Source organism: Mustela putorius, unplaced genomic scaffold, assembly GCF_011764305.1.
Source record: "Mustela putorius furo isolate JIRA1106 unplaced genomic scaffold, ASM1176430v1.1 tig00000596_pilon_pilon_pilon, whole genome shotgun sequence".
In the NCBI taxonomy this organism is placed as follows: Eukaryota; Metazoa; Chordata; class Mammalia; order Carnivora; family Mustelidae; genus Mustela; species Mustela putorius.
Window position 1 is genome coordinate 3,891,938 of NW_025421428.1, and position 569,818 is coordinate 4,461,755.

Here is a 569,818-nt window from a genome sequence, read left to right on the forward strand (position 1 = left end):
ACTCCCTGTCTGCAGGGGAGAGAGACAAAGAGCAAACTGAATGACAATCCAGAGGGTAAAGTGCTGCCAACCGGGGAAACACAGGGGCCTCTGGTCACCCAGGCAAGGAGCCCAATCCACGACAAAGGAGATCAGAGGCTCCCTGGAGGAGGGGGCCCCGGTGCGCCGAAACCCAAGAGATGAGCACAGTTTGGCCAGGATATAAAGGGGATGTGTCCCCTCTGGTGGAAGGAACGGCAGATAAGAGGAGCCGATGGGTCAGAACATGTCTGACCCATTTGGGGAAGTTCATCGTCAAGCAGTTCAGTCCCTCTTGAGGGTCAGAAGTGAGATGAAGGGTAGCCAGAAATGAAGTTAGGTGTATGGAAAGGGTCCAGACGTGAAATATGGCATGGATGAGGACATACTCAACACACACACAGAGTCACTGTTTATCTGAAATTCAAATGAACTGGACATCTGTTGTTGTTTTTTTTTTTTTTTTTTTTTATTTATTTTTTTGCTAAATCTGGCCATTCCAGCCTTGGGACAATTTGGACTTAATTCCTAGGTAGTAGGGAGCCATCCAAGGCTTTTCAGGAGGGGAGGACATGATGGGATTTGCATTTTAACAGGAGGTGACCAGCGTGCAGCATGAAGAGGGCTGGACTAAGGCAGGGAAGCCAGCCAAGAGAGAAGCCGGCGGATGAAGAGGGAAGTAGGCAGGCAGGGGTCATCCCAGAGGTCAAGCCAGTGGGCCTCGGTGACTAACTGAGTGTGGAAATTGAGAAAATGGGGCCGTCAAGGTTGGCATCCACCTTTCAGGGCGACTAGAGCGATGGTGGTGACCTTTCCCGAGCGAGGAGCTAAGAAGCATGGGCAGGTTTGGGGAGAGCCAGAGGCCAAGTCCAGCGTTGGACGTGGGGAGCCCCAATGGAAATATAAGCTCCTCCTGGAATGCCCACCATGCCCTACCCCAAGCAAGAGGTTGCAAGAATTGTCTCTTAAGCGACTGTGTCCCAAAGGGTGTGCCTGCATTGATGACAGTGGCTGGAGGCCAAGATGCCAGGGGGAGAAGGCTGATGGGAGGTCCAGCCTGGACCCTGGGCAACTGTCAGGCAGGAGTGGGGGGGGGCAGGGGGCTCTGGAGATAATTTAGGAGGCAAACTTAGTGTGGGGGTGTGGTGGGGGGATGACTTCTAGAGACAGAGCCTTGTGAGGACTGACGGGCCATTTCCCAGCACAGAAAATGTCATCCCGGGCAGGATCCTCAGGGGACGGCCCAAGAAAGAATTCTTCAGTGACAAGGGGTTTGCTCCAAGTTTGGGGGCAGAGGTGAGAGCCGAGGGTGGAGCTAGGCTGCTGTGAGGAGCCCCAAGGAGAACTGAACTTGGTTGGGAAGCCCTACTCTGGGAGGCTGGCAGAGGAGGGTGTCTTTCATCTCGGGGAGCAGGGGGTCAAAGCCACGAGCTGTCAGGGAGGTAAGAGGTGGTGACGTGGCCTCAGAAACTGAGGATCATGATGTGCTACCAGGGTCAGCATGGAAGAGGGCAGGGCCTGAATCTGGCAGCCTCTTATGTTGTAAGTGACCCCAAACCCAGACTGGCTTACCCACAAAATGGTGCCCATCTTATACACATCTGGCCTCCACATAAGTAGATTCAGGACTCAAACAACATCGCCCGAGTTGGCTGACCCCAGCCTCCTTTATGAGGGTTGCTTCCGTTCTCTGGCTCTATCAGGTGACCCCCCCGGCAACTTCCATGACCTCAACACCAAGTCCGGGGGAAGGGACAGTGCTCTTCCTCCTTCTCTCAAACTAGAGTCCTGGGAAAGAGCCCTCTTGGTCCTGATTGGCCTGACCTAGGTCAAGGGCCCATCCCTGAACGGATCATCACGGCCAGAATCGTAGATAGCACTGACAGGTTTAGCCCAGATCATGTGTTCCACCCCCAGGACCGGAAACAGGAGTTGGTGACTATGAAACATGTTGGCTGGGGCCCGAAGTCCCCCAAAAGCAAATCAGGGAACTACTGTCCCAAGAAGAAAGAGGATCATAACTGATGTCTCTGTCACAGGGTCCTAATTCTGGGGAATCCCTGATTCTAGGCACTCAGTACATGTTTCTGTGATGAATGGATGGATGAATGGACAGACAGACAGATGGTCGGATGAAAGCATCTTTCCAGTCCCAGGGAGGATAAATTATTTCCCTCTGTAGCTCCCTCTTTACTTAGCCTTACACCAGCCAAGCATAAAATCACCTTTGTCCTGTGCTCTGCAGTACCCCTAGGACCCCACCCAGGGCCTGGCATAGAGTAAGGGCTCAGAGAACAATTGAACTAACAAATAAACTCATCTACAGACAGACCCTCCAGTTTGGCCACTTACCTCTGAGCCTCAGTTTTCCCATCTGCAGTGGGCGCTACCCTGGGCATCAGGCAGCCATGGCAATGTGTCCAATGGCTCCATGAACATGAACTCTGACTGTGGACATCCCTGGTCCTGGCAGAAGCAGCCTCCCCCATTGGTCACCAGCTCTGCAGGATGATCCCAGGCCTGGCATGGAATTGGTTAATTGTCCTCCTAAACCACAGGACAACTTCAGCTGTACCCCACCCCCTCTCTGGCTTTCCAGATCCAGAATCTAATTTTGCACTGGCTGGAGGACTAATCTATTTAGCAGAAGTCATGGGGGAAGGGAAGTGAGGGGTTAATGATGGCCCCCAGAGATCAAGGTTTGGAATACATTGAACTCCTGGGTGGAAAGCTGCTGGGAGATGAGTCCCAGCCCTACACAAAGAAGGGTGTGGTCAAGGCCAGAGCTTAACAGAAGAGGTAGAGCTTCCTCGAGGTGGTGAGCCTCCCATCACCAGAAGCATTCAAGCAGACACAGGGCACACACTTAGAGGGGACTAAGGACTAGAAAGAGGACTTCCTTCTATTCCTGGATTCTTAGGATTCCAATCCAGCCCATGGAGACAGGACATCTTCTGAGTGCTGACCACTGTCCAAGCGGCCGACACATGCTGACTCCCTTCATTCTCCCAACAACCCAGGGAGGGAGTTATCTGTAGCTCCCCCATTTAGCAAATAAGGAAATGGAGGCTCCCCAGGACCAAGGTCCTTGCCCAGGTTGCTCCTTGAAAGGTGGCCCCGGTGATATGCACGTTGACTGGGACAACTGGGAGCCCAGGTGCCAGGACCAGCATCCTACTAACATTAATTCATGAAATCAACACAATGGTTCTTCTCTCCATGTTCAAGATGAGGAAACTGAGGCTTGGGGAGAGTAAGTAATCGGCCCCAGGTCAGAAAGTGTGCAAGGCAGGAACATCTGGATGCCTGCTCCCGTCTGAGCTCTGACTGGCACTGCAGTCCAGGCTTTTCACCAGACCGACGGTTATAAACTCCAATTTTCGAGTTCTTTCTGTGATTCTTCCCCTGAGGCTCATTGCTGGGGACCCATGGGCTGCTGGCAAAGCGCCCCTCCCGCAGGCTTCCTCTTCTGGGAGAAGAACCCGAAGGACAAGGGGAAGTGGAACAAGCTGCCGCTGTTCTTACCATCTCTCTCTACCCCCTGAATTTCACCATGGAAATTCCCAGGAGAGAGGGGCTCCCAGCGCCAGTGGACGAACATCTGGCAGCAGTGTGGTCCTGGGTTAAGCCCCAGACACCAGTCCTATAAGGAGCAAAGCTACTCGTTCCTGCAGGACATCATGGACATTTCCTGAGCACCTCTCATTCACTCCTGACATTGACCTGGAATACTTAGCCTGGGAGGCCCGAAAATCAGCCCAGCCTGTGGGATGATGATTGCTGCTGCCATGTCTCAGCTCTCTTCTGGCCCAGCCTCTTCCCTCTGCAGTCCTCAGGGCCTCCACGGTCCACCCAATACCTGAGGTCCGTCCATGCAATACCTGAGGTCCCCTGGCCCTGACCCTGGTGGGAAATTTGGGGGCATCCTAGTGCCACCTTCTGGCTAGTGCCGGAAGGACAAGGAGCCTGGCCTAGGAGCCCAGCAGCCCCACAGCAACTAGGCCGAAGGTTGATTTGCTGCAGATAAGATCTTGGGCAACTTCCAAGGAGGCAACATGCACCCCCAGAGCGGGGAATAAGGGTGTGGGCAAAGGAGAAGGAAGCACAAGAATGGGAACACGGAGGAGGCGAGAAGGAAGTTAAAATACAGACTATAAGGATTGACTGTTTTGGAAATAAGACCACAGGCTCAGAAAATTGGAAATTGGCTTCTGCCATCTCCTAAAGGCATAGAGAAACGCAGGAAGCAATCAGCAGCCATGGCGAAGAGATAACTCATCTTTGTTCTTCTGCCCCATCAGTTCATAGGTTTCCTTTACCAGGGTACAGAGCTCGCGGGCGTCAACTCACACACACACACACAGAGCTCACCACATCCTCTTGTACAAGGGAGAGAGGCCCTTATAATGTACATTTGAAAAATGATACATTTTGTAAACAAGGAGTTATAGTAAACAAAAAAAAGCTATTCACATGAAAAAGATCTAGACATACATTTGAAAAGACAATATTCTTGAAAAAATAACAAAGGGAATATAGTTTTGAAGGATTAAGTGTTGAAGATATTTCTGTCAGGTGAATGCTTAGCTTTCGGGCTACATGGTGAGACATTCTCAAGCTACGAGGGGGCTAGATTCCGCCATCCCTGTATCTTGCTGTGGAGGGTCACGCCTTGGCTCTCAGCTTCTAGCAGGGGCACCAAAGGGGGTCCATCACAGCCGCTTACACAATCCCAAAGTCTTTGAACGCAGACAAACCCATGGCTCAGGAAAAGCATGACTTTGGGGCTAAATGGGAATGAGTTGCTCTGGGGCTGGGTGAGGGGTCCAAAAGAGAGAAGACAGAGTTAAGATGAGTGGCGTTCTCTGTGACAGCCTCCCCTTGAGTCACTTCACGGAGTGTTGTGCCCGATACCACCTGGGCTTTAGTCATGCCTCTGCACTTATTAGCTGAGGGACACAGGACCCTTTACTTTGTCCGTCTGGATCTCATGAGCAGGTCCAGCCTCCCAGGTGGTGCTTCCAGAACTTTCCCGAGATAAGGCATAAAGAACACTTAGCACAGCTGTTGTGGAAAGCACTCAGAACCACCATAGGACCCAGCAATTCCACTCACAGGGGTGCACCCCGAGGAATTCCCAGCAGGGACAGATACCTGTCCACCTGTGGTCATAGTGCCATTATTCACAATCTTCAGGAGGTGGAAATAACCCAAGCGTCCCCCAGCAGATGAACGCAGAGACAAAAGGTGGAGTGTCTATGCCATGGGATCTTATTCAGCCTTCGTTAAAATGGAATAAAATTTTGACCCATGACAACACGGACAAACCTTGGAACCACTGTGCTAAGTGAAATAAACCAGACACAGCAGGACAAATAGTGTATTTGTAATATAGTGTATTGTATATACATACAATATAGTGTATTGTAGTGTATGTTTCCACGTAGGTGAGGTCCCTAGAACAGGCAAGTTCATTGGCACAGAGAGAGAGCAGACGTTACAGGGCAGAGGACAGAGGGCAGAGAGCGACGGGGAGTTCCCACTGAAAGGGTACAGTTTCTGTTTGAGATGATGAGTTCTGGAGGTGGGTAGCGGTGATGGTTGTCCAACGCTGTGAATATACTTAATGCCCCTGAATGGTGCACTTACAAACAGCTGGTATGGTAAATTAAGAATAATTTTTAGATAATAAAGTATATGATCTTAAAAAAAAAAAAAAAGAGGAAGAAGACTGAGCACAGAGCTTGGCATCGGGCATGTGCCCTCCACCTCTGTCTCCATTCTTAATTGTTAGATGGGGAGTCGAGCCTCCCGGGCCACTGTGGCCGGCTTCCACTAGGGGGGGCACATGCTCCTTGCAAAGACCTCAGGAGGCGAAAAGGGAAGGGGCGGGACTCTGAGGTCTGCCCGCCAGGAAGGAGGTGTTGCAAGCTGAGTGGGCTGAAGTGGTGGAGGTGGAGGCAGGAGCCTGACACCTGGGACCAGGCCACCTGGCTGGAAGTCCCAGCGCAGCCACTGCCTTGCAAGGCACCCTCCCCTCTGCAAGCCTCAGTTTTCCTGTTATAACCTTCTGCTTTCCTGGTCCATAAAATGGGAATTGGGGGCCCCCAAAGCGCGCTTCTCAACTTTTAACGTGCCTTTGAATCACCTGCCTTTTAATAAAAGGCAGATTCTGAACCAGTGTGTCCGGGGTAGGGCCTGGGAAGCTGCATTTCTAACAAGCCTGAGGTGGGGGGAGTGCCCATACGGCTGACTCTCGGATTTATCTCTGGGAGACCTGAGATCATCACCTTTGATGACAGGTTTTGTTTGCTTGTTTTAATTCCAAGTAGGCTCCACATCCAACGTGGGGCACCAACTCGACCCCAAGGTCAAGTTGCATGCTCCACTGACTGAGCCAGCCAGGTGCCCTGACAGGGTTTGATTTCTTTCTTTCTTTCTTTCTTTCTTTTTAACAGATTTTAAAGATTTTGTTTATTTATTTGACACACAGAGAGAAATCACAAGCAGGCAGAGAGGCAGGCAGAGAGAGAGGGAGAAGCAGGCTCCCCAGAAAGTCCAGCCTCACATGCCCAGTGCTGGTAGGGGAAGGAAGCCCCGGAGGGGCCCCTGGCCAGACAGTGCAGGGATCAGTGAAGGCTTCCCAAAAGAGAAGATTCCTTCACCTACTCTAAAGGAGTGGGCAAGAGGGCACCAGACCAAGGTGAGGCTGGGGAAGGGAGAGCATGTTCCAAGCAGAGGAAATGCACGTGCAAAGGCCTGGAGAAGAGAGAACCGGGCTTCCCGAGGTAACATGTGCGGTGAGGGCGACACGCAGGTGTACAAAGCCAACACGCCAACATGCCGCTTGTGGGTTAAGAGGCAGTATCCTCAAAGAGATGATGATTCTCTTCTCTTCTTTTTTTTTTTTTTTTTTTTAAAGTAAGCTCTACACCCAACGTGGGGCTTGGGCCTACAACCCTGAGATCAAAAGAGTTATCTGCTCTAGTGTCTGAGCCAGCCAGGCGCCCTGAGATGACAGTTCTTATTCGGGGAACCTCCGTGAGCTCCAAGGAGTGGGTTGTTGTGGGATGGTTTCCATGGCAACTCTCTGCTTTCCTCCCCCAAAGACTCTGCAAGGATGCTTCCAAGGGCTCCTCTGACTCCGTGGCCCAGGCTCCCTCAGCTGGGGAGGGAGTCCACTCCCACGCCTGGCTCTGGGTCCCCAGGCCCCGGAGAACCTGCCCCCCTGTGAATGTGCTGTCACACCCAGGGCCCACACTGACCCCACCCTTTTCCTCTCCCGCCCTAGCCTTTGGGACACAGTTCTGGCTGCCCCCTTAGAAGGTGACTGAAGCTGAGAGGGAGGTGGACATTTCCTGAGGTTTGAATTCTTTCCACCTGGGGTGGGAATGTGGAGGGAGGTTGCAGGCTTCCAAAGGCCAAGGTCTCAGAGACCCCTTGCCTGACCCCCACCCCAAGGTCAGAGTACTTGGTCATCCATCCCATCCACTCATACCTACTGAGCATCTACTATGTGCCTGGCCCCTTCCCAGCAACCCCTGGACGCAGACCCAGGCCCAGGAGCTCCCAATCTAGTGGGAAGAATGACTTGGAACAAGTGATCATGGGCGTGGTGGGCTCTGCCCATTTTGGGCTCCACTGGGGGAAGACAGAGAAGGATGGGAATCCTGAGGGCTGGATCTGAGAACCCAGGCCCGGGAGGGACCTGAGACCCCACTGCTCTGAAATAAATTCTTGTGTCCCCTTTGCTCTCTCTTGGATCACTCATTCTGGGAAAGCCAGCTGCCACACTCATCGTCCCTAAGGAGAAGGTTACACGATCCTCAACTGAGTCCTCTTGCCAGTAGCCCGCACCAACTTGAAGTTTTTACTCACTTTTTATCTGCTTGCTCTATCGATTACTGAAAGAAGGATTGTGGAGCCATCTCAGAATCAAATTCTCCGGCGCCTCCCTACAGCCTGGATGATGATTGCAAACTCATGTACTCTTCCCAAATTCCGGACCCGCAGGAACAGTGGCATAAGTGGTTTTTGTTGTTTTAAGTCACAGAGTTTTGGGAGAGTTTGTTATGCAGCAACAGGTCGCTAATATCCCGGGATTGATCCGATATATAAAGAGAAGCAAAGATATTACCAACTAATGGAAGCCAGATTTCTCATCACTGGAGAAAGAAATGCAAATATGGAAAAGGAGAAAATTAGAAAGACCTTGTGGTGTCAGATAGAAATTCAAGCTCTTGGTTGTTCGTATCTGTACATAGAGGTTGAGTGGATATAGATGTGAGTGTGTGGGGTGGAGGGGATGTGTAGATACACGTGGATAAACACACACATACTCCCAGCTCTGTCCACTGAGAAAACAGCAGAACGGTAACATACCAGAGGTAGTGGGCACACATGGTGACATACCAGAGGTAGTGGGCACACATGGTGACATACCAGAGGTAGTGGGCACACATGGTGACATACCAGAGGTAGTGGGCACACTTAGTGGGTTTTTATTTTATTCTTATTTTCTTTCTTAGTGGGTTTTTTTAAAAAAGATTTTATTTATTTATTTGACAGTCAGAGATCACAAGTAGGCAGAGAGGCAGACAGAGAGGGGTAGGGAAGCAGGCTCCCTGCTGAGCTGAGAGCCCGATGCGGGGCTCAATCCCGGGACCCTGGGATCATGACCAAAGGCAGAGGCTTTAACCCACTGAGACATCCAGGTGCCCCTCTTAGTGGGTTTTGAAATACAATTTTCTATTAGGGGTACATGGGTGGTTTAGTCCTTTAAGCGGATGACTTGATTTTGGCTCAGATCATGATCTCTGGGTCCTGGGATCAAGCCCTGTGTTGGACTCTGCCCTCAGTGGGTTTGAGGATTCTCTCTCTCTCCCTCTGGCCTGGCCCATGCACTCTCTCTCAAATAAAACTTTAAATTAAAAGAAAAGATTTTATTTATTTATTTGAGAGAGAGAGAGAGCATACAAGAGCATGGGGGTGGGTAGAGGAAGGGCAGGCTCAGTTAGTTAAGCATCTGCTAGGCTCAGGTCATGATCCCAGGATCCTGGGATTGACCAGGGAGCCTGCTTCTCCCTCTACCTCTACCCCCTGCCTTTCTCTCTCTCCTCAAATAAATAAAATCTAGTAAATAAACCAATTAACTAAAAAAATAAATTTGAAAATTTCATTCTCCATTAAAAAGAATCAAGTCTCCTTAGGGAAATGACTGATTTCAGGGCAGGGAAAAAACCAAAATGAGCCTGAAATGTCAAATTGCAACCAAAAGTAAGCAAGTGTACAAAGAATAAGGCAAAAAATCTAAAGGAGTGCCCCCTGGCCATGTCTGAAAATATCTAAGTGTCAAAGTATCGACATTAATAAACCAGTATTGGTCATATTGATATAACCCATTGAATGACACAGGAATCCATGACTGTATATCAATAGCAATAAATAAATGAGTATGTTGAAAGCTTGATAAAGAGTTGGATATTTATATATTCAAAGTAACTTCCCCACAAAAATGCTCTTGAATTACAAATGGGAAAAGAGTAATTTTATAGTGGGGATGCCTAACAGACACCATCTTAAATCAAGCTATCAGAAATGACACAAGTGGGCGCCTGGGTGGCTCAGTGGGTTAAGCCGCTGCCTTCAGCTCAGGTCATGATCTCAGGGTCCTGGGATCGAGTCCCGCATCGGGCTCTCTGCTCAGCAGGAAGCCTGCTTCCCTCTCTCTCTCTCTGCCTGCCTGCCTCTCCATCTACTTGTGATTTCTCTCTGTCAAATAAATAAATAAAATCTTTAAAAAAAAAAAAAAAAAAAAAAAAAAAAAAAAAAAGAAATGACACAAGTGACAATCCAGAATCACCTGTTAAGATGCAATGGAAAAAATGCAGGATCCCCGTGATGTTCCTGTGGATGTAGGAAGGTTTCCCCAATTTTTTATCTGAGTGTGCTATCAATTACTGGAAGAAGGATTATGGGTTTATCTGTTTCTCCTTTTTGTTCTCTAAATTCTGCCTTCTAGATTTTGAAGCTACCTTATTAGTTGCATACAAGTTTGGAAGTATTGTATCTGCTCGATGAATTGAACATATTTTTCCCACTGTGAATAGCTCTCTTTATCTTTAGCATTACTTTTCTTTTCACTGTAAACTCTACTTTTGCTGACATTAATGTAACTACACCAGTTTACTTTGGGTTAGTATTTTATATATAATTTTTTCCATCTTTTTCCTCTTTTCATTTCTGTATCCTTATATTGGACATGTCTGCTTCATAAGCAGCATATGATTGGGTTCTATTCATTTTTTATCCAATGTCTCCATGCTTATCTTTCAACTGGAGTATTTAATCTGCTTACATTTAATATAATTGCTGACATATTTTGCTTTATGTCTCCCACTTTCCTGTTTGTTCTCTGTTTGTCCCACTTCTTCTCTGTTGCTTTTGTCTCCTTTCTTGCCCTCTCTTGCCAACCTGAAAGTACATACCCAGCAAAGCTACTCTTTTGAAAATGAAAATGAAGCAGAGGTATTCCAGGCAAATAAAAACCATAATAATTTGTCACCAGCTCACCCCCATCAAAGGAATTAGGAAAAGATGGTTTCCAGGCAGGAGAAAATGGATCCCAGACAGAAACTTGGAGATGCAGGAAGAAATGATGGCCAATAGAGAGAGAAAATATGTGGTTAATCTAAACTAATATTGTCTGTATAAAACAATAATAATATTCTCTTGTGGAATTTGAAATATATAAAGAATTAAAATACCAAATGGCACCAGATGACAATAGCATGTAAGTCAGGAGGGGGTAAATGGAATTTTAAGTGGCTTAAGGTTCCTGCATTTTCCTGCAAGTGGTAAGAGTACTAATTTATGCTAGACTTTAATAAGTCAAGGATGCATATTGTCATCTCTAGGGGAAGCACTGAAAGAATAGAAAACTGGCAAGCTAATAAAGAAATAACATGTAGTAATAAAAAATACCAAATCAATTCAGAGTTAAGTGAGAAAGGAGAGAAAATAAATGTATTTTTTTAACTGAAAAATAAAGTAACATAGAAGAAACTTCAGAGGTAATAAAAATTTTAAATTGGGTAGGGAGCATGTAGTGTTCAATTCAACCTGATTCACATCCTTTACATACATGAGGTAAGTATTGTTTTTTCTCTACTCTATAGTTAATAAAAATAAATTTATTTATTTTTAAAGATTTTATTTATTTGTTAAAGAGAGAGAGAGCACAAGCAGGGAGAGGCAGGCTCCCCGGGGATCGATCCCAGGACCCCTGGATCATGATCTGAGCTGAAGGCAGATGCTTAACCCACTGAGCCACCCAGGTGCCCCAAGTAAAAATAATTTAAAAAGCAAAGCAGGGGCACCTGGGTGGCTCAGTGGGTTAAAGCTTCTGCCTTTGGCTCAGGTCATGATCCCAGGGTCCTGGGATTGAGCCCGACATCAACATCGGGCTCTCTGCTCCGCAGGGAGCCTGCTTCCTCTCCCCTCTCTCTCTGCCTGCCTCTCTGCCTACTTGTGATTTCTCTCTGTCAAATAAATAAAATCTTAAAAAAAAAAAAAAAAGCAAAGCAATTGGCAGAAACTAGGCACATATAATAGGATCTCATTTGTTTATGTATACATAGAGGAAAAATAAGGAACAGGAAACAGAACACAGGTGGGACAAAGGGAAATGTATACAGGAATTTTTTCTGTAGAGGAAAATTTCGAAGCCTATTAGCCAGGATGCAATCCGCGGATGTCTGCGGGGGTGGACGGCCTGGATGCTGGGAGGAAACTCGATCGCAGCTTTGTATGGTCTATCGAGTTTGCCTATCTCTTTCAGTAAGCGTATACTCTTGAAATAATTTTAAACAGCCTGCAAATATACGTCCATTCTGGAAAACAAATTTTAAAAATCTAATGAGAAAAGGACCTGGTGTGCCTTGCAGCCTGGAAGGCCAGTGACCCATCCTGTTCCACCCATCCTGTTCCTTCCCTGGCCCAGCGCTTAGTACTTGGAGTTGAGCGACAGACTTTCCGCCGTGACCCGCCTCGCCCACACGGTGGCGCTGCGGGGCAGGCGCAGCAGCTCCCGGCCCGGGTGGGAGCGGGGGTGGGAGGGAGGGGGGGTGATGTCGCCGCGGGGAGGGGGCGGCGCATCTTCATGAACAGATTTATTTCTTCAGCATCCTGCCGACAGGCTTACCAGGTGGCATCCGGAGCGCTCGCACGCAACAAGTCAATCGCCCCCGTAGGTGGCGGCGCTGCATTCCAGCGCCAGCTGCCGGGCCATTTCCCACGCGGTGGTGCGGCCCAACCCACCTCGCGTGTTAACCGCGGTGCGTGTTAAAAGCCCCGGGGTATCCAGATGACAAGACTGGATTCTCGAAACGTGCCTGTGGGGTTCTGACAGGGCTTGTCACATCATCATTGGGGCCCGGCTCGAGAGGTAGTGAGGTCTAGATCCCTGGAGGTGTGCAAGCCCTACTGACCCACCTCACCTGTGAAGGGGCCTACACGAAGGTGGAGGGGATCTTGCCTTGGATGAGATGATCCTGGGTCTTCCTGGGCTAAGACTGGGTGTTTCCAATTTCTGTCTGTGAATTCTCCCACATGTAAATCTGAGCAGAGCACTGCCTGCTTAAGACATTCCATGGCTCCCCATCGCCCTCAAAGTCCAAACTCCCGAGCCTGACTCCTGAGTTTCTTTCCCATCACCACACCCCTGTCCAAACCACTGCCACCTGGAGGCAGCGTGCCCTGGTTCTAATACACTGACTGCTTCCATTCCATTCCACCTGGCACTCTCTCATCTCTGAGCCTTCAGCAGGCTGTTCCCATCCACTCAAATACTCCCCCGCCATTTTTTTCTTGTCTAACTCTGACTCGTCCTTCAGACCTATAGTTTCAATGTTGCCTCCTCCTAGAAGCCCCCCCCGGATCCCAGCTGCCCACCACCCCATCACCCCCCACCAAGCTTCTTTCTCCAAATACCACTCTGGACTTGATTTATACATTTACTGTTTGCCTCCCCTGGTGGCACCTTGACGGCAGAAGCCAGTCTGCATGGGTCTACCTAGCCTGCTCTCCCACGGCTAGGATGGCATCTACCAGGCGCTCTGTAAATCCGGTCCCTTGAATGTTCAAGAGCGCATATGAATGGCGGGGGCCCCTTCCTTCCACGGTGCCTGAGGGGTCTGACAAAGGCGCTCTGTGGGCTGTAGAGGGGGGGGGACATGGGAGGAACAGCCATAGTTACGACAGACAGCTCCTTCAGAGGAACCGCTGGGCTCCCCCTGGGCTCCTGCTGCCAGGCAAGAAAAACCACAACAGCTAGAAGCTGCTGGGCCCCTCCCCAGCACGCGGCGTGTGGCTGGACACAGGCGGGCCTCGAGCTGCAGCAAAGAAAGGGATGGGTGAGGGGCTCAGCTCCACCCAGCTCTGCCCAGCATCCTCCTGCACAGGGAGGTCCCTTCCAACCCCGACGCCCAGCCCACGTGCACACTGACATCGGACATCTCCCCTGGAACACCCTGCGCACCCTAAACTCATCGAATTAATCACCCGTCTCCAAATTGCTTCTCCTGCTGGCTCCTCACTCCCTACACTGCACCCCCACCACTCACCCAGCCCCAGAGCCTGGTCTCTAATCAAGGACCCCACCATCTGCTTTGCCATCTCTCCAGGGTCCTGTGAGGACAGCGCTCCCTCCGCGTCGGCCCCTCCCGCGCTCCACATTACAGCCAGACTTTCTTCCTTTCAGTTCCTCAAACAAGCTGACTGCTCTCTCCTCTTGACCTTGGGCTGACCCCTCAGCCTGGACACCCCCTTTCTACGTGGCAAACGTGTCTGTGTCCCTCTGGTTCCTGCATAGACGCTCTTCCTCCAGGAAGCCCCCCCAGGTCAGGTGCTCTACCTCAGGGGTCCCACGGTTACTTGGGCTTTCCCGTCTCTGCCCAGCTCGTGCTGTGTTGTCAAACCTGGTGGTCACTGTTGTGTCCCCAGCTCGCTGGGCTGCTCAGTACCACCTGACCCAGCTGGTCCTGTCCTCTTGCCCAAACCCCTTTTGCCCTGGTGGATGGACAGAGGGAGGGAGGGATGGGCGAGTAGGGGGACAGGTGGGGGGCTGGCTGAATATGGAGAGATGGAGGAAGGCGTTGACGCGCAGGTGTGCCTCTGGAACCCACAGTCCTCGAGGAGTGCTTGAGAGGCCGCGGTCCCAGATCCTGACTGGCCCCCGTAGGCCTCTCTAGGCCCCAGAGGATTTGCTCTGCTTGTTCCCAGTGGTGAGGAGAAAGTGCTCCAGAATGCCACACTGATCCGCATTTTAAGTTCTGGTGCCTTTTGACACAGCATTTCCGCTTCTGAGGATCTCTCCATCAGGACTGCCAGCACGGGGACACAGAAATAGGTACAGTGTCGAGAAGGTCGTGGCAGGGCTGCTTGTAATCCTGTGACACGGGGACCAGCTTGGCAGTCCGTCAGTGGGCCCCTGCTGGTGAGGTTTGCTCGGCGGCTGGTGCGAGGGTCCAGAGGACATATCCATGTGCCTAGGAGGGAAGATTCGGGGTTGAGTTGCTAAGTGACAAAAGCATAGTTATACAGGATGCGCTACGTGTGGTATGAATAAATACACTGTATGTGTGTGTGTGTGTGTGTGTGTGTGTGTGTCCTTGTGCACAGGAAAGAGGTTGGGCCCTCACACTCTCCCGCCTCCTAACCATGGTCACCCCGGGGTATACAGTGGGATCGGAAAGGCCATTTCTTTACTAGTCTCTCTACCGCACCAACTTTTCCTGTAACAAGAAGCCTGTATTCCTATGTCATTGGACATCACGTTTAAAGAGATCGTCTCACTGTACCTTTCAACACTTGACTTGATGGCAGTTGGGTTGGGTGGGAAGGTGGGTGGATGGGTGAGTGGCGAGTTCCCCCAGGGCGGTGGGTGTGGGATGTGTCACCAAGCGCTGACCCAGCCTCCCCTGGGCTTTCAAGGCTCACTTCTACCCAACAATCTCCCAGGATTCCCAAACACATAGAGGGGGGGGGGGGCAGGGGGGAGTTGGGGGAGCAGCAAACTGCGGCCTGCAGGCCAGATCCAGCCCAACAGCTGTTTCTGCATCGCCCCTGGGCTAAGGATACTTTTTACATTTGTAAATGGCCGGGAAGTAATCAAAAGGAGAATGCCATTTCATGACACAGGATAATTATGTGACCATCAAATTTCAGTGTCACCAAATAAAGTTTTGTTGGAACAGAGCCATGCCCGTTCATGTAGGCATCCTCTCCGGCCGCTTCCGAGCTCCAACGGTAGAGAAAATAGGACGGAGGCCGAACGGCCTGCAGAACCCGGGTGTTTACTGTCTGGCCCTTTGCAGACACAGCGTGCGGATCCCTGATAGCTTCTGTCCCAAGCAAATCAGTGGGCTAAGTGGACCCACGGCTTGGCCTTTGCTCTCGGGTCTGTGCCCTCTCCAGGCGCTCTCTCTCTGCCTCCTGCCTTTTTCTACCTGCTGGAAAAGTAGCCATCCTGAATTATCCTTGCAAACTCACCAGCAACCAGCGGGGAGAGCTCCCTCTGGTGGTCCCCACGTCTGGCCGATGCCCAGCTGCAGGTACACCCGCCTTTGCACCATCCCACCACCCCTGTCCCAGTGGGGATCCTCAGGGGCAGGGACTGATTCATTCCTGGGTCTCGGGCTCCAGTTGGCCAAGTGGCATGAATTGCCGTCATTGCTTTGTGGGCAAAGTGCTTCCAGGCTTCATGGTTTTTCCCCTGACTCACCACAAAACCTGAAAGCTAGCCAGGAAGCATGGGTGGGAGTGGGGGGTGAGGTTCAGGGGGAGTGCAGCGAGCTGAGCTCATGGGAGGCAGGAGGCGGGGGGTGTTCTGATGATCATAGGGGCTCTTTCCAGGGCAAAATCACGTGGTGCGACCATGGAGAGCAAAGCAGACCAGCGCAGAGCAGTAGCAGGAGGACATAACCTGACTCGAGTGGGGACCTGACTTTGGAGTCAGAGGGAATTGACCTCCTGACAGAGAGTGAGTTCCCCATCTCTGAAGGTAAGCAAGCAGAGTTCGGATCAAGAATGTTATAGAGGAGATTCCTGCCCTCTCAGGGGACTGCACTGGATAAGCCTCTAACCTAGGGCTCTTAGAAGCCTGGGGTCCTCTCAGGGCAAAGATCAGGCACTTTGGGGCCAGGCATAGGGCCGAGATCTGGGGGTTTGGGGAGAAGACGAAAAGGACTATCTTTGCCAGCTGCTGAAGATCCACCCCCCCTTCATGCCAGCCTGTGTCTCAACCCTGCTGCCCACATGTGGGGCCTACCCACATCAGCAGGACTTCTCAGATGGACCTCAAGGCAGGGCTCTGGGACCCGGCAGCTAGGATTTCTTGATGGAGACCATGGTTCATCACAAAATTGATGACTTCACAGAACCCTGGGGACCATGACCACTGTCCCCATCCTCTCAACCCTGGAAATCCCCGAACTCCTGGCACTGACCTAGAGCTCGCCTCCTTCCGGGAAAGATCTGAAGTTCCTTAATGAGAATCCAGCTTCACATTTGTAGGAGGAAGGAAGGAGGAAGCCTTCCTCCTTCCGCAGGAGGAAGCCACGGCACTCTGTGGTTCAGAGTCCAGGCCTTGGAGCCTGCTGCGGCCACCAGGGGCAAGTTACCAACCTTCCCAACAGGGCTGTGGACGACTTGAATTTCTCATCTGGCCCCAGATTTTTGGGACCTGCTTCGGCCATCTCTTTGCCATGTGAGGCCGATGAGCGTCTCTGGCCCCTGCTGTCCTGCTGTCCTCAGTGTTTAGGATTCTCGGAGAGCACATGGGAGCTCACGAGGGCTCCACAAGGGCCCCGTGCACACCCAGGGCTGCCGTCATTGGAAGGAGCCCAGCCCCTTCTTCCCCGGTGGAGGTGACGACAGGGCCAGCCCGGGACACGCCCTCATGCCCCGCTGGTTGCCTCACGCCTTGTCCAAAGTTGCCAACCCTCAGTTCTGAGGCCTTTCAGTGAGCCACAGAAACAGAGCCGCCCCTCTCCTTAAATATAGGAGATGATGAAGGACAGTTGTTTGGAGAAGAAGAGGGCGGCCGGGAGGGAAATCGAACCACCAAAGGCTGGCCTGTCCCATCTCTGAGCCTCCCTGCCCCCCGTACCCAGACACACCCCCAGGAAGCCCCACCGGGTGCTACTGTGGGGCCAGTGGGGACTTCCAGCTGGGCTGACACAGCCTCGAGCCCCAGCTTGGAGTAGCCTCTCAGTGTTCCCATCTATGAAATGGGACTCAGAAAACCTGCCATGGAGAGCCGATGAGTGACATGCAGAGAACACTCGATTCACAGTATCTGCGTGGCCGCCGAGGGGAGAACCTCTGGTCTCCCCGCTGGGGCCCAGCCTGTGATGAGAAGGGAAGGCCCGGTCCCACCAGATAGGCGTTAAGAGAACGGGAGACACATAGGAGTCCACACGTGAGGTGTCCTGGGGCTCAGCGGGAGCCCCCAGATTGTGTGCTTGTAGATCAGGGCCAGAGGCAGTAGGGGAAGGATGAGCATTACAGCGGACGCTTAGTTCCTCCACAGAGGTTTTGTCCCATGCATATTTATTGGGGGCCCAGGACGCTGGGCACAGTTCCAGGTGTTGGGGGTCCAGCATGGTGCTCGCATGGAAGCCAGGGCCAACAGACAGGACACAAATATATAAGACAATGTCACATGGGATGCTAAGTGTCAGGAAGAAAACCCAAAAGTTGGGGGGAGGGGCAGGGATGGCGAGAGAGTGATGAGAAGGGGGGGGGGGCATGATATCTCAGGGAAACCAAAGCTCTGAGAAGGGGAATCACTTGCCCAGGGTGGCCCAGCCGGTAAATGGGGAGCTGGGATTACCTGTCCTCAGCCCCGACACTCAGCCAGGAGGCTCCTGAGTGGGCTCTGGCCCACGCTGGCTTGTGTTCTGGAGAGGGGCTGTGCAGGGTCAGCTCAGGAACCCCGGAAGAGCCAGACACTGTGGGCTCCCCACGGGCTCCATTTGGGCTTGAGCAGCAGGATTTAGCTAGAAAACCAGCACTCAGGGGAGAGAAGGGCTAAAGCTCTCACGGCAAAGAATGGGGGCCGTTCCGTGTGGTAGGACAGTGTCGCCTGGCCTTACTCCTTGCATCTGCCTGGCGAACTCCTCTGCATCCCTCCCAGTCCCATTCAGCTGGACCCTCCTCTGCAAGGCTTTCCCGATTCTGCTGACCAGATGGCTCCCCGTACATACGCTCTTCTAGCCTTCACACCCTTGGGTTTCTGCTCTTCCCGTAGGTCTCTGGCTCCCCGGCTCAGTCCAGTCTCGGGTGTGGCAGGGGCAGAGAGAGCGAGTGGTGCCAAGAACGCATCGTCCCCAGCAGGGAAGGCAGTGGACTAGCTGACCACGGGGAGTCCGCGGCCAGGCACCCCTTCTCCCTGCTCCTTCCTGCTGGCTTCTCTCCAGGGACACACAGCTTGGGGCCAGCTGCCATCAGTGACTCCTAGTTCCCTGTCTTTACACAGAGTGACAAGTCCTGTCTGGAACCGGGGGATTCCTACCACCGCTGGAGCTGGGGCGTGCATCGGGCTGGCACGCTGGGCTACGTCCGGTGCTCTAGCGACCCCCTCTAGACTCATTGCCCCCCACCCCAACCCCACTCCACTCCAGCCTGTCGCCATGGCCTCCTGGATGTCTCCATGTGTCCGTGTGAATTTCCCGCAACACAGTTTCTGGGTCTCCCCCAGCTCCATACACCAATCTGCAAGCCTTGGCGTCTGCCTAGTCCTTTCTCATCCTTTTCTCCATGTCTGATTGGCCTGCAGCGCCTAGGGCCCTACTGGATCTTGAATGCATTTGCCTTTCTCTGTCCACTCTGGCCCTCTTGGGGTCACCTTGCCCACAGCAGCCTTTCAGGTCCCTTTCCTGCTTCAGCCTGCAGTAGCTCCCACCCCCCCACACCCCGCCACAAGCCCCTCCACGAAGCTGCCTCCGTGCCCTTTCTCTGCTCTGTGACTGTTCCCCTGACTGTCCACCCAGGCCCAGTCACACTGGTCATTGTCCTGTCCCTCCCGCTCACCAAGCTCACGCCCACCTCAAGGACTTTGCGGTCGCTTTGTCCAGTGCCGGTTGCTTTCCCTGCACATGGCAGCCAGGTCACGGCTCAGATGTCACGCTCTCGGAGATGTCTTCCCTGACCACCACCCAGCTGCAAAAAGGGCTCTGTCATGCTCTATCATGTGGCCCTGATGAGCACTCCTCTCTGTGTGACACTGCACCTGTGTCCCGCTGGCTAGGACGTCACTGCCGCAAGAGCAGGGATAAGGTTGTCCTACGCCCTAACAGAGCCATGCACAAAAGCAGTGCATGAGCAGGAGAAGGAGTCAAAGAACCAGATGGGGCTCGGATGCCCCTTGTTGCCACTCCAGGAATGTACACATGCTGGCAGTTTTGGACCCCGAGAATTCACATCTAGGTTTTTACCCTAGGGAGGTCAAGTGACGGATGCGCAGAGAATGTTCGCGATACCCATCCCAGTATTGGCTCTGGCGACAGTCTGGGTGTCCATCATTAGGGCACTGGCTCAAAGCAGGTACAGCCCAGCTCCCACAGAGCTGCCAAGAAGGAGGCCGATCTGTTTGGCATCACTGTGTCGTCAAGGGAAGGACCTGGAGACCCATGCTCCAGACGCATTTATTGCAAAGGAATCCCTGAGCTCCGAGGTCTGGTTGCACGGAAACAGAGCTAATTCATAAAAACAGAGAAATGAATTGGGAAGGTGTGGGAGCCGCCAGGTTCCTCCAGCTCTGACCTTGACCTGTGAGACAGCGCTGGCCTGGGAAGGAAGTACCTGGCTCTGGCTCACTCCGCTGCCTGGGGGCCCAGCCGGACCTGGAGCCCAGGCCCCCTTCCCACTGAGCCATGGCCTCGTGCTCTCAGTGGGCCCTGGAGCACAGCCCGGGGAGGAATGCATCCTGCCCCCCACCCAAGCCCCTCGAGGCAAGTCCCTTCTTTCAAAACCTCAGCTTCCTTGACTGTACAAGGGGCTCCTATTCTCCCCCACCTGCCTTCCCCACATTGAGGCTGTTAGGATGCCCAAAGAGGAGAATTACTCTTCACGGAGTACTTCACAGGTGCCCGGTCTGGTCCGGTCCTGCCGTAAGGCTCAGACCCCGCCATGAGGAAACACTACAGGAACAGCATTCTACCCGTGAGACTCCCAAGGAGGCTGGCTCGTGTCACCCAGTTAGTAAGTGGCAGAGTCGGGTTAGAAGCCTAGAGGGTCTAGAGGGTAATGCCCCTACTCTACCTAGAATGTGACCCCAAAGCCCCCAAAAGCTTCAGGGCCCCGGAGAGCTGACAGGAGAGCTGGACCTGAGCTCATTTGCTGACTGGTGGTCTCAGGGCCCACCCCTTCACGCCTAGATGCCTCCCCACAGGGCAGCCCGCCCCCCACGCCCGCCGAGAGGAGAGTCTGAGAGCTGGATGCCCGCAGTTGCCTGGGTAGGGCCTGGCCTCCCTGTAATTAAGGCAGCGGGAGGCTGGAAGCTGAGAGCTCTGGCAGCCGAGGTTGGAGTGGGGGTGAAGGGTGACCCCGAGGCTGGGCCGACCACGTCAGCACCCACTGGCTGCTCTGGGAGCAGCTGGGCCGCACAGGGTGGCTGGGAGGGGCCCAGACGGGTGTTTGCTTCGTGTCGTCCCCGGCCTGGGCCCTCCTGCCAGCCTCCCAGCTTGTCCCCCTGTCCCCCCAGCTCCCTTCTCTTGCTGTCCCCTCTGCCTGGGCACCAAAACCAGGGCATGTCTCCAAAAAGCTAGTCGCAAAGGTGTAGCTTGTAATGATCTCACAGTGCTGGGGGGCAGAAAGCTTTCTCCTGCTTTGTGTGTTTGTGTGTTTGTTTTATGTCGGAGATCTCTCTCTCCTGCTTTTAGTGCAGAGCGTTACAAAGCCTGGGAAGGGGCTGCTAGCAGGAATTCCCAGGCATTCCTTAGAAAGGAGGCCTCTAGAATGCCTTCTGAGGCTACCTGACACCAGCTCCAAGACTGTGGTTCCGGGTCCTCCCCACTCCAACCCCAACCAGCGCATCTCCGTGACCTTCTTCCAGGGTCTTGTCATTCCCACTGCAATGCCCCCTTCCATGCCTCTGCCTGTGCCAGTCCCTCTGCCTGGGATGCCCTTACCTTCCCCTGCTCAGCCCATGCAAATCCTGGTCTTCTCTTGCTCTCCAGTTCACATGCCTCCTCACCCAGGCAGCCTTCCCTGATTGGGCCAAAATGGTGCACTTCTCCCACAAGCCTATGGCGTTGGTCTGTATTCTGGGTTGAATGTAGATTGAATGAATTACTGCATCTCTGTCCTCCCCGCTGTCCCCCAGCACCAAGGCTGTCACTTCCCTGGGGCCCAGGCCTGCCCTTGAGGCCACCTGCCACCTTGGATGAGTCACTTCTGTCCAGGCTGCACTGTCCTCATCTGTAAAACAGGACAGCAGAGCTTCTATGAGGGACCACCGGGCAGTGCATGAGACCACGTGCCGTAAATGCTCAGAACGGCGGCCGGCCCCTGTGGCCGCTCCCTGAGTGATACCCAGCGTTCCAGCCACTCCCGTGGCTACAGGAGCCAGAGAGGCCTTTCGAAAGATGGCTTGGAATGCATCACTCTCACAGATCATCCTCGGGGTCTGGCCTGAGAACAGCCCCCTGAGGCCCTGCCTGGCTCTCGCCTGTTTCCCTCCCTGGTTCCATCTCCTGGCACCACCTCCTCGATCAGGCTCTGTTCCTACCACCTGGAACTTATCGGGGGGGGTGGGTTCTGAAGACCCCACATACGCTGTCCGCTCAAGGTTCTCAAGCAGGTCCCTCGTTTCGCCTGGCTCGCCTTTCCTCCTCGCTCCCTCCTTCACCCGACTCTTACTCAGCCTTAGGTGCCTGTTTCCAGGAAGCCTTCCCTGACCACCTCCCACAGCCAGGGGAGACATCCCGGCTCTGTTTCTGCAGCACTTCCCCCTCCCTCCCACCTGGCCTTGACCTGCTTACCTTCGGGCTCCACGAGGCCAGACACCGCCGCTGTGCCTTGCTCCTTGCTCGGCGCTGTTAAGCCAGCACCTGGCAGTGTCTGGCGTGGAGTAGATGCTCAGAAAAAAGTTAATGACTAACTGAATGGAGGGATGAGTCAGTTCTGCATCCCCCACACTGCAGGAAATGTCTGTGGAACAGATTTGAGTGGGAGGTTCCAGCAGGGCCTGGGAGAAGCCCCTGGGGTTTGGGCGCTGGGTGGCGAACAGAGCCAAGCCCCCCTCCCCAGCCCCTCCCACGGGTGGGTCAGCCGGGACCACCCCCCACAGACCCTGGGGGCCCCAGAGCCAGCTTCCAGATGCTAAGCCCCAGCTCAGCCTCACCTCTTAGCTTTTCCATCTGCACAGCCCCGGCCAGACCCCGCAGCCAGCGTCGCAGGCAGCCAGGCCAATCGTCCCGGCGTCTTCCTATTTTAGACATCTCGCTGCCTCGGTCCCTTCTAATGTTTCCAGCCCGGCTGCGGGGGGAGGAAAAAGAGGTTACTGCTACTTTAAATGTACTGTATGAAGGCGAGGGCTGGAGAAGGGCCTGCTTGCAGGAATACCCAGTCATCTAGTTGGAAAAGCCGCCAGATGGAATACAAAAGGAGAAACCCAGACGCTCATGGAGACAGCCTTGGTTCATAAATCAGGTGGGGCCAGGGGCTGGGGGCCCATTCGCCATGGAGCCCGATTCCCTCCTGGACCAAGACGACTCCTACGGTAAGAGGGCCCCGGCCCCTGCAAAGTGGCAGAGTTGAGGATTTGGCCGTGCTGCTCCGCTGCTCGGCAGACTTTTCTCTGCTTGCTGCAGGAATCCGAGTTGATGCGGGGAGGCCGGCAGGCGGCTGGGCACCGTCTGGTCCTGGGGCCTCTGGGTGGGCATGGGTGCTCCGGGGGAAAGGGCACAAGGCCGAAGCGTTCCCCCTGGGCAGAGCCGGGGGCAGCCCCTTGGACTCTGGACATGAGTAGGGTCAGGGGAGGGAGAGAGAGTTTGGGTTGCTTCTGTTTTGCTCTTGGCCAAGAAGGAAAGGAAGGAAGTTTGCAGCCCCCCTGCCTGTCTGCCTCGCTCGGGTCCCCAAGCCTGCCGGGTGCTGTGGGGAATTTAATGAGTGAGATCCTGCAGATAAATATAGATGGACCAGGCTTCAGGAACGCACCCTGTAATTAACGCCCGGCTGAAGGCACGCCCCACTTTGCAGGCCCCCGGGGGGCTACCACGGGGGCTGCTCCTGCTGCCCCTGCTGCAGCCTTTGGGGTGACTGGAAACCCCAGGGAAGATTGCCGGGGCACAGTTGCCAGGACAGAGCTCTTGCTGCGAGCCTGGGACAGGACTTGTTAGACTCGGAATGGCTCAGCCGGGGTTAGGTTCTGCAGGCTTGGAGCTCCAGAGACGCAGGGAAGAGGAACCCCTGCCCAGCCTGGCCAGGGAGATGCCCATCGGCTGGAATGCCAGGGCGCCCTGGCTGTCTCTGGGCAATGTGTGCCTGAAAAAAGCAGGAGGGCCAGGGTGCCTGAGGGGCCGAGGCAGGGTGGGGGGGACAGCAGATTTGGGGGTTCAGCAAGGAGAAGGCCCTGTTGGTCAAAAAGGGGGCGTTGAGAAGTGGCCTTACTCCAGCTCGGAGCTGCCTTTGGGGGCCCAGGTCCTTCTGGGACCACAGTTCCTGCGAAGAAAACAGGGTTCTCCCTCTGGACCCCTCTCCCACCCCAACCCCAGCCAGGCCTGGCCTCCATACAGACTCAAGGCCAAATTTCCTTCCTTCTGCAGGAGCTCAGCTCTTTCCAGGGAGAGGGGCCCTTTGCCATGTTCGGGGCTGTGATCCTCCAGGGAGATCTGGCAAGGCCCAACCATGGACCTGGCACTGCTGGGCAGTCAGGGGACTAGAGGATGTCTGCTGAGTGACCCCCCCCCCCGCCGCGTGCCCAGCTGTGTGCCACGGGCACGGGTACAGAAATGATGAGCTAGCTCAAGCTGCAGAAATAGTTTGTGCTTACTGAATGGAGGGAGGAAAGAGAGAAAGGGGAGGGGGGAGGAGGAAGGGGCAAAGAGAGGCCCCTGACCCGGAAGAACTCCCAGCCTCGAATGGGAGACAGACAGACAAATAAAATGAGTCTGGATTGAGTGATGAGTTCTCTGGGGAGTGGGGCACAGACAGTCTGAGATATGCTCCCGGAAAGTGCTCACCTGAAACTTGGTATAGCCTTGCCCGAATGCAACTCTATAGACGGCACAGACCCTTCGCTGGGGGACCAACCCATGGCCAAGTGAGGCTCTCTCACTTCTCCCAGGGCTTCGTCTCCCCACCTGGGACCCAGAGCCCCGAACTGCTGTTTCCTGGTTTTCGAGCAGCAGCCTCTGGGCAGGGCGAGGCTGGTACCCTGGAAATGGTGTGCACCCTAACTAAAGGGCCCCATGCATGGCGGGGGGCACCTTGTCTTTACCTGTTTTGGGAGACTGTTGCTGGTCTTCTGGAAGCTGGTCAGGTCGTAAGGTGCCTAGGAGCCATGAGGAAGAGGCAAAGGGACAGAGGGAGCCTTAGGAAGGAGTTAGGCAGGAACGGAGGGGAGCCCAGGCTCTTGCAAGTGATCTCGGGTCCAGCCGAGAGGGGTCTGGCTCCAGCATGCCTGGGAGGCCCAGAGCAGAAGGAGCCTCCTGGACCAGGCCAATGAAGGAAAACCATGGGCTCAGAGTCACTTCCTCTCTATGTAGCTAACTACTTTCAGGTCCTGTGTTAAGTTTTGGGGTTGGAAAGGCAAGTGAGACCTTATCTTTGCCTTCATGACATTTCTAGGTTAGGCTGGGAGAAAGGAGAGCACCCTGGTGGGGGAGATCAAGGCACTGTGGAACCCCTCACCCACATGTGGAGTCCAGGAAGGCTTCCTGGAGGAGATGACTCCTCCACTAAAGAAGTTGATGACTCTTTCCTTCATGAAACCCTTTCTTCACCTGGCTGCTGGGAGAGGTAACTCTCCTAATTTTCTCCCACCTATTTCTCAGTCTCTTCTTCTGGCTCTTTCTCTTGAATCCTTACTTTGTCTTGCTACCCACACAGTCCCTTGACCAAGATCTGCTGCTTCTGCCTCCCTGCATGATCTAACTCTTTCTCCTTCATGCACCCACTCCTTAGACTCTGGTCCTACTGATCTGAACTTGTTCACAATCATCAAAGTCGTTGTCATCCCAGGGCCTTTGCACATGCTGTCTGCTTTTCCGGGAACACTCTTCCTCTCACTCTTCAGTAAGCTAATTCCTCCTCCCCCTCTTATTCCCAAACTCAACTGAAAAGTCACTTCCTCAGAGAAGTCTTCCCTAGATCATGTTCCTGCGATCCATCTAATGAGATCTTACTCTTACTTTCTCTTTTCCTTGATATGGTCTGCTCCTATCTGTACAGGACGTTATTGTGTGTGCATGTGTGTGTGCTTGAACTTGACGTATCCCCAACTCTCTGAGCTCTCGGACGGCTGTTATCCCCTGAGCATAACTCTCTGCCTGGCCCAGAGTAAGCATCCAGCACACATGTCGAATGAGTGAGTGAACAAATTCTGTTGGCCCAGGCAAAGAGGTGAGGAAAGGCATTCCAGGCAGATAGAACAGCAGGTGCAAAGGCCAGAGAAACTTCTGAGGGTTCCCTGATACTTCCAAGGAGGGTGGTGCTTTGGGTCGGGGTTGACAAGCTGAGCTCCTTGGGGGACTCGGAAACTTCAGTGGGTACAGGGTTGGGAGAGGCACGGCTGGGAGTGGGGCTCTGGGCCCCCTTCCATGGCTCAGATCAAGCAAGACTCTCTCCTTCCATCTGGTGGAGAGCCTGAGCTTTGATTCCATCCACCTGGTGCTCCAGGAATGAAGGGATTTGGGCCACATCCCAGCCACTGGCGCAAATGCTCTGGAGGGCGGCGCCGTGTGGAAGGGGCCTCAGAAGACAGGACTGAGCAGTGCCCTATTAGATGGTCCTGAGGTGAGAGACCCTTGGAGCAAGGCCAGTGAGGGCTGAAGTGGCTGAGGGAGTGGCAAACACAGGAGCAGGGGTTTCTTTACACAACAGTCAGAAACAAGAAGGCAGGGAGCAGAAGCCCTTCATGGGCAGGCCTCGTGTGTAAATCGAGGCAAGGCTCAGACAAGATCTGGGCTGACCCCCTCTGACTGCCTGACAAGTCTGGCTCAGAGAAGCTCTTCCTTCCCTTCTTTCCAGTTGCGGAGGAAGAAAACAGGAGGACCCTGTTTTCTCACCCTGTAGAACATTCTCTGGTCGGGTTCTCACGCCGTCCTGCCACTCCTCCACTTGCCGACGTGGCCTCCCACCCCTGTCTGTGGCACCCCTTGGTGCTTCCCTGATGAGGGCATGTTTTGATCGCCTGGTCGCTAGTCAGACTCCCATTTAAGACCATAAGGTCCTTGAGGGCAGGGCTGTGCCTTGGTTGCTACTGCATTCGCTGTATGAATGAATGAATGAATGAATGAACAAGCGAATGAGTGAATGCCCCTGCTGGATCCCGCCCCGGACGTGCTCTGGGTCCTCAGGCATCATCCCCCACTCTGGGCATGATGTTCCCTTCATGGTCGTTTATACCCCACACCCCGGAATGATCTGGCTCTGACCATCTAAAATTCTAAATCCGACTCAGCACTTGGTGCCCTGTCCCCTCCCCGCGGCTCGAGCCTCATCCTGGCTCCCTTCGCCTTCGCGCGCCCTGGACCAGGTCCCTGCTCCTCGCTCAGCCTTGGTTTCTTTGTCTGACAAATGGGCAGACTTGGCAGGGCCCTGCCCGCCTCCCTGGCTGTCTTGGGGAGTGACAAGGTAAAATCTCATGAGACTGGACACCTGGGAAGGGGGGGGGGGGATCTGTGATTCCTGGAGGGAGTTGGGCTTGGACAGAGAGCCGGGATCAGTGCTCTGGAAGGGGCTGGTTGCTCGGAAATCCTGGGGGCAGAAGAGGCTTCAGTTTCTTCCTGGTGATAACCAGCGGGGACATCTGCCCCCGTTGAGGGGGTCCCAGTAGGCTGGCAGACGGAAGTGATTGCAGGTTCAACAACCAGGCCTATTTACTGAGGCCCTTTTCTGGGCTGAGGTTCCATGCAAGGTCCTTCATGGACTTTGTCTGCTCGAGTCCTCAACGCCATAGACCCGTTGTTGTTAGTTCCATTTTCCGGATGAGACAACTGAGGCTCTGGGAAGTTAAGTGATGGCCAAGGTCATACAAGGTGATTTGAACCCAGGTTGCTCCAGAGCTCAGGACAGAGCTGTATCATTGCCCCTCCGGGTGGCCCCTTCATGTCCCCCCAAAAAATCCTGCCTCCTGGGAGGGTTTGCTGGCACAGCTCTTGGGAGGAGCCCAATGCGGCAGCAGCCATAACCGAAGGCCATATGCACCCAGCTGGGAACAGCGAGCAGAAGCAGCTGTGATGGGACAGGGTCAGTCTAAAGAGAAGGTTATTTTGGGCTAGAAGCTGTCAGGGGTCTGATGTCACCACTCACCAGCCCTTCCCATGAGAGGAGGAACCGAAGATGTCAGAAGCAGGTTTGCCTCAGCTGGTAACAGATAGACAAAAACCGTAAAAGAACAGCTGTATGCCTGGTCATGCGCCTCCCTTTCATCATCTGGCTTCCCCTCGCCAGCACCCTGTGGGGTGGGGGTTAGCATTCTTGTGTTAGAGATGGGGAAACCAGCTCAGAGAGGCTGAGTGACCCACCCAGATCACACAGCTAGTGAGTGGCAAGGCTAAGAGTCATGTAGGTTTGTCCCACCCCAGAGCACATGCTCTAAACCCATGCCCACTAGGTCCTTCTCTAAGGCTGTGTCTATGCGGGTGGACTTCTCGGGAAGGGCGTTCAGTCCTGGCCTGCCTCTCAGGACAAGAGCCTGGGACCTCCTCTTGCTCTGCCACTTAGCTAACCCAACAGGTCTTGGGCAAGGACCTGGGTGGGCCCTCAGCGAGCTTTAGCTTCCCTGTCTGGGGAACTGGGTAGTGATGCCAGGCTGGCCCACTTGGGCTGGGGAAAGAATGCAAGACCCTGATTCCTTCCATCCTGCCCTGGGGCTCTGCCCTGGGCCTGCTGGCCACCGAAGGAACAGGAATAGCCACGCTCCTACCCGGGGCCCTTCCCCAGGTGGACGAGCGAGGCCAGTGAGGCAGAGTGGGGGCCCCATTAACTGAGCACCTAGTACATGCCAGCTCTGTGATGTGTTCCACACGGAGTCACCGGCTCCTGGCAGAGGAAGGAGCGACCTCACTGCGCACACGAGACAATCGAGGCTTAGAAGGGCCCACAGACACAGGCTCTAGTGGGGGCACTCAATTCAAGCGCAGGACTCCAAGACTCTTGTGCCTTTTTCCACATTCTAGGCTGTTCTCTGGGTACTCTGGCCCCCAATCCAAAGCCCTTCCCATGCCCAGGAAGGCCTCGGTCCCGCTGGCCAGCCATGCCTGGGCCTCTGACCCTCCCCCGTCGGGCAGGTGGACGGGGGTGGAGCCCCCGCCTTCTTGCCCCATTGCCTCATGGGAGTCTGGGGAGAGGCTAAATCAGGAAAAAATAGTCAATAAAGAAGAACAATGAGGATAGTCGGGAGGAGCTTAAATCATTTATGTGCCCAAGCCTCAGCAGCTGGCTGCACGAGAAGGCTCGGAAGTGGGGCCCAGGGAGGGGGACGCAGAGGGCAGCCCCGGGTCTGGAGCTGGGCCAGGCCGAGCCAGGAGAAAGCTCAGGAGAAAGGAGCTCCTGTCCCCCAGGGAGCAAGGCTCCTAGTGGGAGGAGGGAGGAGCTCCTATTGTTTAGAAAGCAAAGACATCCCCCCCCCCCACTCTCCACAGGCTTCTGGTGGGCTCCCTCTGGAGCTGCTGTTGGCAAACACGCCCAGGCCTCAGCTTCTGGCCTGGGCTACTTGGCTCTGCTCATCAGAGGGCTGGGGATACTAGTAGCCACCTCCCACGGCTCCCACTCTTGAGAGGACCACGCCAATAGATCATGCCTTCTTATGCCGTCCAATGGGCAGGTGGGGGCCCCCCCGAGGGAGGAGGAACCAGGAAACACTCAGGGTCCATCCTACCTCCTGTGGATCCTGAGATCTACCCTCGCTCCAGCTCCCAGCCCCCACCTCAGGCCAGGCCCCCCTTTGGACTCCTAGAGGGCTGCCTCACCCCATTCTGGGTCTCCCCATCTCAATCCATGCCCCAAACTCATCCTCGATGTGCAGCCGAGGGGACCACTCACCGGCATCTTAAAGTCCCACCCCACTCACTGCAGTCAGAAAAAGTGAAAAATCATTGACACAGCCTCCAGGCAGTCCACCACCTGACCCCAGGTTGGCGCCTCTGCCCTTGTCTCCCGCCACACCCCTTCTTTCTCCCCACCCCCATCTCCATGAATCAATCACTGCCTTGAATGCGCTGTCCTTCTCCTCCTCCCTCATCTTTGCTCTTGTGTGCCCCCTGCCTGGACCAGTCTTGTAATACAGCTCTCCCTACTACTTCTCCCCCAACCTGGCCACTCTTCCTGTCATCTCCTCCAGGAAGCCCTCCCTGACTACCTTACTGGGCTCAAAGGCACGCTGAGCTTCCTGCTGTCCTGTCACACACTGATGAGCACAGTCCATTTGCTTTCCTGCTTGTCTCTACCTCTGGGCTGTGAGCTGCTTCAGGAGCCAGACCGCAAACTTGGAGACTGAGACTCGGTGGGGTGGAAAAAGAGGTCAGGATGACTTTGCCTCTGGCCCGTGGCAGGAATGTTGGTGTCCACACCAGCGGGGGACGTGAGTGGAAGAGCAGCTTCTCAGTGGGAGTGATGTCCTGGGCTTACTGTGTCTGAAAGGCCTGCGGGACCTTCCGGGGGTTTTCCGTAGAAGGGTCTGTGATGGTCCTTCCAGATGTGACCTGGGGAGAGGCCCCAGCTCAGGGTAGAGGACAGGAGTGGCTGAGGTCTTCCCAGCTGTGTAAGTTCCACTCCCATTCCCAGGCTTTTGGAAACCTTACCCATCTGCCCAGCCAAAGTCTTGCCACCTCCTCCAGGAAGCCAGCCTTGATCAGCTTGGCTGAAGCTGTTTGGTTTTCTCCTTTACCATACCCTCTTGACCATTACCGCATCTAGTCCTAAGGCATCCCATGACGATGTGACGATGTGACGATGAGGTCACAACCCTCTGTCTCTCTTGTAGCCTCCACATTGTCCTGCACAGGGCCCCCCAACACAGAATAAAAGGCACGTGGCGCACCCTGTACAGAATTGCTTCCCAGCAGTCTCAGCCAGTGGAATTCTAGGGAAAAATGAAAGGAAGCCTAGAGAGGCTTTGGGTCAGATGGATACAGGCAAGCCGAGGGGGAGGTGGGAGGCAGGAGGGGTGGCTTTCTGTCCAATCCGGAAGCGTGTGCCGGGTGGCTAGATCCTCATAACCCCCGGCTCCGAGGCCCTGCAGCCAGTGACCTACATCCCGGTGTGCCTGTGTGTGCGCGGACACACACGCATGAAAGCACGTGGAGGGCGTAAGCACGTGTGAGCAGGACAGAATGCCTGCGAGGGGGCCTCTGTCCTGGCTGGCTGTGGGGGTCCCACATGTGTACCCCGAGCTCCCACCGACTCTGCACCAGAACGCGTGGGTCTGTGCTCCAAAAAAGCCAGCTCGAGGTTGCGCGGTTCCTGAAGTGGCAGCTGGGGTGTCTGTCCCCGAACCCCCACCCCTACTTCTGCCCTGGACTCTCTCTCCCTTGACCCAAATCTTAGACAAAGGGCCTCCCTTGCCGTAGCTAATGGTGGGGTGGAGGGCGGCCGCTAGGAGGAGCGGCAGTGGAGGGAGACAGCGCGCGGCTGTACCAGATGGTACCGGAGAGGTCGGGAGGGCAGGAGGTAGGTGGGCTCCCCAGCAGAAGCTGAAAGGGGGGGGGTTGTCTTGAGAGCCTGACTCAGGAGCCTTCTGGGGGCTGGCCCAGATCTGTCCCTGCTTTCTCTCCGGAACTGGGAGTGGGACTAGAAAGGGGAGGCCCGTCTTTGACCGAATGGCCATGCCAATTCCACGGCCCAGAAGCCAGGGAGCCCGGGAGGGTGTCTGCTAGGACAGCTTTTAGTCTTCCCTCTGGCCAGCTCTGTAGTGGGTGAGGAGGGGTCCCCACGCTCTCTCTCCTGGGGCTCTTCCCCCATCCTGGGCCTCTGATAGCTTGGAGGGGAGGGACAGGACCTCCTCAGTCTTCTCTCTCTCTCTCTTGCTGTATCTCTGTTGCGCTCTGTCTCTTGTGTCTGTCTCTCGATATGTCTCTTTCCATCTCTCTGTCTCTCTGCCTCCTTGTGATTCTAAGGGGCAACAACTGCTGAAGTTGGAGGGTCATGGAGCCTGGGAGCTCATGTTTTTGTTCTCTCTCTCTCTCTCTCTCTCTAGCTCTCACTGAAGTTGACGAACAATGTTATATTGATTTCAGGTGTATGACATAGTGACTCAACAATTACATACATTACAAAATGCTCACCATGAGAAGTGTACTTACCATCTGTCACCAAACAAAATAATCACAACATTCTTGACTGTATCTCCCACGCTATACTTTTCATCCCTGTGACTTATTTCTTGGATAACTGGAAGTTTGCACCTCTGGATGCTCTACACCTGTTTCGCCCACCCTCACCCCCCTCCAACTACCTGTTCATTCTCTGGGTTTATGAGTCTGTCTCTGTGCTGTCTCCCCAGAATTCCTAAGATGCCAAGCCACCCCTCTGCTCAACGCAATGCCCCGTCCCCTGAGCCAGCTCGGCTAAGTCGGGGTGGCCGCCCACCTGTGGGAGGTCACGGTCCCAGCAGGAGAAGCTGAGCCCAGGCAATGACTGGAGAGCTGAGAAGGGAGGCCAAAAAGACCAGGAGCCAAGAGGGTGGTCACTCTCGTGGCAGGGGGCGCTCAGCCGGGCCTGCTCAGCTTCCGGTTTCCACTGCTGTGGTCTCAGGCGTCTCCATTCCCCGAAGTCCTTGGAAGCCCAGTGCAAGCTCAGCTTCTAGGGGGAAGTAAGAGGGCAATTAATCCTTGTCCTCTCGGCCCCAAGAGTAGATGGCTGTCCAGCGCACCTTGACAGGATAGACCAGCCAGACAGGGAACAGGGACAGGGACAGGACACCGCACAGCTCATGGAACTCTTGCCGGAAAACCCATTTTGTAAAGGAGGAAACTGAGGTGCAGGCACGTTTGGTGATTAACTTCTGGTCCAACTACTGAGAAGTGGCAGAGTCAGGATTCGAACCCTGGCCCACCGGCTCCAAAGCCACATGGGTCCCACTGTGTGCCAACTCTGAGTGTCCCATGTGCCTAGCATCCCGGGAAGAGACAGGAGGGGCTGTGTCTGTGCTATGGGGGGGGGGGGCTGGGGTCTCCACTCACCTCACCCATCCATTATGTAGATGAGCCAGCTGAGACTCAGGAGGGCCAAAGCCGCAGGATCTGATCCAGACGGCTTCTGGAAGGGGCAGCTGGGGCGGGTGTGGGCAGCAGCGGAGAGCCCCCACGGGCAGAGGGGCTGGAGAGAACTGAGATTTAGGTAAGTGGAAGGCAGCAGGGAGGGAACCCCGACAGGGGCTGAGGTGGGAGTGAGTGTCTGGAGTGTCCCAGCCTGAAGCATGGCATGGGGGGTTTTAACCTCAGGTGGGGCCTCTGACCTTGGCACTGGTGCCTCTTGGGGCTGGAACACTGTCGAGTCGGCTGTCCTGGGCCCTGAAGGATGCCCAGTAGCATCCCAGGCCTCCCCCAACCAGTCGCCAGCAGCATACCTGCCCCTCACCCCAGGACAAGCTGTGACAACCAAGAATGTCTCCAGACATTGCAAACTGTTCCCTGGGGGATAGAATCCCTTCTGGTTAAGAATCAGTGCCCCAGAGTAAGCAGGAGCCCTGGAAGGGAGCCAGGGAGGGACAGGGTCCGAACTGCCACCGGCGATGGCCTGCACGCCTGCCCCGGGTCCCGGACCCTCAGTGCCCACTAGTTCAGCCTTATCCTGTGGCTGACCTGAGGCCAAGTGAGTGCGGATGCCAAGACAGGTGCCCAGCTGAGTGGTGGAACAATAGGGCTTGTGTTTGGAGAAGGAAACTCCTCCTCTCCCACCGCAACATGGGGAGTGGGGAGGCAGTGATCCAAGAGCCAAGAGGGGCTGCAAGGCTGGAGCAGGGGCTTGTCGGAGCCAAGAGTAGGATAGAAGGGACTAGAATGGGGCGGGGAAGCTAACTCCCTGCCTGGGCTCCTGTTCACAAACAGAAACCCTAAAACCAAAGCATCCCAGCCAACTGGGATGGAATTTCCAACTTTCTAACCCATCTTGACCCCATGGTCCTGGGGCTGAAGGGGTCAAGGGCTGCATTCCAGGCTGGGGGCCTGGCCAAGGTGGGGACTCCCTGCAGCCTGAAAGCCCTCTTCCCTCCTGTGCACATGCAGTGTCTCCGAGGGAAGCAGGGCTCCCTGGAGGGTGTTGAGGGCAGGTGGGAGCTGGAGGGAATGAGGGGGAGGAAAGCCCCATCGTCAGGGTCTACCCCTTCCCCAACCATGTATGCAGCCAGAGGATCTAAAATGTGCATCTGATCCCTCTTATGGCTCCGTAGACTGCTCGACCCTCAGGAACCAGCCCACCGCCCTTAGGACAGCCTTTCAAGGATGCTTTTCTCACTCCACCTGCCATTCCCCAACCCCCCCCCCACCGCCCCCCCCCAACCACCAAGTTCACACTTCAGCCATGTCGAGTGATAGCCAGCCTCCCCGGCCTCTCTTCTGAGCCTGGAACGCCCGCCTCCTCCCAATGCAATGTGCCTTACCTGGGCTAACTCCTACACATACGTTGGTGCCCAGGGGTAACCAAAGCCTTCAGGAGGCATTCCCAGGCACCATGAGTGTTGGGCCTGGTGATTGGGAGCACTGATTCCTCCAGAACACAGCTGTCCCTGAGCATTTTAGAAGGAAGGGAGGGGGGGGGTATTAAGAAAAAAAAAAAACAAATATGTTTTTAGAGAGGGGGCAAGACAGAAGAGAGGAAACAAATAGACATAGACAGCAGTGGGAGGGGAGTGACCTGTCTTCACGGCCACCGGGGAGTGTGCCTGGATGGGCTGGCCCCGCAGCCTGTGCAGAGAGGCACAACCGGGTCTTGCTGACATGCCACTCTTGGATTCGGCCCCTTGATGCCCCTAACAAGGCCGGACAGGTGTTCGGGGGGAGGGGCCCACCCTGCACGTCGTTGAGTATTGCCAGCACTCAGTGGAGCTCAGATTCCTTGGACCTACGTCCAGACCAGTGGTTTCCCAACCGTCGAAAGAGTCCTGGGGTCCCATGGAGATGCCAAAAGATTGCCAAGTAAGAGAGACTCCCCGCCTTTGCCCCAGCACAGCTCTGCCCAGAGCAGCTGGTTGTCATCTAAATATTGGCTTTGCCTGAAATTTTTCATTCGAAACGAAGGTTCTGTGGCTCCACCCGTTTATAAAGAACCCACCTCCTCAAAGAGACAGGAAGGCCCAGGCCCGGTGAGGAGCAGAGGGGCCGAGGCACGTCGACCTCCTGGCCCTTCCCGCGGGAGGGCTTGACCCTTGGCTGGAAGCCTGAATGTGAGCGAGTGATTGGAATCTGGAAGTAGGTTTTGTTTGGTGACAGTGAAGGACAGCAAAGGACACTTGGTTTCTGTGGTGGGGGTCGGGGTGGGAAAGAGGTACCGCTCCGGAGTGGAAAGGAAAGGGCAGAGCTGGGCGGTCGGTCCCTATGCTCACAGTTTAATCACGACTTAACTCCATTTCCTCACTTGACCTTGGCCAAATTAGCCCCTTTTGGAGACTCTGTGTCTTCCTCAATAAAATAGGACGACACTCCCATACCAGAGTTGTTGGGAGGGGTGCACGAGAACACAGAGGAGGGGCTCAACAATTCCTGGTGGGCTCAGGATTCTCCCTGGTCCATGAACTCGAGGGAGTTCACAGTCCAAGGTTCAAATCCCAGCTACGCCCCTTACTAAATGTGTGACTTGATGCAAGTTAACCTCTCTGCCTAGGCTTTCCCATCTGCAAAGTGGGGACCGTAGTCGCACCCACCGGCCTCACGGGAAGTAATGACTGTATAAGCACGAAGTACCCAGAACAGGGCTGCGTACGTTTGCTATCAATAGTTGTATTCAAGTAACAGCGGAGACCAGGTCTTGCAGAGGAGAGAGCCCAGAAACGGAGTCAAGGAATCAATGAGATAATGAATGAATACGAGAAAAGTCAGGGCCCCCTGCAAATGCCTCCCGGTCCTCAAGACACCATTAGTGGTGTCTTCCAGCTGCTGCTCTTGGCTACGACCTTGCCGCCACCCCGCTCCCTGTGGCTCAACCTCGCCCTGCATTTTTCTGCAAACCCGTAGAGGTAGGATTCCCATTCTGCCCCTAGATGACTTTGGGTGATAAAGAAGTAACTTCAGCCTCTTTGAATTGAATCTTCTCTCCAGAACGTGTAACAGACCTGGAAATTGGAATTGCCCTGGAGCTGATTATTCTGGGAGGGCACCTCCTGGCATTAAAACTAAATTAGATTAAGGTACCTCTGTTATTAGCAAAATAATTCCCGACGATTACAGAATGCGGCCATGAATCCTGATGGCAGGCGAACTTCAGGTGACTTACTTGAGACAAATAACGGTGCGGAAATCACAGGCTCATCTCATCGCTTCTCTGTAGTGTTGCAGTCAGGTAATTATGCTAATGGTTATAAGAAACCACCTTCTGTGGTCTGGGATTGGGAGGGCTTGAGGCAGAAATGTGTGGGGTGGAGATTACCTGCTTCGATCCAAAGTGGCCAGGCGCCATGTTTGGTGCTAAAACGGGCCATTTCTGGGGAGCTGGTTTGGTCCCTTGTCAACCAGGGGAGAAACCTGTTATGCGATTGGAATTGCAGGGGCTTCATTATTCATCTCTCTTCAGATCATCTTAATATAGGAAATTGAATTTGTCTAAGTTCCACTGTTGGGCATGGCAATTCCGAGAAGCAAATTAAGCTGTAAAAGCTCAGGACCTTTGCAGTTGGTTCTGTTCGGCTAATGTGTATCTGTGCCCACTGGGTGCCAGGCTATGATCTAGGCATGCCCAGGGAGAACATGCCAACATTTGAGAGTGTCTGGTGCTCTCAGCAGCCTGGCAGAGGTAGTATGGTCCCCAGTGCAGAGACAAGGAAACGAAGGTTCAGAAACATGAAGTGACTTGCCAAAGGTCCTTCTGCTACTGATCGGTGGACATGATTACTTCCATTCTCCCAGAGAAATCTGGGAGGCTTCCTGGAGGTGTGGACACGGGGAGGGCATAGTGGGGAGGCAGAGGATACAGTGTGGCAAACACTCAGAGGCAGGAGATTAAAGGGGGTTTTCAAAGGTGGGAGATGGGATGGCTGAGGGTCACACAGTAGAGGACCCCCAATGACAGCTGAGGGTTTGGATGATGGAGGGATACCACAGAATCCGTTCCGAGCATACCAAGCTGCAGTTTGGTGGGGCCTACTACTGGGCTGCTGGCAGGACCAGGATAAGAAGGTGAAATGGATAATTTTGGGGATAAGTATGTCCCAAATATTGCATAAGACAAACGTGTACTAAAAAATCATTCAGGGGCGCCTTGGTGGCTCATTGGGTTGGACCTCTGCCTTTGGCTCAGGTCGTGGTCTCGGGATCCTGGGATCGGGCTCCGCATCGGGCTCTCTGCTCAGCAGGGAACCTGCTTTGCCCTTTCTCTCTGCCTGACTCTGCCTGCTTGTGATCTCTCTCTCTATGTCAAGTGAGTGAATAAAATCTTAAAAAAAAAAAAAATTCATCAGTTATGTGAAATTGACATTTTATTGGGCATCCTGGCTGTCTTCTGGGTATCCTAGTCCAGCTGGGCTCCGGGCACAAGCTGTTTCCTCTGCCTTATGTGACTTTCCCTTATGGGCACACCTCCTGGCGAACTCCTATCCACCCTTTAAAGCCCTGTGCTCCTTACTATTCCTGTGGCAACATTTATCATGCACTCTGGTCATTAATTTCTTATGCAATTCTAATATCTATTCCTCCTTTGAGGAACCAACCTCACTTCCAGCAGCATAAGGAAAAAAAAAAGTTAAGGTCATGACTCGCTCCACTTCTGGACCCCATCCCTACCCCCAACTGCCTCCAATTTCTGTTTCTGTCTCCGGATGAGCCAGCCTCTCTGCGCCTCCTGAGAACCTGCCTGCTTCTGTGAGTAGCAGTCACCTCTCTCATTGGCTCTGGCAAAGTCACAGGGTCTCCTGGGTCCCTCCCACCGGTGGGATACTCAGCAAGTGCTTCCCTTTCTCCTTGTCGCAGGGTGGGTTTCCGGGGGAGCCGGCTCAGAGACTGTTCTGAGGCTGGTGGCACCTGGGGACAGAGGGGCCTGCAGCGAGGCGGGGCAGAAGGAAAGAGGAGCTGCCCTGCGTGGGGTCTAGGGAGGGCCTGGAGCAGGGCTGGCCCTCCAGAGTTGTCCTGGGTAGTGTCAAGGGGCTCAGCCCTCAGTTGATCCATCACAGGACGCAGGACACCCTAGGAAAGGAGTGTCACCTCGGGTCGCAGTGGTTTCCTTTGGCAGAGGCCGCCCCCAAAGGGAACTGAGAGCTGAGGGCCATTTTGTAACAACCTCCACATGCCTGGGGGAGTGAGTCCTGCATTCTGGAAGAGGGGGTCTGGGCGGCATGTCCCAGCATCTACCAGTCCCCCACCCCCAAAACATTCCAAGCTCCTGGGCACAGCATTCAGGCCCCTCCTGCCCCAGCCCCACCTCCTTTGCCTCCGACCTGTCTCGCAGCCGCTTGCTTGGAGTTCCCAGGGCGTGCTGGGGGGCTTCACCTTGCCCTTCTCTTAGCCTGGGCTCTTCCCTCTTTGTCTGGCTCGTGTCTCTCTCTGCTCTGTTAAGACACGCTCTGAGGTCTTAGAAGTCTCCTTAGAAGACTTTTCTGGAGCCACTACTGTGGTCCACCAGCCCAGCCCTCCTCCCGCACCCCACAGCCACCCACCCACCTCCGGCAGTCAGGAGCACTCTGGGAGCTCCTCACGTGCGGGTCCCAGGGTCCATGAGCAGCCTGGGCACTCCGGGAACTCTCGGACGGCAGAGAGGGTGTGCCAGAAACCACAGAGAGGGAACCATGGCTTCCAGGCCGACCACACCGGGCAGGGCTGTGCCCCTTGGAACAGTGCCGCCCTGGGAACCAGAGCCTTTCTCCCTTTCGGGGTCATCAACTTTCTTCCACGCACAGTGTCCCACTCCAGCTGCATTCTCTCGAGGTATCTAAATCTTCAAACACCCCAGAGCTGGAGTGAGGTTTGCACATTACCGCTGTAGCTCCCTGTGACCTCAGTGCCCCGCAGGCACACAGGAACGAGCTCCCTTTGGTGTCCTCCTCTCCTTCCATTCACAGCACCCCTGTCCCGAGTTCCTGGGGGTCTGGGGCTTCATCACACGATCCATGCTAAGGCAGACCTTAAGCTGGGCAGGATTCCCACCTCGCGTGGTCATTTGCATGGGACAAAGTGGCAGCAGTAGCCCACGTCCACATCACCGGGGTAATATGACGTCGTCCAGTGTGATCTGGATCAGAGGATCGGCTCATTAGTTCAGAAAATCTCATCTGAGCCCATGAAACACAGAGTGCTGTTCTTTTCCAAGGACCGTACTGCCCTGCCCACTTTGTGTATTTGTTTCTCCCACGGCATGTAACACTGGCCAGCTCATCTCCTAGGGTGTGGACCATAAGCAATTTGCCATCCTGTATGTCGCCTTGATGGAAGCCCCCGACAAGAGGACATATGTAGATTTTGCGTATATGCTGTAGACGATGTATTTGGTAGTCTCAGACGCGTCCCTGGGGAGGGTGCCGCAGGCTCTGTCGCCCCTGCAGATGGAAGCTGGCAAGGAAAAGACGGGTCCAGATTGAGATCCCTGGGCTATGTACGAGAACAGATTGGAGGGGACCAGAGTGGACGTGGAGAGACGGGGAGGAGGGCTGCGTTTCTGAAATGCTGTGCAGCCCCCACCCCAGGGTAGCGCAAAGGACCGGAGGAAAGAGGACCAGAGGCACTAACCTGGGGCACACTTCTGACCCTCCCACCTCCAGGGCGGACTCCCGGGTGCTTGCTTTTGTGCAAAGCCAGGGGACACTCCCTGGCATTTATTTCTAGCCTCCTTCTTCGGTGGTAGGCAGCCCAGTTGGGTCCCATTCACCTTCCCCCGCAAATATCTTCCTCTTGGCCAATAGTCACATAATTGCTACCTGTTCCCAAAAATGGGGTCATGCATTTTGCCTCTATTACCTCATTGACTCTTCATGAGAACCCCTTGCAGTCAGCCCTAGCCACCGTCCTGGCTGTGCAGACACAGAAACTAGGGCTCAGAGGGAGGTAGCAGCCTGCCGCTTCTCTTCCAGCGGACACGTGGCTCAACGGAGAGGGGATCCCAGGTCTCTCTGACCCCAAAGGTCACATTGTATCCTCAAAACACTCCATGAGGACCAGGCATTCCATCTGCAAAGTGGGATTGCTCTCCTTTTGAGAGTCTGACATGACCCTTTCTTGTCTGTGAGCATTTGGGTCGACTTGCCCCCTTTATTCATTCATCCAGCCGTCCTAGGCCAGGCCTTCTGTAGGTAGTCAGGCTGCAGAGATGGATCAGACAAGGTTGGTGACAGGGGGGAGCTCCCAGTCCGCTCAGGGAGGGCACAGAGCCATAACCAGGTGTCACAGGGTACAACGCGACAGACACGGACAGCGGGGTGGGTGGATACAGGGAGAGTCGTCTGCCTGGAGAGTGGAAGAGGACCTCACAGGGGTTCCCCACGGGCTGAAAGGCCAGTGCTGGATGGCAACAGAAGATAGGGCAGGACGGATGCTCTAGGAAACGTTAACAGTCTGTGCAAAGGCACGGAGGCAGGACAGAGGCTGGGGGGCTTGGGAGATCCTGTTGTATAGAGTGAGGCAGTCTCCCCTGACTGGGACTAGGGAACACAGGATCCCGGGGGAGTTCGAGGAACAGGCTGTACGTGTTCTCAAGTCTTACTGAGCATTTCGCCGTGAGTCAGACTTTGGTCTGATCACTTCACAGACACGATGGTCATATTATTGAAATGAAGAAACTGAAGTTCAGAGCACGACTGCATTTTATGGGGATTTTGTGTTTTATCCTCTCCTGCTTGTTCTGTATCTTTGAAAAAGGTTCTGAAGAGTAAAACAAACACCCCTGACCCAGGTCAAGAAATAAAACCTTACCAATATCAACAAAGCCCCGTCCCCCGACCCTTCAGGTCTCCCTCCCTGCCCCCCGCCAGGCAAACGCCTCACTACATGGTGTATTCATCATTCCTCTGAATTTCTTCAGACTGTTACCAAACATGTGCATTCCCAGCAATATGTGGTATCATTCTGTTTCGCATGTTTTAACAATCTCTAGGAATGCTGTCTTCCAACGCGGTCTTCTCCAACGTACTTCCCATCCCCCCCCCCATCAACTTATGATCCATAAGGAACCCCCACCGATGTTCACAGCTGTACAGAATTTCATGGATTGGTCCACCATTTCTTTGTGCCTTCTGCTGTTGGACATCAAGACTGCCTAAGATTCATTACGAGGGTAAACACTGTGGCTGTGAGCAAGTCCCAGGTTTATCCCAGAAGCCAAGTTCTCTGGGTCACTGGGGTATGTAATGCCATCTTCAACGTTTCTAGACACTGTCAGATTATTCCCCAGAATGGGGCACTCATTTCCCCCCCCCCCCCCCCCGGTGCATGAGAGATTTCCCTGTGCTCTATATCTTCACCCACATTCTGCCTTCCTGCCTCTTTGGTTTTGGCCAATCGCACAGGTGTGCAAGGGTACGTCTATGGGGTTTGACTTTGCATTTCCCGGATGAAGAGTGAGGCTGAATGTCTTTTCATATGTTTATTAGCCATTCATGGTTTCCCTTCCTCAAATTGCCTGTTCATACATTTTACTCCATTTTCTCTTGTTTCTTTTGAAAATTGATTTGTAGAAGATCTTTGTATGTTTTGGAGATTGTGTTTCAAATATCTTCTTTTGACAGACAGGAATTTTACACTTTTTTAAAAAAAAAAAGATTTTATTTATTTATTTGACAGAGAGAGAGAGATCACAAGTAAGCAGAGAGGCAGACAGAGCAGAGAGCCGGATGTGGGGCTCGATCCCAGGACCCTGAGACCATGACCTGAGCTGAAGGCAGAGGCTTAACCCACTGAGCCACTCAGGCGCCTTGAATTTTATACTTTTTAAATTTTTTTTAAAGATTTTATTTATTAATTTGACAGAGAGAAATCACAAGTAGACGGAGAGGCAGCCAGAGAGAGAGAGGGAAGCAGGCTCCCCGCTGTGCAGAGAGCCCGATGCGGGACTCGATCCCAGGACCCTGAGATCATGACCTGAGCCGAAGGCAGTGGCTTAGCCCATTGAGCCACCCAGGCGCCCCATTGAATTTTATACTTTTTTAAAAAAAAAAGATTTTATTTACTCATTTATTTGAGAGAGAGAGAGCACATGAGCTGGGGGAGGGTAGAAGGAGAAGAGGATCCCAAACAGACTCAGTGCTGAGTGGTGGAGCCCGTCATGGGCTTGATTGCAACACACAGAGATCACGATCTGAGCCAAAACCACGAATTGGAAACCCAACCAATTGAGACACCCAGGTGCCCTGAATTTTATCCTTCAATTAAGTGTATCAATCTTTTCCTTGATAGTTTGTTCTTTTGAGGTCTTTTTTTTTTTTAAGATTTTATTTATTTATTTGACAGAGAGAGAGAGTGAGCACAAGTAGGGAGAGCAGCAGGCAGAGGGAGAAGGAGAAGCAGATTCTGGGGAGCCTGTTGTCGGGGCTCGATCCCAGCACCCTGCAATCATGACCTGACCTGAAGACAGATGCTTAACGACTGAGCCACCCAAACGCCCCAGCTTTGGGGATCTTTAAAAAATCTTCCCCTATTACACAGGTTCTTTGTGTTTAAGTCTTTAATCCACCTGGAATTTTTTTTCTTAATGGAAGGTGTGAGGTAGGGATTTCGTATCTTTTTTCCACAATGTGGATATCCAGTTACTCTAAAAAACATCCTTTATAGAGAAGCCCACCCTTTCCCAGTGACGTGCAGCACCACTCTTGCCGCATACCAGGTTTCCATACATGTGTGAGTCTATTTTGGCAGCCCTTGTTCTGGTCCACCACCAGCCTCTTGGTCTCTCCCTGGGCTAGTACCACACAGTCTAGCTGTACCTTATCAGGGCTTAGCTAAGGCACACCTTCTCCCTTGAATTAGAAGAGCTAGTGGCTTTGTGAGAGCAGATCTCCATCTTCTTCCTCTTTGAATTTCTTCATTTCTTGTTCCTGGGGCATGCCCCTCAGGTTTTTGTTTTTGTTTTTGTTGTTGTTGTTGTTGTTTTACAAAGCCTTTCTCAGATGCTATCTCTGGGGCTTCTCAGACTCCTTTTATGCATAAAGGAAACAGGCAGAGAGGTGAGAAGACTTGCCAAGGTCATACAATCAGAAGGTGTTGGGTGAGGCTTTCTGTAGGATATCGAAGCCACCCCGTCCATCTATCCCATCTTGCCTAGGCTCTGAAGACCTCTACTTGACCCTCTGGCTAATCTGATACGGGATTTTCACTTTTCCTTCTTTCAGGAAAGTAGCTCCTGAGTCCCGGGAGTGTGCCAGATTCTGTCGGTGCTGGGGACCAGATCGCATTGCTGGGGGGCTCCTCCCAGTGCTGGACACCAGTAGGAAGGGTGGGCATTTTATGGGAAATCGGCAAAGTCTGCAGAAGGAAGGCAGGTGGAGTTTCCGATTCGATTTAAAGAGCCCCACGCTGGGCGTGCACTTGGGGCCCAGGACTGCCTTCAGAGAGGACGCCGGCTTCCCGGGGGAATTAGAGGCGTCCTCCCTCCCTCCCTCCCGCCTCGAGAGGCAGGAATGCGAAGGATCAGCTTTCAGCAGAGCTGCGGCTGCCTTTCCCGGGAGCTCCCGGTGCAGGCCCTTCCCGAGCGGCCGAATTAACTGGTTCTGTCTGTCCAACTGGGAGAACAGCTCCAGCTAAAAATAGCGCCCTGCCCTGCGCTGGTCGCCGGGAGCCGGGGCCCGCGACCGTGGGAGTCCGGGCCGCGACAGTCCAAGGAGCCCGGGGAGCCCCGGACGCCCCACCCCGGGCCTGGCCCCGTCCCAACCCCCGAGGCCGCGGCGGAGGCCGCAGGCACAGCGCTGTCCGCACAGGTGCCGCCGAGGGTGGAAGGCCGGCGGGCGAAGGAGCGGCCCCGGCCGTGCGGGATGGGAGCGGGCGGCGCGGCCTCCCGCGCGCTCGCCTGGGCCTCCCTGCCCCTGCTGGGGCCTCCGGCCGGCGCGCTCTGCGAGGACACGCTTTGCTGCCGAGGTAAGGCAGGGCGGGCTGCCGGCGTGCTCTCCCTCTTCCCGGCACTTGCCGGCGCCTCTTTCTCCTTCCCCCACCCCAGGTCCGCCGCGGGGGGCGAGCGAGGGAGAACCCAGGCGTCGGCGCCGGGCGCTGGAGGGGAGCCAGGCGCCCTCCGCAAACTCACCTTTAGTTTGAAAAAGTCGCCGTCTCGCCACCACGACCGAGAAGGTTTTGTCTCCTTTTGGCCTCTCAGTCTTCCTATCTGGAAAATGGAACAATAGAATCGCCAAGCTTTAATATGTGTTGTGACCCCAAGAGAAGTTGGGGGGCCCGCTGCAGCAGATCGCAAGCGCCCTGGCGAAGTTTGCCCGAATCCAGACAGGATTCCCGAGGGTTTATGTTGGTGGGAGGGCTGGAAGCGCCTTGCCTGTGACCTTCCCTCACCCTGCCATCCGCCCAGAGCTCTGCACCTAGCATCAGCCCGCGGCCCCGCCGTCGGAGCCCGAGGCAAGCTCTCTGCGAAGTTTACGGGGTCAGAGGACGCGCGAAAATCCTTGAGGGAGAAGAGGATGTGGAGTAGAAAAGGGGTGAACCAAGCAGAGTCGCAGTCCACTCCTCAAACCTGTACCCCTATGGTCCCCAGGCTAAAGCCAGGATTTTGTCTTTGACATCCTAGGGGTTGGGGAGCGAGCGCAGTCCGGGCGCACAGAGGGCCTCCGCACGCTGGAGGAGACAGCGGCGCGCTCGACCCGGCCGGGTCGGGGTTGGGGTTGGGGTGCCCAGCCTAGATACCGGGTCCAAGCGGGGAATGGGCGGACGGTGCCGAGAGCAGAGGGGATCGCCCTGTTCAGTCTGGCAGTGTGGCCGGGGCGAGGTGGTTTGTAGTGGGGTCGATTGGCCAAACAGGTGCGCCCCCGCCCCGCCCTCTCCCCGCCTCCGCTCGGTCCCGGCCGGGCGGGCGGAGCTGCGGGTGGCGGGGCCTGCGATTGGCGGGGCTGGGCCGGCCGGGTGGCCTGGGGGAGCCCTGCTGCCAGAGCACCGCGGCGCAGGCGGAGGCACGGAGCCCGCCGGAGTGCGCTCCTGCCCGGCCCCGCCGCCTGCTTGGCCCGCTCCGCCTGCCTGGCGCTACGGAAACTTTCCTGCGTCCCCGCGACTCCGCCACCTCGTGACCCCGGTCCGGCGTGCAGCTGGGGCTCCGGCGCTTTCGGGATGGCAGAGCACAGTGGCCCCGCCGGCGCATAGAGGTACGAGCTGGGGCCCCCGCGCCGGTAGACGGGGGTCCCCGGAGCTTGCAGGGGTCCCAGAGGCACTTGAGGTTCGAGAGGATCTGGGGGACCTAACGGGAGGTATGGGGGTATCAGACTGAGGAGTGGGCTGCGACTTTGCTTTTCTACCCTACAGTCCCCCTGTGCCGCCAAACGGCCTTTGCGAGGTGCGTTGACCCTTTAAACTTCCCAGGGCGCCCTGCCTAGATCATTGGATCCTTGGGGGGAGAACCGCGCGCTCTAACAGGGAAGGCTCCCCGCCCCCGTCAGGGGCCTGCAGCCCGCAGGGGTTAGGGCGGCGGTTTTCTCCAGCCTCCCCACCGCAGCGCTTCCAGTGGTCTCCCCAAACTTAAGACCCTCCTCAGCTCACCCTGGGGGCTGGTGGTTGAACAGCAACTCCTCCCATCCCAGAGCCAGTCACCCCGGGGCACCCAAGTTTGAGGTGTTGTTTTGTTCAACCAGTAGCCACTCCTCGGTGTTGAGGGGGCGGGGTCATTGAAGAGAGGTCTGTTTTTGGTTTTCTGGGCTGCCCTGACCGGTGAGCTAAACAGGTCCCTAGGAAGAGGGACCAAAGGAACTTAGGTTCCAGTTCCCAGCCTGGTGGAAACGATTGGGTTTTCTGGTTTCCAGATGCTCCATTCTTCTAGAGCTGTCTGGCTTGAGTCATATGGAAACTGATCGCCCCCCCCCTTCTGCTATTTAGGGGTGAAATTAATTTTGATTCGAATTTAATTTTAATTGAGGCTGGGTGAGTAGGTAGCTTGTCACCTACACGAATCATCGTCTTTAACATTATTTCTCCTCTGTCAAAACCAAACATCTTTTCTTGACCTAAGACTATGCAGCCAAGAGTTCAAACCAAATCAGGCACCAGCTCTGAGGCCCAGAGAACTTGGGTGTAAAACCCAGTCCTGCCACTCACTAGCTGTGTGTTCTTAGGGAGCTTACCTAACCTCTCTGAGCTCAAAGGTCTCACGCCAGGGGGAAGTAGTGAGAATTTTGAAAGAGAAGGCATGGAAAGCACGTGGCTCATAGGACAACAGCCTTGGGCTCCAGTCCATATCCCGGAGCTTGGGCCCTCTCGCAGCCTGAGCCACCCAGACCCCATTGTGCCTCAGTTTCCCCTCCACGCAAAAGTTGATATGAACCAGCCCCCTCTTAACCAGCTCTTCTGAGAGAAGTGCACAGATGCACATATCCTCTGAGGCATATGATTTCAGTATGTTTGCAGGCCTCGGTTTAAGACAGACCCATCCATATCCCTCCTTGCCAGGAACTACTCAGAAGGCTTTTGCCTTTCTATCTACCACTGGCCTCTCTCTATCCGTTTTGGATTTGTGGAGGTAAAGGTTGTAAAGGACAGGACAGTGCAAATGTCCAAATTAACCAGCATTATAGGGAGAGGGACTGACCTGTAGACCCTAACCCAAAGTCACCTTCAAGAGCACCAGGCCACCCCCTCCCTTCTTCCTTCCCTGATATGGCATCTCCTGGTGAACATCTCGGTGTCTTCTTAGCCGCCATCCTCTAGAGACAGCAGAGTAGGCAGCTGGTTTCATGATAGGCCAACTCTAGTCTGATAAATTCTTCCAGTTTGGAGCAGAGATCTGTGTCCCCATTACTTCTACCCACTGGTTCTGGTACAACCCTTTAGGTGTCTCTTCCTGGCTCAGCGTTGTCCTGCAGTCCCCTGGTGCCTGGTGCTCGGTTCCTTCCCTTAGGCATTTGATACACGGAACTGAGTTTGACCGTGATGGTGACACCGTTTTTTGAGTGTTTATGACATGCTAGGTCCCGTGCTGAGCGCTTTGCACATTATTTCCTTGCATCCTTAAGACAACACCTTGAAGCTGATTCTTTTCTTGCTCTCATTTTGGTTTAGAGAGGTCACGAAATTTGCCCCAAATCATACAACCCATAAGGAGCCAAGGTGCATCCCAAACCTGGCATCTGCCTTTGGAGCCTGCGCGCCTACTGGTCCTTGTTGTCCTGTGCTGGTCCGTGTCATGTGCGCCCACGAGTGTGTGCACGTGTGGGTGTTCCCCCGGCCTGTGGTGAGTGCAGATGGTGTTTCCTCACAACCACCTGGGGGCACCTGTTAAAATGCAGATTCCACATCTCCACTCCAGGGCTAGGCAGCTGCACTTCGAAAAATTCGCAGAGCCGTTCTCACACACTGCACAGTCTGGGAACCTGGCCTCTCAGGTGTGCTTCGGGAGAGACGTGGGATATGGGTCCCAAGTGATCTAAAGTCAAGCCTTGGCTCTACTCTCTTCAGCTGGTTAGTTTTCCTTTCTGGGGCTTTCTCCCGATTGTAAAACGGACAGGATGTTATGCCCACTGGTGGGGCGGTGGCTCTCTGGGTGGATGTCAGGCATTACGGGGAGGCCCTTGGAGGACTGAGGCCACTCCTGCCACAGGAAGAGGAGTGTGGCAGCAAGCCTGTGGCTCCCAGGCTCCTGCTCACCCCACCTCTCTCCCCTCAAGGCCTGTGACCTCTGCTTTGTAGAAGGATTAGTGCACCTTGGGTGAGAAACTTGTGCTCATGTTTCTTAGCTGGGGTGGAGAGGCGGGCAGGATCACACAACCCCCCCCCCCAAAAACACACACGTCCCCTTCATCCTCCATGGCCCCATGATGACCTCAGTCAGGAGGAGCTGGGGGACCGCTTGGAAAGGGGAGAGGGGTAGGTCTGCTAGGCGTTTATCTGGGTTGTAAATCCAGTCGCCATCCACCCCTTTCCCTGGAGGGCTGCTCTGCCAGCCGATGGGCAGTTCTGGGGAGATGTCTGACTTAGGGCTGGCTGGGCTGGGCTGGGCTGGCTTCCGGGAGGGGTGGAGGGTAAACCCGTAGTCTGCAGTGGTGTCCCAGTCCTGACTGCCTCGCTCGGCAGCACACAGGGCTCTCGTTCCACCTTGGTTCTGTTGGATCCTGCTGAGAGCTCGGACTTCCCGAGCACCCATTTTATGCCAAGAGTCGCTAGAGTCCAGGAAGCTGCAGTGATACATCCCAGACTCTGATGTCTGCATGCGTAAGGGAAGGTGATAAAGTCAGAACTCGAACCTAGGCCCCTTGACAATATCATAGGCCTTTTGTGTGCACTGTATCCGACATACCCTGGTTCTACCGCCCCACCTGGTCCTGGCTTCGGTGCAGAGCCCTCCTGGGGACTTGAAGATCTGTCTCCTGGCTGGGTCACCATTGGGCCGTGTGATCCTGGGCAGAGCTGGTCATCTCTTAAACTTTTAGTTTCCTTGTCTGTAAAGGTTGAGGCGAGGGGGTCTGGGGGATGGTCAGTGACATCGCTGAGATTCCTTCCCGTCTCGATACTCATGGGTGACTCTTTTCTTTTCAGCCTTTCTGGGGAGGGGGTTCCGTGACGGGCTGGGGGCAAGTGAGATGTTGGGTTGGGTTGGAGGGGTACACTGGCTTATTGTGAAACCAGTCAACGAGGCTCTGTGGGCTCATGTCCAGGGGGCTCAGGGAGCTGGGGGCGGGGGCACGGGCAGCAGGAGGGAGCCCCAGGTGTGGTCAGGGTGCTCACCTCGGGAATGAAACCGTAATCAGCACTCTGAGCATTGCAGGGGGGTGATGATGGCTGGGCCTGTGAGAGGGAGTCGAGCGGGAGCGTGGGGCCCCCTCAGCCCAGCAGAACCCCACCTCAGCCCCTCAGAGCCTTTGCTGAGAGGCCAGGTTGGTGTGGAGTGGTCTCTTGCCTCCCTCCCAAGCCACCACGTGTCTCTCCCCTGGGCATCCCCAGCATTCCTTGAGGCCAACCCCTCCCAGCTGGGGTCTGTGCCAGCCTGGCTAGAGGCTCACTCTGGGGCAGAGCGGCCGGCTCAGGGGATCCGGTTGCCTGTTCTCCACACCCGGGGGGAGCCCCCAGCAGCCTGGCTTCCTAAAGCGGGGTCTTGTTAACTCCCGCCTCCACCAGCCTCCTGCCCTCAGCTTCCCTGCATCCTGTTTCTTCCTCCCTCCCTGGGTTGGGGGGCTCCCTGTTACCCACCTGCAGGATCAAACCCACGTTCCGTGCCCGCTCCAACTCCTCTCCCTGCCTCTTCTGCCTCTGCTCTCCAGGCTGCCTGTCCCGGTCTCTGCCCGTGACTCCTGGATGTCCTTCTCTCACGGCCACTGCTTCACTGCACCAATTCTTCCTGCCCCTCTGGGTCTGGCCCAAATGTCACCTCCACTTGGTCTCATCACTCCACTAAGGGTGAGCCCTCGCGCTGTGCAGGCCTGGCGTGTAGCTCCTTCCAGTCGCCTTGCCTCATATCTAGTGGCCGGCTTGCCTGTCTTCCAGACGGGCTCTGAGCTTCTTAAGGGCAAGTCCCGGGCCTTACTTCTCGTCTCAGTGCCCACGGAGCGGGGTGGAGGCTGGCCAGGGCCTTCCCTGGTCTAGTAAAGGTTCATAAAGCCTTGTAGGGTTGGACTGACTTGTCATTGGACTTGGTTTTTCTGTTCCTGCCTCAGAGCATTTTTTGGGAACCCTTCTTCCCTGTGCAGACCGCCTGGGTCCTGTGTGTGCTCTGTGCTAGGCTGCCTGCAGGGGAGGAACGAACCCAGCGATGCCTTTGGTTTGCGGAAAGACTTCCCTGACTCCTTTGGACTGTTCTTGATCTGCTTTTTTAAAAAAAAAAAATCTATTCTGCTTTGTGGCATCAAAGACAGAGAAGCCCGGAGAAAGGTCTGAAAAGGGCACATCGCTTCCTGCCCGCCCTCCCCCTGCAACCCCGCCTGCAGGCTGAACTTCGGGTCTCAAATGAGCATTGCCAAGATTCTTTAGAATTCCCGAGGGAGTGTGTAAAATATTTACAGAGGGTCCGTGGGGTCGTTGGGATTGTGCTGGGGGCTCACAGATGTGGCCCCAGAGGCACTTAGGGGTCACGTGATTTTTCTAGGGTTGTACCGTTATTTGTGGTCAGAACCTTCAGGGAAACTGCCTGTCCCTGAGGTCAGCGAGGGTTGCTAGTGCCAAGAGAAGGCTGACCAGCTTGAAACCTCTCTATTTGGAATGAGGCTTTTTTTGTCTTTGAAACTCGTGTGTTGGGGTCCCTTTCTCTGCTGGTATCTGCTGAGAATGAACTTAGGCAGTGGCAGGTGGGTGAGGTGTGTCCAGGGAGAATGGGCAACGTCCTTATGAACTTGATCCATACCCACAGGCGGGCCAGGGACTGGGGAGGTGTTCTCTCTCCCTGAACTAGGAAGCTCCCGTCTCCTCGCAGGTCCCAGTGGCTGATTAAAGACCCATCTTGGAGTGAGGTCCGAGGGATGCCAGGGGTGCCCGGAGGAGGGGAGACGATCGAGGGAGATTGGTAATGGTCTGGTTTCCCGTTCCCATGCTGCTCCATGCTGTTCCTTTCTGGTCGGAGTCTGGCAGGGACTTTGAAGTCCTATGGCCTCCCACAGAGCCTTTGTTACTAAACATCCTACTCACGTCCACCTTACTGGTTTACCTGCCTCCAGCCCTGCCTCTGCCCTCAGACAGAGCATCCTAGCCCAGGAGCCCAAAATCCCAACGCTTCTGGGGGAGGCTCACTGGCCCCCGGCTCCTCAGAGGGCCAGGAGGGAGTGTGAGGGTACGAATGTATAATCCCCCCCCAGCATGGCTGGTGACCCCGTCTGGCTGTCACTGGCTGGAGGATCCGTGACAACCGAGTCCACCAGGAAACAGCTATTTGACAGGGGCAGCGGGGACCCAGCCAGACATCAGGGCAGCTGGCCCCATCTCTCTGAGCCCTTCCCGGCAGAGGTGAAGCCATCAGAGCTGGCGCTGCTTCCGGGAGGAGACAATTCCCAAAGGGCGCTGCCAGCCCCCCTGATAGGGATCTGAAGGCGTGTGAGGGATTTGTTTTTCGGCCAGGATGTGGGGAGTTAAAAATAGACATCCTAATCCCTTGGGTTCGGTGTCACACTTGAGGCTGTGCAGAGCCCTTTGGCTCCATGAGCTGGCCGGCGTGGCTCGCGGCTCTGGCTCGCGGCTCGGCAGCCCGTGATGCAGGCAGAGGTCGCGCCTCCCGCCTTGTCGCCTTGTCGGTGGGCATGTGGAGGCAGGCACCGCCACACTTCCTCGATTGAGCCTGTACCTGCGATCTGGTGGCTGAACCTCGGTCTGTTCCCTCTGTCTGCCTTCTTTATTCTCGCAAGGAGCCCAGTGAAAGTCCAGAAGTCAACAGATGACAAGAGGAAAGGGGGTCCCTCAAACCAACAGGCACAGATGATGAGGAGGATGATGATGGTTTAACTTAAATGCAATGAGTTAATATACGGTGTATTCTTAGTGTCAGGGGTAGAGTTTAGTGATTCATCAGTTGCCTATAACACCCAGGGTCATTACATCACATGCCCTCCTTAATGCCCGTCACCCGGGGACCCCAGTCCCTCCCCCGCCCGCCTCCCCTCCAACAGCCCTCAGTGTGTTCCTTAGAGTTAAGAGTCACTTCCGGTTTGTCCGGGGGCAGATTATTATTATATTTATTTATTTATTTGACAGAGAGAGATCACAAGCAGGCAGAGAGGCAGGCAGAGAGAGAGAAGGAAGCAGGCTCCCCGCTGAGCAGAGAGCCTGACACAGGGCTCGATCCCAGGACCCTGAGACCATGACCGGAGCCGAAGGCAGAGGCCTTAACCCACTGAGCCACCCAGGCGCCCCCAGGGGCAGATTATTAAGCGAAACAGCAAGGGCAGTGGGAAGCCGGAGGACAGATCAAGGCCCCAGGGTCAAAGGCTCCTGATGGGAATATAGAACAGGAGGGCAGCAATGCAGGGGTGGGTGGGGGCGGGGTAGGGATAGGGGTGAACAGGTCCCCTTGGGAGCCCAAACTGAACACCTCGAAGGCCATAATAAGGAGTGTGAACAGGACACTGTGGGCAAAGGGGAGGCTTAGAGGCTCCTAGCACACAGCAGCTACATGCTTCATCAACAGTGCCCGGCAGTGGCGGGCTCCCCTAGCTTGGCTGCAGGGGCATCTTCTGGCCTGTGGTAGAGCGGATTTCAGAGAAACTCCCAGAAGACACCCTGTCCGTCTCCACCTCTCCTGGACCCTGGCACCGTGGAAGAGGGGGGACCTCACTTCCTGCTGCCTCGGGGTTCTGGAGCAGCCAGCTCTGCTGCAGAGTCTGTATCTGGGTTTCTCGGCTTTTTCCTAGTTGTAATCTAGGTTCTCCTGATTGCCTGTCTATGCCATGGTGGGAGGAATTAAGTGAGAAGGAGGAGGCGTGGGCTGAAGTTCTGGGGGAAGGCTCTTTTCCTCTCCTGTCTGATTCCCTGGAATGCTTGATAGGCTGCTCTGATCTCTGGCACTGGGCTCCTTGTTCCTGACCAGCCTGCAGACCACCAGGACTGGTTGTCTCTTCTTCACCTCCTCCCAGCCCTCTGACCCCCCTACCCCGACCCCCTAATCCCGCCCAGCTTCTCCTGCAGCTTGCACCGTCCACTCCAACAACAGTGGCTTCTTTCATGCACTGTAGTGTCCACTTCCTCTAACCTGTATCTTTATTAGCTCTAAGCCAGGGGTCTCTGGTGGGCAGGAAGGTGGTGAAACCAGATCCAAGCTGGATGGACCATTGGAAACCTGTAATCCACCCATATTAGGGTTGGAAAGACAGAGGCCTGAGTTTGCTTATTAAAACTGTGTGAGAAGTTCATGGCAGATCTGTGACTCGAACCCAGATCTCCTGGCCCATTCTGGTCTTTGGCTGCAACACGGCCCTGCGTTTCAAAGCCACTTGGATTCTCAACCCCAAGAGCGGGGATTCCCAGCTCTGTGTGAATCCCAGTCTCACAGCCTTGGCTCCTCCTGGGGCTCAGAGCCAGCAGTGCCAAGCCCGCGGGTTCCCAGAGAGGGCTCTTGGCGTCGGTGTTGGCTTAGTCACAGGGATGAGGTCACTACTCACCTCTGCATGGAGAAGGGTGCCAAGGTTTGGGAACTTTCACTCTGAGCCACTTGTTGAGTGTGTGTGTGTGTGTGTGTGTGTGTGTGTGTGTGTGTGAAAAACAAACCTGTTGGTTGGGGCTTTGTACTTGGCCTGAGAATTGCAGATGTGGGGAGGCCACGGGGCCATGAGAGCTCCTGGGCTGGGCCCTCTCATATTCCTCAGTGGCTCAGTGTTGAGAAAGTTCTTGAACCAGGAGCCAGAACATGGTGTTAGTGTTTGCTTGCCTTACACTGACTCTGTGCAAGGTGCAGGACCTGTCTGGGCTGTAATAATGATTCCCAGCAGTCCACACTTACTGAGTACTACCCCAGGCCAGGCGCTGGGCTCAGGACCCAGGACTTTCCAATATTAGCACATCTGGTTCTCACGGTAGTCCCACGAGCTCCTGTCATCATTTCCGGTTTGCAGATGAGGATACTGAGGCCCAAAGAGAAGTGACTTGCTTAAGATCACCTAGCCAGAAAGGAGCAGAGCTAGAGTTTGAATGAAAGTTTTCACCACCCCACGGCCCGAAGTGTCCGGCACTGTGCTTCTCTGCCCTCCAGCTGCTGTGAAAGTATAAATATGAAGAAATTAGGTGTGATTAAGGTGATGAGGAGCAGAAAGGGGGTAAATGAGGAGTCTTTTTCTACTTGGACATCATCCCTCATGTTCCCCCTCTAACACTGGCCTTGAGCAGTCAGAGGGGAAACAGAGGAGAGCAGGTATGGCTGTATCCAGGGCCCACCAGGGAAGGGCACATTAGAAGCCATGCTCTCACAGACAGCCAGTCCTGGTCCCGTCTCTTTCTACCTCCTTTAGCTCTTGGCCTTTTCGATGTTGGTGTTAATTCCATTCCTCTCTGTCCCCAGAAGGTCCCTTGAAGGATGGGCAGTTGTTGGGGCCATTTCCCTTTGAGTGGAGTGACCAGTGAAGTGTTGATTCAGACCGGGGGGTCTGTGTTGGCTACTGAGTCCTGGGTTTGGAGTGGGAGGTGGAGGCAGAGCCAAGTAGCTTGTTCCCACCCCAGAAGGGCCTGGTCTTACAGAGAGGCCAAGGGTGGGGAGTGGTCTGGGACCCCTGAAACTGGAGTCCTGGCTGGCTCGCCTACCAGCTATGTGACTCCGACAAAGCTACCTCACGTCTCAGATCCTCAGTATTTTCATCTGTAAATTGGGCATAACAACAATACCTGCTCCTGAGGGTGTTGTTATGTTGAAATTAGGCATGGAGCTGAAATCCTGGTCAAGTGCTAGTGTTTCGTTAGGACTCACCACTATTTGCGCTGTGATCCTGAGGGCCTTCTCCGTCACACTGGTCTTGGGACACTCTGGCCTGTAACTTTCCAGAACTTACTGTCTCTGGTGAAGGCAGTTCTGGGTGTGGAGAAGTCTGAATGAAAGAGACTATATGAATTGCTTATTTATTTCTCTTGTAAAGATACACAGCGCCTCAAATTGCCCAAACAAAAAGGTTTTCGAATATGGGCTTTTAAGTGAGCCACAGTGATGAATAGAGACAGGGGATAATAGAGGAAAAGATTTCTTTAAGGCACTTGAAGTTTTATCTTTTGCACGGCGTTCACATTCCGCTAGAGCTTGTTTCTGCCGTTGAAACCACAGGGGCGCGTGTTTGTCGGAACAGACTTCCCTGGCCAAGGTGGAAGGGACTCGAACCAGCGTGAGGTTCTGCTTTTCCTTCCCTCTCGAGAGCCTCTGGGGTTCAGTCCTAGAAAGAAAGCGTGCCCAGTCTTTGGAGAGCCCACAGGCTCATGTGTCAGGGAGGGCGAGAAGTCAGGGAGGCTTCCTGGAGGAAGTGTCGCTGGAGGAGGCCCTAGGAGGGCAGCTGTCCAGGTTTCTGCAAACAGGATTGCAAAATCACTTCGCCCAAGCTTGACTGCTTCTCTGGGGCAGCCCAGCAGCCAGGTCAGCTGGGAGACCCGGAGCCAGGCCGTCTAGATGCTTTGGGAGGCGGGAGGTGCCCAAACCTGCCTCAGTTTCCCGATTTAGATTGGAACCATCCCTAGAGGCCCTTTATCGTAGGCATGCCTTTGGAGAGGGAGCAGAGCGCTCTGGCTGAAGAGGTGGGTTTGAAATCTGACCTGGGTTTGTCAGTTGCGCTGTGTGCTCTCCCTGCACCTCCGTCTCCTCCTCTGTCAAATGAGGATAATAGTGACACCTACGTCACTGAGTTGTTTTGGGGCATGAGTTAGGTAATGCATGTAAAGTGCTTATCAGAGAGCCGGCCCAGGGTAAGTGCCTATCATTATGACCTGCTGCCTGCCCACTGTTGTTTTTAGCTCGAGACACACCTCTCCCCACCTTCACCTCTCCCCTCCGCCAGGGTTCCTGTTGTTGACATCCTCCTCACCAACCAGTGCAGGGATTTCAAGTATTTATATCCTTGCTGGAATTTCTCTTTGCATTGTCTGGTTAATTACCTAATTGAATTAAGGCAAACAATTTCGCTTCCTTTCCCGCGCAAGGGCAGGAAGGGGCCTGGTGCCTTCTTTACTGTGATGGAGATGATTATCGAAATATTTGATGATGATGATACCTCCCTCCCTTGAGAGGTCTGCTTCCCACCACCCCCCCTCCCCAAGATAGCTCCGCAGGCCCCGTAAATCAAGTGGCAGCCACGTGTTTGGGAAACATAAATCTTGTTGAGGATGTCAATGGGCTCGGTCGCACGTTTCTGTCAGTGCCAAGCTGTGTTTTGGCACTTTCTTGTCTATTCCCAGAGGGATGGTTGGAAAGGCTCCCTTTAAATATTTAGAACTAATGACCTATGTGTATATTTGGGGAGCGTCAGCTGATGGAATATAAATCAGAAACCAAATCATAGGGACCAAAGCTTCCCACAGCAAGGAATGACTGACCCTTCTCCACACTTTGATGGTGTTGGTGGCACTGGGTTCAGCCCTGTCCCTTGCAGCTATGGGGTGGGGAAGCTCAGTGGTTAAGGTCATGAGTTCTCTGGTTGAGATGCTGGGGGCTTCAGATCCCTGCCCACCACTCAGTAGCTGCGTGAACTGGGATAGCCCCTTAACTTGTCCTTGGCTCTGAAGAGACAGATACCCTAGAAGCTGCTTCCTAGGGCTGTTGTCAGAATTGTACTTCGTGCTGTACTGCCCACAGTAGCCACTTGTGAGCAAGCCAGCATCAACTCAAGGACTTTCAAAATATCCTCACTCTGTTCCTTACCCCAAGACCCTCCCCACCCCACCTTTCTAGCCCTCCCTGCCCTCCAGGAAGCAGGTAAGGCAAACAGTTGGACCCAGCATGCCCAAGGCTCTCCCACACCTAGGGTTCTTGGTTGGGCAGTTTCTTCTGTGGGGGATGTCCCCTCCCTGTCTTTGCCCCTCTTTTCTCCTTTAGAATGTATCTCAAGCTCCATGCCCTCCATGAGTTTTTCTTACAGCTCCCTAATCAGTCCCCTTTAAATGCCTTACTACCGCCCCGTTATACCTTTTTTCTGTACCCACTGCTGGCCTTAGTGTGGTCTATGGAACAGCAGTCTGGGGAGACACGTAGTAGAAAAAGAGTTTTGAAAAAGGCTGCATACTGTAGGTGCATTCATACAGGACCAGTCCACATTAGCAATTATGAAGGCTCTGAGAAGATCTGCAGTGAAGGGACCAGTTGAGCTTTGTTTCCCCCTGGACTCCTAAGCCTCTAACCAGAGGACACTTTTCTTCTTGGAATACCTCTTCACGGGGCTTTGTGATATTCTTGGGGCTGTGATGTTGTAGACATCTGTATGAGAGTGTGGTGCTACTTCTGCATTTTACCATCAGGAAAACCAAGTAATGGGCCTCGGGAAAACCTGTGTGGCACACCTTCATCGCCTCCTGGATCAATGGGCGTCTGGGGCTGGGTGGCAAGGAGAAGCTGGTAGTGTCAGTCAAGGACCTGCTGTCAAAGAGCTTCTGTCCTTGTTGAGGGGATGAGCTGGGCACGTGGAGTAAGAGATTAACTGCCCAATCATGGATCGCTGTGCCTCTGTGTAACTGGAGCCCTGTCCCTGTCTGTGTCCCTGCTCAAGGAAGGACACAAGAGTCAAATGTCCTCTGAGAGCACAGCACTGTCTCTAGGGCCCAGGACCCTGGACCTCGCCTGCCCACCTCCCAGCCCCATCTCCGTGGATTTCCGAGACATTGTGGTTTGGTCCCGAGGGAGCCCAGCTAAGGAAGGGTAGGGAGGGCAGAAGCGAAGAGAATAGCTTTCTGTTTATCAGTGCACAATCTCCCCTTCCTTTCTGGGAGAAAAAATGCTCTCTTTTTGATTCCTCTTTTATTATCTGAAATTCTCTGGGGAGCAATTACCTGACGGTGGGAATTATCTGTGTCTTTATTCTAATGCCTGTCTGCCTGAGCTCCTTCTCGGAGTAATTGATTTGGGTAATTCCAAGCTGTTGAATGTGGTTCTAGGGGAGGCTGCTGAGGCAGAGGCAGGGGGATGCCCAAAAAGACATTTTCAGAGGTGGTCTTGTGGCCAGCGGCTCCTGGTGATGGTGATGGTAGAGGCGGGGCGGGGCCTGGAGACAGTGTATCTGGTGTCTCATACCTTTGAATTTGTCCCCTCTCGCACTGAAGACACGTGGGCTGCCCTTCTCCTCCTGAAGACGCGTGAGTTGCACGGGAGCCCACCTGACTGTGGAGCTGGGACAGGCTTATTGTAGGAAAATGAGGAGCAGAAAGGCAGGGGTCAGCTCTAATGGGTTTGGTCACTGCTCACCGCAGGCTGTTCAGTCCTGGGCATTGGCCCTGACCCGACCCTGACCCTGACCCTCACCCTCTGGCCTCCTGAAGGGTGAGGGAGAGCCTTTAGGGAGGGCAGCTGCTGTGAACTGGTCTGACCTTTCCCCTCCGGGCAGACAGAGGTGTTGGCTCTGGACCCTGCTTCCCCAGGGCGCCTCAGAAGCAGCAGGAAGGGAGGACCTTAGTGTGGGGAGCTCCAGTGAGACCGGGAGATTTATCTGCTCGGTGGATAGAAAGCAGTGCTGTCCCCCGACAAAGGCCTAGGGAAGACCGGATTTCCAGTGAGTGAGTGCTGGAAATCGGAAGAAAAGCTGGGACTAGAAGGTTCCTCGGGACCCTCTCCTCTGGGGCTTGTGTGGAGGAGGCAGCCCGGTGTAGGGGGTTTCAGGGGAGTCTCTCTCCTCCCGTGCCCCCCCCCACCCTTTCCCACCCTCACCCAAGAGAAAGGAACCTCCAGACCCAGAATCGGTCATCCTAACCTCCACCCTCCCCTGGGAGGCTCGGACATTGCAGCTCCCTTCCCTGGCCTGCAGCCTGCGTGTCACGGGGCATTTCCACCCCATTTTGCAGATGAGAAAATCAAGGCCCAGGGCGCGATCTGTCTGAGTCCCCACCGTGAGTTAATAGCAGGGCTGGGCCTCACAGTGTCCTCCTGGCTCCCAGTCTGGGACCTCTGTGGGCTGGGGTGGGGGTGGGAGGTGGTCAGCAGCCCAGTGGAGGAGGGGCGGGGGGTTTTCTGGTTCTATCGTGGTTCGTAGCTGTTGACACTGGGAAGGGTTACTTGAGTCTGTCCCACCGCCTGCTACACTGGGAAGTTCCTGAAGGGCAAGGACCCTTTGTTGTCTTGGGATCATGCCTCGGGGCTCCTTCAGGTGCAAGAAACAAAGCCCTCTCCCCCTCAAACTGGCCAAAGTTAGATGTATTTTGTGAGCTCATGTATATAAAGAATCCAGGAGGCCCAGGGAATCCTGACAAAATGAATTAGTTAGGTGTTGGCCTGTTTGCCGTCCCTAGTCTGGTCTGAATTTTGGTGTTACAGAAGGGCTTTCAAGGATTGAAAACAATTGGGTTGAACCTAAATGATTTTGAAAGACTCCTCCAAACTGTCAAAGGTCAAACACATGTGCTTAGAATAATGCCTACAACAGCCAAACTATGGAAAGAGCCCAGATGTCCATCAACAGATGAATGGATAAAGATGTGGTATATCTATACAATGGAATACTATACAGCCGTCAAAAACCGAAGTCTTGCCATTTGCAACGACGTGGATGAACTAGAGGGTATTACGCTGAGTGAAATAAGTCAGCCAGAGAAAGACAATTATCATATGATCTCCCTGATATGAGGAATTTGAGAGATAAGACAGAGGATCTTAGGGAGAGGGAAGGAAAAATAAAATGAAACCAGAGAGGGAGACAAACCATGAGAGACACTTAATCTCAGGAAATAAACTGAGGGTTGCTGGAGGAGAGAGGGGGTGGGTGGGAAGGGGTGGCTGGGGATGGACATGGGGGAGGGTATGGGCTCTGGTGAGTGCTGTGAATTGTGTAAGACTGATGATTCACAGACCTGTACCCCTGAAACAAATAATACATTATATGTTTATTAAAAAAACATACGTACTTAGAAGCTCTTTCTGGCCAGATATAATACTGTCCTATAGAACCGATGGGTAAATTATAAGGTGATGGGACATGATGAAGGAGTCATTGCCGAAGAGTGTGGCTTTTGGCTCCCTGAGGCTCCAGGGAGGACTTCTTGTCCCACTAGTGAGCTACAAAGCTCTTGCCTGGAGGGGCATGATTTTACTGAGCATCTGCCATGTCCCAGGCACTGTTTCAGTGCAGGCTGAGAACTGGTATGATTTCAGAAACTGCTATAAACCACCTCTGGTGCCTGAAATTCCACCATTAGTGATTTATTCCTTTGGGTTAAACATTGTACTTTTTAACTTAGGTGTTAGGTACTGAGGAGATAGTGACTGGGGACCTCATTCATCTCGAAGCCTCCCTTGGGTTACAAGTTATTATTTGGAAATGTGGAAATAAAGGAGTTCAACAGGGGACCGGGATACGACACAGGGTTGGGGGGTGGAAGTCAAGGTTTGCGCATGATACATCATTGTGACTACCCCACCCTGAGTGCTAAACTTAGCAGCAGTCAAAAATTTTAGTCATCAGATCACTTTTAGCGGTCATTGTTTTCCAACTTTGGATCCTAAAGGCAGAACAAGAACTAAAGGTCCTTCCCGGCTCTGGCTCCCTGCTGCCGTCTTCCGGATCCTTCCGCTCAGATGGGCGGCTCCTGCTCCAGCCGTCTGGGCCAGCTGCGGGAGGAAGCTGCTAGAGCCGCCCTCCCACCCTTTCCAGCTGGTCACCTTCTGGCCTCTAGGAACACCCCCCCACCCCCATGAAAATATCCCACAGCGACGGGTCAGCGAATACTGATCTCTCCCTATACCTCATTATAGCAGTTAAAAGGGTGTGTGGGTTCTGGAGTCCGGCTGGTTTCAGGATTAGGCTGGACCAGCTGGGGACTGAGCCACTCTTTGCTGACTTTCTCATCTTTAAAATGGGATAACTGGACTAGCTCCAAGGGGTTTGGGAGGTGTCAGGGAGGTAGATGCTGTGTGTCAAGCCCCAAGTTCAAGGCCTTGCATGTAAAAGGGACTCCGCATGTGGATCTTTGAGGATTATACTCTCTCGCTATTGCTCAGGGCTTTGGCCAGCCTTCCTGGGGTCAGTCCCGGGTGGCTGGAGACCCTTCCTCACCGGTGGCCCCCCTATCCCCCCTGGAGGTGCTCCTCTTTTCACCTGCTAAGCTCTCACCTGGAAACCCCCTTCCTCCCGGGGTGTCCATGACTCCTGAACCTGAGCCACTCCCATTCCCGATTGGAAATCTCTTCCCCTGATCCTCTTTCCTGAGTTCCAGATGGAGAAGTGATCATCACCAGATGCTCTAAAGTCACATCAACTGCCCAACAGGGAAGTCCTTTTCTTTCCGCGAAAACACCCTCCTCCGGTCCTCCCCACCCTCCCCCCTTCCCTGACATCCTCCTGTCTCAGGTGTGTTGCCCTGGCCAGCCCCGGGGCCAGAGAATCCCAGCCTGGCAGTTTCCCTCCCGTCCTTCCTTCCTGCTTTGTGCCAGACTAGCAGCTCCGCTTGGCACTGGCTCCTGTCTCTCTCCCAGCCCCACTGTCCCCTGGGGATAAGCAGGCTGCAGGCGCCTGTCACACGGCCTGCCTCCCCATCCCTGATCCCCCTCGACTCAGCTTCCAGGGGAGCTTTCTAAACCTTGGTCTGACCAGTCCCTCCTCGGCTCAGGGGCCTTCAGGGGCTCCGTATTGCAGGCCAGTCCCCTGCCTCCAACCAGAAGAGCATGGTGATTTGTGCTTTTTAACCCTTCCCTTGGCTCCTGGGGAATGTTCCTTTCAAAGAGTCTATAGCATGTATAGCTTGATTGATGGGGGCTCAGCCTGGAAATCTCTGGGGTCTACAATAGAAGGGTCTGGCCTGGCTAGGAGGACCACTTCTCTAGAGGCAATGAGTGACTATGAAAGTCAAGGACTTGAAGGGGGCCAGAATGGGGACCCCCAGTACCAGGCACAGATCTAGCTGCCCTTCCTGTGATTCCGGATCTAGAAGTTCACGTGGGTTTGTTGGATGCTGAGGGCCCAGGGACTGTGAGCCCTACCCCCTACTAGGGCGAGGGGCCTCTGCTTCCCCAGCTTCGGCCTGGGAGGGAATATTTCCCCTTCTCAGGGCCTTGGCTGCTGATGGATTGAGCAATGGTGTGGGTGAAAAAAACAGAGGTGAACAAAGTAATAATTAACAAATGTCAATTGTTAATAGCTTAAAAACACCACCAGCACTCCACCCCCACCCCCGGGGACGGGAAGCACACAGTCCCTTGGCCCCTTGGAAGGGACTGATTCACAGCCAGCCTGGGACAGTCCTGGCCGAGAGAGTGACAGGTACTGCGGGGTGTGTGGGGCAGGGGGCGGGGGTCAGTGCCGCTGGCACGGCTGCCGGGCTTTGACTTCCTTTGATTCCTGCGAGTTTTCTTGGGGTGAGGACAGGGTCTGCTGAGTTAAAGGGCAAGGTCAGAGGGATACTCGGGGAGCATATGAATCTGTCCATTGTGCAGGCTGGCTGGCTTCCCCAGATCCAGGCTGCTGGCCCCCCCAGATCCAGGCTGCTGGCCCGTCTCCTGCTTGACGGCAGGATGCTGCTAACTGGGCTCGGTCCTGCTTGTTGGTCTCCCTTCTGCTCTTTCCTCTGTAGCCAATGTGCGTGTGCTGTTTCAATTTCCCGGAGACGGGTTCGTGTTGCTCCCAATTCCCACAGCCCTTACAGCCGCGGCTGGCCCGGCCTTGGCCCCAAGGTCCTGCTGGGCCCGCCTGGCTCACAGTTTTATAGGTACATGTACGTGGTAGTGTGGTTATAGTTTCTTAATGCTTGTTTTCTGTGTCTTTCCAGTGGACTGAAAGGCCATGAGGGGCAGAGAAGCTCCCTGGCTGGCTTTTCACCGTTAGCCCCTGACACAGTTTCTGGTTCGTAGCAGAAACTCCATGAGCATTTTTCCGATGCGTGCGGGAGTGAGTACATGAAGGAGTCAGGAAAAGTCCAGCCTTTGGCTAGGGGGACCAACCGTCTCGGTTTGCTTAGGACTTGGGTAGGGGATGTTCCCAGGATCTGGGACTTTCTATTTTAAACCAGGACAGTTACAGGGAAACCAAGATGAGCTGACCACACCACCCCTGACCCCAGTGTCCATCCCTGGGGGACAGTTATTGTCTCATAATTCTCGAGGCTGAAAGCCCAAGATCATGATGTCGGCAAGGATGTTTCCAGCGAGGCCTCTCTCCTTACCTTGTGGATGGCCACCCTCTTGCGTCCTATTCACACGGCTGTCCTCTGGGGACATGGGACCCGGTGTCCTTGTTGTGTATCTAATTCCCTCTTATAACGACACCAGTCAGTTTAGATGAAGGCCCACCTAGTGGCTTTATTTTACCTAATCATCTCTTTAAAGCCCTTATTTCCAAATAGGGTTTCCTTCTGAGGTTCTAGGGATTGCAACGTTAACAAGTGAATTTTAAGGGAACCCATTTCAGCCCTAGGCCTGAGTGACACTGTCTTCCCCCCAAGGATGGCAGCTAAGGCAGTGATGGTGCCAAAGCAGTGGACCTTTCCCCTGGCAAGAGGTCTCCTCTTCTCGCGGGCTGGGAGGGGGAGGGTCCCCCAAAGTAGGTTTTAAGCTTTAAGGTTTTGAGTTTTCTTCACCTCCATCATGTTTAGCTCATTCATTTTTCTTCCGTCTTTGCATATTCCTTCAAGAGAGAAGCTAGTCTTCCGTTCTCTTACCTGCCCTGAGTTAAGCCTTGTTGGTTCTGTCTGGACTGCAGTTCCCAGCCTCTGGCCTCAAAGCTTGAAGTGTCTTGGGTTCGCTCCCGGTGCAACTAGCCCAGGGCTCACCTGTGCACCTCTGGCTTGGCTTCCCCTCACTTTTTGGCTTTGACGCAGCTCTTCTGGGCAGAGCCTCTGTGCCCCAGGCTGCCCGGAGCAGGAGCTGGTCTGTCTCCTGCTAGTCCCCAGACTTGGTCAGCGCTGGCACACTGGAAATCTCAAAGATTTGTGCGAAGGAGGCAGGAAGGGGTGCTGGCTGAAACAGCTGTAGTAGAACTGTCTATAACCAAATCCAGGCTGGACCACTGACTAGGTGTCTTGAACAAGTCAGGTCACTTCTCTGAGTCTCAATTTACTCATCTGTAAAATGGGGAGGTAATAATAATAATTACCTTCTGGGATTGTTGAGAAAGTGAAATGACAGGAACTTACTGGAAGCATTTAATGTGGCACCTGGTAGGTACTGAGTGCCTTGGGAGTGCTGATTTCTGTTATTTGAGGAATGTGGTGGTTTTGGAGAAGGGCATGCATCTGTGAAAGGCCTCCGGGGGCCACTCTGAGGCTTGTCATTCCCCATCTCATCAGGAGCGTGGTCAGAGGGCCAAAGGAGAGGGGGCTTTCGTGCTTTCGGGGAGGGTGTTTGAACCGTGAAGGTACAGGGACATCCTGGTCAGAGGAAAGGGCGTAAGCAGAGGTACGGGGCTGGGAACTCCATGGGGCTCCCTGGGCGTGAGCTTCACCCCCTTTCTTTCTGGATGATGTGAGAATAGGCTGGGACTTAGGACTCACCCGAGAGTGATGAAGGCACAGGGAGCCTCAGCCAGGAGGAGTGCAGGCGGTGGGGGGAAGTTCTGTGTGGTTTTCATTTCCAAGGGCTTTTACTCCGTTCTTCTTTCTTTTTTTAGACAGACGTTATTTCTGAGAGCCGTTTTAGGTTCACAGCAAAACTGAGTGGGATGAGCAGAGCTTTCCATAGACCCTCTGCTCCAGGCTACGCACAGCCTCCTCCGCCACCCACATCTGTCACATCCGTCCATACCAGGATCTGTGTTCTAATATATAAAATCGGTATACTCCAGGACTTAAAAAGAAAGTGGTACAGAAGGGTATAGAAAGAAGACTAAACCTCTCTCCTTTCTTGCCCCTGCCCCACTCAACACACACCACACACACACACACACACACACACACCACTCCCTAGAGTAACCACTGTTTATTTATTTATTTATTTATTTTTGAAGAATATGCAAGAACCTGTTTCCCTGCATGCTTCTGTGTCTGCCCTGGGGGGTTGCCCCATATCTCCTGTCTCCTCACATGGAGCGTACCGTGTTGGTACGCATGTCTCTGTCACACACTGCACAAGAGCCCCCCGGAATTCCCTGTTCAGAAGGGACCATAATTAATTCAGCCGGGTCCTCTGTGATGGACACGGATGCTGTTTACTGGTTTGTTTGTTTGTTTGTTTGTTTGTTTTTTCCTGCTGCAAACGGGTGTGTAAACATCCTTCTACATCTCTTCTTGCACACTTGTGAGAGTTTACCTGAGGGACAGGATTGCAGAAGGAGAATATATGAATTTAAAACAGACATTGTATGGATCTGGACTTTTGATCCACATGGCTGAGTTGCCCTCCACAAAGGGTGTGGCAGTGAAGGCTCCTGCCTACTGTGGGTGGACACTGGTTTGCTCATGATCTTTGGGGCGTCAAGAGCTGGGGTAGAGTTTAGGTGTGTTCTTTGGGGGCAGGACCTAGCTGGGAGCTGGGATGGGGGCCTTTGGAGTACCCTTTTCTCAGGCTTCTTCTATGCCCTCATCTACACAGATGTATACATAACACATCTATGATTCTGTTTAACAGTTTTTGTTTTGTTTTGTTTTGTTTTATCATTTATCATTTTGCAATTTGCTTCTTTTGTGAAGATATTTTCAGAAGGTTTTCCTGGTCAGGACATGGACCTCTGCCTCCCTGTTTCTGTCTGCTGCATGGAGCTATCCACAGGCTCTCAGGCTCAGGTGCCAGCGTCCTTCTGTCTGGGGTAAGCACGTTTGCTAGGAAAGTGCTTGTTGCCGGGAACGGCACTGCTGTTATTCCTGCCGCGAACTTGGAGCAGAAGTCATGGTTTTGCCTTGGCTTTGAAAATGGGTCTGAACCTTCCGTGGGCTCTTCGAGGGCAATGTGTGGGTCTAGTGCATCTGCTGACTGAGTTTCTCCAGCCCTGGGCTCTTCTCTGCTCTGAGTGGCTGCAAAGTTAACTCCTAGCCCTGTGGCCATCTTGGTTACCTCGTCTTGTGGACCCCCCTTCTGATGATGCCTGTGAACAGATCTGTTGCTGGTGGAAAGTTGGTATGAGCCATGGCTCATTCATTCTTCTACTGCATGATTTTCCTCATTTTTCCTCTTGGAAGAACCCCTGTGGGGTGTATGGTTCTGGCTGAGCATATGGTGGTAGAGGTGACGAAGAAAAAGACCCGCTAAGCCCCAGAGGCAGTGCTAGTGGTATCTCTGGCAGCTTCTGCTAAGCACTGGAAGACTTCTGACTCCACAGAGGGTGGGTGGTCAGGGAAGACTTCCTGGAGGAGGTGAGACTGGGACCACTTGGGTTTAGAGACAAGTCTCTGAGGAAGCCCCTGGGCAGGAATAGGAAAGGGAGGGGGGGCCTCAAAAACCTCTGTTAGAGAGATTCTCTGGCCACCTATGATTGCAGGGGGTACCGTGTGGGGGCTGAAAAGCTGCTAATAGGGAGATTTGGAACCAGACAGACTGGTCTCAAACCCTGGCTCTGTCAGTTTCCAGCTGTGCCTCCTTGGGCCAGTCACTTAACCTCTCTGAGCCTCACTTACTGTATCTATAAAATGGGATAATAACAGGTCTGACCTCTTGCCTGGACAGTTGTTGGCACAGCCTGCCCGAAGTAACTGGCGGGGTGGGGGGCTACCATGCAGGAGACTCAGTCTCCTAGGAGGGGGGTGATAGCTGGCTCTGGCAGTGGGGTCTGGGTGAGGCTAGAGACACTTCCCTAGTGGAGTCCATAGGACTCGCTGATGGACTTATGCTGGTGAAGGCAACAAAGGCGATAGGTTGATTCCCTTTCATTATCATGTCCCACCCCCAGCTGGGGAGCACTGTTTGGGGGCCCTGTCTGCAAAAAGCAATCCATTCACAGACAGTGGATAGGTCAGGGGTTTCTGGGGAGATGACCCAGGTAAAAAGGTAGCCCTGTGGGGTGGGAATCCTGAACGGGGAGAGCCCAGCCTGCCAGGGACAGAGGGTGGGAAGGGTTGACAGTCGGCCCCTGGGCTTGGCGCTACACTCAGAAAGTGTGGCCAAAGATGATTTCTGAGCAGCCTTTGGGCGCGTCCTCATGGCGCCCTTTCTTCCCCGGTAATTAATGTGCTTTTATCCTTTCTGAGAGGGTGGCGGTGGGTAGCAGGGTGGCTCGTCGGGCGCCGGGCAGACGTGAGCCCACTCCAGCCTTCCTCGGCAATTTATCACCTGTCAGCCCTGGTCTTTCAGGACATAAAACAAGCTTCCTGGGAGGCAGCCAGGGGCGTTGAGGCCCTGAGCGGGGCTGTCTGGGGCATCGCGGCTCCAAGGGGGCCTCTGTGAAGCCTATCTCACTAAAGGGCTTTGGGATATGCCCGAACAACAAGGCTGTGGGCATGGGCCCTGGTTCCTCCATGGTCACACCAACGCAGGTGGACGGATATGGGACTCTGAGCCGGTCAGCGATGAGCTGGGCAGCACACAGCCCAATGCTGGGCTCCAGGACAGAGCCTACTGTTTTCTCTTATACCCCCGCCTCCACCCCTCTAGGCCAGGGGTTCTCAACCAAGGACCCCAGGAGTCTCTGGGTGGAATCTCAGAATGTGGGCAGGAAAAAAAAAAAAAATCCCACCTTTATTTTCTCTGACCTCTGATGATGGTTACAAATTCTAATTCTTCCAATTGCAAATGTGGGTGATAAACCGCAATGGTATTAGCCCTTCAGTGATTTTGCAGGAATCATAGAAATCACAGATACTATCACATCATAGTATAGTTTTGTAGGGGTCTTGAAATAACATATTTGTTCATACTTCAAAGTAACAGTAGTTATTAGAACTAGATCTTATTACTTAAAGCATTAATAAAAAGCAGGTATGTTGTTATGCCTTTTTTATAATATTTTGATAGCTGTATTTCAGTGTAATTGGTTTCCTTTGTAATCCCTGGTATTTTATTTTATGCATCTAAAAACATTTTTCTGAGAAGGGACTCTTAGACCTTCTAGAGGCCACAGGGGTCCATGGCCCCCCAAAAGGTAAAGGACTCATGGACTGGGCACTCAGGCCACTTTTGCTTCTTCTCACTCACAAGGTCAAGGTGTCATGTTGTCAAGTTGACCACAACTGCACCGAACCAACCTAATCCTCATGCCCAGCTGCATGAAGGGATCAGAGGAAGGAGCTTCTAGAAGGAAGAGACCCTGCCCCCAGGAGCTCCTGGGCTTGTTGGGGGTTGCGGTGAGGGGAGAAAGACTCCCTCCAAGGAGGGAGCAGCCATTTCTACTGTAGGGTCCTGATCCTGAGACAGCTTCAGGCAGAAAGTGGCTTTAGATTGGGGGAAAGCACATCAGGCCAAGGGAGCAGTGTGAGCAAAGGCGTGGAGACAGGATGCCTGGGGCACAGGTGGGGAATGTGGAGCTGATAGTGGGAGGGCAAGCAGGGGGAGATGGGGAGGGGACCTTGCATTCTGCACTGTCAGCCCTGGGGACCATGGTGAGGGTTTCGGCAGCCGATCTGGGACAGTCCCTCTGGCTGCTGGGTGGAGGGAAGGCTGGAGAGGATGGGGATGGAGGCTGGGTGGCCATCAGGGGGACTGGTGGTCTTCCAGTAGATGCAGAGGTCTAACCTGAACCCAAACAGAGGGGCTTCAGGGCGGTAGGAGCCGGAGTTGTCCCAGTTGTGGAATTAGGTGGCATGGGAGGACCTTGGCACCTCGGACCCTGGAGGCTGACCGGCAGAATTTGAATCCTGATTCTGTCGGTTGTTGGCTGCTTGGCCGAGGTGTGTGGGTTACTCTCTCAAAGGCTCACTCCCTCCTCCGAGGCACGTGATGGTAACAGCACCCATTGGCAGGGTGGTGTGGGTGTGACAAGGGACAATGTGTTTAAAGCTTAGCACAGTGCCTGGCACAGAGTAAGTGGTGGACATGCTCTAGCCATGACAGGGTGTTTTTTGTTTTTTTTTTTTAATTTTATTTTTTTTAAAGATTTTATTTACTTATTTGTCAGAGAGAGAGAGAGAACACACAGGCAGGGGGAGCAGCAGAGAGAGGGAGAAGAAGGCTCCCTGCTGAGCAAGGAGCCTGATGTGGGGGACTGGATCCCAGGATCCTAGGATCATGACCTGAGCCGAAGGCAGATGCTTAGCTGACTGAGCCACCCAGGCACCCCACCAGAATGGTTTTTATCACTGGTGATAAAATAGATGGTTCTGGGGACCCATTGGACTCGAGGGCCTGCAGAGAGAAGAGAGGCCAGTCAGCGGTCTCAGATCGGCACTGAGGCCTGGACCTCCTTTGGAGCATTTGAGACCAGATCTGCTCCACATGGGCCCTGGGTGCTGCTGTCTTCCCCTTGTCCCAAGGGCTGGGCAGGGCAGCCTCCTCTCTAACCTCTCGGCAAGGCTTCCTCTGGCCCCTCAAGTGTAGCCCCCCAACCCTCCCCAGGAAGGGTCAAGCAAAAACTGTGTCTCTTTCCCTGTCTGGCTGGGTCTGACCCGGGTCTTCTCTCCAGGACTTCCCAGGGACAGGAGGTGTGGAGAATGAGACGGGTGCCCAGAGACATGAACTTAGGAGCTCTTTTTTGATTCTAAGTCCCTGAGCAGGAAGCATCTAGACCCGCATCCTGCATCTAGCATCCGGGAGCCCTCACAGGGGGGTGGGGATGAAGGCCAAGTGGGTAGGGGACCAGGACAGGGTCATCAAACATGCAGCTTCGCACACTCCCCCCGGACCCTCCCTGGGCATCCCCACATCCCACGTGGCTTCCCTGCCTCCCCAGGGCGAGGGGTTCCAGCGTTCACTTCCGTGAGTGATTGTGCTGCTCCGGGCAGTGGGAGCCCACTAATGCTGGAGGATAAATTTGCTGTGTTTTGTAGAGCATGCGGAAGCATATTTGGGGGGTTTAATCTTCTTAATAAATCGTTCTCAGATCGTACACTATTAAACCCCTGGAAAATTCATGAGCACGCTGGGAATAGAGACCTCATCGGGAAGGTTTGACATGAACAACACAATAAACGCAGCTTCTAAATTGGGTCAGGGAAGCCTCCAAGGCCTAGAGAGAGGACATTCCGGCTCACTTGGCCCTCCCCAGGCCTATAAATTAATCATGCACACAAAGAGGGCCTTGTCCTCTCTTGTCACGGCCAGGGGTGGCGTCTGTGCCCACTGACCCACCCCCACTCCCACCTCTGCTGCAAACAGAGCTCCCGGTGAGGCCTTTTAGCTTCTGTGCTTTGTTATTCCTGTGTCTCCAAAGCAAGGTGGGTGTACATTTCAGCAAGAGAGATGTAGGTTAGATAGGAGGAAGAACTTCCTGGCCAGCCATGGGGTGGTGTGAAATCCCGGAATGGGCTGCTCAGGGAACTCAAGGAGACTCTTTTCTTTAGAGCTTTTAAGACCTGGCAGGCCCTGTCTCCTGGTGGCACTCTGGGGCCACTTCCCTGTGATAGCAATGACCAGAACAGACATTGCCCCAGGGTCTGGTGTCAGGAGCCAGGTTAGAAAGTGCCTCTTTCTGGGCCATCTTGCTGCATTTATCACCTGGCTGGCCTAAGAGCCCCAGCTGATTAGACACGAGGCCAACATTCTCCAGACCCAAATCCTCACCATGGTCTTAACCACATGGCCTTTGGAAAAGGGAAGTCAAGTTAAGTCTCTCTGTGGTTCCTAGGCTGCTGTGAAACCTTAGTGGGTCCCCTCCCTTCTGTCATGTCCTCTGCCTGTTGGAGTCCTACTCAAAGTCCTGGCCCAGATGCCACCTCTTCTGTGAAGCCTTCCTTGATTTCCACCTGGCCCGCCAGTCAGAATCAGTTTCTGCCTTGCCTTCCTTATGCTTCCTCTGCCTTGGGCGCTTGTTGGTCGTTCCCTGGGGGAGTTCGTGTGTCCTACCAGACTGTTGGCTCCCTGAGAATAGGGACTGTGCCTGAGCGCCCTTGGGCTCAGACAGTGTCCCTCACAGGACCGTGCTGGTATTTGCATGGGTTTTCACATGCCAGCTCCTGGAAAGTGTCTGTTAAGCATCCCGTGTGGGGGTGAAATGGCCTGGCTTCCCAGTGCCAGCTGTGGGAATCCTGGGCTCTTGAACAGGGAGCAGAGGGAGACAGCAGGGCAGGCACAGGAGGGAGTCCTGGGCAGGCCGTGGCTGACCCTGTCTTCACTCGCTTGGTCCTGACATTTCACAAGTCTATTCGTTTTTCTCTGAGCCTGTTTAAAGCCCTCTGATTCTGCAGCCCTTCGGAGGGAAGCGAAATGGCCCTCAAGTGTACACAGGAGCAGCCACAGCCCCAGGCGTCCCCTGGCACGTGGAAACCAGCCCTGTCCTCGCACAAGCCTGGGCAGGTGCAGCCTCTGTGAGCTTTTGGAAGGGGTGACGTGTAGGTCTGAGGCAGGGCGGGCAGTGGGGGTGAAGTTCACTGTCAGCACCAGAGAAAGGAGGGAGGCCCTGGTTGGGGGAGGAAGAGCTTTTGCTCTGGGGAGAGCACATTTGGAAGGTGTTCCTAGGGAACCCGCCAGACCATTAGGGGAGGGGGTGGGTCCCGCTGGAGCAGGAGAAGGCAGCAGACAGCCCAGTGGGTGGGGGAGTCCTTTCTGGGGCTGCCTCTGCCTCTGGCCCCAGCCCTCAGCCCCCACAGGCTAGGAAGAAGCTGTCCCTCCACCTTGCCCCTACCCCAGGGCCTGGGCCTCTCCCTGCTGACTCAGGCCTCTGAGGTACCCTCGGTCCCCTCCGCCAACATCTGGCCCTGGCTGAGTGGGCGGGGCCCCACGTGTTTCAGGGGCTCTGTGTGTGTGTGTGTGTGTGTGTGTGTGTGTGAGGGAAGCTGGTGGCCCGTGACTTGGTGTGGAGTCAATGCCTCCGGAGGTCAGCAGGTGGAGAAAGAGAGCTGTGAGACCCGTGGGGTCAAGGAGGCCTTGGGGCTATTCACCGGATGGCACTAATTCAGCGCCTAAAAATAATCCCGGACTCCCCACAGCACTTCAGAATTTTCTAAGCTCTTTCAGACCTGCAAACTCATTTCAGTCTCCAACAGCCTGGGAGGAAGTGAGTGCCATTCTTATGTGACCACAGGGAAGATAGAGTTCTAGAACAAATTGATGGAGAGCCCGCAGCAGGCTGGCGGTGGAACGCGGGCTGGAGCCCGACTCTGTGGCCCCAGGTACCACGTGGCCTCCTGTGGCCCCGCTGGGACATGGAGTGAGGGGACATTGGCTCGGCTTGCAGGGCAGAAGGCTGCCTTCTGGGGAGGATGGTTAGATAGATGGTGGAGGACCAGATGTGGGTGTGTAGTGCGGAGTTCTGCAGGGGTGGGGACTTCCTGTGGGGCTACTTTGCAGCAAGGCCTTGGGAAAGGAAGGATTCCTACAAGCAGAGAGCGTGGGGAAAGGGGGGGTGGACGTGGTCCAAACCCAGGGCGCTGGTGGGTGAAGACAGACAGGGGCAAGCAGATTTGGGCCCAGCCAGCTTGCCAAGCCCAGACACCCCCCTCCCCCAGCCTGAGCCTCTCCTGCAGGGCCTGGCAGGCCCTGTAAGAAGGACAGTCACATCTGGAGATGCTTGCTGTGGAGGACCCTGTGGGCAGTCCCGGGTGCAGAGGTCTCTAGGGGGACACATCATGGCCGCACCATCCCCTGGCTGCATCCGGGAGGTCCACTCTCTGTCCCCATTCTCCCGGCCCGACCTCTTGCCCCAATCCACTTTTATTTGCCTGGTAGTATAAAGAAGAGAGAAACTTGCCTCTTCAGATGGTAAAGTGACTGAGGAGAGGAAGGCAGTCAGAGGGAGAGAGGTGGTTGCCACGGAAACTCTAAAGCAGAAGCAGAAACTTCCAGGAGCTGGACCGGGAAAGACAGCAGACTTAGTGGCCCCGAGGGCCATGGGCATCAGGGAGGGGGGTGGGGAGCAGGGCCAGGCCAGCCCGCCATGCCCTCTGCTCCACACCCTGCACTGCCCAGCCGGGATCTGTGCACGCGGGAGCACGGGGCTGCCTGGTCGCTCCCACGCCTTGGGATGAGGTGCCTGGGCCCAGAGGGAGGTAAGCAGCTTGTGATCCGAGGAGGAGCCTGGGTCTTCTGTCCAGATCCCGGCACGATTCCGAGGCAGCTGGCTGACTTAGCCCAGAGCTGCACCGAGGTTCCCTGCAGGTCTTTGCATGGTGTCTGCCTTCGCTGTTCCAACACGCCGGAATGACTCGGCCCCGCGCTGGACAGTTTACAAGGCAGCTTCCTGCATGTTGCCTCATGCAGGCCCCATGATCGTCCAGGGTAGGACAGTACTCTGTTCTCCAGGGTGGGGGAGATGAGATCCAGAGAGGGGAAGGGATTCGCCCCTGGTCACCTAGCTAGGCACTCCTGTGCGATTCCAACCCTAACCTTCTGAGCTCTCCCTGTATCCCTGACACTTTTTTTTTTTTTTTTTTTTTTGAGTGGGTAGCGCTGCCTTAAGCTGTGTGCTCCCTGTAGCTTCTAGACCTTTCTCATCCCTCACATTAGTAGTATTATCCTCTGGGATATTGTCATTCACTTCCTGTATAAACTTAGGAAAGTTGCTTCTCTCTGGGACTTGATTTCCCCACCTGTCAAATGGGCTTATAGTACCTTTGGCCTTTAAAGGTGGCTGGGCAAGCGCTTGGCACAATGCCTGGCACAGAGGCTACCCTTGGAAATCTCTGCTGGCTGCAGCGGAACCTGGCGAGTATCCAGTGGGGCAAGCAGGGCTGGCCTGTGATCTCCTGTATTTCAGAGAAGTTTCTTTAACTGCGAGACGGGTCTGATGAGTTCCTGCCTTCCTCGGGGAGGTAGAGCGGCAGATTAAGGTCCTGGCTGTGGAGTCTTTGGAAACCATGGAGGCTGGGTGGGAAAATCATAGAGTCTGCAGCCCAGCCTTCAAACCAGCCACCAGGGCCCCCATGGGTACCGGACAATGCAGCTTATGTTGTCTTTGCCAGGCACCCTGCTAGAGGGAGGGCAGGAGGGCGGGAGAGGAGCTGGGGACCAACCCGGTTAGTCCTGAGCGCGAGGCTCTACCTGCTGGAGGTTTGAGTCTGAAACAAGCTCTCGGAATCCCACGTGGCCTCGTGGGCCTGCCCCCAAATTGGAGCCAAGCCTTAGATTTTTCCGGGGGGAGGCCAGTGAGCCAAATGTGTTATGAACTGGCAGAAAGGCAGCGTGCTGTGTGTGAAAGATAATAGGGGAAATTCATCAGATTGGCTCTAAATCACAGAATGAAAGCACCAAAACCTGCGGGGAGGAAACCAAGTCCGGACCTATGACTTATTGGGGCGGGGCAGAGGGCATCTGGCCCCCTTGGGCTTCATGATGCTCAGAGGTTCTGAGGTCTGTGTGTGGTGCTTGCCGGCATTCTTGACCATGACCCCCTTCCCCTCTTGATTGGCAGCAGCCACGTGACGGCACCGGGGCCGGGCACTGGGTTTACAATGCGAGCTGGCGGGCACGACCCCGGCAGGCAGGACTGTATCCTTGGGGAGGGCAGCACGCCAGGAGAGGGAAATGTGAGATGAATCACCGAAACACAGATATCATTCATTGCACGATGCGGAGGGCTTCCTGGAGGAAAGGTGTGGGGCAGGGGGCCCTGGAGAAAATCGGGTGTGCAGGCCTTGGGGGGGAAGCAGTGGGGTCAGGGTGCCAGGAAGGTGGTTTCTACTGAAATGAAGAGGCAGTGGGAGTGGGGCCAGGTGACTCAGGAGGGCTGGGGTGGTGGAATGAATGGGCACGGGGATCCGCAGGTGAATGAGGTCTGGCGTGGCTGGGGCAGAGGGCTGCTTTGTGGAAAATCAGCTCGGGGAGGATTTGGGAGGGCGAGTCAGGGGTTGTGGTTGTTCCCAAAGCTAGAGATGGTGGTGACCTGGGTTTGAGTCCTGTTAGTGGAGAGAGCTGGACAGACTCGAGTTATTCTTTGGAGCTGGTGGTAGCCTGCTTCACAGAGAGGCTCCGGGACTCGGAAGCCTGCCCTGTGTCCTCCGGGTGGGAACAATGGGCACAAAGGCACAAGGAGAGAACTGGGGGCTGGAGGACTGGGGACCAGCGTGGCTGAGGAACGGGGAGGTGTAGGCGGTGGTGAGAGGTGAGGTCGGGGACTGGGGCAACACCCAGGGACCGCCCCCTGGGCTGGGAGTAGGAACCAAGGACCCCAGCTCATTGCCATAGCACACTTTTTTTTACAAAGAAAAGGACCCAAGGACAGGAAAGGGGAGATCTTTTGTGACACAAAGGGATCCTTTGTAGGAGCCAGGCTACGTGAGGTCAAGTCCTGGGTCTGCCACAGTCACCTTTTTGTCCTTGTATGACGGGAGAATAATACTGTCTACCTCTTAGGGGACTTATAAGGGCTCAATGACAATTCTGCCTGGCAGAGAGGAAGCTCTGTGTTGGGGTTAGTAAATGGGTCCTGTGTGACCTTGGGCAAGGTCCCCTCTCTGAGCCTTGGCCGGTCTCTGCAAACATGTCAGGTGAAAGCTCTCTCTCATCTCTGTGGTGCTGTTAAGTGTCAAGCTCCTGAGGGTGACCCAAGTGTGGCACCAAGCTGCCAGTGTCACCTCCGATGGGACCGTGTCCCTCCCAGTCCTGTAAAGGGACACTGGGTCTCCTGGAGCAGTAAGGGGATATTTGAATCAGCCCAGGACCTGGTACAGTCTCAGGGCATACAGACCAGGACAAAGAGGGCCACTCAGGGCTACCACTGACCTGAACTGACCTGCTTGGCCCCAGAATCTAGATTGTCTTTGGAGAGCTGGAGAGCGCAGTGGAAGCTGGGGGCTTCTCCAAGGGAGGAGGACTGTGGGCAAACTTTGTTGTTCTCCATTCGGAGCCTCAGTTTCCCCATCTGTACTGTAAGGCTTGGACTCCCTGCCTGGCTGCCACACGTGGAGTGCTGAGAAAGGGACAGGAGACTGGTGGCAGTTTGGAAAAGGGTTATGGCTCTGTTGGGGGCTGGAGTCCCAGAATCCATACAGAGCTGAGAGAGGGAGAGCAGAAGGTGGTGTGCGGCCAGGGTGAGCTCACTCCCGGCTGGTTAAGAATGCAGACTCCTGGGCTCTTCACAGCTGGCTAAACCAAAAGCTCCCCAGTGGGCCTGGGCATCTGCATTTTAACCTGCTCTCCACGGGACTGAAACACCTGAGAACTGAAGTTCCGAGCCATCCCCTTTGCTCCAGTGGGCATAGGGGCCCAGCGGGGTTGGGGGTGAGGGCCAGTCCACGTCACCCAGCAGACTGGAACCCTGTGCCATGCCAGCCTGGGGATCTCAAGGGACACAGCTCTCCCTGTGGTGGCACCGGCGCCGAGGACTTAGTCCTAGAGCTCTTCAGTCCAGCAGGGGGCAGCACCGTGGGCTTTTCCAGAGGGCCGGCAGGGCCTGGACAGAACCCACTGGGGCTGGGGGAGACCTGGGCCTCCATGGGAAGCTGGGTCTGTGTGTGCCTGGGAGCCTGCGCAAGGGGGCTGAGGGGAGAGAGGGACAACAGGAGGACGTAAGAAACACAAGGGCTGCGAAGGCAGGTCTAGAAAATTCTAAAGCCCTCTTGCAGCTTCCTGAGGCAGAGGCTACAGGGAAGAGGATAGGGGCTGTGGGTCAGACAGGCTACAGAGGGGCCCTTGTACCCCAGGGCACCTCCACACTGTCTCAGTCTGCCTCCTCCCAGCGTCCTCTGGTCTTCTGGGCTTTCTAATAAAGGTCAGCCAGATGTCAGCCCCCCCAACCTAGGGGAGCTAGGCATTTTAGCCAGGAGGCCTTTGGGGGTGGGGCTGAAGCTCCTATTGGCTCCTCCTCACTGTGCCTGGAAGAGCTTCCTCTGTTCCTGGGAACTGAGGGAGGACCCTGGGCAAGTCCCAAACCCTCTGAGCCCTGGGTCAAGGGTGGGCTGACCACTAGATCCCTGAAGGCCTTCTGCAATTCCTGCTTGTGGCAAGGCGCTGTCACTTGTAGATTTTCTGAGGAGGGGGCTGGCTGATGGGGTGGGGTGGGGAGAGTCATTTGGTAGTGAGCTTCCCATCATCAAATATGACAAATAGTTGTCATATTTGATGACGTGTCATGTCAAATCATCAGATACGACAAATTAGACGGGGTGAATTTTGCTTCCTTTTAGGCCTTTGCCTGTGGTCCGGGGCTATTCCCCTTTCACACACCATCTGTCTGTCGACGTTAACCATTAATCAGGAGGAGAGCCCCACCTGTGAGAGGGGCAAGTCCCTGCCAAGGGGACTGCTGATTTCCAGGATGACCCTGAACTTGTTTTCCTTGGCCCCAAACTTTTAGCTACTTCCTGTTTGAGCAGGCACAGAAATTCTAGGGCCCCAGCCCTTCCTCCTCCTCTTGGTGGAATTTCCAGACAAAATGCTGTTCCCAGGATGGGGGCAGGGCCGGCATTGTTCTTGCTCTCCAGAGCCGAGGGGTGACAGGTTACACAAGCCACACTTAATTTTCACCTACATGGTCCTGGGACACCAGCTTTGGGCTGGGTGGGATCCCCAGGGAAGGCCGGTGGTAAGTGTGAGAACCATGGTTCTGGCCCAGCCTACCCCTCCTCTAACACCTGCCATGGGTCCCACTTATGTTCTGGACTGGGCACGAAGCTCTGCATGTAAGTGCCCAAGGGAACCCGCAGGCCAAGCCCATTATACAGGAGGAGAAAAAGGGTCGGGGCTGCAGATGCATGGGGATTTGCTCAGAGGCACCAGGGGGAGCAAAGGCACGTACTCATCTGTCCCTTTCTTCTGTGCCAGCTCCAGGATTGTCCCGATCAGCTCCAGGCTGCTGCCTGAAAGTAAACTTTGCAGCCTGCTGTCTGCAAGTCCGTGGAGGGGAGCCAGGCCCAGAGAGGGGAAGTGACTTGCCCCTTGTCCCACAGCTGCCCTTCTTGAGAAAAGAATGGGGCCTTTGATCCCAGCTCCCTCTGTTCCCTTATTCACCAAGTGGTGACCGAGGGCTTGGGGGACATGGCTGTGACAGGACTGGCAAGGCCCCTTCCCTCATTACAGTTTAGGGGAAGACAATTAAAGAACAACCAAATACACAGATAAGATAGTTTTAGGAAGCAGGAAGTTGAAGAAAGTAAAACAGGCAATGGGCCAGTGTGTGGGGATTGGGGCAGAGGCACAGGTGGCCAGAGGGAAGGCCTCTGATGGTGTGAATTTGAGCTGAGGCTGACAGACAGGAAGGAGCTGGCCATCTGAAGGTCTGGGGTTTGTGGATGAGGAAGAAGAGCCCATGCAAAGGTCCTGAGGCGGGACTGTGTTTGGCATGCTCAGGGATCAGAAAGTCTACAACCATTTTAGCTAGTGGCTCCCCAAGAAAGCTGCTAGAAACCTGGAAGAATATGCATTCTTTGGCCCTCCGTACCAAAATTTGGATTCAGTGATGTTGGAGGGGTGCCCTAGAATCTGTTTCTGAATGTTTCAGTGTAGTTTGTGGGCACCTGCAGGCCCTGCCCTCCACCTGCAGGCCTGCCTTCTAAAGCCAGGCCATCCCTTATAGTTGCAGAGTGGGGATCAGAGAGGTCTATGACTTATCAAAGTCAGACAACCACATAGCTATAGAGCTAGGCCTAGAGCCTGATCCTCTGCCTCCCTGCTTAGGGTTCTTCATTTACCACTTCATTTCTCCCCTTATGGAGGGGCTGCTTAGGCCTCACTGCCACTTGGGTCTACACCCCATACAGCCTGCCCCTGAGACACCCCCTCATCCTCTGTTCCAGCCTCTCATTGCCCCCAGCATATGCCTTGCTAGTTTCTACCACAGGGCCTTTGCTCATGCTGTCTCCCCCTCCAAGAATATAGTCCTCTGCTCTCTACCTAGGCAGTCCCTACTCAGCCTTCTGGCTCAATGTCAGACTCTTCTTCTAGGACTTCTCCCTCCTCTGAAATCTTTAGTGCTAACTCCAGATCAGATGGGGTCAGCCACTTTTCCTGAATGCTGCTACCATCTCTCCTAGTCAGTCTTCCTGGGAGCCCACTCTGGGTTGGTAACTCTGCTGACAAGCTCTGGCTAACCTGCTCTTGAGGATCCCAGAGGAGTGAGAGAAGAAATAGCCCAGAGGAGCAGACGTTCATCAGTGGGATTTTGATTCCCTGTGTTATTTGACCTTCTACAACCTCACAAAGTGTAAGTATCATTAAACCCATTCTGTAGTTGAGGAACTGAAGGCACTAATCTGGGGTCACACAGCCAAGAAGGGCTGGTTCCTCACCCCAAATCCCACACTCTTGCAGCACCCCATTTAGATGGGAGCTTCCTCGGAGCTGGCTCCTGGGCCAGTTCATCTGTCCTCCGCAGTGGGATATGCAAGGATTGAGCAAGGCCCCTCCCGATGGGAGCCCAGGCCAGTGCCAGCCATGAAGTGGTTCACAGATGACCAGGCAGGCCTGCCTGGGAAGGGAGGGGGCTTTCTGACCTCACACTGGGACCATATGCCACCCCCTCTGGTCACCCAGTGGGTGTGGAGCTGTCTGGGCCCATCAACTGGAAGGGGAGGAAGAAGCTCCGAGACCTGGAGCCTCAGCCCCAGGCCTGGGCCCGGAGAAGGAGGGGCTGGGGGCCCACCTGGAGCTTGGCAGCATTTCTGGGTCAGGGCAGGGAGAGGAAGTACAGGGAGAGAGTTGCTTCAGGCCTGGCCATCTGGGTTGAAATGCTGGCTGCTAGGGTGGGGGTGAGGAAGGAGGGCTGGGGCTGGGGCCTGGAGAGTGGATCCCAGCCTCCCCCAGCCCTGGAATTGGAGCCCTGAGCTCTGGGGGCAGTTGGCCTGGAGCAGAAGCCCAGGGCTCCTCTGGGCGGAAACCAGCAGGCATTCTGGGGGTGGGGGGACAGCCCAAGGAGTAAGAGTGGAAAGGGGGAGTCTTGGCAGTTCTGTTTAAGTGCCAAGGTGGCCTTGCCCCATGTGTGACATTGGGCGCGTCACAACCTATCTCGGCCACCCTTTCCCATCTGCAGGGAGTGACTCTACCCCACCTTGACTGCTCTGTGCTGGGGGGTGAGGGGCAATCAGACCCCTATGTTTGGGGAGTTGATGCCAGATCTGGGCATGCCATGAATTAGGCAGCGTCCCCGGGGCAAGTGGTTGTTCCGTGAGGCCTCGGCTTTTCCGGCTCCATTACTCTGCTCTGCAGGTCCTTCTGACTCTGACATTCCAGGATTTTATGACAGGTTGTTGACATGTACAAAGGAACTACATCTTCTCTGGGCTTCTGGAGGGCAGGAAGGAACACATAGGTGCTGGATTGAGACTGGGGGAAATTTCTAGATCCTGATGGAATCCTATGGAGGTGGGCTGGGAGGAGATGGAGATGTCTCATCTCTATACCGCACGTGGGAATCTGAGACCAGAGATGTCAAGAGCCTTCCTTTAAGTCACACAGCACCCAAAGAAACACAGTGACCCTGGGGTGCCTGGGTGGCTCAGTGGGTTAAAGCCTCTGCCTTTGGCTCAGGTCATGATCCCAGGGTCCTGGGATCAAGCCCCGCATTGGTCTCTCTGCTCGGCGGGGAGCCTGCCTTCCTCTCTCTCTCTGCCTCCTTTTCTGCCTACTTGTGACCTCTGTCTGTCAAATAAATAAATAAAATCTTAAAAAAAACAACAACAAAGCAAAACACAGTGACCCGGACAACTGGCCTTCTGCTCCTGTTAGGGCCCTGTTGTCTCCCAAGGCTCACCCTCAGCCCAGCTTTGGGTGATTTCATTTAGAAGATACAGTCCCCAAGGGCTGTGTGTGTTCAAATATTCATACTTGACCAGGACCCCAGTTCCACCTATATTGAGAGGGGCAGAGTCCTTCAAGTCTGGGGCCGGCTTGGCATGGCCCTGATGGGGCCATTTTCTGGGAAGGATGTTAATAAATTTGCTGGTGGCTTTGGGGAGGAAGTCTGGGGGGAAGTGGAGGTGGTGGACAGCTGGCTGGGCCTGAGTGTGACCTCGCAGGGCCCGTTTGCACTTTCCACTGAGTGGGGAGAGTCCCCGCTCCCCCACATCCTCATGAAGGTCCTGCTCCTGGTTCAGCCTTGCTCCTGGACGCATACTAGACACTGCCGGCCAGACAGGCCACCTCTCCAGACCAAGGCCAATGACCCTGACCACCAGCGCCCCCCACGGCACCCCCATCCACACCCCTGCTCAGAGCTTCAGCCACTCATGGGTCGAGGCTGGCTCGGGAGGCGGATGTGTGCTGGGCTGCCCGGTTAGGGACTTCCCCTGGTGACTGCTGCCTACCCTCGTCCCGACAGGAAACCCGACAGGTCTGAGCCCTCCGACACCCATTGTGTGGGGCCTGGCGTGGGCTCCAATGTTTCCCCTGTCAAGACTCCTAACCCTCTTCACCTCCTCCTGTTCCTTGTCAAAGCTGGCTTCTATGGAATGTTCCAGACTGTTGCTCCTCCTCCTCTCTACATTAAAGTCCTGCTCAGCCTTAAGAGCTTGCCTGGGTTCAAATCTCGACTCCTGGTGCCAGCTGTGTAACATTAGAGAACTTCGCTCTCTGTGCCACCAACATTTTCTGTAAGATGAAGAAGGTAACCACTGGCCTCTTAAGCTTGTTGTGAGATTTAATGAGATCTTGTGTGTTGAATGTCCCCAGACAGGGTCTGGTGCACAGCAAATGCTGAATACAGCTTCTCAGTATTAGATCCAACTTCATCTTCAGACAGACCGCTCCAGGCCAAACTTCTAGCCCTGCTCCGTGGAAAGTCCTGGACTTCTGGGGTCCCCTCTGGGCGTGAACCCCCTCTTTTCCCCAGATGGAATCGAGCGTTAGGAGACCGGTTCTGGTTGCTCTTGTTTCCTCCTGCGCCAGATGGCCCCTCAATAAAGGCCAAGCCCTTCCACCTCGGGCTCCCCTCTGTCCTAACACTGCAGGAAGCAGTGTCCTTTATGGGCAATTGAAGGCTTTTCAGAGGTAATTCTGACAATACGCATTTTTGTTCCTCCCTCACTGACTTTTAAACCTAACACCCCAGTAGGATGGGAGACTGCACTGGGCTGGCCCCCTTGCTCTGCATCTGGTGCCTGAGGGACCCCCTGAGCGACCCCCACCACCCCTGGCCTGGGGTTTACCTGGATTTACAGCCCAGCTCTTAGGCCTCCCACTCCCTCTGCCCAGCAGGGTGTAATTCTTCTCGGGACACCCAGACAGGGATGGTTCTCTGCCCTGAGGCAGATTCTCTGGGTCCTTCTCTCCTTGATCTTCTTCCTTGTCCTCATTATACAACCCAACTGGTGGGATGGGGTGGGGGGGGGGAGGGTCTCTCTATGGGACTCAGACTGCTTTAATGAGATGATGTTTGAGCTGGGTCCTGAGGGGTAAGGACGAGTTCACCAGGTGCAGAAGGAAGATCCTCTGACCAACGGGGCCAAGGCAGGGTGGAAATGAGCAGGGAGACTTTGATAGATAAGGGGCTGGAGTGGGCAGGGGTGCAAGGGGAGGTGGCCAGTTTGTGACAAACCTGGGTCCTTTTCAGTACTCTGTGCATTCACTTTTGGAGGCTGTTGAGGGCAGGTGAAGGGGGTGAGGGGGATCAGATCTGATTTAGTTTCCCAGGCCTCATCTGGAAGCATGGGATCAGGTGTTTTGGGGGAACCCAGAAATATACGTGTTTAATGTACTGGGGTGATTTGGAGGCTCAGGGGTGTGGAGGCTGCAGTCTTGACCCTGACCCAAAGCAGTAGGCTGAGGAGGTGGGAGCTGGGCCTATCCAGGAGCCCCTCTGGGGTTCAAAGAGCAGTGGAGAACAGACCCCTGACAGGCTGCCAGCCCTGTGGGGCTCCAGCTCACAGACCAGCAGGGCCTGGGAAGCCCCTGTTGGCCGGGGCAATCACAGACGGCTTCCCCTTGGAGGGGGACTATTGCAGGAAATGGTGGTGGGGAGGGTGTTTTCAAATGCCCCTCTTCTCATCTAGGTGGCCTCCAGAAAGAGGACCGCTCCTGTTTACAGGGAGGAGGCCACAGGGGCAGTGAAAGGGGGTGGGTGGCTTGCTCCAAAGCGGGGATTGATTCCAGATGCTCTGCTGGGGTGTGCAGGGAGCAGCCTTTGTCTGCGGGCCTGCCGCCTTGGGGGGCCTGCGACAACAGGAGGGACAGGGAGCCCAGGCCCCCTGCCTCCTCTGTACCCCAGCTGGCTCCTACTCCAGACCCTCCAGAGGCCTGGGGAGGTGTTCAGCTGGGCCGGTGGGCAATGTCCGCCCCATCCCAAGGCCAGGAATGCGGAAGCTTCTTCCTCTTTAATAGCTGACCCTCCTCCTTGCACTAGGTAGATAGGCTGGGGGTCCACCGCTTCTCCTCGCAGGTGGGGAAACTGAGGCACAGAGAACTTGAGAGACTCAAGCATAAGCAGAGAGACTCTGCCAGGTCTTGGAGCCCAACTGTGTTTACTGGCGAGGCCCTGAACTCCTGGCTGCTCCCCCCCCCCCTTCCTCTACACACATACAAACGAAGTCTACTGGTTGGGGATGCCAGGCCAAGACCACTTGTCTTAGCCACTGACAGTCTTTTGGCAGGGAATGTCTCATCCCCTCAAGGGGAGGCCAGACTCTGGATGATCAGGGCATTCCTGCTTTGGGAAGGAAACTGGGCCTGATGAACTCCAGGCTCTTGTACAGGACCGATGCCCCGACCCTGAGCTGGACTTCTGGGAGGCTTCTACCCACCGAAACTGATGGGCCTGGCTGGAGAGGTCATTCTTTCCGGAAGTGCCAAAGGGGGGGTAGGTGACTGCAGGAGCCCCACCTGAGTGGGGAGATCAGGGGAAGGTGCCTACAGCTTTTCTCTGGGGCCTCTGCTCTGGCAAGGGAGGCTCCTGGGCAGCGTCTGCCATGGGGGAATGAGCTAGAGCAATGCTTAACTCAAAGGAGGTCAGTGGTGTCCTTGCAGGCACGGTGGCTTTCCATCTGCAGCAGGGACAGGCGGCCACTCCGGGCAGAGGGGCCAGCAGGGGGGTCTTTGGACAACCCAGATTGGGTTAATAGGAGCAGTACCCCTCCTGCCCCTCCCCCCTGGTCCTGGGAAGGCGCCTGGCTTCCAGCTGTGATCCAGACTCCTCCTGACCTGGGGGCCCTCCCCCCTGGGCTGAGGGAGCCAAGAAGGGGGGCTCTTTTTGTGAGGTGCAAAACCCGGCCTGGATTTCTGCCGAGATTGCCCCGCCCCCTCCAGGGCCACACCTTTCCAGCTGTTCTGGAGAACTTCCAGACTGTCTCCAGCGCCCACGGATGACCCTCCCTCAAGCACACCCCTAAGACTGTGTGTTGGGAGCCCCAGGCTAAGACCACTTGCCTCTACCGTTTTCTGTGTGACTGAGGCCAGTCAGTCCTCCCTGTCAGGGCCTCAGTTTCCCCTTCTATATTTGAGGGAATGAAGCTCAGGCAGGTGACTGCATAACTTAAAAGATAAATGCTGCTGCTGGGGCAAGTAGGAGGAGAGAGAGAGAGAGAGACCACGAAGGGCCAGGATGGTCAGGAAAGGCTATAGAATCTGGGCCTTAGAAGGATGGCCTTTGGCAGGGCAGCCCCTTCTGGAAGCAGCACAAAGAGGAGTGAGAAGGGGGGAACTAGTGTGTGAGGCTGGAGAATGGTTGGGGCCAGATGGTTGGAACCTTAAATACCAAGGAAGGTTGTTTGGACTTGGGGAGCCATGAAAAGTTCTTGAGCTGGGGAGTGACTTGGGGAAGTCTTTCAGCAGGAGGGCAGTAGAGGGAGTAGGCATCTCTCTCCTCCTGGGCCTCCCTTTTCCATCTCCCGGAGATTCTTCTGCAGGCTTGCCAGAGCTGCCCTGAACGCCCAGGGAGAGGAAGAGCCCATCGCGTCGGTGGTGGTGTATTTGGGGGGGGGGGGTCCAGATCGCCGGGGGCAAAATGTTCAGATTTGGCAAAACCTGCGAGATACACAGGTGTTCATTACCTCTCTCGCCTTTCTGTGCACTTGGAGATACACGCTGCATTTGTAATTACATACAAAGAATATGTGTATCCAACGGAGCAATTTTTAAAATGCAAAGAACCGGCAACTTTTCTGCGTGAAAGGGAAGTCTTTTCAAGCCGGTTAGAGGGCTAGGGCCTGGAGCTCGCCAGGCGGTGTGTTTGCGGCTCCAGACTCAGTTCAGAGAGCTTGGGGCAGAAAGGCGCCCTGTGGTGTCAGCCTCATTCGGGCCCCTAAAAAGGTGACCGGATTCGCAGCGCGGTGCCCGCCTGGCTGCCTGGCGTGCGCCCTGCCCGGTGCCCGCGATCGCGCGCACGCGGGTGTGCACCGTTTACACCCGCGGGCGGGCTGGAGCGCCTCGTGCGCCCTGAGGTCGGGCCACGGCTCTCGGGCTCGAGGGGTGCAGATGGTGACCTTCCTGGGGACCTGCCTGGGGTCCCGGGGCACTCCGGGCCGCCTCGCCCCTCCGACTCCAGGCCGGGATTTCTCCCGCACTGACTTTCCGGGCCGGTGCCAGCCCGGCCTCCCGGTCCCAGGCCCCCGCGGCGGGGCCGGCTGCTCTGGGAGGGCGGGGGCGGGAGGAGGAGTTTGAGCGACTTTGTGGGGCAGCCTTGGCCTCGGCGGCGCCCGCACCAGCGCGCGGGAGAAGACAGGGACGCCCGCCGGGCGCTCCGGAGCGGGTGATGGGGCCCGTGTGAGCGCGCCCAGGCCCAGCCCGGTGCCCGGCGGGCGGCAGCATGTCCGCGGGCGGCAGCGCCAGGAAGAGCACCGGGAGGCCCTCCTACTACTACCGGCTGCTGCGGCGGCCCCGGCTGCAGCGACAGAGGAGCCGCTCCCGCAGCCGGAGCCGGCCCACCAGGGGTAGGCGCCACCCCGACACCCGACCCCCGACCCCTGGGCTCCCCTTACCTCCACCTTGCCCTCTGATGCCGGGGAATGCTGAGGACCCTGGATCTTCCTTCAGTCTACTTAGCCGCCCCCCCAACCCCCGCAATCGCCCTTATCTGGCTGTCCCCTACTGGGTCTGCTTGATCCGCATCCCCCCAGCTTCTCCTTTCTCTGCCAGCGTCCTGGGGAATCCGAAGCTCTAGTCTCCCCTGGTACCTCCTCTGGTGCCTTGCGCAGGGAAAGGGGAGATTGCAGTTCGGGGTTCTCTTTATTCGTTACTCAGATGCCACTTCCTAGTCCCCCGTGCCTCAGTTTACTCCCCCCAGCCTGGCAATGAAGTCATCAGGAGTGGATTTGGCCTTTCCTCACTTTGCCTTCAGGGCCCTAGGCTCTCCGCACAGGGTGGGGGGGGGCATCTCAGCGCCCCCACACACCTTTCCCCAGGGACTTAACAGGCTTCCCCACCTCTTGGGTGGAGGGACAGGTGGCTGGACTTCAGAGGGTCCTTCCCAGGAGTCCTTGGCTCCAAAGCAGCCAGGGCTTTTAGATCTGCCTGGGACCCCTCCTGGTGGATGGGCCCACTGCCTTTGAAAAGTTTCTCTTTCAAGGCGGCAGGCAGGACAGGGAGGAGGCGAAAGGGAAGCAGCGTTTTCTTTTTTCCAGTAACAAGATCCTTGGTTGGAAGGGCATGTGATCCAGGAGGCTGGCTTTTGGGCCTGGTGGAAGCAGGGCCTTCCTTCCGAGGTTGGGTGGGATGGAGTTTAGGGAGGGGGCTCCTGGAGGAAGTAGGCCAGAAGGGGTCCTGGGGAGGCCAGGGTCCCCCTGTCAAGGGGCTCAGGACCGCTGAAGCACCAATGGGCAGTGGGTGAGAGGGAGGAGGGTGCTCAGTAGCGCCCAGCGGGACCTGGGCCTGGGTGGTTCGCTTTGGGAAACGGGAAGCCTGGTCCAGCGCTGAGCTTGATTGGGCTGCGGTATGAACAGATCCGTGCCTGGAACTGGTAGACCTGAGGTCAGATCCCCACCCTCCCAGGTGCCGGTTGTGTGGCTCAGGCCCTGTGGTGCTGCCTCTGGACCTCAGTTTTATCAGCTTGTGGGTAAATCAGGCAGTAGGCGTTCATCTGCTTCTCCTCAGAACAGGGAAGATTTTTTCCCACAGTCAGGGCTGAATAACAATGTACAAGGCTTCCTCAGGAAGTAGTGAGTTCCTGAAGTAGTGAGTTCCCCATGCGTGGATGGGTTCAAGCTGAGACTGGAAGTGTGCACAGGTGTGTGCTGTGAGTTCAGTGCTCAAGAGTCTCTCAAGGCCTGGGGTCCACCTCCCCTTGCCTTCCTTGAAGTGGCTCCTCCCCCCCCCCCCCAACCTCGTGCCCCATTCCAGGCTTAGCCTGAAAGACCAGAGATCTGGGTTTGAGCACAGAGACTTCGGGCAAGCCACTTGTCTTTTCTGAGCCTCAGTTTCTTGAGCTGTAAAGGGGGCTAGCAGGACTTGTAGGACTCAGTGAGGAAATGGGTTCCTGCTGGGAGAAATGGGAGTTGTACAAATGTCCACTAATGCTCAGGGCACCCTGATCGCTCCTGCCCTCCCCTCTCCTTGCAGATGCCCTGCATGACCTCCCCTGCACTTTGGTGCACTTCTGCTCCTGACTGCAGAGGCCCCGAGAGAAACGGAAGTCCCCTTCCTGCTCTGCCAACTGGGCAGGTGACAGTGTGTCCAGCGGTCACCTGAGCCCCAGCTTCCAGGCCCCGCCTAGGCAGGAGCCCTTGCTTTGTGTCCCAGTCTTGAAGGAGCTCAAAGCCTGCAGGGAGTGGGGAGGAGCCTGTCACTGTCCAGAAGTTAGATCTGGGAAAGTCACTTCACCAAGGAAGTGACTTTTGGACAGGGTGTCACCAGGTGGCTGTGATTTCCCTCAGCACAGGGAGTGGTTGAGTCAGATGTGTGTCCAGGCCCCAGCTCTGCACAAAACTGTCCTTTGGCCTAGTCTGGTAGACGGGTATAGTGACACGTGCGGTGACGGCAGGTTCTTTTAAGGATGAGAGCAAGTGCTCAGAAAGCTAGAAGCTTCTGTTGTCTGGCACTTGGGCCACAGTTGGGCTGAGCTATAGGTATTCTTACTCTGGGTGGAGGAATTGCCGGTGGAAAGACAGAAGGGAATTGTCTTGGACATTGTGGACAGAGTTCCTCCTGGGGTGGAGGAGGGGAAGGGTTTGGGAGGGGGGTAGTGGGGAGCAGTAGTTGGGGCTGGAGAAAGGGCCTTGAGTTTTGGGGAGTCGTGGCTGGGGATGAGAGCTGCCTGGCAGGGTGTATGGTGGAGGCTGGGGGCCTGTGGCACAGCTAGAGCAGCCATTGACCCCCCTCCCTGAAGCCCCAGATCCCGGCCTCTGCCCCCAGGGCCACCCTCCTTCCTGAGGCCAGTGCCCCGACGCAGGTGGCAACTCATGTTGGGGGAAGCCACGCTGTGGCCTTGGGCGGGTCCCTGCTGACCTCAGGCCGCACAGTGTTCCCATCTGTGTGGGGGCTTGGTCCCATAGTGCTGATGTCAGATCCTGGAAGAGGGGGTGATATCCAGCACCCCAGCCGCAACCACTCACAGCCCTTGCTCCATACCCATTCTGTCCTCTGCCACTTGTGAGGAAGGACAGTGACTGAGAACTCGGGATCGGGGGGGAGAGGGGTGTTTATTTAGAAACAGAAAAGTGCAGGGAAGAGGTGGCTGGAGGCAGGTTCGCAGCTGGCTGGGTCTTGAGGAGGATTGTGGCCAGGCTGCCACCTCTGAGGGAGCCCCCTGCCTGTTGCCCCCACTGCCCTGTGGAGTGGTGGTGGGGGGCGCTCTGTGGACTTGAGAGCAGGACTTGGTCCTTGCCTAGGGCTGCAAGTGACAGACAGTGTCCACAGTCCCATCGCCCCCAGCTTTGAGGAAAGTGGGGGCACTAAGCAGGGCTCTTCCTTCTCGGGCTCCCTATCTCCCCATCTGAGAAATAGGCAGAGTGAGATCTGCCATTGACAATCACCAGAAGCATGGTGGAGACAGTGACCTTTAGATGGCAAGGGTCCGCTGGCCATTTCACATTGGGTTTTGTGATCCTAAGTCTGCTTGAAGGCTAGATATGGCTTATAGATATGGGGGGGGGGCTGTCCCCAGTAGAATGTCACCAGCCAAGGTTCCTTTCCTCCTTCCCCCACACCAGCTCAAGAAAAGTTTTGTTTTTCTGACCTATCTGTCCCCCAAGGGCTGCTGGGGGGAAATGCAAGTTTTCCCCTTGTTCCAGATAAAGTCTGGCCCATTTACCCAACTAGCAGACATGTCTTGAGCACCTATTGTGTGCTGGGCTCCAGCCAGGGCCGTGGGGGCCCATGGGGATGAATGGTACGTGTTCCCAGCCCTCCCCAAGCCCTCAGATGGTTGAGGAAGCTGACTTGTTGAGGTTCAGTTGAGGCACAGAGCCCTTTTCAGGGTACTGAGTGGTAATTCTACTAGCTCAGCAATGAGCTGTTTGTGTGACTGGTTATATGACTCTAGGCACCTCCCAGGGCCTCAGTTTCCCCATCTGTCAAGCAGGGCTTATCATGCGCTGCTGCCTGACAGCTCAGGAGACCTGGAATGCCCATCCTCATACTCACTGGAGGCTCTGATTCTTTTCTTTCTGTTTGTACCCGAGTTTCTCCAGGGGCTAATCCTTACCCGCCTGCGCAACGCGGGGCCTTGGTGGATGTATTCTCCTGAGATGGCTGGTCCCTCCTCCACATCCATACATAGTCGCATTGCTTGGCCTGATATTTTGGTTGCTGTGTGATCCGTCTCCCCTCTCCCCAGGCTCCTTTCGTTTCAGGGTGTGCTGGAGTCTGTTTGAGAGTCCTCAGGAGGGGTTTCCCAGGAACACCCCAGCACACTTAGAGGAATGCAGGCAAGAGTGGTGGTGGTGCCCAGGAAGGCTGGGCCTGACCTCCTGAGGTGATGGTCCCCTCCGAGTGCTTAGAACATGGCAGCTGAGTGATTCAACCCCTGGGGTCCAGATGAGGAGACTGAGGCACAGAGGGACCTTCATAGAACTAGATGTGGAACTCGGGGCTGCTGGCCCCCTGGAGAATGTGATGTGATGTGGTTGGGGAGGGTGCTGGTTTGACACAGCTGCTTCCCAACTGGCATGATGGTTAGGGAAGAGCCTGTGTGCCCCATAGGGAAGGGCAAGGGCTGGGACCACTCCATACGGACCCTGATTTTACTGAGCCCTGCCGAGATGCCCTGTGGGCTGGCAAGACCCTGAGGATGGGGGCTGGTTGTGTCTTTTTGTCCCCTCACATCCTCATCTTCAAATGTACCCCCAAGGGCCCAAGGCCCAACTCTCTGTCCCCAACTTGGATGCAACCTCTGAAATCATACATTTATCTTTTCCTGCCTCATCTCTTCATTTGTCCCTGCTGAGACACAATCCTTCCTTCGGGGTTTAACCCCAGCTTCTGCAGGCTCTCCTCATCCTTACATACCCCAGGAGCTGGGAGACTCAGTTCTTCTCATGGCATGTAAGGAAGTTAAAATGGCTTTTGTTTGTTGAGTGCTTTCTCAGAGACCAGCAGTGAGCTTAATTTTGTATTTGCCTTATCTCATTTAATGCTCATAGCAACCTTGTGAGATGGATACTGGTGTTATCCTGATTTTAAGGAGGAGGAAGCTGAAGCCCAGAGAGTGGGAGCCATATCCAGCATCACACATCTCAGAAATGCTGGAGTCCAGTTCTGCAAGACCCTGGATCCTGAGCTGATAAATGCACCACCTCACTATTCTGTGGGCAGGCGAATCTTTCTGTGATCAGGCCTTGGCTTTGATAAGGCCTCCTCCTCCTATCTGATTTGCGCAGTCAACGACTCCATCAAGTGTTCTTGGCCATCATCTCTCCAAATCCTGGCCATAATTGGGAAAGAGTCAGGGAAATGATTCCGTTGGCATCTGTGGGAGGTCAGTCTTCTCGGCTGGCTTGTCTGCCTGCCTGAGACCACTCAGGTGACCCCTTAGGTCTGGTTTTACCCCCACCCCGCCCCTATATCCCATCATCATTTGCGTTCTGTCAACCATGTGCTTTCCCTGGGAAGGTCACAGTTCAAACAGCCTCAGCCCTTGTCTCTTCACCAAGTCTCTTTGTGCTAAGGGTTCAGTGTCCCCTGGAATGAGGTCCCTGAAGACAGGCAGAGAGCTTGAGGCCCACTCCCCAGGGCTATCTAGGTCCCTGAGGGAGGCCAGAAGGTCCCCATTAATCTGCCAGAATGTCAGCCTCTTAGCCTTTGTGTTCCTGGCTTGTCCTTATCACCTTCAATAAAAAGGAAGATAATGGCTGAATATGTGCCAAGGCTGGGGGCCAAGAGCTTGTCCTGATCATGTCATATCTTATTTTGACCCTTCCGCCCTCCTAAGGTAATAGGGTCCTCATTATCACTTTTCTTTGCCGGCTTGGGAAACCGAGCTTCATGGTGGTAAGTGTGAGGCAAGGTCTGAACTGAGGCCACTAGGCTCTAAAGCCCATTTCCACTTAGAACCAGGCCTGGGAGCCAAGTGGCTCCCTCTTTTCTGTGGTCAATGGGTGGAGGACACAGGAATGCCCTCCTGAGCTCAGTGGGTCAGGTCTACCACTCAGTCTCCGCCCCGCTGCCATCTGTGCTTACCAAAACCTGCTGGGATGGGGGAGTAGAGCCTGCTTTGCTCAGCACGGTGGACCTCCAGCACGGTGGACCTCCAGCTAACTCTTCCCCTTGACAGCTGGGGAAACTGAGACCCTCAGAGCCAAGGCCTCTTGCTCAAGGCAATGTAAAGAAATTGACGAGAGATCCAGGTCCGGAATTCTGACTCTTTCATTCTATTTCCACATTGGTTTTTTTTGTTGTGCAGGAAGGGAAACCGAGGCAGCTGGGCTCCTCCTTGGGTCTTTCTGGGGGAGAGAAGAGGGCGTGAGCTCTGGTGTCACCTGATGCCATCACACTCACATCCCATACGTGTTTTGCTTAGAAATGACCTGAAGCCTTTCGACTGTTTTTAAAAGAAAAGCCACGGCTGTGATACTTCCCCTGCACCTTCCTCTCCAGGCCACTCAGTTTAAATGTCAGGAAAGGGAGAGTATTTCCTGGTCAGGAACATTCGGAGCTTGCCGGGAGGTGAAGTTTTGTTTTGCATTGAGTGGGAACTTGGACAGTCAGTCCCCAGCCCCGACAGCACCCCAGCCCCCTAGCCCTTCCCCCCACTACCTCCCTCCACCCCCCCTGCAAGGCTGTGTTTGACAGTTGCTGGGAGGAGGGATTTGAGACTGAGCAGGGAGCTGCCTCACCGAGTGGCAGGGTGGTTATCGGGTAGAGGGGCTGGGTGGCTATTTTTAGCCATCCCGATCCAACAGAGGCATCGCAGCGTTTGTTCAATATTTAATTATCCATCCGAAATTGGCCCACGTGGCCTTGAGTTTGGAAGCGGCTCTCTGTGCTGTGATTTCCTCTGACTGCATAAATAAGGAAGCGAGGGGAATCTCAATCGCCCTCCAAATAATGATAATGAAAAAAAAAAAAAAAAATAGAATCCCCGGAGTCTCGGTACTCAGAAAAGACCGGCTCGGTTCCGCAGTCTAGACAGACCCACCTGTACGTTAGCAGGAAGGGCGGCCGAGGACTCCCATCACGCCCTTGGAAAGGCAGCCGTGCTTGGTCTGTGAATCCCAGACTCGGCAGCTGCCTGGGTTGTATTTGGGATGGGCTTTCCTCCCCGTTGCCGGGATCCTGTGTTGACTTTGACAGCTGCTGGGTGCCTGAGAGGTGGTTTGGGGATTTTGCTTTCAGAAGCCTTGTTAGCTTTTATTTCCCTCCTCTCTTCTCCCTGACAGACAGGAGAGCACTTTCGGGATCTGGGCCATGTTCTTTCTTTTTTCTTGGCCCTTAGAGGTGATGAGTTGACATGGCTATGAAATGAAAAAGGCAGAATGCACGGAGGATGGGGAGGAAAATGCGGGGCTGGGAGGCTCTGTGCCCTCCCCCTCAGCCCCTGGCGGATGCCGGCGCAGAGGGAAGAGGAAGGAGAGAGGCCAGAGGAGCTGGGCAGCCAGCGATGCGTGCTCCTTGCTGTCCCTCTTGGAGGGGGAGGTTTGTAGAGATTGGAGACCAGTAAATTGGTCAGAGAGAGTCTAAGGAAAAAATGGTTTCCCATCCATTTATACTTCTGTTCTGGAGACTGGGTTTGGCTTAGGAGTGTGGCCAGGGCAGGAGTCCTGACCGCAGCATAAATGCTGTGTGATCTCAGACAAGTGACTAAACGGCTCTGGGCTCAGAAGCACTTCCAGCAAATAGGTGTGTCGCAGCATAGAGTATTATTATAGGCCGGATGAATTGTCATTATCTGTTCATCCAAAGCCTGAGGGGTTAATTACACCTTTATTAAGGCTGATCTAGAAATAAAATGTGATGCCTTTGGGGATTGGAACCATCTAGATGGTTCCTTGGCATCCCTTCCCCCAGAGGCTGCTCCAAGTGTCACTTGTACTTGTTCAGAGCAGCAGAGCTTTAATGAGCCACCTACTGTTTGCACACCCTGTGCCAGGGGCTGCTGTGGAAGATAGAGCCAGTCTCTAACCTCAGGGAGCTGAGCCTGGAGGAAGGTCTCCTGGAATCAGGTTAGCAGATGACATGACTGGAAGGTTGGTCAGGGCCTTGAACGGTGAGCCAAGAGGTTGGCACCCACCCTAGCAAGCCACAGGGAATTGAAGGAAAGGTTTTAAAAATAAGGTAATTATGAAAATGACTTCCGGCCTGCCAGGGGCTCTGCTAAGTCCTTTCAGTGTACCCTTTTATTAAATCCCCATTCTCTCTGGTATCCTGCTCTGCTTCATTTTGCAGATGGGAAAACTGAGTCTGTGATGGGTTCAGTACCTGCTCAGCATGACCCAGCTGTGGAGGGGCAGAGATCAGGGTGTTTAACCCTCACGTTTCTTTCCAGAGCTGTGATTGGGAATATGCTTTTTAGCAGCCAGAAAGCTAGGTCGGTGTCGTACAGGGAGAGGGTCGGGGGAGAGTGGGTGTCCACGAACAGAGGTGACAGTGTTGGCTGGCCCGAAGGAGGAGGCCGTGGGTCTGAGCTGCGAGAGGGTGAGAAGGACCAGATCAGTTTGGGGGAGTGAGCCAGGAGGTTTCCCGAAGGACTCAGATGTGATGCAGGGTTCAGAGGCCCAGTAAGGAGGTCATTCGTGCTTCCTGGAGAATTCCGAGGGAGGCCAGTCGGTGTGGGGTCTAGGGAAGCAGAGGGCAGGTTGAGAGGAGCTGACAAGCTTGGGGGAGATTGTACAGGGAATGCCATTCCCATCTGAGGAGCAGTGCTGGACAGACTGTCCACATTTGTTCTCTGACCGACAGCAAAATAAGAAAAGTAAGGTCAGTGCACTGAGTCGCCCATGACGTCCATTTCGATGTAATCCACCTTCGTAACGTTTCTTTAGTCTGAGGTAGTGGTTTTTGGACTCCTCTGGGGATTAGAACATTCCTTTTATGAGATGCAAGGGGTGGTAATTGTTTTAACACTGTATTTGGCAAGACAGGAGGTCAGAGGTCCTAGTCACTGTGCCTGATTCCATATTATGCTACCGTGTTGTTTTTATGGATGAAAATTGAATGGGTTCCCGAAATTCCAAATTGATGGGAACCTGGCACTCAGGAGAGAGAGGTCCCGCAAGAAGGTGGTGGCATATGGCCTTTGGAAAGATCTAGGTGAGTGGGAGCCCTTGGAGTGGGTTGGGGAGCCAGCAGAGCAAGTAAGAAAATCACCTTTAATCTCAGCACCCAGTGATAAGCTCTGGGAGCATGTAGGGGTTACTTCCAGGTCTTTTATTGTTCTTGAATTTTTTTTTTCTGTTCTTGAATTTTTAAAAAAAAAATTCTAAAATGTTTAGAAGTATAGAAAGTGGGAAACAAAATCGCAGACTCCCAGGCACTCACTTCTCAGATGTCACAAATGGTAACATGATCGTATTTGCTTCTCTTTCCTTCTCTTCTCTCTCTCTCTCTCTCTCTCTCTCTCTCTCTTTTTCCCCTAGAAATAAAATGATTCAGGTACAGCAGGGGCCAGGAAAGTACAGGCCGCAGGCCAAACCCAGCCTGCCCCCTGTTTGTGTACAGTCTGGGCGCGAGGAAGAGCTTTTTTTCTGTGGTGGACACAGAAATCAAAAGAGGAGTGATGTTTTATAATGTGAACATTCTATGAAATTCACGTCTCTGTGTCCCTAAGTAAAGTTAACTGGAACACACAGCCATGCTTATTCATGTATACATTGTCTGTGGCCTTTTTCAGGCTCCTTTGAAAGAAGTTGAGTAGTCGAGAGAAGTCTTAAGTATTTGTTCACTGGCCCTTTTAGGGGAAAAGTTTGCTGAATGGCTAAAGGGACCTGTCCTGTCCCCAGGGAGAGCCGGCCTCCTGAAGGCTGAGTGTGTCCTGCCCACCTGTGCTTTTATGCTTTTCCTACATATGCACAGGCTTCAAAATGCATTGTTTCAGACAAGGGATGGATGTGGAGAAACTGCACATGTGCCTGCACTGTGGGACTGCCCCCCGCCCCCCAGCACTCCAGCAGCACAGTAAAAATGGCCGTCCTCTGTGGGCCTTGGGGTGGGCCCTGCCGCCACGGAGCAAAGGGCCGCAGGGGGAAATGCAGGAATAGAAACACCCAAGTTCCTAGAATCCTCAGAGAGCAAAGGAGCAAAGAGACTTGGGGACAAGAGGGGACTTCAGGCCAGTTCATGAGTCCTTGGAGTGAGCAAGAAATCCAGAGTTTGGGGCACCTGGGTGGCTCAGTGGGTTAAAGCCTCTGCCTTCGGCTCAGGTTATGATCCCAGGGTCCTGGGATCGAGCCCCACATTGGGCTCTCTGCTCGGCAGGGAGCCTGCTTCCTCCTCTCTGCCTGCCTCTCTGCCTACTTGTGATCTCTGTCAAATAAATAAATAAAAAATCTTAAAAAGAAAAAAAAAAAAGAAATCCAGAGTTTTCTGGAAGCCTGGGAATTCCCTGAAAGTGAGGTGTACGGGGTGAGGGATAGGAAGCGTAAATTATCAAGGCATTTGTGGAGGGGCTCGAGGAGCGGGGCCTCAAGAAGAGCCGGTGACAGTGTCTACAGATGCTGGCAGGTTTGTAGGACTTCCTTTGGATGGCTGCTGAGGCCAGCTGGGGGCCAGGGGACAGACCCCCCGCACTCTGCTTTCTGAGAGGCCCCTCCTGGGATCTAAGTGAGGGGAGCGCATGTCCTTGGCTCTTCCTTCCAGCTCGTGAGTGCCAGCAGCCTGACCCCTCCATGGCCCCTCTGGAGAGTGTCTGTGCCCCCCCCCCAAATGCTCTGGGTGGGTGGTGATGGGTGCCCTGGCGGTGCCCCTCTCCCAGCAGACCCACCCCCAGGAACAGTGGGTACCCTCCCCTGATTCTGAACCACGTCCTGAACTTAATGACCACTTGAACTCTGATCCCAATTCTATTTGACAGACAATGGGTTATCACAGTTCTAGGTCTCAGGACTCCCTCCCTTCCCCACACCCAGCATCATGGGAACAAAATGTGATACTAAGCGAGGCCTCCCTCATTTCTTTGTGCCTTGTTTCTGGGGCTGTGAGGGGACCTGGAAATGGAGAGAGAGGCCAAGGGCAGGGAGGAAACTCAGCTTCCTGGTTGGCTTGGACCCGTTGTCTTCTCCCTGCTCTGTGTGTGGAGGTTCCCACCGTGGGGCAACCCTTAGGTTCACAGATGACGGGGCCCGAATCCTGCCTTCTGCTTTCCTAGGCGTGTAGTCAGGGTTCTGAACCTGTTTCTTCCTGTTAGAATTGTTTCCTACTCTGGGAAACAGCCTTAGGATAAAAATACAGATATATGGCACGGTCACCATCCCCAGATCTGTTTCTCTACATTTCCTGATGGTCCATTTTTTTATTACATACAGATATCCAGTTCTAGTGCTATTTGTTAAAATAACTATCTTTTGCACCATCAATTTACTTTTGCACTTTTTTTCCCCCAAATCAATTGACCATCTATGTGGGGTACTGTTTCTGCATGCTCTTCTGTTCATTGATCTATGTTCTAATGCTAGTACTATGCTGTCTTGATTACTTTAGCTCTATTTCAAGACTATAAACTTTGCCTTGAAACCAGGTAATGTAAGTCTCCCAACCTGTTTCTTCCTACTCGAGATCGTCTGGTTCTTTGGTGTCTTTTGCCTAGCCACCTAAATTTAAAATGGAGCTTGTCATTGTCTTCAGAAAGCCTGCTAGGATTTTGTTTGGGATCACATTAAATTTGGAGTTGGGTTTGGGAGAAATCCATCTTAACAACACCGAGTCTTCCCAATCCTTGAACATGGTATATCTCTTCTTCATTTATTTAGATTTCTTTCTTTTCTTTTTTTTTTTTTTACAAAGTCTCTCAGTGACATATTTTTAGCTATTAGTCTTGTACCTCCTTTATTAAAAGTAGTTTTGATGCTCTTTGTTAATTACCATGCAGGGTGGGACTATTATTACCCTACTTGCAAGCTAAGAGCCTAGCCTGGTAGTTTCATGGGTGCCGGCAGAAGATAGGCGACCCCAGGGTAAGAGACAAAGGATTATACACACATGAAGCTCGAGCTTCATGTCTACATTGGTCCCCTTTCCCCTCAAGTTCCTAGGGTAGTCACAGATGGTCTGTTCTAGAACATAAAATGATCACTCCCTTGTGTTTCCAAATTACAGCTTCATGTCCCTGACAGGATCTGATATATAATCTAGGGGGTCAGCTGTTCTGTAGGCTAAAAATTACACAAAGAACTGGAATTCAGTTTGCTTTAGCATTCAACCGTTAAGTTAGAAGCTGGGAGATCATTTAGAATTTGAATTCCAAGTTGTCAAGTACCGAGAGGTAAAGGGAGTTTTCAAGTTATATGTAAAAATCAATAGATACACACTTAAAGCTTTATGCCCCTTTTAATTTGCTGAGGGAAAAAAAAATGAAGGCTGTTATGTCATATAGCCTGGTACTAATTTAATAATATGGTTCTTAAATATGTAGAACCTTAAATCCTGAGGTCAAATTTTGGGGAAAAAAGAAATAGCTTGTATTTTCTGAATGAAATAAAAAAATAGGATGAATCTAATAATACATCAGAATATTTAGGTTTGGATAATCACGGGTCTCTCTGAAGTGCTATCATTAGAACTTATATACCCTAGAGAAGTATGATTGATGTAAATAGTATCTGTACTGAGGATAAATACACAGAGTGCTGAGTACGAAAAGATGAAATGTTCTCCAGGCACAGATGTGAAAACATCTCTAAGTTATATTGCAAAATAACCAGCAAATGTATCCTATGCGCTTGTGGTTTTCAGGTCTGTGGCTATCACGTGTATCCTCTGATACCAGGTGCATTGTGGAGAGAGAAAGAGGCTTACGTTATACATGGTGATGAACACTGTCTTTCTAGAAGGAAGCTCGACTCCTTTTTTAAAGCAGTTGTAAGCGAGAGATGGGAGACCTTGCGCGTCCCCTGTCTGCATCGGCGGACGGTCGGACGGCGCTGTCCCTCTATCTTTACTTTAATGTAATTAGAGTCTGTTGTGCTTTTATCAGGGGCTGTATAGGTTTCCTGTTGCTACTGTAACAAATGACCATAAATTCGTTGTCTTAACACAACACAGATTTATTATTTTACAGTTCTGGAGGTCAAGAGTCTGAAACCTGTGTCCCTGGGCTAGAATCAAGGTGTCAGCAGGACACTATTCCTTGTGAAGGCTCCAGGGGAGGCTCAGTCTCCTGGACTTTCCTGGCTTCTAGAAGTCTTTGACCCATGGCCCCCGGCCCCCTTGCTCCCTTCACCACAGCACCAGCTCTGCCTTCTCCAACCCTCCTGTCTCCTTCTTGGGATAACGTTGGGTCCACGAGGTCATCCAATGTAAACTTCCCATCTCAGGGCTCTTGATTTCATCTTGTCTGCAAAGTCCCTTTCACCACACAGATGACCTCTTCAGAGGTTCAAGGGATTGAGACCTGGACTCTTTGGGGCCTATTATTCTGCCTACCGCCGGTGGGTAAGGCTCAGTCACTTCTAAGGAGCACCTGTCGCCCTTCTCCCAAAGACAGATGACCAAGAACTGAACTGGAAAAAGTACCCAGTGGGAGGCAGGAGACCTACCAACTTATCAGTGCAATATTTTGGCAAACTCACTCTTTATTTAGCTCACGGTTATGAGCAGATAATAAGAGTACGGATGTGCTTCATTAACACACACAAAGATAGACACAGAGCCATCATAGTTGGACTGCTGCGTCTGGAAAGTTCCAACAGTGTGAAGATTCCATGGCCCGTTGCCATGGTGATTTTACCTTTGGCTCATCCTGCTGTTTACCTGGCCACTCCCATGGTGGGGGTGGGCAGAGGGGATGGCGGGGACCAGTCTTTTGGCCCTCCAGGATGGGGGGCTACGTTCCCTCACCCACTGATTTGTTACTAGGTCCACTTTTTGAACTTTTCCTGATTCACTCTCTGTAGCCATCTGGTAATTTGGGCTGCCGTTTCTGATTTATTGGTTTCATTTTCTGACTTGTTTTTTTTTTTTTCCTCCTCCTCTCCTATGTGTTCAGGGGGCACAATTCATGCTGAATTCTCATACCACATATTTATATTGTAATTTTTCTGTTAGTTTTTGGTTGTCTCAATTATTCTTCATTCAGTAAACAGTGTGGTCATCTCTGTCCACCCCTAGCCCATCCCTTTCTTCAACGAGAACGTCTGATGATAAATGTTTCGAGAACTATTGATGATTTTTTTTCTATATGAGCTTGTGCACACACACACACACACACACACACACACACAGAAGGTAAAACAGTGTATCGGTTTAATCACATAGACAACAAATGTACTTCAGCCTAAGGCATCTAGGGTAAGCCTGTGTGGTGAGGGTTATATTTCTGGGCCTCTTACCTCTAGATTGCTAACTCCTCTATTAGGTAACATGGGATACCAATCCATTTCTGCAGTTAGTTTCTTGGGATGGAAAATCTCAATTATTTACACACAGGTATGATTCCATGTATTTCAAATAGGCTGTTTATTACTTTTCCATTTTGAAATCATCACGGATATATAAGCAGTTGCAAAAAGAGTACAGGGAGGTCTCCCTGCACCCTTCACCTGGTTCCCCTGATAGTTACGTCGCAATGTGACTATATTGTGGTACCCTCCAGCATCGATGCCTTCCAGCCATAAACCCACGGGGGAGCACGCCTCTAGTTAGACAGGGTGAATTTATTTTTTATTATGCCAGCGAGGGAGAACATACACCACCGGGAACCACAGGACATCTCAGTCTTTATGAATATGGTAGAAAAAAATACCTACTATAGGATTTGGGCTTTGATGGGGGTGCTTTGGGGGGAAGCCTAAGGAAGTGAGGTTCACTCTAGCTGGGCTGCTGTGAGAATGTGGGGCGATTTTATGATGAGGGATCTCCACACGTGTCTTTAGGGAGAGGAGGCAAGCACAAAGATAAAGCTGTCATTGTAGGGAAGCAGCAGATGTCATTTTAGCCACCTCAGGAGGGTGTTTGGTATTTTGTGGGAGGCACAGTGACTTGACTTTGGCCACTTGCTTAGGCAAAATTATGACGTGGCCTTGTTTTGTCTCACTTTAACCCGGTAAACTTGTCTGAGGCTCGTACCCTAGAAGATTTTGTATGTCTAAAAGGAGAATAACATGGCACGTCTATGAATGCAGGGTTGGATTCTGGGTGCCAGGGGCTGCTGTCATCCACTCTTTTCTCTCCTTTTCTGCAACCTGGTACCTGTGTATGTATGATTCCGTGCCTTTTTAAAAAAAAGATTATTTATATATTAGAGAGAGAGAGTGACAGCAAAAGAGGGAACACAAGCAGGAGGAGTGGGAGAGGGAGAAGCAGGCTTCCTGCTGAGCAGAGAGCCTGATATGGGGCTCCATCCCAGGACCCTAGGATCATGATTTGAGCTAAAGGCAGATGCTTAGTGACGGAGCCCATTCACGTAACCACCATCACCATCAAGACACAAGACCCTATCAATACCAAGAGCTCTCATGCTTCCCCTTTATAGGGGGCCCATCTGACATGCCCCACTCTCACCACCATCCCTAACCCCTGGCAAACGCTATTCTGTTTTCCATCTCTAGAACTTTGCCACTGTAAGAACGCCATATCAATGGAATCATACTCCATGTGGCCTTTTGCTACTTGCTCCCCCACCCCAACATAATGCCCTTGAGATCCACCCAAGCTGTGGAAATCAATCAATAGTGCATTCTTTTTTTTTTTTATTGTTGTGTAGCATTTCATGGTATATGTGTTTATTTCCTGTTGCTGCCACAACAAATGAAAATTTAGCAGCTTAGGTCTATCTGACTGGCTTAGTCAGAAGAGCATATGACTCTTCATCTCAAGGTCGTGGGTTCAAGCCCCACGTTGAGTGCAGAGCTTCCTTAAAAAGAAAAATAAATAAACTTAAAAAATATTGAACAGCCCATACAACACAGAGCTGCCATCGGACAGTTCTGTAGGTCAGAAGTTTTCCATGGGTCATGGGTCTTGCAGCACTAAAATTGAGATGTTAAAGGTTGAGTTCTTTTCGGAAGGCTCTAGGGAAAAATCCATTTCATTGGCTGAACTCTGTTCCCTGTGGTTGTAGAACGGAGGCTCCCTTTTCTTGCTGGCTGTTAGCGGAAGCATGTTCCCAGTTTCAAGATAGTAGTCACCCACATTTCTCCGTTTGCGATCTCTTCTTCAGTCGTTCCTTTCATGCTTAGAGTGTCTCCTGCCTCTTCCATTGTTGCGCCCTGCTGCTTCCTCTTCCTCATTTAAGACTATTTCCCCTGGATAATGCGGGATAAACACCCACTTCCTTACCCTTGATCATGTCTGCAGAGTCCCCATGTAAGGTAACATATCCACAGGCTCTGGGCATTAGGAAAAAGTGTGGACTTCTTTGGGGGGCTATTTTCCGCCTCATACACGGTGGATGGACCACAGTTTCACCGTTCACCTATTGAAGGACAATTTTGACTGTTTCTGGTTTTGGGCTATTATGCATGTTGTGAACATTGGCCCAAAAATGTGTAAAAGTGGATTATGCTCCATTTCCTTGGACGGCATCCTTTTTTTCACCCAATGCCATGTTTCTGGGTGTGCTTCATGTGGATCTTACAGAACCAGGTCCTTCGTAGTGTCACTGTGTGCCACGTGAACCAAACCCCCTTAATCATACCTTCTTCCTTGCTCTGTCGTATCCCACCAAATGACTGCCCTGGGGTGAGATCATCCATTCCCGTACTGGTGGACACTTAGATTGCTCCCAACATGTTGCTGCTACAAACAGTGTGGCAGGAGACATCTGGGGGCAGATCTCCTTGTGCGAGGATGAAGCAGTTCTAGATTGGACGTGGAGGAGGGTGTTCTGGTCCTAGAGCGTGTGCGTGTGTCAGTTTCCACTAGCTCTTGTCTAACTGTTCTTCAGACCCGTTCTACTCCACCAGCAGGGATGAAAGAGTGCCGTACACCCCTGTCAGCATTCGGGGTCACTGTTTTTTTTTTATTTTTGCGTGTCTGAATGGTGTGAAATGGTATCTGGTAGTTTTAATTTGCATTTTCCTGGTCACCGTTGAGGTCCAGCACACACATATCCCCCTGTCTCCTGTCTCCTTTTTGTGTACTCGTGCTGACTTCTTTTCTCCTGACACCAATATTAGAGGTTGCTGCCTCTCCCTGTTTTTAAGCATTAAGATCTGGGCAGTGCAACCCGACAACTGAAATTTGGTGTCTTGTCTGAAATTACAGGATGTTCCTCAGGCCTCCGTGTTTCCATGGGAACAAGTAACAGTCATCCTTCATGATTAGGTGGTATCCATGGCAACCAAGCCAGCAGCATTTGAATGAAACCGATTTTATTTTATTTATTTTTTGCAAACACATCAAGGTTAAAATGCATTTCTCTGGCTGTGGCTTCCAGGAATGGGAAGACAGCTTGGCTTTCCTGGTAAAATGGAGATTCTCTTGACCTCATGGTGGAAAGGGGGTTGAGGATCTGCTTGTCCTGTGGCCTGGTTTTGCAGGTTGGGAGCCCTGAAGTCATGTGGAGGTCACAGTGGGAGTCAGAGCTGAGGGAAGACTCCTGGACCAGTGCTCCAAGGTCTAGGGATGCCAGCTTCATGCTGCACAGGGTTAGGTCACTTACCCTGTCGGGGATTCTGTACCAGCTGTGTTGCTTAGACCTTTGGGGAGCACAGGACCTGAGCCTCCCAGTGTCTGCTTCCCCAGATTAAAAAGAAAGTCCACTAAATCAAAAGTCAGAGGCATCTATGTTTTTGTCAAGGGTCAGGCTCATTGTAGGCAGATTTAGGATGGGGGCAGACGGTCAACTTTCTATATTCTTTGCCAGTGTAAAATAAAGAGGGTTTGTTTTTTTGTCTTTGCTCTTGTTTTGGTGGCTGAGAATGGAGATCGTCACTGCTCTAACCTTCCCTGACTCATTGGATTGCTGATAAATCAGGAGCTCAGAGACGGAAAGGGGCCGGCCTGGAGTCACACAGCAAAGGCCAGGTTGAATCCTGTCTCCTAGTGACAGCCTTGCGCTCCTCCCCCTGCCCCTGGCTCCTGGCAATGTCAGCCTTCTGTGGGGTCTCAGTGTGGGTTTAGGGGGACAGTTTAAGGAGCTTCAACACGTACTCTTACTTCCTACCAGGAGGAACCTTAGAGGAAGTCATTTTTGCCCCTGCAAGCTCAGTCTCTCCATCTGGAAAATGGAACTGACCGTAGCTGTCCAAGCTGTTATGTGGGGACTATTTGAATGGGTCCAGAACTTGCCTTCTTAGTGGGGAGTGATATTGTCCAAAGTGGGGGAAAAAATTGGTTCTTTGAAGGGAGGGGGCAAAAAAGTTCTCACTCTTTTTCTGTACGAAGCCCAGTATACGTACGATACAGAAAGATAGCTACTGGATATTGTGGTGTTAAAGTTTTATGGGGGGGAACTAGGAAAAAAATGTCTTAAAAGACCCCCCCAGGAGAAATGGTCATGAAGAGAAGGTAGAGAGATGCTGGCTCCGAACTCAGTGGTCCACGAGGTTTTTAACTTGGGGTTTCGAGCCTGGGGCAGGCTCAGGAAAGCCATTAGGGGTGAGGGATCGAGAGAGAGCCCGGCTCGGGCTGGCCCAGACCCTGCCCCTGAGGACCGGGTGTACGACATGGCTGCTTTCCTGGCCTGACCTCCCCATCCTTCTACAAGCGGGGGCCGGGGCTTGGGCAGTTGGGATCCCGCCTGGAGCATCAGTCAGGGTCCAGCAAGAAGCAGATGGCACTTACGCTAGGATGACTGGAAGTGTGAACGGGAATGGGGCCTCACGGAGAAGAGTGCGGGACCCCAGAGCTCATGATAACTGGGGGTGATCTACTGAGGCTTAGGGAGGGGAGGCAAGCAAGAGCTCAGGAGACAGGCTCATCTTGATAGTAGCTGGGGCCATCAGTGGAGGGAGGCAGCCAGCCAGCCTGGGCCACTCTCCCTCCCCTGATCTCCCCGCCAGGGCCTTCCTCCCCCTGGCCTAACCCCATAGGAGTTGGGGGACCCAGAAGCTCGGTTGGTGGATCCCCTGGAGCAGAGGGCAGGGTGGAGAAAAGTGGAGAATGGAGCTGGGCCCAGTGGAAGCTACCTGGAAAGGTACAAAAGTCCCCTTCAGTGTCCTCTGGAGGGCTGGGAGGCTTGAGAGGTCAGGCAGAACTGGCCACTCTGCAGGAGGGAGAGCTGACTCCTGTCCTGTCCTGTCCTATCCTGCAGCCCTCGGCTGCATTTCTACCTTCTGACAGGGAGGGGGCATGGCCAAGTCTTCAGAAATGAAGTTTAAGGTTATTTTGGGAGTACCTGAGAGAGTCTTTGCTCTAGACCTATTGGATTAGGGGCTAACGGACAAGTTCCTTTCCTCTGCGCTCAGCTTTCTCATCTGTAAAATGGGTGGTTGGCTCAAGCAAGCCCTGAGAACCTCCTGGCCCGGGAGGTAAGAGGTGGTATTCTGTCCAGGTTGTCGGGGACATCACTCTCAGAAGGGAGGCAGCCTTTTGGGCTCCTTGGGCCCTACAGGGGACTCTGTGCATGTCTTGCTTGGAGCCACAACGGCCCATGTGCCCAGAAAGAGGCCATGGAGCTGTAACTGTGTGTGTGTGTGTGTGTGTGTGTGTGTGTGTGTGTGTTGGGAAGGGGGGGGGACGTTCCCGAGGGGCTTCTGGAGGCTGACCACAGTGCCTCACGTGTGGGTAGGACACAGCAGTTAAGGTGGACGTGCAGGTGCAGGCGATGGGGAAGGGGGAGGTGTTGTGGGGGGAGGTGAAGGTAGACTGGGGAGCACAGGAGATTTCCTAGGGAAACCTCCAGAAAGAGTGGGTGTCTCCTAGAGTGTGACTGGCTGGGACCGTGGAGGAGGGAGGAAGGTTCTCAGCAGGAAGCACCACGAGGGAGACACCGAGGCCCTCAGAGATTGTAGTCACTGGGCTGAGGAGGAACCGAGTAGAGGAAGCTTTCCTGGAGGAGGTGACTCCGGGCTGGCTGGTGCACATCTGGGCCTGGTATCGACCCTTGCCTTCGGTCTGCCTTAGGTCAGCAGTGCTCAGACCCATCTCTGTGGGTGGCCCACCTCCCCCAGGCCCAGGGTGGCATTGCCTGCTGGGCCATTGGCCAGGGCTTGGTACTGGCGCCCTTCCTTGGGGGGTGATGGGCTCTGGCCTTCCACATGTCTGAAGACCTCTGCCCATTCTGGCTGTAAGGAGGGAATGGACTGGAAGGTGTAGACGTTGTCCCCTGTGGTCCCCTTCTCCCTTCTGGGAAAGCCTGCTCCTCGCTGTCATCTGTCCTGGGTATGTGCACACGTCCACCTGTCCTCACGTGGACGTGTCCCTGGGGATGAGTCTGTGTGGGTACGTACACGCATTGTTGTGGACGTGCGCGTGTGTGGAGTGAGAGTGCACCCGATGGCGCCTGTGTGCGTGCAAACCAGGGAAATCTCTGCCCTGTCCTTATTCTTCCTTGCGAACCAAGAGACTTTCCCTGAGCACCCCCACGTGCCAGGCTCCACGCAGGGCACTGGGGACATGGAGGTGCAGGCCGATCGGGCATGGGTCTTAGGAGTCCCACGGTCAAGCAGAGGGGACACACACACACAGATACGCAGACGCATGCACTGGGTGCAAGATGAGAACATAGATTGGCTTGGCCTGGCTGTTGCTGTAGGACCCAGAAGGGGGCCCATGGTGAGGTGCACAAGGGTCTCCAAGGGTCTCCTCTGGGGCCTGCAGGATGGGATGAACTGGCGTCCTCTGTGGGGAGGAGCCCTGGGAAAGGGGCACCTGGAGCTGAGCCTGGTGAGCCTGGTGTGGGGAACAGCCAGCTGGGAAAGCGGATGCCTTGCACTGACCTGGGAAATTTTGAACACACATGCTCAGGTCATGGCCCTAAGTTTTAAATGAGCCATCACCATTTAAAAATCAGAATCTTTTATATTTAAAAAACCTCAGATTTCCAGCTTCTCTTGAATCATGGGAAGCTGTGGCTGCCCTGGGCCCCCTGTGGCTGCACTGAACAACCAGGAGGCTGCTACCCTTGATGCTGAAAACTCCAGCCCTGCACTGCCATCAAGTGTAAGACCTCTGGAAAAGAAGGTCCGAATTGGAAGCCAGAGATCACGGATTCTTGTGTTTGTAGGGACTGCTTGTATACCTCTAGTAACAGGCAGCTCCTTACGTCACAAGATATATGATTTGAAGTGCAGGTTTTAGACCTTTAAAAAAAAAATGGGGTAGGATGCCTGGGTGGTTCAGTTGGTTGGGCATCTGCCTTCAGCTTAGATCATGATCTCAGGGTCCTGGGATTGAGCCCCGCGTCTGGCTCTTTGCTCAGCGGGGAGTCTGCTTCTCCCTCTTTCTCTTCCTCTGTGCTCTCCCTTGCTCTCAAATAAATAAATAAAATCTTTAAAAAGAAAAATTGGGATACATATACATATTACATAAAAGTTGCCATCTTAATCATTTTAAGTGTACAATTTAATGGCATTAAGTATATTCAGGTGCTGTATATTACGTGCGGTGAGACCATCAGCACTGTCTGTTTCCCTCTCCTTCCCATCACTCCAAATAGAAACTCTTATCATTAAGCCGTACCCTCCACGCCGTACCCTCCGCGCTCAGTCTCCGGTCACCTCTAGTCTGCTTTCCATCTCTAGGAGTTTGCTTAAGAGGTGTTTTGTGTAAGTGGACTCCTACAATATTTGTGTCCGGCTTTTGTCACTCAGCTTATTATCAACGTTTGTCCATATTGCAGTGTGTATCAGAACTTTTGTTCCTTTTTATACGGGAACCACATTCCGTGGTACGGACCTCCCACACCCCATGCATCTGTTCACCTGTGGATGCGTGGTTGGCTTGCATCTGCCTTTGGCTGTTAGGAATAACACTGTTCTGCACATTTGCATACAAGTCTGCGTATGTGTCTGTGTCCCTGTTTTCAAGGCTTTGGGTATATATCCGGGAGCGGAATTCCTGGGTCATGCAGTCATTCTGTCTTTCACTTTCTGGGGGAGCCGCCAAACTACTTTCCACAGTGACTATACCATTTTATGGGGACCACTTGTCTGCTGCCCTGGCCAGGTTGGGGAATGACAGGAGGGCCTGACTGAGTGGCCTTGTATGTCCGTCCTCACCCCCTCTCTCCCTCTGTTGACAGAGTCGCCCCAGGAAAGGCCAGGCTCCCGGCGCAGTCTGCCTGGCAGCCTGTCAGAGAAGAGCCCCAGCATGGAGCCCTCGGCCGCTACGCCGTTCCGGGTCACGGTAACTATCTCTGCGTCACCACCGCCACCTGGCCTGGGGTGCTGCTCTGCGACCCCGCGGGCCCCCTTCCTGGAGTCTCACGGACCGGGAGAGCATCCAGCCTCCCTCGTTCTAGGTATCCGATCGCTCAGCTGCTCCCACTCTCGGTGGCTCAGCCTGTGGGTCACGTGGGGGTCCCATCCTGTGAGGGAGGGGGCAGACACAGAGGACAGACAGCCCTGCAGCCGTGGGGCCCGGAGCAAGCTGGCCGGGGGAGAGAGAGAGAGTCGTTCGAGGCCAGATAAACCCAGCATCCCCTGTGCATGTGCGCACCACACTTTCTCAACTCTTAGGACGGTTTTCATTTTTACATGGGAATATCTCTCTCATGTTACAGCTCGCTGTGTGTCACAATTTCATTGCTGTGTTTTTTTCTTTCTTGGAGAGACATAAAAGAATGCTGTATCTTAAAACTGATGATGTCTTGGAATTGACAAAACACAGCGTACATACTTCAGCTGTTGATTCTCATAGGCCCACGGCACACACCTTTTTCTTACAAACCTGAACAACTTTGCGGAGATAGAACGCGGTGACCCTTGATGCCTGACTCTCTGTGTCCTTGCCCAGCACTTATGGTTTCACATGCCTTTTCTTCCCCGTTCAGCATGTTACCATGTGCTTCTCAGTCCGGAGCTCCGTCAGCCCCTGGAGGAGGAGTAGAGTCAGGAGAGTAGAAGCCACCACGGCTTCTCTCCTGGGGGCTCATGGCCTGTAGCGGAGCTGGATGTTTGATCATGAGCTCATCCGTCCATTCATTCAGCAGTTTTGTGGCCTGCCAGCTATGTGCCAGACCCCTTTTTTAAGAATGATTTTATTTGTTTATTTATTTATTTGTCAGAGACAGAGAGAGAGAGCGCACAAGCAGGCAGAGAGGCAGGCAGAGGCAGAGAGAGAAGCAGGCTCCCCACCAAGCAAGGAGCCTGATGTGGGACTTGATCCCAGTGACCTGGGCTGAAGGCAGCAGCTTAAGCCACTGAGCCACCCAGGCATCCTGCTAGGCCCCATTCTTGGGAGTGGGGCGCAGTGGGAGGAGCTGGCCACAAGAGCACCAGGTAGACAAAGTTCCTGAACTTATTGGCTCACATTCTGATGTTCAGGTTATGTGCTGTGATTAAAAGCATGCTGCTGTGATAGAGGAAAACAGGAGGGCTTCCTGGAGGTGGTGTGATCGAGAGGTGGTATTTGTGCTGAGGCCCAGTGGATGAGGAGCCAGTCCTACAGGGAGCAGGAGGAAGAGGGTTTTGGGTGGAGGGAACAGAGAGGGCACAGGCCTGGCTATCACGGTGTGTGATATCAGGGTTCCAGGTGAGTTAAGAATGACTAGCTATTCCTGTGCATTGGGAAGGGTGTCCCCCAGAGGCTGACTTATTATTATTCTTTTTTAAGATTTTTTTATTTATTTATTTATTTATTTATTTAATTTATTTATTAGAGAGAGAGCATGAAGTGGGGAGGGTCAAAGGGAGAAGCAGGCTCTCTGATAAGCAGGGAGCCCAATGCGGCATTTGATCCCTAGACTCCAGGATTATTACTTGAGCTGAAGGCAGTCGCTTAACCAACTGAGCCACCCAGGCACCCCAGAGGCTGACTTTTGAGCTGCGACTTGAAGGGTCAGTGGAATCTGTATAGTCAGGGACAGTGAGAGAGGGAGTTCCAGGTAGGGGAACAGCAGTTGCAAAGGCACAGAGGCACACGAGAAATGGATGCGTTTGTGGACCGGCGAAATGTTTAGTGGGACTGGAGTTGAGGGGGTTAGAGGACAGGGTAGGGTGTGAAGCTGGGAAGCTGGGCGGAGTCTGGCTTAGGTGGAGCATCAAGTGCCAGGCTAAGGGATGCGTGTGTCCCCAGGGCAACTGATTGTCCCACCTGTCTGTGTGCCATAGAAATGCTTGCAAAATACGTTTTTAGGTCCCTTCAAGATCTCAGAGCAGGGGGCCCGGGGCAGAACCTGGATATCTGCATTTTCACAAGCATCCCCAGGTGGTGGTTGAGAACTTCAGGCTCTGAATCAACCTTGGGCCATAAGGAGGCAAGGGAAGCCCCGGCCGAGAGAGTGCGTTCAGGGTCCCTCCCCTGGGTGTGGCGAGGGGGGGCCCTGGGAGAGGGTCTCCAGCTGGCAGGGAGGGCCAGGACGCTGACACCTGGGTGACCTGGGTCAACCGCAGCTGAGGCCGAGTCCTGCCTTCCCCAGGCTCTTGGGGACTACAGCCACGGGGGCCGAGCCTTCAGGGGCCTGAGGGAACACTGACTAATAATAATGTGGCCACCTGCCCTGTGCTTCCGGTCTCACATTTGTGATCTCTTTCAATCCTCGAGACAGCCCTGAAGCTGACACTTTGATCACCCCATTTCATAGTCAAGAAAATTGAGGCTCAGGGAGGGGAAGTCACTCAGCCAAGCCCCAAATGCTAATAAATGGCCGAGCCAAGACTGGGACCCAGCCTGTCTGACGGCAGAGGGCGAGCGTGCTGTGAGGAGGAGAGCTGTTCCCCCCCCCCCCCCCCCCGCGCCCTCCCGGAGCCTCTCAGTGTGGCCTTTTTCCTGTGTCCCCTTGTTTGGCTGCTCCGATAGAGGCACCATCCCACCTTGATGTGGCTGTCGCTCGCAGGTCTTTAACTGTTGGGTAGCCTTGTCTTCCCTGCAGTGGCCTCTTCGCTCTGTGTCCTGGTGCGGAGCCCACACGTGGGCAGAGCCAGCCGCAGCCCTCTGAGCCCCCAGGCCCAGGAGTCATTGTCCGTCCTGCTCTGCTGGGTTCTGCAGGCCGGGAGACATGGTCCCTTGCCATCTTCCCCACTTCTCACAGCAGCCCCGAGGGGAGGGACCACGAGCAGCTCCATTGCACAGATGAGGGGACTGAGGTTGAGGGACATGAAGTCGTTTGCCTCTTGTCACACCGCTCGAGGGAAGGAGCCAGGCGTGGGTGCCAGTGCTGGTGGACGCTCGCGTGTTGTGTCCTTCTCTGTGCACTTTGGTCCTTTTCTGTGTGCGGCAGTTAAGGAAAGAGATGGGAGATTCTTTCCTTTTTTTTTTTTTTTTAAGGTTTATTTGTTTATTAGAGAGAGCATGCATGTGAGCAGTGGGGAGGGACAGAGGGAGAGGGAGACAGAGGGAGAGAGAATTTCAAGTAGACTCTGCGCTGAGAGCAGAGCCTGAAACGGGGCTCGATCCCACAACCCTGAGATCATGATCTGAGCCAAAATCAAGAGTCGGACGCTTAACTGACTGAGCCACCAGGCGCCGCAAGGGGTATGAGTTTCTATCCTGGGCTGGTGCTCACGGTTCGTTTCGGAGGTGTTGGTGAGCTCAGAGGTAGGGATCTGTGTTCGAATCCTGGCTCTTCTGTGACCTCGTCAGTCACTCAGCCTCTCTGAGCTTTGTGTCCTTATCAGTCAAGTGTGGAATGTCCACCCTTCCTTGGAGGACTGTGGTGGACCTTCGCGAGGCCTGGCGCCTACAGACCCAAGTCTGACCCACAGTAGACACTTAATACAAAAAATCCACCGCTGTCTTTGGAATTGTGTTTGCCTCTTTGGCTTTAGAACAGTACAGATCTAGGGAGAGTCAGGATGGAAAGTGGAGGACAGGGTGTTTGGGGGAGGGTGGGCAGTGTGCCTGGTTTGAGTGTTGGTGACGCTCTTGTACCCAGACTCTGTGAAGGGCCCAAAGTCCACCCTCTTCCCCTACCCTGGCTTACACTTTCTCATAGGCGCTCCGACAAGTCACATCTGACTGCTGCTCTGTGCAGCCCCCCGAGGGAACTCGGGGAACATGGTTTTGCCTGGGGGAGACAGGGCAGACTGCACAGGATATATTTGAATAACTGGTGTCTTCGCTGCCATCTGAAACCCGGATGACAGATGTCACCACCTCTTACAGAAGTGCCCCTTTGCAACCAGTAGTTTAATGAAGAAGCAACATGTTGTGTTGTATATCATCTTGACTTCCTCCATGAAGACTAGAGCCTGGGCGGGCCTGGGCTTGTGCAAGCTCGCTGTCCAGCTGGGAGTGGGCCACTAGGACCGCATGGAGCTGGGGGGCTCCTGTGTGCCCTGAGGGCTGTGGAGGACCCCGGATGAGGGCAGGATGGGAAAGGAAACTGGAAGTAGGTGACCAAATGGACGTCCTGCCCATCTTTGGCTGTCAGCTCTCGGGCTCCAAAGAGATGCTGAGGCCAAGATTCAAACCCAGATCTGTTTTCTCTGGACCAGTAGGGAATCCTGGAAAGGAGAGAGGGGCAGAGAGGGCAGGCAGGCAGCAAGCCCGGGGGGCCCCGTATCGGCACAGACTGTCAGGCAGAGTCCAGAGGCTCCGCATGGGCCCATCTCCCTTTCTGAAGCCCAGGCAGGCACCCTTAGCGTAGCGGTGTGCTGCCCCTGTCACCGGCCACCCCGTGTTGGGAAGTCATGGTTTGATTTGGGGGGAAAGCCGTGGTGACGGTTCCTGGTCTCTCCACAGGTCCCCTCAGCCCACCACCTTCCCCAGACCCAACTTCCCCTGGTGTAGGCTGGGTCCTTCCCCTCTCCCTCCTCCAACCCCACCCCCTCCCTTCGACCTTGAGGAGAGCTGGCAAGGCTGGGGTGTGGGAGGTGGCAGAGGCTCTGGGAAACTTGACAGCCAATTGATTCCTCCTCGGGAAGTTGAAAGTGGAGAATCGTGTTTGAAGGTTTAGCTGAAATTAGGTCTCAGGGCTATTTTTTGCAAGATGGAGAAGGAGACGTGTCAGGGAGGGGAAGGCCCAGGGGGTTGGCGGAAGCTGCAGATAAACTCCGTGCTGGGTTGATTGCAGTTGCTTCTAGAAGGGGGTCTTCATTCCCTTCAATCGTCCACTTCTACTGGATGCTCCTTCGTGTGCACCCTCGTGGGTCCTGGAGCTGTGATGGAGGTGTGGCTGGGGTGCTGTGGGCACCCAGAACCAGGGGCAGTCGCTGTTGGCTAGGAAGGGCAGGGAAGAATTCCTAGAGGCATCCTAGGGAGGCTCAGAGATGCTGAGCTTTGAGGGATGTGTAGGAGTTTGTCAGCAACAAAGGGAGAAGAGTGTATCCCAGCTGGGGGAGACAGAAGCCAATAGGAACAAGCCAATGGCCCCGGGGGATTAGAGTGTTGGGTAAGTTGGAGGCTTGAAGTGAGGAGGGAGGTGGCTGGGGAGGAAAGGGAGTGAGTGAAGGCTCTGAACTTTCCCTGCGGGACATAGGAGCCGCGGAGACTCTGGGTCAGAGTGGAGCCAGCGGATCTCTGGGGTGTCGACTTCAGGATTCCCCAGCCCCTCGCCCCCTTCCCACTCCTGTAGCTTCTCTGCACCTTCCCCACAGGTCAGCTGTCTTCCTGTCACACCCATGTAACAGGCACGTGGACAGAACCTTGAAGGCCTGGGAGGCACCCCTTCCACCCCACCCTTGAGGGCTGTTGGAAATGATCATGAAGCCTTCCTTGGACAGAGGAAGGACTGAAGCTCAGAGAGGGGAGGGTCCTTTCCCGAAGCCACACAGCATATCTGGGCCTGGAACTGAGCCCAGGTCTCGCCGTTCCCTCCATTTAGCGCTCTTTAGCGTTTAGCTTTGCTCTCTCCAGCCCTCTCTCCCCTGCAGTGGAGACCTTCTCCCTGCCTCCATCAGGTTTCCTGGGAGGAGAGGCTGAAGGGAAGGGGCGTCTGTGGCTCCTGCCCACGTACCAGCACACTGTCACCTCTGGGGCTGCCTCTCTGGGGCTGCAAGTGCCCCTTCTCTGCGAGGGCGACTCCAGGAGGCCTTGGGTGAGGAGTGGGCAGAAAAGCTGGTCAGGGTCACAGATCAGATGAGCTAACACTGTCATTGCACATGCTTCAAAACGAAGGCCCAGAGAGGGGAGGCTTGCCTGGAATGCCTGTCGGGGCTCACTCGCTCCTCCACTCCTGGCTGCCCTTGGCCCACATCAAACGTGCATTCACATGGGACACATCTATGTCTGTGGTCCCCCAGCCGGTGTGGGGAGGTCAGATGTGCAGCCGTGGTTGACTGTGATGGGACCGTGGCACTGGACCCGGATCAGGGTCCCACAGATGGGTGCCCCTGCCTCTCCTCACAATATCCTGCTCCATGGTGCCCTGTGAGCTGGTCTCCCAGCCCAGTGTCTGGCAAGTGTTTCCCAGATGAGAGGGTGATGGGGAGATCCTTCCTCTACCCCTGCCATTTTGTTATTAAACTGTTCTAATTGTTATTAAACTGTTCAGACGCAAAAGGAAAATTATTATCATTTTGGTCTCTGTCCACCATCCACAGGGAGAGACTCCTTACCTGCAGCGGGAATGTAGGAGCTGGGGACAGTGTCACAGACAACCCAGACACAAAGAGCTGGCCAGGGCAGCCGGGGTGGACCGAGATGCTCTTCAAGTCAGGGATGTCGGACTCGGGACTGTTTGGAACCTCCTGAACCTGAAATCAGGCCTGGAGCCTTGAGCGGGCTGTGATCTTTGGTAGGGCTTGGAGGCTGCTGGCCCCATTAATAATGGTATCATTGCCTGACTCTGAGTCTCTGTTTCCCCATCTGTAAATGGGCACAGGAGTCCCTTACTCACAGAGTGGCTGTGAGGGTCTGGTGCCTGGCAAAGGGGAGACATTCAGCCTCCCATTCTGTCCCCCATTCTGGTGGGTGGGGCTCATCCCGCCAGACCCCTTCCCCCAAATCCTCAGGTAGACAGACTCCCACCCCACCCATCATCTGCTGCCCCAGTGCGACATTGCTTTTGGCAGAGCCTCTAGAGCTCGGCCCAGGCACCAAGAGGTAGAGATGGGTAAAATGATACCTAAGGGGCCAGAGACCAAGATCCCAGGTCCTGAGTATGGATCCAGGGAGCCAGAGGTCTGTGTGCAGGGCCACCTCCCACCAGTTGGGGGCAGCAGAGGGCAATGAGTGGCCGCCTGGACAACCACGCCCAGAAGAGGGTTGGAAGTCCCAGGGGTTTGTGTGCCCCGCCCAGGGCTGCTGGGGCCCAGCTGAACTGAACTACTAGCCACAAAGCTCACCACTGGGTGGAAGGAAGAACTCAAATCAAGGAACACCTATGGACAGCTGGGCCTGGCGCTGGTGGCTGAGCTCACTGGACCGAGGTTGGCCGGAGAGCTGGGGTACCCAGGAAGAGGATCCTAATTAGGGCCATTGTAGCGGGTCAAGGCTTGGGGCAAATGCAGCCTTCCAGCAGGAGCAGAGGCGCAGGCTGAGGCAAGCCTTCCTGAGGACCCCTGTCTGCCAAGCCGGCCAGCAGACTCTCCATCGTGGCCATTCTTCCCCTTTTTGCAGTGTCCTGTTCCATTCTCGCCAGGACTTCGGAAGGGAGCAAGACTGGTCTTTTGGTAGAGGCGGGTGGTGGTCAGAGCCTGGGCTGAAAGTCGCACTGACGTGGGTTCGCATCCTAGCTCTGCCAGCCCCTGGCCATTTGGACAGTGATGAAGTCCTTGCAGAGCCTGGCCCACAGCACCAGCCCAGGCTCTGCCGACCATGCTGCTGTTCTCTCCATTTTATAGATGAGAACACTGAGGCTCAGAGAGGGAAGGTGCCTTGTCCCAGGTCACATAGCGAATTGGGGACAGTGCTGGCATTAGAACCTGGGGCTCTGCATCTCCCTGCCTCATCTGGTCTTGGCCCTGCTTCCAGCCAGCGTGGCCCCCAAGGGTCAAGAGGTGTCTGGCAGGGCCAACACTCCTGGCTTGGAACTGTCCCCTCCTCCCACCCCATCCTGTGGCCCCCACAGGCTCTCTTCTGGGTGGGGGGGGGGGAGCAGGAGACTGGCTATGGGGGGCAGGGCTGAGATGCCTTCACTTCCCCACCCCCTCATGGTATGAAAATGAAGCAGTTGCCTCCGTCACATCAAGTGGCATTTGGGTTGGATTATAGACATAATTATCTCTGAGTCTTTGGGTGGGAATTGTTTCCAAAGCCAGGAGGCCCTCTTTGGAGGTGGCAGCAATGACATCTGTTTCCGATACAAGGCCCCACACTGGGATGAGTTACTTATCCTGTGGAATTGCTTAAAGAATGCTTAAACCAAGCCATGATTGTTACTGCCCTGCTCTAGCATCTTAGAGGGTTTGGGGGGTGGGATCCGTCCCCTCCCCCCACCACTGGCACCCCCCAGTCCTGTCCCCGCCTCACAGCCTTTCTATAGGCTGGTCCTGTCCTCCTCATTTCCCTGCCTTGAGAGCTGCTTCCCCCTTCCACACTCCCCTCACTCCAGCAGGCATCCCCTCCCCTAGGCTTCAGAGCACAGACTGTGACTTAACCATCTACCAGACGGTGACTTTCTCAAGGGCAGCGACTGTTTCTGATTTATCTGAACCCTGGGCATTGAGACGGGGCCTCATTGGAGGTGGGCACCTGGATGGGCTTGTGCAGTGAAGGTGTGTGAGAGAGACAGAGGCAGAGAACGAATTTGGTGAGTGAGTGCAGGTTGGGGAAGGGGAGGGGAGTAGAGATCTTTTGGCTTCTGAGAGCCCCACTTGGTGTCTCTGGGGCCGAGTGACCACTCTTCTTGGGAGGAGAGGTCGGGACAAGTCACCCAGACCAGCACAGAGCCCTGGCAAGGACACTGGCCCTTGTTGTGAAATTGACCTTGACTCCGCCTCCTGGGTTCCCAGGATCCCTCAGGGGCAGGGCTCCCAGGTGAGGCAGGCCTACAGATGGTAAATCACCCAGGAGGAGAGAGAGCCTATAAAATCCTCTCCCAAAACGGTGCGTTTTGTATCCTGTAGTGAAAAGGGCTTTAAAAAGCATTGTTCACTCAGGTGGATTTACAGGCCTGTCACCCGCCTCTTGCCCTTCCCTGCCACTAACATTTACTTGTCCCTGGGGCTGGGGCACCCTGGGGTCCTGGTCCTCCTCGGTGGCTCTTGGCACAGGGAAAAACAGGATACCACCTCTTCCCTGCCTTGGGGGCTTAAGGGCTACTCCAGGCCAGCTGGAGGCTTGGGGGACGACCAGAGAGAGGATCCCACTTTCCAGAAGCTTCCTGTGGTCTGGCACAGAGCTGGAGTCTCCCCGCTCCCCCATTGACACCCTTCCTTCTTGAAAGCTGTGGTCTCCAGAAGATCCCTCCCATTTGTTGTCACCTGCAAAAGTGGGTCACCAGGGAGGGGAGAGATACCATACGCCCACCCTGGGAAGGATTTAGACCTCAGCTAGACCAATCCCCTCGTTGTACAGATGGGGAAAGCGAGTCACAGAGAGCCTCGGAGTGTGGTAATGGGATTATGGAAGAGCTTGGGCTCTAGCACAGACTGGATTGACTCCAACTCTGCCACTTCCTAGCTGTGTGACCCCGTGAAAGTTACTTGACCTCTCTGAGCCTCCTTTCTCTCATCGGCACGTCGGATTGTGAGAATTAATGAGGTAAATCCTGTAAATCTCTAATTCAGCGCCTGAAGCTTAGACAGGGCTGAATAAGTACATCTGGTTTACTCTTATTAGCATGTTGGAACATCCCTCATTATTATTAATAGCAGAGCTGGGTTTTGGACTCACATTTCTTGACCCTGAATGTGGTTTTCTTGCCACTCTGCCAGGCAGCCTCTGCCGAGAGTGTTCGCTCAAGCGGAGCGTACAGAGGACCTGGTGACTAAACACCGACGTCAGTGAGTCACCCAGGAAGACTGACTTAGTGCTGGGACCTCAGGCAGGGCCTGGAGGGAGGCAGAGGGAGAAAGTGGAGACCCTGCAGCAGGGGCGAGGCTCCCTGATGGAGTCAGCCTCGCTGCAGCCAGGCGGCCCTTGGTGCCGGACTCCCTACCCCGAGGTCAGAGCTGGCCAAGGGCTTAAAGAGCTGATGGAGTGTTTGTAGCCGTCCAGACCTCTGGAACAGGCTGATTATGCTAAGGCAAGTGTCGGCTAGCCGGAGGATTTATGGGGCAGTGAGTCACTCTCTGACTGCTCTGGGTTATCACGTCCTTTCCGGAGACCTCAGAAATGTGTGTCCGATTTCTGTTCACTGATGCCGCTCTGTCCTGGGGCACTGGCAGGTCCTGGGCCCTGGCACGAGTCAGGAGGGCCTCCCTTGTCTTCATTCCCCCCCACTACCTGCACATGCTCACCCTCTACCTGACTGGGTGTTCCCTTCCTCCTTCCTTGCAGAGTTCCTTAGGAGATGCCTGGACCTGGGTGTCCTCTGCACTGTGTGTGGGCGGGGGGAGGCAGGAGTTAGGCTCCATCTTATCAGCCTGGGCTCAAGTGGTGGTGTGTAACCGGAGGTCAGATGGACCTGTGATCCCTCCATCGGCCTTATAGCTTTCCTACCTCTGTGCCGTTGCCTGTGCTGTGCTTCTGTTTGGAATGTGACTTCCCTACTCCAGATAATCTCAGCAGGATCCCCCACTGCCTCACTTTCAGTGTTTCTATTAGGCTTTCAAAAGCTGCCTCCTCCAGAAAGCCCACCCGGATTGACCCTTAAAAGACTTCCCAGAGCATATTCTCACCTTTCTGCTTTCTCTTGCGTATCATAAATATTTGTTAATTAACTCAGGAAGTGTTTAGGAATACCTGCCAGATGTCCTGCACTGGGAACCCAGGCCCCCACGGCCCCCACAATCCCGTGAGGAAGGGAGGCGTGAAATAAACACCTGTATAAATACGACTGTGATAAGTCTGCAGAGTGACCTGGCCTAATCTGAGGGCATCTGGTAGGCTTCTGAGGAGAGACTGTGAGGAGAGACTGAGGGTGTGCAGGATCCCCTTGGCAAAGGGGGCCTCCATTCCAGGCAGTGGGAACAGCCTATGCCAATGCCTTGTGGCAGGAGGGACTGGTAATTCTGAAAGTCCCACTGAAGACACTGGGGTTGGAGCCCAGAGGATGAATCATGAGAGGCCGTAGGGGCCTTACCAAGGAGCTAGGCTTTTATCCCCAAGCCCTGGGAGCTGTGAAAAGGGGGTAGAGCTGGTCAGTGCAAGATCTGACCTGCTATTTCAAGAACCCCTCTGGATGCCCTTGGAGAATGGACAGGGAAAGGGAGGCAAGACTGGAGATAGCAAAGCTGCAAAGAGGCTCCTGGGAGTGTCTAGGAAGGGCCAGTGCCACCTCTCTAGCTGGACAATGGGATCCTTGTGGGCGGAAAGTCCCTTCCAGGACTCAGCACATGGGGAGGCCTGGGGAATACACCTTGAAGGAGACTTGACCAGCAGTCTTCCCCCATCAAAAGCGATTTGTGTTCCACAGTTTGCTTTGGTAAACTCCTGCCCTCTGTTTCCTTCTGGCTAAGGGCAGGGCTGTCCCCTGGTGATCAAAGTCCAAGCAATAAAAACCATGACAATGACCATGATGATGATAGTACCTAACATTTGCAAGTGCCGGGAAATGGGCTAAGTTCTTTACATGCATGATCTCATGGACTTGTTACAACAACCTTGAGGTGGCTACCGTTATCCTCATTCTACAGAAATTGAAACAGACTCAGATGGTTAGGTCACTGGCCTTGGGTCCATAGCCATTAAGCAGTGGAACCCTTTGCTACCAGGCCTCTTGGGGGAGGGTGGTGACAAGTATTTGCATTTTTTTTTTAAAGATTTTATTTATTTATTTGACAGACAGACAGAGATCACAAGTAGGCAGAGAGGCAGGCAGAGAGAGAGGATGAAGCAAGCTCCCTGCTGAGCAGAAAGCCTAATGCGGGGCCCGATCCCAGGACCCTGGGATCTCCTGGGATCATGACCTGAGCAGAAGGCAGAAGGCAGAGGCTTAAACCCACTGAGCCACCCAGGCGCCCCTGAGTATTTTTATCTTTATTTGCATGTTTCACGACTGTATGTGTGTATTTGTATGTGTGCTTGTCAATGTGTGTGTATCTGTGGGTGGCGGTGGTGAGGAGAGGTGTGTGTTTCTTCATGGGCACACCCCCCTTATGTGTCTTTGTATGCATGCATGCCCTTGAGTTCGTGTGCGTTTCTGACCGTGTGCAGTTCTCCATGTGTTTAAGTGTGGTTAACCGATGAGTGTTTAATGCAAGAGTGACCCTTATGTGCCAAGGTCTAGCCCCCTGCTGACTCTCATGGCTCATAAATTGGTTCTTTTTTGTGTGACCCAAGTAATCTGGCTGCCCTCACCGGGTAAGCTGGAGCGTGGAGGTCTTAGGTTCAAAGGAGCAGGCAGTGGCTATGTGTCATGTGAGCAGAGGGTAGCCTTCGAGTAGGAGGCTACCAGGAAGGCACTGACTTAATCCTGGCTTCGGGTGCCTCCCTTCTGTCCCTTGTCACCATGTCTGACCTTCCACCATTAGTGAGTCATTCCCTGCTGGGACCCTCTTGGAGGGATCCATACCTCCCAGAGAAGCCCGGCAGCCTGCTGAGGGCCGAGCTCCAGGAACAGGGAAGGAAGGAAGACAGGCAGGAGGAACTTTGCATCTGAAGGACTCGGGCAAAGCCAGAGAAGTTGCTGGTACTAGTAGTGCCTGGCCTGGGAGATCCCAGCTGTGGAAGGCAGCTGCTCTAGCTTCTGTTTTTTTATTTATTTATTTATTTATTTATTTATTTATTTATTTGAGAGGCAGCATGAACAGGGATGGGAGAGAGGGAGAACCAGGCTCCCCACCGAGCAGGGAGGGAGCCCGATGTGGGGCTCGATCCCAGGACCCCGGGATCACGACTTGAGCTGAAGGCACACACTTCACTGACCGAGCCACTCGGCACCCCACAGCTTCAGTTTTTTTTTTTTTTTAACTTACTTATTTATTTATCTTTTTAAAAAATATTTTATTTATTTACTTGACAGAGATCACAAGAAGGCAGAGAGGCAGGCAGAGAGAGAGACAGGCCGGAAGAGAGAGATGAGGAAGCAGGCTCCCTGCTGAGCAGAGAGTCCGATGTGGGGCTCGATCCCAGGACCCTGGGATCATGACTGAACCGAAGGGAGTGGCTTAACCCACTGAGCCACCCAGGCGCCCCGGCTTCAGTTTCTTAGACATCCTGGGTGTCTGTGCCCGAATGGAGCTTGGTGATCACCCAAGCCAACCCTTATGATACATAAGGGAAGACTGAGGCCTGGAGAGAGGAAATGTGGGGAGGCTGAGAGGTTCTTGAAGGCTGGGGTGCTGCAGAGAGCACTGGGTGGGGAGACAGGGCACCAAGGTTCTGCCGTGCTCTGCCACTGCTTTGCTCAGTGACTCTGGGCAAGTGCCCCCCCCTGCCCCCCCCCCCCCCCGCGCGCCTTGGGTGCCTTGTCGGTTGGCCTGGGGGCCAGATCTGTGCCCTGCAGCTCTCCCTGTGACTCTGGAAGCGGCACCTCTTCCTGGAGCCTGAGCCTGCCGAGGCATTGGGACGGCCTGCCCAGCCAGTGTCCCCGCCAGTCTCCTCTCCTGGGGTTGAGAGAGGTGGAACTCTCCAGATGAGGTCTTCCCCTCCCTTTCTTGTGCTTTGGGTGTGATTTTGGCATTCGTGCAAAGCTGCAGAAAGATCCTAAGAGACACACCTGTTAAAACAGCTTCCTTCCTTGAAGGCTGTTTGGGCACAGGCCTTAGAGACAGCTGCTGGGGAAGGAGCGGGGCCTGGGCCGAGGGAGAGCCCACCATTAGGAGCGAGGTCTCAGTGGGAGTCAAAGGCAGGCCAGGCCTACTTACTGGTCTGGGGGTTGGAAGGGGAGAGGGCGGTGAAGACAAGATGGCTGATGCAGCCCCAGATGGTGGAGTTGTGGGGAGGGACTCGCCCTTGACAGAGCACCCACTATGTGCCAGGCACAGGGCCTGGCGCTTCACACTCAGGTTCAAAAATGGCTCCAACACCAGCGGTGACATGCCACCTCTGGGTTGCCAAGTGGTGGTTCTGGAATGCAAACCCATGGTCTCCTCCATACTGCCTAGGTGACTCGTGCGTGAGGCATATGTGAGGCTGAGCCTGGGCAAGGCGTCCCCGCCCTGAGCAGCCAGGCCCTCCCCTGTGGTCAGGGAGAGAGGGCACTTCCCTTCTCTCCTCTGGTCTGGCCCGTGGTCCTGGGAGGTTGGGGCTGAGCTGTCAGTTCCCAGTCTGGCCTTCGGGGCCTGTATGCGGGCGCGTATGAGAGGGCCCCCTCCCTGCCCACCCCAGGGGCTAGAGTCCCCAGCTGGACCACCTAAGAGCTCTGTCACTTCCAGCAAGTGGCATCACTTCTCCGAGCCTCTGTTCCCCACCCGCAATCTGCAGCACACATCCTCTCTGCGTTCCCAATAACAGGCACAGGGCTCTTCTGGGCCTCCCTCCGAGGGCTTGGGAGGCGTCCGGTGGGTGCTCCGAGGCAGTGACCCAGCAGAGTAGGAGATCTACAACTTGGTCCTCTCTCTCCATCGGCCTCACTTGGAATTGACTGAAATGGGGGAATGAACAAATCCTGTGTCTAGAATTCTTTCAGGCTCTTGAGAAAGTTTCTCAGAACATCCCAAGGAAGGGGCGTGGTGAGCAAGGTTAGGGCTGGATGTCAGCATGGTGGCATAGTGACAGGAAATGGGTGGGGAAGCTGCTGAGAACTGGGGTCCTTCCCTCCAGGGGGCCCAGGGGACCCGTGGGATTGGCTGGAAAGGGCAGCTGGCCATCACAGAGAGGGGCAGAGGCTACACAGCCGTCCCCACCCAGTCTCGAGGGCAGCAGCCTCGGGCACAGGGGACCGTGGCCATGGGCTGGGTTCGTAGAGGCTGTACATCCCATCTGGCAGGTTCCGTACTCGCAGAGTGCGCTGGCGGCTCGCTGAGCTTTCAGTCCCTGCTCTGGTGAATGAAAGCTGAGGCCTCCCTCTGAGCAGCCCCAGCCGCCCCCAGCTCGCACACTTTGTACACTGGGAGTCTCTGTGAGGTTGCTGTAGAAAAAAGTGCTTGTTTAAAAGCGCTCAAAACTACCAAGCAGGATGACATTCCGTGGCTCCGGGATCATTTTGCAAGCGTGTCCATTCATCCACAGGCATGACACCAGCCTATCCCTGCTGCGAGACAGCCTTCAGGCCCCCGGGGGAGCCCAGACAGACTCCCACCCACGGTGGTCATGTGCCTTCTCAGGGCAAAAGTCGGTGTCTGTGCTTCCGCCAACAGCAGTAATGATAATAGTAAAACTGGCAATAATTGCATGTAGTGGCTGAATATTTACTATTTTACTGGCGATAGCTTGCCTTCCCACAACGCTATAAAGTAGGATCATCATGAGTGTGTTTTACAGAGAGGGACACTGAGGCAGGGAGTAGGCCGCTAGCTGAGAATGGGGAGTGGGGATGAGGGGGGCAGGCAAACCAGGGCTCAGAACTGGCTCCGTGGCAGTCCTAGAAAGTGGACCTCAAGAACCTTGTTTTTCTGAAAGAAGGGACACAGTTTGCTTACTCCCTCTCACTAAGGTTGACTTGGGTTTAGAATAAGATTTTCTGACTGGAAGATGCTTCTTGAATTTGGAGCTGCAGCTGCCTCCAGCAATCACATCCCTGGACCTGCCCATGAGGGTAAGGGAGAAAAAGCTCATCTCTCTTCATCCAAGGCCAGGGCTGGCTGAGAAGCCCAGGAAAGAGGTCAGTAAGCAAGCTGTGAGGCGGGGCAGAGTAGGGAGTCTGGGGTCTTTGATTAACCTTGCTGTGTGATTGTGGGAAAGTCCTTGCCCCTCTCTGGGTCTCATTCACCCTTTTATCCGGTCTTCTGGCTCTGAGTCCCCTTCCAGCTGTGGCTTTCTGGGATGATGAGCAATTGCTAAGCCCGCTATGTGCAGAGCGCTGAGTTGGGTCCTCTAGTGGAAACAAGGTCCTTCAGGGTGTGACGAAGGGTTAACAGGGACCTTCCCCATTCTCCTAAAGAATCATTCTCCCGGGGCACCTGGGTGGCTCAGTGGGTTAAAGCCTCTGCTTTCAGCTCAGGTCACGGTCCCAGGGTTCTGGGATCGAGCCCCGCATTGGGCTCTCTGCTCAGCAGGGGGCCTGCTTCCTCCTCTCTCTCTGCCTGCCTCTCTGCCTACTTGTGATCTGTCAAATAAATAAAATCTTTAAAAAAAAAAAAAAAAAAGAATCATTCTCCCAATGGGTAAGAGCCTCCTGTCCTCTTATTAATCTGCACACTGCTTCCTTATAGTTGGTTACTGTGTCTAGCACATAGGAGGCTCTGGATAAATGTGAATGAATGAGTTAATGAATGTTCCAGAGAGTCTGAGACCCCAAGGTCATGGTAGGTTTGGTGGGGGACAATAGTCTTCAGGGTGGAGGCAGCTTGTCAGAGGAGCCTTAAGTCTAGCCCTAGGGGGAGAGGTGGGGAAGAGGAAGTGACACTCATCCCACTCAACCTCCTAGAAGGAAGAAGGCTTTAAAAAAAAACACAAAAAACAAAAAAAACCCCTCAGAAATAGGATAACGCTGTCAATAGCTTCCTAATGACTACATAAATTGTGAAAAATGCCTCATGGTTCTTTGTACCACAAGAGTGTAAAAATTGTGAAATTTTTCTCGGTGTAGAAAATAAAAACCAAGACAAAGTACAAGCCCATTGGGGAACTTGCTTGACAACACCTGTGAGAGAAGAACCCCTCCAAGTTTGCCAGGTGCATCTCCCCTCCCCGCCGACCGGCATGAGGCCAAGGTTGGGGGCACCCAGAGCTTACACAGAAGTGCAGATTCCTGCCTTCATGCCGAGGCTCCCGGAGAGCCTACTGCTCCTGGGCCTGCCACCCTTTGTGGTCCCTCTCCATTGGGGTTTGCTCTCTGGAGGAGGGTCCCTCCTGTGGTCCCTGACACCTAAGAGATATTTGCTGAACTACAGCTGATTAGAGTAGCTTGGGTGACACCGAGCTGCCAAGTAGAGGCATTTAGACCCCACTGCCTGAGAAGGCCTGGATGAGGTGGTGATTGGTGGCAGCCCTGGAGGATGTGCGGAGTTCTGGTGGGTGCCACAGGGACAGGTCTCCTCTGGATGGGAGAGACCGAGGGAGAGGAAGAGTTAAGGGAAATCCTGAAGAGAATGGGTGGGGTGGGGGTGGGGGTGGGGGTGGGAGTCCTCTGGAAAAAACTCTGGCATTAGGCTAGCCTGGAAACGGTGTGTCCTTGGGCAAGTCATCTTACCTCTCTGCTGAGCAAAATTTCTTCATTTGCAGAAAGAAGTAATGGGTTTCTGTCATTTTCTGGTTTGTGTGGGGGACATGAGATGATGTGTCCAGCTAAGGGTTCACCTCATCATGACTAGGGTGCTGGGGTGCGGAGATGGACAGATCCCGCTTAGGGCTTGGCCTATAGCAAAGGTCTACCTCTGGATTATTGTATGACAGATGAAATGTGATCAGATCGCGTACTTGATTTCAGACTGAGTTCCTCTCCCCTTTGCTTCTGTCCTTATATCATCTGGAATTGAGGCTGGGGTGGGGGGTGAGACCCCAGAACTCCTTGCAATTCCTCCCCCAGGGAATTCTTGCCTTCCACGAGTTTTCCTCTTCCTCCAGCCTTCTGTAGTTGCGAGTCCTGGACATCCCAGGCTATGGCTCTGAGCCCCTAAATCTTCCCTCCCCTATAAAGGAAGCACTAGTCAACCTGCCTGCTGTCTCTTCCTTGTGTCTTCCATGGGACCAGGAGCTCCTGGGGTTTGTGGATGGGATTAAGCTCTGTTCTGTGAAGATGGACAGATGAAATGGCCTGCATGGGGGCCCTGCTGAGGTTTGCCGTACTCCTCCTAGGAACGGAACTTTACCCAGCATGGGTCATGAAGGGGACCCTGCAGCAGCCTGCCAAGCAAAGGCCCAGCCTTCTCTCAGAGGTGGCTGCAAATCTTGCAGCAGGCACTAGGCATACTCAGCAAACCCTTCAGCCTCTGCCCCTTGCCTGAGCTAGGTGCTAGGGACCCTGTCCCTGAGGTGGTTGCCCCCGCTGAAATACCAAGGTTCCAGGCAAGGGGCTTCTCCCTAAGGGTCGCCTACTGAAGGAATGGCACGCAGGCCCAGGGGGTCAGGTGGCCAGGGTACGTAACCAGGCGCTGGCCCCAGAGGACCCATCACACGCCTTCCCTCAGAGCCTTAGTTTTCCTCATCTGTAGGACCTCATGAGTGGAGGACGGCACAGTGTCAAGCCGGGACGGGGTGCAGGCTGTGGATTCCTGTGGGTGGGTGGCGGCGTGCCCTCGGCAAGGGAAGGGGTGAGGGGACCCGCCGCGGCCCCGGCGCGGGAGGGGGGAATCCCCGCCCCTTCGCAGCCCCGCCCCCTCGTCCCCAGCACACCGCCCCAACCAACCCCCGCGCTCGGGGGGCTCGGGCTGCCTCGGCCGCGGCCGGCGCGGCTCGACTCGCCGTCGCCATGGCAACAGCGGCTTAGGGGGCGGGGGCGACGTGGCGGGCTGGGCCGGGCGGCGGGCGGCGCGGGGTGGGCTGGGCCGCGCTGCGCGGGCCGGGCCGTCGGCGCTCGGTCGGCGGGCGGGCGGGCGGGCGGCGCGGGCCACGAGCAGCTGGGGCCGAGCCCGAGCCCGCGCCCGCCCTCGGCCGCGCGGCCGCCCGAGCCAGGGCGCGGGTCCCGCGCGGGTCCCGGGCCCGCCGCCGCCGCCGCGCTAACCCCGCCTCCCCTTCTCCCTCTTGTCGCCCCGCGCGCAGGGCTTCCTCAGCCGCCGCCTCAAGGGCTCCATCAAGCGCACCAAGAGCCAGCCCAAGCTGGACCGCAACCACAGCTTCCGCCACATCCTGCCGGGGTTCCGGAGCGCCGCCGCCGCCACCGCCGCCGCCGCCGCGGACAATGAGAGGTGAGCCCGCCGCCACCGGCGCCCGGCCCGGCCTCCGCGCGCCGCCGCCCCGGGATGCGCCCCGGAGGGCGCGGGGACAAAGCGAGAGCCGGGGCTGGGGCGCGCTGGAAGCGGGAGGACACCGCACGCCGCCCTCCGGCAACTTGTGGGGCCACCTCGGACGGGGGGCGGTGCACGGCGGGAGGACCTTTCTCTCTCCCCGCGGGGCGAGGAGGGGGTGCCCGCGGCCCGGGGCGAGGCCGGGCGGTAAGTGCCCTCGCCGAGAAGTCCTGCCTCGTCTCGCCGAGGTGGGCATTGTTTCCCGGGAGGTGCAGTGCCGGGAGCTGGGGACCGAAGTGGCGCCTCCACCCCCAGGACCCATCCCCCTGCCTCTGGAGCCCCCGGGTGTCCGATACAAAAGGCTTTTTCGGCTGGGTTTTGCTGAGACCCAGTGGTGAGGAAAAGGGTGAACATCTGGAGGGGAGGAGCAGGGGGCTGGGCCGCTTAGGGGGCACATCTGCTCTAAGTAGGGCGCGTGCTCCGCTGGGGGCTGGGGTGAGCAGAGGGGGCAGTGCTGGGGGCTTGGAGCTCAGGGGCAGTGCCTGAGGCTAGGGAAGAACGGCCTCATCCTCTCCCAGCCGGGGCAGCTGCTTCCCTCCCTCACCTCTCTACTCCCAGGGGTGTCTCCTGTTCCCTGTTTCCTTTAACTGGGCAAGCCAGGAGCAGGTGTGGAAATTCCAGGGGGAGGTGGCTTGTGGGGCAGAGGAGGAGAGGGAGGAGGTGGTTCAGCCTGCTCCCAGTCACCAGCAACAGAGCAGGCTTCAGCTCGCAAGGGCAAGCCATCCTGTCCGCGTGCGGGGGCACTGGGCGGATACAGTCTCTCCACCCGGGTCCCCCTCCTTGAGCCGTACCAGCCACGGCACCTTTCTGCTTGGGTACAGGCACTGTGATAGATTCCGGTGCCAGTTAGAACGTGTCCCTGCTCAGCTAGTGGAGGTGAAAGAGCAGGCAGGCACCAAGGAGCCTTTTCAGCATTCAGCCCCGACATCTCAGGCCCCTGGCATCTGCCTTCATAGGGCTGTGCCCCTGTGTATGATTGGCAAGTTGGCACTCCCTGTAGGGGAGGCACAGGTAGAATAAAAATGTCTCTCCTCCCCGTTGGTTCCAGCAGGCAGAGGAGTACAAGTTACAGCCCAACTCCTGCCCAAGGTTGAGTGGCTGTTTAACTGACCCCTAGCATCTTCCTGGAGAGTACCCCTCCCATCCCTGGGGAGAATTACTAGACCTTTAATTTCCATCAGCCCAGAGCTGCTCTCTCCATTGCATCCCCACCGCTGCCTGCAGCTGGTCTCCTGCCCCAGCCACCAAGCCCAGCCCGAGGCAGGACCCTCAGCCTTTCTCTGATGGCCGTGGTGCCCCAGGGGACCAGGCGTGCCCTGGCAGGAGCATGCAGCCAGGCCAGAGCTCCGCGCTGGGTGCAGCCACTGCGTCTTTGAAAATCTCGCTTCCCATCTTTGTTATTGTCTGGGCGGCAGGCCACCCGGTTTGCTGCTTTCCTCCCTCCGCCCGGCCCCTGCCTCCGGCTTTCTCCCCCAGGAACATGCCCTTCTCTGCGCTTTCCTTGGCGGGGGTCAGGACCCTCTGCACCCGCATGCGGGGGCTTGTGTACGTACCCCGTTTTGTGTGCATGTGTCGGTTGTCCGGGGAGCAGGAGAGACAGCAGGCGGTCCGGCCTCTGAGTGTGTCTGTCCTCCCGGGAGCAGACAGCACGCATGCCATGTTTACCTCCCTCCAGCGGGAAGCCTGCACCAAGAAGCCGGCAAGTGTTGGCTGGCAACCCGGGCTCCGGGCTGGAGGTCGGGGCATGGCCCAGATGACCTCTAACAGGGCCTGCCCAGCTTGGTCTCAGGTCAGGTCAGCCTTGCCACATGCCTGGGGGGTTCGGGGTGAGGGGTGGTGGGGGTTTGGGAGGGAAACTCTAAGCCTGTTTCTAGAAACGGTGCTAACAGTAGCTGTTGGAGCAGAATGTCACTGGCAGTGGTGTGGGATTGTCTTATTAATTTTCTATAAACAAAATCTGGCTCGGTGGCTTCTCTGGCACAGGAAGGGAGCCCGGATTTCTCACGGACAGGCAGAGAGACCGAGTTTGAAATCCCTGGACCCAGCCTTGGAGCTAAAATAGGCTTTGTCAGGAGACTGGGATCTCCTGCTTTACTGCTTTGCTTAGAAATAATGGCTTTCTCATCTGCGTTGGGGATGGATGGGCAGATATTTCTCTCGGGTAGATGCTTCTTTGGGGCAGTCCCTGGAGTCGTCCTGTGTGGAGTTGACTGAGTAAAACCAACTGGTGGAACCCCCCTCCCCAAACGCTCATGGTCAAACCTGGGTGAGTGGAGAGGAGCCTCCCTGAACTCAGATGTGCTGTGGTTGTGCTGTTGAAGGCTGGAAAGACAGAATGGGCTGCCTTTGGCTTGGCTTAGCAGTGAGGAAGGGTTTGGATCCTAGCTCCCTGGGACCCCCACCAGGCTGCAGGGTTTCTGGCCGGGGAGTGGGTGAGTGCAGCCTCAGTGAGGAGCTAGGCATTGGAAGGAGGGCGGGAGCTTCTAGGGTAGCAAGTGTGAGCCCTGGTCCCCATGGCTTCCTCCTGTCAGTGAAGAGTGTGGGGCTCTGGGGTGGCCAATTGGGTTCAGACTTTGGATAACGCTGTCTGTTTTAGAGCCGCTGAAGCGGCTTCATTGCATGCCGTCTGCTGTGCTCTGCAAACTGCTGTGTTGTGGAGGCTATTTTTTGTGCTGGAATTCTTTCATCTGGAGGCTACAAATCAGTTGGTTCTGTGCTGGGATCTTTTGGCTCCCTGGGAAAGGAGTCTGGCTGCTGAGTTCTGCTGGTTAAGGAAGAGGGCCTGTGTCTTGATTGTAAGGCCGGGGTCAGGCCAGCCAGGACTTGGGGGCACAGCTGGGTCCTGGGAGTCTTGAGGGCCACAGGACAGGCTTGAGCCTTTGTACTTATTCTCCTGAAATGGCTTAGGGGACGTTTCCAACTGGTCTGCAAAATCCCTGGCCCCCTTAGACACTCATTTCTTTGGACGTTTTGGAAGTAAGCACCAAGGACAGGTAATCATGTCTCCTGGATAAGGGAAATGAATGCTGCTCAGGGATTTTCCAGGTGAAAGGCGTGTTGGCAGAAGCATTTTTGTTTTGTAGGCTGGAAATGTTGCTGCTTCATTTACAAGCTGTCTTAATGTTGGTAAAAGCCATCTAGGATGTGGTGAATCTGTCTTCCCAGAAGATAATTTCCAAGTCACTCATTTATTAATGTTCCTGAGTAGCTAGGAGGGTCAGCTGGCAATATTACACTTCCTCGGTGCTACTGTTTCTGTGTGACTCTGCCCCCCCGCCATGGGTGCTGAGAGTATGCCCTCGCTGGCTCTCAACCCATCCCCCTACCCCTGTAGTTACTCTGAAGTGGCTGCACCCCCACTTCCCATTCTTCCCAGCTGGCCTGGTGCAGAGCTAATCCTGTAAACGTGGGCAAGCCAGGCGCAGGCATGCAGGGCTGCTGTGTGCGGAGTTAAGAGATTGATGACCCCTTCTCAGGAATATGTGTGTTGCCTGGAGTTCCCACACCTGAAAGTTACTAATGGTGGGATTCCAGGCAGAGTAAAGCTAGGGAGGGAGATACTTGGAAGTGGGGGTGGGGGCCTTCAGGAACCCTCAACTGGCCCAGAGTAGGCAGCAATCAGTTCAGTCCCTTTGGGTGAGGCTATCCCTGGGGAGGGGAGGGGAAGCTTAATGGGAAACGGAGAATGGAAGGTGGGATCCGTTTTCCTGCTCTAGTTGTTGACAGTAGGAGCAGGAGGAGCTGATCAGGGCCTGGCCTTTCTGGCCTCTCTCCCATAGACAGGGAGTGTCTGTCTGGTCCTCTACCTTCCCCTGGGTGACGTCGAGATGATTGTGCAATTTAGACAGTCTCTGGGAATAATGGGAAGTGTGTGATCTTTGGCTTCAGCCAGGCATTCTTTGGGCAAGTAGTGTAACCTTCCTGAGCCTCAGTTTGCACATCTGCGAAATGGGTCTCATGATGATAATATGATTGGAAACATTAATGTTAATATATTCGGCATGTGTTTAATAGAAAGTGCCCCATTTGGTGCTATTTCCTAAGCAACTAACACCAGGTCTTGCATATTTCTTAAATGTTTCTTAAATGTCATTAAATAAATAATAATATGTGAAAGAGGCTAGACTAGCATTTTCAGTAAGTGAGAGTTACCATCAGTGGGAAAAAGTCACTTCATTTTAGATAAGCCTCTGTTTTCTCATCTACAACGTAGATGCTGTGTCAGGCAATCATGCTGTGTTCTTCTGAGGTTCAAGAGAGAAACTGGATGTTGCTGTCTCTAGAAAGGTGAAAAGGGTTGTGCAGAAAATCATTATTACCTTGAATGTAAGAAATAGAATGATCCTCATTCCTGTCTCTACCGTAGGGGGTGGGGCTGACAAACTTCTCCTGGGTGTATTTCAAAAGTTCACTGTTCCAGGGATGCCTGGGTGGCTCAGTCGGTTAAACGTCTGCCTTTGGCTCGGGTCATGATGCCAGGGTCCTGGGATCGAGTCCTACATTGGACTCTTTGCTCAATGGGGAGCCTACTTCTCCCTTTGCCTCTGCCTCTCCACCTGCTTGTGGTCTCTTTCTCTCTCTCTGATAAGTAAATAAAATATAGGGAAAAAAGTCCATTGTTCCATTTATGTTACAGACCATACTTGTTTTTAATAATTTAAATGTTTAGGTTATATCCAGTGGTTTTTTTGTTTTCTAATTAAAAATGATGCTGGTATTCAAATATTTGAATATTTATCTTTGTTCACGGCTCTTTTTCCTCTGGGTCAGTTCTTAGAAATGGAATTACTAGGTCAAAGAATATAAACAGTTTCAGGTTTTTGATTTTAAAAATGCCCCCCACGAAAAACCTTGTAGTAATTTATATTCCCCAATGGTTTTTGAGAGTGCCCACCTGTTTCCTCACATCCTTAAAAACATTGGGTGTCATTAAAACGATCTTTGTCATTCAAATAGGCAGAAAAATGGCATTTCTTTGTTATTTGCATTTCATTGCTTGTTAGGGATTGAATATTATTTTCTGGAGTTTAATGGCCAGTAGTTGTTGTTGTTCTTTTGAGTCTTACCTAATCCTGTCTTTGCCTTCTGAACATTCTTAAACAAGCCCCTTGCAGCATTCTTAGTTGCCCTCTGTGGCCTCCCTCAGCTCTCAGAGGCCCCATGTAGGTGGATCTTTGTTAAATGGGCTCCTGCCTTCCAAGGGGTGTGGTAGGGAATTCATTAATGACCCTCAAGAAGGGCTCACCCAGCTCTCCTCTCCCTTCTCCCCTCCCCTCCCCTCCATAAGAGAATCAGGTTTAATTCTTAATCTGATAATTATCATAAGGAGGCCTGGCATTTACACAGCACTTTGCAAGGTCTTCTGCCCTGCAAGGCAGGTGGGCAATGAACGGGCTATTAGGCTGATGGAAACTGAGGCATGCAGTCAGAGGCATGGAGGTGGGACTATCACAGACGCTGGGCCTGGTGACCAGGTCCCAGCCCGTCTGCAACATTGTACTTGGAGCCTATGGGCACTTTTGGGGGGGCAGGGCTAACCAAGGCCACACACATAAGCACGTGATTCTGAGCCTCATCTCCGGAGAGGGAGGGGAAAGCCACAGAACATGACCTGGACGTAGGGAAGAACCAATTTATTTTTTGCTTTCTCATTTTTATCGCCCTCCTTTTAGATCAGTGGCTCCCTCGTGTATCTTCCAGAGATCGGAGCTGGGCATTATTTTTAGGAATGGTGGAAATTAGCTAGTGGGAATGTGATCAGCCCCAGGCTGGGGTTTCAAAGGCTGGAGAAGCCTTTTCTTTGCACAAGCTCGTAAGCATGTGTACATCTGTGCACGCATGTTTTTGTATGTCTTGCAAGTATGTACCTGCCTTCATGAAGGTGTGTGTGCGTTATATGTAAACGTCCTTGCACACGAGTGTGCGTTTGAAATGACTGATGACATGTAAAGTGTTTGGAACAGTGCCCGGTGCGTCATTCTGGGCTGGACCATATGAAGTGGCTGTTTTTGTAGGTCGCATACAGACATGGTTCAGTCTAGTAAGTGCTCACTGAGTGTTGACTGCTATCCTTATTGTCGTCTGTCTTCTTACGTGTACATGGCTACCACTGTGTGTGCGCGTTTGCATACACTGTGTGTAGAGTGTGTTCTGTGTTTGAGCTCTCACACTTGCACATCTGTGTGCGGTCTCAGTCTAGGTGTGTGCCCTTGAGGTGGCCAATTTTGTGAACAAACTGCCCGCCTGCTTGGGGAGAACCTCCGGGCTTGGCATATACCTGCTCGTCAGAACAGCTCCCACTTTTTAAATAAAAAAATTTTATTTATTTATTTGACAAAGAGAAACACAGCAAAAGAGGATGCATACGCAGGGGAGTGGGAGAGGGAGAAGCAAGATTCCTGCAGATCAGGGAGCCTTATGTGGGGGAGGGGAGCCTGATGCAGGGCTGGATCCTAGGACCTTGGGATCATGACCTGAGATGAAGGCAGACGCTTAACCGACTGAGCCACCCAGGTGCCTCCAGGCGCCACAGGACAGCTGTGTTCTTAATCCCCTGTGCCTTCAGGTGCTAGCAGAGCCCACGCCTGGGGTGCCAAGGGGCCTGTCATCTTTTCCACAAGTAACCTGCCTATTTCTAGGGCCCTATGTCTGAGGATATGCAAATTGACTCTTTAATGGAATTCCTTTGCAAAATATTACTTGAACCAGAAAGTTAATTACCAGGCTTTAATTAATGGCTATTTTAGAAGGCCACAGAAAAGAGCTGGAGATCATAGGGGGACCACAAAGGCAAGAAAGAAAACATTCAGTGCCCCTGGCTAGCTTGGCGACTCTGTCCCAGGTGGCAAGGCACACTTAGCTCTTTCCCTACCCTGACCTGCCAGCTCACCACTCTGTGGTGGTTGGCTGTGGGGGAGTGAAAGAGAGCCCCCTTGTATGAAGATACTCTGGTCTTCTGGCCATCAGTCTGTCCATCTATGAGGAATGGCCTGGGCCGCATTCCCAGCCTGGGGGTGGGGCGCGCGAGGAGCTGTGGATAGCTGTGGAGGCCCAACCCAAGCCCCAGCCCTCTGAAACCTCTCAGCAGCCAGGTAACATTGCAGCCAGGTAACATTGCCCGGACCTGAGCTGTGGGACGGACAGTCACTGGCTGCTCTGCTTGAAGAGTAACCCTTCTCTGCTTCTCCGGTGCCTTTGGGCTGCTTCCTGCAGTCCCCCGACCCCGACCCCTTCCAAGAGCCCGAGAGCCTGAGGCAGCTTCCCGCAGGGCCAAACCTCCACCAGGGGCCAGCTCCCTTCTCTGTGTGCTCCCCTCTGCTCTGTGAAGTCTCCTGTGATCCAGCCTGCTCATCTACCTCAAAGGACAGACCGAAAACTCAGGGGAGATTACTGTGATGGAAACCGTGTGGGAGTTTCCCCCTTCCAGCTGGCAGTGCCAGGAGGGGTGGCCTGTGTTACTGTCCGCTCATGAGATAGAGAGAATCTCTGTTCTTTGTGGGCATGTGTGGGCGGGAGTTTGTGGGAAGACACACAGTGTCTCGCACGTAGCACGGGACACAGCCTTGGCTGGCTGCCTGCCATGTCGTGTCTGTAGCTCACACCACGTGCCACACCTGGGCATGCACACAGAAGAGCCTTCCCTGGCATTTGGAAGGCAAACCTTGTGGAAGCCACTATTTGTGCGCCAGAGGTCCCCTCTGAGCCAGGTGGGTGGTGGGATGAGGGCCAGGAAGAGAGGGAGACAGGGTCCCCAGCCACAAGGTCCCTGGCAGTCTGCCTGGGAATACCTTGGGCATTCTTGGGGAAGGGTAGGAAGGAACCCCAAGGCTGGAGGTCAAGCCCAGTCCTGGGGGCATGCCAAGAATAGGTCTTCGCCTCCTATCTCCACTTGCACCCGCTCAGGAAGCCTGCATGCTGACTCCTGGGCTTGTCGCCTCCAAGACCTCAGCTGATGGTAGTGGCGTGGGGTGGACTGTTGGAAGCTCTGACAGAGCACTTTGTACCCTGCACGGAGTTGGTGCTCTGGGTTTGCCCAGTGAATAACTACATGAACTTCAGTCTTCTAAGCGGGGGTGGGGGGTGGGGGGGTAGGGAGATGGGGAGGGTAACCCCGGAGCCCTGCACCTTATAGGTTCTTGCAAAGGCAGCATGAGCAGGGCTTTGCCATCTCCAGCCTCCTTCTGCCTCTTGTAGCTTGACTGCCCCAAACCAGGCCAGAGTGGACAGAGGGCACCAATTGTGGGAACTTGGCTCCTAGGCCGGGCTCGACTGCTAACTCCACATGATCAGCCTCAGAAAAGCCACTGGACCTCTCAGTCTGTGCTCTGTCCCTCCAGTGAGGCTGGTGGGGCAGGAGTCGGTCCAGATAGAAGGGGCTTAACATTTCTCTGCATCAGATGCCCTTGTCACGATGCTTTCCCCACCTCCCTTTTCTGGTGGGCCGCCCTCCTGGGGTGAGCTGAAGAGCCTTTCTCTGGCCCCCTCTCCAAGCTGGACTTGGCCACCTCCCAGTTGACCGTGCCCCTGCCACCTGCCTGTTGGCCTGACCTCTCTCACACCCTCAGGGGCCTTGTTCGCAGGCCCGGCCTACTTGTAATAGAGCACACTGGGCAGATACAGATGCCACCCTGGCTGCACAGGCCCTAATTGGATGCGACATTGTCTTGGGGAGTTTTCATACCGAGGGCAGTGAATTAGTGCAGCGTCTCCCTGTGCCCACGGACTAAGGGGAAGTTAATTTCATGCCCTGTCTTTTTGACATTTGTAATCAAAGCTTTGTCTAGCAGCTGCGGACTGTTAGCACGTGAAGGATGTATGAGCCTCAATTATTGTTTCTGGCGAGGGAGGAGATTGATTAATAGATTGTTCACAGCCCCACCCCCTACTCCTTAGTCCCCTTCCTGTCTTCTTCCTCGTTTTCCAACTTCCCCACATTTCATCCGGAAACTGGGCCCCAGAACAGGCTCTGATTAAAGCCCCACTCGTGCCTGGGCCTGGCTCCAGAGCAAGACAGACCAGCCCACCCCAGGGAGGACCTGTGTGATGAAGAGGAATTGCCTGGGGCCCCTGATACAATGCATATTCTTGGGCCCTAGCCCAGCCCTTGCAGATTCTGGTGGAGTGATCACCTTTCACCCAGTTTGAGAAACACTGCCCAGAGTTTGTTTCTTTTGCAGGAGCGCAGGAATTGTGCCCCAGCGGTGTGCCAGCAACCTGCCTAGGCGCTGCCTGTGCTGTATCCTTATTGATTCCTCATAGTGAGAGGGTTTTTCATCTCCTATTTCTTAGATATAGAAACCGAAACTCCAAGAGTGGAGCATAGCTAGCCCAGAGTCACACATTGGGGGACCTCCTTGCCCGGCAATTCGTTCCCTGATTCATGCCTAGAATCCCCCCATTATCATGCCATGCCCCTTCTTTTTAAGCTTAATGATGTTTTTGGAATAAACCTTCTCCTCCTAGAGAAGTGCTGCAGCTCCCTCTTGTGCTTGTGCAGGGCTCCCGTCTGTAAAAAGCTCTTACACTGGTGTCCCTGCTCTCCCAGGGGCATGTCGCAGTTAGGCCACGTGTGTCTATGATCGGCATTGTAGGGGTGAAGCAAGTGAGGCTTGCACAGGTGGAGCTATAATGTGTCTTCTCACTCCAGGCCCAGTGCTCAGCCTCCCCATGCCACCAAGGCCCTTTTGTCTTGCCAGCTCTCCAGTTACAGGTGGGGAAACAGAGGTCCACAGAGGGGTAATCCCTACCAGGATCAAGCAGGTGGCAGTCATGTACTTGAAGCCCAAGTCCACCGAGTCAGAGCCCATAGAATAGGACAAGTCAGCATTTCAGGACCGGACCACGTACCTTTGGTCCCCACCTGAGAGTGGAGGTCTTTGAGTACAGCCTGGAGGGTCTCTGCTCAGGGATCCGTGGCTGTCTGTGCAGAGGCCAGGCCTGGTGGGGTGGGGTGGGCTGGGCTGCGCTCTTCACCCAGGAGGCAAGGCACCCACTGGAAGTTGTGGGAGAAGGATGAGGGGGCAGGGGGAGTCTGGGCCTGTGGGCCTGGAGCTGGAATCTGAACCCAGGACTGCCGTAAAGCTCCATGTTCTGGGTCACCAGTAGCTGAGGAGGTCAATAGTGTGTGTGCCGGAGGCAGTCACCCAGAGTCAGTTCAAGGCCCAGCCTACCTGCTGCTTCTCTCTGAGCCTCAGTTTCCCCATCTCAACAAAAAAGCTAATGTCCCACTTCTCAGGATTCTAGGATTCCTGGAAGGAAAGCAGCTAGTACAGGGTGGTGTGTCATCTTTCCCGGGCTTTGCTGTACCTCCTCAAGGTCCTGAGGCCCCTGGAAATGTCCCGGAGCGGAGCCATAGCAGCCAGGTGGACGGGCGCCTTCCATCTTTGCACCCTTCACGGCGAGCTTCTCTTGGTGCTGGGCTGCCTCAAGTGGCCATTCAGGAGGGGCCAGGCTTTTTGCCCGGGGCCTTTGCCTGCATTCTCTCATTCCAGCCTTCCAGCGCCCTGTGAGGAATAGGTGCTGTTACTATCCTCATCCGCGGAGAAGAAAATTGAGGCCCAGAGCGACTGAGCAGCTTGCCAGAGTCCGATGGCTCACAAGAGGCAGAACTGGGATTCCAACCCCGGCTATGGGGCTGTGTTATATGAAGTCCGCTGGCAGTCACTGTTCTGCGTGGTCTGTGTTCACACGCTCGTTCTACAGAAGGCATGCCCGGTCAATAATGGCATCAGTCAGCCGCCTGCCATTATGAAGCGTCTTGTCTCGTGCCAGGCATTGTGTGTCGCATAGGCGTCATCTCTAATCCTCTCGACTCCCCTGGTTTTATCCTCCGCCCATCTTCTGGGTGACGAAACTGGCCTCCGAGGGGTAAAATCACTTATCGGGGATTACCCTCCTGATGGATTTAGAATCTAGGTCTCCTTAGATTCAAAGTCCGGGCCCTCTCTAGTGCAACAGCTGACACGACGGGCACGTCCTAGGGTCACCTCGCTCACACCGGCCCGCGTGCTGCATGCTCTTGTCATCCCAGGTTTACAGCTGGGAAATAGCCATCGCACAGCTAGAACGGCAGAGCCGGGTTTGAACCCAAGTAGTCCGGCTCCCACGTTTATGCTCTTACCCGCTCGCTGCCCAGTATCGTCCTTCTCCCTGTTCTCCAGGTGAGGAAGCCCAGGCTCTGTCAGGAAATAGCTCCTTGCCCTGCATCAGACGGCATGTGCGCAGCAGAGGTGGGATTCGCTCCTAGATCTTTCTGGACTGGTTTACTTTCTTCCTGCTGAGACAACAGGAGAGCCGTCTGTGGGCGCTACTAGAGGCCGTTATGAGTGCTCGGGTCCTGAGGCCATTGTGGCGTGGAGGTGAGCCTTTCTCCTGGCCTCCTCTCCAGATTGTGAAGGCAGGGCCCACTCGGTGACTGTTCCTGGCATTTGTACTTAATCAGTGATTATACGCGTCTAGTTCCATGGGCCCCTCAGGGTTCTGGGCTCCCATATTTCTTTTTCTCTTGGCAGAGCTGATGAGCTGTGGCTGCATTTAGATCTATTGATTTGTAATGCTGGGTGAGATCGGGCAGGTGGAAGAGGTTATGCGCCAGCTAACTGGCCTTATGCAGCACCTCCCTTTCTTCCCAGGGTCAGCACACAGAGGTGAGTTTCCTCATTGCCCAGGTGGGCGAAGGGAAAGCAGAGTGGTGATGGCGGGCAGGGATTCCCCAGCCAGCCTTTGTTGTGGACCTCTGGGGAGATGGGGAAGCCTGGCACCCATGGGGCCGCTAATCACAGCTGGGACCGCACTCCTGACTGGTGAGGGCTGTGAGGCTGTTGCAGACCTGAGATGGTGCTCATCCCAGCTGCCTGAACCGGGAGGGTCCTGGAAGTTGGTGTGAGGCAGTGGCCGGACAGGGTCGGGTGTTCTGCCGGCGGCCCACGCAAGCTGCCGGAGGTGGTCTTGTCCCGTTGCCCTGGGATGTGAAGTCCACACTTCTGATGGCCAAACCCAGCCTTAGGGGTTTTCAGAGTCCAGGGCTGTTGGAGCTGGCAGGGGATTTAGTGAGCAATCTAGCCGGAGTTTCTCAAACTCAGTTCCTGAGGTTCCTAGAGGTAAGGCTAGGTGTTTTCCTCCACCGGGGTCCCAGGCATCCTCGCTCTTGAGGACTCATTGTTTGATCCAGAACATTGAGGGCGGCGGGAGAGGCCGTGAAGTAAAGAAACCAGTTTCATCTTGATTAATGCAGGGCTTCCTGTCCCCACACCCAACCCCGGGAGCATCCGTGGAGCAGCAGCCATTCGCCAAACATTCTTTAGTAAACACTAATTTGAGATGTTACCTCTCCTTAGAAGCATGCTTTTAAGAGGAATCTTTGGAAGTAGTCCATGCCTTTAGGACCTACAGGAGTAGCTTTGAATGATGGCCTTGCTAGCCCCGCAGGTGGTGTGGGGGTATGTTGGTTCGGAAAAAGGCATCCCCAGGTCTTCAGAATCATTCCCTGGAGCAGCTACCCGCTCTCCTATGTGGGCTGGGGCTGGTTCTGGTCTGAGTTTTCTGTGGGCCCAGCATGTGGGGGATTTATTTCCCCTTTTGCAGGCTGGATGGCTCCCTTCTTGTACCCAGCAGCTTGGGCTCTGGGCGTCCCCATCCCCCTCTGGACTCCTGCAGAAGGCAGCAGCCGGGCAGAGGCTACCCACTGATTTGCATAATTGCACCGTCCCCTGAATAATTAATAAAGCTCTGTCCTTGCTGGGAGCAAAGACTGCACCATTATGGATGGGTTTGCCATGGATGGGTTTGCCGGAGCTCTTCCAGGAGCCAGTTCCCGGACTCCTTGGCTTTTCCTGGCATGGAGTGCCCCCGGAGAGAGGAGAGGGCACTGGGTTATGTGTGTGCAGGGTGTGTGTGTGTGTGTTTCCGTGTCCATGTGATGCTGATAGCATCATAATGGGCGGGGCTGGTAATACATTTGCTCCTTTCTTCCAGGACCCACAAATGGGGTCTCGAACACACAAACAATTTGGGATTCTTTATTCTCCTGCTTTCTGTGGTCCTACAAATTAACTCTTCTTTGAAGTATGATAGACTCTTATAGAGACTTAGCTCCCTTTTCTGGTGGCCTGGAGGAACCCCTGTTGATGCAGAGGTAAGGGCAGTGGTGGTGAGTTTGCAGGCAGGAGCAGGGGACGAGGGGGCATTTCTGCTCGAGGCCTTTCTTCTTTTTCAGTACCTCCAAGTTTCTGGGTTTCTTGAGGTCAGGAGTGGCTTGAGAGTGCCTTGCATCTGAGGCTTCTAAGTCCCTTTCTTATGCTGTTTCATGGAAGAAGTGAATTTTCCCTCGGAGGTGTGGTCTTGCCCCCCTGTGGTGCTAGGAAGGGAGGTTGAGGGCTCGGTCTGCTTGTGCCTTGCTGACACCGGGGAAGATCCTATAGTCTCTCCAAGCCAGGGTTGTCCTTGAAAGGCCTTGGTCTCAGCCCTACCTCCTCTCATCATTGTCAGAAGAAGCTTCCGTAAGAGTGTTTCTCAAACTGGTTCCCACAGAGTACCACATTCTGTTAATGAGTGCTTGACTCATTAAGAGATAAGGGGATTCCATAGTGCCAGCAGTTCAGGGAAACAGCCAGTGAACCAAAGCAAGTAAGTTTCTTCAATGCTTGAGTCCTGGGAGCCTTGAATATGCTAATGTATGCATCTGGGTGTCCAAGAGGGTATATAGAATGCTCTCCCCCACACCCCCACACAGACTCTTCTGGGGCCTGCTTGCTCATCTCCAGGTGTGGGGAGGTGTCCATACCACTGCTGGGCAGTGTCAGCTCTTAGAAACCCTGTCCTCTGTTGAGCTGCCCTTGTCAGTGTGTGTGTGGCACTACATCATTACCATTTGGCCCTCATACTGGCTAAGGAGGTGGCAGGGATTATCCCATTTTACAGATTTTACAGATGAGGAAGCTGAGACTTGAGGGTAATTATCTCACCCCAGGGCATGTAGATGGGTGGTGGAGTTGGCATGTAAACCCATGTCTGCTAGCTGGACCTTCAGTTTTTTCTCCTTGGCCACAAAGAAACCATTTGTTCCTAAATGAAGGTCAGTATATTGGCTGGCATTGGTCCTTGGGCCACTGGGGACCTGTTCCTCCCATAGCCTCCATCCCAGCTTGGTTCCGAGTTTCCGGTAGTGGGAAGTAGGAGGTTCACCAAGACCCTGTTTAACAGTATCCCAGCTGCAGGGCCTGCGTTTGGAGCCACATGCAGAGATGGGCATAAAACTACTAGGTATCCCACTCATCAAGCCATTCCAGACTCTCTTTTTCCTTCGGCGCCCTCCTTTTATAGGTTGAGGACATTAGAAGTACCCCAGGAGCTAGGTAGCCACTTGTCTCAGGCTGGTGGTGGTGATCAGGGGGTGGTGGAGGCCAGGCAAATCCCCCTGCCTTTTCTTGTTCTAGGTGTTTCTGAGAGCTGCTGCCTGGGCCTGGTGGGTGGCCAGGGGCAGCCTGGGGTGAACTCGTTGGCAGCACCTAGGCTGAGAGGCTGCACTGAAGCTCAGGTGTGAATCCAGGACCTAGGCCACCTGTTTTATGTCTCAGGAGTCTCCTTGGGTCGCACGGTGAAAGGGACTGTATTGCCCCCAAGTGGCAAGGCCACCCTGTTTCCTTAGAGAGCAAGACACCACATGAGTACCCTGAAGAACTGAAGTTTGCTCTGCTGACCCACAGACCGAGGTGTGGACCTGGCTTCCTAACCTCCTGTGTGATCTGGGCCAAGTGCCCTAAGCTCTGAACCTAGATCTCCTCATCTTTAAAATGAATGTGATAACGGTGCCTGTCTTCCAGTGTTCTCAGATTATATGGGATCATCTTTTTCACATGACCATTTTACCCTCTCTCATATTTGCACTCGCTGTGCTTCTTCTTTTTTTTTTTTTTTTAAAGATTTATTTATTAGTATTTTGAGAGAGAGAGAGTGTGTGTGCGCCAGCATGGATGGGAGGAGGGGCAGAAGGAGGGGGTGAGAGAGAGAGAAAGCAGACTCCCTGCTGAGCGCAGAGCCTGATGCGGGGCTCCCACAACCTCCAGATCACAACCTGAGCCAAAATCAAGAGTCAGACGCTTAACTGACTGAGCCATGCAGGGGCCCCAGCACATGCCATGCTTTTGAGCTTCCGTGTGAAACCCCAGCGCCCTGCCAGCAGATGCGGCCTCACCTTCCCGGGGCCCACCACATCATGCAGCAGGAGACAGCCCAAGACAGGCAGGAAGAGATGTCTGTGTGGACATTTCTCCCACTTAGAAAATCAATATTCTGTGGTCTGCCTAATTGTTCTGTTGCTGCTAAATGAGTCATTATGGAGGGAGAATAGCAAATGCATTGTGAGATTAATGGGAGAAAATAGTTGGCAAATGACTTTGGTTTGCTTCCGAAACTCTGAGAAGGTGTTACTATGAAAAATCTGGAGAGCCATGTGAGGCTGAATCTCCGGAAGCAGCTGGTAGCATTGTGAGGCCGCAGAGGTAGTGGATGGTCCGAGATGGTCCTTTTAGGGCAGGGCTCTGATTTGAGTATCATAGGGGTTGGAATCAGGAGTTACTGGGGGATCAGATCTGGAGTCTGTGTTGGGACAGGGAGCTCTGATGGCCTGGCCCCAAGGCGAGGGGATACTCTTCAGTTACCCTACATTCTGGGCAGTGCTCCGGGGATGCGGTGGTAAGCACAGCTAGCCCCAGCCCCTCCCTGGGTGGAGGAGACAGACTGCAGTGAAACTCACCCACAGGTAAAGGTGCCTTGATGGTTGAGGCCTGTGTTCTGAGGGCCGGGAGAGGCAGGAGAGCCTAGAACTAGTGGGTCTGATTTGGCGGGGATGGTGGGAACAGCCTCTCCAAGGAAGGGAGGAGTGAGCTGAGCTCTTAGGGAAGAAGCTTCTGGGCAGAGGGAAGAACCCAGTGGTCCCGGAACAGGGAGCTAAAAGGGCTTGTGTGGCCTTAACCCTCACAGCAATCCTAAGAAGTGAATACTTCCTCAATTTGCAAGTGAGGAAACTAAGGCTGAAGATGCTTGAGACTTGCTGGAGATCGTGCAGCCTTCCCTGGCAGAGGCAGATTGGAGCCCAGGCCTCTGTGACTAATTGTGTGCCTGGCCTGAGAGATGCTCTAGGTGCCTTCTGCCCTCACAGGAGTCTCCACAGCCAGTGCCAGGCCCGCACTCCTGTAGGGCAGGGGGCCCAAGACTTTCCTGAGCTCCCAAGATTCCAGATTCTGGGGAGAGGGAGCCCCATTAGTCCCAAAGCCAGGCCTCTGCCTTTGGGGGGCTTTGCTTCCTCCTGGTGGCAACATGACTTGTGTAATTTTCTGTTGATCAAAATGCCAAGACAACTAATGACTCCTTTTTGAAAAAAGTTCTCTTAACACACTTCTCTCCCTGTGAAGTGGGTTGATTTATTCCCTGCCATTAATCCCTGCTGGCCTGTCTTTAGGTGGAGCCTATGAGCTTCCTGTAGCAGTGGGATGGAGGTGTGGTCCGTTCAAGGTGAACCTATGAACTCCCCATAGTTTTAGGAAGTAGCAGCTGCAAATGGGGAGTAATCAAGTATTCACTTTGAGTACTGGGATGGGGCCATCAGAGGTCATCTCACCTTTTCTTGGTCCCTGATGACAACAGAGCATCATGGTACCAAGGAGTGTGGTAAAAAGTTTCCAGAGCCTTACATGGGAGGGTCAGAGCCATAAGACTAGAGTTGGCCCCAGATTCTAAATTCTTTTTTTTTTTTTTTTTTAAAGATTTTATTTATTTATTTGACAGAGAGAAATCACAAGTAGATGGAGAGGCAGGCAGAGAGAGAGAGAGAGAGAGAGGGAAGCAGGCTCTCTGCTGAGCAGAGAGCCCGATGCGGGACTCGATCCCAGGACTCTGAGATCATGACCTGAGCCGAAGGCAGCGGCTTAACCCACTGAGCCACCCAGGCGCCCCTTTTTTTTTTTTAAGATTTTATTTATTTCAGATTCTAAATTCTTGATGAGCCCTGGTGTGATTCTGAGCCTCACTGAAGCTCTGAGATCCCTAGTTAGTAGCCGTGGATTCTTCCCTCTCTGGATTCTTCTCTCTTCCAGGCCTCTGAGGGCTGTCGGTGGTGGAGGTACCAGGTTATCAGGCTGCAGAGTGACCTTGGGGCTGCATGTACCACCGCCTGCTCCAGCTGAGGGAGCCAGGCCTTACTGCCCCAGGGGACACTAGCAGGACGAAGCACCATGAGGACCTGAGCCCCGAAGGAGACAGGAACTCAGCCTATGGTGCTTTGCTACTGCTATTGGCTGAAATCCCACTTTCAGCCCAAACTTAGATTGGATTGACTCCTCCCTACCCCTCTCCAAGTATAAACCACAGACCCCTGGCAGAGGCCGAGTGTTTATTTGGTCTGGTAGAAGAGCCCCAGCTGAGGGCCCTTTGTCCTGCTCAGATTCCACTTCCAAAAGAATTCTGCTGAGTTCTTCAGATAAAAAGCAGGGCATGTCTTGTGGGGTTTGGGACAGGTCTGTGGCTGGCCCTGAGGGTACAGAGGGGATCTAGTCCCACCCCAGCACCCCACTGTGCTGCCAGAGGGAGTTATCAGTGACCCCTCAGAGTTGGTGCCCTGAGGTCTGCCTTCTGTTCTTGTTCCTTCTTCTCAGGGAGCCAGTCCCTCTCTTAGAAAACCCAGCAAGCCAGACCTACTCATGGTGGTATTTTTGGGTCCCCACAACAGCCCTGACTCTGGGGACCCAAACTGGAGTCTTCTCCTAGTCAGTCTTTGTTCTCCTGTGGTGGCAGACTCAGGCTAACCTGAGCCCAGGCAGATGGGAAGCAGAAGTAGCCGGATCAAGCCTTGTCCCACACACTTTTTCTTCCACTTGGGCCATGGGTGGATTCCAGAGTCTTGCATCCCTCAAATTCTGCCCCCACTCAGGCACTCTCTTCTCCTGCTTGTTTTCATGGTGCTCTGTTGTTTGCAGGGAGACAGTGGACTGTCCCCTGTCCCGCCTGGGGAACCCAGGCAGCTGAGCAGCAAGCATGATGATTTGTCACCATCCATTTCTGACTGGTCATCCCTGCTTCTCTCTCTCCTAAGTCAAGGTGCCTGTGTAGCTGTCGTGGGATTCCTTCCATAAATGTCTGTGGCCTATAACCGTTAGTGGTGGTGGGACTCCATCTTGTTTGTGTCCAGCTACTACCAGGAAGAGTGTTTCAGGGCAGGCATGTTTCATAGAGCACCTGCCCTGTGCACGCACATTTTAGCAAACTCTCAGAAAGACAGCCACATGGCGTCCGGTAGGCCTGGCCACCCCCAGCTTTGCCCTTCTGCCCTGGAGAAGCACCTTGCACCAGAGTCACTCCCAGGTGATGCTGCAGGGTCCTCATGGCCCACTGCTTTCTCGTGCCGGCGCCATGGCAGGGACCTCCTTATCGGCTTGAGGCTGGGGTTCTCCGCTGAGTGGTGGGATTCAGGATCTAAAGAATTCTTGGACCCCAAGTGGCCATATGCGAAGGGTTGGCTTGCTAAGCTCACCTGATTTGGGGGGCAGGTATGAATAGGATGGCGATGCCCGATGCCCTTTTTTTGTCCAGTCACATTTGAAGCCACTCATAACACTACTGGAAACACATTTCTAAATGAGAGGAAACACGGCATCCTCTCTGGTTTCAGTTGTACAGAAAACTAGTTAACAGGCTTCCTGTGGCCACCCCTAGCACACTGGGGTCCTGATGAGGGATCTGCAAACCTGCCTTTGGGTGGATTCACTTAAGTTTCCCACATATATTTATCCCACTGTCAGCCATTTACCTTAATGTGTTTCAGTACAGACCACATTCTACTTCACAGTACGCTGGCATTCGTAATTGAACATCACCTTGCCCTTCCAGGCATGGTCACCCCTCCCTACCCGAGCTTTCTGGCTTCTGTGTCAGATCCTGCTGGATGGCAGCTCTCTACTGGCCCCAGAGGGAGGCAGGGGCAGGGGCGGGCACTGAAGTCAGGGTCCTGCTTTCCTTGCACTGGACCCCTCCCAGCTCCCCCTCCTCCCCTGCCTTTCCTGGTCCTGCCTCCACCCCGGTCCCGTGTGGGCCACCTGCTGCTGCCGGGCCAGGCCCTTGGAGGACTGGGGTGGAGTAGACCACCGCCAGTCATGCTGGGCATCCTACAAGATAAACTTGGGTTGTTGAAAATGCTGGCTTAGGTCCCTCAAGCCCCCAGCCGAGGTCCCTGTTTGGGTTGTGTTGTGACAAGAGACTTATTTCCACCATGTGATGTCTGCCCATTCTCTGTCTTGATGGCCTTTCATGCTGGTAGCCCCCATGCAGGGGTCCCCTGACATTTTGTGTTCTGGTTTCAGGAGGGCAGGCACTTAATGGGGAGCCCCCAGCTGGCCAAACTAGTGGGCTAGAAGAGCCCTTCGGGTTCTAAATCACTCTGCCTGCGAAGGCAGAATCTCTGGGCTGCCCTGGCAACAGCTCCGCGCCAGCCTGTCGCGTGGCCGCTGACAGCTCTGGCTGCTGAGTGGCTGCGCTCGCTCGCGGCCCCCCTGCTCCTCACACCCCTGCACTCATTAGCAGCCGCGTGTTCCTGCGTCCTCTAGGCTGATGGCGCAGGGCAGGTGCTGGGCTGGGGTCCTTGGACTCTCCCGAGCGTGGAGGGGGGGTTAGGGGGGGTGTCACCCTTGAGAGATTTCATCGGCAACAGTGACCTTGGTTGGGTGCCGCTCAATACCCGGCTGCCAGAAAACAAAGCCTGACTTCCAGGTCTTAACAAGTCTCTTGGGAGTCCCCAGACTGTCATCCTGCTGCACCCCCGCTCCCCTGAGGCTCTCTGCCCGGGTCATCCCTGTTTATTCATGGTACTCAGACAAATTCCCTCTGCAGGTGGATGCCTGGATTCAAATCTTAGCTCCCCTCTCGTCAACACTGACTTCAGGGAACTCGTCTCACTCTGTAAGATGGGGTTGCGGGTACTTCCTGTCTCCCAGGGAGGTCATGGGGAGTAAATGGGATCTGTGGCCCGGTGCTGGGGGGAGCACCTTGAGACCCACACAGCAACGCTGAGACGCCCGAGCTCTGCCAAGTGGCAGGTATCCCTGCTGTCTCGGGCCGCTCCCCTCTCTGGAGTGCCTCCTTCCCTGCCCCTGCTCTTCCTGCGTGGACACTGCCCATCTGTCTAGTCCTGGCTACTGCTGCTTGGAGCCCGCCCACGGCCCTTTGCTCCGGTCTCCGGCAGATTTCACTTTGCTCTGTGTTTCCCCACCTGCTTTCTGTGCTTTGTGATTATTGCGTCTGCTCTGCAGTTGGGGTCCTCTGAGGGTACTGGCTCGGGTCTCTTGAACTGTCCTTGTCCTGCCCTTCTCGGCAGAACAAGGTAGAGTCTAGCTCCTTCAGAGTCCCCCAGAACCTCCGGGTGAACTTGGAGGTCCTCCCCTCCCGCAGTGGAGCACGTGACCAAACTCATTCATAAGGCTCTAGAATGAGAAGTAGTCCAAGATTCTGTCACAGGTGGGAAGCCGAGGCCACGAGTGGGGCAGGAACATCTCCAGGCACACAGGAGCTGGAGGGCCTGCCGGTCAGTTGGGCCTTCCTGGGAGGCATTGGGGAGGACTTCACAGAAGTGACAGGAGCTGAGATTTGAGAGAGGAGCAGCCCATCAGAGGGACGGGGGAGAAGGGTGGTTAGGCAGAGGGACCCCGCGAGCAAATGCTCAGAGGTCAGAATCTTCCTGTCCTCTTGGGATGTGAGGCCACCGTGGGAGGTGAGAAAGGGCTTGGAGCTTAGGGAGTGGGAGGTGAGGAGGTGCGGGTGCAGAGAGGAGGTGAGCAGCCCCCCCCCCCCGCCCGTGTGTTGGATTGAGTTAGGGGAGGATGGGCATCCTTGCCCTGTGCCGGGGGCCTTTTCTCCTAGATGTTCACCGTGACCTGAGAGGTGGGGAAACCAGGTGCCCAGAGGTTTGGTGACTTGACCTGGGCTTCCTGGGCTAGTAAGAGGCACAGCCAGAGTGGGAACCTGAGCCTCTTGAGCCTCCAGGTTCTGCTGAGCACTGCCTGCTGAGGCTGGCGCTGTGCCTCCTCTCTAGGGCCGGGGCCCGAACTCTTATTTTAGCTGCTCCCCAGCCAGGTGTGGGAGCCATGAGGAGAGTGTACCTGAAAGGGGTGGCCCTGGTTCTGGGCCACAGAGATGCGGTGTCACTGAGTCGCCCAGCACATGTGTGCGGGTGCACAGGACACAGTGGGCACCTTCCAAGGATGAGGTCGCTGCTCAGTGGGCCTGGCTGCTCTTTCTTTGAGCTAGGCCTGTGGGAAATGAGACCAGTGCCAGGTGGCCTCTGGCTGGGCAGCCCCAACTCTGGCCTCTGCCGCCCTGCAGCCGAGAGGGCTCTTAGAATACCTGGCCCCTCACCCCTTCCTTGGGGAGCCCACGACCCCCCCTGTAGGTTTCACAACTATTCTGATCTTATTTCCTGGCAGTTCTCAGGGTATGACAGTTGTCTGTGGGCCTCACTGAGGGAGAGGCCTCCATTCTGGGCCTCTGGTACCTTGCCCGCAGCCCAGCCTATCACAGGGGCCTGATAAATGCTTGTACTGTGAATGATACATTGAGCACCTATTGCATGCCAGGAACTCCACCGGGCGCTGGGGTAATGGACTCCGGTGAGGCACTTTGTGACCCCCAGAGCTCATCTGGCTCCTTTTAGGTCAGTTGTCTTGGATCAGGTATTCATCTCTACATTTTCCAAATGAGGAAACCAAAGCACAGAGAAGAGGCAAGTAGCCTGGGGTCACATCGTGAGCCGGTGAGGGTCAGAGCCAGGCTGAGCCCATCCTCCAGTAGACGCCTACCCCCTGGGCTATGAGTGCATCTTGGGGGCTGTCAGCTGTTTCTCTGCCACCAGCTTCACTGAACTCTGGAACCGGGGACCAGAGGTGGTGCTCCTGGGCCAGCAGGGAAGCCGGGCCCACAGAGACTCTGGATCCCAGGAGCAGGGCCCCTGGGGGCACAGCCAGCACCTGACTCCTCCTCATTGCTCTGCCCGAGCAGGAGCAGGGGCCCCCTCTGCCACTGCTGAGGAACTGGCTGTCTGGGACAGTGACTGTGTTTGGGGTAAGTCAGAGGCGGGAGAACAAAGAGAACCCTTCCTGCCAATGTGACTCTGACCTTGGAAACCCAGAAAAAGGGAAGAGTTGGCTGCAGGCTTCAAAGGGGGGCAGGCCTCCTGCGGACGGACATTGAGGAAGCCTTGGCTTTGTCAGTTCTTGCTGCCGAATTTCTCCTTTTCAGGTTAACTGAAGTCCTGGGGATCAGTGTCTGTGGGCTGGCCTGGAATCCTGCCACTTCTCCGGAAGGCCGGGCCATGCCAGGATCACTGCTCTGCTTTGCCTGGGCTCTTAAGACACAACTTACAGACGTGGGACTCTGGACCCAGCTCCCAAGGCTTACCCCAGTGCCCCTTTGCATGTGTGCCTAGCTGTAGGAGGGGGGCCCCAGGGGTGCTTGGGATCTTGCAGGGAAGTGCATAGCGGTCAGGAGATCCTGGGCACAGTGAGGCATTGCATCTTTGCTCATTATTCCACAGACGATAGGCAAGTCCCTACTGTGTGCAAGGTGCGGACTCTGTCCCTGGAGAGATGCATGGTGGGACCTGCCCCTGTCTTGCCAGCTGTGAAAGGAGCCCCTGGCTGAGGCAGTCCACGGATGGGTGGGCACTATGTAACTTGGAGAGTGGGTGCCTGCTAAAGGGGAGGGGCCAGCCTCTATACTATGTCACTAGGTCTTTGGATGTATAAGAGAAGCCAGAAATCTAGAGCGTTTTGGGTGACATTTTAAAATTTCACATCTTTAAATGTTGGCAATTGATTCAAAACTTAAAAATGTCAAACGCTATGTGGGCTTAACAAAACATGAATGTTGACCAAATACAGCCCATACTCTTTAGTTTAGAGACCTCTATCTAAGTGTCGGATAGAACCCAGGTGGGCAGTCGGGGGAGTAGGCAAGGCCCTCTGGAGGAAGAGCCACATGGGCAGAGGTGTGGCTGGGCGAATCTGCACCCGTGTTTTCAGGACAGTCTGGGGACCCCAGCAGAGCGGCCTGGAGTGGCAGACTGGGTGGGGTGGCCTGCGGACTGTGGAAGCCGTGCTGCCTGGAGAGGGACCGGCGCTAGCTGGTGTGAAATGCTGCCCCAGCAGAGTGGAGAAGTGGCGACTGACCCCGGCTACCCTGAGCCAGCAACGGCTCTGCCCCGTCCCTCCAGCTGGGGCTTTCTGCCCATCCTCGGCACAGTCAAACGAGAATCTTTGGTCAGGGAAGTGGTATTTAAGAGAAGGCCCTGGGACACCCGGTATCTGGGTCCTTAGCTCTGGGGGGACTGTCCGTCCCTCGGGGTGTCCGAGTGTGTGGAGGACCCCTGCGCTTTGCATCTGCTCTCCTGCTGGCCCTGTAGCTCCTTCAGGCACGGGAAGTCCTAACCGCCCAGAAGGGGCTCACTTCTCCCCACCCCTGCAGGGGTCCTGCATTCTTCAAAGGGTTTGAACTGCTCTGGCCAGAGCCTGTCTGGTTGTCTTCCTGTTCAGGCCGGCAGGCATAACTTCCCTTTGTTTCACCACCCTGTCTGCCACGCCCTCCACAATCCATATTTTCGTTTCCTTCTAAGTGATCACCTGCTGCACGGGTCCTTCAGATTGTCCTGGCAATAGGTCTAGCAAACTGGCATTGAGCACCGGCTGTGTGCAGGACCTTGGGGAAGAGAAACGGAGGTGACTGAAGCCCAGGGACCTGATATGGCCAGGAACGGATCGGGTAGACAGACTCAACCCATGGACCATGGCGGAGTCAGCTCCAGGGTCTGGGTGAAGGGCAGCGAGGCAGCAAAGTGGGAAGGGGCAGTCAGGGAAGAGGCGAGGTGACTCTGTGATCCCCAGATGCCTGTGTCTGAGGCCAGGGACTCCTGGTGCTTTCCCAGCCTTGCCTCCTCCCACTCAATGCTCTGTCCTCAGCCTGTGGGGCGGCAGCAGCCGGCCTGAGTGAGGCGCAGGCAGAAGAAACAAAACAGAAGGAGGCTCCTGGCCTTCTGGGCAGAGCAGGTACCATTTGTTGCCAGATTCCTCGCTGGATACCCTCTCGATCACATCCTTCCCTTTACTTTAAGTCTTTTTAGTGTGAAGGTAATTAAAAGTACAAGCACAGAGTACCAAATTCCAGCCATACAGGGGAGTGTCAAGCAAAAAGTGACATTTTTCCTTCTACACCACTGTCACTATAGAGCCTCCCCACCCCACAAAAACCACGGCTGATTGTTGGCCGGGGCTTTTTCTGCAGACTTTTTGTGGCGCAAAAAAAAAAAAAAAAAAAAAAAACAGTGTCCGTGTCTATGTGCTGAAGACATGTCAGCTAGCATAATCCTTCCTCCTTGACCTGTAGGGAGGGGAGCAGGGGAAAGCTGGCTGTTCTGGCCCAGAATGAAGACTCCCCCACCCTCCACCCCTGTCCCTCACCTCGTTCAGCCCTCTAGCCACACAGCTCTGGGGGTGACGTGGCTCCCCAGGTGGGGCCGTGGTGTGGGCTCCAAACTCAGTCTTCTAGAGAGGGGAAGAGACAGGCTGCATGGCCATCATAGGGCTTCTTGTGCAGACAGGACTCCCCAGGGGACTGAGTCATTTCTGGTTTTGCCTACCTGTTCCTGGGGACGGGAACAGGAGTCAGCTGTGGTCCCTGTATGCCCTGGAGGTGCTCCTAGCCTCGGGTAGGAGAGATGTGTGCAGCCTTAGTGAGACCCTCTAGCTGGGGACTGTCACTTGGCCTCTCCCTCTGGGCCTAGGTCGGCCACCAGGCACAGACCCTGGAGCCTGGCCCTAAGGGACTATTTGGGGCTGGGGGCAGCTGAGCCCAGGGAGGACTGTTTGCCTGGGCTCAGGGAAGCTTCTTGGAGGCATTGTAATAACCTAGGATTCAAAAGGGAATTTCTCACTTCTGGTCCATCATCCGATGGGGCTCAAAGTACCTCCAGCTCAACAAGGGAGAAACTGGATAGAAAGGAACAGGAAAGATCTGTGAGGTGCAAATGCTGGTACTGTTATTTTGTGTGGGGTCCCCTGTTTCCTGCCCCCTGTGTGGATTGGGGGCCCTGTGTGGATTGAAGCTCAGAGCTGGTTGAGGACTGGGCCCTGGGTGGGGGAAGACGCGTCTGCTTAGGCTGGAGAGCCCTGTCTGGGCCAAGTGTTGGCCCTTGTCGCTGGGATATTGAACGGCACTGAGTACTTGGTCACCTGTTAAGATAGGGTACAGAGATCTGCCTGATGGCCTTTGGCTTTGGTGCCCGTTTCCGGGTGATGGGTGTATTTTATGGTGATGAGGACAGGGACAAGAAGAGTGAAGGAAGGCTTACTTTGTGCCAGGACCCTGCGGCCCACCCCTAGGCTGGTCTCCACCTCCAGCTTTGCTCCCCTTTAGTGCTCCCCCAACCCTGTGTGGCCCACCCCTTCCCACTGGACTCCAGGCTGCCTCCTGCCTGCCTTGTTGATTTTACTTTACTGACCCATCCCTACCCCTGCACCTCAAGTACCCTCGCTCACGGTCTCTGCCTCTGTTGTTCCCTTATCCTTGATCACTCTGCCCAGGTGTCTGTGACCTGCTCCCTCACTTCATCCAGCCATGCGTGAAGCAGCCTCCTCTCCCTCTAGCTGGACCCTACCCTGTGTTTCTTTCTTGCACTTGAGTTCATCTGAGATTATCACTGTGTACTTCTCCCACACTTCTGCCCCAGGGGAGCAGGTAGTGGCTGTCTTATTCCCTGATGTGTCTTCAGCCTCTAGAACAGGGCCTGCCCCAAGGTTGGTGAATGAACAAATCAATGGATTTCATTTACTCTTACCCCATGAGGTAGGCACATTGCTGTGCACTTTTACAGACGAGGAAGGTGAACTCAGGGGCTGAGTAGCTCATGGTCACATTTGTAACATGACAAAACTAAGATTTGATGAGCCAGATGTCTGTAGCCTAGAGTCTTGTCTTAGCCAGTAGAAGCTACCACCTCCCCGAATCTAGGCAGGCCTGCTCTCCAGGAGAGGATGAGAATGTGAGGGACTGAGAACTGTGGGTATTGTACCCTGAGAAGACCGGAGGGCGTGAGGAAAACTGGTGGGAGAAGGCCAGAGAGGGCCAGGGGGCAGGTCGGACACTTCACTGAGGCTCAGGGCAGAGAGTCTCTGCGACGTAGTCCCTGAAGAGAGCAGCCCCGGGGCACCACGGCTCCCAGAGGCCCCTTGTGCTGGCTGTAGTTCCTGGCACGATTTCTTTCCCAGAGGAGCTCAGGCCTGGCCCGGCTGCCCAGGGCAGAGAAACACATGGAGAGAGAGAGAGAGACTCCAGCCTTGCTGTTTGCGTTGTTGTCACGTCTTCTCAATCAGCCTATTTCTGGGAGCAATGACTTCATCTCCTGTGATTCTCAACACAACCATTGTCAGGCATCCATGGAAAGACTGGTCCTGGCACCGTCCATGTTCTCCTGATGAGCCAAGTTAGGAGAGCCAGTTGGCAGGCCCTAACCTGACCTGGGTCGGGGGCTCACGGTCAGGTCTGCCTCCAGGAGACTCCCCTTCCAGTGATCACCCTCAGATCTGGCCTCGTTGACCCTAGGGAGCCCGGTGCCCCAAATGCCAGCCAGCCAGCCGCACACGGCCTGTGTTGGGGGCCGGGGCAGTCACACCCAGCGTCCACCCTCAAGGGCTCCAAGGGCTCCTTGGAGTAGGCGGACCCTGCCTGCATTAGAGGGGCTGCGTGGGATAGGGAAGGGAGTGGGGACCCCACTTGGGCTTAGGGAACGCACCAAAGAGTTGTTTGGGCCACAGAGGAAAGGTGAAGGCTGGTGGACGATCTCCCTGTGGAGGGTACAGGAGGGGCTGGCCGATGGGCCTGGCATCCGGGTGTCGTGGGTCACCGTGGCAGCGTGTTGGGCTGGGCCGTGGCGGGGGATAGAGTGGAAGATGATGAGAAGGCAGGGTTTGGACTTGACCCCATAGCTGGCTGGATTTTCAGAGCGGATGGGGCCTGCTGAGGGCTGTGGTTTTAGAAGCAGCTCCCTGGCTGTGTGTGAGGGTGGGTGTGGGAGGCTGTCTTTGAGGAGGGGGTGGACACCGGCAGTGGCTCCCCTTCATCCTCCAGGGTAGGGGAGTCTCCTCCCCTGTCACTCCCCCACACTGCCTGCAACGCCAGTCTCCACCCCTGGACTGCTTGTGGGCTAGGAACCGGAGGTGGTGGGAAGTCCCAACTTTAGAGTGATCCCCCCCAAAAATCTTTCAGCTGGACTTCGTGCAGATCTGGAAGGCCCCAGAATCCCAGAAGGCACATCTTTAGCCCAGGTTTATTTACACGTTCTCCTGGAGGCAGGGGGAGGACTTGAAGGACACCAGGCAGGATGTGGTGCCAGAACACTCATGCCCCCACCAACTCCCCGTCTGGGGGTTCCCTGGGCCGCACCTCGGAGCAGAGCCAATAGTACAGGCCCCTGCTCAGGGTCAGACTGCCGGGCGTCCAGTCTCATCTGGCCCACTTCCCCACTCTGTGGCCTTGAGCAGGTTGCTTGCCCTGTCTGAGCTTCAGTGTCCGCTTCTGTTAATGGGGACAGTAATTGTACCTGCTTCCCAGGGTATTTCTGAGAAGAATTTGTTTTTAAAGTGGGGGGTAACTCTGCTGCTTAAGCGTCTGCCTTCGGTTCAGGTCATGATCTCAGGGTCATGGGGTCAAGCCCCATGGTGGGCTCCCTGCTCATTGGGGAGTCTGCTTCTCCCTCTGTCTGCCCCCACCCCTGCTTGTGCTCTCTCTCTCTCTCAAATAAAAAAATGAAATCTTAAAAAAATAAAAACAAAGGGGGAAGGGGCCTAGCAGAGCAACCACACATAGGAGAGGCCCAGTTTGCCTTAGCTGTAGCAGAGGGGCCATGGGGGTAGGGGCAAGGGGACGGGCAGTTATCTTCACCTTCCTTACCGAGGCTCCCTTAGGTTTCCCAGGGCCAGAAGTGGGGAGGGTGATGAGAGAGCCTGGCTGAAGGAGCAGTGAAGTCTGGGCCCTAGCTTCCTCCGCTGCTTACCTCAGGCAAGTCTCTCTTAGCCTCAATTTCTGGGACCAAGGAAGGAATAAGGAAAGGATTGATGGTGGTTGGAGCCAGCAGGGGGCAGGTGAGGGGCTGACATACCTGTTAAGACTTCTCTTCATTTCCCCATACTGAAAGTCATCTAACTCCCTGCCCCGAGCAGGCACCGGCAGGGAATGTTTTCAGACGGGCCTTTTCCAAGCTAAGGGTGGCCACGTTCTCCTGCTTCTGTGTTATTTTTCCCACAGAGGATGGTCTGCTGTCGCCCTTGTCCCTGAGCCACCACCCATCTTCCTTTGCTTGCCTTCACTGTTCCTGCTCTTCAGCATTGTCTTTTTTGGTAAGAAAAACTGTTTGGCAAACCAGAGAACATTTTCTGAGCATCTTTAGTCTGCTTAGGTCTATGTTGGGCCCAGGGGATACAGAGATGGTTAAGATACTGACCCAGGTATTAAGGGGAGGAAGATTGTTGAATTGTCTTGTGTTTAAACATCTGAATGCAAAAGCAGTAAGGCTGGGGCAAGAGGCCCTGGGCCCTAGGTTCTTCTGCTTTCTGCCTGTGGGACCCCTGGCGAATTACACGACCTCCCTGAGCCTCCGAATCTTCAGCTCAAAACCTAGGTCAGTCCCTGATGATCCCTCCCAGTTCAAAGGGTCTGGGATCAGTTTGGATTATTAACTTCACTCTGTCCTCTCCAGGTAGAAGGCTGGGCTAAGTGCACTTTAAGCACAAAGCTGGAAGAGCAGACTCGAGGCAGTGCACTGAACCAGGCAGTCAGTGCAGGCAGGCAGTGCACTGAACCACGGTGAAGCCAGCTCTGCAACATACTATTTATATGTCTTTGGACAAAATCCTTCCTTGAATTCCTTTGAGAATTTTTGGGGGGGCATGTGTAAATGAGTATTATGGTATGCCTGATACCAAGGGCCTGGCCCATAGGAACTCATTCATTAAAGCTGCTGAATACCTCCCCTCCTCAAATCAGGCACCTGCTCCACAGCAAGAACGCGCCCCTCCGACACCCTTCTCGGCCCCTAGTCCCAGCTCTGCATGTTCCATAGTGGGACTCTCCGGGGGAGGAGGCTGTGGAAGCATACTTCTCTCACCCTCCCCGCCCCCGCCCTACAGCAGAGGCCTACAGCTAACTGAGGAGACCTAGCATGGGGACCCACAAACGAATCGAGGGAGAGCCCCTCGGTGGGGTTCAAATGGTTTAAAACCTCCTTGATTTGAATATAATACTGGTTTCGAATTCTGTCTTGCTTTAAGAAGAACATGTTTGCTAATGAAATTAATAGTGTAAACAAGATTTGGGGAGGGCAGGCAGCCAGAAGAGAGGGGTTATTTAAACACACTTCAAAGAACACCCTTTTCCAGCATCTAAGCCACTCCATTTGCATACGTAATGATTGTGCTAATTATAGGTGGCCTCATCTGTTAACAACAAGTTTGCCTGGTTGTGCTACATTATTGTAATCACTCAGTCAAAATTTCTGGCATGCTTTTCACCAAAGATAACACTAGTAATAACTCCTATCATGTTTGATCCCTTGCTCTGTGCCAGGCTTCTTAGCGGCCATTTGACAATGATCTCATCTCTTCTTTGCAACAGCTTTGTGCCCCGCAGATTCCTACCCCCTGTGTACGGAGGGTGAGATTGACGTCCCGGGAGGTTAGGTAACGTCCCTGGGATCCCATCGCCGAGAGCTGGTAGCTGGGGACGTGGCCCAAGTTCTTTGCTAACTCATGTTCTTTCTACTCCGTGTGCGGCTCTGCCTCTCCAGGGAGACTGGGCACGTGTGCTCGCTTTTTCTGTCGAAGCTTTCCCTTTCTTGTTTGGTCCTCACAGAAACTCCCTTTTGGCTGCAGAGGAAACGGAGACCCTAACAAGGAATTGAGGGCAGTGCAGGAGGCGCGACTGGGTCCCCTCACTTCTCGGGTGACACCTGGCCCAGCTCACTCAACCACCTTCCCACAGCAGAGGGAGGGCCGCCCCTCCTTGTCCTTCCCTGGGGTCTTGAGTCCCAGCTTGAGAGGATGGTGTCTTGCCTCTCCCACTCAGCCAGTGCTGGGCTTGGCCTCACAGCCCAAGAAATTATAAGGCAATAAACAGGTGGGAAGACACCAAGTGCACCATAAATCGCTGTACATTTGTTGTCATTAAATCGGAGGTTGCACCCAGGTGGCTCGTGGCCACACGTCGGCCACAGACAGGTTTCCCTGGGTCTGAAAAGATACAGAGGTGTTTCTTGGTGTTTTTAAAAGAATCAGTTACCGGGGTGCCTGGGTGGCTCAGTGGGTTAAGTCGCTGCCTTCGGCTCAGGTCATGATCTCGGGGTCCTGGGATCGAGTCCCGCATCGGGCTCTCTGCTCAGCAGGGAGCCTGCTTCCCTCTCTCTCTCTCTCTCTCTGCCTGCCTCTCCATCTACTTGTGATCTCTCTCTGTCAAATGAATAAATAAAATTAAAAAAAAAAAAAAAAGAATCAGTTACCAACACTGAAACACCCATAAAACATTCACCTGCAAAATCAGGGTTTCTGGCTTTTCCGGAGCAGACAGATGTGGCAGCGTTGAGCCTGTATCCCTCTAGGGCAAAGAACTGGCCGCTACAGCTCATCCCATCTTTTTCTCCCTGGAAGGCCTTCAAGTTGGCATAGCCCAACTTAGCTCTTCCCAGCGGCCCTGTGTGTTGGGGGCAAGGGAGGGGAATAAGGTTCCCGTTCTGTAGACAAGGAGCTTGGGGCCCAACGGGACTGCTGGACCCTGCCACAAGCTGGTGTTGGGGAGGCTGGGACTTACACTTCATCCTCACTGGCCTCCAGATGTGTCTGAGCCCCACTGGCCACCCTGGAAAGAAAGAAACCTTTCACGGGCCTAATGACTCAAAACTAACCAACAGTGAGCCTGGGGAACTGTTCCTGTCTCCCCTTCTCCCTTTCCACCCTCCCGAGGCCGGAGGGGACATGGGAAACCTATTCATTTAAACTCAATTATTTTCTCGAAGACAGAACTGAACTGAATTGGGTCAGCGGCTATATTTGCTGTGCTCAGCTATTTCCCCTGTACCGCCAGCGCCCACCGGGCGTGTTGCTGGGCTCCGTGCTGCCGGGCTCACCAATTATAACTCCATATCAGTGGCCGTTCCTTAGCATGCTTGATTTGGGAACAGAGGAACACCCTGTGTTCCTTTACCGAGCAGGCCACAGGAGCAGGGTCTGGAGTGTGTGGTCACCACCTCCTGGACCCAGGCTGCAGGTTTGGCGCATTTCATGTCCAACCCCTGTCTGCAGTAGATGTGCTTCTGACAGTGGAGTTTTACAGACAGGGAACCTGAGGTCTGGAGAAATTGGGTGCTTGTTGGAGAGGTAGGCCTTGGAATCAGATACAACTGGGACCTGACTAGGTGTATGACTTGGAGCAGAGAGCTGACTGCTAGGCACTCCATCTCATCTGTAAATGAGGCATGAGTACTTGACATACCTCTGGGGGCCAGGCTGTTGTACTGGAAATGTGACGTGCTACGTGACGTGGACACTTAACCCACCCATCCACACTCATTCCTTTGCACTGTGTGCAAGGCACAGAGCATGGTAGGGGACTGAGATCTCAGAAGGCATACAGGCTGGGCTGCCCTCCTTTCTGTGAAACTGTTCCTGATTTCTCTGCAATCAACTGGAAATGTTTCTGCAGTCATTACATGTCATCTGTTGGGCCAGGCCCTGCAATGGGCCAGGCTCAGCCTCTCCTGGACCTGTGGCTAGGCATGCTTTTGTTTGGCAATGATGTCTGTATGTGTCCTACCCCCCCCCCCCCCCCCCCCCCCCCGCGCTGGACTGCCAGCTTCCTGAGGGCAGAGAGCACGTGTCTTGTTCACTTGCTTGAACGCTGATGTCATGCCCTTTCTAGCTGGGTGACCTTGGACTGTTGGGCCTATTTTCTCGTCTGTAAAATGAGACAGTAGTGTCTCCCTGTGACACCCAGAAAGAGGCTACTGGCAGCTTTGTGCATAGACACCTGCAAAAACTCTCGGGAGACATTTGGAAGAAGTGAGATCAGATGCTTCTGTTTCACCCTCTTGAAGCCCAGAACATCTAAGATTGGGGCTCTGGGGGATCCCGGGAAGGGCTGTGAGTGCCGTCTTGTTGCAGAGTTGCTTCCTTCCGTGGAGCAGTGTGGACGGGGTGTAGCCTGTGGGCCTCCCCTCATCCCCTCCGTCTTCTCTGCTCTGGGGGCTGGGTGTTGCCCAAGCTCGGGCTGCTCCAGCTGCTCCAGCTGCTCTGGTCTCAGAGAGCCATACCTCCCATTGTCCAGTGGTGGGGCTGCGATGAATTAGGACCTAGCCAGCTGCTGCTGACCTCCAGGAAGGCACCCAGGTCCCAGTGCCTGGCGTTGGGACTTTGTTTTGGCGGTGTTGAATCTGGAGGTAGAACAGGGTCCCCCAGTCCACTCCCATGATATTGTTGCTGGTCCCAGAGGCTTGGGGGTGGATAAGGGGACAGTTCAGGGAGGTTTGGATTCCTTGACCTTTTAGGGACTTGGTGAAATCGGAGGGCCTGTCTGTGAACTGGGGCATTGGGCCGGTGTAGACCTGTGGTGGCGATGGCTATGAGAGCAGGGCTCCACTCTTGTGGGGTGGGGACAGAACTTGGGGACTTGGCAGCAGGTGACCTAGTCAGACACAGAAGCTAGACCCTGGTAGAGCACAGTGAATGGAACTTGAGCCTTTGGGGGCAGGACTTAGGGATGGGGGGCCTGACCACCAGCCGACCCCAGCATACTGTCATAGGGCTCTAGCAGCCACAGGCTCGGAAACTGTAGCCATCCCTCCCTCCCCCTTCCCCTTGTAGCAGTCAGTCCCTGGAACACCACGCTGAGTGTTTGCCCAGCACTCGGCACTGTGACAACCAAGAAAGAAATGCTGACCAGGTCTTATTGCAAGTTCGAGAGTAAATTTACTATTTTTCTAAGGAGGCATCACGTGGGTGGGAATTTACCCACCCCCTATACATTCACAGCGTTTTGATGGAAACATTGCAATTTTTTGAGTGAACATGTGTCAGCATCACTGTGGGGGAAAAGGTTCCAGGATTCTCTGCCAGCTGAAGTCATTACCACAAGGCACTGGTTGGGGGCCTGGCAGATGGGGGTGATACAAACAGGCCAGTGGAGGGTGAGGAGGTGGCCAAGTGGGGAGCCTGGCTGGCCTGATGGGAGGTCGGAGGACCTTGGAGCCTGGCCGGGGTGAGGGGGGGCAGGTCTCTGAGCAGGTGGAGAGGAGGGAGGGAGTTGGGAGGTTGTGGGCTGACAGTGTACATTAACACCCTCCCCCCCCACACACACACATCACAAAACAAGGTGAGTAGGTAGCAAAGAGACAGGGACAAAGAACAGAGACTTTGGAATGGTGAACACTGGCAGCTTAGACCAGAAGGACAGGCTGGGGCCAGATTGTTGAGGGGCCTGGAATCCCAGCTGCCACCACTAACAAGCTGTGTGACCTTGGGCAGCTTTTCCAACATCTCTGTGCTTTAGCTTCATTGTAGTAAAATGTAGCAGTGGATGCCCACAGCTTATGACTCTCTTGAGGATTCATGGAAATAATGTATGTAGAATGCCTAACACTGGGCCTGGCACATAGCAGGTGCCAGGACACATTTGTTGTTTGTTGGTGATGATAAAACCACATAAGCATAGATGTGCGTACATAAATTAACAGCTGGAGTGCACTGAAACTGCTCTCTAGAGTTGGCCCTCAGTCTAATATGAAGTTTGATTCTCACCTTCAGCAAATACAGCAGTTGTCTCTTTAGAAGCTCTTGTCCATGAACAGCCGGTCCCTGGGGCTGACTCTCCTGTAAGGATCTGTCTCTGGTCCTGTGCCTACCTCCATCCTCTCGCTGAGACAGCTCTGGGCAGGTCAGAGAGGGCCTCCATCCTCTGCATAGCCTCTAGGAAGAAGAGATCCATGGCCACAAGATAGGTCCCCCTCCCAAGGGCTGTGCCTTGACAATGTTGGGGTTGGCTCTTGCACATCAAGAAATGGGAAGGTGCTTGAGGAAGGATGGTTCCAGAGTTCTCCAGAGAGCCTAGCCCAGTTGGCGAGACATCGTCAGATCTTAAAGATGATACCACATCTGGACTCTGAACTTTTGGTAGGAGAATGACCTACAGGGTGTTTGTGTTCATCACACATTTATTTGAATGCCAGGACTTGAAGAATGGAGATGAATAGATCCCAAGGAGGGCCTGACAGGGGGGTCAGCAGGATTCCCTGGGGGAGGGAGATGCTGCGTGAGGCAGGCCGGGAATTCAGGAAGAGGAAGGGGTGATTTCATACTTCCTGTGCCTGAGGACACTGGGAAAGCCTTCCCCCAGGTGGGGACAATTAAGCTGGGTCTGAAAATTTGAATGAGAATTAGGAGTAGGGGGAGGAGGGGTGAGCTCCGTGGGGAGCAAAGGTGTGGCCTGGAGGAAGGGCAGGGCAGGCCTGGGGCAGAGTGAAAAAGGAGAGCCTGTGGCTGGTTGCTCCTGTAAGGGTGAGGAGTGCCTGGGTGGGTGGGTGGGGCCTAGTGATCCAGGAGGCCTGGTTCTCCCAAGGTGCTGGAACCGGGCAGGAGTGACTGGATCTTGGCAGCCTCTGGAATTCCCCCAGCTATCTGTGGCCAAGTCACTGTGTGTTCTGTACTTTCACTTATTGTTCAAGTTGACTCTGAAAGGAGCTTACAGGAGGTTATGTAGCCCTCTGAGCTAAGGCTGGAAGGGTATGGAGGAGGGAGCTTATTCAAGGTCAAGCAGCTGGTGAGTGTGGGAGCCTGACTCGGGCTGTACATTTTCTGACCCCAAATACGGGCTTCTTTCATATTTTTATCTTATTTTTTTTAATTGAAGTACTGTTGGTGTACAATATTATATTAGCTTTAGGTGTACAACATGATGATTTGACAGTTACATACCTTAAGAAAAAACTTGTTTCTTTTTAGCTTTTGACCCCCTCCTGTGGTAGCTGTCATATTGAGAAACCCCTGTCATAGGGGCCTCTTTTGTAGAACAAAAGCTTAAAACTGAGAGGACCCACCCACCGGCAGGGTGGCTTCCTGCCTGGGGGTAATCTGGGAAGGCCTCCAGGAGAAAGAGGTTGTTAGAATTGGAGAGGGAGACTGAGAGGACCAGATGGGTAGTAGGTACAGATGGTTGTCTGGAGTGAGGCATATCTGCATTCCAGTGAAGCTAGGTCAACTTGTGCAAGTGACCAAGCTTCTCTGGACTTGGATTTTTCATCTGTAAAGGGGTCACAGTCTTGGCCTTGCCTGTTTGTTGCCACACTAAGCTCAAGTAGGAGGTCTTATAGGGCCTGCACCTAGTGGAGGTGCTTCGGAAATGTTCTCTGGCCCTCCTTCCTGTCGCCAGGGGCTTGCTTCTGCCCTAAGACCCCTCTCTCTCTCTGCTTATAGCCTCACTTCTCCCCTCTTCTGAAATTTCCCCTAGGACATTGGGATCTTGGGCTTGGAGCCCTCTGGGCTGTGGGTGTGGGCGGATGGAGATGTTGGGGGCTGCAGGCCTTCACCAGTGGTCAGGGTCACCATTGCCTAAATGGAGCTGAGCCCAAGTGAGGACACTGCAGGGGATGCAGTGAATTACAGACTTCCTAGTTTGGGGGTTGCTTTGGGGCCACAGTCAGACCTCTTCACCAGCCTTTCGTGCTCCAGCCAGAGTCCTGGCTGTCTGCACTCAGTAGGTGCTAGACAGTCTGGCACTTGATAGGAGCTCAGATGTTTGCCAAGGGACTGGAGCAGGCTGAAACCACCATGAGCTGAACTGGGACTTGTGATGTCTCTGGATATAGAAGCCAAGGAGGAGGCAGGACCCCCAGCAAGGGCTGTATACTCTCCCCACCCCCACTTCTCCATCCATATTTACATGGTGGAATTGAATGCGGTTATCTCATTTCTCATGTCTCAGAAAGCTGTGTGGCAGCCAAGCCAGTGGAGGCTTCTGGGTGCTGGGCCCCAGCTTGATTAACCCTCAGGGTGGTGACTGTAAGAGAAGGTGTTCCCTGTGGGTGACAGAGGCTCTCTATGTAGCTGGCTCAAGTGTAATGGAAAAGGGGTGACTCCAGGCCAAAATGTTGAGTTGATTGGGGGTGCCCTTCCCAGAGGGATTTGTGTTTCTGTGTGACCTGAAGATGAGTCTCTACGCCAGAGCGTGGGGTGGCACTTGGGCCTGTGTGTCAGACTGGGTCTGCCTGCCCCCATAGCCTTCCCAAACCTGGGCAGCTGACCTTGCTCACCCAAGCGCCTCCTCCGTCCTGGTAGTTAAACCTACTCCGGTCATCGTGGCCCCATCCACGATGTGGGTGTGTGGGTGCTTCCCTACAGGAGATGAACCGGGTGAGAGAGGGAACTTGAACTCAGGACTGCTGCGCAGGGGTCTGCGCCAGTGACTTGGGTAAGCAAAGCCCTGGCTTTGCCGGTAACTCCGCCTTCGTTCATACTTTAGAAATGTTTGAATGGAAGTGCGATGTGGCAGGGGAGTGGGGAAGCTCTGGGCTGCGGCTCCGAGCCGGGGAGCCCGGGTGTGGCCTCCGCGGCGGCGGATCTGGCGGGGGCGGCCGGGCGGAGGGCGCAGCGGCCGGGCGGGAACGGAAAGCAGTTTCAGCTGCGGACAGCTGGCCGCGCATACCGGCGCCGCCGCGGGGCCTGGGAAGGGCGGGGCGTGCGGCTCCCAGTGGGCGGGGCCGGCAGCTGGGGGCGGGGCAGGCAGCTTCCGGCCTCGGGGAATGGGGCGTGGAGCCGCCCGAAGGAATGCGCCGGGAGCCGCTGGCGTAGAGGCGCTTTGGCACGTCCCCCGAGTTACCCCGCTCAGCTTCCCGAGCTGTGACAGGTCTGTGATAGGTCTGTGACAGGCCAGCCAGAAAGTTACCGAAAGATATTCCTCAGCACATATGCCACTGCATGCTTTGCGCCAGACACTGGTCGGAGGTGTTCGGTCTTACCAGGGTGACCAGGTCCCTGTTCTTACAAACCTTTCCTACGGTGGGAGAGAGAACAAGATGATTTAAGATCAGGGCTACGAGGAAAGTGAAGCCGGGGTGTTAACTTGGGGGTTGGGGTGGAAGTTACACCTTTAGCTAGAGTGGCCAGGGACGGCCTCTCCCAGGACACTTGATATGAGACTTGATATGAGACGGGAATGAGGCGAAACCAGCCTTGCGTAGAGCCAGGGCCGCTCAGAGGGAATAGCAAGTGCAAAGGCCCAGAGGCGGGACTGGGGCAAGATATGACCTGGGGCGGAGTCAGCGCTTCATGGGAGGAGCCTGCAACGGACCTCTCTGGCCGAGGTTCCTCCAGCTTCCTGGACCCAGAGCTTGGCGCCAGGTCTGCACCCTGCCCCCGTGCTCTGGGAGGAAGACTTGCCTGTGGCTGGAAGCAATTGTTGGTTTTCAGGAGTCTTTCTAGACTTCTTGGATGTTGTGCCATGTGGTTACCTGTATGGAAGACTGTAATTTTCCACTTGTTCTCTGAAGGACCCGGAAATCTCTAGATGTTGTCACCGCTGTTTTTTTTTGTTTTTTTTTTTTTAAGTCATTTTTGAAATATTGGCTTGGAAGACCGATTCGGCATGTGCTTTGCAGGAAGGGGAGGCACGCCTGAACACACCTCTTAGATGCTGGCCCGACTGGAGAGGCCCCCTGATCTGGCTGGGAGAGGCACTTGGCTGCAGGCCATTCTCAGGAATGGGCCTCTGTGGCCTCGGACTCCTTGGTGACAACCTTGGCAAGATTCTGGGCCGGGCCAGAGCTCTGTGGAGACCCGGTCAACCTCGCAAACCAGATCGGGCTCCCAGGCGCCCAGTGCGCAGACGGGGGTCATTTGAAAGAACTGCGATTCCACTGCCAAGGTCTGTGGGGGGCTCCGTGGGAGGAAAGGGGCACAGGAAACTTACTCCCTGGTGGGTGGGCACAGATCTAGCTAGAAGGTGTGGGGCTATTTCTCCAAGGAGGCCCAGCCCTGGGACATACTCCTCACCAGGGTCCAGGGCCTCCTTGGTGTACTGAGGAGGTCTACAACAGCAACCCTTTCTTATCTCTGAATGGCCCACAGGCACTGAATGGGAGGCTTCCCCAAGGGCTTGGGAAGAGTGAAGGTGGGGCCGGGGTTGCTAGGCTGGCTTCTCTCCTGGGACTCAGGAGCTCTTCTGAGGGAGCATCAAGTCTGGGTGGCAGGGTGGAGAGAGGCCCAGGAGCACAGGACCAAGGAGGCCAAAGCAGGAAGACTCTGGGGTGCCTGGAAGGTAACCTAGGCCCAGGGACTGGCAGGGTTGCCGAGGTGTGGGCTGTGAGAAGGGGGCTTTGACCTCAAGCCGCCTGGTGAGGAGTGAGTGAGGGCCCCGGGCTGCTGTTCCCTTAGCCTGGGGCTCCCAGCAGGCCTCTTGGAGACAGATTTAATAATCCTAGCCTGTCTCTCTGGTGGTTAGTGTTGCAGGAGAGAAGCTTTACTCCTAAAACTTTTATTGATCAAGACGCTAATAAAAAGTAAAAGGTTTTTTGGAGCAAGGTGTTTTTTTTGTTGTTGTTTTTGGCTTTTGGGTTTTTTTTTTTTTTTTTTCCTTTTTTCCTACTGGAGCAAAGAACATCAGAGCCGTAAAACACAAATCTGTTTTCCTTCCTCTCCCTAGATTTAGGGCTGGGGGTGGGATTTGGCCTTGTTCAGATTTCCCCTCTTCGGGAAGTCTTGCCTGACTGCACTGGCCTTGTGGTCATTCCTCTGTTTTCCAGTAGTTCACCAGAGCTGCCTTTGCTCATCTGGTCTGTTCCCCAGAAGGGTCGAGGGTAGGGCTTACAGAAGCCTGAGACCCCGAGGCAGTGAAGGGCATCTCCCCTAGGAGATAGTGAAGGCTTGCTCTTGACTTCTCAGGCTTTTTTTCTTTTTTCTTTTTTTTTTTTTTTTAGATTTTATTTATTTATTTGACAGATCACAACTAGGCAGAGAGAGAGAGGAGGAAGCAGGCTCCATGCTGAGCAGAGAGCTCGATGTGGGGCTTGATCACAGGACCCTGAGATCATGACCTGAGCCGAAAGCAGAGGCTTAACCCACTGAGCCACCCAGGTGCCCCACTTCTCAGGCTTTTTGGGTTTGGTTCTTTTGCTGCCTTGTTCTTCATTTCATAAACACTTCCTGAGCTCCACCAGCCTGCTCTAGCCTCCCTTCGGACGCAGAAATAGAAGATGCGGCCATGGCCTTGCAGAGCTTGCCTTCTGTCAGGAGAGACAGATGCTCGTAAATAAGCGGGAAAGCAGAGTAATTCTGGATTGGGGAAAGTCGTCCTACTGAAATGTAAGTCAGGGATGTTTGTCTCCTCTGTTTGGCACCTTGTTTCCCAGTCCTAAAATAGTGCCTGGCCCGTAGTTTGCACTAAATAAATATTTGCTGGGTGAATGAGCCAAACTCTATGAAGAAAACAAGTGTCTCAGTGGGGAGTAATGGGGTGTGGCAGGACCTGTGATAGCTGTCCAGGGGCTCTCCATGGGGAACAACCGAGCTCCAGCTGCTGGCGATTCCCTGAGGCCTTGCCCTGGCGGAGGGGAAAGGAGAAGGCCCACCGAGGCGGCTGCGAGTACAAAGTCTCCAAGGCGGGAAAGCAGAAGCTGCGGGGGTGGGTGGGGGTTGGGTTTGGTGGATGAGGTCAGAGGGTAGGCACCTGCCTACTTCTTCCACCTGGGGAGGAGTGTGGATTTATTCAGAGTGCTGTAAGGTGTGTTGGAGGAGTTTCTCACCCCAGGCTTAAATAATCTGATTTACATTTCTATACTGTCCCTCTGGCTCCCTGGTAGGGCTGGGAGTGAGGCTGCAGGCTGGGGCACGCGAGGGAGCTGTTAGAGGGGTAGTAGGTTTTGCTGATGGATTGGATTCTGAAGGCTGGGGTGGGGTGGGGGGTGTCCGGGCTCCAGAGTCTTCACTTCGGACATTTCAGACTTGAGATTCCTTGAGGGATCCAAGAGAAGATGTCAGCCCAGCATGTCCTTTGTGAGTCGGGAGCTCAGAGGAGGGGAGGGCTAGGGATCGAACTCAGAGGGGCCTTGAGCACACTAGAGTTGATGAAAGCAAAGGAACAGATGAAACTCCCAAAGCAAGGTGTTCTACTGAAAGGGAGTGCCCCCAGGTTAGAGCCTGAGCAACTCCAGTCCCCCCCAATCCAGGGAAGGGGCCGAGGTAGCAGGAAAGGCGCTGGGAGAACCTTAGGTGTTGGTGGCAGGAGGGAGGAGGAACACCAGAGGGTCTGGTGGCCTGGGTTTCAGGGAGGGTGTGGGCTGTCTTCTGTCAGTAAAGAGGATAGAAACTGTTGGCCTTGGCCCCATGAAGGCCCTTGGGGACCATGAGAACCACTGGGGTCAGGATAGGTGAGTTGGATAGTAGAGTAGGAGGCAGTGGTGTCAGGGAAGGGCAGGAAGCACCAGCCAACCCGGGAAGCAGGGGAGGATGGGGTAAGGGCTCAGACCTTCCTCTCGCTTCTGGGTTTACCAGGTTTACCAGGGTCTTGCCCATTCCTCTCAACCCTGCACCGCATCCGAATCCTCTGAGCAGAATCCTTGGAGGCCGATGCAGAGGGCTGGAGGGGTGCCCCAACGTGCTCTTGAACCCCTGTCTGGGCTCCTCTCGCCCTTTCTCAGCAGAGCTCGCTCACCGCCCTGTTGGCTCACTTTTTCTGGTTCGTGGGACCTCCTGACCCCCGTTCTTCCCCATCTCCCTACTTCTCTCTCTCTGGGTCCAAGGCCCCCCTAGAGAAGAGCATGTGGAACTGGGTTTGCTTGGAGGGTCTTTCTTCTTTGTCAGAGCACGCTGGACTTCATCTACACTGGTAACTTTGCTCTGGAAAGCTCCTTTGTGTGCTGGGCATCCAGAGAAGTTTGAGGTCTTTTTCAGGGTATTTTGGTGGCCAGAACCTGGACCTCCCCCAAGGCGTGGCTGGCTGTGTGGGGAGTTCAGAATGTGTTTGGCTTGTGGGTGGACAGGGTAGGGTTGGGGACAACCTAAGTTCTAATGGTCCTCAGGTGGGGGTTCCCAGTAACTGTCGAATGAATGGCACTCGGATGTTTGCGTTTTGGGGCTCCCAGGTTGTTTGGTTAAATGCTTCCTCTGCTGGTTAACCAGTGTTTTCACATCTGTTATCTGCAGGGGGTGTTTCTTCATTTCATACCTGAAGAAACTGTGGCCCAGGAAAATGAAAGGTCTTGCCCAGAGGTCACAGTTGCTAGGTAACATCACCAGAATTGCACACCAAGCCTGCAGACCCCCCCATGAGGCTGCCCTTAGGGACCAGCCTTGGGGGTGTGGCGCGGATGGTGGGGTGCAGGGCGCACGGTCTCCTGCCCCTTCAGAGCAGTGGCCATTTGCTGTGCCGGGCTGTAGGGCATTCCTCCCGACCACCTGTTTCCTGTGGCAGTCCAGACCCTCCCTTCCCTGGCTCTAGGCTCCAGGAAGATAGGATGAGGCAGCCTTGAACTGGGTCAAGCCTTGGGGGGTCCCCAGCTTCTGGGAGGCTGTTTGTGTATGGCTTGTATGGCTGTTGCAGAAATCCCCTCAGGAAAGCAGGCTGAGCTGCACAGCATCCCGGGAGAGACACCCGAGCAGGACAGGGCCTGCCCCCTCACTGGGGACCGAGGAGACTCAGAGACAGGAGACTCAGAGACGGCAGGGGTGGGGCTGGGCTGCCCCTGGAGGGTTGGCTCTTGTGCTCCCTCCCCTTGGGCCGGGTGCCTCTGCACTCTTGCTTCCCTCCTCCCACCCAGCAGACCCCGGGTAGCCTGGGGCCAGTGCAGGACAGAGGCTGGCTCTTTCCAGGTTTCTAAGGATTTGGGCCATAGCCCTCTGCCTCTGCCCCGCCCCGCCCCACTGTCTCCATGGCTTTCTGGTCTGGATGTTTCTTGGGGAGGGCAGGCACCTGGGAAGAGCGACAGAGTAGTCTTGCCTGGTAGTCCCTGAAAGTTCCAGGTGGATCCCCCCTCTTTACAGGGGGCTTCTGAGGACCCGAGGAAGAAGTGACTTGTTCAGGGTCACTACCCAGTGAGCTGGTTTTCTACTTTGTCTCCCAGCATATCATGGGGACAACCTCTTGCAGCCTAGCTTATCTGGCTGCTCTTTGTAAAGTGCTCGCTCTGAGCTGGGCCTTGTTCTGTAACTTATCAGTTCCTCATAACCCCCCGTTGGGGGGTTAAGTACTTTTATTGCCCATTTTACAGAGAGGGGCTTGTCCTCGACCCCCTGGGTTACAAGTCACATGGCCCGCATTTGAACTCAAGTCTCTTCTTAACCAGCAGCCTACCCAGCTTCAAGCTTATGTGATCGCTGGGTTCTCTAGAATCAGAAACAAAAACAAAATGGTCAACCCTTGAAGGACCTGGCCCTCGCAGAGTTAGGCCCAAGGACACTGTCTGGCCTTGGCCGTTCTCATGGAGGATGGCCACACACCACTTGCAGCGTGCCCAGGCACTCCAGATGCCAGGAAACAGTCCACCTCTCTTGGAGTGTTTGTTAGACCAGGTACCAAGGCTTTAAGTCTCCTTTCCTCACCTCTGCCCACTCCTGTTCTAGCAGCTCGGCAGGACCTGCCTCCCCCTGGAGCCTCAGGGCCTCTGGAGAGCACTCAGCCCTGCAGCCCTGCCTCCTCCTTTCTCTTGGACAGTGGAAGGGCTTCGGCTGCTGAGCTTGGAAGGACGGCTCTCCTCACCTGTCCCTTCCTTTGGCCATACATCCTTTCCAGAAAGGGATGAGGGTCTGAGTGTCAAGCAGTCCTCCTGCAGGGCTGCAGACCTACTTCATCTCCCTCTACCTCCTCTTCTTTCCTTTTCCTGTATCTCACCCTTACCTAGCATCTATGCAGTTTCCTGCTGTGTTGTGTCCAGGCGTGATTCCCAGTGTTTTCATCTGTAAGGGGGAAACAATAGAAGAGACCCCACAGGGTTTTGAGGCCCAAACTGAAAGCCTAGTGGCTGGGCACCTGCAACAAGTGAGTCCCCATCTACCCTCCACATTCTCCCCGTGAAGGAAGGATGCTCGTGGGTGCGGAACAGGTCGGGCCTGCGGGTCAGGGTGGGGAAAGTGGGCCTCCAGAGGGGGCAGGTGGGAGCCAGAAGCCTGGTTTCCTTATCTGTGAGATGGGGTGTGAGGACACGTGCCTGTGGAGGGCTGTGAGCAGTGCCCGGCAGTGCTAGCCGTGCCGTGTCCGGCCCATACTGAGTGCCGAAGAGAGCTGTGCTTTCTGCTCTTCCTGCTTCAGAGGTAGCTGCGTTTGAGGGTGTGGGGCGCTCTTCGGGTGAAATTTGAATTTTTACTGTTGTGTATTTTGTCTAGATTTCCTGAGAAGGCTAAGCCCTCCATTCTGATCATGACTTTGGGGGAGTTCTTTTGGGTTTTGCCGTCTTGTCTCCTGCATTGAAAAAGGGATCTGTGCCTTTAAGGCGCCGGCAGCCCCGAGTGAGACACTGGCCCTTTAAAAGCACATTACGGAGAGTTGGAACTTAGCCTTTGTTTAACTAGCAGTGATTAGTCCCAGCGGACAGGGCTGGAGTGGTATGTCTAGGACCAGACCGGAGGGCTGCAGACTGGCTGGGCCCACTGGGGGACAGCAGGCTGAGGGGTGGCTGGCCTGGCCTCTCGCTTTCCCCCCGGCCTGGTGATCCTGGTGGCTTGGGGACCCTGGTGGCCGTGCTGAGGGATGGTAAGTGGCCTGATTGTTCTAATCTGCCTGAGCAGAGGCTGGAATGTGGGCTGCTGCCAGCCCCAGGGCCCCCGACCAGCCTCCTGGGCCCAGGGAGCCCCAGTGAAATAGGTGGCAGCCGGCTGGTAGGGAGGGGTTGTCACAGGTACTCAGTCTTGGGAGGGACTCCGGAGTGCTCCAGAGATGGTGTCTCTGCAGACATCTCCCGCCTGCCCAGAATGTGGAAACAGTTAGATTAGCCCCGCCAAAAAGAGAAAAACTGAGAAGTGTTGCTGCCGGTTTTAGTTTTTACAGCCAAGCCTTGATGGTCTACCCCTTTGAGAACCGGGAAAGGCTAGGAATGGCCGAAAAGTTTTCTGAGCTGGGGATCTTGGCCTTTGCTCTGGGTGGCCCAACCCTCGGCTGGACTGGGTGGGGCTGCGCTGGGGTTTGGGGGCCATGTCATCTCCACCCCAGCTCCCCGGCCCCCCAGCAGGGCTCTTTTATATTCCCCCTCCCTTCCTGGATCTGTTCCCTGATCCCTGGGCCTGTGGGCCTGGAGTGTGTTCTGCCTCCGCGTACACATCTGAAACCCTGTTAGGAGCCGGGTCCTAACTGTGATGTGGCAGCCTTTCCTGGGGAAGTACCTCTGTCTCCAGGGAAGGCAGGGATCCGGCTTGTTAGTGGAGGGCTTGTGAGAAATAAATGAGCCAGTGCTGTGGAGCGCCAAGCGCTGTGCCGGGCACGTTCCAGCCTTGGTCCCAGCCAGCCTCACTGCCATTTCCGGGGGGCTGGTGGTGGATCCGACACCTACTAGCAGGGTGTCCTTCTCACCATTTTCCAGACAGGGTCACATCAGAGGTGACAAAGGCAGAGCTCAGGGTACAGGTCTGGTGACCCAGAATTTCTGTAAGTTCTCTGAAAGCTGGTGCATGGGCTTACATGATTTCTGTAGTTTTGGTGAAAGCCTGAGGTTTTGACAAGCAGTGAAGACAGTTTGGAGCTGGAGCCCAAATGCTAGGCCTCCAACTCTGTCCCGTACCTGGGAATGGTGACCTTGGACAAGCTGCTGGACCCCTCCTCGCCTCCACGTCCCAGTGTCTGAGGGGTTGGGTGCATGGGTCAAACCCTGGAGGGGGTTCTTGGTTTTGCTGGGGCACATGTCATAGAGGTAGGGGGTCTTTGAGCCACGGTTCATGGATAAAGCAGACATAGCTGCTGGGTTGGGACCCATCTTGGATGCTATATTTGAAAGTATATGGCATTATTGGTTGGAATCCCATGGCCAGGTGGCGAATGACAGATTGGGCTACTTTATCCTAGAGGCAGCCCGTGTGGGGGGTTGTGGGGAGAGTTGGTGAGCTCTTGGAGTCTGCCATACTGTCTGGGCTTAGGAAGCCCCTTGAGGTCTCGAGCCTCTGTTTCCTTAACTGTAGTCAGGGGGCAGGGTTTTATGAGCATCAGAAGCCCACATTTAGTGGACCCATTACACTTCCCAGGTATGAGAGGTTACGGGTGAGGCAGGCACTGTAGAGCCACAGATGGCTGTGGCTTATGGTCACCAGGAGCAGGAGGAACTCCGCAGCTACACCCCACTTTCCTTTGACGTCTAGATTCCTGCCTTTGTTGGTGGCCTGGGAACCTGCGGCTCCCTGGCGGCCACCCTCTCCTGCTAGTTTGCTGCTGTTGAAAGACCACGCTGTCTCCTACTAGTTAGAGTCTGGGAAGCAGAGCTCTTGATGTCCCACTGAGACTCCCAGATACCAGGCTTAGGGACGACTAGGAAGCCCGGGTCCCAAGACCTCCAGGCTGTGTTGGCGTATTGGAGGCACCTGGTAGCTCTCTGCTGGGGTGCTGGGAATGGGGGAGGGTAGGAGGGCACCATTCCACCGGGAATGGGGGGCATAGTGAGGTTCATGAGCATGAGGAGCCTCGAGCAGGCTCTGGCAGGGGGAAAGGCAGCCCATTTGTCAGGTAAAGAGGCCGAGGTGCAGGAGAGGCCAACTCGAGAACTCTGCTCTCTTGGCCCAATGCCTGTTCCCATCTTTGACTCTTGTCTCCCTGAGACCACAAAGCTACTCTGTCCCAAATTGTGGCTGGAATTAAAAAGATAGCAGGGCTAGAGATGAGCACTGGGGCTGGAACCTAGGGTGTCTATGTTTGTTCCCAGATGTGTCTGTCCATCTCTCTTCCAATGGGGGCTTGAGGTGCCTACTTAAAATGACAGCACTCTCAATCTTGCTATTGGGGCTGGTATGTGGAATGGCCAAGGTTCTCTGGGCTCAGATGGCAGAGAGGCTCTTCAAGAGCCCCCATACAGGGAGGGCCGGGCGGGCCCTGCATGCTGGGCAGAGTGAGAGGCATCTTGGAAATAACTGTGTGCCCAGGGAGAAGCCAGGAACCTCCAGAGCAGTGCTGCTGGGTAGGGAAGGGGTAGAGTGTCCAGGCAAAGGCAGAACCAGGGCTGGTCATAGGGCTCACTGTGTGTCAGAGGTGGTGTCACCCCCATTTTACAGATGACGAACGGAGACATATGGAGTAATTAATGTGACCAAAGTCCCAGAGCTTTATTCTCATTTGTGTTTGTTTTTAAGGAAGGAGTCTTCTCCACATTGACCAGTCATCAGCCAGCACAGTGCCTGGAGCTGGGGCTGTGTTGACAAGGGGCTGGTCCTTGGTTGGGGCAGGAAGCTTGGTGACCAGGGATGGGGAAGACAGTCCACACATAGCTTTGTCACCCTAACGTGAACAGCCTGCACAGAACAGGAGGGGACATGCCATGACCCTTGGGTGTTAGGAGGGGAGAAGGTCCTGCCTCTGTCCCCATCCTCACATTTCTTGGAGGGGCAACCTGAACCTAGGAGGACTTCCCGGAGGTGAAGAGCTGGGAGGAATTAGATAAGCCAGAGGGAAAAGTGGCTTTCTTGGGGGACGGAAGTCCTTGGTTTTCAGTTCATTTGTTTTTTTATTTCATCATCTTTCACCCCACTTGGGTCATGAGTCCCCAGGGCCTGAGGCAGCTGTTGGCGGTATTTATGGTTGCTGCCCCGGGGGGGTGGTGGAGTTGCTGGGGAACCAGTCAGAAACCAGTCCCACACTCGGTGGTGTGATCCATGGGACCAAGGGGAAGGATGGGTGCGTTCATGTATGTGAGAAGGAGAGGGTACAGACAGCCTGCAGGGTGGGAGCAGCTCGGTGAGGGCCTTGAACCATTCTCGAGAGTTGTCCAAGTGGAGAAGGTGGGAAGGATGTCCGGCAGGGACCCAGCGTGTGTGCCGTGGGTTGTTGTGGGTCCTGGGAGACCTGTAGTGTCAGGGTTGCCGCACACGAGGCTGGGGGCAGTGCTCCTGGGGCTGGGAGTGGGGGGCTTAAGGTTTAGGGGCGTCACCCTCTTTAATCTTCCTGAGTGCCCTGGCCAGGCTCTTGGCTGTTTCTCCTGTGGAACAGCGAGGGGGCCGGAAAGCTGTCCCCACTCCGAAGCAGGAGGGGCACTCGGCCTTCAGCTCACTTTCGATTTGTCCAGATCTCATCCCATTCAATGAGTGTTCCTCAGATTCTCTTCTTTTAAAATTCAGGGCACTTCGCTGTTCTACTGAGGTTTATGAATGTTTAAAAACTGCTTTGCGGTCCCCAAAGTAATTTGACAAGTCTGACAGCTATTGATTAAAAACCTGAAATTATTCAGGCTGCAGGATGACTTGGGGGATTAGATGGAAAGTTTTTTGTTTCTTCTCACTCTGTGGGCCCCTTGCCCTCCCAGCCCCCGAAAAGACATAAGAGGTAGGAGGTAAATGTGTTCCCGAATGTTTTTTGAAAACTCCATTAGGCTGCGGAACGGCACTGGAGAGGGTGGGGATGGGGATCACCCCTCACGCCCCCGGTCTGGGCTCCAGCTCCGCGGCAGGCAGCAGTGAGGTGCCCTGGGAAGGCGCTGGAGGTGGTGGCAGCGGGGGGAAGCCATGTGCTCTTTCGTGTCTGGTCCCTTGCGCTCTTGGGCTGTGGACGTGGTGGGGCTTCTGTGGCGCCCTTGGAAGCGGCCCAGCGGGTGAGGTGCTGCACCCCAGAGAGAGGAGGGAGCTGGTTCAGGGCTGCTATGCAGCAAGTCCAGGGGTCCGAGGGATGGGGTGGGGGGTAGGGTTGTGCAGGACAGGAGCCCTCCTGGCCAGGTTTCTCATCTCCCTCTCTGTGAGAGCCTCCAGGCCTGGCCCAGTGTGAGCTGAGTACCAGCACTGGCCCCTTGAGCCCCTTTGGCTCTCAGCTCCCATTCTGCCCTGGGTGACCGGGCCGAGGCACTCCGTTCTCCCAGCCTGTTTCCTCTGCTGTCTTAAAGCTTCCTTCGTCACATCCTTCAGATGAACTGGGGTGTGTAGGGGGAAAGTTGCCCCATGAAGTAGGGCTCTGTGGACCTATTTGAGTTCACATTCCCCATTTCTGCTAGGGCGATGCTGCCTTTTGTGCGGGGCTGTTGGGAGAAGGCTGAGCTGTGATGTGTGCACCTTGATAGGCATCTCTGTCCCACAGTTGGGTGCACAGTAGGTACTTACTAAGTGGCTGTTAAGTCCAGGCAGCCACAGTGTTGATCATTAAATCAGCACCTATGGGGCACTTCCTAGGAGCCAGGCCTCGGGCTGCGCTATAGCCATAGCACACGATAAGCCATCCGGTCATCCTGTTGTTGTTGTAGTGGTGTAGACCTCCTTTGCTAGCTTGGCCCTGCGGCGTGGAAGGGAAGCACGGACTCCCAGGGGTCGGGTGAAGCCTGGAGACCAGCACTGCCCAGCCCAGGGCTCAGCATGTGGTAGAGATGGGGTCACACTGGTTCCAGTGACTGCTAGGGCCTGTCCCCTGGCCTTGGATGAGAGAACCCCAGGCTGAGAGGGACCATGCTTCCAGGCACTGTCATCCCAGGAAGACTTCCCAGGCAGGGCAGCCAGCCTCCTTGCCTTTTAAGGACAGACTCTGTCTCCCCTGGGCCCTGGGAGCCGCTAGGCAGCTGCATTCTTCTCCCCTCTCCTGGGACTGCAGCTGGGCCAGGAGTAAGCACTGGCCTTCTCAGCACCGGGTTCCCAGGCCAGCAGGGCAAGGCTGGGTGTGGGGAGAGATGGCTCTGCTGGGTGTTCTGGGTGGGGTGCTGCCCTGTTTGTGTCCTGCCGCTCGATTCCCAGGACGTTGGCGCCCACACCCCTACTGTGCTCCAGTTTTGGAGGGCAGAGTTTTCCAGCACAGCTGTCTGGACCGCCTGGCTGTGTCAGGCAGGAGTGAGTTTGGCCTGTTCTGACCTGACTCCGGAGTCCACAGGTGCCGCCAGCCCTCAGGCGGGCACCTCCTCCATGGAGACCAGCCTCGTCCAGGATTTCTACCCCTTCCAGGTCTGGCTGTGGTCATGGGCAGTGGCAGCAGACCACACAAGTATGAGTGGGAGCTTGACTCAGGGGATGCTGTGCTTGGGACTCATAAGCAGAGGGGCTAAAGTGGCCTCTCGAAGGGTCTACTGACCACCCGTTCCTTTCATTCAGGAAATTAAGGGCCTTTTTTTTTTGAGGTATCCCAGAGCATTTGGGTAGATGTAGTTTGTCCCCATTTTATAGATGGGGAAAATTGAGGCGTGGAGAAGGTGAAAAGACTAGAGTGGTCAGAGGAAAGGAACAGAAAATGGCCTGAGAAGTCCTTATCTCAGCACCCCAAATGTCAGGAGCATCACCCACCTTGGAAACAGCCTTCAGACAAGTCGGCAGGTCCTGTGTCGGCCTTGCTCGCAGCTGTACCCCTGCACTCACTGTGGTATCTGGCACTCACCTGCACATCTTACTTGATCCTTCTAACAGCCCTGTCGGGGAGGTAGGCCATTCTCCCTATTTATGGGTGCAGAAACTGAGGCCTGGAGAGTTGATGTGGTTGAGTGGTTTTTTAAGGAATGGAGACTAGCTTTGCCGCTGTGGCTGGGCACCTTTGACACTAGGCCCTCCTACCCTTCTCCCTGTTCCCAGCTGTGAGGGGGGAGGGCATGTGGGCTTTTGCTCCCGGGGCTTACTTACTCCACTGCCTGCCTACCTGCATGGCCTGTTACCCAGCCATCCTCCGGTAGGGCAGGCGTCCCCTCTGCCGCGTGCCTCAAGGGGCTACCAGCTCCTGCTTGCACAGTCCCACAGATAGGGTGCTCACTCCTTTAAAACCAAACCAGCCTGTGCCTGAGTAGTGACTGGCCTCTCCTGGTCCCAGGTCTGCCCTCTGGGGGCATGCAGGGCAGCTCCCTCTGCCCCTTTAAGACTTTGAAGGCAATTTTGAATCTCTCATTTTCCAGGCTGTACAACCTCTCAACTCACCCTGTCCGCTGGGAACATCCTCCCATGGCAGAAAGGGCTTCTTAATTCTTGCAAGTTTTGTTTTGGGGTCTCCTCCCTTCTTGAAATAATGGGGTATTTGCTAAACTTCTGTGTTAGTAACCTTTGAAGAAAAAAAAAGCTGGAGTTGAAAAACAGCTCGTGGGTTGGCTGGAAGGCTATCAGATAAGACTGTGGCCCTAGAGCTGGGACAATGTCCTCTTGTTCCTGCTCCCTGGCCCTCACAATGAGCTGCTGTTGGGGCTTGGCTGTATCTCCAGCGGTGGCTCCGCCCGTGCCCGTGCCCGTGCTGGGCCCACGTTTCCTGGGCAGGGGCTGTCCCACACTCACCAGCCCCCCTGGCTCTTGTCTCTGGACGTGGAATGAGTGGGTCATGGTGAGCAAGTCGGCTGGCCATGGCCCTCGGTGGCTCAGCTGCCTGTGGGGCGATGGAAGGTTGAAGGAGGCACGGATGGAGCTAGCCTTAGACTCTGCTGAGCGGGTTCAGATCTCACTTGGCTGCTCGCCACCCATGCGATCTCGGGTGAGTTACCCGGCCCTTCTGGGGTGCAGCACCTCAGCCCTGGTAGGTTGTCCCGAGGAGACAGGTGGGAGAGCCGTACGGGGTGTGGGTCTCAGCCGCATGGCCTGGGCGTGAGCTCTTATCTGCCCGGGGACACCAGGCGGCAGGCTGGTGGCAGCAGCATTTGGGCTGGGCTTCCACAGCTGAGGAAGAGAGAATTCGTTAGGCGGAGAGGTACAGGGAGAGGTGGTAGGGCGTCAGGAAATAGCATGGGCAGAGGGCCCCAAAGGGGGACGAGTTGGGAGGAGAGTCTGGGTCACTTGTCGGGGTGCGGTGTGAGGGGAGATAGAGAGGCGTCTCGGGGAGGGCCTCAGTGCCAGGTTGAAGCACAGTGACGTGCTTCTCTTCGGGATGTGAGGGGACGGCAGAGGGATGGGGGTCACGCCGCGTCGGGTGGAGGGGCCCATCTGGTAGGCTGGTGCTGCTGTGGTCAGATGGAGAAGGCTGGTGGGAGGCCCCCCCGCACTGCCCCCCAGGCCCTGGCCAAGACTGCTGGAGCGGAGGAGTCCAGAGCAGGTCTCCCTCCCCTGTGGCCCGTGGCACTCCCATCTGTGACGTGGGAACCGTGGTACCCTCCCCTTCCCAGGAAGTACGAGGATTCCATGCCATGGAGGTAAAGGCCTGAGCAGACGGCCTCAGCTTGGGGGGGAGGGGGACACGGGGCTTTTGGTCCTTGGGGTCTGATGAGGGTCTAGAGAATCCATTGTGTCTAGGACTCAGAGATGTCTCAGAGGGTGGGGCAGTGGGGGGTGTGTGGCCACGGAGGGTACGATGAGCCATCTGGCCTTGGGAGAGGTGGAGGGAGCTCCCCATAACTGGACAGTGCCAGAACAGGGGCATCTCTCAAATTCTGGGGGAGCCCTGGGGTGCTGCTCCTGGGACCTGACCTCGAGCAGACAACCACTGTGATCAACGCTTGGGTTGTCTTTGTCCCTTTTCCCAGTCACTGGGATTGAAGTAACCCAACCAGCTCAGGGAGGATTGCCCCCATCCCAGCTGAGCTCCTCCCCCTTCACAGAGCTTAGCTGACCTTGGCTGCTAGGATACTGTGGCTTTGGTCTGGGAACCTCAGGGGCCCTGAATCTGCTTTCTGAGACAGATCCAGCCCTACCCACCAGGAGCCCCCAGCCAGGCAGGAAGATGGTCTGTGACAGACCTTCCCAGCATAGCCTGCTGACTCTTAGGGGTTGGGGCCATTGCACGGTTGCTGTCTCCGGGGAGTCCGGGAAGGCTTCATGGAGGGTGTGCTGATGTTGAGGACGAGGGGACGACATATGCCTGGAGGCCTACCTTAGGGAGCTGTGAGTCCTGGGGAAGAGCAGCCCAGGGTGAGGGAGAGCAGGCAGAGGGACCCCAGCAAGCGGGGCTGGTACTGAGTTTCATGCATTCCTGGCCAGGAACCCCTCTTCTGCTCCAGGGCCTGAGAATCGCCTCTCTCTGACAGTCCTCTTTATAGCACTTCAGTGTCTGCTCCTTTCTGTTGGGTTTTGTTTGAAGCAAGGCCCTTCTTTTTCAGATAAGGAAGTGGCCCCCAGGGGGTTGAAGTATGGAGGGGACACCAGCCCCTGGGCCTGCCCTCTCGGAGCAGGCTTGTCTCTCCCTGGTGAAGTGGGGGTGAGCTCAGTATTTGCTTATGGCCATGTGAGGTTTCAGCAAAGGGATATATGTGACATTTCCTATGGGCACAGCCCTGAGTGCCAGCTCTGCTCTGGTGAGGAGGGCCAGGCACACGGAGCCCGCAGTCTGGACTGAGATCTGAGCCCAGTGAAGTCCCATGGCATCCCTGGCAGGGTTGTTGTGAGAATGAGCTCGGACCAGGGCTGCAGCAGTGTGAAGGCTTTTGCTCCCCTTAGTGTGGTGGCTCTGGTCTCCAGGGACCACAGGAGGTCATTGGGGTAAGCCATCATGGGACAAATCTGGGTGCTGGAGGGGGCCACACAGTGGGACTTTTGGATCACCTTCTTTCTTACGCTAGCCGTGGAGTGGCAGGGAGGGACCTGATGTGGGGTTAGGGGTCACAGAGACCTGTACACAATGGCATCAGGCTCCAGACCCCCGCACCACACAAGGCAGCCGTGGGCAGGACTCCCAGACCAACCAGGCCCCCATTGCAGCAGGGGCCTTGGGCAGATCAGGTCGCTGCTGCTCCCTGAGCCCCTTACCTTTCTGTAAAATGGGTAGATGAATGTTGCTGGTGAAAGGGATGTGGAAGTGAGCAGCTGGGTGTCCTGTGCCTGATGGAGGCGGGTGCTTCTGGGTGGAGAACCTCCCGGCAATGGAGTGGGAGCCAGGCAGTAGCTGGCAGCTGGTCTTAGGTCGGGAGACTGAGCCTCTTGCTGCCCGCTGGGAGCCTGGGCGGTCTGCGGTGGCCTCCACCCTTCTCCCTGCCTCATTGGGCTTTTTGGCCAGCTTATAGGTGAGCGAGACACCACCCTAAGATGCTGTTCCGAGGCAAAGGCAGGGCTAGGTGAAGGCCTACTTTGACTCATTGATGGCACGGACTGGTGTAGAGTATTAGGAGGTCCTGCAGGCCTGGGACAGGGCTGGCTTCCTGGACGAGGTGGTTCCTAAGCCATTTGGTGATACTTCTGGTTTCAGGAAGTGACCAAGTGACAATTTCCCCTTCCCAAGCCCTAGTCCTTTCATCAGCCACCACGAGGGACACATTCAGCCTCTGTCAGGACCTTTCACCCTGGCGGGGTCACAGCAGAAAAGCTCTCTCTGGGCCCCTTGTGCCCCTTTTCTCTCCCACCAGGAGCCTTTTGGGGAGGAGGGGAACAGGTGGACTCAGGCTGAGCGGGAAGGATGTGTCTGCCTGCGAATCAGGAGCCCCGGCCCGCTGGTCCTGTCCCTACCCAGTGGGGCAGTACTTCGAGCCTGGCCCTCTCCTGTGCAGAAACAGACTGGCACACCTTGGAGTAGCTACTGGCTGGCCCGGGTGTGGCCTCTGCTCCAGTCCCACAGCCTGGAGAAGCCCCCGGGAGGTTAGGAGGGTCACGGCTGCCCAGCTGCAGCCAGGATGCCCTAGCTGTGAGTTTGCCCACAGCCTCTCTTCAGCCAGGAGCCTTCCCAGGGAGGCCTGGGCCAGCTGGGGCGTGTTTATGGAGCAGAATGGTGAGGAAGGAAGAGGAGGGTTCTACAGCCATAGGTTCCAGGCCTGGCTGCTTTGAGGTCTGACCTGGACTGCGAGGCTCCTGGGCTATAAAACCAGAGCCCCCTAGCTTTCCCTGGGTAGGACCAGTCTGTTGAACCGTGACTCCCTTTGCACTTCCTAGGTCCATACTCTGCCCTCCCAGCATGCTTACCTGGCAGAGTTTCTAGGCTGAGTCAGAAAGCAGCCTGATCCTGGCCTGCCTGCTGGGTTTCCAGTCCCGGACAGCAAATGTAGGGGCGGTGAGTCCCAGCCCTTCCTGGGCGGGGTGACTTTTCCAGCCTCTGGGGCGGGGCTTCTCTTGCACTGAGCTGTGAAGCCTCATCATGGGAGGGAGGCCTGGAGTCTGCCCCATGTGGTGGACAGCCCGGGGTGGCCTATTGCAGCTGAGGGGACTACAAACCTACCCCCAGCCCAGGCCAGTGCTGTGATGGGGGCGGGGAATGGGCCACTGGAGCAGGACCTGGGGAACTGGTTAAGGTCAGGTGGTGTGGTGGGCCACTGTGCATGTTTGGGAAAGCCGCCTTCTGGGGACAGGGTGCCAGAGGAGCGGAGCCAGTGTAGCTGTGTATGCCACTGGCCTGGAGTCTCTCTAGGCTCTACGTGTGAGTTTGGGGGTTTGGCCTGGCTCTAACCTGACCTCAGCCTGCCCCACAGCTTCCCTCTGGTCTGCGCATTCCCCTCGAGCTCTCAGGAGTCCTGCGTGAACACATCTGTTCAGCTTGAGTGATCTGAGCCTTACCCTGTGCCATCCATGGTGGGGAGCAGTTGCAGGGAAGCTCACTGGGGCTCCCTAGGGCTGGGGTCCCACTTCTGGCTCTCACTCCCATGGAGAGCCTAGCACAGGACTCCATGTTAGAGAAGGCTGTTGCCATGGACATGAAGAGTCTAAAGGGTGGAGAGTGGCTTCTTGAAGCCCGTGAGGCCGCTGGGCAGGGCTTGTAGGCTTATCTCTGGATTCCTGAGCCCCCACATTATGGGCCTCTGTTCCCCCTTAACTCCAGTGGGCGTAGAGATAAGGGCTACAGCATTGTGACCTGTGGGAAGTGTCTGGTGCCCCTGCCAGATCTTCCTGCCTGAGGTGTGGTCTTTGCTGAGACAGGGAGAGAATGATAGCTTGGGCCTTGAGCCATCAGAGGCCAGGAGCTGAAAGGCAGAAGTTGTTGGGGGAAGGAAGTCTAGGTGGGCTAAGCCCAGGGTGGGTTCTGTGCCGGTTGCAGGGGTGTGGGCTATGGACAACAGTAGGAGCAAGGCCTGCCCAGCCTCCATGCTAGGAGTCCCAGCTGTGGGAAGGGGCTTTGGTGGGGCACTGCTCTGTGCCTTTGGCTCTGGAGGGATATTCACCTCTCTGAGGACTCTACCAAGCTCTGGTACACGTGCCATCTGGGGTACTTTCCATGTGATGTGCTGAGGAAACCGAGGCTCAGAGAGGGGAAGTGACTTCCTCAGGGCCACACAGCAAGTAAACAGTATGCACAGGTCTCTCAGAGCCCGTCCTGGTCTGGGCTCCATTTGGGCACCAGGTGGTCCACTACCTCTGCTCTTTGTGTCCACGTGGGGCCTACTGACCCTGACCTTGGACCCAAGCTCCAGGACATGGGCCCTGTCTGAGTGTCAGTATCCCAGGGACCGAGCAGAGACTTCTGCATCCTTCCCAGTTTGAGCCTCGCGTCCTTGTATGTCGCGGGGGGGGAGGCAGAAGTCCTGTTGCTCTCCTCCCTGAGCTGCTGCGCGGACTGCGATGCTCTGTGTGAAAGGGCTCTGTTGACAGTGACGTTCTGGACAAATGGCTGACTCCTTAGGTCTTGGAGGAAGACCAGGGCCAAGGAAAGGAGGTGGGGAAGATTGCCTGGGTGCTGTGGGTCTCCAAGGCCAGGACCCTGCCCCAGAGCCGGTGCTGATGTTCATCTCCTGTGTGGCGGCCTCATCCTCAGCCGTTTGCTCCCTGAGAGGCTGAGCCACTTCCCCAGAGTCCCCCAGTGGGGAAGAGGGCCTGGCGGGTCCCTGTAACTCCAGGACTGTAATGCCCCCTTCTTGGGAGGAGTGATTGACTCTAGCTGGGAGGTCTGGGCAGGCTTCCTGGAGAAAGGGGGAAGGGAGGGGCGTGGCAGGCTGGGCCTGACGCAAGAGCCTCCCCCACCCCCCCAGGTCCCATCTGATGCCCAGGCTGAAGGAGTCTCGCTCCCACGAGTCCCTGCTCAGCCCCAGCAACGCGGTGGAAGCGCTGGACCTCAGTATGGAGGAGGAGGTGGTCATCAAGCCGGTGCACAGCAGCATCCTGGGCCAGGACTACTGCTTCGAGGTGTGTCCCCCTGCATGGGTGGGGTGGGGCACGGGTGTCCTCTCCTGGTCAGGCCAGTTTGCATCCAGACACTCTCTGGATTGCTTTGGGGCAAGGCTGGAAGTCTGCTCATAGCTTTTGGCTCCTAAGAAACCAGATGGAGGTGGGAGACGGGGTGCTTGTTTCTGCTCCGTGGGCTCCTTGAAAATGGGTCAGCACTGTCCTCCATGTGCAGGGCACAAGGTCCCAGTGGGTGAGGGAGAGAAAGCCTGTATAGAATTGCTTAAGCCCCAGAGCCTGCTCACTTCTCAGAAACCCCTCAAACGCATTGTGGGGTAGGAGAGACCATTGCCTTTTGGGGCTTTGTCTCCCCTTGTGCATAATGAGAGCCAGAGCCTTTCTTCCTCTAGCTTTCTGTGACCCAAGGTTTGAGAGCAGAGAGTCAGCCACCCAACATATGCAGGGTGTGCAAGGCTGTGACCTGCCCAGTCCCTCACTGTAGATGGGGAAGCCAAGGCCCAGATTGATCAAGAAGATGTCAGCAGTCACAAGGCAGCCCGAGGCCAAGCCAGGACCAGGGTAGCTAATGTTGCAGGTGTTCCTGGGAGTTCCTAATAGCTTCTCCAATTATTCGTATTCTCTTCCCAACTCTGTTTCTGGGTGGCTTCCCACCCCTAACAATCTTGCATGATTAAGGGAGCTCTCTGATAGAGGAATGAGCCTGGTAATGAAAATCAGCTACTCAGGGACAACCTCCAAGCACTCCTGCCCTGGGGAAAGAATGGAGTGCGGCCTGGCACCTGCTGTATGCTCTGTGCTCACTGGGTGCCGTCTCGTGCTCCAGGCTCCTGGTCCATCGGGCTCTGATGTCTTTGCTTGGGATGCGCTGAAGATGATGCCTGTCCGCTTGTCCACAGCAGGGGTGCTGTTTTGTGCAGGCCCTTGAGTGGGCTGGATGAGGACTCTGCTTTCCCCCTGTAGAGCCCTTGGCCTGGTGCTGGGGACAGCAGGAACAGAGTAGGAGCTGCTTGGGTTAGGTCCCCTCATCTGGAGGAGACCGAAGGATGAGGAACACAGGGGAGGGGAAGGGTTTCAGACAGAAAGACCCCAGGGCCCAGCAGGCCTAGATAGTCCAATTCTTTTTTTTCTTTTTTTAAAGATTTTATTTATTTATTTGACAGAGAGATCACAAGTAGGCAGAGAGAGAAGGGGAATCAGGCTCCCCGCTGAGCAGAGAGCCCGATGCGGGGCTCAATCCCAGGACCCTGAGATCATGACCTGAGCTGAAGGCAGAGGCTTAAACCTCTGAGCCACCCAGGCACCCCTAGATTCTTATTTCTCCAGTGTGGCCCCCAAAATGCTAAGTTTCTGTGACCATCACTATGGTCACTGCCACTTGGGAAAAGAACTGTCAGAAGGTGTCAACTGAGGACTGAGGTGATCCTTTGTGCTTACTGGTGGTTGTGTCCTTGGTGCCTGTGGTTTTACCTGTAGAGGGAGGTTCTGGGTAAGCTTTGCCTTCTGACCTGGACAGAGGGCCCCTCACCTTCTCTCTCCTGCCACCTCTGGGAGAGAGGCTGGAGCCAGAAAGATGCTTTCCTGTGGACAAGGGTGCTGAGGCAAGGGTGGGAAGCTGGGGCCAGGCACCAACTGGTCCAGGCATGGGCTGTCCTGCTGTTGCTGACCTGCTCTGGGACCTTGGGTCTCAGCGAGTCACCTGCAAACGTGGTCTTTGTGAGCCTTGTTCTGCCTCCCCTCTGTGGCTGTGGCGCATACTCGGCGGCTGAAGTCCTCCAGGGTCCAGAGGTCTTCCGTCATACCAGCCTTGCTGTGCTCCCCTCCTGTGACACTATCCTGCCCGTCCCCCAGGTGACGACATCGTCGGGAAGCAAGTGCTTCTCCTGCCGATCGGCAGCCGAGCGGGATAAGTGGATGGAGAACCTCCGGCGAGCGGTACACCCCAACAAGGTAAGCCTAGACCCAGACCAGACACAGACTCTGGCAAGGGGGACGGAGTAGGGTTCTCGGGTGTAGGTCGCAATGGGGGGTGGAGGCGGCGCCCGAGTGGGCAGTGGTGTCGGCCCCCGAAGTAGGAGCTCCATTTGGCCAGGCTGACGCAGGCCAGAGAACGGAGATTGGGTGCTGGTGCCCTGCTGCCTGAATTCCCGTGTTCCCCCCCACCCTGCCCCCTAACCATGCATATGGCTGGTTCCATATGTGTCCAGTTCTGGCTTGGACGGCTGTTCCTTCAGAGGAGCACCTCTGGCCTAGGCTGGTGGGCCCCCAGCTCCTCCCGTCAGGTTCATGGATCTCCCTCCTGTAATTGGCCACTTCTGTGCCTGCCTCCATGGCCTGCCTGCAGGGCTTGGGCAGAGTCCTGGTCACCGTGACCTCACTAATAAAGAAGGGGACTTAGCAGCGGTCACCTCTAAGTGACTTTACAGACTGGCGAATGCAGAAGAGCTGGGAAATGGCACAGTTGTCTGCTGTGTGCCAGGCCTTGTGCTGCCCTCTTACTTGGTCTGTCACTCCATTTCGTTCCCATTTCACAGAAAAGAGACCCAAGGCTTAGGTTAAGTCACGGGCTTAAGGTCAGTGGGCCAGTGCAAGGCAGAGCAGAGACCCAGCCCCTTGTCCGCCAGACTCCAGAGCTGTCCCTGCCTCCTCCTGATCCCATATCGGGGCTGGGCCCCTCCCGGATCTGAGAGCTCTCTGCAGCCCCCACGGTGAGCGCAGCCCCCTTGTACGTGTGCAGGACAACAGCCGGCGTGTGGAGCACATCCTGAAGCTGTGGGTGATTGAGGCCAAGGACCTGCCGGCCAAGAAGAAGTACCTGTGCGAGTTGTGCCTGGACGACGTGCTCTACGCCCGCACCACGGGCAAGCTCAAGACCGACAATGTCTTCTGGGGGGAGCACTTTGAGTTCCACAACCTGCCACCCCTGCGCACTGTCACCGTCCACCTGTACCGGGAGACGGACAAGAAGAAGAAGAAGGAGCGCAACAGTTACCTGGGCCTGGTGAGCCTGCCGGCTGCCTCCGTGGCCGGGCGACAGTTTGTGGAGAAGTGGTACCCGGTGGTGACGCCCAACCCCAAGGGTGGCAAGGGCCCCGGGCCCATGATCCGCATCAAGGCGCGCTACCAGACCATCACCATCCTGCCCATGGAGATGTACAAGGAGTTTGCCGAGCACATCACCAACCACTACCTGGGGCTCTGTGCAGCCCTCGAGCCGATCCTCAGTGCCAAGACCAAGGAGGAGATGGCGTCGGCCCTGGTGCACATTCTGCAGAGTACGGGCAAGGTCAAGGTGCGTGTGTGGGCACAGGTGGGTCTTTGCACATTGTGCGGCCCACACGGAGGCCTGGTGGTGCGTACTAGGTTACCCACTGTCCCCTGTGTCCGAGTCACGGCGTTTAGCTCTCACAGAGGCACCCATCACAGCCAGGTGGGCCCCCTAAGCCCCAGAGTTGTGTCACAGAATGGGGGGCTTTGTGTCCCTCCTCCACGGTTGGAGGTGGTTGGTAACGCACACGTGGAGCTGAGGGATGGGACCGTGGCATAGAGTGAAGGAGCAGGTTTGAGGGGCCTCTCTGCAGCCCTCGAGGGCTGGCCTCTCCTTGACACACATCCAGTGAGGGAGCATTCAGGTGACATCCCCGACATGTGACGGCCTGTCCTAGCCCCCAGCCTCCCCCTCCCACGTAAGGCACACAGGCTCACAGCCAGGCTCACATACATGGTGCACACAGTGCCTGTGCTGTTCAGCAGTCAGCCCGCTATGGTGACAGCTGTTCCTGGCCCCACAGCCCACGGAACGGGGACTGTCCCAGAGCCATCCGGCAGGCCCTCCTGTAGGGTTGGAGGGTCCCACCTCTCTGCCTGCCCCCCGCTTTCATCTTCCAGGCTGCGCTCAGCCTGGTGCTGTACAGGTGCTTCCCTCGCACCTGACTCCGGAGACAAGTAGGCTCTTTCAGGAAGGCCCCCACTGCCCAGCTGCCCAGCACGGTGGAGCGTGGTTCTGTGGGCCTCAGAGGTGGACCCCCACCCCTCCACCCTGCCCCTTCCGTTGGTGGGGAGCTACCTGAAGGGGGTTCAGTGGAGAAGAACTGGACAGTGCAGAAGGCCGCGGGTGCTGGCCCATGTCATAGGAGAATAAAACACAAATGTCTTATCTATATTTATGAAGTAAAAAGAAGGAGCCAGGCCTTTGTGCTCTGGACATGGTTTGAGAGCCAAGTGGCATGTGATGGAGGTGAGGGACCGCCATGTGTCAAGGTCCTGAGCCCTCACAGTCTGGGGCAGAGGGGAGATGTGGGTTGGGGGCCCAGGCTCATAACTCCCATCAGGGCCCCTTATTCCCTTACCTGTTCCCAGAAGTCTTTAGCCCCCTTTGGGCCCTCTAGAGCCCCCCGCCTATTGGACTGGTGGCCCCCCTCAAGGAGAGGGACTTCCTCAGCATGGTCTCTGTGCGGGGAGGGAGTGCTGAGTTTCCTCCCCCCCCACCCTTTGGACCTGACTAGGCTGGACAAGCTCTGGTCAGTGTTAGTAGGCTGCTGGGAAACCGAATGAACTGAGGGATCCCCAGCCCCCAGAGAGGGAGTGAGCGAGGTCTCTTCTGCTGCTGTGTCTGTTCTTTCAAGACCCAACCGCAAGGGCTAGGCTGGCCTGGCAATCCGACTTCCTTCTGCGGTGACCTTTTTTTATAAGGCTTGTGATCCCCACCGTGGAGGGAGTTGGACGCCAGGCTCTAGCTGCCCTCAGTGGGCCTGGGGGATCATTAGGCAGAACGATGGAGAGTAACTTGAGCTGGGGTGATGTGCCTGTGAGCTTCTTCTCTCTGAACACTTGGGAACTAATGGGGCATTCTAGGGGAGAGGCAGAGTGTCTAGTAAGGGCCCTGCAATCCTGAGATAAAAGGTTGTGTGAGTGGGCACCTCAGCACCTTCCTGCCCTCTCCCCAGGGTCCGCCCTCCAGGGCCCTGACTTTGTAGATTTCCTGCCCTTGGACTCCAGGGTTTCTCCCTGCCATCCCTACTCCAGATCTGGCCCAGGTAGCTGTGTGTGAACTTGGACAGGTCACTTTACTATTCTGTGCCTCTTTCCCTTCATTGGGTTTTAGCTCTAAAGAGAGCTTCTCATCCCAGCCTGGGCCCCGCACCCACCCCAGGAGTTGAGGAAGACCTGTGACCGGGAGCCGGAGCCCAGTGGAGCTGCAAGGCCCCATGGCAGTACTTGCCTCTGCTTCTGTGTCCTCAGAGAAGGGGGCCCTACAGCTCATCCGTAGGGCAGGAAGGGGTCCTCGGGCTGTGTGATACCCAGAGAGGCATCAGCCACACCCCCTCCCGACTTTGGCCGGTAGGTCTCCTGCACCTAGAACTGATTTCTCTATTTCAGGGGCCACTTGTGATTTCAGAGGGCCCAAAGCAGTGCATATTAGTGTGAGGGATTTCCAGGGCACCAGAAACCCCGGCCCATGCTGGCTGCCTTGCCACCTCTGTCTCCCTCTGCTAGGTCTCTGATTCCCTCTCTTCCCCTCCCCCAGGTCCCAGGGTTGGCTGAGGGCTTGAGGAGGCAGGGGCTCCCAAGGGAGGCAGGCTCACCGTACTTCATCTTCAGAGTCAGGAGAGAGGGCATGGGCTCAGGCTCCTTCCAGGGTCTCCCTGTGACACTGTGTAGGGGACCCGTAGACTCCTCAGGTTCACAGCTGTCTTCCAGAAGCCTGGGACCCACAGCGGTGAGGGGCTGCCTCACCACTCAAGCCAAGGACTGTGTTCTCGCCATCTGAGCCATGGCCCACGGCCTTCCCGGGTGTCTGGACAGCTTCCCCACCGTGGGGCGGCACAGAACAAGTCTGTCTGGTGTGGGAGCCCCTGCCAGAGTCACGGGCAGGAGAATCGTGGCAGCTGTTTATACAGTGGAGGGGGGGTGGCCCATGTGTCCTCTTTAGCGCTATTGGCGACAGGAAGGGAGATCCGCTCTGGTCTCCTGGCCAGGCCTGGTCAGGGTTTGAGTCCAGCGGGGCTGACCATAGTGCAGTTGGCTCCCGGCTCCATGTGGCAGCTGGACCCACTCTCGCATCCCCACCTCCAGCTGTCTGCCCTCCGTGGGCTGCCCGTGCTCACCTGCCAGTGGTGGGCAGCCACTGCCCAGAGGTGGGCACCACCAGCGGACCAGCTGCAAGAAGTGGGTGCTTCTGGCTGGGGGGTGGGGCTGGGATCCTCGGGTCCTGCGGTCCGGGTTGCTCACATCTGCTCTTCTCACCTCCCTTCCCAGGACTTCCTGACCGACCTGATGATGTCAGAGGTGGACCGCTGCGGGGACAACGAACACCTCATCTTCCGGGAGAACACACTGGCCACTAAGGCCATCGAGGAGTACCTCAAGCTGGTGGGCCAGAAGTACCTGCAGGATGCGCTAGGTAGGGAGGGTGCAGGCTAGCCGCGGGTGGTGGGAGGCCCGCCCCCGCCAGTCCTTACGCCCTCTCGCTGCCTCCTGCCCCAGGTGAGTTCATCAAAGCGCTGTATGAGTCGGATGAGAACTGCGAAGTAGACCCGAGCAAGTGCTCGGCCGCCGACCTCCCTGAGCACCAGGGCAACCTCAAGATGTGCTGCGAGCTGGCCTTCTGCAAGATCATCAACTCCTACTGGTCAGTGCCGCCTGCGCCCCTGGCCCTGCTTGTGTCAGTGTGCCCGCAGGGTGCCGGGCAAGGCCCTCGGGCTCCATCCTCCATGACTCCTACACGATAGAGCGGAGGGTTGATGAGGTCACTGGTGGCCCAGCTGCAACCTCACGTAGCTCCCAAGTGGTGGCTCTGGGAGGGGACCTCCCTCCTGCCTGGCCCCCTGTCCTGGTCCTTGGTGGGCTCTCCGATGTAGAAGAGGGTCCCAGAATCTGTGCAGGACATGGGGTGGAGAATTGATGGGGCAGCACGTCACCAAGTCTCTTAGCGGGCCCCGTCCGTGGGCCGGCCACTGTCGCAGGTGTCGGAGCCTCAGCGTGGGGAGCGAGGTAGGCAAGGACCCGTCCAGGCACCCTCCAGGGTCAGGCAGATGGCTTCATGCGAGGCCTCTCCGCTGTCCACAGGGTTGCCACCACCACCTGTCCCCCGCGCCGTACCTCACTCCTTTCTTGGGCAGGGCCTCCCTCCCCCCCAGCCCCACCACCACACGCCACCTCCCTTCCTGTTTTAAGGCCTTATGCCTGCCTCCCCTCAGCAGCCCCCCTTCATGGTATCCAACGTGGTTGTCTCACCCCCTCTGAGCACTTCGGTCAGAGGGGGATTGTGCCTATGTCTGGATCTGTTTCCTGCATATACTTGGAACTCCCTGGGGGCAGCTGGATCTGCCAGCTCAGGGCTGGACCTAGGAGGGCCCAGGAATGGCTTGCTGCTCCTGAAAGACTAGCAGAGATAGGCCTGCTTGGTGAGTGAGAGCTGCGGGCAGGGAGCAGAGGGAACAGCCAGAGGCCGCAGAATGGATGTTCCCCTACTATGTCCTCTGCCCCTGGGCTGCACAGGGTACCCAACTAGGGTCAGCCTGGCCCCTTGGGCTGGGCCAGAAGTGATCCCGGGACCTGGCGGTGAGAGATAGCCCTGAACGCTTTGGGGTTCAGGGCTGTGCTTGGGCTGGGCTGGGCTGGGCTTTCACCCTCCAGCTCCCGTTCCCAGGGTAGACTGGGTGTGGGACAGAGGGAAACACCCGTGGACAATTTCCCATTTCCTCTTTGTGATATTTGTCAGGCGCCCAGAGGCACCCTTCTGTTCTGGACAGGCCTTCCACAGATGTCATTGCTCCACAGCTGCCTCCTGGCAGAAATGCCTGGTCTTGGTCAGGCATTTCGAGGGCCAGGACTCAGGATCCTTGGCCTGCTCCTGTCGCTGTCTCTCCGGCATGCTTTTGCGGGTTCAGCCTCATTCACTGTGGAAAGCCTGCTGGGCAGGTGCTGGGCTTATTGGGCAAAAGCCTTGTGAGTTGATTAAGGCTTCTTACGGCCTTGAGATGTTCGTGTGAACTTGGCAGGGCAGGCCCTATTCTCATTGTAAGAGTGAGGGAACTGAAGGTCAGGGAGGGCTGGGCACTTGCTCAGAGCACCCTGAGCTAGCGACAGAGCTAGAGATGGAGCCAGTGACAGAGCCAGAGATGGAGCCAGGTGTAGAGTCTGTGCAGTGCTGAGCCTGGTCCTTCCTGGGGTGGGAGGCGTCTCTTTTCTGGGTAAAGACTAGGGAAACCACTTCAGGATTGGCCAGTGAGTCCTGACTGTAGCAGGCTGTGGGTGCTCAGCAGAGAGAGCCCCCAGCTGGGTGCTAGGACCCCTGTCTACCCCCACTGGCCCCCCGTCGGTGGGTGGGGGTGCACTCCCTCCATTTGCCTTCCCGCCAAGAAAGGGGAAAGCTGTCTTGTCATCCTGTGATTAGGCTGTTCCCATCTTGATCATTCTGAGCTCGGCTGAAGCCGTCCAGTTCCTGCACGTGATTCAAGCAAAGGGAGTGAGTCTCAGCAGCCAGTGATGGCATCCAGGGAACAGCGGCCGGTCCCAGTTGTATTCTCCTCCCTGTGCCTCGTGCCTGGTGTTGGAGGCGGAGGGTGAAGCCCCTGGGCAGGCTAGCCACTGCCACTGGTTCTTGTTGGGACAGAGACCTGGCCTTTCTGTGCCCGTGCCCCTCCCTTCTCGGCCCCTTTGTGAAGAGCCCACCTCCCTGCCTGGAGCTCAACTATCCTGCTCCTTCCAGCAAGCCTTCCCTTGGCCCTCGCTGTGCCCTGCTCCCCTGTGCTGGCTAGCTCCCCCGCAGCCCACCTCCCCCGCTCTCAGGCCCAGACCTGGGTCCCTGCTGTGCACCCTCCTGCCCCGGCACCCTGCCCGATGACTGGCTCCCCGTCCTCTGTCCCCTCAGTGTCTTCCCACGGGAGCTGAAAGAGGTGTTTGCCTCGTGGCGGCAGGAGTGCAGCAGCCGCGGCCGGCCTGACATCAGCGAGCGGCTCATCAGTGCCTCCCTGTTCCTGCGCTTCCTCTGCCCCGCCATCATGTCGCCCTCGCTCTTCAACCTGCTGCAGGAGTACCCTGACGACCGCACCGCCCGCACCCTCACCCTCATCGCCAAGGTCACCCAGAACCTGGCCAACTTCGCCAAGTGAGTGCTGGGCGCCCCTCGGGACGGAGTCTGGGCGCCAGCTGGAGCACGGGGATGAGTTGGAGTTGGGCGGCGCACGGTCCCCATGTATGGCCCCGCCGTCCTCAGTTCTTCCCGACCCCGTTGTGCAAAACAAAATCTCCACCCCTCATCCTCCCCCTACAGAAAGTACATGGCATTTGGGTACGTTTCCTTCATTTTCAAAGGTGAGAAGAGGAGATATTTTTTCCTTCTGCTTTTTTGAATTAACATTTTATCATAAGGATTATCCCGTGTACTTAACATTCATAAGCCTCATTTTGCAATGAATGACTAATATGCCTTCCAGGGAGAATGGCCCATGTTTCCGTGACCCGCCTGGCATGGTTGGGCTCTCAGGTTGTTTCAGACTGTCCTTGTTTGATGCCGTGAAGGATGTCTTTGCTCAGAAAGCACTTCAGTGTTCTTAGCTGTCCCTTGGAGCCAGTGGGTGCAAACGGAAGGGCTCGTTTGCAGTGTGGATGGGGCCCTATGTAGGCATCTCTGTGTGGGGCTCTGAGTCACATCTGGCCTCAGCCTCCCAGACCCGTGCTTCCCCAGGGAGAAGGAATGTGGGAGAAGTAGCAGAGCAGTGAGAGAGACGCCCAGGCCTCTTGGGAGGGGCCTGGGCTGGGGTCCTGGGAGACGTGCCCCTGCCGTGTGTCAGGACGAAGCAAGCAGAGGCAGAGGTGTGGCAGGCCCCGGGAGGGTCATGTGCCGGCATCCCCGACTCGTCACGTGCCGGGCCAGGGGGAGTGGGAGGCGAGATGCGAGAGGTCACAGGGACTTGAGGTGCAGGTGGGGCAGGGAGAGCCCCTGGACAGCCTGAAGCAAGAGGGAGGTTGGCTGTCCTCCGTTTGGGGTCCTAAACCCGTCAGCCTGAACGTCAGGGGCACGTGGAGGGAGCACAGCAGGCAGCTGGGAGCCGGGGCCAAGAGAGTAGCGGAGGTTCCCGCCCACAAAAGAAACTGTGGCAGAAGTGTTGGGGGCAAGGGGTGGCGGTACAGGAGGCAGTGGCTGTGGGGTCTGGGGTTTCTGGAAGATAAAGTCAGCAGGTCTCACCGGTGAGGAAGCGAGAAGCCGGACACCACCAGACTTCTGGCTCAGCTATCTGGGGGATGGTGGTGTCCCCCCTGAGGATAGGCAGCTTGGTGGCAGGGCCTGGGTCTGGGGCAACAGAGCGGATGTCATTTGGCCAGGCCAGGGGCAGGGTAGGGGCGTGTGGATGTGCACGTCCAAAAGCTCAGCAGAGAGGCCTGCCAGACATGCACTGAAAGGCATCTAGACATCAAGCCTTTGGAACCTGGCGGAAAAGAAGGAGACTGACCGGCAGTGAATGGGGAGTGAGGGCCAGAGTGTTCCGTGTCCTGTGAGAAGAGGTCCCGAAAAGGGTCTCTGGGCTTAGCCAGGAACGAGGGGGCCCTGAATCAGAACAGATTGGCCGGCTAGGGGAGTGAGTGGCACGGAGGCCGCTGCAGCGGGCTCGGAGGGATGGGAGCGGAGGAGGCGGAGGGCCTCAGAAAAGGGAGGCTCCTGGGCGCGGCCCCCGAGCTCTTACCCTGCCTGCTTTCCGTCCAGGTTTGGCAGCAAGGAGGAGTACATGTCATTCATGAACCAGTTCCTGGAGCATGAGTGGACCAACATGCAGCGCTTCCTGTTGGAGATCTCCAACCCTGAGACCGTCTCCAACACGGCCGGCTTCGAGGGCTACATTGACCTGGGCCGGGAGCTCTCTAGTCTGCACTCGCTGCTCTGGGAGGCCGTCAGCCAGCTGGAGCAGGTGCCTGGCCCCATGGGGCTGCAGGGGGTCGGGCTGGGCCAGAGGATGCCGCAGCGCTGAAGGGTCCTCCTCCAGACTAATTCGGGGGGCAAAAGTGTTTGCCCACCCAGGTGCTGGAGCCGGAGGTGCCAGCCCAGGCCTTGTCAGCATGCGCTGGGGGGCTCTGGGCCCCATTTCCTGGGAGGGGCGTGTCCCATTCACTTGGCCAGCACATGCCACGGGAGCCCACTTTGTGCACCGGGGCTCTCGCTCTGCCTGGGCACACTCAGCAGTGAGTGGACGGTGTGCTCCCTGCCTGTGAGAAATGTGATCATCTTTTGCTGCTTCTCCAGAAATGTCCTTGCTTCAGGGTTTAAGGCCACTGACATGAAAAATGTAGACTGAAGATGCGGTACCTCCCCATGTCAGGCAGGAAGGCGAAGACCTTTCCAGAGTTGCCCTTGACCATCAGTTGAAAATCTTACTCCCCAGCCACCTCTAACCCTGCTGCAGCCACCTGGCAGGCACCTTCCGTGACCTGGGGTCCCCCCATTGGCCCCGCAGCCCCAGCCCACACAGTGGACAGGTTCCTGTCGGCAAGGGCCAGGCCTGCAGGATCCGCTTCCAGAATATCTTCTGCTTTCCGGGACCTCACGAGACCTGACTAAAGTAGTTACTGCCTAGACAGAGCTGGAAGGCCTCCCTGCTGCTATCACAGTTTCAGTCAGGGCCCTCTGGTGTGCGGCTCTCCAGATTCCTCTGCTCGTGGGTGAAGTACACACGCAGGCACAGAGTTCTTTTCCTCGTGTTTGTGGTCAAGCGGGAACTTTGGTGGGCCCACAGTATGCATTTCTATCTAACTGCTGAAAGTCCTGCCGCATCACCGCTGTGACCTGGTGGCCGCACACTGTCTGGAACAGGAGTACACAGGCCACCGCACTGTCGCTGGACTCTCGGGTTCATCCCAGCGCTCTGCTGCTGCACTCTTTCTGCTTCTGGGAGTCCACTGCCCTTTGGCTGCAAGAGGCACCAGAGGGGTCACTCCCTATCGGCCACTGCCTGCTGAGTTCCTGAGCCGGCCTCCGACCACTACATCCGCTCCAGCAGGTGGAAGCACGGACGGTGGCTGCTGCCGTCATGGCTGATGCCAGTGCAGCCAGGATTTGAAATTGAGCTGTCTGTTTCTCAAGTCTGTGCTGTGTTGACAACATGAGTTTCACACTTTCCTTCTGCACAAAGTCCTGGAAGCCAGTGCATAAGTAGAGGGCATCCCAGAAGCCTCTCAGAGAAGGAGCTGTCACTGTGGCAGATTCTGGGGTACCCCCTGGGCTCCCCTCTCTGGGGCACAGGGATAGGACAGCCCCGGGTTGAAGGCTTGGGCTGGGTCACCATTTTTCCCTTTGGGCTTTGCGCCCTCTCTCACTCCCAGAAATAACTGAGGCCTGGGAAAAATGTTCATGTGCAGATTCCTGGCCTTCCCAGCCGCTTCCCAGCCTGCTGGATCTGACAGGTGGGGGAGGGCAGGGCCTGCCTTTCCAAGGGGCTCCTCTGCAGCTGCAAAGCACTTGGCCTTCCCAAGTGGCCCCCACAGATCACACCTGCCTCTTACTGTGTGTTTGCAGAGCATCATATCCAAACTGGGGCCCCTGCCTCGAATCCTGAGGGATGTCCACACAGCACTGAGCACCCCGGGCAGTGGGCAACTCCCAGGGACCAACGACTTGGCCTCCACTCCTGGCTCTGGCAGTAGCAGCATCTCGGCTGGACTGCAGAAAATGGTGATAGAGAACGACCTCTCTGGGTAAGACCTGCTAGGCTTACCAGGTGTTGTGGGGTACGCATGAAGGCAAGGTGCGGCAGTCTGTAGCCCGTTGGGGAGGAGGACGTCTACACAAATGTTTATAAAATAAGCTAGATGAGACTTGAAATGTGTTACGCAGGCTGTAGTCAGTGAACCTCCATTGGGAAAAATCAGGGAAGGCTTCTTGGAGAAGGTGGTGCCATAGTTTGGGGCTCGTGAGATAAAGGAATATTTCCATTGGTGAAAAAGGCCTTCTACGTAGAGGAACTAACACAAAGACCTGGAGAAATACGCTCTGCTGAAGAACCATTTGGTCCCAAATACGTCTAGATTACCCAGTCGCGTGTTCAGAATACTCTGTTGGTATTTCCTGCGTCTGAATCAACCTCCAGAAGTAGCACTCAGGCATGTGCAGGGTGACTGACTGCAAGGCTCTGAGTCTGGGAGCTCCATAAACTAGGGGAGGTATCGGAGGTCCAGACCACAGTCTGAGCTTGCCCCAAAGGCACAGTGACCTGTAAATAAAGCAGTTGGTGGACAGGGAGGCAGAACGTTCTCGAATATTAATATCAAAATGAGGATGTTCCTTTGAAAGACTTGGGTTTATGGGGAACTATTTCTGCCTCACTCATGCCCTCCCCTGCAGCCATTTTGGGCCAACTCGTAAGGACAAGGCTGGACAGCAGAGCCGGGAGTCAGGTCCTGTCTTGAGGCGGTGGCAGACCTATAAGCAGGCAAGGGCACTGAGATCAGGAACCTCGGGGGTGTGGTGTGCAGGACTGGAGGCCGGGGAGGAGGCCAGCAGTGCAGAGGCCTGGACGCCACTTCCCAGCTCCCTGTGAGCCTTGGGCGTCCATTCATTCAAGCTGCTGAGCGAGACAAAGCAGTTTTGGTAGAGTTCAGTTCAGGCTGAGAGGGAGCCCGGCACCTCTCCATCCCAGGCTGGGCCAACTCCAGCCCCCCATAGTCGAGCCCCCGTCTGCTCAGAGCTCTCTTTACCCCACCCCTACAACCTCCTCTCCAAAGCCCACCTGACCTACCACATTGTGCTTTCTAAGGAGCCGGCTTCCGGGGAGGGGCCAGGGAGAGGCTGGGGCACTGGGGGGAGGGTACAGCCTGCCTCTGCAGGTGCAGACCTTCCCTGCCTGAGTCACACCTCCTCTGATTCCTTGTTTTTGCCAGGAACAGCAGCCCCCGCCTGCCAGTCAGACAAAGGTGGCAGCAGGAGGCTGGGCGGGGTAGGGGTGGGGGTGGGGGGGAAGGCTTCACTAGGTCCCCATTCTGGTTGTCAGTCTGGGGAGGAACAAGAGGGAAGAGGCTGCAGGAGCCTCTTTGAAGTCAGACCCTTGGATAGCAGAGAGCCACTGCATTGTGGGTTTGGGTTTAGCTAGGGGGAATTTTCTAGAACACTCCAGGCTGCGGCACCCAATGTCCCAAGGTGTAGCTGAACCAGGAACGGATGTGCCGGGCTGCCTGGCCTGGAACTAGCAGCGCCAGCCCCTAGAAGGGAGGTGCTGTGCAGGAGCGGCTGTCCTGGCCGCCCAGTCCCTGAGGTGGCCTCCACCAGGGGCTGCGGCCGGGGCTGTGGTTTGGTGCTGCAGCCAGGCCACTGGTTGCAAGACCAGCCCACTTCTGCAGCCTGTGCACCTCCTCTCCCCTGCCCTGCCTCCCCCTCCCCCTGCAGCCCCGGCTCGTGCTCAGGCTGCCAGGCCCCGGCAGGCTGGCGGGGTTCTTGGTTTGGAGCCGCCTTGGCCGCACTCAACAGCTCTTCTCTTCCCCCTTCTTTCCCTGTGTGTGCTTGTCTCCCTGCAGTCTCATAGATTTCACCCGGTTACCGTCTCCAACCCCCGAAAACAAGGACTTGTTTTTTGTCACAAGGTCCTCCGGGGTCCAGCCCTCACCTGCCCGCAGCTCGAGTTACTCGGAAGCCAACGAGCCTGATCTTCAGATGGCCAATGGTGGCAAGAGCCTGTCTATGGTGGACCTCCAAGATGCCCGCACGCTGGACGGGGAGGCGGGCTCCCCGGCGGGCCCCGACGCCCTCACCGCCGATGGGCAGGCGCCGGCATCACAGCTGGTGGCCGGGTGGCCGGCTCGGGCAGCCCCAGCGAGCCTGGCAGGGCTGGCCACGGTGCGGCGGGCAGGCCAGACGCCGACCACGCCGGGTACCTCCGAGGGCGCCCCAGGCCGGCCCCAGCTACTGGCGCCACTCTCCTTCCAGAACCCCGTGTACCAGATGGCGGCTGGCCTGCCGCTTTCGCCTCGTGGCCTGGGCGACTCGGGCTCCGAGGGCCACAGCTCCTTGAGCTCCCACAGCAACAGTGAGGAGTTGGCAGCTGCTGCCAAGCTGGGAAGTTTCAGCAGCGCCGCTGAGGACCTGGCACGGCGGCCCGGGGAGCTGGCGCGGCGGCAGATGTCACTGACTGAGAAGGGCGGGCAGCCCACGGTGCCGCGGCAGAACAGTGCCGGCCCCCAGCGGAGGATCGACCAGCCGCCGCCACCGCCCCCGCCGCCACCTCCCGCACCCCGCGGCCGGACGCCACCCACCCTGCTGAGCACCCTGCAGTACCCGCGGCCCTCGAGTGGAACCCTGGCGTCGGCCTCGCCTGATTGGGCTGGCCCCGGAGCCCGGCTTCGGCAGCCCTCATCCTCGTCCAAGGGTGACAGCCCGGAGCTCAAGCCTCGTGCAGTGCACAAGCAGGTCAGTGGTGCTGTCCAAGGGCAGGCTGTGCTCTCGGGCTGCCGGGCCGTCATACCCCACCCGTGTTGTGCTGCTCCTCCTGGTCATTTCACCTGTCCTCAGCTGCCATCCCATGCTGAGCAAGGCCACACGTGGCCCCATCCCACCAGCCTGCCACGCATACCACCTCTCCTCTCTCCCGAGGCCCACCGGTCCCTGCCGGAATCCTTGACCAGGAACAGTGTGGCCTTGGGGTCTCTCTGCCAGTTCTCCCAGGGGCAGCTGGGGTCAGGGAGAGAGGGGAGGGGTCCATCCATCTCCAGTTCCGGGCCCCACCCAGGTTAGGACCAGACCCCCAGCACCCCCACCTTTGTGCTCTGAGCTGGCCTCCAGGACTTTCGTGTCACCCTGGGGCCACACATAGTACGTGGGACAGATGTGCTCTGGGTTGAATGCCCGCCCACCCGCCGGGCCGAGCTCACTTGCTCTCACCTGGGTGGCAGAGAGGGGCACTCAGGCCACCTGGGCTCCTGACTCTGCCCAGGCTGCCATCAGGAGTGGGAATTCCTGAGTCGGGGACTGTATCAGTAACTGGCCGGTTGGAGGTCCCCTACCCTTGCAATGTCCCTGAGCCACTTGTCCCTGTGACTCACCTGGTGGCCCCCTCCCTGCCTCCCTCCAGACCCTCACAGCTGTGTTTCATTGTAGGGCCCTTCACCTGTGAGCCCCAATGCCCTGGACCGCACAGCCGCTTGGCTCTTGACCATGAACGCGCAGTTGTTAGAAGACGAGGGCCTGGGCCCAGACCCCCCCCACAGGGATAGGCTAAGGAGTAAGGAGGAGCTCAGCCAAGCAGAAAAGGTAAAGCCGGACCCTGGCATTTCGGGGTAGGGCGGGGCTGCCTGCCTATGGCCACTGGCAACGTTCTCTCCCCTCGAGCCCTGAATGAGAGGTACTGCTTGTTCCCTGCGTATGGCCAGTCCCCTCTCCACCCCTGGTCCTCCATACGGACATCAGCCGTGGACTCTGGAAAAAGAGCAGCAAGAGGAATTTTGCTTAGAGCTAAGAATTCCTGTACCAGCTGCACGTGAGGCTCGGCTGGAAATTGTACAGAATCCAGATTCTGGTTCCTAGTCCTCAGACCTCTGGGAACCCCTTCCCTGAGTGACCAGGCCACCGAGCTTCTGCGAGGCTGGGACTTGCGGGCTGGGAGTGCCAGAGAGGCACATGGAGACCGTCATAGGGAGTTTCGTGCATGAGGGGGCAGAGAGGTGTGGTTCCCCGAGACAGTGGGGAGGGCTGTCCCCAACCAGGCCCCCCACTCTGGGTTTGCACCTATCCAGAGCCTGGCTCTTGCCCAGTTCCTGTCTCCACCAGGACATGAGAGAGAAAGAGCCAGGTAAAGGGTCCAACTGCTACTGAGAGGTTTTCTTCCCGCTGGGGGGAAAACAGTTCTGAAATACCCAGACTCCACCCACCACACACATCTAGCAATTAGTGGGGCGGTGGGGGGGCTTCTGTCCTCCCAAATTCTGCCCGTTGTCATGGCAACTGCCGTGGTTCCACGGCTGGTTCTTGTGTCCTCCTGCGGGCCAGAGCCCAGAAGACGCAGGACCCAGCGCAGAGCCACCTCAGAATGGCAGCCACTTCTTCCACTCCCCTAGATGCCCTTGCCTCAGCCCTAGGAAAGCCTTTAGCAGCCTCTCAGGCGAGGGCACGGAGGTCAGGGGGGCAGCTCTCCCTCCCCCGGCCTAGGGTGACGTTCACGTCCATGCTGCATTCCGCCACCCTCCACCATCCCCTTAGTCCACTGCATCCACCTGCTTTCACCATAATTACGTGAAGGGGGCAGGGCGACACGGGGCTCGGTGCTCCAAGAGCCAGAGTTCGGTTGGGCAGCAAGTTGGGCCAGCCTTAGCCCTGACTCCCTTTGTGAGCCTGGGGCTGGGCTATTGCACCTCTCGGAGACCCAGAGTCCCGTTTGTGACTTGCACAGGTCAGGCTGCAGCTGGAGTGCCCTCTTTCCTTGCCGTTCCGTGGCTGAACGAGCTACTGCTTCTCTTATCCTCTCTGCTGCTAACCCCCACAGGCAGATCCGGGGGAGACCTTTTTCTCTCGAGCTTCCTGGAGACGTGGCACTGCCTCTGTCAGGAAGGATGCTCTCTATCCGGCTCTGGTGGCTGAGCAACACTTGGGACGGGCCGGGGTCATCTGTCCTGCAGCCAGGCTCTCCTGTGGGTCCAGCTTTGCTTCAGGAGCTTAGCTTGGGCTGGGGCTGGGCCTCTGACCAGCATCTGGACTTGCTGCCTTCCCAACTTTCGGGTGGTCCTTTGCCAAAGTCCTAGGCTTGCATTGCCTAGGACTCCAGGAGAGGCTCCCCCTGCCTCCCCAGTCCCATATTGTCGCAGCACCCTGGCCCCCAACCCCTTGGTGTCAACCCCACCTTACCTTTAGCCTCTCTGCCCCCTCACTTCCCCATGCCACTGCCCTTGCTTTATGGTCGAGTAGAGGCTGGGAGGCTAGGGTCTCACCCCACGGGTCAGTCCCCATGGGATTGGAGAACCTTCTGAGGCCTCGGTTCCCCCTCCTATGGAGTCCCTATCTCTCAGGGCACTGTCAGATCTCAATATATTCAAAAGTGTGTTTTAACATTTGTTTATTATTTTTAAAAAACTCAGTGCTCTAGTTCAATCCTTGCTTCTGAGATTTAGGTTTGAATCTTCATTCCCTCATAGCTGTAAGATCAGGCTGCAGGGGTGGGAGTTAGGAGGGGAGGAGCCCTGGGCGGGGACAGGCTTGGAGTCTCACCCTGGCCCTTCTGGCTGGGCCCCGAAGGCATCTCCTCACTGTGTCCAGTGGGCTGAGGTGGTGAAGACCGCTGGTACATCCCGAACTGGGCTCCCTCCCACCCTGCGCTCCTGCTCGGGCTCATGAGGCTATGCTCTCTGTCCTGGGTGCTGTGCCCGTGGCACGCTGCCCTCCTGGTAGGACCTGGCGGTGCTGCAGGACAAGCTGCGAATCTCTACCAAGAAGCTGGAAGAGTATGAGACCCTGTTCAAGTGCCAGGAGGAGACGACGCAGAAGCTGGTGCTAGAGTACCAGGCGCGGCTGGAGGAGGGTGAGGAGAGGCTCCGGCGGCAGCAGGAGGACAAGGACATCCAGATGAAGGGCATCATCAGCAGGTGAGGACAGCCTTCTCCTGCTCTGGGCCAGTTCTGGTCCCACTCCCCACCCCCACTCACACACACAGTGGGCAGACCTTTGCACCGCCCTCCTGAAGGGAGGAAGGGCTGATCAGCTGCACGGGGAGATGGGAGTGGAAGGAGGAGAGTGTCCCAGGGGACAGGGACAGTGTGGCACAGGCCTGGAGGTGGGAAGCAGCCTGGGGCGTGGGGAGCCCCGCCATCAGTGTGTACTGATGGTAGAATGCAGAGTTGGATCCAGCAGGAGGTCAGCCAAGGCCAGCTGACATGGCCTGTGACTCCTGGAAGGAGTCCTGTGCTCTTGGGGAGCACTGTCAGGGGAGGTGGGATTGGAGGTGCCAGGAAACACAGTGAGGACCCAACTCAGGGCAGGAAAAGTGGGGATAAGTCAGTTACATTCAGTGGGTGAAGGAGAAGGAGGCAGAATGACCCCAGATTTCTACCAAGAGCATCGGGGTGTCTCTCGGTGCCAGTTGCTGAGATTAGGGTCCTTGGGAGTTTAGGCATCCCAACCATGCCAGTTTGGGATCTATTGAGTTGGAAGGTGAGGGATCCAGCAAAGATCTCCGTTGGCTTCGATGCTGACTCTCATCTCTGTTGATGGCTTGGATATCACATGCTGTCTCTCTCTGCACCCATGGGTGGGGCGGGTACACCCTCGTTCGTGTCTGTAGGTGGGGAGTGCAGTGAAGGTGTAACATCCTGGCCGTCCCATGGTGTCCCAGTCGTGATGTTCACTTCTTCACGACAGTAATAGGTTGAGGAGGACACGCTGTGGGTTTTGCAGCTTGTTTGTTTGCATGATTCAAGTCTGTCATCTGGACAGGCTTTGCAGGCCTGCCAGAGCCAGGACGGTTCTCCCCCACCACCCCTCTTCATCCACTATAGTAACCCTTCCCAGGTGCTTCCTCTTTAGGCTGCCTGTTTCTCTGCTCCTAATTATTGTTTGCTTCGCTTACCTGTGGGTTTGTTCATTGTTAAATGGTTAGCATGAGCAGAGGGCCTATAACTGGGCTGGCTAGAAATCCACCGATCACTTGACAGCCAGCTCTGTTCTCAGCTCTCTTCATGTGTGTGGTTTCAAGAATGGAAATGCTTCTCAAACTAACCACCACCTCCTCATCCTTTCTCTTCTCTGAAGGCTGCGTGGTCTCTGAATTCAGTGGCTTGCTTAATACATTTATTTCTACTAACCCATCCCGCTGTTCTTCCTCCCTAATGGAAATGTTGCTTATCGATTTTGTTGGTAGCATGGTTTGAATTCTCCTATGTTATTACTAGTTTTTTGCCTACTTGTTAAGTGCTCATTGTTCTATTACTTACTGAGAAAAGAATATTGAAGGTTTTAATCGTAATTGTGGATTTGTGTATTTCTTTTTTCTTTCATTTTTGCTTCATGTACACTGAAACTCTGCATCCACATCTAGGATTGTTATGTGCTGGTGATGAACTGGCATCTTTATTGTTATAAAATCACCTTCTTTATCTCTCATAATACTTTGGAATCTACTTTGATGTTGATTTTAGATATACCAACTTTATTCTGATTAGTATTAGCCTTGGAACCAATCTGTGTCTTTCTATATAAATAAGTTTCTTTTGTAGACACCTTTTCAGTTTTTGCTTTTTGTCTAATCTGGCAGTTATTTTGCCTTTTAATTGGAGTGTTTAGACCATTTATATTTAATGTAATAATCAATATAATTGGGTTTAAATCTCTATCTTGCTACTGTTTTCTATTCCTACCATCTGTTCTGTTCCTTTTTTTCTGCATTCTTTTGGATTGAGCATTTTTATAATTGTATTTTATTTCTTACTGGCTTATTAGCTATATCTCTGTCACTTTAGGGCAAGAGTTGGTGACTTCCCATAAAGGGGCAGATAATAAATATTTTAGGCCTTGCAAGACCATATGGCCTCTGTAAGTGTTCAGCCACGCTATTTGAGCAGAACTGTGCGTGTGGTGTGGCTATTTACAAAAACAGGCAGTGGGCCCAGTTGGGCCCTGTCCGACTATAATAGTAGGGATTCTGTCATTACTTTTGTTCCTTTGTATTTAAACTGTCTTTATTCTCTGGCTTTTTTAAGATTTTTTTTTTTTATTGTTGATTGCTGATAATTTGATTATGATGATCCTTGGCATGGTTTTCTTCATGTTTCTTGGGTTTGAGCTCTTGAATCTGTAGGTATGCCATCCTTCCTCTAGGAATCCCATCCCGTATACATTAGGCTGCTTTATATTATCCCACATTACTCTGAAGCTCCAGTGTGTTCTTTTTAAACTTTTTTTAAAAGACTTTATATATTTATTTGACAAAGTGAGAGAGAGAGAGATCACATGTAGGCAGAGGTAGGCAGTGGGAGACCGGGAAGCAGGCTCCCCGCAGAGTGGAAAGCCTCATGCAGGGCTGGATACGGGACTGGATGCGGGGCTCTATCCCAGCACCCTGAGACCCTGACCTGAGCCAAAGGCAGAGATGTGACCCACTGAGCCACCCAGGTGCCCCCTTTTTATACTTTTTCCCCTCCATTGTATATCAGGAGATTTCTATCCCTGGGTCTGCAAGATTAATAATCATTTCTTCTTCAGTGTCTAATCTGTTATTAATCCTACCTAGTATTTTTTCATTTCATTTCAGATACTGTATTTTTCACTTTCAGACTTTCAGCTTGGTTTAAATTCTGTCCATTTCTCTTCTCATCATACTTAGGCTTTCCTCTGTATCTTCTCAAACACGTGGAATATATTTACAATGGCTGTTTCAATGTCTACTAATTCTGTCGTCTGTGACATTTCTGAGTCTGTTTTTATTAATTTTCTTCCTGGTTATTGATTCTATTTTTCTCTTTCTCTTACGCTTGGTGATTTCTGGTTGGATGCCAGACATTGTGACTTTTATGTAGGTGTGGGATATTTTGTGTTCTTTTAAATATTTCTGAGGCTTTGTTCTGGGACACAATGAGGTTATTTGGAATTAGTTTGATTCGTTGGAGGCTTACGTTTAAGCTTTGTTGGGGTGGGTCTGGACAGCCTCTAATTTAACCTAACCTGGCTCCACTTTCCTTCTGGGGAGTCTACTTTATGTCCCCGTGTTAGTATGTCTTTCTACTCTGCCAGGTAGGAGTGTGAGCTCTCCTTGGGGTTGTTTATTCTAATGTTCCCGTGGTTCCTGCCCCAGCCTGGCTGTGTTCTCACAGGCCTGCAGACCCATCCCCAGCTGAAGAATCAAGGGGAACTCTCAGGAGATACGTGGACTTTTCCCTGTGTCTTCTTCTTGGGCACTGCTTCCCTGGCTCTCCTCAGCTCCATGACATTACTTCCCTTTTGTTGGACCTGGACACTCCAGGCCGTGAGCGGGGCTCAGCTCACGCATTCCCTTTCCTTAGGACGCACTGCCTGTTGATCATAGCCGGGAAGCCTTTTTTTTTTTTTCCATATTTTCATTTGGATTTCTAGTTTCTTAGTATTATTGTTTGATGGCAGGAGGGTAAACCCAGTCCCTGTTTTCCCACCAGCTGGAAGCCCATGTCTCTCTCCCCTAGTGTAATTTCCCTTCGGATTGACGCCATTCGGTGCCCCTCTGCTCCCTGGTCTTCCCTCCCTACTTCCTACAGGATTTACTCAGTGTCTGATCTTACTGTGACAAGGAACCCCCCTTGGTGTGGCCCTTCACCCCTTCCTCCTGGTCAGTGCTCCCTGACTGCTAATCCTGTTGACTTCGCACAAGGCCCCATGGGTACTTGCCCTAGCACAGTTGACCTCCCCGTGCTCCTTCTGCATCAGGGGCTCCCCCGAGGGTTAGGTTACAGCTCTGCAGGCCTGGAGAAGTTGTGCAGGTAGCAATGGGCACGAAGCCCTTGGAGCAGGTGAGCTTGTCTGAAAAGAGCGTGGGGAACAAGAACAACGGGCACTGGGACTGACCCCGCAGGGCCCTGACATGCTGGGGGCAGGGGCAACAGGCATCGGCAGAGTAGTGGCCTGCCAGCTAGGAGGCAGACCCAGAGAGTGTGGAGTCCAGAAACTAATGCAAGAGAGTCAGAAGGTAGGTATGAGCCACTGTGATTGACAGGTGCACCACGAGGTGAGGCCAGGAGGGGTTTCAGGGAAGGAGCAGCTGGTGACAGACACACACGTGCCTTAGCTCTGGGCTTCTGCACACGGCATTCCTCCCATCTCCCCTACTCGTTACCGCACCTTCAGACCCTGTTGATACCCCACCCCACCCTCCAGGACAGTTACCTACTCCCTGTTCTCGTTCCCATGGCCTCCAGGCCTCCCGTGCGGGGCATGGCTGGTGTCTGCCTGTCTGTATCCCTGCCACCTTGTAACTTTTTGAGTGATGGAGATCTCTATTCATCTCACTATGTCGAGTGCCGCACCCGTCTTAGCGTAGTCTTGGTGAATGTGGGTGGGTGGAGAAAGCCCTAGAGCCCTGCAGAGTTTTAATCCTCCCCCTATGCCATAGATTGGATCTTCTGACACTACACCCCCTGCCTTGCTCTGGGGGGCGGTGAAGATCTAACCCCCTCCTCACCTACTGTGGCTCCTGGAAGAACATCCAGAAATGGGCACCTCCAAGGGCTTCTGGGGAATTTGGGAACAGAGTCTGGAGCAGGTTAAGTATAAGAAGGAACAGACCCATCTCTTGTCAGTGGTTGGAGGCCCGCTGAACGGGCTCTTCTAGTATGTGCCCTCTGTGCCCGTGTGATGGCTTCTTCCCACAAGCCCCCTCCCCCCACCCCACCTCCTTAGCTGCTCCCTTGAGTGCTAGCTGGACTGTCCTTCTGTCTGGTCACAGGCTGATGTCAGTGGAGGAGGAGCTGAAGAAGGACCATGCTGAGATGCAAGCAGCGGTAGACTCCAAACAGAAGATCATCGACGCCCAGGTGGGTTCTGGCCCTTTGGTCAGCCAGAGGTGTTGAAGGACCTGGGGGAAGGAGCGGGCTGATTTGGACATCTCCTCGCCCCCAGTCATACCCCCACTGTAAAAGCTGAGGAGGGACAGGAGGCCAGGCTCTCTGATCCGAGAAGTCCGGCTTCGGGGTCTCAGTGGATCACAAGCTCACTAGCACAGGCTCTGGAAAGGGTGGGGCACCTCCTGCCCTACTGGGGTGACTTGGCGGGTACTGACCCAAGAGTGGAAGCTTTCAGGAGGGGACTGGGGACGGCATGGAGTGACAGCAGGCTGGGCAGACAGAGCAGAGGGGCTCTAGTTCAGAACTGTGGCTTCCCGGGGGACTGAGAGAGCAGGCCCAGAAGACACTCTGGCCTCCGTTCGCCTTCCCTGCACTCCTCCCCCTCACTCACCCAGGAACAGGGCCAGGCCTTGCTCAGATTCTGAGCAGCACGGACCAGCCAGGAGCTGTGACCTCTGTGTCACTTACACGCATGTGAGCGAGGGCACAGACCTCGTACCCTTGTACCTGGTGGACAACACCACTGTGCCGCTCTGGGGAGAAGCAGTGATGTGAGAGACCCAGGAAGGCTGGCTTAAGGTCTCGGGCCACGGCACTGAGGCCGCCTGCTCCCCGGCCTCCTCCCCACACACCCACGGCCCCATGACCTCAGCCCCTTTCCCGCCCTTCACACGCCCTGGGCTCCCGGTCCTCCCCACCGTCAGCCCTGGGAAGACCCCTGTCCCAGCACAGCCCCCTGCGGCCCCAACTGATGCCCTCTTTGCCCCCAGGAGAAGCGCATCGCCTCGCTGGACGCCGCCAACGCCCGCCTCATGAGCGCCCTGACGCAGCTGAAAGAGAGGTACAGCATGCAAGCCCGTAACGGCGTCTCCCCCACCAACCCCACCAAATTGCAGATTACCGAGAACGGCGAGTTCCGAAACAGCAGCCACTGTTAACCTGCCCGAGGAGGGAGGACTGTGGTGGCGCAGGGCAGACCTCAGCCCGGGGAGCCCCAGCGCGGGGGCGGGAGGCCCAGGCTCCCCCCCCTTTCCCTCCACCTGCGGTCCAGGAGGTGCCACGGAGGGAGCCTCGACAGACTGACGCGGCGCGGGCCTGCTCCCCTCTCTTCTGGCCCGAGAAGCGAGTTCGGTGCAGGCCAAGGAGACTGCACGCTGTTGAGGGGATGGCCTGGTGGGAGCAGGGGCCTGCCAAAATATGTCTCTGTTGGTTATTGAATTTGGTGTGTGTCACCTTTCTTTCTTGACCTGGCCAAGTGCATGTAGCCCCTACACCCTCCCTCGGGAGGGAGCAGTGCAGAGGGGAGCATCGCAGAGGTGGAGGACTGAAGAGGCGGGGGCCCCCGGCCCCGGCCCCTGCCCCGGGGGACTTGCCCATTGCTTCCTGGTCGCTTCCCCGGGCTGCCGGGCCAGTTGGCAGGCAGGGAGAGGGTGGGAGGGATGGAGCCATCAGAGTTCCTGTCCCCACAGGGCTCCGCCCTCAGCACCTGCCCCTGCATGCAGTCCTTCCGGGGACCCTTCCTGGCTGTGAGGAACCGAGGACTTCCCATGTACCTGTCCCCAGACTCCCTAAATCGCCCCCCCGCCATTCATGTTGCCAAATAGACACAGTGAGGATCCTGGCTTGCTCTTCTGGGCCCTCATCTCTGTGGAGAGGATCCAGAGCCTCCCTCACTTGCCCCCCTGGGCCCAGGTTGACCCTCCGGGCCTCCCCAAAGCCAAAGATCTGGGCGGAGCCGGCCCAGATGGCCCTGTGCCTGGTACCCGCCCTCCTCCCGGGGCTGGCGCGCCAGGACGTGGTGGCCGCGCGGGGAGTGGCCAGCTGGTGCTCACCCCAAAAGAAAGGCCGACCTTCCCTGATGGATGGTGGAAAGAAAGTCTGATGCCAGCAGGCCCTGAGAAGGTGGATAACTGTGATTTTTTTTCCTTTCACAGTATGCATTAGAAACAAAAGCCCGCTTGCTCGCTTGCTGGAACACAGGGGCCTTTTAAATTGAGCGTGCGCACTGCATGGGAAATAGCAGCCCTGGAGGATGTTAGCCTTGCTCCCTCTCCAAGACAGCAGCGGCCTGCACCAGGCCCCGTGTGTGCGGCTGGCTCCCTCCTCACCCTTCCCGGGCCCCCAGCCGAGGACCCAGGCGCTGCAGACAGGACAGGGGCACGGCTGGGGCTGGCTTTCCCCAGCTCTAGGCTGTTCTGTGGCTTCTCAGCCCTCCCTGCTCCCCCCTCTTGCGGGACATGGGTGGGCAGGGGCTTGGGTCTCTCGGTCCCTCCTGTCCCTGCCCCCAGCCCTGGGTAAACTCGGGCCAGAGCTGGTTGTTTGCCCAGCCGCAGGGCCGCGGAGCCAACCCCTCCGCCTCAACCTCGGGAAGCCGGGGAGACCCTCGGAAAGAGCCTGAGCCCTTCCCGGCCCTGGGACTGGAGGCCTGCCGCTGCCAGGGGCCGAGGTCCCCGCAGAGCCCGCCGGGTCGGGGAGTGCGGGAAGGGTGGCCCAGATCGTGCAGCACCCCGTCCTGGCCCGTGTCCCTGGAGGGGCCTCTCAGATGCAGCCTGCAGTTCGGTGTGGCCAGAGATCGGCCGGTGAGGAGAGGGCAGGCCCCCCAAGGGTCACAGACCTCAGGAAGGAAGGCCGTGGGGGCTCTGGCGCTGCCCCCACTCTTGCCCACACAGGCAGGGCCCAGCCCCAGTGACGTCCTCTGGTTCGGTCTCCTCCCCTCTTCCCCCCACCCCTCTCCCACCAATGCCTCGATGCCTCGTAGAGCAACCTCGGACTGAGCGCCTCTTAGCAATACGGGGGAGGTTCCCGGGACCCCGGGTGGAGGAGGCCAGCGCGGGTCTGGTGCTGGCGGCCCTTGGCGTGGGTTGTGAGCTCTCAGGCCGAGAGCCTTATTTACTTAGTGCAAAAACTGTAAAAGTGTACAGACTCTTCACAGATTTTTATCTGAATTGCAAGTCTGACAATTTTTGTAAATGTTCTTGGTGTTCGACTGTAATGTAACTATTTCACCTAATGGTTGTACATAGTCTTTAGTCCTGGTGCTGCCGAGGGCTGCCCGGGACCGCTGCTCTCCGATGGTGTGTATTTTATTTTTTAATCTAGAGAACAGTATTGGGCAGGAAGAAGAGGTTTGGGATCGGGTGTTGGGGTTTCCCTACCCGCAGCATGCACTTGCTGGCTTCGCAGCGTGCGGTCTGGATGGGTTGCTGGGGACATGCACCCTGACGGGACCAGCAAAGTGGCTTCTGTCCCAGCCACGCAGAACCCTTGTCCCAGGGTTGGGCCGGTTTGTCTGAGGGCCAGAGAGAAGGGGAGGGAGGGAAGGCAGGCCCTGCTCTGGTAAGGTAAGGCCCCAGGCCCAGTGGGGCCCCAGGCCCAGAGTCTGCCAGAGACAGCTAGCACTCCTCCCCTGCCAACACAGAGAGGCCTGACTTTTTTGCTTAACTCTTACGTTTAGGGTGAAGGAAACTGCCAAACTTCCTATAAGTGAAGACTTTTTTCCCGACTGCCCAGAAAGGGGGGTGGGGAACCAAGACCAGAGCTCCACCCCCCCTCCCCCCAGAGCATCTGCCCCGGGGTACGCCTCTCTCCCTGCCCCCCGCCCATCCGCGGAAGGCAGGCTGTCCAGGGAAACAGACCCTCTTTTCTATACCTTTGGCCCCAAAGCCACCCCCAGCCCCACACCACCTCCTTGTTCCCCCTTTTGTAAGTATGTGAAAAAGAAAAAAATGCAAACGTCGGAGTCTTGGCTGGAGGTCCTCCTTCCGGCTGTGACTTTTAACCATGTAATAATGTACAGAGAAAGTTGTTGGTGTTCTACAACTGTGTGGCTGTGCAATTTCTGTACATTTGCAATTAGAAATATTAAAGATTTATTTAGCTATTTTAAGCCTGACTCCCCTCCCTTCAGCTGTGTCTCAGGAGATTTTCCAGGGGTGACTCTTGAGTTGCGGGCTTTACCGAGGGGCGGCAGCGCGGGGTTCACCCTGGCAGTAGTCGTGGACGGGGAGACTCCCAGAGCACGGGGAGCGCGCGCTTACCGAGTGAACGCCACCTCCAGCAGGTGGGGTCTCTCCGCTTAGGGAGCGGACTGGTGCCATCTGCAGGGCCCTTCCTGCCCCAAGAAGCTCCAAAGAGAGTTCTTTGCTGGTCCCACGGGGACGGCATGGCTCCTGCACATCCTGTGGCAGACACCATCTCCTGCCTCGCTCGGATGCTTTCTCCAGGGGAGGGGCAGGAGTTTGGTCTGTGTCACCAGCAGGTCAAGGCTAAGCGGCTAAACCAAGCTTCCAGTGGCTGGAAGGCCGAAACGCATGTGGCTCTCAATGAGCCGGACCCGTTTGCAAGGCCCCACCCAGGGTCTCTGAAACCAAGCAGCCCCCAGACCCCTTCGGCTGCACCCATGCAGGTGGAGGGGGGGCATTGCAGCCAGGGGCTGACTCAGCAGGAGCCAGGCCCTGCCCAGTAACCCCAAGGGGTCAGTGCCGTCCTGTTCACACCTGGCTGAGAGGGGGCATGGCCAGGCCTCAGTCCATCCCCTCGGAAGGGGGGCCAGATACAACAGGGGGCAGGGATGTGTCTCATCAGATCCCCAATGGAGACTTCCCGTCTGTCACCTGCACAGGTGTCTGGCTCCTGCCAGGGACTTGGACCCCGGCTGTCCAGCATTCCCAGAGAGAAACCCCAGGGCCTGTGCTTGTCTTTGAAAACAGTGGGAGGCCTGGTTTGAGAACAGCGTGGCACAGTGTAGCAGAACCCCATGTCACTGCCCACCTATACCAGCCCGCCCGTGTTCCTCTCGGCCGTGGGTGCCTCTAAACCCAGGGGCTTCGTGTGGGGGAGGGGCTGCCTCCCACCTCCCAGACGTCTGCTGCTCCTGGCTTGGCCCCTGCCCCACACCACTGCGTGCCTGCCCAGCACCCCTCAGACTCTGCCCCTCCACCATGCCTCCGGCCATCAGCCTAGGTCTCCACAGCCCTCTGGTCTCCTGTGAAGACCCCTCCCCATTGTCTACATTAGTACCCCGGCCTTAGACCCCCTTCCCTCCCAGGTGTCTTTGCTGTGTCTTTGCTGCCTTCGCCACCCAGCTTAGCCCCTGCGGTCTCTTCTCCCGGGCCCCCTTTCTGGCAATCTCCTTTGATCACGTCAGCCCTGAGTCTACCCATGACCTATGCTCTCTGGGTGGCTGAGCACAGCAGACGAAAACCACCCCAGTTCGCACCAAGCCCCTGTGGGTTCCTGTGTCCCTCCCCTCTTTTCCTATCTCCCAGCCAGACGCCCTGCCTGCTCAGAGGGCCATCCTGCCCACAGGGTGAAGGCTCCATCGCTGACCCTCTGACCCTTCCCGGGCTCAGCCTCCCTCCCAGCCCTCACTGCCTGCAGCCACAAGGAAGGAGGAGACCCTCTTCCTGAGGCAGCCCCTGGCCAGGGCCCTACCCTCCACCGCCTGCATCGCTCCTAAAACCAGACCCACTGCTCTTTCCCACGGCACCAGAAGTGCTCACCTGCTCCAGGCTGGCTTTTCTTCCCAACCCCCTTCAGCCAACCTTTAAGGTGTGCTGCCCCGGGGACCCTGTCTCCACCTTGTCACCTCTGCTCCTCCCCCTGCCCATTTCCACCGGGCTTCACCTCCCACAACCTCTACCGGCTCCTTGCCAAACCCCTGGGCCCCCTTAGAGCCTCCATCCCGCTGTCCTTGGTCCTCAAGATCAAGGACCGCCATTCCTCCGCTGGGCAGGACCACGTAAACACCACAGGATGCAAGAAGTATCCGCAAAGGAGATAAATCATGTTGACAAAGGGCGTCTCTTAACTAACGTCCGGAAGCCATGAACCTCTATGTGTGCAATAAGTAGCATCAAACAGAAAGCAAAAACTGGAAATGCAAAGGAAAAAAAATCAACAGAAACACAATTACCTTCGAGACTAACACACCACTGCTATTGGTTTATTACAGATGAAGAAGACAATAAGAACCCCGAGGCTTTTAATAATTCATAACGTTTAATAAGCAGGGATACCTTATTCTTGCCCCCGAGAGCTTACCTTCTTTCTGAGTATGCTTGGAACATGACCCAAAGTCAACTATATACTGAGACATGAAATCCTCAGAAAGTGCCCAAAGACACAGCTGGGGCCACATTCTGTGCCTCGAAGCAATAAAACTAAAAATCAATAATAAATGTTTAAACAAGAAAAAAAAAAAGCTACCATCAGGAAGTTTAAAAAAATAAATATTGAATCAATAGAATTAGATTTTTGAAAGAAACGTCTTCTCATTAAAGCGTAAGGACCACAGACATTTATCTCTCTAACTCCCTAAACGCCACCCTGATGGGGAAAGCACTGGAAAGATGGTCAGCAGTGAGTGTGGGAGGAGGCTTAGTAGACAGGAGAATTTGAAAAGCCTTGGCAGATGGAAGCTGAGGAGGGAGACAGACAAATTGGGGTGCGCCGAGCAGCCCCGCCCGACAGGCTGGGGAGTGAGAGGTCCCAGCGTGATGGGACAGAGCCAAGACACCAGGTGGGAAAAAGGAGAACCAGGCCCCAGCTTCCTCCCCTGCTCTGCACAACCAGGAAATTTCTCTTTGTCGTCTCATCTCCTTGGAAGGAACTGGACATTTCTTCTATGGAGGAATCAAACCAGGCATGCTCCAGACCTGGGGACACGAGGCAGAGCAGAGGGCTCTGTGAGGTATAGGTCTGCGAGCTGGTGGCAGGGGGTAAAGTGAGCTTCTGCCCCCAGTAGTGCTTGCCCCACACTCACCTGCACGGCTCCCAGAATGCCCGGAGCCCATACCCCCAGGCAACCCGACTGGAACATTCTTTGGAAAACTGGCTTTGGAGAAAAGACCCCCAGATGCCCCAATGCCAAGACTGCATCTCTGTCCCAGCATCCCATAGCGTCACCCAGCAATCGACATGTTCTGTGTGCGTGCGTGGGAGTGGGAAGAGCGCCGACATCCCAGGAACGCCCCACCCCCGCCCCCCAGACTAAGGAAAGCTTCCAGTAAGTAAAAGGAACTGGATAGGAATTTCTCTGGGCCTTTGCTTCAATATGGCAATAAAGCCTCGATTTGCAAATATAACAGCTCAAGAAAGAATGAAGGGAAACAAGGAGGGAGGAAGGAGAAGAAAAGAAAGAAATCTTCTAACTTGAAAGAGAGATGAAACCAACCAGCCCAAGAGAGGAAACAGGAAAGAGAGACAATGCAGGAAAGAGAAGATCATTAAAAAAAATCAAAAAACAGTAATAACCCCAAACTCTAAGATCCTTATGGAGCTAAAACAAGAACAGGTGCCACGAAAAAGAAACGAGGATCAAGAAAAGACTACTAGGTTCTTTACAAAAACAGAATATCCAGTAGAAGTGATGGAATACAAAGTTGGGGTGCGCTTCCAGAAAGTACAGCAAAATACACAAGCAGAGAATGGGACAGAGGGAGGGAAAAAAAAAAAAATCTAGAAGCTCAATCCAGCTCGTGCCAACATCCAACTCCTGGGAAATCCTGAGGGAGAGAAAAGAGGGGAAGGAGACCTGGGTGTCCTGTTGCCTGGGTGTCCCACCCGCTTCTGCTCAGGTTGGGGATGAGCCCCAGGGGGACGGGGCTTGCGCGTGGAGCCTACTTAAGTCTCTCCCTCCCCCAGAGGCGCCTGGGTGGTTCTCTTGGTTAAGAGGCTGCCTTGGGCTCAGGTCATGATCCCAGGGTCCTAGATCGAGTCCCGCATCGGGCTCCCTGCTCAGTGGGAACCCTGCTTCTCTCTCTGGCACCCCCCCTTCCATGCTCGCACTCTCGCTGTCTCTATCATGCATGCAAAAAAAAAAAAAAAAATGCTTTCTAAAAAGTCTCTCTTCCCTCTGTCTGCACGACCCCACTCACGCATGCAGGTGGGCTCACTCTAAAAAAAAAAAAAAAAAAAAAGAAAGAAAGGGAAAAAAAAGAATAAAACTTAAAAAGGATAAACAACAAACAAACCCCAATACTCCAGGGGACACTGGAACGATGAGCTGCCCTCTTTTGCCTTAATTGCAAAGTTGGATGATTTTTCTGAACGTTCTCTGACAACGCGAAACGCAAGGCCTCCGTGAGCGGGCAGGCAGTGTGAGTGACGGAAGCAGGGCCACCTGCGACGACTGTCACCGGAGCAGCAGGTGGGGCCCGGGGTGAACTGACAAGCACCTGCCCTTCCTGTAGGCGTGGCTCCCCCCAGCAGGGCACACAGCCACGGATTTCCATACCGTGGCTTTTCTGACGCACCCGCACGTTTCCATACCCAGTTCTACCTCTCTCTGAGCTCCACGTTCCCACGTGGAGCCACGGGCCCACGGGCCCACGTAGCATCATCGCCCGTTGGCATCCGGCTCCACGTGCCCAAAACCGAGCTCCGGACTTTTCCGACCCCAAAACGGCACTGCCGGCCCTCCCCGTGGCTGTTACCAGGAGCCAGGGGTGACTTCTTGATTCTCGTGCATGAAAAAGGACAGATGGTTCTGGAATGGTGGTCACGATCTAGTGGGTGTGAACGGCAGGAAGTAGATCCACATGCCCCCAAGCCTTTAAAGGAAAACAAATTACACAGTGAGTGACACAGCCGAGCCGTGGAAATAAACATGCTACTAACTAGTGATGACTTCCTCCGCCGTGTGGGGCTCAGCAGGATGGGACAGGAGAACGGGCCCTCTGCTTCGTACTATTATTGTGTCCATATTTCCCAACCAGTCTTCATTGCTTGTTTTGGTACAGAGCTCTTTAAGAACAAGTAAAACCTATCCATGTAATAAAAAGCTGGACAGCCATTAAATCTATGGAATAACAAGGGACGGCGAGAGCTGTTAACACTACATTGGGTGTAAAAGCTGGTAACAGAACCGTATGTCCAGGAGGATTGGAATTTAGTTTCTAAAATCTATTTGCAAAAGCAAATCTGGATTAAGAGGCAGTGGAGGGTAAGTAAGAGCTTGAGCCTGGGCGTAAGGGACCCTGGGCTTCAGTCTGATGTCTGCTGATATGTGAGCTTAGGGGACTGGGGCAAGTCTGCTTTGTCTTAACAGCCCCGACTCTAGGTGGGACTGACCGTCTCTGCAACTGTCCGCAGAGATGCTGTTTGTCACCCCTGTCCGTCCACAGGTGCTGATGCGGAAATGAACATTACCTGCTCTGGGAGCAATAATAATCATTCTCATAAAGATCTTAAGATAAGTGGCGTCTGGGTGGCTCAGTGGGTTAAAGCCTCTGCCTTCGGCTCAGGTCATGATCCCAGGGTCCTGGGCTCAAGCCCCATATTGGGCTCTCTGCTCAGCAGGGAGCCTGCTTCCTCCTCTCTCTCTGCCTACTAGTGATCTCTCTCTGTCAAATAAATAAATAAAATCTTTTTAAAAAAAGATCTTAAAATAACAATTACTATTATTAAGGACGTACACTGAGCTGGTCGCAAAACACGGACAGAGAGGGGTCGAGGACTTGTATTCTGCCCCCCCCCCACCCCGTGCTTATCAGTATTTTCTGAATGTATTTTTGCTTTTTAATGAAAGCACATTATAAAAAAAAAGAAAGACTACCTCAAGCCAATAGCCAAGATCACCCTTAAGAGTGAAACATACCCGATGCGGTAAGAAGTTAAGATTCGGTTGTAGGACTGTGCCTCAGCAGCCAACTATAATCACCAGGCAAGAGAGGACAAAAGACGGGGTTGTCTTGGGATTTCCCTGGGAATCAGCCAACAACCAGTCACAATTCAGTAAAGTGTCTACATATGCAATAAATATACAAAATTGAAACTGCTTCTCCATGGGCACTCACACCTGGATCCCCCCGAGAGGTGGTCCGCATGGTCTGGGTGGTGCCTCGATCCCCGGCAAGGGGAAGAGGCCGTCTCCAGAGCACACCCGTCACACACCAGCCTGGTCTTATTTTCTGATGAGCAGGACAACTACGCAGCACTGTTTATTGAATTCGTATTAAAACATTCATGTATGCAACATAAATTTTTAAAATTTACTGCTATTCTTGTGACTCTCTTTTGGCATTTCTTTGTTTTTTATATATCCTTGAAATGCCCAGAAAACAAATTAACCGAGGATGTCTTGCTCTCTGAGACGCCTAGTCCGTCGGAAACAGAAAGAATCCCTTACCCAGAGGGCGGTGGTCTGACTTTGGCCACGTCCTCCCCCCGCCAGCCAGTGACTCTGGGTCAGTGACAATGAGGGGCCCGGAAGCCCCACTCACTGGGGGCACAGGATCCCTGGGGAAGGCTGGGTGGGGTCCCGGGATGGGGGTGCCCACACTTGGTGTTTACATTATGCTGGTGCATGAAGTTGGGCTTCCGGTCCATCGGGGAATCAGCACTGAGATCAGAAGCACCCCCTCCCGGGTGCCTGGGTGGCTCAGTGGGTTAAGCTACTGCCTTTGGTTTGGGTTGTGATCCTAGGGTCCCTGGATCAAGTCCCACATCGGGTTCCCTGCTCAGCAGGGAGCCTGCTTCTCTCTCTGCCTCTGCCTGCTTGTGTGCTCTCTCTCTTTCTGACAAATAAATAAATAAAATCTTTAAAAAAAAAAGGAAGAAGAAGCACCCCCTCCCACACTTCCCCAGGATTCTGATGTGGCTCTCTGGAGAATCTCTGGACTGCCTTTTTTTAAATGTTTCTAGATTTTACCTTTCCTTATGAAAGTAACAAATGCTTGTGTTAAAAGATACATTTTATTAAAACGATGAAACCATGCCTCTCACGCAAATAAAGTGAACATATGTTTAGCATTTTTAAAATTCATTAATTAATGAGGAAACCCGCCAGTTGTCACAACCCATTTGGAGGAGAATTTAAAGAGCCACATTTATAATGGGAAATCACAAATGCTGAACAAATGTTACAAATAGATGTGAAACTAGTCTGTCCCTGGGGTCATGATCAAGGGCATTCCACTGGGCACGATCTATGTTTCTACCTACAAATAGGGATAAGAATCACATGCTTTTTTTTTTTTTTTTTTTAAGATTTTGTTTATTTATTCATGAGAGAGAGAGAGGGGCAGGAGCAGAGGGAGAAGCAGGCTCCCCACTGAGCAGGGAGCCCGATGTGGGGCTCGATCCCAGGACCCTGGGATCAGGACCTGAGCTGATGGCAGTCTGAGCCGACTGAGCCCCCTCCCCCCGCCTGCCCAAATCATATGCCTTTTAATCAGGTTTTTGTGATCGAAGGAGCTGAAAAGTAGCTCAAGGATACTGAAAAGCAGTTTCCGGGTCCAGGAGTCGGGTAATCCTTGTTTCCTATTTTGAAGTCTTCCACAAATTTTCCTGACACCTGTGAAAAACAACCACAACAAACAGAAACCTCTAACGTTAAAAGGGATTTCCTCCTTCACAAATCCCCTTCTTGATGGAAATCGTTTGTGAACCGTTGATTGAGATCTCTGACAGACGTTACTCCTGAGCATACAAACTAGTATCTTAAAATCCTTTTTTTTTAAAAAAGATTTTACTTATTTATTTGACAGAGAGAGATCACAAGTAGGCAGAGAGACAGGCAGGGAGAGAGAGAGGAGGAAGCAGACTCCCCGCTGAGCAGAGAGCCCGATGCGGGACTCGATCCCAGGACCCCGAGATCATGACCTGAGCCGAAGGCAGTGGCTTAACCCACTGAGCCACTCAGGTCCCCAAAACTAATATCTTTAAGACAAAAATGCAATCACACTCCCCACCAATGGACAGTTTGCTTTTTTCACTTGGCAGTAGATCATGGACACCGAACAATTCATGACAGATACAATCCTTCTCCTAAGCTGTCCTTGTCTGCGTACCTGCGTGCCTTCTCTCTTTTCTTCCTTCCTTCTCTTTCTCCTTCCTTCCTGTTTTTTTAAATTATTATACTTGCACATAGTCTAAAATTTCAAGCCCCGGAAACAAGTTTAAAAAAACTAACAAACAAAAAACAAAACAAAACAAAAACCCAAAAACCTTCGAGGGGCACCTAGGTGGCTCAGTGGGTTAAGCCTCTGCCTTTGGCTCAGGTCATGGCCTCAGGGTCCTGGGATCGAGCCCCACGTCGGGCTTCCTGCTCAGTGGGGAAACTGCTTCTCCCTCTCCCTCTGCCTACTTCTCCCCCTGCTTGTGCTCTCTTTCCCTCTCTGTCAAATAAATAAATAAAATCTTTAAAAAAATAACAACAAAAACAACCACCTTCTGATTTTGGATAGAATTCACATTCACAGTGAATTTGCTGAAATCAATAATACAAAGAACACCCAGATTCTCCTAGTAACGCTGTTATCCCATTTGCCTTATCATTTGGTCTCTCTCCTCCCCCACCCCACCCCCCACAATTTTTTCTGAACTCTTTGAAGATAAGTGACATACGTCATGGTCCTTTACCCCTAAGTTCCCCCCGTGTGCATTCAGTAAGATTGGAGATCCTCTGTTGCGTAATCGAGGGATAGTCATCAACCTCAGTCAGTTTTGCATCAGTCCATACTGTAATCCGACATCACATTCCGATCTTCTGTGTTGAATCAGTGATATTTTTTATAGTATTTTTCCCTCCAGCATGGGATCCAGTGGAGGGTCAAGACTGTGTTTAGATATTATGTCTCTACTCTCTGCTAATCCAGAATATTTCCATGGCTTTTCTCTATTTTACCGTGTTGAGTTTTGGAAGACTGCGGCCAACTATTCCCTCCTTCTTCCTTAATGGAAATACAATGTTGCAATTTGTCTGATATTTCCTTGTGGCTAGTTTCTGGTTATTCATTCTTGGCCAAAATAATGCGGGGAGCATATTCTGTCCTATTTGAAAGCACATGATACCCGTCTCTCCCTCACGGGTGATGTTCATTTTGATCATCTGATCAAGGTATGGTCCTATTTCTCCATCGTGTAATTACTGGTTTGTTTTTTTTCCTTCTGTCTTGGTTCCAACTAATAAGCAGCCTATGGGGGAGACATTTTGAGACCATGCGAATATCTTGCTCTTCATCAAACTGTCCCCCTAGATTTAGCAACCATTAACGATTCTTGATTGATTCAGCCTTTACTAGGATGGCTACAAAGGATGATTTTCCAATGCCAGCAGCCCTTTTCCCTTACCAGTTGATGCTCAGAATTTTGCTGCCAACAAAGGATCTCCTTTCTCTTCAGGTATTTATTTATTATCGGTATATGGATACACGAAGTCCTATTTTTAAGGGTTTATAAGTCATTGCTTAATTATTTGGTGCTCAGACAATCCCAGATTTGGCCACAGGAGGCCCTTCACGCTGGTGCCCATGTCCCCTGACATCCTCAATGTCTTTTTGAACCATTGCCTTATTTTTAGCATCATAACAGGTTCAGGCTTACCTTGTACCTGCTCTCCTCCAGCTCTGGATCACTCATCTCCCTGAGCAACTCTGGGGATTGGGATTACAGACCAGGACCTGAGAGCCACTAGAACATCCTTTCTTTTTTACCTTTTCAGCAGGCAGAGCCAGGAAACAAATAAACATCTGTGTATGTGTGTATAAATATGTGTGTATGTATGCACATACACGTACAGTACAAATATGCACCCTTACGCATACACATGTGCGCACAAACATACATAGTCACCTTCCAGGTATCAGGAGTTGGCACGTAAGTCTCTGATTTCACGGAATCCGAAGTATAGCAGGTGTCAGGGGGCCCCTGCATCAGGCAGGCAGGAAGAGCCACCATAGGCTGAGCAGAAGGGAAAGACACCTGCAGGGGGGAAACGGAGCTGCTCCCCATCCTGGCCCCCCAGTGGGCGGGGGGCACAGGCTCGGACTGAGTGGAGGGAATGGCTGAGCCTGCCAACATGGTATGCAGATCCTCGGGGAGATTCGCTCTCAGACAGTCCTCTCTACAGGGCAAGGGAGAGTCCTGCGTTGCCCCCGACGGTGCCCCAAGCCTTAGCGTGTCAGGATTGCGCAAGAGCCTCAGCCATCCTGAATGAATTCTCAGATGATTCAAATAATGCTTCATCAATCCACAGAAGTGTGCCGTTAAGGGGTGGGTGCAGCCTGAAAAAAAAAAAAAAAAAAAAAAAAAACCTTGGGGATATAAAATATCATCGCCGACAGCAAAACCCAGAACGCACGTGCTTGAAAGTCAAAGTCATGCTTCATCCCAGAATATCGGCTTGGAGTCTTATCCAAGAATATTGCAAAAGACAAATAACTGGAAATTTGAAGAATTAAACAATTAATCCCAGCAGAAAAACAGCAAGCTGCAGAGAAGAACTACAAATGGCAATAAATGCAAATGTGGCCATCGATGCTGATGATTCAGGGAAAGCAAATGGGTGTGATACTGAAATCTCTCTCTCTCTTTTTTTTTTATTCCTAGAAGTGGTTAGGTAATTAACAAAAAAAGGAATCAACCCAAGTAGAAAAAAAAAATATGATACATTAAAGAAAATATATGTTCTGGCATTCCCTCTGCCACCCATGCATCAAATTGTCCATGTGGATTTCTCTCTCCTCCATTATTAGGCTCTGGAGTCCAAATTTATTCGACTTTCCATAATTAGCACTGACATAGTGCTTGGCACAGAGTAGGTTCAAAAAAGGAAGTCGTGTTTCTTGACCACAGAGCAACTAAAACAGGAATTAATAACAAAGGTTTATGGGGATATAATGTACAACATGGGGAATATAGTCAATAATATTGTAATAACTTTGTATGGTGACAGATGGTCACTGGCCTTAGTCAGGGGATCATTCATATTGTATAAAAAATATCGAATCCCTATGATGTACACCCGAGACTCATCGGGTATTGTCTGTCAATTAGCCTTCAATAAAAAACAAAGTTAATCTGCTGCTTAGAAATCAAAAATGTGTATGGAAGTGTGTATGTGACTATACATGTGTGTGTGAGTATCAGGTGTGCCTGCTGTGAGAGGTGTGCTGTGTGTCCATGTGGGCTACGTGTACCGTGTACGCCAGGATGCGAGGGGGTGTCTGTGGGCGTGTCTCCGTGTGTGACTCTGTCCCCTGTTGCTTGTACACCCGCATGGGTGTGTTCTCTGTCTTGGTTGGTGCAGAGCTGTGGCCAGAGTGTGTGGCCCGTGCTGCAGGGAGAAGCCCCGGCCTGTGGGCCCCTGGGCTGTGAGATCCGGGGGCTGAGCCCCTGGCCGGCCTGGCTCCAGGTTCTTCTGTGGTCGTGCGTGAGGGCCAGGGAAGCCAGGGACAGGGCGATGAGCAGACAGACCCAGGGCAGCGGGCAGAGGGCAGAGCAGGAGGGCAGCAGGGGGCCTGGTATCATGTCTCTGCGAGCGGCACCCAAGCTCAGCCCCCAGCGCTCAGCACCAACCCCCACGGGCTCCTTTGCTCATCATTCCCTCTTGTTCTCAACCTGTACACAAGAAGTGGGTTCAAGACCCTCCCACGCCTGCTTCTGGTTTGGAAAACCGGTCCTGGCAAGGGCAAGGGGCACGTGTTCTTCCCGGGAAATAAGCAGCACGGTCACGTTGTAATAAATCAGCGCAGGTTTCAGAGCAGCACGGGCTCTCGCAGGCTCCGCGGGCCGTGGAATCCAATACGATATGCTTCAGCCTGTCGGCTAATGGGCTGCTGCTGGACGCCACGTGACCCAACCTTCCGGGGACGTTAAACGATGCTGAAAAGTGGCCCAGATTTATTTACTGGGACCGTGCCTGTTCCTGCCTGTGAACCGGGAGATGACAAGTCCTCGTGAGCAGGTAGGAGGAGCTGGGTTTCCCTGTGGCCCTGGGGGGGGGGGGGGGGGGGGCCGCCTGTGGCCTCTCTCTTGGCCCTGCAGCCGGGTCTGGCCCAGCCCAGGGTGCTCCCCGGATCACACACCACCCCACGACTTACAGCGTCGGTTTCCCCGCGTGTCAAATCCTCCATTCACTCAGCGTTTCCGCTCCCACCTGTGTCGTTCATTCATTCACTTCCAGAACATTCCACCTGCTGTGGACTGAGCTGTGCACTGAGATGTGCCAACAGGATGGCACAGGCCCTGCCCTCCCAGAGGGAGGCGAGGCGGCAGCCAAGCCCCTGCTGTGGGAGGTGCCCTCAGTGTTGCTTCCTATGAGCCTCGTGGTGTCTGTGCCCCATGTCCCCTCGCGGTGTCTGTGCTCCGTGTCCCCAGAGCCCTGGCCGGGTTACAGCCGCCATCCCCGCTGCCTGGACTCTGGCCTCCCCGCCTCGCACCCACACGTACCACCCACGCTGCCTAGCCCACCCTCCAAATTTCGAAGTTTGTTTATTTTAAAACACAAGCCCCTCTGAACACTCTTTGATAGCAAAGAAGAAATCTTCCTCGGGCCAGCAGGGACTGCGGGGCCTGGCCTCTCCTGCCAGCCTCTCCCTGCCTCCTCCTCACCCCTGCTTTCCACCCCCACAGTGGGGAAACCCCAACCCCAACCCACACAGCCATCTGCACTTAGCTCCCCGCTCCCTCCCCGGGGGCTCCCATGGCAGAGACCGCTGTGCCTGGCCCCATGCCTACTGCGTCCTCCTACGATGCCCCTTTGGGGGAATTAGAGGAAGAAGGAGAACCTGCTTCCTGAATGGGCCCTAATTTATTATCGGAAAAGAGCAATGGACCTACTAATGAAAGGCCTTCACTGCCGACTCACAGGCCAGACTCTAATTACCTGGGAAGAACCGGTCTGCTGCATTTTTTAAAAATTTGCATTTTGCAAAGTGTTTAATGGATATTTATGCAAAAGAAGAACCTATTGGGTAGATGCACGACTTTCCATTAGGCTGAAAGGCTGAGGAGGTTCTGGGTCTGCAGCTCGCTTCATGTCCACCGCGTCTGGCAGTCAGAGGCTGCCTGCCTGCTCTCCGGCCTTCCTTCACTCGGGCATTCATTCCACACGCATTTCCGCATTTCCTCCTCCGTGCGGGGCCCTGGTTGGCCGTGGGATTCAGACATCAAAGAGCACAGCCCTGCCCTACAGAGAGATTCGCCTTGACCTGGGTTCAAGGGGTGACAGGAGGGCTGTGTGGCCACAGGGGAGGGTGAGCCCATCTCGAGCAGAGATAGTGGCCACAACACCTGGAGGAGAAGCTGCCCAGGCCCACAGGGGAGGAAGGGCATTGGGAGCAGAAGGAAGAGCATGGATGAAGCCGGGGAGGAACGGAAGTGCCCGGGCGTATGGGAAATGGTAAAAATCTGGGAGAGCTGGGGCGCCTGGGTGGCTCAAGGGCATGGTCATGATCCCAGCGTCCTGGGGGAGGAACGCAGGAAGTGCCTGCCACTCTGGCCGCTCATGCTCCCTCTTTCTCTCTGACAAATAAATAAAATCTTTAAAAAAAAAAAAAAAATCTGGGAGAGCTCAGGTCAGATGTATGGGACCCAGAGGCAGGGACTCTCAGGTGGCCCCCTGGTTTGCCTATAGGGGGCGCCCTGGGTTCTCCTTTATGTGTCCTTGACCCCAGTGCAGGGCACAATCTTCCCGGTTTCCCATGGTGGCCCTGCTGGTCAGGGCTGGGGAATGCTGGACCCCACATGGAGGTCCCCCCCAAAGCAGGTGAGGCGTTTGAGCTGGATCCCGACGATGGGACACTGTCCTCCATCTCGAGGTAGGAAGGTGACGTGATCAGATTGGCATTTCAGAAAGGCCACTCTGGCAGCCTGAGGAGAGTGTGTTGGAGGCAGGAAGACAGTTGGCTGCCAAAAAATGGCCCTGATAGAACACATAGTTTGCAAAAATATGACAAAAGGCTAAGTCTTCTCATCTGCCACGAGATGCTACAAATCGACAAGAAAAAGACTAGCAGAGAAATGGGCAAAGAACAGGAGCAACCAGTTCACAGAAAAGGAAATACTAGAGGGTCGTTTTTTCCCATCCATTGACAAAAATGGGCATTTTGAGACTATGCTCTGTTGGGGAGGGTGAAGGGATCTGGCCCTCTCACACCTTGTCGGGGGAACAAAAGCAGGTCCTGTGTCTTGGGAGGGCACCTGAACAATTTATCGATTGCAATTTAAAGTGTGCGTCTCCTTTGACCTGGTCATTCATCCTCTTGGGTAGAGCTGGACAGGTAAATCGAGATGCGTGTACATAAAGAAGAGCCCCGTTATGGGATAACAGAAAACCGGACACAATGTGAATGCCTCCCCTGGGAACCAGCTAAGCGAACTCCGTATTAGAAGCGGCTGTAGGGCGTTGTATAAAGGCGCGCTCTAACGCCGTTAAGAGACTGAGGCTTGCCTCCGCGTCGGTGTCCTGAAACAACGTCCTAGAAATAACGCCCCGTGGCGGAAGCCGAGTACAGGGCAGCGTATGAAAGAGAGGAAAAGGGGCACAGGCACATACCTACGACTTCTGGTGTGTGCGCGCACTGTCTTTGAAAGAACATACAGACCCCCGGGAGCGATAGTTGTCTCTGGGGACGGACTGGAGGACTGAGGGACGGGGTGGAGGGAGACTGCGTATGACTGAACATCTCTGTGCCGTTTTACTTGTTTTAGCCGTCTATCTGCATGTGTGCCATATGTGCATTTAAGTGTATGTGTGTGTGTGTGTGATGTTTACATCTCCATTGTGTATTTCTTTGAAACCAACAACAACCACGTGAAGCCCAGATGGGCTGAGTGTCTTTCCCATGCAGTGGGGTTGGCATTTTACCTACTGTCCTTGGGGACTGGTTTTTCCTGACAGTAAATTCCCCAGATATCTTACAGGAATCAGAACTCTTTAAAAGCCATTTTTAAAGGAAGCCTACGTAAGATGTACAATGTTCCTCCATATCTTTTTAGGCAAAGAATGTGGAATGTGAATGAACACTTCCTGGCTGGCCCCAAAACCAAGGGTTCTTTGTCCCCGCATTGAAAGTCCCCTCTCTGCCGAGGCCCTTGTCCCTTCCCCTTCCCCTGCTCCGAATGCCACTTCACCCGCAGCATGTGAGCGCACTGAGAAGGGCTGAGACGGGGAGTGTCATTTCCAGACCCGGCGTGAGTGGCCTCTCTTGGGGCTGTGGAGCCAGGAGCCCGGGCTCCGGGGCAGACCTTCTGGATGCCGCGATGCTGTGTGCGTGAATGCCTGGGGCCCCAGGGGAAGGGGGCTTGGAACATTCTGATCTGCAGGAATGTGGACAGCTGCTTCCCTCCCCTGCTGGCCTGCCATGTGGCCTTACGGGCCGGAAAGGCGGCCTTCCGCAGCCTTAGGCAAGGCATGAAGCTTCTCTGAATCCCTACTTCCTTGGCTCTAAAAGGAAAGTGATGCCACCAGCCTCCCCGCCAGGGCTGCCGGGATTCCAGTGCCTGCGACCAAGCCGGTCCATAACGTGGGCACCGTTATGCCAATGGCCTCCGTGCCACAGTTCCCCTCGGCTATGGCTGTGGCCAAGCTGAGCAGTTCCCAAGGCCCCTGCTCCGAAAACTTGGCCGGACTCGGGCAGCCTCCAGGAAGCACAGACGGGCAGGCAAGGCCTTTCCTCAAGGATTTTACCACACTGTGCAAGGGCTTTTTCAGAGAAACATTTGCTGACATGGTGCTGCTGAAGGCCTCCCCCAGAACCTCCCACGCCCACACGTTCTGGGACACCTTCCTTGACAGAACTCAGCACCGTGTGAAGGGGGAGCCCCTCCCCCCCAACTCCTGAGGCCGGCAGTGCTGAGAACCATCTGGAGTGCGGGGGCTCCACGAGGCCGGGATCTCAAACTGGCCTGGGCGTTTACAAACTGAGCTGCCTCGGGAAAGCCCCTCTGCCTTGGTTTTGAACCTCAGTTTCTTCACCTGTGAAATGGGGTGATGATAGGACTGTCCATTTCCTGAACTTTTTAGATGAACGCACAAACCCATAGCGTGTGTCCGGCATGGTCTGGCCAGTGTGTGTGCTTGGTGAGTTGGGGATCTGGGGGACACGCCCTCCCCCCTGCCCTGTGCACAGCTGCCACCTGCTCCTGGAGGAGCCCTGCCGACATTCCACTCCCTGCACCGCGTTCGATCTGTGCGTCTGTGTTCACTCTGTGGGTCCGTGTGCAAGGCCGGCCAGAGCCGGCTTGGCTGGATCCCCTGTCTCCAGGCCAGGGGGCCCCAAGACTTGGGCTGAGGGTGCTACTCTAGCCTGAGGGTGCTACTCCACCCTGTCTGAGAGCCTCAGCCATGCTGGGAGCTGGGCCCAGCCCCCCTCCTCTTCAAGGGGAAACCTCAGGGCTCACGAGCTTCGGACTGGGTTTTCCAGGTGATGGGAGACCTACCCAGAGATCTTGGAGACAAGCTGCAGCTAAGTGACAGGCTTGGCATTGGGTTTCTCGGTGGGGAGAGACGAGATCCTTCGTCCTCTCTGGAGTCTGGCAAAGCCACGGTGCTGAGCTTCTCAAAGGGACAGTAGGTGAGGGCGGGGTGGGGGGGACACTCTGGACAGCTCTAAGGTGAAATGGATGACTGTTTCCTTAGAGCAGCAATTTTATTTGAAGATTTAGAGGAAGAAAAACCATAAAAAAGATACTACGTGTTCGCCAAGTCCCGTTTTGTTTCTTCCAGCTGGGTGGGCAGCAGGAACTCATCTCCCAGCGTCTGTGCCCTCAGCTTGCGGCTCTGGGATCCGGTGCCGGCCAAGGGCTTATGCACAGAGGTGAAGTCAGCGCCCCCTGAGCACCCCACCCCTGCAAGCCTCCCATCTTCTCACAGACACCCAGGAAGCCGCCGCTGAGAGGAAAGGGCCCAGGCTGGAAGCGGCCTGGATCCTGCCCCCTGACTCAAGTCAGGTTTGCACGAGCAGAAAAATCACCCTCCGCTGGGTTCGGCAACTGTGATTTGGAGGTATTCGTTGTCACTTCAGTATCACGTAGCCTACTCTGACTAAAATAAGGACATAATATGAAGAAGGCCGTACTTCTGGGAGTTTTAAAGCTAAAACATGAGGTTGCTTCAAATAAGTGTCTGCCTCCTGCTGGCCTCTGCAGGCCCCACCGGCGGACCTATGACCTGCCAGGGTCTGGGCTACATTTCACTGAGCACAGCGGCAAGGGGCCCGGTGCCCCTGATGCTGTGGCAGCGGGCTCCAGAATGAGCGCAAAGCAGATTTAAATTACAGGGAGCAGCTACCAAGGTAGAGTGTGTCAGATCACGTCTCGAGCGTCTCGTGATTAGAGCCAAGTGAGAAATGAGCCCAGCACCGGCCTCCAAGGGACCCCCGGCCCCTAAAGTGTTCTGTGGTGGGTGGGAGAAGCCGCTCTACCTGGGGGAGCCCTGAACCTCCCTGGGGCCCTGGTGTGAACCAGCCCAGAAACCGAGAATCACCGCCTGAACGACACACGTACGTTCCCCGTGTCCAAGTAGCTGGGGCCATGGTAGGGTCACAGCTGATCAGGTGGCGGGGCCTGGGGGACAGGAGAGGTTGCTGTGTTTATAACTTTGTACAAGTTATTTCCCCAAGGTCCCCAGCTTTGTTGCGGGTAAGAAATTGGAAGAGATGATGGTGGCACGTGAAGATTTTTCCTTACCTGCGAACTCCGTCCGTAAAGCAGCTCAGAGCCGAGAGGCACCATGGACTTTGGGAACAGACCTCCTGCCTCCCGCCCTAGAGGCCCCTGGGCTGGCGCTGGCTTCTCTCTTCACATTCCCTCCCCCAAGAGGCGTTCCCTGGCATCACTAGCTTTGCTGGGCCTTTGGGGCAAGGCCCTTCCCCTCTCTGGGCTTCCCTCGCTCTACTGGTCAAACTGATGAACAGCGGGCAAGGATACGAGCTTGTCACTGAGTCCATTACATGTGGGAGATACAGTGGGGGCTGCTTGGGCTAGAGCTGGAGGTGGGGACTGAGCCCTGAGAGGTGCCACCAAACACCCACGGGCTCTAGAGGGAGGCAGAGGTATGGAGAAACCCTTACAGCTCCAATGGCCCCACTCACCCCTGCGAAGATGTGTCTGGCCCGGCTGCAGAGGGCCAAGGCTGATGTCACTTCTGAGGCTGCGGGACGGCCTCCCGGCAGCTCCGCCACCCGGCAGAGCTGTGACCCGCAGACCCGGGAGTCCAGAACCCAGGGCTGGCATAGAGGAGGAGCACAGGGAATGCACAGCATCGGAAGCTTTCCTAAAATGGAGCACGTGGGGGCCGAAGAACAAAGGAGTCCCCTGGGGTCAGAGCCAGCCTGCATGGCCCCTGCTGTGTGGGGGGGGCACTCTGTGAGATGAACCTCCCTGATGCCACAGAGTGGTGGGATTTTGGGGGCGGGAGCGGGTATCCCAGTGTAACCTTGGGCTATCTGCTTTTCACTTCCCATGAGGGCTGCTGTCAGAGCAGACGTAGGCTGCTCCCCGAGAGTCCAGGGGAGAGGTGGTGCCAGGAAGTGGGGAAGACCTTTGTTCGCAGGGAAGGAGCCACCAGGTGAGCCACAGCACCAGCAATCACCTTTCCCGCGCAGCTTGAAGGGCTCAGTTCTCCAGGGAGGTGTCCGGCCTGGAGCTTCCCGCAAGGGAAGAGTTTCCCTACATACCTTCTTGGCCTGGAGCTGCGGACAGTGGCTGCTGCACACTCGAGGCAGGGGGCAGGAAGGGCCACCCTCCCTCCCAGGGCAGCTGTCCCAACCTGCCTCCCATAGGGCGCCACACTGGGGGGCACTTCCCTCCTTCCGCAGGGCAGGCGGTCCTCAGCGGACCAAGAGGTGGGGGATATTCCAAATTTCTCCTTTCATCTCCCCCTGGGATCGCACAGTTTCCTTGGGGCAATATTTATCTTCCCAGGCAAACAGGAACCATTAGGGGAGGAACAAATCAAAAAAGAGCCCTTTTCTCACCAATTGACCCAAAACGAACAAGCATTGTCCACCCCAGTGGATTTGCTGTGAAAAAGTACCGTGTGGAAGGAATGGTCAATACTTTGCAGCCGTTTCTACAATGAGCCTGTGTTTAGCAACACTCGGCTTTGTTTTATTATTGCATTTTACGAAGTTACCAAGACAACTGAGGCCAAGTAACAGAACCTTGATTTTATGTGCCATGAAAATTTAATAAAGAGTGTTTAAAGGCTTTTCAGAGGCAGGAGCTGCAGCAGAGTCCTGCCTGGAGGGAGGCCGGCTGGAGCGCGAGGCCCCCGCGGCACCTCGAGGGGCCCCTCTGGCGGGGACGTCCAGGTGGGCACCAGGGTTCTCTGGCATCCGGCCCGTTCTAGCATATTTCAACAGACATTTGTCAAGATAGCTCTCAGACAACAAGTCTGGTGACAGGCTCTTCATGGGCATGAGGACACCGTGGCCACCATAGGAGTCCGAAAGAGGGCAGAGAGAGGGCAGTGAAGTCGCCGGTGAGAAAGTGTGACAAGGGCAGCAAAAGCAGGTCTTCGGTTTCCCGTTGTGATGCAAGAGGTTCTGCAGGGAAACTATCCAGGCTGGCTTCCTCCATCCCGGGCCGAGGCCTCGCTCCTGCAGCCTGGGAGCGTCCCAGGGGAGCCCCAGCAAGGAGCAGCCAGGGTCCCCCAAGGCCCAGGACCTTGGTCCTGGTCGGAATCCTCGCAAGCACCTTCACGTCAGAGGTCGTTTCCCAAGAGCCTCTGGGGACAGGTTATGTCATCCTAGGGCTGCACAGAGCCCCTTTTCCTAGGATCTCTAAATAAGACTCAGAAGGAAATTGCCAGAAATAAGAATCATCAGTAATTTTGCCGTTTTATACGAAAGCGTGATGGTGTGTGTGTGTGTGAGAGAGAGAGAGAGAGAGAGCGCATTGGGCTGCGTGGTTTTCCTAGTTATATAAATGTCAAGACTTTTGGTTACTACAGACGGAGGTAATGGAGTAGGGTGAATGTTCTGCAGAGCTCCTTCGTCGCTGGGAAGGGAAACACATTTTGGGTTTATTTCATGAGGGAGAAATCGGTGTGCCATCTGGGAAAATCCCTCTCCCGTTCATCACACCGAATTGAAGACTGGCCAAAAATCTCAGTCAGGGCCAGGTGGGTTTTAGGTCCCTTGACCTCGCCGAGAGAGGAGAACGGCTCCCTCGACCGCTGGGACACCAGCTCCCCAGCAAGAGATTTCATCATTTCTGAGCTTCCAGGGAAGCTGCTCAAACGCCGGTCATTTCAAGCTCAGTGTCCAATTATAGGGCCGAGGAGTTTAGGACATTAATCAAGAAGTGAAAAAAAAAAAAAAAAAGAAGGAAAAAAAGAGGGAGGCTATTTCGGCACAATACTCTGCCAGTCCAAGTTGCACGTGTTGGAGCTACAGCTGAGGCCATTTTTCAGCCTCGAGTGTCCTGAGGGTGAGGTGGAGAGGGAGAGGAGGTGACTGTTTGGGCTTCATTCGTCCTGACGGATGACAACATTCAAGAAGGAAAGTCTTCCTTCCTCCCTTCACACGTTTTTCAGAAACCAGAGACTGTCGAGCCTCACCTTTGTGTGTTTTTGTGTTTGCTGTGTTTGCATTTGCTGTTTCTTGTCTTGGCTCCCAGGGACCAGGTGAGTAAGGGCCTGTCATCCCCTTGTGTGGCTGAGGGACCTGCCAATCGGCCCCTGGAGCCCCGCTGGGGTGCGCAGCACGAGAGGAGCAGGTGGGCAGCCCCTGGAAGCTCCCAGAAGCCCGGGTACGAGCTGAGCCACACCCCCCACCGGCCTCCCACATCTCTGAAGGGGATTCCAGAGCCTCCCCGCTCCGGGTTTTGGGAGCACAGAGTCTCTGTGCAGAGCTGTCACGGCGCCGAGAAAGGAGCACGGGGCTTCACTGAGGGTCCCGGCTCTGCCCTTCTGTAGCCGCGAGCTTGGGACTGTCTGTGACGAGGGTAGTGAGAACCCCACCCCTCGCTGCGTGGCTGGAGGATCCGAGGGCAGGATGGCTGCACCAGACTTTGTAAACTGTGATGTGCGGAACAGGTGTTGCTAACGTCACGTGGGAAAGGGAGTTGGTTCTAGAAAGGCAGGAACATGGTTCCAAAGGTCTGGGCTCTAACCCAAACCAGTCCTAGCACCACCCCCCACCCCCCCAACATGCCCCAAGCATCTACATTCATGTGGGGATTATCTCTGAGCTCACCAACCCCACACGGACAGACAGACGGATGGATGGACGAACGCAGGCGGCTGCAGAGGTGAAGAAACGGCCCCACTCAAGGGAGGAGCTGTAGGGTGTGTCATCCAGCCCGGCGAGCCTTAGTCTCTGAGGTCAAAAAAAGGGGGAGCCCGGAGCGGGTCCTCTTCCTGGGCCCGGAGCCATGGTGGCCGGAAACAGCACGTTCTCTTCCCGGGGACAGGGCGGGGGTTTGGGGGCAACAACAGATGGCGAGGGCCCCAGGAGCATGGGGGCCAGGACCCGGACCAGGCCAGGCTGAGGCTGCCCCCTGGTGTGTGGGGGCCCTGATGGAAGGGAAGGAAGGGGAGGGATTATGAGCGGCCTTGAACACTGGGTTACGGAGCAGAGGCTTAATCTGGACAGAGATGACAGCTGATTGAATTAGGGGATTGAGTGGTGAGCTCTGGGGTTCTCTGAGTTCCTTCGGGGCCACTGGGGATGGAGGATGAGCTGAACAGGAAGAGAGGCAGGAGGAGATGAAGTCCAAGCTGGGGAGAGTGGACAGGGACCCCCAGGAGAAACAAGAGGGCCCTTGTTGGGGGATGGAGGCTTCTGTCTCCGGGACGCTCTGTCCCTGCACCTGGGATGTGGCTCGATAAGGGGTGCTTGCTAACAGCCCCGCTGGCTCCCTTGCGCCTTTAGAAGCACCGCGAGTGGGCTCCACACTGGCCAGGCTGTGGGGACAGAGCTCCTGGCTGTGACAGCGGAGAAGTCTCGTTGGAGGATGGAGGGAGGGAGCAGGACGGCCAGTGTGGAAGGGGAAGGACGCTGGCCGAGGCACCAGCCGCAGCAAGACAGGCGTGGCCCCGTGGTGTCCCCCAGGCAGAGCTCAGAGAGCCTGGTCTTCACCATTCACTGAACCCACTCTGGAAGTGTGGGCCCTTCAGGGACTTTGGCTGCAGTGTGTGTGTGTGTGTGTGTGTGTGTGTGTGTGTGTGTGTGAGACTCAGCAGGAAGGGGAGGAAGGGGCACTAGGGGAGAAGAGGGCCAGGGGGTGGATCCTGAGGGCCGGATCCTGGAAATGGGGTAACACAGGGCACAGCACAGGGGGCTCAGCTTCTCATGGGACATCTCTGGACCCCGGCTCCCCAGCTCTTGCTCTTCTCTTTAGGAGAAAGGGGACATCCGTCTTTGCTCTCGTGTCAGCTGCACCCGGCAACACCGCTGGCCAGTTGTCCATGGGGGGGCGTCCCCTGGGCCCCAGGCGGTGGGGTAGTCTATCACTCTCCAGTGAGGGAGCAGCCTCTAATCCCCCCTGCTCAGCAGCATTGAGAAAGAAGCGCCCTGTCTGTTGCATACTGGCCTCATTTCACTGCGGGGTGCAGGGCTCCAGGTGCTGGCCGCAGGTGGGGCTCCTTTGAGAAAGTGATCTGGGGGTCCTGGGCAGAGCCACCCGCCTGCAGATGACGTGCAAAGGTGGGGGACAGGACATTCCTCCCTGTGAGAACTGACATTTTCAAATCACCCCAAACCATGCCACTCGAATTCAACCTATTGACCTCCCCCCCAATCCAATGTGCTTGGTTGATTTGGACCTGAAGACTGCACTCCATTTTGGCAAGTGATTACTTTCTGAAAACAAAGTCAGAGCTTTGTTGCAAAGCCTCTGTGCTGCTCCCAGCTGCTAGCAAGTGTGAGACACATGTTCACTTGGGTCTTTCCCGGGGAAGCCCATTTGCTCCAGCAGCGACAGGGACTGAAGAACGGGCCTGGGGTCATCCCAGATGGCTTCCCTCACAGCGCCACTCAGGAACACGGATGGTCCTGGCCCAGACCACCGGACTGCAGGAGAGGGGGCAGGGTCCTGGGAGACCCCGGGCTGCCCCGGAGCAGTTGCGGGGGGTTGGGGGGATTGGAGCTGGAGTCACGCTCACATAGGGACATAAAGGAAACGGGGCTCTGGGGTGGACCAACAGAATTGGACCAAGCTGACACTATAGATGACCCCCCCCACCCAGACCTTTCTTTTCCCATCTGAAAATGGGAACAGCAGTAGGAAACTACCCAAGGTGATTGGGGAGTCAGGCTGATGACTGTTCCCAAACAGGGGCATTCAGTAGCCTCAGCCTCCTCCTGCCCCTCCCAACTTAGGCCTCTTGTCCTGCTGTCTGTTTGGGAAAGCAAAGTCATTACAGGTGGCTCTGGTCGACAAACAGCCCAGAGTGAGCTCTGCAGGGCTTGGTTTTCCAAAATGCCACCTTTGGAGGCCTCTGAGTCTTCCCTTCTGAGAAGGGCTTTGCCTGGGGACACAGATGGAGACAAGGGAAGGGTCTCGTGGAAGGGAGCGTGTGGGCCCTGCTTTCCCTCATGCCGTGCCCACCACCTGAGCCTCGGACATCATGCTCCTGCTCTCGCTGGTCCTCCCCAGGGTCTTCTGTCCTCCACCCACCCAGGGTCCTCTGGCAGCACCTGCTGTCCACCAGCTGGCCATGCCCTATCTGTGCAGGGTGGGCCATCAGAAGCCACGTGACCGCCGGACACCGGCTTTGGAATCAAGTTCAAACAAAATCAAACAAAATGACCTCCGAGGCTCCCGTCAGCTCTAAGACTCTCAGAGCCTTCCTTAGTTACTCCTTGGTTAATTATTTCATAATTAACAACAAAGCGAACACTGCAGGAACAGGCAAGCTAAAGGAATAGACGAGGCCGATCTGTTCACGGCACCCATGAAGCACATGATTGGGGACGGGAGAGTCGCGTCTGCCCGCGTGCCAGCGCCATTTGGTTCTCACAGCTCGCTGGGAGGAAATGAACATGATGTCCCTGGGACTGAACAGTTCTCTCGGAGGCCCCGGCACCGCACCCCCCCGGCCCCCCACCGGGCTGGCTTCCTCAGGGTCTCCTGCCACGGCTCAGGCTGGGGGTCCCGGCTGCCCTGTGCCCCCAGCGCAACAGTTCTGCCCGGTTGTTGCTTCCTGTGAGCCCAGAATAGACGCTGCCATCTGTCACGTTGGGGATGTCATATGTCCACCGATGACTCATGAATCATTGGGCCACCAAGAGGAAGGCGGGCGTGGAATCATTCGCCTCTCCAAGCGCGGCTGAGCGGCATGTGGAGATGAGAAGGGGCAGAGGAGGGGCTCTCTCGCAGGGGCTCTCTGCAGCCGGCCTCCCCTCTCTGCGGGCCAGAAGCCCAGAAGGTTCTCTTCAGCCCAGAGGGGCTCATTCTCCATCTGCAGCAACGAGAGGCCCTCAGGACAGCGCGTGTCTGGAGTTGGAGACCTTGTGGGCGCTGTTTGTGCAGGCCGGGGGGGTGCCCTGTGCCAGCGGGGCCGAGGCGGCGGCCTCCTGGGGGGTGCCGCTGTCTGGGGCCCGGCCCCCCGACGTGCCACTGCGGCCGCACACCAGGCGCTTCTCGTCCAGGAGGGAGAGGTGGTACTCGCACAGGTCGACCAGCGAGGCCACCTGCTCGTGGAGAGGCAGCATCTTGAACTTCCGCTGAGCCAGGTAAAAGAAAGCCTCCACAAAGCCCTGCAAGCACATGCCTGTGGACAAAGAGTGCAGCGGTGAGCAGGGCAAGGCCCCACGGCACACGCCAGGCCGCCTCCCCCCGTCCCCCGCTCCCCCCCACTTCCTTTCTGGAAACTTCAGCTTTGGGGTTCAACTCCCAGAGTGCCTACCCTGTGCCGGGCACAGCCGGGCCTTCACCACCATCTGCGGATTCAAGCCCCTCATCAGTCCTCTGAGGTAGGCTTAATTCACACGGTTTGACAGACAGGGAAACTGAGTCTCAGAGAAGTGGAGCTGGCTGGGCCACGTCACGTGGGTGGAACGTGGCGGAGCTGGGATTTCAACCCTGGCCTGAAGCCTTATTCCTCCGCACCGCCCTCACATGTCTGCTTTAAAACCCAGTCCCTAAGTTTTCTAACAGTCAAGAAAGTTACGGAGAGAAACCTGAAGGTTTTAGCTCTTGACAGAGGTGCTGGTTTCGTGGGTGCCTTGTCAAAACTTAAAATGTGTGCATTTTGCTGTATGTAGATTTCATCTCAAAGAGTAAAATAAACCTGACCCCCTTCTCTCTACCCAAAATGATATTCTAGACAGCAGTCCGACCACATCCCTGAAACGTTCTTCTCTGACTTTGCCTCCCAAGTTCCTACTCGTCCTTGGGACCTGAGCTCAAAAATCTCCAGCTCTCCTTGATCCCCAGATTAGATGTGGCCCCTGGCACCGGCTTCCTGCATTTTCCTTCGCAGCACCGACCACGCCGTCTTCCGTGTTTGTGCGGTCGGTTCTTCAACCATCTCTATCTTCCCTGCTGGGCTGTGAGCTCCAGCTCGACACTCGTCCCCTGGCACCAGACCCTGGGGGCTCCAGGTAGAATGTGTACACGAGGGCATGAATGGATGGACAAATGAGTTTGCGGTAGGTACTCTACTGACCTTGCCACTCACGGCACCTTTTTGAGATCAGTGTTCTTACGTCCCACTTTACAGATGAGGAAACGAACATTCAGAGAACATCAGGTCATGAATGTTCCGCCCTGAACGTTCATGTAGGCCAGATAACAGTGACCTTGGGAATTCAAACTTTGACTCTCGATTCTTTTTTTTCTTTTCTTTCCTTTTTTTTTTTTTTTTTTTAAAGATTTTACTTATTCAAGATAGAGAGCAAGAGAGAGCACAAACGGCAGGAAGGAGCAGAATCCCTCCTGAGCAGGGAGCTCAACGTGGGGCTCAATCCCAGGACCCTGGGATCATGACCTGAGCCAAAGGCAGACGCTTAACCGACTGAGCCATCCAGGCGCCCCTTAACTCTCACTTCTTTTAACTAAGTTGCACTGCATGAAAAGTTCTGAGTCTTTTTCAATGTCCAAGTGAAAATGAACCCCACGATTCAAAGTCATGGGATTCCTGGGCTCCTCAGGGCAGGTGACGCTCAGTATTGTAGAGGAGGCCGGCTTCACCCCTGCGAATCCATACCTTCCCAGTGGCCTTGCTTCCCGGCTCACCACGTTACTCAGGCTGCTGTCCTCGGGGAGAAGCCTGGCCTGGAGTCTGTAAATCCTGGATTATATATGGACCCTGGGATCTGAGAGCTCTTTTCGTGTTGGGAACTGGCGCTGAGCAAAGAAGCTGTTTCTTTGTCTCCTTCCAAGTCCATCAAAGCTTTTTTGCTCAGCTTTTCTGGACTCCAGATGCTCTGCCAGTGCCCTGCTCTGTTTGGCTCCGATGGGAGATGCTGATAAAGGGAACAGTAACCCTTGTGTAAAACCCTTTTAATGTAAACAGAGGCCTGGTACAGACAGAGATGCAGGGCCAAGGGGGGGGCTCCGTCTGCATCAAGAGACCGATATTTCTGGGGAGCCTGGGTGGCTCATTTGGTTGGGCATCCAACTCTTGATTTTGGCTTGGGTTCTGACCTTGGGGTCAGGGGACTGAGCCCTGCGTTGGACCTTGCACTCAGCAAGGAGTCTGCTCTAGACTCTCTCTCCCATCCCTCTGTCTTCCCCTGGCAAGTGTGCACACTCTCTTTCTTTTTCTTTTTCTCTCTCTCCTAAATAAATGAATCTTAAAAAAAAAAAAAAAAAAACAAAAACAAGAGAAAGAGAGATATGGATGTTTCCTAATCACCGATAATGGGCCAGGCTCTCCTAGATTGTGTGCATGCGTGGGCATTTGTGCCAGCACGGGCGTTTGTCACCGGCAGTGGGAGGGACAGACCTGAGCAGGCTGGAAGAGGCTGGGATCCAAAGCCAGAGAGACCCAGCACAGCCCCAGCCCCCAGCGGCAGAAGTGTGTGATCTCACCCGCACTACTCAAAGTGTGGTCGGCAGACGGGCGCCCAGTCCAGGGACTGTGTGTCCCTGGTCCCTGACAAGATAAGGAGCCTGGGCCAGAATATAAATCACCCTCCTCATCACTCACATTGTTTAGCTCAGCTGGCAGTACTTTGTAGCAAGTCTTTCTCTGTAAAGGAAGCAGCGGGCGTTTACATTCTGGCTCAAGCCTCTTGTCCAGGACGAGAAGGAACAGTAGGTGGACTGTGGCTCCAAGCCTCCCTGGTCTACGGCCCTTCTCAGCTTTACGTGCATGAGCTTGTCAAAATGCAGATTCTGGGGCGGGGCCCGAGACTCTGCATTCCTAACAAGCTTCCTGGTGGTGCCTGTGCGGGAGTAGCGAGCACTGAGCACCTTTTACTCAACAAATATTCGTTTCCTTCCCTTAATTAAGTGCATAAGGCTATGATTAAAGCTGTAATGCCCAGGGAAAAAGGAAAGATAATACAAGGGCTTTTTTTTTGGTGGGGGGAAGTATTGTGGCTAAATCATCTGGAAGAAAACATTCTACAATGAGAAATGAGATTTCGTGTGTTCTACTTGGTTTTCTTTATGCTTGTCTACATTTCCTGATTTTCTATAGGAAACACATACCTTATTTTGTTTTTTATGGGGAATCTTAAAAAAAAAAAAACCACCAAACGAACAAACAAACAAAAAGTGAACCAGACCTATAAATACAGAGAACGAACTGATGATTGCCAGACACGGTAGGGGGGCGGCGGCGGTGGACGAAACGGGTGAAGGGGAGATACAGGCTTCCCATTATGGAATCAATACCTCATGTACCCAGTTGTAAAATATGCAACGGGAAATTCCAGAGGGCAGAAAGAGGCGGCAAAGCAGCGGCAGCCACTTTTAATCGTGAACCCTTTGCTACTATTGGAATTTGAAGTTAAGTGCACATATGACTTTGAAGAAAAGGCAGAGTGCCAGCTTCCTGCATACATGTTGTACTTTGATAAAGGTTATATACATGCAGGGAAAACGGAAGCGGAAGGGAAGGGTGCTGCACACTATTGACTCTGGCAGGAGTCAAGCTGGCTGTGCCAGGCGCTCAGATCCCGAGTATGACTCCCATCGTGCAGATGCGGAAACAGAGGCCCCGAGAGACGAAATAACTTGCCCTCCAGCCCCATGCTGGTACATAACTGGGATTTGAACCCAGGCCTCACGCACTGCTGATTCTGCATCTGATTCCTGCAATAAGGAATGCGCAAAGCAGGTAGGGCTCTGATGGGCAAAGCTGAGCTGGGAGCAGTGGCTTGGCTGGGAACAGGCAGGTGGGGCATGTGGCCTAGTAAGAACCCAGGGTGCGTGCAGCAGGACAGGTGGAGAAGGGCGCAGCTGGACGAGACTGGGAAGGGCTGGAAGGCTGGGGGACGAGCCAGTTGTGGAGTTCCAGGCCTAGAACAGTCTGAGCAAATCCTCCAGTCAAGGGGTGTGTGTGTCCTATTTTGTTACAGCAATAGAAACATCATGGGATTTGCTTGTTTGTCTTAATTCCTCAAATGAAATCATGTGTGTGTGTGTAGTGGGGGTGGCTTGGAGCCCTGCCCTCCCAGATCGTCCTCAGCACAAACGACTCATCTAAGGGAATCTTGGCTCTTCATACCCAGCCGAGCACCAGCTCTCCTGTTGCTCTAAAAGCCTCGTCTGGCACCTGCATTTTACAGAAGATGGGGGCCAGGAAGTGAGGCCTAAGTCAGAGCCTTGTGACTGGCAGGAGCGGGACTAGATCCCAGGTCTCCTGACCTCAAACCGCCCCACCAAGACCAGCATAAGAAAGCGAAGCCGACACTTCTCAGGCCAGGGACTGGGGACAGGGGCTGAGAGCCCCGCATTGTCTGCTCAACCCTACTGAGTGTGTCTGAGGGCGTCTGAAGGCCAGGGAGGCTTGGGAAGAGGGACGCCCCACACTGTACACCACGAGGACACGGCTGGCTGGCTCTCCCCCCGCAGCCAGGCTGAGGGGCTGTAGGTTTGAGTTTGATCGCACGTGGTTCTTTTATTTATTTATTTATTTTTTAAATTTTATTTATTTATTTGACAGAGAGAGATTACAAGTAGGCAGAGAGGCAGGCAGAGAGAGAGAGGAGGAAGCAGGCTCCCTGCTGAGCAGAGAGCCCGATGCGGGACTCGATCCCAGGACCCTGAGATCATGACCTGAGCCGAAGGCAGCGGCTTAACCCACTGAGCTACCCAGGCACCCCGCACGTGGTTCTTGTATCTCATCTCATCAAGTGGCCCAGGAAGTGGTGGCCAGACCCGGGTCAATATTCCCTGTGCTGGAGAGAATGGAAAGTGCTTAAGTGTCTGCGGGCTGGGGGTAGGAGGAAGAGGGAGGAGGAAATGTACTGGAGATAATCCAAGTTACCTTCGGGGAGGGGGGGGTGGCGGTCTCTCCTGCCTTTTCCAGTGGACAGTCCCCATGTTCTCTCTGGGGCTTCCCTCTTCCTTCTATTTATTATAAAATACAGTGCCAGTGCCAGCAGAAAGCATAGGAAAGCTCACAAATGTCCTCCCCTCTAGAAACTAAGTGTCCTTGACGACTGACCTTCTCTCCACTCTCTTTGTCCACGGAAGATGGGCTTTCACTCAACTGTAATATACATGTACAAAATCTTGTACCTATTATGGCTTAAAATGATGGCATAAATATTTTTGTATGTTGCTATGCAGGCTTCATAACATTATTTTAATAGTTGCATAATAATATTCCATCAAATCTTGCTTTGCATACCATGTCACCCCCCCCCCCACTAGATGCTGAAACTGGTTCTATTTTCTTCACTATTTTTGAGAAGTAGATCAGAAGCACTTGGTACATCACTGTTTTTATTTCTGATTCGTGTATTCTCTTGCAATGAAACCCTAGGAATCTGGGTTATTTGTTTTTTATATTAAGTCTGGTTTGGGTAATTAATTTCATATTGAAAATACTTAAACCTTATAGAGTCCTCCAACGGACCAAGCACATGAATGGGTAGTTCGCTTAGGTTAGCAAGTAAGAGAGAAAACATCCAGTCCCCACCCAAGCCACAGAGCTCTATTGCTCATCCATTAACCAAAATGCAAAATAAGAATAATGGGAAGTTAGTGGTGAAATTGCCATGGATGGTTGAAAAGCAGTTTGGCAAAAGCTTTAAGAGCCATTCAAGTATTTCAAAATATTCCTTCCGAGGGAAAACAAAATGTACACAGTGGTATTCATCATCAACTCACTTATACTAACAGTGTGTGTTGGGGGGCGTGTGGTACTAGACTTCTAGGGTCTTTTTGTACCCTTCTTTCTACTTTTCTGTATTTCCCAGATAAGATAATGCATATTCATTGTTGATAATAATTAAAAAATAATTTATATTATAAACAATGAACCTTGGAACACTGAAAAAATATAATAAAGTTTAAAAAAATAAAATAAAATAAAAAAAATACCCCAATCCAGCCTCTAAGTTCTGGAGGTCTGTGATGCTCGCCTTGACCCATCGCCAGATGGAGTCAATGGCCTTTCCTTGGGGCTTCTCCTGTTCCTTGCTCTATATTGGGACAAATCCCTGGGGATGAGGCTGTCTCCCCAGTGGGACTGTGTTCTCCTGGAGGCAGGGACATTGCTCCAGTCTTCTCTACATCCTCAGTGCCCAGTACAGCCTGGCATGCAGCAGGCACTGAAAATGGCCCATTCTGTCTACTTGAATAGACTGAACTTTTTAAGCAATCTTGCGAGGCAGGTGTTACTGTGCCCATCTTCCAGCTGAGGACAGCAGGGTAAGGCAAGCAGCAAAGGGAAAGACACCTATGAAAGCTCTTCTCTTAGACAATGTGCAGATTTGTGAGCCAAAGATGGTCCAGACTGGTGGCTCTAGGAGGACTTGTGAAAATACAGGCTTCAAGCCTCACCCTAGGAGTTCCTGCTTCTGAAGTTCTGAGAATTTGCGCTTCGACCACGTTCCCAGGTGGTTTTGAGGGTGCTGGTCCAGAAACCCCACTTCGAGAACTCGTCCCTTCCCCCTCATTCTCCCTCCCCTGCTGAGTCTGTCTGCACACATTCCTCGCTGAAAACCCATCTGGGAAAAGTGGCCTATCAGCAAAAGGACCTGCTCCCGAACTTTGAGAAGCTTGACTTTGGGCTAAAAATGTCTGCATTTTAAGACAATCTCATCGAGTTATTTTTAAAATCAAATGATGGAGCTGAGAAACCATGAAATTTTTCCAGCTTGGCTTTGGTCCTCTCTTGGTTTCTGAGAAACCGCATATCCCTGGTTTCTCCCGGCATCAACACTGACCACTAAGTGGGGCAGAACTCCACTGCCCTCTGCAAGGCCTGCCCTTCTCTAGGTGTACCTAGGGGCATGAGACTGGAAGGGTTTACAGGCCCGGCCACAGAAAGCCCTGTAGACCATGGTCAGACTCTAGGTTCCATGTTGAGGAAGATGGGAAGCCACTGGGGAGACAGGAAAGGAAGTGGTCATTGTGGCTGCTGTGTTGAGACCAGGAGGAGGGGCCCAAGTGAAGAGATAGCAAGGAGATCCCTTGGGGGCTACTGCACTGGTCCAAGCGAGCGCTGCTGGCAGCTTGGACCAGGGTGGGAGTGGCGGAGGAGGTGAGGACAGAGCCTGAGGGCAGTGATGTGGAAGTCAGGTGCCCTTAGGAAGGAGGGCCTCTCACACCAGCGGAGGACTGGCCTTTCCCTCAAGGCCTGTGGTTTTCAAACATTTTTAACATAAAATAACCTGGGGACCTTGCCTGAAATCCAGGTTCCTGTTCCCATCTCTTGGGGATTGTGAATGGGCCACGAGGCCCCTGAAACTGCACTGGTAACTACCGTGTGAGTAATTCTGCACCATGGGTGAATCTGGCAACTCTGGATCACACGCTCCATCTTGGCCATCCCCTTAAAGGCTCTCGAGGAGGCAGTGGAGTAAAGAAGTGAAGTGTGTGGTCTCTGAGAAGCCTAGTACCGGGCTAGCCCTGCTGTGGGCATTCGAGAACCATGGGGGAGGCCCAGAACAAACTTCGTTCTCTGAAACCCCACTGCCCACCCCTCCTCGGCGTCTTCGTCTGCTTGGACTGCCGTATACCACATCTGCTGGAGCTGGGCGGCTTAAACAGCATAGACTGAGGCTTCTCACAGTTTGGAGGCTGACAGTCCAAGTTCAGGCTGCCAGCAGGTTTGAGCTCTGGTGAGAGCTCTTTTCCCGCGTGCAGACGGCTGCCTTCTCGCTGCGTCCTCGGATGGCCCCGAGAGAGAGCGAACTGGCTCTCCGGCGTCTCTTCTCATAAGGACACTAGTCCCTTTGGATCAGGGCCCTGTCCTTAGGACCTCCTTTAAACTCAGTTACTTCCTTAGAGGCCCTGGCGCCAAGTACAGTCACACTGGGGATTAGGGTCTTAACAATTCCGTAGCCTCCCGACTTCTCGGTTCTGCTACGGCTCCCCCAGCCCTTGGAGACACTCTCCCTATCACCACTCGAGCCTTAGGGATCACCTGAGCCATTGAGGAGAAATAGAAGAGACCTTCCCCCCTTCCCTGCCCTGTCAGCTCCCTGAAAAACCTCTCGTGGCTCTCACTTGGAATTGGAGGTGTCTCTTTGGTAACATCGCTGTAGTGACCTGTCACCGTAAATGCAGTGACAATGAACAACACTGGTTAATAATTATGGAGCCCTCATTAGGGGCCAGGCCCTGAATTAAAGGCTTCAAGCGCATTATTTAATCCCACAGGAGCCTTACGCAGCGGGTGTCCCTACCAATCCCATTTTACGCTCAAGAGATTTGTCAAAGTCACACAGCTGGAAGCTGGAAGGAATAGGGACTGTTCTCGAAACTTCTTTACTCCCTAGCTGCTTTGAGAGCCTTCAGATTCCTTCGGGTCCTTGAGAAGGCAGAGACGATGCCTGCCTGGCAGCGGCGGAGGCCCAGGCCCCACCCATCTCGGCCAGATGTCAGCAGGAGGGCGAAGATCTGCCGGTCCCTGCCAGTGCGCTTTGCCCACTTGCCTCCTGGGCCTGAAGATAAGCTGTTGAGTATTTTTTGCAACTTTATTTGGGTTGACGGGTGTCGCTGGAGAAAGCAGCCTTTGAAACATTCCGGATGTGGCCATATGCATGTCTCCCACCCAAACTGTCCCTTGCACATGGGGACACAGCCCCTGACAGAACATAGTGTCATTCCGTCAGCCGGCGGGCGAGGGTGGGCCCACGGGCTCCGTCTGGCCTCAAAAGACCTCTCGTCCCTCCTCCTAGGGAGGGGTCCTCATACACAGGACTTAATGCGAATGCTGGCGGCCGCGCTCCCACCATCCCAACCTCCGTTCTGGGGCCCAAGGACGAATCAGCAACAACACCTTGCCCGTTTACAGAGCATCTCCGTGTGTTCATCTGGTTCCCCGGGTCTTGTTCAGAAAAGGACGTTGCGACAGGCACGAGGAGTGCAGGCCCAGAGAGGCCAAGCGGCTCCCGCAGGTGGACAGGGCAGCGTTAAATCCATGCCTCCCTGACGCTCAGACCCCCGGTGCTTGTCCTGCATCGCGCCTTCTTAACGTGACACTTACGTATTCTTTTCCAGTTTACAGAACACATTTGCGTCGACAATATAGTCGACAATATAATTAAATCCAAATCGTTGCATACAGCCGGGGAGATTAACTCAGACTGAGTAGGAGATACTGTTTCCCTTTCAAAAATACGTGAGCTTCCTTGCTATAATTCCATTTCAAGGTACTGGTGTGCTGGGCGAGGCCAGCCACCTGCCCGTTCCTTCTCTCTCCCCAGCCTTTCCATCTTTCTTATGACCCACCTAGAATAGATGTGTCTGTCTGATAGTGAAAGTCTAATGGTGGAAGTATACGGGCTTTCTGTGTGGAATCGTTGGTAGGAAATAAAGCTGAGTGATCTGGACTAGAATGAGCTCAGTGATTCCCATCCGGGGGGTGGCATGCTCCCCACAAGGGCTGTCTGGGAAGCCTGCACCGGCTCCAAGGTTATGAATCACCAGAACCTTCCCTCCATTCTTGGGGCACCTTGCAGCCTGGTTCCCTGCCACACAGGGTCTGCTGCCACACAATCCCCCTAGACGGGAGCGTGGTCTCTGCTGGCCAGGGCTGGGGTCTCGAAGGACTCCACATGGGGAGATGGAACTGGGGCATTTCCCACGAGACAGCATCGGGCTCATGGGACAGTGACTGGGGGTCAGATGCACTGCACTGGGTCCAGCTGTGCCGTGTACTCTGGGCCTCGTCTTCAACAAGTGGCTTCACCTTTCCAAACCTCTGTTTCTGCGTCTGTGAAGTTTGCCAAATGGCTTTTACAACGCACCACCCAAAGGAAGCCCAATGGGGCACTTAGTAACAGCAGTGCCAAAGTCTCAGGCTATGTCCCCACCTGGATTTCTGTGCCCGCCCCACGTGTCCTGCCCTACTCTCATGACATTTCTTCATTTGCTCCTTTGGTGGCGGACAGCTGACTGCTTGTGTCCACACTGCATGTCACGAGGCCAAGCTGTCTTCACCTCCACATCCAGCAGCCCTAGCGCAGGTGCTCAACAGTTGTTTGTGGAGCAAACGAGCAGACTGGCAGGGCTGCAGGGAGACAGGTCACGAAGGGGGTCAGGAGACGGGCACTCAAAATGGTCTCTGCCCTGCGGGGCTGTGAAATAATCACCTCCCCTCTTCAGGCCTCAGTTTCCCCTTCTGCAACTGGGTGATGTCCTGGGACTCCAGAAGCACCGGGGGGGGGGGGATGGTGGCTTCTGACCGTTTCAAAAAATGGTAGTGACCAAAATCATTTCTTGGGGGCACCCTGCCTACTGGGATGCACATGTGCGTTCTCCCTGCGCGCTCCTATAATCTCATGGCAAACCTGAGCGGTCCTGCCCCCTGCCCAGAGTCACACTGTTGGTCAGTGGTCTTTGTGGGGTTCCCACTACTGTTCTGCACTGCCTCTCCCCAAACCAGATGGAAACCTCCAGAAGGCCCGTCCTTTCGGGGGAGAAGGAGAGCACTGCCTCACTCCCACCACTCCCCGCGGCGAACAGCTCGAGAACAGAATGGCATGCACCCAATCACTGTATTTACGCACTACAGCGGCGGCAAGTCACCATCACCTTTGTCCTTGTCTGGATGGAAAAATTAGTAAGTGTCAGGAATGAGCCATAAATAGACCTTGCAGGAAAATCATTATCGCCAGGAGCCTGTGACACCCGAGTAACAAACACAACCAACGTCGAAAGCAGCTTCTCCATCATTTCGTCCGGCACAGGTCACACTGCTGGACGGCGCGGAGTGGCCCCAGGTCCCGCTCCAGTCCTAGCCAGGGTCACCCGACTCCACCGCGACAGACACAAGCCCCTGAGTCACTGGTGGGGAGGTGGGGCTACAGGACCCGGCTCCACTTTCTGCAACGCCATGGAACGATTCCAGACATTTCTGGTGGGATTAACGGCTCCAGCAGAACCTTCTGAGGCCCAACACTCATTCCTCAGCAAGCGGTCAAAACCTCTGGCTTGGAAAGGATTTCAGAGCTAATGCAGTCTAGGCCCTTACAGGACAATGACACTCAAAATAATAAGAACTAGTAGGAGTTGTGCTTGGTATGTACCAGGCACTGTGACGCGCTTCGTAGGGACATCTCTCCTTTCATCCTCAAGACAAAATCTGGGTGGTAGATGCATTTATAACCCTTGGGCTGTTCAGCAGTGTTTTTTTTGTTTTGTTTTGTTTTGTTTTGTTTTGTTTTTAAACAATTTTGTAATTTATTTATTTGACAGAGAGAAATCACAAGTAGGCAGAGCAGCAGGCAGAGAGAAAGGAGGAAGCAGGTTCTCTGCTGAGCAGAGAGCCTAATGCAGGGCTTGATCCCAGGACCCTGGGATCATGACCTGAGCGGAAGGCAGAGGCTTAACCCACTGAGCCACCCAGGCGCCCCTGTTCACCAGTGTTTAATGACAGAGCAAATGCTTTTGTCTTGGGTCCTGTTTGTTAGCAAGGTGCCGCGGGCTTCTGGGGTGCGCCAAGGTACAGACGTCCAGGCAGAGTCCCACCGCCTACAGGTGGGGTGGGGACTCACACCTGGGCTCTGTGAATCAGGTCGCATCAGCCCTACTCAGAGAGGCAGGGAGGGATCCCAAGTCCCACAGAAGCCCAATTGTTGCTGGTACTTTCTATCTGCAGGTCCCTGGTGAGATTCCGAGCCACGGTTGTCCTCCCTGGCATTGCTTAAAATGGGCATCTGGCCCCCATTTGGTCTTCTCTAGAGGTGGGATGCGTATTATCTCCCAGGAGACCCCTTCTCACCATGCTGAAATGCGCCAAGCCCCCACAGATCTCCCCTTTCAGAAAGCAAATCTAACTCTTTGTCCCCACGGCAGCCTGGCTCTAGGGTCATGTTTGCTGTCCAGAGCGGAGGGCAAAGTGAGTGAGCGTGTTTGTGTGTGTGTGTGTGTGTGTGTGCGTGCGCACGCATGCTGGGGAGCGGGTTGGGTCAGAACACAGAGGAAGCAGCAGAGAATTGCAGGAGAGGCAGGAAAGCTCGCGGAACACCTATGGGAGAGAGCTGGGTGGTGGGGAGTCCATGCCTGGTCTCCCCCCCGCCCCGCCCCTCCCCTCCCCCAGTCCCCAGCACTTTCTTCCTTCTCATGAACTGGGCCCAAAGGCCATCAAACACACTGGCCTCTGGCACTATTTAAAGGCTTGACATTGCAGCCCACCTTCCTAGCTCTGGTCCCAGATCAGCTGAACTGGCCACAGGGATGTTGTGTACCTGCCATGGTGGGCTTCCATCCCCTTCCCCTCTACTGGAACCTTTCCTGAGAAAAGCCTGGGTACCTTCCGTTCCCCTTCCTAGCTTCCTCTGGGCATCAGTCAGTGGGGATGCCTCCCTCCTTAAAGTGTGTTCTCTGTACTTCTCGGATGCCCCACTCTCTGGCTTTTCTTTGTATCCTTCTAGCAACTCCGGACTCAGGGGTCCAGTGTTCTGCTGGCTCTTCTCTGGTTGGTGGGTGTGAGGTCCTGCAGGGCTCTCTGCCTGGGCCCAGGGCTCTCTCTTCCTGTCATTCATTCCCTAGGCTTTAAATATCTGCCAGGAATCAATGCTCCAATCCCAAGCTCCAAGCCAGACGGCTCTTCTGCCACCGGGCTATCTCATTAGCATCTCAAAGAGCCTGTTCGAAATGGATCTCCATCCTGCTTTGCCTTAAATTGTACCATTTCAATAAATACTATCTCCACCCACCTCACCGCTCAACCCATAAGTCCGAGAGCCGTTTTGGAAACGTCTCTCCCACAGCTGCCGTCCCTCTCCACCATCGCCAGCCACCCCCACCAAGACCAGGCTCCCCTGGACTCCCAGCGACGTCCTCACTGGTCTCCCCGCTTCCAGCACTGCCCCTTCCAACACAGCCCCCAGAATGAACTTTCAGAAGCACGTACTCTGCTGTCATCTCCCCGAGAGCGTTCAGAGCAACAGCCGCTTCCTTCACCTGCTAGAAGCCACAGCAAGACCTGGCCCCGCCCTCTTCTGCAGCCGCCCCACCCCCTCGCGCCTGAGCCCCCTCTCGGCCTGGGTGCACCCCCCACCCTCTGCCAGCTTCTGTTCCCTAGGACCGGCCACACACTCTCCCACCTCAGAGCTTTTGTCATTCCTTGTTTCCTCTGCTGGAGCATTCTTTCCCTCAAGTCTTCACCCCCCGCCTTAGAACTTCGACCTCAGCTGCGATGCTCTTACGGACAGATGTCCCTGAACCACCTCCTTTACATAAATTAGGTCTCCTCCGCTAGTCTCCTTGAAACTTAGTTATTTTATCTCACAGAGCTCAGCACATGGAAATACGGGCTTATTTCTGGGTTTCTATGTTTAATCTCTGTCTGCCTCCGCTACCAGACTGTCAGGGGGGCATGAGACCGGGGAGTCCTACGGGTCACCGCACACGCGGTCACTAACGTTAGTGGACTAAGTGAATGCAATATAGACGTGTAACGCATGGCAAAAGTAGGTGTCTGGCGAATACTAGTTCTCTCCTCCTCTCCCACCGCTTGGGCATGGACAGCATGCTGCCAGCACACACACGGGCCCATGTTCAGTCAGGATCTGTCTCTTCTGTGTGGCTAGGTGATCTTGGCTCAGTCCCTTCACATCTGGGAGCCTCAGTTTCTACCCACTCTGCCCAGCTCTTGTGGGGTTTCAGTGAGAGAATACAGATGTAAGGGGCCGGGCCTGGGCCGGGCACATGAGGACACCCCCAAATCTGAGCTTCTTTGTTTCTTGTCTCTAGGTGATCGGAGAGGCCAAGCCTGGCAGGCGAACCGTCTGCCATCCTGGAGGGCAGTGTTGGACTCTCCATCCATTGTATTTGTTTCCCAAGAATGGGCACTCTTGGGGGGGGGCAGGTCACGCTAACTCACCCCCTGAAGGCAGCGCTCTTCCCTGTGCCCCATGTTTGCCCTCCAGTTAACAGGCTGCACCTTTTGGAATTTAAGGAAGACCTGAATCTGGAGCCTTGGGAGTGGGACGCCCCCTTGCCAGGAGGATCCAGCCTGGTCCTTAAGGGGAGACCCCTCTGCGGAACTCTGGGGAGCCAGCCTGTCACTGACAGGCAGATCAGTGTCAAAAACAAGATTGCGAAGTGGGTTTCAGCTTGACTCACATTAAGAATGTCACTTCGGAGCGCAAATGAGAGAGAAGAGAAATGCTCTTTTATGCGGGAGTTTATTTTTATCACTTTGTCAGAGAGAAATTGCAGCCCCGAGGGCACTGGAGCTGCACAGAATTACCCAAAACATTAACATGCAAATTGCCTTCTTTAGAGAAGGTAATTTTATTAGCGCAAGAAACATTTCTTTCACTGTACTCGTGCTCAGGAGCAGTGCTCAGGAGCAGTGCTGTCTGGGGACCAGTCGGGGCCACCACAAATGGAGGACTGGGGGGGGGGTCCTGAACTGGGTTGGGGTTCTACTACCTGCTATACACCTACAGTGTCACAGCTGGTGCTATACACCTACAGTGTCATAGCTAGTTACCATGTGCGCCCAGTGTAGACAGCAAGTGACTTGCTAGAGATCATATAGCGTGAGTGGTAGAAGAGGCAGAGCTAAGGTCACGTGTCCTGTGTCTAGGTAACTGGGTGAGCAACAGGGAACCATGAGGGTCGGGGAAGTGGCCACTCTGAAGATAAGGAGCAGGGACATTCCATCTGTCTATTCGTTCCTTCATTTATTCACTTACTTACTCATCCTTTCAATAAGTTTTCACGGCCCTAAGCCCTGGGCCCTAGAGGCGAATCAGGCATGGGTTTGGCAACCACTGGGGCCAGGTGGAGAGGGATACAGATGTCTGCAAACCCCATCAAGCAGGGGGAGTCCCTCTAGAGGGCTGTGCTGACAGGGAACAGAGCACAGGACTAAGGAGGGCTGGTTGGCGCAGAAGCAGGGAGACGGGCCTGGATGGAGGCTCTGCAAAGGGGGGTCAAGGGTAGGCATTGTCTAGATGGTCAAGGAAGGGAAGGCTGTTACAGGCAGGGAGAAAAGCAGGAGCAGAGGCTCGAACTGAAGCCTGCTGGTCTGTCTCAGAGTAGCCCGTGCAGCTGCTGCTGCATGGGGTATGTGGGAGGGGAGTGGAGCTCGGATGAGGGGCTGGGGTTGCAGGGGATGATGAGGAAGCTGGCCAGCAGACCCCGTAGGGCGGGTTCAGAACAGAGCCACGTTCCCCTGAGACTTCCGGAGGGAGGGAGGGTGTTCCCAAGGCCTGGAGTGCCAGAATGACAGAAGGTTGTATGAGGCTGCGCTTACATAAGGCTTCCTCCTCCCTTCACAGACGTGATCAGTGGGGAAGTGTGGGCAGAGACACCCACCTGCTACCAAGAAGAAAGCACCTCAGTCATGTAAGGTCTCGCGGAACAGTTCAGGTGCACACCCTTTCCCACCCTGCGTTGGTTGGCAGCTGCCTCCTAGGAGCATTGGGGCGGGGGGTGGGTTTGGGTGGGCGGGCACGGGGAACTGCTCCTCTGGCCCAGGAGCTGTCTTTAAGGGAAGCCAAAGGGAAAAGTGTCTATTTCAAGTAAGCAGAGAGCCATAGTGGAGACTCTGAGTGGGTATGCGTTATCTCAGGCTTTCTCAACCTCGATACTCTCCACATTTGGGGCTAAAAAATGCTTTGTTGGGGAATCTGTCCCATGTAATGCAGAATGTTAAGAAGCATCCTTGGCCTCTGCCCACTAGAGGCCAATAGCAACTTTCCTCCTTCCCTAGTTGTGATAACCAAAAACACCTCCAGACATGACCAAATGCCCTCAGGGCCATGGGAGGAGGTACAAAGTCAACCCTCCATTGAGAACCACTGGTCTACCTAGACCTCAGTGTAGACTTAATGAAGGCTGACACACTTGACCACTAGAAGTCCCAAATCTCCCAGTGAGATGCGAGGCAGCCCATGGGCATGCTGTCTGCCTTTCCCCTTCTCCCATGTGGCAAAGGATGGGGCAGAGTGTAGGTTTCATCGCACGTCATATATTGGCCATCTCAAAAATAAATGTGGAACTTAATTCCTAGAAAGATCTAGGAAAAAGAGCAAGGTAGTGAGCCTATGGATGGCAGGTGGCTCTCCTATTAACTTACCAGGGTCTCAGAGTCCCTAGGATTCAGGGTCTCACCTGTAAAGCAAAGGTGTTGGAATAAGTGATCTCTCGGGCATTTCTAGTTTTAAACACTATGATTCTATGGCAGTAAACACAAATTGGAGGATGCTACCAGTGAATACGGAAGCTGGCCCCATGTGAGAGATGGGGGATCTTGGGCTGGATAAGGCTCTATCTTGGCTAACTTGGTCATTTTCTTGGCTAGAGACAGAGACTGGTCAGGCAGATCATGAGACTCTCATTTCATTCTCAGGTTAAATGACCAAGTCCAGATTTCACCAAGAATTCATGGAAAATCTTGAAAAGGCCTATATATTAAATATTTCTGGAATGCTTGGGATTGGTAGTTCCTAAAAAACCATTAGAATTAGAAGACAAAGAATTTTGGCTCTGCCACTCATTAGCTGAGTGACCCTGGGCACATTACTTAACCTCTCTGAGCCTTGGGTCTCTTCTCTATAACTTGGAATAGAAAGAGTAAATTTCCAGATTGATGTGAAAAGTGTAAAATATATATAGAGGACTTCAAGCTTCAGCACTGACACAGAAAGAGCTTGGAAGTCATCACTCCCATCCTCACAATAAGAAAAAAAAGATGAGCAAACTGAAAACCAATGACTTTCCTTATGTCCGTCAGAGAATTGAGGTCACAGGGCAAAGTGCCATCCTGAAAATGGGACAGACATGTGAAAACAGAGAATCATAGCCAAGGTCAGCTTACCAGGAGCAGTGGCTGCTGGAGACAGTAACTGGTAGGAATGCTTCATTTGTGATTGAGGAATTGCTAGAGGCTGAGTGTGGCACCCTGTCTTAGGGGTCCTCCACACTTCTGTGGGTTTTATCCCCAGGGACCCACTGGGTTCTCAAAGTGGTGATTGGAGAAAAACTCTACATGCTTCAGGCACAATGTGTGTGTGGGGAAGTAATCTTTTTGAAATATGCTCTGAGTGTTCTCCATAAAATAATACTGACCTTAAAGGAGACTAGTTTCCCAGAGGCTTATCTGACCCGAGGAAAGGGCATTTATACAACTCCAGCCCTTTCAGCTTTCCTCTCTCACAGAAGGGTAGGAAAAAAAAAGCCCAAGAAACACTTCTGGATGTCACAGTCCAGAGACTCAAGCCCACTAAGAAATTGAGATTTAATCACAAGATTAGCAAATGCTCTATCTCTCCAGTACCTTCCTGCTGCATCAAAAAGGCTCCAATGTAAGAATACTGGATAACAATTGACAGCTCCAAGACCAAGATTCTGTTCAAGAAGGATTTTTTTTTTTTTTTTTTTTTTAGGAAATCCCAAGGACCAGAGAAGGAGAAAATAAAACCAAGGAAACTAAAGCTTCTAGCACCTACAGCTACAGCAAACATTAGAATCCAGCTTCTAGTTGGGTTAATATAAAGCTTCACACTGACAGCTGCATTACCTCAGTTCCTACTACCTGATCTACCATGTCTGACTTTAAACAAAAAATTCTGAGATCTGCCAAAAGACAAGAAAAAAAAATGTGTCTGTAGAGACAAAGCAAGCATCACAAGTAGACACAGCTATGACACAATGTTGGAATCATGCAATGGAGAATTAAAAATAATGATGATTAACATGTTAAGGGCTCTAATGGAGGAAGTAGACAACATTCTAGAACAGATGGGTAACATAAGGAGAGAGAGGGAAACTCTAAGAAAGAATAAAAAAAATGTTGGAAATAAAAAACACCAAAACAGAAATAAAGAATGCCCCTGGTGGACTCATCTGTAGACCAGACAGAGCCAAGGAAAGAATCAGTGAGCCTGAAGACATGTCAATTGAAATGTCACAAACTAAAATGCAAAGAAAAAGAAAGAATGAAGAAAAGGAGAATGTCCAGGAACAGTGTCTTTGATGACAGAGAAGAAATGGATATGTTTCTTGAAACATACAGCCTCCCAGGACTAAATCATGATGAAACAGAATTTCTGAGCAGACTGAGTACTAGTAAGGAGATTGAATCAGTCATCAAAATCCTCCCAAGCAACAAAACTCTAGGGCCACATGGCTTCACTGGTGAATTCTACCAAATATGTAAAGAATTCATACCAATAACTGCTTTAAATGTGAATGGTTTAAATAGGTCAATTAAAAGACAGGGATTGTTAGAATACATAAAAAACAAAATCCAATTCTATGCTGTTTATAAGAAACCCTCTTTGAACATAAAGGCATAAATAAAAAGTGAAGGGAAAGAGAAGGATATGTCACTAACCAAAGAAAGTAGGAGTAGGCAAATTAATTTCAGATGAAGCAGGCTGCAGAACAGAGAATATTATCAGGGATAAAGGTGGGCATTACATGATGATAAAGGGGTCAATTCTCCAAGAAGTCATAATGATCCTTAGAATGTATGTAGCTAAAAACAGAGTGTCAAAATATGTGAGGCAAAACAGATAGAATTGCAAGGGAAAATAGACAAATCTACTATTAAGTTGGAGATTTTAACACCCCTCTCTCAGTAATTGACAGATTCAGCAGGCAGAAAATTGGTAAGGATATAGTTGGATTGAACAGCACCATCAATCAACTGGATCTAATTGACGTGTAAAAAATACTTCATCTTACAAGAGCAGAATACACATTCTTTTCAGTTCACATGGAGCATTCACAAAAATAGACTACATTCTGGGCCATTAAACACCTTGACAAATACAAAAGAACAGAAATCATGCAAAGCATGCTCTCAGACCACAGTGGTATTAAACCAAAAATTTGTAACAGAAAGATAGCTGGAAAGTCCCCAAATATTTGAAGATAAAATAGTACATGTCCAAACAACATATGGGTCCAAAAGGAAGTATCAAGAGAAATTTTAAAATATTTTAAACTCAATGAAAAAATGAAAATAGAACTGACTGAATTCTGTAGGGTGCAGTGAAAGCTGTGTTTAGAGGGAAATTTATAGCATTGAATGCACATATCAGAGAAAATAAAAGATCTAGAATGCACCTATTAGAGAAGATAAAAGATCTAGAATCAATCATCTAAGCTTCCGCCTTGGGAAACTAGAAAAAGAAGAGCTAACTAAACCCAAAGTAAGCATATGAGAAGGAATAATAAAAATAAGAGCACAAATCAATGAAATTAAAAGAGGAAATTAATAGAAAAAGTCAATGAAACAAAATTTAGTCTGTGAAGACATCAATGAAATTGGTAAACCTTAGCCAGGCGAGAGGAAAAAAGGAGCAGATTACTAGACTACTAATTGGTAATTAATAATTACTAATATCAGAAATGAAAGAAGGGTAATCACTACTGATCCAATGGACATTAAAAAGGATAATAAAGGAGGGGTGCCCAGGGGGATCATCCAGTTAAGCATCCAACTCTTGCTTTCAGCTCAGGTCATGATCTTAGGTATGTGAGACTGAACCCTATGTTGGGCTCTGTGTGTGCTGTATTGGGTGCGGAGCCTGCTTAAAATTCTCTCTCTCTCTCTAAAAAAAAAAAAAAAAAAGGATAGTAAAGGAATATTATTAATAACTCTGCCTACAAATTTGGTAACTTAGATGAAGTGGACTAATTCCTTGAGAGACACAATTTACCATAACTCGTGTAAAGAGAAACAGATAATCTGAATAGGATTATGTCTATTAAAGAAATCGAATCAATAATTAACAACCTTTCAAAAAAGAAAGCAGTAGTCCCTTATGGTTTCACTGGTGAATTCTACCAAACATTAAGAAAGAGATTTAGCAAATCTAGGATTCTTAAGAAAGAAATTATACTAATTCTCTACAATTTCCTCTGGGATATAAAAGCAGAGGGGAAACTGAAATACAACAAAAGATCTGAACGGACATTGCACCGAAGAAGGTGTAACAGAAAGCAAATAAGTAAATGGAAAGATACTCAATATCTTATGTCTTTTTGGAAATGCAAATGAAAACAATGAAATACCACTACTCTCCCAATTCTGTTATGAAACCAGCATTACCCTAATAATACATAATGGCATTATTAGAAAGGAAAACTATAGAATAATAGGTCTCATGAACATGAATACAAAAATCCTCAATAAAATTTTAGCAAATGAAACTTAATAGTGTATAAAAAGAATTACACACCATTGCCAACGGGATTTATTCCAAGTGTGCAAGGCTGTTTCAATATTCAGTAATCAATTAATGTAATCTATTGCAACAGTAAGCCAAAGAAGAAAAATCATATGATCATACTGATAGATCCAGGAGAAACATTTGACAAAATCAAATACCTAGTCATGATTTAAAAGAAAAACATCCTCTAAACAAATTTTGTTCACTTGATAAAGAATATCTATTTTTTTAAAAAACCCCACAGCTAACATCATACTTAGTGGAGAGAAACTAGATGCTTTTCCCCTAAGACTGAGAACAAGGCAAGGATGTCCCCTTCTCACCTCTTCTTTTCGGCATTGTACTGGGAGTCTTGGTTAGTATAGAAAGACAAGAAAAGAAAAGGTATGTAAGTCAACACATTCCAAATTATAATCTCAGCAAGTCATTTTGTGGATATTAAAGTGAATCTAAAATTTATATGGGGGGGTGCCTGGGTGACTCATTTGGTTAAGTGTCTGACTCTTGATTTTGCTCAGGTCATGATCTCAGGGTCCTGGGATCAAGTCCCGAGTAGACTCCCCGCTCGGTGGGGTGTCTACTTCTCCCTTGCCCTCTACAACCCCCCTAAGCTCCCCGCTCGTGCTTTCTCTATCTGTCAAATATATAAATAAAATATTTTAAAGAACCCAAAAAAACAACATCATACTAGCAAAAGAACATATAAATAGATCAATGGAACAGAATAGAGAGTCCAGAAATAGACTTACACAAATGTAATCAACTAATCTTTGACAAATGAGCAATGGCCATTCAATGGGGGGGCTGGGGTGGGGACAACTAGTCATTTCAACAAATGGTGCTGAAATAATTGGACATCCATATTCATCACCCTCCCCCCCAAATCTAGACACAGATTTTGTACCTTTCACAAAAATTAACTCAAAATATATCATAGACCTAAATGTAAAATACAAAACTATAAAACTTCTAGAAGATAGTATAGGAAAAAATCTGGAGGGCCTTGGATTTGGTTATGCATTTTGAGATACAACACCAAAAGCGAGATCCATGAAAGCAAAAACAAACAAACAAACAAACAAACAAAAAACACCAAAAAATAAAATGACGTTAGGCTTTAATGAAACCAAGAACTGCTCTGCAAAAGACACTTATGAAATTCAAAAGATAAGCCACATGTTGGGAGAAAACCCTTCCAAAAGACATATTTGATAAAGGATTTGTATCTAAAATATACAAAGAACTCTTAAAACTCAACAATATGGAAGAAAGCAACCCAATGGCCCAGTTGAAACACAGGCAAAAGATCTGAATGGACATCGCACTAAAGAAAATGTACAGAAAGCAAATAAGCAAATGGAAAGATACTCAACATCTCACGTCTTTAGGGAAATGCAAATGAAAACAATGAAACACCACTACCCTCCCATTACAATGGCTAAATCCAAAGCCTGACAATACTAAATGCTGACAAGGCAATCTTATTCATTGTTCAGGAAACATGAAAGGGTACAGCCACTTTGAAAGTTTGGCAGTTTCTTACAAAGCTAAACACAGTCTTACTACATGACTGAGCAATCACATTCCTAGGTATTTGCCCACTTGTGCTGAAGACTTAGGTCCACACAAAGCCTGCGCACAAATGTTTATAATAGCTTTATTCATAATAGCCAAAGTTTGGAAGCAACCAAGATATTCTTCAATAGGTGAAAGGATTGGCGAGCTGTGATGTAACCGTTCAGTGGACCACTGCTCAGAAACATAAAGAACTGAGCGACTGAGTCACAAAAAGACACAGAAGACCCTTAAATGCACGCTGCTAAGTGAAAGAAGCCAGTCTGAAAAGGCAGGCACGGTACAATTCCCATCGTGTGACATTCAGGAAAAGGCAAAGCTAAGGACACAGCAGAACGTTGTCAGGGGTGTAGGGTGAGCAGGAGGAACAGGTGGGACACCGGGGATTTTTAGGGCCGTGAGACTATTCTGTATGGTCCTATAACGCTGGGGAAATTACATTATGCGCTTATCAAAACACATAGAAAACACAGCATCAACTTTAATGTAAACTATGGACTTTAATAACGTATTGATATTTATTCACTAATATGCATATAGTCATACAAGATATAAGAGTGGACAATGTAGGGGGACAGATGGGAATTCTCTGTACTATCTGCTCAACGTTCCCATAAATTCTTCATACTAGCTGGGCACCATCAGTGGTGGCCCTTAACCCGGCCAGGCCTCACTTCCTCAACTCTGAGGAGCAGGGCTGTGGGGAGCTTCTGTGCCGTATTTGTGACAGTAGAGAGTACCCAAACAGGGGATTCTCTGGCGGGAGGAGAAACAGATGGGGGGCTGCCTGGGGGAGAAGCCCCCCAGATGTGTCTGTCACAGCCAATGTCTCCTTGAGCCAAGACTGGGACCAAACACAACTCTGCCCAATCCTTACGGATGCCTGGGTCACTGAATCAGGGTCTTGGGCCTGGGGACATTTGGGGATTGGCCGGGCCCTTGCATCTTCATGCGGCTGTGACTGTTGTCACTTCCTAGGCAGCACAAGGCAGAGGCTCGGGACAGGGTTCCCTCCCACTCTGCTCCACCCCCCAACCCGCTCTGCCCCATCCCCCCAAGCCTCAGTTTCCTCTTCTGAGAATGGGTTCGTGGGAATAAGACCCAGCTCACCAGGAATTCCAAGAGGACGGGGAGAGTGCTTTGTAATCTGTAAAGCACACACAAACGTCAGGAACCTCGACAGTGCTTCAAACAGACAGACAGACAGATCCACAAACACTTGTTTGAGCCAGGCATACTCTTCCTCACTAAATTCTTAAAACAACCCAAGGCGGATGTCATCAGCCCCCTTTTAAAGGAAACTGAAGCTTGCAGAGCTGAAGTGTCCCCTCCAAGAGCTGCCAGCTGGGGGGTGTCGCTGTGGGACCACAGGCCACATGACTCGGGGGCTCCCACTTCCCCGACAACCTCCCTCCCCCGTGGCTGTCCCTGCAGGGTCCACAGTGGTAAGCAACAGGCACAAGCAAAGAGGCGGGTGGCGCTGCATAAACTATCATTCTGCTTTTCCCTTTTTGTGAGTTTTGAGGGTCCGGCGGGGCAGACCAGCTCAGTGGACAGACAGCCTGTTCCCTTCACCCCAGAGGTGACGGTGGAGAGGATGACGAATCGGTGCCCGGGACACGGGGGCTCCTGGCAGCCCTTGCGGAGGGGAGAAGTGATTCCAGAACACGCAGCCCACGAGGCGGCAGGCCCGCCAGGGTCTGTGTGAGGGAGAGGGTACGCGGGCCTCTCTGCCGGCTCGCTTGCCTTTATTAAGGATGATTCTGATGCTGCCTATTTTGTAAGCATGTAGGGCACGCATCCAGACCATCTGACTTCAAGAAAATCCAAGGCTGAAGAATGTCGCTTGCGCCAGACACGTTGCAAGAGGCGCGGCATGGAACCCGCCGAGTGATCCGCCGCCTCCCCGATCTCAGAGGGAGGGGGCCGTCCATGTATATGTATAAGCCAGGCTTTGTTAAACACCAAGTAAAAATACTTTTAAATATTTCAGTACATCGTTAACCAAATACATTTTACTTGGGGCTCATTCCAGCTGATGAAAGTATAGGAGGCACCTGATTTGCATAAGTCGACTGAGGAAATTTGGTGAGAGACAGTCATAAGACTCAGACGCCCACGGGCGCTGCTGATCGTCAGGGTCTGATCTGAGCTCCTCTGACACGTTTGCAGAACACCTACTATGTGCCGGGCATAGCGCTCGGCTTCACGGAGGTTAAGTCTAGCTTCAAGGGCAAAGGCCACACTCATTCCATGGCATTTAAGTGGCTGCGATCGGTGTTGTTAAGGAGCAGCAGGCTGACGGGGAGGGGGCCCAGCCTGAGGGTCTCCTTATGGAGATGGCCTGGGCGGTAGTGGTGCAAGGGGAGGGGTTTCCAGCAGAGGTAAGTTGCCTCGTGGAGGCCCTCCAAGGTGGCGGCTACCCCGGCTGGAGTGAGTGAGTGGGGGGCTAGTGAGAGTGGTGGCGGCTGCGGGGGAGGGGGGTCCAGTCTGCGAGGCTCTCCCTCTTGCAGATGCTCTACCCCAGCACTGGGGTCTTAGACCAGCGCCCGCAGGTGCTACTGGTGGCTTCGCATGGAGACGTGACGCAGAGGAGGGCTGGGGGGCACCGCAGCGACCACCCCCAGTGTGAGAGCAGACACGGGAAGGAATGGCCAGAGCCGGCCTTCGGAGACCACAGCAGGTGTGCAGGGAGGCTGGCTAACAGCCTCTAGCCCTCCCCAGTCTCACAGCACCACCGCGCACCCCCTCTTCCTGGCCACACCACCCCGCAGTGTGGTGTGGGACTCAGGGGCGAGGAAATGGGAGGCGACAGCAGTGAGGCACTAGGCGGTTTACAGTCACAGACCCGGCAGGAAGGCACTTCCTCCTCGGGTCCCAGCACCTACGGAGCCCTGGGCATGAGCAGGTGAGGGAGGCATTTCCGGAGAGAGGAGCGCAGCGAGAGCCAAGCATGTGACTGTGGCAGGGGCAGCCCCTTCCTGAGCCATGCCACGGCTGTCCAGGTACTGTTTTTAGGAGGTGGGCACCATTGCTATCTCCATTTTGCAGAGGAAGAACGTGAGGCTCTAAGGGAGTTATGTAACCTGCTAGCCAAGTTGCAGAGCTCAGATTCGGATTCGAGGCCGGGTCTGTTGGATCCCGGAGCCTGTGGCTTCGGTTATAAGTGCCGCTCAAACTCAGGCAGCCCCAGGCCAGGAAGGGGGGCCATGTAGCTCAGGCATTCTTCAGGCAGCAGAAGAAATGCAGGATGTATCAGACATTAAACGATGCCACTCCTAGATTTCCCTCTGCAAGCAGGGGGTGTGTGCGCGCAGGCGTGCTTGAATGGGTGGAGAAGCGGGGAGGGGGGTGGGTAGGAAAGACCCTTCAATCCCTGTTTTCTTGCTTTGCAATCATGTTCCATTGATTACTGGGACAGACTCCAGATGCCGGTTGTGTGTTAGATGGACAAGATGTCCAGGTGCTGGGCTCAAATGTTCCCTTTGCCAGTGAAACGTTGGTCTCTCATAGATGACGCAGTAATACTACCTTTTATTGCCTCATCGTGATGCTGTCCTCGTCTCTAGCACAGAGAAGTGAAATTCCACTCTGGGAAGAGTTGAGAGCAAAGTCTCAATGATAAGGAGGTGCTTGGGAGTGCAATTTACATGAAATGACTGCATCTTTACTGACACATTTGTTCCTTCATTGGATTCTGGGCAACGACAGGGCTACCAGACCTCAGTTTGGCTGAGAAGACCTGCATTTTAGATTTCCGTTCTGCTAGAAATTCTAGAATTGCAAATTGAAATCTTTATTTATTTATTTGAATGCTGATTACGCTGGCCTCCCGGAGCAGTGTGAGATTACGTATTGCTAAATTCCATGACGCTCCTAAGTAGTGGTTGACATTCTAACAGAGAAGCAGCAAGACTATCCAGGGACTGACAAGCGCAGGATCCAGACGAGGGTCCTGTGGGTGGAAAGAGGCGGGGAATGGGCTAGTGCTGGGGGAGAGCCACCTGCTGGGCGTGGGTTATTGTCAAGTCCTAGATTTCCTTTTAGGTGGTGAGTCGTGGATGCTTATTACATTATTTAAAAATTACTAAATTAAAAAGCTGACTAGATAAAAGCAGGTTATGTGTGGATGGGGCTGGAAGGCTCTCAATGAACCAAGGATTATGATTAATCCAGTTCTGTGCCCTAATTCCAGTTCTGGGGAAAAAAAAAAGATAGAAAACAAGGCTGCTTAAAAGAATGGTCTGAGATTTAGAGTTCATGATGCGAAATCTTTTTTTTTTATATACTAGTTTTGATTTTTTTTCTCACTTATCTTTCTAAAGACTGTTTTTCTTTTTCCCCTTAAATAGTAGGGTCTCCCCATGCAGGTTTCATTAAGGTTTCAGACTTCAGGAATTGGGTTAACCCCTTCAGCGGCTGCTGAAGCCTCCTAAGGGAGGAAGGGAGGTCTGGACTGGCTTCCAGAAAGGGGACCTTGCCCGAGCAGTTAGACACAGCTGGTGCTGGGTGTAGGGTGATGCTCTTCGCCAAACGGGATGGTGTTTTCTGCAGGATGTTAAGGAGCAGAAAGGGAGACTCTGTCGGTGAGACCACCTCTACCATAAGCCGTGGCCCTCACACTCGGAACATCCTATTTCGGGGATGCAGGACATATTTTATCGCTATTTATCTGCTCATCAAACATCCACTGGGCACTGAGCAAGATCTTGCTCTGGCCCTGTGCCAGCCTTCAGGGATACTGAACTCATAGAGGGTGACTTTTCTGGGATGCGCACCATGCTCAGGGCTTTGTATATGTTCTTTTTCTTACCCTCACAGCGCCTCTCCTTTGTTGCTTCCCTATGGGGGTTCTGGCCATACCCTACGACAACTGTCAACTGTGTGTCCTTTTCACTTGTGTGGCTAGAAACACTGGGTATAATGAAAAGGCTCTGAATGCAGACGGCTTTTGGTTCAAATCCCAGGGTCCCCACTGATGTACTTGACACACCTGTTTAAATTCACCGCTTGAAGCCTCGGGCTTCTTGTCTGTCAAATGGGAGAAAAACTCTTATCTCACAGGGCTGTGGGAGAAGTAAATGGGAGAATTCATAACAAGCCTTTAGTATTTCTGTCACATAGTAAATGTGCAGTAAATGGTCTCTATTACTTTTTTTCTCAAGGGCAGGATCTGTAAATAATTTATATTCCCATCAGCCCAATACCTGCTAACATGTTCATTACCTGTTTGTTGAATGAGTGAATGTGTGCCCTCTGAGAATGACAGCCCAGTTCTATCTCTCTTCTGACTACTCTCTTGTCAGCTCCACGGCAGCTCTGGGGTAGATAAAGCTGCTCCCATCTGACTGGGCTTCCACACCTCTGGCCAGGACTTAGCTGCAACTGAGAGCACGAGGATCCTTTGGCTCGGCACCATGGAGGGAAGGAACGAGGACTGTCTGGTTCTTTCTGCTGATCCTCACCCAAAGAAAAAACCACCACCCAACCACAAACGTCCTTTTGTGCTCTTTGGGAGCTTCCCAAATGCTCCCAAGAATGTGGCTGACTTCAGAAGCACCTTATCCTTGAGAATCGGGGTGTCAGACCAGCCTTCTCAGGAAGCAAGAACGGGGCCCCTGTTCTTTGCCAGCTGCCAGACAGTAGTAGTCCCTGAGACCCTGGGCACAGACAGGCTTCTCCTCTCTGGCTGTAATACCCAGCCCCCACTATCTGTACCCCACACCCCCCAAGTCTGTGATTTCATTTCAGGAACCATGGAAACAGGAGTCAAACTCCGAGGATGACGTCAGGGGAGACAGGCGCTCACACCAGGCAACCAACCTCCCACTCCAGTTCCATCTTCCCAGAGGCCCTGTGCTCTATGAGTTGACCTTTCACCTCCGTGCTTTACCAGCCCTGCTCCCTCCCCCATCACTCAAATGAACACCACTGCTGGTTGGGGGGGGGGGGCGGTGCTGGATAGGGGACAGCATCCTGGGCCAGGAGGCAGGAGGCTTGACTTCACTTGGGGGTCTCTGCTACTCACTGGCTGTAAGATTTTAGACAAGTCACTTGCTCTTGGAACCTCAGGATGCTCATCTGTGAAATGGGATACAATCACCCACTAGGAAGGTCTGGGGTGAGAACCAGCCAGGGAGGGGAATCTTGAAATCCCAGTTGCTGCTAAGGACTGATGACCCGGGCATGGCCACAGGCCTGGGAGATCCCAGCCCCGCATTTGCCTGTCAGTAGGTGCTAAAAACTGGTATTATTCTCATCGCTTTCGCTTGGTCAGCAGGACGCAGAGATCCTGGCAGACCCCAGAAAACCTCACCCGAGCCTGTGCTGTGGACAGCCCCTGTGGATTCCGCTTACAGAGAGCAATTTAAGAGGCAAACAAAACATGAAAAGCTATTCAGAATTAACAATGGGCCAGATGGTAATGCTAGTTTGCAGCAATAAAACATGATAAATAGCTTCCTGCTGCTACTCCTGATCAATTTCAATATTTAATAATTCCGCCGCCACCCCCACCCCCTCTCCCGGCCCCCTCCACAGGATCCTGCGAGGACTCCCTGCATTCAACTCACAGAGCCAACACTTCTTCGCTTTCTGAAGGCGTCAGCAAAAAGCGCGCAGCTCAACTGTCATGTGAGCGCCTTCCGTCCTCGAGATGATAATTAATCTGCCCGATTCGGAAGACGCGCCATCTCCAGCCGTGGCTAGTTGCCAGGGAGGGCTGCAAGGGCGCTCCGCCCACAGACACGCGGTGGAACTCACCTTGTGGACCCGGTGCCTACCGGTATTCCCTGAGGTTCGCTTTTGCATTCACGGAAGGAGAGCCGTAGGGAGCTGGGTGGTCATCCTACCCCAGGACCACCTCGCAGGGTCAAGCAGCCCGCAAGGGGACCTGTGGCAGCTTGGTGTGACGGCCACGCCCGCCACCTAAGGCCGAGGTTCAGCCTTAGGTGAACCCCTAGAGGCTGAACCCCTCTCTGGGGGAGGTGATTCTACCCCCTTCCAGAATTCCAGCCAGGGCTGCGCCCACGAAGCACCGGGCGGAGAGCTCACGCGTCGGACTCGCCCAACCACAGCAGCTGGTGGCATCATTATTTAAAAGGTGATGATCTCTGCGGTCAAAAGCTGTAGCCCATTTGTGGGGCGGGGGGGGGGGGCGGGTAGGATGTGACAGGGAGCCCCTCACGCTCACACAGACCCACCCCCGGGGTTCTCCCCAAGCCCTGCCCACTGATAAGATGAGCCCCTTCGTATTGCCAGCAAGGGTCCACATTCCCACATTCCCACCCATGGATACAGAGACCGCAGGGCACCCCTGGCGAGCAGGTACGGTTGGCCCCATTTACGGAAGAGGAAGCGGAGACAGGAGGCAGAATGGCTTTCTCAGCTCACATGGGTAGAAAATGGCACAGTCAGTGGTAATCTGGGTCTCCCAAGCTCTGATTTCTTGACCTCCCCACCAGATCACAGGAGAAAGTTGCTCCGCAAGGCGCCCCCTCCTGCCTGGCGTCCCTTTGGCCAGGAGGCAGCCCAAGGGAGGGAAGCTTGGGTGCCCGGTCACCCGAGCTACAGTTTACCGTCTGTGAAATTCAAACGCTGATACCTAGTGCACTAGCTCACGGGGAGGTTTAATGAGGACTATGCATGGAAGCACGGCGTAATTTTATGATTTATACAAATGGAAAAACACGGTGTGAGGAAGAAGATCAGAAATGCGTTCACCCCAAGGTGGATCCTTCTAACGGAACTCTTCATCCTCCCCACACCCACCCCACCATAATTTAGGGGATCAAGAGCAAACTCTTCTATGTGGATTCAAGGCCTGGATGGCTCTAGCAAGCCCATCACTGCCGCTTCTCCCTTCCCCTCCTGCTCTAGTCCCTCCAAGTTTCTTGGGGTTATCTGAGCCTTCCCCACCTGTGTCCATGTCTCAGCCAGACCACGCCTGCCAGAAGGGTCCATGCTGCCCTGTTCACTGGCTTCTCCCACTCACCCTTCTCCAAGAAGTCTTCTTCAGGCCTCCCTCCACAGGATCTCCTCCGCTGGGCTCCCTCCCCTGCACCCCCTCCACGCCAGCATACAGCACGGCATGCCAGCGCTGGGCTCTCCTCTGCCTCCCTGGTCTACAGTGAGTGAGAGCCAAGTGCTACTCGCTCCTGTCTATCCAGGGCCTGGCCCAGCACACGCTAGTACATGTGTGCCAAGAGATGAGCACATGAACGATTAAGCGAGTATAATCAAAGCCTTAAGCAGAGACAAGGAATTCTAATGGTGGCATTTGAATTTGAGTGGGCACAGCCTTGGTGGAGGAATTCAGGCTCCTGAATTCAAGTTCAGCTCAATCCCTCTAGCGATATCTAGAGCTGACCCGGTAACCCTCCTCTTTCCCCAGCTTGACCCTGAATAAGAAAAAACCCAAAGGGTCCCGCCCACCCTCTGGACTCGCACTAGACAGGGCGGAGGCCAGTCCTCAGGTGCCTACCCGAGTCCCGCTGGTCCAGCGTCATGGAGTTCCACCTCCTTGTGATGTCAATGTAGAGGATGTCCACGGCCGCCATGGACAAGCTGCTGCTGCTGAGTTTGCAGTTCCTGCCAAAGACGGGAGGGGACATATTACTGCTAGAAGGGGCGTGGCCTCTTCCGTTTGCCTCCACGCCTTCCCTGGGCTGGGGGTCCTGCCTGGAGGCCCCGCCTTCCCACAGCTGGGATTAGCGATGGGTTTAAGGCTGGGGTGGTGGGAAAGAAGGCTGAAAATGTAATCGAAGGATAGATTATGTGGGTTTCTGTCATTTGGCCCATTCTAAAGGGCTGGAAAGAGCCAGGACTTGAGGATGGCACGTCTTGAGTTGAATCTGGCTCTGCCGCTTGGAAGCTGACCGCCCTAGAGAATCCATCTCCTGTTCCTGAGCCTCAGGTTCCATCCTTACAAAACAGTCGCTGTGTTTGACCTCTTCTAACACCTCCCGGTGGAGGTCTCTGCCCGCTCCGAGGGGGAATGAGAATCCCATGTTTCAGAAATTGTCCCTATGCCTGTCTTTACCTCGTATCCATTAGTCTCTAAGAGGAGAAAGAAAAGCCGGACCTGGGTGCTCTTCTCTCTTACCAGTGTCTTTTGGGTGACAGTGACCCGCTGGGGGACCCAAAGAAAACAGCCATGTCATGAGTTCAGACAGAAGACATCACTGCCATCCAGAAGTGAGTCCCCACTGGAATGCTCACCCGATGAGTCCCTGGGCCCAAACTTACAGGCAGGGGCTTGAGGTTCCTGCACTGCTCCTATCTAAATCTGTCCCCTGAGATGTCACACGGGCCCCAAACAGCCATGGCAAGCCCAAGACTCCCAGCACAGACGAGCACAGCTAGCCCATGCCCTTTGCATGGGCTGAGGCACGGTGCTGTGGGGCCCCTCCACGCTCATTCCTGACTTTGGCGAGTCAACTGGAAATGGCAGGGCCAGGGACGGGCTGGCCTCAGAGTTCAGAAGTTCCCCTAGTTGATTTCCTCCAGTGCAGAGAGGCTCAGATAACCAGGTTTTCAGTCCCACATCAGCTCCCCGTCTGAGCACAGAGGCGTGTTTGCAATCCTCCCCCTCCCCTCTTGGTTTTGTTTCGTTTTGTTTTTTGTGGTTTGTGTTTTTCGGGTCTGGAGATGTGGGGAGGCAGTCTGGCACACTTGAGGAGAGCGTGATTTGGGCATCAGACAGACCAGGATTGAAATGCTGGCTCTGGCTTTTTCTAGCCGTGTGACTGTGAGCATTTACTGAAACCTTCGATGCCTCTATTTGCTGATACCTAAAAAGAAGAGAAGACTACCGCCCGCGTGGGGGCTGGGATGAGATGAAGCAGCACACGCCAAGAACCCAGCAGGTGCCTGGTACCCGGGGGCCCGCAGTTGTTGCTTCTCCTCCCTCTCTCTCCCTCCTTTCCCAATTCCTCTTCCAGGGCTCGAATGTGGACCCTTCAGAGGCTGCTTGGGGCTGCCCTTTCAGCAAGTGGCCCTGTCCATTCTGGAGATCTGGTGCTCGCCAGGCAGACTGACTGGGTACGCACGCCCAGGTTCTCTGTCCAGACTGAAGGGAGGCCTTGCCTTGTCCAGACGCACCACCTTTCTGAACAGGGTCGTGCTGGGAAGCGAGTCCCAACACAGGCTGGGTTTGCCCTGGGAATCCTGAAGCTAGACCTCTGAGCCAGCTGTCTGCCTGCACTACATTCAGTGATGCTTTTAACTCTCCGAACATGTCCTCATCCACTGCCTCAGCTAATGATAAAGTGGTTCTTTGATTTCCCATTTGTCTTTAGCCCTCGTGTGAATAGCTCCCTTAGGAACCCCACAGGAGAGGGGCTGATTGGCAAGCAGGATTTGGGCACCCCGAAGCCCCTCTCCAAACCCATGAACACCCCTGACCGTGGTGCCTGGACGTGTGCCCGGCAGGGTGCCCAGATGACATCGGTGTTCCATGCATGCCAGCACACCTGCTCGCTCCCTCTCTCCATCCCGGCCTCTTCCTTCCTATCTTTCCCACCAGTATTTCCCAGGCCATCAATTCACCTCCCGCTCCCTCCTGGGCTCCTGCTCCGTATTTCAATCACAAGTCACCAGTGGCGGACTTCAAACACATCAGCGCACAGTTACTGAGCCCTGGTAACAACATGTCAATGGACGCAGAGCTTTTCACGTCGCCTGTCACCAGGATGGCTATCTCTATTGGGTTCCGCTGGAGACGATGCTCCAGCTTCTCCCGGGGTGTGTCGACAACCCACACTGCTCATTTTTCAAAGCTTCATTAAAAAGAGCCACCGCGTTCCCCTAATTATCATATCGGTGTCCTCCTGATTACCTGCTCCCCCATGGGACAGGAGCTCTGCCCGGCTTGCTCTGTGGGTTAATGGAGTATAAAAAGGGAAACCAAACTGACCACTGGTATATAGTTATTTTTTTCTGACAGGTAGAAAATAGCAGTGTCAAACCTTTAGCAGGAGCTGTAATTTACCAAAGAGAATTCTTGGAACCAAGGTAACTCATCTTCCCTAGTGATGCCCACAAACACATTTGGTTGCTACATCTGGTGCCTGGACAGGGGAAAGGGGGAAACCCATGCTGGCTGCAGGAGACAGGAGAGGCTTTAAAAGAATTTTGCTTCTGTAGGCATTTCTTGGGTACCCATCCGTAGGCCAGGCCCTCTCCTGCCCATTGGCTCCCTGGATCTTCATAACCGCCCTGTGATGGAAGTATTCTTAGTCCCATTTCAATGACAGGTAAGATGAGACTGAAGAGCAGGGACGTGACTTGCCCAAGATCACACAGCTAGGATTCACATCTAGTCTTACCCTGGAGGAGAGAGTTGTTGATTAAGGAGCTTCAGGGAGAAGTCGTGAGATGACCCAGCCCAGGCCCGTAGGAAGAACCCAGGATTCAAGGCAAAGTCTCAGGTGGGCCTGGGAAAGTGGGAGTCTCTAGAGAGGCCCTGTTGGGGGAACTTTGGGATATAAGGCTAGGGAAGACAACCAGGGTCTTTTGGGGACAGAGTCTCCTCGGTTTGTCCCCATGGTCACCAAATATTCTCAGTTGACCCAAACAGGGAGTGCCTCCTTGTAACAACATGTTTAGAATGAATTTTGCATTTATCCATCGATCACTACAGAATGAATTTTGTGCCCATTATGAGTAGGTGGGATTCGGAGCCCAGTGAGTAGTGCAGAGCTGAACCTGTCTTGGATGCCATTCTCGGAGGGTGGAAGTGACCTCAGAGTCTGGGGTAGAAAACATGAAGCCTTGGTAGCTCTTAATCATTTGAACCATTTCCCCTTATGCCCTGGGATGAAATTCCTGAAATGACTAAGGAGTGGAGGGATAAATTCTTCCGTGGAAGAGTAGTCCAAGCAATACAGGAGAAACAGGACAATTCTTGACAAAGGATAGTCTGGGGAGGTGCATGGGACAAAAAGAGCTCGGAAATACATGCACAGGAGTTTGAATCTTGACTTTGCTATGTGACCTTGAACAAGTCACTGAGGTTCTTTCCTGATTTGTACAATGAAGATAAGACGACTCACCATTCAAAGCCATTTTAAGGAGTAGCTCAGTGCCTGGCACATACGGAGAAGTATTAAAGGGCAGCTCCTAGCCTTCCTCCATGACACAGAGCCATTTTGAAGAAATGTTTTGTCTTCTTTAGTTTTTTTCCCCCAGAATCAAAGGGATTTGGGCACATATGATAGGAGATAATCACAAATCATTCATTAGGAGCCCATGTATAGAAAGATCTGAAATTATCAGCCCCATTTCCTCTCAACAACCACTGACATCACATGGGAAATTTAGAAACCAACTTTTTCCACACTGTAAAATCCCATTTATAGAATTTCTTTTGTGTTCATCCTTCTCTGTGAAAGAAAAACAGCTTATTTCTCCTGGAGAGTTTTCCATAAGGTGAAAGCTAACAAATGATCAATATTTGCTAATTAAAACAAAACAAAACAAAACAAAACACCAAACCAACACTAAATAGGAGGGGAAAATGACAACTCTGGTTTAGAAAATACATTTTTTTAAAGGTGACTGAATCCTAAGCATAGCATCTCACAGTATTACTGGAAAGAGATCATCACAGAACAGGGGGATTTTCAAAGTCACGGAGGAGTTAATGACTGGGGGGGGGGCCCTTTATACTTTCCTTCCAGAACATTCTAACACACCACGTTGCCTCTCAGAGCATAAAACCCCCCACAGCTACCCATTATGAAACATATTAATATCTCCCTATGAGCAAAGGGAGTGGAAGGGGGAAAAAAGGAAAAAAAGAGAAAAACCATTCTCTAATTTAAAAGGAGAACAGGATCAGACACCACAAAGGGCCTGAGCAGGGCTCTCCAAGCAGACTGCCCTCACATGAAGCAGGAAGCAAATGCTCCAGGTGCCAAGGAGCCGTCTCCCTTTCCTCGAAACGAACCCGGTTCTGGCAAATGGTTTAATCTGCCCGCTGTGGAAACGGGAAATGCAGCACGTGCAGACTGATGTTGGATCCTGATATGAGGCTACGTTTGCAGAACGTGTTCTTAGTAAATTACAGAGAATGGCCCCCAGATTAGTAATCCAATGGAAGGAAACTGGCAAAAATGCATTTCTCTCAAAGAAAGCTGTCAAACTGAAGAATCAGTTAATTTCTATTTCTCAGAGAAAGAGAAGTCTCCACGCCCCAGGAATTATTATGACATAAAAAGAGAGAGAGAGAGAGAGAGAGAGAGAAGAGGCGCTTAATTCATGGTAATATGTGCTACTATTATGTGCCTCTTGAGAAAACGGCACGAAAAGCTGGTTTGACGAGTTAAGTCTAGACAAGGGAACGACAGTTCATTATTTCTCATTTCTTGGTAGAAAAGAAAAATAGAATGTGGCCAGACTGGCATTAGCATAATTCACTCCTAAAACTGCTGATCTACACAGCACACTATGAGAGATGGTCACTGAAAATAAATTCGGTCGGATGTTTATTTTGTTTCCTCCAGTTCTCTTTAAGGAACTCGGAGAAAAAGAGTGGGTCGTCCAGGTGAAAGCCAAGTTCAGCTTCTGCTGTTTGCGTGGGAGACCGGAGAGGAGTATATATCTCACCAGCAAATATGTCTCTTGTGCAGTGCTCCAGAGAAGGGCACTTGGCTCGATTTAACATATGGCATAAATATTATTAATTCATAATGAAGCAAAATTTAAACTGAAGTAGAAAGGAGAGAGAGAGAATGGTTGTTAGCAAGAGAAAATGCTTGCTGTTACATTTAGCTGGCAAGACCGAACTTACTTCGATAAATCCAAGTGCAAAGAGTATCATCTTTTACGATTAAGGTGCTGTTGGGATTTGTCGGTATCTTTCAAAAGGAAAAAAAATATCTATTAATAGTTGTGCCACGTTTTCTCCACTTATTCCCACATCTTTAATTACGCAGGGCGTTGACTGGGAGAGCATGGAGGGAGGAAGAGGGGTTCGCTGTCCAAGTCCTGCCCTGGCCGCCTACTCCCCACCTGAAGACATTGTTTTCCTTGCTCTTGGTTGCCACGGTCACTGTCACTCCCACCGACGGTGCTGGCCACAGACTGGGAATGATGGCTATAAGACCTAAGGCCCTCCAACCTGACAATAACCAATTTTACAGGCAAATGCCCTTAATTATAGAGAGAAAATGATGGAAAGAATCATAAAGCTTATCATACGTGGACAGATTTGTAGCGATGTTTTCGACGTCATCCAGTTCGGTTTCTAAAACATTCTCAGTTCCGTTTTCTTCTCAAAGTCGGGTGTGAACCTAGTAGTCCTCTCAGTATGTCCCTTGCCTCTCCTGCCAGCGCTCACACACTGGTGGATTCTCTGGGCAGTCACCCTTAGAACCCACACAGTGTTTAAAAATTATTTTCTGAATCACCGCATTGATAGACATGTATTGAGATTTTACGTAAAAATCAGCATTTCTAGCTTCTCTTTGAAAACTCAGAAGCTCTGGTGATATGTGCCCAGGACAGCCTTTCCTTTAGCTGGGGCATGTGTTCCTCAGGCTGCCGTAGCCCGGCCCTCCCCATCCTTCCAGAATCCACCTGCTGGCCTCCGCTTCTGGCTCAACCCCTGGAGGCAGCTGAGACTGTGAATTCTTTCACTATGTTATTTTTTTCCAAATCTTCACTGTTCCCCCCCCATCTCTTATGTTTCAGTAGACCGTAATTAGGAGTTAGAAGGAAGCATCTGACATCTCTCTTCTCCCTTCTTCCTGACTGGAACTCGACCATGATGGCTGGATTTTGAGCAGCTATCTTGTGATATCAAGGCAAGCCTGAAGCTTGAAAAGCCCATGCTTAGGATGGATGGACAGGAAGACAGGAAGTGGGGTGTGATCACATTGTGGAGTCATTAACCAGCCCTTGAACACCCCCATGCCAAACTTCCTCCAATATGAGAGAAAATCAATCTCACTATTTTAAAACGCTTACAGATGAGGATCTTTTACTATGAGACAGATGCAATTCCCAAACAAGTCAGAAGGTATCGGGTAGTATTCTCAGGGAAGTAATAACATGTGTCTCTTGACTTTGTTGAGAATTCCCGCTGCATAATGGAAATAATCATACAAGACACCCCCACACTCAGCAAATAGCTCCTGTCAACTAGGCTCTGGGCCAGGTGCTTCAGGATGTGTTACATCCCAACCTCATAATAACCCTGATAGGCAGGAGGGATTAGTTCCATGTGCAGATGGGGGAACCGAGACTTGGAGAAGGCCAGGGGTTTGCCCCAAAGCCACACAGCTATTAAGTGACATGCCTCACTCAGGAGCCAGACCCAAAGCCTGGGCTCCTTCCACTGGGCTTTCCTCTGCCCCCTCACCCCAAGAGGACACAGAGGCCTTCTCCAGATCACCGTGTAAGTTCTAACTCAGGTTTCCTGAAACAGCAAAGATTCCTAACAATTCTTCTAAACACTGGCCGTGTCTTCTGTGTGCTGTCCCATCAGGAACAGAGAGAGCCAGAGTTGGAGTTCATAGAATTCATTTGGAGAAAATTGTACAACAGAATGTTTCCAATTCAAGTCTTCTAATTGTTTGCTTTAGTGAATAAAACTATGAAGGATGTGACTTTGAGGTGGAAGGTAGAAATATGAAAACCAACAAGGAGCAGAGCAGCAGCAGCCCCTGAATGCCGGCAGAGAGCTTCTTCGAGGTGGGGGACACCCAATCCTGACGTATAGCTGGCTTCCTCCCCATTTTGTAGGGTCACCGAGACTCAGAGGTAGTTTCTAACTGGCCCCAGGGTTATGCGCCTAGTGAGTACTGTCTCAGGGACTTAGTCCTGTGCCACCCCAAAATGCCCCGGAGAGTAGAGGCAAGTGGACGAATGATCAAGAGGCAGGGGTTATTTTGTGGCAAAACCCCACTTGCTTTACCTCATGTCTTATATTTACACTTCATGCAGATTTTGTATTGTACTTGATGATACAATCGGGTTATCTTTATATTAGGATGAATACATTAAATTATTTATCCACTGAATTATTTAACTTTTTTCTCCTGAAATGGACACTTGGGGCAGATGTGCCTTGTTTCTTTGCTGTGGCTTCATAAGCGCTCAGCATGCAGCCACATATCTCTGGGAGAACATCACCCCAGCTTAAGAGCTACAAGGTCCGTCTGGGTCCAGGGGACAATGACTTCTTTGTGGCTTAAGGACCTGATTTAAGGTAGCACCGCCTTGTGTTTTCATGCCATCCCATCTGTCACATTCATGAACTCACTCAGCAAACAGGAGGGGACAGGGTCAGCTTCCAGAGCAATCTGACCCAAATTGGGGCACCAACCTCACAGCACAGATGGGCTCCCCCAGGAACAGTCAGGGGGTGATGGGACCAGCCAGATGCGGGGTTCCACTGCACCCTTCCCGAATCCCAAGCTGGAGGGGCTGGTCTCACTGACCTGATAAAAGTCCGAAAGCCTGTTGGTCCCAGCTTCATTGTCCCCTTGATCCCCAGGAACCGGATAAACAAATTTGCCATCCTGTCCACCAGGCGCAGGTAGTTGAACTGCTTGGCGTATTTGGGGAACACCTGCTTGAGGCAGATGGAGGGCAGGTGCGCTTCGGGATTGGGGTTGGCGTCGGAGGCGCTGGCCGGCTCGCTGTCAGAAGGCTCTTCCTTCACAGCTGGCTGCTTAAGCTTCTGAGACCTGCAGAACACAAGCAATGAGGGACATGACCAGCATCTGGAGGGGGCGTGACAGTAGGTAGAGCACCTTCCCTCAGCCACTCTCCTTTCTCTACACTCACTGCAACCTCGGGAGGTGTGAACACTCTCTCTGTTTCTATTGTACAGACCAGAAACCTGACCTCAGAGAAACAAGGTCCCCAAGCTCACACAGCTAGCGTGGGACAAGGCCGGGACTCGAACCCAGGACAGAGTCAGGACTCTGTGGAGTCCTGTGGAAGCGTCCACTTCCTCTGTTCTCTCACCCCAGATTCCCAATACAGACATTCTCCTTTACCGCACTCATGAATCAAGACAATACTGTTACAGAGCAGCCTAGGTTTGATTTCAAACTCCTACTTGTGGGTAGTAATTGAATAATTAAGAAATATGAAAATCTCATTGGGGGCTGGCAAGAAGCCAGAAGCACAGTTCAATGAACAATTTGCAAAGATACATCAGCTATCCAATTCTAGGAATAGGCACAATTATGTTTTCGAGCTTAACTATTTTCTTATTTGGAACTCATACCAAAAAAAAAAAAAAATGATTATAGTGTTGTGATTCCTGAATCTGGATATTTTATTCCGAAATTCTTTTGATATTCAAGAGAATTCCGCAACTAATAACACTCACATACCCACCTCTGGCCTGGAATGTTCTTTTCACCTCCAGACCCACACGTCCAACTACCACCTGTTGCTGCTTCAGGATGGCCCCAGCCCCCCAGACCGGAACGTCTCTTTCCTTCACCTCAAGTCTACATTTCCCGTCTCCCTGGACGTCACCCCCATCTGCTAGCTACCCAAGCAGGACATGTCGGGATAAATGACAGTCCTCCTCTCCCTCTGCCTCTGCCACCAGTCCTAAGTCCTCATTATCTCTTGAAACCAGCTCTGCTCTCCCCTGCTGGCCCTTGTCAACTCTTTCCTAGACTGTATCAACAGCGTCCAGCCTTTCTCATCCATAGACCCATAGACACTGGCACCGAGGCCCCTCTTCTTTTTTATTTTTCTTATTTTTAAAGTCTTTTAATTATTATTACTATTTTTTTAAGAGAGTGAGCGCAAGTGGGGGTGGGGTGGGAGGGTAGTGGCAGAGGGAGAGGGAGAGAGAGAGGATCCCAAGCAGCTTCCATGATTAGCGCTCAGCGTGGAGGCCAACGCTGGGCTCGATCCCACAACCCTGGGATCACAACCTGAGCTGAAATCAAGAGTCAGATGCCCAATTGACTGAGCCACCCAACCACCTCTTGAGGCCCCTCTTCTAAAGCAAACCTGGCTGGGTTGTCCCTTACAACTCTCCACTGATTTCCCAAGTGCCTACAGTGAAGTTCATAATCTTCACTCTGGCACTCCAGGCCCCCCTCGATTTCTCCTCCATCCCCCTCATTTCCTATCACTGTCCTAGACACACTATACCCTCAAAGGCCTTGGGCACTCCCTGCCACCCTACCCTGCTGCCCATTAGTATGGTCTGGGCCAGAAACTCGGAGCTCACTGGACACCCAGCTCTCTTCCCTCCGGTGCCTCCCTCTGCCCTTGGAGCTCATCACACCTTCCCCTCCACTGTGCCACCCACAGCTGGTCTGGGAACCGGTGTAACCATTTCCATCCATAACCTGCGTCCACTCCTGAGACAGCACCCTGAGCGCTTTGTACTTGGTCGGTAAATACTGCCCAACTGGCCAACTGCAGGAAATTTAGAACCATGTCTTGAGCTCAACACCAAGGCCATTTTCTACTCTTTCCTTTATTAAATGGCCTCATTCCCTGTGCTCCCACTTCCAAGCACACCATTAGTCACGAAGTTGGGCCATATTGGTATCTTTATACCTGCTTTCCTTGGCCTTTGAGACCTCCCCCTGGCCCTGGCTGCCTGGCACATTTCTGTTCCACTTCCAGAGCCAGCTCAGATGTCTCCTTGATCGTGCTGATGACTCTCTGCCTGGCCCCGCTCCTGTTTCTCAGACTTGCTCCTTGGTTCCTCTGCCCAAGTGGCCCGGCATTTGTCTAGACGCTGATCCCTCCCTCACATCTTATTCAACCCTAACTCATCCAACTCTCTCTCTCTCTCATTCAACTCTGTTTCTACCTGGATCGCTTCAGGTGCTTGGGAGATGTTTCATCGGATTTGTTGAATTGGGAGTTTGCTTTTAAAGGCCAGGCAGGGATCAGAGAAAATACCAAGGTTATGATATTTTGTACACCATAGGGTCTTTTTAACGGGGAAGAGGTTTGATAGAGAAACAGCAAGCTTGACAGCCCTGCCCTAAGGATCTTCTCTCTATTCTGGGTCAAGGAGTCAGCCCCTAAGGAAGAGAAACCCCTTGTGTGAGTCAAGGGCTGTGAGTTCTGTTTGCAGATCCTTCCGCGTGGGTCTTGGGTCTTGGCACGGGTCTCAAAGCAATGATAGAATGAAGACGGAACCAGAACTGCCCACCCCACCTTTTTCTTTTCTTTTTTTAAAAGATTATTTGTTTATTTTAGAGAAAGAGAATGTGTGGGAGAGATCGAGCGGGGGGAGGGGCAGAGGAAGAGGGAGAGAGAGAATTCTAAGCAGACTCCCCGCTGAGCACAGAGCCCCATGCGGGGCTTGATCCCACGACCCTGAGATCATGACCTGAGCAGACATCAAGTCAGACACTCAATTGACTGAGCCACGCAGGCGCCCCAGGAAAACCCCTTTTAAAGTTCAGCCCTGTATGGATGGTTCTGGGGAAAACAAAGTCTTGCCCACCAAGGAGAGGCCTGATTCCCGGGGAGAAACACCTTTCCCGGGTGGGATGCGATCTCCCTCCAGCCAAGCCGGTTTCAGCATCATCTCCTTGAGTTCAAGAACAGTAAATAGAAGTCAGGTGGTTACTTTTCAGATGAAATGAAATGTTTTCACATGAAGGTTATAGGAAGACAGTTAAGGGAAGAGTAGCAGTGTTTCTGGAGATTAGCTCTTAAATTCCTGGCTAAGTGGCAATCACTGACTTTAGAAGCACTCATTAAGTTTTTGTTAGAGGGAAGATTTGGAAATGTACAGTTTGCATGCGCTCAGTGCCGAAGGAGAGAGCTCAGAACTCTTCCCAATCAGCCGCCCCATCTTCATTGTCTCATCCGCTCTTCGCAAAGCCCTGTGACGTGACTGTTATTTTTATGCCCCTGTTCCAGGTGAAGACACCAAGAGGCAGCAAGGTTTGCCACGGCTGAACCAGAATTAAAAATCTGTCCTTCCAACCAGGCCTTCCGGCTCACCCACTGGCACTCCACTGCTCCACAGTGCAGCAAGATTCATGGCAGGGGGGTGGGGGGAGGTCACAGAATCCAATGTACGGTTATTTACGTTGTGTTTTAAATAGTGTTTTTAGATTATAATAGTCATCCACGCTCTTTGTAGACATTTTGAGAAATGTATAAAAGAATGTAAATCATTGTCAGCCACAGGTCAGGGATAAACACCACCGTGTTTTGGTTTCTTACTGATGTTTGTAAAGTTAGGATCACATTGCACGTACCACAGAACCTTCTTTGTAATGACATCATGAGTGTCTTCTCATGGCATTAGATATGTTTTGGGAGCGTAATTTCTCATGGCTGTGCGATGTTTGGTATTAAGCCCGAATCGTAATTCAATCAGCCACCCCCTCAGCTGAATGTCTGTGTGGCCTGTCTTTGACCAAATGGGACATGGTGGTCAGTCCCTAGGCAATGTCATCCCTCCCAGAAACATAACATGTCACAGCTGGCAGCAGCCTTGGAGGTCTTCTGTCCAATGATGTCATCTATTTCCTCGGATGTGGTCTACTGTATACAACATTTTAAAAAACCACTTTAAAGTGTACAACTTTGTGGCATTTAGCACATTCACAATGTCGTGTACCCATCACCTCTATCTAGTTCCAGAACATTTCCATGACAGTCCCGTTTCAGAGGGGAAACTTTAATTCCAGGCAGATAAGGCCACTAGCCCCAGGGGCTCCTTTAATTAGCAGATGGCCCAGGGTCCTGGTGGCTTTCGGCCAGGCTTGCCCAGGTGATGGGGACCCTGCCCCTCCAGGGGACCTCTTGGGCTGGGGAAGTTTTCCCAATGATGTGCATGTCAGAGAATGTCTCTCACCAGCGTCCTCAGCCCGAGCCCTGCCCTACGCCCAGAGCTGCACAGAATGAGGGTTTTTTCTCTTTAACGTGAGCCCCTCACATTTCCTTCAAGGGCTGCTGTGTTTACTGGCTGCCTACCATTTCCCTTCCTTCCTGAATCCCAATTAATAAGCTCAAGATGAAAAGGGCCTTCAAAGCCACAGATACCATTTCCATACTCAAAACCACAAATACAGGGGGAGTGTTTCACTCAACCGGAAGAAGGCAGTAAAAGATGTAGCTGGTCTAGAAGACGGAATAAAACAACGAGAAACGGTATCTTTGCGGGAGCTAATTCCAATGATTACATCGAGATCCAAGTTATCGCAAATACTGTAAAACCCTGCTTTTATTTAATGGCATTTTAATGGAACCGTCGGGTTTATGAAATAAAAGTGACTGGTAAAGAAAACATAAATCAAGCTTACTAGTCCTTTGAGGTAATTTTTTTTTTTAATTATTGAATTTGGTATATCCTTGGCTCATTAAAATTCTGGAAAGTTTTCTCTATTATCGTTTTTCAAATAAAATGGGATTCTTTGTTATTAAAACCACCTTTCTCTATTTTGCCTGGAAATCCTATTTATCAGGGACGTACTGTGTCAAGCATTGGGCCAAGCAGCTTACTTATGCTATCTCAGCGTTCCTCGTAACAGTTCTATGAAGTAGGTAGAAACTAGTGCCATTTTACAGATTAGAGACCCAAGATCCAGAGAACCAGAACACTCCCAGCATCCCAAGTCAGTAGTGGAAACAGAATTCATACTTACAACTATATCACTACATGTTCCATACTTATCTCACTAGAGAGTTTTATGCCAATTTGCTTTTTGTTTTGGCGCTAAGTTGATCTAAATCAAACCAAAGACTTTTTTCTTAGGCATATACTATATTTCCCCAGAAATTAATAAAACAGGAAGGCAGATAAAGCAACGTTAGATTCCAATTTCAGAGAAAGTACATGAATTCTCTCAGAGAAATAATTTCCATTTTTAGTTCCTCATGCCTTCAATAATTTATTTGTTCATGAACTATTTCCCAAGCATTTCCTTGTCCCAGGGGCCTCGGTGACATGGGTGAGCTGGCCGAGGTTCTTACTGGCCAGAAGTGTGTGACCAAGTGGGGAAGATAAGACCCATGTGTAAACAGTGAGTGAGTCAGGTGAAGATGGCCAGGGGAGCATGCAGAGAAGGACCTAGGGCACATGGAAGGAGGTCGGTTTGCTGGTACCTAGTAGTAGGCATGGAGGGAAGCTGTTGTGGGTCTTACAGGACCTTGGATGTCAGACCTCTTGGATCTGGTGGTGTCGGAGATCAGAAGGGAGGGGCAAAATCAGAAGTCTGGTAAAGGTGAATGAGCCCACCAGCAGTAATCCAGGAAGGGGCGTGGGTGATGCTAGGAAGCTCCTGGAACATTCTAGGTCAATGGTTCTGAAAGCATATGGCCTGGACCAGCTGCCTCAGCATTGCCTGAGAACTTGTCAGGCATACCAATTCTTGGCCCACCCCAGGCCCACAGACTCAGACACTGAGTGGGCTGAGCACTCTGCTTAGCCGGCCCCATGGCCGACTCCGATGCAGGCTAAGGTCTAAGAATCACTGATTTGAGTGAAGGAAGTGGATATGGCAACTGCTGGATCACGGGGGACAGAAAGCGATAGAACACCCAGGATCAGGTTCCCAGGCAATCCGGGGCTTGGCAGGAGAGCCTTGGTGGGCAGTGGTGCCGCAATGGCTAAAGAAGGTAGGCAGACTCGTTTCCCTGCCACGTGGCTGACTCCTGTCCCCGCAGTCACTTGGGACTTCAAATGCACATTGTCATTCCTGAAGAAACTGCTAACCATGTACCACAGAAGTGCCTTAAATTAGCCCAGCAGCTAATTTAAAGAGCTGGAGGATGAAGTCACTAAAAATAAATGAAACCACCAAATAGCCCAGCTCTGTCTCTGGATAACTCTCAGCTATCCCACGGCCCCCATTTGCTTGCTGGTGGCGCTATGCTATTGGAAGAGAAGACAAGAGACAACAGAATGGCTAAAGCGCTTGTTTCCTGAATTGATGAAGAGAAGGACTCAGTCAGGGAACTTTGTCCCATGCTCCAGGCCCTGTAAGACCATGCCGGGTCTATTTCTCCCTGCGCGGCCCATGCAATGCGCCTCTGGCCACCGCCCCCTGCCCTGATCGCTTCCTTCCACAGCACGGTGGGACAGTGACAGCAACAAACACCATGGTGATGACACTGGTGGCATTTACTATGTGCTAGGAACCGCGGTTTAGAAAAATTTAACCTTGATGAAATCCCACCAAGTAGGTGTTATTGCTACTCCCATTCTACAGTGAGGAAACTTAAGATACGAAGACACAGACTAATCCAGGATAGAAACCCAGCGAGCGGGGGCCAGAGTCCTTGCTTCTAAACAGTGCATGATGCTTCCTCCGTGCCCGAGGACTTAGCAGGCACTGAGCACCAAGAGTCAGGCAGGATACCTGCAGCATCTCCTTCGAGCCCTGGCCATGACCCTATGACTTACAGACTGTAAGTGATGAAAAAAATTAACTTCAGAGAAGTTAACCTACCTTCCAAAGGCCACTCAGCTATTACAGGGCTACAGGTGAGGATTTGCCCCTGGACCCACTTGAGTTCAAAGCCTGGGTGCTTTCCCCTCCATCAGGCTACAACTCATTGTGGTTAAGCACCTTCTCTAAATGCATTTTTACCTCCGACTGGAGAGAAGTCTCTTACTTCTGATGGGACGGCACAAAACTTCGGCATTGCTTAGGATCAAAACCACAGCCTGCCCATGAAGCGTCCAGATGAATCTGCTTGGGGGAGGGCGGGGGCTTATAACTGACCTCAGTGGGGTGACCTGGGAGCAACAGCACTTACCTGGAGGGGTTGTTCCCTTTTGGTCGCCAAATCACTCAATCCCTATTTTACCATCACAGCCTCCCACGAGTCACAGAAGCACCGTGTTTGTCACAGGTATGAATTAACAAGGGCCCAGCGGCCACAGCAGCAGACTGGGTCTCAGTCCCTGCTGGGGACGAGCTCCCTGAGCCACCAGGCGGGAGCGGGGGTGGGGGTGCTGCAGGACCATCTTCCTGCCAAGGCGATGAGTTAACAAAAGGACACACATGAGGATTTCCTCCGGTGCCCCCATTCCCACAGACCCAGAACTCCTGCTATTTCAGCGCTGGAAGGGCCTTCAAGGGTCATGGGGCTCAGCCCTCTCATTTTCTGGATGAGGGAACTGACAGCTCATTTTACAAAGACATTGCAAGATGCTTCTTTTCGAACACAGCTCTCTCTGCTCGGCCCCTGCGCACAGAGCCCGCGTCTTGCCATTGTCCTTGCTCTCTTTGTCTTGGGCAGTTAGAGTAAATGAAGCGCACCGTCACGTGGGTGGGGGGCGCGGGCCGGCTGCCCAGCCGCTCCTCCCCACGGAGCACCAGCCGGGTGGTCCCCTGGAACCCCAGCTCTGCACCCTCAAGCAGGGTGACCCGGGCAAGTCATCCAGCCCCAAAGCTTCAGTTTCCTCTGAAAACAACGGGGAAAACAACGGGGCCTAACCTACAGGGCTGATGTGATTACAGGGAAAGTGCCTGCATCCGGCTTGGCACGGGGCTTCGATAACTGTTAGCTTCTGGGATTCGAATCACCAACGTCTTTTTCTCCTGTATGCCATCATCTCAAGAGGCTCACTGTCTAGTCACCATCAATGGGAGACATCTGCGTACCCCTCTGGGAACCCCAGAGACCATGGGGTTTCTGTAACCACTCTCTGACATTCTGCTCTACCGGCAACCCCTCACGTAACTAGACCCTGACCGCCCTCCCGCTCCCCTGTCTGGGGAGGCTCGCCACAAGCTGGCCAGGTCACCCTGCACCTGTCTCTTGTCCCACCTGAAATAAATCCCCCAGATGAGTCCTCTTCTCAGACCTCACTGGATACCTGCCCCTTACCTGAGGATTACTGATGTCGCAAAAAATATTTGTTGCTTCCCACGTAAAGAAAGAATTAAACTGTGGAATGCGAAGGGGCACTGGGGCAGGGTCTTCTCACCCCATTTTTCTTTTGCAATATACAGGGAAGTTGAGGCAGACCCTTGCTTGAGGTGAGGCATCAAGTAAGAGGTGGTGGCAAGGGCAGACAGACCCAGTTCTCCTGACTTCCCGCCCAAAACAAAGAACACCACCCCTAAAGCTGAACCGCCAGAGTGGCCAAAATTCTGAACCTGAATGAAAAGCTTCAGACTCTCGAGGCCCTTCTGGGGGGCAGGGAGGAGCAGGGAGAATTGTTTTTGCCCAAAGGGCTGAGGAGTCCCTGCTCTAACCCCACCAGGGGGTTGGTGGCTGTCTTTCTACAGAAGATTGGGCCGGTGTTTAGCTTTGCACCAGGACCCGGAGATGGGTTCTTCCTTCTGTGCCTGGCCTGCACCGGCTGCCGAGGCACCCTCCATGGGGCTCACCTCATGAGCAGAGCCCTTGGGGCTGCTGGCCGGCCTTGCCTTCCAAACTCCACATTCCTCCCTCTCTGTGTAAATGTGCCTTCCCCAATTATCCATGGGAAAAACACTCACCCTTCAAATCTTGGACTTTGTAGCATTTTCCCCAGAAAACTCTCCACAGGCTTTGGAGCTAGAATGAGCCATTCCTTTCTCTAAAACCTTTCAGATTTGTACATCGTCATCGTCCTCATCACGAGAGGTACAGGGAACTGCATCTCTCTCCGGCCCAAAGCGGAGCCCGCGGTCTGTGTTCTAACACGGGCTCTGGCACACAGGAGGTGCTCAGGACATCCGACAGGGAATACAGATGGGCATTGTTCCCCTGAGTTCTCACAACAATCTAATCAATCACTCGGGTTTACTTCCGAGGATGCTGAAGCTTTGAGAGGTTAAGTCAGCTGCTGGGGTGAGGAGGCTGGCACCAGAGTCCTGTGGCCGGGACACTGCCGCACCCTCCACTTCCGGTTGCCTGAATGCGTTCCCCTTTCTCTTTGTCCCTCCCAGTGATGGGAAGATCCTGGCTGTCTTCGGGGAGAACAAAGATTTCCTAGTGGCAATGGCAAGGCACTGTCTATGTGACAATTGTAATCAGGGGTTGTATTAGCCTCTGTTTTACCACCTCCAAAATTAGCGGAAAAGGCCAACTTGAGCTTTCATTGTCTAGTTGTGCTAATGAAGGGATCCTTTTAATTACATACTCAGCGCCTCTCTGCAACACAAAGCATTTTAGTGTTTAAACACAGCTCTGCACCGAAGTACAGGCCTTTGTGAACACAGATGATAAGTGGGGAAACCATGTGGAGAAGTCATCACCGTGATTCTTTTTGGCATTCAGTTTCATCCAAATGCAGTTCGCTTTGGGGGGTAATCCTATTCTCTTTTGTATACTGTATGCCTGGTGAACCCTAACCTAGGGATTCTGTAGGCATATCCCAGGCCAAATTTTCTCCCCCCTCAAATTTTGGATGAAATCTGCTCACTTTGTGAATTTCACCTGTCCCTGATTTGCCCTTGAGGGTTCACCCCACCGAGGGGGGCCATACGGCTGTCTGGTCAACCCACAGTGAGGGTGTTGAATACAAAACTATCTTCACTCAGGGTCCCAGGGGCTTTCTGAGGCTGTTTTCTTGTGTGTCGTTCTATATGGGATTTTCGCTAACGTGAGTGAGACCTTATGGGGCTGAAATCACAGATCTTTCTCAGGCAAGGATGCCATGACTTTGCATTTATATTTGGTCAGGGGTAAGGGGATACCGCTTATTGAGCCCCTCTCTGGGCCAGGAACTCTCCCATATATCAATTATTGTGGTTAAGCCGCAGGAGACCTGAGATGGAGATATTAACATATACTCAGGAACCTGAAGGCCTGGGTTGGAATCCCGGGCCTGTCGCTCCCTAGCTTGGTGACTTTGGAAAAGTCTCTGAACCTGCTCGTGCCCTGCTGTCTTTGTTTGTACAATGGGGATAACAGTTCTCCCTACGTCACGGCCCCCCTGGAAAACTTAAATGGGCTCATACACACACGCAGAGCATTGAGAATGACAGCTGGTGTGCAGTAAGCACTGGGTTAAGTGTTGGCTGTTCATCCAATGAAGCTAAGCTCAGGTTAAATGATGTCATTGAGGTCACGTGGCTCCTGGAGTGAATCTTCGGGCGCTGCCTCTCAAGACCTCATTCTTTCCAGGCTTCCACTGAGCTTCGGCCGTGCAGACGGGATTCTGGGCCGGCGCTCTGCTAGGACACTGCAATCTGAACCCAGCAGGGCATGGCCTAGAGAAGGTCCCTTGGCGTGCTTGTCGCCCTCCTGACCTCGGAGTGAGCACACTTCTCTGGCCTTTCTTCTTCTCCTGCCTCAGACACGCTGCTCTTCCTGGCGTTACCAAGTTTCCTACTTATTGTCCCCAACCTTCCTGGTCTTTCTCCAGTTCAGCCTCTTCATAGTGTCCAATGACGCTTAACCGCTCTTTCTGGAACTCTTATTTCCTGGCTTCCATGCCTATGCGTTCTCCAGGTGTTTTCCCATTCTCTGTTTTCCCTCCTAACCTGGTAGACCGTCCTCTAAGCCTCTGTCTGTGACCTGCTTCCTGCCCTACCCAGTCTCCCTGGACCATCTCATTTACACGCGGAGATGACTCTGAGATGCGCTCACACCCCAGCAGCTTCTGCAGGCCCCCGAGCCTGGATGCGTGTGCCCTGCTCCTCCGGCACCATCGGGCAGGCTCCAGTCCTACACACCCCACAAAAGCCGCCTCTTCAAATGCCAGCCCGCCCACGGATCTCCCCTCATCCCTCCCACCAGAAAACACGCTTCTGGATTTCCCACAGCACCTCATTTGCACCTCTCTTGTGGAATCTATCATTTTCTAAACTTATATTACGGCTGTTTAAGTCTGTGGCTTCTCTCTCCCATAGACTGAGTTTGTTGAAAATAGAATCCATTCTTCTTATAGTACTCTACCTCTAATAGGTAATGCAAAAAAAAAGACACACTAACAGATGACTGGGGAAGAAAAGTATTCTGTAAGACAAATAACGAGAGGAAATTTGGTGTGATTCTGCCTGAAGGCAAGCAAATGGGCAGGGTGACCTCTGGGCATCATTTTCAGCTTCAGGTTTTAGAGAGTCTTTTTTTTTTTTTTTTTTTTTTTTTTTTTAGGGAAATAGGGCAACAATAATAATTTCTGGCAATGAGAAGAAGCCGTCAGGCTCCACTCCCTCTAACTGTCCGGTCTTGGGGAAGTTGTGTTATCACTCAGCCTCTGTTCCTCTTCTGTCAGCTGGAGCTGGACAACAGAATCTCCCTCCCAGGGGTGTGGAGGGATTAAATGAGAGGCGGGGGTCGTGGCTGCAGCATAAGTAAGTGTGAATAAAATGTCAAAAACCAGTGACTTCCGGTCAGCTGAAACCCAACCAGGAAGACTTAACTCTCTCCTCCTGCCCATAGCACTCTTTCCCTCCAAGAGTTTTGGTCTTAACAGAAAGAGATTTTTTTTTTTTTAAAATTCAGCTAATAAATTAGGCATATGCATATTAGCAACCAGGTCCAGAGAGAAAGCCTAACTTTTTTCTCCCTGCCATTTGAATTCCCCTAACATAGAGTTGTTGTCAAAATCCATTAAAGTATTAATTTCTCTTGTCACTGCACAATTCCCCAAGCAGACATCTAGACAGTGTGCAGTGAGGCTGCTCACAGAAGTACTAAATGTTCAGTTATCGTGGTACATTTCTGAGATGATGCCTCCCTGACGGCTCTGGAGAGGTTGCAGAAGTTCAAGTACAAGGTTAAGGCCAGGCGGCAGAATGGCAACAGTTTGGGGACTGCACATCAAGGCAGGCCTAGGGCTGAGCCCCAGCTCTCCACTTAGCCACTGAACAGCCTTGGGGAAGGTATTTAACCTCTCTGAGTATCAGTTTCTTCATTTGCCAAATGGTGACAATGACATGAGGCACACGGGGTTTGGGGAGAACTATGTGGAATATGAAGCGTAGAGAACCCCGTAGAATGCCCAGCATATCCCTGGCCCTCAATAGGAGACAGCTTAGACGTCCCAGAGATTTGGAGATGTGCAGACGGGGGTCTTGAGGCGGTCACACCCACTCACCATCCCTTCCCAAGGGACAGCTGTGAGGGGTGGTGTTCTTTTTGTGACATCCTGGCACACAGACACTTTCTTCTTTCGCAATGGCTTCTCCAAACGCCCATTCAAATAAATTAGTAGCCTCACTTGACCAACACACAAGGCAGGAGGAAAAGGTTTCCGTGCCAACGGGAATGCGGGGGGCACCCTGCACCCCAAGAAAGAAAACAAGAGAAAGCCAATCATTTAGTTTCCCGACTACCAAGCACAGTGCGGAGCTGAAGTCAGAGCTGGCCTCTTCCTTGGTTGCCATGGCAACGTCGCTGACCTAGCGGGTCCTGCAAACACATGCGAGACAGCACGGGACACACGTGGGAGGCGGGGTCCAGGGACGTGGGCGGTGCGCGGCAGTGCTTCGCTGCGAGAGGTGCTCTCACCTGTTTTTCTGAAACACACAAACCGCTGGCAAAAGTGCAGCCCTTGCCAGGGAACGGGGAAACTCCAGTTGCTATCGTAAAGTTCCTTTGGTGATCGTGAACGGATTAGAGCCCAGCAGAAAGGCCAGTTCAAACCTGGTGAATGAACAGTTACTGCTTCCTCAGCCGCGACGCAGGGATGGGGGAGAGGGGCCGCGCACCTCTGCACCTCTCCTGCCGGGTGGGGGCGAGGGGGCGGTCTGCTCAGCGTGCCTGAGGCGGTATCCGCTGCCTCCAGCGACTGTGTGGTTAAAACCCCAAATCTATGGAGCAATTTCCCATCCACGATCTATCATCCATGAGCCCGGGAAGGAAAAAGCAGAGCACCCATTTTACAGGTGAGAAAATGGAGTGTTGCCACCGTGAATCAAATGAGACCAGACACTTCCCTGTTCTCTTTTCTTGATTAATCTCTGTCCCCTGAGAGGCTTAATGTGTGATAGCACTTGAATTTGCCAAAAATTCAATTCTTTCCCTCACTCTTAAGCTCAAGGTCACTTTAAAAGTCACCTTCCAAGTCCAACACTTGCCAGTCAAATCCACCCAGATGTCCCTCTCGCAGTCAGGTTGAGCGTGATTTGTTCCCCAGCCCCCCACAAGCCTGCTTCGTGCTGTTCCCACCTGTGTTGTTACTGGCAACTCCATCCACCCAAGTGAGCCAAGCTCGAGACCCTGAAGTCGGCTTTGGCTTCTCGCTTGTGCTCACCCAGGTTCCCAGGGACTTATGTACTATCCCTTTTCTACTCAGAGGCTCTGATTCAAATGTCCTGGGGAGTCCTAGGAAGTGGAAGGAGGGAGCATGGTGGTTAACCACAGAGGCTGTGGGGTCAAGGCGTCTGGGATCTTGCTCACTGCATGCCTGTGGGCTAAGCACCTTCTGTGGTCTTGTCCTCACGGCTAGTGAGACTATTATCATTCTTAATATGATTCCCATTTTCCTTATGAGACATTTTCCTATGAGACACAAGTGTGGTGACATAATTTTCCCAAGGTCATCAGGATTGGCTGGATATGAGCCCTTACGCATAACCAACACGCAAAGCTCTTTCCCACTTAGCTATAGTTTTCTTAAGAGCAGGGCCCATGGGCCACATTTGTGTGTCACGGCATCTGAGGGGTGAGGACATGACTGAAGGTCTGAGCTTGGTTCTCCCTCCCATGACGACCCTTTCTCACTGTGTGACCTTGGGGAAACAACCAGAAGATAGCTAGAGGTCTATAGCTGGCGAGGTAGTGGCCTTAAGTCCCGGCACCCGGCAATGTGACTTTATTTGGAAAAGGATCTTTACAGATGCAGTCAAGTTAAGGATCTTGAGAGGAGGTTATCCTGGATTTGGAGACGGCCCTAAATCGAGGGACAGCTATTCTCAGAAGAGAAAGGCAGGGCAAGATCTGACACAGACACACAGAGAAGGGGTTGTAGGAAGAGAAGGCAGAGATGGAGATTGAGCGCACCAGAAGCCAACCAGCGCCTGCTGCTGCCACAGGCTGGAAGGAGCAGGGAGGAATCTCCCCCAGAGCTTCCGGAGGGAGCAGGGCCTGACTGACACCGCCTGGCCTCAGAGCTGGGCGAGAATACATGTCTGCCTCTTGAATCCAAGAGGGAACTTGCTTCTGCAGCCTCAAGAGACCAGCACAAGGTCTCAGTTTTTGAAATGGGTCACCCCGCCAGTTACTGTGAGAGAATATGACTGGAAACAACTAGAAGAGTGACCTGGGCACAGGAGGCCCCCAATAAATGTTTGCTGAACCAAATTAAAATATCCTGAGAGTCACTACCCTGGAAACTTCTCTCCAGGACACACCTGGCTGACTGGTTCTGCCTAGAGCGTCAGGCTTGTAAGATGCTTAACTTCAGAACCCAGGAGCCAGAAGGAGAAGCAACAGGGACGATCTCCACTGAGCCCAGGTGTGGAGGAAAAACGGGAAGCCGGCAGAGATGTCTGTGTCCTTGTGAGGCTGGTAACTGAGTGCTGGCCTGTCTCCAGCTCTGATGAGCCTGTCACGGTGGGTTTCACAAAACATCTGTTTCGGGAACAAGCCTGTGGTTTCAGGCAAGCTCTAGAGATAATAGTATGTTTTTCCTACATACAGCCATGACATGTGCACTGAGGCTGAATATTTCTAAATGTGACCAATTTCTTAAGTGGCGGAAGCCCATCAGACTCTTCAAGAATGTTGATGGCACATGGGCAACCCCGGCCATGTCCTGGGCGGCTGCAGACGTGGCTTGTAGGGAAGCGCTTTGAGGAGTAGGTGGGAGTGGTAGGCAGTGAGCTCTTAGCCACGGGGCTCTCTAAAGGTTGTCTTAATTCTGCAAGGGAGTTGGGTCCCTCGGCTTTATGTATATGGAGGCAGCAGTGGTTGAATGGTAACCTGTGATTTTTCTTCCCCACGTTCATGGGCTTGGGTTGCTGCTGAGTATTTGACGAGGAAACGCTATGCCAGTGCACATACCAATGATCCCCAGGACGCGAATGCAGCTTTGCTGGATTTGACTCAATTCTGGCCCAAGATAAGCAAGCACGGGTGCGGCATCCCGTGTGAAATGAGCAGACCGTGCCTTGGAATGAGATAGACAGAGCACCAGAAGGCAGACCAGCAATCAGGAAGATGCCAGAACCCTTTCCCAGTCATCCCACAGGTGCTGGAGGAAGGAGGCATGCCCACAAAGCAAACTCCGCCCCATTCTCCATGGAATTTGATGTGAGGAGAGGGGCTTCCACCCCTTGGGCAGGTAAAGGAAGGCCAGAAGGCACCTGTCCTCACGGGCCATCTCCTCTTGACCTGGCTGATGTGCTCCTGGGGAGTCAGGGCAGAAGGGCTTGGGGGCGCCCAGGAAGTCCCAGCCCACACTGGGTGCCTGGAGTGAGCTGTGCCCCATTCCCTTAGCTTGCTGTAGCCTTGGCCTCCAGAACTGACTCTGGGTCTCTGCATTCCAGACTCTGCCCAGCCCCAGCAGCCTCCCCATTCTTACCCTTCTGCAGCTGGAGTCCCAGCATGCCATGGGGCCAAGTCCCTCCTGGCTGACTGCTAAGCCCCCAAGGCCAGGTCGGCAGAGCACAGAAAGCAGTGATCTGGCCACCTTTCCCAGAACACCCTATGCCCTGCAGACTGCTTCCAGAGTGAGCCACGGGGCCAAGGAGTCAATGCATTTAGAAAGGAAAGAGCTTTAAGTCATAGAGACTGGTGGTCGTCATTCTGTATGTAGACAAGGACTGAGCTCTGGAGACGGGGAGCAGTTTGTCCAAGGTTTCCTGGCACTCGGGCTTTATGGGTCAGGAAGAATACAGGTTTCCCATCTCCCGGCGCACTTTGCTGGAATAATATCCTTGGCTAATATCAATCAGCTCTGGGCAGACAGCGCCCTATCTGGCTCACATCTGACTCTCGGGCAGCAGCTTGGGGCCAGGCCCAAGCAGGAGCTCAGGAACTATTATTTAGATTCGGTTGAATGGATCTCCTTTGTAAAACAAATCAGACGGCAGACCTGTTCCTGAAGCCAACACAAAGGTGTCATTTCAGGACTCCACAAACACCTCAACTCCCAGAAGGGAGAGGCTGTGTCCGCCTACAAAATGGTGTGGAAGTGGGGAAGGATGTTGAATTGACTTGTCACGTCACTGTGTTAATTTTTTCCTTGTCTAACTATGATCCTGTGTCCTTACGGGAACAGCAGCCCTTTATCGGAGGCCACGGTGTCCAGACGCTGCCTTGGGGACCTCGATCCAAGGTCGTATTTAGTCTCACCCTCACCCCTGCCCGGTAGAACATATCAGGCCTTCTTTATAAGTGGAAACTGAGGCTCACAAAGATAAGCGCCGTGCCAAGGTCACACAGCTCACGGAGCGGGAGCGCGGATTCTAGCTAGGTCTGTGCTGTTTTAACCAAAGTCAGGCATTCTGACATAAGGAAAGCAACACAACGCAAGGAGATAGGATCTCACCGAGGCGAGTGTGTGATCGCGCCTCATTCTTTCAGCAACTCCAGGAAGTGTCGTCTCCGCCTCCCAGGGGAGGAAAGATAGATCTAGAGAGGCCAAGTGGCTTACCAGGTGATCCGGGACAGTCTAGAACCAGGGAAGAGAGCGAGAGGCAGGGGTGCAAGAGGGCCCCGGAGCTGGGCTGGACTTGCTGGTCGCCCCACTTTAGGTAAATGACCTGACACAGATTCTTAAAGTTTCTTAAAGTACAGGTAACATGAAATGTATCGTTCTCACCATTGTTAAGGTACAGTTCAGTGCTATTGAGTACTGTTATACTGTTGTGCGACCACAACCACAATCCACGTTCCCGGACTTACACTCTGCGTGTTACACACTAACTCCCATTTCCTGCCTCCCTGGCCCCCGGCAGCCTCCATGCGACTCCCCGGCTCTATGAACCTGACACTCTAGAAAGCTCAGGTCAGTGGAAGCATACAGTGTTTGTCCTTTTGTGTCTGGCTTATTTCACCCGGCACAATGTCCTCCAAGTTCATCCATGCTGTAGCAGGTCTCAGACCTCCTTTTTAAAGGCTGAATAATACTCCACTGGGGGACTGTACCGCGTCTCATCTGGGCCTTCTTTCCTCCACGACGGTCACGTGGGCTGCCGCCACCTGCTGGGTGTTGTGAGCAGTGCAGAAGGCAAAATACTTGGAAGCGCATCCATTTCTGTCACAAACCTGACCTTGGGCTTAGTTCCCCAGCTCAGGAAAAGAGATATAGCACCCACAGTGCTTGAGCAAGAGACGGGAGAGGAAGGTAAACCCCAAACCCCACGAGTAGCCTAGTGTCATTCCTCTGTCACCTTGCATCACCCACTTCTCTCCATTGCCACCGCCGCTCCCCGGATTCCAAGCTGCCACCACCTGTCACTTTAATGGTGGGTCACTTGAATCCCAACTGCCTTGCTTCCAGCTTCCCCTCCCAACACGTCTTCCATGTCCTAGCCACATGGCAGATCTGCCCATGTCACCTCGTGCCCCTCAACCTGTCCCCGTGTCTCGCCCTTACTTCCTTCAAGTCCTTGTGGAAACGTCCCCTTCTCTGGCAGGCCTCCCTCGGCCACGCTGCCTAAAGCTGTGACACCCGCTCCTCCCCAGCCCACGAGGGCCTGCCTCGTCCCATTCTATCTGCCCCCAGCACTCCCGCCATTTCTCAGAGCGTAGATTTTACTCATTTGCTTTGTTGCTGTCCATCTCCTGCTCTCACCCCCCACCCCCCCATAAAGAATGTCAGGTTCACCAAGGCAGCGATCGGTGATGGTTTTGTTCACTACTGACTCCTCGTCCTGGCGCACAGTAGGCCCTCACTAAACACTGGCCAGGTGCGTGAACACATGAATGAATGACTCCCCTCTGCCTGCAGGGTCCCTGGCCGGGTCCGGTCCTTTCATGTGCTGGCTGTGTCCCCTCCAGCCCTGCCCTTCCACAACTCCATGTAAACCCAGGGACTGCCAGACCACAAAGCTCACCAGGTCCTCCCCTCGGATAGTAGCGCTGGGCCTTTGCACATGCCGTTGCCTCTGCCTGGAATGTCATTGCTTCCACCTCACCTTCATGACACCCTACTTTTACCTCTTTTTTGAAGACTGTTTCACACTACACAACAATTACCCCTTTACTTGTCTATAATTTCTAAACTGCTGGCTCTGTGAAGGTGGGATCATCTCGCTCTCTCTCCAGTTCTTGGGGCCATGCACTGACACTACGGTTGAGGCACAGAAAATGTCAAGGGAAAAAAGGGAGCCAGGCTCCTATGTCTCAGCTGCCACTCCTGCAGGGTACCCAACAATAGACATGATGCGCAGTACACATAGCTTCTGCCACCGTGCCTGGCACACGGCGGCACGGCACACCCAACACAGACACAACAGAGGGCTCACACACACCTGTGGAGGACCTGCTGTTTCCATTGTTCTCGAAGCCACCAACTGCCATCCTGCCGTCATCTGTCACCTCTGGGGGCCACACTGGTTAAGTGTTGGCCCCAGAGAGAATTCCTGTCCTTTCCCGTCCTAGGCGTCACATTTTGGCAGCTCACCTGCCGAGCAAAGAAAACCTCCAAATTCAGTTTCTTCTCAGAACCAACGGTGTTTATCACCAGCATGTCACGGAATTGAGAACATCCAGGGATTTCAGGGAGCAGTGGCGCGGATCTCTCATTTTCCATCTCAGACACGGGTTCAGAGCGGCAGACGGACTTCCTCATGGTCATGGAGCTAGTTAGAGACCTCACTTTCTCTTTCCTTAGAAGAAGTTTAATTCTATCTGGTTCACCCTATGGGGCCCTAAGGTGTCTGGTAGGTTAGTCTAAAAGCCTCACTTGGGCTACCTTCTGACCAGTTTTCTCACTATGCCATCAGCAGAGAGGTGGACACGTTTCACTTCAGGGCTTGCTAACTAACAGGGTCAAGTTGGATTTACATGCTGCGAAACTCTCTTCCCAGGGACCTTGTCTGCGATTCAAACAGAAGAAATAGACGAGACTCTTAACCCTCTCACTTGAGACAATTGACCTGCCATCAATCAAGCAATGGCAGTGTCCCACCCTGGCCACAGCCGCTGTCCTTGGACGAGCCCCTCCATGGAGAACACCTCTGCCTGACTGGACGTGAGCTCCCCTCTGCCGGGGTCACGGCAGTACTGCTCAGTCTCGTATGTGGGGGAAGCAGAGGGAGTGCTGGGGAGTCTGGAGCTCAGGCACTAGCAGAAGGATCAGGGAGGGGGAGCCCGGTTGGAAGTGAATCCAGAGCTCCCCCTCACTGAGACGGAGTCATCAGCAGCCACCAACAGACTCATTCACAACCTCTGGTCCCAGAGGAAATTGTTAAGCCTAATTATTATTATTAGGCATAATGACTAATTAGTAAAAATAGCTACCATTTACCGAGTGCCAACTTATGCCTGGTACTTAATGCATATTATTTCTTTTCGCCTATTTTACACTTCTTTATTTTCTGTTTTCCTAACGATAAGGTCAATATATATTCATGGAAAAAAGTCTTTAAAGATACCAAAAAGCAGGAAAAGGGAGGAAAGTTCACCCTTTGTCTCACCACCCACCTACAGCCCCTGCTAACATACTAGAGTTTTATTTCCAGGATTTTTTCTGTCTTTCTGTTTCTCTGTCCTCCGTGTTGCCGATGCACATGGTAGGTGAGATTTAACGTAGCTGTGATCACATTGGCCAAAAAATTACTTCTGAAACCCACAATGTTTCAGTGATCCTTGGGTACAATCATCTGCACTTTATAGCTTAAGAACCGAAGGCTCAGAGAAGGTACGTCAGTCAACCAAAGTCACAGAGCAGACAAAGGCCTGGACCGAGATTCATATCAAGTCTCTTTGTGGTGAAAACCTGTCTTCCCTCCCACTCTGCCCTGTTGTGTTAAGGGAGAAGCGCGGATAGTTCTAATGACATCTCTGCTTCTGCAGCCCCGTTCCTCTGCCTGTGTCCTCCGGACCACACTCTACTGAGAGTAGCTATAGGTGTAGGAGATGCAGAATCTTCCAGCCATATCGACTCAACTGACCAGTACCTGGCTACGAAAACCACACTCTACTGAGAGTAGCTATAGGTGTAGGAGATGCAGAATCTTCCAGCCATATCGACTCAACTGACCAGTACCTGGCTATGAAAAGCTTTGAAAGCTGAAGCACCGATGAAGACATTCTGTCAGAAACTGGAGGGAATCTGTGTTTTCTGTCCACATAGATATCTGGAAAGCTGAAATCAGAAAGCACAGTGAACTGCTGTTTCCAGGCTGTTTTGCATGAGACAAACACAAGTGACGTTTATGGAACCATGCAAGTGGCTCAGGAGGCCTCCGCCCCGGCCTGCGCCTGCCCTGCGGGGCTGGAAAGGGCCGGGACCTTGCAAACACCCCTGTGGGGAAGGAGCCGCGAGGTCCCAGATTCTCCCTCTCCTCAAATGGTTGGAACAAAGTCCCGGGTACTTTAAACTGGCACCAAGCATGATAAGCAAGCGAGATGAACATGTGGTACCTTCTCTGTGCCAGCACTGGGTAGAGGGCATGCCAAGTAAGTAAGACAGCGCCCCTGCCTTCCAGAGCTTACATCTGGGGGGCATCCGGGGGGGCTCAGTCATTAAGCATCTGCCTTCGGCTCAGGTCATGATCCCGGGGTCCTTGGATGGAGTCCCGCGTTCCTTCTCCTCTCCCTCTGTCTGCCACTCCCTTTGCTTGTGCTTGCTCGCGCGCTCTCTCTCTCAAATAAATAATCTTAAAAAAAAATTAAAAGGAGCTTACATCTTAAGCTCTTAAGGGAGACCCTTATGAAAAGAGAGCTCCGTTAATGATGCAGTAAGCACCGAGACACAGTGATAGAAACCCTTTTTGTTTCTACCCCACCAGCTCAGATCCCTACGATCTCTAAGATCGTGAGATGAAGGGCAGGAACAAAGTGGCAAAAAGCCGTTTTTCCGAGTGTTGTGTTCACTGGCATCCAACAGCAACAGCACAGGACGGAGTCATCTATCTTATCTGTATCTTATCTGTCTTAAACTTAGGAACAGTAAGTTGCCACACGATGCTCCCTTGATATTTTTAGGCTCTTTCTCCCTCGCAGTCTGAACAAGAGGTCTGGAATGTGTTTTCCTTTGTTGCAGATAACATTCACCTTGAGCCTTTTTTTCTGCGTGCAGGCATACGTGCATGTTTGTGTGCGTGTGCGCACGCGTGTGTGCATGTGTGTGTATGCGTGTGTGCTCACGTGTGCGTGTGTTGTGTGCACACATGTGTTCCATCTGAAGGTTCAATCACCTTTCACTGAATCACCAGGAGTTGCACAGTCTACAGGATGCTGTGAAAATGAACTGCTTGGAATGCTTTACCTTCCGGGAGGGGCTCAGATACAGAGGTATTTCCTCACAGCCCGTCCCCCACCCTTGCTAGCGTGAGGGGCCTCAGCCCTGCTTCCTGATTCCCGGCAGAGGGACCGCCCCCATCAGCCCCCCTCACTCAGGGACCTGCTCTCCTCGGACACACGTGGGGTGGGAAGTCAGTTCTGAAGCTCCATGTGTTGCCCCTCAGCTCCCCAACTCACTCACCCTCTTCTGTGCTGCCTTGCCCTGCTCCCCCCACCCCTTCCTTTTCCACTGCCCAACTCCCAGACCCATTTTTTCTAGTTTTTCCCAACAGGAGTGACTCACACTTCTCAGATATAGGGACAGAAATGTTGTGGCTGCACTGAAAGGTATTCGGAAGGAAATGTGCAGATGCCTGAACTTTGGGGAGGGGGCTTGGAGGACGCACAGGGATGGCCTCGGGGACCTCCGTGCTGCGGGAGCGGGAAACCCCTCCTCTGACCTTTGGGACGAGGACAAGGCATTCTAGCTGCGCTCAAATCCTGACTCGGCCTCCTAGATGCTGTGTGACTTCAGGCAAGTCACTTAGCTCTTCTGATCCTCTGTTTTCTTATCCTTAAAATGGGGATAATCTCCCTTGCAAGTTGTTGTGAAGATTGTGATGTTTTATACAAATATAAGTATATTTATAATACGAGATTACATATGCATGTTTTTGTAAGTTGTTTCAAAACACTCACTTCACACACACCCCTACATATAAACAGTGGCTGGCACAGGGCAGTCACCAACCTCTCTGGGCTGGCTGTGTCAACGCAGCATACGTCTATCACGATGAACAAACGCATGGGTGTAATAGAAAGTATTAGATAAATGTAAAGTATTTAAAGAAAACACTGAGGTGTATTTTTTCTTCTGTGCTTTGAATGGCACAATATTTATCCTGTCATTTTTCCAGCGAGGGGCTTGCTGGCTGTTCCAGCACAGCTCAGGGATACCAACCAGAACGTGGGTTAAATATACAGGGCGACTTGGCTTTACACGCTGAGTACAAAAATGAAACATACGTGGCTTGGAGGCCCACATTCCCGACAGAGCCATCTTTGGAAATAGCATTTTTCTCTTGGAAGAAAGTACTAGCAACTAAAAATATTTCCATGGTTAATGACGATCACCGGAGGGACATCTCTAACTGCTTGTCTTGTATACATTATCACACATTTAGTTTACTGCCCATCGGGAGCGACACCAGCCAGTCCCTCGCAGCTGGAGTCCCGCGGAGTCCTGACGCTCTGCCAGCCGCCTCAGCTCGGTCCACGACCGGAGCCCCCATCCTGGCCTGGCCTGGCCTGGCAGGTCCTCGCCCTGGCTTTGCTCTTTCTGCTCTCAGCCTGGAATCCTGATGCCTAAGAGGAAACTTGGACTCTAGTAGCTAATACCAACCCCATCCTTATGGAGAGGGATGATTCCATGCAGTGGGGCTTCCAGCTCAGGACCTGTTTGGTGTTCTAGAACTTTCCCACCCCCTTGACCGTTTCCCCTGCCTGTTCAACTGCACCCCCCCCCCCCGCCACGTCCTTGCCTGCTTCTTCTGCCTGGGCAGCAGGTGCCATTCCTCACCCCCTCCCGTGCTGTCTGAGTCCAGCTGTGAGTGACCTGAGCTCATGGCGCCATGAGGCCACCACTGCCTGGGTGACCGTGTTGACTGGTGCCTGGCCTCCCACGCTCCTCCTGCCATCACCAGCCCCCACTTGTGGACCCAGACAAGTCCAAGTTTGGTCAGTCATGCTCTTTTGCTTTGAAAATCTCTGCTACTGCTCTGAACCATGCTGCCCTTGAACCTCAGAATATGCTGGCCTGTGCCATACGTTCCTCCCTGGAGGTCTAAGCTGTGGGGGTTCTCTCTAATATCACCAGCTTTAACGGCGCCATAGCATGTCTCCTTACAGAAGACACACAAAAATACGGAAATCTATAGGCAAGACAACACAACTCTCGAAGATAATCTCACTGTCAGAAATGATCGCTTTTAATATTAGACAAACTCCCTTCTACTTCACTTTTGTGAATATAATCTGTTCGCGTCTTGAAATCATACTTGATGCAGAAATCTGTAGCCCACTTTCCATTTAACATTGTGTGAGAAGCATGTTGCCATATCACCAGGATTATTTATAGAAATTTTTAATGACTGAACGACTTCCCTCAGGCTAACGGCTATTTCGATTGTTTCTGATTTTCCACTACTTGGATGTACATACTTGGACAATAAATCTTTCTCATAATTTTGGGTTTTATCTTCGGTATAAATTCCCAGAAGTGAAGTTTCTGAGTCAACAGGTATTAACTTTTTAAGGCTCTTGTTCTCTAATCTGGCTTGAGTCCATGACCTTGTGAACTGCTAAAGAATGAAATCATAGTCACCAGTTCAAAGCTTTTCTATCTATAATCTTTTGTTTGCCATGAAGTTAACTATTGCGATCACAATAAAATAGGGTGACACGCTTTCCTATTAATTTCAGCACAAATATGGGTTTAAAAATATCTCGCATAGGAGTATGTGAAATGAGAAGTAATGAGATTAAGTAATATTTTCAAGTGACCCACAGTTGCTTTCCTACTAATAAGAAACAGTCATTGAGATTTGTATCTCTAATTATTTTTTTAGACTCGTCTTCTCAAAGCTATGAATCTGAATCTGAGTCAGCATCCTAAACAGCCAGAATTGGAAACAGTGAGCTCTATTTTTGAGTTTCTTATGTAGAATGTGAACTTGGGACAAGCTACTCAAAATTCATTTATGTAATAAATTAAAAAAAAAAATATCTGTCTTCTCTGTGCACCCTCCCCTCATTTCTCCAGGAAAAATTAATCACCCTTCCTCCCATAGCTCATCACCCGTGCCTCATTTAACACTGACTATGGTCTTCATCATGTTCGAGTTATTTTTTCAAGCTGCTCACAAGCTGTGAGCTTCTAGAAGGAACAACCCAGTGCAATTCCCAAGACTTCGCAGAAAGATCAACAGACAACAGGCATGGATAAACAGGAGAGGATTCATTTTTCGATTTGCCAGTAAGCATGTGGATGGTGCCTTGCTAGGAATCTGGTGTATAGCGTGGATCCAAAAGGAGAAATGGAAGGAAGTCCACCACTAGCCCAGAGGCTGTCTCCAAGCAATGGTCAAAAAAAAAAAAAAAGAAGAAGAAGAAGAAAATAGCAAAGAATGTCCATGGTTTCAAAATGAAAGAAAACATCATTATTTCATAGATTATTTGTGGATTACCCTTCCAGGTAGTAGGATGGTGCTAGATGACGGAATCCTGAGGGCAACAGGTTCCTTCTGCCTTCCCAGAGCTCATGGAGAAAAATGAGAGGTTTTAGTGATTCTACTCAGAGGTTCTCCCTGGAGGAGAGAAAGGACACCTGCAAAACCAGAACAGGACAGGAGATAGTCTGGTCTTCCGTTAATCAGAGGCCACCACCTTCAGTCAGTTATCTGCAAATGATTCGAGATTCTTCCAAGCATTCACCACAAGTCATGCCCGGCCATGTCTAGATCATCCGGTCGCTCATTTCCATTGGGTGGCCACCTTCAAGGGTCAGCAAGGCCTTTGAAACCTGCCAAATCTTACCACACATTTCTCTAGGGATTCTTACATATATGCCGGTTTGCCCTGAAAAATGTATTCCTTCTAACGAAATGGATATTTCAAAATATGTTATACATAATTGAGGGGGAAATGTCTTAGGCTTGGGGATCAAGATTCATTAAGAAAAACACAGAATGTTGGGAAGCTTGGGAGAAAGACAGCCAGAGACAAAACTCCTGTGCTGCTGGTTATTAATCCTACGACTCTGGCAAAATACTTAAACTTTCTGGGGATCAGTATTTTCATCTGTAAAAGAGGGATGATGATTCCTATCTCCTACAGAAGAGTGTAGCAGAAGCGAGAGAGGAAGAGCGTTCTCTGTGCAGGTTAGGGGTGTACATCCCAACATAAGGCACGTGGACCACTTCAGCGAAAGGAGAATTCTGGTGGGTAGGAGGAGGAGAGCAGGAGGCCAGGTGGAATCTCGGATTCCAGTCCCAGATTCTCCCAGAGAATCCCATTAGCCTCTAGCTTCAGGTTTCCCCTCTCTCATTCCCACTTCTGACATTTCAGCAGACCCTTTGTTTCTCTCTTCCCAGGTGTGTGAGGCAGGGCGGGGTGGGGGTGGGGGGGAATTGTTCAGTTCAGAGCGCCGAGCACGCAGCCATCAAAACGACCCACACGCTTACAGCCCGCCCCGTCTCCAGGTTACAGACCGCGCCCCTGCTCGCCGCACAGAATCCTTAGCACTCGTCAAAGATCCCACCACGTGCTGGTGTTTCATGAGTGATGAAAAGAGATCCATCTCCCATTTTGACAGCGCCGCACTGAACATTCATAAAATATTGAAGTAACTAATGAAGTCATTTTTCATTTCGGTGGTGGTTTTCTCTACTTATCTCTACATGTGTTGGTCCAACCAGTCACGGATTTCTTCATCTAGTCAGAGCTCCTAGTATGGGGAACAGACATGCAGACATGTCACTTTTCTTGGAGGGGCTGGTGCTCCAGGCCCGTGTCCTCAGGAGGGCCATGTTCTCCCCGGATTTTCACTCCCCTCCATGTGGGCCTGTGTCCAAATTTCCTCTCCTTGTAAGGACACCAGTCACTGAGGATTAGGGCCCACTCCTAATGACCTCATATTAACTTCATGAGCTCTATAAAGACCCTCTCTCCAAATAAGGTCATATTTTGAGTCCCCACAGTATATGCTCCCAAAAAAGGGAGCCAACACATTCATTCATTTATTTGTTCATTCATTTTCCTACCCTAATCGAGTGCCTGCCATGTGCCAGGTATCGCGCGGAGTGCTGGGGACCCCAAGCCAGTTCGAGCGTGGAGGGTGTCCATTTGGCTGGGGCGACACCCACAGACGCATCACTGAGTGTGTGTGACGCACAAGGTGGGCACAGGGATGACGGGCACTCTGCTCCTCTGAGTGTTTAGGGCAGCTTCCAGAGGCTTCCATGAGGTAGCTGCAAGCTGAAAGTCTTGCGGGGGAGCCTTCGAGATGGCAGGTAGAGAGAAAGGAAGGCCTGGATCCCAGGCAGAGGACACCGCCTGTGTCAACAAGCAGGGGCTCGGCAGGAAGGGCACAGTTCTGGAACTCTAGAGGCGGCGACAGAGCCGAGGGTATGTGCTGGCAGCGAGAGAGGAGAGATTTAGGGTAAAGACCCGTGTGGTAATTCCCAAGTGAATACCATGTGGTAGAGAAATCTCTGCACTGTCAGAACCCAGACACCCCACAGCTTCCTCTCTCTGCAGAGAACACTGCTAAGAACAGGGAAGCAAGCGAGAGGCTCTTGCTCTCCGAGAAGCCCAAATCAAAATCCTAAAGTTCAATGCCCTGAAGTTTGAGTGAGGAGAGCCTCTGGGGGCCTATCCTCCACACCCATATACTCTTCCTCTACACACACTTCTCACAACTCGGTGATCTGGTTTTCAGACCATCCCACGGCACAGTGCAGCCAGCAAGTTAGAAGGGCTGAGACGGGTGTCACAGCCATGCAATCCGCCTGTTCGGGGTGATGGCCTGAAGACAAAAAAGTAGAAAACCCTGTCAGAGCTCTCCAGGGCGCTGATAGACTACAGAACCGTTTAAACCCAGCTTGCAGAACCAACCTTCAAATGAAAAGCCAAAGTCACTGAAACGTACTTAAGAAGTCAAGATTCCCAGCAAAGCTGAAAGGGTTTGATGTGTAAAGGGTTAAACACAGCCCCTTTAGAAAACAAAGGACTCCAATTCCTCTGGAGTCTCTACTGCCAAGGACTGACAAGTCCAGCTTGAGGCAAACTAAGCTCTCTCAGACTCTGAGCTTTCTGTTGGAAGGGATTTCAGAAATCACTTTGGCCAAATTCTCTCCCTTTAGGCCTAAGAAAATGAGCCTGGGTGTGGGGAGAGGATCCGCCCAGAACCATCCAACAGGGGAGGAGCAGAGCTTGAGCTTCTCCAGACCTGGCCTTCTGGGGGAGGAGGGGTTAGGAAGACCCCAGAATGGGTGGGTTTAGGGCAGCCCCATAGGAACCCAGGAGATGTTCTGGGCCAGTGGAGAAGGGAGACAGGGGGTCAGGTCCTGGGGTCAGGAGGACCACTGCGGACGCTCTGACAATGCTTCCCGGGGCTCAACACTCCCATCACCTCACTGGCCCCTGAGGGGCAAGGCTGTAAGGTGAGAGGGGCAGAAATCATTCTCTGAGTGCAGACAAGGAAACGGAGGCCCGTGAGGGGAGAACTACTGTGTCCATAGGACATGGAGTGTGTGGTGGTCAGACCTGAACACGTGGTCTCCTAGGCTCCGCCCCGGCAATGGGCCTTCTGGGGAAAACAAAGGGACTTGGCCTTGGCCCACGACCTTGGGCAAGTCTCCTATTCTGACACATCTCTCGTGAGGCACAGCGGATATTATTGGCCATGGCCTGGGCCAAAGCACGTTACTTAGCGGCAGTGAGCATCAGCGGCTTGATTTCCAACACTGGTCTTTCTTGCAGTCCTCTCTCGTTCTGCTGCTGCCGTGCACGTCACCGCTTTCTGTGCAGCACTTTAGAAACTCCTCGGTCCCTTCACAGTGTCCCCGTCGACTGAGCATAACACTTTGGAAAACAGTGGTGCAGCCTCAAAACTTCAAACCAGACACTGCTGCCAGCCCTGCACAGCAGCGGTTTTCTTTAGAACACATTTATCACTAAAACAAAGCGCGGTGGCTTTGGGAGAAAAGGGATGTTCTGCACTGTCAAGTCGGTTGGAAATGTTTGGGAAAACATTTTTTTTTTTTTGAGATAATGCTGGCTTTGTAGGTAGGTACAGTTTCAATTTTTTTTTTCCTTCGTAAATTAACATGTTTTGGATGGCACGGGAAAGAAGCAGGATATCTTTGATAGTCTCAAATAAAATTATTGTTTTGACTACGAAGTCAACGTCGCACTACTAAAAAGGCAAATCGCCAAATATAACCGTGTAGGTTGCATTTCTTCGTAGTTTGAAAGGGTCCATGCTAGCTGTTTTGTTAAGTGAGAGAGCCAGTAGTAATCAGGCAGAGGTTTTCTTTAATGGATAGGTAAACTGGTTTTTCAGCATCAGTACACATTATCATTGGGGCACAACTGTACCCCAGCACACACGTGTGTGGGAATAAAGCCTGAGGCTTTGCTGAGGGCATTCACCCCCGTTGTGTCCCTGGTTCTCAGAAGGGTACTGGGAGGAAGCAGGCTAAAGATGGCCCAGATGGCCAGATGGGACATCGGAGCGGTGATCCAACAAATATTTACAAGCTTCTACTCTGTGACAGGCCCTTGCACTGGGGATTCAGAATGGAAAAACACAGAGGTGCTTTTGCTCCCAGGGGGCTCACATGAGGTCACAGGTGGGGACTGGGCTCCTGACTGCCTGGGCCTCCTCATCCAGGCCATGTGCCACTCTAGGACCTGCTTCCTCTCAAATCTGCAATCCCCTGAAACTCAACAGCTGGATTTCCTTTCGGATGAGACACCTTGTGGTCTGGGCGTCCTGAACATTTCGGTGGGGTGGCTGGCCCCACATGGCGCCCACGAGGCCTCCATGGCCAAGCTGAGGAATCATCCGGAACACTTCAAGGCCAGGTCTTCAGAGGGCGCACCCACACGGGGAGACACTCCATCCTTATGATTCTCTGCCCTCCTCCCCGTCTGACAGAACTGCTCTGATTATCATCCCCCAGATACAAAATGTCTCTCCATGCCTCTCTGCCTTTGCACAAGCCATGCCTCCCACCCCCAATGCCCTTCCCTCTCATAAACCATGAAGCCTCTCTGTGTCATTACGGGCCAGCAGATGTCACCCCCTACAGGGCCCACGGCTCCCTTCTCTGTGCTGTCTCCATACCTCGCTCCTGCTCCCACTTCGGACCGGTCACCCTATATTGTGCTTTTCTTGTTTATACGTCCTAGTCCCCCATCTCTGGGCATCTTGAGGGTGGGGGCTGTATTTTATGACTTTCTGTGTCCTCAGCACTTAGTCTAGAATCGGACACATGGCAGATGTTCAACGACAGCTTCCGAAATGAATAAATAATATTAAGCATTCAGGAAGAGCCCAGAATGTTCGAAGAGTTCTAAGCACGAAGATTATGTCTAGCCCTCACAAGGATTCTAGGAGGCGGGCATTATTTTCCTCACTTCACAGATTAGAGAACAGAAGCTTGGAGAAAATTACGAGACTCGCCCAAGATCAGAGTCAGGAAAAAAAAAGAATGAGATCCGAAGCCAGGTTTGTCCGACTTTACCGCTCTTTCTACTCTGTGGATGTCCCCCAGGCGGTCTCTCCTGCAACGTTCGATAAGGGACACCATGAGCCCCGACTGCTGCCCACTTCTCCACTCCCAGGCTCCAACCCCGACAAACAGTCTGAGCCAAGGAGGGCTCCATTCAGAGGTCTCCTGGTACTACCTCTGTCCACGCCCCTCCTCTCTGTATATCCTAAGAGCACTTTCCACAGCATGGTTCTGGAAAGACAGGACTTGAAGCACGTTGTTCTGAATAATCTCGACTCAAGAGTTTCATTTTTTTTAGATCCGTCTGACTGTTTCTGAAAATGGTCAAAGACCAGATCTTACCGAGACTAATTATTTCTTTAAGATGTACAAGATCCATCCGTTGGCCAAAAGAAGGCAAGGAGGCAAAGTGAAATTACATAGTTCATCACTGTCCCCCACGCATCCATCTCTGCCACTCTGTCAGTGTAAAAATTTACAGCAGATATTATCTCTTTGAAGGGGTTCAGGTCCTAGAAAATACAAGCTAAATTTTAAATAGAATTTTAATTTTAATGAAAGCTTCAGGGAATGCTGTTTGTGTTGCATATCTTTCATACCTGGTGATTAAGTTAATTTATGCTTAATGGAAAAGGATATTTCTAATCCCCAGACAGGCTCAACATCTGTCTAGGACTGTGTTTTTGGAAGCCGTCCGCTGCTTGTGATGAATGTAATCAAGCCAGGAGCGATCGGACTGACACCTGAAGGCTACGTGTAAGGAGAACCAGGGACATTATGTCTCTGCCCAGTGCTTGTGTTGAAATCAAATCAAAGTCCCAAGCATCGCGTTCTGCCAGACTTCAAAAATCCTGCCTCCTGCTCTCTCATGTTCCTCCCTGGACGGGCCTGGGGAAAGGAGCTGGGCTGCAGGGCTGTGGATGGAGCCTTCCTGTTCACTTGAGACCAGCAGTTCTCGACCCCTTAAGCCACCCACTTGCCAGGACTCTGCTGGACACTGTCCTGCCACCTCATTCAGCTCTCGCGACAACCCGGAGGGTGGCAACTGTTATCCCCACTCTCTGTTTGGGGAAACAAAGCCTCAAGAAGGTGAAACAGCTCACCCAGGGATGCAGCTTGGAACTCACGCAGTATTTGACCTTAAGACAGTCTGCTCTCATTCCTTCTCCTAGAGTATAGGGCGGGAGTTGACAAGCTATGGCCCCTGGGTCCAAACCAATTTGCCATCTGTAAGTAAAGCCTTATGGGGACACAGCCAAGTCTACTGGATTTCACATAGCAATGACGGAACTGAGTGGACGCAACAGAGACATTATGGTAGCCGAGCCCGAAGTATTTTCTGTCAGGCACATTAGAGGACAAGTTAGCCAACCCCTAGAGTAAGGCCTATACCCTCATAAGGAAATTACCCGAGCACTTACTATTGGCAAGGCCTGAGTTTGGTGGGGGGCGTGGAGTCAAAGCTGAAGACACAGTCCACAGCATCAAGGGACTGAGTGCACAGGCAGGGCCTTCAAATAAACTGCCAAGTCCAAGTGTTTACCATCTCAGTGGCTCTCAACCTGCCCTGTAACAGAGCCAGAGTCCCGATCTGCTCTTGTCCTCCCACCAGACCAGGGGAGCACCCGTGACTGGTGCAGAGCCCTGGAGAACACTTCTGCCTCTCCACACAGAATTCCCAGGGCCCACTCCCCAGGGAGCGTCCTTGTGTCTGAGCTGGGCTGTCATGGGAGCACCATCCCGTGGCAAGAGGGTTTGCTCTCCGTGCTCCCTAAGTTTCCAGCCCTTGAATGGAGCTAGATTCCACGGAGACATGGGGAGAAGACTGGGGATCAGGGGAGGGCCTCCCCCGCTGTGGCTCCTGCTTGTGGCAAGTGTCACCTGGGTCCTCTCGCCCAGATTCATCAGCTTCTGCCTCTTACCCCCTCTTCTACAGGAGCTTAAAACCTGTGCCAGAGGCCGAGGACAGGAACATCAGCCACTTCATCTCTATGCCCTCCCCACCCTGTCATCCTTCACACGACCAGAGTGTCTCTCTCAGCTACAACATAGCCAGACACTGGTGGTGGTGGCGGTGGGAGAGGGCCCCTGGTCAGTGATTCCACACCAGGGGTTCCTGGTCATGATATTAAGTAAGTGCTCCCCCACCTGGTGGGTGAATGAGAAAAGAAAACAAGGCTGTGCATGTGCATGTGGGTGTGTGAGCGTGGCATCCACTCTTTTCTGAAATCATGCTGATGGTATGAAGCGAAACCAGATGAAACTGTAGATATTGGGCCATTTGTACATAAAAACATGTCAATTTCACATGGTTCAAGCTAACCATTGGTACTTGATTTTTTTTTTATTTTAACATCCTTACATGGAAAAACAAAATGTTGATGACTTTATGTTATTTCCACAATTTTTTTTTTTATATTTTATTGGTTTATAAAGTCTAAAAGTAAAAGTCTGGGAATTACTTATCCTATAGCTGCAGCCACTCGCTCCAAAACACCCTCATAAATTTGGTATTGGCTATCAAACTTTAAAAATCACCTATTCTTTGACCCAATGATTTTATTTCTAGGAAGCTACCCTGCAGAAATATTAGTCTGTGAGGACAAAGACACACATACACACACCCATGTGCACACACACATGTGCAGGGGCTCCTGGCAGCACTGTTTGAAATACGGGAAAGTGGAAATAACCCAAGTCTCCATCATCGGGGGATTGGCTATAAAAAGTATGATAAGGCCTCAAACTGGAATTGACAGTCAGGCCACAGAGACTATGTCTAGATCTGGATCTACTCATACAGAAAGCTGTCCTTGCTATCCTGATAAGTAAAAACAAGTCATAGACCATCACATGTGTAGTATGGTTCCATTTTTATAAAATGATTCCATTTTTATAAAAATGATTAGTTATGATTCCATTTTAATAAATGGTTATGATTCCATTTTTATAAAAATTACAATAACAAAATGACTTCCCCTCTCCTTGGAGGTTTAAAAATCATATAAAATAGTGTTAAAAAGGATAAAAGCAAATTGTTTATAGCAGTTATCACCTGAAAACGGGACAGGATTGAGGGAGAAAGTGGGAAGGTCTGACTTTTCAATGCATATACTTTACATCTGGTTTGGATTTTTTTATAAGTAAGATGTATTGTTACTTTTATAATTTTTTAAAATTTTATTTTTAAGAAATCTCCACACCCGACTCACAACACCAAACTCACAACCCCGAGATCAAGAGTCCCATGCTCTACCAACTGAGCCAGTCAGGCACCCCATCTTTTATAATTTTTCAAACAAATAGTAACAATCATAATCATAATCATAATGAAAAGCCTGGGTACACAGCAGTTAGGCTAAGCAGAATGAAAGAGAATATAGAAAAAGGAAAAATTCATTTTAATTCTGGGGTTCAGAAAAGGATTTTGGAAGAAGTGCTTTTGGAGCTGAGCCTGGAAAGTAGCAAGCAGCCAGAACGGAAGGAGTAGAGCCCAGCTAGACGACTCTCGAGTTCACGCGAGCCCCGAGTGAGGCTAGTCAGGTTAGAGTTTGATTTGTCGCTGACGACAGTCAGATGGTTAGAAACACTATTAGGGAATCTGATCTCCAGTTAACATTCTTTTAACTGTATCAGACAAACTGAATTTTCACAGGTAAGTGTCTCTTTCTTGGAACTGGGGCAGATCAATTTCGGGTCAGGACCATGGGGCAGATCTGATCGGTGGTTCATTCAAGGTTCATTTCCTCCCAGAGCTCCCATTCTATTGAGGTACCCACGCTCTTCCTCAAGGCTGGGCGCTGCAGGGAGACTGGCCCCAGCCCAAGGCGCGGCCACCGGGGTGAGTTCCGCTGGGTCTAGGCCAACTGAGGTGAACCTATTGTCCTTGACAATACTGGTTCTGTTTGGGACCGTGACCCATTTCTGGCTAATTTGATGTGCTGGGACACCGGAGGGCTTGTGAGAGAGGTTTCTTCACTCTTCAAAGATACATGAAGAGGGGTGGACCCCTTTACTGTCTCAAGAGGCTGCTATTTGGGGATACAACACCTGAGACTGCTCTGGCCATCTCTGGGCCAGGAGGGCACCTGAGGACAAAGTCACTGTGCTGTGAACGGAAGAACAAAAGGATGGAAAGGACTTGGGCACTCAGCAACGTCATCGAGCTACTACATTTTAGCTTTTGATGTTTTCTTTAATGAAAAATTATATATTTCCTTATAACTTATGCCGAATGGAGTTGGGCTTTTCAGGTACCTATAGCCAAAACCCTTTCAGCACACTCAAAATCATTCTTTCCAGTGACAGGATTCAATCATATGTTTATTCAAACAAATACTTCCTATTGTGTACCAGACGTCAATTTTATTTTATACTTCCCTTTAAAATCCACTAAATTGATGGTTGCACAACATTGTGAATATACTTAACGACAGGAACTGTATACTTTAAAATCATTAAAATGATAAATTTTATGTTCGGTCTATTTTTCCACAATAAAAAAAGAAAGAGAGAAAGGTAATCTGAAAGGCACCTGCTGATGTGAGCAGGAGTTAGGGGCAAGAATGAGCATAATCTCTAAGTATTACTGTTCTCATTGCTCCGTAGGAAATAAATTGCACTTAAAAAATCCATGAGAATTGAGTTCTGCCCATATAATGGAATAATATGGGGCCATTAAAAAGACAAACATACACTTCTACTTTGGGCTGTGATAAAGTGACAGCCAACTTCTACTCCTGCCCCGAACAACTAGAAAACTCAGTGCATTTTTTGAGGAAAGTGTTTCTAAGTACTGGACAATAGAAAGTGCAACCGTGAACAAAGGGAAACATGGGGTGAGCCAGGATTTCCTACTGGGCACTTTACAGACCTCGGACCAAGGACGGGAGAGCTGCAGACCCTGAGCTATGGAAGCAGAGACCAGCATTCAGGGAGCGGAGGTGTCCAGAATGCAGGGAGCAGGTAACTGGAGAGGGGCAAGTCTGTGTATGGGGCCAGGTTGGGGGGTACCCCTCACATCCTTGGTTGAGGATTGAATGTGCAGGGGGAAATTCTGTGAGGTCTAAGAAAGTGGCTGCCATGGGGCAGAGCATGGACCAGAGGTCATAGAGCGTTGGGAAATAATAGAACAAGGATGGGGTAATTCTAGGCTCCTAGAACATGTGCCCCATGAGGGCAGCAGCTGTCATCTGTGTTCATGCCTGTGACATCCCCAGATTCCAGAAAATGCACACACATAGTACATGTTTAATGCTTATTTGTTGAATGTAAGAATGAATGGATGAGAGCTGCCCCTGAGCTGGGTCTAGGGCAGATGGCATCAACAACAATACTGGGGCTGTCCAAGAAGTTCAGATGGCAGGGGGACCTGGATCTAGAGACTCCATGGCCAGGCCACTTGATGGCAGAGGGACCTGGATCTAGAGACTCCATGGCCAGACCACTTGGGAGTGGGAAGTGCTCTATGACAATTTATAGGATGCACTCATTCCTTCACTCATTTAATTTCTTCTATTACCCATCACGTTCTCCAAAAAGGACACATGAAATAATGGCCAAACACTGGAAATAACCCCTCAATTATAGAACATAGAAATAAATCACGGTACATTCACGAAATAGAATTCCATACAACAAGGGAAATCAATGAATTCCTGTTACATGTAACAACACACATGAACGTCACCAATGTAATGTTGAGTGAGAGACGTCAACTACAGAAAAATATATATTATCTGGCTGTATCTATATGTAAAGTTGAAAAACAGGCCAAAAAAAAAAAAAAAAAAGCATGGTGTTAGAAATGAGGATGGTAGTTACATGTGGGGAGGAGGCAGTGGGGAGGGATTGAGAAGGGGTCTGTGGGAGCGCTTAGGTTCTGGTAATGCTTCATTTCTTGTCCTGGATTTGGCTATCCCAGTGTGTTCCCTTTATGACAAGTCATTGAGCAGTACATTTATAAATCACGTACTTTTCTCTATGAAAGCCATATGTCAGTTAAACTGGAATATTTTACAAAAATCAGAAGTTAGATGGAGTCATGGAGAGAATGGTAGTTTAATTATAAACTTAAGAGTATCTATTTTTAATAAAACCAATATCAGAGAACTTTAAAGATGGCAATACAACTTCAGGAGTTATACTGCCTTTTAAAATGCTTTAAAATACTTAAGAATGTTGTGGGATTTTTATTGTGTTAAAATACCCATAACAGTTACCATCTTAATACACCTTAAGTGTACGGTTCAGTGGTAAATATTCACCCTATTGTGCAATCATCCCACCATCCATCCCCATGAACCTTTCCTCTTGTAAATCTGAAACTCTATACCCATTAAACACGAACTCCCCCTTCCCCTGTCCTGCCCCCCTCAACTCCCCCTTCCCCTGTCCTGCCCCTGCAACAACATGATTCTACCTTCCGTCTTCATGATTCTGACAACTCCAAGTAGCTTATATAAGTGCAATCATATAGGACAGTATTTGTCCTTTTGTGACTGGCTTTTTTCACTTAGTGTGATGACCTCAAGTTTCACCCATGTGCCAGCATACTGCAGAATTTCCTTCCTTCTTAAGGCAGAATAATATTCCATTACAGAAATACACCACAGTTTGGTCACCTACACATCTGTTGATGGACACTGGGGTTGCCTGATCCCTTTGAAATACTTTAAAAATACCATTAAAAAAAGCTTTTTTAAAAAGAAAATCATATTTATTTACTTATCTGAGAGAGAGAGCATGTGTGCACATGAGTGGGAGGAGCCGAGGGGGAGGGAGTGGGAGAGGGAGAAAGAATCAGACTCCGCGCTGAGTGTGGAGCCTGGTGTGGTGCCCCACAGGGAGCTCGATCCCATGACCACGAGATCATGACCTGAGCCAAAACAAGAGTCAGCTGCTTAACCACCTGAGCCACCCGGGGGCCCCTAAAATACTAGCTTTTTTTTTTTTTTAAAAAGCATACATGTTTTTTTTTTTTTTTTTTAAGTATGTAAAGTGGTTTACAGAGATGGATAGATGATAGATAGATAGATAGATAGATAGAGAGAAGAAAGAAGAGGAGATAGATTAAATGCTTTTAAAGGGATCTACACATAAATAGGGGTAAGAGAAGAACATGCATAGCAGGAAAAGATGGTTAAGAATGAACTCAACACAACGAAACACTTGCTTCAAAGGTCGCATAGTTGCTGGCGGGGAGGTAAAGTGGTCACAAGATTGGCTCCAGGCTTCCCGGCGGCCAAAGGAAAGAGAAACAGAAGAGTTGAGAGATTCAGTTTGACAACAAGCTGTGACCATACAGAAACCATACCAGTTGCTCAAGCAGAAGCCCAGCTGTTCCTGGAGCCGACACTGGAGAGAAATCTCCTCTCGGTGAGACAGCTAGTGATGCAGTGCCTGAAAGTCCCCAACAACATCCTAACAATGACCTTAATGGGAATGCCAATGCTAACACTTTGATACTATTTAACTATTTGTCAAGCTCTCTGTAAGTTCTTTACATAGACAACGTATCTTTAAAATCAGTGTTTTCTTGTAATGTCTCCCACCACCAAAGAAGAGTCAGGAAAGACAGCTGCAACAATGTGTACAAGAGCAGAGCTCTCTGGTGCTTTGGCTTGATGCAACCATCTAGACCAGATGGATCCTGTACCCTTTCAGGAAACTGCTGGATGTCACCAGGCAGCACATCACTGAGAAGCAGATAGCTTATCTTGCAGATTTAGACCCAAGCTGTTTTCTTTGGTAGTCAATCAAACCAAAGGTAGGGCTGAAATCCTTTTCTTCTACATCAGTACCTAACAAGACTTGAACCAGAAGAGATGGCTACCCCATCTCCACAAGAGTAGGCCAAGGAGGATCTGCAGCCAAGACTGAGTTCTCTCTGGAAACTGTTGTACGTCAGCACTAACACGAAGACCAGTAGCAAAGACTGCAGCCCCCCCAAGTTTATGCCACCCCATGTGAGTAGGGTCATTTCAGTCTCGTGAATGATCTGAATGGGAACAGCCCCATCATAGGAAGGCAACTGTTCTCAAAGAGGGAGGAAGACCCCTACCTACTACAGAGATCCAAGGACCACCCCCCCCCCTTTGCCTGGAGCCTTCTGCCGGGGGAAGGTAAGAAGAGAAAGGGCATCCAGTTAAAATGTGAACGGCCTGGAAGGCATCCTGATGTTTTGAATTGCTTTGACTTCTGCCAACAAATTTCTAAGAGAAATTTTATCTAAGAGAAATATTATCTAAGAGAAATTTTATCTAAGAGAAATATTATCTCTTTCCTATTAACAGAGGGGTTTCCACAAAGGCTAAGTTAAGAGAGGCTAATTCATCTTCGGTTGTTTATTCATCCAATGTCTGCTGACCGATGAAAGGGTGAGGTCTTCTTGAAAGACGCTTGCCCGCGATATGCAAAAAAAGTTAAATCAGGTATGTATCTTTCCCTCAGGGAGTTGAGTCTAATTCACTGGTTCCTTCTCTCATTGACTCAACAAACATTCGTTTCACACTTTTTTGTGCCACGATCTATTTATATCACAAGGGAGGTTGGATCACATGCTAGGCAGAGACACAACCAACTGTCCTCAGGGAGATTAGATGAAAGCATAACTAATGGGGGGGGGTGGAGATCAGAGACAACTTTGAGGAGGAGGTGACACCTGAGTGGGACCTCAAAGGATCAGTAAGATTTGTTTTACAAAAGAGCTTGCCATACAATTCCTCCAAGTAACAGTCCCCACTCCCCCACCCCCACCTCTTACATTTCAATTACCCCTGGACTGATTTACACACCCTTTTAGAAGCACAGCTGGCGTGTAAATTAGAGCTCAGCAATCCCTCCCCAGGGCTGAGCCCCCCTTGGGAGAAATTCTGGCACCTGCTGATTTATTTCTGTGTTCTTTTTCAACACCTTGAGAATTTCAGCTTTAGTGATCGCAATTATGAGACGCTCCAGTTGGGGGTGGTCAGACAGAGAGGGAACAGGGGATCCAACAGAGAGAGTGGAAGCCAAGCAGATGGCCGGGAAAGGTCGAGCGTCCTGTGGCCAGTCAGAGGGAAGTCATCCTAGACTTGAGATGCTCCTGGCTGTCTCCTCAGTCAGGAGGAAGGAGAGCTGAGACGCGTTCTTAGAGGGGCGCGGGGCTGCTCACAAACCCTGCCTCCGAGCCCACAGAAGAATCTGGAGAGCCTGACACAGTCATCACAGACTAAGCCCTTTTCATCTGTTTCGAGGATTAGGAAATAACATCTTTAAGGAGCTTAGCACGCTGCCTGGCAAAGGGCACTTTCTACCTCAGAGGCTGTTCGGGCTCTTCCATTCGCCCCTCCCCACTGCCGAGGAGGTTTTAGGATCTGAAGCCATTAGGACTGGGAACCACTGGAGTGGGAGCAACCACATACCCGTGCTGAACCATGTCCTGCTAACTCTTAGCAAACAGCCTCTAGACTCGCCGTTTCTGGTGAGATCCCTGAGTACGCCATAAGAATTTTATCCTTCTCCATTTTCACTGTATTGATACTGTTTGAAAAAATGTGATATAATTATGTTGTTGTCTTGTAATTCTGTGCCCTTACGTGCATATATGCTTATCATCGGGGACCCTGGAGCCGAGTCATCACAGGCGGCTGTGTGGAATTTTTAATTCAGTATTTCTCACTACAGAAAGGGTTCCTGGAGCCTCCAGGACCAGGAACCCTTGAGTCTGCAAACGCCTCAATCAGCTGGTGACCACCAGCGAGCAAGCTGACCTGGGGCCAGAGAAGACATAACGCCCACAGGGACATTCCAGATCCCTTGGAGTCTGTAGAAAGACCTCGTTTGCTGACACACTAGAGGCTCACTATGCCTAGAGTGGATTTGTTTTCTCTCTCAGAAGTGAGCTTGATTCTGGAAGCCGCTCTGGCCGCCTCTGGCTACCAACTGTTCTCGCCTATGATAGCAAGGGGGGAACGGTCCCTCCTGGGATGGCTAGATGGGGACCACCCCTGAAATCAGTGCCCCAGGCAGGTCCCCATCACCCTCTACCGTGCATGTGTGCTTTTCCAGGGGGCGACTGTAGTCACTTCCACCTGGCCACATCCCAGTCAGTGTTTTCAGGGTTCAGGGCGAAGTGTCAACATCAGTACTGAGTGTGTGTGTGTGTGTTAGACCTCAAAATCCCTACAATCAGATGGATAAGAGATACAGACAGATAATTTCCAAGTCCCATAAAATAAAATACAACTAGTAAACAGAAACCCTCATGTGGAATAATGCTGATGTCCATGAACAACCAAAGACATGCACGTTTTAAAACTCCCTAAAATGCCCGAAATTGGCAACTAGTTTTGTAAAGGCAGCCGGAAGGCTTTGCAGAATGTGGGCTCACACAGACAAGAATGGCAGCAAAGATGGCAGTTACAGCCCTTTGGAAAAGCAAAGTGACCCTTTGCAACAAGACCTTTATAAAGATAAGCATCCCTTTGACTCAGTAATTCCTGAGCGGGTTTTATTTAGAGAAGAACAAAGTGGAACACCACATAAATGTCCAGTGATGGGGTAAATTATAGTGCAACGGCGCCCTAGAATACTCTTTGCACTAAGAACGATCATGAGGACTGCATAGCGATGTGGGGGAAATTTCAGGCCACGGAGTCCCTTAAAAACCAGCAGCACTCAAATCCTGTACATGAGAAGAAAGCATTAAAGGCACATCTGCAAGTAGACAGAGTCTAGAGAAGCATTAACTTTGTTGGTTGACATTGGGGTTGGAAGTTTTCTCGTTTTGGGGGTTTTTTATTCCATTTTTTTCAGAATTTTGTTTTTTACCACCACCACCCCCAACCCCACTGCCCCGGGCCCTTCTTAATGCTTTATTGTTATTTGTTCAAAAACTGCAAAGGGCATCATTTGGAAACAGGTGAAGTCAACACTTTCAGAGACACCCTCTGGGCCAGGCATTGTTCCAGGGGCTTTAAGACAATATTCACCTTTTGATACTCCCAACGGCCCTCGATATCAGGTGCCTCGTTTTACAAGTGCAGAAACTGGGGTTTGGTGAGCGTTAGTGACTCTCCCTGCTCATGGGGCTAGCGGGGTGACCCAGGGTTCTGCCTCTCTCATGCTCCCGGGACTTGACCTAGGGCCTGGCACAGTCGGTGCTCAGCACCTAGCAATGCTGTTGAGTTGGATCCTCGAATGTTTCCATCCTTCCCAGCGCGCTCATGGCACACAAGGGCAGGGAGTGGCAAGGCCCCAGTGTTTTCCCATTTCCTGGTTTCTCGAGACTGTACCATGTTGTGTGCTGGCTTGTTCGTTTTAGTCATAAAGTAAACTCACAGTCAGAAGATGTTGACAAGCCTTCCAGAGGAAAATGAGAAAGGTCTGGCAAAGCAAGACACAAGGGAAGGGGCAGGTGAGGGTCCTACGGAGAGAGATGAGAAGTTTAAAAATGAAACAGGAGGGGACAGGTAGAGAGAATAGCTTTGAGGAGAGCCCTGATGAAAAGGCAGGGGTCAGAGTGAAATTGGGCACTTCCAGAAAGAGAAGAGAAAAAACAGGCCCAAGCAATTTCCTGCAGAAATGCCTGTGGGGATAACAAGCATTTTTTTTTTTTTTTTTTTTTTTTTTTTAACCTGAGCAAAATCGTCAAGCCCAGCTACTTTTATCAACTAAAATTCGTTCCGGAGATTTCCTCCAGCTCGTGAGAGACATTTTAACTCTCCCGGAGACAGTCATTTGTCACAAGGGGCTGGAAGCTAACCAAAATGTCTGTGAGCAAGTCTGAGGTTTCTATATAATAAAACAAATGGCAAGGTATTGATTTTGTTTCTTTTCAACCTGTTTTAATCCGACTATATGGTCTTATTACAAGAATTTTCTCATCACGACAAGGAGAACAGGCTCGGCTGAAGGAGAGAAGCAGGACACAGGCAATTCGCTCTTCATTTCTCCTCAGAAAGGCTCTTTTTATAGATCTCTAATATCTCTGGCAGAATTTCAGTCCCAATCTTCCACCATGGCATTTCTGAAGGAAAGACTGAAGTACTGAAGAACATGGCAAACAGGAGATGTATGGTTTTTTTTTTCCCTAAGGCTGAAGCTTAGAAAAACTAAATTAAAAACCCAGAGAAAGCGATGCCATGTTAGCTTGGTGTTGGTTGGCTCTTCAGAAGCCACAGGCCACGTCTGAGACCCCGGGATCCCAGGATGGGGGGCCAGGCCGCCCACTGCCTGGATCCATCGATCTTGCCAGACTTCTGGCCCTGCCACCTGCCCCATCCCCTGAGGATTCTCCTTGCCCTGTTGTGGGCATGCCAGGCCCACGCACGACTCCGGGCCTTTGCACATGGCCTCGTCTCTGCCTGGGTTGCCCTCTTGACTCTTCCTCTTGTAAACACTTACTTCTTCAGATTCACAGGCTCCCCCTCAGCAAAGCCCTCGGACACTCCCAGGCTGAGTGAGTTGTTCCTCCCTCGGTTCCCACAGCTTCCGGTACTTCTCCGTGGGCCCCCATGCTGCCCCCCCACCCCACCAGAGAACGTGTCCTCTCTTATGGGGACAGGTTTGTGGAGTCTCCTTGTCTCCAGAGCCGGGAGCAGCGTCTGCTCAGGGCGGACTTGTGGAATGACCGAATGGAAGGCGGCCGCCCACTCCCGACCAGCAACCTCACCCTTGTGGGAGAGCGTCACCCATGAGGAGAAGGGAGCCTGGCACCAGGGGCCTCTAATCTCAGGATGAAAGGCACAGGCCGGCTCTGGAGGAGGGAAGGCCTTCATCTTTCCTTCACATTTTTCTTGGGCCACGGGAGCTCTGAAAATCCTGTCGTATCAATGTCTTCCCAGTTCTGTGTTCCTCTCAGAAAGACACCCGTTCACCCGTGTGAAGGCTCTGAGGTTATTTCGTCTCTTGAGGGGTTTTTTAATCTTTAGAGCCATAAGGGGATCCTGACATACACTTTGAAGTTCCCCTTCACACATGCCCGCCAGGAAGTAGCCACAATTTTTCAGATGTGAGGAGTGTCTGCTTCAGAGGGACCCAGGACTGGCCCCGGGCAGGCCCTGTGCTGCCCACGTCCCGGTCCCAATGCAAGGCGCTGGGGTCACAGGGAGTCCTGTTCTCTGCTGACCCCGCCTTATTTAGAACCTGAAAACAACTCCCCTCTCCTCTGTGCAGAGCCACACAGCCTATGAAGGGCCCATTCGGACTCATTCCTTTCATTCCCAGGTGTGCACTTGGTGGGTGCCAAGCACTGGGCCACGGATGTCACAGGTAGGAGTCCCCTGCCCCCCACGGCCTCTTAGCACCCTGCGGCACGGCCCAGGAATCCACAAACCCAGGAGGAGGACCAGCTTGTGCCACGTCTCAGAGCTGATCAGCGGCAGAGCAGAGGTCAAGGTTCAGGCCTCTTCCCAGGTCACCCTGCTGCCCCATCAGACCCAACAGACATGGCTTTGGGTCCCACTGCTGAGGCTGTATTTAGACCCATCCCCCACGTCCCTCAGCTTCAGATTCCTCAACATCACACGGAGGGAAGACAGCACCTCACTCTATAGCGTAAAAATTAATTCAAGTGGCACCCATACAGCTCTTCGCACAGTGTCTTACACGGAGCATGGACGCTGTGTGCACGCCAGTGTAGCTAGCCTGAGGTTTTTGTTACCATTATTTTTTCTCGAGGCTTTCCATTTCCCCTCTGAATTTGACCTTCATGGTTATTATTTTTGTTCAACAAATGTCAGCCTCTCCCTGAACCGTGATTCAGCTTTTTGGATCAGTAAGTTTCAAAAAAGCAATGACGGTGTTCCTACTAAGTGCCAGGGGCTGCCAAGCAAAGAGATCTAGGCATATGAGGCCCCCAGATAGTCTAGAGTCAGTAGGTAAAAAGAATATGTAGACTGATAATTTGGGGGGGGGGGGAATGGTGAGTCCCACAAGAGCACAGAAAATGGGCCTTATGATTATTTATTTATTTATTTATTTAGAAAGCAGGGAAGACTTCTAGGGGCTACGGTCCTGAATGGGATATTAATGGAAGGTCAGGAGTTCTCTAGTCAGACTGAGGGTCAAAGGGTGATCCAAGCAGAAGGAGCAAAGCTGTTGTGCCTGGTCCTTAGTTACAGTCTGTTCGGTATTACGGTGGGGATAACTAGGAAGCAGGAGGGGCCGTGAGACCATGCCAGTAAGGTGGTAAGACCTAGTCATGGAGGATCTTGCACGTTCCACGGTATTGGGTTTAGATCTTACCTTAGAGGCCAGTAACCCTTAAATTTTGTTGTGCTAAAGGAATCACCCAATGAGCTTGTTCAAGTGCTTGCTTCTAGTCTCAAGGCTAGAGACTTTGGTATTAAAAACGCAGCAGGGTACTAGAGCGTATCATGCTTAGCGAAATAAGTCAAGCAGAGAAAGACAACTATCATATGATCTCCCTGATATGAGGAAGTGGTGATGCAACATGGGGGCTTAAGTGGGTAGAAGAAGAATCAATGAAACAAGATGGAATTGGGAGGGAGACAAAACATAAGTGACTCTTAATCTCACAAAACAAACTGAGGGTTGCTGGGGGGAGGGGGTTTGGGAGAAGGGGGTGGGATTATGGACATTGGGGAGGGTGTGTGCTTTGGTGAGGTGCTGTGAAGTGTGTAAACCTGGCGATTCACAGACCTGCTCCCCTGGGGATAAAAATATATGTTTATAAATAATAAAAAAATTTAAAATATTAAAAAAAAAAAACGCAGCAGGGTGATTTCCACGGCGGTACTCCAAGCACCACAGTCTTAAATGATCAAGAAACACAGAAAGGGGGTGGAGAGGGTTATGGGACACACGGTCACATCTCTGATTCAGAAAGATCAAGAATTCTGTTTCAGGACGAACTCTCCATTAGCCCTGACTTGGGGAGGGCTACTATTTCTAGAAAAACTGATGCTATTTTTTTAGTATAGAGAAATATGTATTTCTCTATACTAAGAGACTGTAAGTCATAAGTCAGATGATCTTAAAAACTTTTATTCCATTTTAGGTACACACAAAGCATACATTTACCGCACTAGTATAAAATAATTCATTTCTTCTCATTTGGACAAACAATCCTCTTTAGCCTATTAGGGACAACCTCTGTGATTTTAAGTAGAACATGTAGTTTTGGACAATATCAGCTAACAAAACATAGCTTGCAAACATGAAGTGAGCCCCCAAAGGCCCCAGAATGGCAGAGAGTTTCCATAAAACTCATGCATTCTATTTTAGGAGAGCCAGGGGCATTTGCAACTTCTCTTCCAGCCAAGGAGTGTGCATGAAAAGCGTACTGGGGAGGGGTGAACCAAACTTTCACATCAGATGCCAGCACTACAAAGCAGGGCCACTTCCGGAGTGCGAGCTCACCCATTCATTCCTTAAATAGTAATGAGCCCTCTCAGAGCCTTTCCCTGTATGAGGTGCTGGGAATACAAGCAAGGTCTGGAGGGCAACCATTCATTAGACCACAATAGAAAAGAAGGCGCACGCCGTCAGGAAGCATAGGCAGGTTCTGAGGACCCACGTGCTGCCCCCCTCGAGCCTCTTGGGGGCATTTGTAGACGCCAGGGTGGATCACGGTTCTTTTGGGCACTAAGGTCCTGTGGCTTAATGTTCAAAGTTGTAAGCTTAACTCAGCAGGAAAAGGTTTAATATCTACTTTATTAGGAAAACAAATATGTGTAAGCTTTTTAAAAAATCTCCAACTTTTACGTGACTAAACTGTAAAACTTTGGTGGTCAGCGAAATGAGCACCTACCTGTTGAGAAGAATTCACTCATGGGGACAATCGCATTCCCCAAATGAGAGACAATGACGGGGCAGTCAATGGAAAATCATGGAATTTGAGTTCTGGAAGAGTTGCTTAAAGATGGCCCAGCTGATTGCACCATCTGAGAAAACTGAGGTCCGGGGACATGAACTTGGACCACAGGAAGAGGGGAAGAGAAGAGAGCAATGGCCCTGGGCTGACCAGGCTGGAATTCCCACGTAGACTGTGTGGCTGGGATGTGTGGGTTACAGGGTAACACACTACACATCAGCAACTCTGCTCAAGGTAAGAAAGGCTTTCGGCTCTTCAAGGCACTTGGCCTCTAGAAGCTCTTTTACTCCAATAATTTGATGGCTTAAGCAAGTAGCCCAAAGTGACCGTTTATCTGGGGGGAAATATGGATAGGAATTGGTTCATTTTCTCATTTACACAATTACTAAAACCATGTCCCACATCTCAAGACCAGCCACTCAACGATCAGTTAATGGCCGGTGATGACTTGAACTTAATACCATGTCAGTCAGCCCCCAGAGAATGCTAGGCCTCGAAGGTCACCTGCTACAGGGAGAGGAAATGATCCACCCAGGGGCAACCACTCAGCCAGCAATGGCAGAGTCCTAGGCCCAAGATCAGAAAGACCAGAGTTCCCAATTCTTTAAGCTGTTGCTGCTCCAAGGGTCTTCCTGGTTGGAGGCACAGCAAAATGTACACAGCCCAGCCCCCAGGGCCCCAGGCCATTTACCCCATTGTGGACAAAGCCTAGAAGCACCAGGGAGTGGAGAAGACACCTGTGCCAGCCAGAAACCAGGCTCTGCCTGGGACTCGCTGAGTGGCGCCAGCAAGCAACTGTCTTCTCTCTCTCCAGTCCCACATGGGTGAATTCAGAATGAATACTACCTCCTGCCTAGAGGGCAGCACGGGGATGAAAGGCGATGCTGGCCTGTGAGCCACCCGTGTCTGGCATAGCTTGTGGAGGAGGGAGCGAGTCTGGGTTTGGACTTTAGTGTTAGCAGACCCAGCTTTGAATCCCAGGTCCTAGTGGTCACTCTACCTCTCCATGCTTTGACCTTTGCCCCTCTGAAATCCACACCTCATGGGGTGGTTGCGAGGATACGTGTTTAAACGCAGATTTGCTAGCACAGACACTGGCACATAATAGGTGCTCACTTAATGTTTCTAGGAGAGGCAGCAAACAACGTTGTTCATAGTAGAATCCCACAAGGCCCTTCTTCTTAGTCATGGAATCTGTACTCTGCTTCACACAGTAAGGAAATGGGAGGCGTTCAAGCAGGGAAGCATAGCCAGTGGGTTGGAATCCGTCTAATTACTCATTTCACTTTATTCCACCATTAATTGGTAACATGGCAAGGTTCAAAGACCTAATGATTAGTATTAGCTTTCCCTGTTCGGTAAGGCCGGCTATCTTCCCACTCCACCTGGCTCGGCCATTCACTAGGAAATTGCCTGAGCGGCAGCTGTCCCATTTGTCAAACACCGAGTGCGTTCTAATGATCTAATGTGCTCGGGGCAGAGAGCACGTGCTAATGGCACCAGGCCACGCGGCTTCCTCCGAGCCCCTTGCGGGCATACAGGCTCTCCAGGAAGGAAGAGGAGCGAGTTAAGTGACTAAAATTAGCTGCTCTATTACTGGATCTTGTTGAAGGGTTGGGGAATGTGCTCTCAGGTTTCATCCTCCCGTCCCCAACTCGTGCCTGTCTTTGCAGCCCGTGAGGCTCAAGCCCTACACCCTGGGATCGGGAACTATTTGGTGGCCATTGGACATGGCCTTGACATACTATGCAGGATCCTCTGAGTGGATCCTGCCCGTCATTCCAGCCACCTCACTCACCCCTCAGGATAGCTGCCCATTTTCCAGAGACTTCCAGTTATCCCAGAAAAGACATTTCGGTGCCCCCCACCCCAGGTCTTCTTTCTAGGTCCCCCTTTTCAAGTTTTCTCAGTGATGTTGGCGCCAACCTCTGAGGGTCTCCTCTGATGTCCTTGCTGATGGCATAGGGCCTGCACCTTGATCTGGGGATGCTGCATATTCTATTTTTCTATTAAAAACCTATGAGTTCTTGAGACTTGACCTTTTTATGCTCTCCTTCTCTGCAGCCCCATCATGCCCCAGGATGTGGCCATAGGCTTGGTAAAGGGGGGAACGGTTGTGTATTAAAAAAAAAAAATGCAGCTACATGTATTCTAGATGTATATTAGAAATCTCTATCATTCTGTATGATACCTAATGTTTTCGGGGGTTTTGATACTTGGTTCCCAAGAGCATGGCACTCTTCTTTGGAAACAGAGGCTTGTTTCCTCCCACATCTGTACCCCCGCCCCCAACCCCGCAATAACAGGCATAGTCTGGGTGCATCCCAGGCTCCCAGGACGCCTTTGGATTACAGAGTCTTAGGGCAGGATGAGCTTTCGTGAACATCCAGCCCATTCATATCACAAATGGGAGAACGAGATCCTGAGAGGAAAAGAGGCTTGCCCAGGATTATTCGCGGCTGGGAGAAGCTTCACTCCCAGACCCCCTCACTGACAGCACAGATAGTCTGAGCTATTACAAAGGCTTTTTTTACAGTTCAAAAAGAAAATCTTGTCGAACCTTTCATAGTAGTAGGGCAGGCTGATAGATCTAGATAACCCAGTTTTTTCGCAAAGAAAAATCGAATAATAAGGCTAATTCCCACTGATTGTGAGGATAGGTGAGGTCTGAGTTTACACTTCAAGGGGTTGGAGCTCAGGAAAAAGAAAAAGATGATGTACCATTAAAATGGGAAGTTTGGCAGATATAAAAAAATAAGCACACACTTCAGAGATTTCCAAGTACAAGAGACAGGAAAATCGGCTTCGTTAATGACAAAATGCAGATGCTTTGCTTCCTGAGCTGAAAAAAAACCTACAGAGTAAATTACACTGGAGTGTGTAAAGAGGTATGTGAGAACCCTCTTAAAAATGTATGCAATCTCAAGGAAAAGATTGATCAACGGACTCCTTTAGCATTAAAAATGTCAGTTAGTTTTTCCTCTCTCTTGTATCAGACAGGTGGTGACTAATATAACGCAACAGACAGCAGAGGAAGTGGGACTTATAGAATAGGCACAAAGGGGAAATGATAAAGGAAGGATGGAACACGAATTTAAATCTGAAGATAGAGTGGAAGAACAGGTATGAAATATATTAGCGCGGAGCCTCTGGAAGGGAGGGCATCAGGATGGATGTGACAGGATGCAAGGAAAGAGAAAGGTTTCCTGAGCTGGGTTGGCCAGAGAGTAGAGGTTAATAAGAGAATTTGGGTGAAGGCGGAACAAACACATTTTAGGCACAAGTCACTGCATGTGCAAAGGCCCTGAAGTAGCAGGGAGTCTGGCTGGAGGAAATGATGAGGTCACAGAAAGGGACTAGTATTCAGAGAATACCAGGAATGATGTAAGAGGAGGGTAGAGACCTCATCCCTAGATCTAGGTTCTAGATCCATGGTTCCCAAATTTGGCAGGTTGGCGGGGGTGGGGGTGGGGGAGGCCCTTGGGAGTCCTTCATACACTTACAATCTCTCAATTCACCATAAGAGAAATTAAAACAGACAACTTTTTAACATATTCACTTAAAAAGAACAATAACAGGTTCATTATATGTTACTGTAAATAACATGCTTATGAAAAATATTTTTTTCCAAAACAGCAACACCACCATCACAAAATAGTGAAAAGAGTAGCACTGTTTTACACTTTTTCAAGTCTCTCTAATGTCTGATTCAATAAAAGATAGTTGGGTTCTCATATGTGTTTCTACATTGTCTGCTGTGATGTGTTCAGGATTGAAGTATATGGAGGAAAGTTGGCACACCCGAAATCTTGCCAGGTGGCGCTGTCTTAAAGGTTAGGCACAGCGTCGGAGCTGAAATCTATCAATAAAACTTGCACCCTGTCAGGAAAATCTATTGGTCTACCTTGCACTTTGAATGGATCATGTACTCATGTAGAATTTTACAACATCGGGTCCTGGATATTTGAAAAATACTGGTTGATACAGACTTTCCAAATGTTGTGTAATTCATTATACAACACCAGAAAGTGATGTTTGTTAATATCACCACTGATCTCATCAGAAAAATCTTTTCACTGTTGCAAAGCCATCAAGCTCATGGTGGTAGATACAAGTTTTCCAAAATTCTAATTTTTGAGTTAAATATTCTTGAGTTTTATCATGGGTGGCAAGTGCTATTGGTCGTCCTCCTTGAAATGAGAAGCCCCCTTCTTCCAAGTTTCAAGAAAATGTCTGCCAGATGCCTGAGTCTGAATAACTACAGTTTGTCTCCCAATCTTCTTTCCAGGAAACGGCGCTTTCTGATCATTCCTTGACATAAAGAACTACTTCACTTTGTAACCCGCGCGACCACACGAGAGCCTTTCCTCTAATCAAGCCCTATGGTTTCCACGGCAGAAGCACTTTAAACTGAACTTGCCATTTTGCCACACCGAATATTAAAAAGAAGTGTACCCCGGGGCTGAGATTTACTTAAATTAATAATTTATACCACTTCCTCAAGGATTTTCTTTAAGTGAAACTGGTTTCTGTTCGTTTGTTGTCTTGTGCGTTTGTTTTCAACTTTAAGAGAGTGGGAAGGAATCAAGAACACAGCCCCTGGGGCACCTGGGTGGCTCAGGTGGCTCAGGTGGTTAAGCATCTGCCTTGGACTGGGTTCATGATTCCAGCGTCTTGGGATCAAGACCTCCCTCATGCTCTTTACTCAGCAGGGAGCCTGCTTCTCCCTCTCTCTCTGCCTGCCACTCCCCCTGCTTGTGCTCCGTGTGTGTGTGTGTGTGTGTGTGCGCGCGTGCACCAAATAAATTTTAAAAATCTTTAAAAAAAAAAAAAAAAAACGACAACACAGCGACGGCTAACAGTTTGGTGGCGGTGTGTTAAGCATGGGGAAGGAGCCAGTTTTGCCGGGCACTGCCATCACACCATCAGCGCAAAAGTCAACACGGTGAAAAGGCCAATGACGTCTTCTTATTTTGACGATGACAACGGTTTTGAGCCTGCAGGTATCCTGAGAAGATCCTCAAGGAGCCTGGAGGTCCGCGGATCTTATTTGGAGAACCGCTGGTCTAGCCTAGCTCACGCACAGGCACTTTAAATGGTTTCCTCTTTAGTCTATGAGGAAACGGAAAAGCCATTGAAGTGTCTGAAGTAGTGTTTTACGTCTTAACCCAGCTAGATTTGAGTTTTGAAAAGATCACTCTGGCTGCTGCAAGAATGAAGTGGATGCAGAAAAGGGGAGGTGGGGGGGCGGAGAAAATAAGTTCTGAGATGCTTAGAGCTCCCTGCACGGGAGAAGGCGGTGACTGCACCGGGGTGGTATACGTAAATCGACAGGATCGACAGGATCGAGGTGAGCTTAAGAAAACCCACTGAGAGTTCATGGAAACCTCCATGGTTTCCAGCTTAGGTACCGGGATGATTTGATAAAGGAGCGCAGAGGAATGGAGCGTGTGATGCGCAGAGCACAGCACCTGCTCGCGGGGAGAGCTCAGGGAAACCAGCCTCCTGGCGGGAGGAGCACGGAGTCTCTAAAGGTCTCTGGGTACACTGACCCCTACTGGCCTCTTTGGAGAAAAGCAGCCTCAGGTAGCAACTGGTACATAACCCCATCTCCGAGGGACTGGCTGCTGAGACAGAGCTCCTTACCATCAAAAAGAACAACTCTGGATGGGGGTGTGGGGGGAGGTTGGCCAACCCAGTTAGAGCCTCCCTGCTTGGAGAACTGAAGATGAGAGCATGGACAAAGGAAGACACCGGTGGCAGAACAGGACTTAAGAGTAAGACAACCTGGGCAGGTACCGGTTAGCAAGCTGAAAGCGACCACTACAGGCCGGCAAGAGGATGTGAATTGAGACCATTAATGTCTAGCTTCGGAGTGGAAAGAGAGAGGAGAGGAGATTCCACTTCTGTTCTGCCCTCTGGGGGCCCAGCGGCTGCAAGATCCCAGGTCTAATGGGCGGGCCCTGGCTCCTTCTTTTCCTTCTCAGGGGAAAAACAACAACAACACTGTAGAAAACTTAGAATATACAGAAAAGCTTAAAGAAAAAATTAAAATTATCTGTAATATTACAGGTCAGAGAGAAACATTTTAGCATGTTTCCCTCCAAGAGCTTCTATGCATATAAACCATAGATTTTTAAATGAATGAGTGCCATATGCAAATTACTCTGGAACATTTTACTACTTCATCCTATAGACTTCAAAGACATGAGAGTAACACCTAAATAATAGTATTAAATGGTAATCTGTAACCTTTTCTCTACTCTCTCCTTTTCCAATATGCCAGGCTGTTTCTCTGGGTCTTTTATATGATTTTAAATTCCTGTAATGACACCTCTGAATAAGAAGGCAAGAATTTGGGTTTAAATCATCCCACGGTATTACATTCTTTTCCATCTGCGTGATGTTTTATGTTTATCAGAGAAAGTCCTTTGGCACACATTAATGAAAACCCAATATTTTAGTAATATTTTACTAAATGTTTCCACATGCTCATACAATGTCTGTCAAATAACAATAACGATGCATCTCATAAAACCATTGTGAGGATCAAATGGGAAAATGGACACAAATGATAACAGCTTTTGTCATTGGTTCTCACTGTGTCAGATCCTGTGCTCAGCATTTTATATCACAGGTATCCAGATGTACTCTAGGAAGGAGATACTATTAATATCTAGGGGTAATAGAAGAAGTTAACTGGTGATTTATTTTTTAATCTTTTTAAAAGAGTTTATTTATATGAGTGAGAGAGAGCATAGGCAGGAGGAGGGGGAGAGAGAGAAGCAGACTCCCTTCTAGGCAGGGAGCCCGACACAAGGGCTCGATCCTAGGACCCCAAGAGTATGACCCAAGGTGAAGGTAAATGCTCAACCAACTGAGCCACCCAGGCACCCTTTAAAACTCAGCTAGAGTTTTAAAAAGTTAACCAACTTGCTGTCTTGCTAAGGGTGACACACTTAATCTTAATTAATTAATGGATTCACCTGACTCCAAATCCTGGGCTCTTGATCACTACCTCATCTCATTTTGCTGGACAAGGGATTTGCAGACAATAAGCACTAACTATGTGACAAGTACTCTTCACCTGAGTTCTTGGATCTAAAGACTGTTGCATACAGTAGTTACCCAGTAAATGTGTGGTGACTCAGTGGCTATGTAATCCACTGGAAGCAAAAGACAGACTCCATTTGAAAAGCATGAGGAGATGGTCCTCCCTGAAAAAAGAGAAGGCAGACCACAGTATCCTAGCTAAGTATGTTTAAAATAATCAAAATTTCAAACAAAAGAAACCAAAGCCTAAGGGAAGAAAAATGATTTGGAAAGACAAAATAAATTAAGAACAGACCCAAAGAGAATACCTGGAAAGAAATCCAATAAAGATGAAAAAAATAATCTAATAATAATCCTAGGATAACGTAGGATTGCAAGGATGATATAAAATAACCCAAGAAGAGATGTCTACCTCTACTCAATGGTGACATGTTAGAAGCATTCCCTTTAAGATCAAAAGTAAGGTGAGCATGCCTGTAATCATTAGAGCAAAGACATTTAAAAAGAAATAAAACGTATGAGGGTTAGAAAGGAAGAAATAAAGTTACCATTCTTAACAAATAATAAGACTGATAAATTCTACTATATAAAATTGAAAACTTCTGTTTATTAAAAGTCAAACTAAAATAAGATAAAAGACAATTGGCAGCCTGAGCAACCATAGATGTAACCCATAAAACCATCAACGGATTTTTAACCTCAGCTAAATAAAGCATTTATACACATCAGTAAAAACAAAACAAACAAACAAAACAGAAATGGCAAGGAATATGAAGAGTGAATTGATAGAGGAAGAAATCCAATTGATAGAGGAAGAAATCCAAGAAATGTGAAAAGATGCCCATTCTCATTAATGATCACAGGAATGCAAATTAAAAACAACATGACATAGTTTAATATGTATCAGACAGGCAGACATGAGCAAGCTTAATAACCAAGTGTTGGCAAGAATGTTAAAAAGGGACGTTCTCACAAACTGGGGGGAATGCAAGTTAGTACTATTACTTTGGGGAATCAGTTGTCAATACTCGTTCTTGTAACAAATGTTTATTGAACATTTATCAGGCACTGTTGGAGGTGCAAAGGATATGGCAGCAAACCAAACAGATAAAGCTTGATAGTCAAAAAAATAACCAGTAACCTAGAAGGTGCCCATTTCCTCTTACAGGTCCGGGCCCCACAGAAATCCTGCAACGTGCCAAGGCTGTTCACAGCAGCGCTGCTTCCAACAGCGAAGATGAGACACAACCTGGCTTTTCCTCAGTACAACTGAACTAATAAGGAAGGAATAGAAAAATAAACTGTGGTTTATTAAATGAAATGTTATATACCAGAAAAGTAAATGTAAAAAAGACTCAGCATAGATCCAAATCCATCACAGAGGATAAATACCAGAAACAGTGTTAAGCCAAAAGGCTAGTTGCAAAAGGATACATGTATCGTGTTGTATCCTTCATATAAAAATCGATATACAAAATAATTCTATGTCTTGTTTATAAATACATACATACACAGGAAAAGTAATTTAAAAGTAATCTTCTGTGGCGCTGTTGCTAGGCTCAGGCTGCATCCCCGCCAGACTCAGTCTCCCCCCACTCCAGGCTCAACACCCCAGGCCCAACATCCCAGCCACCCCCCGCCCCCCCACCCCACCGGGGTTCAGCCCAGCCTGCAGTCTGCAAATCAGGCACCCGCCAGACACCGTAACAGCTCTGAAGAGCATTTTTCATCAGGCAAAGCTTTACTTTGGCTCAGCAAGGACTGGAGAAGAGGAGCAGCAGGCAGGGGGGCAGGGGGGCAGGGGGGCAGGGAGGGTGGTGGGGAAGAGAGCTGAGTGAATCTCTCGTGCTACCTGAAAAGGTAATTTGTCCAGAAGGGACACATGCTTTTCCCTCTTCCACCTTCCAGCCTGGCTCGTCTTCCTTCATTTCTGGAACCTAAAACCCCAGCTCATTCTTGGGTATTCCTACCCTGGCACAGGTCAGACATCTATCCCGTCTCTCAAAGCACAGCTTACCAGCACAGCGCTTGAAAGAGCGAGGCTGGGGGACAGGCTTTGAGCCCAGTATCCCTTGCTTTTCAGAAGTTGGCATTCCGCCATTCGGTCTTCGTGAAAGACCTACCAACCAAAAAAAAAAATCCAAAGTGGATTTTATGAAAAGAGGAGAAAATCGAGAATGGCGTTTGCTCCATGTTAGTGGTCCATGGAAGGATGGGTGGCGGAGGAGGGGTGGGGGCAGGGTGGTCCTCGCCAGCTCCTTCCCAGAAAGACACTCAGCATCTCAGCACCCCCCACCAGAGCTCTGGGTGTCTGTGAGCACCACGCTTTCTCTTCTCCATGTGGCCTGTGCATCCGGATAGCCGGGTGTATCCTCCAGTACCAGAAAAGCCTAAGAGAGGCAATTTGGGGGTCTGGGAACGCACACAGTTTTTTCCATGTAAATTAATGGTAATTGCTTCTTCACTTGATGACATTTCGACGTTTCGGTGTATGAAGCTTTCAGAGGAATGCACGGCTTTTGGATGGGGGAGGGCGGAGGGAAAAACCCGCATGTGTCTGATGGTCACAAATCCTGTTCCTAAATTATGGGGGAGTGTACGCTTGAGGGGAACCTTCAGTCTCCTCCCGGGGCCCTTCCTCCCTATTTCCCTGCCTCTCCCTTTCGTGGAGTGTGAGCATCTATGATCCGCGACCTCCTTGTTCTCTCCATTTAAGCCCCTCCGTCACTCTCCCACATCCGCCAGCCACCACAGCAGAAGTGAAATGCTTCTCCTCACTGTCCCCAGGATCCGGGCCTAGTTTTGTTCTCCACCGCAACCTTTAACCGGCCTCCGGTCAGAGTGGCACCCTTCAAGGCCCACCTCTAGGGTCCCCTTCTCTGGAGATGCTTCCTGACCTACTTGGCAGAGGAAATCACTTTCGCCTCTGGGCCCTGTGGGACTAAGACCACTTATCACCTTGAGCTGATTTCACTGTTTCTGGTCTGCACACCCTGGACAGCCTGAGGGCAGGGACCCTGTGTCCCTCCTCTCGGGGTGCCCTGCGTCACCCCCTGAGAAAGAACAGCCTCCACAGACCATGTGCTGATCTCCTTTTTCTACCTCGTATAAACTGGAAATATAATTTTAATTAGATTACTAATTTCTCAAAACATGATTCAACTCTAATTAAACAAAGAGGTCTTTATTCACCATCGAACCAAGAAATGTTGGCTAAAGGTAACAAGAAAACTGGAAGGTCCCCAGAACTCCAATTACGGCAGGAGCCGGCTAAATTTGGGAGCCAATTAATTTCACAATGTTGAAAATTAATGCATTTCAGATTCTGCCATTCACATCCATTTTTCCCCATTAAAACATTTTAACTGTGCTGAGCCTGTCATTATCTTCCTCGTGTGTTCCAAGGAGCTCTCGCGTAAAGGGAACCTCAGGATCGCTGAATACAGCCAGAGGCTTACTCCTTACCTTCTAAAATTGCAGTTAATTTTAAGAAACTCTCAACTGAAGCCACGTCCATCACGAAAGTGAGCCCCGAGTATTAGAACAACGTCTTTGGCACCGGCTTCTAAGAGAAACGGAGGTGAAGGCAGCTTCTTCCTCACCCTTTCTCATCTTTGGCAATGGTCTCAGCTATTGCTGACGAGCCAAAGGCTGTGAAATGAGTCGTGACGGTGACAGTGATGTTGATGACTGGCGTTCGCTGAGCACCAACATGCCAATTCCTCTAGGCGTGTCTGTCCGGTGATTCTCACAGCCTAGTGTGCGTGCTGCTGATACCTCAGGTGCCACAGGGGAAGCTGAGGCTTAGTGAGGTCGGGTACCTTGCCCCGGCCACTTAGCAGGCTGGTGACAGAGCTCGAGTGGGTACCTGCGTGGTCTGGCTTCACAGCCCAGGCCCAAATCTCCCTCGTCTCTCCTTTTGGGCAGGCTCTAGACATCTTCCACCCGAAGGTAACTGAAAGACGGCCTGTCCCAAGCCCGGCTTCGTTCCTTCCCCTGAAATCTCTCCTCCCTGCTGAATTCCTGACCTCAGGGAACTGTTTCCCGCACAACCTCATGGTCAGTGCACCCTCCAGCACTCCCCCCACCCACCCCGGTTCCCAGTGGCGGGGCCTGCTAAGTGGAGCCAGGAGGGTTCTCTCTGGTCGACGCCCTTCTCTCCAGCACCACGGCCAAGCACCTTGGTCCGAAGTGCTCCTTGCTCATCTGTTAACCAGTCTGTCTTGGGGACTGTCCCCCACAGGATATGTGTGTGGTACAGATCAGCATCTCCGTCTCTCCAGGTGCCACTTGGTCACTCTGCCCAAAATCCAGGGAGGAGCCTTGGTTCTCCTGTCCCCTTTCTTCTCTGTGGCCAGCAGGAATCCTGTCGACCCCACCTCCAAGCGCACTAGAGCCTTTCATCATGTTCCAGTCTGCCTTTCCAAGTTGATCTCCTGCCACATTCCCGCATCTCCCTCCCCCAAGTTTGCAATCTCTTTTTTGCCTGAATAAGCTTGTTCTTTCGTATATCACACCTTTGCACATGTGGTCCCTCTGCTGGTACTTCCCCTTTCTCCGCCTGACAAGCTCCTCTCATTCTGCAAGACCCAGGCTAACGTCCCCTGGTTCCAGAAGGCGTGTCACCTGCCCCTTCACTCCAGACCTACAGAATATAGGATGGCGCACGGTCTGCCCTGGCACTGGCAGTCCTGAAGGTCGCGACAGGTGACAGTGGGAATGGAGACAGCAATCCCGATCCCACAACTGTCGCCAGGATGAAATGAGATGACATTTGGAAGGCATCCTGCCTGACCTTGGATCACCCCTTCCAAGGGGGAGGTAGGAATTCACATGTCACTGAACTAGTGAAGGAGCCAGCGGGCCGATGAACAATTTGTTCAGTTCTCCATGACAATAAGCAGCAGCCAATTAAAAGGTTCACAAAGTTCTCTTGACGCACCCCTCATGACTATTAGGAGCAGACTGTATTAGAAGTATTTGTACGTGTTTTTCTCCCTTGTCAAAGACAGGGATGGAGCCTTGCAGCTTTGCTTCTTAGGTATACAGACCATACAGACGCCAAGTTGAAGTTTTGTTGCATCAATGGATGGAAGAGGATCTGTGTGGATTGATTCCATGGGCGCAGGGAAGACCCATCACACCCCCTAAGCACTTACTTCACCTCTTTGGTAATGCCCGAGTTATTTTACCAGGGGGCAAAAACTTCCTCCTTCCTTCACAAAGGAAGATAATTTATATTTCAGCAAAATGACCAATTACTGCATTTCACATACTTTCACGTTGCTCAAGCACAGTCAAGACAGTCAGTGTTACACCTACAAATGCCTAGAAGCTGGAGTTCGTATCTATCTGTTGAAATGTCTATCTTCCAAAGAGACAAGACCATGTCATCACCCCACTGCCAGCCCATCACCGTGCTCACTGGTACCCACCCCCACACACTTTCCTGCATTCCCTTCTCCGTGCGCTTAGTGTCTGTCCCCCCTTTGGAATGCACGCTCCAGGCCACATACCCCATGGGTCGACTCCACAGCTCCATCCCCTCCCGTAGGAAAGCGTAGGGCACACAGGAGGTACCCAGAAAATGTTTGCTGAATAAAGCAATGAATGATTCTCTTGCCATGTCTGATCAAAGAACACAAACCTATCCTCATATTATAAAAAGGTAAATAGCTAACAGTAAGAAAGTGAAAAATCAAGTTACTGTGATGTTTACAACTCCCTAATCAAAAGTGATTCTATGCAATCACCATTTTCCTGGAAGGAAGAACAAACTATGACCAAATTAACCAAATGATGAATATGGCCTAGGAAGGCTGGTTACGCCGTGAATAATCACTGAAGTAAACGCTTGCCCTTGGGGTAATTCTGGAATTTGGAACTTCACTGCTATCGTAGGGAAATGCTGAATTTGTTCCTTTAAGTGGATTCCATGGAATGACTTTAGTCCTGGGGACGTAGTAGTGGTGTTTAATCTGTGTCTATACTATGCGTCTTAAGCCATATTTAAAAATTATTTTTATTATTTTCCAGATGGTCTTCAACCAAAATACAAATTCCTATATCGTGGAACATTGCCAGTTAAACACAGGCAAGCAGATAGCCATGAGCACAGCGTAGCAAAGAGGCTGTAGCCAAGAACAGGAACATGGGCTGAGCCCAACGCTGAGCATGACCCCTACCAGGCACGTGACCTTGGGGAATGACTCAGTTCTTCGAAACCAGACTTCTTCTTCTGAAAAACCAGTATTTGCAAAGGCCCCGTGAAAATTCAATAAGACGATAATATTTGCCAAGCACCCACCACTGCCCTCAGGGCCATAAACAGTAATAGTAACAGCAACAACAACCATCTCAGAAAACCATGGTACCAGCAAAGAATCGAATATGCTTGTTTTCAGGGTGAAAAAAAAAATGTACTATCAGGGTTTCTTCCTTGGATAAACTAGTAACTGTAGCGACACAATCTGGAGGCCTGTGGTTTAACAAGCAACTCATTAGAAACCGGTGCCCCCTAAGCTCTGCCTGACACCTGCTTTGTAAAATGCACACGGAGAGGGCAGGCAGGTGCAACCACGGTCATTGGCCACGCTCTCTCCAGAAAAGACAGCAGAAAACAAACCCCCGATGATCTCTTTTAATCAAATCTTCTCTGAAAAATACTCGGGTTAATAATATGAACAAAGGCGGTCCTCTGGGGTCCCATCCATCTAATTCTCTCCAGCACCAGACTGTTCCTGCCAGTACGGGTGGTGAAAGTCGTGGAAGAAATAACTTTGAATAAAAGGAACTTGTGCAAATTCGAAGGGCAGGAACACAGGGCTGGAGCGGGGATTGTTCTGAAGAATGAATGGTTTGATCTGATCTGCTCAATGGACCAACCAGGAACGATAGGACGGGGTCCTCCCCTCTGCCTGCAGGCGAAGCCTAAAACTCCTTGGCCCGGCATTCAAGGCCCTTTATAATCAGAGTGCTGCCAACCCTCCTACCTCATCTCCCCCTCCCCGACACCACACAGCTTAACAATTTCCCAAAGTCACCCAAAGTTTACTGTTGCCATTTAGGACAATATTGTAGAGAAAAATTATTTTAAAGGTCAGCATCTACATCCTTTAAAGAAAGTAGGTCACAAGTCACCACCACGAATGAGTCCTGCCATCGTAACTGATCTCCCTGTGAGATTTCCCAAAATCACAAAAACATTTTGCTTATTGGGTCCCCCAAAAATTCTGGTTTAATTGGTCTGAGACAGGGCCTGGGCTGGGGCTTGGGTGAAGTTCCCTGGCCAAGCCTGAGAACCTCTGTTTCTGTATTTGTCAGAGCGCCCATCCAGCCTGTTACAATCGTGACGGCACCTGGTTGGCCCCTACAGCACTTGACTTTGGGAGCCCTGACCTAGCAGACCTTACTGTCACCCTTGGGGTAGTCATTGTTATCTTACTTTATAGAAAGAAACTCAGGTTAAGTACAGCCCAGATAGCCCGGATAGCCCAGCTCTCAAGCAGGAAAAATGAGGACTAAAGCCAGGTCTGCCGGGGCTTGGGGGCCCCTGTCCTCTCCACCCTACTCCACTCCCTCCTGCAACGGGGGCTCAGGCAGCCCGTAAATATTCTCGAGTCTTCCCAGCTGGCTGTTAAAAACCACTGACAGCATGAAATCACTTGCAGTAGAAATAGTTCCACCACGGAAAGAGACAAATGCTAACAATAGCCAGAGGGTTGTTTGCTTGTTTGTTTGGCTTTCGGGAAGCCAATTCATTGGTCCACCTCTTAATTCTAGGGCCCCAAGAAGAGAAAAAAAATGTCAAATTAATGTTCCTTTGATTTCAGGAAGCAGGTATGTAATGCCTTTTAGAACGATTTCAATCCCAAATAGTTAAAAATGAATTTTTGGGTTTGAAGAGCTAAACCCCAAGTACGTGGAAAATGTCTATCCGCAATTTGCATTAATGCCGGGGGGGGGGGGGCGGTGTCTGGGTGGCTCTGTTGGTTGGGCAACTGCCTTCGGCTCTGGTCATGGTTCCGGAGTCCTGGGATCGAGTCCCACATCGGGCTCCCAACTCCATGGAGAGTCTCTTCTCCTCTTGACCTTCTCTGCTCTCAGGCTCTCTCTTACTCTCTCTCTCTCAAATAAATAAATAAAATCTTAAAAAAAAAAAAAAAAAAGATGCCGTGCATGTACTGAAGCGTTTTGCGTGCTGCTTCTTGCTGGAGGCAGCTTGACTTGGAGTCACTTAGCCGCTGTGACAAAGGACGACGGAAGTGGGGAACAAGGTGTCTGGGGGCGCTCGCTCCCGGCCTCCGCCACGGGGAGCATCACAGACACTGTCCTCTGAGACCAGACGCCCGGCAGCCCTGTCCCTGCCTCAGCCGCTAGATGTGTGGAGTTCCAATATTGGAACGCTGGCTCGGAGCCTCCTGTTCAGAAATGACAGGAGAGACTCACAGAAGCTGCTCGCCCCCGTGATCTCCCAGAGCCAGAGGCGAGCTCAGCTGCAAGTGGTCCCCACTGAAAAAAGACCTGGGGCATTTTTCCCTCCCAGCGTGGTTCCTTCGTCAGCTGGCCGATGCTATAAAGCCTCGTTATGCTGGCACCGTGAGAGGATTGAAGGAGATTGTAAATTGAAAAGGAATCAAAGAAAGTCCTGTTTACCGAGGGTCCCTTTTTACAAGGCGACACTGAGCTCGTCCTTTTCATAGCTGGTATTAGAAGTGACAGCGATGGAACAGCTCTCACTGTCAGCCCCGTCCCCGGATCTCCTTTAATCCTCTCCATGACCCTACGAAGTGGCTACACTTACCCCATTGGATGGACAAGACAGCGGAGGCTTCTAGAGCTGCAGTCCCGTCCTTACATGAGTCGGTGGGAACACGGCAGAATGGAAACCAGAGGCACGATTCTGGGCAGCTCTCCGTACTGAGAAATGGAGATACTTGGGGCAGGAAGGAAATTGGCACTGATTTAAGATTTGGTCTTCATTTATCCAATATTTGCCCCAAATCCGGGCACCTCAAAATATCACACGGATAGAGAAAATGGTGTTATGTATGTTTCTGTAATTAGGTAAGTTACAGCAATTATCTATAGTAGCAACCCTTCACCCAGGGATGTCTACCATGTCTGAGAACTCTAAAAGTCAGTTGATGATGGCCATTCTATGCCGTTTTCTGAGCCCTTCCATTGCCAAGCAATGGAATAAACATGCATTTGACATTGAGCCTCAAAATAACTGTAAGAAATTTGTATTGTCCCAGTTTTTCTTTTTTTTAAAAAAATATTTTATTTGTCTGACAGAGAAAGAGAGCAAGCACAAGCAGGGGGCAGCGGCAGAGGGAGAGGGAGAAGCAGACTCCCCACTGAGCAGGGAGCCAGATGTGGGGCTCAATCCCAGGACCCTGAGATCATGAGCTGAGCTGAAGTCAGATGTTTAATGGACTGAGCCACCCGGGCACCCCAATACTGTCTCAGTTTACAGATACAGAAACTGAGCCTTGGAGAACAACTTGCTCCAAGTCCAAGTTAGGCGAATCCTAACAGCCACAGAATCCACAGCCCTAGACTCTAGCTGCCAAGCGGGGGGTTGCAGGGATCCTCTGTGGTGGATTCGACAGTTCCCAAGAGGCTGGCACTGCAGGACCACTCAGGGGTGAGGGGGGTCTTGCTTTCAGAGTCAGTGTAGACATGACACTATACTATGTGTCTTAAGGTATATTTTAAAATCATTATGTACTAGGCTCTGGGGATAAGACCAAATTCAAGCTTTAGGACCAGGTTGGGGGGAAATCATCAGTTCATTAATGAACCCAATCCACAAGCATTTACTAATGAGACATAACGAAGACTTGTTCAGCAGAAATTATCATGATGCCAACAAGCGAAAGTCACACTTTGCATGGTGTTCCCCAGTTCAGAAAGTGCTTTTGCACTTGGCGTTGGATCTTCGCAAGAAAAGCAGAATCCAGTGAGTCATCAAGTGGTCTGCCTGGGATCACATGGCAAGCGCGCAAGTTTGGCTCAAGTGTGATTCTCTGGTACCAAAGCCTGGGCTTCCCTCCTCTACCTCTCACATTCGCAGGCTCTGCACGGGCCCTTTGGCGACGGACAGCAGGGTCCCCAGGCAGTGCTGCTCCATTTTAGAAAACCCTGATTATTAGAAACTTTTCGCTAACATTTAGCCCAAATCTGCCTTCTGGGATGTCCTTAGTCTCGGCTCTCCCCTGTGGAACTGTACTGAATAAATGTGGTCCTCCCAAGAGCACCTTCCTCCATGTGAGAACAGTTACTGGTCACCCCAAACCAGCTCTGCCCCAACCTACATGGCCCACGTCTTCAGTTCTCCCATCTGACATAGCAGTCAGCCCTTCCCCAGCCCAATCTCTGTTTTCCCCCTCTGGGCAGCCTCTCCCACTGTATTCACCCAGTGGTCCTGGCATCGTCTGTTGATGTATCATTGCCAACCTGCTGGAAGCTCCCCAAGGCCACCACCAAGAACCACACCATGGCTGTTCTCACTGAGTGCTTACCACGTGCCAGGTACTGTTGGAGGCACGGTCCGTGTATCATCTGAACCACCCGCGATAGATACTGCTATTTAATTTCCATGTCTGTGCCTGGAAAAGGGTAGGGGCTTACACATTTCTTTAGATTTGAAAGAAACTCCAACCATTCTGATCCTGAAAACGTGGTGCTAAGGGGTGTGGTTTCCTCACCAGGACAGAACCAATAGAGTCTGACCTACGGACAGAGTGTGCAATGCGGACCATGCAGAGACCTCCGCTCCCCATGGCAGTGCTCAAATGCTCCCAGGTCAAGGAAGAAAAGCAAATGTCATTATGAAAACAAAACAAAACAAACAAACAAACAAACAAAACCAATGCAAAACAAAAAATGTGGCTGTGGCTAGATATTAGCAATAACAGTTGCCAAGACAAGGGGCACTCTGCTGGTTCACTGCAAATGTCAGTGACATGACGGCTGCAAGGGGCCTTACGGGGTGGGGGGAGGGGTCTCCCTCTGGGCTTTGAGATGTTACTAGCTCTTCTCCCATGGGCAGGTTGCCCGAGTCTGTGGGCGAAGGCTGTTAACGGTAAAATGGGAGTAAGACGGCCTCACAGGATTATGGGAAAGCCTAGACAAGAAGGTAGCTGGCCACAGAAACCCTCTGTGAATGCGACGCTCTTGGTGGTGACTGGAAAGACAAGGGGAGGCAGAGGGAAGCTACACTCCTCGCCCCATTTCTTTCTTGAGTGCCCTTCAAGGTCTGCTCTGGCATGTGGAGCTGGCCTTTGGGGCCGGACGGCAGGATTTCAGTCTGTGTCAAAGTCCTGCTAATGGTTTTTTGGCATAAATTAAAGGGAGGAAAGGCTTTCTAGTGGCTGCTACCGAATTACATGACAGTTTCCAGGAGAATCTACCAAAAAAGCTGGAATCCGAAGACTGGTCATTCTCATGCTTCCAGTATCTTGCTAATTTAATTTCTTCTTCCCTCCTGGCTCGTGGATCTTCTTTGTAAGAGTGGACCAGAGAAGACATGCATCATCTCAAGCCACCAGGTGCTCCCAGCCCTGTTTAAAGAAGCCCACCCCGGGGGCATGGACCCTACTGTGTAGCAAGGGGACTCTGTACTTTGTCAATATCACCAGCACAAATAATAACACTTCCCCATATTTCTATAGGAGTGTATCATTTACAAAGGACATTTCTATGTGTTCTCTCTCTTGATTCTATTATTTATTGAGCACTTACCATGCGCCTGGCATTCCAGCAGATTATCTCACTTGACGTTCACAATGATGGCCTCTCTCTCCTGCTTTGCAGGTGAGGTTTCGAGAAGTGAAGGAATTCGTGTCTGATCACACAGCCTGTGAGTGGACACTAGGGTTTTGGAACCGGATCTATCAGACTCCAGAGCTTGTCCTTTTAACCCCTGCTCCTCTGCTTCCTGTGAGGTAAGTGTGGTTGTTCTTTGGGGGGGGGGGGAGTCCCTGTTTCCCTACCCTGGGTGTTTCCTCCCCTGTGACAGGAGGGGACTCTGCATGACATCTTGGGCCTCTCTCTGCCACACCTCACTCTACCCTTGAGGAAATTAAGGAACTTTTTTGATTGGTGAGTATGGAGAGAGAAATGCAGGAAGCCACTCAGGTCTCCCTCCTGGTCCTCTTGGGAGCACAGGCTCGGCCACCAGGGCTGGCTCTGGTTCCCGCGGTCCTGCTGGGGCAGGGCGGCAGGGAGGAACCTTGCTCTCAGGACTCCCACTCTGGCTCAACCATGGGAGGCTCATTCGCACTCATTCTCCAGCATCGCCTTTTCCATAATGACTGATATTTTGGCCCCTAGCCCCTTTATTCCTTTGTCTTATTCCTGATCACGTCAGAACTTAGGCAGAAAAGAGGACTGTGGATTGGGCCTTCTTCAAAGATCCTAACTGTTATGATCCCCTTTTCACAGATAAAGCCTGGGATGGGGCAGAGCTCTCTCCTGAAGAAGAGGCAGCTTCAGTGTCAGCACGGATGTGACCAATCGCCCAGAGCATTACTAGGCTGTATGAATGCAGTGCCCGTAATTCAGACTAGAACCCAGAGTTTAAGGAGGAGAAAAACGGGAGAATGGGATAATATCACCCAAAATAACTCAAATGTGAAACCAAAAGAAAAAAACACAGCTTCAAACGACTACATCATAAATCAAGACGATGCCAGGCCCCTACCAATCCTGAGATCTTAACCTGAGGTAACACAGAAAGCAGTTGAAATGCCACTAAGAGCCCAGAAAAGAAAATTAACCAAAGCATTTCTCAACTACAAAAGAGGAGCCAAGAACCAGTTTATGGAAACTGATCCCTCCCTCCCCTCCACCCCCACCCCCCCCAACAACAAACTTGCTGTGGGGTATAAAGCAAGTTCAGAAAGGAAGCACACACTTTGGGGTAACTCGGAACTCATCCAGAGAGCTGCCTATGGCCAACCTTATACCAAAATGCCCACTTCAGCAACAAGGCTGAGAACCGTTGCCATTATTACCAATAACTGAGCCAACAGTGTTAGGACAGGAAGGGTCCTCAGCAATCAAGCCCCTCAGTAAAGAGCTAAGAAAGTCCAAATGTTGGAGCTGCTCAGGGATGCCACACGGAGTTCAATCGGTCCGCCTCGCTGACATCATGCACTCACACTATCAGGCTGTCGCAGGCCGACTCAGCAGGCTACCAAGACCGGAGGAGAGATTTCCCACCAACAAACCGCTGGTAGGATGAATGGGAAGATCCAAATCCCCAGGTGCTATGCACAGGGAGGGAGCACCATCTAAGCACGGCTTCACCAGCTTGCAAGAGGCTAGCAATGAACTTGGGGCAAGAACAACATGCAAAGCCTCCTAATGTACCTCCCACCCCCGCCCCCAACCCCCTCCGATGAAGCAGCCAGATTATGAGAGCACCAGAAATGGCCTTCTGTATCCGGAACTACTTTTAGCAACATGATCCTGTTTCTCTAAACTAATTAACATTGGTAACAAACATAAAAGCGTTTCTTCTGAATGCAACAGAGAAGCATACCACCCTGCTGGGAAGCAAGAAGCTGGGTGGCAAGAGGCCGTCAGGAACACATTCGGTGTGCGTGCTTACACTCCGGATGGCAAACACCATTTCCAACTAAGCCTCCCTCACATATTTGGCACCTGATACCGAGTGGTTTAAAAGCAATTGGCAAAATTTGCAGAGTCGCAAGGTTTTAAAGGATGAAATCTTCCTTTTTAGTTTTTATAGCTCTCTTTTTTAAAGGCAGCAAATCACAAGCACTCAGAAAATCACAGCATTTACAGGCCACAGCAGACTCTGGAGATGAACAAGTCACAGCCCAGAGAAGGGTGGGGAGCCCCAAAGTCCGGCTCAGGGCCCAGGACCCTAACTCCCAGCCTACGTCATCTCCTCTGTGGGCCGAGCTGCCTTTCCACGAGAAAGCTGTTCTTTTTCTTCATTTCCTCCTTCCTTCCTCCCTTCCAACCTTCCTTCCTCCCTCTCTTCTGATTTTATTTATTTACTTGGAGGGTGGGTAGAGAATGAGAGGGGGTAAGGGCAGAGGGAGAGGGAGAGAGAGAATCTCAAGCAGATGCCACACTGAACACAGAGCCCAAAGCAGAGCTTCATTGCAAGACCCTGAGATCATGACCTGAGCTGAAACCGAGAGTCAGATGCTTAATCCAACGAACCACCCAGGAGCCCCACAGTTCTTGCTTAAGGTCCCCATACCCACGCGTGGCAAAGAGGAGAAGTTCCTGAAAACCCATGGAACCCATTTTCATTTTGAGGCACAAATTGAACAAATGTTTTGCATCAGGGATTACCTTAATTAAACTATTTATATGAGCACCATTGATTTACTTTAATCTTGCTAAACTTCATTAAAATGTTCATTTACTCATGTAAATTCCTCTTGGCTCCCATATCTTAAAAAATAAAACACATATAATTTGCATGGAGGAAAACTGTATTCCCGGTATATGTCCATCTGTACGAATTATGGTGATAATAATAGTAATAATAATTACCATTGATTGAACTCTGCGCTCGGTGCTGTGACAGGCACTTTGTATAATGACAGCAATAAGGGTAATTGTCAAATAACTACCACTTACTATACTTATGTCCAGTCATTATGCTACAGATTCATGTATTTTTATTCATTTAACAATCACAATAATTCCATTAAAAGCACTTATTGTTACTATTCCTCGCACTTTAAAGATGAAGAAACCGAGACTGAGAAGTTAAGTAATGGTCCCATGTTTCACAGTGGGCAAGAGGAAAGGTAAGTCAAGATTCAGACCCAGACCCCCTGGATTCGAGAACCTTTGTTGCCCACCTATATACAACACTATCCCTCCATTTATGAAAAAGCATGGCTCCAGCTTCCATTGCCAGCAAGGACATTTGCAGATCCAAGGACAAACTAAATGCGGTGAAAACGACCTGTCCTCTATACATGTCTTAGACTCCTCCACGGTTTAGGACAAAGTAACTTTACCACCAAATCCCTGGAAGACAAGTACAGCTCATGGCCCCGGGGATAATCAGATAATGCCAAAACGGATCAGAACTACGAAGACATTTGGGAGTGAAATACAACTTGTCTATTGTATTTTTTAAAAAATACATTTAAAACTATTCACAAGGCCAGAAAGCATTCATTTCCATCTGAGATAATGAAATGGCTAAAATCTGCAACCTGCTGTATTTACTGATCGTGAACAGTGCAGTCCTAGGAGGACCTAAGTTCGAATCAGGGGCCCCATAGCTGTCATGTTACAGCGCAAAACCAAATAAATGAGACAGAAATGTTGCTGTTGCCTAGAGAAAAAATTTTCCCCACCACTTGCTCTGCTGCAGAGGAAGTCTCAAATTAAGAATGCATCTAGGACTTGGCCTGCAAACCAGCCGGAAGAGGAGGAAGAGAGGAAGAAATCTGCAACGTTTCCCCCTCGTTGGAAGATCATTTCCAAGGGGGTGGCTTGTGCCTTCAAAGTTAGATTTTATAATCATTTCATATTGACCCAACCTATGAAGCCAGCACAGAAAGGCAGGGAAAGGAAACATTAATTAAAACGTGAAATTATGCAGTGTCTCTGCTTTGCCTTTTCAATTCTGTGGTCGCTACACCCATGAGTAAGGGTTGTGTTATTGGCCAAGTGTCTCCAGTGGCCTCCTTCCCCATCTCTTTTGCATAAGGACAGTCCTCCTAGCTACCCAACTGAGAGCACAGTGCCAAACCCCAGCCGGGGCCAAGGGGCTGCTGCCCACAGTGCTCAGATGGCCCGGGATGGACACAGGCCCGGGGCTGCCAGGCAAGTGCTTCTCAAAGAATTGTGTTGTGCCTGGCCCAGTGGCATCTGTATTACCCGGGACCCTGTAATGCAGAACAGTCAGAACGCTGGGGGTGGGGCTCAGCCATTTGGCCTCTAACACCCCCTCCCCCCGCAGCCACACCCACACACAGGTTGGGTGGGGGGTATCTCACAGGCTGCTCAAGTTCAGGAACCATCCGTGCACAGCCTGCGCAGCCTTGCCCCTCTGCCTCTACTCAGTTATGGGCTCTCGGGGCCTGCATCTGAGGACTCTCTCCATCCAGCCCTACGGCCCATGCTGGCCGCAGCGGGGAGTGCATGAACAGACTCGGAAGCACAAGCAGAAGGGGGCCTGGTGTGGGGGGGGGGCTTGCTGACTCAGACCCAGAGTCTGATGCCCAGCTGTGCCATCCCGGCTGCCACGCTGGCATTCGAACAGGGCCGCGGTTCTATCTCAAACTCCAGGCTCCATGGCTGAAGCATGGTCACTGCCACTGTCACTGTCACTGCCACTCTCCTCCTACGGCCAGCTCCCAGGGGAGGCACTAGGGCTCTCAGTCCTCCCTCAGGTTGGCTGGATAGCTTGAAGTCAGGAGGCTCCTCCCGCCAGCGCCCGAGGACTCCACCACCGCTCCCTGCCGTGGACCTCCACTGCCGTGGAAATGAGAACATGGACCCAGATTACAATTTGGGCTACTGGCCCCGTCCTGCCCCTCCACAGCCCCTTCCCATTTCCCCCAGTTTCCTGGTTTTGCTCCTTCCTCTTAGCCTGCCACTGAGACCCCAGAAGAGCCCATGGCCAAGCATCCCTGAGATAACTAAGCACCCCCACGTAAGAATCTTACAAAAGATACTGCACTCAGAGCTGGCCAGCAGCCCCTGGGCTCTCCACTGGAGAGGCTCCTGCTTTGGCCCAGCTCTGGTAGCTCCCCTCCTTGTGGAGTAAGGTGTCCTCTAGGCCAAGCGGACGTGCCCACATGGGGTCTGTGCCGCACACCTTCTCGTACGCAGAACCCTGGTGTTCCCTCCTTAATGGCCAAGTACATCCTTTCAAGGGCAAAGGGTGCTCCTGGTGTGCTCTCCCTAGATATGATGAATAGCTGATTGAGACGCTCGGGGTGCAGGTTGGTGCGGACAGAGCTTAGGCACGTGACCTGGAGAATCTCCCCACCCCTTGCAATGGCGGATGGAGTCAGGAGTGGGAAGAGGAGGAGGGGCTGGTGGGAGGCTCGGATATCAGCGTGTCCTCTCCCTCACGCGCCACTAACGTCTAGGGCAAGCTTCCATGCAGCCTGGCGACAGCTGAATCAGGTAACACGTGTCACATACTCAGTAGGAACTCAAGAGGTGCCGTGGAACCAGCGTACCCGGAGACCTGCTTTGGTCCCTATGGGATCCTCGCAGCTACCTGTTGTCCCATTGTGCAGAAGACACCGGGACTCGGAGAGGTCAGGCAACTTGCCCACAATCAGGAGACCCGGAACAGACCCCCTTCTGTCTGATCCCAGAGCTGGTGGTGCTCCTCCCTGCTGTGGCCAGTTAGTCTTGGCTTGAATACTTCCAGCTACATGGAACTCACGACTCCTTTGAGTCAACCTTTACCATTTCAGGCCAAGTAAGGTTGGTGTTTTTGATTTAGGAGTTTTTTCCCCTTGAGCTTAAATCAAGCTCTCTACGAATTTTCTCCGTGTTTCCTTGTTCTGCCCACTGGGGCCTGCAGGGTGTCTATCCCTCTCCCACACAACCACCTTATAAGCTAAAAATGCTCCTGCTGGCCCCTGGGGTCTTCTCTTCTCCTCCACCCTTTCCTCTGGGCGGGGGGATGTCCAGTCGCACTTCCCACCCAGGCCTCTAAGGACAGATTCTAGTCGCTCTCCCTCGTGGAGACTCGCAGAGGTCCCGGGGTGCAGAAGTGCACCTGTCTGGAGCCGGGGCCGGCGGGGGCGCCCACACAGGTAAACACGCCCATCGCTGCCCGTTCCGCCTCTGCCCTCCCCCACGCAGAGCCTCCCAAACCCCAGGCCTGTGGAACGTCGCCTGGTCTCTCCGGGTGCTAACCTCTCCCCTTTCTTGAGTCCACCTTTGTCCTTACCTCTCACATCCCACTCATCCCGAATCCTACCCCCGCATCCTCCTAAATACCTTTCCCTCCGTCCCCATCACAGCCAGCCAGTCCACACAACCACCGTGTCAAACCTCTCAGCGCCCCACGCCATCCCCCCCTCGCCCCAGTCCGGTTTTCCCACTGCGGCGGAACCCCACCATGCCGCCCGGCTATTGAAGACATTGCTGTTTTCAACGTGGGGCCCAACCCAGTAGTTCCGGCTACATCTGGCCCCTGTCTCCTGACTCCTTCCCTGCTCACACACTATGATCCCGCCAAGCAGGCCGCCCCAATTTCACCTTATGCAGGGTAGTGCATAAGACAGATGTGTGCACTTACAGAGAAAGTCCGGCCCTTACTGGACCACCACCCGGATGAAGAACCAGAGCACGGCCGAGGTCTCTGTCCCCAACTCTGCCCCTCTCGGGTCACACCTTGTCTCCCTACCCCTGCCCAGAAGCAGCTCTCTGAAACTTTCACAACCTGTCCTTGCTTTTCTTTAGGCTTTTGCCACTTAGGGTTACATCTCTACCAAATAAAGTTGAGTTTTGCCTGTTTTAAATTTTATTTTGTTGGAACCCTACTGCAGATACAACTTTGTTCAATGTCCACACTGACGTGCGGAGCTGTGGTTCACACAGAGTACTCCGAGGAGTGAATATCCGTGATGGGTGTATTTTTCTGTTCGGAGACAGTGTGGAGCTGTTTCAGGCTTGGAGCTTTTATGAGTCACGCAGCTGGAGTTCTGGACTCCTTTCTGTGCCCCGAGAGCCCCGTGCTCTCCTGCCCTGGGGTCCTCATGGGGACTTGTATTCTCTGCCCGGGCTCCTCTCACTGCCTCCTTCCTGCTCATGGTGCTGCCGGGGCTCCCACCGTACCCTGCACCGCACAGAGGCTCGGGGGCGCCCCTGACCCAGCCTCCAGCACGGGGCCACGTGGAACAATCCCTCGCCACTCACTCATTCATGCACACGTGTATGCACTCGTGCCTGTGTCGGCAGCTTCTCCAGACTGGCCTCTGGTGCTGCAGAGGCGTGGACTGTCCGGAGAAGAAAGCGATCCTCTCCAGGCAAATGCAGATACCCACCCCGGCCCGGAGTGCACACACTGAGCCCCTGAGCCTCGCTGCGGCTGGGAGCGCCCCAGAGGGGGATGAGGTTGGGGGTGGGTCCCATGGTTCTGAGCTGCTTGGGTTCCACCTCTTCCCACCCCCTCACATTAACCTATGTGGGGAGGGTTGCCTGGGGCTCTATTGCTATTGAAAGCGAAGGAAAAAATGGAAATTGAACAAAGGAATGAAACCAATTGGAGAATATTGCCCACCATTTGGTGTGATATCCAAGGGCTTTCAAATGAGGACTAAAACTGGCTTTAATTTTGATCTTTCATTTCTTTTAATCTAGCAGATAATTAGAGGGAAATCAAATCCATCCTCACAGCCAAAGATTAACCCGTCACTGCTGGAGCTCCCTTCCCACTTACTTTGCCCACCTCTTCCTTCGCACTGTTTTTCCCTTAAAAAAAGAAAGTCCCCAGGTTACACAAATTGTTTGGCTTATTTAAATACACTCGGATTGGACATTTCCCGAGACAAATAGTCTTTAGGGATAAGCAGCATGTTTCTCTCCCCCCGAAATTAAGAAGTTCTCATTGCTCTGTAGCTTTAGGAACAACCTATTGCAAACTCCCTGTTACAGAAGGAGAAACCGAAGGACAGAAAGGGGAGGAAGTTCTGTCCCGTTTTCAGCTGTCAGCCACGGGGCCTGGATTCAGCCCGGCGCCCACTCTCACCCGCTGGGTCGCCCACCTGTGCATTCAAAACACGAGCGGGTCTCCTATTCCCACTTCCTCGGGGGCTCCCTCCAGGCTAAGACAACATCCTGCACTGCACACAGAGCTTTAAGCACAAGACGCTGGAAATAAACGAAACATTCCCCAACACGGAGGCCGGCTCTGACTCAGCCATTGATGCCGGCGATGCTGCTCACAGAGCTCCGGACACGAAGGGGAAATCGCTGTCACGTACAAAGGAGAAAAATAAAAACAGCACGCAGAAATGATATAGATCGTGCGGCCTCCGCTACAAAATGAAAGAGAAGAACATACTATTTTTATGAACTATAAGGTTAATGAAGGTTAACTCCTGGGTGCTTGAATTTGAAGGAGGTTTTTCTTACATGCTATACACTTTTCAGTATGTTCCAATTTTTTTTTTTAATAAGAAGCGTATACTACTTTTATACTGAGGAGAAAATTAATAGGAAGTGTGTTGAAGAGAAGACTCTGATGTTTCCATCTCACAGGGCCCTTCTGGAAGCATGCCTGGCGGTCCTGGACAGCCATGACACTCCCCAGCCCTGCCCCCTACCTACCTCCATCCTTCCTCCCCAAAACTAGTTTCTGTTTTCTCACCAGACCCAACCTAAGGGAACATAAGCCCTACCTCCCTCAAGAAGGTGGCCTTGACCACTCCAGGCCAGCTATCAGCAGAACCATTGGAAACTGCCATTCTTGTAGGTCCCCCAAAAAGGTCGGATATCAACCATTTCATGGGGTTCCACCTAATCCGTGGCTCACCCTGCCTTCTTCTGAACTTCCCACAGGTTCTCAGTCTGGGACGCACAGCCACATGCAAAGAAGTTTCTGTCAGGTCTGTTCTCTCTTGTGTCACATGTAGATCCTGCTGTGTGTCGGCGTTCTCCACACACTGGTTCCCATTTTAGTCACTCCGGTGTGGAGCATTACGGGAAAGGAAGTAGCCACCTAGCCGGCCACAGAGCTTCCTCAGAGGAGACAACCCATCACTCAGATGCACTCCTGTTCTGTACTTAAAGACGACAAGCCGCGTCCCTGCCCAGTGTTTACCTGAGCCCACCCAGGTAATGATACGATGATGCCCTGTGGGCTCACATCTCCTCCGTGTACTAAATAGCTTCACCTCCATTCTCTCTCAGGGCCCGAGCTCCGCAGACCTGGCATCCCCTTGCTTCCATTCTTGTTTTTGTTTCTGATGAGGAAACCAGGTGCAGGAAAAGTACAGTGACTCATCCGAGGCCAAGAAGAGCCGGTACCAAAACCTCGTTCTCCCGAACCCAGGCCACACTGTCTCTTTCCAAAAAGCTAACAGCTCCTCATTTAAAAGCCCGTGAACATTTAAGGCTCACTGAAGCAACTCCAATAAGGAGATTTCCAAATACATTCGCCACCCCGACTACTACCTGGAAGGATTCTGGAAGGGCCCCCACAGAATTCCGTGTCACCCCATAATGGTGCCTGACTGGCCATATGCTTGTCTAGTGTCTCGTCTGCTCCTGGCAGAGAGGACAGCGGGGCTGCCTGCGGGTGGAGAGGCCCGGCTCCTGTCTAATGGTCTCCGAAATGACACTCTCACTCAGCTCAGGAAATCCCACCTTCCCCATAAGTCTCGGAAATGCCTCCTGCTCAACCAACTTCATCCGAAAGAGGCTTTTACTGGTAACTTCTGACTTAATGTTTAAACACTTCCAAATGGAAGAGAGTTGTCTGGTTTTATTTCTGGCCCATAACATAATGCACTTATCATTAGTCATTTCCTGTCTGTTCTTACTTGAAAATGCGTGCACATTTTTCTAGTTTGCTGACTGCCATCCAAAATGGGAGACGTTTCGAGGCACAGAGGGCACGCTGTATCCTGAAGCCACAACACCGAACCGTGGACAAACTGCTCCGGCTCGCTGTGGCCTCTGACGATAATAGGACTGCGGGGGTCCTCAACTTCCTGAACGTGATGGAATGCCTGGCCTTCTCTCCAGGAAAAAATACACAGATACACAAAATGTTGTGTAGTTAATGGGATTGAGAACAAGCTTTAACTCTCTTAGCCTGCGTTCAAGGCCATGCCCCTCTGGCCTCTGGGTCTTCAGCTACTTCCCCAGCAGCACCTCCCCTCTGCGAATCCACTCCACACACCTGCCTCTCGAGGGGACTCGAACTCCTTAATTTCCCCCAACAGCGACTTTGTTTCCTCCACCGCGGATGTCTTTCCACTGGTGTGTTTCTCAAATATTACTCTTCCTTTAAAGCTCAGTTCAAATGCCCTCTCCTCTTTGCCAGAATTTTTTCTTTAACTCTTCTTATCAGTAAATACTCTTTCCTTACATTTTCCTCCCTTGGCCATCTGTCTCTCCCTTTAGGCACTTTGCACTTTCTATCCTACAGATTTATTTATGTGTGTGGGTCTTGTCTCCCCCGTGGGCCTGTGAGCTAATTCAGTTCTGAAAGACTTCTCCCTGGCACACAGTAGTAAGTCTGTAAATACTCTAAAAGCCAAGAGCGGGGGTTCTCTAATCCTCACAGGGTGTCAATGACATGCAAATAAATATGCAAATACTTGTCTCTCTCTGACCCAGACTCCTGATTTATGTGAAGTCTTCAAAGGTGCTTGGTGTCCCTGTGTGCTGATCTATAGGGTGTTGCTACACAGGGATCCCTAGGAATCAGTGAAACCCAGAATTTCAGCAAATGTCAGTTGTGCCAACATGGATGGGCCATTGGGCGGGACGGTTCCGTGACTGTTCAGATGACTGTTGGTGACAGAGCTCTCTGGTGAGGAAGATGGCGTCCCGCACTTAAGAAGGTTTGGTCCAGACATTTCAGGAGTCTCTCTTCCCTGCCACTGAGGGGATTTCAGTAGGATATACTGCCAGTTTAAGTGGCAGGGGTCTGGGCTTGGAGGACCTCTGGCTCGTGTGTTTTTGGTACTCTTTGCCAGGACAGGTCAGAATGACATTCTTTGGTATTGTACAAGCCCCAGCAGTGAAAGTGAGCCATGGGGAGATTCCTTGGTCTCATTTCTCTTAGAATGTTCCACCTTTATTCCAGATTCTATGTAGAATCAACCTACTTTGGGGATTCACTTAATTTATTGACTCCAAACATAGTGCAGGAATCCGAGGGATATGCCTGGACTCAAGGTGGGAAGAAAAGCCCGAGCTCCCAGTGAAGCTTTCGGAGGACAAACCTCTCTGAATCAGGGCAAAAGCCACTGTGCCCAGCCTGACTCCTCCCTTTATAATCCACCGGGTTGTTGCTGTGGTAGGAAGTAAGCAAAACTGGGAGAAGATGGTCAGATGCTGCTGTGGGGAAAGGGGTTTCCATGTCTTATAGAAACTATGTTCCAAAATACACATTTCTGAATAAGAGATGGGCCGGGCCCTCTACACCACAGCTCACGGACACTACGTGGTAGCACAATGTTGAAAAAGTCACCTCCAATTCCTCCAAGCCTGTCTCTGGCTTCACTTACGCTTCTCTGGGGTCCACTGTCCCTAATCCTAACCCTAACCGTAGCCCTTAGGCTATGCTTCCTGGGAAAGCCACTCGGTTACCAGAAATACCTACATTCAGAAAGAGGAGAAAAAGGCCAGGAAGATGGCTCCCCAGAGGAGACCGACCTTCCACAAATGAATCAATTGATGGGACAATCACTTTGTTTTCTAAATAATCAGGGAATGCCATTTGTTTACTTCTGCTTTGGATAGGAGTTTTTAAAAAGACAGACTTAGGCCTCCCAAGTCCCTTAAGGAAAGGAAAAGTCTCCACTGATTTTCCTGATTTTTTTCCTCCTTATCTTACGAGCTTAGTTTTGAATCCAAGGCAAAGCTGGAGGTCCATGGAGCAACGGGGCAACGCGAAGTGGACGCTGGTGTCGAAGTCAGGAACCCAGAATCCGGTCCCCACGCTGCCTCCGACTAGCTCTGTGACTTTGTCGTTTAGGTTTTGTCTTGCATGATCCCGTGTGCAGAACCGTCATGTACATGACTCAGATGGGCTGTCTCGGTCGCTGGGGAATGCTTGTCACCATGAACAGAACTTCAAGGCCTGACTGGCCACCTGGTGGGCCTAAGAACTGGCATTTGTCTAATGTCTTCAGACATCATGAGGCTCTCCCCTAGGCTTCACTCCATGTGGTGACCATGACAATCCAGCCCAGGAGATCGCTCGACCCCCATGTTAGAGACCAGATCAGAAAGCAGGGTGTCTTGGCCAAGCTCATAGTACAGTGATCAAAGGTTGAAAACCTACCCCCTTCCCCAGGCCAGACTGATGCCATACCTGTGCCCCACATGGACACTTGCTTCTCCTCTGCAGGGACCTTTAGGAGGGAGAGTCCTGGCCAGGGAGCTGCCTGGCATGATGGTTTCTTTTCTTTTTCTTTTTCTTTTTTGTAAGATTTATTTTTTTATTTATTTGACAGACAGAGATCACAAGTAGGCAGAGATGCAGGCAGAGAGAGAGGAGGAAGCAAGCTCCCCGCTAAGCAGAGAGCCCGATGTGGAGCTCAATCCCAGGACCCTGAGATCATGACTTGACCCGAAGGCAGAGGCTTAACCCACTGAGCCAGCGAGGCGCCCAATGGCATGATGGTCTCTAAGAACCCTTCCGATTCTCACCATCTGTACTTCTCCCAATAAAATGAGGGGATGGAACTAAACTGGGAATTTTAAAAATTTCTTGTAGCAGGAAAGATTCTTTGTTCTCAAATGAAACCTACAGAACGCTGAAATATAAAAGAGTTCATTGCTTCCACCCAAATGTCTATGGAGTGACAGATGGATAATAAAATATGGTATATCCATATAATGGAATATTATTTGGTCAGAAAAAGGAATAAAGCACCAATATGTGTTTCAGCACGGGTGAACTTCAAAAACACACTAAGTGATGGGGCACTTGGGTGGCTCAGTGGGTTAAAGCCTCTGCCTTCGGCTGGGATCATGATCCCAGGGTCCTGGGATCGAGCCCCACATTGGACTCTCTGCTCCGCGGACAGCCTGCTATCTCCTCTCTCTCTGCCTTCCTCTCTGCCTACTTGTGATCGCTGTCTGTCAAATAAACAAATAAAATCTTAAAAAAAATACCACTCAGTGAAAGCAGACACAAATATTGCATACTGTATGATTCTACTTATATGAAGTATTTAGCATAAATATAGCCAGAGGCAGAGAGTAGGTTGGTAGAGGTAGAAATGAGGAGTGGCTATTTCATGGGTACAGGGTTTCCTTTTGGGGTGACAAAACATTTCGGAACTAGATAGTGGTGCTTATTGCATAACTCTGTGAATATACTAAATGCTATGGAATTTAAATACCTAATTTTATAGTATGTGAATGTTACCACCATATATGTGTGTGTACAGATGTGTACAGATACACGACATTTCCAGAGTCCCACCCCATGAGCCTCCCCTTCCCCCTGTCCCTTCAGTGCCTCCGAAGAACCCTACCATGTAAATCAGAGTCACTAGATATTATAAAACGTTATCTTAGTTCTCAAGAGCTCTCATATGGTAGCTATTTTATTCCTTCAGGGGCCAAATGTATTTTCTCCCAATCCGACAAAGAAATATGCCTGGAACAGTGACATCTTGCTCCTTGGAAACAGAATGTTCCATTGGCAACCAGCTCCCATGTCATTTCTAGTCCATAGTGATCCAGCAGCCTCAGTTTTAGGATACGTCTCTGGTTTTCAACTCAAAATTCTACTTTAAGTATACCAGAAAATATAATGATAGCTAAACCTTGTTTTTGTTTTCTCATACTCTACTAGAGAATTTTATTGTTGAGTAGTGAGCTAAGCATTTAAGTAGCTACTATTTACCAATCGGTTTCCTGTTTCATTTAAATGTCATTTAATAGAAAAGGACACCGAGGCTCACCCAGCTCCTCCACATCCCCAAGGTCAGAACTTGAATCTGGTGTCTCTGGGCTCAAGAGAGAGCCTCCCGCTATGCCAAGATGGGTACCAGCAGTCACGGGTTCCCGTTCCCGGGGAAGGCATGAGGACAGCTTTCAGTCCCGCCAGGAAACCGACCCTAGCCCGTAAGTCCCCGAGGAGTGTGAAGAGGCCCAGGCACGGACATGAGCCCCCTCTGCAACTTCCTGAGGACATTCAGAGGCATGAAGAGGTCAGGACACCTATCTACTGTTTGTCTTCAATCTGTATGGAGAGAGTGAGGACCCACCTCACGGTACTCAACAAGGAACTAGGGAGGGACACTTTAGACCCTCTTTGGCTAAAGACGTGTAGTAAAAGGCAAGGGTCATCAATTGTTTTTAAAGGATTAGGTCAGATCCTATTTAAACACAAGACACGGGGTGCCTGGGTAGCTCAGTGGGTTAAAGCCTCTGCCTTCGGCTCAGGTCATGATCCCAGGGTCCTGGGATGGAGCCCCACTTCAGGCTTTCTGCTCAACAGGGAACCTGCTTCGTCCTCTCTCTGACTGTCTCTCTGCCTACTTGTAATCTGTGTTTATCAAATAAATAAATAAAATCTTTTTAAAAAATAAATAAATAAACACAAGACACTCTGGTTTCTAAAGCTGCCTCCCAGCCCAGAAGTCTCTGTGATGACGTTTCCTGCAGCCAGAACCACGTGGTTTCAGCTTTGGGCACTTACGATTCAGTACTACTACCCTGGGCACTTTCCGTGGGCATAAATATGGTGCTCTTTCAAGTTATTCTGATACATTTCTACACAGGGGAGTTGAGGATAATTTTAGCCTTTTTATCTGCATGATAAAATTACCAAAATGGTAATAATTATTCTTTACATAAATGCACTTTACAGATTACAAAGTGCTTTCATAGAGAATCATTGTTGGGTTTTTTTTTTTTTTTAAGGTGAAATTTAGGGAAATTATCGGTAAATGACATTTGGCTATTAATATGCACTGTTATGTTAACAGGTAAGAATAGAGGGAGATAGAAGGGTTTTATATTAGAATCAAGGTCAGGTTCTAAAAGTTTCAACTGTTCCTGGTTATCAATTAAAAAAAAAAAAAAAAGGCAACACGCCTTCCTTTAAAACCAGGTTCTGCTACTTAGATTGATAAGTTGTGAATGGCTTTCTCATCCTGGTCCTGTGCCCCATTGCTACTCAATTTTCAATCTACAGCTCTCAAAGATGATCCAGAATGCCAGGTGTAGGAAAAGCAAAACCACTAAACCAAGGAAAAGAAAGCTAATTGTGTTTTGATACCGTTTAATGTGAAAATACAGTGATTCTCTTATATCCCTTCCTATCTTTGGCAGCCACACAATGGCTTTCGAATTTGTTGCCACCAACAAAATCAGAGAGCTCGTGTGTCAAGGTCATCTTTAAAGAGTTGCTCTAATGTGCCACACTGACATGGGGCAGCCCCCCGCACTTCCCCAGAGTGCCGTAGGTCTCTGGAGGACTCATCTCCATCACGGAGATCAATAACCCTTGGAGAGTCTATTTTCAAGGAATGAGGTTTATTGCAATTAATCTCACCAAACTGCCAACAACCTGCCTGGTCGCGCTCCCTGCCGCTATGCTATGGGAGCCACGCTGGGCGTGCACAGGACCCAAGAGGATGCCACTTTGCAGCTTTAATTGGTGGGACCCGTGCCTTGCAGGACGGGCCCTGTGGACAGCAGGTGAACCTTCTCAGACAAGTCCCGCCAACAGTGGCACTCTGCAGTGGAGAACACTCGGGAGGGGCACTCAGCCGAGCTGGCACCATCCAACCCGACTCAGCATTAAGATCAACACTCCTCTAGAGCGACAATTCCGGCGGGGCAGCGGCACTCCACCTCTGGGTCCCCCTAGGGGACCCAGAAGACTCATGCAGCCAGGCCTCCAGTTCAGGCTAATTAAAACCAGTGTCTCTAGAAGTGGGGGCCCTCACACCGGTATTTATGAAAGCTCTCCAGATGGTTCTAATGCGCAGCCAAGGGAGAAGCTCCATCGCAGAATATTCTAACGGTATCTCGGCATGAGCCCAGTTGGTGAGGCGCTGCGGTGCGGGAACCTGCAGGACACGCCTGGCTTAGGAAGGGGAAGCCAGTGTTCCTTGCAGTCTTGAACCTTGCAGCTGACAAGAGCTGCATTTGCGAGCATTTAGGTCAATCTGATTTGCCGGGGGTGGGGAGGGGTGGCGGGTAAAGAATGCTATTTGAAATGCTTGTCTTTGATTTTTCTGCCTCAAACAAGCGTAACGATATTTACTCAACCCATACTTTGTGAGAGCCAGGAACTTGGCAAAAACGTAACAAACAAAATGCCCAAATGAGATGCCATTCATTTCAGGGGTGATCCCCGGAGGAAGGAGCGGGGCATGTACTCCCACCAGCATTCGCGCCTTGGTTATGCGCCCTGGGGTGGGTGGAATGAAGGGGAATTATAATTGCCATAAAGATGAGAGAACTTCAGAACTTCCTTAATGTGGCGCTGTGAATGTTGAAACAAAAAGCTTATAATGCCAGAGTGTAAACATCACAAAGAAGGTAAAAAGAAAATGATCTTTATCACGTTCAAGTGACCTGTGGTCTCTCCCTAGGCTTGAGCATTTCCAAGAGAAGCACTCTGTGAACAATGGTGGGCAAGGGGGGAATGGGGGTTTTTGGAAGAGAATCTCCAGATTCAAATAACAATCAGCTAAAAATTCATAGCTGAATCCCAAATGTCGGATTCATATACAAGTCTCCACCTCCTGATTTTAAGTCACCGTATTTGGAGGCAATGACCATAAATGAAAATAGGATGGGTTAGACGGTTTCACAGGTACATCTCACCATGCTACGATGTTCCAAGAACCGAGTGGCTAGGACACAGGGAGCAGAGTTGATAGAAATGAATGATATAAAAAATACTTACTGGTTCTCTCTTTTGTTCTTAAGTGGGTCCATGAGGCGTAGCGTGTCTCTGATCACAGCCACCTTCACTTCCTCGTCGACAAGGCTGGGGACATTTTCGAACACCCCTGGAGAAAGCTTGAATGGGTAAGGATTCCGTGTTACGGCGGAGGGAGTGACTTGGTACCAAGAGCCTATCCTCACCAGCTCTACTGGCTGTGCTGTTAGGTTTTGCTCATATCAGTCTGTAGAGGAGAATTTTTTAAAAGGCTCCCTTCATGCTACTTTTACAATGGCAATTTCCTTTAACAAATCCGCAAAAGACATAAAGGGGAAAACGTACATAAAGAACACTAGGTTTATCTAACCATCAAAATCATCCATGCTCGGTGTAGAAAACTTGGAAATATAGACGGGGCTGAGAAAATTAAAAGAACCCAAAACCCAATATTAGTATTGGGTGTATTTCCTTCCAGTCTTTTTTATGAGTTTTTTTTTTTAAGGGGGGGGAAGAAAAATAAAACCACTGTTAAATTGTACTATTTATCTTAGTGACTCGAGTATGTCGACATGGCTAAATCATATTCATAGAATTTCAATTAGCTCATCTCCTGAGGCTAACTAATTAGTTCATGTCAAAACTGATGGAAAGGCTCAGCTGCTTCTGTGTCTGCAGACCTTAAAATCGCGAAGAACGGCATGCTGGGAAGTTACCATGGGTCGGAAAGGTCTTATATTTATAGACGCTGCTCAGAGCTCCACCAAGCTGAAATTATTCAGACTTGGGCAGAAGTTTGCTGGGCCAGGCTGAGGATATTGAATCTCGTTGAGCCAAGCAAGCACCAGCGGCGGTCGGGCAACATATTCAAGGAGACAGTCCCAGTACTTACTTCTTGCTCGTGCTCGATTCTCATACTGGGGTTCGCGTTTACTTCAAGTAGGATAGGCTTCAGGTTTTTCATCAGAAGAATGTCAAAGCCTAGAATCTGGGCCGGATAAACAGAATTCAGGATTACTCCCTCCAGCTCCAATTTCTTTTCAAGAAGTAGGCTCATTAAGAGGACGGTAAATTTGAACCTTGCCCCCACCTTGGGCCTGGACCCTGGCTTCTCTTGACCACTGCCTCTCTTCCTCTGGGTGGACTTGTCAGGCCACATAGACAGCAGAGCATTTTACAGGAATCTTGATAATGGGACAAGTTCTCATAATGCATTTCAGCATTCTCAGTGACCTCTCTCTTCCTTAACAGGTTTTTTATTATGTTAAGGATCAGTAGTGCTCCATCAATTTCTCCCTCACCATCTGCTCTCCTCTATTAAGTTGCTCCTCAGCTAGATCTCAGAAAACCCAAGGCTACTTTTCTTAAGCTCAGCTGTACCTCAGTATCCCTGAAGGGCCCTAAGCACACACCTCCCCCAACCCACACGTGGGAGTCAGAAGCCATCAGAGTGGAACCCAGGCAAATGAACTTGGAAAAACAACTCCCCACCTGCCCAGGTGATTCTGATAGACCCTCTCAGCTAAGGAGAAGGGAATATTTATGAGGCACCGTTTACTATACAATGCACCGATTATGTAATATCCTACCATAATCTCACTTAATCTTCATGACAGCATATTTGAGGGAGGGATCCTGCTCTCCATTTTACAAAAGCAGAAGCTGATTCTCAGAAAGTCCAAAGGATTTCCCTAAAGACTGACCCCTCACCATTTACAAGATCCAGCGCAAGACGAAAATAAGGGACCCCTTGTTCCAAAAGTACTGACAATTGCACGATGGTGACCACAGAGCCTTAAACCAGGCACGGAGCCCTTCTGAGCCGGGAGCGCTGTGTCACTGCGCCCACACCCCAGGCTAACTCCAACACCATCTGTCCTTGACGCCTGCCCTTCCTTCCGGCGTGCCGCTTCAGGGCGGGCTGTCTTCTGGCTTCTTTCAGTTCCTCACAAGCCCTAGGATGGGGTGAGCCACCCTGAGCATCTCACTCCCTCTGCCTGGAACAACCCTTCCCCTACATGACTCCTCCTGATCCTTGAGATCCCGTGTTCTAATGAGATCCACACTCGAGCCATGAGGACGTCAGAGTCTCGGGAGGGCTCTCATTAACTCTGCAGATGAGAAGGTAGAAAGCTTCTAACAGAATTGATACAGTCCCAAAGTTTCCAAAAAATTAAGTGGAGAATAAAGGGGAGGAAAAGAAAAAGGGACAGCTGGTGTCCCCTCCTCTGTGGAGTCTGGAAGAAAAGATGAGGGGAAATTCATTTACTTGTCTCTGTAGAACGTGCATTCGTTAGATGGTAATTATGAAACTGTAGCTTCATCCTTATTAATGAAACCAAAGCCTGAATGACCATTTTCGGGGCTAATTCAAAATGAGGTTATTCTTCAGGGAAAGGCCATAAGGACGAGGAGTTGGAAAAAGTCATCCTGACTCTATTTTTCTTACCCCGGTCACGAGAAGAAAGGAATGGAAATTCGGTAGAAAATGTTACATGCATTATAGATCCGCTGAATAATAAATGACAAGTGGCTGTGAGTGATGAGCCCTTTAAGAGACGCCGGTGACATCATCAGTTTAACTTCAGACCTGGGCTGAGGCAAGTGGTGTTGATGAGGCTACAGCGAGCAGCGGGCTATGGGGCCCAGGTTTATCATCCTTAGTCACCGACTGCTTTTTCCTCCAACTCAGAAGCTTAGACTCACTCTTTGTCAGCCTGGTGGACGCTTCAATTCAATGCACAGTGGTTTCATGAAAATAAAGCTACAGAAAAGCCAGAGAAGGCAAAACCTGTCCGGCCATATTGACCTGCACCCACCAATGGTGTGGTATTTTCCAGAACCTATGCTTTGGTGCAGGCAGCTGAATATATAGGATCTTGTACGGAAATGCTTTGGAGTCAGAAAGACTGGGCTTCAATCCTACTTCTGTCTCTCATTCTAGGAGTGGTACTTAGCCTCACCAAACTTCATATCCCCCATCTGAAAAATGGGAGTCACGATAGCTGATTTGCAGGGTTAGCTGCTAATGGAAGCAAAAAGTATCTTGCCTTATAGGAGGTATCCCATATATGCTAGCTGCCTTTGCAGTTTCCTATGGATCCTACCACCAAGAAATGGCAGGACGTGGCTAACGGGGCTCATTTCAAATCCTAGTTCTGCCTTTAACTTGTGTAACTATAGGCAAGTTACTTAGCAGCTCTGAACCTGTTCCCCATCTGTAAAATGGGAATAAGAATAGTACTTAATTCATTCATGGAAAAAATATTTACTGAATGCTTTCCTATATCCCAGGAACTAATCTAGCTTCTAGAAATCGAGCAATGGACTAGACAAGTTCCCTCCCCTTATGGAGTTTTCATTCTAGTAGTGGGGGGACAGGACCAAATAAAGATAATGGTATGTAAAATATTTTGCACCGTGCCTGAAACACTGTAAGCATTTAAAGAAGGTCAGCTTTATTATATTTTTTTCACAAGTTCAAGGAAATACAATTTGGTTTCTTTTCAAAAGCGCAATGAAATGTGTTGCATCAGGAGATCTCAACAAGCAGAATAACAGACCCGAGAGGAGCTTAGAGTTGATCTAGTCATGAAACTCGGGCATGTTAGAGCTGGCAAAAAAATCAGGAATTTATTTGGTCCAGTGTTTTTCAAAATGGGGCTCTTTTCTGGGGAAGCACTGGGGAGGCCAGATCAAATTAACTTTTACCTATTTCATATACTGGGGACCCCAGAGAAAAAAGCCTTATATTTTTTTGAGAAACTATTGATCTAGTCTAACAGTCCCTTTATGCAGATCATAAACCTGCAGTTTAGAAAGGGGAAAACCTCTCTCTGGTTTGATGGCAGAGCAGGAATTGTCAAAAGGGGAGAAAGAGAGAGAGAAAGCGAGTGCTTTTCAATCACTGCCCCCTATGAGACTGGAGACAGCAATTACGGGTTGTACACTTCCTACTCCCAAGGAACTCTGGGGATTCCAAGCTCTCTGTCCTTCAGCCCTTCTAGAAGCCTCCAGAACAAACTGGGAACAAAAGGGCCCTGGGCCATTACTTGTAAACCACGCCAAGCCTCCAAGCTACCTTCCAATAAGAGGAGATTGTCTCTTGAGCCCTAGAACTACACATCCATCTGCATCCGCAGGAAACACAACTAGGAGGTTGGGTCTCCAATTTAGCATATTCCAAACTCACTAGCCTCTAAAATGGTCTCAGTGATCCCCACCTCCTGGTAATCTTGCCCTTGTAAAACCCCCTCCCCTTGTGTGCGAACTGCACCTAGTGACTTGTTTCTGAAAACAGCATAGGGCAGAAATGATGGGCTGTCACTTCCAATATTTAATTATAAAAAGACTGTGGCTTCCATCTTGGGATGCCTTCTCCTACTCTCTTGCTCACACACTCTGAGGGAAGCCAGCTGCTGTGTTGGGAACAGCCCTCTGGAGGTCCAGGTGACAGGAACCAATGTCTCCAGCCAACAGCTAGGGGGACCTGAGACCTAACCCCAGGCTCCTTCCCCAGTCAGAACTTGAGGTGACTACAGGCCTGGCCATCACGTTCACTGCAGCCTTTTGAGACACTGAACAAGAGGGAGTCCCCTAAGCCTAGGTTCCTGATCCACACAAACTGAGAGATAATAAATGTTTGTCAGTTCAAGCTGCTGAGTTTTGGGGAAATTGACTATGTAGCCATAGATCATTAATATACCTCCTTGCCCTAAAATTGACTCTGCCTCCTGTGCTCCTTATCCACCCAATTACACAAGTCAGAACTCTCTCCTTTATCTTTCATATCTAGCTGTTCACCAACTCCTGCTCAATGTATCTCCTGTACATCCTACCTCCTAAAGAACTTTCTGGAGCTGACCCGTCCTTACTGCTCCTGGCCTCCATTTGGTCTGCACCAGTTTTCACCTGGACTAATTTAATAGCCTCCCCATTTAGTTCCTGCTCTCCAACTCACCTCTCTAGATCATCTGGCACAAGGAGTTCCCAGGATATTTTTCTAAAATGTAGAGTTTTAACATTCCTCTGCCTAACATCCCTGCCTGCAGAATGAAGCCCCAGTTCCACGGCATATCCTACAAATTCCTCTACGACTTGCCATCGCTCTCTCATTCCAGCTTTATTTCCTCCGCCTCCCCTGCACATCTTGGGCTGTAATTGTGCTGAAGTATTAGTAATTTGAGGACTCTCTACTGCTCTCTGCCTTGATACTCTTCTGTCTGGAAGATGACTTTATTGACGAAGTATTTATTGAGCACCTATTAAATAACTAGGTATTGTTCTAGGCACTGGGGATAAAGCAGTGAATGAGACAAATGATGTTTTACTATCCTGCCCTCTTGAAGCTTACAGTCTAGTGAAGAGAGAGACCACAGTAAGTTAGTGATTAAGGCCACAAAGAGTGTGATATGGTGGGCAAGAGGGGAGGGTTGGTGGTTTAGAAGGATGACCAGGGAAGGTCTTGCCATCTCATTGTCTTCGGACTTCCACAGTTTCTGATGAGAATAACTTTTTCATTATTCTTTGTTCCTCTGAACATAATGTATCTTTTCTCTCTAGCTGCTTTTAAGATTTTTTTTTAATCATCACTGGTTTTCCACAATTTGATTATGATAAGCTTTGGTGTGTGTGTCCTTCTTGGAGTTTCTTAGACTTCTTGGATTGCAGATTTCTAGTTTTTATCAAATTTGGAAATTTGGGGCCATCTCTGCAAATATCTTTCTCTATTTTTCTTATCTCTTCTACTCAGGGAACTCCAATTACACATGTTAAAATACTTGATATTGTATCATAGATCAATGAGGGTCTGTTCACTTACATTTCCTGTCATTTTCTCTTTTCTGTTTCATTTTGAATAGATTCTATTGCTACGTCTTCAAGTTCACTGATCATTTCTTCTGTGGTATCTAATCTGCTAATCTCATTCAGTGAAATTTTCATCTCAGATTTTATATTTTCTTCTCTGGAATTCTTTTTAATAGCTTCCATCTCTCCTCTTCATTAAGCTCATATTCTCCTTTAAAATCTTGTGCACAATTATAATAGCTGTTTTAACATTCTTTTCCTACTAGTTTCATCATTTCTGATAATTCTGAGTCTGTGTGGATTTCCCCCCCGCTTGGTATGGGTTACCTTACCTGCTCTGTGGAATGTCTGGATGCTGGATGCTGGACAGGAAAGGATGCTGGATACTATGAATGTTATAACGCTGAGTATCTGGATTTCGTTTTCTTTTAAAAAGGGGTAGGCTTTTTGGTAGTTATTTGCAAATTAATTTGATACCACCAAGGTCTACTGTTTAAGCTCCACTAGGTTAGGTCTAGAGTAACCTTCATTCCAGGGATGATTTAGTCCATTAAGGCATAACTTCTCTGGAACCTCCACTGAATGCTCCCAGTGACCACCAAGGACTGTCCACACCAGCTACTCAGAGCGTGAGCATCTCTCCCTGTTCTGTGTGAGCCTGGGAGTTGTGCAGCTTATCAGTTCACTGGTCACTCTTTGCCCGACTGTATGCATCAACACTCATACCGAGGTGGCCTAACACCCAGCAGTGATACGGGGATCTCTGCATCCCCAAGGAAGCTCTTTTCCTGTTCAGCCTCCTCCTTTTCAGCATTCTGCTCACAGAATTTCTGCCATCTCAAACTTCCCAAACTTTTGATCTCCATCTCTGCAGCTCATTGAGGTCACAGGGATTGAGTTCCCCATCTCTGTGTCCATGTCCTGGGGATTATTCCCAGATAAAAAGTTGTGGCAACCGTAGGGACTCAACCCCATTTCTACTCCCCAATTCCTCAGAGATCACAGTGCTGAGCTGCCTTGTTGTTCAAAGTCAGGAACACTTATTTCATGTATTTTGTCCAGTATTCTTGTTGTTTTCAGCAGGATGGTTAGTCCAGATTTGTTATTCCATCACGACCAGAAGCAGAAGTTTCAGGAGGTGATGCATGAATTGGGGCTGAATGAGGTGAGTGGGTAAGTCATCTGAAGAGCTAAGGAAGAGCATTCCAGGCAGAGGGGACAGCGAGCACCAAGGTCACTTGTGAACCACAGCAAAGAGTGAACAAGAGGGAGAGTGGGAGGAGATGAGGTCAGATAGGAAGACAAGGAACCGATCGTGTAGCATCTTGTAGGCCATGGTAAGCGGCCAGGATTTTAAGTGCAATGAGAAAGCCATGGGAGAATTTGCACAAGGGAAGTAATTGGATCTGACATGTTCTAAAAGAATCATGTTGGATACAGAGAGCAAAATAGGCCATCAGCAGCAAGGGTGGGCAACGGGGCATTAATTAGGCGGCTATGGTGGTGGTACAAGTGCAAGGTGATGGCTGCCTAGACGGGGACAGTAGCAACGGAGCTGGTTAGGATGTATTTTAAAGTCTATTTGCAAGACTGGCTTATGTAGCAGACCTAAGAAAGAGGGAAAAAGAAGAAAGGATGGCTCAGGTTTTTGCTTTGCGTAACCAATCGGATGCTGCGCATTTACTGAAATAGGAAAACAGTGGCAAGACTAGGTGTGGGAGGGAAATCAAGAGTTTGACTTTGGACATGTTGAGCATGAGAGTCCCACTAGATATCCAAGTAGAAAATGGAAGGAGGCAGCTAAATTCACTAGCCTTGGGGCTAAGTGAGATCATTTAGGGAGTGATTGTCGATAGGGGAATTTCCTAAGCACTGAGTGCTGGGTATCTCCTCCTTCAGAAGGAGGGGCGCAGAACCAGCAGCCAGCAAGGTGGAAGGAAAAGCAGGCCACAGTGGGAGTCCCTCGCCTCTCTCTGCTTGCCAAATTCTGCTTCATGCCTGAAGCTCCAGCTGCAAGAGCTCCTCCTCTGGGAAGCCCTCCCTGACTGGGTCAGGCAAAGTTAATTACTCCCTTCTCTGAGCGCTCCCAGCATCCTGTAGAGGCCCTCCTCCGGCACGTAGGATAAGCAGTTGTGATCCCCAGGTGGCAGTCTTCCCTGTAGCCTGCGCCCCCTCAGGGACCATGTCTTACCCATGACCACCGCCCCACAACTAGCTTGGGGCTTGTCTCAGTGCAAGCCCAGGGAATATTCCAAAGGAAGAAAAAAGCTTATGTATCAGAAGTGGTCAAGAAGGCTTTACAGAGAAGGAGGGATTTAAGCAGCACTTTGGTGGAAGCACTAAATTCCAAAAAACCGTGAGACTGGCGAGAGCACGCCAGGCCAAGACAGAGGAGGACACACGGGCAGGCTCAGGAAGGCACAAATTACGTCTAAGAGGAGCTGCTCTGGGTGGCAGGACAGATGAGGCAACTGCGGCGAAGGAAGGTTAACTTCCAAGCTCACCTGGACAGAGGAGCTGGTATTAGCTCAAACCCAGAGCATTGGAGAGCAAAACCCAAGCCCTTGCATGACCACAAGGCTGCTTCTTCATCTCCTTCCTAGGGGGCGGGCGTCTGGGGCTAAAGGGGAACAGGAGATCAAAAGAACAAAGAAGGAGAAGCAGCTTAGGCTTCAGGAAAGGTGTCTCCTCCAGATCTTTAAGGGAAACGATCACGAGCCAAGAGAAGAGTGAGACACAGAGCTAAAGGAAGATCGACACCCAGCCGCGGAACTGGGAAAGAATGTTCTTGAAAGCCGAGCTGGAAACCTTTTCTCTGTGTGTGTTTTTCTGCCACATGAATCATCTACCCCCACATGGACCTGACTGCCGAAGCCAGGGTCACACTGCTGCCCTCAAGAAGACTGCCATGAGGATGTGTCGCGGGGGGCTGGCTGCGCGATGGTGGGGGGTGGGGGGGGGCGGGCAGACCGCGATGACAGGGCCGCTGGGTTCCTAGGCAACAGATTACAGGAAGGCTGCCCACAGCCTGAGCCGTGCCAGCAGCCGCTCCGGGCCACCACAATTTCCCGAGTAGTTATTGTGGCTATGATTGGAAAGGGGTCACAATCACATGTTTAAGATAAATGTAATGTCGCTGGCTAGAGTTTATGTCCCGGAATGCGGCAATGTGGGCCCGGCCCAGGCGACAGGCGAAGGGGCATCACGACAAAGCAATCATTTCTCGTGCGTGCAAAGAACATTGTAGTTTGCAAAGCCCTTTATACTCTTTATCTCACATGCAATGGACAACAGCTCTGTGAGGAGGCTGAGGAAATAGGCACAGAGAAGTTGAGTGCCTTAGGTAAGGTCACACAGCAACTCCATAGCAGAACCACACCATTTCCCCCAATCTGTGGGCTTCCAAGTTACTTCAGGTATCTGAGACCCAAACTAACAAGTGTCTTATCAAGTGACTAGAATAAAGAAAGTAAGAGAGGACTCCAAGGTGGAAAGAAAACTAGTTATTTTCTTAATCACTTTGAATCTGACATGTATGGGAAACCCAATTTTGAACATCTAACACTTTACACCTTGTCGGAAGTTTTTCTCCCACAGTGCCTCAAGCTCCTCCTAGGAAGGCAGCTGGGGAAGCGGGTGTAGGTGATTGACAGAGAAAGAAACAGAGGCCCAGGGTAGTGAGGGAATTTGCCCAAGGTCACACAGCTGCAAAGGGGAAGAGTTCCTCCGTGGAGCATTGCTTCCAGTCCGGTGCTCGTCCCCTGACTCTGGGCCTGGAAGCAGTGAGTGTTGGTCTAGCAATGGAAAACAGACATGGGGCTGTGGTTCCATGTGCGAGATGTCGTCTGTCCAAACCTGTGGCTCCCTCCTTGTCCACCCTCCAAGTCCCAACAGCCCCAGCCCCCGGTTCCACCCCAGTGGCTGCTCCATGCAGCCTGTCCACAGCAAGACAAGCGGCAAACCACGGCCCCTGGCCCTCCCGCCGGCCCTTCACTGTGCCAGGGCTCCGTGGCTTGGCTGGTCGTGCTGGGCCCACATGACTGTCCTGGAATAGCTGTCACCGTCAGACACATGTGGCCTCACAGTCCCCCGGGATAACCCCTGGAGGCCTCCACGTTGCAACTGTCTCCTCTGCCCTAACCTTTTCATGGCTTGGGATCGGACCTGTTTTCTCCGGTCCTATCTCCAAGTTCTGCCCACTTACCCTTTCTGATGCCTTTAGCTCCCTACGTGATTGGCTGAGCTGGACATCCTACCTGGGAACCAGAGCCTGGGGTCCAAGTGCCTAAGGACAGATCTCTAGAGGACAACCATCCCTTCCTAGAACTGGCCACCGATTGATTTGCCCTTCAAAGGGTTCCACCGGCCGGCCCGGAAATCCTGCTGACTGGTGCCCAGGGGGAGCCACTCTTCTGGGAGCCTGCACCTCGGGACCAGCCTCCTCTTTGGCCATCAAATAAGCAGCCCCCCCCATCAGAGATTCTGCTGCCCCCGCTCCGCCTGCCTCTCTCCTCCCTTCTTGTTCCGTCTTGCTCTCCTGCCACATTCTTGGATGGAGGACGAGAAGCAACCCAAACAAATCGTGTGTTTTGGTGTCGGCATAAAAACAGGTGCAAACGAAACAGGACCCAGCAACCCACCTCAACATGCGGTGGAAAAGAATGTTGAGAAAGACTGTTTACTTCATAGCAGCATTTGTATAAAGCTGCAACCCAAGCAAAACAAAGCAAGATAATGTTAGGGAAACATTCGTGCATACGAAAGGTATTTTTTAAGGCAGGGCGATGATAAACATAAAATTCCAGACACTGTGACCCTGGGGGCAGCGGTGGATAGGGAAATGGGCTGGGGACAAGCCCAGTAGCTGTTGCGCAGTCTTGGGTCGGGAGGTGGCACTTGGGATGCCCATTTTGCTGTTCTGCTCCAAAGCTTACGGACAGGTTCCGTGTGTTCTTTTTATATATTCACCTGCCACAGAGTAATTTTAGAGATGAGTCGGAGAGGGTCCCAGAGGTCCTCCTCCTTCCCATCGGCTCTGATTATCTGGTGGCAGGGACCCGGCTGTGTACAGGGTGTCCGGACTCCAGCCCAGCCTCCCCCTGCTTCACGGCTCTGCTCTCACTGCCCCTTCCCTTCCGGCCACGCTCGGGCTTGGGCCACCACACTGTGGCCCCGGCCGCATCGCTCCCTCGAAGACCATCCTCGCCAGTCACGAAGCACAGTGGGCAATTTCAGTTCTGGTCTCGTGTGACAGCCCAGTGGCATTCGCACTGGTGATCCCTGCCTGCTCTTTCTGCAAGCTCGTCTTCCTTGGCGCTCGGCGTGCTTCCTCTGCTGATATCCCTTCGACATGTCAAGCCCCTTCTTGTTGGCCTCTGGTGCAGGCCCCTCCCCCAGGCCCCGCCAGCTATCTCTTGCCTAAACAGCCGTGCCCTCAGGAGTCTTCTGAGGCCCCGTCTCTTCTGCAGCCTCACATGGCTTTGGTCATTGTGTGAACGCTGATGAGTTCCCAGCCCAGCCCTGTCTCTCTCACTCCTGAACTCCAGGTCCAAATGTCCAACTGTCCACTCAAACTTTCCAACCGGATGTCACATGGGCTCTTCAAGGGCATGTTCAAGTCCAGCTCCTGACCTTCCCCACACAAGCCTTTCCTGTGGCTTCTGTTCATCCATCCAAATGCCTAAGCCACCTGTGAGTCAGTCTTGGTTCTCCCCTGTCCCTCACTGCCACGGCCTCATGACTCACTCCAGCCCCATCAGTCACCAGCCCAGCCCTTCCACCTGCTACATGGCTCTCAGATCTACTCTCTCCACCAGCACCAAGACCTTCCCAGTCCAAGTGAACACCAGCTCTTGCTTACAGGAGAGCAATCGGTTCCCTAGTCACCTCCCTGCTCCCAGTGCCCAATCCACTCTCGACCCTGCAGCTGGTTTGTTATTTGCGATGTGCACATCTAAGCCCACCATTCACCTGTCTACATCCCATGGGGCCCCCACCGCCCTCAGCCTTCCATAACCGGCCACAACCTACAGCTCCCACCTCCTCTTCCCTCATCTCCCTCCAAGCTCTGTCTCAAGCCCCACCCTCCAACCACACCGAACCTCTTTCAATTCTTCAAATTGCATGACTCCCCCATCCCCCTAGGGCTGCGAACATGCCCCCTCACTCAGAACACTGTCTCCCCAGCCCTATCCAGGATCTCTGACTTCGTCTAACTGCCTCTCCTTCTGCAGAGGCTTCCCAGCCCAGCCAGAAAATGCCAGACGGTCCCACAACGTCACAGTGACCAGTCCATTTCTTCCTCTACTCCAGCACTTGTGACATATTCATACGAGGCACTTTTAAAGGATTTGTCTCCCATATCAGTCAACTCCCTGCCTTGGCCGGGGGAGCCATGACTGACCATCTGCACAGCACCTGGGACAAGACCTGGCCCCCTACGAAGGTACAAAACGCTGGAAGGAAGGATGAATAAATAAATGGCAAGCACCGTGCTTATGTTATTTCATTTAATTCTTACAAGAATCCTCTCAGGGAGGTACTCTTTGTCTCATTTTACAGGTGAGCAAAGGGAAGTAACTTGCCTCAAATCACACGACTGGCAAATAAAAAGCTGGACCCAGGTTTAACAACAGAGGCCACACTGCAACTCCCCCCTCCCACACCCTCCCAATCCTGGACCCCCCTCTGGCCACCCCGCCCCCACCCCGCATCCCATAGGAAGCCAGGGGGCCCTCCACAGGTCCCGTGAAGTTTGGGGAACTCAGGCTGGGACTGGCAACGGTTACCTGGAAGCACGTGGGCCCCGGCCTCCCCGCGGGGATGTCCGACTGGTAGAAAACTTTGAGCTCTGGAGTCAGGGCAATGACAGTCTTAATCACCAGGGAGATGATGTCAGACCAGACCTTCTTGATGTCAACACCTTTGGAAGACAGCCTACAGAGAATGCTAGAGAAAGTCCTCTTGCTGCCCGTGCTCGTGCTGTCCGAATGGACGAAGTTGCCACTGTGGATGTTCAGGGAGTAGTTGGTCAGGTGCATGAAGGTGTGGTGCAGGTTTTTGGGGCTGGGCTCCTGGTATGGCTCGGTACAAAATCTAGAGAGTCCATCTTTGGCTATGTAAATCTCCAGAGGGTCTAAGGACTTGAGTAAGACATACAGACGGATGTCAAACTTGAGCTTGTCGATCAGAAGAGGTTTGCAGATGTACTCCTGGACCACCGCCGGCCGGCTCTGTAGGGTCCCTGCCAGGCGGATGTCACTGGGGTCTTTAATGAGGTAGATGCCATCGCCCTGACAGCCACTGTCAGGTTTCACGATGAACGTGGGCTTCCAGGAGGGGTCGCCATCTTTCACCATTCGAACCTGGTGGGGGAAAAAAGCACAGTTGGCATTACACTCTTTTCCTCTCCAGGCCCCCAAGACAGAGCAGGACCTCAGCTAATGTTTGGGGAAGGAGTGATAAAGTGAGCCCCATCCGTGGGAGTCTTCACGAAGCACCGGGGCGGGGGGCGGATAACAATGGGGCTAGGTATCGAGATCTGGACCTAAGATCTGTCCTCAGTCTTGTCCTCTAGGAAGGGGACCGGGAGTGTTGTAAGTCTGCAGTCACAGGACCTAGGTCCAAATTCCAGGTCTTTGTCAGTTGTGAGGTCTAATACCGGGCAAGCCATTTAACTAACGATGACGTGTTAATGGTGAGGAGGAGGAGGGGCGGAAGGAGAAGGATAATGGCCTAGCACCATTCTTTTAAAAAGATTTTATTTATTTATAAAGAGAGCATGATCAGAGCGGGGAGCAAGGCAAGGGGAGAGGGAGAAGCTGATTCCCCACGGAGCAGGGTGCCCGATGCGGGGCTCGAACCCAGCATCCTGAGATCATGACCTGAGCTTAACCGACTGAGCCACCCAGGCGCCCGGCTTTGCACCACGTAGGAGTGCCTGCGAAGCGCCAGGGACTCTATGAGGCACTGGACAGCAGTCACCTACTCTGACCCTCATAGAGAACATAATTCTCTTCTCACGGCACAGGGAGCAGAGAGGGCAAAGCCGATGTTCGGAATGTGGGCACCAATCCCACTGCCCCAGGGCTCCACCCTGGCCCAGCTCTTCCCGCGTGACCTTGGGCAAGTTACTTAAGTTCCTGGTGACTTCCTCACCTACAGAACGGCAGTAAGATCGTTCTGAGCAGTAAGATTGTCAGTAAGATTCATGTGAGGATGAAATGAGATAAGGAATGCAAAGGTCCAAGCACTCAGAACCGGAGCCGGGAAAGGCAGCAGGAAGCCCAGCTCTTCCTGCTTCTTAAGGAGAAGTAACTTGTCTGCTAACTGAGAGGCGGAAGAGGGATTAGAATCTCCATCAGGGACTCTAAAGTGTCTGCACCTTCCTCTCTCCTACTGGGTTTCTGTTTCCTCCTCTTAAAATTGGGCATCTAGGAGCTCCTGGGTGGCTCAGTTCATTAAGGGTCTGCCTTCAGCTCAGGTCATGATCCTGGGGTCCTGGGATGGAGCCCTGCCCCAGGCTGCGTGCTCAGTGGGGAGTTCGCCTCTCCCTCTCGCTCTGCTCATACTCACTCTAGCTCTCAAATAAATAAATAAATAAATAAATCTTTTTTAAAAAAGGAAAATAACAATGGGGCCCAAACACCTACCCTTATGGGGTCACAGTAAAGAGGAGAGAAACTAAAATGTGCAAAGGGCCGAGCATAAGACCAAATGCGGAGCTAGCTCAGGGAAACATTCGTGTTACCGCGTGGATCTTCTATTTGGTTCCTCTAGCAGACCCCGCCCATCCTCCTTTGGTCCTTTGAGATGGTTCTGAAGCTAGCACTGCCATCCGTACTATCGTACCATCGACGGTCTTCCCTGCTCCAGGTCAGCGGCACACGCACAGAATTATCCGGGGCACTTGACCCGTCCAGTCAGTCTGGATCCGCAGGTCTGCATAATTCACGCGCACCCAGTTTCCCCTGGACACTCTCAGGTCCGCCCTGCAGCCATGGAGAATGCACAGAGTTGGACATGGAGGGGGCGGGGGAGCTGGAGGAAGCTGGAGGCGGATGGGAAAGAGTGCAACTCATGGTGTGCAGGAGCTCCCGTTCTGGGCTCTTCTGGGCTCTGTAACTCTGAGCCATACCTGGGGCCTGAGGAGGGGGCATCCCCCCCACACTGGACTCACCCCGGCCCTCCACCTTTGCTGTGGGCGCTCAGCCCAGGACAGCTGCACTCTGGGTTTTACTTATCTCTCTGGCCAGCCTATATTTCTAAGTGAAGCTTTTGCCAATTCCTTGGGCACTATCGGTTACTCCGGGCTTGTAAAAGATCTTTAACAATGGAGAAACACTTAAAACCTTAATAATGGTCCACATCAATTGTTTCCCCTTGTCAGCAGGATTCGGGAATGGAAGTTCACAAGAGATCAATGCAAGCCTCCCAGGGCCTTCCACGGAGCCCTTCTTGTAACTACGACCTTGACGTGTATGTAGTTATTTAATATGCATCCAAAGCATTCCTATATTTGGCCCTTCACAGTAAATACAAGCATGTGGGAGGAATGGCAGTTATGGATCAAAAAGTGAAAAATGTCAAGTTTGCACTGATGGATAATTTTTCCCTCTGGAAAGCTTTTACTATGCTCAAGACACTAACAGTTCAATATATTATGAGGAGCAATATTTTCTCCTTTGAATTCAGTGTATATGCCTTAAATAAATTAAACTACATGGTCAATAGTCTCTGTCATTCATTGCATTACCGAATATTTCTTCTGTTCTTTGCCAGGGTAGGACCATACAAATCATGATTATTAATACTAACAGAATCATTGAAATTTTAGAACCGGGAGGATCCTTAGAGATCAGTGCCACCCAGTCCTCCCATAATTCAAACTGGGAAGCTGAGGCTCTGAAAGGGGGCATGACTTGCCCTGGGTCCCCTCACTGGCTGGCGGGATGGTTCGTAGGAGAACTAAAGTCGTCTGACCTTACTGCGGGTTCTCTACACCCACTTACCTCTCCTAAGTTAAAGGTAAATGCCTCTTTTTCCTGAATATTAGGGAATTATTAGAATATTAGAATAATAGGGAAGATTCTCTCCCTATGGCAGAGAGTGTTGGGTGTCTGATCTCTGGCGGCACACTGAGGAATCTGGACCCTGAGCATGGCCTTCTCAGAGCTACAACCACAGATGCTGAGTTTGCTAGGGCCTCCCCCATTCCAGAAGCTTCTGCCCAGGCTCCTGGCTTATTATAATATAGGTACAATCTCTGAGGAAGCCTCAGAGCTCTGAGTTCCCACAGCCACCAGATCCTTCGATGGCTTCTATTTTTATAAGGGAAAGAGATTTTTCCAGAATTCATATTCACCTCTCCTCTGAGGTTTTACCCCAGAGTGACCCTTTCCTTCCCAGTTATTAAAGTTAAGAACAAATGCACTAGTTCTTGGCAAGAACACATGGACTAGAATAAAAATATAGTCTCTCTAACTAGGCCCCAGCCCCAGAAATTCTGATTTAATAGATCTAGGAGGAGACCTGGGCATGTGTACTTTGGAAAGAGCGTGAGAGATGATTCTGATGTTCACTCTGCTTGAGAACCACTGAACTAATGTGAATTGAATAAAAATGCAATCGGGGACCAACATATCGAATGAAGTTTTATGCACTGGTGTCAGACCGAATGGGAGAAAGACCTGCATGTACGCTACAGCTGCTGGTATCTCCAGTTTTACCCAAAGCTGCTGTTGGACGTGAAATCCATTATCTTGGAACTAGGCACGGATGGCTCAAAGAGATGCAAAGAGGATATGGTGGCCTGATTGCTTGGCAGGCATCGGGCCTATTGAAAAATGTGTCTTTTACTGCCCCCTAGTGGAGGTTGGAGAAATGTGACTGGAAAAGACCCCTCATTCAAAATTCCAACTCTAAGCAGTAACCTGCTCTACCAAGGTGGTCTTAAAGAAGCCCCGCTACAAAGAGCTCTCTCCGTAGACTGTTAAGGTAAAGTAAGGTCATAGTTCAGATGAACTCATCTCTACAAGGCCAGGGTTGGCCAAGGTCACATTCAGCGTTCATGCTCTCTGTTCTTGAAATATATTTCAAGTGTTCTCCCTACTACACAGATGGGACTATCTGCTAAAATTCTCTCCTAGTATGTATAAAACTTCTAAAATTATGGGCAGCATGAATATGAAATCCTGTAAATATATACCACAAAAACATCTGTGGCTTTTCTATTCTTCACTGTGCTTTTTTGTATTTTCCCAACTTCCCATTACGGGGAATAAAAAAAAAAATGAGTAGCAAGGGTCGGCAGCAAGTGTCTCTAAATGTATATAAGGAATACTTCTTGGTGAGTGAATACGTGTTTGTCCACGTTCGTAGCAGCAGGACTCACAATAGCCAAAATGTGGGAGAAGTCTGAGTGTCCATCAACAGATGAGTGGTAAAAAAAAAAAAGTGCTATCCACATACAACAGAAGACTATTCTGCCATATTCAGACACCTGCCACAGTGGGTGAACCTGGAGGACATTATGCTAAGCGAAATAAGCTGTCACACAAAAGGACAAATGCTGAACGGTCGCACTTACATGAAGTACCCAGAGAAGTCAGAATTCTCAGAGACTGAAAGAGCAGTTACGAGAGACTTAGGAGAGGGAGAAACAGAGCTGGCGTGTGAGAGGCACAGAGTGTCAGTCCGGGGAGATAGAAAAAGTTCTGGAGACGGTTGGTGGTGACGGTGGCACAGGAGAGTGAATGTGTTGGAGGCCACTCAACTGTCCACTTAAAAATGGTGTCGATGGGGGCGCCTGGGTGGCTCAGTGGTTAAGCTGCTGCCTTCGGCTTGGGTCATGATCCCGGGGTCCTGGGATCGAGCACCGCATTGGGCTCTCTGCTCGGCGGGGAGCCTGCTTCCTCCTCTCTCTCTGCCTGCCTCTCTGCCTCTCTTGTGATCTCTGTCTGTCAAATAAGTAAATGAAATCTTTAAAAAAAAAAAAAAATGGTGTCGATGGCGAGTTTTACCTTGTGCGGATTTTACCACAATTTTTAAAAGCTTTTTAAAATGTTTAGTAGAATAAAGAAACTAAATATTGATGAGTTGGAAAGAAAACTGAAGTTAAAAATAAAACAAAAAACAAAAAACAGAAAATGTGGATTCTAGCCCTAGTTTAGTCGGATAATTTCTGACGGTGTAACCTTGGGTAAGTCACCTAAGCTCTCCTGGGCTTTGTTGTATTCAACTATAAAATAAAGAGGGCACACTAAGGTCCCTGGCTTCTGCCGACTCCCAGGGTCTAAACAATGATTTATCTTGACATCACCACAGTTGAAGGCTGTGTTACAAACACGCAAGTGACATTAATCAGCAGAGAGCTCCCGCCACCGTGATGAGAGCCTCGGGAGGGTCTACAAGAGTGGGAGATCTGGACTGGAGATTTATGATGCACTTGAGGAAGTTGGCTGGGCGTCTGGGGGAAGGGAGCTAAAATATTTTGAAAGAGAGATTCAGCAATGGGAATCCTAAGCCACAAACCAAGATTAGCCATGAGGGGCAGCTAAGAGGGCAGCTTCTGAGGAAATACGGTGTGTGCGATCCCAGGGAGGTCAAAGGCCGTTTGGAGCACTCCTCTGTCACTCAGGTAGATTTGCATCCAACCTCAGCAACCGAGAGACCCTCGGTGTTGAAGGCACGGGTAAAACGAAGCCTCTGGAAGACGAGCCCATGTCACAAAGCACATGCGTGCAGGGTCCGGCTCCTTCCAGCTTCGGTGGGCCAAGCCTTGCTCCCAGGGCAAATCCCTATGGCCGGCATTCCAGGTGATCTCTGAGTCAGCTGAGGAGGGAGCAGCTCTCAGTTAGGGTACCGAGGGCCAGACCAAAAGGGGCAGAGTGGGAGGCAGACAGGTGCTGCCAAGAGGAAGAACCGGGCAGGTTCTGCTGCAGCGGGGTTTATAAAAGTGGGAGAAATCACGCTCTGTCAGCGCAAGTACAAACGGTTCCAGTGGCTGGAGAACAGCGAGCAGTGAAGTGGGGGGTGCACTGGAAATCTCACCAGTGAGATCTGCCAGGGGCCAGCTAACAACAAGCTTCACACACAGCCCCTGGGCACTCGTAAGTGTATCATCTCATTTAATCCTCCACAACCCTATTTTACAGCTAAGGAAATGGGGGCCCAGAGATGTTAATTAACTTGCCAATGGTCACACAGCCACTAGGATGAGGATTTAAGCACAAACCGTCAGATTCCAGAGCCCCTGTCTGTAGTGAATGAGGGGACGGAAGCAGACCGTGTCTGGGCATGAGGTGGGGCCTGACAGGGAAGGGCCCTGAATATCATTCTAGGGAGTCTGGACCATGTCCTTAAGTGACAGGGCTTTAGAAGGAACAACTTAATTAGACATGTACTTAGAAATACCCCTCTGGCTGCCGCACAGAAAATGGCCTGGAGGGGCAGAGGCTGGGGGCAGAGAGAAAGAGCCTGAACTGAGGCTGGGGGCGGGGGGGGGGGGAGGCCGGCTGGAGAATATTTTGGAGGTAAAGTCAATGGAGCTGAATGATGAGGTGAGGGAGAGAGAGAGATCTCGGGGAGGGCAGGGGACAACAGAGGGAGGGCGCGAGCCAGAGGGCACACAACTGGAGAGATTCTGTGGCCACTGGAAACTGCAGCCGGAGCTCCGGAGAGACATCTGAGGCCATTAGGCCCCAGCACAATGGCAGTGGCCTCCACGATGGGTCTGGTTCCGCAGGGACAGTAGTGACCGCCTGGGGACAAGAGGCTGGAGCAGCAGAGGAGGTCACGAAATGCCTTCTATTTGTACACGGTCTGCAGGCAGCTGGTCGATTTTCAATCGGTGATGCCAGGCCACCGTACCAGGCCACCGTACGGCTCGCACTCATGGGGAGCATGGTTTGGAAGAAAAGAGACCAGACCCAGGAAGATTCAGGGCTGTAAAGTCTTGAAGGCCTGGGCTGGACTGGGGCAGTAAGGCAGAGGTGGGCTCGGGGGCACCCAGGGACTGGAGGCAGGTGAAGGAGAGAGGGGGCTGCAGCAGCGAGGGGCACCGCTTACAGACGGGGGGTGGGGCAGGAAGGGGCACAGGGTGGGGCGGGAGGGGGAGGTGGGGAGCTCAGCCCATTGACTGACTATTCCCCGAGCCATGAAGCCAACATAAAACTCCCTCACATCCTTCCACAAGCCCCTTCCCGTTCATCGGAACCGGACTGCGGTGTCCAGTCTTTCATACCAAGGGCTCATTCTGACCCTCGCAGTCACTTTTGAAGTGTTAGCAAAAGTAGAGACTGCTGTCTGGCAGAGGTGAGACTCAAGGCTCTGATTTTAAACTCAGACGTGGAATAACTTGAACTGGAGGACGGGGATCCGAACCAGCTTCTCCGGCGGGTGGTTAGTGGGAGGACGGCGGGTTCCACGGCAGGAGCAGCATCTGCCCCTGCCTGGGCACACGTCTCACCACTCCCTCGCTTTTGAAGAGTTCCAGTGACGGAAACTTGAGTGGCAAATTAAAAAAGCAAATACAAAAACCTCCGTTCCTTTTATGACGGATGGGTATCCTGGGTTTATCTGAACAGTTTAGAAGAAATACCACGAGTGAGTCCCCAGGTGTGGTAGCCGGCCTCGCATGCACAAGTCCTGGGCATGGCTTCCAAGGCCCTCCTCCTTCGGCAGGCTAGCCCTCGCCTGCCACAGACTCAGGCCCCCCTCCTGCCTCCCCTCGGTCCCGCTTTCTCGCCCCTACACCTTGACAAGCTTCCCACCCTCTCTACCCAGCCCTGCCCCTCTTTGCCGGCAGAGCTCCTATTCCGCCTCCAAGGCCCCGCTCGGTGCGGTGCGCTCTGAGAATCACCTCTGAGAATCCTTCCCTGGCTTACAACCCTCCAGGCCGAAAGGCCACTCTGGTCCTCTGTGCTCCCAGGGCTGTGGCCGCTCACCTTTCCACAGCACATCTCCATCACATTATAATGGCTCACGCGTCCTTAACTTGATAGCGATCTTGCATTATAGGAACATACTTAGGTACTGTGCATTATGAAAGCTAAGAACATGGACATGACAGCCAACCACCTGCAGGGCTACGAAGCCCAGCACCACTGCCCCTGAGTAGCTAGGTAGCCCTCCACAGTTTTCATACCTCTGTGTCTCAGTTTGCTTACCTGAGAAATGGGAGCAATAGTAGTGCCTCTGCCGTAGGGCTGTTGTGAGGACTGCATCAGGTAAGGAATGTAAAGGGCTTGAGCAAACACACAGGGGCTATTATTGTTTATTTTTCTGTCTCTCCCACTCAAGGACGTGTTTTTTTTTTTTTTTAAAGATTTTATTTATTTATTTGACAGACAGAGACCACAAGTAGGCAGAGAGGCAGGCAGAGAGAGAGAGAGAGAGAGAGAGAGGAGGAAGCAGGCTCCCTGCAGAGCAGAGAGCCCGATGCAGGGCTCGATCCCAGGACCCTGGGATCATGACCCAGGACCCTGGGATCATGACCCGAGCCGAAGGCAGAGGCTTTAACCCACTGAGCCACCCAGGTGCCCTAAGGACGTGTTTGTTGAGGCTAAAGACCACGCCTTACTTTAGTCGCTATTCCCTGTTATGTAGCGGGGTGGATGCCCGCTAAATATTTTACAAAATTACCATTAAGAAGCTTGATTACTACAGCCTTTATAAACGGCGGGAACATTACTTAACAGATACGTAGCTGAGAGACTGCCAGATAAGGGGACTTCTCCTGTAGAAACAAAATTATTTTAGCAAGTAAGTTTCCTCTAAATGACCACTGGTGAAACACACATCCTGTGCTATGACCGTTGTGGTCCTCGTCTACTGAAGCCTCACAGCAATCCTGCAGGGAAATAGAGGCTCCGAGAGGTGGAGTCCCAGGCCAAAGTCACACAGCAGAGTAGCAGTAAAGTGACTGGAAACCAAGCTGGTCAGATTCAGAAAGCCTGTGAACTTTCCATGACAACTGCCTTCTTTGGGAAAACTCAAAGCAGTTAACATGTGGGGCCTGTTGTTTAACAGGCAAAGTATGGAGGGAGACAGACATAGGAAGACAAAGTTATAGCCACGCAGGGCAGGACTCATCTTGCTCTGGCTGGGGCTAGCCGGTGTGAGAAGAGGGATTCCCAGCCACAGAGCCTGGTTGGGCCCAGGAAGGAGTTCATTCTCTCTCTCTCTCTCTCTCTCTCTCGCTCACACTCACACACACACACAGAAACTGGAGACTTGCTCAAGGCCATACAACTAGTGACCCGAAACACAACTCTGATTTCTAACCCAAAGTTCTTCTCACTATAATTGATTCAGTCATTTGAAGCGGTCTTTCAGAAAGAACCTGGAAATAAGTTCTCTCTCCTCGTTCTGAATAATAACATTCGTTTGGTCTTAGAATACGTTTGGATGCTTCTCAGAGTGATCGCTGTGTTCAGTCTCCAAGCCTCCATTCTAGGGAGACAGAGGAAGGGGAGCCCGGAGAGAACGGAGCCTGCAGCCGCCCCCGGGAAGGCGACCCCGGAGCAGCACCCCGGGCCCACGCTGCCTCGTGTGTTGAAGGCGCTCTCAGCGACACGCAAGGGGGACACAGCACCACAGCCTCCAGGCAGCCGGCGCGATGATCACAAAGACCGAGGGAAGCCTCTCCACGGAAGTCCCCAGTCCAGCCTGTTGTCAGTGTGATTTCATGGGTCCCACTCTCTGTGAGCAGCAACTTCATGTGGGCCATAATCAACCCATCATTAGTGAGCAATCCAAAAGCCCCTCTAGAACACACCTGGGACTATAAAACCTGCTTAACAGGAAGGAACCAGTCATGTGGCGAGACTGTCCATTTTCCTCCGGGGCCTTCCCGCCACGCCAGGAGACAGGACACGAGGACAGCCGGCCCACCAGTCAGGCCCCCCATCTCTCCCAGGTTCCCTGACCAGGCTCTGACCAGGCTTGCTGGGCCTGCGCACAGGAGGGCCCCGGGCGGCAGCTCCCCTTGACCCCGCCACCGGGTGCACGTATCCAAGAGTCTATTGGGAGCCGCAGAGCAGAGGGCGTGGGCTTTGGAGTCGGACAGACCTGGGTTCAAATCTCAACTTGGCCTCTCCTAAGCTGAGCCTTGGCCAAGTGACTTAGCCCATGTGTCTTCAGTATTCCCACCCAGAAGACAGGAACGACAGCGCCGAGTTCCTGTCGCTGCCGTGAGGATTCAACACGCTCTTGCATTTCTATTTAACGCAGGACTGTTTTTTTTTTAATAGTACTACTTTTGGTTTCATTTTACTTTATTATTATTCTGCTCTGGTCTCCTGATCATCCTCCAGATTCCACACGGCGGCTCCTCCCTGACCTACTTGGCTGGAATCTAACGCAGACTCCACCATCCTACGGCAAGCTCAGTCCCCAGGGACTGGCCTGTCTCCTGACCCTCAGCTGTTCCCTGCTCCCCTCCCCCAGCAGCCTCCCATTCACCCCAGCAGAGTCCAGCCCACAGCCTCAGGTCATTCCCTGGCCCCATAGGCCCCACTCTTCCACCTCCCTTGCCCACAGTCTCCTCCTGAGACCCCAGAAGGCATGTAGCTGATCCCACCTGGAATACAACACCTGATGCCTGAGAAAGTGCTCTTTCCAGCTAAACTCGTTTTTCAGGACTGAGAGGTTTCTGCTAATGAACAGGCTAAAGAATCTTCTGTTCACCTCCAAATGTCTTTGACCACATTTTAATCAATAGCACTTCTGATTACCAGCCCTAGCTTTTCCTTCTTCCCAACACCATGGTCCTGATATCGCTTGCATTCTTACCATACGGTACCCCTTGACCTTAAAACAACATTCTCGGTGTCATATTTTGCCACATTCAAATCATGTCCCTCTGGCTGTAGCAGCGCCCTCATCAGCAGTGGGGATCAGCACCAGGCACTGGGCTATGCATGTTATATGCAACCATGAGATGTAACCCTATGCGATGAGTAAGAACATTTCCAGTGTTCTACTTTGTAACTAGAGCTTTTCCCCATAGTCTCAGTCCTACAAAAAAGGGGGTGAGTTAACTTAATGCCAAGTCCTTGAAGGCCGGGAAAACAGCTCCCCGCCCTCCTCTGTCCCCCACGTAGCATGGAACCTTCAGGGAGTGGGATTCAGCAAACGCTAGTTGGAACCCAGCCTGGCCCATCTTCCTTTGTTCGATGTCCAGGATGACAAGGAGCATGACTTCCGATGTGAATCCTGCGTGACTCCAAGCACTCTCAGGACTTCAGTGACCGTACCCTGGATGTAGCCGGCTCCCCACTCTCTTATCTCCAGCACACACCTCTCTCTTGAGCTCTAGACCCATATAATGAGACATCTCCACTGGCATCAAAAATTCAGCTGGGCCAAGGGGCACCTGGGTGGCTCAGTGGGTTAAGCCTCTGCCTTCAGCTCAGGTCATGATCTCACGGCCCTGGGATCAAGCCCCACATCGGGCTCTCTGCTCGGCAGGGAGCTTGCTTCCTCCTCTCTCTCTGCCTGCTTCTCTGCCTACTTGTGATCTCTCTCTCAAATAAATAAATTAAATTAAATTAAAATGGCCAAAACTAAATCCATTGTCTCTTTCCTCCAATCTATTGCTCCTGTGTCCCCCGTACCAGTGAACAGTGCCCTCATCCACCCGTGTCCCTGGGCCAGAAGTCTGCGAGTCACCCTGGCGTGCACCTTCTTGCGCATGACCCGCCCTATCAGGTCACCAAATTCTGACCTTCCTACCTCCTAACACATCTGACTGTCCTCTGCTGCTCTCAGCGCTCCTCACCTCTATGGCTGTGAAGGCTTCCTCAGCAATAGTTTTGGGCAAAACACCTAAATTCTCTGCCTCAGTTGTTTCATGGATGTAATGAAATAATGTATCTATAAAAACAATCCCTTGCAAGGGATGTCTTGAGGACTGAACAAGTTAATATACGTGAAGCTCTTTTAAAAAGTAGTGCTGGCAAGGAAACAGTCAACAGAACTAAGAGGGAACCTGCGGAACAGGAGAACATACCTAGTATCCAAGATCTATAAAGAACTTATCAAACTCAACACCCAAAGAACAAATAATCCAGCCAAGAAATGGGTAGAGGACATGTTCAGATGCTTTTCCAACGAAGACCTCCAGATGGCCAACAGACACATGAGAAAATGCTCCACATCCCTTCGCCTCAAGGAAATACAAATCAAAACCACAATGACACACCACCTCACACCGGTCAGAATGGCTAAAATGAACAAGTCAGGAAACAAAAAATATTGGTGAGGATGTGGAGAAAGGGGAACGCTCCAACACTGTTGGTGGGAATGCAAGCTGGTGCAGCCACCCTGGAAAATGGTAGAGAGGTTCTTCAGAAGTTAAAAATAAAGCTACCACATGGCCCAGCAATTGCACTACTAGGTGTTTGCCCCAAAGATACAGATGTACCGATCCCAAGGGGCAACTGCTCCCCAGTGTTCATAGCACCAATGTCTACAACAGTCAAACCATGGAAAGAGCTGAGATGTCCATCAACAGATAAATGGATAAAGATGTGGCATACACACACACACACACACACACACACACACAATGGACAACTACACAGCCATCAGAAAGGATGAACTCTTACCATTTATATCGACGTGGATGGACCTGGAGGGTAATATGGTTTCACTTATAGGGGAAAGAAAGGAAAACTGAATGGGAAGTCATCGGAGAGGGAGACAAATCATGAGAGACTCTATCATAGGAAACAAACTGAGGGTTGCTGGAGGGGAGGTGGGTGCGGGGATGGGGTGATTGGGTGATGGGCATTAGAAAGGACACACGATGTGATGAGCACTGGGTGTTACATGCTAATGATGAATCACTGACGTCTACATCTAAAACTAAGGATGTACTACATGTTGGCTAATCAAATTTAAATTTTTTTAAAAAGAAAGAATAAATTAAAAAATAAATTTTAGGGGCGCCTGAGTGGCTCAGTGGGTTAAAGCCTCTGTCTTCAGCTCAGGTCATGATCTCAGGGTCCTGGGATTGAGCCCCGAATCGGGCACTCTGCTCAGCAGGGAGCCTGCTTCCTCTGCCTACCTGTGATCTCTGTCTGTCAAATAAATAAATAAAATCTTTTTAAAAATAAATAAATAAATTTTAAAAGAATGATGCTGGGCATGTACTAAGTGCTAGATAAATGTTCACTATTATTATTTTGGGGGCAGACTTTCAGTTTATTGGCTATCACCTCTTAGTCAAATATATATTCTATATTTCTATGTTTTTTTTCAGTGAGATGCAATTGACATATAACATTCTATTAGTTCCAGATGTACATAACGATTCAATATACATATATATGACAAAGTGATCGCCACAATAGGTCTGGTTAACATCCATCACCGCACATAGTTACACAATTTTTAAGATAAATGAGTTGAGATGAAGACTTTTAAGATTTACTCTCTTAGCAACTTTTAAATACACAAGACAGTATTATTAACTACAGCAATCACGCTATACATCACATCCCTGTGACTTATTTATTTTATAACTGGAAGTTTGTACCTTTTGACCCACCCCCCTTTGCCAATTTTGCCTAAATTTTTTTTTTTTGCTTTGTTCTTTAATATGCTTTGTGTATGTGTGTAATGTCATTTTTAATAACATTACAAATAAGGGATCTGAGGTCCAGAGAAGTCACAGATGACCTGCGAATCACAGTTAGGACGAGGTGGGTCAAATGTCAGGAGGGCAGGAATAGGAGAGTGGGGATGAGGTAGGGAAGCCTGAGATGACCCTGGGGACCAGGGCCATGAACCTGGGTCTGCCTGGCTCAAAGTCACTGGGCAGGCAGGACCGCAGCGCAGTGTTTGGGCTCCTGGGTGAGAGCTCTGATCGCTACCGCAACAGCAATGGATCTAAATCGACCAACCAAGAAGCCAATCCCCTCTGAGAGCCTGGCCTGGCAGCCAAGTGCCCTTCTGGGAACTCTGTCAGTCATTAGCCTGATCATTTACACCAGGAGAGTGAGAACAGGATCTCCTGCAAGCCTCCGGATTTCAACTGCTGGTTTAAATTTCAAGGAGCATGAAGGTGTTGACATGTAGGAATTACTTTTACGTGCCTTTGATCACCGTGAAGCTCTGTGGTGTTCCAAATGAGTGTGCTGGTTGGAAGCCAAGCTGGGCTGAGTCTACAAGGGAACTCCTACCGTGCCACTGAAGGCCAGCTTTATAAGCCACTTCTCCTTGAATAAACACTATCTGTTTCTCCCCCACCTCCCTTTAGTTCAATGGTAGCAAGTGGCCATTGGACAAGACCTTTGCCTACTCTCAAAGGCTTCACAGGCACTGTCGGCCCAGCATCCCCTTCCTGACCTCCGTGGTCAGGTATAAGGAAACTTCCCTGCTTCTTTAATAAATCAGAGAGGGGTACCGGAGGCCACTCTCTGCGTGGGAACAGGTTCCCCTGACTGCCCCCTACCAATCCACCTGCCTTTTGGGGATATCTCTCTAGTCACTGTCTCCATCACAGTGGACTTAGGACAGGAGGGCAGTTGATCCTTGTTAATGCCCGGAACCAGGCCTGGGCTCCAACTCTGTCCTTACTTGCCCACAGCCGAGATGGGACCAAGCTCTAAAGACCGTTATTAATGACTCAAGGAGAGCAGGAGGGAAATAAACAGAGGGAGGAGAATGCAACGAGCCGTAATTCTGTTTACGGAATTGTTGATTCTCATCTCAGTGCCACGCAGCTCTGCAGTGTGTCCTCGTTTGGCGGAAGGCAGCACTCCCCCATACCTGGGGACACACCTACGTTCCCTGGAGGCTCAGCGAAGAAATCCCCTAACACTGACACTGGGAAGTTCACCCTCTCTAGGGAAGACCTCACCTATGACCCGTAAAGACAGGCTGGTTATGCGACAACCACAACAGGACAGCATTCAGGATATCAGGACAGAATCCCATAAACTGAGAGGCCACAGAGAGAGATGTACAAGACATGGTAGGGCACTTGTTAACATCACAGCCTCAGTATCTTCATCCATCAAATGGGGATTATAACAAATCTCTCTGGTCCAGCATTTTCCACACTTGCATGACCACAGAACACTTTTTAAATGTACTATACTTGGAGAACACTAGCAGGAGCTCACATATATTCAGATTAATAAGGTGGGCCGATTATAATTTCAATATAGAAGACAGTGCTATGGTTATCTTTGTCCATGGGGACACTAGTCAATATACATTTTAACATTAAACATACAACAGTTCATCTGAGAGACAGGTTACTATTTTGTCTTTCCCTTGAATTCTAATAGGCGCGATCTCCTCATTGGTGTTTTGTCCATACAATTTTTCAGGTATCACCGGGTTATCTACCAAAGGGTAGAGTCCAAGAGAAGCAGAGATAAATCTCGGTGCATTTACTCTGATAAATCATTTTATTCTGAGCTGTAAGGCCTTCCCAAATATCTGGAAGTTTCTTCAAACGTGTCCCACTGGGGTAACAAAAAGAGCAAGAGGAAGACATAACCATGCACCGAGTCCCGCGGTGCTGGGCGCTTTGGAACGCTCTTATTTAACACTGTATGGAGTGCTCGTCTGCCAGCAGTTTTACGGAGGGTGTAACAGAGCTCAGAGCAGGAAGCAAAGAATAACGCAAGGCCACACGTGCAGCCGTGGACAGAGTCAGTGCAAGCGTGGCTGGTTCCAGAGCCCAGCCTCTTTCGTCTACACTGCTTTGGAAAAGGAAGTAGGGGTATTTCACATCAGCCTTGTGTCCAGTACCTGTGTAGTAACGGCCTTCCAGCTACACTGAAAGCTTCATAAGGACAAGAACTCCGGCTTGTTCATCAACCAATCTCAATGTCAAGTACAATGTCAAAGCCAGCAGCTCAGAAAGCTCAGGACACAGGGATACGACTCGGAGATTCCCAAGTTGCCTGCTGTCTTTGCGTCTACAGGGAACATACATGTTCCGTGGGACCAACAGTGCCAAACCGTACCCAGTGGGGAATGGGGAAGAGAAGAGGAGATCCCGTAGAAAGGTCTCAACCCAGGAATACTTTAGAAATTTACAACAGTCCTTGGCGGCATGAACTGCCTCAGAAAATATTAAATTGTTCATTTCTGAAAATGATCAAGTGCAGGCTGGAGGCTGGGCACCTGTCCGGGTGTGGAGGGGATTCATCCAGAAGAGAGTGGCCGGATGTTCTCTCGGGTCGTTCCAGTCTTCGGTACTTCTTTAGCTCTAAGCCTAATTAGTATCTCTGACTAACAGTGTGACTTGGCCAAGTCTGCTTCCTCTCTGGGCCTCAGTTTCCTCATCTGTACAGTGGAGGTCTTTGTCTGCTTCGGGCTCCCAGGGATCTTTCCATACGTTCTTTGGAGAACAAGGGTCATGACAAGACTGCCTGCAGGACGGCACTGTGCTGTGACAGGTCACAGCCCTCCTACCCAGTGTGGACACCCTCCCTGCGTGCAAGCTCGGGCCACCCTAGGCAGTGACCTGAGGTTGCTTCCCTACCCGGGCAGAGAGACAGACAGGCTCATCCTCATTTCGAAAGTAAAATGTGAGTCCGGGAAACCTATAATGTTAGACATTAATTCTGAAAAGTGTTAAAAATTAAACACCTCCAAGCCATAAAACAGCATTTGTGTTTCTTAAGGAAGAGAGATGGAACTGCTCTGTCCCACAGAGAAGGATCAGCCGTTCTCGAGGGGCTGGTGCTGCCACCTAGGGAGGGTTTTGGAAATTTCACTAGGGAGTATTTTTGCTTGTCAAGGTGAACAGAGTGGCACTCTGTGGCCAGGGGCCTGAGTGGCAGACCCCACGGCTGGGGGGTGGGGGCAGGGTGAGCCTCCCACACTCTGACTCATGAAGTCAGAAACTTGCCTGTAGAGGACAGGAAGCGAGCCTAGAACCCAACTCTGTGTCACCAACAAACAAAAAGAATTGTCTACGTGATTTAAGTCTCACAGTTTTCCAGGAATGCAGGAATTGTGTAAATAGAGGGAAAACTATGCTTTTGCCCTTTCTTTCCCTGGAATTTTATCAAGAGTGGTTCAATAGCTCAGAAACGTCACCTTACTGATAGCACTGCAGCTTGTGTTATCTATGTATCTATCAAGAGACAGAGACGCTATAATGTTTCATCAAATTGTCTTACTTATATCCAAAACTGCTTCTCAGAGGGAGGTGCAAACATTTCATCACTTTATTATGTCTTCCAGAGTAATGGTGCTAAAGCATTCACTTAGTGAGCTGTTTACATTTCCCCTTATTTTCTCTTTTAGAGAACACTTCCAGTGATACTCTGTTTTTAAACTATGTGTGTAGGTGGATCATGTTTCATTCCGGGATAGTAAAGTTAATACCACAAAATACTTTTTACAAAAGGGGAAGGCACTGGAATGATACCTGGTGGCAAGGAGCATACTTCACACCCACCAAAAGAAACTAGGGATTCTTGGAGAGTTGACTGATTCCAAGTCTAGGTCAGGGAACAGATAAGAAAAGCCTGGAACGTCTTGTTGTGGCAAAAGTAAGAGAGCGCTCACAGAAGAACAGGAAGTGCTACAAGGACACAGGACTCCACTGGCCACATCTTGGATTATTGGAGCGTGACAGTAAAGGGTTATAATCTACTGGATAAAATAAGAATCCACGAGTGCACACTAACATACATGCATACCTCCCCAGATACATACACGGGAAGACAACGTTCTTCCTTGCAGTAGAAACTCAATGAATGAATGTAGAAGGAACGATGGGGTTAGCTAATCACCATGTGGTAACCACCACAATAATAACTGATTCAGGCAAGGATTACTAATAGAGGTTCAAATGAGAGGGTGAAGATCGGAGGAGTAACGGGATATTATACCATCTTGAAGTATCTTCCCACAAGGTACTTATTAATTCGGAAAGGGAAAATAGTAATTTTTCAGTGGAAATCTGGCAGACACCACTTAACCCAATGATTAAAGTGAACATGACCAGTAAGAAGACACGTTGACATCACATGCCTCTGGATGATAGCCCTGAGAAAGACACGACCCTGCTTCTGGGCTGTTCCTGCCAGAAATGCCGATCCTGAAGCGAATAATGCAGAAACCCCAGGCAAACCCAAATTGAGGGGCAGTCTGCTAACAACTAGCCTGTACTCATCAAAAATACCAACCTCATGAAACACAAAGAAAGACTAGGACATTCTCCCCGATTACCGGAGGCTTCGGAGACAAAACCGGATCTGGTTCTTTCCCTATACAGTACGGGGATAGCTGTCGAAATCCGGATCCATTCTCAATATGATTAGATTAGACAAGAGTATGGGATCGATGTTAATTTCATGCTTTTGTGGTGATGAAGGACAATGTTTTATTCAGGAAACACACATGGACGTGTTTCCGGGTCAAGGGGCATCACGTAGGCAACTTGCTCTCAAAAAGGGGAGAGGGAGGGAGACAGGGAGAAAACGAATGTGGTGAAACGTTAACATTTGGGGTTAATCTGAGTGAAGGGTGTGTAGAAATTCTTTCATTATTCTTACAATTTTTCAGTAAGTCTGAAATTACGTCAAAATGAAAAGGGGGCCATCAGGTCCAAGAAAGACAGAGAAGCACTATTACTAGATCTGCTCTAGCCAAACAGACCCTTTTATCTTGGTCTTCTAACTCTTTCGGAAACATGTGGGGTGAGTTTCAGAAGGAGGTGGGAGAGGGGGTGTGTGCTTGAGGGGCAGGAAAGCACGAGAGAATGAGTTCATTAACAAGCTAGAGGATCCGATCACTGCGTCCTGCTCGCCCCGAAATCTCTCCTCTGCCTTGTTTCCCTGAAACAGCTCCTGCAAAAGGCAACGACACAGAAAAGAAGCCGAACGAGAAACCGTTCCAGGGATCGCTCCGTTTCTTTGGAGACGAGGAGAGGAGGCACAGGCAAAGCAATTTTCATAATTTCCTTTTGAAACAGGCACCGAAGTCAAGATTGGGGCCCCTATTGTCTGGGAGAAAATGAGACAGGTCCTCAAGTGACCACGGCGACATCACTAAGAACTTTTGCCGAATGAAATGAAAGGACAAAAATTGAAGGGTGAACAATGACCTTTTCCTCGCTTTGGGAAGCAAGGCTTTCTTGACCTTTAAAATAGTCTCCCAGAAAAATGTTTACCTCTTTCACTTTTTCTTTTTAAAAGCTTTGCCGTTAGAGGGGGAAAGCACATCCAGGCAGCGGCTCGCTAATGATCATATTCATCTCACAATTCCACATAATAAATCAGTACCGCAAAGGAGCAAGATTCTAACAGCTGTGATTTAAAACATTAAATGTATTTGGGGCCAAATGGAAGTTTAGAAAATTAGACAAAAGGGCTTCTACTCTTGCAAAGTATTAATGCAGAGGGCTGTCTCTGAGAGGAAAAAATATCTAAGGGGGAAAAAAAAGTCAAGCCAAATTGGGATTCTCTTCAAAGTCTTCACTTTTTTCCTCTCCTAAATGATCTCTCACCAAAGAGTGAGGTGATTAGTCTCGAGATTAGGTTTTTATGAAAAATTAAAATAAGTCTACCTTCACATTTCTAATATGCCAACAACACCCAGAATACTCTAAGCAATCTTAGCACTGGCTTAAATTTCCATCGAAGACTGCAAAACTGCTCTCAATATTCACGCGTTTCACACAAATGCCTGAGAGTCCCCTTTGTGCTGGATGGTGGGGGATAGAGACGCCTCTGACCAGGGTCTGGCGCCCCAGGGTCCCCCGTCCAGCAGAGACAACGGATAACTAAATGTCCACTCACTGAGGGACACAGTGTGATTCTCGTCACAGCCCCGTGGTGCTGTGGGTGAGGAAATTGAAGCTCAGAGTGATGAAACCATTTCCCCAAGGTACGTACTTAGAAAGTAATTTTTTAAAAAGGATTTTAACCTTTGGGGTCCAAAGGTTAAACCCCAAACGCGTGTCTTACTACCTTTCAACCAGGAACATTTGTGCTTTGGGGTCCTATCATTGAAGGAAAGTATGGACTTCGGGCCCAGAGGAGCTGCCCATGGGTCTGGGTGCAGGGGAGTGGGAGGTGGAGTGGGAGAGCAGGGTATCGGGAAAGGTCTTCTTAGGTTCGGTGACATCAACTCTGATGCAGGGAAACCTTAGAAGAGTTTGTCAAGTGAGCAAGCGCAGGAAGAGAACCCCCAGCAAAAGAAATAGTCAGGAGAGGGGAGAAGGTGCTCAGATGTGAATCTTTCTGAATGGGCTTTAGACAGACCCAACAGGAAGCATGTCTTGGCTCTGCCAATATTGGCTAGTCTCAGCCAACCCATCACCCCACACGACTACTCTGGAAGGAATGTGCGGATGTGGCTTCAGTCACCCTCCGGGGGTGGGGGGTGGGCAGCGGTGAGGGGACTGCCCTATTATGGCCTTCGATATCCACACTACGCCAAGCCCGGGCGGCCCTGACCAGGCATTAGCAAGAAGAAGATTGATGACACTAGGCCCTTTGTGCTCCAGCAGAAAGCTTAGAGCAGAAATCTGTGCAGAACTTTCTTGAACTTTAGCGGGGAGTTTTATGGACACCCAGGAAAGCCAAATTCAGAGAATCGCAAAAGACTAGTGGACGAAGGGTCCTCGGTGATGCTATATAATCTTCTCTATTGGTAGAAAATGCGCTGAAGCCTCGGGAGAGGGGAGGGATGACTTGGTCAGGATCCCATAGGCGCTTAAGAGATGGCGCCAGGATATGGCACCAAAAACACAAGCAACAAAAGCCAAAACCAACAGGTGGGGCTACACCAAAATAAAAAGCTTCTGCACAGGGAAAGAAGCAATCGACAAAATGAAAGAGGCAAACTATCAATTGGGAGAAAATATTTGCAAATCATAGAGCATAGAAGGGGTTAGTACCCAAATTATACGAGGAACTCATACAATTCAAAGAGAAAGAAATTCCAATTAAAAAAAAGGCAGAGGGGGACGCCTGGGTGGCTCAGTTGGTTGGACGACTGCCTTCGGCTCAGGTCATGATCCCGGAGTCCAGGGATCGAGTCCCGCATCGGTCTCCCAGCTCCATGGGGAGTCTGCTTCTCTCTCTGACCTTCTCCTCACTCATGTTCTCTCTCACTGTCTCTCTCTCAAATAAATAAATAAAATCTTTAAAAAAAAAAAAAAAAAGGCAGAGGACCCAAAGAGACATTTTTCTGAAGAAGACATATAAATGGCCAACAGGAACATGAAAGGATGCTCAATGTCACTTATCATCAAGGAAATGCAAATCAAAACCACAATAACGGGGCGCCTGGGTGGCTCAGTCGTTAAGCCTCTGCCTTCAGCTCAGGTCATGATCCTAAGGTCCTGGGATTGAGTCCCACATCAGACTCTGTCCTCGGTGGGAAGCCTGCTTTTCCCTCTCTCTCTGATTGTGTTTCCTCTCTTGCTGTGTCTCTGTCAAATAAATAAATAAAATCTTAAACACACACACACACACACACACACACACACACACAATGAGACATTACATCATACCTGCTGGTGATTATACAAAGTGGTGCAGTCACGCAGTCACTAGGGAAGGTAATATGGAAGTGCCACAAAAAATTAAAACTAGAACCACCAGGAATCCCGCTTTTAGGTATATAGCCAAAGGAAATGAAATCACTAGCTCTAAAAGATATTTGCATCCCCACATTTATTACAGCATTATTCACAATAACTGACATGTGGAAACCAGGTTGGTGTCCATCAACAGACGAATGGATAAAGAAAATGTGGTGTATATATACAATGAAATGTTATTCAGTCATTAAATTAAAAAAGGAAATACAGCCATTTACATGGAAGGAGCTTGAGGGCATTATGCTAAGTAAAATAAGTCAGAGAAAGACAAATACTGTATGATCTCATTTATATGTGGAATCGAAACACAGAGAAGCAGAGAGTGGAATGGCGGTTGCCAGGAGCTGGAAGGTGGGAGAAATGGATGATGGCCAAAGGGTACAAACTTCCAGCTACAGGACGTGTTAAGTTCTGGGGATCTGATGTACAGAAACGGGGAGGAGATATTGTGTACTTGAGAGCTGCTCAGAAAGTAGACCTGAAATGTTCGCACCACATGCACAAAAATGTAATTATGTCAGGCAAGGGGGTAATTAACTAACCTCATACCTTATGTGGCAATCACATACAGATGTCAAATCATCACACTGTACACTTTAAACTTACATGTTACATGTCAGTTACATATCAGTCGTGCTGAGTTTGGGGAAAACAAAAAGAGGTGGGGCCAGAACTTGAACCCAGTCCACCCAACTCCAGTCCAGACCTTCGTTTCACATTAAAGGACTGTCAAGGGCCAGGATATATGTAACTTGTTTGGTATCACTGGCACTAGGCAATTCGTAGGTCTCAGGAAATATTCAAGCTACCCCAAGCCAGAAATCTGCGTGCACTGGCCATAGCAGAGTCACGTGGGACCACGAGCGAGCCTCGCAGATTCTGACCCTCCATGTCCTCATCGGCAAACCAGATAATGATGCCTCCCCAAACTGAGTGAGGACAGCAGAGGTTATGCATATAAAACGTACTGGGGAAGCTGCAAAGTTGTCAGTTGTCACCTGGGCTACTTAAAAGGACTTCCTAATGAATAGGACCTCAGTGTGCCTTCCCAGAGAGGGGCAGCCTCTTGGGTTTCAGATGTTATCATTTTTCCAGTAAACAAATCCCACTGTTAAGCAAGGGGCACAAGAGCAGCATGATATATCTAAGCAGGAGGTGAAGTTCTATTTTTGGCAACAAAGAAAACAAAACTGGAAGCAGATGGGGAGGTGAATCCATGCCTCCTACAGAGTCCCCACCAGCGGCCCTGAATCATCTGCCTTCTTCTGACAGCTGGGGTCTCCTAGCTTCTGTCCTCAGTCTTTGACTAATTCTGCACCAGAACCTTGAGCCACTGCGTCAGCCTCCGGGGGAGGCCACGCTGCATAAACAGAAGGTATTCCAAGCGGCTGCGGATGTGTAAGAGCTCCCTGCGTGGGTGGGGGTCGGGCATCACCAGGGAAAGGGCAGCAGACCAACCACCGTCTCACCGATGGCATTTTGGGAAGCTCCTCATGGCCCAAGTCTGGCCCACACCCTCCTAAAATGCCAGGCTGGGTCATGCTGATCCCCGGGCCCTCGGAGGAGCTAACTTCTGGTGGCTAAACTCACAAGAGACAACAATTTTTGGAACCGAAGCATCTGTATATTAATATGCAAATACACCTGAGTTGCTACTATGTGCCAGGCACTGGGATGTGCGCTAGGGATGAGTAAGACCCGTCTGGTCACTTGATGCCCTTGGGGGACTTGGAGTAGGAAAGAAAGGTGATTATGGTGGATTGGCTCAAGTGGCAGGAAGAGAGAAAAACAAGGCACTGCGGAAGACTTGCCCCTGACTTGGGGAGCAGAGTAGGTTTGTAGAGAAAATTTTTAAAAAGGGGGTCTGCAGAATTAGCAAAATGGATCAGGCGAAAGAAAGCAGTCCTGCAGGTAGCAAAAGGGCATGAAGACGAGAGCTGGGGGCGAAAGGAAAGGCATGTATAAAATGCAGAGCTAAGAGAGACCGTGCTACCTAAAAGGTTGACTATGGAAGGATGTCCCGGAGGGGAGGACGGGGTGGAAAATGGTGCCAGCTGAGGCTGCGGAGCGGGGCACGGCTCTACAAGGCAGGTGAAGGTAGAGACTTCATCCTCTGGGCCAGCCATCCCGTGACCCGAACTCAGCCAGATCAGCATAGCATCTCAGTGCAGGAAAACCATGGGAGGAACCAAGTCTCCAGAAGGTTATGTGACAAGCATGGAATCAGGACAAGGAATATACGCTTCCCACTGCAGGTTTTCTTTCTGCCTCGACTCTGACCCACTTATAACTCCACATTTTCCTAGTTCCTAAACCCAGTGGAGAACATTGTTCTCTGGGGGGTTTGCAAATAATGCACTTCATTCAGCCTCAAGGAACTGAATCAATAAAAGCTAACTGAGGATGGTAACTGGAGAGGAAAATGGGAGAAGCAGCCCAGGCTTGCTGGTTCCCTCCAAGAAACTGCAAAAGATTATGGAACAGGTTTTTGGCTTTATTCACTGAAAAATTCTTCTGCTATGAAATACAAACTCCTTCACCATAATAAATACTGTTTTGATAACAAAACTGTACTTTTCTCAAATACCCAGATGGAAGACCATATGCAAAATAAACTCCAAGGAATTTTTTTATTGGCCATCTGCTAACAGCGGAAAGCAAGCCCGCATCCTCCCCTCTTCACAGAAATTTCCACTGAGAATCCTACTTGCTTCCTGCTAGCGCCACCTGCTGGTCAAATGTGGGTGCCGGTTTTGCAGACAAGTATCAGGAGTGATGTGGATCTTCCCTGTCCTTTGATGAAATAAATATAATCTTAATTAACGTGACAAATAAAATACCCACAAAGTGTCAGGTTTGAGAATGTGTTACAGCTAATCACACGCCCCCCCCCCACTGTTGCCAGGAGTCACAAAGCAAAGACACCTCCTCCAACGCCTCTGAAAGCTCACTTCCAAGGCAATCACAAGACATTGTTTACCTCTCATAATTAAGTGCACCATTTCTAATAAAGCCTCATGTCTGGCTTCACCTGTCAAAATGTAAATGCACATATCTTTGAATACAGCAATTCCACTTGAAGATATCTGTCTGAAGCAATGCTGGCACGTGGGTATGAAGATAACTGCATAGGAGGGTATACCTGACAGAATTATTTGTTGAACCAAAGAAATAGGAGAACTACCTATAGGGTCATCAGTAGCAGAACGACTTTAAAAGTCGTGGTGCAGGGCGCCTGGGTGGCTCAGTGGGTTAAGCTGCTGCCTTCAGCTCGGGTCGTGATCTCGGGGTCCTGGGATCGAGTCCCGCATCCAGCTCTCTGCTCAGCAGGGAGCCTGCTTCCTCCTCTCTCTCTCTCTCTGCCTGCCTCTCTGCCTACTTGTGATCTCTCTCTGTCAGATAAATAATAAAATCTTAAAAAAAAAAAAAAGTCGTGGTGCATCCATACAATAAAGTACTTTGCAGCAGTGACACGGAAAGATGTATGAAATGTAGTAGAGGAAATGGCAGGCTAAAGAAGAGAACGCGGAGCATCATCCCATTTCTTTAAAGAAAAAGAACTGTGTGTGTTACAGCGTATATTTGTTCACATGCAGGAAAAAGCTGGAAGGATACACACTAGTGTTCAAATAACCTAATGAGTAGGGATTTTTTTTTTCACTCTTCAAACGTCCCTATATTCTTTGAATTCTTAATGGGAGCACATTGCTTTGCATTAAAACAAAGGATGTATTAAAAATAAGAATGCCACATTTGTTTAATCAGCTTCGCAGCTAATAAAGCATTTCATCATTATATACTCCCTGGATGTGTACAATCCCTCTGAGGTTCAGCTCACTTCCCCACTTAACAGATGGAGAATGGGGGCTGGAGGAAGGGACTTATTGGAGGTCCCAGGAAAATAAGTGATGGGCCGGGCTTCCCAGCAAGTGACTACAGTAGGGTTTTCATGGTCTCATTCTGCATGTGCCAAGCCCTGAGTCAGCAGATTCTAGATGAATATCATCTTAGAGACAAAGAAATCCTCTTTTGTATTAGGGAACTACCCAGTTTGAGGTACTTGTAGTATCAACCGAATGGGCTTTGACAGTTCAGGAATTCCAGTGCTCAAACCGGAAGAGTCCCTGTCAGTCATCGGATCTGGCTCCCGTTTTACTGATGATGGGTCTCTCTGAGGAGCTACCATCAGAAAGCCAACACTTAGACAGCAAGCACTAGCGCTACTTTCCATCTTCTCCACCAAATCTGCTCCTCCTCCTCTCGTGCGCATCTTAGCAAACAGCACCCCTACCAGACTCCGCCTTCTTCCTCACCTGCCTCTCCGATCCGTCTCAGAGTTCTGTAGCTTCCCCCTTCTAAATATGCCACATGCCTGGTCCTTTTCTGCATCACATTCCTGTCTTCGTGTCTCGGGACAAGCCTCAGCATCTCTGTCACCTGGCCAAGCCAAGCATGTCTCCACAGGTCTCACTCCTCTGCCCTCCCCAATCCTGTCTATACTCCTCCACCAGGAGGTACCCACATTCCTTCCCCATCCTCTACCTAACCCTCTCAAGCCTATTAATCTGGCATTCAAGGTTTCCCTGATCTGGCCTCTATCTCTCTAACTTTATCTACTGTCAAACCTTCTTCTTTTAAATTTCAGTAATACCAAACTCCTTAGCATTCCAATACGTGACACTATTTCACATCTATGCATCTTTGCACAAGCTACTGCTTTTGGCTAGAATGCTCTTCTTTGGACAGTCTACAAGGCAAGCTCATTATTTCAAAATTGAATCAGGTGTCACCTCTAGGAGGAAGTCTTCCCCCTCCCTCTAGGCCATCTGCCCTCTACCCTGACTAACCCTCTTATCGCCAGCGAAGTTTTACTCCTTTTTCTGGAGGAGTTCTGTACCTTATCCACACACATATTCAAATATCCACCCACAGTATAGCACAGGAAGTTCAAGTATTGACTCTGGAGCTAGTCTTCCAAGCTGTGTTACCTTGACAAAATCACCTAACCTCTCCGTGCCTCACTTTCCTCTCCTGTGAATAAGAGAAGAACCCTATTTGGATAGCTGAAGAATTTTAAATTAGGCAATCCAGGTAAAAAATACTCAGTAAGTGTTACTATTCATTCAGAGGACTTCCACTTCCAGCCAAGATGTACTGTCAGAAATTAGATTTACCTTCCCATCTGAAGCAACCATAAAATAAGACAGAATATATTAAGAATGGTTTTGGAGGCACTGGACATGAGGCAGCAAAGGACTATGATTCCTGAGGATTGAAAATCAAATGATGTGAGCCCTGTGACTGCTCCAGTTTATTGCCTGGAGAAAGATTGTAGCCCAATAGAACCTTGGAGCTGAGGAAATGAAATTGTGAGTCAGGGTGACTAAGCTAACTAGTGTTCTCAGGATGGACTACTGGAAAGGAGATTCCTTCACAAAGAGAGGACTCTGGAGATCCACAGAGGGTCTCCCATTAGTATTTAGCTGAGACAAATCAGTGAGTGATTCTGAGGAAACTACCTGAGGCCGAGGAAAGAACCACTCAAAAGGACTAGAGGTAGCAATGCCTGGTGCCCACACACAGCCTGGAATAGCGTCCGCTCTCACCAGCCAGACTAGAAAACACCATGGTCCACGGAGCATCAGGTGAAGTACACATAAGATTCTTGCCTCAGTAGTAAGGAATGATTTGGTTAGTCTGAACACTGCTCCAGTTCTGCCTGACAAAACTTAAAAACAAGACCCAAATCTATTTCTGAATGACTTAATTAGATCCCATAACAAAGTTCAAGAATATCGGAAGGATGCAGAAATGGACAAATTCATTGAAGGACAAACTACCAAGGCTCATTCAAGAAGAAAGAGAAAACATAAATAGCCAATGTCTGTTAAAGAAATTAAAATTTTAGTTAAAAACCTTCCCATTGGGGCGCCTGGGTGGCTCAGTGGGTTGAGTCTCTGCCTTCGGCTCAGGTCATGATCTCAGGGTCCTGGGATCGAGCCCCGCATCGAGCTCTCTGCTCAGCGGGGAGCCTGCTTCCCCCTCTCTCTCTGCCTGCCTCTTTGCCTACCTGCGATCTCTGACTGTCAAATAAATAAAATTAAAAACAAACAAACAAAAAAACCCTCCCATAAAGAACCATCAGATCCACATGACTTCACCGGTGAGTTTTACCAAGTATTTAAGAAAGAAATAATGCCAATTCTACACACACTTTCAGAAAATTTAAGAGTAGAGAATACTTGCAATTCATTCTATGTGACTAGAATTACCTTGAGAGCAAAACCAGGCAAAGATATTGCAAAATCAAAAAAAAAAAAAAAGAAGAAGAAGAAGAAGGAAAAAAAGAAAGAAAACTACCGAACAATATCCCTCATGAATATAGATGCAAACATTCTTTAAAAATTTTTAGAAGGTCAACTCCAACAATATATAAAAAGGATACTATATCATGACAAGTGGGATTTATCTAAGGAATGCAATGCAAGGTTTATTTGATATTCAAAAATCAATCAATATTATTTATATTGATAAACTAAAAAAGAAAATCTATATGATCATCTCAATAGAATCAAGAAAAGTATGTAACAAAGTCCAACACCCACTTCTAATTAAAAGCAAAACAAAATCATGGAAACAAGGAACAAAAGGGAATTTCATCAATCTAGTAAAGAGCATCTACAAGAAATCTACAAGTAACCCATACTTAATGATGCAAAACTAAAGGCTTATCCCCAAGGACCAAGAACAAGGCTAGGATGTCTTCTCTCATCCCTTCTATTCAACATTAGATGGAGGTTCTAGCCGATGCAATACGGTAAGAGAAATAAATAAAGGGCTGATTGGAAAGTAAAGAATTATGAGGACATGATAGTCTATACAGAAAATTCAGTGGAATCTACAAAATAAGCTGCTGAGTTTAACAAGGTTTCAGGATACAAGATCAATACATAAAAGTCAATTCTATTTCTATAAACTCAAAATAAACAACTAGATCTTGAAGTTTAAAATACAACATTGCGGGGCGCCTGGGTGGCTCAGTGGGTTAAAGCCTCTGCCTTCAGCTCAGGTCATGATAGAGCCCCACATTGGGCTCTCTGCTCAGCGGGGAGCTTGCTTCCTCCTCTCTCTCTGCCTGCCTCTCTTCCTACTTGTGATCTCTATCAAATAAATAAATTTAAAATAAATAAATAAAGTAAAATACAACATTGCCGGGGCACCTGGGTGGCTCAGTGGGTTAAGCCTCTGCCTTCAGCTCAGGTCATGATCTCAAGATCCTGGAATCGAGTCCCACATCGGGATCTCTGCTCGGCGGGGAGCCTGCTTCCCCCTCTCTCTGCCTGCCTCTCTGCCTGCTTGTGATCGCTGTCTGTCAAATAAATAAATAAAATCTTTAAAAATAAATAAATAGATAGATAGATAGATAGATAGATAAAATACAACTTGCCAATTTACCAAAAATTTGAAATACTTAGGAATAAACTTGACAAAAGATGGGAAAAACTTATGCACTAAAAAATAAAAGACATTGCCCAATGAGATTAAAGAAGACCTAAAAAAAATATATATATATATATATATAACATTACATATAAAATAAAAGGAGATATATATAAATTATGTATCAGAAACTCAATGCTATTAAGATGTTAATTCTACCTAAAGTGAAAAGTAGATTCAATGCAATCCTAATCAAAATCCCAGCAGGCTTTTTTATAGACTGACAAGCTGATTCTAAAATTCATATTGCAGATCAAAAGACTATAATAGCCTAGACAACTTTGAAAAAAATGACAAAGTTGGAGGACTTATATGACCTGATTGCAAGACTTATTGCAAAGCTACAGTAACTAAGACAGTGAGGTATCAGCATAAAAATAAACAAATAAATCAATGGAATAGAGTAGAGAATTCAGAAACACCCGCACAAACTTGAGCAACTATTTTCAACATAAATGCAAAGGCAGTTTGGCAGAGAAAGGTTAGTATGTTCATCAGATGTTTCTGAAACAAGTGGATATCTACTTCCAAAAAAAGTTAACTTCAATCCATACCTCACATCACATTCAAAAATTAACTCAAGTGAATCATAGATCTAAATTTAAAACTATAAAATTTCTAGACAAAAACATAAAATATATTTGTGAGTTTGGGCTCAGTAAAGGTTCTTATGTATAACAGCAAAAGCAGGATTCATAAAAGAACAAACTGATAAACTGGACTTCAACAGAATGAAAAATTTGATCTTCAAAAGATACTGTTAAGACAATGAAAAGATGAAGCACAGATTGGAAGAAAATATTTGTAATCAATACATCTGATAATTACCTATATTCAAAATACATAACGCTTGGGGTGCCTGGGTGACTCAGTGTATTGAGCCTCTGCCTTCAGCTCGGGTAGTGATCTCAGAGTCCTAGGATCAAGCCCCACGTTGGGCTCTCTGCTCTGCGGGGACCTGCTTCCCCCTCTCTCTCTCTGCCTGCCTCTCTGCCTACTTGTGATCTCTCTCTATCAAATAAATAAATAAGATCTTTAAAAAAATACATAACTCTCAAAACTCAGCAATACAAATACTAAATACTAATACTAATACTCAATTTTTTTAAATGGACACAGATATAAATAAATTTATTTCATTAAAGAATCCATTTAAAAAATTTTTAAATAAAAAAATTTTTTAAAAGAATGCATTTGGATGGCAAAGCACATGAAAAGATGTTCAATATCATTAATAACTAGGGAAACACAACCTAAATAATAAGAAAAGGCTACACACCTATTAGAATAGCTAACATTGAAAAAACTGACTAACACCAAGTGTTGACAAGGATGTGGAAGAACTAAAATCCTTATTCATGGCTGAGGGAATATAAAATGACACAACCACTTTGGAAAACAATTGGTACTTTCTTTAATATCAAATACGCACCTACTAGATGATCTAGACACTCCATTCTTTAGCATTTACTCAAGCGAAATGAAATCGTATGTCCACACAAAGACTCAGACATGGATCGTCATAGTATCTTTATTTGTTTTAGGACAAAACTGGAATCACTCTAAATATCCAGCAGCAGCTGAGGGTATGAGCAAACGATGGTGATGAAGGAACAGAAGGCTGGCTGAGGACAAAGCAAAAGGCTGACACTTTGCAACCTCCCCCCACCCCCACTCTTAGGTGGGACATATGAGACATTCTTTAGGCATCTCCCACCCATCTCAATGTTAATACCTTTCTAGAGGGCAAAACGACTTGGCAATGGCAAGGCCTCTGGTATCCCGTATCTTAGTAAGTCCTCTTTAGCATATGAAAATTCTACTGAAACCTCCCTTTTGGGGCGCCTGGGTGGCTCAGTGGGTTAAGCCTCTGCCTTTGGCTCAGGTCATAATCCCAGGGTCCTGGGATAGAGCTCCACATGGGGCTCTCTGCTCGGCAGGGAGCCTGCCTTCCCCTCTGTCTGCCTCTCTGCCTACTTGTGATCTCTGCCTGTCAAATAAATAAATAAAATCTTAAAAAAAAAAAAAAAAAAAAAGAAAGAAAGAAAGAAAAGAAAAGAAACCTCCCCCTTTTCCTCACTTCCCCCAACCCCATGGTACATAACCTGTCATCCCTCACAACTCCAGGGCAGCAGCTCTTCCTGCCCACAGGTCCTGTCCCCGTGCTTTAATAAACCACCATTTTGCACCAAGGATGTCTCAAGAATTCTTTCTTGGTCATTGGCTCCGGACCTTACCCCACCGAACCTCACATATATTCTAGAACTTCATCAATGGTGTACACATTCAATGGAATACTCCTCAATAATAAAAATACATGAATTACTGATGAATACTACAATCTAGAAGAATCCCAAAATAATTACATTGAGTGAAAGAAGCCAGAACAGCAAAAAATTTTAAGGAAAAAATAAAAGCCCCTGCTATTTTATTTTATTTATACAAATTTTAGAAAGTGCAAACTAGTCTTGATAAAAAGCAGATCCCTAGTTGCCTGGTGATAGGAGGTAGAGGGCAGGGAGAAGAAGAAAGGAAGGATTACAAAGGGACATAAGAAAACATTTTGGGGTCATGGATATGTTCATTATCTTGATTGTGTTAAGTTTCACGGGTTTTTACATATATCAAAACATATCAAACTGCACACTTGAAATATTTGCAGTTTATTCTACTTCAATTATATCTTAATTAAAGCTTTTTAAAATGTATGAGACAAATAGGCTATCTACATACTCTCAAAATATGTCCCCACAAAATACAAAGGAGAAATGGTAACTTTTTATGGAGAAACCTAACAGAAACTACCTTAACTAAGTGATCAAAGTTAACGTCCCCAGAAATAAGACGTCTTGACATCTTGTACCTCCTGATACACTGCACTGAGAAGGTCACAACATCACTTTGTAGTATTCTTATGAAAAATGTGTAATCTGAATCTAATCATGAAAAAATATCAGACAAAACCAAACTGAGGGAGTTCTAAAAAAAAAAAAGGACCAGTACTCTTAAAAAGAGTCAAGGTCATGAAAGACAAAGATAGATAAAGAACTATTACAACTCAGAGGACAGCAAGGAGAAATGACAACTAAATGCAATGAGTAAACACCGAGTGGATCCTGAACCAGGAAAAAGAGACATTAGCAGGACAATATAAAAATGCAAATAAGGTGCACAGATTATTAAGTAATATTATATCAATGTTAATTTCCCAGCATCGGTATTTGTAAAAGATGTTAACGTTAGGGGAAGCTGAATGAAGGTAACATGGGGCCCCTTCTATATACTATCTTTGCAATTATTATTATTATTTTTAATTTATTTGATAGACAGAGATCACAAGTAGGCAGAGAGGCAGGCAGAGAGAGAGGAGGAAGCAGGCTCCCGGCTGAGCAGAGAGCCCAGGATCCTGGGATCATGACCCAAGGTGAAGGCAGAGGCTTAACCCACTGAGCCACCCAGGTGCCCCTGCAATTATTTTTTAAGTAATTATCTCAAAAGGGTTTCAAAACTGAAGGTAAAATAAAGACATTTTTAAATAAAAGCTGGGAGAACAGCATTATCTGTACTACAAAAAATATGTTTAAAAAAATTCTTCAAGTTGAAGGAAAATAATTCCCAGATGGAATCCAAGAACTACTTAAAGGAAGGGAGAGTACTGGAAATGCACATATATAGGTGAGTATGCAAGACAAGTATACTCATTCTTCAGTTTCTTTACAAGATAATTGACTTTTCAATGCAAAAATAAAAACACTATATTGTGGGGTTTATAACTATATGATAATACCAGAAAGGATGAAGATGGGAATAGAGGTATACTGTTGTGAAGCACATATACTTTACTTGAAGTATGTAATACTTAAAGGTAAATGTGACAAGTTAAAGATGGACTGTGAACCCTAGATTCTAGGGCTAAGACAAAAACTAAAAACATTTTTTAAAAGAGGCATAGCTGGTAAGCCTAAAGAGGAGATAGAACAAAACACCAAAAACTCAATTAATCCAAACATATAGAATAAATAGTAAAGACATAGGAAGATGGCATACTTGAAACCAACAGTATTGATGATTGTGCTACATTTTAGTGGGCAAGCATACAAATTAAAAGGCAGGGATTGTCAAACTGGATACTTTTATCCCCCATAACCCCATTACAAGATGTCAACAAGAAGCAATCTTTAAAAATGCAAATAGGTTCAAAGTAATAGAAAGGTAAAAAGATATACCATGCAAATACTAAGCCAAAAGAAGCTGGAGGTACTGTATTAATATCAAAAAGAGTAAATTTCAGGACAAGGAAAATCACCTTCTAATGGAGTCAAATCATCAAGCTGACAACAACTTCAAAAATACATGAAGCAAAAACAGATATAACGAAAAGGAGAAATAGACAATGCACATAGAGATCTGGAAATTTCAACATTCCCTCTCAGTGACTGAGTGGACAAGTAGGCAGTAAATTAGTAAGGGATATGTGAACAGTACCAAGTACCAACTTGACCTAATTGACATTTACCAGATGCCACACCAACAACTCCAGAAGGAAGGAAAAGAAAGAAAAACGGAGAAAGAAAAAGAAAACGCAGGGGCACCAGGGTGACTCAGTTGGTAAGCGTCTGCCTTCGGCTCGGAAAAAGAAAAGCAAATTACCAATATCAGCAATGAAGTGGGGAGATCACTACATATCTCAGAGACATTAAAAAGTAAGGAAATACTGTTTCTCAAAACTCCCATCAGTAAACTGGACAACTCAGATAAATGAATTGATTCCTTGAAAGAAACATATTACCTAGCGAATCTACAAAAAAAGAACTTGTAGAACTAATAAGGGACTTGAGCAAGGTCACACACTACAAGTTCAAAAGTAAAAAGTCAACTGGATGTCTACATACTAGCAATGAACAATAGGAAACTGGAATTCAAAAAATACTATTTATCATAGCATAAAAAAACCAAAACTTCTTAGGGAAGTCTTGTACTCTGAAAGTTATAAAACATTGTTGAAGTCAACTGAGGAAAATCTAAATAAATGGAGAAAAAAGTTATGGATTAGATGAGTCGACACTGTTAAGATGTCCACTGTCTCCACACTGATCTGTAGATTCAAAGCAATCCCAACCCAAGCCTCAGTGGGATGCTTTGTAGAAATGGGCAAATTGGTTATAAAACTGATAGGGAAATGCAAAAGCACTGTAATAACCACAACAATTATGATGATAAACAAGTGGGAAGACTTGCACTACCTGATTTCCAGACTGACTCCGACTTGGAGTAATCAAGATAAAATGCAGTATCAGCATGAGTACATGCGCAATGAATGGAAGAAAACAGACCAAACACATACAGTCATCTGGTTTTCTACAAGATTGATAGGGTAATTAATTCAATGAGGGAGACCATCATCTTTACAAAACACGGCACTGAACAACTGAATATCCCTATGGAACAAAGTAAACTTCAACACTGATACATTCCAGACACGGAAACTAAGTTGAAATGAATCATAAAGGGGCACCTGGGTGGCTCAGTGGGTTAAGCCTCTGCCTTCAGCTCAGGTCTTAATCTCAGGGTTCTGAGATTGAGCCCCACAACAGGCTCTCTGCTCTGCAGGGAGCCTGCTTCCCTCTCTCTCTGCCTGCCTCTCTCCCTACTTGTGATCTCTGTCAAATAAATAAATAAAATCTCTAAAAATAAAAAAAATAAAGAAATGAATCATAAACCTAAATGCAAACATTAGAACTAACAAACCTCTAGAAAAAAAAACAGTATAAAATCTTCACTTTAATTGGTCAAAGATGCCTTAGATATCACACAAAAGCACAAACTATAAAAGAAAAAAAATGGTAAGTTCAACTTCACCAAAATTAAAAACACTTATTCCTCAAAAGGCAGAGTTAAAACATGAAAAGAGGGAGAAAATATTCGTAATACACAAATAAAAGACTTGTACCTAGAATATATAAGGAACCTACAACTTAAAAAATAAAATGCCCAGAGAAATGAGCAAAAGTTTGACTATACACTCAACAGAAGAAGACATTTGAATGGCCAAAAGGCATATGAAAAGATGCTCAACATCTGGTCATAGGGGAGGTATAAATTAAATCCACAGGGAGACACAACTACCCATCTCCCAGAATGTCTAAAATTCAAAAAACTAACAATACTAAGGCTTGGCGATGATGTGGAACAAACAGAACTCTCACACACTGTTGGTGACGGTGTATAACCACTTTGGAAAAAAAGTTCAGCAAGTTCTTATAGGTTAAACATACATATACCATAAGATCCAAAAATTCTACTCGTAGGTTTTACCCAAGAGAAATGAAAACATTTGATCACATGCAATGTGATCAATGGTTTTCAATCAATGACTTGCATGTGATCAGTCATGGCCATTTTATTTATAAAACCCCCAAACTGGGGATGACTCAAATGCCCATCAAGTGGGAAATGGAAAAGCAAATTCATACGATGGCATATTACTCACCAATACAAAGGGCTAAACTATACAACAAAGATGAATCTCAAAGATGTAATTCAGAAAGAGAAACAAAGACTCAAGTGTGTGATGTGAGATATATATATGAATGATTCCATTTACAGGCAAAACAAATCTCGAATGAGAATACAGACCGACCAGTGGGTGCCTGGGCTGGGGGAGTTGAGGAACGGACTGCATGGAGGCACAAGAGGAACTTAGGGGTTGATGGAAAAGTTCTCACGTATCTGATTTTGAAGGCACAGTTGACCGGTATCTCATTTAAATTCACGGGATAGTTAGACATAGAGTTGTGGAAATGGGACAGCAAGATATTCCACACAGGGACAAGGATATGAGCAGAGTCACAGACGTGGGAAATTGAGGGATGAGTATGAGAAGCCACCGAGAGTTTGTGTTTGTTTTTAATTTACTGAAGCATAATTTGCATGCAATACAATGCATTTTAGGTTAATAATCAGATGAATTTTAAGAAATGTATAAACCCATGTGACCACCACCCCACAGAGAGCTTCATTTTAAAAAATTACCACTTCAAGTTTTTTTGTGTGTGCTTAATAAATCATCATTTTATTACAAGTTTTATCATTTAATATTAAAACCAAAGCAACACACAGGCAATAAGACAGCTGATAAAAAGCACAGGACGTGGGACGCCTGGGTGGCTCAGTCTGTTGAGCGTCAGCCTTCAGCTCAGGTCATGATCCCAGGGACCTGGGATCAAGTCCCATATCAGGCTCCTAGCTCAGCGGAGAGCCTGCTTCTCCCTCTGCCTGCTGCTTCCCCTGTTTGTACTCCCTCTCTCTATGACAAATATATATAATCTTTAAAAAAAAAAAAAAAAAAAAAAGCAAAGGACTTGAGGTACCTTGGTGGCTCAATGGGTTAAGCATCTGCCTTGAGCTCAGGTTATGATGCCAAGGTCAAGCCCCGGATCAGGCTCCCTGCTCAACGGGGAGTTTCCTTCTTCCTCTACCACTCCCACCTGCTCATACTCTCACTCTCTCTTTCCCTCTCAAATACATAAGTAAAATCTTAAAAAAAAAATCCATAGGTCTTGAAATCAGCTCTAGGTTAAATTTCACTTCTCCAGCAAGTCACCCTTGCTTATCAAAGTCTGTTTCCTCTTCCACAAAATGGGATTATAATACAACCGACTTGACAAGATTGCTGTAAGGATTGAAAGAAATAACATTAAGCTTCTGGCACAACTCCCAGAACACAGTAGGGCCAGTAAATGGTATGAACCCTATCGCATCACAATAAGATCGGCATGTGTTGTACAGTTACCCTCAGAGGTGTGGTATGGACTGTGGAACCCACAGGCAAAGGCTTTGAAAAGAGTCCTAAATGAAAAATGGCAATCCTCAATTCAGTTTCCCTACTGGTACTGTCTCAAACAGTGGTGAAGGCCCCAAACTATTTCATTCTCAAACATTTTGCTTTGATATGGAATGGGCGATTAGAAAATGGAGTCCGGAACAGATTTAAAGTAGGACACTTGAACGGTTCCCCCAGGCCACCTCCACAGTGTATCAGACTCCTCCAGAGCCTTGAAACAGAGCCCGACTCCCTCATTTCACACCACAGGAAGCCGGGGAGACCACCCTGGATTCGCCTGAACAGTCCCAGTCTGCTGGGCTCGGCCACCAGCTTCAGCCCTGTCTCCCTCACTTTCCGAACACCGGCTCCATGACCCCGCTCCCAATCTCAGCCCCAGGCCAGTCTCTTCGTATCAAGATGGACTTGTTCCGCTTGCCTACCTGTCACCCCGCCTATTCACAGCAAGTGTACTATTGGGACACACCATGTACTGTTGGGACACTCCCTTGGCTAGCCGCAGCTTCCCAAGGACACCCCCTCCCCCCCGCTACCCACCCCAGCTCCCAGCACACAGGACTCAGGACCCAGCTTCCAGGACACAGTTGCAACCATGACATAATTCAAGGGTCCCGGGGACAGAGTGTCGTCTACCTGAGCAACAAAGAGCTGGAACTCGTCAGGCAGAATCCAAGAGCGAGGATAGAAGTTGTACTCCTCAGGAAAGAGATTCTGCATGATTCTCACGGCTCTGCTCAGAGTAATTTTACGCACCATCTCCGTCATGCCTAGGGAGAAGAGAAGCTGTGAGGTTTGAACAGCAGAGAGCTGCTAACTGTAAGACAGCCATGATCAGGGACTTTGAAAACCGCCCACCCGACATATTCGCTTTTGCAGACAGATAGGAGCTGTTTTCAACAGAGGGGAATCATGGTTTGGAAAGACCTACCAGATTAATGAAAAACTGGAGGTAATAGAGAGTTTTTCCTCCTTATCAAATGCCTGGGTTTTTTTTCCTCCTTATAAAAATGAAGCATCAGGGGCACCTGGGTGGGTGGCTCAGTGGGTTAAAGCCTCTGCCTTCGGCTCAGGTTATGATCCCAGGGTCCTGGGTTCGAGCCTCGAATCAGGCTCTCTGCTCGGTGGGGAGCCTGCTTCCCTCCCTCTCTCTCTGCCTATCTCTCTGCCTACTTGTGGTCTCTGTCTGTCAAATAAATAAATAAAATCTTTAAAAAAAAAATGAAGCATCAGTTGGAAGAAATGGGTTTTCAGCTAGTTTATTATTCCATTCTTGGTTAGTCCCCTCGATAATAGATAAAGACAAGCATTTACATCTTGCACTTAAAATTTAATGTCCTCTTTAATTTGGGGCCACCATCCATACTTCGAGGACTGCTTCCATTTTATACCCTCAAGAATATCATCTAGTGGACTCTGCTTACATTATGAGAAACTTAATTAAGTTGCTTTATTTTAATCTTTCATGAGTATTCAAGGTATAAAATAGAAAAATACACAGCTTTCAGCATAAAATCTGTCTCCTTGAAATAAGGACAGAAAGCAGAAAGGATATCACAGCATAATTTATAGTTTCAGGGGAGAAAATGGAATCTGTAGGAGTTCTTCAGTTGTAAGTACTGACAATAACATTGATAAGGCCCCATTAATTTGCCCAGAGGGGATTAAAATGACTCACTTATAAAACATTTTTAAAACACGGTGGATTTTTTTTTCTTAGAACATCTTTAAGAACTCAGACAAGAGAAGAAACTGTATAACCTTAGCAAATTTTAAGCAAATGGGTAAAAATTCTTTTAATTTTTAGGATGCTTATCTCTTAGGTAAATATCACCACTGAAAATGGAGACGAGAACTGGCCTTCACCTTGAGAAAGGCAACATAGTGCCATCACTGACACAAGGAACTGGCTTAGCCAAGTTATTTTTAACAGAAAGCAGAAAGTTTCGTGTCAGCCTGGCATGTCCGAATTATCACACATTCCAAATGGGCACAATCAGAACGAATGAGATTTCTTGAAATTCCCATGTTCAGGAAGTGAAGGGTGAACACTTGAGAATGAAGGTTTTAATAACCTATTTCTTGCTTCCCTCAGCATATTAAAAAAAGCAATAAATCTAAAGATCGCAGATTTAAGATGTCAGTGCCCAGCTTCTTGGTTCTTGTTTAGAAGGATAGAGAGAAGAATTAAATAAGAAATAAAGGAGCTTGAAAAGCACTAATAAACTCTGCTCTGATGTGAACTCTTCAATATTAAAGAAAACGCACTGAGGACACTCTTCTGAGCTTCCTAAGAAATAAGTATGCACCCAGAAAATTCTAGAAGTTTCCTTTTGGTCCCCTCCAAATTAGAATTTTTGAGTTATAAACACTGGAGCTAAACACCAAATACACAAAACAATAACTTCAACTGTTTTTGAAGCTTTTTCCTTTTCATTGACAACAGTTTATTATCATACTAGACTGAAATCCTTCATAACCAACTATAATACAGCACCTTACAAGTAGATGAAGCCTCCTGACCATTGTGCTACTTTCTACACTTCAAGGACCTTGTGACTGGGGAAGAAACCCCTGTTTCTTAGAAACCCCTCAGCAGGTTAGACAGACTCACATAACATGGACAGGAGGGCTATGAGTATAAGTGTGGCTTGAACGCTCCAGAAAAGTTTTGTGAAAATCCATGTCCGGGGCGCCTGGGTGGCTCAGTCAGTTAAGTGTCTGACTCTTGATTTTGGCTCAGGTGGTGAGATCCAGCCCTGCATAGGACTCCACACTGGGCGTGGTGCCCACTTGTGATTCTCTCTCTCCTTCTGCCCCTCCCTCTCCCTCTCTAAAAGAAAGGAAAGGAAAGGAAAGGAAATGAGAGAGGAGAGGAGAAAAGAAACAAGAAAAGGGGAAAAAATCAATGTTCAGGAAATGGAACACATAATCATTTGAAAGCTGTAATGGCTTCTTCTGTACTGTGGATCCTAAGTCCTCCAGCAGGTGACAGTTCTGCTCCCAAGTGTGCTTTTGTGCCAGTCTCCAGGTAGTTCTCTGCTGAAAACAGCTAACTCCAGAGACTCCCTGAAATCCAACAGCTACTTTTCCCAGACCGTTCTGACCCACAGGCTCTGGCCAACTCACCCCCATCCTCTGCCTAAATGCCTGTCTCCAGGAGGCCCCAGTGTAGACCTCCGTGGATCCACTTACCACCAAAACCTTTGTTCCACCACCATATCTAGGCTGTGTTCCCACCCGACCACTCCCTCCACCCCACATGGAAGCTGCTGCCATCCTGGCTTCTGGTGGTGGCTCAGAGACAGAAGTGGGGCGTGTCATCGGCTCTCAGGAAGAAGCTGGTGAGAGTAGCTAGGTTTCTAGCTGACCCAGAGCACATGTCCCCGGAGCAAATATGTGAAAAAAGAGGTCACTGGCAGGCTCTGCCACCTTCTCCCCGCTACTGCAGCACCTGACCCCTTCCCATGACCCTGGCCCTAGGCTTTGGGACACACTCTGACCTGTGCCACAAGCTCTAGGTCTAACCATCAGCTCCCCTGGAGATTGGGAACAAGGCAGTCTTTGACCTTGACTTTGTACTCCAGTTAGATAAGGAGAACTTCAACTGTCTTTCTGAGGCTTTCTGATTGCTTCGCCCTGGAATTTGGTGACCTGTCTTTTGCTCCTGGTGTCTGAGTAGCTGCCTCAGCAATGGCTTTGCTTTGTTCCTGCTTGTGTTCCTACCTGTTCACCCAAGCTACCCAGCATGGGTAGGGTCCTCCTACTTAGGACCTGAGCCTGGTGCCTGCCCTCCCACTGCCTACTTAGAGGTTCTTTTGAGGCTCACCGCCTACCTGGGGTTCTCAACGGGTCTGTTCCCAGATGTCCCTATGGTGGCAGGTCCCCTCTCAACTGGGAAAATGCCCTAACTCAGCTTGGAGCTTCCCACACCAGGAAACTTGCCTCCCACCGCTCCTGGGCCTGAGTTCTTCTCTCTGCCTCCCTGGAGTCTCCAAGCCTGGTGGGTCTCCAGCCCTGTGAAGCTAGGCGAGAGGGTAATAGTCTGATCCTGGGGCTTACCACACAGACCGGTTTAAGCCAATTTAAAACAAAAACAAAAACAAAACAAAATCTGAGCTATGTCGAGAGTCCTATTCAATCCGAACACCAGTGACAACAATGACTTTTGGCAAAAGCACATTCCAACCACCCAATGACAAGTAACTACTTCCGGATCCATCCTCTTCTCTCTGTTCCCAGTGCCGCTGAGGAGTTCATCTTTTGCCTGGATCCTGCAACATCCTCTGAACTCTCCGTCTCCTGCCTCTGCCCTTCCACCACCTCCAACGCATCCCTCTGGCGGGCCTTTCGAAAATGCAAGCTGGCCCATGTCGCTCTCTGGCCTAACAATGTCTCAGTGGCTCCCACGACCTTCAGACTGTAAGGATGCTATCCATAGGTCCCTGCTTATCTCGCTTCCATGGCCCCTCTCACACCTGACCCTTTGTCACCATCACAGGCCACCTGCCCTTCGCCGAATGAGCAGTAAACACCCCAAGTCTTTGTGCCAACTCTGCTCCTACATTTTGGAGGGAGGTCAGGCCCGTCCAGCCCTGGAGGCTCAGTTCATATGTTCTCCTGGGTCTCTCACCCTGTTTGTCCCCCAAGCAGATCTGGGTTGGGTCATGTGTTCTCATTCCAAGCCCCTAGGGCACCCCAGATTTCCTCTGTCTGGCACTTATTTTGTATCTGACTTCTCTCCCTACATGCCTCTCTCCTTGTCTTTGTACCCTCCACGCAGCACAGCGAGTGCCTGACCGCACGCAAGCTGTCCGGGACCTTCCTGGCGGGGGCCCTCTCCCTCTCTGCCAGAACGTCCCCTCCCCACCCCTGCCGTGGGCCGCCACACATCTCAGACCCTGAAAGTCAGCAAAAAACTGTGGCTTGGGAGCTGAGAATTGACAGTTTGGGACTTCTCTAAAGCAAAGACGTATCCAAATCAGATTATTTTTATAGAAAGTCTTAATTCATCATGTTAAGACATAATAACCCATCTTGGAGGATCTCGTCATAGAAAAGTGGCTAAAATCTAATGTGCTGACACAAACAAAATAACTCGCTTCCATATGCATCTCCAGAAGTTTTCAGTTTCTTCAGCATGGGCTGCATTTAGAGCTGTCTGCCACATTCAGGCGAACTTACTAGCATAAGAGACACACTGCTAGGATAAGGGGATACAGGAGAGACAGAAGATAAGCCTGGACCCAAACTAGAGCCAAAAGACAGGCCCTTCTGGAATCATGTCATAGCGAAGAATTGCTGTCTTCCATAGGGAGAGAGGATGGAGCCACACTGCCTCTCTGCCTAGAGGTTCGAGAGCCTGCTTTGTCATTAGAACTAATTAATTGCTGTTGGTAAAGTGGAAAATTATATGTTCCAGTCACTGGCATGTGGGATGCAGGCTAGAGCGAACTTGCTTCTTTGGCATGAATATTCTTCTATCATTTTTGATGATGAAACTAGTCCTTTAATGAAACTAGTCCTTTGAGGGTGTTTTTCTCTAATTTGTGTTCCAAAAGGAAGCTATGACTTCTTTTTACTCACAGTCATGAGATGAGGCACAAGCAAAGAGGGGAAAACATAAATAAATGAAGCCTCATTCGAGGATTCATGTCTTAGCAACTCTGTCCTCATTGAAAGAACTGTTCTCTTTCAAATTACCTTCTCCCAGGACCCCAGTAAGTCCTTCGAGGGGCATCAAAAAATCACCTTTTATGAGCAGCAAGACAGAAAAGAATAGTTATCCCATTGAACTGTGTGTGCAAGAACCCGGGCTACCAGAATCCTTCTTGCTCTCCAACAGAAGCCTCCCTCTTCTCTAACTGTGGGTGCATTTTCTAGCTCCGGTACCCCCGGAAACCAATAAAGGTAGAAAAGTTAGCCATGTTACCAGATGACAAAGCATATGGTGGAAATGATCCCTGATGGGCAAATTGCATAAATACCTGGTAGGAAGCCGTAGCCTCAGGCTTCCCTGATGTAAGGATGCTCGTAACTCAGCAGGACCCTGCTGGGGGCCCTGGAAGCTATGCTTTGGAGAAGCGATGTGAGATAAAGCTCTTGAGGGGTGTCTAAGCCAAGACAGACCCACGTCCACCAATGTAGGTCTTGTCTCCCTACACTTCCGAGCTTTTGCTTGAGGGGGGGAGTCTAGCCTCTGGCACCCATGCAAAGACATCGCTGGAGAGAAATGCCTGACCTGACTGGCTGGCAGGCCATGTTTCCTGCCCTATGACCTTATAAGTGAATCTGAGCCAAGTGAGGCCCATGAAAGTCTGAACACTTAATTGAACCCCCCCCCGCCCCCAGTGGACATGGCGTAACTCGCCAGCGTATCATGTACGGCTACTGGGTTTTCTTTCTTTCTTTCTTTCTTTTTTTTTAAAGATTTTATTTATTTATTTGACAGACAGAGATCACAAGCAGGCAGAGAGGCAGGCAGAGAGAGAGGAGGAAGCAGGCTCCCTGCTGAGCAGAGAGCCCGATGTGGGGCTCGATCCCAGGATCCTGAGATCATGACCTGAGCCAAAGGCAGAGGCTTAACCCACTGAGCCACCCAGGTGCCCCGGCTACTGGGTTTTCTGAGACATGGTTTCTTAAGGACATGGCATAGAATGCCAAAGAAAGAGAGTAAATTGTTTTTTAGTTAAACTCTATGCATACCATGGGGCTCAAACTCCTGACCCTGAGATCAAGAGTCACATGCTCTCCCAGTTGAGCCCAAAGGCCCCCTAGAAAAAGGGTAAACGGAATTTCATTTTAAGAATAAGCATAAATGATATCACACTAGGAGAAAACACTTGTATTTAGGCAACTACACTCTGACTGCAACCGTATAAAAGCGATACAAAAATATGGTTAAGTTTTGGGAGGAAATACAGAAATATTCACATTGCTGTTTGTTAAATGAGGGACCGGATTCAGGGTGACGCCCTTTTTAACAAACTTATTCACTATCTGGGGCGCCTGGGTGGCTCAGTGGGTTAAAGCCTCTGCCTTCAGCTCAGATCATGATCCTAGGGTCCAGGGATCGAGCTCCACATCAGGCTCTCTGCTCAGCGGGGAGCCTGCTTCCTCCTCTCTCTCTCTCTGCCTGCTTCTCTGCCTACTTCTGATCTCTGTGAAATAAATAAATAAAATCTTTTTAAAAAATTAAAAATTTATTTACTATCATATTATAATATGGTTTGTGCATGTTATGTTAACATTTCTGAATATAAGAGAAAGACCCTCTGGCTGCCTTTGCCACCCCCACTGGGCCAAATGTTCCTTCCCCCGGGGGCATACCCACTCACCTTACCCACCCTCCTCAGGGAGCCTTTAAAAATAATGAATAGCAATTCATAGCAGAAGAGGGTGGCAGAGATTCAGAATAAAGTGGAAAGGCATATGGGGAGGCTGGGGACGGAGGGAGGAGGAGTTGTAAAGCGTTGGCTCTGACACCTTCACGGAACAAGTCCCCCTACAGGAAAGCCTCACTGGGATAAGGTCCCGAGGTCTAAGGTAGGCACTGTCTCAGCCTGCCGTTCCCAACAAGGAGACTGGTGTATCTGGTTTTAAAAATGGTACCTCCAGGGATGATATGTAAAGAAAGCAGAAGCTGCTAACCTCATTTTTGTGGCATATTCCTAGAATTTTAGTACTTCTGTTCCTGGCAAATAATTTATGTGAAGTGGTCATTTTTTTTTTTTCGTTTTGAGAACATAGTCTCCTCATTATACCTTCATAGTATAACTCAGAAGGTGAAGATCATGTTCTTCCACTGGTGAAATTAGTCCAGGAAAGCCTATCTTTTTATTTTTGAACCTCCAGTCCTTAATCGGTTGGTGGGTCCAAACCTGATGACCTCTGCGTTAGTTAGCTTCCCTCCCAAGGTCAGGGTGCCACAGTGGTAAAGGCAGCAAGTCCCAATGAAGAGTCCTTGAGTCTGAGCTCAAAATGCCACCTTGTTTTTGTAAAAGAGAGCGCCCTCACACAACCTAGAAACATTTTATGATGCCAACAATAACAGCAGATACCTGGAAACTTGTTCACTTGGCCGGAGAATATGTCATTGTCGTGAAATGAAACTCCATGCCAATAGATGTCACAAGGCAAGCGTCGGCCAAATGGGAACTAGAAGACAGAGGGGAAAAAACTGTGACGATTAACAAGAACTAGAGGAGCAACTATCATCCTGGCTGGCTGTTACATACACATTCCCCGTGACCTGGTGCATATCACATGACGTAATGCTCATAATAAGCACGTGAAGTAGATGAAAGCCTTTCTCATTTTATAGGTGAAGAAACCATCTCAGGCAGGTTAAAGAACTTGCTCAAGGTCACGACCAGGGAGGGGTGGCATTCTGACTCTGTGTAGCAGGCACCATACTCATGGCTTCACACCTAACCTTTCATTTTAATCCTCCTAACTACCCTAGAAAAAATTGTTCCCATTTTACTGGGGAGAAAATTGGGGATGAAAAAGGTATCTAATATGCCCAAAGTAACACAGAGCTGGTAAGGAGAGGAATTGGGATTTGAACCCAGGTCTATCTGAACCCCGAGCCATACTTCTCTTTCTCTAAAAACTGCAACTCCCAAGTCAGTCCCCGCAAAAATGAGCTCACGCTCTCTCGCTCACACTCTCTCATTCTCTCTTCCCTGCCCCCCCAAACACACACGTTCCATGAAGGGAGGCTGCATCCCCAGTGTTTCCTGGCATTCAAGAAAAGCTTTTTGGATAAATAAATGAACGAACTGGGAATGGTAATCTGACTCAAGGTGACATACCAGATTCTCTCTTCGAGGAATTTGGAAATCTGAGATGCCAGGCAGCCTCTGCTGCCCCTTGATCTGGAAGTGATAAAAAGCCAGAGCCAGGCAGATGTGGTTGGCTGTGAGCACAGAGAAGCGAACGCAGCCCAGCTGATGAGAGAGACAGAAGGAGGAGGTGCAGAGAGGAAAGTGAGACCATGTGGCCCTGGTGACAGACTGAGTGACTTTAGTTCCTAGGGCTTCTAGATCCTAGGTCCAGACTCTCCTGAGCCTCAAGGCCCCTCGTGTCCGTGGATCCTGTAAGACAGCCTTATATTCTTAGAATATAGCCCCTCTTTGCACACACTATAGGGTTTCCTTATTAGCAGCCAGAAAAATCCCTCTGTGAGACAGAAAGCCCTGCTCTATCCACTATATCCTGCTGCCTCTCAAAGTTATCAGCAAGTTCTATATTTACAGAATTCCTTTTCTTAAATCTATAAGTCAGAGGACCCTTGTTAAAGGAAAAAAAGTGAGGATGTGTCAGTTCATATTTGGAACTTGCTTGTTAGAAGTCCAGATGAAGAGAGATGCCAACACACTGAACGCAATCACTTGACTTTCCCATCCTAAGACTACAGCTAATCAGGATTTTTGTCTGCTCCAAGTTGAGAGAGCTTAAGTTCCAATGGAAAAAAATAGCATTACTAATGAAATGGTGGTGACTTGATGCTTTCCAACTATTCTAAATTAAAATGAAGGCAAAGAGACTAAGCCCTTTAAATCATTCACATTATTTCAAAGCTGTGCCAAAGTAAGGCATATGTTACACACTCTATTAGCATGAACAACTTTCATCTATAATTTATAGCATTTCACTTGTTTTCTTTGCATCCAATGGACTGAAGTTATTAATTCAGTAGTCATAAATACAAAGAGATACAGCATATGTTACTTTCTTCCAGCTGCTAAGTGCTAACAGAGGGAAGGGGAAAATAACTTCACCAGGGAAGTTTCTCTAAAAAGCACACTATCCAAGCAAAGTTTACTAAGATTTAAGTGACCGTGCTGCCTGTAATGTGGGACCAACACCTGCTCCATGTCCGCAGATAACCAATGACTCCTTATCACCTTTACAGTTACCCTTCAACCCTTGCCAACCTCATGAGTCCCAAATTCACACTTCATTCAGCAGTGCCTTCAGCTCTCTCAGTTTTGAGAAACTGTGGGTTTTAAAAATCCATTCATTCAATAATTGCTACGTGCCAGACACTGTGCTAGGTGCTGAGAACACAGAGAAACACAATTTTAAATAGGTCCCAGGACTTCAAAATCCCTCCTCTTTTTAAGATTTTTTAAAAAACTGCTTAAACATCATACTCAATGGTGAAAGACTGAAAGCTTTTCCTTGAAGATCAAGAATGAGATAAGAATGCCCACTTTCACCACTTTTATTCAACAGAGTATTGTAAGAGCAAAAGGCAAGAAAATGAAATGAAGTATCCAAATTGGAAAGGAAGAAGTAACATTATGTTTGCAGATGACATGATCTTATATGTAGAAAACCATAAAGGTTACACACACATATACACATACAGTTAGAAATAATAAATGAATTCAGAAAAGTTATAGGATACAAAATCAATACACAAAAATCATCTTTTCTATATACTAACCATGAATGATCCAAAAAGGAAATTAAGAAAACAGTTACATTTATAATAACATCAAAAAGAATAAAATACTTAGGAATTAGCTTAAACAAGGAGACAAAAGACTATATGCCAAAAACTATAAAATGTTGCTGAAAGAGATTAAAGAAGACATGCATAAGTAGAAAGATATCCCATGTTCATGGATTAGAAGACTTTATGTTGTTAGGATGTCAATACTAGACAAAGCAATGTACAGAGTCAATGAAATCCCTATCAAAATCCAAATGACTTTTTTTCTTACAGAAATATAAAAATCGGGGCGCCTGGGTGGCTCAGTGGGTTAAGCCGCTGCCTTGGCTCAGGTCATGATCCCAGGGTCCTGGGATCAAGCCCTGCATCGGGCTCTCTGCTCAGCAGGTAGCCTGCTTCCTCCCCTCTCTCTGCCTGCCTCTCTGCCTGCTTGTCATCTCTCTCTGTCAAATAAATAAATAAATAATCTTTAAAAAAAATTAAAAAAAAAAAAGAAATAGAAATATAAAAATCTATCATAAAATTCATGTGGAATCTCAAGGGACCCCAAATAACCAAAATAATCTTGAGAAGGAAGAAAATGTTGGAGTTATCATGCTTCCTAATGCCAACTTACAATAAAGCTAAGATATCGAAACAGTGCATAAAACAACAATGAGATACAATGAGATACCACTATACAACTACTAGAATGGCCAAAATCCAGAACACTAACAACACAAAATGCTGGCAAGGGTATGGAGGAACAAGAACTCTCACTTATTGCTGATGGAAATGCAAAATGGTACACCTCCTTTGGAAGATAGTTCTTAAAAAGTAAACATACTTTTACCATATGATCCAGTAATTGTGTTCCTTGGTATTTACCCAAATGGGTTGAAAACGTATGCCCAGAAAAAAAATCTATACATGAATATTTATAGCAGTTTTATTAATAATTGCCAAAACTTGGAAGCAACCAAGATGTCTCTCAGTAGGTAAATGGATAAACCGTGGTGTACCCAGATAATGGAATATTATTCAGTGCTTAAAAAAATGAGTGATTTAAGCCAAGAAAAGACATGCAGGAATCTTAAATGCGTATTTCTAAATGAATGAAGCCCATTTGCAAAGGCTACACACTGTGTGATTCCAACTATATGACATTCTGGAAAAGGCAAATCTACAGAACCAGTTAAAAGATCAGTGGTTAGCATGGATTAGGAGTAAGGGGAGGGATGAATAGGGGAAGCACAGAGGACTTTCAGGGTAGTGACACTACTCTATATAACACCGCAACAGTGGATACATATCATTTATTCATCTGTCCAAGCCCACAGAAGGTACACTACCAAGAATAAGTTTTTTTTTTTTTTTTCTCTCTTTTTTTTTTTAATTTTTTATTTTTTATAAACATATATTTTTATCCCCAGGGGTACAGGTCTGTGAATCACCAGGTTTACACACTTCACAGCACTCACCAAAGCACATACCCTCCCCAATGTCCATAATCCCACCCCCTTCACCCAAACCCCCTCCCCCCGGCAACCCTCAGTTTGTTTTGTGAGATTAAGAGTCACTTATGGTTTGTCTCCCTCCCAATCCCATCTTGTTTCATTGATTCTTCTTCTACCCACTTAAGCCTCCATGTTGCATCACCACTTCCTCATATCAGGGAGATCATATGATAGTTGTCTTTCTCTGCTTGACTTATTTCGCTAAGCATGATACGCTCTAGTTAAGAATAAGTTTTAAATCATGGACTTTGAGTGATAATGATGTGTCAGTATATGTTCATCAACTGCAACAAATGTACCATTCTGGCAGGCGATTCTGATAGCTGGAGAGGCTATGCATATGTAGGGTCAGTGACCATATGTGAAATCTCTGTTCCTTCTGCTCAATTTTGTAGTGAACCAAAAATAGTTCTAATAAAAAAATAAATTAATAAAAACCAGGATGTTACTGGCATAAATACAGACAGACTAATGGGATAGGATACAGAACCCAGAATTAAACCCTGACATATACAGTCAAATTGTTTTTGACAAGAATGACAAGACTATTTGATGGGGAAAGGAAATTCTGTTCAACAATTGCTGCCAGGAAAACTGGATATCCACATGCAAAAAGAATGAAGTTGGACCCTTACTTTTCACCATATACAAATATTAACTCAAAATAAGTAAAAGACCCAATCATAAGGGCTAAACCTCTTTCTACTAAAGCTCTTAGTAGAAAATACAGGGAATAAACTTTATGATATTTAATTTGGCAATGATTTCTTGATATGACAAAGTACAGAGAAACAAAAGAAAAAATAAATAAATTGAACTTCATTGAAATTAAAACTTCTTTGCATTGAAGGACACTTGTCAACAGAATGAAAGGGAAGTCCATGGAATAGGAGAAAATATTTGAAAACCATGTATCTGATAAGGGATTAATATTCAGAATATATTTTAAAACTTTCACAACTCAAGAACAACAAAAACAATTTAAAAATGGGCAAAGAAAGGACTTGAATAGACATTTCTCCAAAGAAGACATACAGATGGCTAATAAGCACATGAAAAGATGCTCAACAACACTAATCACTAGGAAAATGCAAATCAAAACCACAATGAGATACAACTTCACACTCATTAGGATGGCTAGCTTAAAAAATAATAAAAAGGAAATAAGTGTTGATGAGGATGTAGAGAAATTGGAACCCTCAGGCACTGGGAATGTAAAAAGCTGCTGTGGAAAATAAAATTGTCACATGATCCAGTAATTCTACTTCTGAGTATTTACCCAAAAGAACTGAAATCGGGGACTCAAACAGATACTGATACCCAAATGTTAAGCATTATTCACAACAGCCAAAGGTGGAAACAGTCCAAGTGTCCATTAACTGTCCATCAACAGTCAAAATGTGGTATATCTATACACTGTAAGATTACTCAGCCTGGAACAATATAGATGAGACACTGAAGACATTATGCCAAGTGAAATAAATCAGACACGGAATGTTGTGTGGTTCCACTACTGCGAGGTAGCTAGAGTAGTCAAATTCATAGAGATGCAAAGTAGAACAGTGGTTTCCAGGGGCTGGGAAGGTGTTGTTTAGTGGGTACTGAATTTCAGTCTGGGGAGATGGAAAATGTCTGGAGATGGATGATACTGATAGTGGCACAACAAGGTGAATGTATTTAACGCTACTAAATTGTACACTTACAAGCAGTTAAGATGATAACTTTTGTTATGTATATTTCACCACAATAAAACAACAGTAAGAAACTGTCTGCTTACCCCTGGGGGGTAAGGGGCCATTCCTGGCTCTACTCTGAATTCTCTATAGCCTGGAATGCTACGTGGCTTTTCATGGGGCAGCTGAAAATAGACAATGTTTCTCAGACTCCCCCACTCCCCATCTTTCTAAGGTCAGCACCATCTTCCCAGTTATCTAGATTCTAAATTCTAAAAGGAGTCATCTTTCCTTTTCTCTTCTTCAAACTATTTTGGAAAAAGGACTAGTTTTGGGGTCAAAAGACCTGAGAGTTCTAGACTTGTTCCATCACTTACTATGAGGTCTTAAGCAACCAAAATTTTTGTGTCCTCCGTTGACTGAGATGAGAAAACATGTCAAGGTGCAACAGGAACCAAACAAGATAATAGAAATGAAAATGCTTTGTACATTCCACAATACAAATCTGAGTTGATCGTTGATTTATTTACTCATTAAGTGTTAAGAAACTAGTGTGTGGGGCAGTGTCTCAGGTGGCAAGGACACAGGGGAACATGTCTGCTTCCATGGAGCACACAGTCCATGGGGGAGAAAGAGTTGACTCAAATAATCACTTCCAACGTATCCGCACAAACTATGGTAAGGGCTGTGAAATGAGGTCCAGAGAGCAATGAGGACACAGGGAGAGCCCAGCACATCTGGGAAGTCAGAGAAGTCTGCTCCGAGTAGGGGGACCACATGTTCATTAGCCCAGGACAGCTCCCCTTTACACCTGGTGTCCTGGTGTTAATATTAATACAGGGTTGTTGTTGTTGTTGTTGTTGTTGTTTTCCACTTTCAAATGAATCCCAGTTTGAACAGCAAACTGAGTGGTCACCCTGCTCCTGAGTAAAGGCTATTTGAGCTGAGATTGGAAAGAAGAACAGGCAGATGAGGAAGGAAGAGTATTCTAAGCAGAGAACAAATAGGTAAAAGCCCAGAGGTCAGACTGACCATGACGCACTGGAAAGCCTGAAGACAGGTCAAGATGGCTGGGGGTACAGGGGACCAGAGGAAAGTAGTGTGACATGTGGCTGAAGACCTAGACAGAGGCCGATGGTGTAGGGCTGCCCCCAGCTGGATAGGAGAAACAGAAGGTCATGTGGAGAGCAGACGAAGACAGACCAGAGAGACAGAGAGCATGACCCATAAAAGGCCAGCGGGGAGAGTGTTTCAAGACAGAGAGAACAGTGAACAGCGTGAACGTGGCTGACAGGTCAAGTAGGCTGGAAACTAACAACCGCCCGCTGGCTCTGACGACATGGAGAGCTTCAGGACCACGTCAGCCCACAGGGATCACCTTTCTGGTCCCTTCAGTGCCTGCTACGCTTATCACAACACACTGTTGTGTACTTCATGTGCAACCCGAATCTCCCTCAGAACGCCAAGGATTTCTAGGACCTGGAACAATTTGACATACTTGTCTTGGGTATCTGAGAATGACTAACCAGGTGTCCAATTCGTCCTAGGCCCATAGGAAAATTAGAACCATAATCCTGAGAATTACCCATAACTCCCTTCCCTCCCCAATACCTAACTGGTCAGCAAGTCTTCCGTTTTACCTCCTAATTTATTTTTACATTTCTTCTCTCTACTTTAATGCCCAGTGCCGTTGTCAAACTTTGAGGCTTCCTCTCTCACCTGGATGAGACGTTTGTTAGTCACACATGAACGACAGTAACTAGCACACCCTCCCCCCACATACTACCATCTTTGTCACAAAAAAAGATTCTCCCTCAGCGTATACACCTGTGTGGACCCAAAATCCTTTTCCTTCTTACCTAGAAGGACTAAAACAAACTTGCCAGGCTCCTGCAAGAACTAAAACCATTAAATGTCCTTTGAGCATATTTGTGCTTAAGGAATTGATGTCCGGGTCCCCCTTCTAATAAATAGCCCAAAGAGCGAGTTCAAACCCCCTGAGGGATTTTACAAAATGAAATTTCACAGTGAATGCTGATGAAAGCACAATTCACATTTCTGTACTTTGTGAATGATTTTCTTCATAAAGCTTCTTCATGAAAGAAAATCTTTCAAGTGATTGGGCATAAAAGTGGCAAATAAGCTTTGATATGGGCAAGTGTATGTGTAATGTATCTACAGGGGGAAATGACCCAAATTACTGCTTTAAAATGAGAGGCCCAAATTGCTGTGGGGAAATCCAAGGAAGAGGTAGAAGCCAGAGCAGCTCACTTGGGCTCGGAAGAGCACCGCTCCAGCCTCAACCTGCCACACCCCACCCAGAGACTTTGACACGCTGCTGACCTTGCCCTGCTCTAGCTCATCTACGGTGGAGTTAAACAACAGCTGTAAAACCCATCCGCCTCCCTGGGCTATCATGCGGACTGAGGTAGTGCCTGAGAAAGCACTTTGTAAAAAGCAAATTGCTGTTATGTAGGATGGCCTATTATTTTTAATGCCCAAGGAAATCACCTCAACGAGTAACTTCAATTAAAAAAGATGCCAACCAAATATCAAGCACCATTAGGACAGCTCTTGAATAAGAACACCGCAGTGTACTTGCACTTGGGAAACCCTAGCTGACGCCCCCGGGCAGAGCTAATGGATTTCTCTCCAGTGCCCCCTCTGTATTCAGTCGATGCCTATAGTACAGGCACTGCCTTGCAGGGTATTAATGTCTACATGCCTGTCTCTCCATCAGACAGAAGGCTTCAGGGTAGACATACTTGATTCTCTCCACCGTCTCGCAGGCCTACCATCTGTGGTAGGCAGCCTCTAAGATAGTCTCCAATTATCCCTGCCTCCTGGAATTCGGGCCCTTGTGTAGTCTTCTCCCACAACTGGCACAGGCTTGGTCCATGGAACCAAAAGCTACAGCAGAAGAAGGGATGGAATGTCGAGACTGTGGCTTCTGTCTTGGGTGCACTCTGTGTGCGTGGGGGGTGGGGTGGGCACGCGCATGTCTGGCTGGCTGGCTGGCTGGCTGGCTTCCATCTCTCTCTCATCATCATCATCACTCACTATGGAGAGTGCCTAGGGGGAGGGAAGAAATCAAAGCCTCCTGCCGAAAGCCGTGGGAATGAACTTGGAAGTGGGTCCTACTGTCCAGATCGAGTCTTCAGAGGCTGCGGCCCCATGAGAGACCCTGAGCCAAAACCGCAGCTAAGTCACTCCCAGACTCCTCATCTTCAGGAAGTGTGTGAGTAATAAATGTGTGATGTTTTCACTGCTAAGCTTTGGAGAAATCTATTACACAGTAGTAGATAATGAATACACTATTCTGGGTTTATAACAGTGCCTTAGAGAATGAAAGCATTCTAAGAATGAAGGAATTTAAGATTAATATATCCTTAAAAGAAATTCAATAACTATTATTTATTCAGTACTTAATTGTGTCCCAGATATCTTACATATATGCCTCCATTTTGCACATGAAAAAAAAATGCAATTCTGTTGCTGGTAAGTGGCAAACCCAGAATTTGAAGTCATATTGATCTATCTCCAAAGACTGTGCTCTTTTGGCTCCAATAAGGTGAATGGATGGGTAGATGGATTAATCTGTTGGGGGGGGGGGGAATAAGCATGTATATCTATGAAAAAAAAGAGCTGTGGTTAACACTTCAAGGAAGAGCATAGCCCAGAGAAAGCCCAGAAAAGACCAGTTAAGACAAGAAAAGAATTGAGCAATTGCCCTTCAAGAATGGACTGAAAACATAGCACTCTTTTCTTTAATCAGGAAAGCAAGCAGACAAAGAAAATACTGGTGGAGATCCATCAAACGCTGAAGGGTGTGACCAGATAGAAAATGACTCCATCTGCCAAATCTGAGCATATCAAAAGAAGATGAGTCCCCTCTTTGAAGCCTGAGAGAGGCAGGCTAGCTCACTCCTCTCTTGTTCACATCTCAGCTAATGGCATCACTATCCTCTCAGACAGGTGAGAAGCAACAACCACCCAACTGAGGGGTCACAGGGAGATTCTGGGGTCCCACCTACCTGTGGAAAGTGGGCTAACAAATAAAGCCCTCCCGATGCAGGGGAGGGATTGGCCAGCTTCCTGACCACAGCATCTCTGGATGGGGTGGGTGGTGGAGGGGGAGTCCATACATAGGGCAACCCCAAGCCTATTTCTTCAGCAGGAACAATAATGACAATGTGATTTGGGTTATTAGATGAATTAATAATGCATCTAAGGCACCTAGCCCTGTGCCTGGCACATGATGTGAAATATACAGTTGGTGTTCAAAAAATGCTGCTTTCTTTCTTCTCTCCATATTTTCCCAACACCCTTCACCCCATACTTACTGACTGGTAAAATATTACCCAAAGGAGATGGTGGAGGGGGTGTTTTCTAGGGCTAGTCCAAGGTTAAAGGTGCACAGGGTATATCCAAGGTATTTGAACTCATATAGGTCTTCCTGGATATGCACCTAACCTCTGGGGAAAGCCTATACGCACACCAAATCTCCTTGACCTGACTTCCAGAACCTGGGTTCAAATCTCAACCCTGCCAGCTTCTAAGGCTTTTGGTTTTAACAGCTGAGAAAGAGGACTAGCAAAGCCTCCATCACAGAGGGTATCGGGAAGATTAAAAACAACTATGTAAGTGAAAAAATGTTTGTGACTAGTCTGGCACATAGAAGCAGCTAAGTTAGTCCTTGTAAGGACCTATCTAACCAGAGGCTTCCATTAAGGTTAAACAACAACCTTGTTGTTTAACCCTTAAACTGTCCCTGCTCCCAGTCCCCAGGGGACTGACTTAAAAACAAGTCCTGGAAACCATCCCCAGGTAACAAAGCCCAAATACAAGGGTGGGCCAGGCCAGGTGGAAACATCCGATCAGTGGGGGGTTGCATACTGTCTCCCTAGCTACCAAGGAGTATGAGCCCCGCCCTTTGGGAGCCCTTTGGGCACCAATTCTAACCAAGGTGTGATAGGCTAGGTCAAATGTCTACTATAGGGTAAACTGTAATTCAATTGGTCACCGAGCATCACTGTGCAGCTTTCTCTGTGTGTTACAATCTAATTGGCCACTTGTCCGTGGCCAGGCCCAACCTTTGGCCTTAAAAGCTAGTCTGTGAAACAGAGAAAGGTCGCCCTCTCTGTAAGAGGCGCGGCCCTGGCCAGTCAGTCTGATTCTTGATGCCTGGCGCGAAATAAAGCTTTGCTTAACCTTCGCTTTGTATCAGTCTCGCTCCTTTAATCCCAGACCCATTTTGGGGGGGCATAACAGTCCTATTACAGTGACAGTGAGCATCCTGGATTGTTCTTCACCTAATTGAGTCCCATGGTGAGAGAGGCAGAGAGGAAAAGTCCCCAGACATCTCCCCCTATAGAGAAAGCAGAGGTTGGCCCTCAACAAATCCACCTCTTCTAAAACAGTAGTGAATCAAGCATGGCTCCAGGCATTCCAGAGCCGGCCTGGGGTCAAGGCAGATGCATTATCTGTGTGATGGTCCAGCAGGAACAACTGTTTCTGCTCCATGGGAGGAAAGTTGAACTGAGGAGAGGCTATTTGAGCTGGGTGTGAAATAGGTGCTTGCCAGGCAGAGATAAGGAGAAAGGAAAATCAGGTGGAGGGCAGAGTGCATGCAAGGCAGGGATTCTGGAGAGCACAAGAAGTTCCACGTACCCACAGCCCAAGGTGAGTAGGCGAGATAAAGCTGGATGGGTCTCACTGACCCAGACAGGTCATGAAGGGCTCACGGGGCAAACGGACAGAACTTGATTCTGCAGGTAGAGGAGAGCCAAGGGACGTGCTCCAGCAGGGCTACGCCAGATCTGACTGGACTGGAGAATGGAAGGGAGGTAGAACAGAATTAAGGGCAGCCAGATGCATGAGGAATCCGGCCAAGGCTAGGAGAGTGGGGACAGGGTGGAGCGGTGATGGGGCAAGGAGAGAAAGAGTGTGTTGCAAGTCGGGGTGAGGGAAGGCACAGAGGTGTAAGAGCACATCACCAGTTTCATGCGTAAGAACAGCTTTGGCAGCCAGCGCACTTTCAAGAAGCCCCTTCTTTCACGCCCATGGGCTGACAGTCCTCTCTCACCTGCTCCAGATTCCTACTTGTTGGAGACTCTGAACAGAGAGGATCCCACAGGGATAACTAGCACTCTGAGGAGCCTTCCAATTTAATGAAGTTGCCGTCTGGCTCCAATGGGTTTCCCAGGAAGACAATAATTACTCATCCACTAATAGAGCCAATAAATATAGCAAAAGGATAAGTAATTAACAACCTTTGCTGGAAAGTAGCAATTCTTGTGATCGATGAAGTTTCCTTTTCCTGTTCACTTCTTGGTTATTGCAAATATGATATTCTGGGTAAGCGTGCCATTTGTCGTTCACTGAGTTAATCACCAAAGTACATTGTAATTTTTTATTAAATCCATTCATTATAATTGACTCATATGAATTAGAGCTGGAAGAGCTGTAGTGAGGCCTCCATCCACCTTCCTTCTGCTTCTGATCACAAGGCTTCTAATGAGATCAGAATTGTTACCAAACAATTGAACTATAGAAAAAAGGCCCATGTTAGCAGGAGGAGAGGAGAACCTTGCCCCTCTCATAATTTCAATGCCCCATAGCAATCTCCTCCAGTTATTTATTCTGGTATCTAATTTCCCACTTGAAAAGAATCTTTATTAGTAGTAATTATACCAGCCAAGAGAAAAAGAAAAACTTCACAAACTTCTAAAGTGATTTACCTCTTGGCTTGCAGTTTTAATTAAAATTTCAGTTTATTTGGCAAATCACTCTGAAAAGATCAGATACCAAGTTGGCACTATGTTCTTTTTCCACTTTCCAGTGTCACAAGGGTGACACAAACAACAAAATACCCACATTAAGTGACTCTTACTCCATTCCACTATAACTCAGCCTATGAAAAAGGGTTGCAGTACCAATTATATATTATAAATTAACTCTAGTACGTTCTGCAAAATTATTGACGTGGTTTGGGGCAGGCTGCTCCAAAGTGCACCACTCTGGTATAGTATTTTGAATTAAAGTTACATTAGAAACACACGATGCAAGAAGGATGCTCGGACTGTCCTTTGTCTCCCTGAGAGCAGAAAATAAATCTCCCATGTGAAAGGTGCCCTCTCTATACCCAGAGGAAAGGAGAAATTCTTATTACCAGCAAGAGAGAATTTGGAACCTCATAGACTATGTAAACAAATCTTGTTACTTCCTCTCTAACTTACTACCTCAAGCTCAAACTTCTTTGTCTTGTCAGTTCCTCACAAATTTATTGTTTCCTTGTTAAAAAAGTATAAAAGATAGCTGTTGGGTTGCTTCTTTGGGTCTCATTCTTCTGGGCCCCGGTGAACGGGGGAAAGTTTGTTTTAAAGTTTAAAACAAACTTTAAGTGTGTTTATTAACTGAAACGGAAGCATTCCAGTAGCACTTTCCATTCCAGTGGCACTTTCTTCCCAACCAGGATTATCAAATGACTTTTGTTAAAGTCATGCCCAACACCTCTTCCAGCAGCTCATCCCCAGTTAACCAGATACCCAGGATCTTTCAGGACTGTCCACAGTGGCAACTGCACCAGGAAGCTGGTCAAATGCACCATGGTTTAGCTGGAACATCAATGCATTCACTCAACACACAAGCACATTTTGCCTTTGAGCCAGGCGGTATGCTCAGAGAATGCTGAGAGGTTCCACATATGGGTTGAAGTGTCCGTGGTGGGAGACAAAAGCTGGAGAGGTAAAAACAGGAGGAGGATGAATGAAAGAGTCCTTACCTCCAAAGAGCTCACAGCACAGCAGCTGAGTTAGACACACAGACAGAGCACTGGATGCCTGTAGCCACCATCCTATCAAGCATCTACTATATACCTGCCCCCGAGCTGAGCTCTTTACCCACAGGGTGACATTTAATCTCTACATAGCTTCCAAATGGCCATCATACTCCCATTGCACAGAAGACGCAACCAAGGCTCAGAGGGGTAGGTGACATTTGAGCTTACTTTTGAAGGACAGAGAGGTTGCCAAGGCTACAGAGGAAAGAGGTCACTGAGAGGAAGCAAAAGCCTGTACAAAGGCCAAGTAAGAGCCTGGAGACACAGTCCTCCTCTGCCTATGGTCATTAACTGTCTGAGCTACCTTGGGCGTTATTGGATCTCTTTGGGGCCTGTTTCCCCGTTTGCCACATGCAGGACACCTCTTATTCTGCAAGTCTAGAAGGGCCTGTTCGTCTTTTCCAACAACTGGTTGATTTGTTTTGACCCCAAAGCACCCAATGCTATCTTAATTATGACACTAAGGGACAAAGAAGTGGTTTCCCAGAGCAATTATTAGATAAAGGACAGACTTCTTCCACCCTGAATTCATTTGCTTCTCTGACCCATGAAGCCACCTGTAACCTCCCAGAGACATCTCACTGCCATCTCACTTGTAAAGTCGCAAGTACGCAGCACATAATATAGATTCAATAAATTATAGTCACAATTTTATTATTATAGAATCTATATTATGTGCTGCGTACTTGTGACTTTACATGAGCTGCTTCAATTCGCCCTCACAACAACACTATCAAGTAGATAGAGATATTGCCATTCCACTTCACAGATGAAGAAACTGAGACTCAGAGCAATTAGGTAACTTAGTCTTTAGTAGTGTGTCTAGTAAGTGGTGGAGCAAGGAACAGAATCCAGCCCCATTAAGTCCTCAGTTCCCAGAGAACTAAGTCTAGGAGAAATGAATAAGGTTCTTTTAACAACCATAGATTCCAGTGACGCACACCATACCGAGGTTGGTGTGTGTTGGACCAGACAGGGGCGGCCTCAGAGGAAGGGAGCTACCCCCACCTGGGAGCTCTCCGGGGTGCTGAACTGCATCTGCTCAAGTACTCTGACTCGGAGCACCGACATCTGTCTCTTCTAACCCTCACCTTCTGATTTCAGTGCCCATTAGGGCTGCTAACAGAACAGAATGAATGGAAATGGAGTACATCTGGGAGAGAAACAGTTGACTTTTAGAAGTACTGAGCTGGAGGGGACAACAGGACATTTTACTGGAACTATCCCACAAGGCATTAGAAATACAAGAATGAGAGAAAAGTCAAAGCAAGAGGTAAAAATATGGGAGTCATAGAGGAGAGAACTAAAGAAAGGGTGAGTGTATTTTTGGAATGCTTACTGAGAAAGGGAAGCAAAGGGCCAGGGTCAGAGGCCCGTTAGCAGTCCTAGACAGTGGGTACCAGGAACAAATAACTGAACTCTCCAACCCCAATACTGCACTGTGTTCAGAGAACACAGAATTTAGTCCGTGGTAGCTTTGAACCTGTGAAAAAAATAACCATAACCACTCCTCAACCTCCCCCCCAAAAAGAAAAAGAAATTATAGTCCTCAAGGGAAAAATAGAAATTAGCTTGCCATAGGTGACATGATTCAAGTTACTCAAGGTCATACTCACTCTTACTTCAAGTAAAATGGCTCCTTATAAATTTGAGAAAGACCCTGAGCCTCTCTTTGGCCTTTCAAACCATGGAGCCTAAAGGCTTCCATGTTGGGATATTTATAAACACATCTCTCGCTCTGCTGGTAACAGAGGTATTAGAAAGTCACAATAATTATCTGGTTCCATCCCCACCTCTACCTTCCTACACACCTTACATAGGAACAGTTACACTCTTGTACCAAGTTTGTCTTTTATGCAGGTAAACATGACATGGATCAACTCAGTTAAGCACCAGGGATTCAGAGAAAAATGTGCAGTTCCTGTCTTTAGGATGTGAACTTGTAAATAAATCATTCATGCAACATGGCAAACGCTCTAGCAGATGAGAGCCAAAGAGCTATGGAAGCACAGAGAAGGGTGTGGGTTCATCTTCTGGGAGAAGAGATGTGGTTCACTAGAAATTTGAAAGATTAGCTGGAATTTGCCATGCCCAGAAGGCATGAAGTTCTGTCTAGGCTGGAGGAGGCCCATGTGCAAAGGCAAGGATATACAAGGCAGCATGATTAGAAGTCTCTTCGGAGCAGGAAAAGCATCTCAGCCATTTCTGTATTCCAGGTGCCTCCGCCCAGTGTCTGGGAGGGAGTGGCAAGTCACAGATGCTGGAGGAATGAGTGGCCTGTGGTTCAGTGCAGAGGAACAATGCATGACAATGGGGTCTTGGAACAGAAGGGGAACTGAGTGGAAGGAGAATCTCTTAAGCTTCAAAACAAATCCTGATGTGAAACCACTTAGCCATACAGCAGACATGTGCCAGCGATGGCCCTCGTCTCTCCAGTCCAGGCTCTGATAACAACTCTGCAGGTGAACAAGGCAGCTGTGGGAAAGGAAATATACCCCCTTAATGTGGACCAGTTCGAGAGTGGTGGTCTAGTTCTCAGCTAGAACCCACCTGCCAGGCTTTTGAAAGGAATTACCAGTAAAAACAATCCAAATGGAATGGGAGCGGAGAAGAGAGTGTACAGTCCTCCTTATCAAATTGTTGGGGGTCTCCTTTGGTTTCTGATGTTGAACTATACTGTCAAGTTCCAAATTCTTCTCATTATTCACAGCTCAGCACAGCCGACAGCTGTAGCAAAAGCCACTGCTTCACTAGCTCCTTGAGATGAGGGGCTGTTACTCCTCTACTAAGTATTTAAGCAACATCTTTTAATTTATATCATGGCTCAGAACAAACTGATTGACGGCCTAGCTCAGTTGCCAATGGCAGCTGGTATTTCCCTGATAACCAGATAATGAGGCAAATAGCATGAAGTGTGTGTCACCCTGATCCACTGGCATGGTTTATTAAGACAAAGCCAGCCCACTCACAGCTTTCAGTCGGCTTCCACTGAGTCCAGGTTCTGAAGAACTCTGGGATGAGTTTAAACACCTCTGTATTTTTGTGGTGTTATAAACTGGTGCTTCCTGGGGTGCCTGGATGGCGCAGTGGTTTAAGCCTCTGTCTTCGGCTCAGGTCATGATCTCAGGGTCCTGGGATCGAGCCCCACATTGTGCTCTCCGCTCAGCGGAAGTCTGCTTCCCCCCCCCCTCTCTCTGCCTGCCTCTCTGCCTACTTTTGATTTCTGTCAAGTAAATAAATGAAATCTTAAAAAAAAAAAATCCAGTGCTTCCTGAAGAAACTGGGCCAGTAAAGTTAGCTTTGGGGGAAAAATCTGCATTCTTTTATTATAACTTATGATTAGTAGAAAGACTATAGGATTAAGAAGCAGGGGACCAAGATTCTAGTCCAAATTAATGAACTCATCCACTGAACAAGCATTCATGAGTGCCTAGCATGTGCTAGCTATGGGCTAAATGCTGAGATAGAACAATCTGCCTAGTGTTTACTCTGTGCCTGGCACAGCTGTAAGCTCTTCACATGTATAAAATCACTCAGTGCTGCTAACAGCCCTAGGGGGCAGCAATACGATCATCTCCATCTTACAGAGAGGAAATGGACACACAGAGAAGTAAAGTAACTTGCCTCAGTTGTCTGCTTGTTTTAGAGAGAGAGCCATGTACCCATGCACATGAAAACAGGGGTGTGGGGTGTAGGGGAAGGTCAGAGGGAGAGAGAGAATCTAAAGCAGGCTCCACGCTCAGCACGGAGCTGACGCAGGCTCAATATCACGGCCTGAGCCAAAAGCAAAGTCAGGCACGTAACTGACTGAGCTACCCAGGCGCCCCAGTTGCCTCCTTTTTTAACTTCATAAGTGGCAGAGTTAGGGCACAAACCCACCCAGTCTGACTCCAGAGATCAGATGAAGCTCCAGCCTACAGAAGCTCAGAGTTTCTTGAATGGGCATACAGCTGTGGCCACTTAATGGCTCTATCACCCAAGGAAAAGCTTTTAATCTCTGTATTCATTTTCCATTGCTGCACCAAAATACACACACACACACACACACACACACACACACACACACACACACATATACACACACATACACACACACAAACAAACCCAGTGGCTTCAGACAACAGCCACCTATGGGCTCACAGTTCTTTAGGTCAGAAGTCCACCATGGTATGCTGGTGCTCTGCTCAGATCATCACAAGGCTGAAACGCAGGTGTCGCTAGGGTTGCAACTCCTGTTTGGGCTCAGGATCATCTTCCGTTCACTGTATGGAAAAATTCCTCTCCTTGCAGCTGTAGGGCTGAGGTCCTTATTTTCCTTAGAGCTGCCAGCGGGGGACCATACTCAGCAACTCAAGACTGCCTCAGTCTCTTGCCATAGTGAGCCCCAAGGGGAGTTCACAAGACTGGATGTTGGCTTTCTTCCAGGCTAGCTAAAGCACGTCTGTCTCACTTCTTCTGCAACTCAGCCAGAGAAAAATGCTCTGAAACTGCTCACCTGATTTGGTGAGGCCCACCCAGGGGAATCTTTCTTTTGCCATAACAAAATCACAGGAGTGACAGCTTATCAAATCCACAGGTCCCACCCTCACTCAAAGGGAAAGGATTACATATGGGTGAAGGCCCAACGGGGTCATCTTAGAATTCTGCTTGCCACACTTTCTGAGTTTTCCCATTCCTGGTCTGAGGCTAGATTAGACGATGATGGTAATACTACATATATAGTGATTTACAGTTTAATAAAGATCTTTCCATGTATATTATCTCACTGGAACCTTACAATCCAGAGAGTCAGGTGCTCTGGGAGCAAAGGTTAGCCTTACTGGCAGGAAAAAGAATCTAAGGGTTAGTGAATTTAATAAACTTTGGCTTGCCACACTGCGAGAGCAAAGACTTGAACTCAAGTCTTCTGATTCCAACACCTGAGCTCCCTCCTGCAGTCATTGCTGCCACACTGACTGAGAGGACCAGACACATTGTGGTGCCAGGGCCACAAATGAAGGGAAAAGAACACAGACTCTGGAGTATTCAAATCCAAGTTTGCCCCTTATTAGTGATAGAGTCTTGGGCAAGTCACTTCCCTTGTCTGGGCATCATCATCTTTAAAATGGGTGGAGTCGGATCGCATGGTCTCCAAGGGCTCTTCTAGCCTCAAATCAGGGGAAAACGGCTTCATTTGCACTATGGAAGATTTTTAGCTCCATGTTTCCACTCTCTTGGCTGAAGGAGAACCTCATAACCCTTTTGTAGGTATACCTGTAGTTTGGGGGAAGGTTGACATTTTATTAGATTCCTAAGGCTGCCATAACCAGTTATCATAAATCGGATGTCTTAAAACAACAGAAACATATTATCTCACAGTCCTGGTGGTCAGAAATTTGAAATTAAGACACTGACAGGGCTGGTTCCTCCTGAGAGATCTGAAAGGGAATCCATTCCATGCTCCTCTCTTGCTTCTGGTGGGTGCTGGCAATCCCAGGCACCCCTTGGTTTTGAGATGCATCACTCCAATGTCAACCACTTCTGCCTCTGTCGTCACATGGCCTTCACCTCTATGTACCTCAAAGTCTTCTTCTTTTCTGTTTCTTATAAGGACACTCATTGGATTTAGGTCCCAACCTTAACCCAGGATCATCTGATCTCAAGATCCCTAACTTAATTACCTCTCCAAAGATTCTATTTCCAAATAAGGTCCCATTTGCAGATATTGGTTAAGACTTGGACCTGTCTCTCAGAGGGGGGGACACAATTCAACCCACATCATAAATGGACTCATACATCTCACCACTGATGAAATATAGGTGCTTTCCAACCCTTCCTCGTTACAAAGAACACTGCAATAAATATCTTCATTGTATCTCTTTGTGCACAGAGATAAGAATTGTTCTCTAGAAGTGGAATTGTTTGGGTCACAGAGTATACACACTTTTAACTCTGTTGGCTACTGCTACATATTTTCACCAATGGCGTGTATGTGAAATGGTAGCTCATCATTGTTTTACTTTGCATACTCATGATAATACTAGTGAGACTGAATTTTTTTTTTTCAAATGTTTATTGGACATTTGAGTTTCCTCTTTCAATGGCTTAAAAAAAAAGCCTCTAAATAAGTGATTCTCTATCAAGATTGTCCAGGAGCTTTTCAAAAGTATGGAGATGCTGATCTAGCAGAGGTGGGCTGAGAGCTAGACATCTAAAGGCTAAAACACTTGCCAGGAGGCCAAGGCACAGCCCCAGGGAAGGACTACTGTATGAAATGTAGTTGTGGGTCTTACTGGCACTTGGTTGTTATGCTGTCAGAGTGCATGGAGGGCTGCTATCTCATACAAAACCTTGAAACTGCATTGAATTGGGGGTGTTGATGGACCAATGCCTATCACTCTGGGGCTCCTTTATGAAGGCCCTCTGGGGAGATTTCTCTTAGCTTTCAGTACTAGGAAAAAATATATTTCTCTTAAGTGTTATCTTTCATTTTCTCTGCTGGCACCATGACTTCACAGCTTGGTGTGTTTCTGTTTTCTCTTGGTAACCAGAAAGTCCAGAACCAAATCTGTGTCCCATCAGAAAGACTGTACAAAATCTTCAGATCTCACATTGCTAGACACTAACTTACTACACCATTTTTATTGTTCCTTTGCTCTGATTTTTTAACCTAAACTTTTAAAAACTTAGAAAAATCTATGTATTTTTGAAAGCCACTTTACATGGTTTTGGGGAATAAGATAGGCATAAATACCTATTAAAATAAGCTTATATTTTACCTTGTGAGATGTAAGTGATAATATACAATTTATGCTGAGTTAAGGCCCTCCTTTCAAAACTGACCTATTTTCAAAACTCATCAACGATAATAACAGTTCTACTGTTGGTGTTTAACTAGAAAAAAAATTTCAAAGATGAACTATTCACAACATATCAGTGAAAATGATTAACACTAGAAAATGGGTTACATAAATTGGCTAGCTGTAGCCATTCAGGTGCAGAAAAGACAGGACTGGGTTTTACAACACAATACCATTCATTTCCAAGTGACTGTCATTGAGTTTCTAAGTGGTGCAAAAGCAATTGCATTTATATGAGACCTCCTATATTTAGTTTGGTAGCTTTAGAAGTGAAATTAATTTTCAAAAACTTTTGCAAAGTTTTTTTTTTTTTTTTTTTACAAAGCAGTTTAACTTTTGGTTCCCTGGTTCCTGTGTCCCTTAAAACAACAGAAAAGCATGCTAATGCTTGCTTTGCTGTCATCTCAATTCCTTCAGCCAGCTACTCCATGGATGCCAACCAATTCACCCCAGTTTTCACAGGATGGTCCAGGTTTCAAAACTGAAAGTCTAGTGCCCCAGGCCCTGCCTCAGTCCTGGGCAAACTGGGATAGTTGGTCGACCTGACACTGGGGCACCTTCCATTTGCCACTGTGTCAGAGGAAGAACCATTAATGGTTCTTCCTACACTTGAAGTCTGAATGGCAGTCACACAGCCCTAAGTGGGTCCCAACTGGGAGGGAAACAAAATAAAATTCTGAATTTGCTTCACCTACTAACACCAGTCTGGATTTCACAAAAGATTAGAAGAAATCTTCACAAGACAATGTTCGAAGTCTCCTTCTAAAGAATTCCAGGAAAAGAGAGTCTGTAAAGCTACCTTTGAAACCCATCCTACCACCCATGATCTTTCAAAAATACTAAGTCCGGTCTACAGTGATACTGTTTTCATTCTTAGCACCAAATGAATAAAGAAAATGTAAAGATATGCTATCCACAGGGAGTCAGGTACAAATTATTAGAGACTTCGAAGTGGGTCACCAGAATAAGGTTAAAAGACCGGCAGAAGATAGTCTTTGGACTTGGTGGGGGAGGGGGGTGGGCAGGGAGAAAGGTAGCTGCATTCTAACTAAACCTTTGAGAATATTAGAAACCTTTTAGAATAGTGTATTGAGCAAACAGCCTTAAAGCCTATTAATCTTTTCCATTCAGAACTAATAATCATAAGTGGGTTCTCCAAAGTTAAGTGCTAAAAAAAGAAACAACAGGCCCCAAAAGGATTTTCAGCCTCTCCAGGAATGTAATCTCTAACCAGTCCATCTGGAATTACCTGATCCATACTAGTAAAGTGATCTGCCTGATAGAACCCTGCCTCTCCCCAAAGGAAGGTGATCTGGCCCAAAACAATCCATTTTTTGCTAGAAATTTATTTTTCCTGCTCCCTTCTGCTTACACAAACCTCTCATTTGTACAGTTCCTTGGGGTTACTTTCTCTTTGAAGCACGGAGTGCTGCCTGATTGATGAGTTGTTGGATAAAGCCAAAAAGATCTTTAAATGAACTCAGCTGAATTTTGCTTTTTAACAGAAAAGAAGAACTAACATTTATTAGGCGCCTACTGTATGCCAGTTGTGCTAACACTATTTCATTTAATCTCCCAAGTACCCTGGGGATTGATTGTGTTCATCCACTTTTACAGTTAAGAAAAACAGAGCTCCAAGGTCATTCACATCGCGCTGTGCTAGGGGTTGGGCGTACAATAATAAACATGAGAGTCATAAATAAGAAACCCAAGGGACATGGTTCCGGCTTTCAAGGGGCTTTGGGTCCAGAGGGAATGAGAGACACTTAAAAAATTCTTATGAAAATAATTATCAGTGACCCAGCTTGGGGGAAATCGGGGAATCAGGGAATGCATCCCTGAGAGCTGAAGAAGAGGAAGACCGAGGAGATGGGAAGAGAGAGAGAGAAAGGAAAAACAATTTCTTATTTCCTGGGAGAGAAAATGGCAGGACAGTTCTCAAGATGAGAATGTTCAATTATGTAACCCAAAATAAGACAGTTTATAAGTGGTCACATTGGGTTTCTGAATCCTGTGCTTTCTGACCCCAGAATTCTCCAGAATACATGTCCTCTCTACTGCAGTGCAGTGTGGCCAGCTCGGCTTCAAATCTACAGAGGACAGTAGACCAAAAAAGACCCAATTCCCAGAGATGATACTTAGTGTTTCCCAGGCTACTCTGATCACAAGAATTGCCTAAGGGGGGATTGTTTAAAAAAAAAAAAACAAATAGGGGCGCCTGGGTGGCTCAGTGGATTGGGCCGCTGCCTTCGGCTCAGGTCATGATCTCAGTGTCCTGGGATCGAGCCCCGCATCGGGCTCTCTGCTCAGCGGGGAGCCTGCTTCCCCCTCTGTCTCTGCCTGCCTCTCTGCCTACTTGTGATCTCTCTCTCTGTCAAATAAAATAAATAAAATCTTTTAAAAAAAAAAAACAAATATATATATATATATAGAGAGAGAGAGAGAGATTCCCCAGGTCCCACCCCTACTGGGAAATCCAACTTTAACAAATGCTGCAGGTGATTTTTATGATCAGACAAGTTTGGGATATGCTGAGTTAAGGCTTCAGAAAACCTAAAACCCAACATGCCAGGCGCTTACTTCGCTGCCACCTCCTGGACATTTTTAAGAACTGGGTGGAGCTCCTTGAAGCACATTAGCCTTCCAAGAAGAAAAGGAATGGGGATACAAAAAGAAAGAAAACTCTCCGGAGATCAATCAGCCAGCCGGTCAAATAAAACTTGCTCCCCTTCCTTTCTTCCAGCTTTCCTGTGGATTTTTACCGTCTCTCATTCCGGATTAAGTAACGCCTTCTCAGTATGGATTATGTGAGTCCCGTCAAAACAAAAGCCATTCCCTTACCAGAAGGCTACTGATCTGGAGTCACCACTAATTAAGGAGTTGAGTAGAGGAACTGAAGCAGCCAGATAATAAGAAACTATAAGCCTTGGCTTTCATCTGGGAGAGGTTATGGATTTAGAATCCAAACACTGAGGTTCAAATCCCAGACCTACCACTTACTAGATGAAACACAGACGAGTTAACGAACCTCTCTGAGCCTCATTCTCCCCAACTGCGAAGGGGGTTATTAATACTGCCCATCCACAGAGTGATTTCGGAGGAATATGTGAGATAATAGAGATGGTAGCCTGACATCATCAGGCCCTTAACAAATGTTTGCTAATAAATAATAAAACAAGAGTGAATTTATAGCCCAACAAGAGAGCTGTGCTAATATGGAACCAAGAGCTAATAAAGATAAATTAAATTAATAAAAAAGAGAATTTGCAGGCACAAAGCACGATTCTAAGATGTGTTCTGAAGAAACAGGATACGGTGGATTGAATTATAATGTGGCTCTCTGGGATATGATGTTTTAAAGGTGGGTGTGGGAGGGAGCTTTAATGTGCTAATTTTTGTTCATAGGCAACAGATTTCCTGGGAGCTGGGCAGAAGTGAACCAGGTTTCAGAAAAGAGAGCAAACTTCAAGCTCAAGTGAATCAGCTCAGGGGCTGGAGAACTGGGGTGACAAAGTGTGGGGTGGCAGGGGTTGGGGGGCATTTGTCATAATAAGGCCATACCATTTAGAAGGTGCTTTTACATGACCTTCCTTTACTAAGAGACAGAAAACACAGAAGTTTAGTAAAGCCTTTGGGGAGAACACAAGGGAAGGACACAGAGCCAGAGTCCAGGATCACAGGAGAGCAATCCTGCCTTAGAGCTGAGGGGCAGAAGCCACCCAAATGCAGAAACGAACATAGCCGACAATGTCGACTGGACTAGTCACCTGAGAGTGACTGGATTAATGACCTAAAGACTGAAACATTCCAGACACTGAACTTGGGGCCATAACAGACCCTCTGTCTCTACTAAACCCAGAAAAGCTACAAAATCATCAAGGGGTGCTACTAATCATCAGATGTCTATGCAATAGGTAAAACTTATTGAACATTCAGGAAAGTCCTACAGAGTGCCCTATGAAAGAACAGGAGAGGCCCACAGAGTGGTACAGTCATCAAGACTGGAATCCAAATCTCGATTCTGCATGACCTTGGGCAAATTGTTTAATCTCTGTGAACCCACCCCTTTCTTTGTCTGGGAATCAGGGATGATATTTTTCACCTCAAAGGTTTACAAGGATCAAATGAGATAATCTGTGAAAAATACCTAACCCAGAGAAAGCACTCGCAGTGTTTGCTTCTCTGCCACTCAAACCCAAACAAGCAAGCAAAAGGACTTTGTTTCTATTATAGTCAACCCAACTTCTCCGATGCATAGGGCATTCAGAAAGTTGGTTGACAACGTGTTTATGTGGGAAAATAAATTCTCAAGCTAAAAGCTGATTTGCACTGGTTTGTGTATCTGCCAAAGATCCCTGCTGAGGAATCTGGAATCCAAGGCATCCAGGGAAGAGGAAACAAGGGTCTATTATTAGCAAAGGCTTTAAAAATAAAGAAACCATGTACTTTATCTCTCACTTTCTCATGACAAGCCAAATCTCTAATTCCTAATCTTTTTCTCCACAATAGTTACCAGAATGAAAACATTCCCCATTTTAATGAATGCTAGATTTTTTTTTTTTTTGGTCCTACAGATAGTCTCACGCAAGCACACAAAGACATATACATGAGGGGATGGTGGCACAGCTTTCTAGAGTAGCAACACCTGTAGATGGTCAAATACATGTCGATGGGGCATCAGTTCAGTAAGTGATGGGATACCCACACTGCGGGATGTCGTGCAGCCGTAAAGGAAAGGATGCGGTCAATCAATTCGTGCTGACGTAAAACAGTAGCCAAGCTCTATTGTCATATCACACAAAAGGTGCAGAGTAGAGTGCATCATATGAAAGCATTAGCTAAGAAAAAGAACAATTTATACATGGATGCTTCTGCCTACATATCTCTGGAAACCCACCAAGAAGCTGCCCACGGTAGTTGCCTTTGAGGGAGGGAACCGAAGGTGGGATGAGGGACATACTTCTCGGAGGTCACCCTTTTATGCTACGTTGATTTTTTACTATGGGCGTGTCTTTAAGTTTTTAGTCCATCAGTGGCATCGAGATACATGGTAATAATGAAGACACGAATGACAAAAGCGTTAACACAGTGTGCTGGCTTATGCACTGGGCTTCTCTCTCAACCGTCCTCTGAGGTGGGGGTTACTATCCCCATTATTCGGCTGAGGACACTGGGGCTCAAAGTTTGGACAAGTTCGATAACTGCCTCCTCCTAGTCCACACAGCTAGCAAGGAGCAAAGCCTGGATTAGCACGCAGGTCTGACAGACTCCAAATCCTTCTTTAGGCTTGTACTGTGGCAGAGACTGCAGGCCGTTCCCAAAATGCAGTTCCTTTTTTTTCTGGACACACCAGGAGTCGACATTTCCAGGGTCCCTTGCTGTGACAAAGCCTCTCGGTGACCAAACTTTAGTCAGGCTCCTCTGAACGCTCTTCCCAACCAGGCCTCCACCTTTGGCCTTCCTCGCCGGTCTCAGCAGTTCAGCAGGAATCCCCCACCCAGTATCTGATCCCTCTCAGTATCTCATCGAATTCCTCATTCCCCACCTTTGGTATCTGATGCCTCTGGCCTGCTGCAGCGAGAACCCTGTCCAACTGCTCTAGCCAGCACCCTGCCTTGCCCCCGAGGTTTCTTCTTGGTGATTTTCCATTCCTTCACTCACATCCCACTGCTTGGCTACACATCCCCACTCGTCCTAGTGGTATACAGAATACAGCCTAGGCCTCTTTGCCTCTGTTGCAAGAGTTCCTGAATAAAATCTGCTTTTACCACTACTGCCCAGCTCTGGTTTCCTTCGATGAGAGTGAACTGTGAGTCACCGAGCCCCTACATGAGCCAGGTGTTGCCTTCAGGCCTGGCAACACAGTGATGACTAAGAGAGGCCCTACCTGTGCAGTGGGCAGGCTTCCCAGGTACGTGAGCCCTATCTCCTCAGGTCAAGTCAGAGACACTGCGAAGCAAAGGCGGATGGCAAGTCTGCATTTGTTCCCGACTCGCCAGCTATGCAGTCAGGTCAGGTACCAGGTCAGGCTGGGGATGGGGAGCAGGGCTGAGGAAGGACAAGGGGAGGGCGCGGTCACTCTCCCAGGTGACGGTAGGCGAGAGCCCCCTGCTGGCCGGCCCCAGAGAAGACTCAGCAGCATAACCCCCGACAAAAGCATCCCTTCCTGGCAAGAAACAGGAGGACAGAGAGAGGAGAGCTACAGGGCTGAACTTGCTCCCTCACTAATGTGTCTCTCTGCCACTCTGCTGCTGAGGCCGGCACTGGCACATGTTCTCACGTTCTTCCAGATCACAGGCCCTCCCTGGACGCCTGCTGTAGGCCAGACACGAAGACACGAGACAGACAGACATACAGACACACACACACACACACACACACACACACACACACATGCGTGCGCTCACTACTTCTGTCCTCACCGTGCTCACAGTTTAATGTCCATAAACAAATCATTATCCCCATGAAAAGCAATATATACAGAGGAACCTACCAGGTGCTAAGAAGACACAGAGGAAGAAGCAGCTGTTTCCGCATGGGGGGCAGGGGGCATATGGCAGAGGTCACAGTTGGCTGGATATTGAAGTGAGGCTCCAAGTTCAGCGGGCAGGGAGCAGAGGGGATGAACACTATTCCAGCCCAAGAGGTCAGTGGGAACAAGGGTAGTGGCACCTGCCCAACCTGGGCTGTTAGGGTAGAAGACAGCTGAAGGGGGCGGGCGGAGGGGGGGGGAGCCTGGCAGGGGTGAGGCTAAAGGGCTAGCAGGGGAGATTGGATGGAGTAGGGATTTTGAGTGTGAGAACACCCACCCCACAGCCTGGTCCCCACCAGAGGGGGGCCTCATCCCACTGGCTTTTGCAGGTGAAGCCGTCTTCCAAAACCTCCTCTTGAATGTGGCACCAGAGGAAGAATCACAGTTGATTCCCCATCACCTTGCTCATTACTAAGCAGCAAAGATCTCAGGATGGGGTCAAACCCATCTTCGAGAAGAGCCACACGAGCATCTCTGAGGGGCAGAGGAGACAGGAGAGATGGAAGGGGAAGTAGCCAGAAGGCAGGAGAAAGGCAGGTGACACTCAGCATGGGGCAGGATGGCCCGCACATCACGGAGCCCGGTGGAGGGGCAAAGAGACAGGCTCCTGCCCTTGGGGAGTGGAGGATCGGAACTGGCACAGGTTGCTGATTCCCTGCCATTCATCCTTTGCACAAAGATTAATCCCTGTATGTCTGGTGGCAAGAAGAGACTGCACAGGGGAGGCAGCTCGGTGCAGGGGAAGGAGCCAGCAGCATGAGGTCAGGCCCAGCGTTGAGACTCTGGCTCCACCTCTCCGTGGCTGGTGTCCCCTACATTCCATTTTCTTCCTCACCTACCAAACACACGGCACCATCTCTACTGGTCAGCGGCACCCACGCCCAAGCTCCTAACCAGAGTCTGGCTCAGAGCTGACCCTGACTGCCCTGTTCCCTTCTTTTTCCCCTCAGGAGGAGCCTTTTTATTCTTTTATTTCCACATGGTCTGAATTTGATTTAACTCTGCCCTCTTCCTCCTCAATGAGGTTGAAATATATCATTGGTTACTTATGGCCCTTCAGGCACTGAGGCCTTTATTAAATAGCAGCGTGATACCCACGTGATGAGCGCGCCAGGGTCCTACTAATCTCTCCCCACTGCTTTGGTGAAGACAGCTTTCAGCCACCCCCTGGGCCGTCATCTCCTTCGGCCAGGAAGGAGACTCGGGGAAGGGGGCACCACTGCCTGGGGGACTCCAGAGCTGGAAGGCAGAGGCCTCTCCCTCACCAGAAAGGAAGACAGTGGTCCCTGGGAATAAGTGACACCAGCCAGCCAGTTCTCCCTGGCGTGGCTCCCACTCCTCCCCCCACCATGGGACAGACGGAGGAGAGTACACTTGACTTGGCCTTGGCAGAGACCTGAGTTTGAGTCCTCTGGCCAGCCCAACCTCAGTTACCTCATCTGTAGAGCAAAGGGATGTAGCCTCCTTGCCTCAGAGGGTGGCTGGGCAGCTCTGTTAAGTGACAGGAGTGACTCTGCCGCCCTTCTGCAAAGAGGGTCTGTGGTCCTACCCTGCTGGTTTCTGCAGCTGGACTCGGTTACCAAGTACCACCTCCGAGCACTTGCCACACGCCACAAACTGACCGGGAAGCCACTCTCCCTGCCCTCAAGGAGGCTTTCCCTACTTCTGGTTCACCCCGCCCCCAAGCCCTTCATATACCTTGCACATCACAGTCAGAGGGATCTTTCCAACATACGGAGGTGATTTCTGTCACACACACACACACACACACACATACACACACACACCTGTTTACAACCACCCAGGGGTTCCGCGGAACTCTCACTCTGCAGTTGGGACCTTCATGTCTTAGCCTCTGCCCACCTCTTGGGCAGGTGGCATCATCCCTCACTGTCCCCTCCTCAAATTCGATGTCGCAGCTGCAGGACAAGGTCTGCAGTACCCCCCAAGTTCCCAGTGTGCCGGCTCACCGCCCTGTCTTGGCTTGCTGCGCCGAGTGTGAACACTGGAACCCTTGCTCAGCCCTGTCTTCCTCCCTAGGAAGGCCACTCAGCGTGGCCTCTGAGTCCCTTATCACTGCCCCTCCTCGTGCAGGGAGCTGTCATAACTAGAGTCCTTCCTGCGGGGAGGGACCCACGGGGGGCATTTCCTTGTTCGCCTAGTGGAGCCCACAGTGCAATGTCTGAGGAATGAATGAAAAAGTCATTTCAGTCAATGGCTGTGAAGAGCCTGCTCCCTAGGGAGCCAGGCCTTGTGCGCTGGAGGGTGACGATCTGATAATAAACAATCGTCACCAAGACCTGTGTGGTCCTTGCACTAGGTGAACTGAAAATCTGGTGGGAAAAAGAGAAAATGAAGCAAGCCATGACAGGGATGCTGACTCATGCTGTGAGGGAAGAGGCCTGAGGACAGAGAACTACGGATGTGGGGGGCAGGAGAGAAAATCAACACAGACTATCCAAAACAGCAACACCTCACCAATCTGGAAACCCGCCATCTCATTTATTCAGAAAGTAGCCGGAACCCAGAAAGAAGGATTAGCGGCTACTTAACAACCAAAGTATGTCAAAAAGATTGACTCTTATTTCCCTGAGTGCCTCTGACACACAAGCTTTTGCCAAAACCTGCAGGTTGACCTCATTTCCCTTCCCTCAGTCTCCACCACACGTCCTACATAACTGTTAACAGGGCACTTAGCATCTCACCCTGGACTCACCAGCTGTGTCTGTTCCTCTGAGACGGGGGCCCCCAAGGCCACCACTGGTGGTTTTCTTTAGGTCATACACAAGGATGCTATGAAGCTGGTCACACGCAGGTATCTTTTGTATTTTGAACACTTTCCATATATTTATAATTGATATATTTATATTTTTTACTCTATAACAAATGACTTATTCATATAAGTATTAGTTATTATGTAATATTTACATGTTACCATAGGAAAAATACTTACTGATCTAAACTGGGAATTCAAAAATATTCTGGTTCAGTAAACAAACATCAGATGATTTTATTAGGGAATTTTATATTTATGATGAGAATCTCCTGGCAAATGGTACGCAAGTGTCTTGTTTTAACAAGAAAATATGTATTGTTCCCCTTTGACAAATCGGATTATCAGAAGACTGTCGATTTTCTTTTAAGATTTTATTGATTTATTTACTTGACACAGAGAGATTACAAGCAGGGGGAGCAGCAGAGGAAGAGGGAGAAGCAGACTCCCCATTAAGCAGGGAGCCCAATGCTTCGTTTGATCCCAGGACCCTGGGATCATGCCCAAGCTGAAGACAGCCGCTTAACCAACTGAGCCACCCAAGTGCCCCAAAAGACGACTGATCTAATAACATCTAAAACAGACTATGTTTCTATCAGATCTGCTTTTATAACTGACGTATAATTGATGAGTACTTTTCATTTTTTTTGAAAAATTCCTCATTGGTATTAATGCAATAGTAAAACCATATTGCAGTTCAATTCAGCTGGTGTTTGTTTCTTATGCCAGTATATTTCTGAATTTTAAGTTGAAATCAACAAGGATTTCGTTATAATACCATGTAAATATTATCTAGTAACTAATACTTTTATCATCAATAATCCACTTGCTTTAACAAATTCATTATTGAGATGTAATTAATATATTGACTAATTTAATATTTTTTTCCTTGAGGAGGGGGCACCTTGTTCTCATTCACACAAAAGGATGGTATAGGCCAGTAGCGGCCCTGTTCAAGGACAGGGATGGTGTCTAGTTGTGTCTTTCTTTTTTTTAGAGCACAAGAGAGCCCCCAACGCAGGCCCGATCTCATAACCCTGAGATCATGACCTGAGCAGAAATCAAGAGTCTGATACTCAACAGATTAAGCCAGCCAGATGCACGCCCCCACCATTTTTTAAGTAGGCTCTACACCCAGCATGGAGCCCACCACAGGGCTTGAACTCATGATCATGAGATCAAGACCTGAGCTGAGATCAAGAGTCAGACATTTAACCAACTAAGCCACCCAAGCACCCCTAATTGTGTCTCTGTTGCCACTGCCTTGAGCAGGCCTTGGGGCATGGTGGACATACAACATGTATTTGTTGAATGAATAATGGAAAACTTCAAGGCCACAGGATTTAAAATCATGTATGTACAATCTATTTCACTGTACTTCCTAGAAATACGTCTGCACATTCTAAAGGAATAGTATTGCATAAGTCTTTAAACAACCCTCCTCAGTGACCAGCTGAAGCTCATTAACCTGTCACTCAGAGGGGACCATTCTCCTCTCTCTCTGTTCCCTAGACACAGAATATTTTTTCTGAGAAGACTTTTTTTTTTTTTAAGATTTTGTTTATTTATTTGACAGAGATACAAGTAGGCAGAGAGGCAGGCAGAGAGAGAGAGGAGGAAGCAGGCTCCCTGCTGAGCAGAGAGCCCAACGTGGGACTCGATCACATGACCGTGGGATCATGACCTGACCTGAGCTGAAGGCAGAGGCTCTAACCCACTGAGCCACCCAGGCACCCCTTTTCTGAGAAGTCTTAAGAGTAAGAAGTTTTCACAGCTATCACAAACCATTAAAGGAACATCTTTGCAAACTGACTAGACAGTCATAAAGTTTAGTAATTTCTGAGAAAGTGTCATAAAATCCAGTAAGATGGCAAGGCCTTCAAATAGACCCGAGGTTCCTTAAGAAAGGAACAAGTGCACAGGCTAAAGAAAGCTCTGTTATCATGGAAAGTAAACCCAGCCAAAACTGAAGACTCGCATGGGCTTACAAACAGCTGGTTCTCTATTTCTGGCTTGAGCTTTGCAATGCCAGCGACAGGGTGAGTTCACCGCCTGGAATCCCTTTATGTCACTTCCCTTTAAAGAAAATAGTCTCTTTGAAGGTAGTCCAAAAACACAGCCCATGAACCATTACTGATTACACAGTTCAATTCAGTTAACAATTGCCAAATGCCTTCTCTGTGCCAGGCACTGAAGAACTCAAAGATGAATAAGACAAGCTCGCTGCTACTGGATTACCCTAAAGACTAGAGGAAGAGAGAGACCATCTCAATCAATAGCCCTGCCACCCACCCCTATCCTGTCCCAGGTAGCATAGCCTTTCCTGAGGTATAAGACAGCATCCTAACTTATCTTTGTCTGCACTCTGGAGCTCTGATCCATTGTCCAGAGGGATGTTTTTCAAAGGCAGGTGTAAATCCCCTTTTCCCCTGTATACAGGGAATGGTCTGGCCCCTGAGTACCTCTGGAAGGCAAGCATCAGATTAGAAGCTCCCAGATCAAGCCAGGCTCTCTGCAAGGCCATATCCTCAGGGGTGAACCAGAAGAAAAGCTCCTCAGGGAAAAGGAAAAGAGCCTTCCTTTGGAATGCCTAACCATAACACATGCAAGTCTGGAGTCAAAATTTATACTGTGCCTATAATCTTAAAAGTCTAAGATCAAAAATTTAGTTTTCAGTGCTCTAGGTTAATGGAGCCCTCTGAGCCACAAGGGCACAAGATAAAAATCTTCACTTTAAATTTAGGTCTCAGAGAATTATCGGAGATTAAAGTCCCAAGGAACATGAGCTTACTGTCAAAAAAGAAAGGTCTAGAAATATCTAAATCAGAATCCCAGAAAGAGAGTAGCGAAACAATGGGTAAGAGACAATATTGAAGGAGAAAACAGATGAGAATTTTCCAGAATTGATAAAGGACAGCAAACCTCAGAGACAAGAGTCCCAACAAATCTCAAGCAGAATAAATAGAAAGAAACCCTCACCCAGGAAGTCATAATGACACGAACAACATCGAAGACAAAGAAAAGATTTTAAAAGCAGCCCGAAGGAAAAAAAAGACACTTCACCAGCAAAAGAAAAAAAGCCAATGGAGAACTGACCTCTCAGTAGTAAAAATAGAAGTGAGTAAACTGTGGCATGTTCTCAAAGTGCTGAGATCACATAATATCACCTTAGCACTGTATGTGCAGCAACACTATCTTTCAAGAATGAAGGCAAAAGGAAGGTAATTTTGGACAAAGAGAAACTGACAGAGTTTATTACAAATAGCCCCTTGTCAAAGGAACTTCTAAAAGATTCCTTTCAGGAGAGAGAAAACGATCCTAGAAGGAAAGCCCGAGTTGTGGAGTGTAATAAACAAAGCAAATAAATATGGGCAAATCTAAAATACACCAAGGCTTTGTAGAAACTGATAGTAATGTCTAATTTGTAAATTTCAAAAAAAAAAGGATAAAGTAAGAGAGAATTAATATATTGGACAACAAAAGCAGGTAAGTCAGGAGGGATGTGACCAAAGTGAAATATCCTAAGATCCTTATGTTGTTAAGAGGAGAGTAAAGATACTAACTTTAGACTTTGTGAAGTTAGTTATACACATATTAAATTTTCTAGGGTTACCACTAGAAGAAAAAAAATATAAGATATATAACTTCCAGACTAGTACAGGGGGAAATGGGAAAAGGAAAAGTCAATTTAAAAATATATGAAATCCGGGGCGCCTGGGTGGCTCAGTGGGTTAAAGCCTCTGCCTTCGGCTCAGGTCATGATCCCAGGGTCCTGGGATCGAGCCCCATATCGGGCTCTCTGCTCAGCGGGGAGACTGCTTCCTCCTCTCTCTGTCTGCTTATCTCTCTGCCTACTTGTGATCTCCCTCTGTCAAATAAATAAATAAAATCTTTAAAAATATATATATATGAAATCCATAATCATAGAGGGAAACATTAATAAAACTCTTCCATGGTAAGACAAAATTAACAGGGCTATAAAATTTGTATAATGCAATCCATAATCTAATCTGATATACATATGTAAAATACTACATTCAATAACTAGAGGATATGGATTCTTTTCAAAAACAAATAGAACATAACCATTTATAAAGCTATAAAGCCAAAAGCTGGAAAACAGAAAAAAACAAGTAAGGAGAGAGAACAAGAGAAAGAAAGGAAAGAAAGAACATCCTTTAGCCACCATGTTATTAAGATAGAAATTAATAATAAAAAGATAAGCAGAAAAAATCTCATAAGTTTAGAAACCCTTAAAAAACCATAAAGCTAAATAACTCACAGGCCAAGGAAAAAATCTTCACAAAAATGTAAACTACATAGAACTAAAAGGTGATTTTTTTTTTTTTTAAATGCTACATACCAAAACTGTACAGCCAAAGTGGTACTTAGAGGTAAGTTTGTAGTTGTTTGTTTCTTTGTTTTTTGGGTTTTTGTTTTTAGGTAAACTTTATGCCCAAGAAGGGGCTTGAACTCATGCCCCCAAAGAGCAAGAGTCTCATGCTTTACTGACTGAGCCACCAAGGTGCCCCAAATCTGTAGTCTTCTTAGAAAAGAGATAGGCGAAGCATCTAACTTAATGTCAGAAATAGAACAACATAATAAACCTCAAAAGTAGAAGGAAGGAAATCATGAAGAGCAGAAAGCCATGACATAGAAGACAAAAATAGAATGGAGATTATCAATAAACCAAAAGTTGCTTCTTTGAAAAAACTAATGACATTGAGATCCATGTAAAGCACCATAAGTGAGTAAGCAAGGGTACTGAGCCTGGACTAGGGTGTGTGGGAGTGGAGGGGGTCAGGAAGACTTATGGAAAAGAGGCGGCATGAGCTGAGCCTTGAAGGATGGGTAAGAGTCAGCCAAAGAAAGGAAGGGCACATTCTAAGGAAAAGGGAAAACATAACCACTGTAAAGGGGAATGGCCCAGCATAAAGGCTCGAGAGACCCCCCACAGTGCAGTGTTAGTAGCAGATAAAGTTCAAGGCATGGGATGCATGAAATATAGATAAGTTTAGTGTCAGATATTACTAAAAAATATTCACCTGAGTCTTTACTGTATACCCAATATCATAGACTGAATACATTGATTATATTTTTTAATGCTGGCAACAAACAACTCCACGAGGTACCATTGTATCACGCCCGTTCTATAAATAAAGAAACTGAGGTCCCGAGCAAAATGTCCCCATGGTTACACAGTGAGTTATTTCAAACCCGTGTCTGGGTGGTTCCAAAGTCCATGCTACCCTGCATCTCAGGTCGTGGAAGTCTTCCCATGGATCTTTTAAGGAGTCTGAACTTTATTCTTGAGGCAAATATTCAAATCTACCCCTCAAAAAACAAAACTCACTCTTAGAGTGAAAGTGTGGGATGGCGTTACAGCTGCCACTACTCTCTGCCACCAGGACAGAGTCCACTTCATGTGGTGTCCAAAGAGTCGACATACCAGTAACAGGCCACACAGCACCGGGCCGACCTGCGTTCCTGAGGCATATTTACAATTACTACCTGGGAGCCAAGCACTGTTCAATGACGAGGACGGGATAAGCACGTGTACTTTTTCTCAGCATCTTTACTGAAACACAGTTCACATACCACACATTTCACCCATGTCAAGTGTGCAGCTCAACAGTGTGTAGTACAGTCATGGAGTTGTGCAACCATCAAACAACCAATATTAAGACATTTCCGTCATCCCAAAGGGAAATCCTGTACTAGCTGTCGCTCCCAACTTCCCCCATCAAAAGCCTCCCCAAGCCGTAGGCAACCACTAACCTACTTTCTCCATACAGATTTCTCTATTCTGAGAGTTTCATATAAATGGAATCACACCACGTGTGGTTGTCTGTGGCTGGCTTCTTCCCCCGAAGATGTTCTCAAGGCCCATCCATGTTGTGGCGTGTATCAGTGCATTCCTCTTAAGGGCCAAATTACATTCCACCGTGTGGACAGACCACACTGGGTTTACCCATCACCTCATGGACATTTGGTTGCTTCTGCTTTTTGCCTATTGTGGATAATGCTACTATGAACTTAGCATAGTGTTTTTTAGTGAACATACATGTTCGTTTCTCTCAGGAGTAAACAAGCGCGATGTAGCAATTCTATCTTTAACATTTTGAGGACCTGCCAAACTGTTTGTCAAGTGCCTGCACCGTTTTACATTCCCACCAAGAGCGTATGAGGGCCCCAATTTCTCCACATCCTCACCAACACTGATGATTTGCTTTTTCAGACATCCTAGTAGGTACAAAGCATATTTCACTGGGGTTTTGATTTTCATTCCCCAAATGACTAACGATGGCACGTGACATTTTAATACAATCTTTAATGTGTCCCTTTTTTTCCACATCAGAGATACTTTGACAAAACCTAAGAGACAAAGAAATAACCTATTGAAACTTTCCACAGTTTCATTACCCAACTGAATGTGAAATGCTTAAATCTTAACCCATGGGAAGAAGATCCAGCAGCCAGATGTGGGGAAAGGGACAAAGGTAGAGAGAAAATCAAGCATGTCCACTGAGTAAATTACTTGAAAATTTAAAAGTGGTAAAGCCACATTCTGATGTGACTATTTTCTTTTTTTTTTTTTTAAGATTTTATTTATTTATTTGAGAGAGAGAGAGAGTGAGAGAGAGAGAGAGCATGAGAGAGGAGAAGGTCAGAGGGAGAAGCAGACTCCCCATGGAGCTGGGAGCCCAACGTGGGACTCGATCCCGGGGCTCCAGGATCATGACCTGAGTTGAAGGCAGTTGCTTAACCAGCTGAGCCACCCAGATGGCCCAAGATGTGACTGTTTTCAATTTAGACATAATAGCTACATAAAAACAGCCCTATCAAAATGCCCTGCCCTGAACTAGGAAAAATTATCAGAACTAGGTTTGGCAAAGATAGAGGAAAGATTCACCTAGCTCACTCTCCTCTCCAATATTTGTCATTACATCTTTCAAAAGCAGCTACTCTCATATACTGTTAAGAAGAAACTGCTACAATTCTTGGAAAGAAAATCAGTGATACATTCCAGAAGACTGAAGAGATAAATGTCCTTTCACCCAAATATTTCACTTCTGCAAAGTTTAAGAAAATAATTTAAAATGTAGGGAAAGGACTCCAGAAAATTTTTTCAGAGAGCAATCAGTCTCAACATTTACTAACATCAAAATTAATAAATGAATAAATCTCACTGGATGAAATTTTTTTTAACAATTAAGATGACATTTCTGAAAGTTTTTATAACTGTCTAAGTTATAATATGGGCATTAATGTTAACAGAGTAACACTATATCAGCTTTGTAAAACATTGACATTGACCACATCAGCTGAAACTTATGCTGAAGAAATGCTGGAATGAAATGCTTCAAAATGAAAAGAGTCATTGTATCTCTGGTAGGACTAAAATTTTTTTTCAAATTTTTCCCCAAAATTTTAGTATTTTAAACAATGTGCTTTTTAAATGAAACTAACAGCCAGGCTCAAAGCCCAGTCCTGTACTGATGACTTAGATAATTAAGTAATTTCCAATGGTCTTATTCAATTCTAGGCAGGCTGGGAAATCATACTCAATTTAGATGGCCAATGTGGTTACTGGAACAAGACCCAGCCCGAGAGCCAGGAGACCCAGCGTCAAGTTCTCAGTTGTATGTCACCTAACACCTCGGAAGGGTGGGAAAGCTGAACCGGACCAGGACTTACTGTGTGGAGGCTCTGGCATGCAGGTTATATATGCTATCAAACATATGCTACTCAAATGGGACAAGCAGCCTATGAGACAAGTATGATGGTCCCTGTGTCAGAACTAATAAATGGGAGGAGTCAAACCCAAATCTAACTCCATTCCATACTGACACCTACCAAATAGAAGTAAGGAAGTCTACCACACTCACTGCATAAAGTTCAAGTCAATTAGATAAATGTATGTAAAAGCTCCACATAAAACGTCTAGCTCTGGGGTGCCTGGGTGGCTCAGTTGGTTTGGGCTCAGGTCATGATCTCAGAGTCCTGAGATCGAGCCCCACATTGGGTGCTGCACTGGGCGTGGAGTCTGCTTAAGATCCTCTCTCTTGCTCTGCCCCTTCCCCCTTCCCTCTCTAAGAAAAAGAAAAAAACCCATCTTGCTCCATAGAAATCTAAGACTCTAAGGTTGTCCACACAGCCTGTTAATCCATTAGAAGTTTAATAGCATCTGAAGATAGAATTCTGTGTGTTTTCTCCCCTCTTGGGCCAACAAGTCAATAATAAGAAAGGACTGCTTTTAGTGAATAGGAAGGAGAAAATTTTTAATTAGAATAAGGTAGATTATGCAAGGCAAGTGATTATCTATTAGATGTTTAAATAATCAACAGGGGAAAGGCTTAGCATGCATATGAGACCAAACGTAATTATCTGTAATATTTGTAAACCGACAAGAAAAACATCAATATAAGCAAAATAGAAACATAAATGACTGGGAAGATAAATGAACAAAGAATACATCTGGGCATTCCACAGAAGAAGTAGTACAAGGGACTGGTAAGTATACGGAAAACCCAACCTCACTGACAAGTAGAGAAATGTGAATCAGAAGACCCCATTTTTACCCAACGATTGGGCTCAGATTTAGAAGATGAATAGGAGATGGCATTGCAGGAGGGGACAAGACAGGCACTCTCAACGTTGCTGGTGGCATTTGACGGTAACCATCAAAACACAAAGTGCATACACCGTCGGACCCAACACTAGGAATTTATCCTACGGAAGTATTTGTACAAATAAACACTTAAATTGTCTGAACAGCGACGTCCCCTGTGCCTTTCTTTGAAATTGCAAGGGAAAAGTGTGGACACAATATCCATCAATAAATTTTATGATGGTATATCCATAACGTGGACTATTAGATTGTTATAAACATGAAATGAACCTACACTTACTAACAGAGAAAGTTGTCCCTGCTAAAAAAGCAGTTGCCAAACACTATACATATTGACTGCAGCATTTAAAATAATGTGTGTTTAAATTTATATATTCTATATGTAACTCTTGCAACTCTACATATGATTCCTTTTGCGATGGTCATTAGCACCACTCACCGGATATTCTGATTATCCTATTTATGCCATCATGGTAGGACCACACATCCCCAAGCCCTGGGAAATTAGCCATGCCATGTAACGCTGTGCTGAGTGATAGGTGAGCACGGCCACTTCTGGGGAAAAAGTCTTACACAGAGTGCACATTCCCCTCGGTGACTCAGAGAAGCAGGCGTCGAGCTGGAAGCGCGGGGCTCTGAATAACCAAAATGCGGAAAGCCTCCCTCTCCACCAACCTGCACTGAATCCCTGAGTGTGAGCAAGAAATAAACTTCTGTTGTTATCAAGCCACTGATACATTGTGGTTGATTATTACTAGAGCACAATTTACTTATCCTGACACATGCAGGAATAAGAAAAAATTCTGGAAAGATCCATACCGAACTGTAACAGTGGCATTGCCTCTTAAGGAGAAGAGTTAGAAGGAAGGGGATGGGGTGAGGAGTGGAGGTTTGGGATCTGTATATATTTTTTATAACCACACATTGTTTTTGGAGGTTGAACAAACTTATTTATAAATAATCTTAGATGTCCAGAAAAATGACCATTGTTGCTTTCTTAGATCCCAATAAACCACAGTTTTGACACAAAGAGAAATAAAATCTCCCTATGAGCATAAAGAACAAAATAGGAAAACTGTCCTACATAAGAGTTCTGGGCAGATGGACAGAAGGACTTTTTGGAAAAGTGACAGTCTACCGAATAAGGGTGATGGGCACAGGAGGAAAACTGCCCTATTCTTCCAGCTCCATGAAGAATGAGGAGGTTTTATTCAGAAGACAAGAGAAGCAGATGGGGCTAGAGAAAGAGTCATCAGAACTGCCTGCTAGGACTTACAAAGACATTTCTAAAAATTACTAGATAATGGTTCAAACACACCCAGGGAAAAAACGCGCGCACAAATGGCAGCCAAGGCAGCTGTTACAGCAAGGCACGACTTACGTGACGTGAAAGGAGAGACAGGAGTCCATCTGGGATGGGGAAGCATGATGACTGCTCTCCACCAAACACTAATCTTTGCAGAGGCATCTGAGGGCCCTAACTTGGCTGCAGCGCAGCAACCATGGGAAGGGGGGAGTTCAAAACTAATGAAAGGGCAAGCAAGGTTATTTGCCTGTTCACACCTCCAAGTTTTTGTTATAAAACTTAATGAAGATGTCACAGAAATTCACTGGAGGGAAAGCCAAACAGGTATTCCTACTGGAAACCCAGGCACTTTAAAGATTTTCTGATTTAACCCTCCTTACAGCCCTACCAAGTATGGGATGCTCATTCCTGGAGATGAAGAACCTTTGGCTCAGAGAGGGGAAGCAAGTTGTCTGTCCAGGCTCACAGAGTCAAGACTCAAACCCGTGTCTGGCTACGGTCTTTCCAGAGTCAGTGGGGAGGACTGTAGGGATGACAGGAGTCAAGAAATCAACCCAGGAAGTCTCCTCCACCCGGCTAATGGGTATATTCATACACACAACCTCAGTCCTCCCTGTGAACTCAAATAGCTACAATAAGCTTCCCACAGTGATGTATTTGATAATTAATACACCAAAGTATGAGGAAGGCACCAGGTTCAAAATGGAGCCTTTAAATTTTTCAGTTAAATTCACAAAGCCTTCAAAGTATAATTGGTTCAAAAAGTTTAAGTCTGTGTTATCTTAAAAATTTTAAATCTAGACTACATCACATTGACATTCATTTAAAATGTTACTGTTCCTTATCCTCAGAGATCTGTGTGTGCTTTGTTATTTGTTATATCCCAAAGCCCAAATATCGTCTGGCACAGAGTTGGTCTCAAATTATTTATTTTTTTTAAAAGGTTTTATTTATTTATTTGACAGACAGAGATCACAAGCAGGCAGAGAGAGAGGAGGAAGCAGGCTCCCCGCTGAGCAGAGAGCCTGATGTGGGGCTCGATCCCAGAACCCTGAGATCATGACCTGAGCTGAAGGCAGAGGCTTAACCCACTGAGCCACCCAGGCGCCCCGGTCTCAAATTATTTATGAAATGATTCCAATGAGCTGGTCATAGATGTTCTGGTTTACCAGTAACCTATATACAGACTAAAATCTACAGTAGTTTCTTTTCTAGTTTTTAAAAGTAGGTCAAACAACCAATGTCTGTAATTGCTCAAAGGAAGAAAGATGGCTAACATTTACTAACTACTGACAGTGTGAGTTAAGGCAATTTACATACATTCCCTCATTTAATCTCACAAAAATTCTGCAAGGTAGGTGTCACTTGACTTGTTACAGGTCAAGAAATTGAGACTCAGATTCTATATTTACTACATGATCAGTTAGGTCACATTAGTCATTAGTAGCAGGGATTTTATTTATTTATTTATTTATTTTTTAAGATGTTGTTTATTTATTTGAGAGAGAGAGAGAGATCACAAGTAGGCAGAGAGTCAGGCAGAGAGAGGGGGAAGCAGGCTCCCTGCCGAGCAGAGAGCCCCATGCAGGGCTCAATCCCAGGACCCAGAGATCACGACCCGAGCTGAAGGCAGAGGCTTAACCCACTGAGCCACTCAGGCGCCCCAGTAGCTGGGATTTTAACCCAACAGTCTGAATCCAAAGCCCATGCTAGCTCCAAGACACAACACTTCCCCTCTAGAGAAGGCACTAAACGAGTGGGCAGTTACTACGATAATATGTCCTTTTCAAAGAATAGAATTAAAAGAAAAAGAATACGTATGATTGAATTTTTGCAGTTGACGTCTGCTGATACAAACCCAGAATCCAGAAGCTATCAAAATTGAGGCTATTTACAACAGAGGGTACGTTTACATAACATGGGAAACAGCTCTAGCAATTATCAGCTAAAAAAAAAACAAACCCAGAATTTGAATTTGTACTAGTCATTGAACTTGAGCATGAGCCCCTAGAACTTGTTCTTTGAAGGACTGTTTGAGGTGTTAGTGTGGATTCGTGAAGCTATTGCGCATACCATGTTGTTCAAACAGCGGCTAGTGAGAAGTGATTTTTATGGCCTGACAAGCTCAACGGGCAAAGGAAAAACCGCATGTCTATTGAAAGGAGAGCATGTGATGAATGGGATATAAACCGTTCTTACATGCAATGCTGTTTTCAAAAAATGGAATGTAAATTGCAATGACCATCCTGGAGATGAGAAAGGGAGGGAAGATTTAACTCTCCAGTTTTTCATTTTATACTCCACCTTCTTCCAGAAGGAATGAGATGCAGTGATTCATAGAGCAGGATCACATTCCACAGAGGAGACAGGCTACTCAGCTAGTCAAACGGCACCCAAGTTGCTTCTCAGTCTGTGGGCAGCAACAGACAGGATTTGGAAGGTGCAGGCACCAAAGATAGATGTCAACGTGTTTTATTTTACGTCCTACTTGCAATACCGCTCTCCTGGATCTGAGCGACTCCACTGTCATTTGAGAGTTATGAGTCAGACAAATGGGAGGGTTAACGAGTGGAGAATTATAAAACACACTGACAAGTGTGCTTTGGAACAAGACAGACCACTGTTTGAACCCTGATTCTCCTTCTTAGTTGCTGTGCTCACCTCAGTGTCTTCAAGCATTATCGGGGACTAATAATAATAGAGTAACCCCCGGTAGGGTGGATTTTAGCCAAGGATTAGCAAAGAAGACAGCATAGGATTATTGACCAGTTCCAGGCACAGGCCCTAGATGGTTTTGCCACTTGTTACCTGTGGCCTTGGGCTAGCCCTGCGCCAACCTCTTCCTAAGCCTCGGTTTCCTCATCTGTAATTCGGAAGTGATAATAGGATCTACTTCAGGGGTTTGCTGTGAGGATTACATAAAACAATCCACAGTAAATGTCTGATACAATTTTTAATGAACATAAGACACTCAGCACAATGCCTGGCACATAACAGATATTTCGTAAACAGTAACCAATGTTTAATAAACAGTAATATTCTATAAGTTATAAATAGGACAATATAATTAGTGTGTACATATTCGAAGGAAGGTTGGATAAGGTTCAAAAAACAACTCATGATTTGGGGTCTCTGAAAAAAAGAGCTCCCACTGTAATAGATCTTGGGACAGGCGCTTACGCAAGCTATTGTCAACAAAGATCCTTCTGTTGGATCTCTCAGCGCCCTCGTTCCCATCAGCGAGCCGGTGTCCATGGCACCACTGCGTACATATACACAACCTACATCTCCAGGGAGGGCAGCTCGTAACAATAGTGGCATCTGCTCTCCTTGGTGTCTTTCCCTTAAGGTTTCTTTACTGAGGGTGTCAAAACCGCAGAAGGATACACAGGGGATGGGGAGAGAGACTCACACAATTGGAAGAGGACCACACAAGTCCCCACATATTTACTGAGCATCCACCATGAGCCAGGAACCATCTGTCTCTTTCATGTGGCAGCTTCAATAGTGACTCCATAAACCTGATTTAGCTATTCTCAAATAAACTCTCACCTTATCTATTAAGTTCACAGAGCTAACGTTTGTGACTTCTCCTTTGAGAGGCAAATTCAACATTGCAGACACAGTTGGATCAGACCAGACCAGACTGGCTAGAACTGAAAACAGAGTCCTCGGAGAGTTGGTGTGGGGCTGAGAGAGTGGGCAAGAGAAGCGGAGTCTATATATGGCAAAGATCCTGTAACCATATTCAGGCAGAAGCACAAGCCTCTTGGTGTGGCCTCCAATGTCCTCCGTGATCTGGCTCCTTCTTCATGCCTCGGGCTCTCCCACATGCTCTCTATGCTGCTATCTTCCCATTCTGCATACGAAAGCTGATCTGTGCTCCTTGCCTTTTTTCCTACTCCGTGTGGAATGGCCTTTACCCCCATTCAACACCCAGACTGGACTGCCATTGTGTGCATGTCTGTCCCTGCTGCTGGAGGGCAAGGAGTGATTCCCATTCACATCTAGATCTGGAACTCCAACCCAGGGTCTGCAGACAGAGATCCAGTAGGAAACAGAGAGAAGTATCCAGAACTGAAGGCTAGTTTCCAAAGGAGTGTCTGTTTCGAATGCTAGCTCCACCACTGATCAGCCACATGACCTTGGATAAGTTACCCTCTGTGTACTTCAACTTCCTCTTCCGAAAAATAGAGACAATGAGGCCCTTTATTGGGTTGTTGGGAAAATCAGATCACTGTAGATACATTAAGCACTTAGAAGAGTACCTGGTGCAGGCTAAGAGTTACGTAAGGGGTCATCATAGTCGCTGACATTCACAATCATTGTTGTTAAATGTATGTGTAATAAAAGTGAAGGAGGAAGGGAGACCGTGTCCTGTAACCAGGCACGTGTTGAATTCACACGCTGGCTACGTGATGCCGTGCTAAGTGGACCGTGTGGTGTGGCCCCTCACTGTACACTCACGAAGGAAATATTTTTACCCTGGTTGGTGTTCATGATCTTATTTCCTACCTGGACTGCCCGCTCACCCCTGCCAAAGCCAGCCAGCTGGGTGGGTGTCCCAAATCCCACAGCTACAGCCCAGCATTCAAGGGACGCCATTCAATCCCTCACGTCCCAGCTCCCGGTGGAGATATGTCTGCTCCTAGAACATCAGTGCTGAACGTTACAGGTGATCTTGTCCACCATCACCCCTGTAACAGATGGGGAAACTGAGGCCTAGAGAAGTAGTGTCTTTACTTTGTTAGTACCTGCTTTATATACATTACTAGTCATCTTTTCAATTTTACAGTAGGTACTAAAAATACCATTGTCATAGCTTAAAGCTGGAAGGAACTTCAAGTTTACCCACTCCAGTACTTTTGAAACTCCACATTCTAGGGTATCAGGATGAAATATGAGCTCTGAGACAAGTAGCATCATTTGGTGAATATTTATCAAACATCTACAGCGTGTGCTAAGTCAAACACCACTCCCGCCCTCCCAGGAGGACCAGGACCTCACAGACTCATAAGGAAGAGGGACATTAAGTGAATAATCACACGTCGAATAGTAAAGTCCTATTGTGGTGAGTGAATTTGTTTTAAAATCTACCAGAAGGAGAAACTCCACCTGCAGGCCAGTGTCTCTCTGAGTGAGAAGGGAAAGGCAGGGTTGGGGTGGAGGGGGCAGTTACAGGTGGTGCCTGGAAACTGCCCCCTACACAGGGTCCACCCATGCAAGGGCCTCGTGTAGATGAACATGACCATTATGTGGCTGTCACAGGAGAGCCCAGGAACCACTTATCTCGCCCAACTTATCCCCCTTTGATAGAGAGGCAGACGAAGAGGCCTAAAGAGCTGAACTCACTTGCCAAACAAGCAGAGTCGATAAACGGAAAGACCATTAAACATGCACATCCCACCATACTGAACTATATGCAAAGTCCCGAATGTGCCTCAGCTGGGCCTATACTATGCCCTCTACCAGAGATACAAAGTCCACAGCCCCTCCTTAACTCCCCATTCCTTTTTGGCACTCAGAACTCAGCTTACATCTCTCCTCCAGGAAGCTCTTCTTGGTATGGCCTTCTTCTTCTCCCCTAGCACCTACTAAGCTCTAAGAAGGGACAGGGAGACACGCATCACATCATGTGTTCATCCATTCAACAAGTATTTATTGAACACTTACTATGCGCCAAGCACCTGAGGATACAGCAGTAAATAAAACAAAGCCCCTGCCCGCATGGAGCTTACATTCTAATGATGGAAACAGGTAATAAACAACAACATACAATATAGTGTTGAGTAGAGTTCGTAATAAAGAAGAGTAAGGGTTGGAGGAGGGATCACAGGGGAAGGCTTCTCTGAGGAGGTGGCGTTTGCCCTGACATGGAAAGTGACAGAGTGAGCCATGCAGATAACTGGGAAAAGAGCATTTCAAGAAGCAGGAGCAAAGACGCTATAATCACTGCAATGGGTTTTTCTACTTGTGTTTTATCCCTACTGAACTATAATGTCCGGGAGGCAGAGGTTATATCTTAAGGGTCCTTGATTCCCAGGGTCCGGCATCCACGGCAAACACTCACAGACTGAGTGCATGAACCTGGCATGTATGCCTGCTCGTTTCTGAGTCCTTCTGGCTGCATCTCTCAAGATCTAGTCAGCTTCGTGACTCTCTCTCCCACAGGGCTAAGCTAAGTGGGGCCGGTCAGCGTCACCTGGTTCTTGTGGCCTGGTTTCAGTCCCTGGATTCTTTTTTCATTAAGACTACGGCATTGACAAGTTCTCCAATTCCATGTTGTTCTGGCCCTCTTATCTCTGGCCCAGACCTGGGCTCCTGCCCAGAACAGGGAGCCCTCCTTGCAGGCTTCCTAGGCATGAAAGTCCTCTGAAACCCCAGTCCCAAGCCTGGGGACCGGGACACCAGTAGAGCGGGGAATGGGAAGTCAGATGCCCCCAATGGCTAACCCTTTCCCACCTGAATCTTGACTTCCCTCCAAACTACATGACTCCTTCCTGTTGGGACGCCAACTTTCTGACCTCATTGATCCTTTCTGTGGCCATCCCTCTGTGTGTTCCAACTTCATAAAACCATTCCTGAATGTCTGCCATAAGCCAAGCATAGAGCTAAGTACCCGAATCTTCATGTTGCCTGCTGAAGATGCCCATTCCATCAGCAGACCATCTGAGTCTAAGGCTCCAGACTTGTCTCCCCTAAATTACAATCCGCCACTCCTGGGACCCTGTTAAATAGCCTTAGAAGCTGAAAATTCAGTCAAATGGCTGTACCCAGTCAGCCAACTGCAACAGGCACCCCTCTGTGTCACTGGGGCTGCATCCCAGCCCCCGCCAGGTCTAAAATGGGTTCAGGGATGAATAACCCATCCCTTCACTCACCCGGGCATCCACCACTTACTGACACGCACTATATGCCAAGTCCTAGAATGTAAAATACAGGTCCTGCCCGGATGATGATGCTGGTGGCGGTGACAGCGATGGAGGAAGAGGGAGAGGAGAAGGTGGTGGGATGAGTTACCATTTACTGCACACTTGTGCCACGCTACAATAAGCAGAGTCCTCTAACGCTGAAAGGAGACAGATTATTAGCTTCACTTTATAAGAAGGAAACAGGCTTAAGAGGTGAAACAACTTGCTCCTCGAAGTCGCATACCTAAGTGGCAGGGTGTGCTGAGACCCTAAGTCTGTCTGCCTCCAAAGTACCAACTCCTCAACCGCCGCACAGGAAGTGCTGTACCATGAGAACGTGAATGAAGTGACAGAGAGGGTCCCGGGCCCCGAAGACCCAAAGCTGGTGGAGGAGACAGACATAGAAGCTAAGATCTACGATGTAGGGGAGTGCTGGCGTCTGGGGCGGGTGAGCGCTGATGGCTAGAAGCCAGAGCCGTAGTGTTAGGGGAGCCAGGGGAAGGAGTGACTAACTTGACCCGGAGCGGGCTTCAAGTCTTCGGGAGGAAGTGACTTTGGCGGCTAGGCCTTGAAGGATGAGCACTTGGGAGCCTGGTGCTCAACAGGAGCTCAGCCCTCAGCCCTCAGCCCTTAGCCCTGGGCCGTGACAGGTCCTCTGAGGACGAACAGTCCACCCTCCCCCCGTGCCCACGCGGCCGGGCCGGGCCTCACCTCCTTCCACTTGAGCTGGCGGATGCTGATCTTCAGGGCGTCCAGGGAGGTCCTGGCCTTGGAGCTGTCCACGGTGACCCGCCGCTGGGAGCAGTATTCGTCCGCCGAGCGGCCCGAGCTCCGCCGGCAGCCCCGGCCCTTGCTCCGGGGCTTCCGGTGCGGGCAGAGGCCCCGCACCCGCGCCGGCTGCGGCTTCGCCAGGGGCAGCGTGGGCGGCGGCCGCGGGGTCACCAGGGCGTCCCCCTCCTCGGCCGCGCGGGGCTGCGCCCGGGCGCGCTCCTTGGACTGCTCCTCCGGCGCCTTGCGCTCCGGCTCCCCGGCCGCGCCCGAGTCCACGCCGACCGGCTCCGCCGCCGCCGCCACCGCAGCCGCCGCCGGCGCTTCGGCCACGGCCACCGCCTCCGCCTCCCAGCCGGCCGCCAACTCCCTCTCGGAGCTGCCCCGCTGCATGGCGCTCAGGGCCGGTACCAGCGCCAGTGCCACCGCCGCCGCCGCCGCTCGGCCGTCCCGGCCCGCGACCAAACTGCCGCCGCGGCCACGCGCTCCCCGCCAAAGCCCGTTGCCATGATCGCTCAGGCTTTGGTTGACAAGGGCGGGCACCTCCTCGGGACGGGGCCCGGGAAGGGACAATCGCGGCCGGAGCCGCGGCGACCTCATAGGCGGCGGCGCCCACGTGATCAGGCCTGTCACAGAGGCGCGGGCGGCCATCTTGGAAGAGGGCGGAAAGCCGCCTGGGACCGCGGGCTCGGGAAGACGGCGCTGGTTATCTAAGGGCGCAGAATTTGGAGGCAAGAGATGAGATTGAGGTTACTAGGGTTTGGGGCACTTGTGGGGCTCCTGAGTCCGGGGGCTGCGGAGGATCTCAAACAAGAGGCCCGCTTTCCCCCACCCCGCTACACAGTCGCTGGAATAACAACCTCGGAAGAAGGAGGCAGGACCTCGTTGCGGGGAGGGAACTCCACTATCTGGAAGCACCTCAGTCTGATGCTGGCCGGGACCGGTCCAGGCCCTGGGGGAGCAGGTATCCGCTGAAAGAAGCACCTGCTGGTCCTGGGAGAGCCCCCAGACGGAGAAGGGAGGCATCTTTCCCTGCTCTCAGCGCCGCATGGGGTGGAGAAGCCCTACGCATTCCCCGTCAAAGTGGAGGGCATTAACACCGCTTTTCTTATTATGTCCCTTTTTTTATTGTGGAAAAATAAACATAAAAGTTGCTATTTTAACCTTTTTTTAGGCGTGCCCTTCGATGGCATTAAGTGAATTCACATGAGTGTGTAAAAACCATCACCAAGACCCATTTCTGGAGCTTTTTCACCTTCTCCAAATGGAACTCTGTACTCATTAAGCCATAACTCCCCATCCTTCCTCCCCCCAGCTCCTGGTAACCACCACTTTCTCTCCATGAATTTGACTCCTCCAGGGACCTCATTACATACAAGTGGAATCATACAATATTTGTCCCTCTGTGTCTGGCTAATTTCACTCAGCATAATGCCTTCACGGTTCATCCATGTTGTAGCATATCCCAGAATGTCCTTCCTTTTTAAGACTGGATAATGTTTTGCTCATGAATCCACCACATTTTCTCTACCCATTCATCCGTCAATGGACATTTGGATCGCTTCCACCTGTTGGCTGTGGAGAATAATGTTTAGGAGCACGGGTACACAAATACCCTTTCAAGTCCCTGCTTTCATTTCTCTTGGGATGAAATATACTTTTAAAGCCAATCCAAGGAGAGGGCTCTCTCCTCTTGCCTTAGGGAGCCACATTTTTTTTTAAGGGAATGCAGTTGGGAAGGTGTAACAGCACCCCCAGACTGAAGACATTAACTGTAACTGCACACAGGTGGCCCCTCTTTCTCACTCATATCCCCTGGTCTCTTGTTTCTTTGTTTTGGCTTTGGGATTCCCTTCCTAAATAAACTGCCTTAAAATGCACCAGTCATAAACTCAAGAGGTCCAAACGTCCTTTTAGCAGCAGAGGGCGCTCTCATCTCTTCTTCTGGCGGCCACCGTGGTTTGTTTCAGTGTTTAAGTATAGCCTGTATCTGAGTTATCTGGGGTGCTTATTTAGAAAGCAGCTTCCTGAATCCCTTCCTGAACCCCAGCCCCAGAGATTTTGACACAGAATATTTGGGTGGGACTGGGAGTCTGTATATTAAATTAGCTCCTTTGCTGGTGCTAAGGCATCTCGCGTCAACCATTTGATCTAGCCTATGTCAAGTCAACTCGGGGAGATCCTTGGAGCTGTCCGTGGTACCAAAGAAAAGCCCTCGCCGTCCCCCAATGTCTCTCCACCAACCTACCACCCTCCTCAAATGCTGTCTCTCCTCCTCCATCCCCGATCTCATCGAGAGGTACCGCCTTTCTTCAGTCATCCATGCCAAAATTGCAGCGCCTTAACTTATTCCTCTCCCTGGCCTCCTAAAACCAGTCCATCTCCAAGTCTTACAGGTTTTACACTTAAATGTCTCTCTCCTCTTTCCTCTCTTGTCCATCCTTGTTATCATTGTTCCAGTCCAAGCCTTTAGCCTGGACCATGCACCAGCCTCCATGGGTCACCCTACATCAGATCTCACTCAGATGTCTCCATCTTGGATAAGCTTTCCTCAGTGCCCACAAACAGAAATAGTTACTCTCTCTATCCCTCTACTGACATACATGATAACCCTCTACCATGGACTGTCTGTCACACTACATAGAAACCATCTTAGCCTCCTCCATTAGTCTAAGAAGGAACATGTGTAGCCTGGTCTGATTCATCTCTATATGTCCTTTCCAGGGGTTAGAACAAAGAGGTCCTCAGAAAGTAATGAGAATGCATACTTTAATAGTTGTTTTCCACTTCATTTCCCAAATCTGTAAAGTCCATTCCATGCAGAGATACTCATATTCATTTGGCCTTGCATCTCAAAAACCTTCTGCCTCAGGGCCTTTGCACATGCCCTTCCCTCTGCCTAGAACACTTTCTCTAGAACTCTTGCCGACCTCTCCTTCAGCATTTAGTATAAATGATACATCTACAGAGACATCTCTGATTTCTCAATCTAAATCATCCCTCATCAGGTGAAATAGTGATGCAAGTGAGAAAAACAGGAAGAATCAGAAGGCAGTGTACAATTAAGTGCAAATAAGGCAAGGAGTAAAAAAATTATTCAGGAGTTCAAGGAATGGAAAATTTACTGTGAACTGAAAAGCTAGATAAGACTTCCTATAAGAGATGAAATACATTGTCATGATGGAGTGACAATCAGAGAGATAGAAAGTACGTGGGGTTGGCATTCCAGAGGCTGTGGGCACGGCTGCCATGTGCAGTCATGCAGGTGATTCAAGGAGCCTCAAAAGGGCTGAAATCCAACTTGTGCTCTGCACCCCCAAGCCTCAGTCATTGAGGTTTTGTCCTCTGGAAGGGGGCGCCTTTGACAATTGGTTCAAAGGCTCCCAGGGCTATACTGGGAGTCCTATACTGGGAAGGGGGTAAGGAAAACGCACAGCACATGTAGATTTGAGCAGTGGCTAATTGCAAGTCTCTTTGGGACCACACTGGTTGAAACGCTAGCCTTAGAGGGAGGGAGAACAGGAAAGAAGGCCCACTGGATTTCATTGTCAGATCTCCGAACACTTCCATGAGCTCTGACTCCTCATGAAACTGTGTTAGTGGAAAAATCCAACCCCAAAAGCAACTCCTCAAAGAGAAGCCTCAGTTACAGCTGCCAAGGAGCAAGTAGCAGGTTAGAATGAGGCACCCGGACGACCTCTCAAAAATATAAAAATATGTCACAAAGTGGATCCCTCCCGTAGTTCCCTCCTTTTCCTTCCCAGCACTCACCACAGCTTACAGTGGGAGTCTCGCTTGTTTGCTTGTTTGTAGTGGCCTCTCTTGCTGGCCAGAGCCCAAGTGCCCGCAGTAAGGAGCATGTCATTCTTACTGACCACTCTACCCTTGGGCCTAGTCTGGTGCCTGGCAGAACTGCTTCCTGAATGAATGAATAAATGAATGAATGAATGAATGGAAAAGAAAACTCAGATAGTCCACAATAAGGAAATAGTTAAGCAAAAGGGGGCAAATGCTGTCAATGACAGCACCAGACGTTTAGGAAAATGTTGATGATGTAACATGAAGCCAGCGAGTGCAAGCATTGTAATTACAACGCTGAGACGTGTTCTGCGCAAACAGAGCCTAGAAGAATATAGAGACAAATGAGAACAGCTGTGGTGCTGGAGGCACGAGATCTTGGTTGCAATTTGCCTCTCGAATTTGGGTAAACTGTATCAACCTTGGGGCTCTTCACATCCTTAGACCCAGAAATCCGTCCCATTTCTCAAGATTTCTGGCATGAATCATAAAGGCAGATGCAACTTTCCATGGTACTGTATTGCCAGGAGTAAACCTCTCTGCCTCAGGCACTGTCCGAAGGATTTCACATACGCCATGTCGTGTGATCTTCACAACAGCCCTGGGGGAAGTCCTGTATGAAACACATTTTACAGATACAGAGAGAAATTGTTACCCCGAGAAGTCACTTGCCCAAGTCACACAGCCAGGAAAGGGTTCCAACTCAGCAAGACGTGACACTAGCACCCAGCTGCCAACACCCACGCTCACTCCCACACCAGGACTTTGTGCACAAAAATACCCCACATATGGAAGAGAAGGAGAAAAAAGGGAGACAAGCCACAAAACCAGACTCTTAACTATAGAGAACAAACAGATGGTTACCAGAGAGGAGGTTGGGGATACTTTCTGTGATGAGCCCTGAACAATGCACGGAGCTGTTGAATCACTGTATTGTACACCTGAAACTAGTATAAGACTATGTGTTCATTATACTGGAGTTAAAGTTTTTTTTTTTTAATTATAAAAACAAAAACTAAAAAAAATTTTGAAATAAAAGCTAAAAACATACTCAACATATGTTTATATATAACTGAGCCCATATGTATGTCTAAGTGTTTATATGTAAATATATATACATGCTAATCTTGGGCTATGTGAAAATTATATGCAGAGAAAAACACTGGAAGGAAATACACCAATATATCAATAGTGGTTATTCTGGGTGGTAGAATTAGGATGACTGATTTTCTTCTCTAATCCTTTCTATATTTTCTCTTTTTTAAAAAAGTACACTTCATGCCCGACATGGAGCCCAAACGCAGGGCTTGGGCTTGAGAGCCTGAGATCAAGACTTGAGCTGAGATCAAGAGTCGGACGCTTTACCGACTCAGCCACCCAGGTGTCCCTATTCTTTTCTATATTTTCCAAATTTTCTGAAATGAACATACATTGCTTCTATAACTGGAAAAATATAATTTTTAAATTTAAAAAATGGCCTTTGATTGTTCTATCACTCTTACAGCAAGTCCACACCTAGGGAAAGACATAGGAAGGAACAGTTCCTGGAAGAGGAATGTGAGCCGCTTTGACTCCCGTTGTTTCTAGCCGGTTAGTATCCAAGATCACCACCAGGTGGCGCCTGAGGTCCGTTTTTTTTTGTTTTGTTTTGTTGAAGTTGTTTTTGGTTGGTTGGTTGGGGTGTTTTGTTTGTTTGCTTGTTTTGTTTTGTTTTGTTTTGTTTTGTTTTGTTTTGTTTTGTTTTGTTTTGTTTTGTTTTGTTTTGTTTTGCAGAGGCTGAAGCCAGATGAGGTGCAGGGAAGGGCCACAGCAACAAGCATCTGAGTAAAACTAAAGGGCTCCTGCATGGCTCTATTTACAAACACACTTTTGCACCTCATGGCTTTTGTAAGCGTTGCTGTCTCTGCCTGGTTCACCCTCCTCTACACCGCAATGATCCCCTGTACAGGGTATTTTGGTTTGCATTTCCCTGAGGGCCAGTGATGTTGAGCTGTGCAGCAATAAAACTTTATTTACAAAAACAGGCAGAAAATATGCTCAATATCATTGGCCCTCCTGGAAATGCAAACTAAAATCACAAATTAGATACTATTTCGGACCCAGTAGGATGACTATAATAAAAAAAGACAGTGAAGGTGAGTGAGGATGGGCAGAAACTAGAAACTTATTGAATACAAGTTAGCGTGGCTAACGTGTGGAAATGGTGGAACAGGTCCTCCAAAGATGACAAATACGGAAGCAGCATGTGGCCCAGCAATTCCACTCCCCCATGCATCCCCAGGAGAGATGAAACCATGTCTACATGAGAACCTGTACAAGAGTGTGGACAGATGCTCTCTCCAGAATAGTCCCCAAATGGAAACAACACAAAGGTTCATCAACTGATAAATGGATAAATAAAATGTGGCCTCATTCATTCAAAGAAACACTATTTGGCAATATGAAAGAATGAAGAATACAAAACATAAGAAATTTCTCAGTATATAATGATATTAATCTCCAGGAACTATGCAGAATGTGCTCTGCCAAAGTGAGGGTGTAAAACAAGAGAGAGCAAGACATGAGATTCACAAAGATTTGTAGCACAAAATGAAAATTTTTTTAAAAAAACGAATGAAGTACTGAACCGTGAACATTGAAAACATTATGCTGAGTGAGACAAGCCAGATGCATGTTGTATGTTTCCATTCATATGAAATGTCCAGAACTGGCAAATCTAAGAGAAATTATGGTTGATGAGGGCTGGGAGGTTCGGGAGCCTGAGAGCTAAGAGAGGCAGGTTTTTTGGGTTTTCTTAGGATTATGAAATTGATAGTGGTGGTAAATTCACAAATCAGAATAAAACAAAAACTAGTGAATTACACACTTTAAAAATATGAATTGTATAGTATATGTCATATTTCAATAAAAAATGTTAAAAAAAATAGTTGGCCAGATTCTTCCCACCAGCTATAAATTTGCTGACTTCTGATATAAAATAGAGCAGTCAGACTGGGTTGGAATTTTTGCTCTTTTTTGTGACGTTACACAAGTTTGATAAATTCTCTGTTCTTTACTGTCCTCATCTGAAAAGCAGAGTGATAACAACAGTAGCTATAAGTGAGTTGAAAGAGGCAAAGTGCCTACACACAGGGCATCTATCAATGTTGATGATTATTCTGGTTCCCAGTTCAGAGTTGAGACAGAGGGAGGCTCTTATGCAAAGTTACACAGCAAGTAAGTGACAGAGCTGGAGTTCCAGTCTCCTCATGTCCAGTGCTGAGTCCGTGTTCTTTCCTTTGCACCATGCCCTCATGCTGTCTCCTGCTGGTGGGTCCAAGCTCTCCAGGGGGCCCTGGCCTGGCCCTGCTCCCTCTAGCCTTCCATTTCCCCTATGCAAGGCAAGTGAGGAGCTTGGCCTGGATGCTCCTGGAGAACTTCAAAGAACTGAACATGTGACATTTTACAAACTGGTGAAGAAGATGGCGTGGAAATGCCAGGTCTTGGGGTCTAGGCTCCGTGCACCATGCATCCCTGTGCCATCAGCATTAAGCCCAAAGGCTGGATTTCCCACTTGCCTGGCTGGACTTTCACACCAGCCACCAGAAGAAGAGAAGATCCAAGATACTCCACTTCCAGGTGACAGATTAACAGCCAGGCTTGGGAGGCAGTAAACTGGAGGGTGATGTAGATGACAAAATGATGTCATCCTGTGCCCCTAAGTGCTCTGTGGAGGCAGAGAATAAACACCCAACTTCAAATGACTTTTCCTAAAAGGCTGAAAGAAATAGAAAGCCACACAGACTTCTGATCAGAGGTTTCTCTCTTGGAGAGCTGTCGGGGTTTAAAAATATTTTATAAAGCAATCATCTGAATATCATCAAGAGAGATGCCTCACACGGCCAAGAAGTGGCGATGCTGGGGTGTCATTGGAGTTGTACTAGGAAAAAAACCACTACGGAAGTTCAAGTGTAACCCAACTTCGGAAAGTTGTGTTAAAGAAAAGAGGTGGGGGGGGTAAAGGGAGAGAGGGAAGGAGAGAGAGAGAGAGAAAGGGAGAGACAAAGGGTAAGGAAGAGAGGGAGGAAAGTGGGGAAGGAGAGAGAGAGACATCTTTGATGCTCCCAATTGGAGAAATCCTTTCCTTGGTGGGTGTAGGGGTGAACTGAGTTAGAGGATTTCCCTCTATTTTTGGATCTCTGACTCCTCCATTTCCCCCACCCCTCCACAACCAATTAGCCACTGAGTCCCGCGTTGGCTTCTCCTGGAGAGGACCAAATGGATTTTGAGCCAGCTTGAAGGATATCTTGCCATCCAGAAATCGTATGAGGACCACACAGGTGACTCCGACAGCCCTGTGGCCTCTTGAACTCAAGTGTATGCATCAGTCAGGATAGGCTATGTATGCTGCAGTAACAAATGTCCCCCAAGTCTCAGAAACTTAACAGAAAAATCTATTTCTCATCCATACTATGCATATAGAACAGGGGTCCTGCCCATGGTTATCACACAAGGTCATAACACTGACAGACAATACATGCGTCTGTGTAAAAAAATCATCTGTTGGTCCATCAACTTTAATAAAGCAGTTATAAGCAAAATATATCTCCAGGAACTATGCAGAATGTGCTCTGCCAAAATGTATACACATATATGTATACATGTATACATATATACATATATGTATATACACATACATATATGCCATGTGTATATGTACACACAAATATATGTATATACACATACATATATGCCGTGTATGTATATGTACACACAAATATATGTATATACACATGTGTGCATGTGTGCATGTATGTACATGTATACGAACGTGTGTGCATATATACATGTGTGTTCATATACATATGTGTGTACACACATATACATGTGTCTATGTATATACATATGCATGTGTCTATGGCCATGATGGGTGGGAAGAAAGGGGACGTGGTGAGTTACATACTGGCTTTTAAAGCTTCACTCGAAGTTATGCGTGATGGCTCTGCTTAGATGGCGTTCACCAGAGCAAGCATAACTTCAGAGTTAAAGAAGACAGCAATCCCCCCATGTGATGGAGGAGGAGAGCCAGAAATGTTAGCGAACTCTGTCTTGACAAGCACAGTGCACCTCAGAGAGGGACCAGGGCGATGGGCCCCAGGCCCCAGAACCGAGCTGTGAAGGACAGCAGTGTGCCATCAGGGAGCTTAGTGGCCTCCAGGGGCTTCCAGAGTGAGGACAGGAGAAGTGGCTGGCACGTGGTAGGCACCCAATAAACACAGCCTTGCCTGGCCCCAAAGGGACATTGACAGACAAATAAAACTGGGAAGTTAAAGGTCACTTGGCCCACATTCCTGAATCAGAAATGGGAAAAGAGAAAGGGAAATAAGGCGGGGACAGATGGGGAGTGTGGAGACGGGGGATGATCCTTACCTTCCCCCCTTCCAAGCAACAAAGCCCGAGCCCTCGATGGAACCCCCTGCTGTTCTCTGGCGTGGTAGAAAGCACAGTGTCACTCCTGTCTTACCACCTATAGTGACAGGTGTCCCACGGAAAGGAGCGTCCTCAAAGACCCAGCCTCCCGGGGTAGGGCTGGTGCATGACACAGACATTGGGGCTGCAGACCCAACCTTGGTTAATGGAACAGACCCCAACTTTGGCTGAGCCTTAGGCTCAAAGCAAAGGGATCCAAGGTGACTTCGAACTGCTTTTGACTGACTCAGTTTGCCTTGATATGACAGGTGGAAAGTACTCTCAGTTATACTTCGAGCCATTTCTAAAGAAGGAAACATAACCACGGCAGGCAGTTACACGGATGACCCCAGCGTGTCATACCCCAGTCCCCCGCCTTGGCCATGTGACTTGCTTCCGGCCAATGGAACATCAGCGAGTGTGACAGAAGCAAAGGTCGAAGAAGGTCTTCTGCACCATGTCTTGCTGTCCTGGAATGTTCTCTGCTGGAAGCCAGTGCCATGCTTCAAGATGCTCAGGCAGGGGGTGCCTGGGTGGCTCAGTGGGTTAAAGCCTCTGCCTTCGGCTCGGGTCATGATCCCAGGGTCCCGGGATTGGGCTCTCTGATTGGCGGGGAGCCTCCTCCCCCTTTCCCTCTGCCTGCCTCTCTCTCTCTGCCTACTTGTGATCTCTGTCAAATAAATAAATAAAATATATTTTTTAAAAACTTTACTTGGCTTAATTAAAAAAAAAAAAAAAAGAAAAGAAAAGATGCTCAGGCAGGGCTGCAGAATGATGAGAGTCCCGTGGGGAGACCCCCGGGATGAGAGGCTCCAGCCCCCAGCTGCGCTCCGAGCTGAGCACGGCCACAGGGGGACCTCAGCTACAGTGCATGGAGCAGAAGAACTTCCCAGCAGAACCTGCTCAACCGTCAGAACCAGGAAAAATAATAAATTGCCACTATTTTAAGCCACCCGATTTAGGGTCCTTCATTGAGCATCAGTAAGCGGCTGATAGTGACCTCCTTTTGGTCAAATAAACGCAAGGATGTGTATCGCTCAAGTCCTGGACAAGGCTGCTTTTGTACCTCAATTTAAGTGAAACTGAGAAACTTCCTTCCCCTCCTTCTTTCCCCACAGAGATGAGTGTGACCAAGTCCCCAGGCTGGGGACGCTCCCATCCATCCGGAGGACAGACGCCTCCACAAATGCCAGGCACAGCTCCCAGGGCTATCTGGGGGCAGGCAAGGTAGTCAGGTGGGGCCTCTCTGCCAGGAGGACCTTTAAATTGATTCCCGAAGCAGATAGTTCACGAGGCAGATGGGGCAGGAGGGGGGAGCACGGCTAGCCAGAGGGACAAGCATGCACAAAGACGAGCGTGAACAGCCCTGCGCAGTTGGCCGCCTACAAGCCCTTGTTATGGCTGGAACATCGCTATATATAGCGGAGTGTGGGGAGAGGAGGCTGGGGAGGCGGACGGGGCCAAGTTATTCAGGGTCGCGCAAGGAGGGGGAGCGCGAACGCCATCCTGAGCTCACTGAGGGTTTGCAACCCGAGCAGGATGATTTAGACGGACATTTCCCAACACGTCCCTCTGACTACCGAGCGGGGGACAGGTTGGAGGAAGAGAGTCTGGAGCCTGACCCATTCCTTCCATGATTCAAGAAAGTTTTGCTGAACACCTACTATGTGCCGGGCGCCATTAGAAGGGTGGGGGGGGCCTCGAGATGTTGGGGAGGACCCCGGAAGGCAAGTGAGACAGCACGTCTGAGGTGACCGCAGGCTGTCCCCAGGCTGCCGGACTGAGGGATGGAGGTGTCATCCCCTAAATGGGACCAGAAAGAGAGTCAGGTTTGGGGGACAACAGTGAGTTCAACATTGGACACACTGGGTCTGAGATATCCTTGGAGTTAGCAGGAACAGCTCTCCAGCCTGAATCCGCCATGTTTGTCATGGGGGCAAAAAGCCTGGCCCTTGGGGCTTCTCCTGCTCTGTGTTGCTTTTCCCAGTGGAGCCCTTTGGTGGTGGGTGTGAGAAAGGGGATGACAGGGTGTCCCAGGGGTGCCGGGGGGCTGGGGAAACCCATGGGAATTTGTCTGTACTGGGAGGAGAAGGGAACCCGAGGAGTCTGGGGAGAGGAGGGGGACTTCAATACCACGTGCCAACCTCCAGAAAGATGCCTGCTGAGGGGCGGGGGCACAGGTGCCTCCGTTTTCTCTCTGTGGAATGGGACCGAGAAAATCGGTGAGCATTAAACCAGATAGTCCAGGTAAAGTTCTCACCAAGAGGCCAGAACCGTAACAACCACTCACTAAGTGACCCATGCGTTTGCTTTCACTCGCTTGTGAGAGCTCCGAAGCAGAGTTAAGGCCCAAGAACTGAGGCTCTGTGGAGGCCTATCCAGCCCCACGCTGGGAGGGAAGGGAGAGGGAGCCAGGGCCAAGGATAAGGCCAGGAAGGGCGGAGAAAGGCCCCTTCCTCTCTCCCCCTGCCTCCACCGGCAGAGAGGGGCTGCCCACAGCCCTCCCCCCCCATCAGCTCTGCACCACCCTGCCCAGTCCACACTACCCACAGCCCAGACCCCCCTACCCCTGCGCCGCCGCTGTCACTGCCCCCCCTCAACCCAGGGACACCCTGCACCTTTCTTTCCTCCCAGGAGGGGGCGCCCCGCTTGACGCCTCTGGACTGAGACAGATCCTCTGGCTCTCATTTTGCCCCCAAGATCACAGTCCAGGTCTCTGGGGAGGCCTCTAGCAATGTCTGCCCCCTGGGAATCCCACCCACCCTTCAAGGCTGGGCTGAAAGGCTGCCACCTCCAGAAAGCCTGCCCTGACTGCACCTCCTCTTCTCTCCCCACATCCACCTAAGTCAGAATGATGCTCCCTTCCTCTGTCTCCAATGATCTCAGGCTTCCCCATGGGGGGCTGGGGGGAGGCAGCCTATCCCCGGAGAGGCCACCGGCTCCAGACGGTGGACCCCTGTTGGAGTCATAGCCGCAGGTGATGGGCTGTGAGCACCTCCCACACGCCAGGTGCTGCGCTTAGAGCAGGACGTGCTCTCCCTCCCTGGCCCAGGGAAGTGGGCACGGAGACCCCAGAGGGTAGCTAAGTTGTGTCCTTGACAATGGCTCGTGGCCAATCACAGGTGCAGCTGGGACCTGAATACGGGCCTTCGTGACACGGCGGCAGGGACCTCTCCCGCCTCCCCATCCAAAAATAAGGAGGCGGCTGCTCCAGCTCAGCCCCGTGCCATCTGCGTGGCCCACGGTGCTGACGCCAGCCCAGCCCCACCTGCTATTCTGAGCTTCAGGCTCCATTTTCAGAAGGGCCCTGGCCAGCTGTAGGTCTCCCTCCCCGGGGCAGGACATGAACTGGCCTTCTTCTGGCTGGGGCCCTCAACGGCTGGGGTTGGGGGTCTCCTCCAGGACCCATGGGGGGCCCAGGCGGCTGGACCAGCCTACAGACGCACCCAGGTCCATGCCCGGCCGCCCTCACCCCACAGATGCCACTCACTTTGAGTCTTCTGAGCCAGGATAGGGCTCCGAGGCCCCCCAGCTCAACTGGCCACCTCTCTGGTCCCCCTGAACACATGGGGGGGTCCGCAGGCCCCCACACCGCCATGCTAACCCTCTGTTCCACTCTTGCTCCAGATCCCAGCTCCTCCCATGGGCTGGGAAGTGTAGGGAGACAGATGCCCAGCCCAGCCTGGCTCTCAGGGCCCGTGCCTCCGGCCTGACTCTACAAACACTTTAGCAGCTCTGCGTCCTTCCCCACTCCCGTTAGCGGGCAGGCTGCCCCTCCGAGGAGCCCTCCATGTGTTCTGCTCGCAGGAATCCCTTAGAACGGCCCCAGGGGAATCAGGCTCCCTTCAATAAACACTCACAATCATAGTGAGAGTCAGCAAAAAGCAAACATGGATCTTCATCAAGGCTCACAGTGGCCCCGGGAGGGCAGAATTACTACTCCCCCCATTTTGCAGATGAGAAACTCAAGGTTCTCTCCATTCATTCATTCATTCATTCATCATTTCCCAAGTGCTGGGGTTGCAATGGTGGTCACGCCATCCGGACCGCTGCCCTGGAGGAGCCCAGGGATGCTGAGTGAGTCATTCCCAGTGGGACCAAGGGAAGAAAGGGAGCCCCCTGGGAGGGAAGAGAAGGGGAGGGGCTGTGCCATGAATATCACAGTCTGGGTACAGCTATGGGAGCCCAGGGGAGGATGTTTGCCCTGGAGGAGTGGGAGAGATCTAGGCAGGCTTCACAGAGGAGGTGGCCTGGAAGCTGGCCCTCAGACGATGCATAGGAGTCTGCTGGCTAGAGTAGAGCTGTCCTTGCAGAAGGGCTAGAGTGTGTGAAGGCTCAGAGAGGAAAGTATGCTTAGCATTGGGCGGGGGCGTCACTTGGGAGGTGGGTGAGTGAAGAGATGTGTCAGGGAAGAGGATCTCTCAACGCCTGTGGCTTCATCAGGTTGAGGGACAAACCTGAAAAGGCCTGAGCAAAATAGGGCAGCAGGAGGAAAAGCTGGAATGGAGAAGGGAGCTAGGAGCCAGCGCTGGGGCTGCGGCTTGGGGAGGGGACCAGCTGCCAGCAATCGAGGCGCGTGTTGTTGGCTTCTCCATTCATTCTCCAGACTCTCTCGGAAGCTGATTAGCAATTGTTCCTCCAGCTTCTTAAGAGCCCAGGGGATTGCAGGGAGGGAGGGAGGTGTGCCTGGAGAAGCTGCCAGGCTTCCGCGGAAGGATCCAGATGCAATTTGGGAGGCAGAGGAGTCCCCTCTGACATCCACCTCTGCCCCTTCCAAGCTTCCTTCATTCCCAATCAAACCTGGGAGATGGGAGAGGGGGAAAATTCCTTAAAGTACTGAGACTCACTGAAGCACCTTCTGAGACAGACCCATTTAAATCCGGGGAGGGGGAGTGGGGCAACAGAAAAAAAAAAAAAAAAAAAAAACAAAAAAAAAAAAACAAAACAGGAAAAAACAACTCCTTGGCCCACCAGGCAGACCTGAGCTTGAATTTTATATCAGGGCATACTTACTGTGTGACCTCGAGCCAACAGCCTAACCTCTCTGAGCCTCCTGGTAAGGTTGTTGAGAGGATTTTAGGAGGCAGTGCAGGCACCATGGAGGCAAACAGTAGGTGCTCAGTGAGTGTGGGATGCAGGAGGCTCGGAGAACTCGTCGGCTAGCTGCATGCAGGGCTGTCCTGGAGCAGAGACCTGAAGGGGAGGAGGGCTTGTTCAGCACCCTCTGGGGCCAGCCAGCCTTGCCCCTGCGCCGGACCCCAGGAAGGCTCTTGAACTTGTCCCTGCGGGTGAGAGCCCACAGTGCAGCTGCGTGGGGACCAAGAGCGGCAGCTCCCTGCGCCGCTCTGTGGTGGCTCCACTTCCCTCCTGGCTTCCAGCCCCGTCCCTGCCTGCTGCTGTGTCACCCACTCGTCTCTCTGCGTCTGTGTCTGTCTCCATGCGCTTTGCGGCTCTTCTATCTACTCACACCATCTGTCTGTCTGTCTGTCTGTCATGATTTCTGCCTCAGACTCCGTTTCTTGGTCCTTCTTCCCCCTTTTATTTCTGTCACCTGCTGTTCCTCTGAGAACAGAGGCCGCCCAAGTCTAAGAATAGGGAAACCGGGCCTTTCTCCAGAATGCCCAGCCCCCCACACCCCGGCCTGGTCCTGGTAGTGCCCCCGCAAGCCCTCTGCTGTGCAGACCTGGCTTTGGTAAGCACAGAGAGCCTGTCCTTCAGGAAGGGGCCATTTCCTGCCCACTGCCATGGGCCTGGCAGAGATATGTCCTCCCTCACAGCGGCACTGGCCTATGACGTCCCATGAACTTGAATTCAGGTCCCCTCTTCCTGCCCTTGCCCCGGGATGGGCCTCATCCTCCGGCCCGTCCCCACTGCCCTGCTGGCCCGAGGCCCGTTCCTCCTACCTTCCCCACCTCCCCTCCCGCTATGGCAGAGCGACCTTCCAACCTGCCTCTCCCTACCCCAGAAGCTGCTGCACCCCCATCTCCTTCGGGAGAAGCCCAGCCCTGCTCACCAGCACGGCCCCCTTCTGCAGGGCCTGCCTCCCCCACTGCCCACCCTCTTAGTGGCCACTTGGCTTCCGCCTTGCCCCCCCCCCCTCCGCACGCTCTCCCCTCTCCCGGCTCTTGTGGGCATCTTCTGTTCCTTCCAGCTGACATCCTTGCGTCACACACACCTCTTGTCCCTCCGAGCCCAGGTCCAGCGGCTTTCCCTCAGCAAAACGTGGGTCCCTCTCATCTCCCCGAACCTCGCCTTCGCTCCACCTAACCCTCATCCCTCGGGCTTGTTTCCTGATCTGTCTCCCTTGAGCAAGTTGTTTCTGGGGCTGCCTGGGCAGAGGAGCCCCCCGACCCTGCGGGGGGCTGGGTGCAGTCCCTCCTCTCAGTCAGCCCAGGATGGAGGTCTCGTGCCAGCTCCCCAAGGCACAAAGACATCGTCTTCCTCACAGCCACCCAGCCAGGGCCCCACGGCGGCTACGTGGCCAGCAGCAATCCTGGCCTCTTCAGAGCCACCCCAGGGGCCCTAAAGAGGCCCTGGGATCAATGAGCCTGGAGGAAGAGTGCCACTCTTGTGCAAAGCATATCCCTCTAAATGATTGGGTTTATGGGGGGAGGGGGGTTTGCCCGTGCATCGGGGAGCCTCTGCTCCTCGGTAGGCTGCCTGGCTACTGGCCATTGCAGAGGGGAAAGGCTAGGGAAAAGGCTGGGGTGGGGAGGCCCCAAAGCTGGCATCCAGTCCTGGCTCTGCTCCCAGCCTTGGGCTCTGGGACCTCCTTTCAGAGCCCCAGTTCTCCATTGTCCCATGAGGGCTAGGACCGATGTTCTCTCTGACCCTCACAGCTAAGATGTGCTGGGCTGTGACATAAGGACCCCGCCCCCCAAAATCTGTGCTGTGGTTAACATCAACCTTCAACGCCCCCCTTCTGCTTCCCTGCAGTCCCTGTGAAGTGGAGAAGCAAGGTCAAGTGGGTGAGGGGCTCCTGCAGCAGATGCGTGACTTTGCTCCCCTCTTGGCTTCCCAGAAGCTAGCGCTCAGTCTGGGCAGGAAGGTTCCCACTGGGCACCCACCTTGAGGACACCCTAAAGGGCAGAGAACAGTCCCCGGCTTGGGCTCAGACCCTACTTCTGTCTCTTTCCAGGGGAGTTACCTGAGCCCTGGTTGGAGAAACCTGTGTTGTAGGGGATGGTCCTACAGCAACCCCGTAACAACTCCCGATATGTGACCACCACAAATGCCTCCAAACAGCGACAAGTGTCCCCTGGGAGTAAGAGGACTCCCCTCCCCCACCACAGACTGAGAACCACTGCCTTAGACAAGTCACTCAGTTTTCTTTGTCCTCAGTTTTCCCACCAGTAAAATGACAATTAATAGTGATAAGGGGGAAAGCTCACTTGTAGAAAATGCTGAGTGAATGTGAGGCAATCTTCCAAGTGCTTTACACATTTTAGGTGTTAATTCATCGAAACCTCACCACAGACCAAAGGATGGACGTTATTCTCGCCATCTTACAGGGAAGGAAACAGATATTCGTAAGTTAAGTAACTCCCCAAGGTCCCACAGCTAAGAAGTGGCAGATTCAAGCAAGGCTGCCTGGCCAGAAACCCCAGGCCCGGAACCAACAAGGTGATGTCAGGCCTGACCAAGGCACTGCGTGGACACTGTGTCTGGAATCATCCAAGTGCTCACTAAATGCTGTGATTGGCCTCGATGAACCAGTCCAACCCTAATGCCGGCCTGTTGTCTCTCCTATTGATTTGGGGTCCGCTAACAGTGACAGAGCCACTTCTCCATGCCAGGGTCAATGTGCTTAAGCCCACAAGAAAGTTCTCTCCCCAGGTTGCGGAGGGGAAATGGAGACTCAGAAAGGGGAAAGGCCTGGCCCACTATCACTCCGCCGGGTGCCGGGCCACCGCTGAGCCTGGCGGTGACCTGCTACTTCATGGCCCTCGGTGGAACCCACATGGGTACCCAGGTGGTGACAGGCCCCCTCCTGCAGCAACTGTCGGGAGGGAGTGGACCAGCTGGCACTGATGCTGACGAAGAAACCTACAGAGGCCGTCCCCCTGCCCTTTGTGTTAGACCAAACTTTCCAGGATTGAGGCCCACAGCCCATAAAGCATTGCACACAATTGTGATCAGTTGCCAACATTAAGACCATTTAAAATTATGATATTTCACACAAACTTCTGTATTGCTGCTTTCCTCTGAAGTTTGGCAAAGCGACAGGACACTTCCCAAGTTTGGGAAGCGACAGGACACTTGCATAGGTGATAAGAGCACGAAGTCCGAAGTCAGACCATGCGGCTTCCTATTCCAGCTCTGCCGCTAACTTGCTGTGTGTCCTTGGCTGAGTTACTCAACTTCTCTGTGCTCTGCTGTCTTCATCTGTATAATGGGGATGATACTAATAGTACTTGGCTCAGGCTTGTCATGAAGATTAAATGAGAAAGTGCCCACAAAGCACAGCACTAAACACGAAAGGAGCCGTCAAAATGCCAACCATTTTTATTTTTCTCATTATTTACTATTTTTAGTATCAGGCAACACTGACCTTCCGCATTCTCCCTCGCCCAGGGCAAACTGCAGTCGGAGCTGAGACGGGCCACCAGCCTGGAGGGCTGTGAGCTCTTCTCTCCAAGTGAAGACCCCCCAAGTGGAGGTCCTTGAAAGGGCAGCAGTGGGAGCCCGAGTCCTGGTTGCCTTGTGACTTTGGACCGTCGTGTCCGGCCCACGGTTGCCATTTATAAGATGGAAGCACAGGATTTTAAAACCGGAAAGGAGCCAGACACAGGAGGCCACACACTCTATGGCTCCATCTGCGTGAAGCCGTGGCAGGCAGACCAATCCGCGGAGACAGTTAGATGGGTGATTGCGGGGGTTGGGGGATGGGCGGGGACTGCTGCTACCAGGATTGCTTTCAGAGGGATGAAAATGGTCTGGAACTAGGTAGTCTTGAGGGTTGCACCACCATGGTGAATCTATGGAAAGCCACTGAGTTGTATATTTTTAAATTGTGAATTTTATGGTAAGCGAATTATAGGTCAATTTTTTAAAATTCTGAAATGAAGTGTCAGGGCCCAGCCAGCCTGGCGTTGGATGAGGACCAGCTGAGAAATGGGCTACGAAGCACCAGGTCCACAGTGGGTGCCCAGAGAAGGTGTGTTCCCAGAACCCCAGCCATAGCTGGCTTGACACCTTGCTTGGAATTGGGGGTGCTTCCTGACCTTCAGCCTGGGTTGCATCCCTCCTGGCACCTTCTGTGGCCAGGATCTGGAGCAAGCCTTTGTATCCACAGAGGCCAAGGCCACTGCCAGTCTAGCTCTGGTCAAGGACTATCTATCTGGAGGGCTTGGGTGGCTTCCTTACTGGTCACTGTTGCCCTGGGGTCCTGAGAAGACCCTGGCCCCAGGGGGTCCCCTAATTTCTCCCACCCCTGCTGTGCCTGGCCTGTGAGGCAGGGACCCCATAACCTACCCCAGTCAGGGCCTGGCCTTTCTCATCTCCACTGTCTCTCTGCAGGGGCTGGAGCTGCCGAGGGATGAGGGTTAAGACCTGGTACTGCATGACCCTGTCCACAAGTCTGGAGGCTCCTCGGCTCAGCCTCAGCCCCTGGGGATCCAGACTGCTCAGGCCCATCTCCCGTGGGGCCCGGTGGCTGAAGGCTGTCGGTCATGCCCTGTTCCTCCCTCTCCTCCAGAACCTTCTACATGTGCCATGATTCCCTGGGCCTGAAGGTGTTTGGCTACATCACCTAAAATGATACCCAAGACACCTTCCATCAGCATGTCTTCCAGCCCAAGAGAAAGGTGGAGTTCCCTCCCCAAGCCCTTCCCTGCCCGCTGAGCCGTGGGGCATATGTCTCATCTGCTCCAAGCCATGACCTGCTCTGGATGCCTAGGAGGTCTGAAGGAAGGGCCCGGAGCGGAGGAGGTGTGCTTGGAATAAGGCCCCTCCCCACGAGGATGCACCAGTGAACATGCGTCCATGGGCACCGAGCACGCGTGCTGCCGACATGGGGTCTGTGCCCACCTGCAGGCCCGTGCTTGTCCCTGGGCCTGCGTGCATGACGTGCACACACAGGCCTCCCCAGGCCTCCTGGTGGGCATCCACACCTCCCCACCGGCCTGACCCCAAGGGGCTGTGCTTCTGTGTCCCCGCCCCCTCGTGTGCGCACACGCGGCTGCTCTGTGTGTGCAGAACCCACAGCAGACAGGGAGGACCGGGGCCAGGCCTGGGGGTTTCCCATGAGCTCCTCCCTCAGCACCCGCAGCACATGGCAGCCCGGGCCAGTAACCCGCGGCCAGTGACCCGGGCCAGTAACGCCAGCGTCACCATCACCAGTAAGAGCAGCACTGGCTTCGGGGACCCCAGATCCTGGTTCAACAGCCCAGACAAGCCATTGGTTCCAGCTCCCTCAAGGTACCCAAGACGGTCCCTCCAGGTGTGCAGATACAGGTGTGAGGCTACACACAGTGGGAGGAGTTTCCTGTCCGCAGAGTCTCTAACTCACCCTCTCCCGTCACACACCTGCTGAAGCCTAACCCCCAGCACCTCCCTCTCTCCTCTTCTTGGGGGGCCCAAGGCCGTGGCCCCAGGTCCTCAGCTCCTGGCGATGTGGGAGGCTGAGGCATAGGTCAGAGTGGCTAATGGGCAGGTGAGCTGGGTGAGTGGGGGCCAGACCACTCCTTCCCCTCCCACTGGCCCAGGCCTGACTAGCTGCGCAGGTGCAGGTCCTTGGGGGCCAGCTAAGTGCTGCCACGGTGACCCGCAGGGAGACCCAGGCCCCCGCCACCAACCCCTATGTACCCCCACCTGTCTGGCACTGCTGGTCCTAGCCAGCCATGCCTGGGGCCCACCTAGCAGGAGAGGGCCTCAAGAACTAACTCTGCCCACCATCTGGGAGGCCGTGGCCCCAGTGGGAGCTGGGAGCTCTGAACGTGCTGCTCCGAGAACTCAGAAAGACAGGAAATGGCAAGTCCAAGATGGGAGAGGGCTCACTCAGGGTCACCTGCCCAGGCAGTGGCCGAGCGCAGGTGACTGCGGAGTCTTTTGACTACCTTTTCCTATCCCCAAGCCAAAAGTTAGGTCCCAGGATCTAACCAAGTCGATCCCCAGTATTTAGAGCCTCAGTGGTCTTCATAAGGCCACCTTCCCCAAGACCAGGCCCCCAAGGACAGGTGGCTGGCCCAGAGTTGCCTGCCCTTCTTCACCGTGATCCATGGGCTACTCTAGGCCTATAAGATACTGTCTAGAGCTCTGCATAAGTCCCACTGCCAAAGCCCAGAGAGGGTTAGCCACTCGCCCAAGGTCACACAGAAGGAGAGTTTGTACTGTCCCACTGGTCCCTGAGTGCTTTCCTGTGCCGCTCTCCACAGGCCACCCTGGGCTGCCTCACTCTGTGGGGAAGGGGCCCCTCCCGACAGGCACTGTCTCCTTGGACAGACATTCCTGCTCGTGGCCAGCTCTGGTCAGCCGGCCTTTCCTCTAGAAGCAGTTGACTAAGGCCACGCTCAGTCTGATACAGCAGTGAGACCTCGGGCCTGACCCCTCATGCCGGCTTCTCCGAAGATCGGACCACAGAACAGACCGGGAACCAGCTTGATGGGGTCTCAAAGCTTGATGGCCGGGAAGCAGCTGTCCTGACCCTCGGGATTGCCGTGGCCCCTGGGGAGGCGCTGGGGCAGTGGGGGGGGGGGGGTGAGAGAGAGGCGGGGGGTTCCAGGGCTGGGGCAGAGCTGCCTCAGAGGCTCGTGAGGCTGGCAAGATGCTGAGGAGGGTCTCGTGCCTTCTTCCCATGGCTGTCCAGAGGGCCCTGGGACCTGGAACCGGCAGCATGTGGACAAGGTCACACAGAGGGTCAGCAGTGGGCAGGACAAAGAAGCCAGGCTTTGGCCTCCCAGCCAAAGTCTGTAGCGCAGACAGAAGGGGCAGAGAAGAGGACGCGGAGCCGCCTCCAGAGCCTGTTATAGACAGGTTTGCCCATGTCTGTGACTGTGTAGTCTCCATTCTGCCCACCCCTCCACGTATGCCCATGGGCTGCATTCGGCCAGCACTCTGTGTTCCCGCTCACATCCCGTGTCTGTACCTGACACCCTTGACACAGGTGTGTGCTGTCACTTGGGAGGCTGTCTACATGTGACCCGTGTCCCAGGCTTGGTCTCAGCCAAGCGGGAGATCCAAGTGGGTAATGGATGGGACAACACGAAATGAAGGGAATCTCTTCAGGGTCCCAAGAAATTATGGTGTCCAACTGACCCACTTTGCAGGAAAAGAAACTGAGACCCAGGTTGTTCAAGGATGCTCCAAAGAATCTGGACAGACAGTCCCAAAATGTGGAAGGCTGGGCCAAGGCATGACCTGTTCTTATGCTGCCCCCTTGTGGTCAGAGTAAGGACTGCCTCCCGCTGCCCTGCAGATCCCCCGCAGATCCCCCGATCCATCCAGACTACTTTTCTCCCTCCCAGGCCAGCTCCCCTCCACCCCTGCCCAGCGGTTCCATCCCCTTCCTGTTGCTCAGTTTGGAGGCACCTTAGCGGTAAGGGGCTCCCGAGTTTCTCCACCCTGGAGCAGAACCCCTGGAGGGGCAACCAGCTCCGTGTTGCGGAGTAAGCGTTGGCCCCGGCCATCCCCACCCCTCCACCCCTGCCCACCCTGGCAGTCCCACGGACATATCTGGAGTCACCTCTTCAGTCCTCATCTGCCTACCCGCTCTGCTTTTCTACATGACCTTCCTGAAATTCTCAACTTCCCCGACCCCGCCGAAAAGACGCGCCCCTGGTTTTCCTCCTACCTCCCTGACTCTTCCCTCCCAGACTTTGCGGGCATCCTGCTCCCTTCTGCCCCTGAATGGTGATGTTTCCTGGGACCCAGCACCTCTGTTGTTGCCTGGGTGTGGGGCTGGATCACCTCGCAGGCAAGCAGCCCAGCAGGCAGGAAGGCAGGCAGCCTCACAGTACCGGCAGACCAGGAGTGCCAGAAAAGGGAGACGCGTAGGAGAACGTTTTTATGAGACCATCTGTTTGGGGACGATGAAATTGTTGTAAGACACTGAAGTGTTACGTTTGACAATTCAGTATCCTTCTTTCAGACTGATAGATATAGGGCAGGGCCCACCATGTTTTCAGTGCTTGGGGCTTCTAAGGCCCTGTTGGGTGATCTTATCTGTTCACTGCTTTTAACCACCTGTCAATAATGTCCTGACCCCCACGTGCATGTCACCACACCTGATTTCAACTGCCCCTGGAAACCTTCCACCAGTGTCCCCCTGGCTTTCAGGCTTAATAGATCCAAGTCACTCTTGCTATCTCTTGTCTGGACCTCTCATCCAGCACTGATCCCCGCCCCCCCCCCGGGGTAACTTCATCATTACACAGACCTCCTCTGGCTCCTTCCCACCACAGCCAGGCCTTCACCAAAGCTGCTGAGCCAATCTCGTTAGTCGCTCCGGAATCCACTCCTTACCACCCCACTCCTGCCTTACCCTGGTCCTGGCCACCGCTGTGTCTCCTGGCTGGCCCTCCTGCCCCCATCCTCTTCTGATTACTGGCTCTCCCATGCCAACATGATCATGTTGCTTCCCTGTCTGAGCCTGTCTCCAGATCCCTGTTACCCCCCAAATACAGTCCTTACAGAAGGCTCCCACTCTCTGCAACCTCAATTCCCACCATCCACGATCTCACACTGATGTTCCAAGTATGGAGAGGGTCTCAAACTTGATGGCTGTTGAAGAAACAGAACAGGAGGTTCTCTGGCTGGATGGGGGTAGGATAAAGCTGGATAGATCATCCCAATCTGGTGATGACTTCCACGTCTGTCCACTGTGCCACTTAAGGCCACCAGCCTGCAGATGGTTCCTGACCAACTTGTACACCTCCCATGATGGGGAGCTCCCTCACACTCATCATCCCTGGACAGGGCCTATTGTTAGCAAATTTGGCTCCTGGAGTACATGGGGATGTGGGCAGGGAACTGGAACTCAAGAGACCTTCATCCTCAGGGACACTTACCTGCCTTTCCCTCCCTGAAAGTCCCAGTTCCCTAGGTCTGGGCAGTGCCCCCCTATTATGGCTCATCTGTGGCTGCAGGAAGCCAGTCTGGGCCAGATGGGGAGATTGCCAGAATGGCCACCAGAGGGCAGTGCTGCCCCATACACGGCCCCTGGGACGGGAATGTCTTTGTGTCTCACACGTTGTGCATCTTTCAGACTGAATCTGTTCCTGTGGACTGGTGTGTATAACGACTGTGTGGGTGTATTACCTCGTGTGTCTTTGGGTGGAGGTATTTGGCTAAGCCAGTCGGTGTATATGGTTGTCCATTTTTGTGCACATCTGTGTCCCCCGCTTCCTACCCCAGGAGGAAATGTCTTCACGGCTCCGAGGGTCCCAGGGAAGGACAAGGAGTACAGCCTCACTCTGAGAATGATCCTCTCCTTCTAAAAGCTCCCACCACCATCACCGTCACCACAAACCTCAGTGGGTGCGCACAGGGGCCGTGCTTGCTGCTGGCTGGGGAGCTAGGGCTTAGAGACACAGGCCATCCTGACCTTTGAGGCCCACCTGGGCTGAGAGCCCCCCAGGCCCTCCTTCTCAGCTTTGCATCCGTTCCTGTGCACCAGCGTTCTGCAACAGTTTGGGGTGAATAAATCCCCACCACCACCATCACAGGGGAGGCATGTTAGTTTGGTCCACCATGAATCAAGCAGCAGGGCAACTGGGTAGGTAACTCAGCCGCAGTCCCCAGGCTCCATGTCTCAGCGTCCTGGAGGATACGCGTGTGGCCCTGCTCACTGCTGCAACAGAAGGACATGCCTGGGAGTGAGGGTGATCAGGGGAGGGGGAGCTGTCCTGTTGTCTGGGGTGGTGAGAACCAAGGACACCTTAGGACAGGCTTGGGAAGGGTCCTGGATGGCAGGAGAGGGTCCCCGCCAAAGAGCAGCATGCCCAAAGGCACCTGAGTGGGAAGGAGCATAGCTCAGCCAGGCCAGGTGCCAGGACTGTAAGATGTGTGCAGGAGGCAGGAGACACACTGACACCAAGGAACCATCCTCTTAAGCAGGCTGGTTTGGGGGACTGGCCAAGCCACCCCATCTTCAAAGCCAACCCCCGAGTGGGATCCACCTCATATCTCCACGGCCTCCACAGGACAGACAGGATCCCATGACGGTCCATTGTCCCCAAGGACCCAGGAACCAGAGAATTTCTACAGCGCGAGCACAGAGAGAGGAAAGGCATCCAGTGTGTTTCATCCTCTGGACGGAGAGCCTCGCACCCGGAGTTAGAGACCTAGATAGAGTCAGAAAGTGTGTGAGACACTCGGAGAAGGAAGAGAGAGAAGAGGGAGAGAGACAGGAGGAGACAGACCCCGGGAGGCCGAGCAAGGAGGCAGAGGACGCAGGGAAGCGGCGCGAGGAGGGGGCAGGGCGGACCCCGTGGCCGGCAATCAGGCCGGCAGGAGGCAGGTGGTCGGGGCAGACAATGGCGCGGAGGAGTGCGGAACCTGGGACTAAATTTGGCGTTGCCTTTGCAGGGCGCGGGGCCGCCCGTTCATCTCCATGCAAAGGAGAGACGAAATGAATATGCAGCGCGGGCTGTAATTGGGCCGCCGCGGCCGCCGCCGCCGCCGCCGCACTATAATTTTCCAAACAGGATCTTGCAATCAGGGCCTTATTCATTAGCGCATAAACAATTTTGTTTCTCGGCACTCGAGCCTGTCAATCACGCCGAGAGGGAACATCTTGGCCGGAGGCGCGGGCCCCCGCGCGCGCTCCCACGCGCGCCCCCTCGAGCGCCGCCAAGTGGCTTTGTGCCCGGAGGCTGTGGGGTGCTGGGATGAAGGGGCTCGGGAGCGCGCTGCGGGGTCCCTTGGTCGGAGAAGATGGGGACTGTGTGGCGGGAGAGGGAGAGAGTGCGAGTTTGGGGGGGGACCAGCGCTCTGGGTTCGAATCTCACCTCTCACGTCTTCTGGCCCCATCTTTGGGCAATCCCCCCGCCCCCCTACCCTCTATTTGCCCTCTGGGAGATGTGCTAAGTGCACTCACCCGCAGAACTAGAGGGGCATCAGCAGAAAAGATGCCTAGTGCTTAGGATGCTGGGGCTGGGGGTCCTGGGGGCTGAAGCATGGAGGGGGGTGCTAGGGGAGGGGCCCATCTAGCTTCTTTTATTAAAGGGGGCATGGGGCCCCACAGAAGTCCTGTCATTGCCCCGACCCCATCCAACATGGGCTGTGTGACACCACCGGCTGTGTCTATGAGGTTCTCCAAAGAGCTGGGCACAGCCCCGGGCTCCCCCTAAAGGGACATGCACGCATGCGTGAACTTGCGTGCTTGCTGGTGACAGGGTTTGTGTGCCCCACAAGGTCGTGGGGCACCTAAGATTCTGCATCAGCGCGTGACTGTAGAAGGGCTTTGTGCCTGTGTGGTTGTGTCCGTGTGTGTCCTGTAACATTGTGTGTGCGCGCGTGCACGAGTCCATCCGTAGACACGCCTGTGTAAATGGGGTGGGCTGTGATTGTGTGTGCAGTTTCTTGGTTCCCCATGAGCCCACGATGCAGAGTTTGGCTGCCCCGTGATGGCTAGATGACAGGTACTGAGTGTTTGAGGGAAGGCTGTGAGAACAGGGCTTTGTGACTGTGTGTGTGCTGGGGTGGGCAGGGTTCTATCTGTCTGTCTCTGGATGTGGGGCGAGATCATGTATTTGGGTGGCCCAAGCACTTGGGAGCTGTTTCTTTCAGGACAGATGACAGCTTCTGTTCTCCCCACTTCCTCCCTGGCCACCCCTCCATCAGCCTCACTCCCTGCAGAGTCAGCCAGGATGCCCAGGCTGAGGAGACAGTAGCTTTTGCCCTACTGGAAGGCCCTGTGCGGTTGGTGGTGGGGTTGGGGGCTGGGGATTGGGGGTCACCTACCCAGCCCCCTCCAATGCTTCCCTCAGACAGTTCTGAGACCCAGCCCCCACGGCCTCCTCCATCAGGAGAACCCCAAGGCCTCCAGAATTTCAGATCCAAATGTTCTAATCAGCTCAGCTTTACATAAACTGCACATTAGGGCTGGACAGGCCCATTGTATGGATGGGGAACTAGAGGTCTGGGACACTAAACAGGAAAGAGACTTCCCTGGGGCCCCCCAGCAAGTGGGGAGCAGAGTCAAGATTTGTTGATGTTTCTGACCCCAAAGCAGGGAACGGGGTCCTGACTTCTTCAGACACAAACACAAATACACACACATGTGCTTACACACACATATGCACACCCACACCTCCCAGACCAAGCCAAGATTAGAGGCAGCAGGCCAGGGAGCTGTCCCACTCCCTCCCACTTTGCACCCCCCCCCACCTCCTCCTCCTCCGCTTAAACAGTGCTCCACCTCCTCCCCCTCTACAATCCCTGCTCTGCACAGAGACAAAGAATTTGAGGATGTGCCGGCAGCCAACTGAGAGGCCATCAGTCTCTGCCCAGACACCCTCTTCACAGCTCTAGACCCAGCCCGGATGCCACCCCACCCGCTGGTCACCCCCAGCACCAGGCCAGGAAGGGAGGTGGCCGGGGAAGGGGCTGCAGGGGAAGGCACGGAGTCCGGAAGGCCGGAGGAACAGTCTTCAACCTGTGAATCCGGCCGTGCCTGGCCCTGAGGCCTCCCTGCTCCTGCGTGTCTTGTTGCATGACTGGCTGGCTGGCCCTGGCCCACAAGGGACCCAGGCCGTCCGTGAGGCAGCTGCCCTTAGTGACTCCTGGAGGACAGCCGTGGCCCCTCAGCATGTGGGCAGAGGCCAGAAGCAATGGCTTTGGATGAGGAAGCCAAGGTGTAAAGCCCAGCTCTGCTACCTCCTGGCTGGGCAACTTCGGGCAACTGGCCAGACCTTCCTGTGCCTCAGTTTCCTCATCTGTAAAGAAAGGCTATTTAACTTCCTCAGCACCCACTTGGCACTTGGTGCTTGGAAAAGTCTAGGAGGACAGAAAGCTCAAAGGAAGAGAACCCTCGGGCCAGATTTTGTCCTGGAGCCCAGGGCCGTTTGGAGCTCATACTGGTGAGGAAGGCTGGCCAGGCTCCCAGCTCAGCTGGATCAGGGTTTCAAAGTCAAAGTTACACAAGTTTGTCTTTCTTGAAAAATGGTCCCTTTCCAAGCCCTGCGTGACCCTTCTTAGGAACAATGTGTTTTGGGGCCACCGGGTCGCCTCAGCCTGGGTGGTCGGCTACCCTGCTCATATATGGAGGCAGAACCTAAAGTCTGGAGGGTCAAAGTCTCTTCCCCAAGATCACCAGCTGATTAAAAAAAAAAAAAAAAAAAGTTGTCAGGATTTGATCCCATGTCTTTGAGCACCAAGAACAGGGGCTTGCACCACCCCTACTCCCAGCCCTCTGCTGCCTTGGTGAGAGATGGGCCTTCTGGTTAGGGACACCCAGACTGGCCCCAGGCCAGCCTCTGGAGCTGTCAGGCCAGCACTGGTCAGCAGTCACTGTCCCTTCTGCAGCGTCACTGGACTGAATGTGATTCAGGAAGAAGAGAGCCTAAATGCAGGGGCATCAGAAACTGCTGGTTTCAAGGTCCTGGGGTCACAGCTCAGGCAGTGGGGGGAAAGGAAGTTCAGGAGAAGGTGAGGAATCTTGTCCCCGGGGAGGTGTAAAGTCCAGAGGTAGGGGTTTTCCTTGAGAAAGGCCTTCTGTAGACCCCTCCTGTACCCCACTCCTCTCTCCTGGGGCCTTTACTTATTTCTAGGCACCCCATGCAACATGAGGCGGGGGAAGGGGCTCAGAGGGTTAGCAGCTGAGTGACCTCCAGAAAGACCCTCCGCTGCTCTGAGCATCAGCTTCCCCATCTGGGAGAAGGGAAATAGTCTTATAATTGCCCTATTTTGGCCCTGCCACCTACCACAGTGCCTTATATATAATAAGTGCCCAACAAAAGGCTGTCACATGACTTAGCAAGTGACAGGGCTGAACCCAAAGAAAGCAGCAGGAAAGGGCTGGGGCTGCCCCAGGTGTTCCCTTCTCCCACCCCCACCCAACCCACTGATGTCCCCGAGGCACCTTTCCAGACTCAGCCCCACCCAGGACCTCATTACTGGGGGGATGGGCTCGCAGCCCAGAGAGCTGTGCCATCCAGGGCAGTAGCCACGGGCCACAGGTGGCTCCCGAGCACAAACAGGTGGCTGGGCCATTCTGAGGTGTGCTGTACATGTGGAACACACACCTGTTTTCAGACTTTGGACCAGAAAAAGAAGGCCAAATATCCCAGGTATATTGATAACCTGTGAACTGATGGTACAGTTGCCACACGGGGTGGGGGGTGTAAGCTGTGCTCTTAAACCGTCACCTATCTCTTTTGACTTTTTACTTTTGAGTTACTAGAATGTTTCAAGTCATGGAGGTGGCTTGCATTTGAGGCCTATGTTATGTATTGATTGCAAAGCAGTGGTCCAGAAGGTGCCACAGACCCCAAGCCCCAGAGAAGTCAGGGGAAGACCTGAGACATTCAGCCAAGGTGACCTAAGGCTCCCCCTCCAACCCAGTGCACTTAGGCCCAATCCACGGCTCATGGGGTCTACTCAGTTTCCCTATCTGACCCTCCAATCCTTCATGGTTCCAGCATCCTGCGGCCCACTTTGAATCACCCCACAGCCTCGTTCATGAGCTAGAATATCACCTAGGTGGGGCCACACCCATCAGCTCAGAGTGGGCCGCAGGCACATGTCCACCAACTGACCAACTCAAGCTTCATCCAACCAAACACTTTACTTTGTACATGTCTCTCAGGCCCTACATCTCTCTCCATCCCTTCTGTCACTCTTATCCCGAACTCATTTGTTTGTTCATTCATCCATCCGTTCATCCACCCACCCACACACCGACTCATCCACCCAACCAGCCAGCCAGCCAGCCAGCCATGCAGTGAGTATTTACTGAACACTATGTACCAGACACTCATTTTGGTGCTTGATATACATCAGTGAACAAAGCAGACAAATCCCTTTGCTCCTAGCGGGGAAGACAGATAACAAGCAATAAATATTTTAAATAAGTGGTTATGTGTTAGAAAGTAAAACTGCTAATTAAAAAAAAAATAGAGCCATTAAGTAAGCCTCCACCCTGGTCCCCCACATTCATTCTCCCATCTTTGACTAACCCTGCATGGGCCACTGATGTGATCTCAGGTCCTACCATGCTACCTCTCTGCTGCCAAGCCCGCTCTGGCTCACCAGTGCCTCCAGCAGAAGGTCCACACTCCTCAGCCTGGCATGCAGACCCCCAGGTGATCCAACCCCGCCCCATTTCGTCCGGCCCAGCTGCAGCCTGGATGCTCCCGAGCGGCTCCCTCTTGTTCCCTCTGCCAAGAACACCTTCCCAGACTCCTTCTGTTCCCTCGCTGGTTCCCATCCCTAGCAGATCTGCTCACTGCCAGGAAGGTTTGCACCCAGTCCCAAGTGGATCTCTGCATCCCAGGCCCGTGTGCATGCTCCAGCTCCAGGCTCGCTGCTGCCAGAGCTCACTCACATGTGTGTGGATTCCATGTGAGCCCGCCTGACACAGACCTGCGTGTCCTCCCCCTTCGAGAGCCCGAGCCAGTGCAGGGGCTGCCCAGGTATGTCTCCACTTCCCAAAGCCTCAGCAGGAACAGTGCTGCATTCAGGAAGTCGCCATGGCAACCGCCTGGCCCTGGTGCCATCTCCTGCAATCAGCGCTGGGACCCAGCCACCCGCTGGGCTTCCTGGAGATTTGTTCCCTATGGTGGGAGGCCGGGGAGGGTTTCTAACCCTCCCCCTCCTCTCTTCGTCCTCCCCTCCCTGCCCCCAGCATAGCATGTCAGGGCTGCCAGGCCGGGACAGCAGAGTGTGTGGGAGAGGGCTCCCTTGGACTGGAACCAGGGACTGGAGTTCTGGTCTCCTAGAAGCCACGGCTACCTTATGTGGCCTTGGATAGATTCTTTCTCTGCACCTGTTTCCTTATCCATGAGATGCCTCCCTTACAGGTTGCTGTGGGGTGTGGGGCAAATGATAAGGCACAAACTAGGTGCTCAACTAATGCTATTATCCGAATGAAAGGTCCACCACAGCCCCTCACCTGCCCGGGGCTTCAGAGCACTTCCTCTCGATTGCTTCACTGCAGCCCTTGAAAAGGATACTTCCTGTCAGTTTAACAGAAGAGGAGCCTGAGGTCCAAGAGGTAGAGAGAAGGTTAAAAGTCCCCAGCCCCCCGCTGGCTGGGGCAGGTCAGGAATGCTGGGGAGCCCAGGAGAAAAGCTCTCTGGGAGGGACACGGCTTGGGGCCGGCTCTTCTCTGCCAGCACGAAAACAGGCGGCGCTGGCCCCTTCTATTCTCTGACAAGAGACTGACTCTCATCTCCTGGGCCGGAGCTGGGGAGTATAGAGGGGCTTCTCCCATCCCAGGGCCCTCCTCAAGCACAAAGAGCCTTGGATTGGGAGGCAGGGGTCCCGGTTCCAGTCCTGACTGGTGCTGTGACCGCGGGAGAGGGAATCGTCCGCCACTCTGTCTGTGGCCTCACTGAACCGGTGCTGTAGACTAGCAGGGCACCAGGTGACCCCCCCCCCAAGGGCACAGGCCATTCATCCAGGCTGTGGTTTCTGTTCTGCGTCCAAACCAGCTCGTGCTACACACAATCCTGGGTGACAGTGACCTGCGAGTTTGCCCAATGCCAGGCTCTGACCCCTGCCACCAACCACTGGGCCTGGCTTCCCCAGCTCTTGGGGAGTCAGGAAACAGAGCTTCTCCCAGCTCCCCCAAAGCTTTGATCGCTGAACTCGGATGCTGCAGTGTCTGTTTCCCCACCTCACTCCAACTGCTGCCAGAAACATCCCCCAAGTGAGGGGAGAGGAGCCTCGCGCATGCCACGTGCCTCAGGCTCCTGTTGTGCCCATGACCCCGTTTAATTCCCACAACCACTCTGCAAATGACGTCTTCCTGTGTGCATTTCACGGGTGTGAAAACAAAGGCTCAGAGAGGTAGAGTGACTTGCTCAAGGTCACACAGACAATAAGTGGCAGAAGTCATACTGGAACCCATGCTGATTCCAGAGTCCAAGAGAAAGAACCATCCCGATTTCTGCTTTGCCCAGTCACCTTGTTCCAACTCTCAGTGAGAGCTCTGCCCCCCTCAGAAAGATGTCCCAGGTGCCACCCAGGGCACCCCTTCCCCTCATCCAGGCGAAAAGATGCTCAGACTCGGGATTCCAGAGCATCAGAGGTGAATGTGCCCTTTGAGTTGACCCAGACCAGCCCCACCTCACCAGTTCTGCCTCCATAAGGAAACTGAGGCCCTGTGAAGCAGAGCCGCTCCTAGGAAATGAAAGGCGCAGCTTCCCATCCTGCGGGGGGCATGGTGGGAGGTGAGTCCCAACCCACAGGACGCAGAGGGCTGCGGCCCTCCCAGAGGGGCTTCAGTGGACCCCTGGAGATGCCTCTGAGGGCAGGCAGCAGCGGGCCAGACACCAGAGTGGGGGTTGGGTGGCCAGGCTGAGCAAGCTGGGGGAGGGGTCAGGCAGCCTTGGCCTGGCTCCCGTCTCCTGCCGCAGGGCCAGCGCGTGAGGTGGAGCTCAAACATTCAAGCGGCTTCCTCTCCTTGGTCGGGAGTGATGTCGCCCATTTCCTGGATGTCCAGGAACCGGCTTCAAACAATAGCGCTGTCAGGAAGCCAGGAAGGGGCTGCTGCCCTGGGCCTGGGCTTGGCCCATCCCTCCCCACCTCCTGAGACCTGGCCAGGCTGTCCCTTAGGCTTATCTCTTGGAGTCTGATGTCTTGCTCTGTCCCCAGCCGGTCGGGTTTCAGCGGGCAGGCCACCTGACTTCTCTGGGCTTCGACTCCCCATCAGAAACTTGGGGGACGTGTCCTTACCTAGCAGAACATGCACATTGATCAAAGGACATAGTGACTATAGTAGTAGTAGCAGCGAGCGCCACCACACAGGGACGGCACGGGAGGGAGTGCTCAGCACTTAGTAGGCACCTGAAGAATGTGACTTGGACTCTGAAGGGAGGAAATGGTCAACTCACGTTTTTCAAGCTACTACATGCCGAGCATTTCCACACACATGTGGGATGTGTATGGTGTGTTAAGACTGACAGTTTGAGGGGCACCAGGGTGGCTCAGTGGGTTAAAGCCTCTGCCTTCAGCTCAGGTCATGATCCCGAGGTCCTGGGATTGAGCCCCAGATCGGGCTCTCTGCTCAGTGGGGAGCCTGCTTCCCTTCCTCTCTCTCTGCCTGACTCTCTGCCTACTTGTGATCTCTGTCTGTCAAATAAATAAATAAAATCTTTAAAAAAAAAAAAAGAGACTGACAGTTCGAGAGTCAGACACAATTGGGTTTAAACCCTAGTTTTGTCATTTAGGAGCTGTGTGACCGGGACAATGACATGGTCTTTCTGAGCTTTAGTTTCTTCTAAAATAACACAAAACAGACATCATTATGAAGAATGAATGGGCCAATAAATGTAAAATATCTGGTGTAGTCCCTGACAAAGAGCAGGCGCCCAAGAAATGTTAGCTGTTGTTGGCACTGTTCCCACGCTGGGCCTCCACTGTGCCGCCTCTGTTCACATTGTCCCTGTCTGCAAACCCTTACCCCGCCCCCCAACCCTGACCCACACATCCAGCTCTGCACAAACTTCTCCCATCTGGCTGCAGCCCCTCAGGTAGCCCAGGGTGGGCAAGCCAGAAGACTAGACTCAATTCTAATTTTGCAGTTCTCGGAGCCCTTCCCATCTGTGGCCCTCGGTTTCCCTGTTTGTGAAGTAAAGGGAATTTATTGGTGCCTAAAGTCTTGCCAGGGCTGATGCTCCACGAGACACACCGGTTCCCAGCTAGATTCCTGGCACTGGACTTGGCAAGGAGTGGGAGGCCAGGGGGAGGCCTCTGGCGCGAGAGGGCGTCTGCATCCCCAGTCCACCAGCAGGCTGGGACCCTCCCCGGAAGCTGAGAGCCACTCAACTGGTTCAAGCTGTCTCCGAGCTTGGGAGTTGGGTGGGTACTTTTGTCGAGGAACATGGCCTTTTCATTAGCGTCATTGTCCACCAATTAGCCCAAAGCTGACTCACAGGGAACACGGCGCTGGGCGCCGCCATTCAGGCGGGTATCGTGTCCTACTTCTCTGGAAAATCTAGGCTCTGCTGCCAGTCCAGCTTGTCTCACAACCCCATGTGGGTGCACCTGTTACCTTAAGAGGGTCACGTTCACTGCACACCTATGTGGTGCCAGGTGTTGTACACACTCATCTTATTACTGAATCAGCATAACCAGCTCGGATAGGAAGCACTGTGGTTGTCCTCACTTCTCGGAGGAGGGAGCGACATCTCAAAGACATGAGGTGTGTTTCTCCAGTCCCTCAGAGGCATGAAGCACTGCATGAGTCACCAGCCAGAGCCGTCAATGGGACCCTGTTTGCCAAGGAAGCCTAGAGCTCTGTGGTCCTGAGCAAGTCATCTCCCTCCCCTTCTCCTCTCCTGTCCCTCCCCCTGGCTTCATTTCTAGTCGCTCCCCAACTCTAGACTCACAGCCCCATGAGAAGCAATGACCCCAGTTTTTAGAGCTGTTTTTAGGGTTTCAATTTTGCTTCTGTCAGAGATAAAATACACATGGTTTCTGGTTTGGGGAACCGCAAGTCAAGAAAGGAAGGTAGACCAGTAGACCGATCATCACCATGTAATCATTTGACTCCCAAGGAAGCCAGATCTCCTAGAAATCCTGTGGCAACGTAGAGAACCCCCTGAGGCCTTTGCCTGGCCGCCCAGGATCGCACCGTATGGTTCTGCTTCAAGTCATTCAACCCCTCTGCCACTGCTGCCCGACATATGGGTGTCTCTCTCTCTGTCCATTTTTACAAATTAACATTGCAACGAACATCCCTGTACGCATCTTAAAACACTTGAATCAGCACTTCTGTCGCATACATTTTTACAGATGTGGAATGCTACACATACTTTGTATTTTGGTAGATGCAGCAAGTTGTTCTCCCAACATAACGTATCAATCAATCAGTTTGTGCTCCTGCCCCCAGGCTAGAACAACCATCCCCCTCCCCCACATCTGGGCCAATAATTGATTTGGCTGAACTAATAAAATGGCATCTCACTATGGCTTCAATGTGGATTGTTCTGACTACTCCTGAGGTTAATCATCTTTTCATAAGTTTGTTGGCCATTCTGATGTTCTTTTCTGCAAACTGCCTGCCCATAGTTTTTGTAGGCGACTCCATTAGGATGTTTGCCTCCCAATCACACTGCCCTGGCTCTGTCTCAGTTTATCCCCCTGCTGGCCTTTTGGCTTCTGATGTCCAGTCCCCTCTCATATTCTGGGTGCTGCTGCCTGTTCCCCCAGGTGACCCTCCCCACTTCCACCCTCCACTCTGCCCCAGCCTCCGCTGTCAGCCAGTCTGAACCACGAGGGCAGGGTGCATCAGACTGGACTTAGCAATCAGAAGGCAGTCCAAATAGGGGATGGTCTCCAAAGGGTTCCCCCTTCAACTCTTAAGTGCAAAGCCTTCATAATAATCCTCGGAACAAACTCAGCCTCAAATAACAAGTTACAAGAAACGATTTCTAAATAGATGATCAACTCCCTCAGTCTCTTCTACATCATGCCCTGTAAATGCCACTGTGGGTGATTTATTTAACAAAGCTTGAAATGCCCTTCTCATTTTAGTGAAATTTCCAGAATGAACTGCTCAGGTGATCAGATCATAAAACTCCATCATCTCCCCCAACAAGTTGGCTAGCAGAGAAACAGTGTTTCATACAACTCTTGGCGTGGAAAAGTGCCTGGATACCATCTTAGTCCCATACTTCACTTTACAGCTAAAGAAACTGACTCAGAGGGGAAGTGTTTTACCAAAGCCACACAACAAGGTCAGAGATGGAGCTAGGAATGGGATCAGGGCCCTCCACCACCCCCAACTGTGCCCGCTGCCCATCACACACTGATAGAGAAGGAAAGATGCCAAAGGCTTTACTTGAAAGTTCATGGGGTTGAATTCACCCCTGGGAACCACAGATCCTTGGAACCCAGCAACAAAATGGAGCTGCATGGTCTGCAGACGATCGGAAGGAAGGAAGCAAGCAAGCAAGCAAACATGGAAGGAAGGAAGGAAGGAAGCCTTTACATCAAAATACTGTCATATCACCTAACACCGCACCTAATACTGTAGTTTCAGATGGCAAATGAAAGAAACATTATTATCATCCTTTATAGCTTCAACTCTTCCGCCAGAGCAGCAGAATTGATTAAAACAAGGCTTCCAGAAAGGGCATGCCTGCTTAATTTGCATTCAACCCTCAAATTAAAGGAATACCAGCATGCAATTATATTTCTTATTACCATAGCCTAATCTGACCTTTTATGCATTCTCCCTTCAGTTCACAGACAGCATTTTTACTGAGACCGTGACAGAGATTTCTGTGCTCTTTTAGGGGGGGGGGAGGCAAAAACCTGAGGGTTTCCTTCTTTCTCCAATGATGCTAAATCATTACAGTAGAAACCAGCACCCCTCTTTGAACAGAAAATATTCTCGTCTTTATTCTGCACAAAGATACACATTTATGAGTAACTAAGCTAATCCCTTTTGGAGAGGCCAATGGGTGGATAACATTCATCCAAAGAATAGTTATCAAGCAGCGACTATCCACCAGCTGCCATGACACCAAGTAGAAGCTGTGGAAAATGGGATGCGATTCTTGCTCACAAGGAGTACGGCAGCCGTCATGGTCAAGGATGCTCTTGAATGCGGAGGAAGGGAAGGGGTGGTTCACTCTGGGGGTAGTTGAGGGATGTTTCACAAAGGAGACCAATTCGAGTTGCATCTCGAGGGAAAGACTCACCAAGAAGAGGTGGGGGAGAACTTTGGGGCAGAGGGCATATACTAGGAAGGGTACGGGAGCCTGAAATGGAAGAGAGCAGAGTCATGTGGATTGAGTTGGGGGAACAGTGCTGCGGGAGGAAGTTGGTGGTGTCTCAGTCGGCCTCTGGAGAGAAAGAGGCTGGATTCAGATCCAGGCAGCCCAATTCCAGATCCCTTGTGCTCAACCCACGTGTTATATTGTGTCCTGGGAACAAAGGGGCAGGAAAGACCACTTCTGGCTGTAGGAAGGGGACACTTCCTGGGGAAGACAACATTCGTGTTTGCCTTGAGAGATGGGTAGACTTTCAAGAGGCAGAGATGGGGGAAGGGTTGTTTCCCAGCAAGTGGATGACAGCATCAATGATGATCAGGAAACCAGAGAACAGTGCTGAGGAATGGCACCTGGGAGACGGTGGGGCACATGATAAGGAGAAGATAACGGTGGGGAAATGGGTTAAGCTAAGGCCAGATTACGGAGTGTCAGAATGCCAGTAAGGATTTGGTCCCAGTCAATAACCACTCAGCAGCCACTGAAGGTTTTTGAGTAAGAGGCACACGCAGCAAGTCAGAGGGTGCACGGGAGGGCGAGGTGGCGGTAGGAGACCCATCCGGAAGCGGTGTTAACAACCCAGGCAAGGGGAACAAAAACAAGCAAGGACAGTGACAGATAAAAACGGAAGTAACAAATGTGGGAGATTGTGGGAGGAACTCAACAGGGCTGCGTGTTGGACTGGAACTCGGAGAGGAGCAAGCAGGAGTCAAAAGGTGCGTCTCATGTTTGACTCTGGAAGGATGGAGACACGGCTCGCTCAGATAGGGAAGACAGGAACAGGCTGGGCAGAGGAAAACGGACAGATAAATTTCCTTTGGAAATGGGAGGAATTAGTCTCATTATTCTCCAGCCAAACCAGCAGGAAGATTCTCTTATTATTTGAAGCCCTGCTCGGAGATCCTTTGCACTAACTGCTTTCAAATTGTTCTGTGACCTTTCACCTACTGAAATTGAGAGACGCGTTTGTTCTGAGAGGTTGGGGGATTCTATCTTTGCTTAGATGCTTTGGTCCTAGAAGGCTGTGATGTGGTGTAATTCCATCAAGAATACAGGAAAGCCAAATGTTAGTTTCTTTGTCCAAGGAATTCAAAGCAAGGTGGGGAGGGGGAAAAGGCAAGAACTTCTGTCCAACTTGGGCAAAAGTTAAAACATCCTACAATTGAATTTGCAGCCATTAACAGCTCGGGCCTTGTTGCTCTGATTCTAAAACGGTGAATTATCACGGGGGACCTGGAGCTAGACCCTGCAGCAGGATGGATCCATCAGCTGAAGTTTGTCCACTCAGAAAGATGGTTTATTCCCTTGTTAGCCAAAGTGTGGTCCATGTCCAGCAGCCATCAGCCCCAACACGAAGCTTACTAGAAACCTCAGCACTTACTCCAGACCAGTTGAACCAGAATCTTCATTTTAAGATCTCACATGACTTATACGCAGTAATACATACTAAGAGTATGGACTTCGGAACCAGATGTATCTGGTTTTAAATCCGTTTAGCCACTTCCTACTTAGTAGTGCTTAACCTGGGTCTGCTTTATATATACGATCAGTGACCTATCCCCTGGCTGAAACTTGGAGTAACCTCGAGAGCTTTCAAAACCTCCAGGCCCGGGGCACCTGGGTGGCTCAGTGGGTTAAGTCTCTGCCTTTGGCTCAGGTCATGATCCCAGAGTCCTGGGATCGAGCCCTGCATCGGGCTCTCTGCTCAGCAGGGAGCCAGCTTCCTCCTCTCTCTCTCTGCCTGCCTCTCTGCCTACTTGTGATCTCTCCCTCTTGTCAAATAAATAAAATCTTTAAAAATATATAATAAAAAGAACTCCAGGCCCTGGCAGACCAATTAAATCAGAATCTCTGGGGGGCAGGAACCAGACACAGGCATTCGAGGGTCTTCAGATGACTTGAACTCACACCCAAGGCTGAGAACCACTGTTTTCAAAGAACAAGCGTGGCCACCAGAGCCAGTCTTCATGTGGCTCCCACACCTATTTCTCGTCAGGACCGGGGCTTCTCCGCCACTCCCTAAGCTAGTGTTCCTTTGTGAAATGGACCGGACAGACTCTTTCAAAACCTGAGCACGGAGAGCTGGCACATGGGAAGCACTGGGCACAATGCATCATGCCCAATAAATATTTACTCCTCATGCGGGTCCCAGCTTCTTTTGCAGAAAGAATCTAAGAAGCAACACATAGCTTGGTGTCACATAAATGCAAATCCATGAGCATGCTTGTACCTTCCCCACCCCAGGGGTGGCTTCCAACTACTTGGCCACCAAAAGGTTAATAGAGGATGCCTTAGCTGTTTTTAAAATTTAAGAATCTGGGGTGCCTGGGTGGCTCAGAGGGTTGAGCCTCTGCCTTTGGCTTTGGTCATGACCTCAGGGTCCTGGGATCGAGCCCCGCATCAGGCTCTCTGCTTGGTGAGGAGCCTGCTTCCCCCCCACTTCTGCCTGCCTTTTTGCCTACTTGTGTCTGTCAAATAAATAAATAAAATCTAAAAAATAATAATAAATTTATAAATTTTACTTTATATAAATAAAGATTTATTTATAAATAAAATAAAATAAAATTTAAGACTCTGTTCTTTTTCTACATTAATTTCAAGAATGAGGCAAAGGCAGCCAGCCAGGAACTTTTGCAGAACAGAGGAGAGTGAGGTTCCCCCAAAGTGCTCCCAACTGTGGGGTAGGACTAGGGTGGGGGAGGGGGTCAGGCCGATCACACAGGGCTTTGTCTTTGAGCTGTGCTGACACTTTGGGCAACAGGCCCTGTACCTCCTCCAATGCCTCCCAGGACTCTCTCCGCCTAGGATCTCTGGAGTGGGGAGTCAGAAAGGCCTTTGGAAAGACTTATAGGACAACTCTGCTTTTCAGAGTGCCACAAAAAGAAATCAAAGCCCAGGGAGTGGCCACGGACTTACTTACGCAGGGCCATGTACAACTCAAGGCCACGGGCAGAAGGGTGTAGAGCGACCCAGTCAGATGTAGAGGAAAGAGCCTGGTAGTGAAAAAGGAACTGAATGAAAGGGAAAATAAGGACATAATAGCGCTTTGAACCAGAGCTTTATAAATACTTGTGGCTTTAACCTGCCCAGGAGGTAGATAAGCATGTTGCCTTTAGTTTGTCCTCAAATTCAACCTCTCACAAGAGGTTAAGGAACACACCCAAGGTTGGAATTGACACTCAGACCTCCCGACTTCCTGGCTTTGGAGCTGGGAGTTCAGCCTCCACCTCCCTGGTCTATCAGGAAAAACATCTGGGTTATAATGCTTGAGGATGGGATATCAAGGGGAAGTGGTGGAAGTTGGGTGCTTTAAGAAACTTTGAGCAAGACTGCCTAAAACCCAGCCAGGAGGCCCCTCCCATGGCCTGAGTCACAAGGCGCAAACATTTCTTCACTTCTCCTATCCTGGACACTTCCCTTGTATGACCTTCAGGAAAAGCTATTTGCCTGAGATGTTCGATGAGGAGAGAGGTAAGACTAAAAAATGCGTGAACGCAGACAGGTAAGAGGGCCTTCCCCTTACACAATCATCTCTGCCTCGTCGAATGTGGCTCCCCAGCCACACTGGTGAATGCCTACTTAAAGCAAAGAGAGAGAAACAGGCAGGACCACAAGAAGAACAAGCTAAGGGAAGTCATCTTTAAAGGCCAAAAGGTTATATAAAACATAATAAAATACAACTATTTCCTTTAAAATTTTTAATGGCCAGGAAATGGTATAGAATATCTGCCAAGTCACATAAATTAACTTTTTTGTTAAGTTTGTGATCCCGGAAAGAACACTCTATCGGTCGATGCAAACTGCGTGGGAATTTCACCAGTGGTTGTCTGGGCATGTGACTGAGTGTGGGCCATGGAGCCATCTTTACATGGTCCAGAAAAAAACACGGCTGCCATGTTTGGCAGGCTTCAGCTCCCCTTCAGTCTCAGGGCTGGGCTCTGGTCTTGCTCTTGAGTGATAGGGATTCTCCGGTAAAGGTCGATCTGTTTTCACTTTGGTGACCTGTGAAGGGCAAAGAGGACAGAAGCAAGGCTGAGGTCAGGTGGAACAGTCGGAGACCAAGAACGCACTTCCCAGCATTTCCTCTCTGGTCCTGCTGTCCCAACCAACCCTCTTTTTTCAAGTCCCAGCAAACCATATTTAGACTCATTTGACCTTTGAATGGACATTTAAGAAAGCCTTCTCTGGGGCGTTCCATGTGGTAGAAGTTTCAGAAACAGTAGGGAACAAGACACACACTGTCCTCGAGGGAGCCAGACAAGAAAATCAACTAAGACTTCCTAAACAAATTATCACAACTGAGACAGGAACTGAATGCTGGCACTTAGGACTCAGGATTTAGAGCAAGGACTGTGCACATGTAACCAGGCTAGATGATTTCAGAGGGGGTAACCTTTAGCGTCATCTTAAAGGATGCCCATGAGCAAGGCAGAAAGATTAGCAGGAGGAAAACATTCCAGGTAACCAGTATGTGTGTACACAGAGAGGCGTATCTTTAGAATGGTAAAGCAAAGGCTGCATGAATAGTGGTGGGAAAAGAGGCACCTACGCCAAGCGCCCACTGCAAATGACACTGACACCTTATTCCATTTCATTCTCAAACTCCCATGAGATCATCTCACAGAGGTTCCCTGTGGCCACCTGCCTAACAGTGGGAAAACTAGTCCTCAAAGCCAGATCTGCCTACTTCAAAGCTTGTGCTTTTAAATAACATTTTAAATAACATACTACACTGGTTGACAAGGGCCTGACAGTGAAGGGTACCGGATGATGTGCTAAGTGTTTGAATTTGACCCCCGTGGTAACAGGTGCATGGAAGCAGGGAAGCAGTTCAAGCACATGTGCAGGCTGGAAGGTACGGAAGCTAGATCAGAGAGGGGCAGGACCAGAAATGGGAGAGCCAAGCCAACAGGCCTGGCAGCTCGCTGGACCACTACACGATGGGAACAGGAGAGAGACGGAAGGTGGTCCCATCCACATCAGCCCTGATGGTCACAAAATCTCCATCAGAAACCCACCGGCAATTGTTCTCACTTTAAAGATGAGGAAGCACACAGAGAAATGGAAAGACACGGCCAGAGTTATTAACAATGTTGTTCTGTAGTGGTCTGATCTTCAAGCCACTCCCTATGATATGACTGAGGAGTCTTCCCATCTGCACAAATTCAAAAACCATTTACTGTGAATGGAGCTTTCGGGAACACAACAGCACAATTATTACTATAACCACACTGTGAAACATTATCTGTAGTTCACAGGTGAGGACCAGGGAGGCTAACCTGCTCCATGTCAGAGTTGGAGCAGGGACCCAACCTTCTGTCTACAGGTCCAGAGTAGCTGTTTGCTTGTTTTTTAGAATAGTGTTCTCTTCTCTCCACCACAGAGATCACTAATGGTTCCTTATTGCTTGACAGAGTTCCTCCAAACGCCTCCACCTGGCATGTGAAGCTCCTTTCAGGAATGCAAGATATGTATGAAATAAATCTAGAAACATGTTTCTTAAATTTAAAATAATAACAGACCCCTTAAAAGGACAGATTATTGTGGCAAGAACAAGAAAACAACTTCCTCATCTGTATCATATTGAAAGAGAAAAGGAGCAGAAGCATGTGGTCAAACTAACTGCTAGGAATACAACCTTGGGCAGCCTACCCAATGCTCAATTTCCCATCTCTCAATGGGGCTACTGGCTGACAGTGCAATTAGGATACTACACAGTCAGGTGCCTGATGCTTTGCAGGTGCTCCGTAAGTTATTGTCAATGGTAGCCTTCCCAGGGTGGTGGAATTATGAGCAACTGGTTAGGAAGGTTGGAAACTTCAAATGACAATGATCTCGAAGCTGAGGGCAGACGAGTGAGTAGAAACTGGCCAGCGGCACAGAGGGGAGAAAGGCAAGCCAGTGGAAGCGGAATGCGGAAGTGAATACAGCTGAAAAGTTAGGCTTTATCCAGCTGGTCATGACGTTTCTAAAAAAAGATTACTGGATTCTGATTTTAAGTATGACTAAAACTGATAATCCTCTTAAAGAAAAAAACTTTTGAAAACAAGACAGTATTTTATACGTTTTTAAAAACATTAACACAAATGTTCAGGAATCAATATGCTTTCTTAACAGCATGATTTGTTAATTCTCCTTTGAGTAGAGACAGAAATGAGAAAAGATTGTTTTCATTGGTAAATGTGTAGGTCCCACCACCTTCCAACAGAGTTATCCACAATTTAAAGTGATTTGCGCAGGGCAGCAAAAGAAGGTATCTGAAGATAATCAATCTGGACAAAAGCAAAACAAAGTTGCTAAACCACTCATCTACTTATGACACCAAGCTTAAGACCCAACTACCCACAGATACTGTACATAACGGGAAGGGAACAAGGGCGAACTGTGGACCTATGCACCAGGCGTTAGGCTGGAAGTTCACAAAAGCTCTCGAGCTTAATCCTCACAGAAAACTAGGGATGAGTACTGGTCCTATTTCGGAGATGTGGTAGGACAGGAAACAGCAATTTGCTCAGGATCCCACAGTGACTCAGTAGTACTATCTTCCTCCATTCAAACCTGAGTTTTCCCTGCCGTCCTGCCACCTATCTGTCCCAGAGGTAATTGAGGATGATGAGGCTCAAGAAGCAGGAGTAGGTCAGGGGCACCTGGGTGGTGCAGTTGGTTAAATGTCTGACTCTTGATTTCGGCTCAGGCCATGATCTCAGCGTCATGAGATCAAACCCTGTGTGAGAATCGTGAGATTCTCTTCTCCCTCTGCTCCACACCCCACCCCCTCTCTCAAAAACAAAACAAAACAAAACAAAAAAACAAAACAGCAGCAGCAGGGTAAGTCAGATCACACAGGCTCTTGTAAGCTAGAATACTGCAAGCAAGGGCAAGCCCCCAAAAAGTTTTAAAAAGAAAAGTGATATTTATTTTCTATACAGATCATGTGAAGATGTAATGATAGCCTAAATTCTTCAATTTCAGGTGATACAAGGTCTTCTGAAATCTGAAGAGGACCACCCTCTTCGCACAGCCTAAGTTAAGAACTCCTGTTCCAGATGTGGGGACAGTGAGAGGACTCAAAAAAATCACCCAGGAAATGCTTACCTATAGGAACTGATGATTTTTTATAAAGGGAGAAGGGGACATGAAGAAAAAAGACACCGAGGTTTCTGATGTTTCAAGAGATGGTGGTGTCATGACTGAGATAGGAAATACAGAACAGAGTAGGAAAACATGCTTTTTAAACTACAGGGATACACTTAAAAATCTCAGGTACTGATAAATCTGGCCTGTGGAATCCAGCAGGAGGAGTCTTTTCACCTTGGACAGCTCTCCCAGGTCAGGCCGCACCCATCCCAGCTTGTCCAGCACACACTCGTCAAACTTGGCCTGCTGTTTGCGGCAGCGACGAAATAGCTGCAGGCCGGAGTAGTCAATGCAGGTCCAATAGTCTGTAAAAGGCTCCGCACAGTGAAGCTTTATCTGCCTGGAAAAGAGGGCTAGGTTAGGGATAGCTCCTTGCAAAATAATGAAAAACAGAAAAGTAGGGAAAAAGCACCTCAAAAGCACAGCCTTGCTTTCTGAAAGGTAGGAGAGCAGATGCTCTTACCTCACTTACAGACAATCTGGAGATCCTCAGATTGAGAACCAGTAAGTAGAAAAAGATTTCTGAGGAAGAAGACCTCATTTATTTATGCAGCCAAACTAAATGAGTTGAAATGTGAAGACTGTGGTCTGAGGCACATATATTTTACACAGAACACTCCTCACTTAGGGTCTACGTGTTCTTTCCTTTAGATCCAATTCTAAAGATGATCAGTTTAGCAAACCTGGAAGAGGCAGCATAATCTGAGACAGGCACGCTGACAGAAGGCAGCGGTGACAGACAATGGCAAAGGAAGAGACAGAATTGTAAAAGACAAATACACAAACCAACAAGCGGAAGATCCTGAGGTCATCAGTGCAGAGGCAAACCACCTTATGCTCCTCACAGTTCAGAGCCCTCGCTCTAGTAATGCACTGAACAGAAACAGATTAATCTGTCATTTAAAAAGTTAAATTACATTTGGTGGTCTCTGTTAAGAAGCAAGGCAGCATGTAATTCATTTAGTGACCACCAAAAATGGTTGAAGAAAAGTTAACTTTTGTGTATAAGAGAGAAGCTTCAATTATTTTGCAAAACTCCCTTCTCTTACCATTCAGCCTTGCTGGTAATCCAATAAATGCCAATTCAAAGAAGAATAAAATACCATTATTTTAAGTAAAAGCCTTACATGAGGCACTGGAAGAAATGCACAGCACTCTCCTTCCCCTAATGGAATCATGACTAGAAAGTGCTAGCTTGCTGTACTCTAAGCATCTAGCTACACTCGACACGGGAATCTTACTTCACACAGCTCAGGAAGAACCTCAGAGATGGGATGGAGGAAATACACAGTGAAAAAGCTGCTTTCCATTCTTGCTGGGTTTCCCTCCTAGGAAGCAACCAATGTACCCAGCTTCTTACATACCTTTCCAGGAATTCCAGTGTAACCTGGGGGTGGCGGGGTGTGCACAGGAAAGAAGGAAGACCAGCAAAGCCATATGGAGCTCTTCTGAACGGCCCCTAGCCTCACTGAACGGCCCCTAGCCTCACTGAACAGGATGCCCACAGTACACAAAACCGCACCCCCCTCCATTGAGAATCAGGCTGGTAGCAGGCTACTGTTTCCAATGCCAGTTTTTTAATTCCTCCAGCACGGGACAGCGGAAGAGCTGCTAGCATTACTGGAGTACTCAGTCTCTTCTGGACCCTGCTACCCTGGTACCCACACCCAACTATTACCTCCTAATGCCTACAAAGAGCGACTTCAGCATGGAGGCAGCAACCTCTCATGGAGGCAGGTGGGCACACCTCAGGAGCTTGTGAAATCCAAACCCTGTCCACTTAAAAGTACTACTTCTAGGCCAAAGCAGAAATTGTTTTCCAAAGTTCTCTTAGAAAACTTTAAAAAGTAAACACGTAAACTAGTTAGCAATCAAACCAATGCAGATTCAAGCAAGAATAAATATCATTTTGCACCTATCAAATACTTAAATAATACACAATGCCAGTAAGGTAGAAAAAGATACAGTACTGAAGGCAGCATAAAGTGACCCAACTTTTAAGAAAATGACAACTATAGTCCAAGAGCCATAAATAATATTCAGTCTTTTTATGGCATAATCTCACTACTGAGAAATTTATGCCACAGAATGAAAAAGAGAAAAAGAGCTACACAAAAGTAATCACTGAAGACTTATCTAAAACAATCAAAAACCGGAGGAAAAATGATGTTTAATAACAGGAATTGGTCAGGCAAATTAGGTTTGGTTTACCTGCCGGTGGAATATTATATAGCCATTAAAAAGGATGGTCACAAAGACAATCCAGCAATGGCAAAGAATGCTCCCAACAGTTTCAGGGAAAAATGAATGTTAAGTCATACACTACTATGACTCTAACCACAAAAATATCTTTGCATATGGACAAAGACAGCAGAACCAAGAAAGAAAGAAAGTAGCTATTATGTGAAGGAAATTTGATTTTTCCCTCTCCCGTCATTATAGTGGACATCTGTGGGTTTTGCCTAGCCAGCAGTCAGTCCCCATTCTTCTGTAACATCCTTCTAATTTCCCTTTAGGGAACAATCCCTCCCTATCTCTCAGCAGAGTGGTTTAGCTGAATCTAAGTCTACTCCCCACTTTAGGCCTGACCAAGCACAGCATTTTATCTCCTGACACACACCTGATTCAAAGATATGCATATGAAATCAAGCAGTCAGGCCAATGAGACTCAGTCCTGGGAGCCCTGCTCAACTGGACAACTGCACGGCTGGTCTACGTGTACTAGGCAAGCAGCATAGCGGTGTGGAGTGGCTGGTGGCCACTTCTGCTACAGCAAGCAAAGAGTCTCTCTGAAAATGAACCTGACAGAGAAAAACAGAACTAAGAGACTGGGGGGAGGAGAAATGAGGCAAAAAGATACGAAGTAGTTATGAAATTATGCAAGCCCTTTGATTCCAGCCCTGCCTAATCCCAGTCCTATTCCTGGGCTTTACAGCTACACAAGCCAATTCCTTTCAAGAAGAGTTTCGGTCCCTTTTAAGACAGTCTGTCAAAACATTTCTCTACAATTACAATCTGGATTTTTTTTTACTTACAGTATCAAGCATAATGGCCTACTTAAAACCTTGACTCTGTACCCACTTTTCACTCCACGGTAACTGAGTGTTCTGTAGTAACAGCAATCTAGTGAATTCCTGTTAGCAAGCAGTGAGCTGAGTTGGTATTACGTACTTCTACAAATTTTTCCTAACTATCCTATATAAGATAACATAGTATTCTATAACTAGGAAATTAACATTCACAAATATTAAAGAACACACCAAATAATAAAAACAAATAACAAAAATAACTGCATCACTTACTGTAGGCTTTTTGGGTCTATCAGATTTCAAGGTCTTGCATTTCCTACCAAAATTCTTCCTTCACTTAATGTTCACCGGGATACAGACACCTACATGTTTCAGCCCCGCAGCACTGATGTGAAAGACTGTTACCTGAAGAAGTCCAGAGCACACTTGTTGACGAGCTTGCCTTCCTCTAAACACCGCCGGGGGTCTTTTTCTTCCCAGCGGCAGAGCATGAACTCCTTGTTGGGCTTATCACACTGAACTCCATAGTGATGGGCAGCAGCTTTGAGCACCGAAGAACTGACTTTCACCTGGAGAAAGGACAGCAGGAGACAGACCACAGATCTGTGACCAGGTATCACTTCCTCATCTTCACCTCCTGCCACTCAAAACAGAGGAAATACAGGTAGCACTGGTCTACCTCCACCACGAAAATTAAAGACAGGGGCTCCCATTATAATCTCTTGTGATCTCTGCTGCTTTAGAAATCGCAAGGCTCTTTCACATGCATGATGTTCTATATACCCTCACAGTCATCTCATTAGACGGACATTACTCTCCCCATTTACGACATAAGCAAACGGCAGCCCTAACAGAACCCTTAGCTCTCTGAAAGCAGAGCTCTGAAGGATGATGGAGGGCCCTACCTCTGGGGAGCCTTGATGAGTCTCCTTTTCAGGAATAAAAGTGATAGAACAGATAAATTTCCCAGAAGACTAAAGAATCACAGAGGACGAGTCTGGAAAGGCTCAGTAAGAGGGCACCTAGTCCGGAAAGCTATTACTAATAATAAAGTACTAAAATTTTTGAATTTTTTACAATTACAGACTATATCCAAGGTAGCCACCCCGTAACTATGTCAGTCTCTCACTTGCCTCCCAGGACACTTTCCTGAGAAAGCGTAGTTATAGCTCACTCACAGGGGACTGCACACAGACCAGGGTCCCTCTCACTGCACCCGCAGCAAGGGTCTGCTGGCCAACTTTGTGCACCGCCTTTTCCTGGGCCCCAGCACAACATCTTCATTACTAGAACTTGGAACGTTTGCTGTGTGGGAGGACCACCCTCCTCAGCGTTCCTCCCTTCAAAGTCGCTTCCGTTATTCTTTCCGAAGAACCCCGTTGTCTGATAATTTGCATTGGAACCGCACAAAGTTTAGTCATGTATTATATCAGAGCGAACAAGCATGTTTTCAGTATCGGGTCTCTGTTCAAATTTGATCTCCTCAGAGGATCTTTTTCTACTGACCTCATAAAAGCTATCATCAGTGGTCACCCTGTGTGTGCCCACTAGAATATAAGCTCCAAGAGGGTAGGGATTTTTTTCAACAGAGAGTTGAGACTAAAGATGTCAATTCTCCCTAAATGGAACTATAATTAAATGTCATGTTTACTGTGGCTCACCAAGCACTCAAAATAGTGCCCAGCACAAGTAGCTGGTTAGTGCTCATTGCGTGCCAGGGACCGGGATCCAACACTCACAGAAGAGACAAGACTACATGAATTATGCCTTCTCACCAAAATTAAGTATGTCCCTTCTCTTCTTCAGGTCATTCTTATGCTCTTTGGTTAAAATCAGGGCTTCAGTCATATAGAAACCTTGCACATTTCTTGTTTAATTTCAGAATATTTTAACATTTTTCATACACTTAATAGGATATTTTTTTCTATTAGATTTTCAAATTCGTTACTGCTTGTTTGTACACTGTTATCTCCTCTCTAGCCAGATCTTTCTGAACTCAGCTCTGATACAAAACTAATGACAATTAGGAGGAAAAACTTCCATTTATAAGTAAAAACTACCACCCTTCCTCTCTGATATTTGAATCTTTTTTTTCCTCCTTTTTCCCTATCTTATTGCTTTGACTAAACAGATGAACAGTGATGGCAATAGGCACTCTTGCCTTTTTCTAGACTTTAAAGCACAGTTTGGTTCAACATCTGTCACTGTTGTCTGGGATACAGTTCTTCGGATATTCCTCAGAAAGGAAGTTTCCTTCTAATCTGAACTAGCTTTGTTTTACTGTCCTTTCTGGAAAGACTGAAAATTTCAGGGTTGTTTTTTTTTTTTCATTAATCTGTAAGTATAGAGCACTAACAGATTTTCTAAAACTCTCCCATTATAGATAGAATAAAATCTAGTCTGCCATAGTGTATTACACTGTAAGATATTACTGGATTTGATTTGTAAATATTTACTAAGGATTCTTATGTAAGAATAATGTTATAATTATTTTTATGCTAAAAATTTTATAAATTTGATTTATGCTTTAAAGATTTATTTGTTTTAGAGAGAGAGAGAGAGAGAGAGTGCACATGGAGGGGAGAGGCAGGGAGAGTCTCAAGCAGACTCCCTACTGAGTGCGGAGCCCCACAGGGCTCTATCTCACAACCCTGAGATCATGACCTGAGCTGAAACTGAATCAGATGCTTAACTGAATGTAACACCCAGGTGCCCCTATAATTTTATTTTTTATGAATTTCACATAGCTTAGGTTAAGTTATTAATACAATGAATGGCAAGGAAAGATGAAGAGTAATTCATCTACACACTATAGGAAGAGGAGAACAAAGGACAATGCCTACTAATATTCCACTTGCTATAATTATCAAAGCAAAGACAAACTTATGATAAAAGTAAAGTCTGCAAGACAACTCTAATAAATTCGTTTAAAAATCTCTAAGATTTTGTATTACAGTTTTTTATAGTAAGAGCTTATTTAGGTTATTGAGGGGAATACTCTTGTTTGCTGTATTACCTGTAAAGAGCTGAGAGAATAAAAATCAAGACAGGGGCGTATAGGTGGCCTAGTCGATTAGGCACCCAACTCTTGATCTTGGCTCAGGTCATGATCTCAGGATTGTGGGATCGAACCCCATGTCAGGCTCTGCACCAGACGTGGAGCCTGCTTGGCATTCTCTCTTCCTCTCCATCTGCCCCTCCTCTGTGCATACATGCACTCATGCTCCCTCTCTTAAAAAAAAAGAAAAGAAAAATCAGGGCACCTGGGTGGCTCAGGTCATGATCTCAGGGCCCTGGGATCGAGCCCCACATCAGGCTCTCTGCTCATCAGGGAGACTGCTCCCTCCCACCCCCCGCCTACCTCTCTGCCTACTTGTGGTCTCTCTCTGTGTCAAATAAATAAATAAAATTTAAAAAACAAAAATCAAGATTCAAATTTTTAAAAACTTAATATATTTTAAAAATTAAGTCAGTTATATTTACTTCCTTGACAAATGCCTTAAAGACTTTTCAAATGCCTTCACAGCTATCGTGCCCAAAAAAGTTACTGCATTCTTTGCCTGACTTTCCTACCAATGTAGAGGTCTTTTCCAAAATCCAGGCACACCCATGTTGTTGAGCGTATAAAATACGCTCTGTCACAGGAAAATAAAACACAATAACCACTCACCGAATCTCTTTCCTGGGGAAAGAGATGTGCTCAAGATGACACAGCAGGTCAGTGGCAACTGCAGAACTGGAATTCACAGACCGTGACCTTCAGTCAGTCCTTTCTGTCTTACATTACCTTCACCGAGAGGACAAAGGACTTTGGATGCCACCATCTCCCCTCACCTGCTTCTTCACGAAGTCTGATGAGTTCCAACAGAAACAACACCTTTTCACAGCTGCTTACTGTGAATACCCTCTCAAATTCATTCAGCTCCCTTTGTCTCAAAGAACACAGAGTTCCAGCATCTTCCTCATTTATCCTCATGACAGCCCCCCCATACAGCAGGTCTATACAGTCTGCAGGTGTGGAAAGGGAGGCAGAAAAAGTCTTACAATCTACAACCAATCTTCCAGTCCGGCTCTCTTCCTTAAACCATGTCTGCACCTCTTTCTACAGTCTTTATCATGCTGTGCCTTCCATTTTACTTAATTTGTGGAAAATGGGAAATAATAGTCCTTATTTGATAGGACTATTAAGGATTTCAAGGAGTTAACACATATAAAAATATTAAGAACAGTGCCTAGCATATCATAAATATTAGCTATTATTTCTGCTCAAAACTGTCAATGTGTACAAGGAGTTTCCAGCCTAAGCTTCTGAATGCTTCTTCCACAGGGATGTGTTATAACTCCAAAGAAAACAAGGTCCAAAACGTGTTTAATTTGTCTATCAAATCTGCTCCCTCTGGCTTCCTCAGCCCCACTGTCAGGTCACAAATCTGACAGACTCTTCAACCTTTCCTGCCTATGATACCTAAGTCACTGCTGCGTCTGATGACTTCCAGATAAATCTGTTCTTTCATTCTGTGAGCAGTCCCCAATTATGCTGAGGTCATTCATAGCCTCCTCATTATTTCAACAGCCACTAAAACTAATCTTGCTTTTCTTTTCCTCTCTTCAATCCATTCTTCACAGAGCTGCCAGAGGGATCTTCCTAAAAGACAATTCTTATCATACTCCATTAAAACAAATTAGCAACAAAGCCCTGGAAGGACTCAGGCTTAACAGCTGAACAAAGCCTAAACTTTTCACGGGGTATTTAAAGCCTCTGGATCCAGCCTTCTCACCCAAGATGCTTCCACAAAGGGACTTGCTGCTGTCTCAGAACACTGAACTCATGGTCCCCAGAACTCATCAGTGGACCCCTGCATTTTCCCATCTCCTTACCTTTGCTCAGATCTAACCCTCGCTTAAAGCCCATTTCTCCATCTCGGCCTATAAATGCTATTCTTCAAATACCATTTAGCCAAGTCTCACATTATGCCCGAGAAGGGCTTTCTCTCTTCCCTTTACAGCCTCAGAGAAGTATAGAGCTAGCTGGAATCATTTCATCTTACAAATAAAATAACTATGTCTGCAAATACTCCAAGTGACTAATCAAGGTAACCGAGCAGTCAGGCCTGGAACTTAGATCCAACTTTAAATCCTGCTCTCTTCTCCTAAACTACGTCTGCTCCTCTTCCATAGCACTTAATCACTTTGTCTTCTATTTTAGTGATTTATGTAATTATCTGTATTTCAATTCAACTGTATAAACACTAACAGCAAATTTATTCCAGATACAGAATATTTGCAGAAGTAGAACCTCGGGTGTTTGCTGAATCAAATTAAAGCTCCCATGAAAAATCCAGCAGTTTCAGGCTAACCCAGCTTCACTGTGGGACAAGAAACCAAAGACTGAACACTGGAGGCCACCACTTAATAAATGTCACTTTACTTTAAAGTCCCTGAACGTAGCAAAAAGCCCTTCATCTGCGAAAAACAACAGTTGCCATTCTCACAGGCACCTAAGATGAAGTGAAGTCATGAAAGTAAAACCCTTAACTTCTGGGCTATAACTTCTGGCACATCATTTTTAGTGTTGCCCTCCTTCTCCTTTTATGCAGCCTAGTCTTTCTACTATCCCGGACTGCCATGACACTCTTCTGCCTTAAAACCTTCCACCTCTCCCCACCACCCTCACTTATAAAATAAGTCTGGCCTTGGAGAAGCTGCTTCCCACTCCTACCAGTCTGAGGTACCTATCTCCAGGCTTAGCAACAACTGAGCTTCCCACAACCCTAGAATCACATCAAAGAGCACCTGTCTCCCAGACACAAAACATCCTGCTATGCCTTCTCACTCCCTTCAGCTTTTGCCCGTAATACAAGAGTTTAAAAGCATGGGTGTTAAACTCAGACCTGGATTCACAGTCCAGCTCCACCGCGTACTAAACCACATGACCTTGGGCGAATGACTTCTACTCCCAAGGCCTGTTTTCTCACCTTTCACAGGAAGAAACCAAGAATACCCTAGATCATAGGCTGCTGGCAGAATGTGATGTATTCGTGGATGTAAAGTAATTAAGGGGCATCCTGCCTGACATCTAGACAAGGCGTGGCTGTATTTGCAATAATCTGTATATACTGTCTTGTCTTCACTTCATAGCACAAATGCCACTGTACTGCAACTGCCTCTTTATGTCTGTCTCCCCGTTAGATTACAAGCTCTGTGAGGGCAGGGACCATACCTCTTATTCTGGTGTGTATGTATACGGCAATTATTCAATGATATCCTCCTAAATAAATGAGTGCCTTAAGTGTCCTATTCCCAAACACCCTCCCAGGGCTGTGCGCAACTCCACTCTCCAGTACCATCTCCTCTTGCTGCTTCCTCTTCCTAGTTCCACTCCAACACGGTAAGGATGAGGCCACCTGGAAGCGACTGTCTCTCTCGCGCTCGGCTGCGAGCACCCGGGGTTGCATACTCCCTTCGCGGAAAGGGTTAAGTATTCCGTGCCATTAAAGTAAGTAAAGTGGCCCTGGCTGGTGCTTCAGAAAAAGTACCACTATTATTCACGTCAATGACAAGCAGATCGTTGGGGGTCACGGTGGGTTTGGAAAGGAAAGCGCTACAGAGCCACTGCATGATGGGCTTGGGGTGAGGCGACTCCCGGAGGTGAGGAGGGGGCGTCCGGGAAGCGACCTGTGTTTGTGTTGGGGGGGCACTGCGTGGGGGAAGCCGGGGCCCACAGTCTAGTGAGACGAAGCAGGCTTGGGCCCAGGCCCGAAAAGCTGCAGCCCTATGCCCCGCTCGCCTGGCTTCCGAACGAGCCTCACCTCCTGCACTTTCAGATCCTCCAGAGTAGGCAGCTCCACTATCCCCGGCATGATGGCGGCAGCCCCAAACCCGAGGAGGCGCCCGCAGCCGCGTCGCCCCCGTCTCCTTGAATTCCCCTTTCGACCGCCAAGGGCCACCTCACGCCTGCGCCTGCGTAGCCGGCCACGCAGGCGCACTGCTCTGCCCAACCGCGAGCCACAGAGCGTGCGCAGTGTCTGGAAGGTCGGCAGGCGCTGGGGGCGGGGCTTTGCTTAGGCCCCGCCCTTCTTGGTTGTCCTGGTGAGACGCGACGCACTGAGACTCTGGGATCCCAAGGGCTGGAGGCTAGAGGCTGGCGCCATGGAGTACACAGGAAGCCAATATATTGGGGAATATGTAGACGGGAGGTAAGGGCCTCATCTGATTCACTATGTCTTGAGTATTTGTGATTGGGAAAAGACGGCTGCTTTTTCGCATTTGCAAAGGACTTTGTACCAGACACTTTCACAAACTTTATTCCTTTTAACCTTCAGGACAACCCTTCACGTAGGCTTGATTATTCCCATTTTACAGTTCAGGAAAATGAGGCCCAGTGAAGTAAAGTATCTTGCTCAAGGACACATATCTGATAAGCAGCAGAGCTGAGGTATATTCATTCCATATATACTTGTGTGTTTGCTATCTGCCAGTTTTAGATATGGGGGTAAAAATATTAAAAAATGTCAAGCAAGATCCTTACTGTCATGGAGGTTACAGTCTAGTTGGTGTATTGCCAATAAACAAAGAAATGAAAAGATAATTTCAGATAGTGGCTTTGCCCGAATCTTCCCTTCCTCACAGCAACCCTATGAGGTGGATATTATCCTCATTTTGCAGATGGGAAAAGTGAGGCTCAGAATAACTGTGTAACTTACTCAAAGTACGAGTTGGTGTTGGGCAGATGAGGGATCACAACCCAGGTCTGACTCGAAAGCTCATGTGTTTTCTTCTATGGAGCCCTGCTACTGAGCTCCTACAGAGGACACATCCAGTTGGTGCAGTCCTTGAAGGCTTTCTGGAGGAGAAAATACTTGAGATGGGCCCTGAAGATTGGGTGGGATTTAGGTGGGTAGAGATGCAGGGTGAAGAATGTTTCCAGGCAGAGGGAACAGCATGGGCAATAGTTTAGAGGATTTACAAGTGGAAGAGCAGGCAGTTCAGTGTGACTGGAGTGTTGGACATATCTAGAGGAGAGAGAGAGCCAGAGCTGGAAGGGTGGGTCTATGTCTGGCATAGAGAGATCTGAGTACTGTGCATAATTTTATGGGTGGGGGAGCCACTGATAGATAGATTCTTGGTAGGGCTGGGCATTAGGAAATCTAATTTGTTTCATTTCTGTATCCCTCTTCATAGTGCATACACTATGTACTCAGTAAATGTTGGCTGAATGAATGAATGAATTAAATTTGAGATATCATAAGTGTATCCTCACTATGGATTGGAGTCTTTATATCTTTGTTCTTTTAAACTACCTTTAATTTATAATGAAGGCTTTTGTCTTGAGCAAATAAAAGAAAAATGGGAGGAAAAATGAGAGAGAGGAAGAGAAGGGAAAGAAAAGAAGGAGAGAGGGATGCAGAGTAGAGATGGGGAGATCAAGTCAGAGCCCATGGTTGTCCTAGTAAAAGTCCAGGACCTTGGACCAAAGCAGAAGCGGGGGGGTGGGGGAGGGCTGCAGGAAAGAAAGATGTAGATGTAGAAGTTTGGGAATTTTCATTGCCAGGACTTGGCAACTGATAGGTTCCCAGTCCCACTCAGAGAGTGCCTCCAGTCCCAGCTCAGTGCCTAGCTCTTGGCTTTGAACCTGGATGATTCTGATGTCATTTGTGGAAACTGAGAACTCTGAGGAGGGTCCACTTTGGAGGAAAAGAAGATAAATTTCATTTGGGATGAGCTGGAGACGTCTGTAGAAGGTTTGAGCACTGATATCCAGTTTGCAGTTTAAAAAAAGGGAACGGCGTCTAATCTCTGAGAAGGGTTTTGATGGAGACAGAAATGGTAGATGTGATTTCAAGTAAACACATAAAGGAGAAAAGGCATTCTCTTACCTCTCATGTCTTGCAGGAGAATAAAGACAACAGTGAACACAATAGGACTCTTACTCTATTTGAGGCATTCTGCTATTGTTCCATAGCTATTATTTCATCTAATTATCTCAAGAAGAGGAGTGTTGTCATTATCCCCATTTTACGGATGAGAAACTCAGGTTCAGAGAGGCAAAGGAACTGGCCCAAGGTCACACAGGCACGGAGGTGGCCTGTGCTCAGGTTTGGTGGCTGTAGGTCTGCATTGCTCAGAAATTGTGCCACATTGTCTGACCACAGCACTCTTTTGCTCGGGGCCTGTGCCCCAGTGGCATCTTCCTTCATCCCCTCGGTCAGTTCCCTTCACTCCTGATGCAGTAGCTGTTTACAGGGCACCTGTTTACACAGAATCATGATTCTGAGAACTGAGGACACCAAGGTCTTCCTCTCCAGACCTTTAATTAAATAGGGAATATGAGAAATACAATTCCAACGCACGGCAGAAAGTGCTAAGCATCCAACAGACATACAAACAAAAGCCTAAAGAAGTTCAGAGTTAGAGGAGATGACTTCTAGCCAGCAGGGGAAGAACAGGGAAGGAATACAGGAATGAAGAAATGGAGGAAAGGTTACTTCTTCAGCACTTACCAGATGTCGGGCCCTTTACTAGGAAAATCATTATACATTATCTGGGTTATACATTATCTTGGGCATTAATCTCAGCCACTTCACACATGAAGTAAGTGGTCAGCTGGTCAAGCTGGGCTTCCTTGGCCTGGGCTCCTGTAGAGACCTGCTTCCCCCTCCATGGCAAGTCCCACATATTCTGCAATTGCTTAATTGTGTTGCCCACTAGACCGTGAATCCCCTTGATGGCAGGGATGCCTTGATCACTGCTGTGACCTTGTTGTACCCAGCAGACCAGACTCAGCATGTGTGGTAGGTGCTGATATGGAGCAGATGCTCTGTAAGGATTTGTTGGAAAAAAGGAAGGAGGGAAGGAAGGAAGGAGGGAAAAAATAAAAGGTTTAAGAAAGTCTCCAAGATAATACATCTAGGAAATGGTGAAGTACGATTCAAACCTATGCCCCCTGTCTGAATTTCATCCTTTTCCCATTACCTACAAGTGCTGTAAAGGGCAGGGGTGGGCTGTTCATGGGGGACAGGGAGGACACAAAACCAGCTGCCAGGAAAACTGGCCGAGTCTCTGCTTCCCAGTGTTTACTGTGTGGCTTTGGGCACATCCCTCCCCTCTCTGGACCTACCAAGGGCTGTGTTATGGGATGTGAGAACCCCAGGACACCCTCTAGGTGAAGGCGAAGACAAACCAACAAAACTCTGTGCCCCATCCCCCACCATCACAACACAGACCCTCTCATTTTTGCATTTTTTTAAAGATTTTATTTTATTTATTTGACAGACAGAGATCACAAGTAGACAGAGAGGCAGGCAGAGAGAGAGGAGGGGAAGCAGGCTCCCTGCTGAGCAGTTAGCCCGATGCAGGGCTCGAACTCAGGACCCTGGGATCATGACCTGAGCTGAAAGCAGAGGCTTTAGCCCACTGAGCTACCCAGGCGCCCCTCATTTTTGCGTTTTTGAGGGAAACAAAAACATTGTTTTCTAACAGAATATTACTGGGACAGTAACCCCTGAGGGCCCCGAGAATGAGGTTCCCACTTGCTCTGCTGTGCCTGCCCGCTCTGATCCTCCCGCGGCTCGGCCCAGTCCACTGATTTCCCTTTGTCCTCGCAGGATGGAGGGCGACGCTGAGTACATCCTCCCGACTAAAACGAAATATGTCGGGGAAATGAAGGACGGCATGTTTCATGGCCAAGGAACCCTGTACTTCCCCAGCGGGAGCCGCTTTGATGCTGTTTGGGAAAAGGGACTGGTCGTGAAGGTGATTAGCCTGAGGAGGGGAGGCTGCAGAGGGCAAAGCCCTGGACGGGACGAACCCCCACTACAGAGCACCCTGATCTGTCCATCCGGCGCCCCCCTCCTTCCATTCCTGCTGCTCCCCTCTACCCGATCTCCCAGAGCTCTGGAATCCACTCCTCTGGATCCAGAAGGGCCCTTGGAGAGAGACCACGATGAGTTTGAAGCCTAGTGTATCACGAACTAACTGAGTGACCTTGGGCCCATGACTTCCCCCATAAACTGGGGACAATAGTTGTATCTCACATTGCTGCTGTAACAAATTACGATAAACTCTTTGCCTTCAAACAATAGAAATGTATTACCTTACAGTTCTGGAAGTCAGAAGTCTAAAATAAGTCAGCCGTGCTGCATTCCTTCCAGAAGCTGTAGGGGAGATCCATTTCCTTACCTTTGCCATCTTCCAGAAGTTTCCTGCGTTCCTTGGCCAGTGTCCATGTCTCAATCTGACCTCTGCTGCTGTCATCACATCCCCTTCTCTCTGCTTTTGTCATCATCTTGTCCTTCATCCCTCTGACCCCCTTGCTTCCCTCTTACAAGGACCCTTGTGATTATATTGGGCCCACCCAGGTAATTCAGGAAAATCTCCCCATTTCAAGAACTGTCGGTTAGTCACATCCACAAAGGACCTTTTGCCGGATGAGGCTAACATTTTTACGGGCTCCAGCAGGTAGAGGTGGATATCTTAGGGGGACCGTTATTCCGCCTGCCCCAACACCGGCCACCTCCTGGGGCATTTGTGAGTGTAAATGAGGTGATCTCTCTAAGCACTGTGCTCAGTGCTTAGTCCCCAGTGCTCAGTACCCAGCATCCAGCAGGCACTCAATGTTAGGTCTTAGTACTACTTCCACAACCACTGCTGCTCTCATGACAAGTCCTCTACTCCATCTAATCCCACCTGGGACTTGTGGGCCATGCATACAATTCAGGGGGTCAGTAGAAACTACCCCTGCTCCGGCTTTATATGGCAAAATTTCTGTGTATCTGTGGTTTTCTCCTGGGAAAGACCTACGTTTCACAAATGCCCACCTTCGAAAGGTTAAGGAACATTCTTGTTTTACCACTTGGAGAGTCTGAGCCCCAGGAAGGGGATGTGACTTACCCAAGGTCACACAGTGAATTAATAGTATCGGAATTTCCACCTACACTTCCTGATGCCCAAACCAATGCGACTTCTACATCCTGGGGATTCCTTCAGCCCTGGGGCAGCAGAGGCAGAATGTACATGTTTGGACAAAGGGCTTGTGACCAGTGGCTGTGACTTTTTTAGCTAGCTCTGTGCTAAACGCTTTGCCGGTGCACTATCTCATCGAATCAACCCTGTAAAATATCTACCATTAGGAGGCAGTTTTACAAATGAGGAAACCAAGGGCTGGGTCATCTGCCCCGCATCGTGCGGAGAGTGGCCACAGAGCCCAGCACTATAGCCGTTCCTTCTACTCATCACAGCCCCGGTAGCCGGAATAGCTCTCATGGCTCCTCTGTGGCGATGAGAAGGTGAGAAAGCCGCCTCTTGCCATGACACCCGTCCTCCCTGGCAGAAGGGTTTCCTCAGCCCTGCGCGCATGCTCCATGTCTTCCAGGGCACGTACACCTTCTCGGACGGGCTGCAGTACGAGGCAGAGCACTGGCATTACTGCGACAGCTGCGATCGCAGGTTTTACACCGAGATCTGCCATGGCTTGAAGCCTGCAGGTACCCGGGCACCCTCCCTTTATTCACACCCAGACTGGGGGGGAAACGAAAGGCAGCCTTACATAAGGGGCCACAGCCCCTTGAAGTCCCCCTCAGATGTCCACCATCCCAGCCCCGTGCCTCGGTTTCTCTCCTGCAAACGGAGTTCTGTAGCATCATCCAGCTGACAAGTCTGTTTTAAGTAAGCTCGCGCAGGCAAAGTGTTTCCAGCAAGGTCTGGCATGCAGGAGGGGCGCGACCCATCTCGGCTGTCATTGTCCCTAGTACCTGCTGTCGTGTGGAAACTAAGCAGCACCGGAGGAAGGAGCGGGTGCCCCGTGTACCAGGCTCCGGCCGAGGCTCTGTGTGCTGCCGGTCTCACAGAATCTCCAGACGACCCTGCCATGCCCACCTTTCTGGTCCCATGTGGCAGAGGAGGAAACTGAGGCTCCAGACTCCAGACCTGCTTCCTGGGGGTGGAGCTCCCCAGGGGGCCCAGGTCTTCCTCTCTGTGTCCCTTGTATCATCAGAAACCATGTTCCATCGTGGAGGGTGACATGTAGGCCCAGACTCTGGATTCGGAGAGCAGCCACGGAAGGGGCTCACGTGTGTTTCCAGCTTGTGCGCGGTCAGCTACACCCCAGGGGCATAGTGGTTGGCCCAGCTGAGACGATACATCCAAAATGACAAATGGGAAAATGACTGTGCAAACCATAAGCATAATTCCTAACTTATGACATGGTGTGGTGGAGTTGACCAAGCCTGGAGCTAGAAGGTCTGGGTTTGAGTCCTCAATTCCCTCTCAGTAGCAGGATGAGCCCGGGCAAGTCAGCCTCCATGAGGGCAGAAGGCTCCGGGCAAGTCAGCCTCCATGAGGGCAGAAGGCTCCAGAAGGCACCCAGGATGGAGTCAGGCAGACCTGAGCTCAAACACTGGTTGTGTCACTTTGAATCAGATAGTTGACCCGGTGAACCTTCTCTCCCGTTGTCTCCTTTGTCAGCTCCTCTTCCCCCTAGTTTTCAATGTGGGGGTTCCCGGGGCTCTCTGGCCTCAAGCCCTCTTCTGTAACATTCTGTCCCCTCTCCCTAAACAAGCTGATTCACCTCTAAGGGTTCATTTATACCATCAGTTTCCAAATGGAGATCAAGATTCCTGAGCCCCAGGTTCCTGCAGCCAGCTTCCCCAACACCCCAATTTGGCACCCCTTACCTTGTCAGAACAGAACTCATTCCCTTCTCCCCACAGGGATTGCACCTCAGAGACTGTCACCCCCAGAGACTGTCACCCCATCCACCTGGGTGGGCCGAGTCCTGCCTTCTTCTTTCCCTGTGCACAAGCAACCATCTCTCTGGTCCTGTGGATTCTTTTTTTTTTTTTTTTTTTTTTTAAGATTTTATTTCTTTATTTGACAGACAGAGATCACAAGTAGGCAGAGGGCAGAGAGGCAGGTAGAGAGAGAGGGGGAAGCAGACTCCCTGCCAAGCAGAGAGCCCGATGTGGAGCTCGATCCCAGGACCCTGAGATCATGAACCGAGCCAAAGGCAGAGACTTAACCCACTGAGCCACCCAGGCACCCCTGGTCCTGTGGATTCTACATCTTAAATATATTCCTTCATGCATTCATTGAATAATTATTGACTGAGGCCCCCCTATGTGCCACGCCGGGCTTCCTTCACCCTCTCTGGTGCTGCTGTGTCCCAGACCTCCAACCTCTCCCCTGGATTACCTAGTCTCCTGAGATCTAGGTTTGACTCGCTCCGGGCCATCCTGCACTCTGTGGGCACTCTTGTCTTTGCAGAACATGACTCTGATTGCCACTCTCCTCCATCCCCACCCCTGTTACCTACCATTCCGTGCCTCTCTGCTCCTCTCATGAGAAGGTTGCAGATTTTTAAAATGACTTTCATTCTCTGGCTCCTGTGGCTGAGCCTACCCTCAGCCCACACCACCTGCCCTTCTGGGATATTCTCTCCTCCCTCGCTGTGCTGGCTCTATCTCTAGACCTTGAAAAGACCATGCTCTTTCCTGCTTTTTCCTCTGCTGGGATGCTCTACCCGCCCCCCATTTCACCCAAATAACTCCTTCCCAGCCTGCAGGTCTCAGCGTCACGTCCCTTTGTCTGGGGCCCCTTCCCTGAATTCCCCGATGAGGCAAGGTCTCCCTGTGGCATCCCGCGGAGTGGCCAGGGCTCGTACCCAGAGCTCTGTCCTGAGTGCGCAGTGTCCCTCTTCCCACGCCGACTGCATTCCATGAGAGAGGGGGCTCTGTCTTCGTCACTGCTGTGTCCCCAGTGCCTGGCACATTGCTTGGCACCGAGTCGGTGCTCAGTAAAGAATGGCACAGGGAAGATAATACTGACATCACAGCAGGGGAGATGAGGTGTGGGCGTTAAGTTCATGACATTGGATTTTTCTGAGCACCTACTCTGTGTCAGACACTAGCTGGGCCCCAAGGGGACCATGCCTGCCTTCAAGGAGCCGCCAGTCTAGGTCCCACTTGAGAACCTTGTCTGTGGCCCCTCCTGGGTTAGTTATGACAGGGCCTGGACTCTGTCACGGGCTCCTCACCCCCAGCGAAAGTCCATAGGTGAAGAGAGAGCCCCTGGCCTCAGGCCTTCAGCTGTCACGCGGTGGCTAGTTTTGTCAAAGGTGAGGCTCTGCCAGGCTCATGGGCAGCGTGGTGGTCTTCCCTGCATACTTCCTTCTCCTCTGGCGACTCCCAATGCGGTCACTTCATCCTAAGTACCCACTGCTTTCCCTAGGCCCAAGGCACTCGGCAGAGCCCAGCAGCAGCTGCCCCTCAGCCTCAGGGGCAGCGAGAATCTAAAGCAGCCCCTTCCACTCCTTTCTATCTCTGAGATGACACAGGCAGGAGGCTCCGGGGAGGGAATGGCTGGGAAGTGCTTGGCATGGAGTGAGAGCTCAGTCACCATACACACGTGGTGTCAGTAACCAACAGAAGAGCACCTGTGTGCAGGACAGGGCCCTGTGCCGTGACCGGGGTGCTATGCTCGGCGCGCATCCGGCTCTCAGTCCAGAGGACGGGGAATTACAGGAAACACAAGAACCCGAGAAGTTATTTATTTCAACCTCGTCCCCCTCACTCAGGCCTCAGCATTCCAAGATACACAACACCCAGGGCAGTGTGACCAACTCCTCTCGAGCTCCCGGGGGTTCCAACGTCAGCAGCCTGATGTGCAGGTTTCACGGCTGGGTGCCCTGCCGCTTCCTCACTGGAGAGTCTGGGGCGAGTTACTTGACCTCTCTGAGCCTCAGTTCTCTCATCCACAAATGGGGCCCCAGGGTTGCTGTGATAATTGAGTGAAATAGTGGGAGTCAAGCATTTAATGAATTTCTAGGCACAGGATAAACACTGAGTCAACAGCCGCCATTGTAATTTTGGTTAAGAGTCAAAGTTGATCCCCGCCCACCTGATGCATTTCTTCCCACTGTTCTCCTCCTGCATTCCTCGGCAGCACCATGCTAGGCTTGCTGAGTGAGGCCTGAGGGCTCACGCCTCTGGGCTCACCCCCTTGGATGCCATCCCTCCTCTAGACACGTCTTTCTATCCCCTTCGCAAACTGTGGTGCCCCCTCATGCTCTGTCTCCCTCCAGAACCTACACCCCTGTCACAGTGTCCCCAGAAACAGAGGATGGGAGTCAAAGGAAGAAGTTGGAGTTCTAGTCCCCAAGTCCCGGCTCCCAGAGCCAGTTTCAGGAAGCTGCTGTGGGGCACTGCTCCCATCGCTTGTCCTCTGTGCTCTGAATGGGGAGCATTTTGCCACGGGGACAACCAGACAGAAGTGGACTTCAGGGTGCTGGGTTTCGATATAGCCTTGGTGGCGAGTTAATTATCCATTGCGTCCTTTTAAGGTATCTCTCAGCTCACCAATATGGACCCACCTCGAAAAATCCCCGAGGGCTGTTACGACTGTGGAGATGGCTTCTACAACCCGGCCACGAGGATAATCAAGGACTACAGGAATCGCTTTCTGAGAAATGCAGGTATGTCCATTCTGACATGCCGGGATGCCCGCTTTCTCCCCTCTCGCCCACACGTATCTGTGTGCATCTGTGTGCACACATGGGCATGCATTTGATGAGAAAGAAACTTCTGACAAAAGACAAAAATTATGATCTGGATGGCTCACCGTGGGGGGTTCTCATGGCAGACGAGTCTCTGCGGGATCACAGAGTGAAGCCAAGGACGGTTGTGGTTAGCTGTGACAGCAAAGGTTAGCACTGAAAGGCTTAAACTACAGAGTTCTGCATGCTCTCCTTTGGTGAGCAGTGACTGTGTGCCTAAACACTATACTCGTTGCAGGCAGAGAAGAAGGGCAACTCGAGACACACACCCCTTGCTTCGTGAGAAAAGCATAACGAAAGGGGAAAACATGGCCCTAGATGGGGGTGGGGAGAGAGGTAAAGGTGGGGAGTCCCAGGGAGGTGGGAGTGATGCTGTGGGAGCACAAAGAAAAGGTACCTCATCTGGAATTGGAAAGCCAGAGAGTTTCAAGAAGGAAATGATAGCTAAAATGAGACCCAGAGAACAATTGGGAGTGGACCACAGGGCATGGGGAAAGGTTTTTCAGAGAGGAAACAGCACATGGTAATGATACCATGTGGTCCAAGAATGCCTGCTGGGGATCCAGAACTTCTGTTAGTAAGGGAATGCAAGCTGATCAGACTGAGACTTACAGTAACCAAACTCACAGGAGACCAATGTACAAATAAGAACAAGAACGTTTCCATTTAGCATGGTGATTCCTAACCTTTCTCTTTCCTAGAGTCATGGTCCCACAAGGAATAACATTAGAACTAGGCACCCTCTCCCTCGAAAAATGACCACATGTGCACAGACACAAACATACACGTTCACACTTATGCACACGCATGCACATTTTGCATATAGTTTTAAGGGGTTTCTTCTAAAAACCCAAGTCAAGAAACTGTGCTCTAAAATGAGAAAGAAACTGCCAGGGAGCCCAGGAGGCCTGAACTGGCTGATGAGAGCCTCCTCTCCCTACAGGGCCATTTACTCCGTAAGTCGGTGGGGATCAGAAAGTTGCCTTTGTGGTGCTGGAATCAGAGCAAAGGGGACGGTCAGCTGGTGCTATGTCTGAATGCCAGAGCAGAGAGCTCAGAGAGCCCTGACCCACGGGTGATCCTGGAGGAACATGGCCAGTGCTCACATTCTGGGTCCCCTGGCAGTTTTCTTTAATGACTTCCTATTTCCCATTAACAGAGTAGACTGTACAGAGCACTAATTCTTCTGGGCGTTGGTAGGCTTACTACGGAGTTTCTGGATAAGGAAACTGAAGAGATGCTGAGTTAAACAATGCTTAACAGTTTCATCTATTGAAGGGCTTCCCAGGGCCATTCACATGCTAATACACCCTGTACTTTTCCTCCCCAGCACTTATGTCAACTGTAATTAAATCTTCATTTGTGTGAGTAATTGCCTAACGTCTGTCTGTCTCTCCCCCAAGACTGTAAGAGCTATGTGAGCAGGAACTCTTGTGTCTGTATCAGGTAGAGTGCAGTCAGGAAAACAGAATTTAATATCAGGAGATACTGGGGAACTGAAAAAGCAAAAGGAGGGAGAGAAAGCAGAGAGAGAAAGCAGAGACAGTCACAGGGAGAAGCAACCCTCCCTGCCCCGTTTTCCTGGATGGGAAACCCTGAGACTGAGATATTGGAACGTAGAGGGTTGAGAGAGGGACCCCCAGAAGGGGTGACCCAGACCTCTAGCAGAGCCTACTGCCCAGCGTGGCCTCTGGGCCTCACTGATGCTAGGAGCTGGGGGACAACTGGAAGGTGGAAGTGAGTGGGCCTTTTGCTTTCATGACATCAACAGGAGCAACAAGACACACAGAAAAGAACGTGTCCTTTCTGCCTTCGTGTGCCTGCCTTGCAGCATCTAACTGGGGCTCAGCCGGCAGAGCGGAACCGTCAATCGTGTGGTCCCAGTCCAGACTGCAAAGTGGGAAGAGAAGGGCAGATTTGGAGCCAAGAGTAGCCTCCTCCCTGGCACGGTGCCCCTGTCCTTTTGTTGTTGGGCAGTGTCTGTACACACTCTTCTGTCTTACAAAGATAACACGTCTGTGCCTTTTTGTATAATTAGTTACAAGTATCTTTCATATGAGTACAAAGGTCCTCTCACCACTCCTCCTAGGGGGCAGTTCCTGGGGCATGAAGGGCCACTGAGCAGGGGAACTCATCATCTGGTCTAGATACAGGGCCTCAGTCAGGAAGAAGGTACTGGAAGTGAGGGGTCTTAACGAAGGAGTAGGGATTTTGTTAGCAGGCGTGTTGGGGAAGGGCATTCCAGGTAGAGGGAACAGCACTTCCAAAGACACAGAGGCATGGGGGAGAAAAAAAAAAAAAAAGGCAAGGCGTGACTGGGGAATGAGAAACTGTGGCTCGCAGAATCCTCTGGGCAAAAGCCATGCTTGGTAAGAAAATTGGAAATTCATGATAGGATGAACAGATAGAGCACAGGGGACTTTTAGAGCAATGAAGATACTCTTATGAAATTACAGTGAGGGCTCCATGATATTATACACTCATCCGGACCCATCGAATGTACTACACCAGAGTGAACCCGCCTGTAAGCCTCAGATGACTATGAGGTGTTGGTGTCGCTTCAGCAGATGCACACTCCGGTAGAAATGGTTGATAATGGGGAGGCCATGCAGGCATGGGGGCAGGGGGCATAGAGGAAATCTCTGTACCTTCCTCTCAATTTTGCTGTGAGCCTAAAACTGCTCTAAAAAAAAAAAAAATAGCCTTTGAAAAAATGCATCATGAGATGGGAAGGCCATTCTTGGGAGGTTTGGAGAAGAATGGACACTGATGACTCTTTGGTCAACAAACATTTATCGACTAGTGGTTGTGGATCTGACCTTGGGTTAGGAAGCATCACAGAATCTTCTCTCAGGGAGGAGGAGAAAGTGGGGGTAGATGCAAGTTGCTACAAGGGAGCGTAGCAGGGATATCTAATCTGGAGTTCAGGGTCAGCAGGCCAGGGAGGTTTCCTGGAAAGAGCAAGGTGGAATGGGCAGCCCAAAGAGCAGACAGGTGCAGCAGGGTCGGGAAGGGTGAAAGGCAGAGGGAACAGCATGTGCGAAGGATAAGATCGGGGAGAATACTGCACATTTATGGGGCTACAAGTAGTTTGGGAGCCTGAGACAACAATATGTCAGGGCAAAAAGAGTAAGAGAGAGAACCCAAGGGATGGTAAGGGGAAGGGCAGCAAGTTTCCACCCGAGGGCAGCAGGGGAGCAAGGAAAGGTTTTGGGCAGGTTGAGTAGTAGCTGAGTCATCATTTAGGGATTTCTCAGCCTGCACAGAGAGAAGGTGCCAAAGGAGGTGAAACTAGATAGGAAAGATGACAAGATGGCAAGAGAGGGCACCCGAAGGGCCCCAGGCCCCAGCGTTTTGTGCCAGAGACCCAGGTTCCATGTCCTTGCCCAGCTCTTGGGCTGCCTGCTGGCTGACCCTGGGCCAGCGCCTTCCCTCTCTGGGCCCCTTGCTCTTCATCTGTAAAATGAGGGAGTCGGGCTGGATAAATTCTAGGGTCCTTCCAACCTTAAGAGTCTACGATGGAGGAGAAAGGTAACCAAGGGATATTTTGGTCCTGATATTATAGGACAGTTGGAGTTTGGAGTGTCCTGAAAACCACTAAGAGGGAGTCTCTGTTTGTGCCCACCTAGTCATTACCTTTGACTCACCTCACCCTGCCAGGGACCGATTCAGACTTCTGTCCATCTCTTGTTTTCTCTGGGCCCTTTCTCCCCTACATTCTGGTCTGCCCCCATAAACAGTGCTTCCTGTTGGCATCCTGAAGGCGCGGGGCTGCTGGTGATGCAGGCCCACGGTGGGGCCTGAGGCCATCCCAGGATAAACAGAGTGGCCTGAGCCACTGCTATTATCAACATGCCACCTGGCCGGGTCAGAGCCGGGGACACTCTTTTTATAGGAGGTTGCGGGCTGGGACATTGCAGAAGTGTCACCCTTGTTCATCTTCAGGCCTCGCAGGCTGTCCCGGCTCCTCCCTGACCCTGCCCTGGCTTCACTCCCCAGACGGAGATGCTTGCTGTAGGCCAGACTGGAAAACCTTAGCCTGCTGAATTGCAGATGGGCCGAGTGCCAAGCTTGCTTGACAAACCCGGCTTTGCTCGGCTTGCGCTTTAAGAATGCCTTTCTTACCTGGAGAGGATGGTACCTGCTGGCTGGGTTGTGGTGAGAATTTAAATCTGTCCTTCCACTCATCTAAAAGCTTCTGAGTGCCGACAATGGGCCAGGCTTTGGGGATCCATGCTGGCAAGAATCCTCGCAGACCGTGGCTCTCAGACCTTCTGGAGGGCAGGGACCGTGTGACGACATCTGACTCGTCACTGGATTCCCTGCGGCTCACACAGGTCCCCAGACATGGAGCTGATTAAATGTTTTGGAAGAAAAACAGACAGGCAGGCAGAGGACCCACCTACAAGCCCCTCCTCTTCAACAAATTATAGTCCCTCACATTTAACAGACAACTTATTATTTCGAATAATAAAAACAATCTATTGAGCTTCTCTGCACCTGTGGGTTTTCAAACCACTTAAGCTTTGAAAAGCTTAAAAACTTCAGCATTAAGGATCCCAAGCCTGTGACCTTCTGGCCAGATCAGGTCTGTGCCGTTTTGGTTTGGGGATCCCTATGCTTGGTCCAGGTCCATGCTGTCTGAACCCCAGTGGTGGCCGTCATTTCTGGTGCCTACCCTAGAACTTTTGTGCTCAGGAGCCGTGTGCATCCCCTGGGAAATTCCTACGCAGCTGGGGACGGGTGAGGCCTGAGATTAGAGGACTAGGGCGTGCGTAATGAATGACAGATCAGGGACGGTGAGGCTGGGAAAAAAACCCACTCCCATCTCCCTGTAAGGTCCACAGTCATGCTACTGCACTTTGCAGCGGCCTCTGTTGGGACCATAAAACCACACAAGGCAACAAGTCAACGCAGGCAGGATTCCAATCGATGCAGCAGACACAAAGCAAAACACAGACGGCGTTAGGACTTGCCTCCCTTAGGAGGCTAGGAGAGGTCAGAGAGACAGCCTTGCATGGCAGTTAAAAGCCCAGGATCTGCAGTCTGCCCCTCTGGCTGGCCCCTTTCCCTGGATCTACCACTGGGCAGCTGTGAGACCATGGCTGGCTGGCTTCTGGTCTCCTTTCCGAGTCTCTGTTTCCTCATCTGTAAAATGGGCCTTCTGGTAACTAATTTAATCTGGAAGAGTTATGGTTGGGAAAAATGAGACAAAGTCTGCAGGACACCTGGCCCGAGACTCGTCCGTGTCCGGTGATAGGCAGCTGGGACCATTAGTGTGATGATTACTCGCTCGGGCTGGCGGAGGTAGAAGACAGGGAGGTTCTGGGATTAGCTGAGGTTTCTCTGGTTCTCTGGTTCTCTGGTTTCTCTGGTTCCAGGACAAGGAGGCTGCAGGGGGAAATGAGACGGGATAGGCCATAATGTCGGCCTCCTCAGGGGTTCTGCTCGGGAAACGGAATGCTACTGAATCGTTGGGGTCTGCAGACTCTTAATTATGGTGTCTAGAGCCCCCCACCTTCACCCACCACCCCATGTTCCGGCTCAACCAGACCAGCTGCTTCCGTTGACAAACACACCTCGGTTCTCACCTGCTCCCCAGCTCAGAGTCAGAGTCAGACGATCCCAACTCCTGCCCCAATTCTGTTCTTTCCAGCTTTGTGTTCTAGTTAATTCCTTACTCAGCCATCTCCCTTCCTCCACAGAGCCGTGCCTCTTTCATGGCTGTTCCTCTAAAGAACACAGGTCCTGCCCCCAGTGGGAGCTCAGCGATGTTCCCAAATGGATGAAAAGGCCCATTTTAGAGTCTTAAGACAAAAACACCCCAGTCCCCAAAATGAGATGCTACCTTATTTGATAAAGGGTCCTTTACATACTGTGAGCCAATTAGGACGCTGTAGACGATATTAGGGATAATTACGTTTAATGTGGTGGGAAATTGGGAGATTAACCCTTAGCCTCCTACCCGGCCCCCTCATTCTGCTCAGGAGGGATAAGCCCGAGCTGTGTTAGCCGTTGGTACGTGTGTCTCTTCATGTAGCCGTTGCTCGCCTCAACGTTACTGGTAGGAATCATTTGCAAAATAACCGCACCACTAATCCTTACTCCCTCCCTGCAATTAATGACACCCCATGCGAGTGTCTCAGATGAAAGGCACATTATTAATATTCAAAGGAAAAAAACCCTCGTAACCATTTTAACATATACAACTAACAATGAACTAAATTTGCTTTGTGGAAGACAGAGAGTGAGCATCCCAAATTAGTTTATGTAAAAGCTGAAATTCTTCCCCGAAAGGTCTCAGTACCATCCTCAAAGAATATCCTGATCATCAGAAATGCCGTCAAGATTCCCGCCAACATTATCCCCTTTGTTGTCTGAAATGTCGAATCAAGCACATCTGGCAAATGTCCTAGAGCTCACAAATCTTTCAAACAGCGTATAATTCCCAATGGTTAAAGAGATAACGCCACCGCTTAATCGTGCTGCTCTTCAAAATAGCACCAACTTTCCTTCAATCAGAAACAATGGCTTGGGCTTCTTAAAAATATCACATACCAGTGATTATTTGCAGAGAGGGCCCCTTTGCGTTTGAACCTGTGGGTTCCAGACAGAATTTAAAATCAAGATCACCAGCCTCATTTGAATGTATGCTCAGTTCGACGGACAACGGGTTGGGGGGAAGGAATTTGAGTCGGGGGTCCAAGAAGAGAGCTGACCCGTGTGATTCGGAGGCTCTGGGAGGTGGTGGATGGCTCCCCCCCACCTCACCAACCGTGATGACAGTTGACCTTGACTGAGCATTTCCCAGGCACCAGACACCCAGCTACTAAGAGGGCAGGGAGTGTTCCTGTGATCCCTGCTTGACAAACGAGGAAACTAAGCCTTAGAACTAAGACTAAAGGATCTCCCCCAGGAAATGGCAGGAACTGGGATTCACACTCGGGCTTATCTGCCTCCAGAGGTTTTTCCCTCTCCTCTCCCCTTTGCCGGACCAGCTCTGAGATTGTTCCATCCAAAGAGGCAGGGGCCTGGAACTTCCAAACCTCACAGATCTGCTTCCCGCCCAACTTCAGGCAAGTTGCGTAGTGAACACCTAGAAATGAAAGACGGCTTGGTCGTCTGAGGCTCTCTGGCATTATTGAGCAGGTGAAAGCTGGAAAGATCCTGGATGTCCAACAGGAGGGAATGGAGTAAATAATGGGTCTATTCTTTTTTTTTTTTTTTTAAGATTTTGTTTTTATTATGTATTTGACAGAGAGGGATCACAAGTAGGCAGAGAGGCAGGCAGAGAGAGAGGAGGAAGCAGGCTCCCTACTGAGCAGAGAGCCCGCTGCGGGGCTCGATCCCAGGACCCTGGAATCATGATCTGAGCCAAAGGCAGAGGCTTTACCCACTGAGCCACCCAGGTGCCCCAATACGGGCTGTATTTTTACACTAAATCGGTACCATCCCTAAAACGGCAGTCAGGGAATGGATCGATGGCTATACAAAGGGATGCTCTTTTATTTCAGAGGAGAAAGCAGGACAGCAAAAGCAACCAGCATTTACTGAGTGCTTACGATGTTCCAGACCCTGGTCTGAGCGTGTTGCACGGTTTATCTTATTTCACTTCATCTCATCCCCACCGTAACCTGGGAAACGACTGTCTTCATTGTTCCCACTTCCCAGATGATGAGACTGAGGCGAGGTGAAGTGTGTTGCCCAGAGTTACGTGGGGGATAAGCGGCAGACTTGGAACTCGGCCCCGGGGCCTGGCTGACTGAAGGCTAAAGATGGCCTTTGAGCAGGTTCTGGAGTTCACGCACGAAAGAAAGAACTGGAGGACCCTCCTCAGAAGACTGCAGCGGTAATTCTTTTTCCCTAGATGGTTCCCCACATTTTTGCTCCAAAACTAGCCAAAGAACGAGACTTTCAATGCTGCCTGCAAATCAAGACTCCTTGAATTTTGAGGCCTTCACCTGGCCAATGAGAAGCCTGAGGCCCACACGGGGCAGATCACGGCCCGCATGTGGGAGCGTCGGGACGAGCTCCGGCTGCCAGCCAGGCCTCCTTCCCCAGAAAACCCGGGCTGTCTCTCCACAATGCTTCCCTCGCGGTTTTGGCAAAATGGCCCAGCGAGCCTCCTGCACAGGCCCTCCCGCCGTCATCTCTCCGTGACACAAAAGGCAATTTGCCCAAATGTGATAATCACCTGGAGGCTGGCACGCAGGGCCATCCCTGCCTTATCTGTGGTATTGTTCGCAGCGCCGTAATGAAGGCTCTGTGGAGGGATAATATCACACTTGTAACTGCCAAAGAAAATGCCTGCACAGATCACACACCCCTGCCAGCAGACTTGGGCATCTGCTTGAAGGGAAGGAAGAGAAATGATGAGCTGAAAACCTCTGCTGCGCCGGGGACTCACTCACCACCTCCTGGTCTTTTGAGGAATATATTATCACCTCTGTGTGGCTGCTGGGGAAACTGAGGCTCGCTGACAGGTACAGCTAGGGAAGGGAGGAATCAGGATTCGAACCCAGAGGCCATGCTCTGCACTGAGACAGGCTGTGGCCTTTTCTGAATCCTGAACCTCTATGAGAACCAGGGCAAAGCTCTAGAACTTGCCCCAGAGGAAGACACTTGAACCTACCAACAGAATTTTGCCTACAGAGGGCGGAATCAGCCCCGGTGCAGGTCTCAAAGGAAAAACAGCCCGAGGGGGCTTATTGCCTCCCCCAACATGTCAGAATTGCCCACTGCTCCTTCTCTCCCCACCCCAATTCCAAGAGCCCTGGAAATTTCCCTTCCAGTGGTGTGCCCTCAGATTCTGGTAACAATAAGTCCCCGCCCCCCACAGCAGCCTCCTGGAGGCATCCAAAGGACACAGCTTCCCATTCCGCAAGCTGCTGGAGTCAACCCCGGGCTGGCCAGCCTCATGGTTTGTTTTGTCTCCTTGTATAGAAATGAATGCAAGGCCGATGGCAGACTGTCCTCAGGCACCCTCCCACCTGCTTTTGATGGGGATTCCAAGACTGGGCAGGAGGCCGGCAGGTCGCGCATCTCTCTCTCCAGCCATCGGCATTGTTCCTCATCTTCATCATTTCTTATGCACCTAGCGCCCGGCACTTCTAAGGCTCCCCCCAGACACGGGTCTTCACCAGGGTGTCCCTGGGGGGCCAGACTCTGCACTTGCCTCTCCAAAGCAGTGTGGGCCAGGGGAAGGAGATGAGTACACAGTGCCGGGATCTGGGAGTGGGGGCTCTCTGGACAGAAGCGTGGGACCTGTAGGGGGGTCTAAGTGTACAAAGACTAGCGAAACTCCTGCCCCACAGCATAGAGTTCTGAAATGAACATCAACCCCCAAAATAAGCATATGAACAGAAGTCCAGCATAATTCTATATTCCTATCATGTTTATGTTAATGTTTAACTGGAAATATCACATATGAGATTCTTTCTCCCAAACACCGGGAGTGCCCCTGCTTTGCTGGTGCCAGAAGCCAGCAGCACAGTGGGCTGGGGAGGTGGGCAGCAGAGCCCAAGTGTGGTTGAGATGCTGTCCTGGAAAAGGTGGTGTTTGGCTAGGCCTTAAAGGATGAGGGGTGGGTTTCGCTTATGGAAGGGAAGGAACAAAGCACAGGGAGATGCAGGAACAAAGGGTCCCCAAGAGAGAGCACCTGAGACGGGGTCTTGTGTTGGGGGAGGGAGGAAGAGTCAAGAAGAGTCTCCTTCCAACACGGATGGACAGACTCGGCTTTGACAGGTGAGTAGGAGTACATCTGGGCTCGGCATTCAAGGCACAGGGACCCAGTGTGGGGCAGAGAGAGCCTTGAATGCCATCCTTCAGACAGGGAGGACTAGAGGCATGGTGGTGACAGAGGTTTTTCAGAGAAGCGTGGTTGGCGAGGGCTACAGGTCTGGAGATGGACTTGGGTCTGCCCCTGTGCCCATTCACTGACGGGGTGAGCTGGGGCAGACGACTTTACCTCTCTGAGCCTCAGGACCCTCATCTGTGAAGTGGGGATGCTAACAGTGACTTTGCGAGATTCCTAAACGGACTGAGTTCCAGTCTGCTGGTGCATTCTGCAGATTCTTAACATCCTAACACCCCTCCTGGCTGGCCCCACCACCAAAGCCTTAATTCAGCCTTTAGTGTCTGTCAACTAGAGGACACAGGCCTGTCCCCTTCAGCCCGTTGTCCACACACAGCTGGAGAGCAGAGGCGGAAGGGAGCAGTGGTCAGAGCAAAGGCTCTGGGGCCCATGCCAACTGAATGACCTTGGCCTTGGCACATTGCTTCCCTGAGCTGCCTGTGTATAGTGACTGGGCATCATGAACATGGGTAGTGAGCCCAAATTAACTGTGAGTGCTTGAAAAACAGAAGTGGGGAAGCAAGAAGAAGGGGAATACGAGGGGTGCTGCTGGTCTGGCAGCTTCCTTCCACTTGCTCACGGCGGGGTGTGGGGAGACGTGAATCCCTGGTCTCTGGCCCTGTGTCTCCTGTTGGATGAACAGCCTGCCACACGCAGGATGGTTCTAGTATTTCAGGATATGCCTTTTTTTAACAAGCCGGCGGTGCCTTTGGACTTCAGCAGCAGAAATGACTCTCTCTTCTGATTGTGTCAGAATACCAACTGCCTAACCCTTCTTGGGATGTCCTTCCCCAGCACAGGGCCTTCTTAAGAGATTTCCAAGGGGCATCATGACTCAGGACATTTTACCCTTCACCGACGGGCCAGAGCACCCAAAACTCCTATCTGAACGATACCCGCCGTGCATACGACAGACGCTGGTGAGGACTGCGTGAGATCGGGTGTGCGAGGTGCCCAACTCGGCTCCTGGCACGTGCGCGTGTTCCCTAACGCCACGTGGCCCTTCTCCCGCTCAGACTCACCCCTTCCAGGCACAGCCCGAGTCCAGTCCTAAGTCTGACTCGGGAGGTCTTTCCCTAGTCGTTTCAACATATTAGAACAAAAATGTATCCGCACTCCCACATTAAATATATATGTTTTTGCTGCTAAAACTTTGAAGGGATTTTTAACATTTTGCCTGGTAAATTGTTGGGTTGCCAGTCGGCCTGTGATGTCTAGAGAGCCATGTGCATATTGGGAAACTCTTGCACAATGAGGCAAGCAGGCCTATAAACTGATTTCAACTGTAAGAACATTGTTTTCTAAATTTAATCATTCAGTCTGAGTGCATTAACTAGATAACGTGTTAATTTCCGTTTTTGCAGTCTCCCTTTCTGTATTTTAGAAATACCAAAGATTGGTTTGGTGTCCCCAAATCTCTCACATTTGAACAGGCTTTGAAAAGCTGTGGGTGCTGAACCCTGCCCCTCTAGTTCCCAGGGAGTGAAGCGGCCTGGGTTAATCCACTCCCCACCCCCCTCCCCCGCGCCCACCCCTGAGCCCTCCACCCACCCAGCCCAGAAAATGCTCTTCTACAGAGAAAATCAAGAGCAGCCCCAGGGCTTCCCCTCCTACCCCACCATAGGCTCTGCCCGGGCAACGATCCCTTAGTCAATATTAGCCATGCCATGGCCTTGGCCTCTGGCCACCAGCACTGCTAACAAAGTTCAAAGCCTCCTGCTTGTCAGGAGCTGTGATGAGGAGGTGAGGGCGGCACCCGCTCAGCTCAGGCTCACACAGCCCTGCGTTTGCACAGAGGGTGGGGCTGGGCTTTGAGGGTGGCACTGCCCACGGGCCAGGGCGCCGGGTTTACCAGGCACCTCCCGTCCCCGTCTGGAACCCCAGGCCACACAGGAGCTGTGTGAGCGTCGGTCTCCACCCCAGGAAAAGAGGGCAGCCCGCATGACAGAGCCCGGCCTGGCATTGTGGGTGAGCTCTAGGCTGTCCCTGAGGGACGGAAGGACCGTCTCACTCAGCCCCTGCTCCAGGACTCACTCAGATGCTGTCACACACTGAGTGCAACACACGCATTGAGCACTCGCACGCTCACAGCACACACCTGCTCATGCTCACGCACACACCCACACTCACACTTAGGGAGGCTCTCATGCACGTTCACCCAACTGGGTGGAAACACGGCCGTTTGTTGCGGTGCACACACAGCGTGAGTGTGGCTTTTTCACTAGCTCTATGAGTCCGTCCCCTCTCCTGAGGCTAAGATGCCTGGTTTCATCTTGGTCCCCTCCCTGTCCCAGCGGGAGGAGCTGCATAGCAGTGGTGACCGCAGGTGTGCTCGGCTCAAAGGCGTGCCAAGAGGTCACAGAATCGGGCTTGTGGGCGCCCGATAACCTGGATCCGCCCGTTTGCCCTCTCTGGGCTCGCCTGCCCAAGCCTGCCCACCTCACTTTGAACAAAAATCAGTGGCTGAGCTGTGGTTCTTTTTTTTTTTTTTTTAAAGATTTTTATTAATTTGACCGACATCACAAGTAGGCAGAGAGACAGGCAGAGAGAGAGAGGAGGAGGAGACAGGCCCCCTGCTGAGCAGAGAGAGCCCGATATGAGGCTCGATCCCAGGACCCTGGGATCATGACCTGAGCCGAAGGCAGAGGCTTTAACCACTGAGCCACCCAGGCGCCCCCTGAGCTGTGGTTCTTGATCTTTATGGTGCTGATCCTTGTATAAAGACCCTGTCCTCCCCCACAGGAACAAGAAGTCCCAGGGTGCTCTGAGAGAGTCCCTTAAGAACACTCTCTTGCAGGAACCCAGTTAGGGAATGAAAGATCCATCAAAGTGGGGATCATAGCTCCTCCTTCCTGGGTGTCAATCCTGGTGCTGCTCACCCTGGTTCTGCAGGAGGTCTCGTGAACCCCCGCAACCTCGCCTGGTCCAAGCAAGGAGCCCAGTCCAGCTCAGAGAGGGAGAGTGGCTTGTCCAAGATCCCCCAACAAGTTGGCGCCCGGGCTCAGCACTGGGACCCAGAATACCTTCCATTCTATGCTGTGTTGTCACACACACCCTGGAGGCTCACTGTGCCAAGACAACCTCGGGTTTTCTTTTGCTTTGGAGCATTTCCTACATGCCAGGCATCGTGCTAAGCATTTTACAGGAATGACCTCACTTGCTCCAGCAGGCACTTTGTTGGTAAGGGAATGAGATCCACCTGCCCATGGTCTCTGGGCTGGTGGCAGCCAAACTCCAGGGCCCATGCTCTTGGCTGCCTTTCCGCTGCCTCCCTGCCAACCACCTGGGAGCTCGCATTGCCCCACATTTGTTGAAAGATTTTTAGGATCTCTTCCCCCTGCACTGCACCGACCTGGGGATTGCACTAGTGACAGGGACAGTGACCCAGCTGGAGGCCTGGGCAGGCCTGCCCGTCCCTGCCCCCACGCCCGCGCTCACTGTGAGGCAGGCCCCAGACCAGCCGGGGCTTTGAGCATCCTGAGTGTGCTTGGTGCTCCAGAATGAGTCCAGACCACCCCTCTGTTCTGTGCTGTGGAGCTGCTCCATCTGTGGCCTCAAAACACACAAAGGAAACAGCAGCCTTGGCCCTGCACTTGGCATATCGACTCTGTCCTCTCAGGAACTCCATTTGCTGAGGGCGGGGAAGAAATTCTTCCCCTTTTGTCCAGATCCCACAGGGTAAGCCTATTGCTTTCCTGTCCCCAACTTTGCATTGCTTTATTCATTCAATCACCAGATACTCATTAAAGACTTTTTTTTTTTTTTTTTTAAAGATTTTATTTATTTGACAGACAGAGATCACAAGTAGGCAGAGAGGCAGGCATCATTAAAGACTTTTTAAGTGCTAGATCTGCCCCAGGCTCTGAGGACCAGGAGAGCAGTTGGGCCCGACTGCCCCGGGGCTGTTGGGGGCGACAGTGACCTCAGCAGCAGACGGGGAAGATGCCATCCAGACAGGGTCCCTGGGGGTGGAGGACCGCCAGGAGGGCCCCGGAACCTAGTCGCCCACACTTGCCAGCGGCCTTAAGTTTGGAGTGTGGCAGCTACAAAAGAAAGCCACGTTCACCAGACACCTCCAACCTCACATTCCCCTTCCTGAGCCCATGCCCTTTAGTGCACCCTGTGCTTAACACTGCCTTGAAAGAAATCCTGGAATGACACATTTATATTGCCTTTTTGTTTGTGTTCAAAGCATTTGTTAATTACACATGTTTAAATGACACTGCAATTGGTAGATACACCCTCGTCCAGGCCTTTCTTCACTTTTACATACACTAAGGCTCTGAAATGGCCCTCCCCGGGTCCCCAAAACAGTATATTTAAGAGGCGCAGAGGCCCTGGTGTGCACGGGCACAGCGGGGACTCCCCTACAGCAGGGTGAGGTGAGCCGGGCGGGAGGCAGTTTGGAGAACAGAAGATGGGCCTTGAAGTCCAGGTAAAGGCGTGGGGAGCCTTTCTAGGCAGGGCTTCTCAGCAGGGACGTCCTGTGGTCAGATTTGGGGTCTCTCTCCCAGAAAGTTCCTTTTCTTCTCTATAAGAAGCCCAGTTCTCCTAATAATTGGTGAGATTCCTGGCAGGGGGTGGCTTGTGCCGGGGACGGGGTTCCGTGGGACAGTGAGGTCACTTCTAAAGCTTCAGCCCAGAATAAAGAAATCTTTCTGCCCCAAGGGTGGGCAGACCTGAACCTGAAGAGTATCTGAGTGGAACCTTTGGACAACACCCCCTGCTGTGTCTCAGTTCCCCTCTGTACCCCCACTCCAGCCCCCAAGCACAGGGCACGGGGCTCATCCATTCCTTCCTTCCTTCACTGAACAGATACGGAATATGGACTTCCAATACCACTCACTGGTCGGGAGTTATGCCCCATCTCCTTGAGGGCAGTCTTCACGGAATTTATCTGGAATTCTTCTGCTCAGGAAATTTGTCTATTCTCCCATTTTTACCAATACTTTAATGCTGGCTCTTTTACTTTGTAGAAATTCAAGAACCCCCATCGGTGTTTCTAGGAACCTAGAAATATATATTTTTTCAACTCCCCAAATGCATGAAATCAGCAAGGCATTAAGTTGGAGGTTAAGAGAAAAGACAATCGTTTCTTATTTTTTCGATTGTCAATACACATTAAGAAGATTCGGGAGATACCAAAACAGAAGAACCTCTCCCGTCTTTGCTCAGAAATGACTATTATTCATGTACAATGTGTTAGTTTTAATTTTTCTTCCGTGCACGGTTTTCTGCAGATTATGCTGTCAATGTAATTTTGTTTCTTGCCTCTTCCCACCTTTTCATCATATCAAAAACATCTCTATGCTACTATACAGACTTCATAACCCGACTTTTTCAAGCGCTGCTAAATCAGTTTGCCCCACCCCACCCTGCAGCCAGACTTGTCGCATAATACCTGGCCCACAGTCCCCGTTTGAGAAATTAGTTGTTAAATACACAACAACGTAAGCCTTCTCTTGTTTTAGAAACATAGATTATTTCAGTTTCCTTGACTCTAAATAATACTGAAGACAAATAGATTATTCCCTTAGGATCGTGTCCCAGAATGGAATTGTGAGCCAACAAGGCCCAAACTTTTCAAGATAAATGCACCAAACCAGAAATCTCCCTCCCCTTCCCTTCGGAACCACCAGCAATTGTGTCCAGGGTAATAATTTACAATTGATTAAAGACTTTGCGGCGTGGTTCCCCCCCCCTACCTTTCCCCTCCCTTCCTCTCCCCCTTCCCTCCTGCCGAAAAGGGGGGGAAATTATCCGAGAAGGTGAAGATGTTCTCAGACAATCATATTAACATATTCCAACAATTGCAATTTGCAAAATAGTAATCACAACTCCCGGGCTCTGGGAGGCATTAATCAAAGCGGCAGGTTTAATTCCATTTTAAATATTGATGAAACGTGCCTCGGAGGCCTCACCCTGGCGTGGCGGGGCCAGGGGAGCCCGGGCGCCTCCGCGCAGAGGAGGTGGAGGGAGGGTTGGTGAGCAGCTGCCGGGAGGGGAGGCATCTGTGATTCAAATTGGTGGCTGTGCCGCCAGGTAGAGAGCGAGAGGGGTAGTGAAGAGGCTGTTAAGTCCATTGCTGTCAATTTGTAACGATGGGGGAGGGGCCCGAGGGCTGGTTTAGCACAATACCCCCAGTTTGTCTGGTTTCAGGGGTTAGCACTGAAGAGCTTGCAGCTGCACAGATTCGAATAGCCCAGAGACTTCAGAACTGTAATTATCAACCAGGCTGCTCGCGGTGTGGCAAAAGTGGGCTTCACCAGCGCTTAACTCCTTGTGTGCCGCCGCTGTCCCCACCCCCAGGCTTGACGGCCACGCGTGGATTCCCCAACAGCCTCTCTGGGAAGACGCGGAGGCCCACCTGCGGCCCCCGGGGCAGTCCTCGGAGGCAAGATCGTGCCTCTTTCCTGAGGTCACATACAGAGGAATAGCAGGGAGCAGGCAGAGGAGGCTAGCTCTATGCGGGGCAGCCTTGCCCCCTGGCTCCCTTGTCACATCAGCCCCATCGACCCCAGGGTGGGGGCCATTTGGCTTTGGAGTCTGGTGGGTTTGAATTCCACTGGCTGTGGAGGTGAGGCAAGGCTCGTCACCTCTCTCAAAGGGAGGGAACCTCCATTACCCTCCTGGGCTATCGCCAAGACTCCGTGTTTGCAAAGCATGGAGTACACGGTAGGCTGTCAGTAAGCCTCTGTCTCTCTGATCCCGGGCCGGGTGCTTTCTCAGAAGAGGAAGGGGGCAAGGGAATCTGGTCTGGAGGGCAGGATTGGGGGTGACCCTCCATGTTTGAGCTCTCAGGGGGTGCCCTTGGTCTCTGGCTACTGCCATGTGTTCCTGAGGAGGACAGGTAGCCCATGCTCCCATCCCTTAGGGGGAGGCAGGTCAGGAGAAGCAACAAAAGCTGCTCCAGGGTTGTAGCCCTGCGGAAAAGGGTGTGAGGACAGGGGTTTGAGCTCGTTCTCTGTCCCTAGGGCCTGACATGGAGGTGAGGCAGGAATGAGGCAGAGACAGCTATGGCACTAGGAAAAGAACCCCGGTTTAGCTGGGAGTCTTGGTTCATGAAGTGCAGGCATGACCCCGAGACCCTCCTCCTCCTCCACGTTCTCCACGAGTCTGGGAAGGAGAGGGTCCAACGACGTCTGTCCCGGCGTGGGAGGTGGCACCCTTGGGTGTCCTCCCCAGGAAGGGTGGATGGTACAACGTCACAAGGAAGCCACCGCAGAGTATTAGGCAGCAATAGGAAGCAAAGAACGAGATGTACATTTAGCAACAAGAATAGATCTTGAACATGTAGTGTTGAGTGAAAGAAGTAAGACACAATGAGACTCACAGCACAATGCCATTTATGGTAGCAAATTAAAACCACATTCGCGCACAAAACAACGGCACACATTTTACAGAGCTGCATGCATGTTTAGGGGCATATATCCCACCATTAAAGTGGGTCTCTGTCAGGGTTCAGGGAGGGGCTGTGTGTGGGTTTGGAGGATAATGGGGGAAAATAAGTCTGTCCCCAGAGAGATGACTGTGATATGGGGGGACCAAAGACTGCATTTCACTCCCTCTCTCTGAGGTTTAAAAAACAGCACAAGCTTTGCAGTCAGACCAACCTGGGTTCACATTCTGGGTTCTCCCGTGCACTAATCTGTGTCTGTGGGCGGGTGACTTGACCTCTCTGAGCAGCTTGTTCCTCTGCAGAAAGGCAGCATTGCTGCCCGCAGGTGCTCACGAGGGTTAAATTAAGCGAGATCAATGAGCATAGGGCCCATAGGAACATCAGTTCCTCCTCTCTATTCTCCACTGAAAGGCTCGGAGTCAACAGAGGTGTCAGGTTCCCCTGTGGAGCCTTGGATTCTTAGGAGGGTCTATAGTGAGGGGCGCCTGGGTGGCTCAGTGGGTTAAGCCTCTGCCTTCAGCTCAGGTCATGATCTCAGGGTCCTGGGATGGAGCCCCGTGTCGGGCTCTCTGCTCAGCGGGGAGCCTGCTTCCCTTCCTCCCTCTCTGCCTGCCTCTCTGCCTACCTCTCTGCCTACTTGTGATCTCTGTCAAATAAATAAATAAAATCTTAAAAAAAAAAAAAAAAAGGGTCTACAGTGGAAAACCCAGGAAGGAAACAAAGAAGAGCTGAGCTCTGGCCCCTGGCACTACCGGCAGGGCCTGTACTGGCTGTTGGGGGCGGGTGCCCTTTGTGGGTGTCAGATGGGGCAAATGCCCAAGCAAGTTGTTCTCTGAGTGCCCATGGGGACTGCCCAGCTCAGAGTGGCCACATGACCTCGTGCCTGCCTCCACAGGCGATATCCACCATCAGTAAACCCCTTTGTGTTCAATTTCCCCAAGACCAGACATTCGTAGGCAACTGGAGGATTCGGGTTTTAGTGAAAGATTTGTTCCTTCCCAGCTCAGAGCTGGCCTGGCCCCCGAAGCCACACCCCTGTGCTGGAATGCAGTCCCAAGATGCCGACTGTGGGTCTCCCTGCACAGAGAAGGCCCAGCAAACCCCAGGCATGACCAGCTCTTCCTCTTCCCCTACAGATGATGATGAGCACGAGTGGATCATCAGGACGTGTCGCAAGGGCTGGGATGAGATCGTGGGTCACCGACCCAAGCTGTGAACTGTGCTGCTGGCGGAGGTTTCCTCTGCACCACTGACCGTGGCTGGCCCTGGGGGCAGCCTGCTGTTCCAGACCCTGACTTCTAGCTCAGGAATAAAGCCTTTTTGCACTCAGTGGCCCCAAGTGTACTTTCTTGAGATGATTTCTTAGGGGATCCTCATTTCACCGGCTTCGGAATCACTCATGAATTAGATTATTTCTGGACCCTACCCTAGACATGCTAATCAGAATCTCTGGGAATGGGGTCTAGCAATGTGCATTCCCAAGTGCCACTCCCTGAAGCATTCTTATTTCCGGTATCTCTCAGCATCACCCCCAAGATCATGTGTCAGCTGAAAACCAGAAGGAGTGACATGTTCTATGGCCACACTTGGGCCACAGACATCCTGGATCTCTGTATAACCATCCCTCCATAGAGGCTGCTGAATCCAGCAGCCCATGCTACCCTTACCCCCATGCTTTGTCCCTGGCACACCAAGAGCTGCCAGGAAAAGGTGGGCCTTCAAAGGCTCTGACAAGGTCTGCAGGGATAGGAAACTGGCCCTCAAACTAGTGAACTGGAATTAGCATGTAGGCAGAGTTAGGAGTAGAGGGCGGCCTGGGCACACTCAGCTGCTCCATGGAAGGATCCTGGGGGTTAATCCTCCCTTCTGGGGCAACAGGTCACCTCTATAAAATGACAGAGTTGAGCTCCATACTGTGCTTGGAAAACAGAAGGCACATTCTTGTCTAAGAAGCACACACACAAACTATTTCTGAAAGATACACATATATCTAAATCAACATTTGATAAGTGGATTGGAAGAAGGGAGGGGGGAAGGGCAGAGATGGGGCCAGGGATGGTGGATGAAACAGCTAATAAAGACAAGGGCCCTGCAGGGGTGAGGACGATGTACACCCGGAGCTGAGGTTTCTGAGCAACTCTGTGCAGGGCGGGGAGGGCCACTCCACTCCCTGCCTCATGGAGAACTTTGGCTTGAACCAACAGTTCTGCTGCTAAAAGAAAAGTGGCCCAGGAGCGAAAAGATGTTCTCTTTCACTCCCCAGATGGTGTGGTGGCTCTGGAACCCAGTAAGATCCAGTAGGAGACCCAGTATGTGTCAAAGCTAGAGACTTGTCTCCTTGTCTCCCTGCCTCCCATCACATATTCCCCTTTACTTCCCCAGACCAAACTCTCCCGCATCTTCCAAACAGGCTCCCCTGCACTTCCCCTTCTAGGCCCCCCAATAACTTCTCTTTTGCACCTATTCTGTCCCGCACCCCAGCCCCCACAGCATGTCGGAGGGATCCATCTGCTACAGCATTGGCCAGACTGAGAGCTCCTCTAGGGCTGGTGGGCTGGGCCCTTCTCCAAGTGTGCAGAGCCAGCTTGGGGCCCAGCAGAAAGCATGCGTTCAGGAGTGGGGACACGGGACACAGCAGCCAGCATGACTGCCTACCAAGCTTAGATGAGAGAAGAAACTCACCGTTGTGCCTTGGCAGCGCACAGCCGCGACTAACTGGGAAAGAGTACCAACTGCCCAGGAAGGGGGACTGCACTGTCCAGCAGCCCAGAACCCTCGGGGGCCGGGGGCCGGAGTCCTTAACCGGAGAGCAGGAAAGAAACGGAATCCCATCGTGTTCTGGATTTAAGTGCCCGCACTTCTACTTGCATTAACTTTATTTATTACACAAATAGGACATTTACAAAGCACAACATGAAAGGTATGTAACAAAACAGACATTGGTTTTACAAAAAAAAGTGCTTACAATTTTTTTTCCGTGTGTGTGTTTTCTCCCTCTGTTTTGTATTTAAATAAATAGTCTTGGTGGCCTGTGTGTTCCCAGGCTGCTCTAACAGGCTAGTGGAGACATGTCTGAATGGCAACGTGCTACAACCACGTGATCCACGCAAGGAACAGACCCTGGGGGAAGGCTCAAGGCAGAGTGGGTCCTGGCAGGGTTTGGTTGCCCACTTGGCCGTGGCCACATGTGTACCACATGGCTGTGCTTGGGGCTTCAATCATCAGGAGCAAAAATCAAAGGAAGCAGGAGAGCTCCCCAGTCACCAGGGATTGGGCCCCAGCACCCTGCACAGGGCCAGTACACGCCACTCATTGGATAAGCTCTGAATCGAGCTGCACTGACCATGTTCTGGTGCTACCCTCTCTTGGCCCTGAGTCCCCCAGAGCTGCCTTCGGAAGGGAAAGGAAGCCAGTTCCCTTCTTCGGCTACACCCATGCCTTGCCCTCCTCCAGGTCCCAGAGCAAGAAAGGCATATAAGTTTTCATTTTAAGCGCCAACTTCAAGCCTTTGGATTCCGAAACCTGATCCAGACTCCGAGAGTGATACAATCCATCAGCGATGTCTACCACGGGTGAAAGTGGGGACAGCAGATGCCTGTGTGCCGTGAACGTGCACTTCCCATCCTAGAGTCTCCTTCCAGAAGCAATGCATCCGGCTAACCGAAGCAGGAGGGAGGACTTGGGCTAGAACAGGCTTACTAGCAACCTCTGGTGGGAAATGCATCAGGACACCAAGTAATTCTGAAATTACAGGATACGCTTGGGACAAATGGGCGTCCCCTGAAAACATAAATCATGGTCTTGTGCAGCCCAAGCCCTTTTGTTTGGGGTGGAAGAGTTGCAGCAGAATAGGGTGGATGTGAGCACAGCTGTGTCTGGCCTCTGCTCCTGAGGGGGTGGGACTGGCTCCATGCAGGGCTGGTGCCTCCACGTGCCTCCCTGGAATCCGGGGCTTGGCACACTCACCTAGGCAGCAGGTACCCTCTCTCTACTCAGACCTGCGTCCAGAATGAGCATTCCTACTGCCATTTCCCTGGGCTCTGTTTCTGCAGCTCCCCCTCCAGGATGGCCCCTCCAAGGAAGATGTGGCCCAACCAACCCTATCAGGAGTCAGCAAGTGGCCACCCTGCATAAGCGTTCAGAAATGCCATCACGCATATCAAACACCATCTCTGCCACGTCTCCTCTATATATGCTGGATAACTAGGTAGGAACAGAGTCTCCCCCTCACCCAGACACACCCCACATCTTCTCTTTCCTCTCCTTAAAATAGCCAATGCCCCCCCCCCCACCAGCCCAGCAAGCCACATCCTTCTCCAGTGGGAGTCGTAGCCGCAACCCCCACCCCAGCCCCTGCCTATCCCCCGCCTCTTGGTCTGGGCAGGCCTCCATCTCTGCCCTGTTGGGCCTCTCAGTGTTGGTCAGTGTCTCTTCTCTCTCTGAATTAACTTGACATAACCAGACAGATGGAAATGATAAAATTAGAACATAGCTTTCCTTTGGGGACATCCCACAAACACTGTAGAGTTTTCCAGACAAAAGCAACAGAGTGGATAACATTGGGGGTTGTCGGCTATTCAGAATTCAGAGATGGTTGCAAGGAAGTAGTAAAGAAAGGCCAATACGGGAAGAAAGAAAACCTGTAAATTAGAAGGCTGTTGGCGTTGCACGATTCGATTTGGCCTTTTGCTATTGAAATCGGCTGAAGTTGAAGATGACTCCTGTCTAGATGGAAAAACAGGCCAGTTGTTTTCACCCTGATTCCAGATTTCAGGGAGCTCTGCCTTCCCAGAGGAGGACCCCGCAAGTGCTCTTGGCAGGTTCTGGATGTCAGCAGGAGGAGGGAAGGCCAGGCCCCAGGGCCGGGCTGGTGGCTGTCAGGAAGGTGGGGAAGGGTGGGTACGGAGCGGGTGGATCCCTGGCAGTGGCTCGGACACCGGCTTTCAGCGGCTGCGGGGCAGCGGTGGGGTGCCCGCGGACAGAGGCACCAGGGCCCGCGGCGTCAGTACTGAAAAAGGATGACCTGCAAAAGGAGGGCGCGGGAGGCGGCTGAGTCCGGGCCCTGCCCCACCGGGTGCCCCCCACCCCACACACAGAGGTTCTCCAACGCATAGAGAATGCGGGTTGCTCAGGGCCCAGATCTGGATTCAAATCCTAGCTCCAACACTTATTTGCTGTGAGACCCTGGGCCACTCACTGCACCTCTCTGAGCCTGTTTCCTCATCTGGAGAGCAGGGATGACAAAAGCTCTCTCTCGGAAGGGGGAGGCTTCAGTGAGATCAGAGAGCGGCAAGACGTGTCCGCGGGGCACTGGATCTGGTGCCCAGCACTGTGGGAAGGGCCTCACTTATGTTATGGGACGAAAGCCTCAGCCCTGTGAGGGTGCCCCGCGATTATGCCCATTTCCCAGGGAAGGCGCTGAGGCCCAGATAGGTGAAAATCAGTACGGCCAGGATCCCACAACGAGGAAGAGGTGGACCCAGACCTGGCCCAAGACCAAGCTCTCTGTGTTGTAACACATCGCCTCTGCCTCTGCGAGCCACGGGGACAGTCGTCCCAGACGCTCACCACGCCCCGGGCAAGGGCCGAGCACCTCACTGGATCTTCATGGAGCCGAAAGGCAGTCAGGTGCCGGACATACGTGGGTGATCAGGAACCGCCGGCCCCTCTCCCCCGCCCTCTTCCACCTCAAGCACCGGCCTGACCTCTCATTGTCCCCGCACCCCACTCCCGTGCACAGCCAGCTCCCTGCAGGGCAGCTCAAGGATTACGGGCCGGCTGGTCGGCGGGAGGTGCCTCGTCATAGTAACATTGTCAGGGTGATCCGGGGACATCCAGCGGGCATGGCCATTTGGCTGTTCCATTTTCAGATCGGGAACGTCCCTTGCCCAGAATGTTTACTATGAAGAGGAGCCGCAGGAAGTAACGGTGACGATGTCTGTAGCAGAATCATGACAACCCGCCTCTACGGAGCCTGTTCTGCGGCCCACGGGCTGTGCTCGACGCTTCCCACGCGTCGCTGCGTTGACTCTCAGCAACAGCCTTCGGTGGTGGTGGCAACTGTTATTATCCCCATGCTGTGGGCGTGGGAATGGAGGCTCAGAGAAGTGAACTGTGTTCCCCGGCCTCGCCGTGAGGAGGAGGCAGAGCTGGGATTCAGAGTCAGCCTGACTCCAGAGCTCACGCGCTACTGTCTCCCCCAGCCTGGGCAGTGCTCTTCTCTGACCACTGGGAGGCCTGGCTTTGGTCCCTTACTGAGAGAAGCTTTCTGAGGAGAGGTAAGACCCCACCCTCTCAGGTAAGCCCCTACCCTCTGCGGGCCTCAGTCTGTCCATCTGATCCATGATAAGATGGCCCTGATTTCTAAAGGCTTTCCAGGCTCTGGAACTGTGGAATCAGGGGACATGACCAAGGAGAAAGGCAGCTCTGGAAACTCTCAGGCACGTGTCGCCAAATGACGATGTGGCAGAGTCAGGGGTTGCTCCCTGCCCATGCTCAGAGCGCTGTCCTCCTGGCCACACCAGGGCTGGTGCTGAGTGGGTTCTGAGCCTGCCGTGGGGGGTACTGAGTCTCCTCATGGCTCGGCCACACAAGCCTGGAGGGATTTGGGAGGAAGTCCATACACTCTTGGACTGATCACACACCGCCCACCAGGTCTCGTGGGTTTGGCAAGAGGTGGACAGAAAGGGTCCCCAGGAGCTGGCAGGAAGGACTGACAGTGAGAAGGTGGGAGGTCATGAAGGAGGGAGACACTTTTTTTTTTTTTTTTGGCAAAGCTGCTGGATGTGAAGTTGGGGAGAAAACTCTGGCTAGGCAGCCAAACCCAGGGTCCAGAAACCTTCTCCAGCAAAAGCTTTCAGACCCGAGCCTGGCTCATCCTTCAGACTGAACCAGACATAACCACAAGCTTAGCTGAGTAACCAGGAGACAAGGCTCAGCTCCAAGTGCTGAACCCAGCCTGAAACATTTCCGAGGCTCCCCGCTGTGCTGCAGGTAGAGCCTAAGCCCCTTGCTCCATGGTCCAGGCTCTTCGTGGTATGACCCCTGCCACCTCATTGGGCCTCGGTCATGTTAATCACCCCATGGTCCCTCAGACCCAGGCTCCTCTCTGCCTCTGGACCTTTGCACATGCTCTTCTCTTGACATGGAACACCCTTCTTGCCATTCCCTGCTTCTCCCTGAGAGCTCAGGGCCCCTTCTTCTGGGTCTTCCAATGCCATGTTTATCCCTCACTTCAACTGCTCTGTCACCCTGCTCACCTCCTGCTCTGAGCCACATGTTCCTCGAGGACAGGGACAGTGCCAGCGTGCCTCTTCTGGTCCTGTGCCAAGTGTGACAGGACAAGTGCCCCCTCAGAGGAGAGTGGCAGCTCCAAGGCGAGCAGTCCTGGGATGGAGGCCAGCTCTACCCACACTCATGATGTGGCACTGGTGAGCTGCTGCTCTGAGGACCTCAGTCTCCTTATCTTTACGTTGAGGACCATCCTCACACCCACAAACATCAATCAGAGTACGGAAAGCACGTGCTGGGAATGGAGGCTTTGCTGGAGCAACATCAGCTCTTGCTGGGAGTGGCGCAATCTTGGGGGGTGTTCCTGGGACGCTCCCCCCACCCCAGATCTGTGGGCTTTTGTACTGCACGCTGCTGTTTATTTCTCAATCCACCTGCGCCACCAGGTTGTCCACACCACCACCACCACCACCACCACCACCACCACCACCACCACCACCGGCACACAGCGGGGCACCCAGCAGGGGCTCATTCAGGATTAGCAGAGGTATCCTGCGGGAGTGGCTCCCCACTCCAGGCCTCCCCAGCAGACTCTCTAGAGGGGAGGCTGGGGAATCTACTTCTGTACAAGCTTCCCAGGTGATTCTGAGGCATGCAAAGACTGGGCTCTGCTGGCCTGGAAAGTCCCTAGAGGCCCTTCCAGTGGAAGGAACTGGCCCAGTCTTCCTGGCCCACCACACCTGCTGACTCCTGGGGCTCCCTGCCTCCCTGAGGCCTGCTACAGCAATGTCTCCAGAAGAGGCCTCCCTTCAATAAAACTAGAAAAATAAAATAAAACAACATAAAATAAAATAAAATAAAACAAAACAAAACAGGGGTCCCAGGCTGGCTCAGTGGGTAAAGCGTGAGACCCTTGATCTCGGGGTTGTGAGTTCGAGGCCTGTGCTGGGTATAGAGATGACTTAAAAAATAAAACCCTTAAAAGCAAATAAATAAAATAAGTAAAATAAAATTCAAAAAGAAGCCTCCAGGGCCTCCCCGCTGCCCCAGGACAAAGTACAGACTCCCCCGCCTCGCAGCCCCGAGTCCCCGCTCCTTGCACTGCTCCTCTCAAGCCGGTGCCCCAGCAACGTGGAACTGCTCAGGGCTCCCCAAGAGCCAGGGTGGCTCGTGCTCTCCCTGATGAGCTCTGGCTCAGCCTTCAGGCCTGTGCACAGATGTTGCCCTCCTCCAGAGACTCCTCCTTGTGCTTCCCCTGAGTTGTGCCCTGACTCTCCAGCTCCCCGGGCTACCCCATCAGTTTCCTCACACTGTAGTGCTTCTGCCATGTCTCCTCCTCCAACCTGTGGCCCCCACAGAGTGGGAACCCTGCTCTCCTCACCTCTGTGTTCCTGGCCACTGACTCGGGCTGCGGAGCACAGTCAGTACATAGCAAATGTCAGTGGAGTGGATGAGGGGGGTACACCGGTTCCCATCCAGGCTCTGGGACCTGCAGCAAGCTGTGCCTCAATTTCCCCACTCCTAAAACGAGGGGCTGTCCTAGGACAGAGGCCTTGCTAGGCTCACTGAGAGGCGTCTCGGCACGGAGAGGGAAGTGGAGTCCTACACACACTGTGGTCTCATCTAGAAACCATGTGGTTTCATCTACTTTTATCTGTTTTATGGGTTCTGGAAAAAAAAATTTTTTTAAGGTTCCGGTGCTTAGATACAAAGCTTTCAGGCCATTGGCCTGGGGGATGTCTAAGCAGCCTTCTGGATGTTCAGACCTGATGCTTGAGCTAACCAGAGATCCTGCTTCCACAAAGGAGGCCCTGCCAGCTGACCAAAGTCCCCTGCTGCCCTGTTATCCCAGGGATCCCCCCCTGATAGGGGCGCTCACTCAACAGACAAAAATAAAAGTGAGGAAGGAGAAAGAACAGGTGACAGTGTGGGATGCACGGTGGTGTGTCATAGAAGCCTTTCCTGGAACCACAAAATGTGAGCAAAGCAACTAAGTTCACAAATCTGGGGAAAAAAAAAAAAAAAGAGAGAGAGAGAGGCCAGGTATTGGTGGGAGGCCTAGAAGGAGGCCTGTGGGGGTGCTGGGCCCATAGAACACGCGGCTCAAGTGCCTGCTTTGGGGGCCAGGTGGGGGCTGGAGGATTCTGGGCAGAAAGGGTCTGCCACAGAGCAGCGTGGTGCCTGCCAGAAACCCATTCTTGGCCGGACAACTCTCCCCCACCACACCCAGCCTGGCTCCATTTACCTTCTCACCCCGGTTGGAGAGCGGCCCATCCATGTCGGCTTTGAGGTGGACGGGGGGTGCGGTGTAAGGCAGCCGGCAGTGCACCTGCCCGCACTGTACCTGACCTGTGGACGAGAGGACGCCTTGGAGCCCATCCCGCAGCCTCCGCGCACAAGCCCGTGCACCCCATGCTCAGCAAGCTGGAGCCCTGGGACCGGTTTCACTTTGACCGTGTACTGGCTGTGCGTGGTCTTGGGCAAAACTTCAGCAGAGTTGGTTGTAATGCTTGGGGTAAAAAGCTTTAGTCTATGAAGTGCTAGGTGATAACTGTCCAGCTCACTGACAAACACTCCTAAACTAATACGTAATTCAACACGGACATACCAAGCTCTACCCCATTACTAGTCTCCCCTCTTAATGCCTCTCCCTTCTAATCTGCCAGGTATCACTCAGGCTTTACCCTATACCTCCTAGAGGACCCTGCATTTGTATGTCACCTTAATGATGCTGTCCCTGGCCACCCTATTTATAACTGCAGCCCACCACCAACAACACTCACCCCTACCCTCCCTGGTCTCCTTCCCAGCTTTATTTTTCCTCCTTCGCACTTGCCATCATCTGACTTGTGGTACATTTTTACTGTTGACTTGTCATCGTCTGTCTTGTCAACTAGAATACAAGCTGTAATGAGGGCCAGAATTTTTGTCTGTTTTTCAGACTCTAGATCTTTATGGATTCCCAGCACCTGGAACGAGGCCTGACACCTAGAAGGTACTCACTGAATATCAGTTGTGTGAATCTCTGTACCTTATTCCAACATCTAAAATGGCAGCATCCCAGGGCAGAGCCCTGTACAGTACAGAGACTTATAATTAATATGTAACTTGGGACATGTCACTGTGCCTCTCTGAGCTACAGTTCCCTCATCAGTAGAATAAAGCAATTATATAAGATTAGGGATTCTTTTTTTTTTTTTAAGATTTTATTTATTTATTTGGCAGACAGAGATCACAAGTTGGCAGAGAGAGAGAGAGGGAAGCGGGCTTCCTGCTGAGCAGAGAACCTGACGCAGGGCTGATCCCAGGACCCTGGGATCACAACCCAAGCTGAAGGCAGAGGCTTTAACCCACTGAGCCACCCAGGCACCCCAAGATTGGGGATTCTTATCCTGGGGCATTCTAGAAGTCCATGAACAGCCTGGGATTACACTGAAAACTATGTGTGTATGTGCATCTTTCTGGGGTCTGGTTCCAAAGCTTTTTATCAGCTTCCAAGCTCCGAGGCCCCAGGGAACTCAGAATTGTGTGACTTTTGTTAACTTCCAAGCAAACTGCTGAGGTGTCCCTCAGCCCTGCAGCAAGAGGCAGCAGGTCCAAACACCCTTGACATTTCCAGCCCTATGCTTTACTTTCACCTCAAAGTAAAAAGGAGACGGCACCCTCAGCCCCCTCTCTGAGCATCCAAGACATATCTAGCCTTCATTGACAAAGTCTGTGAGGGGCCTGACTCTGGATGCCATGGCCCCACTCCCAAGGAGGTCACCAAGACCCATTGCCAGCTTCACAGCAAGGGCTAGCTGGCAGCCCAGACTCCAGGTATCTAGAGAGTCCCTAGTCCTTGGTGCCTTTAACAGATGATCTAGATAGTTCTGTGGACTTTGTGCAACCTGAACATAAATTATTGTTTAGAAAAGAAAGGAAGAAAAGTCCCTCCTCCGGAGCAGATGGTTCAGAAATGACACAGTGCAAAGAGACATGGTTTCCAACTGGCTGCCTGGTGCCATAGGCAGGATTCCACACCCCCAGCTGTGCCAGCCAGGACCACCACCACCACCACTAGGAAAGCAGCTAGGACGTCCCCCCATGGACTGAATGCTGGAGACTTGATGTCAGAGATCTTATCCGATGCTCTGAGAGAAGCCTTCTTATCATCCTCATTTTTGTAGATGACGAAATTGGTTTTCAGGGAAGCTAAGAAGCTTGCCTGATGTCCCACAGCTAGTGAGTGGCACGGCTGGGATCAGAAGCCTGACAGTCTCACCCTAAAGCCCCACAATCAACCATTAAGGAATACTGGCTCCCATTACTGAGGACCCTGGGTTTCTTCATCTGTGCAATGAGACAGTGATAGCTAATGATTACACACATGCTTAGTATAGTGTCTGGCCCATGGCAGGGGCTCAGTGAATAGCAGGGCTCTCTCTCTGATGCTCCCTGTTCTCTTTCCCTTTTACTTGGAGCTGGAGAAGGGAGGATTTATGTTTGTGGGTATGTTGTGGCCACTTCTATTTTTCTGGTCACACCCAGCTTTGAGGAAACAAACAAGTTCAAAGGGAATGAAGATCCGTAATAAGCACCTGCTTGTTAGCAGACATGGAGAACATCCATTCCCCCAGAAATTCAAAAGGCCGCCTCCCTCTCTCCTCCAGGTTCCTGCTCAAAGGTCACTCCACCAGACCCGTTCCATCATCCCCATGGCATCTCCAGTCCCCACTAGCATGCCATCCCCTCCCTCCTTTATTAGCTGATTGTCTCTCCACTCATGTCCCACTCTGGAATGTGAACCCCAAGAGCACACAGATTTGGGTCTGTTTTGTTCTCCGTTGTATTCCAGTGCTTAGGACAGAAGGCACTCAGAGAGTAGTTACTGAACACATGAGTGGATTCTCACAACCCTGTGAAATAGGCATTATTAATGTCCCAGCGTGCAGCTGAGGATACTGAGATTCAAGGAGGGTAGGTCATTTGCCCTCGGCCTCCTAGCTCTGGATACTCCTGCCACACTGGCTGCCTTCTGCAACCCCAAAAGCACCCATGCCACAGTGCTTTCTGGACTATGGCCTGCCTGCATTCAGCTCCTCTGTTGCTGGGCACTCCTACTTCCCCTCTCCTTGTGTCTCACTAATTCCTATCCATCCTTCCAGTCTCCACAAGCTTGCGGCCAGCTCCTTTCCTACAGCAATCATCAGGATTAAAACCATGCTCTCATCTGTCTGGTCATCGTGTGCCACGTTGTCTCTCCCACCAAAACGCAAGTTCCACCAAAACGCAAAGGCTTTCCCCATCCTGTTCTCTCCCTAGTCCCTAGGCGCTGGCACACAGAGTGGGTACTTGGAAAGTATTTTTTGAGTGGCTAAATGGCTTTTCTACAAAGAATCCCGTCTCCCTAAGGCAAAGACCGGGACCTTAGCCCCTCTCTCCAACCCCAGGTCCGAGGGACTGCAGACCCGACGTCCTCCCCCACCAGGCTCCGAAAGTCCTCCCCACGCCTCCGCCTGCCGCGCGCTGCTGCGCGTGCCCCTCCCCCGCCGCAGACCCAGCAGCCTAGGTGGTGCGGTCACTTACTCTCAATGTAGCCGTGCAGGGTGACCATGCGCGCCCGCTCGGGGCTGCTGAACGGGGAGTAGTGGATGTCCTCGGACAGGGCGGAAGGGAGGCGGGACGGCGGCGCCCCGGAGGGCGGCACGGGATGCTGTGGTGTGTGCTTTTTATGACGCGCCCGGCAGTTTTGAAACCACACCTGGAACGACAGCCTCAGCAGCCTCAGCCTTGCGGAAAAGGGTCGGACGCGCCGCTGGGAGACCCCACGCGGGACTGCTTCGTCGCCTCCTGCGTTAGGGCGGCCACGTGCGCCCGGGCCTGTCTAGTCCCGCACACGCTGGAGGGCCCGCCCCCGGCCTCTAGGCCTCGCCCCCGCCCCCAAGGCCCCGCCCTCCCTCGGCCCCACCTGGATGACCCTCCGGCTGAGGCCCGTCATGTCCGCCAGCTTCTGCAGCGTCTGTGCGTCGGGGTTGTTGTCCTGCGCGAACTGCGCCTGCATAACCTGCGGGGAGCAAAAGGGGCAGTGAGGCAGGAACGCGCGGAGGTCTCCGAGACCCCGGCCCAATCAGAGAGGATCCGGCCCGGAGGCCACGCCCCAGACAGCTACGGCCCCTCCCCACCACCAGCGGGTCCGGGCAGAAGGGGCGGAGCCAGAGCCCTTCTCGGCCCCGCCTACCTCTAGGGCCCGCCCCCACCTTCGGCCCCTCGCGGTCCGCCGGGGTACCTGCAACTGCTCGGCGGTGAAGGATGTCCGCGCGCGCTTGGCCGGTTTGGGTTGACTGTCCTGTTCCGAGGGCACTGCCCCCTCCAGCGTGAGGCCGTTCCCTGGGGGTGACAGAAGTGGCTGACCACGCGTCCCCATCTCTTCTAGTGGCATCCTGGAAAGGACGGGGGTGGGGGCAGCTGGTCCCTGGAAGGGTCAGGAGTGGAGTTGGCTGGGAGCGGGGTTCCCAGAGTCCTAGTCCCTGAGCTCTGTCTTTAGAAAAGGGGCTGTCATTTCTGTGTGCTCTCTAAATACCAGACACTGCTCTTTCGGTGTGTCCTTTATGTCTGGCTCACGGCCCCATTTTACAGTAGAGGAAAGAAACCGAGACTCAAAGAGAAGAAAGTCCTGACTCAGGACCTTTCTTAGCTAGTAGCTTACAGCTGACAGACCCTAGTGGCCCAGACTGGACTCCCTCTTAGCTGAACTGGGCAAACCAAAGGCTGGTGGAGGTAAGATGCGAGCAGGTTACAGAACTGTGATTCTACTTTTGTAAAATATACGGAAGTAAAAAGGTTGAAAGAATACACACCAAGGTGCTCACATTTATGCATCTAATGGACACACTACTTTCAATATTCCTGTAACTTCTGAGGTTTTTACAGCAATCATATGTCACTTTATTTCTCTAACATTTAATTTTATTAACTGGCACATACGTTAGCTATTCTCTTTCCAGTTCTATGACTTTCACCGTCACACTAAATACATTCTCATCTTATTTTTAATACCTCATTTTTCTAGGTAATACAGACTTCTTATCAAAAACTCAGAAAAACGGGACGCTTGGGTGGCTCAGTTGGTTAAGCAGCTGCCTTTGGCTCAGGTCATGATCCAGCGTCCTGGGATCGAGTCCCATCGGGCTCCTTGCTCAGCAGGGAGCCTGTTTCTCCCTCTGCCTCTGCCTGCCATTCTGTCTGCCTGTGCTCGCTCTCTCTCCCCTCTCTCTCTGATAAATAAATAAAATCTTAAAAAAAAAAACTCAGAAAATTCAGATAAGCACAAAGAAGAAAATAAAAATCACCAGTAATTCCACCACTGTTCACAATTAGTTGTAATTTTTTTTTTAATTATGAAAACACTATGTTGGGGGGGGGGAACCAAAGCAACATGCCACCATATATACAGAGGAAAAAAATCTGGGAAGATAGATACCAAAATATGAGAGGTGGTGATGTTTAGAGTGATCTTTATCTTCTTCTTTTTGCTTAACCGTCTTTTCTAAGTGTTCTATGACGGAAGGATGTGTGTTTAAGCTTAAAAGTAAAAACAGCAGGGGGGCCTGGCTGGCTCAGTTGGTGGAGCATGTGACTCTTAATCTCTGGGGTCTTGAGTTCAAACCCCACCTTAGGCATGGAGCCTACTTGAAATTTAAAATATAATAAATAAATAAAGAGTAAAACAGGTTCGAAACTGAGGGCTGGTCAGTAAAGGGGATCTAAGGCCCCAAGCCTTCAAGCTGCCCTACATGGTAAGTGTCTGGAGTGGCATAGGTGAGAGCAAGAGTTGTAACTAGCAAGGGTGTGGCTAGGGGTAGTCCTGATTGGTCCAGAGAGGAAGGAGGTCACTGATGGACCATGGTGTAGGGGGAGCCCTGACTCCTGGGATTCCATCCCAGTGCCACTGCTGACTTGGCCGCTATGGCAGGTAACTTCATACAACCCCAGCCGCACTTGTTTCCCACATAGGCCACTTTTAGTCCTGATCCTGGCAGGAGAAAGTGATGGCCTTGGTGTGGCCATGGTCTGGAATACCCTAGAAATTCCTGACAAGTTCCCCGGCTAGAAACTGAGGCAGGATGGTCCATACACCTCCCCAGAGGCCCTCAGGATGGGATAGACACTTTGCGGTATTAATGTCCCCTGGGAGAGCAGGCAGGACAAGGATTGGTGTGCCATTTTCTCAATGGGAAAATGACACTTATAGGGACAGCCACATCCCCGCAGCGTCCCTTGTTTAATGAGGTCTAATTAAGGGTCCCTGGAGCTTGGGAATGGGGTGATATGCTATGGTGGTTAAAAGCCTGGGCTTTGGAGTCAAGCCAGCCTGCTAGTATGTAACCTTTGGCAAATCCATACTGCAAATAACCTCTGCCTGTTTCCTCATCTGTAAAATGAGGACACATCAGCTACTTCTTAGGGTTTTTGTAAGGATTATACAAAATAATCCACATTACGGAGAATTAGCAGCTTCCAAAGACCCAGACAGGAAAATGATGGAAAGGGTCCCTGACTCTGCCCTCAGCCCAACCCCTATTCCCACCCCTTTCTAACCACCAACCCCCCTGTGTCTCAACCCTCACAGTCCCTGGAAGATGTGGACCCTGTCTGCTGGCCTATGTGTCTTAGAGAGACACAGTATTGGAGCCAGAAGAGATTTAGGGATCTTTCTCATTGACAGAGTATCTTGCACAGATGGGGAGACTGATGCCCAGAGAAGAAAGCTTCACACATTTCCCAGAAGCAAAACAGAGCTCACATCTCCAGACTCAAAGTCTTTTTCTTTATAGTCTAGGAAGAAACTCCCACCCCCAAACCTCTGGCTTGGAGCTGCTGGCACAGCAGTTGGGAGAACAGAGTGGAATCATCTCTCCAGGATTGGCCCATGGCTAGGTCCAGGCAGCAGGAGTGGACGAGTCCTCAGGCCTACCAGAGCTGGCCAAAGGTGGAGTAAGGCTACCCCATTATGAGAATCATCTCTAGGGCTCCCTTGAGTGTCTCCTAGCTGTCTTTGATAGGGGGTCTGTCTTATCATTAGCTCCATTTTACAGATGAGAAAACAATTGCAGAGGCAGACTGTGACTTCCTACGCCCAAGCAAACGGTGGAGCCAAAAGCATGGGCAGCCTCCAGGTAGTGAACTGGGAACCTGCTCCTAGAGGAGTGTGGTCAGTTCCTGTGGTGCTGGAGTGGGGTGGGAGAGGGCTGGGCACAGAGGTGTGGCAGGGTGCTGGGTGGGGCGGGTTGGGTACCGTTCTCGGCGGCCCTCTTGAGGTTCTCGATCATGGTGTCGTAGTGGATGCGGCACAGCACCTTCTCCTCGACCAGGCCAAACTCCTCGCCCGTGGACAGCTGGCGCTTGCACGAAAAGCAAGCAAAGCAGGCCAGATGGTAGGCATTGCCGCGTGCCCGCCGCACCCAGTCGCTGGCATAGATCTGTCGACCGCACCGTGCACACTTGGTCCCAAATCGGCTGCGGGACACCGGGACAGGAAAGGGGGGTGGCGAGGCTCAGACAGGCTCCTCCTTCCCCCTCCAAATCCCACTGGCCCACCAGCACCCTGCCTCCTGGCCTTTGCTCACCCAAATTTCCCTTTGCCTGGATCTGCCCTGTATTTCACACCCCTGTAGACAACAGTGCACCTTCACGGTGAAGGTGAGCTGGTGGGTGGTTTTTACTTTCTTCTTGGTGCTTTTCTGAGTTTCCCAAGTTTTCTACAATAACCCCTTACATTTGTATGTAACTAATCTGTTCATTAAAATATATCATGTTAGGAAAAATATAATAACATAGTAACATGCAAAGTTTTGAGCACTTACCACGTGCCCAGCAAGATTCTAAGTGTTTTATGTTGATTATCCCAGTTAATCTTCATTTTGCAGATGAGGAAAATGGGGACCAGAGAGTTAGAGTAACTTGCACAACACACAGTTTGCAAGGTTAGAAACCCAAGATGAATCAACTGTACCCCAGTGGTAGAGATACTCAGTTTCTTGGAAGCATAGACAGATATACACTTGCTGGCTTTGTGCCCTTGAGTGAAGTGTTTAACCCTCTGAGTTCTCACTTTTCCTGCCCTGAGCTGAGCTAGGTGACACTGCAGAAGCTACTGCTTAATACTCTGCAGGCTATTAAGTACCAGCCAGTCGCAAATCAAACAAACAAACAAACAAACAAACAAACAAAAGGCCCAGATCAAATGTCCCCTCCCCCTTAAGCCTTTCCTGTTGGGCCTTTTCCCCATCTCCCCTACTCACCCACCCCCTAACTTGTAGTGCGGCTGTTTGGGTATGCCTGCCTCCACTAGCGGCCTGGGAGCCCCTCCAGGAAGCAGCAGAGTCTGGTTTACCCTGTCCTAGAAGTCAGCGCAAGACCTGACCCCTGAACCCCAGGGAAGGTTTGTTAAGTAGATGACTCATCCCGTGAACCTGTCCCAACACTCAAGTTTCCTCTGGTGTGCACTCTATTTCAGGGAATGAAGCCACCATGCATCCAGCCCCTCAAGCTCAGAAACCTAAACCATGCACCCCTCCCTCTCCTCAACCCCACATCGAACCGATCACCTGGCTTTGCTGGTTCTTTTTCCTACATATCTTTGGGACCCAGGTGCAGTGCCACAGCTGCTCTCCTAGGCCAGAATCTGCCCTGCTCTGCCTGTTGCCAGCTCTACCAGGGGCCAACAACCATTCCTCCATACAGTGGCCACAGCGAAGTTTCCAGCATGTGCAGTGAATCCTGTTCTGCCCAGCTTAAAATCCTTTGGTGACTCCACTCTACCCTCAGGATCTTGGTTCACAAAGCCCAGCAGACCACAGCCTCTTAGACTCATCTCTCTCACTTTCCCCACCCCACACCCAAGCAGGAGTCCCAGGCAGCCCTGATGGAAGGTCAGTGCCAGGTCTCTATGGCGCTCCTCTGAAGCGCCTTCCCCAGCCCAGGCCTTTGCACAGACAGTGCTCTTCGTACACCTTCTCCCTGAAGAGTCCCCCAGTTCCAGCACCAGACTAGCAGCATTGGTCAGGCGGGTTCGTAAATGTCGGATTCTTCTCCTTTCCCTCCCACCCCCTGTATTCCTGGGAGAGGACCAAGATCTGCCTCTGTGTCCCCAGGGCCAGCACACTTCCACCCAGAGGAGCACTCAGAATTGCCTGTGAATGTGCCCAGAAACCAGCCGAGCAAATGCTCTCTGGTTACAGCTTCGCCTGCCTTGGCAAAGGCAAGCAACTATCAATTGAATAAACGGTCTTGGGTTAAACTGAGTGCGGGATCGAGGAAGCCTCGGCCCGCCCCGACTCCAGACGTAACTCCAACGCAACTGTCTCTGACCGGGAGCGTAAGGGGACCCTGTGGCTGGCGGCGCGGTTTACTCGTTCGGGCTGTGCTGCGCGCCTCCGCTGGGTGAACCGCCTCCTAAACTGAGGCGGTTCCGGACCTCGGAAACTCGGCTTCCCCGGGGGACCGCCTAGCACAGCCCGCGGTTTCTTTCCCAATCCCTCAGTAAAGGGGAGAGGAAACCGCTTCGCCCACCCCTGCCTACTCTCACCGAGGGGCGGACCCGGAGTTCCGCGGCCCGACTGCCAGTACGCGGATTAAGAGCACGTACTGGCCTTGGGAGACAGGGGCCAGCCGAGGGCAGAGCAGGTAGAGCGATCCAGGGTTCCGGGGCGCAACGCAAGCCGCGTGAGGTGGAGACTCTGGCACCCATTTTGCACACGTGGAATCGGAGGTTCAGAGCGGACAAGTGACTTGCCCAAGACCACAAAGAGCGTGGGGCTCGGGGTTGAGGTCCGTTCTGAAGTGCAAAAAAGGAACCTCGAACCTGCGGAAGCAGTTGGGCGAGAGATGATTAGGAATGGATCCCAGGTGTATTAACTGGAAACGGGCCTGGTTTGACCCCGTCGCGCGTCCCGACTCCCAGCCACGGGTCCCAGAAAGTCCCGTGCGTAGGGCCTGAGGCCCAGCGGATTCGGGGAGGCGGGGAGTGCCTTCCCTGGGAGAGGGGAGAGCAGGGGAGGGGAAGGTCCGGGCCTTTCAGAGGCCACATGAGAGCGACTGCGTCTCCAACCTGTGGTCTCCGTGGGCCACGACCCGTGAGCTGCGCCAGAGCACACGACCCCGGATCCTCGCGCGCGGCTGTGCGAGATTCCTTGTCCTTTGCCAGAGATGAGTCCAAGACACCCCGCGCACCCCGATCTTTCTGCTCCACACGGCCGATCCGCCGGCGCCTTCTGCGCCTACGCTGTACATCTTACATTCCGTGCTCCCCAGCGGACTCCGCGAGTGAGCTCTCACCAACTTTCCCACCCTCCACGCGTCACCCCAAATGATAAAAGCTGTCCCAGCCCTAGGATCTCCCCGCGCTCGCCGTGGTTCGTCCCAGTCAACGAAATCGCCTTCGCGATGGGTCCTTGGATGGGAGTGAGGGGGTCATTATACAGTTTTGGATGAGTTTGAGGGCCGCTCCTGAAACGTATCCTCCACCCAGGGCAGGGGTCAGTGGCACAAACAAGGGGGCACGAGGAGGCTTACGGATCGAGGTTCTCTGACAAACCGATAGACTCCTTCCCAGGCGGGCTGCGAGGCCCGAGCCGCCGGATTCCGGAAGCAGCGAAATCGGCGGCGAGACAACGAAACTTCAAGAATGGGGTGTTCGGGAGCTGCGAAGGGAGCGCCAAAGGGATTAGGGGGCGCGGCTACCGCCCCTCCGCCCCCAGCCTTGTGCGCGCCCCTCCCTGGATCCCGGAGCGCCGTGGGGGTAAAGGCGCAAGGGACAGACACGCTTTGGGCGTGGAGAGGAGCCCGGCAGACGCTGCGCATACTGGCAGCTGCTGAAAGGAGTGCGGTGCCATAGTACATCTCCTTACCCTCTCTTCCCTGAGTAGGGAACAGAGACATCTAGGTACTCCTGCGGAGCTGTGCGCCCTTGACCAGGTCAAGCTCACTCTCCCGGCCCACTTCCAATGGATACCGAGTTGGTGCTCAGCCATTATTTGTTGGATGAATGAGCCTCAAAGAAAGAGCCTTTCCGAGTTTCACTACGACTCCTTTCCGCCTTATTAAGATACCCGAAGCTAAACCGAAGCTCCGAATGGGAAGGCCAATGTTAGTTAGGAAGCCTGAGAGTCTGGTGCGGAAACTTAAACCAGAATTCAGGTATTTTGAGTTCAGAACACTCACTGATGGCTTAGGGAGATTCTAAGAGGACAGCAAGATGGAGTGGAGGAGGAGCCTTTTCTATTCCCTCTGTTCCTTCCTTCCTAGGCAAACTCTTAAGAAGCCAGGAAAAGCAGAACCAGCAATTATGAGGTTAAAATGCCCTGCGCCTCGGAGGTCCCGGCCCCGAGGCCCCTCCCCAGAACTCCTCTCTCCGCTCCCCCAACATCTGTCCCCCAACAGCTGGCAGCCGCTGGGCTGCTCTCTGCCACGGTGGGGGGCCGCTTCCCAGCTCTGAGCCTCCCTGGGGACCCTCGCTCTAGGGGAGGGGGTGGGGTTCTCCCACTGGAGCCGGCAGTTGGAGCTTGGGCTCTAGCTGGAAAGCCGGAGAAGGCTGAGGGCTTGCCCTAAGTCACAAGGGCCAAACAGGGGACAGGAACTTCATTCAGCCGGCAGGCCTGGTGGCCCAGCCCAGGACACTTTCTGAACCCCACCCGGATCAACGCCAGGAGCAGCAGTTAACCCTTTATTCCCCACTCCAACAGGCAGGCGACAAGAGGGCCAGGGACCATGGCGACCTGATCATGGCAAAGTTGATCTAGTCACAGCCTCTGAGGAGGTCACTCCTGTCCCCATGCTCCCAGAGCCTACCTGGGAAGAGTCCCACACCAGAGCATACAGCTGGTGATCCTTGTGTAAAGCCAATGAAACTGGGCAGGGAATCTCAGAGCCAGGAGAGAGGGGTTTTTGCCATTCCATGACCTCTCTTTGTAGAGAGCTTCTGCTAACATAATCTCACCTATAAAAGAACAGTCCTGAGTGTTTAGACACAGGGATGGCCTTGGGGATCACCCAGGTTCTGCCACTTACTAGCTGCGCAACCTCCCCTCTGAGGACCTCAGTTTCCCCTCCTATAATGTGGGGATTAGGACAATTCGGTAATCACAGGGTGGACCTGAGGATTCAATGAGATGGAGCCTGCCAGAGTTAACATGGTTCCTGGCTTGAGTAAAGCTCTAAAGATCCTGGGGAGCAGTAGCCTCACCCCTGCCCAGCCCCTCTTACACTCTCTCACTGAGTGACCCTGGGCTCCACATTCCTCTCCCCCAGGGCCTCAGTCTCCCCAACCACACAATGGGCATGGTGCTTGGTGGGGGCTGAAGAAGGAGGCACTGCAGATCAGTTCGTGCCCCTGTTTTGGGGGGCAGCAGTGGCAGGTCAGTGGGTGGGAGGAAGCTGTCTGAGGCTGTGGTTGCTGAGGGCAGTGACGATCTGAATGGCCCAGAAAGGAACACTGTCCCCACCCCACTCTCAGGACTTTTCTTCACTTCTTGGAAGAAAATAGAACGAAAAATTGTCTTAACAAAAGAAGAAGAAGAAATTAAAAGCAATATCAGATTTTCCCTGGCAGTCTGCTAGGACTCGGGGAGTGAGTTACCAGGTTACCAGGGTTACCAGGAATCTGGCTGAACCCACCAGGGCTGGTGAGGTCCCTCCTTGGAAGGAGAGTTGGAGAAACCAAAGCAGAGAGGCTGAGCAGTCTTGCCCAAGGTATCCCCTCCATGCTCTGCAGCTCCCTCCCTGGTGAGTTTGGAGGGCCTTCCTAACTTCTAATTCCTGTGCCACCAACACCAGGCTCTGCCAAGGGAGACTGTGGATCTACAGGACGGTGTCAAAGAAGGGCAAGAAGAGGGATGGAACGGAGGAGAAACCCTTCCCTGAAGGATAAGACCTGAGCCCAGAGGACCATGGAAGCCCTCTGGTGCTCATTCATGAGGTCTCAGCCACTTCCTTTCTCTCCCTGCCTTACTGGGAGATCTTGATCTCCCCTAGGGCAGAATGCTCCAGTCCATATCCCACCAGATCCTTGACCTTGGGCTTCAGGAAACAGAGGGCTAGAAAAACGCAGTGCATGGCCTCTCCCTAGCCCCAGCTCCTGAGGGTGAACTCTGCCTCCCATGTCACCATTCATGCTTTCTCCAAGAAAAGCTCCTTTGTGGCAGCCACCCAGAGCCTGGGCTGCTGTGAGAGCTGACAGCTGTCCCCACCTGGCGCTCCGTGGTTTTTTCTTTCCCTTCTTGTGGGTTTTATTATTATTTTTATTACAGGTGGGGTTGCCAGGGATGGGTTATGCCTGCAGGGAGACCTGGTTGGCATAGACATGATCAGGAGAGCCCACAATTCTTCCCTCATTCCAGCCAATGGGAGCTTTTATCCCCTTTTCTTAACCAAAAATCTGTTTTAGTTTTGCTTTCAGGGATTTTATCCCTGGAAAAGGATTAGCGCTCAGAACCTGCTGCCTAGAAATGACCTGCCCCCATCTCTCCAGGCAAATCCTGCTCCTCAAACTGCCAGAGGAAATGCCATCAGAGGATTGTGCCCAGCATCCACTCTACCAGGGGTGACAATGGTGACAATGGAGACATCCATAGCACCTGCCATTTAGGGAGACTCTAATGAGCCTTCCTCTCTCCACTGGCCTCTTTGGCAGCTCAGACAGACAACCCTGGAAGTCAGACACTGAGGGCAGAAAGATGTAGTTACTCGGCCAAGGTCACACAGTGATTCAGCATTGGCCTGGTAGAGCCCAATTACTGCTTGTCCCCACAACAGCTACACACACCCCCCCCCCATCCTCAACCCCACTGCAGTAGGAAGGGCGACTCCAGAGCCAGTGAGGCTCCGAACAGCGGAATCAGGATCTAAATTTTGACGAATCCTTGAAGGTCTAGCAAAGCACAGCAGCTAAGGAGGCTCGGTCCAGTCTGGGCATGAGTTGAAGCTGGAGAAGCAGGGGGGAGGCTACCAGGTCCGCTCGTCACCCAGAGGGCCAGGAGAGGGATGGAGCCCTGCCTTACACTGCAGGGGGAGGCCGAGATATTGTCCTGCTGGCTTCCTCAGCCTGGAGCCCTGTCCCTGGCTAGCTGATGAGCCCAATGAGCCCTAAAACAGCAGCTGGCCTGAATTTTGGTTTGTCTTGTTTGTTTGCTTTGTTTTGTTTTTAACCGAGTGAAGGCAGGCATAGAGCAGGGAGGTGGCAAGACCAGGACTCCAACCTCCATTTCCTGCCCTGGCCAGCCAATAGTCAGATGGGACAGTGGAGAAAGACATACCCACTAGGTAACGATAACCTCCTGGGATGCACACATGTGGCAGTCCACATCCACAAATCCATGTTTACATCACACCCTTGGCTCCTCAATACCAGGGTGAAGGCCTTCGGCAGGAATGTTCCCTCAGAGGGGAAGTGGAGGAGGAATGACAGGATTTCAGAATTCTCGCCCTGTCACCTCTGGGTCCCAGTCCAGACCTAATCTTGTCTCCACTACCTTGCCCACAGGCACACATACACACATATGCACACACCAAGTCCCAACATTCACATGGATACACACGCTCTTGACACTCACACATAAACCAAAAGACAAATACTCATCATAAAGGAGTACGCACACTGCCCTCATACCCCTGACCTTGTTCAGGAACACATTCCTCCAGTGCCACTGCTCAGATGCAGACAACACAGACACAGAGACACCCCTTGCATGCTGAGTTCCAGGTCCTGGGAGGGAGACACGCCCTCCCCCCCATGCACATCCCAGGTGTAAACCTTTCACATCTCATACACAGAAGAAGAATCCACTTCTGAAACCATGCTTCCTGTGGTTTCCCCAGAGTACTACAGCCCCCAACACTGGAGACCTCACCCTAGTCTCAAGATCCTCTCTTTCCCATGGCCAGGAGACTCAAAGCCAGAGCTGAGGAAGCAGGCATTACCTACCACCAATTTCCTTGATTCTCAGGGGCCTTCTGGGCCAGGGGTCTTTCTAGTAAGACTGAAGCCATGACCTCTGCAGAGGCAAGGATGGGAAGGATCTCTGTGGGCTACGTTCTAGGGGAGTAGCTTTCTCCACTTCCGGACAAAGCCCTTGGGAACAAGCATCCCTCCCAAGAACCAGTCCCACTTGGCTCTCCCGGACTCTGTAGGCCCGGTGGCCAGGCCTCACGTCAGGTTCACGCTTCCCGCCAGGATCAGGCCAGTGGCTGCTGTGCCCCTGACCTCGCAATGACCTCGACCTCGTGACCAGGTCAGGCCTGGGCGCGCAGTTAGGAGCCGGGCGCACGCCTGCGGCGAAGACTCGGCGGCGCGCGGGGAGGGTGAGCCTGGTGCAGGGCCACGGCTCTGCGGCGCGGAGAGCCCAACCCACGGTAATCCTACTCGGGGCGCCGGTTGCTGGGCCCGACTCTTCCCCCTTCCTGTCCAGGCGGCGGCTTAGAGTCAGAGCCTGGAACCGGCAGCGGCTGAAGCCCGGGACCAAAACGACCGCGGAACGGAGACTGAAACAGGCGCCCCCGAACCCGGGCAGGACCCCCGACTCGGCGATACGACACGCGAGCGACGCCGGGGTCTTAGTTGAGGCGGAGCCGGAAAGGTTGGGGCTTAGGACCAAGCGTTTGGATAACGGACAGGATTTGAGAGCTGCGAGGCTAGTGCTTGGGGCCGGAGCAGACCCAGACCCACGGAGGAGTCCAGGGCAGAGCAGGAGACTGGAGCCCAGCTCTGGGACGGCGGGGAGAGACGCCTGCGCGGCTGGAGTCCGAGTGGGGTTGGAACCCAGAGCTGGAGCGCCCTGGAGGTGCAGGCGGATCGCGGCTGGGATCGGAGCGGGTCGGGGCCAGAGCCCAGGACGTCAGAGCTCGACCGTCGGAACTGGAGCCAGACACTCTGTAAGCCCCGAGACGGGGCCAGAGACGCGACCAAAACCCAGTGGGCCGCAGGAACCGGAGGCGGGTGGCGGGCCGGACCTGTCCCGGCACCGGCGCGCGGCCTGGAGCTCCTCGTTCCGGGCGCGGAGAGCGGGCTGACTGAGCCCGCGCGGCGCGCAGGGAGTGCTCTCGGGGTCCGGGCTTCCGCGGCTCCGGAGACCGCGCGCCGCCAGGGTGTTCTCCGCGCGCGCCGGGTGGGGGGGCCTGCCTGCAGCGACACTGCTGGCCCAGCGGCCGCAGCCTACCTGAAGTAGTCCATCTTGCAGAAGATCTCCTTGTTCTTGATGTAGCAGCTGTTCTGCTGCCTCAGCGACGTGCGACACACGGAGCACTCGAGGCACCGCACGTGCCAGATGAGGTTGTTGACCTGGGGAGGGGGCGGAGGTGGGGGACGGCTCAGAGCGGGCCTCTTTTCACGCCCGGCCCCATTTGTAGATACTGTAGCTGGAGGTCTGAAGGCGTGTATGACTTCCCCACTTTTCTTCTGTGACGAGGAAGCTTAGGAAGGTAGAATTACACTCTTCCCATTTTTCAGACGGAAACCTGGGGGTGCCGAGAGACTCTAAGATTTGCCCAAGGACGCGCGGTCGTAAGAACTTAGTGGACCTGCGCCGGCGTTGCGGTCCTCAGGGATGCAACCCACACCCCACCAACAGACATGCAACACCCCGCCCCCGTCTCACCTTGAGCAGATACCGGTCCAGGATCTCAAGGCCGCAGCTGGAGCAGATGTTCTTGCCGGCGGACGGCACGGAGGAAGCGGCAGAAGGCGGTGAACAGACAGACGGCGTGCTAGGTGTACAGGGGGAGGCCCGGCCTTCGTCCTTGTCCAGAGAGCCTGCCAGGGCCTCGGCGTCCGACTGAGCCTGCAGTCGGGGAGAGAGGGAGAACCGCGCGTTGAGCTGAGCGCCAAGCCGGGTGCCCAGCGTTGCGGCTGCCTCGGAGACAAATCTGGGGCCCCAGCGCATCAACTGACAACGAAATTCTCCCCAGACGCCGTTCCATGGACTACAGGATAGGAATGGAAGGGCCTATTGGAGAGGAAGGGACAGCCCCAACTTTTAGCCCTCGTGTCCTGGGTGCTGGGGACGGTTAAAGTCTACCTTTCCGGCCAGAAAACAGAGGCTCGGAGAGGGGCGGCGCCTTCCCGCAGTCCCCCGGCGCAGGGGCAGCGGTTCGGGGCCGGAAAGCCGGTCAAGGTCCCCAGGGCCCGCCAGCCGGCGTACCGGGGAGCGAAGGCAGGACCGAACGAACTCACCATGGCAGGCGGCGCGGTCCCTTCAAGGCAGCGGGTGGTCGCTTTGCAGCCGGACCCTGGCTGGGCCATCACCTGGGGGAGGGGGAGGGAACTCAGGCGGCGGCGGCTGCAGAACTGGCTCCGCTCAGCCTGAGCCCAGCGCCTCCCTGCGCCTGTTATATAAACCGGCGCGGAACAATGAGTCTTAACTTTGTAGTGGGCATTTAAAGCCCTTCCCCACAAAAGCGGTGTCTCTCTAATGAAGCAATTTGAATTTGGATTGGATTTTTTCCCTCTCTCTCCCCCTCTCCCTGCACTTAACCCGTGGCTCTTGAAGTAATCGCTTAGTTCCCTTGCAATCCAAGCCTCTGAGGGGGAAAAAAAACACGCGCACACACACAAACTACCTGCAATTAGAAATTGTCGTGAATGCCCAAGATAAGAGGTAGCCAGAGTGTCAATTCCAACTGTCAATCAGTGAGATCCATCAGGCCGCCCAAAGAATTGCAAATTTGATTTTTTAATGGTAGTAATTAAAAATCGAATTTTTTCTCCCTCCACCCCCCCTTTCCTCGCTCCCTTCTCCTCCTCTCGACACAAAATGCAAAAAGGAGAAAAGAGAGAAAGAAAGAAAGAAAAGAAAAGAAAAAGGAGATGGGTGTGTGGGGGGGCGTTTGAGGAAAATAAAACCCGGAGCGCTGGGAGCATCAGCCCGCCAGCCCCGCGCGCGCTGAGAAATTGATGCGGCGATACTGACACGAATTCAGGCGCCTTTCGAGGGCCAGTCCGAGGGAAACCCCGAGCAAAATGGGGGCGAGGTCCGGGGGGAAATGGGACCAAAAAGAGAAAACACAGGCGTCCAAGAAGAGGAAAAAAGCACCCTCCAGCCCCTCGGCGCGCCCGGGACCGGCCCCGCGTCGGGATTCTCAGCGTTGCGCCAGCACAACCCCCGGCGCATCGGCGCTATCAGCGCCTATTCAGACGGACAATACCCGCCTCGCCTCCTCTTGATTCGCCTGTGTCTTTGCTAAATCGCTTTTTGAGAAATTCCTCCAACATTTGCATAATGTGTTCCCGCTTTCCGCGACCCCCCCCCCTCCGCGCTCGCGCGCGCTCACACACTCACATACACACACTCACAGGCGCACCCCAGAAGCCCTCCTCCCCGCGGCCGCCCACCGCCCGGCCGGGCCCTGCGGGGTCCCGGCCCCTGCCCGACGGTGGCCCGGTCCGCTCACCCACTCGCTCGCTCCCTCACCTGGTCGGTGGCGGGGCCGCCCTCGGCCGGCAGCCGGCAGCCCTCGGGCAGCGCCGGGGCGGCGTTCTCATGCTTCCAGTACATGGGCCGGGGAGCGGCGGGCTCGGCGGGCACGCAGCGCGGAGAGCCGCGCGGAGAGGGGCCACGGCCGCAGCGGGAGCAGAGGCTGAAGCAGGAGCTGGAGGAGAGCGGAGGCGCCGGCCCCGCCGCCCCAGGCCCGGCCCCAGCCCCCGCCCCCGGCCCGCGCGCAGCCCCGGCCTCCCTGGCTGCTGCCGCCGCTGCCTCGGAAGAAGGTCCCGACAAACTTGGAGAGGCCCCCGCCCCCTCCTTCTCCTCCTCCTCCCCCTCCTGGTAGTCCTCCTCCTCCTCTCCCTCCTCCTTGTCCTCCTCCCCCTCCAGCTGCGGCGGCGGCCGCCCTGCCGCTGGAGCCCCGCTCGGTTCAAGATGAGTCATGCGTGACCAATCCCCTCCCCGCCAAGGCAGAGCGAGACACACACAGCGAGGCAGCGACCCAGAGACACACACAGACATATAGACACACAGAATCTCAGAGCTGCTGACACAGACTCAGACAGCTGACATACAAAGGCATCAGCAACCCCCACAACTTCCACTCAGCTCTCACTACCGCCCCTCCCTCCGGGGGTACCCACGGCCCTTAGGCACAGCCCCACTCGCAGGTACAAGAGGGACCCATGGTCCCATTCCAGCCGAGATGGAGTCCATAGAAAGTCGCACATTATAGTATGTTGATGTAGTTCCACTTCTGGCACATCTGTGTACCTACTGATGCCAACAATTACCTTTTCCCATCATTTACTTTAATACAAGGCATACATACACATACGTACATACACACCTGCACACATGTCTCTGCTCCACAACAATCAGAAAGTGGAATGGCACTGAATGGGATTGGGTTGGATGGGGGATGGGGAGTTACTTGGTGTGTCTGTGTGTGTGCGGAGGGGGGGCAGTTGTTACCCTCAATTCTCCTGGGAGGAATTGCCTAGGATATCCCCATTCTCTCTGGGATATGCTGAGCTATCTGGTCTAATGTACACCTCACCTTCTATGGGGTTCTACTGATAGAGAGGTAGGGAAGGCTGGGGAGCCCAGGCATGTGGCTAGGACACACAGCCTCTAAACACACAGACACACACACACACACACACACACCCCTCAGACTCAAACACTCCACAATATACACACACAAGTGGACACTCACAGCTTCCAGATCCCTTCTCCTCACACAGACTGAACCTAGACAGACACATGTAAATACACATCGCCTTTGAAAAACAAATATGCACACTCAGACTTAGATCCAATCTTCTCAACGTCACGACACCCCTACCACCACCATTGTGCCTACCATCACAGTCCCTAATTGCCCTCATTTACAGATGTGCACCTCCCATAACTGTTTTTACACCTGTACATACACCCATACTCAAGAGAGCGCTGACACCTACAGAGCTCCAGACTCACATAAAACCTCATGCCCCATACTCGGACACCCACAGATATGCACATACATCCCTACAGATGGCAGTTTGTAGGCGAAAACAGCATACGCGCCTTTGCAGACAGAGGATTCCCAATAGTCACAGCCCCAATCACGCACACACGTGGGCACAGAGGGCAGACAAAGGTATCTGCACACCAGTGTCATACCAAAGACCCACACTTATACCCCTAAAAGACACAAGTATTGTTCCTTTACAGACACCCAAATACACAGAATCAGCCCCAGCCCCAGCAAGCGCCATCTCCCACCTCCTCCTAGTCATTGACTGCTCTCAGACACAGAAATTCAGAGTGAAAAGTTTCTGTCTGAATCCTAGTCTTTTATACAAAGAGCACGATTGCAGTGAGAAAGCTAGTGAGATGTGTGCATATTCACATGTGTGTGCACACACATAAACACGTGCCCCCTTAAACATCCACATAACCACAGATGACCCACCTCCTCCCCCTCAATTATCTCTTTGCACCGAATAAACTCAGCTACTGTATTATACTTCCAGCCCTTGCAGCAGCCCTACAAGGAGGTTATGTTATTTTACTTATTTTTAAAAAGTAGTTTCCATGGCCAGCATGGACTCAAACTCACCACCAAGAGATCAAGGGTTGCATGCTCTTCTGACTGAGCCAGACAGGTGCCCCTGTTTTTATATTTATATATTTTAATATTTATTTTATAGTTGAGAAAACAAGCTTATAGGAGCCTCATTTCAGGCTGTGGCACTCATTCTCCAAAACCCAAACTCTTATACTTATTATGCGGGTCCGCTCTTGAATTTGGGGTAGATGCTCAGGAAATCAAAATTGGAACAAAAGGTGTTAATCCCAATAGTGAGAGAGACTCTGGGGTCAGACAATGTGATGTGAGTCGTAGCACTGCCCCTTATGATCTGGTAGCCCCTGGACAAGGTATTCAGCCCCTGGTTCAGCCTCAGCTTCCTCATCTGTGAAGTGGGGGTGATAACAGAGTCCACTTCTTTTTTTATTTTTTTTTTAAAGATTTTATTTATTTGCTGGAGATCACAAGTAGGCAGAGAGGCAGGCGGGGGGCGGGGAGGAAGCAGGCTCCCTGCTGAGCAGAGAGCCTGATTCGGGGCTAGATCCCAGGACCCTGAGATCATGACCCGAGCCGAAGGCAGAGGCTCAACCCACTGAGCCACCCAGGTGCCCCGAGTCCACTTCTTATCCTTGGGAAAATAGGGCAAATGATCCATGTCAAAGGGTTCCCATTGTTACAGGATGGACTGGCTACATTTTCCAGGTGTTATTCTACTAGATGACAGTTTTTTTTTTTTAAGATTTTATTTTTCTATTTGACAGAGAGAGAGAGAGATCACAGGTAGGCAGAGAGGGAGGGGGAAGAAGGCTCCCTGCTGAGCAGAGAGCCGATCTGGGGCTTGACCCTAGGACCTGAGCTGAAGGCAGAGGCTTAACCCACTGAGCCACCCAAGCACCCCATAGTTTTCATTTTTTTTTTTTAAATGGGGGATGGCAGGGCATCAATCAATCAAATAATCTAATATTCTTCTGAATAACTTACCTAAGGGAGCTGCAGAGCCCTTATTCCAACACAAGACTTGCCTGACCTCAAAAAGGACAGGAGTAAACTTACTTTGGAAAAGAAATCTCTTTTCTAACAACTCCTGACTCTAGCAGAAAAGAGAGTCCATATATGAGTGACTGTGGCAAACTCGGGATCAGCATACTCAGTGCATTCCATTGCCATACATATTTTCTTCCTACAAGAGACTGTGGGCAAGTCACTTAGGCTCTCTAGGCCTTAGTTTCCTACCCGTAAATGGAGGGATGACACTTATCTCTCAGGAGCGTAGTGATAGTAAACCACATGTTAAAAACTAGTATTTTTGAAGTGTTGACTCCGTTTCCGGCATAGTATAAACACCGTAGGTGTAGAATGTCATACAGAGCCTGTATGTCGTATGTCATCAGCATCATGCATGTATGAGGTCATAAGCATCCTGAAGGTATGATGTGATCTAGTCCTTACCTCATTCTTTCTCCTGGTCACTAAACAGGATGTGGTCATCTCATCCTCCAAGGTGAGTTTTGTCATCCTTCTCCACCTGAGTCTAGGTCCAAGGTTTGGGTTTAAAAAGAGGCTTCAAAAGTAACTGGATAAATCATGAGAGCTCCCCCTGCTTCACCCCCAGCAGCAGTTTCTGCCCACTGGGGTGTAATTCTAGGAAGGTAATGTGAGCCCAGGGGAGGCTAGAGACCCAGCTTCACATTTATTTACTCTGACAGCTAAATTGGTGAGCCAGGGGGGGAAGTTAGATGAAAGCCATTTCAGAGTAAATACTAAATAGAAGATTTAAACATTCAGGTTTGACAAATGGGAAATGAGCAATGGGAAGGGACACAGGCAGTACACGCTTTCCCAGCTCAGGACTCAGTCCTCACCCCATGACCCT

The 569,818-nt window shown here is 51.2% G+C and overlaps 5 protein-coding genes and 3 long non-coding RNA genes across 26 annotated transcripts; 2 read left to right on the top strand and 6 right to left on the bottom strand.

The window, feature by feature from the left end:
* Nucleotides 1-11,625: 11,625 nt before the first annotated feature.
* Nucleotides 11,626-22,619, bottom strand: LOC123392776. The gene is made up of 2 exons (XR_006607424.1): nt 22,062-22,619; nt 11,626-14,564 (listed from the first exon to the last, which is right to left on the bottom strand). It is a non-coding gene; the product is annotated as an uncharacterized LOC123392776 (long non-coding RNA).
* An 11-nt stretch (nt 22,620-22,630) lies between these two features.
* Nucleotides 22,631-208,985, top strand: LOC101675309 (DAB2 interacting protein). 11 transcript variants are annotated; one of them, XM_045082343.1, is made up of 17 exons: nt 44,463-44,665; nt 106,589-106,692; nt 125,236-125,381; nt 181,459-181,612; nt 183,461-183,559; nt 184,347-184,901; nt 187,868-188,012; nt 188,096-188,240; nt 190,485-190,721; nt 192,318-192,519; nt 194,121-194,299; nt 196,112-197,000; nt 197,688-197,840; nt 199,968-200,161; nt 204,982-205,069; nt 205,870-205,940; nt 207,034-208,985. In XM_045082343.1, exons 2-17 carry the CDS (start codon nt 106,657-106,659, stop codon nt 207,041-207,043), a joined length of 3,303 nt encoding a protein of 1,100 aa, XP_044938278.1. In that variant the 5' UTR covers nt 44,463-44,665; nt 106,589-106,656; the 3' UTR covers nt 207,044-208,985. The 11 variants fall into 11 exon arrangements, with proteins under 11 accessions (XP_044938281.1, XP_044938280.1, XP_044938278.1 ...); XM_045082346.1 differs by lacking the exon at nt 44,463-44,665 and adding an exon at nt 22,631-22,801 and having other exon boundaries at nt 205,870-208,985; XM_045082345.1 differs by lacking the exon at nt 44,463-44,665 and adding an exon at nt 43,015-43,442 and having other exon boundaries at nt 205,870-208,985.
* Nucleotides 41,991-44,304, bottom strand: LOC101676996. Its single transcript, XR_006607423.1, has 3 exons — nt 44,214-44,304; nt 43,606-43,683; nt 41,991-42,505 (listed from the first exon to the last, which is right to left on the bottom strand). It is a non-coding gene; the product is annotated as an uncharacterized LOC101676996 (long non-coding RNA).
* On the bottom strand, nt 171,793-179,538 carry LOC123392777. Its single transcript, XR_006607425.1, has 2 exons — nt 179,465-179,538; nt 171,793-176,302 (listed from the first exon to the last, which is right to left on the bottom strand). It is a non-coding gene; the product is annotated as an uncharacterized LOC123392777 (long non-coding RNA).
* Nucleotides 208,986-228,158: 19,173 nt separating the features above from the next.
* Nucleotides 228,159-458,670, bottom strand: TTLL11 (tubulin tyrosine ligase like 11). Of its 6 annotated transcripts, none has more exons than XM_045082352.1 (10): nt 458,040-458,670; nt 410,922-411,018; nt 403,498-403,631; nt 365,719-366,294; nt 354,015-354,110; nt 353,147-353,262; nt 292,139-292,237; nt 271,572-271,820; nt 263,609-263,715; nt 228,159-233,546 (listed from the first exon to the last, which is right to left on the bottom strand). In XM_045082352.1, the coding sequence occupies exons 1-10, from the start codon at nt 458,487-458,489 to the stop codon at nt 233,254-233,256; spliced, it is 2,217 nt and encodes a 738-aa protein (XP_044938287.1). In that variant the 5' UTR covers nt 458,490-458,670; the 3' UTR covers nt 228,159-233,253. The 6 variants fall into 6 exon arrangements, with proteins under 6 accessions (XP_044938287.1, XP_044938283.1, XP_044938284.1 ...); XM_045082351.1 differs by lacking the exon at nt 228,159-233,546 and adding an exon at nt 268,919-268,985 and having other exon boundaries at nt 458,040-458,637; XM_045082348.1 differs by lacking the exon at nt 292,139-292,237 and having other exon boundaries at nt 458,040-458,637.
* Nucleotides 458,671-497,907: 39,237 nt separating this feature from the next.
* NDUFA8 (NADH:ubiquinone oxidoreductase subunit A8) lies at nt 497,908-511,381 on the bottom strand. The gene is made up of 4 exons (XM_004775579.2): nt 511,200-511,381; nt 504,796-504,959; nt 501,536-501,701; nt 497,908-498,226 (listed from the first exon to the last, which is right to left on the bottom strand). The coding sequence occupies exons 1-4, from the start codon at nt 511,248-511,250 to the stop codon at nt 498,089-498,091; spliced, it is 519 nt and encodes a 172-aa protein (XP_004775636.1). The 5' UTR covers nt 511,251-511,381; the 3' UTR covers nt 497,908-498,088.
* A 68-nt stretch (nt 511,382-511,449) lies between these two features.
* MORN5 (MORN repeat containing 5) lies at nt 511,450-539,517 on the top strand. 4 transcript variants are annotated; one of them, XM_045082355.1, is made up of 5 exons: nt 511,450-511,586; nt 514,995-515,142; nt 516,761-516,872; nt 520,724-520,855; nt 531,585-531,945. In XM_045082355.1, the coding sequence occupies exons 1-5, from the start codon at nt 511,540-511,542 to the stop codon at nt 531,722-531,724; spliced, it is 579 nt and encodes a 192-aa protein (XP_044938290.1). In that variant the 5' UTR covers nt 511,450-511,539; the 3' UTR covers nt 531,725-531,945. The 4 variants fall into 4 exon arrangements, with proteins under 4 accessions (XP_044938290.1, XP_044938291.1, XP_004775635.1 ...); XM_004775578.3 differs by lacking the exon at nt 531,585-531,945 and adding an exon at nt 539,325-539,517 and having other exon boundaries at nt 511,451-511,586; XM_045082356.1 differs by lacking the exon at nt 516,761-516,872 and having other exon boundaries at nt 531,585-531,717.
* A 1,510-nt stretch (nt 539,518-541,027) lies between these two features.
* Nucleotides 541,028-566,264, bottom strand: LHX6 (LIM homeobox 6). The gene is made up of 10 exons (XM_045082358.1): nt 565,860-566,264; nt 564,623-564,694; nt 564,048-564,230; nt 563,610-563,731; nt 554,696-554,916; nt 551,687-551,787; nt 551,369-551,464; nt 550,987-551,161; nt 547,664-547,767; nt 541,028-543,211 (listed from the first exon to the last, which is right to left on the bottom strand). Exons 1-10 carry the CDS (start codon nt 565,941-565,943, stop codon nt 543,191-543,193), a joined length of 1,179 nt encoding a protein of 392 aa, XP_044938293.1. The 5' UTR covers nt 565,944-566,264; the 3' UTR covers nt 541,028-543,190.
* Nucleotides 566,265-569,818: the final 3,554 nt, after the last annotated feature.

What these genes read in the sequence shown, in the direction of transcription:
- LHX6 (XM_045082358.1), bottom strand. Translation starts at nt 565,943, where the DNA reads ATGTACTGGAAGCATGAGAACGCCGCCCCGGCGCTGCCCGAGGGCTGC. An exon ending in GCGGCCCCGCCACCGACCAG is followed by an intron (nt 564,695 to 565,859) that starts GTGAGGGAGCGA and finishes CCCCTCCCCCAG; the next exon opens with GTGATGGCCCAGCCAGGGTC. An exon ending in TCTCCAACCGGGGTGAGAAG is followed by an intron (nt 543,212 to 547,663) that starts GTAAATGGAGCC and finishes CTCCTTTTGCAG; the next exon opens with GTCATCCTTTTTCAGTACTG.
- NDUFA8 (XM_004775579.2), bottom strand. Translation starts at nt 511,250, where the DNA reads ATGCCGGGGATAGTGGAGCTGCCTACTCTGGAGGATCTGAAAGTGCAG. An exon ending in AGGATCTGAAAGTGCAGGAG is followed by an intron (nt 504,960 to 511,199) that starts GTGAGGCTCGTT and finishes TCCTTTCTCCAG; the next exon opens with GTGAAAGTCAGTTCTTCGGT. An exon ending in ACCTGGGAGAGCTGTCCAAG is followed by an intron (nt 498,227 to 501,535) that starts GTGAAAAGACTC and finishes TGCCCTTCACAG; the next exon opens with GTCACCAAAGTGAAAACAGA.
- LOC101675309 (XM_045082344.1), top strand. Translation starts at nt 84,689, where the DNA reads ATGTCCGCGGGCGGCAGCGCCAGGAAGAGCACCGGGAGGCCCTCCTAC. An exon ending in GCCGCCGCGGACAATGAGAG is followed by an intron (nt 125,382 to 181,458) that starts GTGAGCCCGCCG and finishes CCACCCCCCCAG; the next exon opens with GTCCCATCTGATGCCCAGGC. An exon ending in AAGATCATCAACTCCTACTG is followed by an intron (nt 188,241 to 190,484) that starts GTCAGTGCCGCC and finishes CTGTCCCCTCAG; the next exon opens with TGTCTTCCCACGGGAGCTGA.
- TTLL11 (XM_045082352.1), bottom strand. Translation starts at nt 458,489, where the DNA reads ATGCAGCGGGGCAGCTCCGAGAGGGAGTTGGCGGCCGGCTGGGAGGCG. An exon ending in GCCAGCTCAAGTGGAAGGAG is followed by an intron (nt 411,019 to 458,039) that starts GTGAGGCCCGGC and finishes TCTGTCTTCTAG; the next exon opens with TTCCCATTTGGCCGACGCTT. An exon ending in AAGAACAAAAGAGAGAACCA is followed by an intron (nt 292,238 to 353,146) that starts GTAAGTATTTTT and finishes TTCTGATTTCAG; the next exon opens with CTTTCCAGATATCTATGTGG.
- MORN5 (XM_045082355.1), top strand. Translation starts at nt 511,540, where the DNA reads ATGGAGTACACAGGAAGCCAATATATTGGGGAATATGTAGACGGGAG. An exon ending in AAAAGGGACTGGTCGTGAAG is followed by an intron (nt 515,143 to 516,760) that starts GTGATTAGCCTG and finishes CATGTCTTCCAG; the next exon opens with GGCACGTACACCTTCTCGGA. An exon ending in CCATGGCTTGAAGCCTGCAG is followed by an intron (nt 516,873 to 520,723) that starts GTACCCGGGCAC and finishes CGTCCTTTTAAG; the next exon opens with GTATCTCTCAGCTCACCAAT.